The 558547-nt window shown below is 47.4% G+C and overlaps 1 protein-coding gene and 1 pseudogene across 3 annotated transcripts; both read left to right on the forward strand.

Moving 5' to 3' along the window:
* Window positions 1-40959: 40959 nt before the first annotated feature.
* Window positions 40960-291337, forward strand: rb1cc1 (RB1-inducible coiled-coil 1). Of its 3 annotated transcripts, XM_072467777.1 has the most exons (23): window positions 40960-41096; window positions 60331-60457; window positions 64035-64161; window positions 67300-67470; window positions 77415-77617; window positions 92072-92495; window positions 93100-93270; window positions 133131-133315; window positions 145988-146174; window positions 146273-146354; window positions 150546-150610; window positions 151970-152073; window positions 168067-168193; window positions 171713-173622; window positions 177203-177368; window positions 179296-179404; window positions 189385-189640; window positions 196748-196799; window positions 209720-209767; window positions 223746-223804; window positions 251844-251971; window positions 283141-283211; window positions 290312-291337. In XM_072467777.1, the coding sequence occupies exons 2-23, from the start codon at window positions 60387-60389 to the stop codon at window positions 290387-290389; spliced, it is 4794 nt and encodes a 1597-aa protein (XP_072323878.1). In that variant the 5' UTR covers window positions 40960-41096; window positions 60331-60386; the 3' UTR covers window positions 290390-291337. The 3 variants fall into 3 exon arrangements, with proteins under 3 accessions (XP_072323878.1, XP_072323879.1, XP_072323880.1); XM_072467778.1 differs by lacking the exon at window positions 209720-209767; XM_072467779.1 differs by lacking the exons at window positions 40960-41096; window positions 60331-60457; window positions 64035-64161; window positions 77415-77617 and having other exon boundaries at window positions 67355-67470.
* Window positions 291338-300450: 9113 nt separating this feature from the next.
* On the forward strand, window positions 300451-300626 carry LOC140386013 (large ribosomal subunit protein bL33m-like; annotated as a pseudogene).
* Window positions 300627-558547: the final 257921 nt, after the last annotated feature.

Consider the following 558547-nt stretch of genomic DNA (forward strand, 5'->3'; position numbering starts at 1 on the left):
AGTGGTGAGACAGCGACCATTGGACACATCATCATGGCTGGGTCTGCAATTGCTGTCATAGGTTTAGCCACTATTTGCATGCTGGAAAGGATAGGCTCCAAGCCTTGCGCGATGAACGCCATCACATTGGATTCAGACTCCTCCATGCTACTTGCCATTGCCAATAGGCTGCCTAATAAGTCTGCCAATTTATCAATCTCCTCAATGTGCTTCGCCATAGGGTCTCGTTTGTCATCCATTGAAGTCAGCATCTGAGTCTCCACTAGCAGTGCTCTTTTGTGATTTGCCCTCCAGTGAGCTGACACACAAGCCCTTTCTCCCTGGTCTGGTGCGACCACCTTGTCTCCGGTGACTAACCGTATGTAGATCCCGACTCTATACTAGTTTCTAGAGTTTGCGCAGTGCCTGTATCAGAGCTGGCCATAATCATGGCAACGAATATCAGATCAAGTGATGGTTCTTCTTCATTAGTAATGTGGCATTGCTCTCTCTCTCTCTCACTCCTCCTCCTCTTAGGGCTGCTGTTGCTGAGAAGGCAGCTGACCTTGACTATCTGAAAGCATAAACTCAGAAGAAGAAGCTTGGAGTGAATTGGGTTGGAATGTAAAACAGGAGGCCAATGGTCACATCTCCTGCAACTTGTGTAACATAATATGTATACAGATGAGGGTATGATCAAAGTGGTACAGGGTTATAGGATAATATCATACCATTATCCCTAATGCTTTTGATCAAACATGATGGGTTCTATAGTATCCAACCCTATGATGCACAGTACAATCTCCTCTGTCTAACGCAGAGGATTAAAGCAGGCTGTCCCTCGCTGTTTAGGCTTTGGTCCCTTCTAGTTTGGGCAGCCTATTCCTGCAAAAGGGAGGAAATAATGTCAGTAATTTTATTGCAGGGCATTTGGTTGGTGAACCGGCCAAAGCTGCATTTCTAGAAGTATGTGGTGGCAGTGAGAGGTAGGTATGAGGCTGGCACAATTGGAAAGTTGTGAGGGCGAGAGAGAATGTCTGAATGTTAGGCATGAGTCATGGGTGCCAGGGACTGCTGATGAATGAGTGGTGGGAATATGGTGCATTGAGAAGTGCGAGAGGTCAGTGGTGTGGTGACCATGAGGTGCAATCACTAACCTTGGCCACCTGCCATGAAGCCATTAAGCTCCTTCGAGCTGTACTTCCAAGTCTTCAATGCCAGATTCTGGGAGTTCACCTCCTGAGCTATCTGCTCCCATTCCCTTTGAAGCACATCATTTGAGGGCCTCATGACTACCACATGTAAACATGGCCTCCCTCCTCCAGTCAACTGACTAATGCCAGCAAGATCACATCCATGAACCACAAAGCTCTCTGTCCTGCTGATCCATTTTCTTCCTCTCCATTTACAGCATTGGCAGTAACCTCCTATCATTCAGTGCATCTTCCTTTAAGAGCAGACTATTTTTAAGGGCAGGAGGCTAGTTGAAACACATGCTAGTCTCACACACTGTTAGGCTCTTCGTTGAGTATGCAGCCAGCTAGTAGTGTGGATCGTATTGGGCTGCAGGCTGAAATCATTCAAATGAGGAGACAGCACAAAATTTGTACGCTGCCTGATTCAACATCATAAATCAAGACCCCCATGTCTGAAAACGGGAATGAACAGATATTTAACCGAAAGAGATCTGTACCAGAGTGGTTGTCAGGAAATGGGCTACTAAACTAGCCAATAAAAACTTTGAAATGCTAAAATGAAGCAAACAAAGAGAAAGTTGTGGGACAATAGGAAATGCAACATAACCAAACCGTTGTTCGGTAGTACAGAACTTAAATATTGCTGAAAAAAGACTTTTTTTGTCAAACCTTTTCACCTTGTACTGATCAGGACAATATGCAAGAATATCAAAGTCAGGAGAATCAACAAATTTATATTGTTGAGAAGAGAGTGCTGATTGTTTGGCAAGTGGACACTAATTGGTAGAGGTGTCGTCATGGAGAATGCAGCAGTTGATGGTGAATGACAATTAACCAACAAGCATTCTTTGAAATTTAAATGAGGCAGCTTGACTCTGATTGGTCAAGGAATTGCCCTGAGGAATGAACCAGTGAATGGTTGTCACTTAATTTGTTTAGCTGAAACAGGCACATTCTTTCTGTCTATAAAGAACAGGGCCGTATGTATTAATACATGTAGCTTCTAGTACAGGTAAATGTGCCACACTGTAAACCTGTCAATCTTAAATTCGTCATCAGCATATTTCTTAGCCCACACTGAGGATTATTTAGCAAATGCTGTCCAATCTTGGAATCACATGTAATGTTCGACACTGTGTTTTGAGTTTTGCAACCATAGGCTGATTCGGTATGGCCTGTACCTTACCTTCTGGGACATGCTGTTGGATACAATCCACCTGTCTTTTGGATGCACAGCCTACATACCGAGCATCACATTGGTGTTGAAATTCATATACCACATTACTCATTTGTCTCTTCGGTAGAACGTCTTTTTATCTTGACGGCAACATCTTATTAGTGGTGAATGTCACTTGTGTTTTTACTGAGTAGTAGCAGCGTGAAACAGCCAGCCACTGTGCCGGTTTGTATAAATTCTTTGTTTGCCCTGACATTAAAATTTTTGCAAATTGTCCTGATGAATGCAAGGTGGCAAGCTTTCACAAAAATCTTTTTTTTAAGCAATATAGGTCAAACCACTGGACAAGGTGCACATGATATGTGCCAGAAATAATCACTGGGCAAATTACAAAACAGATATAATCAGGTGGATACTATTGAAAAAGCGACCTGGGGTCTCACATGTGGATGTAATAGCTAGAAATCATATTCCCTCAGTGAAAGGCATGAATTGTAATGCCAGGATTCCTCCCTGAAAAAAATGAGCTCTTAGACCCCTCGGAATGCAACAATGGTGTCTGCTGTCTTGCACCTTGATCTAATGTTTGAGTTTTGAAACCAAACAGAATCTCTGATTACATCTCTTTGAGTCAGCTTGGGATGCCTTTCTAGTGTGCACGTCACTACTTAAGTACAATTTCTGCTGTTGTTAAGTTCTCCAAGCTAATCTTTTGCTGAAGCATAGGTACATGTTACAGGCAGGATTTTCTGAAAACATGTGTATGTATTATCTACAAGGGTGCAGCACACTGATAATGCAAGCATGTAGCATATTGCATTTGACATCCCAGATAGTGAAGTGAACAGTGAAACAGTTCTGCTCTCACTGTTTATTAGTTAAAAGATTAATTGTATTTAAAGCAATACAAACTTGTCTGAGGACAAGGGGGAGCTGAAACAAGCCAGTTGAAACTGTTTTTGAAGATATTCAGCCAAAGTTTCTGCAGAGGTTCGGACCGGTGTCAGATCTGTTCTGTAAAGCCATGTCAAGAGATCTTTCTCAAAGAATAACTCTGTAAATAAAGATTGAGAGCTGAGATGGTTTATTTTCTTGTTGTTTAAGTGGGAATAAAGATATCAGTTAAAGGTATTGTATTCACTGTGTCGTTGAGTAGTTTTGTTTCAGGGGTAATTGTAAACTATTTTTCGGTGTGATGTTAAAGATTTTAATACTGTGTTAGTAATAAAGTTTTGTTTTAAAATACCATCGCTATTTCTCCATGCAATCACTCCTGGAGCGAAGTATCCTTTCTTCACAGTCTTACAAAATGAAAATAAAATATTGGGGTTTCGGTCCAGTATCCGAGCCACTGTTGGGGTCTGGTCTGGGATCGTAATACTCTTCCTCACCAAAAAATAATTAGATTATTTAAATAACTTGCAGCTTCTAGTACAAACTGGTACCTTTAAAAAAAAATTAAGCAGTTTGCTGAACTCAGCCTTTGAGTCTCTAATGTTCTATCAAGTTGCTTAATGTTTCTCGCATCATTGAATATAATTTTGTTGGGACTATGCATTAAATATGTATTAGCTCAACACCACTTATCGCTGCAGTGTTGCCAACTCCAGTGTATATTTTTTAAACAGGATGTGGCATCGCTGGCTAGGCCAGCATTTGCCACCTGTCCCTAATTGCCCATGAGATGGTGGTAGTGGCCTGCCTCCTTGAACTGCTGCAGTTCATGTGAGAGGGTGTTCCAGGATTTTGATCCAGCAATATCGTTCCAAGTTAAGATGGTGACTGACATGGAGGGAACTTGAAGGTGGTCGTGCCCTTGTCCTTTTAGATGGTAGAGGTCATGGGTTCTGAAGGTGTTGTTGAAAGAGTCTTGGTGAGTTGCAGTGCGTCTTGTTAATGGTGCACACTGCAGCCACTGTACATGGTGGAAACAGCGAATGTTTAAGATTTTGGATATGGTATTAATTAAGTGGGCTGCATAGTTTTATTTATAGATGGGACGTTTGCGAGCTTGGGAGCATTGGAGGAAAAGTATAAGTTGCCCCGGGGAAACTTCCTTAGATATATGCAGGTGAAGGCGTTCACAAGACAACAGGTGAGGGAATTTCCGCTGCTCCCGGTACAGAGGATTCAGGACAGAGTGCTTTCGGGGGTGTGGGTCGGAGAGGGCAAGGTGTCAGAGATATACCGAGAGATGAGGGAAGAGGGGGAGGAGTTGGTGGGCGAATTAAAAGGAAAGTGGGAAGAAGAGCTAGGGGAGGAGATAGAGGAGGGTATGTGGGCTGATGCCCTAAGCAGGGTAAATTCCTCTTCCTCGTGCGCCAGGCTTAGCCTGATTCAATTCAAGGTGCTACATAGAGCACACATAACGTGAGCAGGACTGAGCAGGTTCTTTGGAGTGGAGGACAAGTGTGTGAGGTGCGGCGGAAGCCCGGCAAACCACGCACATATGTTTTGGTTGTGCCCGGCACTGGAGGGGTATTGGAAGGGAGTGACGGGAGTGATTTCTAAGGTGGTGAAGGCCCGGGTCAAACCAGGCTGGGGGCTAGCTCTATTTGGAGTTGCGGATGAGCCGGGAGTGCAGGAGGCGAAAGAGGCCGACGTTGTGGCCTTAGCGTCCCTAGTAGCCCGGCGTAGGATTCTACTCATGTGGAAGGAGGCGAAACCCCCCGGACTGGAGGCCTGGGTAAACGATATGGCGGGGTTCATAAAACTGGAGCGGATAAAGTTTACCCTGAGGGGATCGGCTCAAGGGTTCACCAGGCGGTGGCAGCCATTCCTCGACTACCTAGGGGAACGTTAGAGGGAAGACAGATGACCAGCAGCAGCAACCCAGGGGGGAGGGGGGGGGGGATGGAAGCTTTAGTTTATGTTAAACGTTTAGATTACCATGTTGATTAGCCATTTGTTTATTGTTAAACTTTCTTTACTGTTATGTTTGATCTGTAAGGGGAAAAAATTTTGATCGAAAAAATTTCAATAAAACATATTTTTTTTAAAAAGTGGGCTGCATAGTCTTGGATGGTGTTGCTGGAGCTGCACTTATCCATTACCAGCAAATATCCCTACTTTTGACCTTAAGATAGAGGGAAGATTATCAATGAAACAGCCAGAGATGTTTGGACCTCAGGCACTATCCTGAGGGCACTTTAGTACGCATCTCTATTCTGGATTCTTACGGTAATCCTTAAACTCTGATAATTACTTTAGTCACTTCTGTGTTCCTACAGCAACCCCCAACCCAGGATAAGAAGCTGTTGACGATGAATGTCCTATGAAAATGCTAACTCCATTGCAAGCGCTCATTCCAAACTCTTCCATGACAATTGCCTTGTGATACTCTTGGCAAATGCAAAATCCTTGGTGATGCATACTTATTTCTGTCTCTGTTTTGCAGGTAGCCTTTGCAACATTTAACCCATGTAAGTGCACCTGTATCAACCCAACTAACAACTTCTCACTCAATATTTGCAACTCATCACTGACTTCCCCACAACAGTCCAACTTTCATTTGCATATTTTGACTGGAGACTAAACTTTGTTGCAATCAGCATTGCAGCCTCAGTGTCCTTTCTAACTGCTATGCTATTCTTTGTATCTAAACAGGAGCTTTGGAACAGTTGAAGATTTTTCTCGTAAAGCACAGCACCTGGAATTTAAAGGGATGCCAGCTTTAAGACTTCTTAACTACATATCCCAAAATTTATGAATTATCCCAATAATACATACAAATTAAGACTTTTCAGTTACATAAATAATAATAAGTCTTACAACACCAGGTGTTACAACTCATAAATAATGTACAGTACAATTTGATAATCAAGCCTTCTTAATGACACAATGCATCAACAAGGTGAATAGTACGTCTAATAGATGTCAGCATTAAAGTATGGTTCATGGCAGGCAAAATACAGTTTTATTTTCACTCTTCTAACCAAAAGGTTTTGGACAATTCAACAAGTTTACTTTAGTTTTTGATCATAAAGTTGTAAAGTCATTTATGGCCCATCAAGTCGATGCCAGCTCTTTGTAGAGCAATCTGTGGTGTTCTTTGTGTTGTTCAGATCCTAGGATTGAGAGTATGGCTCAAGATAGAATAGAGCTCTATGGGAAAATGGAATGTCAAATAGAGCTTTGTGTAAACTGGAATGTCAAGGCTTTGTAATCGCTTCTGCTTTTGCACCAGACAGTTTGCAGTAACAAGATACAGCCTTGGGAATGGTTCCTAATTTTAAAGATAATTATAACTAAGCTGAGAGCAACAGAATGCCGTAATTTAGGCCTCCTCTAAGGGGGCTGTCCTCAGAAAAAAAACAGTGTCATATATTGTATATAAGCTACTGTCGGATGTATTAACTTTGGCTTGCCACTGTACCTCTCCGAAATACAGTGGTGCAGCCCCGGCCGTGAATAAACGTATGTTAAAGTGACTTGGTGTTCGATTGATCATTTCATCCGGACTGAGGGGACACGAATTCTCAGGATGGTCAACATAGTGTTCAAAGACCACAAATAGCTTTTATATTAAACAAAGCTAAAAATTTAATTGCACTACTTAATTGAATTCAACTCTTACTTTTAAATAATAAACAATAAACATACAATCTACACTTATCTACCACTAATCTCGACACTATTACAATAACTCACACGATCTTTCCTACAGTCTGTTCTCCAGCCTTCTCCTCAACTCTCCCAGAAGGCTTTGCATTGATGCTAAAATAGTTCTGCATCTAGCTCCCACTTGTGGTTGATTCGGACATAACATTAACCCTTACAGTTCTGTACATTTCTCATAATGTCACACAACCCAGTTATTCTCTCCTCGTGCTGTCACCCGGCAAGTTTATATCCCTCAAGTGTCCATCCAATTTCCTTTTGAAATGATTGATCATCTCTGCTTCCATCATCCAGTGGGTCATTCCCATTCACTGAGTAAAAAACGTTATTCCTCTCTTTTCCTCTGCCTCTCTTGCCCAAAGCCTTCAATTTGTGTTCCTCGTCCCTGTAACTCAACTAATGGGGACAATTTATTCTTGCGTACCATATCTTTTCAATTTCTGTATTGGACGGTGTAAAGTCTGGGCCCTGAGACAGCACTTGTGAGGGGTCAAAAAGTTTCCCAATTTCTTTGGTCTCATTAAGAACATCCCTGACTCTTACAGTCAACCTGGCTTCTGGGTACTGACTGACCACTGGGAACTGAAACCCAAGGAGAAATTCCCAAAGTATCACGTAACCTTTGGATTCAGCACAAAATTACGAAGCAAATAACTCCTCTCCCTGAAGGGGCACCCTCCTTGACCTCCACCCAGGTCGGGGTTTAGATACTGAGAGGTTTCCCCTTGTTAAGGGGAACCGTGTCCCCAATCACTGGGAGAACTCATACTCAAAGGTAAATATAGGGAATCAGATTGAGCATAGACCCATGGCCCCCATGGGGGTCGTAACACCACCAATCCTTTATCCCTAACAAAATAATTTCCTCGCAATAATCTACACATTCAATAGGCAAATTAGGAACAACACCAATGGTAAAAGGATTTGTGCATAAATCACATTTTAAATTAACTCTAAACAAGGGAATGGATAAATAATTTCATCATGGGCAGCACACGGCGCAGTGGTTAGCTGCCTCATGGCGCTGACACCCAGGTTCGATCCCAGCCCTGGGTCACTGTCCGTGTGGAGTTTACATATTCTCCCTGTGTCTGTGTGGGTCCCACCCCCACAACCCAAAGATGTGCGGGGTAGGTGGATTGACCACACTAAATTGCCCCTTGATTAGAAAAATAAATAAATAAATAACAATAATAATTTCCACAAATACCCTGACGTTTGCATTCAGCAAACTATCAGGAGAGAAATTCATATTACCTTCCAACTGATAGCACAAATAGGAATTAATAAGTATGATCTGATAGCTATTACAGAGACATGGCTACAGAATGACAAAGGTTGGGAGGTGTATATTGAAGGGTATGTGCAATTTAGGAAGGATGGTGTAATAATCCATAGGAGGCAGGGGTTCCGTCACTACACCAGTATTTATTTGCAATAACTTATATACAAGAGCAGCTCCAAACAGTGCTGCTAGCATTCCAGTCAACTTAAGACTGCCTCACAAAGCCTACACAGGTGCTTATATGGGCCCCCTCAATGAGCTATCATTGAGGGAGCTCATACTCCAATTGGCCAACCAATGATGCCAAGTGGAGGTCATTACACCCCTCCCCCCCAAGGTCCGAGGAATTCCTGCCAGCTAACATTCCTCTGAGCTTCTTTCTGCTCCTCCTGTCCGGGTGTGTCACCTCGGTGTCGTCCGCCGGGTCGTTCTCTGACGTGGGAGGGGTGTACCTTATAGGTGCCCGTCTTTTCCTTGACGACCTCCTTGGAAGTTGTACTTCCTCCTCCTCGGGGAGAGGTGTCGCGGTGGCCTCGTCGAACGTGTCCATATCCGACTCTGATGACTGGATGACGGGGTCTGGAGAAATTGCTCGGGGCTGGGTTGTGGGTATCTTTCCCGTCTGAGCTATCCCAGCTTGAGGCGGTCCTGCTTCGACTGCCTCCAGGTGTGGTTCCGCTGCCCATATTTGGTATAGGTGTTTCTTCAGCACCTTCTGCACTGTAAATTCTATGAAATTCTATGATTACCTCCTATTGAAACTTCATATGATATGGGCCCTGTTTGGGACTCTACTGTGCCTTTGATCCACGTTGGTCCATTCCCATAATTCTTGACCCAAACCGGTGCCCCCACCTGGAAATGTCTCTGCTGCCGACTATTATCATGTCCCCTGCGATGGACCTCCTATTGTTTCTCCACTTTCCCCGTTAAATTTGGGAAAAGGAGACTCAGCCTCGTTCGCAGCCGCCTTCCCATTAAGAGTTCAGCTGGCGGTATGCCCATTGTGGAATGCGGTGTGGTCCTGTAATCAAACAGCCAGCGGGAGAGCTTTGTGTCCATTGACGCTGCTGGCTGCTTCTTAAGTCCCGCTTTTAGTGTCTGGACCGCTCTTTCTGCCAGGCCGCTGGACGCTGGATCGTAAGGGGCCGTTTTGATGTGGCGGACTCCGTTTCCCTTTAGGAATTTTCCAAATTCCCCACTTGTGAGTGCCGTTCCGTTTTCCGACACCAATACCTCCGGAAGTCCATGTGTTGCAAACGAGGCCCTGAGCTTTTCAATTGTCGATGCTGTGCTTGCTTCGTTTACCTGGTGGACGTCCAACCATTTGGAGTGGGCATCCACTATCACCAAAAACATTGAACCCATGAAAGGGCCGGCGTGGTCAATATACAGGCGGGTCCACGGTCTGCCTGGCCATTCCCACGGGTGCAATGGCGCAGCTAGTGGCACTCTTTGCCCCTGTTGGCACTCCTGGCACCGACGTACCAAGGCTGCTATGTCTGTGTCCAATCCTAGCCACCAAACGTAGCTTCGAGCTAGCATCTTCATTTTAGACACCCCTGGGTGTCCATGATGTAACTCGGTTAAGATTGCCCGACGGCCCTGAGCTGGGACTATTACCCGGGCTCCCCATAATAGGATACCATCTTCTACGGTTATTCGGTCCCTTCTGGTCCAGTATGGGTGCATCTGGGGCTCCACTGGTCTCTCCAGTTCCCCTGTTAGCAGTAAATGCTTCATCTTGGCTAAAACTGGGTCTTTTTGCATCCACAACCGAATATATTGTGCGTCCACTGGTAGGGTGTCCAGAAAATTTAGAGCCATTACTGTCTCCTCTACTTCGGTATTAGCGGCGGGGTGTCTGGGAGGGGAAGTCTGCTCAAAGCATCTGCATTTGCTACTCGCGTTCCCGGTCTGTGCTCCAGAACGTATCTATACGCCGCCAGTAGCAACGCCCAGCGTGGATTCTAGCTGATGCAATCGGCGGTATTGACTTGTCTTCTTTTAATAACCCTAATAATGGCTTATGGTCTGTCACTATGGTGAATTTCCGCCTGTACAGATACTGGTGACATTTTTTTACTGCAAATATCACCGCCAGTCCTTCCTTTTCGATTTGGGCATACTTTCTCTCAGCCATCGCCAAGGTCCTCGAAGCATAGGCTATTGGCCGTTCTTCCCAATTCCTTCCTCTATGGGCTAAGACGGCTCCTACCCCGTAACGTAATGCGTCACACGTGACCACCAACTCCTTCCTTGGGTCATAATGCTCTAGGACATTTTCGGATGACAGCTGTTCCTTAATGCCCCTAAACGCTCGGTTTTGGCGGCCGGACCATTTCCATTCTTGTCCCTTTTTTAGTAGCTGGTGGAGGGGTTCTAGGATGGATGCCCTATTTTCAATAAATTTTCCATAATATGTTATCAATCCTAGAAATGATCGTAGCTCCTGGACCGTGGTGGGAGCTGGGGCTTCTTTTATTGCCCTTATTCGGTCTTCCAATGGGTGTAAGCCCGACTCGTCTCCTTTATATCCCAGGTACGTCACTTGTGGGGCCAGAAAAACACATTTTTCTCTTTTCAGCCGTACGCCTGCCCTTGCGAAACGTCTGAGCACTTCCTCCAGGTTCCTTAAGTGTTCCCTGTTTGTCCTACCCGTGATTAAGACATCGTCCAAATAAATCGGCATCTGCGGTAGTCCCTGCAGAATATTTTCCATCGTACGCTGGAATATAGCACAGGCTGATGATACTCCGAAGGGTAGCCTAGTATAACGAAAAAGTCCCTTCAGGGTGTTGATCGTAGCGACCTTCTGGGAGTCCTTGTCCAGTTTTAACTGCAGGTAGGTGTGGCTCATGTCCAGTTTCGTGAACAAAAGCCCACCTGCCAATTTGGCATATAGGTCGCCTATTTTCGGGATCGGGTATTTGTCCAGCAGTGCATTTTGTTTACCGTCTGTTTGAAATCTCCACAGAGACGTATCGAGCCTTCTGGCTTCAAAATTGGTACCACCGGCGCTGCCCATTCCGAGAACTGCACTGGTCTGATAATACCGTCGCGCCGTAACCTTTCTATTTCGACATCTACTTTCTTCCTTAATGCAAAAGGTACCGGCCTGGCATTACAAAATTTCGGAAGGGCCTCTGGGTCCACGTGCAAAGTTGTTTTGGCACCTATAATTTCCCCCAAACCTTCTTGGAAAACCTCCGGGTATTTTTGGAGTACTCCACTCAACTGCCCGCTTGCACTCTGGAAAATTTTCATCCAATCTAAGTTTAGGTCTTTCAGCCAGTTCCATCCTATTAAGTTCGGTCCGGAGCCCTCTACTATCGTCAATGGTAATCTGAGCAATAGTTTGTCATATTCCACGGGTACATGAGTCGTGCCTAGAATTTCCAGGGGTTCCCCCGTGTAAGTTTTAAGTTTCGTCGATGTTTTTGTTCGGGTTCGTGGCTGGAGTCCATCTTTGAATTTTTAAAAGTGCTGCCACTCCCATTACTGATACGGCCGCACCCGTGTCTATTTCCATTATTGTCGGCCAACCGTTCACCCGTGGGGTAATCTTAATAGGTTCTGCTTTCTTCGTCGCAATATTATATAACTGTTCCCCTTCGGAGGAGGATGGGGCATCTAGGTTGTGTACTTCCCTGCGTCCCCACCTGCTATTCCTCTTTTGCCACCTCCTTCTAGGGTTTCTGTCGCTGTTACCCCACTCTGTCTGGTGCCAGAAGCGGTCCTTCTCTGTTGGGGGAGCCTCAGCCAGTAGTTCCCTCTGTCTCCAATTAGTCCTAGCAGACTTGGGGGCAGTTCTGGGGTTTTCCTTTGGCCCTCTGTTCCTCAGGCTTTTCCTGAGGGCGGCTATCTGGTAGCTGGACCCATTGTGGTAGTCCCTCTCCCAGGTATCTACCTCCATTGGCGTGCCCTGTAGTTCCTGCGCCCCACTTGCTGCCTTTTCTAGGGACAGTGCGAGCTGTAACGCCCGCCTGCAGTCTAGCTGCGTTTCCACCAACAGGCGCTTCTGTATTTGGAGGTCATTTATGCCACACACTAACCGGTCCCAAAGCATTTCATTTAGCGTCAGGCCGAACTCACATTTTTCCGCCAGCCTTCTCAGGCGGGTCAAGAAATTTGTGACTGGCTCTCTGTCTTCCCGCTTCGTTGTGTAGAATCTGTACCTACGCAAAATAATTTCATCATGGGCAGCACACGGCGCAGTGGTTAGCTGCCTCATGGCGCCGACACCCAGGTTCGATCACAGCCCTGGGTCACTGTCCGTGTGGAGTTTACACAGTCTCCCTGTGTCTGTGTGGGTCCCACCCCCACAACCCAAAGATGTGCGGGGTAGGTGGATTGACCACACTAAATTGCCCCTTAATTAGAAAAATAAATAAAAAAATAACAATAATAATTTCCACAAATACCCTGAAGTTTGCATTCAGTAAACTATCAGGTGAGAAATTTATATTACCTTCCAACTGATAGCACAAATAGGAATTAATAAGTATGATCTGATAGCTATTATAGAGACATGGCTACAGAATGACAAAGGTTGGGAGGTGTATATTGAAGGGTATGTGAAATTTAGGAAGGATGGTGTAATAATCCACAGGAGGCAGGGGTTCCGTCACTACACCAGTATATATTTGCAAAAACTTATATACACAAGCAGTTCCAAACAGTGCTGCTAGCATTCCAGTCAACTTAAGACTGCCTCACAAAGCCTACACAGGTGCTTATATGGGCTCATACTCCAATTGGCCAACCAATAATGCCAATTGGAGGTCATTACAGATGGGAAGTTAAGAACAGGTGGAGGGGTGGCACTGTTAATTCATGATGGTATGAGCACATTAGAGAGGGATGATCTAAGTTCAAGAAACCAGTTTGGGTTGAGAGGAGAAATTATAAAGGCAAGAAGTCACTTGTGGGCGTGGTGTACAGGCCCCCTCATTGTAACTACACGGTATGACAGAGCATAAAGGAAAAAATATGGGAACTTGTCAGAAGGGTACAGCGATAATCATGGGGAATGTTAATCTATGTATGGGTAAAGGTAGCGTAGATGAGGAGTTCATAGAATGTTTTCAGGATAGTTTCTTCGAGCAACATGTTCAGGAGCCAACCAGAGAGTAGGCTACACGAGACCAGGTACTGAAATGAAAATGAAATGAAAATCGCTTATTGTCACAAGTAGACTTTAAATGAAGTTACTGTGAAAAGCCCCTAGTCGCCACATTCCGGCACCTGTTCGGGGAGGCTGTTACAGGAATTGAACCGTGCTGCTGGCCTGCGTTCAAAGCCAGCGATTTAGCCCTGTGCTAAACAGCCCCTGTACAATGAAATAGGATTAATTGATAACATCATAGTGAAGACACTTCTTGATAACAACAATCATAATATGACTGAATTTTACATTCAGTTTGATGGAAAGAAGAGTGCTGTACCTCTGGCCCTAAACCTACTAGGAAATATGCCCAAGTTACAATAGACACTGTAGCCTGATGGAAAATGTGGCCAAGTAGCAAAGATACTAAAGAAATCACAGAGACTTTCTGGGAATGCAGTTTCTACATGGGCCAAATGGCCTCCTTCTGCATTGTAAATTCTATGATTCTACAAAAGGATGCAGGACAGCAGGAGATCCCTGGCCTCAAAGGAGATAGTTATCAGTTCAAGAACCAGAGGAACAAGGTTTAGGAACAACGGCAGAGGCAGGATGAGAGATAAACAATTGTGAAGAATAGCAGGCCACAAAACATTAGCACTTGCTGTGGTTTGGCCAAACATCATGTGGCAGATTGAATTTAACACAGAGGTTTACTGTAGCATCCTTTATTTGACAAGCTTTGGGTTCTTGCATGTGGAATCCTATTCTCAAAGCGGACACTACTGTTGACATTTTCCATGATAATCACTCCCTAAAAGGGCAGCACGGTAACATAGTGGTTAGCACAATTGCTTCACAGATTACCCCATGGGTGAACGGTTGGCCGACAATAATGGCCTGTCCCCTCCTGTAAACATTCAATGAATTCCCTTTCCTTAGGTCCACTGGCAGCATTATTTACCCAGTCCACCTGCATATTGAAGTCCCCCATGGTCACTGTGACCTTGCCTTTCTGACATGCACTTTCTATTTCGTGGTGCATTTTGTGCCCCCGGTCCTGACCACTGTTAGGAGGCCTGTACATAACTCCCATTATGGTTTTTTTGCCTTTGTGGTTCCTCAACTCTACCCACACAGACTCCACATCATCTGACCCTATGTCGTTTAGTGCTATTGATTTAATTTCATTCCTAATTAACAAGGCAACCCCGCCACCCTCTGTCTTTTCGATAGGTTGTGAATCCCTGGAGGTTTAAATGCCAGTCCTGAACCCCCTGCAACCACGTCTCTGTGATGCCTACCACATCATACCTGCCAGTCACAATCTGGGCCACAAGCTCATCTACCTTGTTCCGTAAACTGCGCGCATTTAAATATAGCACCTTTAATTCTCTATTGACCATCCCTTTTTGTTTTCTTAGTGTGGTGGATCTTGGTTTACTGAGCCTTTCCATACACTGTGTCATATTTTGTGGGATTGGGACTATCGTAACCTCTCCTGAGTTTTGTTTTTTCGTGCTTTTGTGTATTCCTAAGCAGCTACGCTTCCCACTGATTACTTTACCTCTTGGTTCCCTGACTTTCCCTTCCCCCCAATCTCTAGTTTAAAGTCCTATTGACCACCCTATTTACTCTTTTCGCCAGAACACTGGTCCCAGCTCGGTTCAGCTGGAGACCATCCCAACGGTATTGGTCCCCCTGTCCCAGAACTGATGCCAGTGTCCCATGAAAAGGAACCCCTCTTTCCCACACCACTCTTTCAGCCACGTGTTAACTTCCCTTATTCTTGCCTCCCTATGCCAATTTGCACGTGGCTCGGGCAGTAATCCGGAGATTATGACACTTGAGGACCTGTTTTTTAATTTGAATCCCAGCTCTTTTATAATCTCTAAACAGGTCCTCTTTTCTAGACTTGCCTATGTTGTTGGTACCGACATGGACCACAACAACTGGATCCTCCCCCTCCCTCTCCAGTATCCTTTCAAGCCGGTCAGAGATGTCCCGCACCCTAGCACCGGGCAGGCAACATACCATGCGGGACTCTTTATCCTGCTCACAAAGGATACTATCTATCCCCCTGATAATAGAATCCCCTACAACTACAACTTGCCTATTTACTCCCTCCCCTTGAATGGCCTGCTGAACCATGGTGCCTTGGTCAGCTGACTCATCCTTCCTGCAGCCCTGTTCGCCATTCACACAGGGAGCAAGTGCCTCATACCTGTTGGACAGGGTCAATGGCTGAGGCTCCTGAGTTCCTGACTGCTGGTTCCCTTTACCTGCCTGACCTGCAGTCACACCCTGCTGTCCCTGGCCACTGGCAGGATTTAAACTACTTACTCTGACAGGTGTGACTGCCTCCTGAAACACAGTGTCCAGGTAAGTCTCCCCCTCCCGGATGTGCCTCAGTGTTTGAAGCTCAGACTCCAGCTCATCAACTCTGAGCCGGAGCTCTTCGAGCAGCCAACACTTACTGCAGATGTGGTCACTGCAGCTCGCAATGGGATCTGCCAGCTCCCACATCAAGCAGCTCAAGCACATCACCTGACCAGCCATCACTAATTAATTAATTAGTTTAATTTAAGTTTACGAGTTTAGCTGTGTTTTAAAAAAAAATTTGGGGCAGATTTGCTATGAACCAATCAGATCACAGCTTCCCTCTGACGTCACTTTTGGAAAAAAAACTGGAAAATAGGAAGTTACCGTTAGGTTTTTATACTCACAGAGACTGCTCCTCCTCCTCCGAACGGCTCGCAAAATTAGGCCTTTCCTGGTTACCTCACTGCACCAAATTACCAAATTCTCACTCTGACTGTGTCTCACTCACTCAGGCTGTGTCTCCTTGACCTGCGCAATGACCATAGTTTGCTGACAGTTGTGCCGCTTCTGCCAGGGCTGGGGGGAGTAGCGGGGGGGGAGTGGCCAGGTGGTGGGCTGTGGGATTGGGATGGACGGGCACGGAACACCATTACCACAGCCGGAAAGGCAGCCATGCAACTGCGTACGCTGCTATCAGCCCACTGTGAACTTAGGGCCACGGGTTATATAGTTGTCTCCGCAGGCCACCCCCAAGGTGCCCTCTAGCCCCAGCCGACCCATCAGTTGTATGGGCATGCTCCAGCACAACCAGTGCCATCTTATTGGTTGGGATGAGTGTGTGGGAATTGTATTGTGTATGTGCGGCTGCAGCTTGTCAACCTCCCGTCATTGGAATCAATTGTCAACCTCCCTTCATTGGAATCAATTGTGTTCCATGAGGTGCTAGCCCCTCCACAGTATCTGAATCGAACCAGATTTGGCAGCAGTTTTGTTGCCGTGAAAGTCCACAAATTCTGCATCAGTGTCAACACTTCATCTCAGAAACGGAGAATCCCGTCCATTGAGTTGAGCAGTCTTTGTTTTGTCATAGCTCCTGACTACTCTTCTGGAAGGGATGAATATGCCTCAAAAAGCTTTCCCTACAAAAACACTCTAGAAGTTGGGGCCAAATTTTCTTTTGGCCAATTTAGGCAATTTTCTCAAATGACACAAAGTACCGTTCTGCTCTCTGCTTACTGATTCTTGATACCAATTGAATATGATCTACCAAATCAAAACTAAGAGTTGGCTCTGGGTCATCTTCATCTTTCACCTCCAATGCACGTGCACATAGTCTTCTTTTTTCTACTTTTTTTTTATTTCTAAGTGTGCTTTTTTATTTTCCTTTCCTCTTTCTAATTCTCTGTCTCTTTCTTTCTCTTTCATCTTTTTCTAACTTTCCCCTATCTAATTTTTCTCTTTCTCATTCTCTTTGGAATTTAAGTTTTTTTCATTTATTTCCCTTTTCAACTTTAAATATTTTTCCTTCCCATTGAAGTCTGGCAAGTTTTACTTGGTCACTAACAGAACCACTGTTTTCTTTTTCAAGTGAAGAGCCAATTATGCAATGATCTTTAACTTCCCAGCTCCTGATATTAAGTTGACCCCCTTCTCTGCTGCAGCCTTCAGGTTATCTTTGGTTACCTGTTCCAAGGGACCAAGAGGGAAATCCATTCTCTCCAAAACAAATGAACATTAAAGGTACTCATATTGATTTGTCAATGAATACAGCAAAAATAAAGATAAAATGTTGTTTGTTTAAGTGCTGGAAAGTTCTAGTCAACCTCTGTTGCAGAATCTGGGATCTATCCTAGATACCCCCCATAATTTTGTAAGTAACCCCATCGAGACAAAAAGTTAAAATAACCAAATTTCCCTAATGACCCCCATAGTAAGAAACCAATGGCGGTAACAAAGAAAGATCTTACAAATTTGCTGGCAGATCCACCAGCACATACGGCACCATGTGCCGACCCAAAAGCCTTCATAACTCTGACTTCCTCATGCAGGAATTAATCATCCAGTAGCCTCCAATAACAGCTTTATTCCATCTGGGTTCCATGGATATGATTATCAGGTGAAATTAAGTTTGATGAGGAGGCATCAGCTTAAATTGATAGTGCTGTTGAAGTATTTGAAAAACCTCAAGCAGGAGACTGGAAAAGCCTCAACCAATTGCTACATGACTAAGAATCTATAATGCTTGTGGACAATATAGACTGTTGTATGGTTATGAAACTTGGACTACATATCAGAAGTAGGAATGCAGTTTGAATTCATTTCAGACGTGTGATAACCCTCAAGATGACCGTGGGGGATCACTGATGGATCGCCCTGAGGGCTTCGTAGAATACCATTTCCCATGGAGAGCGGGCAGAGGCCCACCCAGTCAGATCAGGACGATATAGAAGCAAACATGCACCCAGTTAGACTAGCCAGAACCCAGCATGGATCAACGAGGGTAGACACGAGGGACAGCACCCCAGAGCACAGGCACCACAAGGTTGTTACAATTGTGGCCACATAGGACATTACGCTCGCGATTGCCGCCAAAACCCCCCGAACCATCAACGATACCAACCACCAAACCCCCCACCTAGGAACAATGTTAGGCCCATGCATAATGTTAGCGCCCGTTCAGACAACTTAGCGTTTAACTCCACAGATTGACCGTGTTCGGACTCCCCAACTTGGGTCTGTGACACACGCTAGGACAAATCAAGCAGACCAGTAGTTACAGGCACAGTCCAGGGACAGACAGTCGCTTTTCTTTGGGACACAGGAGGATCCCGCACCACTTTAAACTCCTCCACCATGTTTCAACAGGACAAATGGCCCACCACAGAAACCATCACCCTGAGTGGATTCACAGGCCACATGCAACAAGGATATATCACAGCTCCCGTACCCATTCAGATAGTGAACATTAGCACCAAACACCCCGTCGTTTTAGTTGACTTACCCAAAACCATTGAGCACATTTTAGGCATTGATTTTATGAGCTCCCATAATCTTTCGTTTGACCCAGTAAACAAATGTGTCTGCCGAATGGCTAAAACAGCTAGGGTTCCTGCTACGCTCACAATAGGGGATTATGAAAACAGGATTTGCTCAGTGGGGGAATATTGGTTTAATCTGCAAACAATTAGAACAGACCAGATGATTAGGGAGGTCCTCATAAAACACAAAGCTTCGTTCGCACAACACAAGCACGATTGTGGGAAGATTCCAGGTACAGTAAAGATTTCAGGTCCCGATCCAAAGCCGCAAAAGCAATACGATTTCCCACAGCAAGCCGAGGGTGAGATTTCAAAGGTTATTAACAGTTTGTTGGACCAAGGAGTTATTCGACCCGTAGCATCCACAAATAATGCCCCAATTTGGCCCGTAAAAAAGCCCGATGGTTCATGGCAACTAACGATCGACTACCGAGAACTTAATAAGGTAACCCCTTTAGCAGCCCCCACTGTTGCCACGAGTCCCACGACCATGCTCAAACAGGGAGTACAGGCAAAGTATTTCACAGTGCTGGACATCAGCAATGGGCTTTGGTCCATCCCGTTAGACAGGGCCTGTCAGTATAAATTTGCATTTATGTTTCAAGGGCAGCAGTACATGTGGACATGCCTCCCACAAGGATTCTATAACTCCCCCTCCATTTTCCACCGACAATTGGCCAACGGACTTTCTAGATTTTCCCGACCCGAATGCCTAATACAATATGTAGACAATCTGCTCTTGCAAATGGACACAAAAGAGGAACACGTAGAGCTCTTATCCGAATTACTAGGCCTACTGCAATCAATCGTATGTAAGGTAAAGAACAAAAGGGCCCAGATTTTAAAGGAAAAGGTTCTCTATTTGGGCACCACCATCACCCACGGGGAGAGAAATTGAGCAAAAACAGATCGAGGCCATCGTTAAATTGCCCCGCCCCAAAATGTCACTGCACTCCGGTCATTCCTAGGTTTGGTAGGATACTGCATAAATTATGTAGATGGTTTTGCCACCAAAGCAGCCCCACTCTCAGAACTCCTTAAAAAGAACGTCCCATGGGATTGGCTTCCGCAGCACACAGACACTATTGATGATTTAAAACGCTCCCTAGGTGCCCCCGCTTTACAAGTTCCAGACCCAGACTTGCCCTATGCCATAGAAGTAGCAACCACCGACCGAACCCTATCAGCAGTACTCCTGCAAGAATGACACGATCACTTAGGACCCGTAGCCCATGCCTCAAGAGTATTAGACCCAGTAGAGCAAGGGTTCTCAGCCTGCGAACAGCACTTGCTTGCAGTCTTTTGAGCAGTAGAGTACTTTGCGTACATCACAGGCCCCAATCCAGTCACGATCTTGACCGAGCACACCCCCACGCAACTATTACTGGATGGTAGATTAAAGGACAGTTCAGTCAACCAAATCAGAGCAGCTCGCTGGACACTACCATTACAAGACAGGGACATTACGGTAAAACGCACCAAGACCCACACATTTCTGGCCGATAATCTCCAATATGCAGGGACCCCGCTTGAGTGCCAGGTCATAGCAGCCCAACACCACACAGGACCCTTTATCCCAAAGTCACTACATCCACGAGCAGGCAGTAAGGCCAGGATTCCCAAACCACAGGCGATACTTAAAAAATTTATGTAGACGGTTCGTCCACAATCGAAAATGGAGTTAGAATTACTGGTTTTGGAATTTACATGGAAGACGCGCAGGGACGCCCACGAGAAGAGATCTCTTTAAAATTGCCCGGCCACCTAGGTTCCCAAGCAGCAGAACTCGCAGCCAGAGCCTATGTAATTCAGCACCCTGACTCTTTTCCAACTCTCGCAGACATACACTCAGACAGCCTGTATGTGTGCAACAGTTTAACAGAATTCCTGCCCCTGTGGGAATCTCAAGGTTTTGCTTCAGCCGATGGAAAACCCCTATCCTCTGCCCCATTGTTAAAGCACATTCTCAAGACAGCCTCAGATCGCACATATGGTACCATTAAGGTAAGAAGTCATCATTGCTCCTCCCCACCCGGTAATGTAAAGGCAGACGCCTTAGCCAAAGCAAGATCATGCCATGATCACTTCTGGCAGCCACCCAAAAGCGAACTTATACACTCAGTCTAGGTTTCCCAGACCAATATTGAGGATCTATCTCAAGCCCAAAAAGCAGATGATAGCCTCAAACAGGTTTTAGACGGGAACTTCCCAGCCCCCTATGATAAATGGAAGGACGCACTGACTGTACAGGACGGCACAGTTTTAAAAAACGGAATTTATGTGGTCCCCACTCAGGACCGAAACCAGCTCATTTACCAATTTCATGATGTCACGGACAGCAGGGGATAGACAATACCATTGCCCATTTAAGACCTTTGTGTTGGTGGCCCGATTTAAAAAGCGAGGTAACCCATTATGATGAGAATTGCCTTATCTGTGCTCAGAACGATCCTGAACGTTACTCAAAGAAAGGACAATTACGTCACACCCGACCTGTGAATGGCCCTTGGACAAATTTGCAAATCGATTACATTAGCCCCCTTCCCCCTTGCAGAAACGGTTTCAAGTACGTGCTGGTTGTAATCGACACCTTTACTAAATAGGTAGAAGCATTTCCCTCACGGACAAACACATCAAAGGCCACCGCTAAGATTCTGACCCAACAGATATTCACACGCTGGGGTCTCCCCCACAGCATTGAGTCAGACCAAGGTTCCCACTTCACCAGCAGAGTCATGCAAAATGTTTTATTAATTTTTGGGATCAGGCAGAAATTCCATATAGCATATCACCCCCAATCCAGTGGCATTGTCGAGAGAATGAATCGAACTTTAAAAGTGACCATTAGGAGGATGGTGCAACAGAACAATACCACGTGGGACATGGTCCTCCCATTTGCTCTCATGTTTATTCGGCACACCGTTTCCAGTTCAACAGGTTTTACCCCCCACACTCATGACCGGACGGCCCATGAAGGGTATTGAATATTTATTAGGCCTTGATCTGGCAAGCCCTACAGTAACCGCCCACGAAAAAGCAGTCCAACAGATAACATTAAAGCGGCACAACTCGCTGCAGCTGTCCGATTAGGCGCTAGAAAGAAGCAGAGTAAAGCCTGCTTTGACAAAACCGTCCACCCCATAGAGTACAGTCGGTCAGCAAGCAATGGTTTCACATTACAACCCCAGTTCTTTCCTCTCCCCCAAATTTGCAGGACCCTACTCCATTTCCGACAAAATGAGCACTCCATGTACAAGATAACATACCCCAACAGTAAAACAGGTTGGTTCCACATCAACCAACTCAAAGTCTACGGATTACAATGTAGCCACTCCCACCACACCTCTCTGGCAATAGGAGACTATCACACCCCGCCCATAGACAACCTAGTCCAAACCCTACGCCAACCCTCCCCGCCATGCCGGCATTCATCCCTTGTCTACTCCCACAGATGCAAAATTGTCTCCGCCCATAGGTACAGACTTTAACCTTGCACTTGACTCCGACACAAAATTACACTTCTGATTTGAGGGTACGATACCCAATGTCAGTTAAAAGCACACGTTTGTTGTGAAACAGATCACTGTTCTCCCAGTCTTTATGGCACGTTTCCACACGACTACAAACTCTTACCGTCCACCCAGGTCGGGAGTAACGGCACTAATCCCCGCCCTACCTGAGGACCCCAAATTCATTCGGTCAGAAAAGCTCGGGTAGTGGAGGAATGGCACTAACCCCCGCCCTACCCGGGAATTCCACCCATTCTTCTCCTGCAGCGGCCCACACACACCTCATATTCCCTTCACCTCATACGCTCTGGAATGGTTCTCTCTACTCTGCGTTGCCTTTGGCAGGCCTTAGTTTCACCTTCTCTACTCTCCCTTTGGTTGTGGTATAAGGAATGCATTTTGCCACGTTCCGTACACTCATCCCTTCTTTCCTTTACCTCCCGTGACCCCCTGGTCGTTTCCCACATGCTATTTACACGTATGACACAATTGGTTGCTAATCACTGCTGCTATACACACTGCTACACGCGAATGACCTCTGAGCCCTGGGACAAAAATCTATAAAACTGGCCGCCCTGAAATTAGGCTGGTTAAGATAAGCCTCAACCACCACTGGTTGCAAGTTCGGAAAAGATTGGTCGGAGAAATTGTCTGCCCACTCCCCGCATCGACCAGAAGCTGCGAGAGTCTCTGTACTTTACAAAATGTTTGCATTTCTTGTCTCTCCAAAATGGTATTTCGAAAAAAAAATGAGTGAGTCACACATGGTGACAATCATAACGGGTAATTGGAGTAAGAAGAGAAAGACTAATAAAACTGAGATATTAACCAAAGATAATAACAGATACTATGCTTGCACCCCCAGGATTACACGGAAAACAGAAGACACAGGATGAAGCAAGGACTGCTGACATGCGTTTGGATCATCGCTGGACTTCTGCAACTGCGCGTGCAACAAACCTTTGTAACAAACACTACACCAGCCCCGAACACTACCACACAACAGGCCACCACCAGCCCGGACACGGCACCACACATAAAGACAGACATCGAAACCCCCACCTGGTGCGAAAACATTGCCAAATGGAACCCCCTTTCATACATAGTAGAGGCCCTTCTAGTAATTGCAATGATCTGCAGTGTCATTCAGACACTCCGTAAATGGCGGGCAAAAGCCTCCCGCTCCCCGATATATACAGTCCGATCTCCCTTCTTTGGAATTCAACAAAATTGAACTCATGTAACAATCGCTACTAAAAATAAACCATGTACCTCTTTAACTTTATTAGGATTAAGTAGAAATGTGATGCTGCTGTTTTAAATTTTGTACTGTATACAACTTCTTTGATATTCACCAGCAGCATGAGAGTAGCTTAGATCGTGTTAGCTAGAGACCAACTGTGCGGATAAATTAAATGTTATAGTCATCTAAATTATAGTAACCGTTAAGAGATGAATTAATTTATGAATGTATTAATGGAATAGTAGGTAAATGTCCCAAACCGTAAGTTAGAGTAGAGTAGATCAAAAGGACGGAACGTAGCCATCAAAGATGGGCACCTGCAAAGGACCATGGGAATTATGGCCAACCCAGGGCTCAGACAGGTACACAGCCTATGGGTATCTAAAACACAGGTAGCCAGACCTGATCTAAACCCCTGCTCATTTGCATTTTAATGGCCCATTTTCCCAGGACAATAGAACTCCAATCAAGCAACCGGTACAGCCACAGACTGATCGGCGCCACTCCCCTTACTCAGAAAGCACAACTGCCAAGGTAAATGACTGCTAAGGACCCACCCAGCTACCAAGGCACCCGCCCCTTTATTGGCCGAATTCGAAGACAGTGATCAGAGCCCTGTCGAACTATTGGGTCCAAGGTTAAGGACCGCCCCAAAGAACGCAAAATTCCAGAGGGATAAAAGACAGCGCAGCCATGTGTTCTGTCTCTTTTGGATCTGGCCTGTGCCAGCCCAATTGCAGCAGGAACAGCCAGCTATGTCTTGGTCTGCAAGACAGCAGGGCCAGGTTTGTCACATATACAGGAGAACCTTTGAAGATTATGGTGACCACTATGACACCGATTACCCATGAACAGTAGACAGCCTGAAATTCATAGACTTCCGCTCAAATTTGTACGAGGACCATGATTCAGCCTCTTGGGCAGACAGTGACTCCAGCAGTTCCGTCTGGACTGGCTACAAATCTTTAAACAAGGGACCGGTGGACTGTACGGAATCATTGGCAAATAGCCCAACATATTCCAAGTAGGTCTTAGTGGAATAAAGGGAGCAAAGGCAAAGATTTATGTGGACCCCGATGTCCGACACAAATATTTGGCCTCCCAAATCTCCACAGATCAACCCTCTCATGTGCTCCATGAACCCCCGAAGCTCCTTTGCCATAGCTAATACCTTGCCATGTAGAATCCCAAGTTTCTTTACCCGTCAGTCTGGCCTCAATAAAAGTCAAGATGGATTTGCAGGTACAGCATTAGTTATTTTATTTAGCTTGCAAGCGTTCCTCAATTCACAGGAGCACGAAGCACATTCTGCTCCATGGACTTCTGGAATCAAGTGAGGATATGGAACAAAGGAATCTGTACTGATACATTCAAATGGCATCAAGTTTCACATACACGATGCCCATAGGTCATCCTATATCCCTCCTGACCTGTTGATCTATTCTGATTGGCTCACTTCCAATCCCTTCCTCTGGCCCCTATTACCCAGCATCCTTTTCTCCTGCTTTGGTGGACACAACTCTTCCTGCTTTTCCATGCGGTCTGAAATCCTTTGTCTGTGAACTCACCAGAATTAGACTGGCCTACCTCTACATTACAGTAACTAATATCTCTAAAGTAACTATTTTATATCACATTTGTCATTCCCTCCTTTTATCATTCCATGATAACCGAACTATCCAATCCATAGCTACGGTTCCTCATCTAAAAAGATCCGTCGCTGCATTTCCAATTCCTGGCTTAGCCCCCCCTCATCTGCTGCACCCTCATGGATTTTAACAGTTAAGATTTTAGGGGCGTTGATCTGTTCCAGTGCACCCCACATTCTACCCAACACACATTTAAGGATAGCTAGGCCCACAAAGATGCAGCCGATAGCCACCACTAAATACATGGCCATATTTATCAACCAGTCCTTCCAACCCCCAAATCCCCAGTTACCCCAAGAGCCAGGATCCTGCATTCCGTCCAGGTGATCCCGTATGTGATCCATAAATTTAGTGATGTTAGCGGTCAAGTCCTGAACTCCCATGATACACTTGCCCTGCACTATGGCGCATACCCCACCCTCACGGGCCAGAAGATAGTCAAGAGCATACCGGTTCTGCATTGCAAACAACCGTAGCTGAGACAATTCCTTGGTTATTGCCCCGAGGGCTCCCAAGGTTTCATTTCCCAAGATGGTAAGGCCACAAATAAAATAATTCCTATTGCTGACAGCCAAGGAACCCCCCACACCTCCCAGTGTCAAGACGCTCAGAATCCCCCATCCGGCTGAGTGGCCCCGGTTGGGTGCGAGAACCTGAGGTTTTTTCCAGTTCTCGCAAAATTCAGCAGAGACTGCCCGGCGTGCTAACTGATTATACAGCTTCCACGCCGAAGGGCAGGGGACTGTGGTAGGGACTAGAGTCCCTATAGCAATTTGGCGGGGAAATGGGGGTGACAAAACGTTGGTCACTGTGCCATTAAATAAAAGGTAGTATCCTTGCTCCGTGTGCAGGCTAGCATCACAATCAGTATATCGGTTGCGTAAGGATCCCCCAGTAGCCCAGTTTATCCAGCTTCGAAACGCCCATTCGGGCCGCCTAGCAATGCGGAAAGCCCTAGTCCCAACAGAGATATGAGAGACATTCGCCCAGCCACAAAAGAGCTGGAGGCCGGCGTTCAATGGAACGCAAGTGGTGTTGTAACAAACGCATTGGCCAGACGACTGGGTGATATGGCACCTCCTGTCCGTACAGGTGGGGAACAGACATGTTATATTCGTTTCCACCTCTACCAGCAAACAGCCGTATCCTTCACTGCTGAAACAATTCTCGTACGACCGGGAATTCCTATTGGGAGTGAAGTGGCTAGGTATATACGCCCTCCACCGTTGCAGCCTATCATACTGTGAATGGGAATTATCCCGAGGAAGGGGAAGGCAAATAGCCGATGGTGCTGAACCCGGATCGTAAGGAAGAGTGACTTGCTCGGGCAGTGGCTCGGAATGCTGACAATGAACCACCGTTTGGGGAGTGCCCCAAAGCGGTGAAACAGAAAATAACCTAGACACTGCTGCGGGGTTCGGGTAGCAGACAACCCGTCCGTGGCCATACAAGCGGTGGTAAATCTGGTAGAAGAGATTCATACTACCCAGGTTTTCCTCAGTTTGGCCTTTAACTAACTTAAGTGTATCTCCCGGTAACCTACGTTCTAGCTGTACTTCCCTTCTCACACGCCCCGTCCTCTCTCTAGTCCCTCTCTCTTTCTCATAGTCTCTTCCTATGCTCTCCTGACGGCCTGATGTTACCTTTATTGCACCAATCTTAACACATCCACAATCAAATTTACATGTATTCCAAAAACAAGGCAATGTCCATATAATATTCCCTTCCCATCGCCGGGAGCGGTGCAATTGCTTCATGAGTCCTGCATTCTCCTTAACTTTGACGACCTTCCATGAGTCGATACCATGTCCTCGTATATGGGGGCAGCGAAGAACATCACCTTTGCATAGGTGATGTATCCTTGTAGATTGGTTGGGGTTACAAATATAAATAATATTCCCCTTTTCCATGTCCGTCGCCAATAACACTCCAAGCGAAGTGAGGCCAAATATCACACAGACGGTGCGTAGCCACTCCATCATGCTCCACACCTGGAAAATAGTACTGGAGAAGGGAGGCAGGTTAGTATCCGACCTTTTACAGTAGTGGAGATGGACTCAATTTACAGTGATGAAGGTGGACCCCAGCACTTCGCCCCTCCACTTTAACTGCTGTGGTGGTGGTAAGGAGAACTTGGAAGGGCCCATCCCATCGCGGCTCCGACCCCTTCCTAGTCCAATTTTTGACCATGACATAACTGCCGGGCTGGACTGAAAGTGAGCTAGGTACTGGGGGCGATGGCTGGTGAGCCGCGCGGACCTGGCCATGGAGCTCCTTGAGCACCTGCGTGAGGGCTAGAACATAGGTGGTCATCTCTTCAGTCATATGGTGAAACTGAACCAGTCTGGGAACCTGCAGGCTCCAGGGAGTTCTAAGTGGCCTGCCATAAAGAATCTCGGCAGGAGAGAGCCGGGCCGGTCCCGCAGGTGTAACCCGCAGCTGGAAGAGGGCAACGGGGAGCAACTTAAGCCATGTCAGTCCCGTGTCTGCTCTTAATTTAGCCAATTTAGTTTTGAGGGTCTGATTGTGTCTCTCAACCAACCCGGCCGCCTGCGGTCTATAAGCAGTGTAACTGCTGGCGTATGCCCAACTGGGAGCAAAACTCCTTGTTAATTTGTCCAATAAAATGAGGCCCATTATCAGAACTTAACTGAGCTGGTATACCGTACCGGGGAATGATTTCCCGCATCAAGACTTTAACCACAGTAGCAGCTTTATTATCGATAGTCGGATATGCCTCGACCCATCTGCTGAACACATCCACAATGACTAAAACATATTTATAACATTGACACCTTTCCAACTCAATGTTATCCATTTGGAGCGTCTCAAAGGGACCACTGGGCAACGGGGTTTGTCCCATCCCACAAGGGATGCCTTTTCCGGTGTTATATTGCTGACAAATCAAACACCGATTACTGATACTCTGGGCCAACCCCTGCATTTTAGGGTGCCACCAAGTGTCCAGCAACAAATCACTAGTCCCTCGAGCCCCACAATGAGTTGCAAAGTGTACACATTCAATGACCCATAAAGCCAGTACATCAGACATACAAGTCTGATGTGCTGGCATGGTCCATAAAGAGGAAACAGAATCATATGTACAACCTAACCGTTTCCACATTTGTTTATCACTCTCAGGAGCGTCCTCCTGTAACCTTATGACGTCTTGGATGGTTGGCATTGACTTGTCAGAAGCAGACATATTTATAGTAGATCGTTTAGTCTGACTTAACATTTTAGGCACCATCACTTGCTGAATTTGCGCGGCTGTCCGCGCTGCACAATCTGCTCGTTCATTACCAACGTCAACTGGGGTCTTACCATTTGTGTGGGCAGCGCATTTAATAACGGAAATCTGCGCGGGCATAAGGAGGGCCTGCAGTAGGTCATTAACTAAACCCCGGTGGGATATTTCCGTGCCTGCCGAGGTAAGGAATCCCCTATTCTTCCAGAGTTGACCGAAGTCATGAACTACCCCGAAAGCATATCGGGAGTCAGTGTAAATATTTACCCGACGATCTCCCCCAAGTATACATGCACGGGTGAGGGCAAAAAGTTTGGCTTGTTGAGCTGAATAAGGGGTCTGGAAAGCTGCCACTTCTAGAATCAGACCATCTTGTTCTACGATTGCATAACCGGACAGTCTCCGGCCAGTGGGGCTTACTAATGCACTGCCATCAACATACATAATCATGTCAGGTTGTTCTAACGGAATATCACTCAGATCGTCCCTTATTGTTGTAGTTTCCTGAATCAAGGCTAAACAGTCGTGACCAGGTGCATCCTCATGGACAGGGGGACCGCTAAGAAAACAGGCTGGATTGATAGTGGTACAATATTTGAATGTCAGACGTGGATTGTTCAAAAGGTATATCTCATACCTATTCTGACGAGCTGCGGTAAGATGCTGAGTCTTCAGTTGCCCCAATAGTGCGATTACCGAGTGGGAGCTATACACCGTAATATCCTGTTAGAGAGTGATATTGGCAGCAGCCTGCAAACTATTGTATATCGCTGCCAAGATCTGGGTGCAAACAGGGTGGCCCAACGCCACTGGGTCGAGATTGGAAGAGTAATATGCTACGGGCCGGTGCTTGTCCCCATGTTGCTGGGTGAGTACCGCTGTTGAACATCCTTCCAGAACAGTACAGTATATCTGGAATGGTCGGTCGTACAAGGGCCTCCCGAGGGCCGGTGCTTGTAACAAGGCCTGCTTCAGGCAACGGAAGGCCTCGAGTGCCTCGGTGGTGAGAGTAAAGTTCCCCTCTTCACTAGTGTAAGGCGTCAGCAGCTTTGTATAGACAGCGATGTTTGGTATCCACTGCCGACAATAATTCACCATACCCAGCCAATGACGAACCTCCTTGGCTATTGTAGGGGCGGGGAATTGGCATATTGGTTCAATCCTACTGGGTTCGAGACTTCTTTCTGTGGCTGTAAGTAAAACTCCTAAGAACTTAACCTTTCTCTGAGCCACCAAGACCTTTGCTTGTGAGACAACATAACCCAACGAGGATAGGTGGTTCAATAATTGGATCACATCATCCCTATTACTGGGCTCGTCAGGACTTGCCACCAATATGTCATCTACATACTGCACTAGAGTGGAACCATGCTCCAATGTCAAGGCCTGGAGTTGGGTCTGCAGACATCTGGAGAAGAGTGTAGGTGAGTCGACGAACCCCTGTGGCAGTCGGGTCCAGGTATACTGCTGCCCATTGTAAGTGAAGGCAAACAAATATTGGCTTTCAGTTGCAAGTGGGAGGGCAAAGAAGGCATGCTGAAGGTCAATTACTGCGAAGACCCGGGCTTGAGCTGGAATTTGAGCCAGTATGTGGGCAGGGTTAGGGACGAGAGCATGTAACGGCTGTACAATGGCATTGATTGAACGTAAATCCTGTACTAATCGGTACTGGTCTGGTTTGGCTGGTTTAGGCACAGCAAGTATGGGGGTGTTACATTCTGATTGGCAAGGGACCAAAATACCCTGTTGCAACAGCTCTTGAATTAATTTGTCTATAGAAGGAGCAGCTTGGGAGTTCATATTACCGAATGGAAGGTAGCTTTACATGATCCTTAATCATTACCTTAATAGGTGTAACATTTGTCTTTCCCACTTGTGATGGGTATTCCGCCCAGACCTGTGGATTGACATATTCCAACACATCATGTCCCCAGTGATGCTGCAGTCGAGTGTTAATTGTTTCAGGGACCTCAAAATATTTTATGGTAGTGCCGTCCGGCATGACTTGAAGTGCGTACTCTGTTGGATCCGAATGATCCACTGCCCTCCTTACCATTCGCCCCAGATCCCTGGCATGGTACTGGTCGTGGACCTGACGTGTAATAACGGCTTACCGAAGCTGACTGTGGCCATAAATGTGGTGATATTGTAACAAAATCGGCTGTACCTTCTTTTCCCGTGACTGTAACCTTGACTGGCCATTCGGTCCCAATTAATGGCCGGTATTTGTCCTCCAACTCCCTGTTTTGTCCAGTTCTGTCATAGGCCAGGGTAACGTGATGAAGTGAATGTTCAATGTCTAACGTCCACCACTGGGGGGTGATAGAAATATAGCACTGTTGTCTCATCCTCCATGATTTAACCGTTACCCCCTCGTCTCCGCGCTCTAGCTGTAGCTGGAAGATACACAGTAAATCTTGGGCCAACAAGTTACAGTCCAATCCAGTAGTCACTACAAACTGATGATCTGCAGACTTATTCTCGTAAGTGACTGTCACAGGTTCAGAAATAGGATACTCACACACCTGTCCTTGGAACCCCGACAATTGCTGCGTGTGGTCGGATAGTGGTAGTTGAAGTTCTGATTGCACAGAAGACATGGCTGCTCCAGTGTCGATTACAAATGAGTGATGTTGATCTCCTACCTGCAGAGAGATAATAGGTTCCCTGTCCGATTGGAGAGTCCTCATGACTAAATTAGCTAGTCAATCCTGTGTTGGGAAAGGGTTTGCCTGGGAGAAGTCAGTGTATCTCGTCTGTCCTCCCCTTGGTGGGTACCCCCTCCTTTGGGTCGGATAATCTCCTTCTACTGCCTGTCTTTTAAAGGGGCATTCCTGTTGCCAGTGATCTTCACGGCCGCAATTAAAACATGCATTGCTCCCTCTAGATCTGCCCCGTCCTCTTCTCCCAGTAGACCAATGGCCCCTCAGAGGGGGCGGCGGTTGTAGAGCTGTTGATGCATACGGTGGGCCATAAAAAGGAGCTGAGGGTCCCTTTGGGTGGGTTTGATATCCTCCCCCTCGCTGATCCACCCACCCAAAGTCACAATATTGGGGCTCCTGCTGGTAAGCTACCATTTCTGCCGCTTGTTGGGGTCGCAGATCATCCTTTTTCATTACATACTCAGTCTTAACCTTTGTAACTGAGCCTCCTTCCTGGCCTACACCGTTCTTCCAATAAAATCTGACTGCCCTTGCCATCTGGGAAGGGTCGTTCTCTGTTCAATTCATGTTATTACATTTCACAGCAGTAGCCACAGAAGGTGGTAGGCAATGCATTAACATAGCACAATATTGAGGGGAATTCTGACCATTTTGATATAGCAAGTCGCCTGACTGCCCACGGTAGATTTCATTAAAACGCTCCAGAAATTCCTCTGGCTCTTCAATCTTCTTAGGTTTTAGGTCTAAGATAACAGAAAGATTTATGGGCTTTTGAAATGTGCTATTCAACGCATTCAGTATCTGTGTCCTTCTATCGTCGTCTAACGCATGGGCTTGCTGAAGTGCGGCGTGGCTAGCATAATTCAAGTGATTAAGATAATTGCGGTACTCTGCTGGGGTTAAAACCTGCTGGACTAGGGTCCAGAGGTCACTAGAATCAGCTTGACAAATTGAGATGGTAGTTCTCAAGGAATCCACGAAAGCAGCAGGAGATTTCTTTCTATCTGGGATTGTAGCCATAATAGCCATCATCTCACTGGGTGTCCATGGGAACATAGAAAATACAGCACAGAACAGGCCCTTCGGCCCACGATGTTGTGCCGAACCTTTGTCCTAGATTAATCATAGATTATCATTGAATTTACAGTGCAGAAGGAGGCCATTCGGCCCTTTGAGTCTGCACCGGCTCTTGGAAAGAGCACCCTACCCAAACTCAACACCTCCACCCAACACCAAGGGCAATTTGGACATTAAGGGCAATTTATCATTGGCCAATTCACCTAACCCGCACATCTTTGGACTGTGGGAGGAAACCGGAGCACCCGGAGGAAACCCACGCAGACACGGGGAGGACGTGCAGACTCCGCACAGACAATGACCCAAGCCGGAATCGAACCTGGGACCATGGAGCTGTGAAGCAATTGTGCTATCCACAATGCTACCGTGCTGCCCTTAAGAACAAATAAATCTACACTATATCATTTTACCGTAATCCATGTACCTATCCAATAGCTGCTTGAAGGTCCCTAATGTTTCCGACTCAACTACTTCCACAGGCAGTGCATTCCATGCCCCCACTACTCTCTGGGTAAAGAACCTACCTCTGATATCCCTCCTATATCTTCCACCTTTCACCTTAAATTTATGTCCCCTTGTAATGGTGTGTTCCACCCGGGGAAAAAGTCTCTGACTGTCTACTCTATCTATTCCCCTGATCATCTTATAAACCTCTATCAAGTCGCCTCTCATCCTTCTCCGCTCTAATGAGAAAAGGCCTAGCACCCTCAACCTTTCCTCGTAAGACCTACTCTCCATTCCAGGCAACATCCTGGTAAATCTTCTTTGCACCTTTTCCAGAGCTTCCACATCCTTCCTAAAATGAGGCGACCAGAACTGTACACAGTACTCCAAATGTGGCCTTACCAAAGTTTTGTACAGCTGCATCATCACCTCACGGCTCTTAAATTCAATCCCTCTGTTAATGAACGCGAGCACACCATAGGCCTTCTTCACAGCTCTATTCACTTGAGTGGCAACTTTCAAAGATGTATGAACATAGACCCCACGATCTCTCTGCTCCTCCACATTGCCAAGAACTCTACCGTTAACCCTGTATTCTGCATTCATATTTGTCCTTCCAAAATGGACAACCTCACACTTTTCAGGGTTAAACTCCATCTGCCACTTCTCAGCCCAGCTCTGCATCCTATCTATGTCTCTTTGCAGCCGACAACAGCCCTCCTTACTATCCACAACTCCACCAATCTTTGTATCGTCTGCAAATTTACTGACCCACCCTTCAACTCCCTCATCCAAGTCATTAATGAAAATCACAAACAGCAGAGGACCCAGAACTGATCCCTGCGGTACGCCACTGGTAACTGGGATCCAGGCTGAATATTTGCCATCCACCACCACTCTCTGACTTCTATCGGTTAGCCAGTTCGTTATCCAACTGGCCAAATTTCCCACTATCCCATGCCTCCTTACTTTCTGCATAAGCCTACCATGGGGAACTTTATCAAATGCCTTACTAAAATCCATGTACACTACTTCCACTGCTTCACCTTCATCCACATGCTTGGTCACCTCCTCAAAGAATTCAATAAGATTTGTTAGGCAAGACCTACCCCTCACAAATCCGTGCTGACTATCCCTAATCAAGCAGTGTCTTTCCAGATGCTCAGAAATCCTATCCTTCAGTACCCTTTCCATTACTTTGCCTACCACCGAAGTAAGACTAACTGGCCTGTAATTCCCAGGGTTATCCCTAGTTCCTTTTTTGAACAGGGGCACGACATTCGCCACTCTCCAATCCCCTGGTACCACCCCTGTTGACAGTGAGGATGAAAAGATAATTGCCAACGGCTCTGCAATTTCATCTCTTGCTTCCCATAGAATCCTTGGATATATCCCGTCAGGCCCGGGGGACTTGTCTATCCTCAAGTTTTTCAAAATGCCCAACACATCTTCCTTCCTAACAAGTATTTCCTCGAGCTTACCAATCTGTTTCACACTGTCCTCTCCAACAATATCGCCCCTCTCATTTGTAAATACAGAAGAAAAGTACTCATTCAAGACCTCTCCTATCTCTTCAGACTCAATACACAATCTCCCGCTACTGTCCTTGATTGGACCTACCCTCGCTCTAGTCATTCTCATATTTCTCACATATGTGTAAAAGGCCTTGGGGTTTTCCTTGATCCTACCCGCCAAAGATTGTTCATGCCCTCTCTTAGCTCTCCTAATCCCTTTCTTCAGTTCCCTCCTGGCTATCTTGTATCCCTCCAATGCCCTGTCTGAACCTTGTTTCCTCAGCCTTACATAAGTCACCTTTTTCCTCTTAACAAGACATTCAACCTCTCTTGTCAACCATGGTTCCCTCACTCGACCATCTCTTCCCCGCCTGACAGGGACATACATATCAAGGACACAAGGAAGTAAACATCTATCGTGGGTTGCGCCCCGGCAGTCACCGCGTCCGGGTTTCGCATCTTCCTAATCGGCAACTGTCTCCGAATGTCACCAGGGGGCACTCTAGCTATTTCCTCTGGTTCTTCCAAGACTTCAACGTCTCTCCCTGTCACTAGAGGGAGTTCTTTCTCTTCAAAATCATCTGTTGCAGCTTCCTTTGTTCTCGAACCTTGCGGTTTCTCCTTAGTTTGGAGGGACTTAGGTGGTATACTTAATTGTTTCTGGTTAGGATCAAGCCCTTCTCTCGCTGTCCGAGGTCTGGTCCTAGAGCTAACTGGGCTTGCGGAACAGAGCTCCTCTTTCTCTACTGATCGTGAAGATGGTAAATCAGGACCCACACCATCACCCAAAAGGGCTTGAGTTACTGGCATAATTGGAATCTGGGGAGCAATGAGTGGATATAAATTATTATACTCTGGTGGTTCTGGAATTAGTGCAGACAATGCTACAGGTGCAGTCGGAACTTTTAGTGACTTTTCTAAATTATTGAATTCATCATTTTCTGTCAATTCAAGGCCAGCCATTGAACTACGTAGCTCATCTCTTGTTTGACCCGCGCCTTTCCTGTCTCTACTTGCGCGCTTTTTGAATGCACATTCTTTTTTCAAGACCTGTAATGTTTTTAGGTTACCCTGTTCACTAATTGGAATTCCCATTTTAAGGGCATTGTCTTGCCAACTCGACAACATGATCTTATCTCTTTCCTCTTGACAATATTGCCTCCATAATCCAATTAATTCTTTTGCTTTCATACTTTGACTCTTTTTCCACGTGTCCCTGGATTTTCTTAACAATTTCTAGGTCTTTGGTGCCCCCTAGTGGCCATTCATCCCCCATTTTACTTCTTAACTGTGCTGACATTTTTCTAAAATCCTTTGCTTTATCCGGATACATATCGCATAATATTTGCAGTGGCATGCCTGGATCATTTGTGCTATCCAAGGAATTCCCCATAATCTCAACTAGTCCTCGGAACTGCGTTTTTCGCCACTACAGTCCAAGGGTACAATTTTAGCTTAATCAACTATAGATTTAAAACACTCACACATGGAATTGAATCCTTTTCAGATTTAAAAACAGTTATACTGGACTGAACCCTCACTACTGAAGTCCCATCAGCCCCTGAACCCATATACTAGACTGAACCTCCACTACTGAAGTCGCATCAGCCTTAAAAACACTTATACTTGGAATTGAATCATCATTTGAGATATCCCAACAACGCAAAAACCTAACCCAAGCCGAATCAACAATATGAAATCCCATCAATTAAATTGCTAATCCCCAGACTGACCTTTGATTTCGTCGAGACGATCTTTCCGGAGCAACCGCGAGTGACCAGACTAATCAGACGATAAGAAGAGGGGGGAAATCAATGCGTGGTCATTTTCCAGTTCTACATTGTGGGCCCTTTTTCCCCATCCTCCTGTTCATAATCAGTTTAATTCTGATTTCGAAGTTGGTCAGAACCGTCTTGAGAAATCCCGGGTTTTCGGCACCAAATGTAGAATCCCAAGTTTCTTTACCCGTCAGTCTGGCCTCAATAAAAGTCAAGATGGATTTGCAGGTACAGCATTAGTTATTTTATTTAGCTTGCAAGCGTTCCTCAATTCTCAGGAGCACGAAGCACATTCTGCTCCATGGACTTCTGGAATCAAGTGAGGATATGGAACAAAGGAATCTGTACTGATACATTCAAATGGCATCATGTTTCACATACACGATGCCCATAGGTCATCCTATATCCCTCCTGACCTGTTGATCTATTCTGATTGGCTCACTTCCAATCCCTTCCTCTGGCCCCTATTACCCAGCATCCTTTTCTCCTGCTTTGGTGGACACACCTCTTCCTGCTTTTCCATGCGGTCTGAAATCCTTTGTCTGTGAACTCACCAGAATTAGACTGGCCTACCTCTACATTACATTAACTAATATCTCTAAAGTAACTATTTTATATCACATTCGTCAGCCAGAGTTAGAGCTCGACCTCTCCAACCTTGGCTCCAGGACCGTATTGAAATCTCCCCCATGATCAGTCGATGCGAATCTCGGTCCAGAATCTTCCCCAGTACCCATCTAATACATTCCACATCATCCCAGTTCGGGGCATATATATTTACCAAAATCACAGCTATTCCCTCCAACTTACCACTAACCATAACATATCTACCCCCCCCCCCCCCCCCCGGGTCCGCTTCTATAATCCCCACCTCGAATGGCACCTGTTCATTAACCAAGATCGCCAACCCCTCGTTTTAAAGTCTAATCCCAAATGGAACACCTGCCCAACCCATCCCTTCCTTAACCTAATCTGATCCCCCACCTTCAGATGCGTCTCCTGCAACATGGCCACATCCGCCTTCAGTTGCATCAAGTACGCGAACACATGGGCCCTTTTGACTGGCCCATTCAGTCCCCGAATGTTCCATGTGACCAGCCTGGTCGGGGGGACCCCCCCCCCCCCCCCCCCTGCTAATCAACCATAACCTCTCCTAGGCTAGTCTGCAGCCCCATGTCCTGCAACTCCCCTGGCCTGCCCTCGGGCAACTACCGTCATCAACCCTCCTCCTCCTCCACTGAGAGTACCCTCCCCGTCAGCAGTATAATCACCCCCCCCACCCAACCCCCCCTCCCCCTCCCATCAATCTTCAGCTCACCCCCCACTTTGCTTCCGTGAACTAACCCGCCCAGCTAACTTGCCAGCCCCCGCACATGGCACCTAGCATCCTACCCCCCACCGATTCCCCTCCCCCCGCTCTTAGTGCAAACAGAAAAAACAAAAGCAAGAAGTAAAAACAAACAAAAAATCCCTCCCAAGGTCCGAACACAAAGGCCCACCCCTTATCCCTTAACGAAGCTCAATATACCGGCCTAACCCCTAACAGAACTGAAAAACGGAAAAAAAGAAAGAAATTCAAACAACATAAACCCAAAGTTTTTCACAATATAGTTCAGTTCTCCTCAATCAAAGTTCAAGGTCATCCTTCTCCTGCCATCCAGTCTCCTTCATAAAGTCCGCTGCCTCCTCTGCTGAGCCAAAGTACAACTCCCGGCCCCGATAGGTCACCCATAGATGGGCCAGGTACCGTTGTCCGAACTTTACACCCTTCTTGTACATGGGCGACTTGACCTTATTAAAGCTTGCCCTCCTCTTCGCAAGCTCTGCTCCCAGGTCCTGATACACACGAATCTCAACGTCTTCCCAAGTGCATCGCCTCGTCTGCCTGGCCCGTTTCATAATATGTTCCTTGTCCAGGAACCAATGCAATCGTACCACATTGCTCATGGCGGCTCACCCCCCTGGGGCTTGCGCATCAGTGCCCCGTGGGCCCGATCCACCTCCAAAGATCGATCAACCGCACCGTCTCCAACATCCCCAACGTACACACCCGCCTCCGATCCTTCGATTCCCTCCAGCAGACCCACGATCCGGATGTTCTGCCTCCGGGAACAGTTCTCCAGTCCTCCACTTTCTCCATCAGTCGCTTCTGTTGGTCACACATCAGTCCAATCTCTGCTGCCATTGAGGTGGACTGTTCCTCCTGCTCCCCCAGCCTCTGGATCATCTGTCACTGGGTCTCCAGTCTCATCTCCATGCAGTCAACCACCGCCTTGATTGAGTCCACCGCCCGGGCCATGTCCTCCACACTTTCCTCCCGCTGTTGGGTGAGCTTCACCAGCTCACCAACTGGTCCATCGACCACTGAGCTGGCAGGGCCAGACCCTGCACATCTGCCATCTCCGGGTGCGTTGACTGCTTCTCGCTCGCCTCCACTAACTGGTTCGCTTTTTTCCGGGCACTTCTGGACCGCAGTTCCTTAAACTAGGGATCACTCACTTCTGCACCTTTTTCTTACAAAATTCCTGCGACAAACCGGAGTGAAGGCTACAAAAAGAACACCATGAGCGGGAGCTGCCAAATATGCGACCTCTCACTCCATGGCCGCCACCGGAAGTCAAGGTATAATTTTTATTTATAGTCCCCTGAATGGTCTTCGGAAAAATGCAGCTGATGCCCTTCCCTTTAACTTAGAGTAATACAAGAACAAAGGAGTTGTTCATGGGAACATCGGAACTGCTAGATGAAAAGAAAGGCGTAAATCTATTGAGCTGGACATCTACCAACCTGGTAGTTGCATGATAGAATGATAATGGAATTTTTGGACTAATCATAGCAATCAATTAATCTACAAAAGGTCTAGAAATTACATGAGGGAAGCCTAAAATAACCTATTTTTAAAATCGCAAGCAGGCTATATTCACCATACATCATGTAATAACTTACACATATACTGTACCCCAAAATGTTGTTTGTTCTCAAAGAGCATTTGAAAAGTTATCACCTTTGTGGTTCACGGTCCCTGGCGCTGTGCCACCCCGAATCAAGCCTTAGCCACAAGGAGACAATGGGTGAGGCAAGTGGCTGCCTTGAAGACCCCAGGCAAGCGAGGTGAATGAGATTGTGAGAATGGGAGAGTGTGAGGTGTTGGCGGAGACGGTGAGGGGAAGAGTTTGACAGTGTGGGCGGAGGAGAGTGTGAGGGGGTCAGCCATGGTTGCAGACTTGCAGGGAGGGAGAGGTTGTGAGGTGAATATGGGTAGGAGAAGAGTGAGGAGTGAGTCTTGTTGGAAGTTCAGAATCGCTGTTTCATAGTTAAAAGATTAATCCAATTTTTACTGAGCTTGAATTGAAGCTGATAAAAACGTGGGATTCACTGTGCAAACGTCTGCTCTTTCAGACACTTCATTGAAATCAAGATCAGCTTCTTTAGTAATTTGAAGCGACACTATCAATCCGGCAGTCAAAAATGCAGAAAATTAAAGGCAAGACAACGAAGCTAGGCAAAGAGACAGTTTGTCACTTTACTTTCAGAAGTTCAAAGTATTGGACAGTGCAAAAACTGTACATTCACCCTCATCAAGAAATATGGGTGAATTATCTGATGACTTAGACTTGCCAATTTCTGGATATACATTGTCTGAAAAGAAGTGGACTCTGAAATGAGAATGGAACTACAGGTTTTTCTAACTCTTTAGTTGAAGTGAGGGAAGAAACATACCCTGAAGACACTGCCTTGTGGCCAAAGTACCGGGTATGTTAAAATATTTTGTACTTAATCAACCAGAAAACATAGTTAATATGGAAAATTTGAGAAAAGAGTTTGAGGTTGGAGGCCAAAAGCAGGTTAGAAATGAAAAAAAGCCTTCATAAGTCCCATTTTCTGAAGGTGAAGAGAAATTGGAATGACGGAAATTCGAAATTGGTTGATTTTCTTTGGATCATTCTAAGGCAATCTACTGTTATGTTTGCAAATTATTCCCTAACCCTGGTAAAGGGAACAAGTATTCGTCGACAGGTACACTAACTGGAGAAATGTTGGAAGAGATATTGTTGATCATGAAACTTCCAAAGCTCATATTAATGCTATGTGTGCATTTGTTCAAAGATGTAAATTATCTGGAAGAATTCATTCTGCATTATCGGCTCAGTGTGAAAAGGAGCGTTCTTTATCGAAGAAAGTTGCCTCAGTAAACTGCTGTCTTCTTTAGGACTACCTCTAAAAGGACATGATAGATAAGTCATTGTCAAATCAAAGAGGTAATATTTTTAGCCCGCCTTGAATATCTCTGGATTTGACAAGCTTCTCAAAGAGCATTTGAAAAGTTATCACCATTGTGGCTCAGGGAAGACCAACTTTTTTTAACCCATCAAACCTATGATGGCCTCATCACTATAATGGCAGAGCAGATCAGAAATAAATTCACTAATGAAGTAAAAGATGCCAAATATTGTGCCATAACAGTTGATTCAACACCAAATCGGAGTGATGCGGACCAATCAGCATTAATTTTAAGATTATATGAAATATACTGAGCGGCAGGGTATGCATCTTGTTGATTGGAGTTTTTGTTCCTGGACTGGCTCATTCTGGGGTGCAGTACCAGAAATGAAGGTCATAGAATTTACAGTGCAGGAGGCCATTCAGCCCATTGAGTCTCCACCGGCCCCTGAAAGAGCACCCTACTTTCGCCCACAACTCCACCCAATCCCCGTAACCCCACATAACTTTGGACACTACGGGGGAATTTAGCGTGACCATCTAACCTGCACATTTTAGGACTGTGGGAGGAAAGCGGAACACCCGGAGGAAACCCACGCAGACACGGGGAGAATGTGCAGGCTCCACACAGTGACCCAAGCCGGGAATCGAACCCGAGTCCCTGGTGATCTGAAGCAACAGTGCTAACCACTGTGCTGCCGTATGCGCCCCACGAATCCAATATGTTGACAAACGCTGGACTCTCGCTTAGTTTTCGTTTCCCGTGGCTGCAGCTCGTCCTGAGAGTGAATGGCTCCGGGGCACACGCGCCAGGTGGATGGGGGAGGAGCTCGAGCGACTGGATGAATAGACAGAAGACGGCGCGCGTCGGCGTTAGCGTTCCAGGACGTCGGCCGGCGCGCTGACGTCACAGACGGCGGTCGGGTGTTGACTGAAACAAAAACGGGCAGAAGGAGGCCGAGTGCGAGGCCGCGTTCAGAGTGGGAATTGGCTGGAGAGCCGCCGGCCACTGCTCGTCAGGCCCGGGGTGAGTGAGTGACCGCCCGCCCGGCGAAGGAGCGGAATTCGGGCCTAAACTCGGCCCCACTCAGCTCAAGAAACCCCGGAGTCGCCGGGGGAAGGTGGATCCGCGGCGTCCCGGGGATTGCGGCTGGGAGGCGAGGCCTCAGGTTTGACAGCTCCGCGGCCTCGATCGATCTCGGGGCCTGGAGCCGGAAGATCAAACAAAACCGCCGCGGCAGGTACTCTGTGCGTGGGCGGATTATCGCCGCCGTCCGGAAACATTAGGCCGGTGTGCGGCCGGTGCGCTCCCGGGACCAGGTCGGGCAGTGAAGCCCCGCTTTGGGCGTGAGGTTTACACCTGAGATGACTCAGCCTCTGAGTCGATCACATCCCTGCCGTTTAACAACAGTTGAAGAAAAGTTCGAGCCGCTTTGTCCCAAGCGGAATGAATACGGTGAAGTTGCCGAGTCGCAGTTTGTAGAATTCGGAGTGTTTGCTGAACCCGAGTGTTCACACCCAGTAAACACAGTCCCTGTTTCACTGGGAACACTGATATGTTTCGTAACTGTCAAGCATTGCTTCAAGCTAGTGCAGCTTTTGGCTAGAAAGAAACTGAAAGCAAAGTAACGTTTTAACACTTTTTTCATTTGTGTAATTTTTTAAAAAGCCTGACAGTTATTTGCTCTTCTGATATATTTAGCTTGTTGCATATTTATATCCTAAAAGCTGTGTAAACAAAATATTAGTGCCAGCATTAGAAGTTGGTATACCTTTGAAATGCAAATTACCTGATTTTTCTACTGGGTAACATTACAGTTAAGACCAGGAGTGTATTTTTAACGTGGGAATATTTTCAGATTCAACATATTTATGGAGGAGCACAAATGATGTTGATTGATTGTGTATGTAGTTGTCATCTTTATAAATACATTATGTGGAACTGTTGTTCATGAAGATGAGGAAAACACCATTTGAGAGGGAAGTTTCAGAAATGTGCTGATGGCTTGGATGTCTGTGGAAATTAATTTTGCTTGTTGCATCAGCTGCTTGTATTTTGGTAACAGTTTTTGTTTGGTTAATTAGTGATGGTGAGCTCATACATTATACAACAATTTCTAAGATATGGTATTTTCAGCTTTGAATGCTGCCTCAAATTTTAATGTTGAACTTGTGGAAACATTATGAACATGCGGACAAATAAAATGGCAGACAGAAAAGTTGGCTTTTTATCAGCCCCACACACATCAGGGCTGAAGTATTTTGATTGGACACCAGGTCTCTTCCTGTCCTCTTACAGCCATGAAACCTCTGGCAGAGGCAAGCCCAGGTAAAATCCCAGTGGCAATCAGGGAAAGGTACTCTGGTGACTTCCCCTCGAACCTTTATGGGTGAACAAAGTCAGTCCATATGATCCCATGGACTATGTATCATCTGTATAGCTGCTTCTGGCTGAAGTCACTGCCCCTATCAATGAAGTGTGCAGCTGCCCCCCCCCCCAAGGAATGTAGAGTCAACACTTGCTACACCAGCTGACAATGAACTCCAGAAGCTCATGACTTTCTACCAACTATTATATTATTAAGAAGGGAACAACTGTCTAATATCCTAGTTATAATCTTATGTAGTTTAAAATCATGCCCATAGGTCATTCCCAATCTGTTAAACTGAAATAATCTATAAACGCTCATGCAATTCAATATCTCTATATTTTACAAGCCACTATTTGGTTACACCTTCCATAAAATTGATTCTTAAATTTGTATGGTCAAATTTTGCCCCTTTGCATTGAAACTTGTAATTAAAATGACATTATAAATTGTTAGGGTAGCGTTTAAGAGGCAAAATATAAACGTTGTAGTCCATAAATGCTGCACATTGCAACTTGGTAGATTTGTTATCAGTCTCTACAATGCAAAACCACCAATCTGTAGTAATGCACTTGCAGTGATATAACATTTTAATATTATTTATATATCCATGAAAATGTTGAAATTGTTGACCAAACTGTCTAATATTTTCTCAGTAGTCCCTATTCATAGCTATTTTTGTGTTCACGTCAGCATAAAGTACCATTTACACAAGTACACTGCTTTATAAATCTATTCGCGTTATATCTAAAATAATCAGTAAATTATGTATCCTGCTATCTTTGCCAAGTGCAAAGTTTGTAGTGCCACCTGCAGCACGACTAGTTGCTCCTGCTCTTTTGGTAGATTAACCCTTGTTTATTCATTGAACCAAATGGATAGCATTCTGAGTGCTTAATGGTGATCGGCCAGTTCTTATTGCTTAAATATTTTTGCTAAATGTTTAGCGACTGAGCATTCCTGTGATGTGGACATATTGGTTGTTTTTCCAATTATGGTGGCATTTGATTTTCAAGCTATTGAAAATGTTGAGAAACCGGGTTTAAATCGATTGTCCTCCAATAAAGGTAAACTAATAGTTCAAGCCAGGTAACCAGAAAAGTAATAGTCATGCTGGCACAGGAGGCCATTTTCCCCATTGCGACAATGCTGGTGTCGGTAGAGCAACCCTGCTCTATTACGTGGTCCTGCCGGTTTATTTCCTTCAAGTGCCCATCTCCTTGCCCTGTGGAATCATTTTCTTCACTGCCACCACCCTTGTAGGCAGCAGGTTCCAGGTCCTTGCTACTTTCTACCTCACAATAGTTCTTCCTTGCATACCCCCTGACTTTTCCCCCAAACCTTAAGTCTGTGCCCGCAGTTCTTGTACCATCAGTTAATGGGAACAACTTTTCTTTGTCTACCTTATCCAAACCTGTCATCCTGAACAAATTGATCACATCCTTGACCTTTGTTCACAAGAGTGATCCCAGCTTTTCCAACCTCATCTTGTAACTAAATTCCCTCATCCCTGGAACCATTTTGGTAAACTTCTTCTGTTCTATCTCAAGGATCCTTACATTCTTTCCATAGTGTCATGTGCCCTGTCACCTTCAAAGATCTGTCTTTGCCCAATCTTTGGAATTATATCATTAAGTTTCTACATTGGCTTTTTCTCGCCTTTCTGCCAAAATGTATCACCTTATATTTCTCTACTAAATTATACCTGCTACTTGTCTGCCTGTTTTGCTGGCCATCTATGTTCTAAGAAAAACACCAGTGCTAACAATTACTTTTGGGGAACATCACTATGCACCATCCTCCAGTCTGGAAAGAAAATTCACAACTCGCTATTTCTTGTACTTAATCGAGTTTTGTTTTGTTCAGGCTGACACTGGCCCTCCTATTCCATGAGTTTAAATTTTGCTAACCAGCTTTTATGTGGCACTTTGTTAAGGTTTTGTTAACATCTATATAGACAGCATTCCCTTCATCAACCTTTTCTGTTACTTCATCAAAAAATTCATATAGATTAGTCAAATTCAGTCTGCCTTTTACAAATCCCTCCTGGATCTCCTTAATTAATCCAAACTTCAAGTGTCTTTTGATTTTTTTCCCCAATTGTATTATTTCTAAAACATTACCCACCATTGATGTTAAACTCACTTCCCTCTAGCAACTCTGAATTTCCTTACACCCTTTTTGAGCAAGGATGCCACATTTTCCACTTTGCAATCCTCTATCTGAGTTCTTACAAAATAGCACGTTTACTTCTGGTGACGGCCATGAGCTGAGCGGTCACATGAAAGGTGCCTCTCTCCCTCGGGATTTCTGATTAGAAACAGGCACCAGAAAGTGCAAAAAGTTCCCCAGCTTTAGCTTAACCCTTCCCCCACCCCATCCACCGCTTCATCAACCAGGATGCCGACGAGCCAGCAATCAGGCTGGAAAAACAGTAAGAGCAGGGAGAGGAAAACCTCGACTCCTGAACAGGGAGACCTCCTTGGCGGCCGAGAACCGAGCATGGCTGGCCCAATGGGATCGCCAACGGCGAACCAGGCGATGATGGAGTTAATAACAGAACTCTAGAAGCACAGAGAGGGATGAAAGAGGACCTCAGGGTGGTGGTATGGTAAACAATAGAGGCCGCAAATTGGCAGAGCGGAGACTGGGGGCCCAAAAGGCAACTGTGGGGTAACCTAGAAAAGGAAGCCATGGACCAGCGAGAGGGGACTGCCTCGCTTGAAGCCAAGGTGACAAGGTTGGTCACGACCTAGAAGGCACTGAAGGGAAAGGTTGATGACCAAGAAAACTGGTCCTGTCGGCAGAACCTGTGGATTGTCGAGCTACCGAAGGGCACGGATGGGAGGAACCCGACAAAAGATCGTAACATCAATGCTCGGAAGGTTGGTCGGGGTGGAGGGCTTTGCCAGTCCCCCCAAGCTGGTGGCTCACAGGTCGCTCTGACCAAGACCCAAGTCGGGAGAACCGCCACGGGTAATGATAGCGAGGCTCCATTGATTCCAGGATATAGAGCCGGTCCTGAGGTGGATAAAGAACATGCAGTCGTGCAAGTGGGAAGGACACAGCATTCGCTTATCCAAGGACATTGGAGCATACCTGGCCAAGCATCGTGCAGAATCTGATGGACTAAAACTGCGCTGTTCCAGAGTAAGGTGTAGTTTTATATGCTGTACCTGGCCATGTTAAGTAATGAGTTAAGGGACATTGCAATTAGTTGTCTCATTTATGTTAAGTATCCATTAATTGACACTGATATGTAAAGGGGCTTCAGGTGGCCTCTGTCAGGTGATGTGTAGTTCGAGTTTTGTGCAAAGTCTGTTGGAATGAAATAAATGTGTTGGTGAAAAAGGAACAGAACTTTAGACTCTTCATATCACAGCAACTAAAACGTCGAACAATTGGTAGCAGAGGATGGTTGCTGTGTAAATGTGAAGGATTGAAAGATACAACTTTTCCAAATCAAACCAAGGAGTGAGAGAAAATAAAAAAATAAGGGATATATGGCTGAACCGAGGATAAAGATGGCTGGATATGACTATCCTCCCTTAATTTCTGAAAGGGAATCGTACGACCAATGGAGAAGTGCAGTAGTTATGTGGACTAAGGTACCTGCCTTGGGAAAGAGAAAACAAGGTATGGCATTGGCTCTTTCTCTACCATATGGCAGTAAAATCCGAAACAAAGTGGTTTCGGAGCTGGAATTGGAAGAGTTAGACTCCGAAGAAGGTCTGGAGACTTTATTACATTATATGGATAAGATTTATAAGAAAGATTACTTGTTAAGTGCGTATGAAGCATGGTCGGATTTTGATAAGTACCGTGGTGAAAATGGAGGATATCTCCATGAAAGACAATATAATGGAATTTGGCAGACTATATAAAAGGCTGTAGAAACACAACCTGGAATTTCCACAGTCTGTGTTGGCCTTTAAATTACTTGACTGCTAGCTAGAGTGAGCAACATGGATAGGCTCCTGGTTTTGACAGGAGTTCAGTTTACTGATAACGGCACCTTATTCGAACAGATGACAAAAGCTTTACAAAAGTTTCTGGGGAAACATTCGATTCTGATGACCAAAATAGGTCAGCCTGCAAAAAGGCAGAATTTGGAAGATGCATTACTAACAGGATGGTGAAATCGCATGGCTACGAACAAGGCTCAAAACTATAGAAGGAGACCGAGACAAGGAAATTATGAAGACAGAAACTCAGTTAGAACCTACAATAGGAAGATGAACCCCAGAAATGCACGGGGCATGATAAATCGATGTTTTCGATGTGACTCTCAATACCATTATGCTTTCAACTGTCCAACTCGTTATGATAGAGTGTTTGAAGCGACACATGACACGGAAGAGTCCAAAGAGGAAAAATATAGTGACCAGAAAGAAGGCATTGTCCTTTTGACAAGCAGTTTTACGCCGGTAATGAGGGTGTTGGTTGCAGAATCCTTCAACTGTGCTGTATTGGACAGTGGCTGCACATCTACTGTGTGTGGAATTGACTGATTAAAATGTTATCTGGACTCCTTGAATGCTGAAAATCGTAACAAGGTTAAGGAATTTGAAAGTTCCACAAGTTTCAGGTTTGGGGATGATAATACTCTGAAGTCGCTGAAAAGAGTGGTGATCCCTTGCAATATTGCCGGAGTGAATCATTTCATTATCAAGGATGTTGTATCAAGTGAGATACCTTTGCTTCTGAGCAGATCGTCGACGAAGAAAGCACACATGAAACTGGATATGGAACAGGATAAGGCAACAGTTTTTGGAAAGACGGTGGACTTACAATTTACATAGTCGGGACACTATTGCATTCCATTACTGACAAATAATATTTCAAGTAGAGTGGTTAAGGATGTGTTCATGGCAGTTGAAAATGGGACTTTAGCTGATTAAAAAGCTTGTGGTACTAAAACTGCATATGCAATTTGCACATCCGTCTCCTCGGAGGCTGAAAAATGTATTAAAGGATGCAGGGGTAAGGGATGACGACTATACTAGACTGATAGAACAGGTTCGTGACCGCTGTGAAGTTTGTAGGAAGTACAGAAGGACACCAGCACGACCAATAGTAACCCTACCTTTGGCCAGGGATTTTAACGACATTGTGGCCATGGACCTTAAGATCTGGGATAAAGCAAATAATATATTTATTTTGCATTTTGTAGATTTAGCAACCAGAATTAGTCAATCAACGATTGTACGAAGTAAAGAAAATACAGTAATTCTGGATCAAATTGTGGAAAAATGGATAGGGACAGGAATGGGTCCACCGGCAAAATTTTTTACGGACAATGCGGGAGGATTTGCTCATGCTGAAATTAGGGATATGTGTGAAAACGTGAATATCAGACTTATGAATACGGCTGCAGAAAGCCCATTTAGTAATGGTGTCTGTGAAAGAAGTCATGCTGTCATCGATGACATGCTTCGGAAAATTTTGGCAGCTCGACCAAATTGCAGGCTAAATTCCGCTTTAGCATGGGCGGTACATGCAAATAATTCATTCCAGATGGTTGGGGGCTATAGTCCTTATCAATTAGTGTTTGGTAGAAATCCTAAAATTCCGTCCATTTTAGATGACCAGCCTCCAGCTTGGGAGGGGACTACAATTAGCTCTGGTTTGCTGAACATTTAAATGCATTACATAGCAGTAGAACAGCTTTTTGGAAGCAGAAGTCTCTGAAAGAATTCGCAGAGCTTTAAGACTTAATGTATGGCCATCAGATGCCGTTTTTCAGCAAAGAGGCATGGTATACTATAAGAGAGACAATTCTAATGAATGGAAAGGCCCAGGGAGGATCATACGCATAGATGGCAAAACAATTATTTTGCAACATGGTAATCAAACTGTTAGGGTACATTCATCAAGGATAATGGGTACAGATTGCAAATTTTCAAATTTAGACAGAGCAGACAGACATGGTGAGGAACCAGAGTCATCTGGTACGCATGTGTTACAGAACTATGAGGACCAGTTAACTGATATAGACAGGGTTTCTGTAGAGGAGACAACACTTCTGATGAATTAGAACAGGCCATTTTTCTGAAAGGGCAACTGCCAAAAGTTGGTACAAAAGTGACACTTGCCTGAAGGGTCTAGTCAATGGAAGGATGCAACTGTTATTAGTAGGGCACGGAAGGCCACTGGAAAGTATAAACATTGGTTGAATGTACAGCATTCAGGGGAAGGAGTCCAGACAAATTTTGGTAAAACGAAGTTCAAAAATGGAGGGCACAGAAACGCAGTGCCAGTTCAAATAGTACATCGGATAGTGAACAGGTCTGCAGGAAAAGGTCGAGAACTATTGAAAGGACATCCCACAGCAGAAGGGAAAGATCAAGCAGTAGCAGTACAGAACGAGGTACCAGGCGGGAGAGGGGACGTAGTTTATCAAGATCTCGGAACATGAGTAAGACTACGAATACTAATAGGAGTAGGAGCCCACATGCATGTGAGATTTTGGTGGCTTCAAATAAATTAGATGAAAAAGTTATCAAAGAAGCTAAACAGCAAGAATTGCATAGTTGGAGTGAATTTGGGGTATACACGGAAGTACCGGATAGGGGACAAAGAGCTCTATCCCACAGATGGATTTGCATGGAAAAGGTTCTTCCAGATGGAACTTATAAGGCAAAGGCCAGGCTTGTGGCAAGGGGATTTGAAGAAAACTTAGAAGATCAGGATTTAAGTGTAGATTCACCTACAGCAGGAAAGGTTATTTTAAAGATCTTCTTGGCTCTATTAGCCACAAAGGCATGGGAATGCAAATCTATAGATCTAAAAGCTGCCTTCTAGCAGAGGCATCAGCTCCAGAGAGACATTTTTCTCTGTCCTCCTAAAGCAGCAGCTAACACAGAAGGGGTACTCTGGAAATTGAACAAATGTGCATATGGATTAAATGATGCATCTAGAGTCTGGTATTTTTCGGTAAGGTCAGTTTTGTTAAAGTTAGGCTGTTGCCAGTTGAAAGCAGATCCTGCAATGTTTTACTGGCACTATAAAGGAAATCTTTCTGGCATTTTTATGATGCATGTCAATGATTTTTTTGTGGGGTGGGGCTAGTGATTTTGAAGCTATTGTAATCTCTGGTTTGAGGAACGAATTCAGGGTTGGAAGTCAGGCTTCCGGTGCATTTAAATATATTGGACTGGAAATTGGACAGACTAAGTTAGGGGCAACTTTACATCAGCAATCTTATTTTGAAAGCATCAGCCCAATAGCAATTAGTCATGGCCGAGTTTCACAAAAAGACACAATGGTTTCAAAGATAGAAAAAGAGCAACTGCGAAGTTTAATTGGGCAACTGAGCTGGTTAGGTAGACAGACTAGACCGGACGTGAGTTTTGATGTCTTAGAGTTGAGTACAAAAATGAATGATCCCAAAGTGGAAGACAAAATAAGAGCAAATAAAGCGTTGGCCAAACTAAAAATGCAGGAGTGTGTTTTGAAGTTCCCGGTTTTAGGTGACCGTAGGCACTTGAAACTCATAGTTTATAGTGATGTGTCCTACGCAAATTTATGTGATGGAGTTTCAAGCGCAGGAGGTTTTATAATTTTCCTTTTCGGGAGCAATGGTAAATGTTGCCCGCTTGTGTGGGAAACAAAGAAAATAAGGAGAGTGGTAAAAAGCACTTTGGCTGCTGAGACGTTAAGCCTTGTAGGATATGGCCTTTTATATAAGTCAGATATTGACAGAAATTTTGGGATTAGGGGATTTGGGTAATATACCTATTGACTGTCACATTGACAATAAATCCCTGTGGGAAAATGTGCACTCTACAAAAAGTGTCAATGAAAAGAGGTTACGGATAGACATCGCAAGTTTGAAGCAGATGTTGGACAGATGGGAAATAACAACTTAAATGGGTCGACAGTAGCTATCAACTGTCAGACTGTTTTACGAAAAGAGGGGCGAGTTCACAGAAACGTTTGGATATTGTTAATGAAGGGCGCTTGTTTATGTGACTGGGTTTTTTTTCTCTCTCTTTCTCGTCCGAACAAAACAAAAAGGGGGAAATCATGTGTGTGTTTTTGAGTTTCTTGAAATTTTGCTTTCACCTAATTATTTTTTTTTTCTCCAAGGAAGGGGAGACTGTTCAGTAATGGGTTAAAGACATTGCAATTAGTTGTCTCATTTATATTAAGTATCCATTAATTGACACTGATATGTAAAGGGGCTTCAGGTGGCCTCTGTCAGGTGATGTGTAGTTTGGGTTTTGTGCAAAGTCTGTTGGAATGAAATAAATGTGTGTTGGTGAAAAAGGAACAGAACTTTAGTCTCTTCATATCACAGCAACTAAAACGTCTAACAGGCCAGACCATGGGTCATATACCGGGGCAAAGAACACTATTTTGACTCGTCGGAGAAGCCAAATGATTTGTCCGAAAGACCGAGCTCATTAACAGTGAGGGAAAATGAACTCCAGGTGGACTTTTAATGATCCATCCAGGGGGGAAAGTGGTAACTGTTCCTGGGGACGTGGGGGAAAGAGGAGAATCGGACTGGGAAGGTATAATCGAACCCGGTTCTAGGGTGAGTGGCTACACGAATAAGCAAGCTGGTGCACGGCAGTAAGTGGGGAGCGTGATGCACCTCCCGGTAGGGAAAGCCTGGCAGGAGGATATGTGGAAGAGCAACAAACCAGAGGGATGGGGCGAGAGGCAAGGGAATGGATGTGGGGGGGGGGGCGGGGGGGGGGGCGGGGGGGGGAGATTTCTGGTTGGTTCATGTCGCACGTGGCGATGGCTGGAAAGAGGAAGATAATGGTGGCCATCTTGGATGGCCCATGAACAAAGGGAAACCCAGCGGACACTATTGCTTGGATTGAGATCGGCAGCACCACCCAGAGCCTCGGACTGGTCTTCTGACTTAGCAGTGTTCTTAAAGTTAGAAAAAATAAAATTTGCAATTAGGGGATCAGAGGAAGGATTGCGCCATATGTGGAAACAATTCACCAGCCTCTTCGAAGACATGTTCATGACGAGCAACTACTGAGGGTGTGGGTGCAAGGTAGGGTGCGGTGGAGGGAAGAACAACCAGAAAAAGGGAGGGAGAGGGAAGGAACACCCACACCACAGAGAGGAAAAGGGGAAATTAGCCCTATGCACCGAGGGCACAGGTGCCCGCACATGGAAGTGCTGTATAAAATGTAAACTGTATGTCGTCTCGAGGAGTGCATAGAAGGAAAAGGGGCTCAGAAAATGAAGCCATCTATATTTATACTAACGCCAGTCAGTGCAATGTAAATAGACCTCCTGTTTTATTTTTGCAATTTTTGTTTTAGCTCATTTATTTATTCCGTATATATTTTTTTATTATTTAGCTTTTTAACTTTGTTTTTATTGTTCTCCATATATGCTTGATAACACTACTGTAAATTTTGACCACTTGTAGAGTAAAGAGATATAAATTATTTATAACCTCGGTTAGGAGAGACCTGATTATAAGATGGAACGATATGAAGCAAGACTCACCTGTAATAAATAAACTCCAATAAAAATATTTAATAAAAATAACAAGGTTGATAAGTCATTGAATTTTGGTGCAGTACAATTCAGGCTCTTGAAAGGTTAGAGAAGGAGTAGTAAAGTAATGGTAATGCTACTGGACTGGTAATTTAGGGCTTGCATTCAAATCTCTCTATGGCAGCTGCTGAATTTAATTGTGATAAAATGGGCTTTGTTCATGACTCTCTCTAGTTTCATTCTTGGGCTGAGCTGTTGCCATATCTGTGATGCAGCCAGACAGGATGTTTTCTACGGTTCATCTGTAAAAATTGGTAAGAGTCAATGTGGACATAATGAATTTCATGAGGAAGTATAGACGCTGTTGTGCTTTCTTGGTCATAGCGTCGACGTGGGTGGACCAGGACAGATTGTTAGTGATGTACCCACCTAGGAATTTGAAGCTGTCAACCATCTCCACCTCGGCACCATTGATGCAGACATGGGCGTGTATGATACTTTGCTTCCTGAAGTCAATGACCAGCTCCTTAGATTTGCTGCTGTTTGAGGGAGAGATTGTTCTTTATTACACCACTCCACTAGGTTCTCTAACTCCCTCCTGTACTCTGACTCCTCATTGATCGAGATCCGACCCACTACGGTCGTATCATCAGCAAACTTGTAGATGGATTTGGAGCCAAATTCTGCCACACAGTTGTGTGTGTGTATAGGGAGTATAGTAGGGGGCTAAATGTGCAGCCTTGAGGGGCGCTGATATGTGGAGGAAGTATTGTTATTTATCCTTACTGATTGTTGTCTGTGGGTCAGGAAGTTGAGGATCCAGTTGTAGAAGGAGGAACCAAGCCCTAGGTTTTGGAGTTTTGATATGAGCTTGGTTGGGATTATAGTGTTGAAGGTGGAGCTGTAGACAGTGAATAGGAGTCTAACACAGGAGTCTTTGTCGTCAAGATGCCCAAGGGATGAGTGTAGGGTCAGCAAGATGGCATCTGTTGAGGACCGGTTGTGGCGGTATGCGAATTGCAATGGATCAGGGCATTCTGGGAGTATGGAGTTGATGTGTTTCATGACCAACGTTTCGAAGCACTTCATAATAATACATGTCAAGGCCACCGGACAGTAGTTCTTGAGGCACATTGCCTGATTCTTCTTTGGCACTGGTATGATGGTGGTTTTCTTGAAACTCTGAACTGATTAGGGAGAGGTTGAAGATGTCTGCGAACAGGCCCGCCAGTTGATCCATGAAGGATCTGAGTGCACGATCAGTGACTCTAGTCAGGACCTGGTGCTTTCCGATCTAACTTCGGAAGCTGTGATGGTAGGTATGGGGTGCCTGAGGTTGCTGGGACAGTTAACAATGTTTTGATGGTTTCCTACTTGAACCAAGCAGAGAATTCAATTGAGTTCATTGGGGAGGGGTGCGCTGCTGCCAGAGATTCTACTCCGCTTTGGTTTGTAGCCTGTTACCTTGTTTAAGCCTTGCCACAACCGTGAGAGTCTGTGTCGTTAGTCTGTGACTCTAGCGTAGTCTGGAATTGTCTCTTGGCATCCCTGATGACTTTGCGGAGGTCGTACGTAGATTTGTTATAGGTCAGGATTGCCTGACCCAGGAAAACTGTGGGCTGAGAGGGTGCACGATTTGGTGAACTCTTTTTTTTTTTTTCTCTGAGCACTCTTTTCAGCCAGTTGAGCTTTTTCACTTCTGTCTCTACAGTGGTGATCTTGAAACTACCAGATGGTGTAGTGGTGATTTGCAACTGCCAGATGGCAGAGTAGTCTACCAGATGGTTGAGTCGCCTATCAGGTTTGCTAATGTCCTTTAATGATGGAAGTCCATGTTGCCTGGCTGCCTGCATGTCCTATTTTTGACAACAGAACCAGAGCAATTTCTCCTCCCAAATTGTGCACTACCCTTCGTAAATATATTGCCTCATCCCTGCTGGATCAAAATCCTGGAAATCCATCCATAACAGCAGTGTAGGTGTCCCTGCAGCTGTTCAAGAAGGCAACTCACTAGCTACTTAAGGGAAATTAGGGGCTGGCAATGAAGGCTGACTTTTCCAGTGACACCCGTTAACGCATTTCAAAAAAAGACTTCACCACAGTATTTCTGCTTTCCTTGGAAATGCATATTGTACTCTGGATCTGGAAGGTTGTCAGCCTAATGACTTTGCTTAAAGGAGAAAATGGCAGAACTTGGAGACAACTTAATTTGTCAGTGTTAGGAAATGCCACAGCCTCTGTAATTTGAGATTTTTTGCTATTTAGGAATGCACTGGCTAATATAGGACTACTTGCAAAGATTTTTTTTTTAAGGAAGGTTGTTTGACAAATTTGAACTTTTTTTAAAGAAATGAATAGAATAAGTTTCCCCCCCCCCCCCCCCCCCCCCCCCCCCCCCCCAATAACCCTCATTGCCTCCATATGTGGCAGCGGCTGGCCACTTTGACCCCTTCCCTTGACTTTGTTACAAAACTCCAGAGAATGCTCGTGCACTTCTTCTGCACTGGGTTGCTGCTGAGGTTCCGAATCTCCCGCAGTTAGGGAGGGCAGTCAGGAGCTGATGTGCCTTTGCACACAGGTGGCGACCTTCCCCCTTCAGACTCAGCAGCGATTCCTCTACGTTGAGCCTCCACCATGATCGTATACCCTGGTGACATATTACTTCTGCCATGTGCATGGCCTGAACTATGATGTGCAGCTCCTGTTACATGGATCTGAGGGTCTTCATTACACTTTGCGGGTGCTCCCCATCCTTTACCAAGACAACTCAAAGTTTAGAACATGGTCACCTTGTGCCAAAGCTCTCCCCCATCAGTAGTGGCTGTCGTCAGGCAGCCGCTACTCCGGAATCTGCACCTCCACCAGTACCATTTCGAGTGGCTGGCGGAGGGAAAGTCTGTGGCTGCTGTGGTGACTAGGCTCGAGAGCATGCTTAGCGGCGGAGAAGTGGGCTGGATGTCACCCTGCGAATTGGCACATCAAGCAACGGTGGGCGTCCAACTCTCAGCCGATGCCATCCGTGACCTCTGGTCTTGCTCGGACCTGACAGCACTCATGGGCTAAATGCGCAGGTGTGCAGTGGACACCTAGTTGAGTGGAGCCATGCTCAGGTGAAATTCCACATTGGCCTCAAGCTCTGAAACCTTCCCCTGGAGCCGGTGCCCTACAACCTTGGCCGCGTCGGGGAAATGCCCTCTGTGCTTTTCCACACTGCATGGTGGGGTTTCCTGAATAGGCTGCTCACATCTTTTGTCTCCTTGCCTGTTGCCTGGACACATTTTGTTGGCGTCCAGTGGTGGAGGTCCCCAATGGGCAACCCTCTACGGAGGACGCTCAATCTTGGGGATCTGGGATGGGAGATGTTGCACGTAACAGTGCCATGCGACCATTATTTGCACCGGTTCACAGACTCCCAAGCTGCCTGCCTTTTTTGCGGTCATGTGGAGCCCGTGGATCATGTCTACGTTTTTGGATGTGCCCCTTTTTAGTTTCTTAGCAAACCTTTTATTAAAGTTTTGTTTGCACTTCAGTCCCATGCTCCTGATCTGCGGACACCTGGTGCGGAGTGGGGCAGGGAAGGAGACCTCAAGAGCCTGCTCCTGGGCCCGGTGAAACTTGTCATTAACAGGTCCAGGCAGTGGGTGATCGGGGGGGGCTCATCCAACCTGATTGTCTGTCCCTCTTCCGCAGCTTCATTTGTGGATGGGTGTCTCTGGAGAGGGAGCATGCGGTGCCCGCTGGCACTATTATGGCCTTCCGTATCCCTTTTAATCACCTTTTAATTTGATGTTTTTAAGCTCCAGTTGATCTTTGTTTATGTTTGAACAGTGCCCCTTTAAAGAACAGCCCCTTTTAATTTGTCCCTTAATTTGTTTACTTTAGTTGAATTTGTTGAACATCAATAGAGTTCAAACTGTGGAGTAAGGATGGAACCCTTTTGAGTGTCAGAGACAACATTTGCCTTCGACGGTGAGAACATTTCCATAAACCCCTAAACCTTGATGCAATCATAGATGAGGACGAGTTTGAGTAATTCCCCAACTCCCCATCAAAGATGATCTTGGACTCTCATCAAGCATGGATAAAGTCAAAGTCAGCATTAAACAAGTGAAGAATGGAAAAGCCACAGGAGTGGATGTGAGGCTCCAAGGCTCCTTCATTAAATGTTTTCAAGATAAAGATAGATAGTTTTTTGAAGAATAAAGGGTAATGGTGTTCGGGTGGGAAAGAATAGCTGGGTCCACAAAAGAGAAGCCATGAACTCATTGAATGACGGAGCAGGCTCGAAGGACCAGATGGCCTACTCCTGCTCCTAGTCCTTATGTTCTTATTCTAACACATGTTCAAACCTGGAGGATAATAGATCACCCGTCATCTTGAACCATTGTGGCTGAATCTTTGGGACAGAGAAGAAATTCCTGCTGACCACAGGGGGGGGGGGGGGGGGGGGGGGGCTGACCTTGAGGGGGGGGGGACATCATTTCCACCGTCATTTCCACCATCTCCAAGAACTGTGGGAACTACTGAGGAATCTCCCTACTTTCCATCACCGGCGGGATCATCAACCATGCAAGAATCTAAGCATGACCTGTAACAGAGTTCCGTAGGTGGAAAATCATACTTGTTAGCGAGTGATTTTCGAAGAAGAATAGGAGAATAAGTAAATGCAGTAGTTATGCATCTGGATTTTCAGCCCCCGCCTGTCTGTCCCTCTTTCCCTGCCGTCTCTTGCTGGACCTCTCTCCCCGTCTCTCGCAATGCCTCCAAACCGCCGTCTGAATCACTTACACTTTAATTGTCCCTTTAAACACTTTCTTTAAAATATGGACATATCTTCTCTGCTCCTCAGGGGCTGGTTTAGCACAGTGGGCTAAATAGCTCGCTTTTAAAGCAGACCAAGGCAGGCCAGCAGCGTGGGTTCAATTCCCTTACCAGCCTCCCCAAACAGGTGCTGGAATGTGGCAACTAGGGGCTTTTCACAGTAACTTCATTGAAGCCTACTTGTGACAATAAGCAATTTTTCATTTCAGTTACTCCACACCAATGAAGCTGGGGCCTTTCACTGCTCCTGGCTCACCCAGCCTGCGTGATGAAGGTTGAGCAAGACAGGGACTTTAGAATCCCAGTGTGGCTAGGACAGTTGAGAGTGGCAATCCGCCGGAGATTGCCATTGAGGTTACAGGCCATTGAGATTATTTGGCTTAAACGTGGGGCCAAAATCTCAGAATTATTTTTTGAACGAAAAGGCTTTTAAAAGTAACAATGTAGTTTGTAAAAAAAAAAAAGCTTGCAACGACAAGTTTGTGGAATAGGAAGCCAGCGGCAGGCGTAAAGAGTATTGCAGAACAGAAAGAGCTGGAAATTCATATACTATCCAAAAGATGTGAGCACATGGTGGTCAAGGCATAAAGGTCTGTTGAATCTTTTAAATAGGGATCACCAAGAGTAAAGAAACTGTGAAAAGGTGTTACATGGCAATAAACGATTCTGCCAAAGTTGGGTGTATGCAATTATGGTTGCCCTATTATGGAAAATACATTTAAACTATAGAGTGCCTGAAGTGCATTATGTTGGTGAATACTCAAATATATAGAAAATTCTAGTTATAAGGAAAAACATAAAAACAAAAATGCTCCTCTCATGCATGATACCTTGTGCATCACAATATATACACTTTCTACCCAGCATTGCATATGGACCTACATCACTGGAGCAGAGAAAATAATGAGGCGTTATAATAGGTTTTGAAAATTCCGAAGAAAGATTTTTTTTCCTCTGATTAAGGAGTTGATGACATGCTCATCAATCAGAAGTTCAAATATATTTCTTGGTAGAAAGAGTTGTTGCACTGTGGAATGCCTTGCCGCAACAAGTTTCGTAAAATCCCTACAGTGCAGAAGGAGGCCATTCAGCCCATCGAGTCTGCACCTTACCTAGGCCCAATCCCCCGCCCTATTCCGGCAGCCCCACCCTTGTTGGAAATGTTGGACAGTTCTGCATAACTTACCTGGACAGTTACCCAAGGAACGTTACACAGAATAAAACCTGGTCTGACACATGGGTAACTCAATACTCCCTGACTTTTTTTATAAATATGGTGTGCCCAATTCATTTTTTAAAATTAAGGGGCAATTTAGCATGTTTAATCCACCTACCCTGCACATCTTTGGGTTGTGGGGGCGAAACCCACGGGGAGAATGTGCAAACTCCACATGGACTGTGACCCAGAGCCGGGATCGAACCTGGGACCTCGGCGCCATGAGACTGCAGTGCTACCACTGCGCCACCGTGCTGCCCAATACTCCCTGCTCTGATTGTCACCTTATGTCACCCACCTATTCAAAGACTGGATCGTAACCATATGACAGCTAGTACCATAAATTGGAGTGTGCTGTCTTTCCTTTCTGCTGTTACTCCACTTTGACAGGAGGGGGAAATCCCAGATGAAATATGTGGAAGCATCAAGTTGAGAGAATCTTTGTGCGTAGCTTCAATCTACTCATTGCTATTTGGACAATTCAGACCTTCAGTTTGAATAATACTTCTGTGATATACCTTGTGATGTTTTGCTGTGTTAAAGGTGCTATATGAGTACAGGTTGTTAAGATCTGCTAAAAGAAATGTGGAGAGCCTATATTATTTGAAAACTGGAGGACTGGTAATGTAGTCAAATTTGCTGGGATCAGCAACGTTTCCATCTTTAGAAGCATTTCTGTAAGTTATAGTTTTATTGATCTGAGTAGACTGGTTCATGAAGATTTTTAAACTTGTGGTTACGCCTTGTGATGTGTTGAGGTTTGGTGTTCAATTGCAAGTTACATTATCGACTGCAGTTAGACAGGGGCTCTAAACTTGCATTTGGATGTTCTGTTCCCTTAACTGCGTAAATGAGTGAGCATATACAAGCCTTGGATCAGTGGCAGCATTCTAGTGCTGAGTCTGCAGGTTGTGGGTTCGAGCACCGCTCCATTGACTTCAGCATGTAATGTAGGCTGTACTGAGCATGTGCTGCACTGACAAGAGGTGCTGTCTTCTGGATGAAATGTCAAACCAAATCTGCGCTAGAGTGGATCTAAAAGATCCCACAACATTTTGGAGGATGAGCTGGAGGATTTTCTTTGGTGTCCTGGCCAATATATCTCCTTCAACTAACATCAATAAAACAGATCATCTGGTAATTATCACAGTGACTACACTTCAAGTGCTTCCTTGGCTATGGTGTGCTATTGTGTGTCCTTGAATGTGTGTATATAAGTGCGCATGCGTACATGCCATTTTTCTACTATTGGTTTGGAGGACAAGTAAAGGAGCCTTGTTAGAATGTTAAAGGGCATCCTGAGACGACAACTGGAGTATTGTGCACATTTTTGGTGGTCTTATTTTAGGAAGCATATATTAGAATATATTTACCTTGGTGACGGTGCAGCAAAGATTCACAGGATTAGTTTTAACGTACAAAAATGAGGATATGTCCTTTGCTGAGAATTGTGTAGAATCATCCCATATTCTTTGGTGTTTAGAAGAATGTGAGGTAACTTCATTGAAATATCGGCTTCTGGAGGGTTTGATATGGTATATGTCAACAGGCTCTTTCCCCTGATTGGAGAGCCTACCATCAAGGGGCACAGTCTCAGGCTATGTGGTCAATTGTTTAAGATTGAGATGAAGAGAAGGGTTATGAATTCCCTGTCTACTTTTTGCACAGCATGTGATAGAATGCTGTCCACTTGCCCTGGGTGAGGGCTCCAAAAACATTGAAACAGCTAAACACCATCCAGGACAAAGTAGGTTCGCTTGATTGGCACCCCATCCACCAGCTTCAACATTCATTTCCTTCTCCACCAATGTACAAAGGTAGCAATGTGCACCATCTACAAAATAGAATGTAGCAACTCACCAGACTGCCTTTGACCGCATGTTCCCAGCCCTCTGCCTCTACTTGAGAGAACAAGTGTGGCAAGTGTGTGGGAAAATTTTCACCTGCAAGTTCCCCTCCACGCCACACACCATTCTGATTCGGAACTATATCACTGTTGATTCGCTGTAGTTGGGTCAAAATCATGAAACTCCTTTCCTAACCATATTGTGTTATACCTACACAGATAGATTGCTGTAGTTCAAGAAGGTGGCTCACCACTACCTTTTCTAGGGCAGTTGGGGGTGGGTAACAAATTCTGGTCTTTCCCTGCAGAACGCACATCACCTGAAAGAATGAAAAAGCTGACAAATCTTAACGAGTAGATTATTGAACCATCTTATGTGCAACCTTAGCTCAAGATTGTTGTATGTTTCTAATATTTGTGTTACATTGAGCACTTAAATTCATAAATTTGAATAGTGACTCATTTTGATCACTGTAATCTTGCTCATGATTTATAAATGTATTTTAAAATAATCCTTCACTTTTTTTGTGAATAGGTGATAAATGACTGAAGTAAAGTGAAGTGAAAGCTGAAGGAAGTTGCAGTAGCAACATGAAGTTGTATGTATTTCTGGTTAACACTGGAACTACTCTTACATTTGACACAGAACTTGCTGTACAGACGTAAGTGTACACCTTCAAAATGTTGCCATATCCCAAAGACTTTCAATGCAGAAAAGTTTAAGTGTTTGATATTGATGTCTGTCTGTAATGTCTCTGACCTGTGCAGTACATGCTTTTTACTCTCTGCTGCATAAGTACATCTGGCATCTTTAAAAACATGGCTAGTTTTTTGTAATCTTTCATCGCACAATTGTTTGATAACCCAATTGAATTCATGTATTTAGTGAACATTAAAAGGAACAAAAACTTCAGCTACAGTGTTGAACCAAGTGCACACCTTTGAATTTACATTCAGTGGTACTTGGGATAATAGGATGAAAATTCGGAAGGGGTCAGTAGGATGAAAATTAAGAAGGGCTCATTCCTAAGCTTTCCTTTTTTTTCCTTTATCTTTCTCCTCTTCTATCTACACATTTCATGAAAAATCAATGGGCAGTCTCCCTTTTGAGGGTTGTACAAAACTAAACTGACTTGTATGGTCTATACCACAGAGAAGCCCTCGGTAGAGACCGCTTTTTCAGTCCTCCCCAAATTTCCTAGTAGGAAAAGTTCCCAAAATACTTTCTGCTTTGAATTACCATTTCCAGCCTGAAAAATTATGTCAATGAAGCACGATCGGACAATTTTGTTTAGCATAGAACATAGAAGCGCAGTACAGGCCCTTCGGCCCTCGATGTTGCGCCAACCTGTGAAACCACTCTAAAGCCCATCTATACTATTCCCTTATTGTCCATATGTCTATCCAATGACCATTTGAACGTCCTTAGTGTTGGCGAGTCCACTACTGTTGCAGGCAGGGCATTCCACGCCCTTACTACTCTGAGTAAAGAACCTACCTCTGACATCTGTCTTGTATCTATCTCCCCTCAATTTAAAGGTATGTCCCCTCGTGCTAGACATCTGTCCCCTCCTGGCTCTTCTTAGCTCTCTCTTTAGGTCCTTCCTAGCTAACTTGTAACTCTCGAGCGCCCTAACTGAACCTTCATGTCTCATCTTTACATAAGTCTCCTTCTTCCTCTTGACAAGTGTTTCGACTGCTTTAGTAAACCACGGTTCCCTCACTCGACCACTTCCTCCCTGCCTGACAGGTACATACTTATCAAGGACATGCAGTAGCTGTTCCTTGACAAGCTCCACATTTCCATTATGCCCATCCCCTGCAGTTTTCCTCTCCATCCGATGTATCCTAAGTCTTGCCTCATCGCATCATAATTGCCTTTCCGCCAGATATAACTCTTGCCCTGCGGTATATACCTATCCCTTTCCATCACTAAAGTAAACGTAATCGAATTGTGGTCACTATCACCAAAGTGCTCACCTACCTCCAAATCTAACACCTGTCCTGGTTCATTACCCAGTACCAAATCCAATATGGCCTCGCCTCTCGTTGGCCTATCTACATACTGTGTCAGGAAACCCTCCTGCACACATCGGACAAAAACGGACCCATCTAATGTACTCGAACTAGCGTTTCCAGTCAATATTTGGAAAGTTAAAGTCCTCCATAACAACTACCCTGTTGCTTTTGCTCCTATCCAGAATTATCTTTGCAATCCTCTCCTCTACATCTCTGGAACTTTTCGGAGGCCTATAGAAAACCCCTAACAGGGTGACCTCCTTTCCTGTTTCTAACCTCAGCTCATACTACCTCAGTAGACGAGTCCTCATCAAACGTCCTTTCTGCCACTGTAATACTGTCCTTGACTAACAATGCTACTCCTCCCCCTCTTTTACCACCTTCCCTGAGCTTACTGAAATATCTAAATCCCAGCACCTGCCACAAACATTCCTGTCCCTGCTCTATCCATGTCTCCGAAATGGCCACAACATCGAAGTCCCAGGTACCAACCCATGCCGCAAGTTCACCCACCTTATTCCGGATGCTCCTGGCATTGATGAAGACACACTTTAAACCACCTTCCTGCCTGCCGGCACACTCCTGCAACTTTGAAACCCTACTCATGACCTCATTACTCTCAACCTCCTGTATACTGGAGCTACAATTCAGGTTCCCAAGCCCCTGCTGAACTAGTTTAAACCCTCCCGAAGAGCATTAGCAAATTTCCCCCCCAGAATATTGGTACCCCTCTGGTCCAGGTGCAGACCATCCCGTTTGTAGAGGTCCCACCGACCCCAGAATGAGCCCCAATTATCCAGAAATCTGAAACCCTCCCATCTGCACCATCCCTGTAGCCACGTGTTCAACTCCTCTCTCTCCCTATTCCTTGTCTCGCTATCACATGGCACGGGTAACAACCCAGAGATAATAACTCTGTTTGTCCTAGATCTAAGTTTCCACCCTAGCTCCCTGAATTCCTGCCTTACATCCCCATCCCTTTTCCTACCTATGTCGTTGGTACCTATGTGGACCACGACTTGGGGCTGCTCCCCCTCCCCCTTAAGGATCCCCAAAACACGATCCGAGACATCACGCACCCTGGCACCTGGGAGGCAACACACCAACCGTGAGTCTCTCTCGTTCCCACAGAATCTCCTATCCATCCCCCTAACTATGGAGTCTCCAATGACTGATGCTCTATACCTCTCCCCCCTTCCCTTCTGAGCAACAGGGACAGACTCTGTGCCAGAGACCTGTACCCCATGGCTTAACCCTGGTAAGTCGTCTCTCCCCCCCCGCCCCCCCCCCCCCCCCCCCCCCCCCAAACAGTATCCATAGCGGTATACTTGTTACTAAGGGGAACGGCCACAGGTGATCCCTGTACTGACTGCTCCCTCCCAGCCCCTCTCACCGTCACCCATCTATCTTTATTCTTCGGAGTAACTACATCCCTGAAGCTTCTATCTATGACCACCTCTGCCTCCCGAATGATCTGAAGTTCAACCAACTCCAGCTCCAGTTCCCTAACGCGGTTTCTGAGGAGCTGGAGATGGGTGCACTTCCCACAGATGAAATCAGCAGGGACACTGACGGCGTCCCTCACCTCAAACATTCTGCAGGAGGAACATTGCACTCCCTTCCCTGTCATCCCCTCTAGATAAAAAAAAAAAGAAAGAATGAGCTTACCTGTTATTCACTCCCCTTCTCAGCAAGCTCTCACTCAGCAACCTCTGCGCCCCGCACGATAACACCTGAGGGAAAATAAATACATAATTTTATAAAAGCATACTTTCCATGAGAGTTGAAACAACAGTTTTGATTGATATATTTTGTTTAAAAAAGTTCAGTGAACTCTAGTTCAGCCTGTTTTGCATTTTGACATTGGCATGCTGAAGGAGGTTGGTTGAAGAGAGGGAGCAATCAAGGTATAGGAAGTACTCAACATATTTATCAGCGTGTTACCAGCTGTGCACAGGTGCTGAAGTCACTAATATCTGGCCACATGGTCAAACAAACCATGTTATAGCAATTTCATGCACAAAATTCTTGGACTATATTTAAAAGTTGTGAACAATAATACAAACCAGAGTTTTGTCTGTTCTTGTAATAAATATGTTTAAAATTAATGTATGAATTACATCATTTATAACTAGTCAAATTAAAAAAACATGGTTACTATCTAAATCCCATTGAGAATTTTAACTTTATTTTGTTAAATGTTTTAAATATGTAACTTAGTGTTGCAGATCTTAAACATGCCATCCAGGCTAAATATAAGATCGCGACGCAGCATCAAGTATTGGTCGTCAATGGAGGAGAATGTATGGTTGCCGATAGGCGTGTTTGTAGCTACAGTGCTGGGACGGTAAGTCACCATTAAATTTAAACAATTTGATCCTTAACTTTAAGAGTGTTTCATTAAGAGTTCTGGTACAGCATTATGCTGGGCAAACAAAATATTGAAAAATCACTTTTTTCATAATTGGGATAATATTTTTGTGATGCATTTCAATTTTTAATTTATTTATATGTACAATAGGATAACATCATCAGCACTAAGATACTGCAGCATGTCATCCCTAATATTTATTCTCCCATAAGACCTACAAGCAGAATTAGGCCACTCGACCCATCGAGTCTGCTCTGCTATTCAATCATGGCTGATATTTTTCTTATCCCCATTCTCCTTCCCCATAACCCCTGATCCCCTTATTAATCAAGAACCTATGTATCTCTGTCTTAAAGGCACTCAGGGATTTGGCCTCCACAGCTTTCTGCGGCAAAGTGTTCCACAGATTCACAACCCTCTGGCTGAAGAAATTCCTCCTCATCTCTGTTTTAAAGGATTGTCCCTTTAGCCTGAGATAGTGTCCTTTGCTTCTAGTTTTCCCTACAAGTGGAAACATCCTCTCCACGCCCACTCTATCTAGGCCTCGCAAATAGATGGTGGCAAAAAATGCTTCACGTTTTAAATATAATGTCCATGTTAATTTCTGAAGAATTCCTATGCTGCCTCTGGTTTAAAGCATTGGGTGCAGAGTCCAAATGAAACCTCAGTGAGAAAAATTTACTTGACTGGATAGATCACAAATTCCTTAATGCAAATGTGTTTTAAGGGCAATTTTGCATATTGATGTATTTGGAATATTGTCCACCTGTATGTTGATAAATCATTTAAAGATTCATGACTTTATAATAGGCTAAAGACCCTGGAATTGAAGGCTTATTGGTTAGCTATGTAAGGAAGGAGAGTATGAGATTGGCTTTCAAAAGGATATAGGACAATGAAGCATATTGACTAAGTGAGATTATGGGTTGTGACCATTGGAACAGGAAACGTTATCCAATAAATTCAGATGATTATGCCATAATGGTATCTAGTAAATAGTTATCAGTAATAGTATATAATATATTTTGATCATGCATTAAAGCAAGTTATGTTAACTATATTGACAATTACTGAGGTAGCATTTGGAATCACGAGTGAATTTTTTTGTCTCGTCTAATTTTAAGAGGATGTTGGTGCATTTGGAATAAAGTGACCAAGATTGATTTCTGCCATTTAGATCTCAAAATTTGAGATACTTGTTGCACTTATCTATCTTTTCCAGGGAAAACAGATAGAAACTAAAATGAGAGGGAAGGATAATTTGGATGCTAGCAAATTAGAATTGTCTGTGTAGAATTAGCTAATACTTGCATAAATTGGATTAGCATCCAGCAATATTTGGAACGTTTTCTTTATTCCTGTTCTTTTAAACCATTCATTTCCCACCCCTCCCATCGTTCCACTGTGATGTGTCAGCAAAGGCATTTAGCAAAAGCATGTTCTCTACTATTGGATAAATAAGTTAAAGGGAAGACTATTAATTGTATTGTGATAAATTCAAGTGAACATTATCTATCTGTTTGGAGCAAAGTCTCCTTTGTGACCACAGTAGCACTGCTGCCTCACAGTGCCAGAGACCTGGCTTCAACTCCGACCTTGGGTGACTGTATGGAGTTTGCACTTTTTCCCTGTTTCTGCGTGGGTTTCTTCCGGATGCTCCAGTTTCCTCCCACAATGCTATGCGTCAGGGTTCACCTGACCTACAATTATTTATTGAATTTGGCTGAGATGAGTACAAGAGCCTGCCTTTCAGGTGTTATTCAACAGAGTTCTTAAGCGCTTTTAATTAAAAAAAAACTTTATTCTATGAATTTAGTTAACATTTATATAAGCACACACAGCTACAGTAATCTATGTATAACCCTTAATGAATCCCCCCTTTACTGTTCCAATTTAATACCAAGATCCAAATAAAAACCAGAACCCCTTTTCAAAGGTCTGGCCCAGCATACGGCACTCTTACTGGTATAAGACTTGATATTGATGCTCTTGTTTCCTTTCCAAACAGCAGGTTTGAATTCCTTCCAGAAATCAATTATTTCTTTTAAGTTATCAAGCAGTCTGTGTAACAGCTTTTAAAATGAAGATAGAGAAACCCTTCTTTCAACCTGAGCAGTACAAACCAGTCCAAACTCAAAGCGAAAGTAAAAGTCAAAACCAAAAATAAACTCTCAGAGCCACAGCCCAGCTCCATCCATACAATGATATCACTGAAGCCATGTGATAAGACAAAAATATTTCTTAAAGGGACACTCCCATGACAACAGTCAAAGATGTGCAGGTTAGGTGTATTGATTATGGTTAAAAAAATGTCTAAAGATGTGCAGTTTAGGTGGGGTTATGGGGGCGGGGGGGGGGGGATTGGGCTTGGGAAGGGTGCTCTTTCAGAGGGTCGGTGCAAACCCAATGGGCCAAATGGCCTCCTTGTGCACTGTAGGGATTCTGCGAAGTGACCAGATTTAAAAAAAAAAAAGTATTTAATTAATTACCTTTTCGATTTATCCATAATTTACTTTGATGTGCTCTGTCTTTAATACTATGGCCTTCAGCTTTCCTCTGGTCTTCTAATTTTAAATTGCACCAAGTTTTCAGTATTTAGTACAGTACATATGGACTAGACTCAATGTATTAATTTGAAATGCATGTGGCGGATGGAATATAATTTCTCTAGTCGTTTTGTGCAATTAATAAAGATATGGCCATTTGTATTTTCTATTCCTGGCAAGCTTTAAATTAATAATCTTTATTAGTGTCACAAGTAGGCTTACATTAACACTGCAATGAAATTACTGTGAAAATCCCCTCTGCGTCTGTTTGGTTACACTGAGGGAGAATTCAGAATTTCCAATTCACCTAACAAGTACATCTTTCGGGAATTGTGGGAGGAAATCGGAAGCAGACATAGAGAGAACGTGCAGACTCCGCCCAGACAGTGAACCAAGCCAGGAATCGAATCTGGGACCCTGGTGCTGTGAAGCAACATTGCTAACCATTGTGCTACCGTGCTGCCCATAATGATAGTGTGTTCCAGTGCATTTCTGTTCAAAGCTGCTACTCATTCCTATTCTGTAGAAAGACTCTTGGAACACATTTTGTTAAATTTAATCTTCGCAGGATACAAATCCCATATTTTTATACAACAAAGAGATGATTCTGTGTGACCGCGCACCAACTATACCCAAGACAACATTTTCTGCTGAAAATGAGATGGGGCTGAAGGTAGAGGAGTCACTTATGATGCCAGCTGTATTTCACACAGTAGCCTCTCGAACTCAGCTTGCTGTGGTAAGATTAGTAAAAATCAATGAATGTAATTTGTTTGTATTTTTTATTATTTAAGTTACCAAAGTTATTATTGAAATGTTTTCTGCTAAGTTAATGTTGTAATCTGCAAATGGTTCTCTGTATCATTGTGACAGTACTGATGAACCAGCATGTTTCTGATCTGCAGAAGTGGCAGTAATGCAGAAATATGCTTGGTCTGTTCTCACTAGACGAGACCTGGTATTTTTCTACAACTTTTGTTAGATTGTAGCATTAAAATTAAATTCATGAGGATGATCCTTTTGTTGTAGAATTTTAGTTAGATATTAGATTTTGGTTATGTTTTTTAATGACATTAAAGCCAAATAACAAGTTTGGTGGGCAGCTTCTTTGCTACTTTGCTTTCTTTCTCTATTCCTCTTTCCTAAAACCTTGCAATTCTAGAATGCAGGTGGAAGCCTCAAGTGCGCATTTCCAGTGGAGGTTTGATTTTCTTTTGTACTGTTCAAAATTGTAATTAAATGAGCTTCATTAACATTTAGCGGTCTTTTTATTGCACAAAAATATTCCTTGGGAGGCCTTTCGCATCACCATTTATTTCTTGTGTTTTAGCTCCTACTAATGGAGGCATGAACGTTGTTACTTTAAATCTTGCACTTGTTTTCTTAAAAGCTGCGTCTTATTAAGAGCAAAATTGTTATTGACGACAAGTATCAATATTTGAAAATGGATTGAAAAGCAGAGTGGTTGAGGTATTGCAACAGTATAATGTGGGCCGTTAAGGTATTGCAACAGTATAGTGATGTTTGGAAAATAGAGTGGGACAGGGAGTGAAACAAAAAATGCACATCAGGTAATAAGGTCTTTACAGAGAATAGAATTGAAATTAAACGTTCTTCGTTAATGCATAAAGTATCTGTAATTAGACAGATGAATTTGTGGCACAAGAGGTAAATGATTTGGACCTAATTGCCATTACAGAAACATTTTAAAAATTCATTTAAGGGCATCGCTGGTTAGGCCAGCATTTATTGCCCATCCCTAGTTGCCCTTTAGAAGGTGGTAGTGAGATGCCTTCTTGAACCACTGCAGTCCTTGAGGTGTAGGTACACCCACTGTGCTGTTAGGGAGGGAGTTCCACGATGTTGCCCCAGTAACAGTGAAGGAACGGCGATTATATTTCCAAGTCAGGGTGGTGAGTGACTTGGTTAGGAACCTCCAGGTGGTGAGGTTCCCAGGTATCTGCTGCTCTTGCCCTTCTAGATGGTAGTGGTCATGGGTTTGGAAGGTGCTGTCTGAGGAAACTTAGTGAGTTACGACAGTGCATCTTGTGAATGGTACACATGGCTGCCACTGTTTTTCGATGGTGGAGGGTTTGAATGTTTGTGGAAAGGGAAGCAATCAAGCGGACTGCTTTGTACTGGATGGTGTTGAGCTTCTTGTGTTGTTGGAGCTGCGCTCATCCAGGTAAGTAGCGAGTATTCCATTACACTCCTGATTTGTGCCTTGTAGATGGTGGACAGGCTTTGGGGGAGGGGGGGGGTGTCAGGAGATGAGTAAGTTGCCATAGGATTCCTAACCTTTGACCTGCCCTATTGGCTACAGTATTAATATGGCTAGTCCAGTGCAGTTTCTGATCAATGGTAACCCCCAGGATGTTGATTGTGGGGGGATTCAGTGATGGTAATGCCATTGAATGTCAGGGGGCGGTGGTTAGAACCTCTTGTAGGAGATGGTTATTTCCTGACACTTGCGTGACGCAAATATAACTTGTCACTTGTCAGCCCAAGCCTGGTTATTGTCCAGGTCTTGCTGCATTTGGACATGGACTGCTTCATTATCTGGGGAGTCACGAATGGTGCTGAATATTGTGCAGATGTCCACGAACATCCCCACCTCTGACCTTGTGATGGAAGGGAGGTTATTGATGAAGCAGCCTAAGATGGTTGGGACGAGGACACTACCCTGAGGAACTTTTGCATTGATGTCCTGGAGCTGTGATGATTGACCTTCAACCACCACAACCACCTTCCTTTATGCCAGGTATGACTCCAAACAGTGGAGAGTTTCCCCCCTAATTCCCATTGGTTCCAGTTTAGTTGGGGCTCCTTGATGCCATACTTGGTCAAATGCTGCCCGATGTCGAGGGCAGTCACTTTTGCCTCACCTCTAGCATTCAGCTGTTTTGTCCATGTTTGAACCAAGGCTGTAATGAGGTCAGGATCTGAGTGACCCTGATGGAACCCAAACTGAGTGTCTGTGAGCAGGTTATTGCTGTGTAAATGCTGCTTGGTAGCACTGTTGACTCCTTTCTTCACTTTGCTGTTGATGGAGAATAGATTGATGGGGAGGTAATTGGCTGGGCTGCATTTGTCCTGTTTCTTGTGTACAAGGCACACTTGGGCAATTTCCCACATTATTCATGAAGGCCCTGCCTTCTCAATCTTGTCCCTCGCCTGTGATGTGATCCTCAGGTTAAATCACCATCAGTCAACTCTCCCCCTCAAAAGGAAAAGTGCCTATACTAATCTGGGACTATGGCGACTTTACCTTTTACAGCATGCTTTGCATCTTAAAATCCTGTCTTAACCTATTCTCCGAATTAGATTTTTCCCTTTTTCAGCATGCCTTCCTTTACTAGTCCTCTCACCTCTTTTGAGAAATTCTTTTTTTTAAGCACTTATTCACTGACTTCCTTACCAACATTTCTTCCCTACTGTACTCACTTAACCTCTGCACTGAGTGTCATTTTGTCACTGTTTCATGTATCATTTATTTCAACTTCTGAATCAACTCAGAAGTCTACATCTGCAGACTGAGGTGAGGGGAAATTTCTTCACCCAGTGAGTGGTGAATCTGTGGAGTTCCCTACCACAGAAAGTAGTTGAGGCTAAAATATTGTGTGATTTCAAGAAAGGATTAGATATAGCTTTTGGGGCTAAGGAGGATCAAGGGATATGGTGGGAAGGTGGGATTGAGGTATTAAATTTGATGAGGCTCTGATGGCCAAAATAGCCTACTGCTTCTATTTTCTATGTGTGCTTACACAGGGCAGTCTGAATCTTGTCAACCTCTCCAATATTTTGTATCTTGTGCCTGATACTCGGCTTATTAGTTACCATCCGCATTAATTCAGATTCCTGTGAGGAACATTTTGAAAGAGGCATGTACGCAGTGAGGCTGACTTCCCTTGATAGGGTTCTGAGGTCATAATGGACTGGAGCTGCATCCAATTTTTGTTCAAGTTTGCTTTTCAACTTGAGTCTGAATATCACTCCTGTGCTGAAGGAATCATTTCTATTGCATGCTTAGGGGTTCTGGGCCACAAAAATAATATTTCACAGATTTATTTTGCACTATAAATTTAGCTTGCTTTTAAGGCTATTCTGTATATGAAGCAAGTTGATAAACATGTTGGCATGCTTGAGGACCCCTAGGTCTGATATGAATTAAAAAGTAAGAGTTTTCCTGGATATTGGAATCAATGACCAAAACTTCCTGTCAACGACGATGCCGTGGCATGTTACCACTGACTGCGATCCGGCAGATGATAGCATATTACACACTGTATTTTTCATTGATTTCTCCAAATTCTGTTCACTTCAACTTTTCGTTCTCATCTATATATTATTTATATTTCAGCAAAATGTGTCTTAAAATAATAGATTATTAATTTTGATCAGTTGTGTAAGCAGCTTCTATACATGTAATAAAAGTCAAGAAATCACAATTATAGTCGGTGTTCTTCCTTGGCTTGCCATGTTAGATTGACTCAGTAATGGTGCACTCACCTCAAGTCACAAGATATTGGGTTCAAGCCCTATTCCAGGACTTGGGCTGGTGCCTCAATGCCATAGTAGGCATTTGCTGTATTACTGGAGTTACAATCTTTCAGGTGCCACATTGGACCAAGACCCTATTTGCATATTTGGGTGGGTATAAAATCAAGAGTTGGATACTCCAATTGTTCAGCACGAATCCTTCGACCCTGCCAAAAACAGCTGAACTTAACAGTTATATTGTCTGTTGTCATTGGAACTTGCTGTGTGCAGACAGGCAGCTTTACTTTATTATAGTTTGTATCTTTCAAATTGTCTATGAAATACTTTTAGATATCTTGTTGGTAATGGGGGTGGGACTTTGATGTTGGTAACATTATTGGGTATTGATCCACATCATGTTGGCACCTGTTGCTCAATGTTAGTTTTTTACGATGGTTGATGGCCAGGGATTGCCCTCGCAGTTCATTTCAGGGCAGAGGGCAGGCTTACTCATGAGGCCCTCCAACCTTGATAAATCGATAGACCCAACATTAGAGTTGGGAGCTGCTTAACTGTATGTAAATGATAGAGAGACCAGAAAACTCAATACTGAAGTATCCTCTGGAGACTTTATTAAACGGGGAAATGAAAACTGACCATCTCACGATAATGTCTATATTGAGGGATCAGTAACGGCAGAGGGAGCACTGGCCCCAGCCTTATGCTGACTGGAAGCTGTCATGAGTTGTGATCTTAATAGACCTTTTAATGATCCCTAATTGGCTCTGTACCACTTGTGAATAGTCATTCCCTGCCCAAGCCAACCTGATCCAAAATGGACTGGAGGAGTGAATATGCCAGTTTATGGCAGGAAGTTGCAGGCTGTCCACCTCTGCTGTTACCTGCATGACCATTTAAAAATTCAGCCCCATGAATTCATTAAAAAATAAATTTAGAGTACTCAATTCTTTTTTTTCGAATTAAGGGGCAATTTAATGTGGCCAATCCACCTACCCTGCACATCTTTTTGGGTTGTGGGGTGAGACCCACGCGGACACGGGGAGAATGTGCAAACTCCACATGGACAAGTGGGCTGGGGTCGAATCCGGGTCCTCGGTGCCGTGAGGCAGCAGTGCTAACCACTTAACCAGCGTGCTGTGAATTCATGAAATTCAATCTAACATGTCTTGCGTCTACAATGCTTAAATCACCTTGTATGGAGCATTGCATAGAAGAAATATACAGCTACATATCTGGAAAGGTTACAGAAAGCAGTGGAGGCTGGTTCATTGAATTTATCATGGGGCTGTTTAGCACGGGGCTAAATCGCTGGCTTTGAAAGCAGACCAAGGCAGGCCAGCAGCACTGTTCAATTCCCTTAACAGCCTCCCCGAACAGGCGCCGGAATGTGGCGACTAGGGGCTTTTCACAGTAACTTAATTTGAAGCCTACTTGTGACTAAGCGATTTTCATTTCTTTTCATTTCATTCAAGGTAGAGATAGACAGATTTTTGATAGACAAGGGAATCAAGGGTTACGGGGAACAATTAGGAAAGAAGTTGAGACTATACCCACATCAGCTATGATACCAATGAATTACAGAGCAGGCCCGGCAAGACTGAATAGTCTACTCTTGCTCCCGATTGTTATGAAAAATGTTATAATTGATTTGTTTGGTTAGATTCACAATGTTTTTTAGTTAGCCTGTTGGTCTGAAATCCTCACATTTTTGTTCAAATTTTTATTGCTATTGCTATCAGGGATATAAAAAGAATTTTTATAGCAGCTATATTCTGTAAGGTAAGAGGGGATGGAGGCTAGGCCAGTTACACGCTCCTCCTTTAGGATGTGGGTGGTGAGGGATACCACCGGTGTCCCCACTGACTATACCTGCGGGAAGTGCACCCAACTTCAGCTCCTCAAAGACCGTGTTAGGGAACTGGAGCTGAAGCTGGATGAACTTCGGATCATCCGGGAGGCAGAGGGGGTGATTGAGAAGAGTTACAGGGAGGTAACCACACCCAAGGTACAGGACAAGAATAGCTGGGTTACAGTCCGGGGGAAAAAAACAAACAGGCAGACAGTGCAGGGATCCCTCGTGGCCGTTCCCCTTCAAAACAAGTATACCGTTTTGGATGCTGTTGGGGGGGGATGACCTACCGGGGGAAGGCCCTAGCGGCCAGGTCTCTGGCACTGAGTCTGGCTCTGGGGCTCAGAAGGGAAGGGGGGAGAATAGAAAAGCAATAGTTGTAGGAGATTCAATGGTTAGGGGAATAGATAGGAGATTCTGTGGTCGCGAGCGAGACTCCCGGAAGGTATGTTGCCTCCCGGGTGCCAGGGCCAGGGATGTCTCGGATCGTGTCTTCAGGATCCTTAAGGGGGAGGGGGAGCAGCCAGAAGTCGTGGTGCACAATGGTACCAACGACATCGGTAGGAAAAGGGGTGTGGAGGTAATAAACAAGTTTAGGGAGTTAGGCTGGAAGTTAAAAGCCAGGACAGACAGAGTTGTCATCTCTGGTTTGTTGCCGGTGCCACGTGATAGCGAGGCTAGGAATAGGGAGAGAGTGCAGTTGAACACGTGGCTGCAGGAATGGTGTAGGAGGGAGGGATTCAGGTATTTGGATAATTGGAGCGCATTCTGGGGAAGGTGGGACCTGTACAAGCAGGACGGGTTGCATCTGAACCAGAGGGGCACCAATATCCTGGGAGGGAGGTTTGCTAGTACTCTTCGGGAGGGTTTAAACTAATTTGGCTGGGGAATGGGAACCGAATTTGTAGTCCAGCAACTAAGGTAGCCGATATTCAGGACGCCAAAGCATGTAATGAGGCAGTGGGGAAGGGAACACTGACAAAGGAGAGTATTTGCAGGCATGGAGATGGGTTGAAGTGTGTATACTTCAACGCAAGAAGCATCAGGAATAAGGTGGGTGAACTTAAGGCATGGATCGGTACTTGGGACTACGATGTGGTGGCCATCACGGAAACTTGGATAGAAGAGGGGCAGAAATGGTTGTTGGAGGTCCCTGGTTATAGATGTTTCAATAAGATTAGGGAGGGTGGTAAAAGAGGTGGGGGGGTGGCATTATTAATTAGAGATAGTATAACAGCTGCAGAAAGGCAGTTCGAGGAGTATCACCCTATTGAGGTAGTATGGGTTGAAGTCAGAAATAGGGAAGGAGCAGTCACCTTGTTAGGAGTTTTCTATAGGCCCCCCAATAGTAGCAGAGATGTGGAGGAACAGATTGGGAAACAGATTTTGGAAAGGTGCAGAAGTCATAGGGTAGTAGTCATGGGCGACTTTAACTTCCCAAATATTGAGTGGAAACTCTTTAGATCAAATAGTTTGGATGGGGTGGTGTTTGTGCAGTGTGTCCAGGAAGCTTTTCTAACACAGTATGTAGATTGTCCGACCAGAGGAGGGGCAATATTGGATTTAGTACTGGGTAATGAACCAGGGCAAGTGATAGATTTGTTAGTGGGGGAGCATTTTGGAGATAGTGACCACAATTCTGTGACTTTCACTTTAGTAATGGAGAGGGATAGGTACGTGCAACAGGGCAAGGTTTACAATTGGGGGAAGGGTAAATACGATGTTGTCAGACAAGAATTGAAGTGCATAAGTTGGGAACATAGGCTGGCAGGGAAGGACACAAGTGAAATGTGGAACTTGTTCAAGGAACAGGTGCTACGTGTCCTTGATATGTATGTCCCTGTCAGGCAGGGAAGAGATGGTCGAGTGAGGGAACCATGGTTGACAAGAGAGGTTGAATGTCTTGTTAAGAGAAAAAAGGTGACTTATGTAAGGCTGAAGAAACGAGGTTCAGACAGGGCATTGGAGGGATACAAGATAGCCAGGAGGGAACTGAAGAAAGGGATTAGGAGAGCTAAGAGAGGGCATGAACAATCTTTGGCGGGTAGGATCAAGGAAAACCCCAAGGCCTTTTACACATATGTGAGAAATATGAGAATGACTAGAGCGAGGGTAGGTCCGATCAAGGATAGTAGCGGGAGATTGTGTATTGAGTCTGAAGAGATAGGAGAGGTCTTGAATGAGTACTTTTCTTCTGTATTTACAAATGAGAGGGGCGATATTGTTGGAGAGGACAGTGTGAAACAGATTGGTAAGCTCGAGGAAATACTTGTTAGGAAGGAAGATGTGTTGGGCATTTTGAAAAACTTGAGGATAGACAAGTCCCCCGGGCCTGGCGGGATATATCCAAGGATTCTATGGGAAGCAAGAGATGAAATTGCAGAGCCGTTGGCAATGATCTTTTCGTCCTCACTGTCAACAGGGGTGGTACCAGGGGTTTGGAGAGTGGCGAATGTCGTGCCCCTGTTCAAAAAAGGGACTAGGGATAACCCTGGGAATTACAGGCCAGTTAGTCTTACTTCGGTGGTAGGCAAAGTAATGGAAAGGGTACTGAAGGATAGGATTTCTGAGCATCTGGAAAGACACTGCTTGATTCGGGATAGTCAGCACGGATTTGTGAGGGGTAGGTCTTGCCTTACAAATCTTATTGAATTCTTTGAGGAGGTGACCAAGCATGTGGATGAAGGTAAAGCAGTGGATGTAGTGTACATGGATTTTAGTAAGGCATTTGATAAAGTTCCCCATGGTAGGCTTCTGCACAAAGTAAGGAGGCATGGGATAGTGGGAAATTTGGCCAGTTGGATAACGAACTGGCTAACCGATAGAAGTCAGGGAGTGGTGGTGGATGGCAAATATTCAGCCTGGATCCCCGTTACCAGTGGTGTACCGCAGGGATCAGTTCTGGGTCCTCTGCTGTTTGTGATTTTCATTAATGACTTGGATGAGGGAGTTGAAGGGTGGGTCAGTAAATTTGCAGACGATACGAAGATTGGTGGAGTTGTGGATAGTAAGGAGGGCTGTTGTCGGCTGCAAAGAGACATAGATAGGATGCAGAGCTGGGCTGAGAAGTGGCAGATGGAGTTTAACCCTGAAAAGTGTGAGGTTGTCCATTTTGGAAGGACAAATATGAATGCGGAATACAGGGTTAACGGTAGAGTTCTTGGCATTGTGGAGGAGCAGAGAGACCTTGGGGTCTATGTTCATACATCTTTGAAAGTTGCCACTCAAGTGGATAGAGCTGTGAAGAAGGCCTATGGTGTGCTCGCGTTCATTAACAGAGGGATTGAATTTAAGAGCCGTGAGGTGATGATGCAGCTGTACAAAACTTTGGTAAGGCCACATTTGGAGTACTGTGTACAGTTCTGGTCGCCTCATTTTAGGAAGGATGTGGAAGCTCTGGAAAAGGTGCAAAGAAGATTTACCAGGATGTTGCCTGGAATGGAGAGTAGGTCTTACGAGGAAAGGTTGAGGGTGCTAGGCCTTTTCTCATTAGAGCGGAGAAGGCTGAGGGGCGACTTGATAGAGGTTTATAAGATGATCAGGGGAATAGATAGAGTAGACAGTCAGAGACTTTTTCCCCAGGTGGAACACACCATTACAAGGGGACATAAATTTAAGGTGAAAGGTGGAAGATATAGGAGGGATATCAGAGGTAGGTTCTTTACCCAGAGAGTAGTGGGGGCATGGAATGCACTGCCTGTGGAAGTAGTTGAGTCGGAAACATTAGGGACCTTCAAGCAGCTGTTGGATAGGTACATGGATTACTGGAAAATGATATAGTGTAGATTTATTTGTTCTTAAGGGCAGCACGGTAGCATTGTGGATAGCACAATTGCTTCACAGATCCATGGTCCCAGGTTCGATTCCGGCTTGGGTCATTGTCTGTGCGGAGTCTGCACGTCCTCCCCGTGTCTGCGTGGGTTTCCTCCGGGTGCTCCGGTTTCCTCCCACAGTCCAAAGATGTGCGGGTTAGGTGAATTGGCCAATGATAAATTGCCCTTAATGTCCAAATTGCCCTTGGTGTTGGGTGGAGATGTTGAGTTTGGGTAGGGTGCTCTTTCCAAGAGCTGGTGCAGACTCAAAGGACCGAATGGCCTCCTTCTGCACTGTAAATTCAATGATAATCTATGATTAATCTAGGACAAAGGTTCGGCACAACATCGTGGGCCGAAGGGCCTGTTCTGTGCTGTATTTTCTATGTTCTATGTTTTAATTAGCAGCATATTGGCAAAGATATCTGGAGAATGAAATATTGCAATGCATCCTGATCCATATGCTTAAGTCACCATACAAATAAATTCTCATTCTGTTTGTGCTTTTGTTTTCTTGGGTAGGAGATGTATGAAGTAGCAAAGAAGCTTTGTTCATTCTGTGAAAGATTGGTCCACGATGAGCACCTTCAGCATCAAGGTTGGGCTGCCATTATGGCTAATTTGGAGGACTGCACCCATTCTTTTCAAAAGCTGCTGGCAAAGTTTGAAAATGCATACAACAATTATGAATGCTCTGTGGAAGATATTAAGCAAAAACTTACAAAGTAGGTGTTCATGAATTGTGAATGTTCGATAGTTCCATAATAAATACTGTTGAAGCTCATATCATCACCTAGAAATTAACTACAACTTGCTAAAATGCAAGATTCATGCATGTATAATTTTAATTCAGTATTAGACTTGGGCTATGTCTCTGTGCAATGTTTATAAGTTCATAATATATAGGAGCAGAATTAGGCCTTTCGGCCCATCGAGTCTGCTCCGCCATTCGATCATGGCTGATATGTTCCTCATCTGCTACCTACAATGTTACAGACCAAGAGCTGGATTGCGAAATCAGCCAGAGCATCGCCTTCCTGGAACCCATGACCTAGGAGCAGGAGTAGGCAATTTAGCCTCCCGAACCTAACACCTTCTCTGTGATCATGGCTGATCCCATCCTGGCCTCAACTCCATCGTCCTGCCCGTTCTCCATAACCCTTCAACCCATTACCAATTAAAAATCTTTCCAACTCCTCCTTAAATTTACTCACTGTCCAAGCATTCACCACACAGTGAGGTAGCATATTCCACAGATTCACAACCCTTTGGGAGAAGTAGTTTTTCCTCAAATCTGCTTTAAATTTGCTACCACGTAGTCTAAGATTATGACCTCTTGTTTTAGAATGCCCCACAAGAGGAAGCATCAGCTCCACGTCTACTTTATACATACCTTTTAGCATCTTGTATACCTCAATTAGATCTCCCCTCATTCGTCTACGCTCTAGAGAGTATAGGCCTAAATTGTTCAATCTCTCCTCGTACGACAAACTCAATAGGCGGGATTCTCTGATCCTGAGGCTAAGTGTTGACGCCATCGTAAACACCGTGGTGTTTTACGACAGCTTCAACAGGCGATCCTGCGCCTCACAGGGGGCCAGCATGGCACTGGAGCGACTCACGCATGCGCGCTATGGCTGGCGCGAATTTGCGCATGAACTCTAGTTGCCTTCTCCACGCCGGCCCTGTCGCAACATGGTGTAGAGCTACAGGGGCTCGGCGCGGAGCAAAATAGGCCCCCACCAGGAGAAATCGGCCCGCCGATCGGTAGACCCTGAACCCGGGCCAGGCCACGGTGGAGGCCCCCCCGGGGTCGGATTCCACCCCCCCCCCAAACCAGGCCGCCCCCGCAGGATGAACGGCGAGGTCTCGCGGGGTAGGACCACATGTGAATGGCGCCGGCGGGACTCAGCCTATCCCATCGGCCACTCGGCCCAACATGTGCAGAGAATCACATGCGGCCCCCAACCGCCGGTGGAGCGGCGGCGTGTGAATTCCTCCCGCCGTCGATTCCCCGACCCGGCCCGGGGTCAGAGAATCCCGCCCCATATCTCTGGAATCAATCTAGTGAACCTCCTCTGAACTGCCTCCAATGCTACTACATCGTTCCTCAAATAAGGGGACCGAAACTGTGCACGATACTTCCAAGTGTGGTCTTACCAATGCCTTGTAAAGTTGCAACAACACTTACCTTTATACTCAATCTCTTTTGCTATAAATGTCAACATTCCATTTGCTTTCCTTATTTGCTGCACCTGCATGCTCGTTTTCTGTGACTCATGCACGAGGACACCCATTTCCCTCTGCTTCGGAGCACCCCGAAGTGTCTCCCCATTTAGATAATAAGTTTCCTTTCCATTTTTTTGACCAAAATGCATGACCTCACACTTATCCACGTTAAATTCCATCTGCTACATTTTGGCCCACTCTCCTAACCTATCTATATCCATTTGTAAGGTTCTTATTTCCTCATTAAAACTTACAGTCCCACCTATTTTTGTGTCATCTGCAAATCTGGCTATAGATCTCTCTCTGTATCCAAGTTGTTAATATAGATTGTAAAAAGCTGAGGCCCAAGGACCGAACCCTGTGGTACCCCACTAGTTACATCTTGCCATCGAGAAAAATACCTATTTATCCCGATTCCCTGTCTCCTGTCCATTAGCCAGTCTTCTATCCAAGCTAATAAGTTACCCCGAATCCCATGTGATCTCACCTTGTGAATTAACCTGTGCGGCACCTTATCAAACGCCTGCTGGAACTACAGATATACTGCAACTAAAGGAGCCCCATTATCCACTTTGCTTGTTACATCTTTGAAGAACTCAAGCAATTTAGTCAAACATGATTTGCCCTTCATAAAACCATGCTGACTCTGATGGATAGCGCTTTGGCTTTCCAAACGTCCTGCTATTATGCTCTTGATAATTGATTTTAACAATTTTCCAACAACAGATATTAAACTAATTGGCCTATAATTTCCCTCATCCTGCCTTCCTCTCTTTTTGAATTAGGGTGTTACATTAGCATTTTTCCAATCCACAGGAATCTTTCCTGTGTCCATGGAATTTTGGAATATCATAACCAATATCATCTCCCAAGGGGCCAACATTCATCCTAGTGACTCTCTTCACTTTTATGTACCTCTAGAGATGTTTTTGCTATCCTTTTTGATATTCTGTGCTAATTTTTTTTCGTAATTTACCTTGGCTTTTTTTATTACTTTTTTCCCATTGTTTATTTTTGAAGGTTTCCCAATCTCCCAGTCTGCCACTGGCCTTTGTACTATGATATAACTTAGTTTTTGTCTTTATAATGTCCTTAACCTCCTTGTTTAGCCATGGATGTTTTTTACCCCTCTTCCCATCTTTCTTCCTCACTGGGATATATTTTAGTTGTGAGGAATTGAGTATCTCCTTAAACAACTGCCGCTGCCCCTAAGCTGTCCTACTTTTTAGCCTTCCTGCCCAGTCTATATGGGCCAAATCTGACCTCAAGCCTGTGTAATTTCCTTTGTTTAATTCCAGAACACTAGTGTGGGACTTCACTTTCTTGCCCCCAAACTGAATCTTGAATTCTGCCATAATATGGCCACTACTTCCTAGTGGATCCTTACCTATGAGGTCATTACAAAATACCAAATCAAGAGTAGCTTCCACCCTGGTTAGTTCCCTCACTTTATTTTTTGGTAATCATCCACCACATTGCTAAGCTGCACTCTTATCTCCTCCTTTAAATTGGGTTTTCTAATTTCCCCTGCAACTGAACCCTCTCCTCTTTCTCCCCCCTCTCCCCATTTAGTTTAAAGCCCTATCCACAGCCCTAGTTACCCGATTCCCTAGGACTCTGGTCCCAGCATGATTCAGATGAAGACCGTCCCTTCGGAACAGGTCCCCTCTTCCCCAGTACTGGTGCCAATGTCCCATGAATTCAAGCTCATTTCCCCCACACCAATCTTTGAGCATATTTTTCGAAATGTCTTCTCACAGCAATCATTTTTAATGAAAAATACTTCACATTTGTGGCTTTCCTCATTATTGTGGCTTCATTTCTGTAGGGCTTAATTAATCTTGATAAGGAGTTATGATAGAGATCAAACAACAATGGACACGTGGAATTCTTTGTATTTGAGAGTATGATTCCTTCAGTTCTCCCCCTGTCCTACTTCCTGTGATTTATCTATGCTTGCTATCGCCTGGTAACATGAGACTTGCATGAGTGGTTCATCTGCATTGCTGTAGTTGAGATTGGGAACTCCATGAATATTGTGTTTGATTCTGCATCCCATTATTCTGTGGTGCCACATACTGGTAAGTGATACTCTTCGGTTCAACCATATTATTGCATTGTGTGTATATTTTTATTATCACATTACAGAAACTCACTCAATTAACTTAATGCCATTGTGTATTGTGATAAAGTAGGTAAGGAATTCTGACTTTTGGAAAATGGAATTCCATCGTTTTTTTTCTCAACCTTTGACTCCATTTGGCCACTTACAAATGCTGCCAAAACCAGGAGGAGGAAGCCTCAAAGTCTGGAAAATCTCTGCCAATGACAAGGCTGTGAACAGGCTTGGAGGAGTCACCACTCATTTGAATGGGAAGGCACACTCTGCTGCTGGGCAAATAGTGGAAGCCCAGGAGGGGCAGGGATAGCGATGGCTCTTAATTTCAGCAGGGTAGGAGGGAGTAGTTGTGATAAGCTGCTGAGTGAATGGTGGGGGTTAGGGAATTTGGGAAGAGGGTCTGATGAGTGGGGTGCACAGGGTGTTGACACAATGGGCTGCTGAGTGAGTGATTAAGCGGGGGTTTAGGAAAAAGGGCTGCTGATTAATTGGAAAGGGGGGTTGAGAAGAAGGATCTGCTTGTGTGTGGTGCAGGATGATTTTGGGGAGAGGGGCTGCTGAATGCGAGAGGGGCTGATGAATGAGGGGAAAGGGGAAAGCAGCCTAAGATCATCTGGGACTATGGCAACGTTACCTTAGGGGTGGTAAGAGGCATGTGCATGTGCTGCAAGAGCAGTTGGGAAGAGAACCTGATGAATGAATGGGAGGGGAATTGGGAAGAGGGGCTGCTGACTGAGTTGGAGTGGGGATGGAGTTTTGAAAGAGTTATCTATGTGTGATGGTGGGGAGAGGGGCAGATTACAATGTCTGAGTGGGGGGGGAGAAGCTTCACTGAGATTTCTGTCGCCAGGAAATATGGAGAAATAGACAAGTGAACTTTTTTCAAAAGTGCTTTAAAAACCACATTCATATTTACATAATGTATAATGAGCTTTATTTACTGAATGTTACTAAGCTGCTTTATTTAATTTTTCTTTTTGCTAGTGTCTAGGATCATGTTAATTTTCCAAGATTTTTAGATATTTCATGGGATGTTGGCATTGCCGGAAAGGCCAGCATTTGTTGCCCATCCCGAATTGCCCTTAAGGTGGTAGTGAGTTAAAATGGGGTCAGAGTTGGAAAATATTTATGAAGCTCTGCTGTAGTGCTTTGATTGCGGCAGAAGGTCATGATCATGTGTTGGAGGAAAATTTAGCTGACAGTCATCATTGTATCATAAGGTTTAGGTTGGTTTTGTAATGGACAAGGTGCAATCCAGAGTAAGAGTAATTAACTGTGTGAAAGCCAACTTCGATGAGTTAAGAATGAATCTCACCCTGTTAAATTAGAATCCAAGATTGGCAGACCAAACTGTAACTTAAGAGTTCAGACAGACTCGAGGTATATTCCCATGAAGGGGAAAAGTAGGGTAATCAAATTCCGAGATCTCTGAATGATGAGAGAGAGATTGAGGTTAAGATGAAGGAGAAAAAGTATGCCTATGAATGATGTCAAGTGGATAATGTGACTTAGGACCTCGCTTAGTGGGTTCAGAGGAGAATTGGAAAAGAGAGTACGAGGATAGACTTGCAGCTAACATTAGAAGACTTTTGGATTCCCTCTTTAGATATATTAAGAATAAAAGCATGGTAAAAGGTGGAGTGGGTGTTATATTTCTTTGTTGCCGCAAAGCAAAAACGGTATGGAGATGCCCATACTCTGGATTCTTGTAAAACACAATGAGAGGTTTATAAAGGGTGTTGCTCATACACTCAAAATGGTGATCTGTCTGTGCCAACTACACATCACGTGATGCATTTCCAGCAAGAATGTATTTCCAGATATATAACACTGGTTTATTATTTGTGCTTGGAGGCAAGGAGGCATAGCTGAGGTGCAAAATTCTGGAGCACATGTCTTTAGCCATGTAGGTCGAAGATTGTTAGGGCTTATGCGCTCAGCTGTTTCTCGTTCATGTAAAGTGAATTGAGTGCTGAAGACTGGCGCCTGTGACATTGTGGGGGGGTGGGGCGTGGATCTACAGAGGAAGCTAGAATCATCAGTGTGGCATTTCCGGCTTTTAAGTGGTTGTGAATGCTTTAGTCTTGCCTTTTATACTTACATGCTGATCTCTACCAGAATTCTGGGAATGGATGCTTGTCCATTGTGACTGATTGTAGCAGGCTACAGAACCTTGATCTCATCAGTTGATTGTGGAATTGCTCATATGTTGCATCTTCATCAGATTGGCATCTCATTTTGGGCGCACCTGGTGTTGCGAATAGCAGGATCTTCTCCGCTTTTCGTTTGACTAGGATAGATCCTCTGGCTTGATAATGTTTGAGTGGGGAATATCCCAGGACCATGAGGTTGTAGATTAGGGTGGAATAGAATTCTGCTACTAATGATGACCCACATCTTCTCATGAATAACCAGTTTTGAGTTGCTAGAGCTGTTCTGCATCTATTCTCTTTGTTTCCACAAGGGCTGTGCAGTGGTCACTCCTACCATACTGTCATGGACAGATGCAACTTTGTGACGCTGAAGTAGGTTTTTCCCTTGTTAGTTTGCTCACCATCTGTCACAGACCCTGCTTGGCAGCTGTGTCCTTCAGGGCTCAACAGCTCAAGTCAGTAGTGCTGCTTCTGGATGACTCTTGTTCACATGAACATTGTTCCCCTCTCAAAATATGTTCCATGCCCTTGCTGTCCTCGGTGTTGCTCATCTGGAGGAGCACTGATTTATCAGTGGATGGTGTTAGTTGGTAATCGGCAGGAAATTTCTTTGTCCATGTTTGACTTCTGCCACAATAACTCATGGGGTCGCAAGTCAGTGTTAAGGACTCAGGACCACTCTTTCTTGACACTGAATATACCTGCACTGTGCCTCTGCACCACCACTTCTGTGTCTGACCTGAAGGTATGATACCTGGGAATGGTAATGAAGGAGTCTGGGACATTGGCAGAAAGGTATGATTCTGAGATAATGTCTATGTCAGGCTATTGCTTAACAGGTCTCTAAGATAGCTCTCCGAATTGCTGCACACGTGAGGAGAGTGTGTTAGGTTGGAGTGTCTTTATGTCCAAGACCCATGCAAAGTGGTCTATTCTGTTTTATTCTTAGTATATTTTCTTTTAGCAATTTGGTACAATTCATCGCTTGCTAGGCTTTTTCAAAGGTCAGCTAAGAATCAGCCATATCGCAATGCATAGAGGCCAGATGATGTAAGGAAAACAGGTTTCATTCCTCAAAGAACATTTGTGAACTGGTTCTGCTGTTTGGAATGTGTTGTAGCTCCACCAGGTTGGCACTTCATTTTAGGTGCGACTGGTGCTACTCCTGGCATCTTCTCTGGCACGCTTCATTGAACCAGGGTTGATCTTTGTCTGGATGATGATGAAAGAGTGAAGGATTTGCTGGGACATGAGATTCCTGATTGTGGTTCAATATAATTCTGCAGTTGCAAATGGCCCATCAATGTGCCTCATGGATGTTCAGTCTTGAGTTGTCAGATCTGTTTTAAATCCATTTCATTTAGCACGGTGGTAGTGCTACACTACACAGTGGAGGCATGCTTGGTATGAAGACAGTTCTTCATCTCCACAGACTGTGTGATGATCAACCCTAGCAATGCAGAATCACAGAATTGATGAAACACTGAAAGAGCCCATTCCACCCCGCCAAGTTGACTCGGCTCTTCATAGGAGCAATTGACCTAGTGCCACTACCCAGCCTTTTCCCCATAGCCCTTTACATTCTTCCTTTTCAGGTAACAATCCAATTCCCTCTTGAACACCTCAATTGAACATACCTACACTACACTCTCAGACAGGACATTCCAGATCCTCACCACTTGCTGTGTTCATATGTTTTTTCCTCATGAGGCTATTACTTCATTTACCAATTATCTTAAATCTGTGCCTTCTTGTACTCGATCCTTCCACCATTGGAAACATTTGTTCCCCATGTACTCTGTCTTGACCCATTATGATTTTAAATACCTCTATCAAATCTCCTCTCATACCTTCTCTTTGAAGAAAAATTCTCCTAACTTCTCTAATTGAGTAACTGAAGTTCCTCATCCCCGGGGCCATATCTTCTCTCATATCTTCTCTGCTCGCTCTTGAGGCTAAACTAATGTTCTACTGAGTTTAGGGTAACATCCTTGCTTTTATACTCCCCGTCCCTGTTAATAAAGCCTGAGATGCTGTATGCTTTATTAATTCCTTTCTCTACTTGTCTTGTCACCTTAAATTACTGATGCAGATATACACCCAGATCCCTTTGCTCCTGTACCCCGCTTGTCCTTTTGAAGTTCTTTACTATCCTTCTCCTCACCAGTCACGATCCTTCCAAGTTTTGTGTCTTCTAAGTTTTGTGTCATCTGCAAACTTTGGAAGTGTTTTTTTCCTGTAAGTAGCCCAACTGCTCCTTTTGTCACTCTTCATTTATATGCCTCGAGAAGACTTTGGGATTCCCTTGTATATTGGCTGTCAGTGTCTTTCCCTTTTCTTTTCTCTTTGTTGCCTCACCACCTCTCCTCTGAACTTTCCACAGACAGCTTATTCCTTTGTATTTCTTCTGCCTGACACCTGTCATATATATGCACATGTTTTCTTGAACTTAATTTCTGTCTCCTTTGTCAACCAGCGAGCTCTGGATTTGTTTGCTTCATTTTTTTCCTTTCGAGGAAATGGACCAAAACTGCCCAAATTATCAGCTCTTTGAAGGTAGCCCATTGATCAATTACCATTTTTCTTGCCAACTGCAGGAACCTTTGACTCCACTTTATTTGAGCTACATCCGTTCTTACCCCATTGAAAATGGCTATCCCTCAGTTACTCTGGGATGCTTTTTGTCCTTTTCCACAGTCTGCTTAAACTTTCCGATACAATGATCGATGTCCCCTCGTGCTCTCCTACTGATACTTGATCCATTTGGCTCACATCATTTACAAGAGCCAGGTTTATTAGTACCTCCTTCCTCGTTGGGACTGGAAACATTGTTGAAGAAAAGTTTCCCACCCAAGGAAATCGTGCACCTCCCTGCAATTTATCTTGCTATTATATGGGCCTATATTTGGAGAATAAAGTCCCTCAGAAGTACTGTACAACTTTTGCATCTTTGTAATTTCTTTACAAATGTATTCCTCTACGTTCCCACGAGTCTATGGACTACATCGAGCAATATAATTGCTCATTTTTTGTTCCTTAGCTCTAGCCAAATGGGGTCCTTGACCCCTCTTTCTCCAGCGCTGCGCTGCTCTCAATTACACTGCCACTTCCTTTTTTTTCACTCCCTTTGTTAAACACCATGTATCCAAGGATATTTAACATTGTCCTACCAGGTCTCTTGTTATCGCCACAATATCGTATTTGTGCATTGGCATACATGTACAGTAATCCTTATTTAGATTATTATTTTCTCCTTTACTCTGACCCACATATTAATTTACTATTCCCTACTCTAGTGCTACCTATCTCTCCCTATTTTATGGATACCTTGGTATTCCGCTCTGATATTGTCTCCTGGTTCACACACCACTGCCATGTTGGTTTAAATCCTCCCAACAGTGCTAGCAAAACGCTCTAAAAGGAGCTCCATCCTGGCTCTGTTCAGCTGCAACCTTTCTGGCCTGTTTAGGTTCATCTCCCCCAGAGGACTTCCCAACACGTCCCTGTTGTAACCTGCCTGATTACTATTTGCTGGGGACTATTGCCAATCCCATCCTCGTTGTCAGTTTTGTGAGGACCACGAAGAATCCGGCAGGAGTTTGTAGAGTGGAAAAGGAATAACTTTATTTACAATTTCAAATATACAGCAGCAGTACTTCACCACTGCTCTCTCCTCTCCAGCTGGTTCCACACTGGCCAGCTCTGATTTCTCCGCCCTCCTAATTGGGGGAGCTCATACTCACTAAGGATTGTGGGATTGGCAATAGTCCCCAGCCAATAGTAATCAGGCAGGCTATAACTGCCCCATAATCTAAAGCCCTCCCTGCTGTAACATCTTTAAAGCCAAGCACTCATCTGTCTTATTCTCCTCTTTCTGCACTCAATTGCTCATGGCACTGGGAGTAATCTGGAGATTTCTACTTTTGAGGTCCTGCTTACTAATTTTCTACCTAGCTCTCCAAATTTAGTGCCACATCCCATTGGTACCAGTATGGACCACAACTGCTGGCTATTTAAATACCTTTCCTCCAAGGATGCTTTGCAGCTGCCCAGTACTACCCTTTGATCCTGGCACTAAATTTAGGAAAAGTGCAGTGAAAAGAGAATTTTTTTACATGGCAGTTTGATTTGAAGAACGCCTCTTGGACGGCGCTACAGAGATGCTCAGCCAAGTTCACAGACATTTTCCATCCTCATCACAGACCCATTCCTGTCAAAAAGGTGTATGCCATTGCAATAACACTATTCTGAAATTTGCATGTGACCATGCTGCAACTTAGTATTGGCAGATTCCTCCAGGTGCGTGAATAACCATCGCATTGATGGTAAATTTTTCGACCTTGACCAGCTGAAGCCCAAATACTGTTTATTCTGGAAATTGGAAATAAAATAATTTTTTGGGTTTTTTCATTGAATGTGACAAGGCCAACATTTGTTGCCCATCTCTAATTTCCCCTTGAGAAGGTTGTGGTGAGCCACCTTCTTGAACTGCTGAAGTTTGTTTGGTGTACCTCCTACCAACATTTTCAATCATTTTAAAATCAATTTTTATTCTGGAAATAAACTTGTACTACAATTACTCATTGTCCCACTCATGAACAGGAGACTTTTTAGTACATCAGGATAGGTATTTTCCATTATATATGTGGACATAAGAAAGAATACTGGAAATATGATCAGGGAAGAAACTGAATGTTAGGTTAAAATCATGTCGTTGTACCCTGGCTCTATTCTGGAATCATAGCTCAGTCACCTGAAAGCCACACTGAACTTTGATTCCTCATTTGTAATGCTACAGGAGATTTGCTAGTAATATATTAAAAGGCTGGTGACTGCATTTTCTGGTGCCACACTTGCTTCCTCATGGTTTTGTCATGTTTTCTCATGTCTAAGTGAGTAATGCATGGTCATAACTGATACTGCCGTAATCTAATTGATAACTATTCCATTTACTATAATGGCTAGCTTTTAAACACTAGGTGACACTGCCACCCCTTCTACCCCTTCCAACTTTTATATCTCAAATGCCTTCAATAAACTTGCCCTCGGAGCCTCCTGCACAATTAGATTTATAGAGTCGTACAGCACAGAAAAGGCCCTTCGGCTCATTGAGTCAGCACCGACTATAACCACCCCATAATCGTGAGCTAATCCCACTTACCAGCATTTGTCCCATTTCCTTAAATGTGATGGTGTTTCAAGTATTCATCCAAGTTATTTTTAAAGGTTGAGGTTTCTAGCCTCCATCACCTTCCCAGGCAGTGTATTCCAGATTCTCACCACCTCGGAGTGATTTTTTTTTTTTTTTTTTTTGCAAATCCCCTTGGAATCTCCCACCCCTCACTTTAAAGCTATGTTCCCTTGTGATTGACCCCATCAACTAAGGAAACAGCTGCTTTCTATTTACCCTGTCCAAACCCCTCATAATCTTGTACATCTCAATCATATCCCTCCTCGGCCTTCTCTGCTCTATTGAAAGCAATCCAAGCCTATTCAGCCTCCCCTTTCTCGCTCAGATGCTCCATCCCAGGCAAAATCCTGTTGAATTTCCTCTGTAACCCCTCCTGTGCAATCACCTCCTTCCTATAGTGAGGTGACCAAAACTGCACACAGTACTCCAGCTAACCAACATTCTGTACAGCTCCACCATAACCTCCTTGCTCTTTTATTCTATGCCATGATTGATAAAGGCAAGTGTCCCATATGCCGCCTTAACTATTCTATTCAGCTACTTTGTCGCCTTTAGGAATCTGTGAACAAATGCCCCCAAATCCACCAGTTCCTCTGAGCTTCCTAGAGTACTGCCATTCATTCCATTCTCCCCTTGTCCTGTTTCTTCTTCCAAAGTGAAGCACCTCACACTTATCAGGGTTAAATACCATTTGTCACTGTTCTGCCCATCTGACCAGCACATCTATATTTTCCTGTAACCTACGACCCTCTTCATTGTTAACCACCCTACCAATCTTGATATCTGCGAAATTATTTATCATTTCCCCCCCCCCCCCCCCCAATGTTCTCGTCTATATCATTTATTTATACTAACAAACAATACCAGCACTGGCTCCTGGCACTGTTTCCAGCTGCTCGAACCGCCTTCTATTACCACCCTTGTGTTCTATTTCTAAGCCAGTTTCCATTCCACCTCGCCAAGGTTTCTTGAATTCTGTGCTTCAACCTTGTCAATCAGTCTCCCATGTGGGACCTTGTCAAAGGCTTTGCTAAAATCCAAATAAACTCAATCAACTGCACTTACTTTATCCACACACTCAGTCACTTTATCAAATACATTATATCAAATTTGTTAGGCATGACCTCTCTCTGACAAAGCTATGCTGACTATCACTAATCAACCCATGTCTTCTCAAGTGGAAATTAAATCCCTCCTTCAGAATTTTCTCCAATAGTTTCCCTACCACTGACGCGAGACTCACTGGTCTGTCATTCCATTTAACACCCTAGCAATGTCCTGCGGTAGTTTATCTCTACCCCCCCTTGGAAAGTGGAACAACATTTGCTGTTCTCCAGTCCTCTGGCACTTCCCTCCTGGCCAGAGAGGAATTCAAAATTTGTTCAGAGCAGCTTCTATTTCCTGCGTCGCCTCCCACAGCAGCTTGGGATGTGATTCATCCGGGCCTGGGAATTTGTCTATTTTTAAGCCCATCAAAGACTTCAATACTACCTCACTTCCTATGTCAAACTGCTCAAGGTCCTCACAGTCCCATTTCCTGAACTCTGTATCTACGTCATCCTCCTGTTGACTGAAGACAGATGAGAAGTATCCATATAACACCCTAGCAATGTCCTGCGGTTTCAATTGTTATGCTTGAAATCTTTTTCTGCCTCTCAATCTAAGGCCCACTCTTTTGTACCACTTGATTGGTTCTGATGACCCAGGTCTTTGGTCCTCCCTGTTTGCTGTTGCCGTCGTCAGTTGCCCCTTTAGGACCTGCTGATCTTTTTATTTTAGTTTGGTGTAAAGCTTGTCAATTTTTTTTTCTTTTTAAAATTTAGAGTACCCAATTATCTTTTTCCAATTAAGGGGCAATTTAGCATGGCCAATCCACCGAGCCTGCACATCTTTGGGTTGTGGGGGCGAAACCCACGCAAACACGGGGAGAATGTGCAAACTCTACACTGACAGTGACCCAGAGCCAGGATCGAACCTGGGACCTCAGCGCTGTGAGGCAGCAGGGCTAACCCACTGTGCCACCGTGCTGCCCTAAAGCTTGTCAATTTAATGCTCAGTTGGCAGCATATGCTATAATTGTAAGGAAATAGAAGCAAAATACTGCAGATGCTCGAAATCTGAAATAAAAACAGAATACTGGATAAATGTAGCAGGTCCAGCAGCATTTGTGGAGTGAGAAACAAGTTACGTTTTGAGTCTATATGGCTCTTCTACAGAACTGAAAAGGGATAGAAATGTAAAGAATTATATAGTTGAGGAGATGGATGGAGACAGTGGGGCAGCACGGTAGCATTGTGGATAGCACAATTGCTTCACAGCTCCAGGGTCCCAGGTTCACCAAGATTCCGGCTTGGTTCACTGTCTGTGCGGAGTCTGCACATCCTCCTCGTGTGTGCGTGGGTTTCCTCCGGGTGCCCCGGTTTCCTCCCACAGTCCAAAGATGTGCAGGTTAGTTGGATTGGCCATGATAAATTGCCCTTGGTGTCCAAAATTGCCCTTAGGGGTGGGGTTACTGGGTTACGGTGATAAGGTGGAGGTGTTGACCTTGGGTGTAGGGTGCTCTTTCCAAGAGCCGGTGCAGACTCGATGGGCTGAATGGCCTCCTTCTGCACTGTAAATTCTATGATCTATGAACAGAAGGACAAGACTAGGTCAGAGCAAAGGATAGATTGACAAATGTGTCGTGGACATGAGGCAAAGGGGTGTGTTAATGGTGCCATTTAAGGACTGAAGGAGTGAAATGGTGGCAAAAGGTACGATGGACCTTTGTCAATCTCTCCTTTGCTCCAACCTAGCCCTGTCCTATACTAGCCCACCTCCTCCACCTGCCTCTCCAACTGTATAATTTTTTACATTTCTACTTCTCTTCATTTCTGCAGAAGCATAATATGGGCTCAAAATGTTCTGTTTTCCATAGGTGCTGCCAGACCAGCTGAGTTTGTCCAGCATTTTATGTCTTTATTTTGTACTTTTAAGGAACCTAGTAATTCATTAGTATAGGTTAACTGGCAAGTATTAATTAATACAGCAACTGTTCCTAAATGAATTAAATATTTTATGCAGAGAATTTAATGTACTTGACGCTAAAGTGGTTTTCAAAATCGGGTTGAAATTAGCAACAGGAATTTATTTGTTTTAGTAATTTAGCATCAGTCCTTTTAATTTTCAAAATAAAAGTTCAGAAATCCATACAGGTATGGGGAACTTGTACAATTGAGTTACGGTTTTTCTGCTTCCACTCTCTTGCTCAAAAATATTCTGCAAAATGCAAAGCTCTTGCCCAGAAGATTTTCTTGTACAGATTTGCAGAAATGTTAGTTTTGCAGTCATGGGAAGGCCGAAAAAATGGCATGTCTCTTTCTTCAGAGACTGTAAGTGGCGATTCAATGCTGAATCCTTATCACCAGAAAATGTTTCAAGCTGTTGGTGCTGGACTGTTCAGTTACTTCATATTGTACTAATACATTGTTTTATGTTATGAATTAAGTCTAGGCACAGCTGTTTTGGTAATGGCTAAGATACCACTGTTGGAGTGCCTGACCAGACACTGTTACCGTGAATGTCAGGAAAGACTGAAATTACCTACAGAAAAAGAAAGCCCTGAAGAAGAAACTGATGAGGATAGGTCCAGCGATTCTGTACTTTGTTCTGTTAAACCTGCACTTCACAGGAACTTGTCCTCTAGTTCCGTATCATTTGAATATTCTGTACAAAATAGTGTTCAACAGGACGAAAAGGACAATGAGACCAGTGAAGAGAGAACTCTGAAGACTGCAGCCGAAGAAGAATTTAAAGGAGAAATGGATGACCAAACTTTCTTTAATGTCTCTTTATTGGACTGGATTAATGTGCAAGATAGACCAAATGATGTGGAATCACTGGTCAGGAAATGCTTTGATTCAATGAACCGAGTAAGTGTGTATGAGATGTTCAATATTTGACGAATCCAAAATTTAGAAAATAAACTGAGGCACCCTTTTTCATATAGCAATTATCAGAGTTTCTTATATTTTGTTGTTTTTGATGTTTAAAATTCAGAAGTTTTATTGTGAAATTGAAACTTTTCTTTCATTCTATGAATTCAAACTTTTGACTTCTGTTCTAATGCATTTCTCAAAGCTAAAGCAAACTATACAATAACAACATATACTGTGATATCCAACAGTAAGTTTAGCCATTACTCTTATTGAATAGAAAAATATTTTCAGATGGTACATATTCTAAAGTGGGCAATTTTAACCATTTGACAAAGCCCACCCTAAAATGGATGAATGTATATTTTTGAATATGTTAGAATATGGGTTTCAATGGCATGCTTTTCAATAAAGCTATTTTTTTCTTCATTTGTTGCGCTATAGCAGATGTGTAGACCAATGAGTAGGCATTGATCTAATCAAAACCATTAATCAGTTGCTGACAAGTTAAAACATTTATTGCATGAAGAGTAGATGATGTCAGAGAAAATATCTCTGCCGATTTCTGTACACCAATTTAAACATCCTCTTTTTTTTTCAGCTTGATCCAGAAATTCTTCAGCCATTTTTAACAGACTGTCGTGAAACAATTGCTAAACTTGATAATCAGAACATGAAGGCAATTAAGGGACTTGAGGACCGCCTATATGCTCTGGATCAAATGATAGCCAGCTGTAACAGACTGGTGAATGAACAAAAAGAATTAGCTCAGGTAAGTCTCCATCACTTAAAATGTGGGTCACTCCCCGGTAACACGTTCCCCGGTAACACATTGTGTAGTGTGTTTGAAGACTGAGATACTAAGGCATTAAGAACATAAGAACATAAGAACTAGAAGCAGGAGTAGGCCATCTAGCCCCTCGATCCTGCTCCACCATTCAATGAGATCATGGCTGATCTTTTGTGGACTCAGCTCCATTTTCCGGCCCGAACACCATGTTGCACCTGTAAACCAACTTTTTGCGATTCATGCACTAGCACACCCAGGTCTCTACACAGCAGCATGTTTTAATATTTTATCATTTAAATAATCCCTTTTGCTGTTATTCCTACCAAAATGGATAACCTCACATTTGTCAACATTGTATTCCATCTGCCAGACCCTAGCCCATTCACTTAGCCTATCCAAATCCCTCTGCAGACTTCCAGTATCCTCTGCACTTTTTGTTTTACCACTTATCTTAGTGTCGTCTGCAAACTTGGACACATTGCCCTTGGTCCCTAACTCCAAATCATCTATGTAAATTGTGAACAGTTGTGGACCCAACACTGATCCCTGAGGGACACCACTAGCTACTGATTTCCAACCAGAGAAACACCCATTAATCCCCACTCTTTGCTTTCTATTAATTAACCAATCCTCTATCCATGCTACTACTTTCCCCTTATGCATCTTTATCTTATGCAGCAACCTTTTGTGTGGCACCTTGTCAAAGGCTTTCTGGAAATCCAGATATACCACATCCATTGGCTCCCCGTTATCTACCGCACTGGTAATGTCCTCACAAAATTCCATTAAATTAGTTAGGCACGACCTGCCCTTTATGAACCCATGCTGCATCTGCCCAATGGGACAATTTCCATCCAGATGCCTCGCTATTTCTTGATGATCGATTCCAGCATCTTCCCTACTACCGAAGTTAAGCTCACTGGCCTATAATTACCCGCTTTCTGCCTACCTCCTTTTTTAAACAGTGGTGTCATGTTTGCTAATTTTCAATCCGCCGGAACCACCCCAGAGTCTAGTGAATTTTGGTAAATTATCACTAGTGCATTTGCAATTTCCCTAGCCATCTCTTTTAGCACTCTGGGATGCATTCCATCAGGGCCAGGAGACTTGTCTACCTTTAGCCCCATTGGCTTGCCCATCACGACCTCCTTGGTGAAAACAATCCTCTCAAGGTCCTCACCTGTCATAGCCTCATTTCCATCAGTCACTGGCATGTTATTTGTGTCTTCCATTGTGAAGGCCGACCCAAAAAACCTGTTCACTTCCTCAGCCGTTTCCTCATCTCCCATTATTAAATCTCCCTTCTCATCCTCTAAAGGACCAATATTTACCTTAGCCACTCTTTTTTTGTTTTATATATTTGTAGAAACTTTTATTATCTGTTTTTATATTCTGAGCAAGTTTACACTCATAATCTATCTTACTCTTCTTTATAGCTTTTTTAGTAGCTTTCTGTTGCCCCCTAAACATTTCCCAGTCCTCTAGTCTCCCACTAATCTTTGCTACTTTGTATGCTTTTTCCTTCAATTTGATACTCTCCCTTATTTCCTTTGATATCCACGGTCGATTTTCATCAGTCCTTCCTTTTTGTTGGTATAAACCTTTGCTGAGCACTGAAAAATCGCTTGGAAGGTTCTCCACTGTTCCTCAACTGTTTCACCATAAAGTCTTTGCTCCCAGTCTACCTTAGCTAGTTCTTCTCTCATCCCATTGTAATCTCCTTTGTTTAAGCACAAAACACGAGTGCTTGATTTTACCTTCTCACCTTCCATCTGTATTTTAAATTCCATCATATTGTGATCGCTCCTTCCAAGAGGATCCCTAACTATGAGATCCTGAATCAATCCTGTCTCATTACACAGGACTAGATCTAGGACCGCTTGTTCCCTCGTAGGTTCCATTACATACTGTTCTCGGAAACTATCGCGGATACATTCTATAAACTCCTCCTCAAGGCTGCCTTGACTGACCTGGTTAAACCAATCGACATGTAGATTAAAATCCCCCATGATAACTGCTGTACCATTACTACATGCATCAGTTATTTCTTTGTTTATTGCCTGCCTCACCATAATGTTACTATTTGGTGGCCTATAGACTACTCCTATCAGTGACTTTTTCGCCTTACTATTCCTGATTTCCACCCAAATGGATTCAACCTTATCCTCCATAGCACCGATGTCATCCCTTACTGTTGCCCGGATGTCATCCTTAAATAACAGAGCTACACCACCTCCCTTACCATCCACTCTGTCCTTCCGAATAGTTTGATACCCTTGGACATTTAACTCCCAGTCATGACCATCCTTTAACCATGTTTCAGTAATGGCCACTAAATCAGAGTCATTCACGATGATTTGCGCCATCAGCTCATTTACCTTATTCGGAATACTACGAGCATTCAGGTAAAGTACACTTATGTTGGCCTTTTTACCTCTGTTCTGAATCTTAACACCTCGATCAGTAACCTCTCCTAAGTTATATTTCCTCTTAACCTTTCTCCGAATTTTCCTTGTCGTTGAACCCATATCTTCATGTAACAACCTTCCGCGTCACTTACCATTAATGTTTTCACTTCCCGTTTTATTCCTTTTAGCATTCCTTGTCCTATTCACTGAGCTCCCCTCAGTCACTGTACCTTGTACTGTCGCCCTTTTTGATTTTTGACTATGGCTTTTCTGCCTTACGCTTTTCCCCTTACTGCCTTTTATTTCTGTCCCTGTTTTACTACCTTCCAACTTCCTGCATCGGTTCCCATCCCCCTGCCACATTAGTTTAAACTCCCCAACAGCTCTAGCAAACCCCCCCCCCCCCAGGGCATCGGTTCCAGTCCTGCCCAGGTGCAGACCGTCCGGTTTGTACTGGTCCCACCTCCCCCAGAACAGGTTCCAATGTCCCAGGAATTTGAATCCCTCCCTCTTGCACCATCTCTTGAGCCACGTATTAATCCTCTCTATCCTGACATTCCTACTCTGACTAGCTCGTGGCACTGGTAGCAATCCTGAGATTACTACCTTTTGAGGTCTTACTTTTTAGTTTAACTCCTAGCTCCCTAAATTCAGCTTGTAGGACCTCGTCCCGTTTTTTTACCTATATCGTTGGTGCCTATGTGCACCATGACAGCTGGCTGCTCCCCGCCCCCCCCCCCCAAAGAATGTCCTGCAGCCGCTCCGAGACATCCTTGACCCTTGCACCAGGGAGGCAACATACCATCCTGGAGTCTCAATTGCGTCCGCAGAACCGCCTGTCTATTCCCCTTACAATTGAGTCCCCTATCACTATAGCCCTGCCATTCTTCTTCCTGCCCAGCTGCGCAGCAGAGCCAGCCACGGTGCCATGAACCTGGCTGCTGCTGCTGCCTTTTCCTGGTGAGCCATCTCCCTCAACAGTATCCAAAGCGGTATATCTGTTTTGCAGGGAGATGACAGCAGAGGACACCTGCACTGCCTTCCTACTCTTGCTCTGTCTTTTGGTCATCCATTTTCTATCTCGCTCAGTACCTTTCACCTGCGGCGTGACCAACTCGCTAAATGTGCTATCCATGACGTCCTCAGCATCGCGGATGCTCCAAAGTGAGTCCATCCGCAGCTCCAGAGCCGTCAAGCGGTCTAACAGGAGCTGCAACTGGACACACTTCTTGCACGTGAAGGAGCCAGGGACAGTGGACGTGTCCCTGAGCTCCCACATCACACACGAGGAGCATGACACTGGTCTGAGATCTCCTGCCATGTCTTAAACCTTCGGTTAACTTCAACAATTACAATTTCCAAAAAAAATAATAAATAAATAAATACACTACAAAGAAAAAAATAAATAAATATACCAATGAAAAGAAAAAGAAAACAAAAACACTACTTAACAGTCACTTACCTGGGATAAAAAGCACTTCCTCCCCACCCAGCTTCGAATTCCCACCTAGATTCAAATTCCCAAACTCACTCTTGGTTTTGTCTCACTCTGGCTGTGTCTTCTCTGGCTCACTGGGAGAACTCACTGGGACTCATTAAGATGTTGTTGTGAAGCTTGAGCTATTTATTGGTGGAAGTTTATGTGAAGTATATTTCTGCCAGATGCATCCCTAGCCAGGTCTGTGTTTATATATTATTTGTGACTCACTGCATTCAGGAGTCTCTGATAGCACATGGAAGTAAGTATAGTGTGTCTATCAGTGGAGTTTTGATTCGTTCATCTCACTACAATCTTAATTCTGGCTTTCCCATCCAACCAGTGTCTTCGGCCATGATGTAAACTCTCACAACACAATCTCAACTCCGGTATTTAAAAGGACACTTGACACACAATTTGAAAGAGTTTGTAGTTGGACACAGAGGGAATGTGTCAGAATTGGGGAGTCCCTATGACAAAGGCTGAGCTTTGTTTCAGTGATGCATCCCAAAATGTACAGCTGGGGTTGTGAATAGATTGAGAACATTGCACTTGCCTAACGATGGGGGGGAAAAACCTACAATTGAGACTGAAGGTTGTTGAAGGTAGCAGGGAGGTCAGAAGCAGGGTATGATTCCATCCTGCTGGATACAATTCAGTGCTTTAAGGACCCAAGCATGTTAGGAAAGGTGAGTACAGTGGCACATTCATCTTTATTCAGTTGTGCCCATGATCCAACTGCTTTGCATCTGCCTTGTCAAGCCAATGTGTCGTTCATTAGACTCACTTAACGTGTTGTACAGTCTTTGTCTTTCTATGCACTTGCTCACATTTCCATCTGACAGTTTGTCACTCCTTCATTCTTATAAAATGTCATGCCTCATAGTTGCCCTCACCACATGCACTCATTATTCGGGTGAGCATATGCCATTACATTCTCTTGTACATCTCTTTTTTTTACCCTCCCTATTGCTACCTTGCAAAAAAGAGTACAAAGCCGCAGGGAAGGCAGCGAATTAGAAGGGGCCTTCAAATAGCTTGTAACTGACCAACGGGGTGGTACTGGGTACCAGTGGCATTTCAGTTGTGGGCCTTTGGAGATGGGGAGCCAGTAAGCCGCTTTAGGATCTTTATGGTCTTGCTCTAGCCTGGAAAGAACCAATTTCTTAAAATGCAGAGGGTTAACTTGTTCGTCATATGATCTCTTACAAAATGGCTGGTTACCCAAACATGGTCAAAGCAAGCTGATTTCAGGACCATCGTTTAAGAATAATTAGATAATCTAGTTGGTGGAGTTCCCTTCTCAGCTGGGTGATTACACTGGTTGTTTCTGGATATTTTGTGAATGGTTCAGGAGATGGTTCATTCACACTCGTGTAAGTTGAATGTCTCTGATGGGCAACTTCTAGATAGCCCGGTCAGTGCCTTGCTGATGACTTTGTAATATGTAAGATGCTGTATGGATGCTCATCCATCTTAGGAACTGCTGTTTAAGTCACTCAATCATGTTGTTCAGTCTTTTTAAACATATGTCTGGTGGTTTTAGCCCATTCAATAAATAGACATTTTTGATATAAAACATGTTTTAAAACACCCCCCTTTTTAACATTCATTTACGGGATGTTGGCGTCGTTGGTGAGGCCAGCATGTATTGCCCATCCCTAGTTGCTCTGCAGAAGGTGATGGTGAGTTGCCTTCTTGCACCGCTGCAGTCCCTGAGGTGAAGGTACACCCACTGTGCTATTAGGGAGGGAGTTCCAAGATTTTGACGCAGTGATACTGAAGGCACGGTGACATATTTCCAATTCCGGGTGGTGAGTGTCTTGGAGTGGAACCTCCAGGTGGTGGTGTTCCCAGATATCTGCTGCTCTTGTCCTGGATGGTAGTGGTCGAGGGTTTGGAAGGTTCTGTCTTGGCGAGTTACTGCCGTGCGTCTTGCAGATGGTACACACGGCTACCACTGTTTGTTGTTGTTGGAAGGTTTGAATGTTTGTGGAAGGGGGAGCAATCAAGCAAGCTTCTTGAATGTATTTGGAACTGCACTCATCCAGGCAAGTGCATAGTATTCCGTTACACTCCTGACATGTGCCTTGTAGATGGTGGATGGGCTTTGGAGGGGGGGGGGGAAGAGAAGGAGATCAGGATGTGAGTTACTGGCCGTAAGATTCCTAGCCTTTGACCTGCCCTGGTAGCCACAGTATTAAAGTGGCTAGTCCAGTTCCGTTTCTGATGAATGCTAACCCCCAGGATGTTGATTGTGGGGAATTCAGCGATGGTAATGTTCATTGTCTGGCACTTGTGTGACGTGAATGTACCTTGCCACTTGTCAGCCCAAGCCTGAATATTGTCCAGGTCTTGGCTGCATTTGGACGTGGATTGCTTCATTATCTGAGGAGTCATGAATGGTCCTGAACATTATTCAGTCATCCGCAAACATCCCCACTTCTGACCTTATGATGGAAGTGAGGTCATTGATGAAGCAGCTAAAGATTGTTGGGCCTAGGGCACTAGGAACTGATGCATTGATGTCCTGGAGCTGAGATGATTGACCTCCAACCACCACAACCATCTTCCTTTGTGCCAGGTATGACTCCAACCAGCAGAGAGTTTTCCCCCTGATTCCCATTGACTCCAGTATAGATAGGGCTCCTTGATGCCATACTCGGTGAAATGCTGCCTTGATGTCAAGGGCAGTTACTCTCACCTCACCTCTGGCATTCAGCTGTTTTGTCCATGTTTGAACCAAGGCTCTAATGAGGTCAGGAACTGAGTGACCCTGGCGGAACACAAACTGAATGCCCGTGAGCAGGTTATTACTGAGTAAGTGCCTCTTGATAGCACTGTTGATGACTCCTTTCATGACTTTGCTGCTGCTGGAGTGTAAACTGATCAGGGGGAATTGGCTGGGTTGGATTTGTCATGTTCTTGTGTACAGGACAAACCTGGAGAATTGGGGAATTTTCCACATTGCTGGGTAGATGCGAATGTTGTAGCTGTACTTGGCTCTGGAGCTCAAGTCTTCAGTACTATTTCCGGGATATTGTCGGGGCCCATAGCCTTTGCAATATCCAGTGCCTTCAGTCGTTTCTTGATATGTGGAGTGAATCGTATTGGCTGAAGACTGACATCTGTGATTCTGGGGACCTCTGGAGGAGACCTAGATTGATCATTCACTCTGTACTTCTGATTGACGATTGTTGCGAATGCCTCAGGCTTGTCTTTTGCACAGATGTGCTGGGCTGCTCCATCATTGAGGATGGAGATATTTGTGGAGCCTCTTCCTCGAGTAAGTTGTTTATTTGTCCACCGCCATTCAAAGCTGGATGTGGCAGGACTGCAGAGCTTAGATCTTTATTGTGCAATTGCTTAGCTCTTATCTATTACTTGCTGCTTATTTGGCACACAAGTAGTCGTGTGTTGTAGCTTCACCAGATTGACACCTCATTTGTCGGTATGCCTGATGTTGCTCCTGGCATACTCTCCTGTATTCTTCATTGAACCAGGGTTGATCCCCTGGCATCTGCCGCAGGCAGTGTGGTGAGGATGAGGTCAAGAATGTTTTTCCTTCATGGTTCCCTCACCACGTGCTGCAGTCCCAGTCTAGCAGCTATGTGCTTTTGGACCCGACCTGTTCGGTCTGGCACTACCGAGGCACTCTTGATGATGGATGAAGTCCCCCACCCAGAGCATATTCTGTGCCCTTGCCACCCACCGTGCTTCCTCCAGGTGGTGTTCAACATGGAGGAGTACTGACTCATCATCTGATGGTGGCCGATACGTGAAAATCAGTAGGGGGTTTCCTTGCCCATGTTTAGCCTGAAGCCATGAGACTTCATGGGGTCCAGAGTCAATGTAGAGAACTCTCCGGGCAGCTCCCTCCCGACTGTATAGCTCTGTGCCACCATCTCTCCTGGGTCTATCCTGCTGGTGAGACAGGGCATATCCAGGAATGGTGACAGTGGTGTCTGGGACATTGTATGTAAGGTATGATTCAATGAGTACGACTATTTCAGGCTGTTGCTTGACTAATCTGTGAGGCAGCTCTCCCAACTTTGGCACAAGCCCCCAGATGTTAGTACGGAGGACTTTGCAGGGTTGACAGGGCTGTGTTTGCCGTTGTCGTTTCCGGTGCCTGGATATATGCAGTTTGTCTGTCGGTCTCATTCCTTTTTTGTGTTTTCATAGTAGTTGAATACAACTGAGTGGCTTGCTAGGCCATTTCAGAGAGCATTTAAGAGTCAATCACGTTGCTGTGGGTCTGGAGTCACATGTAGGCCAGACCAGGTAAGGATGGCAGATTTCCTTCCCTAAAGGACATTAGTGAACCAGATAGGTTTTTGCGACAATCGACAATGGTTTCATGGTCATCGTTAGACTTTCAATTCCAGATATTTTATTGAGGTTAAATTCCATGACGTGCTGTGGTGGGATTCAAACTTGGGTCCCCAGATCATTATCCTGGGTCTCTGGATTACTAATCCAGCGACAAGACCACTACGTGACCGCCTCCCCATATCCTCTGGTTCCTTTAGAGACTAAAACTCTATTGACTTGAGTGTTAAATATACTCAATGACAGAGCCTTCAGGGTCCCCCTGAGGTAGAGAATTTCAGAGCATGACAATCCACGAGTGAAGAAATTGCTCCTCTCAATCCAAAACGTCCGACTCCTTATTGCAACAACAATCCAACAATTGTTGCAGATGCTCGCAGGATTTGGGCCATTGTGTCTCCATGTTTTTCCTACCAGAATTACTTCAAATTTCCCCTCATTGAAGTTCATCTCTCACTGACTTGTCTATGACTGTTTGAATTTCTACACCATCCTACTCACAGTTCACAATACTCGCAAATTTGGTAGCATCCACATATTTTAAAATTGTGCCCTATATACCAAGGTCTAGGTCGTTAATATATACATCAGGAAGAGCAAAGGTCCCAACACTGACCTCTGGGGAACTCTAGTACAAGTTTTCTTTCAGACCAAAAACCATCTGTTAACCGCTACTCTCTTTTTCCTGACACTTAGCCATTACTCATTTATTGCATACGCTATAACTTTGCTCCTAAGTCTATTGTGTGGCACTGTATCAAATGCCTTTTGGAAGTCCATGTACACGACGTCAACAGAATTGCCCTCATCAACCTTGCCAGTTACCTCTTCAAAAACCTCACGTTAGTTGAGTACAATTTTACTTTAATTAAGGAAACCCAGCACAGACTTGTTTACCTGCATTTGTCCATGTGGCTCTTAATTTTGCCCGAAATTATTGTTTTTGCAAGAACTATCAAACCTATTTTCTCCTTCCCTCAAGTCATGCTTAAGTCTTCCATATCATTTTATGATTTTTTAAGTTTTCTCTACTTTAGTAATAATCTTTATTGTCACAAGTAGGCTTGCATTAACACTGCAATGAAGTTACATTCCGGCGCCTGTTCGGGTACACGGAGGGAGAATTCAGAATGTCCAAATTACCTAAGAGCACATATTTGGGACTTGTGGGAGGAAACCAGAGCACCTGGAGGAGGCCCCACGCAGACAAGTACAGACTCCACACAGACAGTGACCCAAGCCGGGAATCGATCTGGGACCCTGGAGCTGTGAAGCCACAGTGCTACCCACTGTGCTACCGTGCCACCCATGCGAACATTTTCCTGATGTGTCTCGCCTGAAATTTCTTATTTTCTCTCTTTCTCTGACTTCCGCCAGTCATGTTGACTTGATTGCAGCAGCGAGGTTTCATTATAATAACATGTCGTATATTTGCTTGCCTGGGCTAGTTTTTGTCTTTTATTTCTTACATGGTACTGATGCAAACAGAAATACTAAGTCGGGGGCCACTAATCATTTTTCAGAGGAGTCAAGTCCTTCTGAATATGTATCATCATCGGAATCATTCAGACCAGCTCACCTACTCTTGTTTCAAAGGGACCAGTAAGGCAAATAATTGGTTTTTCTGTTGGGGTTAACTGGTGATTTATACTGTTCAAGTGAGCAATATGGCAGCAGTAGATTCTAGGTCAGACAGCATGATCCTTGACAAGTTTTGTTCATCGAATTCCTACAGTGCAGAAGTAGGGCATTCGGCTCCTCAAGTGGACCAGCCCTCTGAAAGAGCAACATACCCTAGGCCCATTCCCCCGCCCTATCCCCGTAACCCCACCTAACCTGCACATCGTTGGTCTGTGGGAGGAAACCTGAGCACCTGGAGGAAACCCATGCAGACACTGGGATACGGTGCAGATTCCAAGTCCGGAGTTGAATCCATGTTCCTGGCTTTGTAAGGCAGCAGTGCTAACCACTGTGCCTCCTCAGATGTACCTTGATGTCATTGAAGAGGAGAATCATTGAGCAGCAACAGTCAGGGTGTGATGCATTGATAAGTCTTCAAAATGGCATTACACAATTGCACGAAGATTTGAGTCCACCTCGAGGAAGAGGAGGGTGATGGCATAGACTGTTGAGATTGTGTTCCTTCCATGGATGGAATAGCTAATGCTGTGAACTGTCACATGTTTAAATTGGATGCGTCTTCAACACTACCACGTTGATTCTGTCAGTGGGCCACGTATTGCCTGGTCTCCTAATGGTTGAATCTGTCCCGATACATCGGCTGATGGAGCCGTCTTTGGCAGGGCTGCCATGCTCAAACACAGCGGATAAGACGGATAAGAACGGGGATCTGAGCATAAATGAAATCAAAATGTTGAAAATAATCAGGTATAATGCAGAATCCATGGTGGAAGATTTAACATTTCCATATACTGCATTGATTAGGGGATCTAGGCAGCTTGCCTCAAGCTCCACTGAAGTCATGTGGGTTCAGTTGGCAGTTAGGAAGGCAAATGCAATATTAGCATTCATGTCAAGAGGGCTAGAATACAAAACCAAGGATGTACTTCTGAGGCTGTATAAGGCTCTGGTCAGACCCCATTTGGAGTATTTTGAGCAGTTTTGGGCCCCGTACCTAAGGAAGGATGTGCTGGTCTTGGAAAGGGTTCAGAGGAGGTTCACAAGAATGATCACTGGAATGAACAGCTTGTCGTATGAGGAACGGTTGAGGACTCTGGATCTGTACTATTTGGAGTTTAGAAGGATGAGGGGGGATCTTATTGAAACTTGCAGGATACTGCGAGGCCTGGATAGTGGATGTGGAGAGGATGTTTCCACTGGTAGGAAAAACTAGAAGCAGAGGACACCATATCTGACTACAGGGATGATCCTTTAAAACAGAGGTGAGGAGGAATTTCTTCAGCCAGAGGGTGGTGAATCTGTGGAACTCTTTGCCGTAGAAGGCTTTGGAGGCCAAATCCCTGAGTGTCTTTAAGACAGAGATAGATAGGTTCTTGATTAATAAGGGGATCAGGGGTTATGGGGAGAAGGCAGAAGAATGGGAATGAGAAAAATATCAGCCATGATTAAATGGCGGAGCAGATGCGATGGGCCGAGTGGCCTAATTCTGCTCCTATATCTTATGGTCTTATGGGTTACACCAGAAAGGAGTAGCAGAGAAAGGAAGTGCAAGGCTGTGTGGTACCACAAGGTTGTGCATATGGGTCTGATAAAATGTTTAGTTTTTATTATTCATTCAGATAAATGTTCTTTGAACACTTTTCCTGCCTAATACATTTTTGCGTGTGTGCTGGTAAGTGGCCTTCTCACTCATTTGATGTGTGTGAATTCAGGAAGACGAGGAGGAGAATGTTTACAGATTGCTTTGTGGGTATTGTATTTTCTGCTGACATGGATACACTGCGTCAACCTAGGTAAAGTTTGTGTTAATAAGGCCACCCTGGGCAGCAATATGACAGCTGTGTGGATTCCAACATAATTCTCCTCTGTTCCCTTTGAATTGTCTGAGGAGGTTCTGAGATCTTAGTCTTTTTGTTCCTGCAGATTGAAATGTCATTGTTGTTCAGTATTGTGCGGAGCATATCATACAAACAAACGAGTTAGGAGCAGGGATTGGCCACTGAGTCCCTCAAGCCTACTCCACCGTTTAAGAAGATCATGACTGATCAGATTATAACCTCGACTCCACATACTGTAAGAGCCCTTCCTATTTATTTCCTTTGTTCCCATTTCTTTTATTATTATTTTTTTTTCATTATTTTTATTATTTTGGTCCATGGACCCATAATCAGAATGTGCCTTTAAGTAGAAGATTCAAAGTTGAAGCAACCTGCTTGTCAGGACACTGTTCCCAGGTTTTGTTTTTGGAAAGGAAAAATCAGACTCCTCGGCACTGAGTGGATCTTGGGAACCGGCATTAGAGGGAATCTGATCAATTGGTTGTCTGGCAACCGGTCGGTTGGCCAGAGACAGTGTTCTGCCTGACAACAGTCAGTGATTGGTTCCTGAGTAATTCTTTTGGAGAGAACTGTGCAGAAGCGGTCAGACCTTGTAAGTGAAAGGAATGCTTTCCTGCTTACTGACGTGAAAGAACTGCTTTACTGTTCTGAAAGCAGTGAGTACCTGGTACATCCTTTGCTGTGAACTTTGAATGTTGCCAAGTCCGTAGAAAACGTAGACAATCGTGCCAGAGAAAACCATCTCCAGCCTAGAAGGAAGAAGTATCAAACGGAAGCTGAACTTCAGAGAGACACGAAGTAGAAGTCATCCCAGTGCATCAAAGATTCTTAACCTTTATAAAAATATATTTTCTTTCCCCTGTGTTGTGTGTTTGTGTGTGCGTGCATACATCTTGGTATTAGTCTAGTAAACCTCTTGCTTCCAACATCTTTCCTTAAATAATGAGACCAATATTGTACACAGTATTCTGTAGTGATATGTGTGTGTGTTATATCTATTATATTTTATATATTTAGACACGTAAAGGGTTAATTATTACATCTCGGTGTAACACAACCACTAGAGGGCAACACTAGATCCCACTATGAATATGAGAACTCAAAGGATCTTGCGTCTCTTCCAACCAGGAGTGACTAGACAGCACGTGTTAGAGAGATAGATTACAGCATAGTAAGCATGTGTAGTTTAAATTAGTTAATACTTTAATATAGATTACTTGATTACTAGTTATAGTACTGTGGAGTGTGCAAACTCCATATTAATCAATTCGTTATTCAATAAATATGTTTTGCGACTTCCGGTGGCGGCCATGGAGTAGGAGTTCGCATATTTGGTAGCTCCCGCTCATGACTGACCTTTTGGACCTTTTCTCCCGACTTTTGGGGAATTTTATTGGAAACATCGGTGGCGGGTGAGACTGAGGAGGAATCCCCCACCAGTATATGGAGACATGGACCAGAAGTGGTCTTATAAGAAGAAATAGCTGAGCAAAGGCGCGTGCAGAACCTACAGCACAGGAAAACATGGCATTGGTGCAGGATCCTGGCTTGGCGGCCCAGTGGTCAACGGTACATTTGGTGAAATTCATTCAGGAGAGTTTCGCCAAGCAAAAGAAGGAAGGTTTAGACCCGATCAAGACTGGGGCGATCCAGAAGATGGAGGAGAAGGTGGCCAAGCACGAGGACCAGCTAACCGCGCTGGAGGTGGGGCTGATGAGGGACCACCAGAAAAGGCTACAGGAGAAGGTGGAGGACCTGGAGAATAGGACCCATAGACATAACTTGAGGATCGTTGGCCTCCCGGAGGGCAGTGAGGGATCGGAGCTAGGGCATATGTGGCAAGTATGCTTGAAAAGTTAATGGGTGATGGGGCGTTTGCTCGACCCTTGGAAGTGGACACAGTGCATAGAGCGCTTGCGAGAAAGCCGCACGTGAATGAGCTACCGAGGGCAATGGTGGTGCGAATGCACCGGTACCTGTATAAGGAACAGATTTTGCAGTGGGCCAAGCAGACATGGGGCTGTTAGTGGGAAACCAGTGAGCTGCGCATCTACCAGGACCTGGGTGCAGAACTGGCCAAAAGAAGAGCGGGATTTAATAGAGTAAAATCGGCCCGCTTCAAGAAAGGGGTGAAGTTTGGAATGCTACATCCAGCTCGTTTGTGGGTCACCGATGAGGATCAGGAGCATTATTTTGGATCGCCGGACGAGGCGATGGACTTTGTTAAAGATAAAAGGCTGGCAGGTGACTGAAGACACTGAACTTTGGGGGCGGATAAAACTGTATCGATTCTGTAAAAGTAATCTTTGCTTTGAACTGTACATGGAGTGCTTTCTGTATCAATTTTTGGGCCGTTGCTCAGTTCTTAAGTCTACTTTGTTCTTGTGGGGGATTTTTTGAATATATGTTCGGGGGCGGGGGAGGGTGAACAATTGTGGGTAGGATGTTTGGCGCCATGGGTGGGGGCTACCAGGCTAGCTGGGCGGGCTAGCTCACGGAAGTGCAGTGGTGGGTGAGCAGGTGATTGGTTTAGTGAGGGTGGGTTGGGATTGTTCTGTTAATTGGGGGGGGGGGGGGGGGGGGGGAGGAAGGTGAGCGGGGGTGGGGAATTGCTCTGCTGACGGGGGAGGGATTGTTGTTGGGAGACATATGGGAGGTCGAGGACGGTGGGTGCCCGAGGGCGGGCCTGAGGAGGAGCGGGATGTGAGCTGGAGGCTGGCCTAAGAAAGGTGATGTTTGATCGGCAGGGGGTGGTGGCTGGATGCCTCCCAACCAGGCTGATCACATGGAACGATAGAGGGCTGAATGGGCCGGTTAAGATGGCTCGCGTGTTCGCGCATTTGAGGGGATTGAAGGCGGATACGGCATTGCTACAGGAGACACCCGAGGGTAATAGATCTGACTAGATTGAGGAAAGGGTGGGTTGGTCAAGTATTTCACTCTGGGTTGGATTCGAAGACTAGGGGGGTCGCGATCCTGATCAATAAGTGGGTGTCATTTGAGACAGGGAATATAGTTGCGGATGTAGGGTGTAGGTATGTCATCATTATCATAGAATCTACAGTGCAGAAGAAGGCCATTCGGCCCATCGAGTCTGCACCGGCTCCTGGAAAGAGCACCCTACCCAAGATCCACACCTCCACCCTATCCCCATAATCCAGTAACCCCACCCTACACAAAGGGCAATTTTGGACACTATGGGCAATTTAGCATGGCCAATCCACCTAACATGCACATCTTTGGACTGTGGGAGGAAACCGGAGCACCCGGAGGAAACCCACGCACACACTGGAAGGATGTGCAGACTCCGCACAGACAGTGACCCAAGCTGGAATCGAACCTGGGACCCTGGAGCTGTGAAGCAATTGTGCTAACCACTGTGCTACCGTGCTACACCATGTCATGGTGAGCGGGAAGCTGGAGGGGATGCCAGTGGTGTTCGTGAATATTTACGCACCAAACTGGGACGATGTGGAGTTTGTGAGACGGGTGTTAGGGAGGATCCCGGACCTGGACTCGCATAAGCTAATCGGGGGGGACACGACTTTAATACCGTCATTGATCCAAGGTTGGATCGCTCTTGGCCATCCGAACCTCCGTGGTTCTCTCCCCCAACCCCGCCCCAGGGAGATGGGAAGAATGAAGGACAGAGGAGGGAATACGGTCTTGGACCCAGCAGGGCTGAACTGGGTGTTTAAGGAGTTTTATAATCGGTTATATGAGTCGGAACTCCCAGCGGGGGTGGAGGGGATGAGGCCATTTTTGGGAGAGTAAATTTCCGAAGATGGAGGAGAGGTTGTTGGAGAGGTTGGGAGCCCTGATCGAGATTGAAGAAATAGCAGAGGGAGGGTGCCAGCACTGGCGAAAGAACTAAAGGGGTTCATGGAGCAGATGGGGCGGGGGGGGGAACCATGGAGGTTCGGACGGCCAAGAGCGAAGGAGTTTTCTTTCTTTACCCATGTGCACAAAGTATACTCCCGGATCGATTTTTAAAATAATCTTGAACAGGGCTTTACTGCCGGGGGTGGTTGATACCGAGTATTCGGTGATTGCTGTGTCGGACCATGCCCCACATTGGGTGGATTGAGCAAGAAGGGTGGTCAGCGCCCCAAATGGAGATTGGACATGGGACTGTTAGTGGACGAGGGGGTGTGCGGGCCTGTGAGGGACCCCATCCAGAACTATCTGGAAATAAATGACACGGGAGACATTTCGGCAGCAACTGTTTAGGAAGTGCTGAAGGCAGTGGTTAGGGGGGGAGCTAATATCGACACGGGCCCAGAGGGAGAAGCTGGAGCGAGCAGAGATAGGTTGGTTATGGAAATACTCCAGGTCGACAGAAGATATTCGGAGACCCCGGAGGCAGAAACTACAGGTGGAGTTTTGTCTGTTGTCTACACTGAAGGCAGTGGAGCAGTTGAGGAAGGCGAGGGGGGCATTATATGAGTTGGAGAGAAGGCCAGAAGGACGATTGCACACCAGCTAAGGAAAAGGGAGGCGGCCAGGGAGATGGGAAGAATGAAGGACAGAGGAGGGAATACGGTCTTGGACCCAGCAGGGCTGAACTGGGTGTTTAAGGAGTTTTATAGTCTGCTATATGAGTCGGAACTCCCAGTGGGGGTGGAGGGGATGAGGCCGTTTTTGGGAGAGTAAATTTCTGAAGGTGGAGGAAGGGTTGTTGGAGAGGTTGGGAGCCCTGATCGAGATTGAAGAAATAGCAGAGGGGCTGGAGGCCATGCAGTCTGGACCGGATGGCTACCCAGTAGAGTTTTACAAAAGGTTCTCTTGAGATGCTGGGCCTGCTGCTGGTGAGGGCATTTAATGAGGCAAGGGAGCGGGGTGTTCTTCCCCGAACAATGTCACAGGCCTCGATCTCATTGATCCTGAAGCGGGAGAAGGATCCAGAGCTATGCAGGTCATACAGACCAATCTCCCTATTGAATGTCGATGCCAAACTGTTGGCTAAAATCTTGGCCTCAAGGATAGAAGATTGTGTCCCGGAGGTGATAGGGAAGACCAGACGGGGTTTGTTAAGGGCAGGTAGCTAACGGCCAACGTTCGAAGGCTCTTAAATGTGATCATGATGCCCTCAGAGGGAAGGGAGGTGGAGGTAGTGGTCACGATGGATGCAGAAAAGGCCTTCGACCGGGTGGAGTGGAATTATTTGTGGGAGGTGTTGGGGCGGTTCGAGTTTGGGCGGGGCTTCATTGATTGGGTTCGGTTGTTGTACCAAGCACCGGTAGCGAGTGCATGAACAAATTGGCTAACGTTGGCAAGGATGTCCCCTCTCCCCGTTGCTGTTTGCTTTGGCCATAGAGCCACTGGCGATGGCGCTAAGAGTATCAAGGGACTGGAACGGTTTGGTCCGGAGCTGGAGCGTAGTCTTAGGGAAGGGTGGGATTGCACTGCCGAACTTTAGCAACTATTACTGGGTGCCAAACATAGCCATGATTAAGAAGTGGGTAGTGGGAGGGGTCGGTGTGGGAGCAAGTAGAGGCTGCATCGTGTAAGGACGCAAGTCTGGGGCATTGATAACGGCACCTGTGCTGTTCTTGCCGGCCCGATACTCCACAAGCCCGTTGCTAGTGGCGGCCCTGAGAGTCTGGGGGCAGTGGAGGAAGCATATGAGAGTGGAGAAAGCATCGGTCTGGGCTCCAATTTGTAACAATCATTGGTTTGTTCCGGGGAGGCTAGATGGGGGTTTCCGAGAAGGCAGAGAGCAAGGATCGAGAGGCTGGGAGATTTATTCACAGATGGGAGCTTTCCTTGTTTGGAGGATTTAGACGAGAAATTTGAATTGCCGAGACGGATGGGGTTTAGATATCTGCAGACACGGGATTTTTTGCGAAGGCAGGTTTTGACCTTTCCCCTCCGGAATGTGGCGACTCGGGGCTTTTCACAGTAACTTCATTGAAGCCTACTTGTGACAATAAGCTATTATTATTATCATTATTATTATTTATTGTCCAAATGGGAAGATGAGCTGGGGGGGGAGATAGAGCTGGGTCTGTGGGCAGAGTTAACATGTCCTCATCATGTGCCAGGCTCAGCCTGATACAATTCAAGGTGGTACACCGGGCGCACATGACGGTGGCCCAGATGAGAGAGTTTTGGGGGATAAAGGACTGGTGCGAGAGGTGTGTGGGAGGGCCAGCAAACCATGTCCATATGTTTACCTCCTTGGTAGCCCGGACACGGATATTGCTAGTGTGGAGGGACTCGAAGCCCCCGAAATCAGAGATCTGGGTTAGCGACATGGCCGGGTTTCTCAGACTTGAGAAAATTATAAAAATCCAGCTTTGACAAAGAGTTATCGGACTCGAAATGTTAGCTCTTTTCTCTCCCTACAGATGCTGCCAGACTTGCTGAGATTTTCCAGCATTTTCCCTTTCGTTTGAGAAAATTAAGTTTGTCTTAAGAGGGTCAATGTTCGGGTTCGACCAGAGGTGGCAGCCTTTTGTCGACTTCTTTGGGGAGAACTAACTGTCAGCAGAGGCAATAAGAAAAAGGGTGGGTGGGAAAGTTAGGCTATTTTCTGTTTAGAGTAGGTGGAATTTGTTAGGGATGGAGATGGTTTATATTTGTGTTTGTACTGTTTACTGTTATAAAATTATAAATACCTTAATAAAATGTTTTACAAAAAGAAAAATCTGTTTTGCTTTAAGTTAAGGATTGGTGGTTTCTTCAGAATTACACCATCAGACCATTCTGGATTAAAAAGCAAAGAGTAACGATGCATTACCAAAGAGTAATGTAACATATTCTACATGTGGTCTCACCATTCCCGGTACAACTGAAGCATAACCTCCCTACTTCTTAACTTAGTTCCCATTGCTTTGAACAATAACTTTCTGTTGGCTTTGCTAATTACTTGCTGTACCTGCATGCTGGCCTTTTGCTATTCATGTACGGGGGCACCCAGATCCCTCTGCATCTCGCGCTTTGCAATCTCTCATTATTTACATTTTATGCCTTTTTTTTCCTCTTGCCAAAATAGACAATTTCACAATTTCCCACATTATACACCATTTGCCAGATCTGTACCCACTCGCCTAACCTACCTGTCTCCTTTCGCAGCTTTTTATGTACTCTTCAGAGCTCATTTTCCCACCAATATTTGTGTCATCAACAATGTTAGCAATCGTACCTTCAGTCTCTTCATCCAAGTCATTGTCCTCTTCACGGCTCATTTTCCTACCAATATTTGTGCCATCAACAAATTTAGCAACTGTACCTTCAGTCCCTTCATCCAAGTCATTTATGTAAATTGTAAGAAGTTGAGACCCGGCACTGATCACTGTGGAACGTCACTTGCCAACAAAAAAATGACCTATTTATGTATCTGTTTCCTGTTATCTAGCCAATTTTCTATCCATGCCATGTTACTCCTGCACCATGAGCTTTTACTTGCTACAATAACCTTTGATGTGGTATCTTATCAAATGCGTTCTGAAAATCCAATTGAGGAGCATCACCGGTTCCTCTTTATCCGCAACACATTTTACTTCTTCAAAGAACTCCAAAAAATTGGTTAAAAATGATTTCCCTTTCAAAAAATCATACTGACAAATCCTAATTACCGTGAATTTAAGGCCCCTGTTATACCGTGTTGAATTTTAGCTTTGGACATTTTTCCTATGACAGATGCTCAGCTAAGAGACCTGTAATTTTCTGCTTTCTGTCTCCTTTTTTGAATAAAGGAATTACATTCACTATTTTCCAATCTAATGGAACCTTCCCCGACTCCAGGGAATTTTATAAAATTAAAATCAACTGCCTCCCTAGACACTTCTTGTAAGACTTTTGGATGAAGTCCATCAGCTCCTGGGAACTTGTCATCGCACAGATCCAACAATTTGTTATGTGCCTTCTCCTTCTTCTTGGGCAGTCCCTCAGCATCGAGAATGAATTGCTTCCACTCCGAGGAGGTGGGTTCTGTGGTGGCTGAATAATCCGATCGTAGATTCCCATACTCTGTCATAGGTTCGGCAGGTGGTGTTTGAAGCAGTGGGTGGGTGGGATGCTCTGGATTCTGCGCTCTCTTTCCGCTGTTTGCGCTTGGCCTCTGCCCTACGACGCTCGGAAGGTGATTGACGTCCTTGCGGATACTTTTTTTCCACTTTGTGTTTTCTACGTGGAAATCGCTTGCCTTAGAAAGCACTAAGTGGGGGAAAAAAGCATCCACATTTATTCAGGTAGCCTTTCAGAGTGTCCTTGTAGTGTTTCCTCTGCCCCCTTAGTGATCACTTGCCATTGAGAGCTCGGAATAGAGAACTTGTTTCGGGAGTCTTGTGTCGGGCGTGCGGGCAATGTGGCCTACCCTTTGCAGCTGGTCGAGCTACCTCGATACTGGATCTATTGGCCTGGGAGACGAGAGGATTTTGCGTTGGGTCAGGGAAAAGCGCACCTGTGAATGGGAGGGGAACAAGGTCCGAATATATCAGGACATTGGAGCCGAGTTGGCGAAATGGCGGGCAGGGTTCAATACGCCCAAGGTGGTGCTATACCGGCGGCGGATCAGGTTTGGGGTGCTCTACCCGGCAAAATTATGGGTGACGTTTGAAGGCCGGGAGTATTACTTCGAGACCCCAGAAGTGGCAGAGGACTTTATTAATGAGCATAAACTGGGGAAGAACTGAGTGGGCAACGTTTGGGAACCGGGGTGCTGGCATTTTGGAATGATTGGGAACACGTTTGAAGTGGGGGTAGGGATTTTTGTCCCCTCCAGTTTGGAGGGGGTCCTTTCTTGGATTTTCTGTTTATTGTTGGGACTGTAAGGGATGGTAGGGGTGAAGAATTTTTGTGGGGATGGATGTTTCCATCCCCCCCCCCTCCCCCCTCCTGTTTTATTGGGTTGTTTGTGTTTAGCTTTCAGGGGATGTGGCCTGGAGTTCAGGAAGAGTGTTTGTTTGGGTGGGGGAGGGTAAGGTCCAGTTAAAAGATTGTGGGTGTTCGCGCACCTCAGGAGCTTGAAAGCGGGGTGCTCTTTCTGCAGGAGACATACCTCCACGTGAAGGACCAGGATAGGTTAAGGAAGGGGTGGGCCAGGCAGGTTTTCCACTCTGGATTTGATTCGAAGTTGCGGGGAGTAGCAATTTTAATGAGCAAGAAAATGGGATTTGTGAGTGCGAAGAAGTGAGGGATCCGGGTGGAAGATATGTAATTGTGAGTGGGGTACTGGAAGAGATGCCGGTGGTGTTGGTAAACGTGTACGCACCAAATTTGGACGATGTGGGTTTTATGAGAGGGTTGCTGGCAGTGATCCCGGATTTGACCACGCACCTCCTGATCATGGGAGGAGATTTTAATTGTGTCCGAGAGCCGAGGGTGGATAGGTTGAGCCCCAGGTCGATGGACAGCGTTCGAATGGCAAGGGAGCTGGGTGGGTTTATGGAGAGGATGGGTATGGTGGATACATGGTGCTTTCAGATCCCAGGGGGAAGGGAGTATTCCTTTTTTTCACACGTTTATAAGGTGTATTCCAGGATTGATCATTTTGTGGTGAGCAGGGAGGTTTTGGTTGGGGGTGGAGGGGGCACAATTCGCGGGGATAGTTATTTCGGACCATGCACCCCACTGACTGGAGATTTGGTTTCGACCGGGACGAGAGCAGAGGCTGGGGTGGAGGTTTGATTCGGGGTTGTTGGCGGATGGAGGCTTTTGTGACAAGGTGCTCGGGCTCTGACTGTGCACACATGCAGGTGTCATCTGCAGCTTGAAGAAAGAGGTTGGGGTGGTCTTGGTTATATCCTGGAAGCGGCGTAGGTTGAACAGTTTCCTGTCTTAGCTCCACTCCAGCAGGCAGCTTCAGCGTAATGGAGTATTGGTGGAAGGAAGGTGGAGAAGAGTGTTGGTGCAATGATGCAGCCCTGTTTGACCATAGTTTGCACACACATTGGGTCTGTGGTGGTTCCGGTGATGAGGATAACAGTTGCCGGAATTGAACCCGAAACCCTGGAGCTGTGAGGCAGCAGTGCTAATCACTGTACCACTGTGCCGCCCATATGTAGATTAAAATCCCCAATGGTAATTGCTGAACCTTTCTGACAAGCTCCCATTATTTTTCTTTGCCCTTTCCTACTGTGGTTACTGTTAGGGGGGCCTGTACACCACTACCATTAAGTGCCTTTTTGCCATTATCATTCCTCATATCTACCCAAACAGCTTTTATATCCTAGTTTTCTGAACTTGGATCATCCCACTGGGCGGCACGGTAGCACAGTGGTTAACACTGTTGCTGCACAGCTCCAGGGTCTCAGGTTCGATTCCCGGCTTAGGCCACTGTCTGTGCGGAGTCTGCATGTTCTACCCGTGTCTGCGTGAGTTTCCTCCGGGTGCTCCGGTTTCTTCCCATCGTCCAAAGATGTGCAGGTTAGGTGGATTGGCAATGCTAAATTGCCTTTCGTGTCCTAAAAGGTTAGATGGGGTTACTGGGTTACGGGAATAGGGTGGAGGCGTGGGCTTAAGTAGGGTGCTCTTTCCCAGGGACGGTGCAGACTCGATGGACCGAATGGCCTACTTCTGCGCTGTGAATTCTATGATTCTATTGTGCTAGCATTAACAGAATAACCCTTCCACTTGAGACCCTTTCTGGTGCACACTGATCTACGCAGGCAGCTGAATCACATTCAGTATATTGATGGCTTGTTCAATCGTACAACTAGGCGTAATAATGTCATTATAATGTAGCTGTTGGGCATTGTGTTGAACAAGCCAAGTGTGTAGTTGGTCTTCCTTATTGCCAACACGCTATCCCATAAAAGTCCATTTCGCAGCACGATGAGAGCTAGAACTGGCACAGGATGAAAGTATTTTGGAAACTTCCAGAAATCTTGCGCACACTGGCAGAAATAACTTTATGATTGTACACCAGCTGAATGGATTGGAAGCCTTTGTAGCTGATACATATCCCTGGTCGTTCTAGGGATGCGCAATTACAATGACTCCTTGTCCACAGGCAAAAAAGCCAATCCAGTGCTAATTCTGACTAGCTCTTGCACTAATTAAAAATTCACCAATGAACCTGTTGGTGTGTTTATCTACTAATTTGTTGATTCCTGTTGCTCTCTGAATTGGTTGATTTTAGTGGTGTTTTGTTCCATTAGTTTATTAATACCAGTGCCTACTGCAATGACCATCCACATATGCTGATGTCAGTGGGTTGTGATGCATGTAGTTAGATTCTGTGAGGTCTATCCTCCTGTGATGATTGGTTTAAAATAAATACCTGAGTTTTTCCAACGTTAGTACTATTTTATTGTAGCTGATTTTACTATTTTTAATCTCCACTTTGAATATGATGTATGGCACAGAAACAAGCTGTTCAATCCAACTAGTTTATGCTCCATTGGTCCTCCTACCATCTTTAATCATTTAAATCTACCATTGTAATCACTTGTTCCCTTTTTCCTCAAATGCTTGTTCAGATTCCCCTTAAAATATCTATACTATTTGCTTCAACTATTTTCCGTAATAGCACATTCTCACCAATCTTTGGGTAAGGACGGTTCTTTGATTTCGCTATTGGATTACTTGATGACAATCTTGCATCTAGTTGATCCCGTAAATGGAAACACTCCTCCGGGGCAGTGGGGGTACATGCGACAGATACGTTGCCAATCCAATTTGAGGTGGCGTAGCCAATTGCGGGCCAGCAAGCTGGGTCCTCCTCCGCGAACTACCACAAAGGGCAAACATGCCGACTAGTCCCCGTATGCCACGGTCATGTGGGTGATTCCCTCAATAACAAATGGCTCTCCAGTATACATTGGCAATCGGGAAAGGTCCATAATCTGGAGACTGGACTTGATAATGTTGAACGTCTGGCGGCACTGGGACTGTTGCTTCGTATTGAGCTCCATTTCAATGGGTGTCTGTTTAATTTTAACGCAATTTGGATGGGTATGTCCCTGGGGGCAGTAAAACCGTGTAATTGCTGGTACTCATCCTTCTGCTCCTCCTCATAGAACGCTCGGCCTCTTGGGCGGGGTGGGGGGGGGGGGGGGGGGAAGAGAGTCTGTAGCACATGGGGTTACGGTTGAGAATGGGGTCCTCACAGCCTTGTCCACTATCCTGGCCCTGTCTGCAGCGCCGAGCTCGCAGCCACTGTCTTGGTGTTCTATTTTGGGGGAATCTTCCCAGACACACCTAGGTGTGCCACAGCGACAGCCTTGGGTCCTGTGGTCGCTCTTGCTTCGAGGCAGCTTGTCGTCCGGACCAGTCAGTCAGCGGTCGCTCCGGCGGCCGAGGTTCAGGACCACCAAGCCCAACAACGTTTGGACCCCGCGCTCCATGCTCTCTCGGGAAATGCCGATGTCCACTGCCCTCTGGAGTGTTAAGTCGGCCTCCGCAAGGAGTCGCCTTTGGGTATCGGTGTCTAGGAACCCACAAAAGGTCCCACAAGTGTTCAGACAGTGCAGCCCCAAACTTGCCCGTGGCGCCGAGCATCCTCAAGCGCGACAAAAAGTCGCCATTTCATTCTCCTTGGGCCTGAACAGGAACCAGCGGACCATTATCGGGGGCTGTGGGTTAAGGTGTGCCTCGACCAGGGCCACAAATGTGGCGAAAGGTTTGGAGTCTGGATGCGTGCAGTTCTTGACTAATACATAGGTGGACCCTCCGACTGCCTCCAGAAGGATAACGGTCTGCCTTTCAACCTCTACCAATTCCGTTCGACCAAAAGGTACCCGTTCTATATATTGGGTCCAGTCATCGGTACCTTCATTGAAATGGTCAAGTTTCCTGATGTGCTGATCTCCCTGCCCGGAGTGGAGGCCCCCGTGGGTTGAACGAAGTGGGTCGGCTGTAGAACGCACAGTGGCTGCGGCAGCTCCATTTCACTCTCGTCGCCAGTATAGAACCCGAACTGGAAAGACAACAGAAACAGTAGGGTAGAAATTAATTACAGGTTTATTATGGTGTGCGCAAAACTATGAAAGACTAACTCCTTCCCCGAAGGGCCACCCTCCCTGACCTGCACCCAGGTCAGCGCTTTTATACTGTATGGTTTTTCCCTTGTTAAGGGAAACCCCCAGTTCCCATGGGAGTTCATACTCTGCTGTATAAGGGAGAAATCGAATGAAGCCACAGTCCTTGGCCTCCAAGGGGTTATAACAGTGACCACAACTGCATGCACGGTTGCATTAAGATTCAATACTTGTTTGGCATAACTTCGTTATGTTACAATTCTATTCCTCCAGAAATAAAGCCGCCAAGTTTGCCTTTTTATGGTATTTGACCTGTGGCACAAATTTTACTGATCGGCGTTTTATTTGGCAAGATCTATCCCTTTGTTCTTGTACTTCATCTATTCTTGGGCGATACTGTAGCACAATGGTTAGCACTGTTGCTTCACAGCTCCAGGGTCCCAGGTTCAATTCCCGGCTTGGGTCACTGTCTGCACGTTCTCCCCGTGACTGAGTGGATTTCCTCCGGGTGCTCCGGTTTCTTCCCACAGCCCAAAGATGTGCAGGTAAAGTGGATTGGCCATGCTAAATTGCCCTTAGTGTCCAAAAACCTTAGGAAGGGTTACTGGGTTAGGGTGGAGGTATGGGCTTAAGTAGGGTGCTCTTTCCAAGACTCGATGGGCCGAATGGCCACCTTCTGCGCTGTAGATTCTATGGTTCTTACACCTTCCAAAATGTACTACCTCACATTTGCGTGTTGAACTGCATTAGTTAATTATTTGTACATTCTGCAAGTTTATTAATGTCGTCTTGTAATTCATTGCAGTCCTACTCCGTATTGGTGTCATATCATCTGAAAATTTAGAAATTTGTCTTTGATTCCAATGTTTAAATCATTAGTGTAAATTGTGAACAGCAATGGTCCAGCATTGAACCTTTTGTAATGCTACTTCCTACCTTCTGCCACTTTGAAAACTACCCTTTTTTTTTCTCACCCTCTGTTTTCTGCCTCAAAGCCAGCCAACAATCCACTCTGCCACTTGTCCCAACTATACATTCTCTGACCTTATTCGTTAGACTAACCTGGAGCTTTTTGAAAATCAAATTAATTACATCTACTCCATTATGTTATGGACGCCAGGTCAGCTCCAACAGAGACTGGACCAGATGCCATAGGTTTTAATGCGGTGCGGAAAGACCGATTCGTTCCAGCAGTGATAATATGAGAAATAGGGCTTAGTTATTTTATAACAAACTTTATTAAAATGAAAGAAAAGGAAACATTTTTTTTGTTATTTTTTTAATAAACATTTTATTGAGGTATTTTTTGGTTTTACAACAACGACAGCATAAATATACATAAGCCTGTAAACATAGTGCAAAAAAAAAGCCTGCTACCTCCCTTGCAGGTCCCACCTTTATTAACCCCTACTTTAAACTAAACTAACCCCCCCCTTCTGCTGACGATTAATTTTCTGCAAAGAAGTCGACTAACAGTTGCCACCTCCGGGTGAACCGTAACAGTGAACTTCTCAAGGCAAACTTGATTTTTTCCAGACAGTGAAAGCTAGCCATGTCAGTAAGCCAGGTCTCCGACTTCGGGGGCTTTGAGTCCCTCCAAGCTAATAGTATCCGTCTCCGGGTTACCAGGGAAGCAAAGGCCAGAATGTCTGCCTCTTTCCTCCCCTGGATTCCCGGATCTTCCGGCACTCCAAAATCGCCACCTCCAGGCTCTGTGCCACCCTTGTTTTTAACACCATGAACACGACGTCTGCAAACCCCTGCCAGAATCCCCTGAGCTTGGGCATGTCCAGAACATGTGGACATGGTTCGCTGGCCCCTTGCACACCTGTCTTCTACACCAAAGAACCTGCTCATCCGGGCCACTGTCATGTGAGCCCGGTGAACGACCTTGAACTGTATCAGGCTGAGCCTGGCACATGTTGTGGACGCGTTGAGTCTACTCAACGCATCTGCTCAGAGACCATCCTCTGTCTCTCCTCCTAACCCCTCCTCAGTCTGCGTGTCCTCTGACCCCATGAGCTCCTTATAGATGTCGGAGACCTTCCCTTCTCCCGCCCCCACTCTGAAAACTACCCTATCCTGAATCCCCTTTAGTGGTAGGAGCGGGAAGGTTGAGAACTGTCTACGCAGGAAGTCCCGCACCTGCAGGTACCTAAATTCGTTTCCCCTCGCCAATCTGAATTTCTCCTCCAGCTCCCTCAAGCTAGAAAAGCTCCCTTCTGTAAACCTATCCTCATCCTCTCAATTCCTGCCCTCTGCCATCTCCGAAATCCCCCCTCCATCTTTCCTGGGCAAACCGGTGGTTGTGACAGATTGGGGACCAGACTGATGCTCCCTCCGCTCCCACATGCTTCCTCCATTGCCCCCAGACTCTCGGGGCTGCCACCACCACTGGGCTGGTGGAGTATCGTGCTGGCAGGAATTGCAAAGGCGCCGTTATCAGCGCCCCCAAACCGATGCCCTTACATGAGGCCACCTCCATATGCTCCCATGCCGACCCTCCCCCCACCACCCACTTCCTGATCATGGCTATATTCACCGCCCAATAATAGTTACTGAAGTTTGGCAGCGCCAGCCCGCCCTTTCCCCGGCTCCGCTCAATCATCCCCTTTTCTACTCGCGGGGTCTTGCCCGCCCATACAAAGCCCGTGATAACTTTGTTAACCCGTTTAAAGAAGGAGTGCAGAATAAAGATGGGGAGACACTGGAACACAAACCGGAATCTCGGTAGGACCGTCATCTTCACAGTCTGGACCCTCCCAGCTAGTGACAGCGGGAGCGTGTCCCACCTCCAAAAATCGTCCTTCATTTGGTCCACCAGACGGGCCAGATTAAGTTTGTGTAACCATTCCCGCGCCATTTGGATGCCTAGATACCTAAAACTTCCCCCTACCACTCTAAACAGCAGTTCTCCCAATCGCCTCTCCTGTCCCCTTGCCTGGATCACAAACATCTTGCTTTTCCCCAAATTAAGTTTGTACCCCGAGAACTGGCCAAATTCTCCCAGAATCCTCATGATTCTCCTAGGAAGTGCCTCATCCCTCTGGCCCCGGTTCCGACCCATACAGCCTACTATAAAAATCCTTAAACGCCTTATTCACCCCTGCTGAGTCTCCCACCCGGTTTCCATCTCCATCCTTTACTTTCCCTATCTCCCTGCTGCCCCCCCCCCCTTTCTAAGCTGCTGTGCAAGCATTCTGCTGGCCTTCTCTCCGTGCTCATAGATCTCCCATCCCCCCCCCCCCCCCCCTTCACCTTTCTCAGCTGCTCCACCACCCTCCCTGTGGTTAACAAGCCAAACTCCGCCTGTAGCCTCTGCCGTTCCCTTAGAAGCCCTGCCTCTGGGGTCTCCGCATACCTCCTGTCAACCTGTAGTATCTCCTTTATCAGTCGGTCCGTCTCCGTCCTGTCTACCTTCTCCCTGTGGGCCCGTATCGAGATCAGCTCCCCTCTAACTACCGCCTTCAATGCTTCCCAGACCACCGCTGCTGAAATTTCCCCCGTGTCATTGACCGCCAGGTAATTCTGAATACATTTCCTCAACCGCCTGCGCACCACCTCGTCCGCTAAGAGCCCCACGTCTAACCTCCAGTGCGGGTGCTGATTACTGTCTTTACTAACCTGTAGGTCAACCCAGTGCAGGGCATGATCGGAGATTGTAATCGCCGAGTACCCCGTGTCCACTACCCCCGTCAGTAAAGCCCTGCTCAGAATGAAGAAATCAATCTGGGAGTACACCTTATGCACGTGTGAGTAGAAGGAGAACTCCTTTACTCTTAGCTGCCCAAATCTCCATGGGTCCACCCCCCTCCATCTGCTCCATGAACCCTTTTAGCTCTTTAGCCATTGCTGTCACCCTGCCGTTTTTGAGCTTGACCGGTCTAAACCAGGGTCAATAATTGTATTGAAGTTCCCTCCCATGACCAGCTTATGCGAATCCAGGTCTGGTATATTCCCCAGCATCCTCTTTATAAACTCCACATTGTCCCAGTTTGGCACGTATACATTTGCTAATACCACCTGCACCCCCTCCAATTTCCCACTGACCATAATGTACCGGCCTCCCCCATCTGAAACTATTCTACCCGCCTCAAACACCACTCGCTTGTTGATCAGGACCGTGACCCCTCTGGTCTTTGAGTCCAATCCTGAGTGGAAAACCTTTCCTTAACCTAATCTGATCAGCTACTCCAAGGTGCGTCCCTTGCAGCATTACCACATCCGCCTCCAGTCTCCTCAGATGCGCGAACATGCGTGCCCTCTTGACCAGCCCATTGAGCCCTCTTACATTCCAGGTGATCAGTCTATTTGGGGAGCTCTTCGCACCCCCCCTCGCCGATCAGCCATCCCCTCTCTTGGGCCAGTCACCAGCCCGCCCCCGGGCAGCATCCGCCCCCGACCTCCTCTCTGTCCCTCAGCAACAGTCCCTCCCTTGTCAGCATAACATTCCCCCCCCCACAGTATCAGCACTAAATAAATCAACCCCTTTGATAAGTCCTCTCCATGCACCGATGTGGGAATTCAGTTCACAATTGCCTCTGTCATCAATTTTTCAAATCAAGTCCGGTAAAAAATCAGGGGAGAAGGTCCAAAAGTCCGACTTACTCCTTCATAGCTGCCACCTGAAGTGAAGGAAACGTTTTTTAAACATTTTCTTCAGCTCTAACACTAACAGATTACATGTAGTTTCTTGATCTTGACACAACAGTTCCCACTTTACATAATTGTGCAGCTCGCGTTCCACTTACACAAACAGGCCAAGGCAATATTTGCGTTTACAAAGCAAGTTTTCTTCTGTTAGGGAGATTTGTTCAGAGCCCTTTCCACAAATGTCTCGGTGACAACATTCATGACCTCTCTGGTTGATTTCTGTATAACTGTTCAGAACAGCATTCTTTCTCTTTCTGTCTCTAAGCTCTGCACACCCTCTCAAACAAAGATTCAAACAAAGAACAGAGCTATGTCATTCATATTGGATTGGATTTGTTTCTTGTCACATGTACCGAGGTACAGTGAAAAATATTTTTCTGCGAGCAGTTCGTACATGGAAGGAAAAGAAAATACATAATAGGGCAACACAAGGTACACAATGTAAATACATAGACACTGGCATCGGGTGAAGCATACAGGAATGTAGTATTAATCAGATCAGTCCATAAGAGGGTCGTTTAGGAGTCTGGTGACATCGGGGAAGAAGCTGTTTTTGAATCTGTTTGTGCGTGTTCTCAAACTTTTGTATTTCCTGCCCAATGGAAGAAGTTGGAGGAAGAGTGAGTAAGCTGGATGGGAGGGGTCTTTGATTATGCTGCCCGCTTTCCCAAGGCAGCGGGAGGTGTAGATGGAGTCAATGGATGGGAGGCGGGCTGTGTTCACGACTCTCTGAAGTTTCCTGTGATCTTGGGCCGAGCAGTTACCATACCAGGCTGCGATGCAGCCAGATAGGATGCTTTCTATGGTGCATCTGTAAATGTTGGTAAGAGTCAGTGTGGACATGCCAATTTCCTTGGTTTCCTGAGGAAATAAAGGCTGAGTTGTGCTTTCTTGGTGGTAGCGTCGACGTGTGTGGACCAGGACATATGCAACTAACCTTCCATTGACGGATAAAGATGTCATCAGACTCTCTGATGGGCTGATGGCTGGTCGAGCTAATTGCTCAGAATAATAATGGAACTTGCGGGGATCACCCTGGCTGAACTGGGGCATCCTGTGTATTCCTACTAACGAGGTTAAGTCTGAATGAGACAAGATAACTCAGACTGTGGGCGTATCCTTCTGACTCTGCTGCTAGCAATCTTTTCCCTCAGTCTGTTTAACCCCCAAATTGCCTGCTATATCTTGGATTCCAATTCTGGACACCAGTTCATATCTTCCTATCATGACAATTACCCGACTATTGTCTTTTCCTTAAAACATTGAATAAGGTTGCTCAAACAAGATTTTCACTTTTGAAATCCATAATGATTATTCCTGATTATATTTCTAGTTTCTAGATGCTCTTCTATTTTTAAGCATTCCATTATTTTGCCCACTGCTGATGTTAAGCTGGTCTATAATTCATTGGACATGTTCTGTTCCCCGTTATTAAATATAGGGATTATATTAACTGTCTGCCTGTTCTCTGGCACCACAAATTTTATTGTACATGCAAATTTTTCACAACAATTATTGACATTTTTCTATTTTCTATTGCAAGTTTATATAGTTTAGAATATGGAAATAAAACATTTCAACAGCTGAGCATACTGGACTTGAGAAGTAGCAAAGGAAATAAGTTACTGATAGGAGTGGTTTGTAGGGCCTCTGATAGTAGCTACACTTTTAGGACAGAACGTAAGTAAAAACAATAATGATGGATTGTAATAAAGTTAAGTGTAATAATTGTGGGAGATTTTAATCTTCTAAATTGGACAAATTAAATTTGAAAAAGTAACCTGGAGGATGAGTTTGTACAGGGTATTCTGGACTGTTTCTAAGAAAAATGCATTCTGAAACCAAGCAGGGAACAAGCTATTTCAGACCAGGTAATGTGTAATGGGACTGGATTAGTTTATAACTTTGTCGTAAAGGATCCTCTCAAACAAAAGTGTTCATAAGAACTTAAAGGCAGTTTCAAGGATATGAAGATAGAGTTGGCTAAAGTGGACTGGGAAAATAGGTTAAAAGGCAATTAGAGATGCAGTAGGAAGATACTTGCTAACTCTCAACAAAGATGTATGCTTTTGGAAAAGAATGATGTTAATCGAAGAATGCACTATCCATAACTAACGAATGGTATCAAATTGAAAGTAAAGTTGTGCAATGCTGCAAAGTTTAGTGGTACCCCAGAAGATTAGGAAAGTTTTAGAAACCTGCAAAAACATTACTAAAAAATAATGAAGGGCCAAAATTTGAATGAGACAAAAGCAGTACGTAAAATACAAAAAGACAGAACATGCCTCCACAAGTATATAAAAAAAAGAGAGTAGAGGGCAGCAAGGTGGTGCAGTGGCTAGCGTTGCTGCATCAGGCGCCGAGGTCCCAGGTTCGATCCCGGGTCACTGTCCGTGTGGAGTTTGCACATTCTCCCCGTGTTTGCGTCGAGAAGGGGGTAAGAAAACGGAAATGTTTTCATTGTAAAATGTGTTGGTGGTTTAAGAAAAGAATTGGGAAGACAGACTTGGTCAAACAGGATAAGCCAATGGGGTTTATTAAAGTGGGAAGAAAAACTGAGGTGCAACAGAGTGTACATCCTCTTCAGAGGTTGGTAGATAAGCAGGTGCCAGATATTTTTAAAGATTTTATCTGTGAGGGTAAGGTTTACTCATCTGTACACTGTGGAGTAGGTAATGAGATTAATCTTAAGGGATACGGGAGCAAGCCAAACTTTAATGATGGGAGATATGGAATAACTATTGCCAGAAAAGGTGGTAATATGTGGAATTAGTGGTGAGAGAAGTAGTGTGCCACTATGTGAGGTAAATATTGAATCTGCCAAAGCAGCTCTCATGAAACGACAGGTAGAAAACGAGGAACAAGGTTTATTAAAAATACAATCAAACTCTCTACTCCCTTAAGGGTCTCCCTCCGTGATCTCGGTGCAGATCAGGGTTTACTCGTGAGGGCTTCCCTTGTTAAGTGAAAGCCTGCCCCCGTTACTGGGAAAGTTCATATTCTGTGGAGGTCATGGGGAATCCGATCATCCTTACTCCTTGACTCTGTGGGGGTTATAACAGTAAGGTTAGAGAGTCCGGTGAAAAGTGGTGGTATGAGTTGTAGAAAAATTACCTTTTTCAGGGGTACAGTTTATCCTAGGTAATGATATAGCTGGTTCACAGGTGGGGGTGCAGCCGAAAAGTTAATGGAAAGTCAAACAACTGAGGTCTTGCAAGAAGTATATCCTGGAGTGTTTCCTGATTGTGTGCTGACAAGATCACAATGCTACAGGTTGAGACAGGAGGAAGAGAACTTGAGTTTGATCAGATGTTTGGCAAAGAACATGAGCGGATGGCAGATAAAGCAGATATCTTTAGTTCACGCAAGTTGGTTCAATTACAGCAGAAAGATTCTGAGACAAAGTAGTTTGGAAATATTCGGAAATAGAATGAGTGTGTTATTACATTAGAAATAATAAATTAATGAGAAAAATGGAGACTGTTTACATATTCAAGCAGATCAGAAATGGACAGGAGTTTATCCAAGTGGTATTACTGGTGGTGGGTTATAGATAGGAGGTTTTTGCGAGTAGTGCATGAGGTGCCAGTAGGAGGTCATTTAGGAGTAAGGAAATTCAAGCAAAAGTACAAAAATATTTCTATTAGCCTGGACTGCATAAGAATGTAATTGAATTTTGCCGTACACGTCTCACATATCAAGCAATAGGGAAACCTCCGGTGGTAATCAAACCAGCACCCTTAATACCCATTCCAGCATTTGAAGAACCTTTTACTAGGGTCCTAATTTAAAAACAAATAATAATTGTAGAGTACCCAATTATTATTTTTTCCAATTAAGGGGCAATTTAGCGTGGCCAACCCACCTAACCTGCATATCTTTGGGTTGTGGGGGTGAAACCCATGCAGACACTGGGAGAATGTGCAAACTCACACGACAGTGATCCAGGGCCGAGATTCGAACCCGGGTCCTCAGCGCTGTAGTCCCAGTGCTAACCACTGTGCCACATGCCACTCCTACTAGGGTCCTAATTGATTGCGTGGGACCCCTGCCTAAAATCAAAAGTGGGAATCACTATCTACTGACCATAATGGACGTGTCTACTAGATTTCCAGAGGCAAATCCATTAAAAAATATTACATCTAAGAGGGTTGTAGAGGAGTTAACCAAATGTTTTACTCTATATGGACGCCAATTGAAATTCATGAGATCAGGGATCTAATTTTATGTTGACGCTTTCAAGGAAGTTATGGAAATCTTGGGAATAAAGCAATTTAACTTAACACTATCATTAGTAATCACAACGTCATTAGAAAGATGGCATCACACTTAAGACCATGTTGAGGGCTTATAGTCAGGATTATCCAAAGGATTGGGATAAAGGAATTCCATTTGTTCTATTTGCAATTGGGATGCACCTAATATATCACCAAATTCAGTCCATTTGAACTGATTTTTGGTCATGAGATGAGAGGACCACTTAGTTTGTTCAAGGAGAAATTGGTGAATCAGCATTCGGAGACTGCGCTATTGGATTATGTGTCAAACTTTAGGGAGAGATTAACTATGGCTGGTGAGTTGGCTGGGAAACATTTAAAATTGTCACAACATGTGATGTGAAAAGAGGCGGATAAGAGATCAAAAAATCGTAGTTTTGTTCGTGAGGAGAAAGTACTAGTATTGTTACCAATGGTAGGTGAACCATTTAACGGCAAGATTTAGTGGGCCTTATCAAATTGAAAGGAAATTGAGTGGTGAATTATTTGATAAGAATGCCAGGTAGAAGGAAATTGTCATGTTCATGTGTTCAAAAGGTAGTTTGATAGTGAACGAAAGACTGAGGAAGTGTTAGTCATTGTAACTCTGGGAGAAGAGATAAATCTAGATGATTCTGAATTTGACATTCCTCAATTTAAATTGGATAATGAGGAAGTATTAAGGAATTGGGATAAATTATTGAGTTGCCTTCTGGAGGAAAATCAAAATGACCTAAACTAGTTATTACAGTCATATAGAGCTATGTGTCAGAATAAATTGGGGTGTATGAAAGTAATTATGCATGATGTAGATGTAGGAATTGCTATTCCCATTAAATAACATCCGTACAGGCTCAATCCAATAAAGTCAGCACAGGCACAAATGGAGATTGACAGCATGCTTAACGAAGATATCATTGAAGTAAGTTGCAGCGATTGGAGCTCATCAATCGTCATGCTACCAAAATTGAATTGAACACAATGATTGTGTGTGGACTATAGAAAGGTCAAAAGTTACAAAGTCTGATTCGTATCCTATTCATCGTTTGGAAGACTGTGTTGAAAAGGTGGGAAAAACAAATTTTATGACCAAGCTTGACTGACTTAAAGGATATTGGCAAATACCTTTATCAGACAAATGAAGGCGGTTACTACTTTTATGACGCCAAGTGGTCTGTATCAATTTAAAGTCATGCCATTTTCAATGACGAATGTGCCAGCAATATTCCAAAGACTAACCAAATAAGTTAATTTCTTGACTAAACAGTGCGCATTGACGATTTGGTGGTGTTCAGTCAAGCATGGAAGGAGTATTTGGAACATTTAAAAGAATTTTTGATTGACTACAGGAAGCTGGATTGGTGGTAAAGTTGGCTAAAAGTGAATTTGTAAAAGCTCAAACCACATTCTTGGGCCATATAATTGGACATGGCGAGATGGCCCACAGAATGTGAGAACTAAAGCTACTGGAGAGTTTCCAATACCATCAATGATGAAAGAAATTCGAAGATTTCTGGGCATGTGGTTTCCACTGGAAATTCAGGCCAAATTTCAGCAACATGGTGGTTCTACTGACTAAATCTCTGAAAAAGCACAAGGAAGTTCAGTGAACGTTGGAATGTCAGGAGGTATTTGATAATCTGAAGACTCTGTTAACCAGTGTTGATGAGCCTAACTATGCTAAGCCATCTAAGGTGGAAATTAATGCAAGTGATGTGGGTGTTGGTGCTGTGCTGCTGCAGGAAAACGCATGACAACATTTTGGTATTTATGTTGGTGACAATTCATCGGAGACAATTGTATATACAGACCATAATCCATTAAAGTTTTTAAAAATCCTACATATGTCAAGAAGAGAAAATGTGACTGCCGATGCTTTATCACAACTGTGAAGTGCAAGAATTTGGAGTGTTCAAAGCTGGAAAAGAAAGACTGAAATGGACTATGCCCATGTTTATGTTTGCATGTTTAAAATGTAAAATGATATGTATCTTAGAGTACAAGTTGTGTTTAAACATAAGACATGTTTAGAGTTAAAAGGCTTTAGAAAAATGTAGCTATCTGTTTACATTGATGGTTCATTTTTTTAAGGTATGACAAATGCAGGATTTTACATATATTGGATTATAAACATTAGGCAACTTAAGGGATAAACTTCTGGGTTAGATTGTGTTTGACTACAGTAGTCATGTTTTTAAAATAATCTTATTTTGTAAGACTAGAAAACTTTTAGGAGCCAGAGGTGAAATTGACCAGAGTAAAAAGCTTGGACTAATGCAATGTTGTTTGAGAAGGGGGAGTCCCTGGAGAGATTGTCATTGTTGGGTGGAGGTAAGGAATTTAGACATTTTTAAAAAGCCTTGAGTTGAATTCTGATGTGGCTACCCTTTAGACCAGAATTAGGGTAGCCGGGTAGCATGGTGGTTAGCACAATTGCTTCACAGCTCCAGGGTCCCAGGTTCGATTCCCAGCTTGGTTCACTGTCTGTGCGGAGTCTGCACGTTCTCCCTGTGTGTGCGTGGGTTTCCTCCGGGTGCTCTGGCTTCTTCCCACAGTCCAAAGATGTGCAGGTTAGGTGGATTGGTCATGCTAAATTGCCCTTCGTGTCCAAAATTGCACTTAGTGTTGGGTCGGGTTACTGGGTTATGGGGATAGGGTGCAAGTGTGGGCTTGGGAAGGGTGCTTTTTCAAAGACTCGGTGCAGACTCGATGGGCCGAATGGCCTCCTTCTGCACTGTAGATTCTATGATAAGGTCTTTTGTTCTCAGTCGGATAGTTAAAAAAACAATTGATGTAGTAGCGGTTTCAAGACCTGTGTATTGAGCCAGCTTCCACGTTGGGTTCTTCCCTGTGGCTCAGCTCAGTACAGAGGAACAAAACACCACAACCTGGACAGATGGCTGTTTAATCAAGCTTGTTACGTGTACATGGAGAACAGACTGGATATCGGCCAAGACCTGTTCTGCCGAACAAAGACTCAAACACCGTAATTATATAATGTTCAAAAATCAATAGCCCACTCCAGTTGGATGCGATCCAATCCCTGAAGCTGCTCCTTTTAAACTTATCCAATAGAATTGCAAGCAGTGTTTAAACTTCACCCAATAGAATTGCAAGCAGCACATGATTGATCCTCATCCTGACAGCTGCTTACAATCCCAGCAGCTTGCTGACTGTTTGTGAGAAGCAGAACAACAAAACCAGCACCCTGAATTGTTTCACAAAGACAAGATGCCAGAAGTAATGTCCTTTTGGTCAAGTTAGCTATCCTAAATCCCATTTGATTACTTATTACTGCAATGTCCTAAAAATACATGTTTAATGTTGAATAATGATTACTCAGTCCTATAATTCATCTCAATCCTTAATAAAATAACTTATGTAAAACTACTCTAGTGGCATGCTAATGATTCAGTTTTAAGAGGTATCATCGCTGAACCCCCCCCCCCTTCAACAATAATAGTATTTTATGCAATGCAGACGTGCCTGAGGACAAGGGGAAGCTGAAACAAACCAGTTGAAACAGCTTTGTTAAAACCATCCAGCCAGAGTCTGCAGGGGTTCCAACAGGAGCCAAATCTATTCTGGAAAGTATGTATTACTCTGTGCCATTGGGATGCAGGGTGGTTTGAGAGCTGAATGTTATTTAATTGGGAATAGAGATAGTAATTAAGGATATTGTATTTACTTTATTGAATAGAATTGTTTAAGGGGTAATTGTAAGCTATTTTTGGGTGTGATAAACGTTTAGCATTGTGTTAATGAAGTTTTGTTTTCTGATATCAAATCCCTTTTTCTTTGTACAATCGCTCCTCGAGTGAAGTAGTCTTTCTACACAGTCTTACAAATTCAACAAAAATATTGGCGTTTTGGTTTAATATCCTAGTTGCTGTTGCGGTCTGGTCTGGGATTGTAATAGGGAATTTAGGACTAGAGGATATAGTTTAAAAGTAAGGGTCTCCCATTTAAGACCGAGATGAGGAGCTCCTTTTCAGCGTCGTTAGTGTTTGGAACTCGCTTGCACAGAGAGCACTGGAAGCTGGGTCATGGAGTATACTCCAGGTTGAATTAGACAGATTTTTGATTGTCAAAGGAGTTGAGAATTATAGGGGATAGACAGGAAAGTGATATTGAGGCCTCAGTCTGATATTTTTGATGTTATGAAAATATCTTCAAGTTTATGGTGTAACATTAAAAAGAGATAATGTTCTAAAAATGGACATGGAATTGTTTGTGTATTCCCTCTCTTAGCTTGAAACAACTCAATGTAGGTAGGGTAGCATTTAAATTTACCTTTAATTTGGGCAAATTTCTTTAAAGCCTAGCTGAGAATACTTTTTGTATAACATATAGGTGGTTCTCGTTCTTCATTCTCTTATTATTATGGCAGACACATTTATTAGGTACAAATATTTTCTCTGTGTGAAAAAGTAAATCTCATGTTCCCCTACATTTGCTCAGTATCTAGGCAGAAACTTCAGTGCTGCCAAGGGAGCTTGTTGCAGAAAATGTTTATCCTGTTCACCGGCTATTTGAATCATATGGTATTTACACTATTGGAATTGTCAGAATTAACTAAGGTTTTTAAGAAGAACCTTAACACAAGAGATAAAGTCATCTCACTGACAGAAATGCAGCTAATTAAAACAGTTGAGCCTTACTGAGCAATACCGAGCGCCATGTACTGTTAGGGAAATATCCATTCTGCACACTACTTTCCTGTTTTGCTGTGCTTTGGTATGCCCAGTTTATTTGGATATTGTTCCATCTGTGAGGCCAGGGACCTCGGGAGGAGTCTGAGATGACTCGTCCATCCGCCACTTCTGGCTGAAGATGATTACAAATGTTTCAGCCTGGTCTTTCGTACTGATGTGCTGGGCTTCCCCATTATTGAGGTTGGGGATAATTGTGGAGTTGCCTCCTTGGATTCATTTTTTAATTGTCCACCGCCATTCATGGCTGGATGGGTGGCACAGTAGCACAGTGGTTAGCACCGTTGCTTCACAGCACAGGTTCGATTCCCGGCTTGGGTCACTGTCTGTGCGCATTCAGCACATTCTCCCCGTGTGCGCGTGGATTTCCTCCCGCGTGCTCCGATTTCCTCCCAAAGTCCCAAAAGACGTGCTGTTCGGTGAATTGGACATTTTAAATTCTCTCTCGGTGTACCTGAACAGGTGCTGGAGTGTGGCGACTAGGGCTTTTCACAGTAACTACATTGCAGTGTTAATGAAAGTCTACTTGTGACACTAATAAAAGATTATGTGGAAGGACTGCCGAACTTTGTTTTGATATGTAGGTTGTAAGATCGCTTAGCTCTGTCAATTGCACTCTTTGGCATGCATGTAGTCATGTGTTGTAGCTTCACTAGGTTGGCAGCTCATTTTTAGATATGCCTGGTGCTGGCATGCCCTCCTGTATTCTTCATTGAACCAGGGTTGATCCCCTGGTTTGATGGTAATTGAAGATAGTGTTATGCTGGGCCCTGAAGCTACAGATTGTGGTTGAATGCAATTCTGTTTGCTGCTGACCGTTCATAATATCTCATGGATGCCCAATTATGTCTGTTTTGAATCTATCACATTTAGCACAGTGATAGTGCCATAATATCCTCAATGTAAAGATGGTCCTTTTGCTATGATCACTCCTAACTATACTGTCTTCGCAATTAAAATCAGGACGCTAAAGATGAGTTCAGGTAACTTGTAAAGTGTGTGGGTGGGGGAAATTACATAGGTGGGATAGGTGATGGACTTGTAATTAAGGATGAAAGTTTTAGCATGGTGCAACTGAGCCTTTTGTGGTGATGGAAACTGAAGTCCTTTTTATCTTCCTTACTTCTTCCAAGTGTCATGAGAGTTAATCGATCCAGAGTTACTGTTGAATAAAAATGGTGGCCTTTAATTTCTTATTGGACTATGGATAAGAGTTCAATCAAAGGATTTCTTTGGATGATAAATTTCTTTGTAACCTAGAGCAAATATGTACTGATGACTTAACAGGCGTTAATTGGAGCCAACAATTTTCCATGAGCCGCTTTTTATATAAAACCTGTTCACATTAGTTTTTCTGGTGTGTCTATGTCACAATTCGCATAAACATCGGAGAACATGTTTCTTTACAGTATATAAACACTCAGAAATCTGCCCCAATCAGAAATCTACGTTTTACAAAAAAATAACTTGTTTAAGGAAAAAAATATACTTAAAACACACACTTTGCCTGGGAGTACTACTTAAGTGTTTCTGTACTGCTTAAAAACTATTTCATGGATGTGAGTTTTGTATAATCACTATTTTGTTTTGTACCAACAGGGATTTCTAGCTAATCAGAAGAGAGCTGAAAACCTGAAAGACCCATCTGTTCTTCCTGATTTATGTCTGAGTCATGCAAATCAGTTAATGATTATGTTAACAAACCACAAGAAACTGCTGGATATTAAACAGAAATGTACCACTGCTAAACAGGAGCTTGCAAATAATTTGCAAGTCAGACTGAAGTAAGTTTGATCATGCTTGAATTTTATCAGAAATTCTGGAAAGAAGATGGTAATTACCAGCCTCCACAAAAAAGGAGTTATTTTTATTTCACAACTTAGTTATTGGAGTATGTGACATATTTTTAGTTTAGAATTCTTTTTAAGTGAAGTGTCTTTTATGTAGGTCAGTCATTTCAATTTCTTTGCAGACTTGGAATTCAATTTATAGGTAGAGCTGGAGATGAATTGATATCCTTCCAAGCTCCAAAATATACTATCCTAAAATATGCTAAATATACAATAGGTATATACTCTGCTTGAGGCACTGTGGGTGTAGGAACTGATGCCCCCATCTTTTAAACTGTATAAGCTATCTTTTAAATTTTTCCCCAGCACCATATATATCCTGTTAACACAATTACCATTATTTTTGGACCCATTCTGAACTTGGAACAGGGGATATTTAATCTTCAAACATGAGCATTGTTTTGAAATTTCCAATGCCAGCACTTTATGATTGTTGTACATTACAGCTTAAATGTTAAAATAAAATAGCAATGTGAATATTTAGATGAAGGTAACTATATTTGCTCTCTGAAACATTTACTAACAGGTGTGTGTGTACACATATGAGAACACAGGACTTAGGACCATGAATAGGCCATTTGGCCCGAGTGTGCTATCCTATTCAATGTGATGGTGATTGATCTGGTTATGGTCTCAACTCCACCTTTTTACCCCCCCCATGTCTATCAGAAATCTAATAAGCCTTAAATAAATTCAATGACTGAGCCTCCACTGCTTTCTGGGGAAGATAATTCCACATATGAATAGCCTTCTATTTATATAAATTCTGAATAGTTTTTTTGTTATATTTTAGAGTACCCAATATTTTTTTCCAATTCGGGGCAATTTAGTGTGGCCAATCCACCTACCCTACACATCTTTGGGTTGTGGGGGAGAATGTACAAATTCCACACGGAACAGTGACCCAGGACCGGGATTCAAACCCGGGTCCTCAGTGCCGTAGGCAGCCGTGCTAACCACTGTAGATTCTGAACAGTTGAGGCCCCAGCACTGATCCCTATGGCATTCCACGAGTTACAAGTTGTCAACTCGAAAATACCAATTTATCCTATCTCTGTTTCCTGTTAGCTAAATAATCCTATATTTGTGCTAAAATGTTACCTGCCCCATCCACTTTATCCTTCTGTGCATTCTTCTGTGCAGTAATATTTGATGTAGCATCTATCTAATGCAGTTTGGAAATTGTAGTATGCCACAGCTGCAGGTTTGTTTCATGCATGTTGCATAATGGAACTAGCAATTTCCCTATGACCGATATTCTGCTAATTGGCCTGTAGTTTTCGTTTTTCTGTCTCCCTCCTTTCTTGAATATAGGTGCTACATTCACTACTTTACAATTCATTCACTGGGGCCCTTCCAATTTTGGAAGGTTATAACCAGTGCCTCTACTATTCCTGCAGCCACTTATTTTAAGACCCGAGGATGCAGGCCATCAGGTCCTCGGGACTTGTTAGCCTCTGGATCTGATAGTTTCCCAGCATTTCTTTCCCTGGTGATGGTGATTGTTTTATGTTCCTATCTTCGCCTTCATCCCTTGATTTTCAAGTATTTTTGGAAATTTTGTAAGTGAAAATGGAGACAAAATAGCTGTTCAGCACCTCCATGATTTCTTTAATTTCCATTATCAATTTCCTAGATTCACTCTAGAGAGCCAACACTGGATTTAGCTACGTTTTCCTATTAAATATTTGGAGAAATTCTTACTATCTTTTTATATTACTAGCTAGCTTTCCCTCGTACTCTGTGCTCCCTCTCTTTTTAGGGCATTGGATCTTAAAAATTTGTCCAGTCTTCTGACCTATCACAAATCTTTGCAGATTTAGAGTCATACAGTACAGAAGAGGCCCTTCGTGTCTGCACCGAGAAAACTACACTAACCCTGCACTAATCCTACTTTCCAGCAATTGGCTGCATTCCAGACTACCACCACCCTCTGGGTGAAAAATAAGTTCCTCAAATCCCGTCTAAACCACCTGCCCTCATTTTAAAATTATGCCCCCTTTTTACTGACCCTTCAACTAAGGGGAACAACTGCTTCCTATCTTCCCTATCCATACCCCTCATAATCTTATACACCATGTTCTAAATCAGACCCCCCCCCCCCAACTCTGCCTACTCTGCTCTAAAGAAAACGACCCAAGCCAACCTAGCCCCTCTCAACTTCCTGTTTCAGCCATGGATGATGCGTCTTTCACCAAGAGTCTTAATTTCTTGCTTTTTGAGAGTTAATATCTCTTTAATAATTTGCACTGTGTCTCTACTGTCCTCCTATTTGACATAATTTCCTAGTTCCTAATCAGCTCTGCCTATATACCTTTAGAGTTTTAGTTTTAAAACACCAGTATTAGACACTTACTCTCCCCATCCCACTTCAATTCGATCATGTTATGAGCTATGTCACCTAGAGGCTCCTTGCATGGTGGCGCAGTGGTTAGCACTGCTATCTCACAGCGCCAGAGACCCGGGTTCAATTCCGGCCTTGGGCAACTGTGTGGAGTTTGCACGTTCTCCCCGTGTTTGCGTGGGTTTCCTACAGGTGCTCCGGTTTCTTCCTACACTCAAAAGATGTGCAGGTTAGGTAAATTGGCCATGCAAAATTGCCCCTTTGTGTCTAAAGGTTGGATGGGGTTCTGGGGATAGGAAGGGGAGTGAGTCGGTTCAGACTAAATGGGCCGAATGGCTGCCCCCTGCAATTCTATGATTCTTCTATGATTATTGATTAATTCTGTGTCATTATACCTTACCTGGTCTAGAATTCCCCGGCTTTCGAACATATTGCTCTAAGAGAATTCACTCTGTCAACTCAGTTTCAGGCCATCTTTGTCAATCTGATTTGTCTGGCCAACATTTATATTAAAGTCATCCATGATAATCGTGATATCTTTGTTATACACCTCGCGCAAAGTCCCTAACCTGCAGATACCTGAACTCACTTCCCCTCGGCAGCTCTACCCTCTCCCTTAGCTCCTCCAGAGTCGCGAACCCTTCCTCCAAATACAAATCGCTCACCTTGACCAACCACACTTCCCTCCACCTCCTGTATACACTATCCATTCCTCCCTGGCTCAAATCCATGATTCTCGCAGAGCAGCGTTAGCACTGACATCCCTTCCATCCTAAAATGCCTCCTCCGCTGATTCCATATCTTCACCGTGGACTGCACCACTGGGCTCCCTGAATATCTTGGCTTCCGTCACCATAGCCCTCAAACTACACCCCTTACAAGATTCCTCCTCCATCCTAACCCACTCTACTCCTTCTCCTTCCCACCACCGTTGCACCTTGTTCACATTCGCTGCCCAGTAATAATGAAGCAAGTTCGGCAATGCCAACCACCCACCTGCTGCCTCTGCAGCAGGATCCTACTCACCCTCGGCACCTTCCCCGCCCATACAAAGTCCGAGGTGATCGTGTCCACTTGCCGAAAAAAAGCCTTTGGTATAAAGATTGGGAGAGTTTGAAAGATAAACAAGAACCTCGGCAGAATATTCATGTTCATCACTTGGACCCTCCCCGCCAACATTAAGTGCAGTGTATCCCACCTCCTAATATCCTCCCTGGCCTCCTCCACCAGCTTTGTTAAGTTCCACTTATGGAGCCCCGTCCATTCCCTCGCTACCTGAATCCCCAAATACCTAAACCTATCCCTCGCTACCGTAAATGACATCCCCACTAAATTAGCCCGTTGTCCCAGCTCATTCACCGAGACTACCTCGCTTTTCCCTACATTCAGTTTGTATCCTGAGAAACCCCCAAACCTCCCAGCAGGCCCTTAATCCTTCCCATACTCTCCAGCGGAACCGAAACAGACAGCAAGAGGTCATCGGCATAGAGCGACACCCGATGCTCCCTCTGTCCCCTCATACCTGAATAATACCTGAATTATTTGCATATAAATAAAGTATCATTAGCTTCATCTTCATTTTGGCAGCAAATTAACAATACACCGCACTAAAATATCTGAAGGTATTTCTTCAAGCAACATTTGTAGGAAATAAATATAATACTTACAAATTAATTACAGATTTCAATGTCATAATATGCACCCATACACATCATGAGGTAAAAACAGGCAGTGACAGACACCCAGGTTAGCCAATCAACATACAGCACAGAACACAACAAATCACCAGACAGAACAGCAGAGGAGGAGGCTTCCAACTAAAAAACACACGAGGCATCACTCTGCCTCTTTCCACTGGTGACAACTGTAGTGACAGTCAGGGTGTATATATCAGTCAGCACGTTCTACACGTGGATCAGAGCTAGCCTGGTCTAGTAAGTTTGAGTTACTACACTTAGAGTAGTAGAGTGTCAACCCATAGCCAGCTGTGTGCATTGTTACATAGGTTCGATAAATCGTATTGAACCAACGCCTACGTTTGGTGTATGCTTTACCGTTCATCTGCATCTTGTTGCAGTCCGTGTTACCCCAGGGTGAATAACACGACATGATACCAGGAGTCTACTTCATCTAAGTAATTTACCTTGAATAATTCATTGACGACCAGCAAGTGCCTTCCAGTGGCATGGAGACGATCCAGGCACCTCGAATCTCGGCGCCAACTGGCGGGTCTTCAAGCAGAAATTCAGTCTATACATTGAGACCTCGAGGATGCGTTCGATGCCAGAAAAATCGCGCTGCTCCTATCGACTGCGGGGGACCAGGCCATCCAAATCTCCAATTCGCTCACTTTTGCCGACCGCGAGGACAAGACCAAGTTCCAGACCGTGTTAGCCAAATTCGACAGTCACTGTGAAGTCGAAACGAAGGAGAGTTTTAAGCGCTATGTCTTCCAGCAACGCCTTCAGGGTAAGGGTGAGCCTTTCCAATCCTTTCTAACTCATCTCCGCATATTAGAGCAATCCTGCAACTACGGTGACACCGCTGATCCCCTTATCAGGGACCACTCCGACGCCCTGCGGGAGCAGCTCCTAAAAATAAAAAACACGACCCTGCCAGTAGCCATCGAGACGTGTAAAGTGCATGAACAGGCGCAAAGTCGCTACTCCTGCCTTAAATCGGCAGAACAGGCCCAACTTGCCTTCCACGAGGCAGAGAGTGTACAGGCCATCGCCCGAATGCGGCGCCTTAGCATCGATGAAGGCGGCCATTTTGCGCGCTTTTCCCGGGGTCCCACGCATGCGCACCATGAATGGGAGAACAAAGCGGCCGAAGACCACACTGCGCAGGTGCGAGCGGCGGCTGACCGCACTGCGCATGTGCAACGATGCACAGAGCATTACGACGTCAACGTCATGACGTGCCTGAACTGCGGCACCGCCCACTTAAAGCGGCAATGCCCTGCAAGAGGCAGGCTGTGTTTAAATTGTGGGAAGCCTGCCCATTATGCAGCCTTGTGCAGGTCTGCACCTCCGATCGTGGGCCAGCGATCCCAGTTCCAACGCAAACGAGTTTGAAGTGTGCAGCAAGAGCTGCTGGATTCAGAACCTCGTAATACCACGGATCCCGAGGACGACTGCCTGGATACCCCATATCATGTGGGCATCATTACCACGTATGACAAGGCCTCCTCAAATTCAGCAACGCGCCAACCCATCCTCAACGTGGATTCTGCGGACGAATGGCGTGCTGTCGTGAGAGTTAACCAATGCAGCATCTGGTTCAAGCTGGACACTGGTGCTTCTGCCAATCTCGTATCTCAAGCAGATCTTGCTCGCAGCCAAAAATTCTTCCGCCGGCCTGCCAGCTGCTTGATTATAATGGCAATGCCATTACTGCGTTAGGGTCTTGTCACCTGCATGTCTCCAACAAGGCCATCAAAGCCACACTGCGATTTGAAATAGTCAAGCCTGACTAGGCTTCCTTGCTTGGTGCCCATGCATGCAAGCTACTCAATCTCGTCCAGCGCGTACATGCCATGTCCTCTGCCAATATGAATCTTCAGGCTGACGTTGACAAAATCCTGTCACAATACCCGGATGTGTTCAGTCGGATGGGCACGCTGCCGTCCCGCTACAAAATCTTACTCTGGCCTGATGCCACGCCTGTGATCCATGCACCATGCCGGGTGCCAGCTCCTCTGAAGGACCGTTGAAAGGCGCAGCTGCAGGAGCTCCAAGACCAGGGTATAATCTCTGTTAAGTGACGGAACCGACTGACTGGGTCAGCTCGATGGTCTGTGTGACCTCTGGAGAATTGCGCATATGTATAGATCCCAAGGATCTTAACCGAAACATAATGCGGGAACACTACCTGATCCCGAAGTGGGAGGAGCTAACCAGTGAGATGGCACGTGCCAAATTCTTCAAGAAGCTAGATGCATCGCGTGGCTTCTGGCAGATACAACTGGACGAGTCCAGCAGGAAGCTCTGCATGTTTAATACACCTTTCGGAAGGTACTGTTACAACCACATGCCGTTTGGTATTGTTTCTCAAATCTTTCACAGGATCATGGATCAGATGCTGGAGGGCATTGAGGGTGTGCGGCTTTATGTTGATGACTTCATTATATGGTCCACGACCCCAGAGGAATACATATCTCGTCTCCAACAAGTCTTTAGACTCATACATGCCAACGGCCTCAAGTTGAACAAGGCCAAATGCTGCTATGGCATGTCATCAATCAAGTTTTTGGCTGATCAAATATCCCAGCAGGGCGTGCAACCGGACTAGGACAAAGTCAAGGCCATCAACACCCCTGAAGACCCCGGAAGACAAAAAGGTGGTACTCCGCTTCCTGGGTATGGTTAACTTATTGGGAAAGTTCATTCCCAACCTCGCATCACACACCACGGCTCTCAGGCAACTGGTGAAGTAGTACACTGCCTTTCAGTGGCTACCCACACATCAAGCAGAGTGGCTCGAGTTAAAGGCAAAGCTCACCACTGCTCCGGTACTAGCGTTTTTTGACCCAGAGTGGGAGACAAAAATCTCCACAGACGCCAGCCAGGACGGCATTGGTGCCGTGCTCCTCCAGAAGGATGACTCTTCGTCCTGGGCTCCAGTGGCCTATGCATCCATGGCCTAGACTCCCACTGAGCAGAGGTATGCTCAGATAAAGAAAGAGTGCCTGGGCCTCCTCACCGGTATTGTAAAGTTCCATGATTACGTCTACGGACTACCACCTTTCACAGTAGAGACTGACCACAGACCCCTAGTCCATATCATTCACAAGGACTTGAATGGCATGACATCCAGGCTCCAGCGCATTCTCCTTCGACTCCGCAGGTATGATTTCGAATTGGTTTACACACCGGGCAAGGAGCTAATCATTGCGGATGCCCTGTCTCGCGCCATCACCTCGCCCTATGAACAGATCAACTTCATCTGCCAAATTGAGGCACAAGTGCAACTGTGTGCCAGCAACCTCCCGACCTCAGACGAACGAGTCGTCAACATTGGAGAAGAGACTGTCAAGGACCCTTTTCTGCAGCGGGTCATACATCACCTTCATAGAATTTAGATTTCATAGAATTTACAGTGCAGAAGGAGGCCATTCGGCCCATCGAGCCTGCACCGGCTCTTGGAAAGAGCACCCTATCCAAGGTCCACACCTCCACCCTATCCCCATAACCCAGTAACCCCACCCAACACTAAGGGCAATTTTGGATACTAAGGGCAATTTATCATGGCCAATCCACCTAAACTGCATATCTTTGGACTGTGGGAGGAAACCGGAGCACCCGGAGGAAACCCACGCACACACTGGGAGGATGTGCAGACTCCGCACAGACAGTGACCCAAGCCGGAATCGAACCTGGGACCCTGGAGCTGTGAAGCAAGTGTGTTATCCACAATGCTACAGTGCTGCAAATGGTTGGCAGAAAGGGGAATGCCCCCAGTTCTTTAATGTCAAGGATGACCTAACAGTTGTCGAGGGGATCCTCCTCAAGCTGGATCGTATCGTTATTCCTCGCAGCCTCCAGAGCTTCGTGCTCAAACTGATCCACGAGGGACACCTCGGTATCGAGAAATGCAGGCGCAGGGCCCGGCAGGCTGTCTATTGGCCTGGCATCAACGAGGACATATCCAACATGGTCCTCAATTGTGCGACTGCCAGCGTTTCCAGCCTGCTCAGCACAAAGAAACACTCCAGTAACACAAGATCGTGACCTCTGCGAGGTCTAAGGTGGGAATCGACCTTTTTCACGCCAATGGGCGTGACTACGTGCTTATAATTAACTCTTTCTCGAGTTACCCCGAAGTGGTGAAACTGTCCGACCTCACATCAAGGACTGTCATCAAGGCCTGCAAGGAGACATTTGCCAGGCATGGTATTCTGCTCACGGTCATGAGCGACAACGGTCCCTGCTTCTACAGCCAAGAGTGGTCCAACTTCGCAAAGCTATACCAGTTCAAGCACGTTACCTCGAGCCCGCATTACCCGCAATCTAACGGGAAGGTCGAAAAAGGAGTCCATATCGTGAAGCAACTGCTCTGCAAGGCTGTGGACTCCGCTTCTGACTTTAATCTTGCGCTCCTGGTGTACAGGGCAACCCCTCTGACAACCGGTATGTCTCCGGCACAACTCCTTATAAATCGTGACCTGCGGCCCACTGTTCCGGCCATTCATTTACCTGACCTGGATCACCTCCCAGTGCTGCAAAAGGTGCAGTAACTCAGAAACCGGCAAAAGCTGACATACGAAATGAAAATGAATTGAAAATCGCTTATAGTCACAAGTAGGCTTCAAATGAAGTTACTGTGAAAAGCCCCGAGTTGCCACATTCCGGCGCCTGTTTGGGGAGGCTGGTACGGGAATTGAACCGTGCTGCTGGCCTGCCTTGGTTTGCTTTCAAAGCCAGCATGCTACTGATTTGCCTGTGCTCTCTCCGGAAGATGCTGTTCGCATCAAGTTGCCTGGTGGAGGCTGGTCAGCTCCAGCTGTTGTTGTTCGACAGGCTGCTCCCAGGTCGCTCGTGGTTCGCATGGCTGATGGATCCATTGTCAGGCGCAACAGAAGGGCACTACGCAAACTTGCCTGCCCACCACCGGATCTCACATTCCCAGCTGTCGTTATGCCTTTTCCGGACACCTCGCTCCACGAGGCCACCAATCTAACTGCAATCCCGCCTGTCAAGGCGCTGTCGTCTCCACCTCCACCTCTCAGGCGGTCGACAAGGATCCAACGCCAGCCCCAGAGATTGGACTTATAAATATTTCCTTTGTACATATTGTTCTGTATCTGCACGCTAGACACCTTACATGTACATATGCATTCACTCGCCATTTGCTGTAAATAGTTATATCTGTAAATATGTCGTATATGCTCTAAGCAACCGACAATTTTTTTTTTTAAAGGGGGGATGTCATAATGTGCACCCATGCACATCATGAGGTAAAAACAGGCAGTGACAGACACCCAGGTTAGCCAATCAACATCCAGGACAGAACACAACCAATCACCAGACAGAACACCAGAGGGGGGCTTCCAACTATAAAACACACAAGGCATCAGCACTCCGCCTCTTTCCACTGGTGACAACTGTAGTGACAGTCAGGGTGTATATATCAGTCAGCACGTTCTACACGTGGATCAGAGCTAGCCTGGTCTAGTAAGTTTGAGTTACTACACTTCGAGTAGTAGAGTGTCAACCCATAGCCAGCTGTGTGCATTGTTACAGAAGTTCGATAAATCGTATTGAACCAACGCCTACGTTTGGTGTATGCTTTACCATTCATCTGCATCCTGTTGCAGTCCGTGTTACCCCAGGGTGAATAACACGACATTCAATACTTTACAATGCAAATCTGCAGTGTTTTTTGAATGTATACAGTAACCAGTAATCACATATATCTGTAATAGTCTTCACATGAAGGAATAATCCCTGCATCACCAGTGAATATAACAAAGGAAACCACTGGAACAGATTTCTTCAGCATACTTCAATCAAGTATCTCCTTGAACTAGAAAGGACAACCCAAATTGGTGCACTTTTCAACTCCTTTCAACCAAAGGCAGCAACATAAAAAACTCTAATTAGCAGCCTTATAACCTCTCACGATGCACATAGATTTATCTCACAACACCAGGTTAAAGTCCAACAGGTTTGTTTCGATGTCACTAGCTTTCGGAGCGCTGCTCCTTCCTCAGGTGAATGAAGAGGTCTGTTCCAGAAACCCATATATAGACAAATTCAAAGATGCCAAACAATGCTAGGAATGCGAGCATTAGCAGGTGATTAAATCTTTACAGATCCAGAGATGGGGTAACCCCAGGTTAAAGAGGTGTGAATTGTCTCAAGCCAGGACAGTTGGTAGGATTTTGCAGGCCAGATGGTGGGGGATGAATGTAATGTGACATGAATCCCAGGTCCCGGTTGAGGCTGCACTCATGTGTGCGGAACTTGGCTATATGTTTCTGCTCGGCGATTCTGCGTTGTCGCGGGTCCTGAAGGCCGCCTTGGAGAACGCTTACCCGGAGATCAGAGGCTGAATGCCCTTGAGTGCTGAAGTGTTCCCTGACTGGAAGGGAACATTCCTGCCTGGTGATTGTTGCGCGATGTCCGTTCATTCGTTGTCGCAGCGTCTGCATGGTCTCGCCAATGTACCACGCTTCGGGACATCCTTTCCTGCAGCGTATGAGGTAGACAACGTTGGCCGAGTCGCACGAATATGTACCGCGTACCTGGTGGGTGGTGTTCTCACGTGTAATCGTGGTATCCATGTCGATGATCTGGCACGTCTTGCAGAGATTGCCATGACAGGGTTGTGTGGTGTCGTGGTCACTGTTCTGAAGATGGCCTTGACGCGAATGCACCTGAGGAAGGAGCAGCGCTCCGAAAGCTAGTGACATCGAAACAAACCTGTTGGACTTTAACCTGGTGTTGTAAGACTTCGTACTGTGCTCACCCCAGTCCAACGCCGGCATCTCCACATCATAGATTTATCTATAAGAGATGGAATTATTAACTGGATAATTGTGCTCAAAGGAACAAATATATGAGAACTTTCTCTGCTCAAAAAGACAGAGGAAATTTATGAAGGGACTCACCAGAAGGACTTCCGGTTGTGACCATGGAGTGACTGGTCACATACAGGGCAGCTCCTGCTTAAAGTCACAGAAAAGAGCTCTTTTTGCCCAATAGTGGGTGGAATTTTGATGAAAAGGCGTTGGTGAATGTTGGAGGAGTAGTTTTCCCCGGGAGTGGTATGTCCGCTGGTCACCAGACTCTGCAGAAAACAGTGAGATATTTGGCTGAATAGTTGGTACAAGCTTCTGCTGCAGCAACCGCAATAGCCACTTTAAACATGCAGGAGGGGGAAGGGCTGATGCAAGCTGGAAGGCCCCAGATACAGGAGCTGATGGTTTTTATCAAGGTGGAATTCCATCAACAGAGGAAAGAAATGCGTGAGGATCGCGCCAAGGCCATCGAAGAAGCTGTGGTGCTCCTGAAGAGGTGCTGAAACAGGTGGAGAGGTGTTTGGAGGTGCAGGGTTCACTAATTCGGGAGACTGAAGGAGTGATCTCAGACCACCGTGATCATGTGGTGGCTTTGGAGGCGGAGGTGGGACTTCTAGGAGACCCGTGTAAAACATTGAGGGCAAAGGTGGAGGAGCAGGCGTATACCTCGAGAAGGCAGAACCTGCGAATAGTGGACCTGCCTGAAGGAGTGGAATGTGTGAGTGCCACGAGCTATGTCTCGAAGATGCTGGTAGGGCTGGTGGCAGAAGGGGTGCTAAATGAGGTACCTCAAGTGGACCGAGGGCATAGGTCCCTGAGACAGAAGCCTGGAGTGGGGGGGGGGGGGGGGGGTGATCGTGAGACTCCACAAATTTGTGGAGAAAGAGATGATTCTGCGATGGGCCAAGGAGAAGCGTACCTGCAACGAGGAGGGGAATAACAGTAATTTTCTTTGTTAGCTTTACTGATGGTGCAGGGATTATTCCTTCATGTGAAGACTATTACAGATGTGATTAATGGTTACTGTATACCTTAAAAAAAAAACACTGCAGATTTGCATTGTAAACTATTGAAATCTGTAATTAATTTATATAAGTATTATATTTATTTCCTACAAATGTTACTTAAAGAATACCTTCAGATATTTTTGTGCGGTGTATTGTTAATTTGCTGTCAAAATGAAGATGAAGCTAATGATACTTTATATGCAAATAATACAGGTATTTCAGGTGAAAGCAGATGCGGAATAAAACACTGAAATCTATAGATTGCTATCACAGATCTGTTGTTTTGCCTTTAGCTTCACAAAACTAGAATCTTGCTATCTTTTTTCCTTTTAAAATGCGCTGGATGACTGACCTCCCCGCCCCTACACCATTTCCACTTTTATACCTCCTTTGTCATTGAATTCACTCATTCTAATATACACTTTCTTTTGGCCCTTGAGCTGTTAATTTCACAATCTTTTAATTCGATTTGTTAAAGACATACTGTTTGCCCTATGTTTTTTTTCCCCTTGAGGTGACATTATCATTTCACATTTTCAGCAACTTGCCAAGGAAATGATTTTAAGTTCACTCCCTACAACAAATTATGTCCCATTACTTATCATAAAATAGTTACATTTGTCAGAATTCCATCGTCAAAATTTTGTATAGATTTCACTGTTACAAACTTTCCACACACTGTTTCAAAATTGCACAGTGATTTAGTGCTGATTCAGATGTGTCTTTGTTAGGTGGTGCTGTTATGTGATGCTTCACGCAGATCAAAATGGTGAAAAACTCCAGGCTTTGCTACGACTTCTGACAGAACTGCAAGAGAGAATCCGGATTGTTGAGGCACTTAGCACTGTTCCTCAAATGTACTGCCTAGCAGTTGTTGAGGTAGTAAGGCGGAAAATGTTCACTAAACATTACAGGGAGGTATGTTAATCAATTCTGGTCTAAATCTCCATACGATACTATTCATATGTAGCATTTTTAAAAATTAACAAAATAATTCACTTTTATTCCCCTTAAAGTGGGCCAATGCTCTTGTAAAAGAAGGAAAGCAACTCTACAAAGCTGAGCGAGCAAAAAGAGAATCATTTGGAAAGCTGTTTAGTAAGTTAATTTTTCCACTACCCAGGTTCATTGCATAAAGTCAAAATGGGAATATTAGCAGTCTGTTCTTGACACATTAGGAATATGTAAATTATGATGTTTCTCTTGTTCATATGTGATTTTTGCAGGGTTTTTTCTTAATATATTTTCTGTAACCTTTAATGAATATGATTTTATTGGCATGTTCTGAATGCAATTTATAAAAACTGTCTTTAATATGTTGTACTTATCAAGCCAAATTTTAGGTTTTTCCAACTGTTTGCTGTCAAATAATTCATAGATGTCAGCAATTTACACTTGTGTAGCAACATAGTGGCAGAAAGAGTGTATTGAACCCTTTAGCACAGTGGTTAGCACTGTTGCTTCGCAGCGCCAGGATCCCAGGTTTGATTTCTGACTTGGGTCACTGTCTGTGCAGAGTCTGCACGTTCTCCCCGTGTCCGTGGGTTTCCTCCGGGTGCTCCGGTTTCCTCACGCAAGTCCCGGAAAATGTGCTTGTTAGGTGAATTGGATATTTTGAATTCTCCCTCAATAATGTACCTGAACAGGCGCCAGAGTGTGGCGACTAGGAGATTTTTACAGTAACTTTGTTGCAGTCTTACTGTAAGCCTACTTGTGACAACAATAAAAATTATTATTATGTGCATTGTCTCCCAATTTGCAATGTCTCAATTTGCAAATTCGCTACCTTATTTTTAAATACCTTTATCCCCTTCCCCCTCTACTTTAACCTTTTCTAGCCCTGCAACCTTCTAACATCTCTTCGCTGTTTCAATTCTCCCATCCAAGTACTAACCAGGCCTGAGTGCTTAGCTTCCGAGATCAGACAAGATCTGGCATTTTCAGACTAGTATGGCCGTAGTCTTAGTCTACTGCGACTGGTATTCCCAGGCGGTCTCCATCCAAAGCTGTTTCAATTCTGACCTGTATTTCTGATTTTAATTGGGCCTCCAGCAGCACCACTGCTTCAGTTGTTCAAGCTCTGACTGTTAATTGTACGGGTCCCAGGTTCGATTCCCGGCTTGGGTCACTGTCTGTGCGGAGTCTGCACACTCTCCCATGTCGGCGTGGGTTTCCTCCGGGTGCTCCAGTTTCCTCCCACAAGTCTCAAAAGACGAGCTGTTAGGTGAATTGGACATTTTGAATTCTCCCTCTGTACCCGAACAGGGATGGAATGTGGCGACTAGGGGCTTTTCACAGTAACTTCATTGCAGCGTTAATGTAAATCTACTTGTGACAATAAAGATTATTATTATGACATTAATTGAGTGTTTAATTGTATTCAAATGGGATTAACTGAGGATTCACTTATGCTTCTAGGAACATAATGGAATTGGTTATTAGGTTTTGAGATTGCTTATCTCTACAAATAAGAGCTTACATGTGTGCAAAAATTAGGTTTTTGTTCTGTCCCTCATCGCCTGTACATCTAGAATCGAATGCTGACCTGTGGAATTCGCTTTCCATGCCTGTCTGTGGTTGCCTCTTTAAGACTCAAAACCGACTTCTTTGACCAAAATTTTGCTCACCTTCTTTAGTATCCCTTTCTAATGGCTTGGTGTCAAATTTTGTTTGAGAGTTTTTGTGTTACAGTCCTGGTATGGATCATTAATCTGGACACCGTTTAATTGAATGAACTGTGCCCCAATATTTACACTTTTAAACAAAAATCAACTTTTCTGCATTAAAAAAACCAACAATGCTATGGTTTGTCAATGCTGGTAGAATTAAAATCTAGTTCCTCTGTTACTTCTTCCCTTATTATTGTTTCTCCCCAGTGTTCCAGCTATTCCCGAGGGAAGAGATTTCATGGGGATCCTTTCATTAGCTTTTGGCTAAGTGAACTTCACAGCTTTCCTTTAAAACTTCAGGGCTATGGACTCCTCAGCTCAAGCTTGGGGCCTCACTGCCTTCTTGCTAAATGATTTAAGAATCAGGAACAGTCCTGGTTCCTAATGGCCTCTCTGCTCCTTGTCCTGACTTTGGATCGGACTTGTTTTTTCCCAGTGTGTTCTCATAGCTCCAATACGAATTCTAGTTCCACTGCTGACTTATCTTTTCTGCAAGCAAATACACACCAATAAAGTAAACAAAGGAACCTTCCTAAACCTCACAGCCCATCTCCATAGCAATGTAACATACGCCGGGATGTTCCAAACAGAAATTAAATTAATTACCTCCCTTCAAAATAACCCTTTGTTTCTGTGATCCATATGAGAAATTTATGTTTTGAATTGATGTCATTGCCCTTTTTCCAGACTTCTTGATGCTACCAAGAAACCTCCTTCTTTACAAAGCTACTTTTAGCTTCTTCGATTTGGGAACTACATAAATAATTTTACTCTATTGTTGAAATAACCAGAGACACCCTGGCTCTACCAAAAGCACAAAGATGGGTCGTCCATAGCTTAGGGCTTTCAATTTCTAACTCTGACCTTCATTGAATAAGTACAGGTCACCTTTTTGATTACAATTAAATCAGGCCTGTTTGGTTTACAATTACTTCAATTATTTACCACTTTCTCAATCAGGTTTTTCCATTTGCATGCAAAATTAAATTCCAATCCTAAAACAAAAGTTACATCTCTAAAACATAAGAATTATAAAATCAGATACTCGCAACGTTGGCCACTGAATGTGTGGAGTCTCCACGTTCTCCCTATGTCTGCGTGGTTGCCTCCGGGTGCTCCGGTTTCCTCCCACAAGTGCCGAAAGACGTGCTGCTAGATGAATTGGATATTCTGAATTCTCCCTCTGCGTACCCGAACAGGCACCGGAATGTGGCGACTAGGGGCTTTTCACAGTAACTTCATTGCAATGTTAATGTAAGCCTACTTGTGACAATAAAGATTATTATTATTACTTGTGTGAAGCACCTTGGACCATTGCACCATATTAAAGATGCTCTTTAAATTCATGTTACTGTTGGATAGGGAGGTGGTTTAGGAAGTTGATTGAAGCTTCGGTTGGAATGATCTGTTTTGTGCAGGTTTTTTGAAGGCAGGAAAGTATGTAGTAACACAGGAGCTGAGGGAGCAAATTTCAGAAGTATAGTGAATTTCTGTCATTCTGAATAAATGGAGGCGAATCCGCTGGAGTCCAGGATCAGAAGAGTACAAGGTATGCTGAACTGTGGCACAGAACAGTGTTGCAATGGTAGATTTGAGGCATACTATGTGAGATCTTCAAAGAGGACAATGATTAGAATCCTGGGGAGTTCAGCTGTGGTCAGTAAAACTTGCATATTAGTGAATGGGATTTGTTTGGGTTCAGAAATGCATGATGGAATTTTGGTGCTCTTGCAGAATATAGCTTGAGATGGATGAAAGTAAAAATAATGAGGGTATTAGTAGCAGTGCAAGTGATCTAGTTGAGGTTGAGACTGAAGTGTGTGTGTTTGTAGGGTTAGTTAATGCCCAACTAGAACCACATGGCTATACTTTTGGGTTAAGCTCAACTAGATCTTGAATGATACAGCTTCAGAATTTTTATGAATACCAAACAGATGACCATTATCTTGCCAGTGTTTCCCTGGAGGAAATTCATCCTGACCATAGTTTTCACATTGGGCACATAGTTGCGACTTAGAAAGATGTAGATGCACATTAAATGCTTTTTCTATGCTTTGAATAATAAACACAATGGACAGTGTGTGCCTGAGCATGAAGATGGTGAACACTAGTTGGATTACTTTTGTTGTAAATTTTCTCCTCTTGAATCTCCTTTTTGGATGTTAACTTTTGCTAGGTACATTTCATGCACATTGTGTGCCCTGCGATAGTTTGTCTAAATGATCATTGTCAGGGTTCAGATATAAACAGTGGCTGAGAACCATTCATCTGAAATATGTTGCAACCTCGTCCAGCCTTCACACAATAGTAAAGGCATTATTGAATAACGGTCAGAAGCAGAAACGTGGGCTGATCTGTCTGGCGCCTCCCCACCACCATCACGCACACATTTTCTAACCTTGTGATGCTGTGCCCAATTGCTGTGGCCTTACTATTCATCATGAAGATTAATCGAAACAGAAACTTGCCTGATTAGGCTTGCTCATCACTGCCTTATCTAGCTCAGCTATCGGGATCTATTTGCTCACTTAAATGTTTTTCATACAACATATTTTATGTAAGTTGTTTGACGTTTCAAGTCTACCATTGTATATTTATACTGAGGCTTCTCCTTCCACAGGAAGATCATTTCTTAGAAATCGTTTGTTTAAGGGGCTTGACTCATGGCCGCCATCATCCTTTTGTGTACGTATAAGTAACTTTTGTCTGTAGAATCAATGTATTAAATGTGTTCAAATATTTTAAATCATTTAACTTCTGCAGTAAGGTTTGTTGAATTTTTAAGAAAATGTTTGAATCGTAGGGCAGAGTTTTCCTGTGGGGTTCGGAACTCCGCAGTGTGCGGGAAACATCCATTCCATGATCTTCCCTCGACCAAAAGCTTAGGTTTGCTTTCCAATTAACAATAATGGGTGGTCTCCCAAAGCTGGAGAATAAACAGAGACCTTCCAGTTTAAAAGGAATAGCGGGCTGCAATGGAAGATAAATGAGGGAAACGGTGCTTCAGAATGGAGGCACCCTAACTCCAGCTCTATTGTTGTCGGAGAGGATCCCGCAAGGCCTGGAGCTTCTCCAGCAACTAAGCAGTCTGGAAAGGCCTCCAGTCCTGCCTGGGTGCTGGGAACCCACCCGCCTTCCTCCACCACACCACCCGCCTTCCTCCACCACACCCCCTTAATCCTGGCTCTGGGCAAGATGGAAATGGAAACTGACACATAATCCAGTGGCAGTATTTTAGCACCCATCTGCCTCCGATCCTGACTATGGCAGGGCCTAAAACGCAAGGCTTTGAGGTTATGCTGAAAGCAAAATTACTAATGTATTTGAAAACTGTTTTTATTATCAGCTGTTTAAATTTGTATGAAATGCTTTTAATAAGTAAAATATTTGTTTATGGATTCTTTTTGAGAATAAATGGAACTAAATATAGCTCTGTTTCAGGTGTGAACCGAGGAATTGCGTAGGTTCTGATCATGACCAAGTTCAGTTGCCTTGCCAGAAACTATTATCAGTGAGACTATACGTGCGCTTTATTCAGATATATTATAAAACTGAGGCATTATTTCCTCCAATTTGTCATGAAAATTCCTTTGAGCAGAGTCGAATTCAAAACTTTATTTCAACAGAGATCACAATAAGCATCTATTCAATTGACATGGGATCCATATGAATATTAACAGTTTACGTTTTATTATGATGTAGAGATGCCAGCGTTGGATTGGGGTGAGCACAGTAAGAAGTCTTACAACACCAGGTTAAAGTCCCAACCTGTTGGACTTTCACCTGGTGTTGCAAGACTTCTTACTGTACGTTTTATTAAGCATAGCAGTTTAAATTCTCTTTTGTATGCCTTAGAGCACTATCTGTCAAGATAAGGCATTCCTCAGACTGCAATTTCTTCCCAAATTACTAATGCTAAAATACATTTTGCATTAATTTATTATAGTGTTCATAATACTTAATTCTTTGTAGTGTGATTTATGTGTTGAACACTCAAAAGAGGATTATAGAACTCTGGGAAATTGTTGACTTTTATTGTTACAGACATACAAGCCACGAAAGTTTGACTTTGAGCTTCCTGAGGTATCTTTAGCCGATCTGCAGTTTCTGCAGTCATGTTGTCCTTCAGAAGTTCAGCCTTTCCTCAGGTAACTTGCATAGTCGAATGTTGTCAGAACTTGTAGTTTGTTATGGTTCTCGAAGGGTGTAAATCCACTTTATTAAAATTAGTTCTGTAACTCAAGAAGACTATAAAGGGCATAGCTTTTTGGCACTGGTTGAAGTATGATTTTCTTTTGGGAAGTACAGCCCTGACCTCGTTCTCTCCAGCACAGCCCTGACCTCGCTCTCTCCAGCACAGCCCTGACCTCGCTCTCTCCAGCGCAGCCCTGACCTCGCTCTCTCCTGCGCAGTCCTGACCTCGCTCTCTCCTGCGCAGCCCTGACCTCGCTCTCTCCAGCGCAGCCCTGACCTCGCTCTCTCCAGCGCAGCCCTGACCTCGCTCTCTCCAGCGCAGCCCTGACCTCGCTCTCTCCAGCGCAGCCCTGACCTCGCTCTCTCCAGCGCAGCCCTGACCTCGCTCTCTCCAGCGCAGCCCTGACCTCGCTCTCTCCAGCGCAGCCCTGACCTCGCTCTCTCCAGCGCAGCCCTGACCTCGCTCTCTCCAGCGCAGCCCTGACCTCGCTCTCTCCAGCGCAGCCCTGACCTTGCTCTCTCCAGCGCAGCCCTGACCTTGCTCTCTCCAGCGCAGCCCTGACCTCGCTCTCTCCAGCGCAGCCCTGACCTCGCTCTCTCCAGCGCAGCCCTGACCTCGCTCTCTCCAGCGCAGCCCTGACCTCGCTCTCTCCTGCGCAGCCCTGACCTCGCTCTCTCCTGCGCAGCCCTGACCTCGCTCTCTCCTGCGCAGCCCTGACCTCGCTCTCTCCTGCGCAGCCCTGACCTCGCTCTCTCCAGCGCAGCCCTGACCTCGCTCTCTCCAGCGCAGCCCTGACCTCGCTCTCTCCAGCGCAGCCCTGACCTCGCTCTCTCCAGCGCAGCCCTGACCTCGCTCTCTCCAGCGCAGCCCTGACCTCGCGCTCTCCAGCGCAGCCCTGACCTCGCGCTCTCCAGCGCAGCCCTGACCTCGCTCTCTCCAGCGCAGCCCTGACCTCGCTCTCTCCAGCGCAGCCCTGACCTCGCTCTCTCCAGCGCAGCCCTGACCTCGCTCTCTCCTGCGCAGCCCTGACCTCGCTCTCTCCTGCGCAGCCCTGACCTCGCGCTCTCCAGCGCAGCCCTGACCTCGCGCTCTCCAGCGCAGCCCTCTCCAGCGCAGCCCTGACCCCGCGCTCTCCAGCGCAGCCCTGACCCCGCTCTCTCCAGCGCAGCCCTGACCTCGTTATGAAACCTGCGAACAAAGGTGATGCTGTTTTCTGGCACACTGACCTCTACTTTTGCAGAGGCCGAGTGCTAACTCTCAGACAGTTGCTGCCAAACTGGATCATGACTCCACCACCGAACATCAAGCTATTGTTTCCAGGACTATCACTGACATCTTCGTTGGAGATCTCTCCACAGCTTCTGACCTCCCTGTCCCCCAACCCCACACCTCTACCTCCTTTTCAAAATCCACGAAAAGTACTGTCTTGGTTGACCCATCGTATCAGCCTGTTTCTGTTCCACTGAGCTCATTTTTTCCTACCTTGTCTCCATCCTGTATCTCCTTGTCCAGTCCCTTCACACCTAAATTGTGATTCCTCTGTTGTCCCATGTTACATCAGCCATGATCGTAATGATTAGCGGAGCAGGCTCGAAGGGCTAAATGACTTCCTCCTTCTCATATTTTCTATGTCTCTCTCCTTAGCTTCAACACATCCTTGACCACCTACTCTGCCCCACCTCCTCCACCCCCTGCTCCAACTATATATTCCATTACATTTCTACCCCTCTCCAGTTCTGAATCGAAACGTTAACTCTGTTTCTCTTTCCACAGGTGCTTCCTGCCCTGCTGAGTTTATCCAGTATTTTTATTATGATTTTTTAATTTGGGAAAAGAGAGAAAAAGCCAAAATTGTCAGAGACTTATGCTTAATGTGCTCTGAGCAATGGGTGAATTTCAAAATTGCTTCTTTGTTAAGCGATATTCCTAAGGCTGTTTGATGTGAGAAAACCTGGGTAGAATCTTTTAAATGTCAACTTGGCTCCATTGAGATTGTTCTTCCGCTGGAGTGGCTCGACATGACTTGAGCTCATCATTTAGGCTTTTTCCAGTCAAGTACCGAGGAATTGGTGCACAACACCTAGAATTGAAAAAGAATGATTCACCTGTGGGGCAATCTAGGTCTCAGATTGCTTATCAAAGTTTTTAGCTTTCTAACTTGATTTTTAATCGTTTTGTATTTTAAAAAGTCAGCGGACTTTTGTCCTTTTGTTAAATTTTGTCTGCTTCAGAATAATATTGAAACACATTAAATATGCTGATGTTAGGAGAAATGTGTCATGGAATAGCCAAACTCCTCTGGGTTTAGCTGAGTTGGCTGCACAGCTGGTTTGTGATGCAGTGTGAGGCCAACAGCATGGGTTCAATTCCTGTACCGGTTGAGGTTATTTATGAAGGCCGGCCTTCTCAACCTTGCCCTCCTTCTTAACCTTGCCCCTCGAAGTGTGGGGATCCTCGGGTTAAATCACCACAGTTTGCTCTCTCCCTCAAAGTGGAAAGCAGATAGTCATCAGAGACAATGGTGACTTTACTATTAGAATATGAAATGCTTGGTGCAACTCTCTTTAAAAATAAATAAATTAGAACAATCAACAAGACGTGAAAATTCTTCAAGCATCTAATGAATGAGCAGGAAAATAGATCAAGAGTTAGAATCCATACCACAGAATCTGTGCAATGCAGGAAGAGGCCATTGCGGCCCATCGAGTCTGCACCGACACTGAAAGAGCACCATACCTCAGCCCACACCCCCACCCTATTCCCGTAACCCCACTTAACCTGCACATCACTGGTAGGCAATTTTATCATGGCCAATCCACCTAACCTGCACATGTTTGGACTGTGGGAGGAAACCGGAGCACCCAGAGGAAAACCATGCAGACACGGGGAGAACACTGTTATCCTAGTTGATTAGTTCAGTACAGAATTAACACAGAAATAAGTATAATGGACTAAGTGTTCCTTGTTCTGCTTTTTGTATTTCAGTGAACTGCCCTTTTTGTTGCTTTTTGAGGAATATGTATAGCAGTTCTTGTTGAGGGCAGTCTTATTACAATGAGTGACACCTCACCCCTTAAAAATAATTGACTGCTTTTAGGGCAATATTTTATTTCTGCCGATGGGAGCGATCTGAAAGATGGAGGAAGCCATATAATTGTGTGAGCAAGTACAGTGTGAAGAGTGTCATCTTTCCTGTTCCCCTAATTAAGTTGGGCAGGGAAGGTTGAGGACAGCTTTAATGTCCAGAGGCCAGTTGAGTCTCTTAATTGAAGGTATTCTACCAGCGGTGGGGGAGGGGAAGTGGACTGTATGCCATGTTGCAAGGCTGTTATTAGGAATACTCTGGCTATCTGTCTGCAAACTCGGTTCAGAAGGAGACCCCTTGGTTGGGCATCCTGTGCACCAAGGAGATTTTGCCAGGTGACGTGGGTCACCCCAGCTGAAAGTGCCCCCTGCTTTCCACCAGAACCCGTCTGAAGCCTACCTGAGGCTCTGGTGAGCCCACAACACGCACCAGTCATCTGGGGGTCCCCTTCATGGTTGCTACTTTAAGCCTTCTGCAGCCCAACTGTGGCTACCGGTTATGGTGGTGCTGCTGTGGCCTGCTGAAAATCTGACTGCACTCTGGCCTGATCGTCTCCTTTTAAAGACATAGGAACCCCAAATGCGGACGGTTAATGTTTGATTGATATTCAACCCTGTTGAGGTTCCTGGATATAACTGCCATGGGGTTTCCATCGACCTTCTGGCCAGTAAACAAGGCCACCACCACAATCATTAAATTCAGCCATAGTGTAATATTTACTATGAGAGCACCTAGTGGTAATATTTTGTGTGACTAAGGCACCAGTGTGGTTACAAGTGGATCAGTCTGTGATGAATGGGTGCCATTGTCCGTTTGTGGCAGGTATTTCTCCAATACATCCAGGCTTCAAAATTGCCTAAGTTGTCTGTTTATCATTGCACCTCAGGCTACAGTTAACTGTTATCCGGCATTGTACCAAATTTCTGATATTTCTCAATCCCTGTCCGTTCGAAAGTTTTTATTTTTGAAAAAATCTGTCTGGAAACCCAGAATATCGCTGGAAGATTGGAAGCAATAGTTATTGCTGTGCTCGGTTTTTTTTTAAAAGCCTGCCTGAAAGTCAGAAACCAATCAGTAAAATTTCTGAAACTCCAATGCTGGAAATCGTCATTTGGTGGAAATTCTCATCCCTGGACACACTGCAATAATATGCATTTTACCATTTATTCATGAGAATGCATTTGTTCACATTGCAATACACTGTCAGATTCACTCAGAATGAGCATGTGGGTATTGTGTTGAGCTGTCTACCCAAATTAGTGAGGGTTTCTATTCGGGTAGGTATTTGTGATTGTGATCTTTTTGGTTTTAGTTTTACTGTGATCCCATGTTATGTTGGAGTCCTTTGCTGCTCAGCTGCTTCCTCTCTTCCCTCAATCCCTCAAACCGTTCAGCACCTTGTCTTGTGTCTGGGGCAATGTAACTCCCTGTTAATTAACATTTTCGATTAACCAACGCAATCCATTCCCGGAGCATGCTGAATAACAACCTTAATTTTTGTAATTTGTATTTAAAGGTGCTTGAATAAGGATGTTAATTGACTTCTAGATTACCTTCTTTCTTATGTTGTGATCCTAGTTGATTTTCAGCATCATAAATTCCTTCAGGTTTCTTTATTCTGGTATGTTTAGAGCTCATCGTTTATACATAAGAACTAGGAACAGGAGTAGGCCATCTGGCCCCTCGAGCCTGCTCCGCCATTTAATGAGATCATGGCAGATCTTTGTGGACTCAGCTCCACTCTCCAGCCCGTACACCATATCCCCGAATCCCTTTATTCTTTAGAAAGGCATCTATCTTTTTCTTAAAAACGTTTAAAGAAGGAGCCTCAACTGCTTCACTGGGCAAGGAATTCCAGAGATTCACAACCCTTTGGGTGAAGAAGTTCCTCCTACACCGTCCTAAATCTACCTCCCCTTATTTTGAGGCTATGCCCCCTAGTTCTGCTTTCCCCGACCAGTGGAAACAACCTGCCCGCATCTATCCTATCTATTCCCTTCATAATTTTATATGTCTCAATAAGGTCCCCCCGCATTCTTCTAAACTCCAATGAGTACAGTCCCAGTCGACTCAACCTCTCGTCATAATCTAATCCCCTCAACTCTGGGATCAACCTAGTGAATCTCCTCTGCACTCCCTCCAGTGCCAATATGTCCTTTCTCAGGTAAGGAGACCAAAACTGAACACACTACTCCAGATGCGGCTTCACCAACACCCTATACAATTGCAGCATAACCTCACTAGTCTTGAACTCCATCCCTCTAGCAATGAAAGACAAAACTCGATTAGCCTTCTTAATCACTTGTTGCACCTGCACACCAACTTTTTGCGACTCGTGCACCAGCACACACCCAGGTCCCTCTGCACAGCAGCATGTTTTAACATCTTACCGTTTAAATAATCCATTCTGCTGTTATTCCTCCCAAAATGGATAGCCTCACACTTGGCAACATTGAATTCCATCTGCCAGACCCTAGCCCATTCACCTAACCTATCCAAATCCTTCTGCAGACTTCCGGTATCCTCTGCACTTTTTGCTTTATTTATGTAGAACTTGCAGCACTGAAATGGGCCTTTCAGCCCAAATGACCCAGACCAGTGCTTGTATGCTCCAAACTAGTCCACTATCTTACTCCTAATTTGATTAACGTATCTTTCAATTAATTTCTCTCGTGTATGTGACTAGGTACCCTTACTTATTTTTGTTCACTTTTCAGCATAGTTTGCTCACTTGCTTGGAGAGGCAAGGCATATGGGGAATTTTAGGGGCAGCATGATAGTACAAGTGGATAGCACTGTGGCTTCACAGCGCCAGGGTCCCAGGTTCGATTCCCTGCTGGGTCACTGTCTGTGCAGAGTCTGCACGTTCTCCCCGTGTCTGCGTGGGTTTCCTCCGGGTGTTCCATTTTCCTCCTACAGTCCAAAAACGTGCAGGATAGGTGGATTGGCCATGATAAATTACCCTTAGTGACCCAAAATAAATAAATGAAGGTTAGGAGGGGTTATTGGGTTACAGGGATAGGGTGGAAGTGAGGGCTTAAGTGGGTCTGTGCAGACTCGATGGGCCGAATGGCCTCTTTCTGCACTATGTTCTGTGTAATTGTCTCCTTAAGCCTAATGCATTTTAGGGCATTCTTTTAGCTGTATAGTTGAAATTGAAGAGCTAGTGTTGAAGCACAGTGTTGGGCCGAATGTTCTCCATTTATGCTGTAATTTTTATTCGTCCAGTGACAATAGCTGAATGTGCCGCAAGCTGTTTTGTGTACAGCAAGAAGCCACAGTCAACAGTGAAATGAACTATTAATTAACTTGTTTATGACATTGACTGGGATGATTATTGTCAAGACACTGCTAGAACCTCTTTTTGATAATATGGGATCTCATGTTTTCTTTGACAGTATAGTACTTCCTTAGTATTGATTGAGGTCTTGGACTCTATTATTTACTTGTCTTTTGACATAAACCTACCATTTTCTCCCATCATTAGCATTGATTCTGGTTAGAAATGGTCTCAGTTGTGTTTGGCATCTTTTCATATTTTGAAAGTTAACAGAAAAAACTTTCTATTGCACGTTATCAAGCAATCTGTTGCCTGGATATAATGTCTACAATTGACTCGATATTTGGTATCCAATTAATGTGACAGTTGACAACAGTTCTGTAGGAGAATAATATGATGGTTTTATTTAAAGGAAGTCAATTTTTATGAGAAAAATATTCAACAATTTCTCTGGGCATTAAGGAAGCACTCTTGTAACTTCAGGTTATGTGCCCTGGAGCGGAGGTTTCCTTCAGGACTGGAATTACCTCGTCCTGCTTCAGTCGTAAAACTTGTAAAGATAAGGTTTTATCAGGAGGTTCAATACTAATTCATCTAAGCCATGTGACTAAAGCAGGTAGGTTGACTGATATTACAGAAAGGTTATTCTCAAGTACAGACTTCGACCTTATTGAAAACTGGTTCCACATATTGAAGATAATCAGCGATGTTGTCCAGTTCAGTACCATTATTTATCTGTTTGGGTGTTTTCACATCAGTCAGCAAGAAAGGGTATCTATTTCTCCAGAAGTAAGTTGCCCTCTGAAGCCTCAATGCTGAAATTGCCTATTGCTTCATTGAGGCTTAGGTTGACACCATTGCAATTTCCCCCAGATGGATGGCTGATCAGTTTGAATGACAGTTCTACATTTACCAGCTTTGTTTATGGAACTAGTTCCCGTGCCATCAGTGTCATCTTCGGCTTTAGTGATGCCTAAGATGTCCAAGCCTTAAATCTCCGCCACACTTTTATGATTTGGGGATGGTGTCCGATCACTTAGAAAGTCGCATCCAGTTTTATTGACTGACTTTGTTGCATTCATATTTGTATTTTGAAACAAACAGTTGAGAAATCTTAAATTAATTACCTCAGGACCACTCTTCCTCATACTTGTGCTATGTAAATTGCAAACTAAAGTTTGTTCCTGTTTTGCCTCTTAATTTTTGATCAATTAGAATAGAACTGTTGGTTCGAAAAATTAAAAAACCCAAGTTGCCTTCTAATGTATGGATTAAAAAAATTATGAATTAATAATGTGGGGATTCCATTGCATCGAAGAGTGAGGAAAACTTGGGGGGGGGGGGGGTTTGCCTTGTGATATGAGCTAAGTCTGCACTGCTACCATTTCTTAACAATGAACTTAGACATGAATTTGAGAACAAATTCATGGGTACGTTAATTTAGGGAACATCATGTGATTGGTACAACAGCAAAGATAGCATTCCAAAGGTAGGTAAACTATTATGTGACGTGCAATGAAATAGCTGTCCAAATACAGTTTCGAATGATACACAGTTGTATTTAATATTTATATTTGACACCGTGCTTTTTTTTTTTCAATTATCCTCCACATACCATGGGTAAAATCAGCATTCTGGGGACATGAGTCCTTTTTAAAGACATTTTTTCAGCCAGAACCATCTAATGTCCCTTTCGCATTCTACAAATATTCTATAATCTTTAATTTTAACTATTGTCTTTATCAGTGTGATGTATAATGCTTTCCCTGGATAGTGCTGGGTCCTGTTACCATTGTGTTTGGGGAGAGACCATGTTGCCTCCAAGGTTTATTAAAGTATATGTTTTATGAGTTGAAGTAATATTTGGATGAAAATCGGACCAATACTTACAATTGGCCTAAATGTGTTTGGCCAGATGTTGCTAGATTTTCCATGTATTTGTATTATTCATTGGAACATCTAGTCTATGTCGCTTAGTAAATTGTATCACAAAAAAATCGTAAAAAGAAACTTTTTTTAAAAAATTGGCTCATCTGGCTTCTCTTACAGTTTGTGTCCTGTAAAACCCATGGTAATTTTCATGTTTCTTTTAAATGGATAACAATCTCATATCTGTTTCTTTCATGTTACGTTCAAATCCTTGATGATAGGCATTAGATATCCTCTTTCTCGGCATTTAGTCAAAAATCTCTTTGAAGATTAGGGCCGGTATTAGGTTTTATTTCACATCACTTAGCAAGTTACAAGATTCTCAATTTAAATAAGTTTGGATAGTCTTAATTTAGTTCCTGTTAGGTTCAGGTCTACTGTAATTAAAAAATAAAGTAAAATATGCTTAGAATTTTCTATGAATTGGTAATCTGAAGTCTATAACAAAGATTGAAAAATAATTGCATTCGTATAGCTGTCTTTCACAGATGTCTTTGAATGTGCGTCTCCAAACATTTCAGAAGAACTATAAAGTCGGGAATAGCAAGGCCATCTATTGAAGCAATAGGTGTTTTTATTTTACAGATAACAAATGGATATACAGGATAACTTGTACCTGAGTCTTACTTAGCTGAACTTCACTTCTCTACTCAAAAACCTAATGAACCGTATTGTGCTACCTTATATTAGCGGGCAGTATTGGCTTTTTGGTCAGCTTTTTGTTTCTGAATGCTCGTGAACAAGCTTTCTCTGGCAACCTCTCTTTCCGTTTTAACTATTGTGTTTGTATGCTGCTTTATTTTTTTCTTGTCTGATCATGAAGTTGGTGGACTGGCCTGACTCGGTTTGCATACAATAATTCAGTATTAGGCCTGTCAAAACTAGTAACCCTGATCCCTCCACTTGAGATGTGAGTCCCTAGAAATATCTCCTGCTATCCTCTTCTCTAAATGACTGAGAGTCTTTGTTGAATCAGTAAGAGTCATCTGTTAACAGTGATATTCTACAAACTAGTCTGCCTAGCTTTAACGTGCATCTTAAGTGACTAGCCAGCTAACAAACAAGCTCTGTTTGGTGGCTACAGGATATAGCTGGAAATAGAATGATGAACTTGTATGCAATCAGTTAAATTAAAACCACTCATTTGCAAATTCTTTGTGGAAAGTTGGTCCTAATATCTCAAAATATGACTGGACATTCTTTCTGAAATTGGAACTCAAGTATATGGTAAAGTAGAAGAAGCATTCTGATCTAAAAGTGCTCAACACAGAAACTGAACACCAAAAGGGAATAGCATTGACAGACTCCAGTACTGACATTCCTCGCCTTGATGCAAGGATTCAATAAAATAAAATTTATGGAAAAATTGGAGTGTCAAATGAAAGTTCCGAAATTTGATCGAATGTGAAACATCCAAATACATTTTAGATGGTGGTATTGATCTTGGAATAGTTAAATGCTACAACGTTTTTATCAACAGCATCTTTTTGAAGACCAGGTTGAAGGAGTTTGCATCATCTTCAGTGAGAAGGATCCTGTGAATCATCCATGTCATCCTCCTCCTGGAGATCCTCTCAACACAGATGACATTCTTCAGCCAATTTTATGTCACTCCATGATATCAAGAAACAGCTGAGTGCATACGATTCATAGCCTTTCCTGTATCCAGACTGGAGTACTGAAGAACTTGTCCTTCAGACAAGCACCTCTAACCAAGCTGTTCGGTACAGATACAGCACTGTTGCCCGCCTGATAAAGTGAAAGATTGCCCATATAAAGGCAGAACAAATACAGTAGTCCGATTACCAATCCATTAGTCTAATTTCAAAGCAAAGTAATTAAAGGTGTCATCAGCAGTCCTGCAGAATGACACTTAATGGCAATCAGTTCAGATTCTGCTAGAGCACTTGATTCCAGACTTTATTAAAGCATTGGTCCAAACTGTTGTGTATTCATAGTGTTTTTAGTGTTTCCTCAAGGCAGTCTTGTTGCTGAATGGAGAGAACGGTTCCGATGATGTCATTGGCTGTTTGTGCGAGCAAATGGGGCGCCTAAAATTGCAGCCTGTAGTGTTAACATTTAAATAAAGCTCTCCGGTTGAACCTTGAAGGCCTGCAGACTCTATCTTGAATCCAGCACATAAAAACTGGTGCCGGGGTAGGTGAACAGCATTTGTATGCACCGAAGAAATAATGAAAAACATGAAAGCTGATGAGGGGGGAACCAAACAACGGTTTGAACACCATAGGAATCAAAAAATCCACCTGCTCTGAACTCGGTAGCAGTGTGCAACAGGTACCTTGCAACAACAAACTTAGAGCTGGAGGTGTTGCAACACACAAAGGGCAATGAGCTGAGCTCGGGTTGTGCAAAGATGGAGTATGTATACAAAATGATTTGGTGATTTTGTTCAAGCTAATGAAATAGCAGCAGATATGAAAGTCCCAACATTCCTGAACATAGCAAGGTGGGGGGGGTGTTTCACCTCTAGACTCTGGTACAGCTGGAAAAGCCATGCACAAAAACATAAAAAGAAATAGTGGAAACTTTGCATGGCCACTATCTTCAATAGATTTGGTTACCCTGAACAACTGGTGAACGATAATGGACCATAGTTCATATCTCGAGTTCATAACAATAACTTGAAGGAGAACAGAATTGAACACATCCAATCCTCTCCTTATCATCCTTCCACAAATGGGCTTGCAGAATGTTTTGTACCGATGATGAAACATTCGTTAAAGTAACCAGAGAACGAGGCTATCTAAACATTTGAGTCAATTCCTGCTCACGTACAGGAATACTGCGCATTTAACAACCCAAGTTTCTCTGGGGCTGCTGATGGTTAAATGTCAACTACGCACAGCATTCGATTTGCTAAAACCCACCCAAGACAAAACAAATTGTTGAGGAATAAAGTGCAGGATCAGGTTATATGGTGGGAGAACAACACAAAACGTCACCAGGGTCAGGAAGTTCTGGCAAGAAATTATGCCACAAGTGAAACGTGGATTCCCGCCACCATCTTAGCACAGATAGGACCAACCCGACCACCTATACCGTACAATCCCGAGACAATGTAATATGGAGAAGACACGTGGATCAACCTTTGGCCACGAGAACCAATCTGCCAGAGGTAGAACCGACAGTGGGTCCAAATCCAGCTGTGCCAAGAGACGACCTGGACCTTACTGCAAACCTGACTAACGAACCTATTGGGGGGGGAAAACTGCACCTCAATTGCAAATCAAACACCGAGTCAACCTTAGATCACGACATCAACTCCAGTTAAGATAGCTCCTGACGATGCTCACACTGAGCCAAAGACAGCACAGAAGTCACAGCTAGTCCTAAAAAGCATATGCCTGGCGTTCACTGACAACTACACAGAACGATGACCTCTGAAACACCTGACGTATTGTCTGTTATTGTTGATTGTTCATGTTGCTAATTGGTAATATATTGCTTATTGTGTCAGGGACCTCTGATTTAAAGGGGGAGAAAATGTTATGTAATCATAGGTTTTTAGTGTTTCTTCACAAGCAGCCTTGTAATTGAACAGGGCCACTTGAAGAGAACGTTTACCTGACTTCAGCGGCTGTTTGTGCGGGCAAACGGGCAGTCTGTAGTGTTACCATCATCTAAATGAAGCTCCATGTCTTCAGTTGAACCTCAAAGACCTGCAGACTCGATTTTGAATCTATCACCTAAACCTGGAGAACAAAAGTTGCATTCCAGAGATGAGGTGAAAGTGTCAGCTCTTGACATCAAGACAACGCTTAACAAAATGAAATTTAAATGAGTTTAACCATCTCCCCATGACATTCAATGGTATTACCATCACTGAATTCCCCAGGAGTCACCATTGACCAGTAACATAAACATAATGGCCTTGAGCAGATCAAGGTTGGATATTCTGTGACTAGCAACTCCTCTTCACCAAGTCTCTTCTAGATTTCAGGTGTTTGATAGAATACTTTTAAGTTTAAGTTTGAGTTTGCTTCAACAATACTTAGGAACTGCAACACCATCCAGCTCACTTGATTGGCACTCAATCTACCATCTTGGATGTTCACTCTTTCCATCAACAGTACATAGTGGCAGCAATGAGTGCCATCTAAAAGATACACTCCCAACAGCTCACCAAGGCCTCTTCAATATGACATTCCAAACCTAAACCTCTAACTTTGAAAGGATAAGGGCAACAGATGCATGAAAACACCACATTCAAGCTACCCCGTCCTATCTTGGAGCTATCTTTGTTATTCTGTCATTATCGCTGTGTCAACATCCTGGAACTTCCTACCTAATAATAGTGCTGTGGATGTGCCTAAACCATAGGCTGCATCAAGAAGGCAATTACCTTCCACTTTCTTGAGGCTAATCTGGGATGGACAGTAGATACCAATCATGCCAAAATTGCCCAAATCCTCTGAACAAATTTTAAGAAAAGGTAAATGAATCCAACAGGCCAATCCCTTTTTGGTATTGCCAGCTAGATGCGTGTTTTTCATTTATTTGACAAACTTGATGCATTATGTTCTTTGTTCACTCTAATCGTGAGCTGATAGTCTTTGAAAATTGTCGCGAATTGTGTTGCCAAATTTCTACTGTTGTCATTTTCACCTGGTACTGCAGCTATTAAGTTTTTTAAAAATTATTTAACGGGACATGGGTGTTGTTGGCTGGGCCAGCATTTTTATTGCCCAGCACTAATTACCCTTGAGAAGGTCGTGTGAGCTGCTGCCTTGGACCACTGTTGTCAATATGATGTAGGTACACCCACTGTGCTGTTAGGAAAGGAGTTCAGGATTTTGACCCAGTGACAGTGGAGGAACAGTTAGTATAGTTCCAAGTAAAGAGTGTACATAGAACGATACAGCGCAGTACAGGCCCTTCGGCCCACGATGTTGCACCGACATGGGAAGCCAAAAACCAAAAGCCATCTAACCTACACTATGCCATTATCATCCATATGCTTATCCAATAAACTTTTAAATGCCCTCAATGTTGGCGAGTTCGGTTGGAGGAGAACTTGCAGGTGATGGTGTTCCCTCGAATCCTTCTAGGTGATCCTTCTCAGTGGTAGAGGCTACAGATTTTGAAATGCAGTAGACTATGCCAGTAACTAGTGATTTCCTTCACATTCCATTTATATTGACTGTATTAAGTGCTTGCTGAATGGTACGTAATATCAGTTTTGTTGCTCACCTCTTGAGTGAAGGTAGAAAGAATATTGTGAGTTTTTAAAAAATGGTTTTGCATTTTTATAAAGCTTTTTCACAATAACCAGATGGTGGCAAACACTTTGCAGCCAAATATTTATGAGGTGCCATCACTGTTATAATGACCCACTGGTTAGGAGATGGCAATCTTATGCCTGATACCAAAACTTGGTCATAGCAAGAGACCTAAAGGACAGTGGAAATGTTTTAGGGCTGTCCTTGTGGCATCTTTGAAGAGGTCAAACATTCCAGCTGACTTGTGGGGGACCCTGGCCAAAATGGAGAAAGGAAGGGTCATTCGGGAAGCTGCTGAACACGTAGAGACTTTGCCTGGAACATGCAGAGACAAAGTCAAAGAATTGGAGGGAGTTCACAAACCTCGAAACAATCCATCTATTTCAAGTCCGCCTGTGTCCGAGTCTGCAAATCACACTTGGACTCCTCAATCGCTTCTGAACCCATTGGACAGAAATGGAAGCAAGTCGTCCTCGATCCCGAGGGATTACCTAAGAGGAGGGATTTTCCTGAGATAGAAGCATGAAACTTGTGGGGTTAACCTGTGTCTTGACATAGAATCATAGAATTTACAGTGCAGAAGGAGGCCATTTGGCCCATCGAGTCTGCACTGGCTCTTGGAAAGAGCACCCTACTTCAGCCCATCAATGGAAAATAATTCTTGTAGCATCACTGTCATATGACCAACCATCGACATCTCATGAAAATGATAGTACATTGTTAAAAGTTCACGGTATAAACAGGTTATGTTCTTTTAGTTTTTTAAAAGTCTTCCAGAAGTATGAGCAATCTTCGAGTGATGACCTGCTTATCTCGTGAAATTTCAGATCTGAAGAACTTGTGCCTTAATGGCATGAATATCGTCAAAGTTAATAATTTACAAGTCTGAGTGACCATGCAACCTGACATTAAAGGAGGCTGAGGACTATACCAAAAGATTTTGACTAGTACTTTGGAATCCACCACATTTTTGCACTATTTTACCAACATCTCTGAATGTGAAATGAAATGCAGTTTCCACCATGTGGATACCAGGAGTTTTCCGTTGCAGTGCACATAAAATTTAGGTTATTCAGGATGCCCCTTGATGACCTGTGAGAAGAAAAACTGAAGATAAAATATGTGACCAATCAAATAGTTGATAGCATTTTGAATGGCAACCAGTTGGCAGCATAGCAGAATAAAATGAGAATCCACATATGCAAGAACTACAAACAGAATATTTCAACAATTATGTCACTGAAATCCAGCCACACGAGTGATCACTACATTCAAGAGGCTTGATTTTCTTACATAAATGTAGTGTGTCTGAGCTGTTTCAGTGTCTAATGATAAATTAGTTATTACTACAAGGGGGCAGTACTTTACAAAGTCTATATCGTGGTATGTGGAGGATAACAAAGGGAGGTGCCATATTTCTCATTCCTCAAATTAAGACATATCAGATTTTGTTCTTTACAGTTTAGGGTTTTATATTTTCTGCATCTAGTGTCATACGCCCATAATTTCATACATGTCAACCTGTAAGTCTTTGAAACACAATCCTAAAATATTAACTAGGCTAAACTTTCAATTAATCATTCTGAACAGTTAACATTTAATTATTTCAGATGTTGTCAATTTTTTGTTCACTGGGTGGTGGGGAAGACGCACTTTTGTTCACTTGCCACATCTCGATGAAAATTAAAAAGATGATTGAATAGGGACACAACTTATATTTTACATAAATGTCATGCAGTTCTGGCTGAAAGTCTTAGAGTTTTGTTTTTATTTTTTCATTGGCGTTTGCTGACCTTAGCCATGGTATGTTCAGGATAACTTGGGAGTGAGGACTACTTCTTGTAAAGGTAAGTAATTAAAGTTTCCAGCTTTTTAAAAATATGTAATTACAGCTCATCTACGGTTATTAATCAAGAGCTTACTAGGCTAACAGCTTGCTCCTTTTTTTTGCAGCCCTTGCCATGTCACCAGTGTATTAAAAAAAAAAATAGGTTATTTAATTTTCCTGCGTTTATTGCCCTCCTATAGGGAAGTGATTTGCCTCCACTTGGTGTTTCTTGTAGCACAGGTGACTTTGGTGAGTCACTGTATGGAATTTGCAGATATGATACATTTCTTATTTTGGGCAGTTTTTCTATACTTTTTATGTCTTAAAAGAGTTTGAAAATGGTGTCAGAATAAAGTTTATTTTTCTAAATGGTTTTTTGTAGTTATGTCTTGACTTTTTATTTTCGACAACAGCAGGTGAATGGGCCAAGGCATTTTTTCCATAATGCTATTTTTTTTCAAAAACCTGCTATGAAAACTGTGTTTATTTGAAATGTTTGGCTATTGTAATGAACATAATTGACACATGAAAACATTCAGTTATGTTTGAGCTAATTTTCTGTTTCTTGTTCATTTCCCTTAAAGGATTCCGACATTGTGTGACTTTGAGCCTTTACACCAGCATATTCAAATTCTTCGCAATTTGGTCAAAGCTGCTCAGAGTTTGGATGAAATGTCACAAACTATCACTGACTTACTGACTGAGCAAAAGGTAATATTTCATTTAATTGGTGCTAATTTAATTTGCTAGTTTTTAGTCACGGCAAAAAAATTAAATACTAACAAACGACCATATCAAACCTATTTTTAACCAATGTTTGAATACTTGCATTAATGCATTGGAAAATAAGAGATATTTATATCCATTAATGGGGGGAAAATCAATTTATCTTGCGAATTGTCTTTTCCAAATTTAATGCAAGGCTTAACCATTAAAAATTCCAATGTGGTTGAGTATTCTTGACGGTTCAGTAATTATGTAATGTTGCTACTTCTAATCCGCAATCTTGACAAATTACCAGTGCAATACTTGGTAATTTACTGGTTTTATATTTACTGGTTTAGGGTTTAGTTAATTGAAGGATTTTTAAAGACTGTTCGCATCCTTTTGTCCTGCATAATAAGATAGGTGCAGCTAATACGAGTACACTATCTAAAGTGATCATTAATGAAAGGGAATGGTGCACTTCATCTAGTGTTTGCATCAAAGGCCATGAGTTAGCTGGATGCAGAGTTAAGCAACCTGTACAAATCATCACAATTGCAAATTAATTACAGCACAGAAACAGGCCATTTGGCCCAAAAGATCCATACTGGTATTTATGCTCCTTATGAGCCTCCTCCCACCCTTTTTCATCGCACTCATCATCATATGCTTCTATTCCTTACTCTATCTCAGGCTCATCCATCTTTCCCTCTAAATGCATCTATATTATTCATCTCAACTGCTCCTTTAGTACTGAGTTTTGCTTCTAATCACTCACTAAGTAAAGATGTTTCACCCGAATTCTTTGTTGTGGTTAGCTTATACCTAAGGCCCCTAGTTCAGGTCTTGCTGGCAAGTGGATTTAACTTTCCTGTATCTGCCATACCAAACCCTTTCATAATGTAATATATGTGTACTGAGCAGGCCACCCCCCAGTCTTTTTTCCAGTCTTTCCAATCTTTCCTGATAGACAGAACAACTCATTTGTGATCTTCTTAAGACTGGCCACTCGAATGGTCGTCTTAAGCCACTCTCCCCTGCTTCCTTCACCCCCACCTCTAGCAATATAAGATGCGCTTGTGGACTTTTTTGAGACCATTTGATCAGCTAACTACCGTTTCCTCCTCTTTCCTGAAACCCACTGGCTCTTAACTTTCTCTACGGTTATGCTACTTTCCAGCTTTGATATTGCATCTTTCTCTGATTTGTCTCCTATCTCTACACATGATATGCCCTCCAAGCACTTCCTATCCTTGAGGTCCATATCCTCATCTCTAGACCACATTCCTAATCAACTCCCTGTCTGGCTCTTGTGTTAGCTGATGTTAATGGTTCTCTTTCTTCAAGCTCTATTCTTCTCTCTTTGAAATCTGCTGTTAGCACCTCTCGCCTCAAAGAAAACTCTTAACTCCTCCATCATTGCAAACTCAACCCCATCTTCAATCCTTGAACATGTTATTACTTCCCAAATCTGTGCCCCTATTTTTTTGAAACTCTTTGTTTGAATCTCTGAAATCTAGATGGGTGTGGCTATCTGAAATTGGATTTCCGTTGTATCTAAACCGTTCGTATCAAAGTGACAAATTATTTCTTAGTTGACTGTGACAGAGGTAACCAACCCCTTCTCGTCCTCCTTGATCTATCTGCAGTCTTTGACACAGTCAACCACAAGAACTTCAATGTCTCTCCATTGTAGTCGGGCTGAGTTGGATTCACTTAACCTCATTTCATTTGTACCTATCCTGATGTAATCAGGAAATAGTGTGTAATAGCATCCCTTCTCATTCTCTCACCATTGTCTCTGGTGACCCCTAAGGGTCATATCCTTGGTTGGTTTATTTATTTATTATTTATGTGCTGTCCCTTGTGACATCATCCAAAATCATGGGATTCATTTCTATATGATACTGAGTTCTGCCTCTCCTCAACCTCTTTTTGCCTCCTCCTCTGTCTCTGAATTGTTTGACTACTTGACTGCCAATGTTGGCACAGTTAAAATTTCCTATTAGGAAGGTAGAAACCATTGTCTTGTTCCCTGACACAAACTCCAACCTCTCACCACTAACCCGATCCTTATCACTGGCAAATGTTTGAAACTGAACCAGACTGTTGGCTAGTGTTACTCTTGACCCTGAGATTAACTTCCTACCACGCAACCACATCATCCCCAAGACAGTCTATTTTCACCTCTGCAATGTTGCCCAATGTTAGTCTCTGCTGCTGAAACCTGCATTGCAGCCTCCAGTAATTCTAGCTTTGATTATTCGTGGCCAATCTCTAACATATTACCCTCTGCAAAACATGAGGTCATTCGAAACTCTGTTGCCCATTGGCAAAAACGCAAGGCTACTGTGGATGATCTATTTCCACTCTTAAAAAAGTTTTTATTTGGATTGTATTGTTTTAGTTCTGTCAGCAACAGCACTTTGAAGATGAGGGTAAAGAGAAACAAAGGGTTCACAGTTTTCCCCAAAAATAAAGGAGATTGAAAGGAATTTAAACTAGGCTTATGTGAGCCTGTTTCTTGATTTTCTATTTGCTTTTGAAACTGCCACTGTTTATAGTCTTGGAAAGTCAGTGTCATGGGAATGTCACTTTAAGAAATAATTGTCTTCTCAAGTGGCTGCAGTGTGTGGGTGGAGCTGGGCTCCTGCTCTGCTTTTTACTTTCGTATTGAGCTGGAAGCTGTTTCTGGCTCTTGAGTTTTAGTTTCATTTTCAGTTGGGAGAGCTGCATTCAAACCAAGGTGGTGTATTTTGGCCTCTCTGCAAGCTGAAGAATGTCGCAAGATCACTTGATTTCAAAGTAATACCTATTTCTGCAAGGAATGCAAACCTACTGTCTTTGTTAAAAAGGGTCTTTGACTTATGGATGTTGTTAGGAAAGTTACTAAGGGTTACCTAGAGTATTGTATCTTTGGGGGGGGGGGGCGGGATCAGTGTTGGTAGTTGATCAGATGTTTACTGTGTGTTTATACAAATGTTAACTGGATTCATAGAATAAACATTGTTTTTGTTTAAAAATACTTTAGATCTCTGTTGCATCACACCTGTAAAGTGGGCCCTTGTGCTCCCCATAACCAAAATATATTAAAAGTTGTGGGTCAGGTGAACTCCATGATATACTTTGGCGTTCTCTAAACCATGGTCCATAATATCAGGTAGACTTCTCCAGCCACTAAAAGAATGTTTTGCTTTTAACACTTGATGGACTTGCACGGTTGCACATGGATAGTTAAGTCCATGTTTTATTTTGGCTCCAACAAAGTTAAGAGATGAATAACTTGACAGATAGTGAGGGAGAGAAGATGGGGTAAGGCAGGGTAAAAAGTGGGGTTGGTAGATTTCAGAGAGCCACGTGCAGTGTAGTTAGGGGGTGTGTGGGGAAAAGGATGAAGAATGAAGGAAAATAAAGAGTGGAGAGAGAAATAAGAGGGGGGAATTGGGATAGGGTATACAGTGACTTTACTAAATTGCAGCTGGTGTGAAACTACTGTTTCGCTTATGCTTTTTCTTATGTTTACAGGTGTCCCTTGATCAACCTACTTTAACAACAGCAACAACGCACAGGCTGGAAAACACAATTGGGACAAAAACTACTTCTTCTAGAGCCACATCTACACTTAGCCTTCAGGGTCCAATCTGTCCATCTGCTAATGTTCCTGCCTCATTAGAAGAGTTATCCCCTGATAGTATTGATGCTCATACGTTTGATTTTGAAACTATTCCTCATCCAAATTTAGAACAAGTTCTGAAACAAGGATCTATAGATATGGACTCTTTGGCAGAAAGCCCAGAGTCTGATTTTGTATCAGCTGTAAATGAATTTATGATTGAGGAGAACTCAATCTCACCCAACTTGAATAGTGATCCGCAAAGTCCCGAAATGATGCTAGAATCATTATATTCTTCAGTTATTAATGCTATCGATAATAGACGTATGCAAGATACAACTTTTGGTGCAAATGAGGACTCTAAAGAAGTTGCAACTCTAAAAGTGCATATAGAGAAATACAGGCTTATCACTGAAATGTCTCAGATGCATTTTACAAACATTAAGAAAGACCTTACCCATTTCAGAGCACTTGTTCAGAAAGAGCAGTGTGATTTTAGTAGTTCCATGAAAAATGTGAGTGAAGAATTGAGAAGCATAATAGAAACTGTAAAATGTAGGGTTGAAGCGGGAGCAAAGGAAAATTATCAACAAAAATTAGAGATTTTGAGGAAGGATCATGAAGATCAAATAGACAAATGGAATGTCGAGGTGGTCACTGCTCAGCAAAGTGCAGAAAAGCTAATAAAGGATTTGTTGGAACTTGAAAATGGTATAAAAGAGAAGGATTATGAGATTTCTACGACAAGGACTAAAAATGAAACCCTCTTGTGTTTACATGTGAGTAAAGATAAGGAAATACATGATTTGGTGGAATATCGAAAAAAACAAGAGTCAGAAATCCAAGAACTCAAACAATCGAAAGAGAGTTTATTGGAAGAATTAAACAGACTAAACATAAAGGCTGATCAGAAGATGGAATGTTTAAGAGAAGAACTTCAGGTTCTTGAACAAAATCATCTGAAGGATCTTGAAGATGACCTAAAAGCCAGGCATCAACAGGAGATGGAAAGGTTGGTGGGTGATCACAGTAGTCAGCAAGAACAAATTTTAAGGGAAAATGAAGCAAGGTTGGATCATTTGCAGCAATCTCTTTCAATAAAGCTCCAGGAGCGGGAACAAGAAATGAATGAACTTAAAGTTAAAGTATCCGAACTTTCTGACTTTAGGTGCAAGCTGGAAGTTGAATTGGCTTTGAAGGAAACTGAAATTGAGGAAATAAAACAGTGTTTAAAAGAGAGTCAAGTCCAACAAGAGGAGATCACAAAATGTCATGTCATGAAAGAAACTGAGAAATGTAGTAAAGAGATAACTGACTTGAAACACCAGCTTCAGCTTAAACTTGAGGAGTATAAGGTGGGGCTTGCAGAAGAAAGAACACTGATGACTATTGAAAAAGATCAGTGCATTTCTGAGCTATTAAACAGGCAAGAAGAGGAGAAGTCCCTACTTAAAGCAGAGCTAAGTAAATTTGATACAGTGAGTCAGCAAGCACTCGATGTAGAAGTAACATTAAAGGGCCAAGTTAAAGAACTCAGCACAAAGTTGGAAGAATGTTTGAAAACAATAGAAACCCAAAAGGAGGACATGGTATCTGAAAAACAGAGAATTTTCTTTGAATTAGAAGCAAAATATGAAGCGACTATTCGTGGTCTTCAGGAGGAGAAGGAACAACTAAATATGTTGAGTCAGGAGAGAGGGGAATTTGTTGGAGTTAAAATGCACGAGGATTGTGAACGGAAAAGACGAGCGCTAGAGCAAGAATTGCTAATTAAAAATCAACAGCTTGAAAGTCAATTTGAAGAACAAAATAGAACTGAGAGGTATGTGAAGTTCCTTTGTCTTTATAAGTCTTCAATTAGTGAAGTGATGAGTCTCAAGACATCCTAAGATTTATTTTTCCCCTTTGTTGTTCCCAGTTCTTCATCTTTTGTTTTCATCCCACTTGCTTTTCCTATTGGAAAAGCAAAAAACACGTAGTTCAATTCTTTATCTGTACACTGTTAAATACTTTTTCTCAAGTGCTTAAATGCATTTACTGATAAGAAAATGTGGAGATATGAATATAAATGTGCCTATATGATTAATATGTTACATAAAACTGTTACTGTCCTCTCCAGTCAGCAGTTCTTCCTGGTAAGAATTGAGTAACTAAGGTTTGGGTGTGTGAGATATTGAACATTCATTTCCTCCTGTGTTCCAGATTTCTTTAACAAGAACATGGGGGGGTGTGGGGTGATGGTTAAAATCCTGCTTATTCAGCTTGCGAAAACTTGCTGCTATAATAGTGCTCTCTATTAGACCATATAAAACAAACATTTTAATTCCAGTTGTGATTTTTGTTTATACCTTTCATAACCAGTGAAAACTCATTCCAGAGAGACACAGCAAGGTACAACAGGAGTCATATTCTCACTAAGGTCACAATGGAACAAGCCATTGGCTTTCTCAGAATGAGGTTCTGTTTCCTTGACTGATCTGGAGGAATCCTTCAATATGCCCTGGCAAGATTGATCAGAATTATAGTTGTCTGCTGTTCAACATGATGCTGCATGGAGTTTTGGAGCTGGGGCCAGAGGAAGGTGAAGAGTTCCCGGCATCTAAGAGCATGGACAAGGCCTCACTTTACCATTTCATGATGGCACCATGCTGCTTTTGTTCTGTTGCACTAAAGTGTCAGCTATGATTTTGTGATCAAGTCTGAGGCTGGCGAGAGTGGGGGGTTTTCAAGTGTTTTTATTGGATTTTCACATTTTGAATTTCACAATTCGTATGTTACACTTTACGTAACCGTGTTGACCAGAGAAAAAAAATTAGCAAGAAATAAAAGAAGGTACAAAGACGGGCAGAAGTCAGTACAGATATTTACATACAATTGCTTTCCCTCCTGCTGTGGCTGTGAGGCCCCTTTGAATAGCGTGCCTTTATTGCAGTTCCTAGTTTGGCCCAGGTGTGTATTAACAGATGTCTGTCTACAATTTTAGTCCCTTGTCCCTCTTGTTTTCCTGCCATGTCTTCTTCTCTTCCCCCCCCCCCCCCCTTTCCTTTTCATCTTTATCCCATGACTTGCTTGTGTCTCCTCCCTCCTCTCCCTTAGTCTATTGGGTGCTGGCTGCAAACAGATCTTGGAACAAGTTGATGAACCGCTTCCTCCAAAGTTGCCAAATTATGCCAGGTTAGGCAGTCAGTCTGCAGCTTTAGGTGGTGCTGCCGATCACCAGCCGAGCAGGATTTTCCAGCGGGCGATCAGGGAGGCAAAGGCTTGGGCATCGGCCCTCTTCCCATGGAGTTCTGGCTGATCTGAGACTCCGAAGACCGTCATCTTTGATCATGGCTCCAACCTCACTCCCACAACCCTGGACATTGTCTCAAAAAGGTTGTCCAGTACCCGCAAGTCTGGGGCAGGCCCAAAACATGTGTGTATGTTTGGCCAGGCCTCCCTGCATCATTCACATGTGTCCTCCACCTCTGGAAAGAACCTGCTCATTTGGGTCCTGATTAGGTGCACTCTGTGCATTTGAAAGTGGAGTTCGCCCTGTCCAGAGTCCTCGTCCTATTTCTATGCGTAGTTACTCCTCCCATTTTTCCCTTGTCTCATCTAGTGGGTAGTGTACCTCCAACAGTTGCCAGTACAGGTCCCCACAGTTTCCCTTTCCTAGGTCGCCCGTGTTCTTCGACTAATGAATGTCCTGGTATCTGGGGGTAGTCGTTGTTTCGTTATGGAGGAGGATTTTGACCTGTATGTGTCTTAGCTCACTTCCTTTTGGCAATTGAACGTCTCCATGAGTTTCTCCAGGGTGGCTACTCTGTCTTTCGTGTACAGGTTCCTAACCGTCAGTGTCCCTTAATCCTGTCTCCACCTTTTGAAGGTGACATCCATTATTGCGGGAGTAAACCTTTGGTTCTTGCAGATGGGAGACATAGTGGACATTTCCATTAGGCCGAAATGTTGCCTCATTTGGTACCATGTCCGGTGCATAGCTCCTACCACTGGACTTCTTGAGTGCTTGATCGGGGGGAATAGGAGTGCAGTCTTTGCCTCCCTGAGTCCCCCTCGGGGTCTCGGAGATGTAAAGCCCTCGGTACAAGGTTGCAAAGGCCTTGTTGACCCTTTCCGGTATGGCGACTAGCCTGCTGCTCCTGTCTTTAAGCTGCGCTATTTCGCTTGTGGATGCCTGCTTTCGCAGCTGGTGGGCCAGCAGGCAGCTTGCTTTGTCTCTGTGTTCGTAGAAGGTCCCCCTTGTTTGGGGAGCTGGTGCGCTGCTCTTCCAACCAATTTGCCCAGCAGCTACGTCTTTTCCAGCTGCTTGCAAGGTGACCAGCATCTCTGCTACTGCCACGTTCACCGTCACTATCATTTCAAGTTTGATGGCAGCCTTGGAACTTTTGGAGTTCCTGTGTAAAGAATTCCCTCCATTCGTTCATCGGGGGGGGTAGCCCGGCATATGCTCTGGCGGTCCATCCTGTTTGGGTGTGGCCAGAACCTCATCACCCCGCATGTTCGTCATTGCCTCAGTCTTTCTGTCCCAGCTTTTACTGCCTCTGCCGTCTCTTCAGCTCCTCAGTTTTTTGTTGCCTGCCATGTTTCTTTCATTGTGGTGCTGTTGGAGGAGGATTTTTTTTTTCTGGGTTCGGGAGACTATTTTTGGTTAAAAGTGCCTAATTTTGAGTTTCCAAGAGGAGAGTCCCCTTTCGTGCGTCCACGCAGCGCATCCCTGCCACTAGAAGTTGGCGAGAGTATCAACCATAAGCATGATTGATACTGCTAGGAACTAACTTCAAAATCAAATATGTGGTTCACTTTTTATCACATCCTTATAGTGTCTCAAAGCACTTCATATAAGGAATTCTTTTTGAAATGTAGCCACTGTTGTTTTGGAACCAGATGGTTCAGGATAATGGAGTCTCCGGTGCTGCCACAGTACACGCTGTTAAAATGTATTGGCCTTCAGGATTGTAAGGTTTGCATTTTTTTATATACAACTGTTCATGGAGGAAAAATGTTAGATTGCTCAGCTTGTATGTAACCTTTCCTGTTTGAAACTGAACCACTGCACACAAAGCTACCTCTTGGTGTTGTATTTGGTTATTTAACTTGTTGCAACGTGTCGATGTTTTTTCCTGGAGAAAAGCTCTTGCTTTTCTTAAAGTCTTTGTTTCTTTTGCTCCAAAGAACTAAAGACATGATTTCCCAAACTGTATGTATGTACACCACCTGATGTATGTATGATGCCAGTTTCTATGATTCACTCTATCTAAAGTTAAGCAGTGTAGGTTAGCAAGAAAATGTATTGCATTTTGTGAAACAGAAATATGAGAAGTCCAAGTATGGTTTTCCAAAAAAGTTGTGAATTTTTATTTCTTGTCTTTTACTCCTTGTCCCATAAAAATATTTTAATACAGGAAAGTTCCGCTTTCATCCATATCAGTGAGTTGGAGTCCTCCACCTAGCGCCATTGTTGACCTTACAGGGAAATTTCAAGAAGAGAAGGCCAACCTCCTAGACCAATTAGAAAAAAGGACTGAAGAACTTCAAAGCCTTAAAACTTCACTGATAGCTGAACAACAGGTAGATTCTCCAATGTCGTCTATTTTATAAATTCTATTTTTGTTACAGAAAATTGTTCAGTTTTAAATATTCTAAGTTCGTATGGTGTCATCTACGACACAATTGATCCTCTCATCCTGAGTCAGAATGTTGTAGATTCAAATCCCAATTTAAAGTTATAAGCATATAATGTAGACTGACAGTCCAGTTCAAAAATTAAGCTGTTCTACACTGTCCGATGTGCTGGGTAGAACTTAAAAGTTTGATGCAGGTCCCGCCCACCATTTTGGGAACCTGTGTATCGGAGGGGAAGGCCTGTTTGAATTAATACCAGCGTCGGGGCTTCCCTGGAATTTAGAATCCTGCAGGTGGAAATCCTGCCCCTCATGAGCTGCTGACCAATCAGAGACCATCAACTCTCCATTTGTTGGCAGTACCACCAGTATCTGTGGCTTCTGTCGGGAATGATCCAAGGACTTCACCTGCTGGATGCCTGGACCAAGGTGAGGGAAGGTGGGGTGGGGGTTGCAGGAGAGGGTTTCAGGAGCTGACAAAAGCATGGGCGTAAGGGTGGCTTTCACTGGCCATTCCCGCTGCTGGGACCCTTGAACAGGCACTATGCCTTTGAAAGAAGGACCCCTCCTGGAGGGTCACTTATATTTAATCCCTGAGCCACCATTAAATTCTAGCGAGCTAAGGAGTAATTGTGCCAATTGGATTGATAATGAGTTGACCTGACGTCTAACCATGAGTGGGCGAATTTCCCAGATTGGTATGTTCCTGCCTATAAAATTAATTGTAGGAGGTTTTTCAGTCGCCAGGAGCCTGAATTATAACCTCGCTCACCATAGAATCATAGAATTTACAGTGCAGAAGGAGGCTTCGACCCATCGAGTCTGCACCGGCCCTAGGAAAGCGCACCCATAATTAAGTAACCCCATTCAACCAACACTAATGGCAATTTTGGACACGAGGGCAATTTAGCATGGCCAATCCACCTAACCTGCACATCTTTGGACTGTGGGAGGAAACCGGAGCACCTGGAGGAAACCCACGCAGACACGGGGAGAACGTGCAGACTCCGCACAGACAGTGACCCAAGCCGCAATCGAACCTGGGACCCTGGAGCTGTGAAGCAACTGTGCTAATCACTGTGCTTCCATGCCGCCCCTTGATTAATTGGCCACACCCATGATTAATTGTTTCCCACCATGATGGGCTAGATTAAATTTCACCCTCTGGCTAGATGCATATAAAAGGTCCCATATCACTATTTTAAAGAGGAATTATCACCTGCATTATTGATATACATATTTAATTGAATGGCCTGTTTGCCTGTTCAAGAAGACATTAAGTGAACCACATTGTATGGCAATTCAGTCACATGTAGATAAAACGAGTCAATGATCTTAGTATGGGAAAACATTCTGTTGGAAGTTGTCGTTTTGTCAGAAAAACTGTCATCTGTCATTTTGTAATTAAAAACTATCTCACAAGCTTGGGGGTTAGCAAGCATGGATGGTTTACATTGCGTTTTGAGAGTTATTGCAGGTCATTTAAATGAATGAATGTGCTCAAAGTGAATTTAGAAGATGGGTTGTCACATGAGAGGAACTTGTATAGCCTGATGCATAGAACCATAGAATTCCAACACTGCAGAAGGAGGCCATTTGGCCCATTGAGTCTGCACCAACGCTGTGAAAGAGCTCCCTCCACCACCCTATCCCGGTAGCCCCATAACCTCACATCTTTGGGCACTAAAGGACAATTTAGCATAACCAATCCACCTAACCTCCACATCTTTGGACTTTGGGAGGACTGTATCATTTAGTGTGAATCAATTCATTGTAGTCTGTATGGAAGCACTATTAAAACGTGTGGGTTACCAGTGTGCTGATTTTATAGCTCATAGATCTTGAATTGCACTATCAAATAATGTGTTTTTCAGACCAACTTCAACACTGTTCTAACTCGTGAAAAAATGAAGAAAGAACAAATTATCAATGAGCTGAATGACAAACTGAAAAAGCTAACCCAGCAACAAGAAAAGGATAGAGGTAAGCTCAGATGCATTTACCACAGGATTAATTTGCGAGCTTTAAAGAAGAAAAAGACAAGTGGTCACTTCAATTTTTCGATCTGGTCTGGAGTCAGGAATTTAACTTAAATCTGCAAACGTTTATTTTCACGTTGTAAATAAACTCTGAAAGTGAGCAGTACTTGCTTACAGCAGTTAATTTTTTTTAATCTCCGAGAAGGCGACCTAATACAAACCTTACTTCGCTAACATGTCATTCAATTGCCGCAGCCAATGCCTTAAGAAATCTGTTAATAGAAAAAAAGATTTTATCACTTCTTTATCAAATTTAATAAATGACATAAAAACAGAAAATTTTGGAAACATTCAACAGGTCTGGCAGTATCTGTTGAGAGAGAAACAGTTCACGTTTTAGATCTATGACCTTTCATCAGAACTTTGGTAACTAAGGCTGAGAGAAAGCCCATTAATTACTAACATTAGGCATGTAAAATCACGGAGGCGAAGAACGTAGTATAATATCATCTGGGGAGCAGTCTGTCCAACTTTATTCATTACTTGCAGGTGCAAATAGGAATATCTGTCCCTTATCAATAATTTTGGGATGAATAAAGCTGCATTCTATGAGATCAGACAGACCTCCTCGCTTTGGCACTTTTATAGGGGTAATTGTGAACATCACATTAACTGGATGATTTTGCTTTCAATAAATGTATGAAATGCTCAAATACTTGAGTTTAGGTGTATTTTCTCAAATCATATTCTAAGCTGTTGCCTATGTAGCATTTTGTTAGATTTTCTGAATCATTGCTGAGAAGTTGATGATGTAAACAAAGATAGCATGCATACTAAAACATTGGCAAACAACTGCCAATGAGAGTCACTGCCTTTCAACACTGTAGTGGACTAACGTGTTGCTGATTTTCTCCTTGGTTCAATTGATCTGTTTTATTACCTTTGCTCTCGAGTTGTCAGGTATCTTTATGATACCGCCACGAGGTTCAAGTCCGAGTAATGATCAATAACCCAATACACCGATTAGTAAGATTTAAATCAAAGCACATTTATTATACACCGTAATCGCTACTCATGCACAAATTCTACGTCTAAGCTACTTCTATAACTAGCAGGCCTATACTTAACTTCGGACTGGCCCACCAGGTCAGGGGAACAAATGGCCTTTTGTTCGGGTTCTGCGTCTGCAGGATTCGAAGTTGGTACGGATTGGTAGCTAGGAGCGCCTATCTCGTAGTGAGCGTTGAATTAAGACTTACTTCTGTCGGTCGTCACTGCACCTGGTCGCGGTCAATGTTGGTCCGTGTTGCTGGGTGACCCGGGCAGGACGCAGAGGTGAAGAAGAGCTGAAGAGAGAGCCATTTGAACTTGGGGCTCAACTCTTATAGTCCCCAGGGCCTTCCCGCCTTTCGGGACGGACCCTGTACCTGGTCCCAAGTGATTGGACTTTGTCCCAATCGCTTGGTTCGATTTTCTCCAATACTGGAGCGGTTCCCTGATCGATGGGCGGTCTTGAGGTGCTCGTTCACCTCCTTTGTGCTGTCTCCTGCTGGCGCCGAGGAGTCTGGCTTTGCTTTGTGTGTCCAAAATGTTACTTATTGTTCCCGGGGATTGCTCATCAGTATGCAGATGGCTGCTACTTTGTTATGCAGATGGCTGCTACTTTGTTATGCAGATGGCTGCTACTTTGTTATGCTGATGGCCGCTGGTATCGATGTTGTCTGGCTTTTGCAGAGGTAAATACACAGCAAACCTGCAGCCGCTGGTTTCTGTCTTGTTGGCTGATTTTCCCATCAGCCTTTGCCGTTCGCCAATTTAAGTAGGGAGTTGGCCAATTTAGGTGGCTACAGGCCCTCCTTGTGATCCTAACGCGAAAAAATTTTAACTGACAATTCTGAGGGGTGCTATGTCAAACAGGGACATGCATTACAAAACAATAAAATGGGAACCTCTAACTATTCTTAATACACTACACTCACTTAAACATTTCATCATTCTACCTTCCTCAACCATACAAACAAAATCATAGCAGTTTATACACATTTTTCCTGGCTTGGCAGTCAAGCTCAGGATCGTACAATTTGCTCATGAACATTTCTTTACATTTCTTTATTTTCAATAAAACCGCAAATGAATGCTCTTTATTATAGATCGCGGGGGTCTGGTTGTATCCTAAAATAGGGGATCTGATCCTATATACCGGGGTTCGAGCGCGGTAGGCTCTCCTTCTCCATTTTCTTAGACGCATAGTCTGCACGATGCAGCAGAGTACCGCCAATACCAGTAAGGTTTCTATTACATATGACAGAGTACCAGGTTATAAACCTGGCACACCAAGATGGTGTGGTGTCGCTGGTGACTGGGCTCTGGGTACTGTGGGGAAGTGAAACATTAACGGCTGGGGGGCTTGAAGTCATGGGGTTCGCGTTCACTCGCAACCAAATGTCCATTATCAAGATGATGACCCATGTGAAGGAAGTCCTCATGGCTCTTCTCTTTTCTTTTCCTCTCTTCTCCGGTCCTGGAGCTTCTGGAGTTCTGTGGAAACCAGCATAGTGTCTGTAACTATCTTGGTTTAACATCTCGTACGATAGTCTGTCTGTCCTTTAGTGCCAATACTCCCTTTATAATTGGTCATTATGTATGACTCCCTCATTTTTTTTTTCCAAAACCGAATTTTAGGACAAGACACACTTCCAAATAATGAACCAGTGCGAGCTGTCTCGCAGATTGTGCAATTTACCATCCAAATGTTTCAGGATGTAAATAGCATGTGGTTGGCAACCTAAGGGTTACCTGAAACAAAACAAAACCGTTTGAACTAAAATTTCCAAAATGAGGTGCGTATGGGCAGCGACGGGTAAGAGTTGGATGGAGTCGCCAGGTAGGACGGCTACCAATGCCGTATCTCTCCCACCCGAGCGTAGGTGACCAGAGGGGGGGGGTCCCAGGCAGGGCGGGTCCCAAGCTGTTTCTCCACTGCCTGAGCAACCGACAAGAACGGGCAAGAAATGTAGTCATTGTGGTGGGGCTGCCGTAGTGGTTCTTCCCTCGAACCAGAAGGGCAGTTTTGAACGGGCGTGTGGTATCTGTCGACAGACGAGTTCCGCTGAACTGGCGTCGGGAACCTTAACAAGTCTCTGCAGACAAACTAGTTCCACTGAACTAGCGTCTGGCCAATAGCAAATCTCTGTGGGCAAGTCCTCCGAGGTTTCGGCCGAAAAGGCGTGGGGCCGGTGAAATTTCTTTTGGTCTGACAAACAACATTTAACAAACTTACAAACAACATAAAACATGCTGCAGGTTCCATCAGAAAGGACACCACTTCTCCCAAGCGTTTCCTTTTAAAACATCATCTGGACACCTCAGTTCTCGGTTGCGAACAGGGTCGCAAAGGGGGTCTCGGTTTGGGAGTCAGACCCAAGGTCGTCATCTTCTCCCGGGTGCCAAACTCTTGAGTGTATCAGGGCTGAAAGGGCTGCATGGTGTGAGGTGGGGTCGCTCTTGTCGTTGCAGACGAGTCGGAACGAGTTATCTCGGTGGCAATAGTTGGTGTCTAGCTGTGTGGGGACAGAATCGGGGTCGTCATGGTAGTTCGGTGGTGGGGTTTGTTTAGGAAAGTGATCATGAAGGGATCACTCGGATCGTAGTCGGATTCGCTGGGTGTGGGTCCTGTTTCATGAGGATAGTAGGGAGGCGTGCTGTGGCTATAGTCCGAGTCACCGTCGCTGTCTCTGCTGCTGCAGTCTGTGGGTGTTCCGGGGCGGAGTGTATATTACGGGGGTGGAGTGGAGGTTGAGTCCGTGGCTGGGCTGGAAGTGTTGGGGGATGGTAGGGTTACGTTGGCTGTGGGCGGGGCGTGGTGTGAGTGGTTGGACTGTGTTCCATATGCCTTCAGCTGGTTGATATGGAACCACGCAGTCTTACCGTTGGGATACTTCATTTTATACACGGAAGGGCTTACTTTGTCCGCAATGGAGTATGGACCCGGGTATTTTGGTGACAGGAATGTGCTGGGGTTATACACTGAGAGCATGACTTGCTGTCCTATACTGTACTCAAGTCACGTGCACTGTCTAGTCGAAACTAGACTTGCTTTGTTTCTCCCTTTTGCCCAATTTTACTGCGGCTGCTAGCTGAGCCGTTTTAACATTTTCAACTAATTGCTCTACTGCTTTCTTGTGTGTGAGGGCCGTCACCTCGGGGCTGGTCAAGTCCAAACCTAACAAAAATTCTGTGCCTTTCATGGGGCGTCCAGTCATGAGGGTGTGTGGGGTGTAACCTGTGGAAGTTGAAATTGTATTACGCAAAAACATCAGCGCAAAAGGTCCCAAGTGGTGGTGTTCTGCTGGACCATTTTTCTGAGGGTGGATTTTCGGGTCCGATTCATGCGCTCCACGATACCACTGAAATGGGAACCTTGGTCGGATTCTATGTTGCGGGGGTGTCCCCATATTGTAAAGATGTGGTGGGTCAAAATCTTGGCTGTGGTTTTTGCAGTGTTTGTGTGGGCTGGGAATGCTTCCACCCATTTCGTAAATGTGTCAACCACCACGAGTACATATTTATTAGCCATTCCTGCAAGGGGGCAATGGTCCTATAAAATCAATCTGGAGGTTAGTCCAGGGGCCATTAGCGGGTCGGGTGTGGCTGAGTTGAGCCTTTTTGGCATATCTGTCCAGATTATTCTGGGCACAGATAAGACAATTCTCGAAGTAGTGATTTACATCATCCTTTAAATTCGGCCACCAACAAAGCTGCTTGAGATGGGCTGTAGTGGGATCGATTCCCTGATGTCCATGACCGTCATGGAACAAACAAATCAGTTGATTCCTGTCCTGTTCAGGAACCACATAAAGGGTGTCTTTTAACACCACACCGTCATGTGTGGTCAGTGCGTTTTTGAACCTCTCATAGGGTGCTGGATATATTCCTTTTACAATCTCCCTGAGATTGCTGTCCTGCTTCTGGGCCTCCACTAGATCCTCGATCTTTGTCTGTGAGACCTGAACTGCACTCACTGGTGCGCTTTCGGAGGGTGTCCAAAAATATCCATGCCTGGATCCTGCCTTAGCCAGTGCGTCAGCTTTCACATTTCCAGGGGTGGGGGGAGGAATGATGGTGACTACGAACTTTGACTATCCCAAAAGTCCTGTTCTGTGCTCTCTCTAAAATGTGACGGAGCAATGGGGCTGAGGGGAGGGGTTTCCCGTCTGCGGAAACAAATCCTCTTGCTTTCTACAGGGGCAGGAATTCCGTGAGGCTGTTGCAGCCGTAGAGGCTGTCCGAGTATATGTCTGCTGGGCTGGGGAAGGAATCTGGGTGGTCCACTATATATGCGATGGCCGCGAGCTCTGCTGCCTGCGCGCCTAAGTGGCCTGGCAGTTTTATTGATATTTCCTCGAGGGCGGATCCCTGCGCGTCCTCGACATAGATACCGCAACTTGTTATGCGCTTCCCATCCAAGACTGTGGAAGATCCATCCACATAGATCCTTATGGGCTCACACGTGTCTGTGTGCTGGGGGCTCTGGGTTAAACTACCTATCTTTCTGGGGGTGGGGGGTTAGCGATAAAGGGGCCTATGTTGTGGTGTGGAGGGGGAGGTGTGGAATCCTTGTGGCAGGCATGTCCACGTGTACTGCTGATTTTTAAAGGTGAAGGCAAATTTGTACTGGCACGCTTTTGCCAATGGAATGGACCAGAATCCATTACTGACATCCAAAACCGTAAAGAATCGGGAATTGAGTCCCTGCTTGAGCATGGTCTAGGGACTTGTTGCCACTGTGGGGGCTGCTGCGGGGGTGATTTTGTTGAGTTCCCGGTAATCGATGGTCAGTCGCCATGATCCATCGGGCTTTCTCACTGGCAAAATCGGGGCATTATTAGTGGAGGCTACTGATCTAAGTACGCCCTGCTCTAATAAGCTTTCTATTACCGTTGAGATTTCTCCCTCTGCCTCTTGGGGAAATCCATATTGTTTTGGGGGTCTCGGGTCAGGTCCTGTTATTTGTACGGAGCCAGGCATCCGTCCACAGTCGTGCTTGTGGGTCGCGAGTGCTGCCCTGTTCTTTTGCAGAGCTGCCCTAACCTGCTTGTCCGTGCTAAGCGTGGTCGGGTTGAACAAAAATTTGCCTACTGCGCTAATTTTGTTTGCGTATTCTCCTATGTTGAGCGTTGCGGGGGCTCTTGCGGATTTTGCCATCTTCCAGACACACTGGTTGACTGGATCAAATGAAAGATTGTGGGAATTCATGAAGTCTATTCCCAGAATGTGTTCTGCTGTGTGGGGCAGGTCAACTAAAACTACAGGGTGCTTGGTGGTGATGGTGCCGATTTGAATGGGTACAGGGGCTGTGATGTGTCCCTGCTGTGAGTGGCCTGTAAAGCCGCTGAGGGTGATAGTGGCTGTAGTGGGCCACGTGTCCTTTTTGGAACATGGTGGAGGAATTTATTGTGGTGCGGGACCCTCCTGTGTCCCAGAGAAACTCGATGGGCTGTCCCTGAATTTTCGCTGCAACTACCGGTCGTCCGAACCTATCCCAAAGGGTGTCGCAGACCTAACTGGGGGAGCCCGAACACAGTCAGTCCGTTCCAGTCAGGTCCGTCTGATCTGAACGGGCGCTAACACTATGAATGGGCTCTGTCTTTTTCTTACTCAGAATGCCCGTCTGCTGGGCTCTCTGTAGCTTTCTAGGGACATTGCACTCTCTTGCGAAGTTTCCCAACTGTCCACAGTTGTAACACTCCTGTGACTTGGGTGGGGGGGCTGTTCTTTCCTTCATTCACCCATGCGGGGTTCTGGTGTGTTGTAACTGCCTGTATATCTGCGGCGGCCTGCTTTTCCTCGGGATTCTTGACTGTGCGTTTGCTTTGTATAGATTGCTTCCAAGCGCGGGACAATCTTTTTACTACCCACTTCTCGTTATGGGCCTCCTCTGAGGGATCATAACTTGCGCACGCTTTTTGTCCTGTTTCTGTGGCATGGGAGATAAGGGTGCGGGTCCATTTGGCCATGTTGTCTGGGGACAAATGGGCGTGGTCTAAGTCTCCAAAGACTGCTGCAAAGTGGATCCACAGGCGTCCAGCAAACGCTGTGGGGTGCTCGGATTTCTGTTGCCTGCATTTGTTTGTTGAGGCCATCTACGGGGTCACCCCGGTTATACCCGATCGCATCCAGGATCGCGGTATGCATTTCTGCAAGGGTGCCTCCTCCTACATTCTGTGGGTCGGGAAGGGCTGCTGCTACTGAAGGATCTAAACTTAAAACTGTGAGCTTTACATACTCTCGCTCATCCAGGCCGTACATGGTCGCCTGATGCTTGACTGTGGCAAAGAAATGGTGGGGGTCTGAGGTGGGGAGGAACGGTGTGATCTTATCGCACGCATCCCGTAATTGGGTCACTGTTAAGGGGGTGGAGTATAGAAATTTCACATCGTCCGACGTGGCTGTGTGGTGGGTGGTGACTGGGTTCATTGGAGCTTGAACTATCTGCTCTGTGGGGGCGCTTTCCTCTTTTGTGGCTTTGCCTGCGCACATGTTCCCTGAACATATCTCTGCGCTGTTTCATTCAATTCTTCCCAATCAGGGCCGTCTTCCTGATCAAATTTCGCTCCAAAGGTTTCCTGGAAGCCTTTATGAACTGAAAGCAGCGATTGCAGCTCTGCGATCTGCTTCCGGCACTTTGCGTGATCTAATGTGCTTTGTCTTTGTTCTGTGGTGGCAGCATGGAGTGCTCTTAATGCTGCCTTTAGGTCACTACACTGTCTCTGTAATGCTTCTACCTGCTTTTCTGTTTCTTCACGTACCAGGACTGCACGTTGCGTGTCCTGATAGGCCTTTTCATATTAAGACTGGAAGCTGCTTAAGTGCGCCAGACAAGACTGGTGTGCCCTGTTGGCATCCTCCACCTCTCCGTCTTTTGCTGCCAACTTCCTTCTCCATTCCAAATTCTCCTTTTCTACCTCGCTTACATCGGCCTTACTCATTTGATGTCTGCCCTCAACTTCTTTCCGGAGCGTCCTAATGACCTCCTCTGTGACTCGCAATTGTGCCAAGCAGGACACGATTGGCATTGGCTTGCGAGCTTTCCCTAAGCTCTTTTTGTGGATATCGCTCAGGTTCTCCCACCAAGTATGTCCTATACTCCCGGGGCCTGATTCCTCATCACAGAATTCACTCCAAAGGGGCCATCCTTTCCCTTTGAGATATTTCCTGATCTCTTCCTCCCAAATGGGACATTATCCCACTTTACTGCTGCTGGTCACTGCGACTGCAAATTCCTCTGGGTTCATGAGGCGTTGCATTGCCATCTTTCCTATCCGAATGCTGCTCTTCAAATTTGGGACAGGGGTATTAATCCGAATGCTGCTCTTCAAATTTGGGACAGGGGTATTAAGGCGGTGCTGTAAATAGGGGTATGGCTTTCGCTACTTTCCGAAATACAAACTTACGACAGTTTTGTCGCGACAAAAAATCCATCAGTTTTTCCTTATCGCCCTGTTAGTTACGCATGCATACACATACTTCCGAATTATGTGTATTGATCAGAACTGCTTGAACACTTGTGGTTTTCTGTTTCCAATTGGATCTCTAATTCAAATTCTGGGTTCTCCCGGAGTGGTTTTCCACTTCTAGATCGGGTCCCGTCAGATGTCGCCAAATAATGTTGCTGATTTTCTCCTTGGTTCAATTGCTCTGTTTTATTACCTTTGCTCTCGAGTCGCCAGGTATCTTTATGATACCGCCACGAGCTTCAAGTCCGAGTAATGATCAATAACCCAATACACCGATTAGTAAGATTTAAATCAAAGCACATTTATTAATCGCTACTCATGCACAAATTCTACGTCTAAGCTACTTCTATAACTAACAGGCCTATACTTAACTCCGGACTGGCCCACCTGGTCAGGGGAACAAATGGCCTTTCGTTCGGGTTCTGAGTCTGCGGGATTCGAAGTTGGTACGGATTGGTAGCTAGCAGCGCCTATCTCATAGCGAGCGTTGAATTAAGACTTATTTCTGTCGGTCGTCACTGCACCTGGTCACGGTCAATGTTGGTCCGTGTTGCTGGGTGACCCGGGCAGGACGCAGAGGTGAAGAAGAGCTGAAGAGGGAGTGATTTGAACTTGGGGCTCAACTCTTATAGTCCCCAGGGCCTTCCTGCCTTTCGGGGCGGACCCTGTACCTGGTTCCAAGTGATTGGACTTTGTCCCAATCGCTTGGTTTGATTTTCTCCAATACTGGAGCGGTTCCCTGATCGATGGGCGGTCTTGAGGTGCTCGTTCACCTCATTTGTGTTGGCTCCTGCTGGTGCCGAGGAGTCTGGTTTTGCTTTGTGTGTCCAAAATGTTACTTATTGTTCACGGGGATTGCTCATCAGTATGCAGATGGCTGCTACTTTGTTATGCTGATGGTCGCTGGTATCGATGTTGTCTGGCTTTTGCAGAGGTAAATACACAGCAAACCTGCAGCCGCTGGTTTCTGTCTTGTTGGCTGACTTTCTCATCAGCCTTTGCCGTTCGCCAGTTTAAATCGGGAGTTGGCCAATTTAGGTGGCTACAAACGTCATGCCTGTATTCAATATTTGAATACTTATCATCACTAAAAGTAGACCTGTCCTGAATGATCTTAAATGTATTTCAAATATTGCTTTATAAAATTGATTTAAATATACTCATTGACACATGTATAGATGATCACACTGGGTATAGTATAGAAATAGTGAAGTAATATTTTTCAGTATGATATTCTTGTACACACATGTTCACCTAAATATGCTTATCAACTACCCGAGAATGTGTTGCATTACTAAGTCAACAAGATTATTGTTCTGTTTAAATCCATCTTCATGAATCTGAGTTGTTAACTGCTGTCAAACATAAGATTATATTTGATAGTGAACAATGTAGAACTCATATTTGTTGGACAGATGGAACCTTGTGTTAATGTGCATAATTTTAAATATATATATTTTTTTATCAGTTTTGATAGAAACGCTCTCTGCCGACAGAGCTACTTTGCTACAAGAAAAGAAAAAGCTTGATGAGGAACTTAACAGACTGCGAAGTAATGTGTTGGTTTGTTCTGCCTTTTCATCACCTGGAACGTCTGGAGCGGAGGCTTCTGCTGCTACTGGGTCTGACATTCCATTTGATTCGGAAAGACTTGCACCAGTTACTGCAGCAGTGGAAGATGGCAGAATAGACTCTGCAATGGAGGCAAGCACCATGGCTGTACGGTGAGTAGCCTCCTGAAATAAAATATTTTTTTACAGTTGAAAAGTGGATAATCACTGACTTTCAAGTATTTTAGTTTGAAAGAAACAATGCTATAATATTAAGTAGATAATGATGTAATTATACCTATGCACATCCCTTTATCAAAATGGTAAGTTCTCTATTTTAAATGTACTGCAGGGCAGATGAACTAAGCAAGAGTCCTTTTGCAAAAGCAAGGGAAGGAATGCTGTCTGCAGTTCAACCTGGACTCATTTCAGTGGTTTTCTAACAACAGTTTAGAGACACCCTAATCAGCAGCCTCGGATAATCTGTTTACCTTGTTCAGGAATTTATATTGCCATTTCAAGACCCAATTGTCCCTCATTCCTTAATTTTCTCCAATTCTGGAGAATGGCATGAAAGGAAAATATTCCGCCTCTGCAGTGGTGCTGAAACAAGCTCATTCTTCGTCTATGTTTATAGGTAGGACACGATTTAACGGAAACATTTCTAAATGATTTTGTGCGCATTTGGCGGGGTGTTTCTCAATGGCCGTGTGGTGAGATCGCGGTCCGTATTTAACGGCACTTAGTGCTGCAAATGAGCCCCACGAGCCATTACTGACTGTTCCGCCACCTGATTCGCCAAACCCATGCCTAGGCATCTCGCCGCTAACAAGGGAGGGTTGCTATTAAATGCTCCCTCACCACTCACTCCCAGTCAACACACAAGCATGACAGTGCGCAGACCTTCTCCTCACTTTGGGGGTGTCGACCTGGGCAGGCTTCTTGACCCTGTCAATGCGAGACAGGATATCCTGTTTCTCCAAGGGGATTGGAGGACTAGCAGCAGGGTCACTAATACCGCCTGGGAGGCGGTGGCAACAGCTGTCCGTGTGGGCAGGAGGACTGCTGTCCAAATGTCAGAAGAAGACCAACGACCTCCACCGAGCCGCAAGGGTAAGTTACCACCTCTCTCTAGGCATCAGTTTCGACTGCCACCCCCACAAACCTGACACCCTTCACTCGTCCCACATCCGATCTTTGTGATTCCTCCTCATAACACACTGGCACCCACCAGCACAACTCCTTCATGTGCAGTGCTTGAACATGCCACCTGCAAAAGATCCCCCACCCCGGAACCATCATGCGTCCGGCTCACAATGGCCACCCTCTGTCCATGCAGGAGAAGATAGCCCATAATAAGCCGGAAAGGGCCAAGACGGTGTGCATGGAGCACCAGAGATTCGAGTCCCCAACCCCGATGAGGAATAGGCCCTGGAAATTGTGGGGTTGACCAAGGAGAGCAGTCACGTACAGTGAGATTGGTCTGGACCGCAGAGGTGTGGATTCACTGCCCTTTCACCCAGATGAATGTCTCAAGAGAGTTGTTCATGTCACACAAAATGACCACATGTCCATTGTCTCACAGGATCTCCATCTGATGAGCCACCCGGAGTTGTTTCCCCCCCTGACCATCCAAGAGACCGATGGGAGCTCCGATTAGGCCACCATTGAGGTGTCACAGCTTTCACCCTTTCATTAGCGCAGTGACACATTCCTTGGTAGGCGACATTAGTGGATAGCTTCTGGGGCACAAACTGGTGAGCACCATACAGCTGCTGATACACATCAGGTGGAGGAGGGAACATCCAAGGGAGTCAGCAGTTGGAGGTCTTCTGGATCCGAGAACTCAGTTGGGTCCCAGTCAAATGCCTAGCCTCTGGACAAGGTTCTCCCAGTGCTGATGCAGATGATATGACACAGCTGTGATATTCAGAATGGGATGTCAGCAATATTCCAGCGAGTGCATAACCAATTGGAGGAGTCCCAAAGACTACGTGCCGACCGCAGTGGAATACCTGGAGAGTCTTGAGTGGTGTTGCCCAAAGCATGACTCAGTCCCTAATGACTATGGCTGAGGGCTTCGACATCATGTACCTCAAGACCCAGAAACATTGAAAAGCATGGCCAAGTCACTGAGGTGCATTAGTGAAGATAATGGGGAGCCTCCAGAAATGGCAGCATCAGGGGAGCAGAGGCCTCTGGAGCTCACTTCCGCTGCCCCTCCGTCCCATGGAGAACCCTCCGGGAGGAGGAAGTGGTGGAGGCCAATACGGGGCCTGCTCCAAGGAGACGACGGCGATCTCCAGTTCTTCTGAATCCCTCCCTCCTGACACCGGTACACATCAAAGGCAACGGGCAGAACAGGGTGGCACGGCAATGATAATAATAATTGCTTATTGTCACAAGTAGGCTTCAATAAAGTTACTGTGAAAAGCCCCTAGCCGCTACATTCCAGTGCCTGTTCGGGGAGGCTGGTACGGGAATTGAACCCGCGCTGTTGACCTTGTTCTGCATTACAAGCCAGCTCTTTAGCCCACTGTGCTAAACCAGGCCCTACACCAGTGACACCGGTAAGTCGGCTGGGGCCCCTGGCTTCAAGCCCTCCTGAGGACATCCACCAAGGGCATCAAAGTCACAGGGCGCAGAAAGTAGCAGGCTGCCTCGACTTACGATCAGACACTATGTAGCAGTAGACCACAAATGATCAAGAAGAGAAAGGATCACTGAGTGGACACAGAATGGGGATGGGGGGAGCACTATCTGTAGCTAGGGGGACTTGTCAGATTTGTGATGCCTCTGTCACGTTAATCTTCACAGTCCGCCTGCCGGCACCCCACTCCTGTTGCCCTCCGCTCCCTCCACCCACAGGCACGGTGGTCCAAGATCAAATGCCCTGATGCAGACCTCATTTAGAGGATGGGTGTAAGTGCTGTCAGCAGAAAGACAGGAGTCAGACTTTGGCACAAATTGAGGAGCATCACTGCTAACCTCAAAACAAATTATCATCACTCTCCTGCCATGTATATTGATCTACTGAAGGTGCTCACACAGGCCCATTACCCTGGGGTGACGTTACACAGACCTTTGAATGGTGGAACAGGGTGGTTGGAAAGGCTGGGAGCGTGTGGGAGGGTTGGGGAATGGTGGTGGGAGAGGGAGGGGTGGGGGGAAAGTGGACAGATTAGGGGCGGGGGAGGGGATGATCTGATGGACAAAGCCTCGTCTATGAGAATCGGGTCAGGATGAGGATCTCCCTGGTCCCCCAGGCATGCCAGACTCTTACTGTCACATGTCCTTCATCCTCCAACTCCTCCTGTGGGTCCTCCCAGGGCTCGTCCTCCCTCCCCTCCTGGTCCGCATCCTCCTCAACCTGAGACGAGGCCACATGTCTCCCTTCCTCCAGCATGTTGCGCGGCTGCTGTGCCAGGTTGTGGAGAGCACAGCTGACCACCACAAAACAGAAGATCCTCTAGGGGGTATACTACATTGCACCACCAAAGTGATCCAGGCATCGGAACTGCATATTGAACAGTCCAATGCATCGCACAGTGACAGCATGGGTGGCAGCATGGGCCTCATTATATCGGGTCTCCGCCTCATTCTCCAGCCTCTGCACTGGCATCATCAGCCAGGACCTCAGTGGGTACCCCTTATCCCCCAAGAGCCAACCTGTCACCCTGGAGTGGTCCTTGAAGATGCTGGGGATCTGTGTGTCCCAGGATGTCGCTGTCATGCACGCTCCCTGGGACGCATGCACGTACATGTGTGATCCAGAGGTGGTGGTCGCACACAAGTTAAATATTAAGGGATTGGAACCCCTTCCTGTTAATGAAGGGCACTCCTTGATGCCCTGGTACGCGCAAGGCAACATGTTCACCATCTATTGTTCCCTAGACCTCCGGCGAAGGCGGAGAATCCTGCAGCCCAGACATCTTGGTTGTGTCATCCAGTTCAAAATTGATAAAAGTCTGATGCCCGGGCATACAAGGCATTTGTGGTGTCATGGATGCACTTGTGGTCTGTAGCTTGGAATTCCAAAGAATTCCAGTAGATCTGTCGAGCATGATTTTCCCTTCATAAGTGCATGCTGACTCTCTGATCCTGCAACTGTTTTCTAAATGCTCTACCATAAAATGTTTGATAATGGATTCTAGAATTTCCCCATTACCAACATCTGGCTTACTGGTCTATAATTCCCTGTTTTCAACCTACCTCCCTTTTTAAATAGTGCAGTTAAATTGGCTACTCCAATTTGTAGGAACTGTTCCAGAGTCTATTGAATCTTGAAAGATGACCAAGAGACTCTCCCTTAAGTACACTGGGATATAGATTATCAAGTCCTGGGAATTTATCAGCCTTGAATCCCATCAATTTCCCCAACACCATTTCTCTACTAATATTGCCCTCCTTCAGTTCCTCCCTCTCAACTCCCTGCTTCCACAGCATTCCTAGTATTGTATTTGTGTCCTCATTTGTGAAGACCGAACTAAAGTATGATGTTACGACACCCCGGACGAGTGCACAGTCAATTCCAGCCCTACAGACCCAGGAGTCCCAACATGAGTGAATTAACCAATAATTTGAGTTTTCCCAAGGTTAACCCTTGACTGCTCCAATGAATTACAGACACCAGATTTATAAATCATTAACAAACTGTTTATTAATAAAAAAAAAGAAAAGATGAACATATAAGGAAATAACAGGATAGTCGTCTACCAGAGTACCTAATCCAAAGATCCCGTCCCACCCTCTACCTAGGCACACACAAGACCAGACACACAGTAAGGGTTGGTGAAGAATAAAAAAAACACAGGGATTAAAGAGACAGGTCTGAGATAAGTCACTACTGTGGTTGCAGTCTCTGGGAAATAGATTTACTTGAGAGGTTCAGGTTGTTTCAATTCTGTACTTCAACCACCAGACGGTGTTTCACCTCAGAATTCCAGGTTGGTGCGTTTCCGCCCTTCGGCCACCAGATGGAGCTAGGTCTGGGGTGTTCAGAAACTGCAGTTCTCATCGCTGGCCAGCAGATGGTGCTGTACACAGGATGCTCAGATCCGTGCACTTTTGCCTGTCTACCACCAGGTGGAGCTTTCACCTCCCTGTGAGAACAATACAGCTCAATCCTGGAATTTATCAGTTTTTACTGGTTTGATTCCTGTGCAAGACTCTGGTGGTTTTATCACAAATGATCCCAACTTCAGCTGTGACTTTGCGACCTTGTTACTACACAATCCGGAACAATCCCAGGATATTCGTCCTTCAACACTTCAGTTGTCTGATTTTCCACTGGCTTATCAACCACAGTAGGCATCACTCCCACCTGCGATCATTACCCAAGATAAACTGCATTCCTGGACAAGATAGTTTATCTATTACTCCTACTACCACTTCACCACTCTTCACTGGACTTTCCAACCTTACCTTATATAATGGAACGCTACTCCTCTCACCCTGAATTCCACATATCACCACCTTTTATGGCAACATTCTTCCCAAACTACATAATTCCTCATCTCTTACCATTAAAGATTGACTAGCCCCATGTATCTCTTAAAAGTGTGACTTCTTTACCTGCTCCTCCTGATACACATGAGCAAACTTTACCCACACAAGTAAACTCTTTAAAGACATCTGGCACCTTCTTAACAATTACTTCTTGAACAGGCTGTACAATCGTTTGCACCTCCTTCGCTTCCCTTGGGCTTTCCTTTACCACTCTAACAAACCCCGCTGTCTTATCCTGTTTTACCACATCAGCCTTCCCAGTGCTTTTCTTCAACCACCAACACTGTGACTTTACATGGCCTAGTTTATTACAGTGAAAACATCTGAAACTTTTCATCTCTTTTCCACCCTCCTGGATTTCTTTTTAATCTGAGGTACACTCTTTTTATTGTCTCCCATCAGATCACCTTTACCTTTACCACTTGAGTATTTATCATGTCCCCAGTTTCTATCCCTCACTGCCTGAAACTGATGTCGGAAACCAATCTTTGATTTATGAACTAAGTCATAATCATCTGCCATTTCTGCTACTAATCTCGCAGTTTTAACCCTCTGCTCTTCCACCTGAGTTCTCACTACATCAGGAATTGAATTTTTAAACTTCTGCAAAAGTATAATTTCTCTGAGAGCTTCATACGTTTGGTCTATTTTCAAAGCCCTTATCCACCTATCAAAATTACTCTGTTTGAGCCTTTCAAACTCCATGTATGTTTGACCAAATTCTTTCCTTAAATCGCTAAACCTTTGTAAGCTTCAGGCACTAGCTCATATGCACTTAAGATGGATTTCTTCACCTCCTTATACGTTCCAGATACCTCCTCCGGTAGTGATGCAAACACATCACTAGCTCTACCTACCAGCTTTGTTTGAATCAGTAACACCCACATGTCCTGTGGCCATTTCATTTGTTTAGCTACCTTCTCAAATGAAATGAAAAAGGCTACCACTTCCTTCTCGTCAAACCTTGGCAATGCTTGGACATATTTAAATAGATTCCCACCAAGCCTTCGACTATGATGCTCTTTCTCACTATCCTCATCACTATCATCCAACTGTACGTTTCCCTTTACGTCTGCCAATTTTAACCGATTGTCATGTTTCATGGCCATTTTCTGAAGTTCAGCGGTGGCGCTGTGGTTAGCACTGTTGCCTCATGGCGCCACGGTCCCTGGTTCGATCCTGGCTCTGGGTCACTGTCCGTGTGGAGTTTGCACATTCTCTCCGTGTTTGTGAGGGTTTCACCCCTACAAACCAAAGATGTGCATGGTAGGTGGATTGGCCATGCTAAATTGCCCCTTAATTGGAAAAAATGAAATCGATACTCTAAATTTATATATAAAACAGGAACTAATTGTATACTGCAATTCCTCACGTAAGGTGGACAGACACTAATTCAAAATCAGACAAAAGTACCTTTAGAAACATTGCCATATTAAGTATGGCACATCTACATTATAATCCATTCCAAAAGTTGGCAACAATTTGGACATTTCTGTTTTTTTGTTTCTCACTTTGGAAATCCATTAATCTCATAGCAAGTTTGCCAACCCACCCACCACCACCACCACTAATCCTGAATATGGAAACCGAATGGCACATCTACCTTCTTGCAGAATAGTATATATGGCAGTGCAGAGAAGACTTGAACACTGTCTCAATGTAAAATCTGGTGCTGGTTATTTACCTGGAGCTCTTTGAAAGTTGTTAGTTAGATAAAGCATTGAACTTTTTATTTTCAATGCATTAATCAAAGCTCTATTCACTTCATTGCAGTGAAACCATCCAAATGTCTGAAGAAAAACATCGGATTATGATTTTAGAAAGAGTAAGTAGATGTGCATGCCTAATAAATTATAGCTAAAACGCAGGAGATATTTTGATATACAGTGAGACCTCTTTAATGGAACAAATACCTCAAAATGCAATATGTATAGCACAGAACTAAACTAGAGATGGAATTAATTCATTGTATGACTGCTTCATACTATATGTTTAAAATTATGTCTTTGTGAGCATAATTCAAATAACATAAATCTGATTTTTATTTTTTTGATAATGTCTGTTTGATTAGTGTGCTTGCTTCTGACTCCAAAGGTTGTGACTTCAAATCTTGCTCCAAGGCTTAGGCACACAAAGTCAATACTCCAATGCATTGATGAGGGAATGCTAGAAGGTGCCATCTTTCTGATGAGAGACTAAAACTATGCTTATTTATGTGGTATATAAGATGCAATCTACTACTCGGACAAGAGCAGGGAGTTGTCCCAGTGTTCTGGTCAACAATTCTCCTTCAAATACAGATTAACTGGGTAGTCATCTCATTTGTTGTTTGCAGGGTATTTTGGATGTGTGAATTGACTGCCAGTCTACCTGCATTTGGGCTGTCAAATATATGCTGTCTCTGTATATTCTGAAACCTTAAAAGCATAAAAGTTTTAATAGTTGTTTGGTAGTTCAGGACTTGAATATTACTGAAAAAAAAAGACATGCTGTGTCGCATTACATCTTTTCCAATTATACAAAAGCATGAAGGACAGCCATTCCCTGGTTCATTCACCATGGTAATGCCTTGATCAACCCGAGTCGACCTGTCTGATTTGAATTTAAGCAAAAGCTTGGCAGTTAAAACTGTAAATCCATGTCCCCATCATTTTGCGTATGTCCCAAGTTTCTGATGATATCCGATTTAAGAAAGCTGCTTAAAATGTATTCATTGAGACAAATGTTGAAACCAATCCTTTCCAAACCTACGCTCAAAAAAAATGAACTTGACAAATCCCATTAGCACATTGACAAACCCCATAAGCACATGAGAAAATTGGTCACAAATAGGACCAAGTTGCCTTGGCTCCCAATTCTTGAATTGCTATAGCACAGCACTTGCACATTTAGGCTTATGTAGCCACTTATAGACAACTAATTGGAGGTGCAAAACTTCAAGGTGTTCTAATTACATGATAACGTGCTGTAGAAATGTAAGTTCCTTTACTTGGGAAATCTGACTACCCCAGTTGATAAGAGTAATGAACAACAAATACGTTTTGCAATTGGCTGGGTTCTAATACCATTCTGAATTACAAATGTGTGGGGGTTTCACTAATTATGCATAGAATTATATTTTACTGACTGGTAGCATTTGTCCATGAACAATATATTTGGTTATGAAGGCAGTATCATTAATTGAAATGTATACTCAATGCATGCATTATCTTAAATGACTTGGATTCTCTGAATTGTAATACTTAACTCTCTATTCTCCTCAAACTTATACCAATGCATTATTTATTTTTAAAAAACAAAATTTGGAACTAGTTGGATTTTTTGAGTGCATTAATGGTTATTTGTTGAATTTGGTGTGTTGAAGATATTTTTTAAGGTTTCTGTCAACATTTTGCTTAATTACTTCATAATTGACAGTGCTGATTTGCTTGCACTAGTATGAAAGGGCTATTCCTACCAGTAATTCGCAATGTAAGTGAATTCTTATGGATTGGAATTCATGTAGTAGCTACAGTCTCGTAGGCAGCACAAAACTGAAGATGATGTTGTTTATTCAAAAATATCAACATACACCTCTGCTTGTGTCCACTTTGTGCAAAGTTGATTGTTTGCCCTAAATTTATAATGCTTCTTTCCCTTCACCCTGCTCCAAACAGATGGAAGGACATGGAGCTGAAGGAGAAGGAACATTTATGACATTCTTTCAATCTATCGCTCTGTTACTTAGCTGATCAAATTGTACCATTTAGTAAATAATATTCTGCCATTAAAATTGAGAAAATCGCACTTTGTTGTTTGTCCTTTTATCTCTGGGATCTGTGTTTACACCTGTATTTAAATCTAGCCCAGATGTAGGACAAACGCCTATTAATCAGGCTGTAAACACCTTGAAAAATCTTTCCACTTTAAAACACTAAGTGTCTTGGTAAAACAACTTGAATAGTGCCAACCCGCTTCCTGATGGGCCACTCTGCAAGCTAGACTGCTCCATACTTGCATATTTATTGTTCTCTGTCTTGCTCAGGCAAATAGTTGATGTGCTTAGTAAATATAAGTGTGCACTGATGGTGGGGCTGAGGGGACTCTACCATGTCATGGCTACCATCATGGATATCACCATATGTAAACATTATGCATGCATATGTATTACTTTTGTCCTCAAATGATACTTTCACAGATCAGTAACTTTGACAGCCACAACATATTTTTCTGTTTGAACCATTTCAGGCAGATTTCTTGCTGATTCTGGGGTACCTTGAAAAAAATGATTATTTGTATATATTTATCCTGAATGTATCGAGTTATTTTTAAATATATACAACAATGATCGCTGCTCTGAATTTTGAATACTTTGCTTCTAACATGCACTAGCCAGCAGTAATTAGTTTGTATTGGTTGTACCTGCAATGTAGAACCTAACTGCTGCGTTTACCTACAGAACTGTGACTGCTCATCAAATGTAATTAATTAACTATGAAGAGATTTGGAAAATCCTGAGAAAATTAAGTGTTCTGTATTTACGCAAGTTTGTTCCTTGGATGATTTGTTCTAAGAAATAACCAAACACAGCAGCATGTATAATTTGAATATATGATCATTCTCTCTCTGATCATTATGGACAATTCTCCATTTTTGACCGTGGTTACAATGGTTCCTTTGCCAGTTATTGCAGAAAACTCCTGTTGGGGAGGTGGGAAAGCATATCAAATTGTGGAAGTGAAAGCCAAAATATATTTGGAGTAGACCATTAAATAAGGCCATGAGATTTCCTTTAGAATTCTGTGCAAAGACTCTTGGGAGACAGTCCAAAAATGTGCAGGCAAGTACCCTGAGAAGACTGAATAGTTGGTATTAATCTGAAAGGTACTTTCATTTCAGAATCACAGCACTCACAGGAGACTTAACAGTGAGGTAATCTACTGGTACAACCCAACCATGCTTCCTTGTGTCTTTATTGCATACTTTAATGTTTATTTTTATATGTTTATATGTGACTGTTTATTTGTGGGAAAGGTTTTCTGGATGATCAAGTGAAAATGAGCAAAATTCATAAAGGAAGAGTTTTATCTTGTTGATAAATTGTTCATAATCCATAACAATAAATGAGTCATGACCAAAATTGTATCAGTCCTTTAGAGTGGCATGATTCCAGGTGCACACAATTGCAGTCTTCCTCCCACCAGATAAAGTACAGCTTTATCCGGCACATTTTTGGTTTGGGTTTTATCCATCTTTGATGTGCTGTAACCAAAAGAGAAAATGCTGGAAAACCTCAGCAGGTCCGGCAACATCTGCAGGGAGAGAAAAGAGCTAATGTTTCGAGCTCAGCTTTGACAAAAGGTCATCTGGACTCAATGTTAGCTCTTTTCTCTCCCTACAGATGCTGCCAGACCTGCTGAGATTTTCCAACATTTTCTCTTTTGGTTTCAGATTCCAGCATGCGCAGTAATTTGCTTTTATTTCATGTGCTGTATATTTGCTCACTATAGCTATTCCAATATGCTGCACATTCCAACCTAAGGTTATCATGGATCAAATTGTAAATGGTGGATACATTGCAACAGAATGAGGAATGTTATAGAATTGGAAGGGTTGAGAAGGAAATTGAAGTTTGGTGCCACCAGCATACGGATGAAAGCTGGTCCGACTGCTTGAGATGCATGTAGATGAGAAATTTGGAGATGCCAAGAATGAATTTTTGATGGACTTTGGAAATACATGCAGGTTTGGGAAACAGCAGTTGTTGCTGGACTTGTTCTGCCGATGATCAGATTGGAAGAATGGAACCAAGCAAGAGTGAGCTAGGATAATTAGAAGATTGTCAAAAAATGTGAAAACGATCAAGGGATGTAATGCACAGTCAGAAAATGTCATTATGCCTTAGAGCCATTTCTGTGATGTATGATAGTTGGAAATCTGTTTAAGGGTGATTCAAACAGGAATTTAGGAGGTATAGGCAGAAGCATATATTGGAAAGGAAAGGCTGCTTGAGGTTGAAAGGTATCTAGCACAGAGAGTGTGTTGGAATGGATTCTATGAGGAGGGTTGAGATTAAGACATTTTTGGAAGGTATAAGATGATGGTTAACCAGAGTAATTTAAAATATCCCTGTAATTGGGACCAATTGTGTTATCAGAAACTTGGCAGGAAAAGGTGCGTTTCATGTATGAGATGACCTTTTCAAAGAAACAGTTGGATAGAAAGATTTTAAGGTCATTGCAAGCGGAGCTGGGAAGACAAATTGAACTTGGTTGATGGGGCAGGTGAAAGCAACGTAGGTGACTGAACAAATGCTGCTTAAACAAAACTCGTCACAAATTCTGTACTCATTTGGTAGAAGTGAGAGTGCAGGGGCAGGGAGGAGGGTTTAAAGAGGCAGGTTGGTGGTATAGAAAAGGAGCCTGGTGTTATTCTTGCCTTCCAGGGAGACCTTCGGGGAGCCACAGTGATTAGCACTGCTGCCTCACAGCGCCAGGGACCCAAGTTCAATTCCGACTGGAGTGACTCTGTGTGGAGTTTGCACAATCTCTCTGTGTCTGCATGGGTTTCCTGTTGTTTCCTCCCACGGTCCAAAGATGAGCGGGTTTGGTGGTTAGGACATGCTAAATTTCCCCTACGTGTGCAGGTTAGTTGGAGTTACGGGGTTGCAGTGGTAGGGTGGGGACCTGGTTAGGGTGCTCTTTCAGAGTGTCGGTGCAGATTTAATGGACTGAATGGCCTTCTGCACTGTGTAGGGATTCTGTGATTTGTAACCTTAAAAGTAGTAAAGTCTATATTCCAAAAGCTTTTATTGTTCAGTATCAATTGCATTCAAGATCTATGATGGGCTCATTCTAGTTGAATCCCCTGCACATTTCAATCCGAGTTTATCAGGGATCAAATTACAATTCATTTTCAGTGTTAAATACAGGGCATCTGCAACTGAATGAAGACTACTAAAAATGGAAGGATCAAGGGATTTGTGCATACACGTCCTGATTCTAATCTCTAAAATAAAAGTGCTGTAACCACTTCCTATAACCAAGCATTTTGTGATGTTTAATTATCTTTTGTCTGTGCAAAAATGAATGAGATGTAGACTTTAGAGTTGCATGACTTTCCCTTTTTTCATACTGGCTAGGAAAGTTCTCAACCCAGTAACTTTTTTTGTTTTTCCAACTGTCTTAAGTAAGCATTGTGCTGAAGTTTTATCGATCACGTTGTCACTTCCATTGTTGAAAAAAATCACTTGATTGCATTCAGGAAAATATCTTATTATGTGTGTAGGATAGAGGACCTTCATGCCCTTAATAATTAGTGGTTTCCTTTGGGGGGGGAAAAAAAGGCAAGACTTATTGCAAAGCAGTGGTTAGCGAAATACTCTCCTTGCGATGCTTCCCATGAGCTATGTGCTCCTGAAAGTCAAGCTCAGTTTTAATGAAATGGTTACTTCTGACTAAAGTGCAAATGGCACTTCTGTCTATTATAAAGCAGCTACTTGAGTCACCAAGCATTGACTTTGCCGTTTGAGTTGAATTTTTGTTTTGTTGCACCCCAAACAAGTCTTATAAATGTAGACTAAACACGCAGTATGTAATAGAACATGGAACAGTACAGGCCCCTTGGCCCACGATGTTGTGCCGGCCATTTCTCCTAATCTAAGATCAATCTAAGCGACATCCCTCAATTTACTACTGTCCATGTGCCTGTCCAAGAAATGCTTAAATGTCCCTAATGACTCTGACTCCACCACCTCTGCTGGCAGTGCATTCCACGCACCCACCACTCTTCTGTGTAAAGAACCTACCTCTGACATCTCCACTATACCTTCCTCCAATCACCTTGAAATTATGTCCCCTCGTGACAGCTATTTACACCCTGGGGAAAAGTCTCTGGTTATCCACTCTATCCATGCCTCTCATCACCTTTCATGTCACCTCTCTTCCTTCTTCGCTCCAGTGAGAAAAGCCCTAGCTCCCTCAACCTTTCTTCATAAGACATGCCCTCCAGTCCAGGCAGCATCCTGGTAAATCTTCCCTGCACCCTCTCCAAAGCATCCACATCCTTCCTATAATGAGGCGACCAGAACTGGACACAATATTCCAAGTGTGGTCTAACCAGAGTTTTATAAAGCTGCAGCAAAACCTCGCAGCTCTTAAACTCAATTCCACTGTTAATGAAAGCGAACACCATATGCTTTCTTAACAGCCTTATCAACCTGGGTGGCAACTTTTGAGGGATCTATGTTCGTGGACCCCAAGATCCCTCTGTTCCTCCACACGTCCAAGAATCCTGCCTTTGACCCTGTATCCGGCATTCAAATTGGACCTTCCAAAATGAATCACTTCACATTTATCTAGGTTGAACTCCATCTGCCACATTCTGCATCTTGTCAAATTCCTGTTGTAACCTGCAACAGCCCTTGACACTATCTGCAACTCCACCAACCTTCGTGTCATCGGCAAACTTACTAACCCACCCTTCCACTTCCTCATCCAAGTCATTTATAAAAACCACAAAGAGCAGAGGTCCCAGAACAGATCCCTGCGGGACACCGCTTGTCACCAAACTCCAGGCGGAATACTTTCTATCCACTACCACTCACTGTCTTCTTTCGGCCAGCCAATTCTTATCCAGACAGCCAAATTTCCCTGTATCCCATGCCCCCTAACTTTCTGAATGAACCTACCATGGGGAACCTTATCAAATGCCTTACAGAAATCCATATACACCACATCCACTGCCTGACCTTCATCAATGTGTCTCATCACATCCTCAAAGAATTCAATGAGACTTGTGAGGCATGACCTGCCCCTCACAAAGCCATGCTGACTATCTTTTTTTTTTCTATAAATTTCGAGTACCCAATTCATTTTTTCCAATTAAGGGGCAATTTAGCTTGGCCAATCCACATAGCCTGCACATCTTTGGGTTGTGGGAGCGAAACCCACACAAACACTGGGAGAATGTGCAAACTCCACACGGACAGTGACCCAGAGCCGGGATCGAACCAGGGACCTCGGCGCCGTGAGGCAGCAGGGCTAACCCACTGCGCCACCATGCTGCCACATGCTGACTATCTTTAATCAAACTTTGTTTTTCTAAACAATCATAAATCCTACCTCTCAGAATCCTTTCAAATATTTTGCTCACCACAGACGTAAGACTGACTCGTTTGTAATTCCCAGGGATTTCCCTATTCCCTTTCTTGAACAGGGGAACAACATTCACCTCCCTCCAATCATGTACTACTCCAGTGGAGAGTGAGGTCGCAAAGATCACCGCCAACGGCGCAGCAATCTCCTCCCTCGTTTCCCGTAGTAACCTTGAATCTATCCCGTCAGGCCCAGAGGACTTATCTATCCTGATGCTTTTCAAAATTTCCAGCACATCCTCTTTGTTAATATCAACTTGTTCTAGCCCATTAACCTGGTTCACACTGTTCCCACTAGCAACAAGATCCCTCTCTCCTAGTGAATAGTGAAGCAAAATATTCATTTAGGGAGTCCCCTCCCACCTCAGACTCTCAAGTTCCCTCCACTATCCCTTATCGGCCTTACTCTCACTCTGATCATCCTCTTATTTCTCATAAGTGTAGAACGCCTTGGGGGTTTCCCCTAAATCTTCCCGCCAGGGCTTTTTCATGCCCCCTTCTAGGTCTCCTAAATCCATTTTTGAGTTCCTTCCTGGCTATCAGATCCTTGCTTCCTCAACCTTACGTAAGCTTCGTTCTTCCTCTTGACCAGAAGCTCCACTTCTCTTGGCATCCAAGGCTCCTTCACCTGTCCATTCCTTCCTTGTCTCAGTGGGACAGAACTATCCAGCACTCGCAGCAAGTGCTCCTTAAACAACCCCCACATTACTGTTGTGCATTTCTCCGAGAACAACTGTTCCCAATTTATGCTCCTCAGCTCCTGTCTAATAGCAGTATAATTTCCCCTCCCCCCAATTAAATACCTTCCCATACTGTCTGTTCCTATCCCTCTCCATGACTACAGTAAAGGTCAAGGAGTTGTAGTCACTGTCACCAAAATGCTCTCCAACCGAGACATCTGACACCTGGCCTGGTTCGTTGCCAAGCGCCAAATCCAATATGGCCTCGTCGGCCTATCTCCATATTGAGTCAGGAACCCTTCCTGTACACACCTGACAAAATCTGCTCCATCCAACCATTTGCACTAAGGAGGTTCCAGTCAATATTAGGAAAGTTGAAGTCACCCATGACAACAACTCTTGTTACTTCTGCACCTTTCCAAGATCTGTCGCCCAATCTGTTCCTCCATCTCTCTGCTGCTATTGGGGGGGGGGGGGGCTATAGAAAACTCCCAATAAAGTGACTGCTCCTTTCTTGTTTCTGACTTCCACCCATACTGAGTCAGTAGACAAACCCTCCTGTTCTGCAGCTGTGATGCACTCCCTAATTAGCAGTGCTACTCCTCATCCTCTTTTACCTCCCTCCCTATTCTTCGTAAAACAGCTAAACTCCAGAACATCTAACAACTATTCCTGCCCCTGTGAAATCCATGTCTCCATTATGGCTACAATATCGTATTTCCAAGTACTGATCCATGCTCTAAATTCATCTCCCTTATTCCTGACACTCCTTGCATTGAAACAGACACACTAATGCTAGATTGTTTCCTGTACATGTACTTACTTATTCTGAGATTTAAATATTTATGCACAAAGTACCTACCCATGCTAGTACACTTTCTATCTAACCAGACATGTTTTTTTTCAATGCTTTAATGTAAGAATCTTCTGTTCTAATTCTGTTTGAGTGTCATGTTACATAGCTAGTCTCTATTTCACGTGTACTCCAGCTGAAACACTGCAAGATTCCATACAATTACGGATATTTCACAGAATTGTTAACGGCACAGAAGGAGGCCATTTGGCCCATTGTATGTGCACCAGCTCTGCAAATGAGCACCTTGGCTTTGTGCCATTCCCCTGCCTTTTCCCCATACACTTGCATATTGTTTCTATCCAAGTAATCATCTAATGCCCTTTTGAATGCCTCAATTGAACTTTCCTCCACGACACTTCCAGGTAGTGCATTCCAGACCTGAACTGTTTGCATCACATTTGCTTCTTTTGCAAATCATTTTAAATCTGTGCCTTCTCATTCTTGATAGTTTTACAAGGGCAGATAGTTTCTCCCTATCTACTCTGTCCTGCCCCCACATGATTTTGAACATCTCTATCAAATTATCCCCTACCCCCACCCCCCACAAACACCTTCTCCTCTCCAAAGAGAGCAGTCCCAACCCCTCTAATATATTCTCATAACAGAACTATCTCATCCTTGGAACCATTCTTGTAAATCTCTTCTGCACTCTCTCCAATGCATTCACATCATTCCTATAGTGTGGCACCCAGAACTGTACACGATATTCCAGTTAAGATCCAATTAGTGTCTTGTATAAATTCAGCATAATATCTGCTGTTGCCCTATTAATAATGCGCAGAATACTATATGCTATATTAATTGCTCTCTCCACCTGTCCTGCAACCTTTAATGATCTATGCACATATACACCTGGGTCCCTCTGCTTTGGCACCCCTTGTCGAATTTTATCCCTTATTTCATATTGTGTCTCCATATTGTTCCTCCCAAAATGCATCATCTCACACTTCTACATTGACCTTAATTTGCTACCTAACTGCCCATTCCACCAATTTATCTATATCCTTTTGAAGTTCTACACTGTTGTCTTCGCAGTTTACAATGCTTCCAAGTTTTTTAGCAACGGCAAATTTTGAAACTATCCCCTACATGGCAAGAATATCTATATATATATATATATATATATATATCAGGAAACGCAATAGTCCCAGTACCGACCTCCGGGGAACATCACTACAAAACCTCCTCCAGCCTGAAAAGTATCCATTGACCATTACCCTGCTTCTTATTCAGCCAATTTTGTATCCATGTTGCTGTCAACTTCATGCTGGCTGCCAGGGAACAATTATCAGTCAAACCTCCCTGCTCAATTCCAGAATATTACTCTCGTTTTATAAAGAAAAAGGGTTCTTCTGTAAATTCCTTACATCCCTTGCCCAAAATTTTAAATCTGTGTCCCCTAGTCCTTATACTATCACCTAATGGGAAGTATTTTTCCTTGTGTTCCTGACCTAAGCCTGTCATAATCTTGAACAGCCCGATCAAATCACTCTTAAATTTATTTTGCTCCACTGAGGTCAACCCCTGCCTTTCCAATCTATCTTTGTAACTAATAATCCCTCCTGCTCCTCAGCCTTACCCACACCTAAACTCTGGAACTATTTGGGTAAAGCACCCTCTCAAGGACGTTTACATCGCTCCTAAAGCATAGTGACCAGAATTACAAAAAGAACTCTAGTTGGGGCCTAACCACAGTTTTATAAAGTTTAAGGATAACCTCTCTGCTTTTGTAATCGATGCCTGTACTTATGAATCACAAGATCCCAAATGCTTTGCTAACCACTCTCCCAATATGTCCTGCACCCCAGGACCCACTGTTCCTGCACATTTCATAATTATGCCATTACATCTATATTGCCTCTACCCATCCCTTCTGCAAAAAACATTGCCTTAAATTTCTCTGTTAAATTCCATCTGTAACATCTACCCATTCTGCTAACCCCTCACCCTCCAGTCCAAAAAGCAGCCACCTATCACAACTCGCTGCTTTCTTCCATAAGCCAATTCTTTTATCCAATTGGGCACTGACCCTCCTTGAACAAGCTTCAATTGTGTTAATTAGTCTTTTATGTGTTAACTTGTCAAATGCTTCCTTAAAAGGCATATGGACAATATCCACCACATTCCCTTCAGCGACCTTCTCTGCTACTTCATCAAAAAATTCAAATAGTTAAGCACAATCTGCCTTTTACAAACCTGTGCAAGGTCTCCTTAATTGACTCAAACCTCCAAGTGCTTATTGAATGAATAAAAGGAAATGAATGCTCTGTTAGAAAAGTATGATGCAATAATTTTATAAATGAAGGCTACAAACTTTTGGGGAATTTGCCCATTGTGGAAATCTTACTTAAAGACTGTTTCAAAGTCACCAATATTTGACGATCTCTTATCTATCATGTACAATTTCACTATGGTTGAAATATTTGCAATAATGGCCAATCTTCACAATAGTGCACTGCCAACATACATGCATTAGAGAACATAATGGATAGAATTCTTTGTCTCTGGGAAGACACCTAATCTTCATTCAGCTGTTCTGCAAAATAGTGCCCCTCATTTGAGGAATGCATCACGTGGAAATTGTAAGTAAGAAGCCATTCTCTACTGCCCTATGCCATCTGTTTTTTTGCTCCATATTGCCTACTGTTATCCTAAATCACCGGCCCATCCAACCTTTTCACTCAAGTTTTCAGTCTCCATACATTATTGTCTAGCTTTTGTAAAATCTTCCCCCTTCTCTCTACTTTGTTGTGACTGAAACATTTCTTTTTTTGTTCTTCGGTAGTCTCTTCATAATAGAATAAAATATATAATCTTTTACTCAATTGGATCTTATTAGAATATTTTTCATGCATTTAAATTTGCATCTGGGTTTGTCTAGATCAAGAACTATATCAAGTGAGTGCAAAAGTTGAGGTCCAATTGGAAAAGTTTTGACCGAAAGAGAAGCACTATTGTTCATTTAATACTATGTTTCCTGCCTTGTACATGAGAGTTTCAAAAAGGTGTTATGAACAAAATGTAGCTCTTGTTGAAAATGAGCAGTTAGTCCTCCTATTAAGAGGTCTTCTGAGCAATCAATTAATACTAACAAAAATATATTTAGTGGTTATTCATCTTATTGCTGTTCATGATGTTTTTTCTGTCATATTTGCCTATATAACATGGACTATATGTCAAAATACTTTGTTGGCTGAAGTGTTTGGGGATATTGGGGCATGAATGCTCAATTATAAAAACATCTCCATTCTTGCTTCAAAATATATTTATCTTTTTCTTTGTTTCAAATTTTATTTATTGTTACCCATTACATGAATCGACTGTTAGAAAAATGTTGACATACTTAAACTTCTCTTAGCTGGAAAACGTGTTATTGCCTACTCTTGCTCTCCATAAATTGTTCTGATAGGTCAGTCTTTCATCTGATTGCTTCCATTAACATTAATTATGTTTATATTGCTGATAGTGAGAACTTTCTGAATGTTGGGTATGATCCTTTATTCTTGCCTTTGTGGTTACTGTGTCTCATTTTTTTCTGTACGTCTACTTATTATCACGCAAATTAATCACTCTATTTTAGTTTACTGTACCTTTTCTTAACCATTCATTTCTCAACAATTTCTGAAGTTGCATCACATTGTTCACAACTTTTAATTAACCAGCGTTGAGCTGGCGTCTATCTCTTGAAGTAAAGTTTGTACACAATTGGATTATATATGGGAACACATTATCCTAAAGTTCTAATCTGTTTGTAAATAAGATGATCTCTTAGTGAAAGCACATTCCAAAGCGTGTTGACTCTGTTGTTTAAAAAAAAAAGTTCACGTTTAATGATATTTCAACTAATGCTGCTGCTTTATGTACATATAATGAGGGGAAGGAATTGGAAAAAATGTTGATACCATATGTAATTTGATGAATATATCTTATCTAAACTTTTTGCTGTTACCCAATGGTGTCGCTTTACCTTTTGACGCAAATACCTTTAACCAGGGAACCAGTTAAATAACAAATTCTAAGTTTTATGTTAAATGTGCTGCCAATTTAAAAATTGAATTTATTTTGCTTGCTTGTAGACATTACAAATGAAAGAAGAGGAGAATAAACGTTTAAATCAAAGATTGGTATGTATTCTATTTGGGCCACAAAGCAAATAAACATTTTTATTTGGTCCAACTCATTAATACAAGAGTAATAGGTTCAGAATAAACTCTACAGTCAGCTATTTTAATCTGATTACTCTATTAGAAAACTGGGAAAGAGTGAAGGAAGAGGTGAGAAAAGTAATTTTACTTGCCAATTTGCAGGTGCCCCCAACTTTAAAGATATTGCTTTCTCCTCATTAAATGCTAAGTTCTGTTGAAAGTTCCATTTTCACAATTCTAAAATAGAAAATACAAATTATTTTCTTTTGATATTCATGTGTTTTCTTAAACACTAGGTTCCATTTTTAAATAAGTGCCACACTGTATATTTTTATAGAGTGGTTTCAATTAGGATTTTATTTTATTTATTTTTTGCAAATACCTGATTTTTGTTTTCAGGGCAAGTTTGCATTTTTAAACTATCTTTTGATTATTCTGCAGTTTTATCCTGCTTTCAGAAACTGCACCTAACCCCCAGGCATGCAATTCACAAAACTTTTTTGGCCTCTTCTAAAATATCCAGAAAGCATTTGAAATTGCAAATAATTGAGGAACTCTCAGTTTTGAAGACATGTGCATTATTTATTAAAGTAAATTAATGCAGTCCAATTGCAGGTAGTATACATTTATATAATAAAAGTAAAATTAAATAGTTACTAAATAAGCCAAAAACTACAGCTTTCTAAATATGGTTATTTGTTTTGCTAGCCATTCTGTGTCTCCTATTTGTAGGCTATGAATATAGTGTGATTCCTAGTTAACTGTAGCTAAAATATCTAGCACTAGACTGAAAAACGCCTAGCCTTTAGAACTATTCTGAACAGTCTGAGAAATATTGCTGTGAACATGGTTAATGGAAATGGTTAATGATACTAAACTTTTTCCAATAACAAATTGATTGCATGTTTTTATTAAGGGCACACTTCATATGGCACTGTTATCAGAATAAAAGCATAGCCTGCACAGCAATCTTCTGCAGTTATTTTACTTGTTCAAAAACTTATTTTCTTTGTTGTTCATATTTTTGATGAATGTCCTTGATTGCTGAATGAGGGCAAACCTTTCCAAAGAAATTTTGGAGAATTTTCTGGAAAATATACATTTAATGCTCTAAAATTGTTTTTTTAGTATTGACATCAACGTGTGTTGTATGTTTGTAGTGTCTGGCATGTTTTGCAACATAATGTTTGTAACTCCAATGTAAATGGTGTTGGTTCTGAATTGTAGGATTTCTGATTATCTTGTAGTTGACTGGTTACTTGTGGGTTTTTTCATTTTTTTAAATATCAAGTGTGTTGCTCTATGCCTGAAGGGAAAATCACTACCAACTAAATAGTTCAAACATGTCTGGCGGGTAAGTCTTTTAACTATTTTGTCCAAAGTGTTAAAGCTATTGTTAACGAAGAAACCTTTCATTAAACCAGTTTACAAATTATGTTCCTCCTTAACTCACTGATGAAACTATTCAAACATACAGAAATCAGGAAAATAACTGAATGTGTGAGTATTTTCGCAATACTATTATTGAATAATATGACAAAATCAAAACTCAAATTCATTAAAACAGGCAAGAGCTTTATTTAATTCTTCAACAACTTCATAATAACAAGAAACAGCAGAGATATTTTTTGAATAGCAGGATTACAAAAACTGCATTGCAGCACACATCTTGCCTTGTATGGCATTCATCACTTAGTATCCACCAATAACTTGGTGAGTGTGCTATAGTTCACTCAGTTAGTGAGTTGCTGTGGCGACATGCACTTTTTACTTGCTTGTGGTAGTCTGGAGTATGGCTGTAACTTTCTTTTTATCACATGGCTGACCAGGAATCTCTCTCATTCTTACTGCCTGGTTTTGTAGGCTGCAACCTGATGGCTGTTTTATAAATGTACTTTCATAGAAGTCATAGAACCCCTCCAGCGCAGAAGACCATTCAACCCATTGAGTCGACACCAACCCTCTGAAAGAACACATTACCTAGGCCCAGTTCCCTGCCATGTCCCCAAAACCACAGTTAACCGTCACCTCTTTAAACACTAAGGTGCAATTTAGCACGGCTAATCCACACAACCTGCACATCTTTGGACTGTGCGAAGAAACTGGAACACCTGGTGGAAACCCATGCAGACATGGGGAAAACATGTAAACTCCACGCAGGCGGTCACCCAAGGCCGGAATTGAAACTCGGTCCCTGACGCTGTCAGACAACAGTGCTAACCACTGTACCACCATGCTGCCCATTTCCTTGGCCATCAAGTTGGGATCTGACATGCACCCCCCAAAAACATCTGGCTCAGAGTCGGGGAGGCTACCCATTGTGCCACAAGATCTCCATCCATAATCTTAACAAGCATACTAATAATCATTTTCTGAAAGTGCTGATGAAATGCTTTTTGGAACCATAATATAAATTGTATAACCAATCTTTCCTCCATATAATCTAATTATATTAAATGGGCATCTGAAAAAGGACACTGCGACTCACTTTATTCCAGTGATGGAGACATCAAGTATCTGCCTATTTTGGAGTTGGTTTGTTAGGAATCATTATGCTTCATCAACGTTCAAAAAGTTTTCTTTATCTCTGATTTTATAATGATGACCATCTGTTAAGATACCTTCAGATTTAAATATCAACTTGTGTATATATAACATTTGTCCCAAAAACATTTGTGATGTTCAGGACACCACAAAATAAATATGAAATTAACTCAATTTTAATCATATTCATACTAATCAGCTGAATGGAAATGTTATCAAAATGATGATCAGACACACTACTTCCAATGGGAAATAAACACAGTTAGGAATTCACTTTCACTTCAAAGCGATCCTGAATGGTTGTTACACTCTTGGGACATCAACCACAATGACAGTTACCATAGTTTTGCTTGTATCTTGCCAGTGCTTTGTTGTACATCCATCTTTTTTTAGGTTCATTGGCTGCATTGTGTTCCTATTTGTTTCAACTGCCTTCCAATCAATTATCTTAATTGTACTGAAGTTAATTTTTAAATGTCACGTATTGCCTTCAGTCTTTGGAAGCTAGAGGGGAATTGAATCATAAAGGGATTATTGTTTTGATGTGCACAATGTTATCTCATGTATACTCTATTAAATATTAAAATAATTCTAACGTTCCTTTATTGTTCCTTTATTTTTATCAGGTCAATTTTAAACTTAACCACTAAAATCTCTTCAATATTGAAAACATTCCTGTGTAATGTTATTTGAGAAAAACTTTGCCTATGACTAGCTTGATAGTGTTTTTTGGGAGGATATTTAAAGATGGATTTTGGCTTAAATTGTAATCCTTACAAATGGAATAGTCATTAAAATGGTGCAAAAGCTGCACATAACTCTTTGTAGTGTATGGTGGCCAAGATTGATTGAAAATACAGGCCAAGCTTTCCATGTCACTACGTATTGTGTAAGGATGTCACTTGTATATCCAATTTAAAGTAAGTCTATGGAACTGATGCCTCAGGAACATTTTAAGAGGTGTTTTTGTTTACTAGCATGGGTAGTCAGAATGTTTATAAACATGAACCTGATTTTCTAAATTATGTAATGTTTTTCCTACTGAAAATGAAGATGGCAAAGAGCTGTGGATACATTTTGAGTCCACAATACTGTCCTCAGATCCAGAATGAGAAATATTGTGCAATTCAAGAAAAATCAAATTTGTAGATTTGAGAATTTTTTTGGGGTTGTGCGTCTTTGGAACACTGCCTCAGAATGCAGAGAAGGTGGGATTATTCAATATTTTTAAGGAGGAGGTAGATAGATTCTTGAAAGGCAAAAGAATCAAAGGTTATCGGATGCGAATGGGAATTTGAAACAAAGATCGGCTGTGATCTTATTGAATAGTGGAACAGGCTCAAGGGGCCAAATGGCCTACTTCTCCTACTCCATATTTGCCATTAACAGTACTGGATTCTTCCACATGGTTGATTTTTGATAAAGCTTTTTTGTAATTGCCAGTTGTAATGTTCACTTTTCATGCTTTGTACTGCAGAATGAAAAACCTTGGTGAACACAGATCTGAAATTGAACATGATCTAAACTTGATTGCTGTGAGCAGTAGTTCAGTTTTAAATTCGAAAGTAATGCTTCCCAAGCTTTTGCCCACTGTGCCCCCATTTTAATGCTCAACTATTGCTGTGGTTCCATAGCACAGGAGAGGTGGAAGTGTTGAGCTGTCAGAGAAATGGATGCAGCTAGAGAGCGATGGCTTTTTCAATTATTGTTTTGAAGGCACTGATGGGTGCTTAAAGAAAATTCTCTTAGATGCTCTATTTAAATCACAGATAACATAAAAACCTGCATACACCTATCCAAAGGGACATGTGGCGCCAGCACTCTTCACCAGAGTCTCTACTCCACATTTGCCGTTGCTGCCTCAGAGCTTGTGGGATCCCTGTTGTAAAGGAAGAGTCAAAGTGCTATTTTCCCCATAACCACTAACCACCCCACAATGCCTTTTCAATGTTATATTTCCTTTTGATACACACTGAGGCAGAACAGAAAATCTGCCAATGCTCTTATTGAGCTGACCAAATAGGTGGTGTACATAAACAATCTTTGAGAGAATTAATGTATTCAAGCTGATTTCCCTCCTTTGGATCTGGTCTTCACTGCTCAAATTCCTTCTCTTATTAGTTCGGAGATCAAAATACATTAGATCATCAAATATTGTACTTCCTTTTCGTAAAAGAACACTTTTATAAAATTGCTTTACTTCAATTCCATATTTTGTACTTTGAAACTACTGGTTCTTAAATTGCTTTTATCTAATTGATAACATTCATTTAAACATATTTATTTTATTTTGCCCAAACTCTAAATTACTGTAAAATTGCAACAGTTTACCCTATCATGTTACTAGCTTAATCCTGGTGATGCCACATGTATCTGGTCAAGATAGTTAATTATGAAAAAGACTTTGAAATATAGATGCTGAGACTTAAAAGATCCTAGGAGATGAAAATTCTTGAAGAGCCAGTGTCTTTCCTTCCCACTTTTCTCTTTTTTTCTTTTTCCTGTTGCATCGCTGTTTTCCACCAGATTTCCTCATCCTCTTTTGCGAACATGCCAGTAACCCAATGAATGAAACAGAGCCTCTAACTAATTCTGATGAAAGGAAAATACTACAGAGATCAAAGAATCTTGAATGCCATCACAATAGTATTGAAAGAAAGGGATATTGGAATTTGAGTTTAAAATTCAATATGGGAAACAGATGTGTATGTTTCAATGTGGGAAATTTTAAAATTCATTAATTATTTACAAAAATAAATTGGTGGCATTCGGGCGTGGGAATAAATGACATTTGTGCCACCTAAGTGCAAGGCGATGACCATCTTTGACAAGTGTCTAACCATCTCGTTTTGACACTCAACAACAGTACCAAATCCACAACCATCAATATAAGAATAGGAGCAGAAATAGACCATTCAGCCCTTCGAGTTTATTCCACCATTCAGTCAGATCATGGCTGATCTATGTCGCCATTTTCCTGCACTAGAAATCTGTCAATCTCCATCTTGAACATACTCAATGACCGAGCCTCCGCAGCCCTCAACGGGGGCAGAAAATTGGAAAGATTCACCACCCTCTGACTAAACAAAGTCCTCCTCCCCTCAGTCCTAAATGGCATTCCCCTTATTCTGAGACCGTACTCCCTGGTTCCTTCCTACAGCTACCCTAGCGAGCCTGCTAAGAATTATGTGTTTGAATGAGATGAACCTCTTATTCTTTTACACGCCAGTGAATAAAGGCCCAGTCTATTTAATCTTTCCCCATAGAACAATATCTTCATCAGACGAATTAGTTTGGTGAACCGTTATTGCACTCCCTCAAGTGTATCTGTCCTTGGGTAAGGAGGTCAAATCTTCATTTAATACTCTAGCTGTGGGCTCACCAAGGTCACCCACATCCTGGGTGTCATCATTGACCAGAAGCTTAGACCAACCACATCAGTATTGTGGTTGCAAGAGCCCTCCAGAACTTATCAATTATCCAAAAGGCGTATGTCAGTCATATGATGGATTATTTTCCAGATTCCCGAATGACTAAAGTTCCAGCACAAGTCAGCACCATCCAGGCAAAACAGCCCACTTCCTTGACATCCCATCCACAACCTTAAATAGTCCATTCCTCTACTACTGGAGGACCACATCAGCATTGTGTATCATCTAGAAGACGCACTGCAACTGCTGGCCATGGCTTCCTCGACAGCACATGGGAACATCACCTGGTGTCTCCAAGTCTCTCGCCATCCTGCCTTGGATGTATAGCACAGCACTCCTGAATCATCACCGCGTCAACATTCTAGAACTCCCACCTTAACTGCGCTGATGGTGTCACTACACCACACGAACAGCAGCAAGTCAAGAAGGTGGCTCACTGCCATCTTCTCGAAGGCAATTGTCATCCGAGAGTACCTTTAAGAACTGGATGTTGAAGCAATGTACCTTGAAGAAAACAGTGATGTCATAGAGTGGGTGGAGCTCAGCTCAGTTCAGCCATTTTGAAATTTCAGTTTAGAAGTGCCTGGCTGGTTTTGCTGAGAGCAGCTAAAAAGTGCCTGGCTGGTTTTGCTGAGAGCAGTTTAAAAGTAGAAAGCCAGTTTGAGACAGCAGCTTGAGAAGTTCTGGTTTTGAAAAGAGCTTGTCGGTGTTTTGCAGTGAGCTGGATCTCTGCAATGAAAGACTATCTCTGGATCATTTGGGTGATTTAAAGTAAAGCCTTTAACCTGATGTGATTTTGTTTAAAGGTGTTAAGTCTCTTGGAAGTTTGAAGGAACATTTTAAGGAATTATTTACTGTTGTAATATTTTCTGAGTTATCTTTGAAGTAAGGGGTGTTAAGAGATCCAATGTTTATTTAAGATGTTAAGTTGAGTTCATGGAATAAACAGTGTTTTGTGTTTAAAAACCCATGTGTCCATAATTGTAATCCCACACCTAGGGAACAAGCCGTGTGCTCGGAAAAGCAACAAATCCATTAAAGGGAGAGGTTGGTTGAACTCCATGATACATTTTGGGGATCTGAAAACGCCTCGCCCATAACAATTGGGGGCTTGTCCAGGATAAAAGTCTATCTATTGGATTGGCTTTTGTGAACTTAAAGACAGTGAAGGATTGTTGCTTTTCCGGTGTGGTATTTTAGTTTAAGTGGGAAGAGTGTTGTGCACAATGGCTCTTTCAGAGGCTCAGAGGTTTTTGGGGGTGGAGAATGTTACACGTAGTACCTTACGGACATAAACGAAAAGCAGACTGTTCGATTTGGCAAGAACATTGCAGTTAACATTACCTGACAAAATGAGAAAAGGTGAGGTCATTATGGCGGTGGTTAAGCATTTAAAGTTGCCTGAGATAGAGTTTGACTCATTGGAAATGGCAAAAATTCGGTTGCAAATGGAACACGAGAAAGAATTAAAGCAGCTGGAATACGCGAGTGAGAGAGAGGAAAAAGAAAGAAAGAGAGAGAGGAAAAAGAAAGAGAAAGAGAGAGAGAGGAAAAGTAGAGAGAAGAAAAAGAAAAGCAAGAATAGCCCTAGCAAAAGAAAAAGAAAGGGAGATACAGATCAGGGAAAAAGATAGAGAGGGAGTTTGAACTTCAGAAAATGGCCATGAAACATGAAAATCAGTTAAAATTGGCAGACGTAAAGGGAAACGTACAGTTGGATGATAGTGATGAGGATAGTGAGAAAGAGCATCATAGTCGAAGACGTGATGAGGATCTATTTAAATATGTCCAAGCATTGCCAAGGTTTGACGAGAAGGAAGTGGTAGCCTTTTTCATTTCATTTGAGAAGGTAGCTAAACAAATGAAATGGCCACAGGACATGTGGGTGTTACTGATTCAAACAAAGCTGGTAGGTAGAGCTAGTGAAGTGTTTGCATCACTACCGGAGGAGGTATCTGGAACGTATAAGGAGGTGAAGAAATCCATCTTAAGTGCATATGAGCTAGTGCCTGAAGCCTTACAGACAAAGGTTCAGAAATGTAAGGAAAGAATTTGGTCAAACATACATGGAATTTGAAAGGCTCAAACAGAGTAATTTTGATAGGTGGATAAGGGCTTTGAAAATAGACCAAATGTATGAAGCTCTCCGAGAAATTATACTTTTGGAGGAGTTTAAAAATTCAATTCTTGATGTAGTGAGAACTCATGTGGAAGAACAGAGGGTTAAAACTGCGAGATTAGCAGCGGAAATGGCAGATGATTATGAATCAGTTCATAAATCATAAAGATTGGTTTCCGACATCAGTTTCAGCCTGTGCGGGATAGAAACTGGGGACATGAGAAATACTCAAGTGGTAAAGGTGATCTGATGGGAGACAATAAAGAGAGTGTACCTCAGATTAAAAAAGAAATCCAGGAGGGTGGAAAAGAGATGAAAAGTTTCAAATGTTTTCACTGTAATAAACTAGGCCATGTAAAGTCACAGTGTTGGTGGTTGAAGAAAAGCACTGGGAAGGCTGATGTGGCAAAACAGGATAAGACAGTGGGGTTTGTTAGAGTGGTAAAGGAAAGCCCAAGGGAAGCGAAGGAGGTGCAAACGATTGTGCAGCCTGTTCAAGAAGTAATTTTTAAGAAGGTGCCAGATGTCTTTAAAGAGTTTACTTGTGTGGGTAAAGTTTGCTCATGTGTATCAGGAGGAGCAGGTAAAGAAGTCACACTTTTAAGAGATACATGGGGCTAGTCAATCTTTAATGGTAAGAGATGAGGAATTATGTAGTTTGGTAAGAATGTTGCCAGAAAAGGTGGTGATATGTGGAATTCAGGGTGAGAGGAGTAGCGTTCCATTATATAAGGTAAGGTTGGAAAGTCCAGTGAAGAGTGGTGAAGTGGTAGTGGGAGTAATAGATAAACTGTATTCCTGGACAAGATAGTTTATCTTGGGTAATGATATAGCTGGATTGCAGGTGGGAGTGATGCCTACTGTGGTTGATAAGTCAGTGGAAAATCAGTCAACTGAAGTGTTGAAGGACGAATATCCTGGGATTTTTCCAGATTGTGTAGTAACAAGGTCGCAACGTCCCAGGTTAAGACGAGGAGAAATCGAAGAGTGAAGATGAAGTTGAAGTGCAATTATCAAAAACGATTTTTGATCAGATGGTTGAAAAAGAACAAGAACAGGTGGAGGATGAGGCGGATAATTTTAGCTCAGGAAAATTGGCGGAGTTACAACAGAAAGATGTAGAAATAAAACGGATATATCAGAAATCATATACAGAAGAGGAATCTGAGAGCATACCAGAGTGTTATTACTGTAAAAATGATGTCTTGATGAGAAAATGGAGACCTATACATATGCAGGCGGATGAAAAGTGGGCAGAAGTTCATCAAGTAGTATTGCCGGTAGGGTATAGAAAGGAGGTGTTGCGAGTTGCACATGAGGTACCAGTGGGAGGTCATTTGGGAATAAGGAAAACTCAAGCTAAAATCCAGAAACATTTTTATTGGCCTGGACTACGTAAAGATGTAGTTAAATTTTGTCAATCATGTCACACATGTCAAGTGATGGGGAAACCTCAAGCAGTGATAAAACCAGCGCCCTTAATACCCATTCCAGCATTTGAGGAACCTTTTACGAGGGTCATAATTGATTGTGTAGGACCGCTTCCTAAAACAAAAAGTGGGAATCAATATCTTTTGACTATAATGGATGTGTCTACTAGGTTTCGCGAGACCATTGCAGTACGTAATATTACAGCTAAAAGGATTGTGGAGGAGTTACTTAAATTCTTTACTAGATATGGACTACCCACAGACATTCAATTGGATCAAGGATCAAATTTTACTTCAGTTATTCAAAGAAGTTATGGATAGCTTAGGAATAAAACAATTTAAATCAACTGCGTACCATCCAGAATCGCAGGGAGCATTAGAAAGGTGGCATCAGACATTAAAGACCATGTTGAGGGCGTATTGTCAAGATTATCCAGAGGATTGGGATAAAGGAATCCCATTCATATTGTTTGCAATTAGGGATGCACCTAATGAGTCTACCAAATTTAGTCCTTTTGAACTAATTTTTGGTCATGAGATAAGAGGACCACTTAAATTGATTCAGGAAACTTGGTGGGTGAGAAATCGGAAATTACACTATTGGATTACGTGTCAAATTTTAGGGAACAATTAAATAGAGCAGGTGAATTGGCTGGACAACATTTGAAAGTTGCACAAAATGTGATGAAACGGGTAGCGGACAAGAAATCCAAAGTTCGTAGTTTTGCCAGTGGGGATAAAGTTTTAGTGTTGTTACCAGTGGTAGGGGAGCCTTTAAAAGCTAGGTTTTGTGGACCGTATCAGATTGAAAGGAAATCAAGTGAGGTGAATTATGTGGTAAAAACACCAGATAAAAGGACGACTCACCGAGTGTGTCATGTGAATATACTTAAAAGGTACTTTGAAAGGGAAGGAGAGAAAAAGGAGGTTTTAATGATTCTAACTCAAAGTGACTCAAATTACATTGTAAAATGGGGGTGTTCTTAAAAATTGGGATGAATTGTTAAGTTACCTTCCAGAGGAAAAACGAACTGACCTGAAAGAGTTATTGATATCACATGGGCAAGTTTGTAGAGATAAATTGGGAAGTACTAAAATGGCTATACATGATGTAGATGTGGGAAATGCTGTTCCTATCAAACATCATCCATATAGACTTAATCCTTTAAAATTGGCACAGGTTAACAGAGAGATTGAGAGTATGCTGAAGAATGGCATAATTGATGTGGGTTGCAGCCAATGGAGCTCCCCCATAGTGATGGTACCTAGACCAGATGGTACCCATCGGTTGTGTGTGGACTATCGAAAGGTGAATGCAGTTACAAGAATGGACTCTTATCCTATTCCACGTTTGAGGAATTGCATTGAGAAATTGGGACAATCTGCTTTTATTTCCAACTTCCAGACATGGAAAGAGCATTTAAAGCATCGTATGGAGTTCTTCGATCGACTTCAGGTGGTGGGTTTGGTGATGAACCTAGCCGAAAGTGAATTTGGAGAAGCCCGACTCACTTTCCTTGCGGAGTTTCCGATACCCTCAAGACAAAGGGAAATAGTACGATTTCTTAGCATGAATGAATTTGATCGAACAGTTGTGCAAAAGTTTTGTGGCGTGATTACTCCACTGATGGAATTGCTGAAGAAACGTCAAAAATTTCAATGGACAGCGGACTTTCAATAGGCATTTGACTGCCTGAAAGCTGTGATCACCAATGTTCCTGTATTGGAGAATTGCAAGGGACTCTGTGGTCAGATTGAACTAAAGTATCTGATTCTAAAGAGAAATGCCGAGGAGTAGAGGAATGGATGGATCGTGCAGAGACTTTGTTCAAAGAGACTGTCAATCGAGAAGGATTTTGGTTGGAGGAAGAAGAACAAAGAAAAATGGACTATATTATTATACCTGTTTGCGTGTGATTTTTTTTTTTGTGAAACGTAAAATTATTTTTACTGTGTGCATTTAGAACATAGAACATAGAAAAATACAGCACAGAACAGGCCCTTAGGCACACAATGTTGTGCCGAACCTTTGTCCTAGATTAATCATAGATTATCATTGAATTTACAGTGCAGAAAGAGGCCAGTCGGCCCATTGAGTCTGCACCGGCTCTTGGAAAGAGCACCCTACCCAAAGTCAACACCTCCACCCAACACTAAGGGCAATTTTGGACACTAAGGGCAATTTATCATGGCCAATCCACCTAACCTGCACATCTTTGGACTGTGAGAGGAAACCAGAGCACCCGGAGGAAACCCACGCAGACACTGGGAGGATGTGCAGACTCCGCACAGACAGTGACCAAGCCGGAATCAAACCTGGGATCCTGGAGCTGTGAAGCAATTGTGCTATCCAGAATGCTACCTTAAGTGATGGTGCAAAGGTGAACAATGAAACCATCTTGAAGTTGAGGGGTTTTTTTTTCTTGGGGGGAGGTGTCATGCGAGAGTGCCTTTAAGAACTGGATGTTTAAGCAATGTACCTTGAAGAAAACAGTGATGTCATAGAGTGGGTGGAGCTCAGCTCAGTTCAGCCATTTTGAAGTTTCAGTTAAAAAGTGCCTGGCTGGTTTTGCTGAGAGCAGCTAAAAAGTGCTTGGCTGGTTTTGCTGAAAGCAGTTTAAAAGTAGACAGCCAGTTTGAGACAGCAGCTTGTGAAGTTCTGGTTTTGAAAAGAGCTTGTGTGTGTCTGTGTCTTGCAGTGAGCTGGATCTCTGCAATGAAAGACTATCTCTGGATCATTTGGGTGATTTAAATTAAAGCCTTTAACCTGATGTGAATTTGTTTAAAGGTGTTAAGTCTCTTGGAAGTTTGAAGGAACATTTTAAGGAATTATTTACTGTTGCAATATTTTCTGAGTTATCTTTGAAGTAAGGGGTGTTGAGAGATCCAATGTTTATTTAAGATGTTAAGTTGAGTTCATGGAATAGACCGTGTTTTGTGTTTAAATAACCAACGTGTCCATAATTGAAATACCACACCTGGGGAAGAAGCTGTGTGCTAGGAAAAGCAACCAATCCATTAAAGGGAGAGGTTGGTTGAACTCGTGATACATTTTGGGGTTCTGAAAACGCCTCGCCCATAACAGAATTGAAAACAGACAAATGCTGGCTTGACCAGCAATGCCAGAACCATGCATAAAAATGAAGAAAAGTAAATTGCTACATGCAATCAATTTGTTATGCTTTCTGGAAAACAAATTTAACTTTGTGTTATTTCACCATCGGCTGGGCTCAGCAGCATTCTCTTGTCTCTGAGTAAGAAGTTTTGAGTGTTCAAGTCCCACTCTTGGAAAACAAGAGTAGCAGAGTGTCAGAGCTGTCTGTTGGATGATCTGTTAAGTTAAGGTGCCGTTTGCCATTTTGTTTGGATATAAAAGATCCCATCACATCTTTTGAAGAAGACCAGTGAATTTTCTGATGCCCTGACTAACATCCTTTATTACGAAAAGCAGATTAACCGGCCAGTTATTTTAATTGTTTTTGTTGGTTGGTTCCTTGCTATGTGCAAATTGTTTGCTGGTTTACTTCTTTCAAAATAATATGTTCACTGATATCCTGAGGATATGAATGATGATTAAAGCATTGATAGATCCATAATAAATAGTTAATTAATAATGAACATTGTTTTATTAGACAGTGTTTCTAACAGCAGGTTGGTTGATGCCCTAGTGAATATTTCAATGCACTGATGGGACCCAGTTAATGCAGAAGGTTTCTTCAAGTTTCCTGCAAACATCTTCAGATATAGTCAATTTAATTGTTGTTTATTTTTTTACCTTATTTATTTTGATGGACTGCGTATTTACTACTTCTTTCAGCACCCGTCTGATCTGACGATCCCATAGCATTAATTCTACACCAAGAGAAGCATCCACGAAACTTGTGCTTTGTCATATAGCTTATTGAATCATAGAATGGTAAAAGCACAGAAGGAGGCTGTGTGACTTGATCGGCTCTCTGCAAGATTAACTCAGCTAGGCCTACTCGCCCGCCTTTTACTCCCCCAGCCCTGCAAATCTTTCCTCTTTGGATATTTATCCAACTTCCTTTTGAAAGCCATGATTGTCTTCCCCACTCTCGGGCAGTGCATTCCGGATCCTACCCACTTGCTATGTGGCAAAAAAGGCTTTTACTCCTATTGTTTTGCCACTCGGTGTCCTAGTTCTCTACGCTATGGCCAATGGGAACAGTTTCTCCGTGTCTGTTTTGTCCAGACATCTCATGATTATGAACACTTTTAAGAGATAAATAAATACTCAAAGGAAATATTAAAGGTTATTGGGGTAAAGCAGGGAAATAATTAAATTGAGTTACAATGCAAGGCCAACACCAACTCGGAGAGCAAGATGTTTTTCATTGTGTTTTGGCTGCAACGGACTTTGCTAAATTTATTAAATTTTCTTGGGCTAATTGATTGACTTTCTAATTTTTCAGATGTCTCAGAGCATGTCCTCTGTATCTTCTCGACATTCTGACAAAATAGCTATTCGAGAGTAAGTATAGTCTACTTAATTAAAGCAAATTGTTAGATGTTCATTGCCATGTTTTGTGACTCTTATGTGTACATCAATTTCCAATGTCTGAATTTAGCTACACAAAGTGAAACTGAGATGCACAACTGATGATGGATATTTTTAAGATTGAATTGGGCAGGTGCTGGATTGTGAAAGCATTTTCTTCTCTTAATTCCACTTCACCAGGCCCCTACCCACTCCCCACCCAAAAAATCCTTTAAAACACTGGTTCAGTATTTTGTGGTGAACCGTGAATAATTAGTTCTCCTTGCCCACAGACATTCTGTGGATTTTGTTTGTTAATTTAGAGTACTCAATTCTTTTTTTTCCAAGTAAGGGGCAATTTAGCATGGCCAATCCACCTACCTGCACATATTTGGGTTTGTGGGGGTGAGACCCATGCAGACACACGGAGAATGTGTAAACTCCACACAGAGAATGTGCAAACTCCACACGGACAGTGACCTGGGGCCGTGATCGAACCTGGGTCCTCGGCGCCATGAGGCATCAGTGCTAACCACTGTGCCGCCGACCTTCCATGGAATTTTAACCGGAACTTGCATTTTTAGAAATGTGAATCAGTGCGGCACCCTCTGCAGAGCAACTGAGGAACTGTGTGACCGAGGCAAGCAAATATATTTCTCCTCAGACAATTAAATTGAAGAATCCTTACTGAGGTTAAACAAAAGCAAATGGGTTATTTGTGTTTATAAATGGAGAATTAGAGTAGAGTAAAGAGATCATGCTAAAACTTTATGGGCTGGATTCTCCACCTTGCGACGTCAGAAACCCGAATCTAAGTTCACATCCAGCCCCGATTCGCGCATCATGCTCCGCTCCCTCCCCAGTGGCGGAAACGAGGTATGCGCCGCGCCGGTGGTGGCATGTAAAACCAGCATTTTCATGCATTTCAATGTGAATAGCCAGTTGGACACATCATGCTCTGCCCTTCCGTGATGCTCGGCCTCTCAGACGGAGATCTCTTGGGTGCAAATTGCTAAATGTTTTACAAACAAGGACTGGGCACCGTGGATGTGGAGGGGGAACAGGAGCCACAAAATCACTGAAAAACCATTGAAAACTATTAGGCTAGCTGGGGGTGTGGCTGCCCGGGCTGGGCGCAGGAGCGGGGACAGACTTGATGCCGAGGCCATGGATTCAGGTTGTCCCCTTTGGGATCAGGGTGGCCTAACTCAGACTGCCATTGTTGCACTCTGCCTTTTAAATGTGCCCCTTTAGTGCTACAGGCTCTTGCTGCTCTCACTGCTGATTGTTGCCTGTGTACTTTGAATCCTCAGAAGGACTCTGATCATCTGGAAGTCCACCCAGAACTCCCCCCTCAGAAGCACTGCCCCACTGCAAAGGAAGCAAGAGAACAGCAGAGCTCACCATAACTAGAGGACAACTGCACTGTGACCTTTCAAATCCTCCCTGTTCTCTGCCCCTCTCAGGGTAGAGGCCTCACCAGTGATCCCCAACCTATCTTTTCACCAGCTGTCTCCTCATGGTGAAGCTGACAGTGCTGACTGCATCTGCCACCACCACCCAGGTGGTAATCAGGAGGGCTGGCTTGACTCTGCAGTGTACCCTGGAGAAGAATGTTCCCTCAGCTCTTCTGTGGCATAGAGCTGTGGGTCCACTTTGGACTCCTGGCCTCGGGGTGGGGCGGAGGGGGGGGGGAAAGGAACGGAACGGAACAGGTCTCCTTTTGGTCATCTTGGTGGCTTCAGTGTGTGTGTTAAATGGCGCCCCAAGCGGGTACAACACCCCCTGGGCTGGGATTTGCTCCGAATTCGGGCCGGCAGAGTGCTGGCTCATTTGCATGTCCTAACTCGCTTGCCGAATAGTATCCCCAACTGGAATGTGAACCGCACGTAATTCAGTCTCAGCGTCAACATTTAGTCGCCCAAATGGAGAATCTGGATTCCTAAATGGAGAATCCTGTCCTACAGATCTATTCAGCTGGATGCTGTGAACATTGAAGTGCCAGATATCAGGAAAGATGTAAAAGTATTAAAAAGGGTGCAGAGGAGGTTTACAGAGGATCACAGAATACATATGACACAAACGAGTTATTTTGCCCAACCAGTGGATGCTGGTGTTTATATTCAACTTGCAATTCCTCCCAATTCAACCATGAAAACCACTTGATCAAGACCCTTCATAATTATAAGGCCTCTATTAGATCACCCCTCAATCATTTTGCAAATAAAATAGAGACCCAGTGTGTCAATCCTTTCCTGGAACATATACCCATGCATTTTTGGTAAGATCCTTTTAAATAATCTCCACTCCAGCCCCTCTATGTCCTTTTCATAATAAGGCGACTGGAACAGCTAAGTAAGGTCTAAGTATGGTGTCACCAAGGTCCCAAATAGGGTTTCGTATTCCTTCCCTAATTTTAATTCTATTCCAGGTTTATATATAGGTTTGTAAGATTAATGACTTCAATGAAGGGCTTCTGTTGTAGGTAAAGTTCTGCCTGTTCTCTTTAGGAACAGTCAGGAGGTGACCTAAAGGGTTTTCAATCTTGATAAACGGGGTTAAAAAAAATTCTCTTCAGCATGTGGATCAACGACGACACAACTTGGATTCAAAATCATTGGCAGAAAATCTAGAGGGGAGATGAGAAACTTCTCATACAAATGTCAGAATTTAGGATGTTGCACCTAAAAAAAGTAATGGCAGTAATTCCATAATAAAAGGGAGTTGAAGATGAGGACCTTATCATATTATAGTGGGGGATGAGGGTCTACGCATGGCTGTTCTTTCAAAAAAGTACAACGGGCTGTATAGCCTCCTTCTCTGATGGAAAATTCTATTATTTTTAATTCATTTACAGGATGTGGGTGTCGCTGGTTACTGCAGCACTTACTGCCCATCCCTAGTTGCCCTTCGAAAGGTGGTGGTGAGCTGCCTTCTTGAACCACTGCAGTCCCTGAGGTTAGGTACATCACCATGCTGTTAGGGAGGGAGTTAGTTCCAGGATTTTTACCCCGCAGTAATGAAGGAACGGTGTTATATTTCCAAGTCGGGGTGGTGAGTGACTTTCAGGGGAACCTCCTGGTTGTGGGATTCCCAGGTACCTGCTGCACTTGTACTTCTAGATGGTAGTGGTCGTGGGTTTGGATGGTACTGCCGAAGGAAACTTGGCGAGTTACTGCAGTGCATCTTGTTGATGGTACACACGGCTGCCACTGTTCACCGGTGGGGGAGGATTGAATGTTTGCTACCCCTTCCACAATCAAGTGGGCTGCTTTGTCCTGGATGGTGTTGAGTTTGAGTATTGTTTGAGCTGCACTCATCCAGGCAAGTGGAAAGTATTCTATTACACTCCTGACTTGTGCCTTGTAGATGGTGGACAGGCTTTGCGGGGGCTAGGAAGTGAGTTACTCGCCATAGGATTCCTAATCATTGACCTGCTCTGGTAACCACAGTATTAATATGGCTAGCACAGTTCAGTTTCTGATTAATGGTAAATCCTGGGATGTTGATTTTGGGGGATTCAGTGATGGTAATGCCATTGAATGTCAGGGGGCGATGGGTGAGATCCTCTCTTGTAGGAGATGGTCATTGCCTGGCACTTGTGTGGCACAAATGTAACTTGCCACTTGACAGCCAAAGCCTTGATATTGTCTAGATCTTGCTGCATTTGCACATGGACTGCTTCGTTATCTGAGAAAAGTTGCCAAGGGTGCTGAACATTGTACAGTCATTTGCGAACATCCCCACTTCTGACCTTATGAAAATGAAAATCGCTTATTGTCACAAGTAGGCTTCAAATGAAGTTACTGTGAAAAGCCCCTAGTCGCCACATTCCGGCGCCTGTTCGGGGAGGCTGGTACGGGATGGGAGGGAGGTCATTAATGAAGCAGCTGAAGATGGTTGGGCCTAGGACACTACCTGAGGAACTCTTGCAGTGATGTCCTGGAGCTCTTTGAAAATTAATTTACGGGATGTGGGTTGGGCAAACATTTATTGCCTTCCCTAGTTCCCCTGCTGAGATGATTGACCTCCAACCACCACAAACATCTTCCTTTGTGCCAGATATGACTCCAACCAGTGGAGAGTTTTCTCCCTGATTCCAATTGACTCCAGTTTTGCTAGGGCTCCTTGATGCCCTACTCTGTCAAATGTTGTCTTGATGTCAAGGACAGTTACTCTCACCTCACCTTGCATTCAGCTCTTTTGTCTGTGTTTGAACCAAGGCTGTAATGAGATCAGGAGCTGGCGTAACACAAACTGAGCATCTGTGAGCAGGTCATTGCTGAGTAAGTGCCACTTGATAGTACTTTGCTGATGATGAAGAGTGAACTGATAGAGCTTTGGCTGAGTAGGGTTCATCCTGTTTCTGGTGTACAGGACACATCTGGGCAATTTTCCACATTGCCGGGTAGATGCCAGTGTTGTAGCTGTACTGGAACAGCTTGGCTAGGGATGTGGCAAGTTCTGAAGCACAAGTCTTCAGTACTATTGCTGGAATATTGTCATGGCCCATAGCCTTTGCAGTAACCAGTGCCTTCAGCCATTTCTTGATATCACGTTGAGTGAATCGTATTGGCTGAAGACTGACATCTGTGATGTTGGGGACCTCCAGGCAAACCCCTCCACAGACACTCAAGGCAAACTTGATTTTTTCCATCCTGAGGAACTCTGCGAGGTCACTCATCCACAGTCCAGGGTTCAGTGGCCCCGAGTCCCTCCATCCCAACAAGATCCGTCTCCGGGTTACCAAAGAGGCAAAGGCCAAAACATCGGCCTCTCTCACCCCCTGGACTCCCGGGGCTTCCGACACTCCAAACATTGCCACTTTGGACTCGGGACCATCTTCACCCTCAGCACCTCAGACATCACGTCAGCGAACCTCCACCAGAATCCCCCCCACTTCAGACAGGTCCAAAACACGTGGACATGGTTCACAGGCTCCCCACACACCGCCCACACTTATCCTCCACCCCCTCAAGAAAACCTGCTCATTCTGGCCACCGTCATATGCGCCCTGCGAACTACTTTTAAGTTGGATAAAGCTAAGCCAAGGGCACAAAGAGGATGCATTGACCGTTCTCAAGAGTCTCCTCCCATAGCCCGGCCTCCAACACCGTCCCCCGCTCTTCCACTTCCGCTTAACATCTATCGGGGTGCCCTCCCAATCCATTAACTCTTGAATCTCCGACACACTGCCCTCACCAACCCCTGTTTTTGACACTACTTTGTCCACGGCGGCGGCAGGTCAGGAAAGGATGGCACCTGTTTCCTCAAATTGTCCTGAACCTGTCCCGCTCATGCTCCTCTACCAACCCCTCCAAGTTCGAAAAGCTGTCCCCCACAAACGGGTTCCCAAACCACTCAATCCCCGCCTGCCACCAACCCCAGAACCCCAAAAACGTTTTATAAAATTTCTCTCCCCCCCCCCCCCCCAAGTCAGGTGCACCGATTTATAAAGCCTCCTACAAAACTCCTCAAATACCCCGTTTACCCCCACCGGGTCCAGTACCACTCCAGCCCTACTGTATTTCACCGTTCCAAACTCACTCACTGCCTCTTGCTTCCTGAGTTGAGGGACCAGCATCCTACTAGCCTTCTCTCTGTACTCATACACCGCCCCTTTGGCCCTCTGCAACTGCTCTACTGCCTTCCCTGTGGACACCATCCCGAACTCCATCTGGAGCTTCTGCCTCTGCTTCAACAATTCTGCCTCAGGGGCCACCAAATACCTCCTGTCCACTTGCAAAATCTCATCTACCAGCCTTGCCATCTCTGCTCGCTCCTCCTCCTCCCTATGCGCCCGGAACAATTTGAACTCTTTCTGGGAGAAGTCCGAAAACTACTTCGCCCTCGGCCTCCCAAATCTCCACGGGTCATGTGCTCCATGCATCCCTTCAGCTCCTTCGCCACCGCCGACACCCATCCCGACCTCGGGCTCGACCAGTCCAACCTGGGATCCAGTGACCATGTTAAACTCGTTCCCCCCCCCCCCCCCCCCCTCCCCCAATCCAGGTCTGGAATCTTCCCCAACACTCCCCTTATAAACTCCACCTCAAATGCCACCCGCTGATGTACCAGCACCGCCACTCTCCACGTCTCATGTCTAATCCCGAATGGAAGACTTGCCCTACCCATCTTTTCCTTAGCCTTGTCTGATCTCCGTTCTTCAAGTGTGTTTCTTGTTAAAAGGCCACGGCCGCCTTCAAACTTCCCAGGTGCGCGAAAACATGTAACCGTTTAACCGGCCCATTGAGCCCCCGCACGTTCCATGTGACCAGCCTGTCGGAAGGCACCCTGCCCCCCCCTTTCCCTGCCGATCAACCATACCCATTCTTAGGCCAGCCCCCGACCCATGCCCCACGCCCAACCAGGCCCACCCACAGATGTCCACCGTCACCACTCCCTCCCAGCAACAGCACATTTGTCAGCAACCCCCCCTTCCCATAAACAAAACAACTACCCCATCCCCCTCTGCTACATTAGCCACCTGATCGTTCCCCACTGCGCTCCCAAAACTTATCCGCCCAGCCAACCTGGCAGCTCCCCGCCCAAGGCGGCTACAATCCTGCCCCCTGCTGATCTCTCTCTCTCTCGTCTATAGAGGGAACATCTCTGCATCAGGGACCATCTCTCCATACCCCCCACCTTCTCTCTTAACCGCTGCTGAGTCCCTGCATCTCGCCTCTCTCAGCTGCCAATGAGGCAAGCTGCTCCTCGTGCTCCCCCACTGCCGCCTCCACTTTGTGACTGACCTGGCCCTGGGACACCAGCTTCTGCTCCACCCGGTCAATTCCCACACTACCGCCTTGGCTAGATCCTCCTGGGCCTCCTTCCTCTGTTGGCTAAACCTTTCATTTAATAAGTCCACAAGTTGCTCTGACCATTGGGGAGGCAAGGCAGCCCCTTTACCTTCCGCCATCTTGTCCTGTGGCGCACGAAGATTCTCTTACTCCACCTGCTCCCTTTTTCTCGACACACTTCTGGTTTGTGGACCCATCCACCAGCCCAACCAGTGGAGTCAAACCTTTCTCCAGTCACTCCTACATCTCTTTTCTGCAAAACATCCACCCTACAAGCGGGGAAAAGGTAAAAAAAAAACAGCCTTGAGCAGGAGGTGACAAATACGCGACCACTCACACCATGGCCGCCACCGGAAGTCCCTGGCTGAAGATTGTTGCGGATGTGCTGGGCTCCTCCATCATTGAGGATGGGGATATTTGTGGTGACTCCTCCAGTGAGTTGTTTAATTGTCCACCACCATTTGCAGCTGGATGTAGCAGTACTGCAGAGCTTAGATCTGATGCTCAACTCTGACTATTACTTGCTGCTTATGCTGTTTGGCACACAAGTAATCCTGTGTTGTAACTTCACCAGGTTGAAACCTAATTTTTAGGTATATCTGGTGTTGCTCCTGGCATGCACTTCATTGAAGCAGGTGGCTTGGTAGTGAAGGCTGAGTGGGAGAAATGCCGTGCCATGTGGTTGCAGATTGTGCTTGACTACAATTCTGCTGATGGCCCACAGCGTCTCATGAATGCTCAGTCTTGAGTTGCTAGCCCAGGCGTGAGTTGCTAAATCTGGTTGAAGTCTATTCCATTTAGCCACAGTAATACTACCCACGATGGAGGTTCTTCTCAGTATGAAGACGGGACTTTGTCTCCACGAGAACTGTGTGGTGGCCGCTTCTACCGATACTGGCATGGACAGATGCATCTGCAGCAGGCAGTTTGGTGAGGATGAGGTTAGGCATGTTTTTAGCTCTTGGTTCCTTCACCACCTACTGCAGTCCCAGTCTAGCAGCTCTGTACTTTAGGACCCAGCTAGCTCGATCTGTGGTGGTACAACCGAGCCACCCTTGGTGATGAACATTGAATTCCCCCACCCAGAGTATATTCTGCGCTATTGCCACCCTCAGTGCTTCCTCCAAGTGGTGTTCAACAGCTGATAGTGGGCAGTACGTGGTAATCAGCAGGAGGTTTCCTTGCCCATGATTAACCTGAAGCCATGAGACTCCATGGGGTCCAGAGTTGATGTTGTGGACTCCCAGGGCAGCTCCCTCCCGACTGTATATCACTGCGCCACCACCTCTGCTGGGTCTGTTCTGCCGGTGAGACAGGACACACTCCGGAATGGTGATAGCGGTGTCTGGGACGTTATCTGTAAGGTATAATTCTGAGAGTATTACTATGCCAAGCTGTTGCTTGATTAGTCTGTGAGCCAGCTCTCCCAACTTTGGCACAAGATGTTATTACGGAGGACTTTTCAGGGTCGATAGGGCTGGGTTTGCCATTGTCGTTTCCGGTGCCTGGGTCGATGCTGGGTGATCCATCCGGTTTCATTCCTTTTTTTTTGTGTTTCCGTAGTGGTTGAATACAACTGGGTGACTTGCTAGGCCATTTCAGAGGGCTTTTAAGAGTCAACCACATTGCTGTGGGTCTGGAGACACATGTAGGCCAGACCAGGTAAGGATGGCAGATTTCCTTCCCTAAAGGACATTATTGAACCAGATGGGTTTTTACGACAATCAACAATGGTTCCATGGTCATAATTAGACTTTCAATTCCAGATATTTTATTGGGGTTAAATTCCACAACCTGCCATGGTGGGATTCAAACCCAGGTCTCCAGATCATTACCCTGCGTCTCTGGATTACTAGTCCAGCGACAATACCACTATGCAACTACCTCCGAACATTCTTGACAGTCTGAACAAGGGAAATATGGGATAGTTGAATATCAGATCATGGAGCAAAAGCAAAATAAGAGAACCAAAGACAGGATTAAGCACAAGTTATAAAAGAGATGAAGAGAACAAATTTACCAAAATGGTCATTTTAAATTCTTTTTTTTAAAAAAAACTCTCAACAAGCTTTCAAATCTGAAATATTAGGATACCACACTAGTAAGAGTTCATTGTCGGTGCTAAAAAGGTTGTTTTGACAGTAATTGAAACTTATTACAATCACACAGTTAAAATTCATTCACACTTGGATTGACGAGCCCTAACCATTAAGAGCATATTTAGTCGGAATGTATCATGGAAGCATTCCAACTTCATTCGGTTTCATATCATTCAAGGATGGGTCTCTGGGTGAAATACTGGTCTTGTGTAGCTGGAGGGCAACTCAAACAGCAACTTCATGATTTCCACATGTAAGAGTACTTCCTGTTTTTTCTTTTGTTCCCATTTCTTTTATTTGATTATTTTGGTCTGTGGACCCATATTCGGGATGTGCCTTTAAGTAGAAGACTCCAAGTGAAACAAGCTGCTTGCCAGTGTATTGTTTTCCCAGGTTTTGTATTTTGAGGAGGAGAAACCAGACACCTTGGTGCCGAGGAGTCATCTTAGGAACCAGCTTTGTAGGGAGTCAGTTCAATTGGTTAACTGGTAACTGGTGGATTGGTCAGGGACAGTGTTCTGCCTAACAATGATTAGTGATTGGTTCCTGCGAGATGCTTTCAGAGAGAACCAAGCAAAAGTGTTTAGACCTTGGAAGTGGAAGGAACTCACTTGCTGGAGTGAAATAAATGCTCTATTGGTCTGAAAGCAGTGAGTGACTGGCACACACTTTGCTGTGAAACTGAAATGATGCTGAGTCTGCAGAGAAAGCAGACAATCTTACCAGAGAAAATTATCTCAAGCCTGGAAGGAGGTTGTACCAAAACTGAAGCCTGAACTTCAGAAAGACATCTTTAAATCATTCCAGGGCATCAAAGATCCGTACCTTTTTATTAACATTTTATTTCCCTATCGACCATTCTTTTCCCTATGTGTTGTTTGTTTGTGTGTGTGTGGAGAGTGGGGTAATTTAGGAAGGGGGTTTGGGAAAGCTTTAGTATATAGTTACATTTTCTGTCTATTTAATTATAATACTGTACATATGTAAAGGTTACTTGTGTCTTAAAGTTACAAACCTGGTGACTATTGGTTAGCACAGTTTCTTCACACCTCCGGGGTCCCAGGTTCGATTGCCGGCTTGGGTCTCTCTGTGTGGAGTCTAAACATTCTCCCCGTGTCTGTGTGGGTTTCCTCCCGGATGCTCCGGTTTCCTCCCACAGTCCAAAAATGTGCAGGTTAGGTGGATTGCCCTTTCTAAATTGCCCTTAGTGTCCAAAAAGGTTAGATGGGTTTACTGGGTTATGGAGATAAAGGGGATAGAGAAGAGATGTGGGGCTTAAGTAGGGTACTCTTTCCAAGGACCGGTGCAGATTCAATGAGCTGAATGGCCTCCTTCTGCACTGTAAGTTCTATGACTACGTTCTCAACCAAGGATCTCCTCTAATTTATAATAATAATCTTTATTAATGTCAAAAGTAGGCTTACATTAACACTGCAATGAAGTAACTGGAAATCCCTGAATCGCCACACTACTGCGCCTGTTCGGGTACACTGAGGGAGAATCAAGAATGTCCAATTCACCTCACAAGCACATCTTTTGGGACTTGTGGAACAAAACCAGAGCATCCGGAGTGTATGTAGATAGGGGGAGAACATACAGACTCCGCACAGACGGTGAACCAAGCCGGGAATCGAACCCGGGTCCCTGGCACTGTGAAGCAAGAGTGCTAACCACTGTGCTACTGTGCTGCCCATAATTTCACCTGTGTTGTGACTCCGGAACAGATGGGCTGGAATTAACTGCCCTCTAGCTCAGGGTGTCATGGCGATTTTGGGGGCTCGCTTTCGGGATCTTTGCAACGGTGGACAGTGGCTCTTTGGGGTGCAATATATAGTAGAGGCACCAGATTTATAACCGCATAACAGGATGGTTCTAGACGCTGCTAAAGCCTTTTTTCAGTTGGAGGACCTGTCTTTTGTTTATTTACAAGGGCTTCGAAAAGACCAGTTAATTAAAAAGAGGTGCAGGTTCAAGCTAAGAAGGCCGAGATATACGATGTATTAATTTAGCGCTTGTATCTGTTAGAAATACAGGACAGCGTACGAGCAAGTATCCATGTTGTGTAGCATCAGAAGCATTTTCTGGTAGGGAAACCGATGTGGAGAGAAGTTGGCTGCAGTGCGAGATGAGGGTATTTTTAAAAATGGTGTTTAAAAAGGAAATTGAAATGAGAAAGCATGATGTGGAAATGGAGAGAGAGGGAAGAATGGAAAAAGGAGAGAGAGAGAGAGAATATCAATTTAAAACGTTGGAATGAAAGACAGAAGTTGACAAAAATCAAGAGGGAGGAGTAATCTTTCCCAGTCCAAATCTTAGTAGGGGTATGTTTATTTATGCAGCGGCGTATCAAATTTTGAGGGAAAGGATGGAGAGGCATTTTTCATGGCATAGCAACTCAATTGGAACGTCCAAAGAAAAAGTGGACATTATCCTTGCAAAGTAAACTGATGGAGGTTTGTGCTTCTCTGCCAGAGCGGGATGTCTAAGGATTACGACGAGGTAAAAAAGACTATTCTGGGTGCATGTGAATTAGTTCTGGGGGCACGTAGGCAAAAGGTTTGGAATTTATAACAACAGGCAGGACAGATATGAAGAATTTGAAAGTGTTAAACAGAAGTTTTAATAGGTGGGTACGCGGATTGGGAGTTGAAACTAGCTATCAAGCTCTCCGAGAAATCATTCATTGTCTTGGAAGAATTCACTACATTCTGTGATAACCCATGTTGAAGACCAAAGGATGATAACCGCTCGGTAAGCAGTAATAATGGCTGATTAATGTGGGCGGCACATTGGTTAGCACTGGGATCGATTCCCGGCTTGGGTCACTGTCTGTGCGGAGTCTGCACGTTCTCCCCATGCCTGCTTGAGTTTTCTCTGGCTCTTCCGGTTTCCTCCCTCAAGTCCCGAAAGAGTGCTTGTTAGGTGAATGGACATTCTGAATTATCCCTCGGTGTACCCAAACAGGCGCCGGAGTGTGGCGACTAGGGGATTTTCACAGTAACTTCACTGCAGTGTTAATGTAAGCCTACTTGTGACAATAATAAAGATTATTATTATCATGAGCTGATCCATAAAAGTAAACCTTTGTTTCCTCACCCCCATAATTTTCAAAAGGATATGAAGTGGGAGAGTGAAAGGAAGGCACGTAAGCATGGTAATAAATATACAGTTGGGAATGCTCCAAGAACATCTCCTCAGACCAGGAAAAGGGGGGGGTTCTGAGGGTGGAGGTGAGATTCGAAAGTCAAGGTGTTGCCAATGCAATAATATGGGATACGTTCATTCAGCATGTTGGAAGTTGTGGGAAAAGCCCACGTGACTGTTTGGGTGCATAAGGAGGATTCTGAAAAGGGAATAAAAGTGGACAGACCTCTAGGAGACCTGAGGTAAGCACTGCTGTGGGGGAAGTTGTGGTAAATTGAGGATATGCAAAGTTTTTGTCTAAGGGGAAGAGCAGCCCATTTTCATCCAATGGTGTAGCCAAACCCATAACTCTTAAGGTGTTTGGGTGCTACGCAAACTCTCTTGCTGGAAAGGAATTTGGTTTTCCATCCGGATAGTTCACTGAAAGCTACGGTTCTAGTGAATGGGATAAGTGGAGAATATATCCCAGTTCTCTTGTATAAAGTACAACTGGATTGTGATTTATTATCAGGTCCAGAAGTTGTTGGAGTGGTTAAGAAATTACCAATCGATGGAGTAGACGTACCTTTGGGGAATGATTTGGCAGGTGCGAAGGTTATAGCTTCACCCATGATTACAGAGAATCCAAGAAAAGATAAGGAGATAGAACAGCTACAGGAACAGTTTCCAGATATTTTTCCATCATATGTGGTGACCAGGGCAATGTCTAAATAAAATCCACCACCAGAGATGGAAGTCACACCACCATCAGATGGCAGAATAGCCAAAACTGTCCTTGAGGATGAGAATAATTCCGAGGCCGTGGAGGCAGACCCAGAGTAACATAGATGAGCACAGTCAACTCTCACAGAAGTTGAGGCTGAGTGGGTTTCAGAGTACTATTACTTTGAGAACTGAGTACTAGGTGACACAGTGGCTAGCACTGCTGCCTCACTGCATCAGGGACCCAGGTTCAATTCTGGCCTTGAGTGACTGAGCTGTGTGAAGTTTGCACTTTCTCCCAGTGTCTGCGTAGGTTTCCTCTGGGTGTATCGGTTTCCTCCCACAATCCAAATATGTGCGAGATGTAGGTAGGGTTATAAGTTACGGCGTTGGGCAGGGCATGGGCCTAGGTAGAGTACTATTTCAGAGGGTCGATGCAGACTTGATGGGCCGAATGGCCCATTCTGCACTTTAGGAATCCTACGGTTCTATGATGAGAAAATGGAGACATTCTCATAGACTTGCGAATAAGGAATGAACGGTTGTTCATCAAATAGTGGCACCACCCAAACGATGTAGGAAAATACTGCGAGTGGTACATGAGATACCAATGGTGGGACAAGTGGGAATTCGGAAAACTCAGGCATTGGTCAACAGCATGTTTCCTGGTCAGGACTGCATAAGGATGTAGTGCAATTCTGTAGAACCTGTCATACCGGTCAGGTAATAGGTAAACCGCAACAGGTGATTGGACCAGCACCTTTGATACCCACACCACTGTTTGAAGAACCATTTAGTCGGGTATTGATAGATTGTGTAGGACCATTGCCTAAAACGAAGGCAAGATATCAGTACATTCTCACGGTCATGGATATTGTTGTGTTCTATATTTTGCTTTACCTGGGTGCGTAGTGCTGAATAAAGAACACAAAGCTTTGTTAACAAACAAAACTATAAATTTATTGCACTACTAACTAAGATTCGTTCACATTCCTAAAGTAGACAGCTTCTATATTAAACTATACTATCTCTAACTAACAGACTTTCTCAAGTACAACTATTCTCTATGCCTGACACTCTTCCAGCTCTCTCCTAACTTGTGACTCCCAAAATCCCCGGAGTCACATAACATATATGTATATGTCTGTTCTGTGGTTCCCTCTAGTCGTAAGAAGCATTACCATTAACTTGTTAACTCTTTTCATCCCAGTCAATATACAAATCATTACAGATATGACCACTCGATTTGCGGAAGCCATACATTTCAGAATAATTACTGCTAAGGTAGTGGTGGAAAAGTTGACTCAGTTCTTCACGCTATATCCTACCCTCAGCACGTTTGCTGCGTTGGTCACACCGCAGGTGAAAATGACTGAGGGAGATATAAAATGGGTGACCAAAAGACAGAGCAAGAGTAGAAAGGCAGTGTAGGTGTCCCCTGCGGTCATCTCCCTGCAAAACAAATGTACCGTTTTAGATACTGTTGATGGAGATGGCTCACCAGGGAAATGCAGCAACAGCCAGGTTCATGGCACCGTAGATGGCTATGCTATGCAGGAGGCCAAAGAACAAAGAAAAGTACAGCACAGGAACAGGCCCTTCAGCCCTCCAAGCCTACGCCGACCATGCTGCCCGTCCAAACTAAAATCTTCTACACTTCCGGGGACCGTATCCCTCTATTCCCATCCTATTCATGTATTTGGCAAGATGCCCCTTAAACATCACTATCGTCCCTGCTTCCACCACCTCCTCCGGCAGCGAGTTCCAGGCACCCACTACCCTCTGTGTATTAAAAAACTTGCCTCATACATCTCCTCTAAACCTTGCCCCTCGCACTTTAAACCCATGCCCCTAGTAATTGACCTCTCTACCCTGGGAAAAAGCCTCTGACTATCCACTCTGTGTATGCCCCTCGTAATATTGTAGACCTCTATCAGGTCGCTCCTCAACCTCCGTCATTCCAGTGAGAACAAACCAAATTTATTCAACCTCTCCTCATAGCTAATGCCCTCCATACCAGGCAACATTCTGGTAAATCTCTTCTGCACCCTCTCAAAAGCCTCCACATCCTTCTGGAAGTGTGGCGACCAGAATTGAACACTATACTCCAAGAGTGGCCTAATTAAGGTTCTATATAACTGCAACATGACTTGCCAATTTTTATACTCAATGCCCCGGCCAATGAAGGCAAGCATGCCGTATGCCTTCTTGACTACCTTCTCCACCTGTGTTGCCCTTTTCAGTGACCTGTGGACCTGTACACCTAGATCCACAATGCTACCGTGCTTGGGGCAGCACGGTAGCATTGTGGATAGCACAATTGCTTCACAGCTCCGGGGTCCCAGGTTCGATTCCTGGCTTGGGTCACTGTCTGTGCGGAGTCTGCACATCCTCCCAGTGTGTGCGTGGGTTTCCTCCGGGCGCTCCGGTTTCCTCCCACAGTCCAAAGATGTGCAGGTTAGGTGGATTGGCCATGATAAATTGCCCTTAGTGTCCAAAATTGGCCTTAGTGTTGGGTGGGGTTACTGGGTTATGGGGATAGGGTGGAGGTGTTGACCTTGGGTAGGGTGCTCTTTCCAAGAGCCGGTGCAGACTCGATGTGCCGAATGGCCTCCTTCTGCACTGTAAATTCTATGAATCTCTCTGACTGTCAATACTCTTGAGGGTTCTACCATTCACTGTATATTCCCTACCTGCATTAGACCTTCCAAAATGCATTACCTCACATTTGTCCGGATTAAACTCCATCTGCCATCCTTTCGCCCAAGTCTAAACGATCTAAATCCTGCTGTATCCTCTGACAGTCCTCATCGCTATCCGCAATTCCACCAACCTTTGTGTCGTCTGCAAACTTACTAATCAGACCAGTTACATTTTCCTCCAAATCATTTATATATACTACGAACAGCAACGGTCCCAGCACTGATCCCTGTGGAACACCACTGGTCACAGCCCTCCAATCAGAAAAGCACCCTTCCATTGCTACTCTCTGCCTTTTATGACCTAGCCAGTTCTGTATCCATCTTGCCAGCTCACCTCTGATCCCGTGTGACTTCACCTTTTGGACCAGTCTGCCATGCGGGACCTTGTCAAAGGCCTTATTGAAGTCCATATAGACAACATCCATGCCCTACCTGCATCAATCATCTTTGTGACCTCCTCGAAAAACTCTTATCAAGTTAGTGAGACACGACTTCCCCTTCACAAAACCATGGAAGAAGAATGGCAGGACTACAGTGATAGGGGACTTAATCTTAAAGGGAAGAGACAGGCGGTTCTGCAGACTCATTCGAGACTCCAGGGTGGTATGTTGCCTCCCTGGTGCAAGAGTCAAGGATGTCTCGGAACGGCTGCAAGACATTCTGCGGGGAGGGGGAGGTGAACAGCCAGCTGTCATGGTGCATATAGGCACCAACGATATAGGTAAAAAAATGAGATGAGGTCCTACAAGCTGAATTCAGGGAGTTAGGAGTTAAACTAAAAAGCACCTCAAAGGTAGCAATCTCAGGATTTCCACCAGTGCCAAAAGCTATACACAGTAGGAATGTCAGGATAGATAGGATGAATGCGTGACTCAAGAGATGGTGCAAGAGGGAGGGATTCAAATGCCTGGGGCATTGGAACCGGTTCTGGGGGAGGTGGGACTAGTACAAACCGGACGGTCTGCACCTGGGCAGGACTGGAACCAATGTCCGAGGGGGGATGTTTGCTCGCGCTGTTGGGGAGGGTTTAAACTAATGTGGCAGGGAGATGGGAACCGATGCAGGAAGTCGGAGGGAAGTAAAACGGGGACTGAAACAAAAGGCAGTAAGGGGGAAAGTGTGAGGCAGAGAAGCCATAGTCAAAAATCAAAAAGGGCCACGGTACAGGTACACGGTGCACGGCCACAGTGACTGAGGAGAGCTCAGTGAATCGGCCCAGTAATACTAAAAGGAATAAAACGGGAAGTAAAAACATAAATGGAAAGTGAAGCAACAGATTATTACAAGATATGGGTTCAACGATAAGGAAAATTAGGAGAAAAGTTAAACGGAAAAATAACTTAGGAGAGGTTACTGATAGAGGTGCTAAGATTCAAAATGGAGGTATAAAAGCCAACGTGAGGGTACTTTACCTGAATGCTCGTAGTATTCGGAATAAGGTAAATGAACTGATGGCGCAAATCATCATGAATGACTCTGATTTAGTGGCCATTACTGAAACATGGTTAAAGGATGTCACGGCTGGGACTTAAATATCCAAGGGTATCAAGCTATTCGGAAGGACAGAGTGGATGGTAAGGGAGGTGGTGTAGCTCTTAAGGATCACATCCAGGCAGTAGTGAGAGATGAGATTGGTGCTATGGAGGATAAGGTTGAATCCATTTGGGTGGAAATCAGGAATCGTAAGGCGAAAAAGTCATTGATAGGAGTAGTCTGTAGGCCACCAAATAGTAACATTACGATGGGGCGGGCAATAAACGAAGAAATAACTGATGCATGCAGAAATGGTACAGCAGTTATCATGGGGGATTTTAATCTACATGTCGATTGGTTTAACCAGGTCGGTCAAGGCAGCCTTGAGGAGTTTATAGAATGTATCCGTGATAGTTTCCTAGAACAGTATGTAGCGGAACCTACGAGGGAGCAAGCGATCCCTAGGTCTGGTCCTGTGTAATGAGACAAGATTGATTAATGATCTCATAGTTAGGGATCCTCTCGGAAGGAGCAATCACAATGTGGTGGAATTTAAAATACAAATGGGTGAGAAGGTTAAATCAAACACTAGTATTTTGTGCTTAAACAAAGGAGATTACAGTGGGATGAGAGAAGCGCTGGCTAAGGTAGACATTGTAGCTAAGACTTTATGGTGAAACAGTTGAGGAACATTGGAGAACCTTCCAAGCGGTTTTACACAGTGCTCAGCAAAGGTTTATACCAACAAAAAAGAAGGATGTGAGAAAGAGGGAAAATCGACCGTGGATATCTAAGGAAATAAGGGAGAGTATCAAATTGAAGGAAAAAGCATACAAAGTGGCAAAGTTTAGTGGGAGACTAGAGGGATTGGAAAATCTTTAGGGGGGCAACAGAAAGCTACTAACAAAGCTATAAAGAAGAGTTAGAGAGATTATGAGAATAAACTTGCTCAGAATATAAAAGCAGATCGTAAAAGTTTCTACAAATATATAAAACAAAAAAGAGTGGCTAAGATAAATATTGGTCCTTTAGAGGATGAGAAGGGAGATTTAATAATGGGAGATGAGGAAATGGTTGAGGAACTGAGCAGGTTTTTTGGGTTAGTATTCACAGTGGAAGACACGGTTGAAAGCAGAACTAGGGGGCATAGCCTCAAAATAAGGGGAAGTTGTTTTAGGACTGACTTTTGGAGGAACTTCACCCAAAGGGTTGTGAATCTATGGAATTCCTTGCCCAGTAAAGCAGTTGAGGCTCCTTCATTAAATGTTTTCAAGATAAAGATAGATAGTTTTTTGAAGAATAAAGGAATAAAGGGTTATGGTGTTCAGGCAGGAAAGTGGAGCTGAGTCCACAAAAGATGAGCCATGATCTCATTGAATAGCAGAGCAGGCTCGAAGGGCCAGGTGGCCTACTCCTGCTTCTAGTTCTTATGTTCTTAGTACAATCTGACCAGGATTCTAACATTAAGTCTAAAATTTTCCAGGGCATAATTTGTAGTTCAGGTATCCAGTTATTAAAGTCGACAGTCTATCGCACATAAACTCAGGAAGCTTTGGGGAGTTATCATCAGGCTCTCCAAACCATGATTAGGACCTATTGTTATGAAAATCCAACAGATTGGGACATGGCATTGGGTTTTTTAGTTTTGGCCCCAAGTCTACTGGGTTTAGCCCATTTGACTGGTTTATGGCCATGAAATACGGGGTCCATTAAAGTTGATGAAAGAGAAGTTTCAAAAACAAAAGGACGAAACCTCAATGTTGGATGCCCAAGAGCATCTAAAGGTGTTAGGAGCAAGAATGAAAATATGACAAACAAGCCAGGTCCAGAATATTCCAAGCTGGAGAGGAGGAACTGGTATTGTTGCCTTTACAGGGCAAACCTCTGAAAGGAAAATTCAGCAGCCCCTATTAGGTAGTTAGAAGGGTGAATGAGGTGACTTCCCTAATAGATACTCCGGACCGTAAGGAGAAGGACTAATTATACCACATACGTTGAAAAAATATCATCACAGGGAAGAAGATAGGAAGGAACCAGTGTGTCAGGTGGTAGAAGTAGTGGAAGAGGACAGAGGTTGTAAGAGAATAGTACGACTAGCAAATGTGGTAATACCACAACCGTTAGATACCATGTTTGCATACTTGGAAGAAGAGCAACAAAAAGATCTCATAAGGCTACTGCAAAAACATAAGATTTGTAAGGACACACCAGGTGCACTATATTAACTGGACATGATATAGATGTATGTGACTCCAACCCAATAACACAACATCCATATTTACTGAACTCAGAAGCTAGCTCAGATAGAAACAGAAATTCAATACATGCTGGAGAATCATTTAAATGAGCCGCATAAGGTAGTGGTAGTATCTAGTTCAGATAGGACAACCTGGTTCTGTATATACTACCAGAAGGTCAGTGCCATTGCCAAAATAAATTTGTATCCGATTCCCAGGTTGGCGAACTATATCAATAGGATAGGCAGTCTGAAAATCAATCTGTTAAAAGGGTATTGGCAGGTTCCTTTAACCCTCAAGGCTAAAGCTGTTGTGTCTCAATTCAGTGTAAAGTGATGCCGTTCAGATTTTAAAACGCACTGGCTTTCATTGACTCATACATCAAGTAGAAATGGGGGCCAGTTAAGCTCAGTTGGCTGGACAGCTGGTTTGTGATGCAGTGCAAGGACTACAGCACGGGTTTCATATGTTTTTCATGAAGGTCCACCTTCTCAATCTTGATCCTCACTTGAGGTGTGGTGATCCTCCGGTTATATCCCCACCTGTCAGCTCTCCCCCTCAAAGGGAAAAGCAGCTAAGGGTCATGGACTATGGTGACCAGACATCAAGTAGTGGCTAGGGTGTCCAACTGCATGGCCTATTTGGACAATGTGATAGTTTACAGTGACATGGAAGGAGGGTGTAGGAAAATTGTAGGAGTTATTTAAACAACTGAAGTTTGCTGATTTAATCACCAATTTGGTCAAAAGTGAGTTTGCAAAAGCAAAAGTGACCTACCCAGGGCACATTATGGGACAAGGAGGAGTAGTACGCAGAACAGTGATACACAGAATAGCCAAGGTTAGGCTGTTACTAGATTTCCCCGTTCCCAAAACAAAATGGAAGATTGAGGTTACTAGGCATGTGCAGCTTCTACAGAAAATGTTATCTAACATCAATACCACAACAGTACCTTCGACTGGTATGGGCCACAATGCCTGGAACAGCTTTTGAAAAATTGAGGGCCATATTGGTCAGCAAACCGTGTTGGCTGCCCCTGATTTTTCCAAACCCTTCAAAATGACCGTAGATGCCAGCGACTTGGGTGTGGCGCAATGTTCCTCCAGGATAACAAGTAAGGAATAGAGAGGCTGGTGGAATACTTTTCAAAGAAACTGGGCTCTCAAGTGAGAGCAAAACGCTGCCGGAGGATGCCGGGCGAGGCTTCCAGCGAACCTCCTGACAGGCTCCGTGCCTCGCGGGTTTCTCTGGAGTCCCGTGAGATGTCGGAGTCAGAGCCCCGCCCCAAATGGGCAGGACCGAATGACGATCGCGGAAGTAGGTCGTAAACCTACTTGTGACCTATTCACCCGGAATCCATTGGCATCCAGTGATTCTCCAGCCTCCCCAGGGAGGCTGCAGCCGGGCACCAATCAGTGCTGACCCACGGTTTGGGGTGGGGGGGGGGGCTCCCCCGGGCCAACGGAGACCCCTGGGTGGTCAAGGTAAGTGCAGGGTGACCGCCTGGCCCTCCCCTTGGAACGTGGGCACTTTGGCACTGCCTTGATGGCACCTTGGCACTGCTAGGCCAGCAGGAGTATTGCCTAGGTACCAGGGGGGCAGTGCAAGGGTGCCCTACTACCGGGGTGGTACTGCCAATGGTCAGGAGGCGAGGAGAGCCATGCCCATGAAATGAGGGTGGGACGGGTGTTTGAAGGTTGCGGGGGTGCAGGGCAGGTAAGTAGGGGCCGCTGAGAGGTTGGGGCGTTGATGGGTGGGGTTACTAGGAGGGAGGGGCTGCTGCAAGGGGGCTTCGAGGGGCCTGAAGTGGGGGGACCTCCAGGGACCCCATAGCGGAATGTCCTCACTTGGGGAGTGTACGGTGACATTGCGGGGGTCCCACAAGCTCACTTGGCGATTAGGGCATCCTTTCAAAATGGCGGCCCGATCTCTGAGTTCAGCTCCCCGGTGCTTAAAAAAAATTCTACATGTGGGCTAAACCAGTGAGAAACTCACCAGGATCCCCAAAAAGTGACTTAAGTGTCATTGAATAGCGATGCGGAACTCGCTTGCAGAGCAGCGGGAAACTCACTGAAAAGCCCACCACAAATTAACTCAGAAAAGTTTTAGGAGAATCGCACCCACCAAGTCTGTACCAAAGAAAGTACTCCAACATTGATAAGGATGTCTGAGCATTGTTACTAACATTTTGCATTTTCAGCATTTTGAAACTTGTGTCTGGCTATGATAAGCAAAGCCTGGTCTATACTGACAATCCGCTTGAGTTTGTGGAAAAATGTAAAAGCCAGAACTTCTGTTCTGTTGGAGTTTATTGTTGCAACCTTTCAACATAGAAATTGTGGATATTCCTCGAAAGGACAATATTATTTCGGATGCATTGTCACAAGTTTAAGTGCTGATAAGCAGCATTGTAACATTGGGGGAACTTATGCAGTGGGAAAGGAAGAAAGGATGAATGGATATATGTTTTGTGTCACATACTTTGTGATGAAATATCCTTTCAATGACGTTTCATCCCTCGGGGGTGGGGGGTGCTGTTTAAGATTCCTTGTTTATTTCCTTTGTTCCCATTTTTCTTTTATTTGATTATTTTGATCCATGGACCATTAATTGCGATGTGCATTTATGCAGAAGACCCAAGTGAAACAATCTGCTTCCCTGGGCGCTTGTGTTCCCAGGTTTTGTATTTTGCAGAGGAGAAACCAGACTATTCGTCCACCGAGTTGGTCTTTAGAAACCAGCTTTGGAGGGAGTTGGTTCAAATGGTTAACTGGCAACCAAATGGGTTGGCCAGGGACATTGTTCTGCCTGAAAACAGTCAGTGATTGGTTCCTGCGTGATACTTTTTGAGAGAACTTAGCAGAAGTGTTTAGACCTTTGAAGTGAAAGAAACTCACTCTCAGTCTCCTGCTTGCTGGAGTGAAAGAACTGCTCTATTGCCTGGCACACACTTTGCTGTGAAATTGAAATGATGCTGAGTCATCAGAGAAAGTAGACAACTTTACCAGAGAAAACTATCTCAAGCCTTGAAGGAAGAAGTACCAAAATGAAAGCCTGACCTTCAGAAAGGCATTGCCTGGAAGTCCTCCCAGTGCATCAATGATCCTTATCCTTTTATTTTTATTAATATGCCTTTCCCTTTCCACCACCCTTTCCCCTTTGTTGTTTGTTTGTGTGTGAAGAGTGGGGCGGGTTAGGAAGGCGGGGTTGGGAAAGGAATAGTCGATTACATTTTCTGGCTGTTTAATTATAATACTGTACATAATAGAAGGTTACTTGTGTCTTAAAGGTACAAACGTTGTGACTAGTTTATTGGGCTCAACCAAGGGCCTCTGGTATTTAAAATACAATCCAATTTTGCCTGTATTGCGACTCTGGGTCAAGTGGGGCTGGAATTGACCACCACTATGCCAGAATGTCGTGACACGCATGTAACTATATGTGTATGGTTGCCAGAAGTTGCCATCCAATTTACTCTTTAAGAACTGTGAGCACTGATGGTTTTATCATTACTTCTACAGCAAATTTGTTTTGGTAAGGATTGTTGGATAGCTACCTGTATTAAAAATATTGAACAAGTGATTATTTTTTCACTTCCTACTTTTGTCCCACAGACTACTGAACCATTATCACATCTTTACCCTCCTTATTTTTGATTGCCCGCCTTTGCAAGATGTTGAAAAATGGAATGATGTCCTCCTGACCAGATGGTTAGGGGGATTTGATGTTCCAGTTTTGTCTCACTTTCATTTGAATGTCATTGGAATAAAATAGCTTTATCAGTTCTCAATTTAGCCTCTAGATGGAGTGGTTCACTTTAACATGGTAAGAGAACAGTCTGCAAGTTTATCTGCTCTGGCTTAGAATATTAGGAAAGGTTAGGTCACAAAGTGCCACTTATAATTGGATTAAAGGAACAAGTCCATCAGGAAAACATTTTGCTTAAAGCTGAAACATGATCATATTTAAAACATCTGTTGGGAGTATAGACAAGTTAATGCTTCAGAAGTAATCCTTCATGAGAACTGATGAAGATTAAAATTAATATTGGACAACAAAATATATTTTTACATATAATTGTTGCAAGACTTGTCTTGATTTGCCCGCTTCAGAAGTAAAATAAAATTCAGTGGCTGATTTAGATATGCTATTAACCAATATTGAAAAAAATCATTATTCAAGACATTTGTTTCATTTTATCATTTGTACAAAAATCAGATCTGATAACATTATGATCTTTACACAACAGCAGTGCAGTACCTGTTCTTTTACTGTCTGGAAGGCAAAAGGGCTATTAGTTCCTTTAAGAAATCTTTGGGCGCAATTCGCCCAAGTGTCATTTTGGGCGGATTTCATGGGGTGATTCCTGGCAGGAGTTTGGGCGCGATCCAGATCTGTATTCACCCACACTTGTTATTTTTCCCCACACTCCTTATTTTTCCCCACACTCCTTATTTTTTTGGGAGCTCCCCCCCCCCCCCCCCCCACCACCACCACGGACATTGCGACTCCCCGCAAACATGGGCAATGTCCTCTATCCCGGAAGGGCAACCACCACCCATCATTATGTTCACGTGACCCCCCCCACCCATGCATGAGGTTGACCCAGCCCCACACCAAGTGTATAGGCATCAGGGCATCACCCAACCCCACTATGTGGTCACTGAATGGTCCCCCACCTTTCAGCCCCCCTCCCTTTGAACACCCACCCTTCATAATCCACCCACAAGCTTGAGGATGGCCCAACCCCACACCATGTGTAGACATTGGGATATTATTCCCCCCCCCCTCCCTTCCCCCAACCAAGTGAGCACATTCCACTATGGAGTGGCTGAATGTCCCCTCACCTTTAAGGACCCCCCCCCCCACCGGTTCAGGCCACCCCTCCTTTCATACCCCATCTTTCATGAGCATGTGACACTTGACAGTGCCAATCTGACAGTGCCAGCCTGGCACCTCAGTGCCAGCCTGGCACCTCAGTGCCAGGTTGCCACGGCCCTTACTTGTCACCCCCCCTCCCCAGCGTGGCCATCACGTTTTGCCGCCATTTTTGGAGACTAGTACTAATTAGCTCTGACGGGAGGCCTGGTCGATGAATGCCGGGAAACTGAAATGAAATGAAATGAAAATCGCTTATTGGCACAAGTAGGCTTCAAATGAAATTACTGCGAAAAGCCCCTAGTCACCACATTCTGGCGCCTGTTCGGGGAGGCTGGTACAGGAATTGAACCGTGCTGGTGGCCTGCCTTGGTCTGCTTTAAAAGCTAGCTCTTCAGTGGTGTCAAATGGGCTGCACATATTTAAATAAGCATAGCGACTCATTTAAATATGCATATCTGGTTCATGCTGGGCATGATTCAGGTGGCTTTGGGCGGAGCGGGTTGGGTGCATTGCACACGGCTCGGCGCCCAACACAAAACCCGTTTTTGGCGCCTCCTGCTATGTACCCTGCATAACTGGATCAGCACGAGGCGCAATGCAGTGGAAAAATCGCCCCCTTTGAATCAGGGCAAGGTGATCATCCTCTTGCTGTAATATGAAAGTCTAAGGTTTTGATCATTGAAAAGACCACCTTGAATACCTTCCTAATTGACTTACAATCTATCCCTGGGGAAATAAATGCCCAGGTCTTCCAGTCTCTGGATAATCAGTGACCGGATGTACACCCCAAATATATGCCACAGGACACACCAGAAGTCCCAATGTGCTGACCCTGTGGGAATTGCCTGGGATGTTTGAACTTCATGGGCAATACCCCTGCTCTTCTGGACCCTCCAGGAATGTCTCCAAATCTGAGCTGGAGACTTTGGATAGTTCCCACTTACGTGGATAGTTACATAGGAAATTTTAGGCACGTTAAAACTTAATCTAACACTTGTGCAATTGCAGAACTTAACTCTCAGATTCTCACATTGACCCCCCAACCCACCCACACACACTAATTGATTAGCGGCCATCATCTGATCCTCCCCAGAACCGACTTAACTAGCCCCTGTCATCTAACTACTCCCTTTGATCTGACTGCCCGCCCTAGCCCCTCACTCATCCTAACCTTTTCTCTGTCGCATTTCAAAGAACATTTTGGATATTTAAACTCTTACTAGAATATGGCAGCTGGTTCTGGAAAAAGCGTGCCTTGTTTTTGCACAGATTCTCTCTACTGTTCCCTCCGAGGTTTCCAGCACTAAACAAGTTTGCCATCGGCGGATTGTCTTGAAAAATCGGAGAACGTTAATTTTGCAATTTGTTTATTTGGGCCAGAATTAGAGGTACCAGTTCTGAATCGAACATTCGGGCAAAAAACCTAGCGCATTCATTGAAGCAAGCTCTGAATCACAGCTGCAGATCCTCTAGCCACCTACAACACACTACTGTCGTTTTCAATCTGCTTCCACAAATGTTTGCCTGTCTTTATCTCAAAAATGGATCCCTTGTTTCTCCATTTTAGCAAAGTTACCAACTTTATTAGAATCTCAATGGCCTATATCTTCCTGGTTCCCAGGCATCACATTTAGGGGTACCCCAATGATGTGCTGGGGAATTACTTTAGGAAGTTCCCATGTAAGGATTTATCCAGCAATTGCCCAGAAGTGCCAACTTCCTCTGGACGCGTGAGGCTGGGACCATGCGACAGAAGTGATTTAAATCGCTAATTTTGGATCATTCTGACAGTTTTACCTGATAATTCCTGAGTTAGAGGAAAATAATTCCTTCTAACTCCAGAGTAAGTATTTAAAGACCCAGACTAGCATGGGACAGCCCCTTCTCTCCCCGCACCCCCGCAGCAGCCCATGTGACCTGGTCCTCCACCTCCATCCCCCTTACGATGTGATCCAGCCCCCTTAGGACTCCTCTTGGTTGTTGGGTTGTGCGTGCACTGCCCACTGCCAGCCTCTGCATACACACAACTACCAAGGCCTGTCAGGCAGCAGAAGGGTTTTAAATTGATATGGAGAAGGTATTGAGTAGGGTTATAGTCGATAAAGCACCAGGACTGTTGAGATGCATCCAAGGATACTGAGGGAAGTGAGAGCGTAAATTGTTTCGGCACTGACTATAGTTTTCTGAGCTTCCTTCGAATCAGGATGACTGGAGAATTGCGAACATTTACGCCCTTATTCAAAAAGGTTGTAGGAGACAGAGGGTGATGACCGAAGTCTGCTTTAGTGACATGGAATATTCCAGACACTAATGTCCAGTGGCGTATCATAGGGACCTGTGCTGGGTCCCCTATTATTCATCATTTATAAAAACTACATTGATGACTGTGAGGGATTGGATCAGTAAGTTCGCAAATGACACAAAGATTGGCCAGGTGATTAACAGTGCAGTTGAGTGTTTTGGGTTATAGGAAGATACAGACTGGATGGTTAAATGGGCAAATAAGTGGCAAATGGAATTTAACCCTGAAAAGTGAGATGATGCACTTTGGAAGGAGTAATTTAACAAGAAAGTATTCCATGAGCGGCTTGACACGAGGAAGTTTTAAGGAACAAAGGGACCTTGGCATGTTTGTCCATAGATCTCGGAAAACAAAAACACGTTAATCGGGTGGTGAAAAAGGCATATGCGACACTTAACTTTATCAATCGAGGCATTGATTACAAAAGCGGGGAGGTCATTGGAGTTGTATGGAACTTTGGTGAGGCCACAGCTGGAGTACTGTGTGCAGTTCTGATCGCCACATTATGAGAAGGGTGTGATTGTAGTGGAGGGTGTGCAGAGACGATTCACCAGGGTGTTGCCTGGGATGGAAAATTTAAGTTATGAAAAAAGGTTGGATAGGCTTGTGTTGTTTACTTTGGAGCAGAGACAACTGAGGGGGGATCTGATTGACATGTACAAGATTATGAGGGGCATGGACAGCGTGGATATGGAATAGCTGTTCCCCTTTTCATAGTGACCCTTTGTTGAAGGGTCAGTCATAAGGGGACACAAGTTCAAAGTGAGGGTCAGGAAGTTTGTGAGATTTGAAGAACCTTTTTTTACCCAGAGGACGGTAATGGTCTGGAATGCACTATTTGGAAGGTGGTGGGGGCGAGATGTCTCACATCCTTTAAAAGGTACCTGGATGTACACTTGGCATGTCATAACCATTCATGGCTCTGGGCCAAGTGCTGACAAATGGGTTCAGATAAGTAGTTCAGGTCTTTTTCACGTGTCAGTGCAGACTCGACGGGCCGAATGGCCCCTTCTGCCCTGTGATCCTTTGAAGTGTGAAGTGATTAATTTTGGTATGAAGAATGTAGAGAGACATTATCAAATAAAGGGTACAATTCTAAAGTGCGGAGTAAAGGATCAGAGAGACCTGGGTTTACATGTGGTCTCCTACGCTTTATCAGTAGGGGCATAGAGTAGAAAAGTAAAGACGTTATGTTAAACCCATATAAAATACTGATTCAGCCTCAGCTGCAGTATTGCATTCAAGTCTGGACACTATACTTTGAACTCCTGTACTTATGTTCTTTGGCAAAAATATATTAAGTTTACTGAGGGCGGCACTGTAGCACAGTAATTAGCAATGTCGCTTCACAGTTCCAGGGTCCCAGATTTGATTCCTGGTTTGGGTCACTGTGCCAAGTCTGCACATTCTCCCCCTGTCTTCTTGGATTTCCTCCGGGTGCTCCGGTTTCCTCCCACAGTCCAAAGATGCTAAATTGCCCTTCGTGTCCAAAAAAGGTTAAGTGGGCTTAATGTGTTACGGGTATAGGGTGGAGGTGTTGGTTTAAGTGGGGTGCTCTTTCCAAGGGCCGGTGCAGACTCGATGGGCTGAATAGCCTCCTGCACTGTAAATTCTATGTAACCAGTTTGAAATTTGATGACTAAGTCAGTGATATTCAAATTTACCATTGATATTTTATCGCTTTCTCTTACAGTTTCCAAGTTGGGGATTTAGTGCTTATTATCTTGGATGAACGTCATGATAACTACGTTCTATTTACTGTTGGCCCAACCCTTTACTTCCTGCATTCAGAATCATTGGGAGCATTGGATCTTAAACCAGGTGAGCAAGTAGAGGTTTGAATAATCGCATTTATTTGTCATGCATATGGGGGAGAAGGGAGAAAAATAATGTCCTTTTAATGGATCAACATTGATCAACATTGTACTAATGTCATGTGGTCATTCTCGCATTTGTATGAGCAACAGAGGGATTGTTACTTAAGTGCAGGTTAGCTGTTTTCATATCATAGGCAGCAGTCAGAAAACTGTACTTGTTTACGTTTTTCAGCAACTCATTCTATTCTCGTTGTGCATACCTTGAATATGAATAGTAGGAAAAACAGGTAAATAACTAAGTGTGGTGGATACCCATATTGCAAGGTTTCTGTGACTTTCAGATCGAAGGCTTTCATTTTAACAAGTCTGCCAGTGTTTCCGAATTAAGTATTCAGCAGACATTGGGTGGATGAGTACTGGAATCTTTCCCTAACATTTCTCTACTTGTCATTGAGCAGGTGATGAGTGTAGGTAAATGATTTGTGTAACGCTGAAAAAAAGAGACCTGCAGTCGCAATTTATTTTCTTACACTAATGCAAAATTTCAAAGGAGAGCAACAATTTAGGCTGCATGAGAATAAGTGCTGGTTTGTTGACAAGTAAACTCTGACGGGTCAAGGCATTGCCATGGAGAATGTGTCAATGAAAAGTAAAAACACGACTGGTATTTTTTACTAACAGCATGCAGCCGTCAAGCCAAAAAAGAAGTTCTACCTACCACACAAATAAGTAATGCAGTTATGAATGCCAGTCCCTGTGTGATACCAGGTACTTAAGTTATACATCCCAATAACCGGTAGATCTGATTAAACAGCAATTTCCTTTTGCTGTTCGCAATAGGCAGAGTACTTACTGTACTTGACCAGTGCGTGCTTGCAAAACTCAGAACATAGAATCACATGTAATGTTGGATATGGTGATGGGATTGTTCAGCACGTCCTGTCTGCAGTATGCTAAGAATTACACTAACAACCAATTTCAAACTATCAGTCAAGTTTGCGATATGGCTCACCCATGCCCACTAAAAGCTACATCTATATGTAGGGTGAAAAAGACCTGTTCAGGCATGGCACCTCTTTTGAATTAAACAAAAGCTTAGACAATAGTTCCCTTGTGCATTCTCCGTGGCAATGCTTCGACCAGAGTCAACATGCCAACAAATCAGCACTATTTCCTCATGGAAGTCTAAATTGTCGCTCCCTTTGAACTACTTTGGCACTCTTGAGCCTGTCCTGATGAGTGTGAGACAAAAAACTTCAACAGCTGATCTCTTTATTTTTTTAGCAATACTCCAGTTCTGTGCTGCCACGCAACAAAATGATTTTTGTTTGCCATGGTTGAAGCCTCAACAATTCATTACTGGGTTATTTAAATTCACCCACCCATCTATATGCTGATCATCTTTATGGGAGAGATTTTACAGGAGGTGTGTGTTTGACGGAGGATGTAGAGGTATGGTGGGTGAGGGTCAATGTTCATCCTCAATATCCCTCTGAAACTGACCAGAATTTCAGGCATGTTATGTGCACAGGAACACATGAAATAGGAGCAGGAGTATACAATATGGCCCAATGGGCCTGCTCTGCATTTAATATGATCATAGCTGATCTTGGGCTTCAGCTCTGTTTTGCTGCCTGCTCCCCATTCCCTTAGTTCCCTGACACACCAGAGGTTTGTCTAGCCCAGCCTTAAATATATTCAGTGATGAACATCCACAACTCTGGAGATAAATAATTCTAAATGTTCACAATGCAACCCTTTGAGTGAAATAATTCCTCATCTCAGTCAAAATGATTGACCTCTTATCTGGAGACTTGTGTTCCCATGTTTTAGACTCTCCAGCTGGTGAAAAAAGTCTCTCTGCATCCACCCTATCAAATCCCCTCCGAACTTTGTAGGTTTCGATGAGATCACCTCTCTTGCTTTTAAACTCTTCCAGAACATAAGCCCAGTTTACTCAGCCCCTCTTCTGGGGCAGGTGTGACCTGTACAAGAAGGAATGGTTGCATCTAAACTGGAGGGGCACAAAATCCTGACTCAGAGATTTGCTAGAGTCACTCAAACTAGTATAGCAGGGGGGTGGGAACCAGAGCGCTAGCTTAGAAGGTGTAATAACTGAAGGGGAAATAGAGAACAAAAATAAGAGAACAACATCACCCTCAAACGCTGTGGTTTGAAGTGTATTTGTTTCAATGCCAGAAGTATGGCAGGTAAGGCAGATGAACTTGGAGCACTTATTAGTGCTTGGAATTACGATGTTGTGGCTATCCCAGAAACATTGGTAAAGGAAGGGCAGGATTGGCAGCTGAACTTTAGAGGATACAGATGCTTGAGGAGAGATAGAGGGGGATGTAAAAGGGGTGGGGGAGTAGCATTACTGGTTAAGGAGAATATTATTCCGTACTGCGGAGGGCACTTTGGAGGGCTCATACAATGAGGTAGTCTGGGTAGACAGGAAGAGGAAGGGGGCAATCACAATGTTGAGCTTTTATTACAGGCCCCCCAACTGCCAGATAGAGGAGCAGATAGGTAGAGGGATTTCAGATAGGTGCAAAAGTAACAGGGTTGTTGTGGTAGGGGATTTTAATTTCCCCTGTATTGACTGGGCCTCACTTAGTGCTAGGGGTTTGGATGGGGCAGGGTTTGTAAGATGTATCCAGGAAGCCTTCTTGATGCAATATGTGGATGGTCCAACTAGGGAAGGGGCAGTACTAGATCTGGTATTGCGGAATGAGCCTGGACAGGTGGTTGAGATTTCAGTAGGGGAACTTTTTGGGAGTAGTGACCACAATTCCGTAAGTTTTAGGGTACTTTTGGACAGGGATGAGGGTAACCCTCGCGTTAAGGTGCTATACTGGGGAAAGACAAATTACAATAACATTAGACGGGAATTGAAGAATTTGGATTGGGTGTGGCTGTTGGATAGTAAATCAACGTCAGATATATGGGAGTCTTTCAAGCAACAGTTGATTAGGATTCAGGAAAGTCACGTTCCTGAGAGAACGAAGGATAAGTATGGGATGCTTAGAGAGCCATGGATAAAGAGGGATATTGTGGACCACAAAAAGAAAAAGGAGACTTTTGTACGGTCTGGAAGATTTGGGACAGTCGAAACCCTTGAGGAGTATAAAGAAAGTAGGAAGGTACTGAAGCGTGAAATTGGGAGGGCTAGGAGGGGCCATGTAAAGTTGTTGGCAAGTAGGATTAAGGTGAATCCCAAAGCTTTTTATTCATATGTAAAAAGCAGAAGGATGGCCAGGGAAAGGATTGGACCACTTAAGGACAGTGGAGGAATCTTATATGTTGAGCCAGAGGAAATGGGCGAGGTACTAAATGAGTACTTTGCATCAGTATTCACCAAAGAAAGGAACTTTGTGGAAGATTATTCTAGGGTAGGGTGTGTGGACAATCTGGATCATGTTAACATCAAAAACGAGGAGGTATTAGGGGCGGGATTCTCTCGGCCCGGGGCTGGGTCGGAGAATCCACGTGACCGGCGCAAATCGCGCCACACGATGGGCCGAGCGGCTGTCGTAAAAAAAACAAGTTCTCAGCCGACGGGAACTCAGTGTGGAAGGGTCGGGGGGCGGCCTGTTGGGGTTAGGGGGGTCCGCCTCCGGGGGGGGGGGGGGGGGCTCCGTTGTGGCCTGGCCCGCGATCCGGGCCCACCGATCAGCAGGCCGGCCTCTCTGGCTGAGGGCCTCCCTTCCTCCGCGCCGGCCCCTGTAGCCCTACGCCATGTTGCGTCGGGGCCGGAGCATTGAAGAGATACACTGCGCATGCACGGATCCCGCGGCGCCCAGATGATGCCTGGATCTGCAGTTGGAGTGGCGTGAACCGCCCCAGTGCCATGCTGGCCTCCTGTAGGGGCCAGAATTGCTGATCCTGAGGCTGAGTTGATGTCGTCAAGAAACGCGACGGCGTTTCCGACGGCGTCACCACTTAGCCTCAGGATCACAGAATCCCGCCCATGGTCTTTTAAAAGATATTAAGGTAGATAAGTCTACTGAGCCGGATGGGATTTACACCAGAATACTGAAGGAAGCATTAGCTGCAGGTGAGATCCCAGAGGACTGGAGAATAGCTAATATGGTACCGCTGTTTAAGAAAGGTAGCAGGGATAATCCTGGAAACTATAGGCCGGTGATTCTCACGTCGATAGTAGTAAATTATTGGAGAGTATTCTCAGGGATAGGATGTATACCCATTTGGAAACAAATGGACTCATAAGCGATAGGCAGCATGGTCGTGCCTCACTAATTTGATCGAGTTAATTGAGGAGGTGACAAAGATGATTGATATGAGGAGGGCAGTGGATGTTGTTTACATGGACTTCTGTAAAGCCTTTGACAAGGTGCCGCATGGCAGACTGGTACAAAAGATGAAGTCATCAGAGGTGAGGTGGTAAGATGGATACAGAAGTGGCTCGGTCACAGAAGGCAAAGGGTGTATTTCTGAATGGAAGGTTGTGACTAATGGTGTTCCACAGGGATCGGTGCTGGAGCCTCTTGCTTGTAGTGTACAAAACGATTTGGAGGAAAATGTAGCCGGTCTGATTAGTAAGTTTGCGGCCGACACCAAGGTTGGTGGAATGGCAGATTGTGTTGAGGATTGTCAGAAGATACAGCAGGACATAGATAAGTTGGAGACTTGGGCAGAGAAATGGCAAATGGAGTTTAATCCTGACAAATGTGAGGTAATGCATTTTGGTAGGTCTAACATAGAGAGGAAATATACCATAAATGGCAAAACACTTAGGAATATAGAAAGTCAGCGAGATCTGGCCGTGCATGTCCACAGATCTTTGAAGGTGGCAACACAAAGTGGACAAGGTAGTCAAGAAAGCATACGGAATGCTTGCCTTCATTGGACGGGGCATCGAGTATAAAAACTGGCAAGTCATGCTACAGTTGTATAGAACCTTGGTACGGCTGCGCTTAGAATATTGCGCACAATTCTGGTCGCCATACTACCAGAAGGATGTGGAGGCTTTGGAAAGGATACAAAGGAGTTTTACCAGGATTTTGCCTGGTTTGGAGGGTGTGAGCTATGTGGAGAGGCTGAATAGACTCTGACTGTTTTCATTAGAAAGAGGAGGTTGAGGGGTGACCTGATAGAGGTCTACAAGATTGAGAGAGTCTTGGATAGAGTGGAAGGGTAGGCATTCTTTCCCAGGGTGGAGGGGTCAGTTACCAGGGAGCATAGCTTTTAGGTCCATGGGGCAAAGTTTAGAGGAGATGTGCAAGGCAGGTTATTTACGGAGAGGGTGGTGAGTGCCTGGAACGCGTTGCCAGGGTAGGTTGTGGAAGCAGATACATTAATAGCATTCAAAAGGCATCTTGACAAGCACATGGATAGGATGGGTATAGAGGGATATGGCACAAGGAAGTGCTGAGGGTTTTTGGCAAAGATTGGTATCATGACCGGTACAGACTTGGAGGGCCGAAAGGCCTGTTCCTGTGCTGTTTTTTTCTTTGTTCTCTCATCATAGGACAAACCTCTCATCCCTAGGACCAAACTAGTGAAACTTTGTTGCACTGTCTTCAATGCCAAGTATATTCTTTCTGAAATCTGGTGACCAAAACTACACACCAGTATTCCAGATTTAGAATTTACAGTGCAGAAGGAGGCCATTCGGCACATCGAGTCTGCACCGGCCCTTGGAAAGAGCACCCCATTGAAGCCCACGCCTCCACCCTATCCCCATAATCCAGTAGCCCCACCCAACCTTTATTTTTGGACTCTAAGGTCAATTTAGCATGGCCAATCCACCTAACCTGCATATCTTTGGACTGTGGGAGGAAACCGGAGCACCCGGAGGAAAGCCATGCAGACACGGGGGGGAACATGCAGACTCTGCACGGGCATTGACCCAAGCCGGGAATCGATCCTGGGACCATGGAGCTGTGAAGCAACTGTGCTAACCATTGTGCTGCCCCAAAGGACTCCTCAAAGTCCTGACAAATACAGCAAGACCTCTTTATTCGTGTACGCCAGTTCCCTTGCAATAAAGGCCAACATGGCATTTGCTTTCCTAATTGTTTGCTTTACTAGTATGCTGACTTTCTATTCCTTGTACAAACACACTCAAATTGCTTTGAACATCAACACTTAAAGTTTCACATCTTTTAACTAATATTCTGCTTTTCTATTCTTGTAACCAAAGAGAATAATTTTAGCCTTCACTAAGTGATACTCCATCTGCCATCTTGTTGCCCACACTGTTGACCTGTCTATATCTTTATGCAGCCTCTTTGTATCCTTCCCACAATTTACCTATAAAACATAGCCGCCACATCCACTATCTCTGCAGCTATTTATTTTAGAACAGTTGAATTTAGGCCATCAGGTGCTGGGAGTTTGCCAGACTTAGTCCCTCACGTTTTGCCATTACTTTTTATCTGCTACTAATTACCATTATTTCCTCACTTTTTAGCCTTTTAGTTACTCCTCAGGTGTCAACCTTGATCAGTGGGTAGCATTTGTGTTGTGGGTAGCATGGCAGCACAGTGGCCAGGGTCCCAGGTTCGATTCCCCGCTGGGTCACTGTCTGTGCGGAGTCTGCACCTTCTCCCCGTTTTTGCGTGGGTTTCCTCCGGGTGCTCGCGTTTCTTCCCACAGTCCAAAGACGTGCAGGTTAGATGGATTGGCCTTGCTAAATTGCCCTTAGTGTCCGATAAAAAGGTTAGATGGGGTTATTGGCTTACGGGCATAGGGTGGCAGTGAGGGCTTAAGTGGGTCAGTGCAGACTCGACGGGCCGAATGGCCTCCTTCTGCACTGTATGCTCTTTACTCAGCAGGTCTGGCAGCATCTGTGGAGAGAGAAACAATATTGACATTAAGTTAAATATGACTTCTTCAAGCACAAATACTGCCAGACCTGCTGAGTAATTCCAGAATGTTGTTCTTGCTTACCATGAAATTATTTATCCAAGCTAAAATTGACCCTCCTATTGCAAGAGTGTCAATTTTGTTAAAGCTTTGTCAACTGCTTTCTTAAAGTCCATGTGGACAAAATCCACTATATTCCCTTCATCAAAAATATGATTAGATTAGTCGAACACAAGGTACTATTTCAAGTCTCTGCTGGCTTTCCTTAATTAACTCAAACCTCTTCAAGTGGCTGTTGAAATGAAATGAAAATCGCTTATTGTCACAAGTAGTCTTCAAATGAAGTTACTGTGAAAAGCCCCTCGTCGCCACATTCCAGCACCTATTCGGGGAGGCTGGTACGGGAATTGAACCGTGCTGCTGGCCTGCCTTGGTCTGCTTTAAAAGTCAGTGATTTTGCCCTGTGCTAAACCAGCCCCTGTTAATGGTATTCCTGATTTTTGTTTTTAAAGCCTAACCCAAAAGTGATGCTAAAATGACGTGCCTGTAGTTACTGTGTATGTCCTTCCACCCTGTGTGCAATCCTGTTGTACTCTTTTCCCAATGTCCAAAGAATCTTAAGTCCTTCCCTCCTGCACGTTGCTTCAAGTCACTCCTTCATGGACCATATCTTCCCATTTCTAATGTCCCTGGCTTGTGACACTGGAAGTAATCCAGATACTGCATTCAAGGCTTGGTCTTGACTGCAGTCCTTCAAAGTGTCATCATTCCCAACAGTCAAAATGTTGAGTACCAGTTTGAGAGTGCACACACCCAAAAGATTCCTGCACTCCCTGTCTCTTCCTGTGCTTCAGGAAGGCCCTACTAATCTACTAACCTGAACACACACTGCCTGTGGGATACATTGCTGGGATGTATGATCCATGAAACTGATAATTCACAGTGAGTCCAGCTTCCCCTCAAGCTTGGAAACAGTGAGCTTGAATTCAAAACCCTTGTAATGCATGTTGCCCAAGACAGTGACATATCCTAAAGTTCCCACATGGCGCAGGTGCTGTAAGCAAAAGGTCCTGTTGAGGTTTAAATTAAGTTAAATGATAAATGCAAATAAAATGAACTAAATTTTAGGAAGAGATCCACCCTTAAACCATTGAAACTCCCTCACTCACCAAATATCCTGGGATTAGCACTCTGTAGGAGGAATATTCTGTAGGACTGGACTGCCTGCTCGTTACTCCTTTAGGCATTTGGATGTATGGACAATTTGAAGATACCGTTCCTGCTCCTGGCTGTGAATTTCCAGTAAAGAACACTGTAGTTAATTGCAGTACCACTGTAGTAAATCACCTGATCTATCAGTGAGATTTACTTTATGGTCAGCTGCTGTGCATTGCTTCACTGTTGACTACAAAATCTGGTTCAGTAGGTTACCTGCTTTTTATTTTGGTGACTGACAAAGGTATAATATTTAACAAAGAAAGTATCAAAGAATTGAGTAGTTACAATTGAATGAACGAGCGGGCACAAATTTAAGGTAATTGGAAAAAGAAGCAATAGGAACATGAGAAACTTTCTTTATGCAGCAAGTAGTTAGGATCTGGAATGTGCTGCCAGATAGTGTGCTGGAGGCAGGTTCAATTAAGGCATCGAAGGGGGAATTGGACTATTACCCGAAAAGGAAGAATGTGCAGAGTTATGGGAGAAGGCAGTGAAATTCCTTGAGGTGCATTGCTGATTCAGAAAGCCAACGTAGACATGGCAAGCCAAATGATCACCACCTGCACTGTGACAAAATTATGATTCTGGATATTGAAAAATTTAATGAGAAGAGCAGAAAGGGCAACGTTCAACTTTGAATTGAAAGCCACACTTATGCAGTACTTTTCACGACTACTGGACATCTCAAAGCGCTTTACAGCCAATTAATTATTTTTTGAAGTGTAGTTATTGTTGTAATGTAGAAAACACAGTAGTTCATTTGTGCACAAACCTCCACAAACAACAATGTAAAAATAACCAATTGATCTGTTTTTGTGATGTTGTTTGAGCAATAAATACTGGCCTGGACACATTGGATAATTCCCTTTCTCTCGTTCAAAATAGTGGCATGTGATCTTTTTATATCGGTGCTGCACAAGCCTTGATTTTCTGCTCCAATCCTGGAGTGGGACATGAACTTGCAGCCTTCTGACGAGTACTACCTACTGAGCCACAATGCAAAAAATTGTTTCCCGATTGATTGGAAATTGATTCTTTGAAATATCAACTGTCCTTTGAATATACGACTTAAGAGGAGTCGGCCATTCAGCTCTTCCAGCCTTCTCTGCCACTCAATAAGATCATGTCTGATCTGATTGTGACCTCAACTCCAACTTCCTATCTGTCTCCCAAAACCCTTGACTCTTGTTTATAAAAAACAACTATCTAATTCTGCATTGAATAAATTCAATGAACCAGCCTCCACTGCTTTCTGTGGAAGTGAATTCTACAGACTTTAAAAACCCTCAAAAACAAATCTTCATATAATTTCATATTCTCTTTCTAGAAACCAGCACTCGCTTTAGTTATTCTTTTCCTGTTTAAATATTTGTAGAATCACTTCAAAGTGGGATCTCGAATGTCCCCTAGATTTAGTCTGTCCCTCAAGAGGAAACATCCAGCCGGTATCCACCCTGTTTAGTCCCCTCAGGATCTTGCATTTTTTTAATAAGATAACCTTTCATTCTTCTAAACTCAAATGGGTATAGGCCCAACCTGCTCACCTGTCTCAGTGAGGTTAGCCCTTCATCCCAGAAATGTGGCGAGTGAACCTTCCCTAAACGGTTTCCAATGCAATTGAAATCCGTTTCAGGTAAGTAGATGGAAACTGTGCACAATACTCCCAAATCTTGTCTCACTAAGGCCTTGTGCAGCTGAAGTAAAAATTCCCTTTTTTATTCCATTCTCCTTGTAATAGACCTCAACATTCGGTTTGCTGCCTTAAATCATTTGCCATACTAACTTTGTGATTCATGTGCCAGAACGTCCACATTCCTCTGGTACCACGGAGTTCTGCAATGTCTCAATCTAAGTAGTGTACTGTCTTTCTGTTCTTCCTGCCAAAATCACATTTTCCCACATTATATACCTCATTTTCCAGAGCTGTCCATCCACTTAACTTATCCATAACCCTTTGTAACTCTTACCTCTTCTTGACAACTTACACCGCTATCTATCTTGGTGCCATCAGCAAAATTGGCAACCATACATTTAGTCCTTTCAAGTCATTGATCTCGATTTTAAATAGTTGAGGCCCCAGCATTGGCCCTGTGGCACTTCACTTGTTAAAGCCTGCTAACCCCAAAAAAAACATTTTACCCTACTCTTTGCTTCTTGTTAGCTAACCAATCTTTACCCATGCTAATATGTTATCTCTACACTCTGAGTTCTTATTTTGTGCAATAACCTTTGATGTGGCATCTTATCAAGTGTCTTTTGAATTCAAAGTAATTACCAATACAGGTTCCTCTTTATCTATTTTGCCTGTTACTTCCTCAAAGAACGCCAATAATTATTTAAATATGATTTCCCTATAAAAATCATATTGACTCTGCCTGATAGTATCATGATCTTCTAAGTACCCTTGATAGTGGGTTCTAGCAATTTCCCTATGGCAGATGTTAATTTAACTGACCTGTAGTTTCCTGCTTTCTGTCCCCTTCCCTCCTTGAATGAAGGTATAATGTTTACTATGTTTGCATCCGCTGGGACCTTTCCAGAATCTGAGGAATCTTTGAAAATAATAACCAATGCCTCTACTTTCTCTGCAGCTAATTCTTTTAAGACCCCAGGATGCAGGCCATCGGGCCCTGTGCACTTGACAGCCTTTAGGTCTAATAGTTTTCTCAGCCTGGTTCCCTGGTGATTGTTATAAATTCCCCTCCCTGGTTCATTTCTGATTTTCAAGTATTTTTGAGAAATGTTTGAACTCTTTACAGTGAAAACAGACAAAATAACGATACAACACTTCTGCCCTTTCTTTGTTTTCCAGTATCAATTCCCAGATTCTCTTTCTAGAAACCAGCACTCGCTTTCGTTATTCTTTTCCTGTTTAAATATTTGTAGAATCACTTGCTATCAGTTTTCAAATTTCTACCTACCTTTCTCTCTTATGGATTTCTCCCCCTTTATTATTTGTTAGTCTTTGCTGGTTCTTAAAATCTGACCAATTTTCTGACCAACCACTAATTTTCACAGATTTGCATATTTCTTTTAATTTGATACTATTCTTAACTAACTAATGGTGCCCCTAAAGTCTCTTTCTCACTGGGACAAAGTCAAGAAATATCTCCTTAAAAGTCTGCCACTGCATCTCCACTGTCCTATCTTTAAACCGGGGTTTCCAGTCCACATTAGCCAACTCTGCCGCCATGCCCTTATAATTAGTTTTATTCAGGTTTAAAATGCTAGTCTTAGACCCTCACTCATCCCACCCCATCTTCAAACTGAATGTGAAATTTTATAATTATGATTTCTTGACACATAGCTGCTGTTTTAACATGAGGATATTAATTAATTATGTCTTATTGCACATTACCAGGTTCGGAATAGCTTGCTCGCTCTGTTTTTTTAATAATCTTTATTGTCGCAAGTAGGCTTACATTAACACTGCAGTGAAGTTACTGTGAAAAGCCCCTAGTCGCCTTTTCGGGTACACAGGGAGAATTCAGAATGTCCAAATTACCTAACAGCGTGTCTTTTGGGACTTGTGGGAGGAAACCAGAGCACCCGGAGGAAACCCACGCTGACACAGGGAGAAGGCACAGACTCCGCACAGACAGTGACCCATGCTGGGAATCGAACCTGGGGCCCTGGCGCTGTGAAGTAACAATGCTAACCACTGTGCTACTGTGCCTGTTTGGTGCTAGAGCGAACTGCTCTAGGAAATTGACCCAAATACACTCTAATGAACTTATTTTCCAGACTACCTGTGCTGATCTGATTTTCCCAATCTACATGTCTTAATCTCCTTTTGCAGCTCTGTTTTTGTTGATATTTCTCTGTTATGTGCCTTGGAAAGTTTTATTGTATTAATTTGTTTTATTCATTCATGAGATATGGCATCGCAGGTTAGGCCAGCATTTATTACCCATCCCTAATTGCGCTTGAACAGATTAGCTTGCTAGGTTATTTCAAAGGGCATTTAAGAGGCCACCACATTACTGTCAGCCTGGAGTCGCATGTAGGCCAGACCAGGTAAGGATTGCAGATTTCCTTTCCTAAAGGGCATTAATGAATCAGCTGGGTTTTTGTGATAATCGACAATAGTTTCATGGTCATCTTTGGACTTTTAATTCAAGATTTTTATTGAATTCAAATTTTGCCATCTGCCATGGTGTAGTTCAAATCCAGGTCCCCAGAGAATTACCCTGGGCCATTGGATTACTAGTCCAGTGGAAATGCTGTGGCGCCACTGCCTATCCCTATTAATATATGTTGTACCTTTGTGAATGCACAAAATATTAAAAACGAAGTTATGTATACATATGGAGCAAAATTCTCCATCCCGCCCCGCCACATTTCTGCCCCGACCCTCCGGCGGGATGCTCCGTTACACCGGCCGGTCAATGGGGTTTCCCATTGTGGGGCAGCCCCACGCCGTCGGGAAACCCCCGGGCGCTGGCAAAACGGAGACTCCCGCCGGCGGAGAATGACGCCCATGGTGTGGCTCTAGTCCATTATTTTAAGATTGGACAGGACTGATAACTTAAGTGAATAGGATGGCGGAGTTATTAAAGAAAAGTCTATTCTGTTCCATTTAAGTACATTCAAGAGACTTGCATTAAGGTGCAGTCCATATGGGTACAGTGAAGAAATGGCACAAACCTTGATGTGCAATACAAGCTGAATAGTGAGACACCAGTCTCTGGGCAGCACGGTGGCACTGTGGTTAGCACTGCTTTCTCACAGTGCCAAGGACCCTGGTTCAATTCAAGCCTTGGGTGACTGTCTGTATGGAGTTTATACGTTCTTCCTGTGTCATCGTTAAGTAGATCAGCCATGCTAAATTTCCACTTGGTATCCAGGGATGTGCAGAAGAGGTTATGGGGCTACGAAGATAGACCGGGGTGGATGAGGGAGTGGACATGGGTAGAGTGCTAATTTGAAGAGGCGGTGCACACTCGATGGATCGAAAGGCCTCCTTCTGCACTGTATGGATTCTGAGTCTACAGAGGAGATCAAAAAACAGTTGAGTGATATAAAAAATCATATTGGATGATTTTAACTATCCTAATATGGACTAGACTTAATGAAATTCATATATTCAAAGTAGTGGAAAGATAGCGTTAGTTCCTATACCAATATGCTTTTAGTCTAACGAGAAAAGTAACATTTGATTGCGTTGCCAAATGAAAAAAGATACGTGTGCACACTTTTGATGTCAAATGGACTCGTCACCATATAGTTAAAGAGATTAGTGTGCATGCACCTTGCAGCTGCTAGATGAGTATGGAGCAGGCAGATCATGACATTAATCAGCATTTAACATAGATTTGACACCCTATTACAGCTCCATACTTTGATCTACTCTGATGTGGAGATACCGGCGTTGGACTGGGGTGAGCACAGTACGAAGTCTTACAACACCAGGTTAAAGTCCAACAGGTTTGTTTCGATGTCACGAGTAGTGACAAGAGTAGTGTTGATCTACTCTAACCTCTTATGATGTTCAAATGTGAGAACTTGAGGGACTCACACCCCCACCAGCTCATCAACAATTTAGCAGTCCAGTTGCAGGATTATTTCATCTGGCTCGTGCTACACATATTACTGGTCTATGGGGAGTGGTCTGGCTGGTTTTGAAGCACTTTTTTGATAATTTAAAGGCTTGCGTACAAAATCGGTTGCTTCTATACATTTGTAGCTTAATATTTCTCTTGGCTTGGAGCATGACTTGGGAGAAGAACAGAAGTCACACAGCAGGTTAAGCTACTAGAAGATGGAGTGGGATGGACAAGGGGTATCAATAGGAGGCCATATCTGCCCAGGGTGTTCAGGGAGCAGTCCTCTGACCTGGATTTCAGTGCTGACTAATCTTGAGATGTATGCGCATCACTAAGGTGGATGTGTTCATTAAAATCTACTGTAGGGCAACTAGGGATGGGCAATAAATGTTAGCCTAACCAGCGACACACACATCCTGTAAATGAATTTTTAAAAACCTCCAACCTCTCAACAGGGCAAGAATTCTTTGCGAACGACTACAAACTTTAGTGTTTCCACCTCCTTCCAGGCTTCTGCTGGAAAAATTTGCAAAATTGTGTTTTCTGAAATACTTGCTGTGCAAGGGAGATCACGTGAATGCTCTGCAGAAAGACGTTTCTTAATGAAATTGCTTCTTGCTGGAGAGAAGCAGGTGGAGTGAGCACAAGGGTTTGCAAGGATTTAAGGCGTCCCAGTTGTGGCGTGCCATTGACTACATATGCATTGCTTTATGTGCAACTGATGTCAACTCAGACAAATACATGAACCAAAAGAGTTTCTATACCCTCAACGTTCAGCAAGTATGATCACAGCATATCGTGCAGGTCAATGCCCTGTATCCTGGCAATAGTTAGTCGGGAAATATTCACTCTATGCCTTTTGTATTTCAACCACCTCAGTAAACCCAAGGGTGGTTACTATACAACTGATTACATGGCTCCTGACTCTAGTTTGCAACCATTGCACAGGGTCAACAAGAACCATGCTTCCACAAGAAATCTGAGAGCATGCAATTGGCATCCTAAAAAAAAAATAACAATTCTGTTGCTTCAATGGCTCTAAAAGAGCCTTGCTATACTTGGCCAAGCATGTTGCAAAGTTTATCATGGTATGCTACACATTACACAACTTTGCCATTGTGGAAAAACCCTTCCAACCAACTATCAGGCAAGAGCTGAGGAGGAGAAGAGGAAGCAAAGCTGGAACCTAAAAATCCCCTTTCTGCCTAGGTCGTACAGGCTTGAATGCCTACTCCTCTTTGATTAGTATACATGGTAAATTAATTCAGCCGCAATGCCTGTAACCTGACTCACCATTCACTAGCAGTTCCATACTCCTTTGTCACTGACCATCACATTGTTGTCTTGGTGGAAAAGTAAAAATGAAACTCAATACGTTATACACATTCCAGTGCAAATTTATAAATGAAAGTATGCCATATTTCATACAAAAATAAGCTGATCACCCTTTTATACAAAACTTATGTGCCAGTTTTGCCTGTGCCTTTGTTTGCTCTACAGCTCTTAAATTTGCAAATCCATTGGTTGCAGGTTGTTGAAAGGCTGTTGACCTCCAGTAGTTGGTGTTGGAGCATGACCTTGAGCAGCTTTGAGTCTGGAAAATCCAGCTTCAAACTGCATCTCGGCATGGGTGACAGCAATCTGGACTGGTTGACAGACTACAGCAACAGCATTGGCAGAGTGACCAGACTGACAGGATGAATTCTGTCACCTTGGAGTGAGGGTAATATGCTTATGCAGGATAGAGCCACTGCCACTCTCCCAGAGTCGTGCCTCAACCAGCAATCCTATTCTGTTGGAGAAGAAATTGTTGAACTGCTGTGGCACGCGGAAGCATTGATATCCAGTGTTCAGACTGATGCCACCCAAATGTTGTGTGGTTGCTCCTTGTACTACAATGAAAGCTGGTCATCACATTAGATCATATTTTATTTTAGCAGGAAGAGTTTAATCTGGATTTGTTACAAAGCAGATTCATATTGTTTTTACAGTTATTAACATTTCATCGTCTTTTTTGTGATGTAAATATAGTGTTGGTCAAAAACAAGACCGATCAATTTGTGAACTCCATTGCATCTTCTGACAGTTGAGGCTAGACCAATTTCCATTGGGGAAAACTAATGCATCTTAGATCAGAGTAGCTTTAAAAACTTCATTGAGTTATTTGCATGCCTTCTGGTGATGTGACTTATTCCATGCAACATTTTAAAAATGTATTGATTGAGTGTTTTTCAAGAAGGCAGATTGCATTTTTAATTCATTTATGAAATGTCAGCATTTATTGCCCATTTCCAATTGCCCTTGAGAAGGTGGTGGTGAATTGCCACCTTGAACCACTGCAGGCCCAGTGGTGTTAGGGATGGAGTTCCAGGAATTTGACCCAGCAACAGTCAAGGAATGGTGATGTATTATAAATTGGGATAGTGACTGGCGTAGACAGTGTCATGATATTCAAACACACACATCATGATAGACACACCAACAGACAAATCAGAACACACAACACCACAACCAATCACAGAAAGATATAAAAGCACAAACACGACACCGTGTGGTCAGTATTAGCTGGAGAGGAGGACCAGGACAGACCTGTTACACGACACACTCAGGGAGACAGCACGTGCAGAGTATCCAGAACGAACTGTAGATAAGAGTTAAAATAAAATAGAGTTGTACTACATACAACTGTGTTGGCTCATCTGTGCACCAGAGAACCCAACACCACATGGTACAGGAGTGGATCGACACCTGCCGGCATACCTCAGTGTACACAGACAACCAGCAGTGCCCAGGCAAAATGATAGAGCTCCCGGTTCCGCAGCCGCTCCAGTGCCAAGGCGATCTCCGCGAAAACTGGCGGCGATTCCGGCAAGTGTTCGAATTGTTCCTGGTGGCAGCTGAACTCCAAGACCTGGATGATAGCGAAAAAATTGAATTTCTCCTCACCATCGCCGGTGCAAAGGCAAGAGAAATATTCACAAGGTTCAGGTTCTTCAGGAGGCAGCAAAGGTACGATTACCAGGCAGTCCTGGACAAATTCTCCAAGTACTGTGAAGAAAACGCAATCCAATCGGCAAGTAAAGGTAAGAAAAGCGGCAGTACTCACCTCGTGGCCGGGATCCCGGAGCCCGAATTCCCAGAGGCCGAAATCCCGGGGCTGGGTCGAGGTCGGCGGCCATCTTGCTAAAGGTATCACGCTAGCACAGTTGCGCGAGCAGTGCGCAGAACCGGAAGTTTAGTTTGCGCATGCGCGAGATGCTGCGCATGCGCAGTCAAGAAAACTGCCATCGGTAAAGGAACAGCGATCTGAGCATGCGCAGTCGCTTCCTACGTGCTACATACCGAGCGTCAGGATGTCAGAGGCCCCAGACCGCACCAATTTAAAGGGGAAACGTCCCAAATCCAATTTAAAAGGGAAACATCCCAAATCAAAAAAACAAAAATCTGTTAAAGCTGTAAAACAACCTTCCCTCACCTGGAATGACAGCACATTGCTGCAAATTGACCCAGGAGATGAATTTGACCTCCGAAGAACCCTCTGACAAGCAGTTACCTACGCACAAGCCGATGATTCCGACCTCGAATACTTCGATGATGATCTTTACAGTGTTTCCGGACCTCGCGAGCCCAATGATAGCTCCGTGGTCCTATACGACTATGACTCGGACGAACCTTTCGTGTTGCACATTGGCGGCCCCCACATTGAATCCGACGCAGATGCGGATTCATTTTTCGGTTTTGAGGATCTTCAACCCAGCAGATATGACGTCCCAACTTATCAGTACCGGATGATGCTGCAGCCTGACATTAACAGACAGGGAGTGGTGCAAGCACACGGAGAGCGCCCTGCTGCCACACAGAGCGTGGTCCACGTCCCGCTCAACGTTCCCGACTCTATGAAAGAAGACATGCAAGACTCCAGAGCGCAGTCCTCGCATGAACCAGAAGTGACTCCAGAGTCACAAGCCTCCACAGCAAGCTCGTGGACAGACTCTACAATTGCAGAAACGCAAGACTCCAGAGCGCAGTCCTTGCATGAACAAGAAGTGACTCCAGAGTCACAAGCCTCCACAGAGAGCTCGTGGACAGCCTCCACGATAGAAGCAACGCAAGACTCCAATGTGCGGTCCTTGCAGGAACAAGACCATGAGGGTCTAGCAACCTCTCCTGACCAACCAGCGGCAGACGATGCAAGTCTGCCATGCTCACGTGAACAGCAAGAAGGCTATAACAGCCTACCATGCTCCACTACACAGCAGCATGACCATGACGGTCTCTCATGCTACAATGAAGGGCACAGCGCTGAAGACTGTTCCAGCCCAACTGAAGACAAGCCAAAGGAATCGCCTCTTCCAAGCCCGAAGAAAAAAGGTTTATGCGCTGACCTTTAGGATCATTATAGCCGAACAGAGATTAGTAATGCTGCACGGTCACAGAACGATGCTGAGGATTTGCTAAAGAAATTAATTGAATGTTTAACTTGCAAGGAGCAGACTGAGAATTGCCAGTGTTTTAGTACGGATCGAAAAAATGGACAAGACATTGATCCTCAGGTAATGGAAATAACTCAACCTGAATCATATCTACAGCAGGGACAAATGTCTCCCTTCAACACAACGCCGCAAAGTCCCAACTTCGGAGACCAGCAGTTAGTCAGTAATGACTCTTCAAACCTTGAGGGAAACATTAATTGCATTGAACCTATACACACTCCACTGATAAATGAGTAGAACATTGGAGCAAGAATTCTGAGGACACCGACATCGAGTAGCCAGATAACGAATTTAAAACCCGCAGCAGTTTCAAGTGAACCAAGTGTGCTTTCCACTAATGGTGAAGATGCAGATAAGGTCGACCCGATTATCCATTGTACCACACTAACCCCAGTGATTAAGCAGTTATGTATGGGGAGTATAATGTGGGCAATTGAGAACAGTAAAAGAGAGACTGTGACCATGCCAGTCCCAGCAAAATCGGACCCAGAGACCATGAAGGCATGTACATTAGACAAAGATAAATATGAGGTACCTGAGAAGAAAAGTGAAACGGAATGTTCTTTGGAAAATAGTACAATGTCGATAGAAACATTGGATCCTATATTCGAGACCATACATATGGGAGAATTTGGGGGTAATAAACAAGGTTCTGCAATGTCTGGGGGAAGATTTAAAATTCCAAAGAAGAAAAGCCCAAATGAAGGACAACGGCAAGACAATGACAGTCCACCGACATGGTGTGCACCACCAGATGAAAACTCTGACAATTTACCCAACCCTAGTGAACAGCAAGCTGCTAATGAGGATCTATCCACGGGATGTGAGGCGAGTGACGACAGCATCCCACTTCCCATGCAAAAGGTGCAAGGTGACAGACCTCGCGTAGTGCGTACCGAGGCACTCGACGATCACGGTGGGACCACTGACGACTGCGGCGGCGGCGCACCGCTTCCACCCTCGATGGCTCGAGCCTCTCCACTGGTTGGTGCATTCCTGCATGTTCCGACTCCAGAAGTGCAGCTTCAGGGAATCTCGGCTGCCTCCAGTGAACCTGTTGGGACTCCGGACGGGGGGCATCGACGGAAGGCAGAACGGACTCCAGATGGGGAGCGGCCAAGCGCCGATTCTGATTCGCGCACGCCAGACCTTGCTCCGGACGGGCGGTGTCGCGGCCTCGGTGATGGCACGCTCAGGGTGACGGCGGATGCCACGGCGACAGGGAACGGATCGCGTGGCAGTCCCACTGGGTCGGCAGTGGCGACCAGCACCGGCGGTCCAGGACGGACCACCAATTCGCGCCATCGCCAGACGTTGATGCGAGCAACAATTCTCTCTCCAAGGCGACATGCTTCGACGTTTCTCTGCGGAGTCGCCCTTCCGGCACAGCAGGTGGCCGGAACCAGCGTGCACGGTCTCGGCCAACTTCCACATCTGGCACAGTCATCGCCTTGCATGATATTAGTGATGGTGCTTCTTCGATGGCAACGACCCATCGGCTACAAGATGCCGTCCACCACAAACATAAAAAGAAAAAAGACTCCACCTTGTTCCTGGCATGCAGGGCGGATGGATTGGTGCGTAGGCGCAATCAGCGAGCTTTGCGCCGCCTTCCACGCTCGCAACTGAACCGTACGCACACGCCGGATCCTCCACTGGTTCCCAAGGATGACTTTGTGGAGATGCCACGGATCATGCCCCTTCCATCGCCACCAGAACCAAACCACCGCCAAGGCAACACTAACAAAGATGTTGAATGTTATATTTGCACGAATGAAAAACCAAGCACTGCACGAAGTACAACAAATGGAAAAGTAGAGACTTCGGCAGCAGCATCACCTCCAACAGTCCAAGGTGAACCAGTGTGAACCCAAATCTCCACAGCTGAACCGGCTTGAGGACCAGCCTATTCTTGAGGCGGTCACCCATTAGACTGGACTTATAACGCTGTTCATACGTTCAAAAAGTCAAACACTTCTGTATTATAACCTGTTGTTGTTTATCGTTCCAGATATCGTCTGACCGGACCACTGTTCAAGTTTTTTTTTCTCTCGCATTCATGTTTTGTTATGGTACAACCTTGTTAGTGTGACGCACCCGACATCGCCCCATGTAAATAGTTACGTCATATACACACGCTGTACACAACACACACACACACTCTTAGATGCACTCACGACACAATTATATTTATAACCACGTAGGCACATACCTTTGTAAAATGGGGGGATGTCATGATATTCAAACACACACATCATGATAGACACACCAACAGACAAATCAGAACACACAACACCACAACCAATCACAGAAAGATATAAAAGCACAAACACGACACCTGGTGGTCAGTATTAGCTGGAGAGGAGGACCAGGACAGACCTGCTACACGACACACTCAGGGAGACAGCACGTGCAGAGTATCCAGAACGAACTGTAGATAAGAGTTAAAATAAAATAGAGTTGTACTACATACAACTGTGTTGGCTCATCTGTGCACCAGAGAACCCAACACCACAGACAGGAACTTCCAGATGGTGGTGTTCCCATGTACCTGCTGCCCTTGTCCTTCTAGATAGTAGAGGTCATGGGTTTGGAAGGTGCCATCTAAAGTGATTTGAAGTGTTCTGCAGTGCATCTTGTAGATGGTACACACTGCTGCCACGGTGTGACGGTGGTGGAGAGAATGAATGTTAATAGATGGAATGTCAATCCATGGCTGGTGTAGAGATGCTAGAGTGCTGTTGAAGATGCACTCATCCAAGCAGGTGGGGAGTATTTCACCGCACTCTTGACTTGTGCCTTGAAGATGATTAACAGGCTTTGAGGACTCGGGAGATGAGTTACTCGCCGTAGGATTTCTAGCCTCTGACCTGCTCTTGAAATGAAAATCGCTTATTGTCACAAGTAGGCTTCAAATGTAGTTACTGTGAAAAGTCCCTAGTCGCCACATTCCGTGCCTGTTCGGGAAGGCTGGTACAGGAATTGAACCGTTCTGCTGGCCTACCTTGGTCTGCTTTCAAAGCCAGCGATTTAGCTCTGCTAAACCAGCCCCTGGACCAGTTCAGCTACTCTAATTCAGTTTCTGGTCAACGTTAACCACTTGGGTGTTGACTTTTATACAAGGGAGCTGGAGTATAGTAAAAAAAAGTTGTCCTGTTACAATTGCACAGTGGTTTGGAGAGGCCACATTTGGAGTCTCTACATTTAAAAATATTCTTGCATTGCATCCTTATGGATGCTCCGTCATTGAATATATTTAAGTCTGAGATGGACAGATCTTTCGTGTCTCAGGGAATGAAGGGATACAGGAAGTGGGCAGAAAAGTGGAGTTGAAACCAATGATCAGCCATGGTCATACTGAATGGCAGAGCAGGCTCGACGGGCTCCTGTCTCTTGTGTTCCGCAGAGCACATTGTTATTATCCTTGTTCAGATTCCAAAGTTGCTTGTCGGATCCAGTTGGAGACCGATAACATTTTGTTTAAAGTAGGTAATGTTTGTGATTCAAGGTACTTACTAAAAGAATAAAACCACATAATTTCACTGATTTTGAACAAGCAAAAATAAACATGCTATACAAGGTTGGAAAGATAAAACAAATTACAATATCTATATTATACTCATTAAGGATATGTATGAGGTACATGTGAATTAACAAGTTAATGATGGTCGACCAAGACCAAATCCTTGGATTTGTCAACAACCCACCTAGACATTAGAAATATTGTGAGCCAACCAATGTCGCTGAAACTATGTCATTCCCTCACAAGGGTTCCAGTCTTCACCTTCAAAGATCTCGCTTTGGAATTCTCTCTAAAAGTCACTCAAACTCGATGGCTTCAGAGACAGCACACCTCATGGTTTCAGTTTTGTCTCCTGAAATTCCATTCCCCTGGTTTGCCGAGTACACTCAAATATCAACTTACAAGCACGATTTCAGCTCTTCAGCCGAACCAAGAACAGCATTACTGCTTCAAATGGTTACCTTTACCCCAACCCAGGGCTTCTCATGAGTCCTCTTTAATTAAATCCTGCTTCTGGTAGCCCTTTATCTCATTTGGAGCCAATTTCACTGCTCTTTTTTCTCAACTTAACTAGGGCCTATTTCTGTCCCCTGTCTTTGTCTCTTACCTGTGACTTGCATTGGGACCACTCCCTGGCCCCTCTCGCCTCTTTGACACCTCTCCCTGTCCTCCTCCCTTGTCCCCTGTCTGGGAGACTTGCTAATAATAATCTTTATTAGTGTCACAAGTAGGCTTACATTAACACTGCAGGTTACTGTAAAAATCCACTAGTTGCCACGCTACGGCATCTGTTCGGGTACACCGAAGGAGAATTCAGAATATCCAATTCACCTAACAAACACGTCTTTCGGGACTTGTGGGAGGAAACCCGGAGAAACCCATGCAGACACAGGTGAACCTGCAGACTCCTCACAAACAGTGACCCAAGCCGGGAATTGACCCCTGGCGCTGTGAAACAACAGTGCTAACAATTGACGGTTCTGACGCTCTGCACCCAGCTAACTGACCCAGGGTTTTTGTACCCTTATGTCTTCTTGCACAAGTGCGCAGCCTGGCCTCGGCCTGTAGAACGTGAGGAGACAGAACTATGCATGTGCAGCCCGCTCCCAGCCTGTACATACATAAGAAGTCTGAAGACTGTTGGAACTTGGAGTTTCCAATCTCCACATTCCATGCTCCGGTAAATTTGGATTTCATAAAATTTGTTGGGAAGCAGCAATTTATCTGGAGTTGCATCTTTCCACCATGTGTAGCGAAGAACAAATATCCTAACTGAAGAGTTATATTTTGAAGTTATAGACTCTTGTTTCAATATGATGTCTTTATTCCAAATCAATAATTATGGTAGTTAGAATCACTACATCAATTTATATCTTCTGCCAGAAGAAACTGTTGCCGTTTGTACTTCAAACTTGACCAAAAAATGTTATATGCCTCAGTAATTTATCTAGTTTTAATTTGTTCCTTTGTACTTTCTCTGAAGTCAATTCTAGTTTACTAAGTTTTAAATCCCTGTTTGTATTGAACTAAGAATGGATTGGCTAAACTTATTTCCATTTCAGTGAAAGTAGATTAGTTGTAGGAGATGACACAGAAAATAAAGAATCTCCTTTTATCATTTCCAGAATTTGAGAATCAAATATTGTCAGACCTAATAACAGGTACAACATCAGCATCAACTCTGCAATGTGTAAAATTGCATAATTATATCCTGTCCACAAAACACGGGACAAATCCAATCAACTAATTACCATCCCATCAATCTGCACTTATTCACCAGTAAAGTGATTGGACAGTGTCATCAACAGGTTCACCAAGGGTACTATCAGGTGACAGGTATTCAGCAATAACCTGCTCAGTTTGGATTCGTCAAGGGCACTCTACTTCTGGCCTCAATTTGGGTTGTTCCAAGAATGGACAAAAAAAAAGCTAAATTCCGAGCGTGAAGTGAGAGAGCCTGCCCTTGATCATTTATGTATTTATTGCCTGCGACATAGGTGCTGTAGCAAAATTTGAAATCATTGGGAATCGGGGGAAACGCCCCATTGACGTCATACCTAGCACAAGGTGAGAAGTGGGGAAGTTTGCTGATGGTTGCTCAATGTTCAGTACCATTCAGGACTCCTCAGATACTGCAGAAATCTTACCCCCCCCCCCCCCCCCCCCCCACTGCAAGATCGGGCCAGCAGCCAGGCTTGTGTTGAAAAGAGGCAAGTGACGCAGGTGTCACACTTCTGTCAGGTATTGATCTATCCAAAAATAGATCCTAAGCATCTCTCCTTGGCTCACCATAACCAAATCCTCCAGTATCAACATCCTGTTACCATTAGTCCAGTTAAGTTTCTGGTCATTAATATAAATACTGGGAATTCTGCAGCAAGTAGCTCGCCTCCTGACACCACCCTGCCACCCCCCCAAAAAAAAATGGTCTACCATCGAATCGGCACAAGTCAGGAGTGTGATCTGGGTGAGTGCAGCTCCAACAACACTCAAGAAGCTTAACACCATCCAGGACACAAGCACATTTGATCAGCACCCCGTGCACCACGTTAAACATTCAGTTCCTCCGCCACTGGCACAGTGGTAAAATGCACTACATCAACTCACCAAGGCTCCTCAGTAACCTCTTTCAAATCAACAACCTCTACCACCTGGCAGGACAACGGCAGCAGGTGCATGGGAACACCGCCACTTGCATGTTCCTCTCCCAAGACTCCTTTCGTTCTGACTGGGAACTATATCGCCATTCCTTCACCAAATTGCCATTCCTTAATTATATCGCCATTCCTTCACTATAACTCCATTCATTCACAGTCACTGGGTCAAAATCCTGAAACACTGTGCCTAACAGAACTGCAGGTTCTACATGCACCACATGAACAGCAGTAGTCCAAAAAGGCTGCTCACCACCTGCTCAAAGGTGATTAAGATGGGCAATAAATCCTGACTTTGTCAGCAGCACTCATCTCATGAATGAAAATAAACAACAAAAAACATCAGTCACACCTGGGGTGTCTTTGTTTAGCCCAGTGTTTTCTAACAATTAAGCACATTGAAGCTTTTCACGGGGAGAACAATATTGGGTAAGACAATTTTATGTTTTGTTAGGATATGTTGTAAACCTTTGCCAGTTCTGTGTTTCCTTTTTAATTCCTTGCTGGCTGCCTTTAATCTACAATCTTCTTGCTAACTGCTGCAAAACTTTTTTTTTTTGCTTAAGCTATAAACCTTAGGCAAACCTGAAATGCCGCTGGTCTAATGGACTAGACAGGACTTCCCTTTTAGGTTCTGTGGCAGAGCCCATGATGTCAGTTTGATAGACTTGGCAAGCAACCAATCATGAATCTGGAAGTCTGATGGATCGCCTGTTGTTGCTTGCGATTGGTGGAGCCATTCAGAATCTTCTGGAAGAAAGGGAGGTCATGTGAAGGGCTCCATTTTGTCCTGAATTCTGTGAGAAGAGATTCAGCCAGGAAGCAGCTGGAGAATTCTCTCTGCCAGTGATTTAAAAGGCTGCTAGTCAGACCTGTGACAGACAGTAGTCAGAACTGTGACTGAATCTTCTGGAGTACAAGGCTGCCAGCAGTTTCTTACCAGATCTGTGATTTTTATATCCTCTGTCTCAATGGCTTGGAAGAACCTAAACTGAGAATTCTCTTAATAATGCAGCCGAGTTTTCTACACAGAGATCTGGCAAGTCCCCATACTATGCGCTTTTATTTGACACAATAACCTTCAATTTAACACTTTATCAAATGCCTTCTGGAAATCTACAGTATGTCCACTGGTTCCCCTTTATCGACAGCACATGTAATTCCTTCAAAGAACTCCGATAAATTGTTCAAGCTGAAAGTTTCACCCATAAACACTTCACATTGGAGCCTCTGTTGCAAAAGTCACTTTGCCCAAAGCAGTTCCTAACCATACAACTGGCCATGCCCCCAGTTTGGCATGGGAAGTCTCCGCTGATTGCATTTCGGCATTTTCTTATTAAGCCCATATTCTTGAGTACATCGGCACCATGAACACATTAATCCAACACCCTGTATTTAAATTATGTTAACATTCAGTTTAAACTAGTCCTAATTCTGTTCAGCTGCAACTGATTGAATGCACCTGTTTGGTTTCAATTGACTGCTGGTCATAAGCCTTGTGTATAAAGAACAAAAAAGTCAATTGAACCTAATTTAAGTAAAATACCCAACTGTATTAAATCAGTCAAAACATGTCTGATTTCTGACAATCCCACTATCATGCTAGAGAAATTATCTGTTCTAGTTACCAGTTGATTGTTCTAGTTCCTGGGAGATTTAATGTTGGGTCAACCTAAGAAGCTTGTGAAGAAACTTGAGCGTATCTTCACTTTGGCAAAGCTAATGCAGTGCCCAGCCCATTCTGGATGTGTTTTGACATTTACTCCCCTGGCAGAAACTCCATGCCTTCTTTCTTGAGATCAGCTGAGGAAGAAATTTGATGCAAAGCTTCTTGTGCCGCTATTAACTTGTATTGCAAAATGAATCCCGATGTGAACTAGTTTAGTTTGTGCTCATACTACAAGTAACATATAATTTCAGATGTGGCACTCGGAGACAATGGAAAACATTATTTGTAGTTTCTGTGCTTTCTTTAATATTTTTTATGCAAAGCCATAGGCCATCCATTATCCTTAGATAAAGTAGCATCTTTTCAGACAAATGTTGGGTCCCCGTTTCAGTATTAAATATTTTCCTGTAAAAAGACATTTATTTTTTAAAATCCTTAGTCCAGTCTTTTTCCCTTTTTTCCCCAAGTAAATCCAAAGTTTATTAGAAATTAGAATTGTCCGTTCATCAAAGATATATATGGGGAAGAGATGGCGCAGTGGTATTGTCATTCAACTAGTAAGCCAGAGATCCAGGTTAATGCTCTGGGGACCCAGATTCGAATCCCATCATGGCAGATGATGAAATTTGAATTCAATAAAAATCTGGAATTAAAAGCCTGACCATGGAACAATTGTTGATTGTCGTAAAAACCCATCTGGTTCACTGATCTCCAATCGGGAAGGAAATTTGCCGTCCTTACTTGGTCTGGCCTACATGTGACGCCTAAATGCCCTCTGAAACGGCCTAGCAAGCCGCTCAGTTCAAGGGCAATTGGGATGGGCAATAAATGCATGCCCAGCCAGCAACGCCCAAATCCCATGGATGAGTTTTAAAAATATATACAGTTTGATCTCCAACGTTATCAGTGATGCTCATTTCTTGGCAGCTCTTAAATTACACCTTGTCTCTGTGATTCTTGATGGACCTTGCACAAATGAGACATACACTGTAGTTTAATAATTGATGCATTATTCACATCTCAATCAGTTTCCTGAATATATTCAAAGTGCATATCTTCTTGTGTTCTGGATTTCACTGCTATTTTACACCTCTATAGACTTTTCAAAACAAATAATTTGTCGTGTTAGTCAAGATGCCACTGTGACATTTCACAAAAATTGTATAATATACTTTAAGCTGATTAAATCTCCAGTGCTTGGGGAATACAGAGGTATAATGAAAAATGACAAGTGGGTGTAGTACTGTATCTTAAAGGCTTACATAAAATATAACCCGGAATACTACAATAAACATTCTTGTCAAAAACATTCTTGTCAACTACTACTACAATAACTTGAGAAGTAATCCAGAATTAAACACTACCTGGTCGATGTAGTTTGACCTATCATAGAATGTACAGTGCAGAAGCAGGCCATTCGGCCCATCGAGTCTACACCGGCCATTGGAAAGAGCACCCTACCTAAGCCCACGCCTCCACCCTATCCCCGTAACCCAGTAACCTCAAGTAAATGTTTTGGACACTTAAGGGCAATTTATCATGGCCAATCCACCTAACCTGCACATCTTTGGACTGTGGGAGGAAACCCACGCAGACACAGGGAGAATGTGCAGACTCCGCACAGACATTGACCCAATCCGGGAATGCACTTTAATGTAAATTCATATACCACATTGTGTGATAGCAAGATGTCCTTTTGACTTGAAAGCAGCATCCTGTTAGTGGTGAATGCCACTCTTGATTCTATTGAACAGTTGCAGTGTGAAACAGCTAATGTCACCTGATCAAATCTTTTAGGTACCTTGCTCTTCCAGGGTAATCTGAAGTAGACAGGGCCAAAAATAATGGCCTTAAGCCCCTTCATGAATTTGTGTGATATATAGCACAAGATGATCTGATCAGGATATCATTATCCCACAGGATGATACGTTTTCTACATTTCAATCTGCAGCTGCATGTAATCATCTCCTTGCATGTCTTAATGGGGTTAATGCTACACTCAAATTGATATTCGAAATGGAGCAATCAAATGAACTCCCCTTCCTTGGCGTTCTAGTTAAGAAATCCACCAGGGGGTTCTTTACCATCGTGTATCGTAAGTCTACCTTCAATGGTTAATATACACGTTGGGATTCTTACAGTTCCACACATAAGAGTTGTCTTATTGGTAATCTTGTAAATAAGGCCCAAGCCATTTGCTCACCATGCAAACTTGATGCTAATGAGTCTAATCTGTAGAACTTCAGCAAACATCTTTTGGAATCCACGTACACAACAACAATTCCCCCATTATTTCTAAATTAGCACAGGGCTAAATCGCTGGCTTTGAAAGCAGACCAACGCAGGCCAGCAGCATGGTTCAATTCCCGTAACAGCCTCCCCGAACAGGCGCCGGAATTTGGCGACTAGGGGCTTTTCACAGTAACTTCATTCGAAGTCTATTTGTGACAATAAGTGATTTTCATTTCATTTCATCAATCAGGTTATTCAAACACAATTTGCTTTTTAACAAATCTATGCTGACTCCCATTTTTTAGCCCATATATTCCAAAGTATCTCAGAATTTTGTGCTAGATTAAGATGATAAGAAATAGGAACAGAAGCCTGCCCCACCATTCAATGGGATCATGGCTGATCCGACATACCTCACACCTACTTTCCCGCTCTTTCCATGTAAGTCTTGCTTCCCTTACTGATCAAGAATCTAAGTATCTCAGCCTTGAATATACACAACAACAATACAGCACAGGAACAGGCCCTTCGACCCTCCAAGTACTCTGTCCCCACAATTCTCTGTGGCAAGGACTGCAAAAGACTCACAACCCTCTGAGAGAAGAAATTCCTCCTCATCTCATTCTTAAATTGGCAGTCCTTCCTGAGACTATGCCCCCTGGTCCTAGACTTTCCCATGAGGGGAAACATCCTCTCAGCATTTACCCTGTCAAACCCCTTAACAATTCTATATATTTCAATAAGATCACCTCTCATTCTTCTAAATTCCAATGAGCAGAGCCCCAACTTGTTTCACCTTTGCTCATAAGACAATCTCTGTATATCAGGAATCATCCTAGTGAACCTTCTCTGAATCGCCTCCAATGATACAATATATTTTGTAAATAATGGGATCAAAACCTCAGTATGCCAGATGTGGTCTCACGGTACCTTGTGCAGTTGCAGCAAGACTTCCCTACTCTTCAGCCCCCTTGAAATAAGGGCCAACATTCCATTAGCCTTCCTGCTAGCTTTGCATTTAATATTTCCAGTCCTCTGGTACTGCTCCAGAATCAAAAGGATTTTTAGAACATTACAACCCATGTATCTACTATCTCTGTAGCTACTTTTAGGATCCTAGGATGCAAGCCATGGGACTTATCTGGTTTAGCCCCATCAGTTTGTCAAAACTACTTCTCTAGTGCTGGTGATGGTATTTCCCACAGTACTCCAGACGTGGTCTCACCAGTACCTTGTACAGTTGCAGCAAGACTTCCTTACTCTTGTACTTCAACCCCTTGGAAATAAGGGCCAGCCAACATTCCAATAGCCTTCCTGATTATCTGCTGCACCTTTGTGCTAGCTTTGTGTTTTGTGCACAAGTGCCCCCACATCCCTTTGTGTTGAAGCTTTCTGCAGTTTTTGTCCATTTAAATAGTACTCTGTTCTTTTGTTTGCCCTTCCAAAATGAACAACTTCACATTTTCCCACATTATACTCCATTTGCTAACTTTTGCCCACTTACTTAACCTATCAATTTCTCTTTGCAAACTGTTTCTATCCCTCTTGCAACTTGCCTTTCCACCTATTTTTGTGTCGTCTGCAAATTTAGCAACAGTAGACTTGCTTCCTTCCACCAAGTCATTAATATATATTGTAAACTGTTGCAGTCCAAGCATTAATCCCTGTGAAACCCAACTGGTTACAGGTCACCAACCTGAAAAGGAACCCCTTATTCCCACTCGCTGTTTCCCACCTATTATTCAATTCTCTATCCATATACGATCTCCCAACACCATGAGCTCTTATCTTCTGACGTAACCTTATGTGAGGTATCTGTCGAACACCTTCTGGAAGTCCAAATACAACACATTAACCAGTTCTCCTCTAACCAAGCTGATTCAGACTTTCTTGAAAAACTCCAACCTGGAGTCTCGTTTGCAGCCCCAGAAATGCTTATCTGTTCCCTTTACAATTGAATCCCCTACAACTATTGCATTCCCACACTTTTTACTCCTCCCCTGAGCAGCAGGGCCAACTGTAGTGGGACAAAATTGGCAGTCACTGCTTTCCCCCGAGAGTCCATTCCCCTCAACAGTATCCAAAACAGTATATCTGTTTTGCAAGAGAAAAGCCGCTGGGGATTACTGCAATGCCTGCCTAGTCCTCTTGCTCTGCCTTGTGTTCATTCCCTTCATGCCTGTGGACTGGTGTGCATTGTCACCATCTCTCTATACACGCTACCAATGATGCACTCTGCCACACGGAAGCTCCACAGTGTCCCCAGTCGGCGCTCCAGCTCGGGAACCTAGACTTCCAGGACTTGCAGCTGGAGACACTTGCTGCGCACATGCTGGCCCCGAGCATTGGAAATATGCCCAGCTTCCCAGATAGAGCAGGAGGAGAAAACCACAACTTTGAACTCTCCTGCCATGATTTACCCCTTTGGATTAAACCTTTAAAGGACTCTTAAAATCAAGTAATATCAAATACTTCTTCCCTTCACCACGTTAATACAGAATATAGTCCTTACAAACGATAAACCACACAATAAAGACTTTACAATCTACAAGTAATAACAGTAGAAGTATAAATACTCATCAAATCAGGGACTTCCACTTGCCCCGCGTCATGAATCCCTGCATCACCTCAGAAACTCTGCGTCTGGATTGAGTGAAGGTTACACCTGATGTCATTTATTTCTCAACATTTAAATCTTAAATATCATTTGAACCTGTCTTTGAGGTATAGTGGCTTCTGGGAGAGAGCAGCCCATTTTAATACTTTGGCGAAGGAGGGAGCAACCCATTTTAATACTTTGGTGAAGGAGGAGAGAAAAATGGTAAATGTAGCTTCTACTGACTGATCACTCAGGGATGTTGATAACGGTGAAGTTAGGAATTCACTTTTCACTCTCCAAACTTAAAATGTACGATTTTCAATGAAATTTTCAGGGAACAAAGTTTTCTCACTGACTTTAGAGTTAATGATTCATCATTTGAAAAACATTTTTTTTTTAAATTTTTAGTTCCAGGTTCTTCTAGGAGACCTTGGGTACTTGGAAAAGTGATGGAAAAAGAATATTGTCAAGCGAAAAAGGTAAGAATTTTCAGCTTTTGCCACAAAGATCTGATCTGCCGCTGGAAATTATTGGCAAGCCAAAGAACTCTTAATTTTTCCATTCAGTATATTGGGGCAATTATTCAGAATTGTTCTGCTTGGTGCAATATGTCAGACCAGTCATTCAGGATATAAAAATAGAAAATGCTGGAAATACTCGCAGGTCAGGCAGCAACTATGAAGAGAAACCGTTAACATTTCAAGTCAAGAGTTGGGGAAAGTTAGAAATGTTGTAGATTTTGAGCAAGTGAAATGGACGAGGAAGAACAAAAGGGAAGGTCTTTGATAGGTTGGCAGGCATGGTACAAAAGCCAAAGGAAGTGGTAAAGGGTAAAGTAAAGAAACAAAATGTGAATGTCTGGATAGCAGCTATCCGAGTGCAAAGTGAAAGAATAGAGAAATCAATGAGAAATGTTGAACCAGCAAAAGAAAACAGCACAAAACAAAATGGAGGCAGAGGTTATGATCTAAAATTGTTAAACCCAGTGCCGAGTCCTGAAGGCTGCAGGGTGCCCAGTTGAAAGATCAGGTGCTGTTCCTCGAGCTTATGTTGAACTTCATTAGGACGCAAGCAGGCCAAGGTCGGAGTTGAGGACAAGGGGCAAAATTGAAATGACAAACAGGACCAAGCTTGTGGACTGAACAGAGGTGTTCTGCAAAGTGGTCACCCAGTCTGTGTTGGTATCTTCAATGTAGAAACGACACATTGTGATACAATACGGTAAAGTGAAAGAAATACAAGTAAGTCGTTGTTTCACTTGGAAGGGGTATTTGGGCTGGAAGAGAGGGCAAGGGAGACAGTGAATATTCTTCCATGCCGTGCTACCTTCTCTGGATCTTACTCATATCAGCCTATCGCACTCTGAACTGGTAGCACTCTGTTCTCTTAGGTCCATCCCTAATACCATCATCAAACATCAAACCCGCTGACAAAGGTGATATCATGCTTATCTGCTACCTCTCTATTAAATAGATCACTCTCTGGCACTTCCACCGCATCCAGAATGAAGTCACCACCAAACACATCCTCTGCTTTCGGTAAAAGGGACCATACTCTCCATAACATCATGGTCCACTTCTCAGTTCCCCAGCACCCTCTCTCTTTGCTATGGCTCTTTTCATTGCAAGCACAGTGAATGCAACATTTGCCCTTTTACCTCCTCCTTTTTCATCATCCAAGCTGGAACAGCTCCATTCAGTCTGCAAGCATGACCATGAGATTCTGTTGTTTGTCATTTCAGTTCTCCACCTTACTTCAACTCTGACCTTTCTGTCCTTGGCCTGTTATGGTGTTCCAGTGGAGCTCGACGCAAGCTTGAGGAACAGCACCTCATCTTGCAACTCTGCACTCTACAGCAGTCTAGAATCAACATTGATTTAAACTATTTTATTCTGCCTCCATTTTGTTTTACTTTTAATTCAATTTATTTGTTTGATTTTTTTCATTATTCATTTGGACAGCTGCTATCAAGCTATTCACACCTCATCTAAACACTTCTTTTGTTTCTTTACTTTATCCCTTGCCACTTTGGCTTTAGTACCTTGAAACCTGCCATTTAATCTCTATCCTATCACAATCTCAGATTCAAGGCAGACGCACTCCTTTGCAATCTGAGTGCAGCTGGCATTTCTTCCTGATATTCCCGAGCTTTTCTTTGCAGCTCCAACAACTGATTTAGGACCGAGTAGAGAGGCTTGTCATCTGATTCGGACTCAGCTGATTCATAGCCTCAGTTCTCCAAGAGCAGACAATCTCTGATGTGCCTGCCTCTACCTGCTGTGGATCAGATTGTGCGCTGCGTTTACTTGATTTTGACCCTGCTGTTGAACTTGGCCCTACTGAGGTGTGTTTCTTGAGCTAAGGGAGGGTGCAATTAAGCTCTGTGACAGGTCTTCTATGTTGCTGTCCTCCGGATGCTCATCCAAGGTGCCGTTAGGACTGGAGTTGAGGGCCAGGCTCATGGCTGTCCTCATCAGCTTTCCAGAGGTGCCTGTGAAAGAAAGGAGAGATAATTAGTGCATGGCAGGGAACTATGAAGCAGGAGACAACTCAGTATGGTGTCTGTTGGATGTTGTAATGCAGGATCCTCACTTGGGTATGCGCTGCTGACCTTGCCTCCCGTACAGGAATGGTCCACATCCTAGGGACTTTTCACAGTAACTTCATTGAAGCCTACTTGTGACAATAAGCGATTATTATTATTATCCTCACTGGCCAGTTGCATGGCTCAGTTCTCGAAGTGTGTGAGAACCTTGGTCTTGGCGACTTCTCCACTGGTATGGGGCCTCCTTATTGTGAACCCGCTTGTCGTGCATGAAGACAGGTGGAATGTGAACAAAATACATGTGAAGGCAGATGGTAAGGATGCCTGGCATATGTGGCTGGTGCGTGGAACCCTGGACAGGATCAGCAAGCTCCAGAGAAGGTGGAGATGTGAGGGTGTGTGAGAATGAGTGGTGATGTCCCTTGAGTTGGCAGCAAGTGAGGTATTTGTAAATGTGTGACGGGCATGAGTATCTGAGTTGAGTGATGAGATGGTTGACTTACCCTGGTACGATGCAGGAGATAATTTATTCCCTTCCTGCACTGGGTGGCTGAACTCTTCTTCAGGGCATTTGTACTGATTGTTGCTGCGATCACTTCCCAAGTCTGATTGTTCATCTTGCTGGAGCTTCTGCAGACAGAGTGGAGGTCCAATACATTGTGACGGGCCTTGACTGCGTCCAGTAGACACTCCAGTGAGGGGTCACTGAATTTGGGTGCTGCATGCTTTCTGCCTTTGGTTGCCAGTACTTTATGAAGCTGCCCTAAGCTGCAGAGAGTGTAAACTTTGTGCAGGGGTGCAGTTTTGTGCAGCGGTGCAGTTTGAGTATTGTGGCCCCAAGTTCCGGAGTGCTGAGGTCGCAGCAGTGCAGGCGAATCAGAGTCTGTCTGCTAGTGATGTGGCGTGGTACCTGTAGATGCATATTGCATACTGTTTGAAGCCATGATATAGCGCAAAACCTACCATTGTGGCTGGCTGGGTGAATGCCTTATTATTATGCCTGCAATCGGACTTTACATTTTTCAAGTGAAATACCAGCTATTGCCTTTGGCTGTTATTCAGAGCAGTCATTTTTTTTTTTTTAGCTACTGTCAAGAGCTTGTTGTGGTATTCTTTAACGCAGGGTTTCTCAAAGTACGGGTCGCGAGCCCCGGATGGCTTGCGGGAGGGTTTAAGAAGGGGTGTGGTGTTCCCAAAACAAGAATTTCTTGTTGCTGCACTCGTCAGTCGCTAACGACATTTAAAACGAGAACCATCATTCAGACGTCTGACCATAAGAGGCAACAGTGAGCAGGTCATTGCACCCTGCGCGTACACGTGGCACCAAACGCTCTGTACAGCCGCAAAATCGTGGAGGCGCGAGCGTCTTTCATTTTCCAGCTAGGCAGGCAAGAGGATTATGAACATGGAAGAGATGTCCAGAGACAAATAGGCAGTGAACCGACTGGCCAGGATCGCTCATCGGAATTTGCTGGAGAGACCTGCACTGGAGAGTCCACAGCAGGTTAGAGCAGTGCTACTGTTAGCTCTGTTGTGTACAGAGCACCAGGGCCTCCGATGAACAGCCTACAAAGAAGAAACTTAAATGGGACACAAAGCAAAATAAAGATATGTTGAGGAATGTTTTTTGTAATTATGCCAATGCAAATCAGGACTCAAAGCCCATGTGTGTTATATGAAGACAAGTACTGGCGAATGAGAGTTTAAAACCCTGAAAACTACAAAGGCATCTTAAGACTAATCATGGGGAGCTGGAGAATAAACCTCTTGATTTTTTTCGAAGGATGCAGCGAGAACTGGAACAAAATCATCAGCTGAAGTCTCTAGCAGAAATGTAACATTGAATAACAAAGCACAATTAGCCTCTTACATGGTAACTTAACCACGTAGCCCCAGAAAGATTAATTCTCCCTGCAGCATTACACACGGCTCGCAGGTCCTAGGTAAGAGGTCAACTCAAGCACTGAAATGCATCTCGCTTGGTGATAACATAGTGGCTCGCCGAATTTGTGATGTTGCTGAGAATTTAGAAGCACAGCTTATTTTTTGTTTAAAGTCAGCACAGGAGTTCTTAATACAACTGGATGAAAGTACAGATAATTCAGATTGTGCAACCTTGCGAGTATACATTGGGTGCTTTTGGCACAATGAATTTGTCGAGGATTTGCTGTGCTGTTAGACATTACCAACCAGCACGACTGGCACACAGATCTTTGAAGCGTTAGATAGATGTGTGGCTGGAAAGCGGGCTTGACTGGGTTCATTGCAGAGGAATTACAAGCGATGGGGCAGCCAAGATGACTGGAAAAAACACCTGACCTATAATGAAGTTTAAGGAGGCAGCTGGTCAGGACATTGTTTGGAATCATGGCGTTATTCACCATGTGGCATTGCCATCAAAAGGAATTCTAAGAAGTGGTGTTGAAATTAATTGTGAAAGTCGTGAATTTCGTTAAACACAGCGCATTTAAAGCCAGGCTTTTCGAGGCCTCTGTGTTCCAATATAAGGGCGCCGAGTGCACACATTTATTGCTCCACAGAGAGGAACGTTCATTTTCAAGGGGTCAGGTGCTTGTCAAAGTTTACAAACAGAGATATGAAACCCATGCTTTCCTCTTTGAGAAATCGTTCTCTCTGTCTAATTTGTTTAGTGATGTAAGTTGGCTGCTAACTATTCTTACCTTTCAATTCTAAACAAACTACCTAAAATTGCAAGGAAAGGATGTTGATTGCTTTCGGCACTGTGAAGAAATATATGCTTTCCAAAAGTAATTGAGAGTTGGCAAGTGCGAGTACAAAACTAAAACACTGGCATGTTCCCCACACTACTACGTCACATTCAAAGAAAACAGTTAGTAAGGGAACTGTCAATAAACTGGCAAGCTTTATTCAGCAGCTACTTTACAGAGGAGAGGTTCCAGATTTTGAATAGAAGAGGTGGGTGAAAAATCCCTTTGAGTTTGAGACCCCTGAGTCTATTATTAATTTACAGCTGACTGCAAATGAGGGTCTGAGCTGCTGCACCTGGCCTATAACAGCACATTAAAAACATACAAGTTCATGAAGTTGTCAGCATTCTGGACTGGCATCTCCCAAGATTATCCAGTGCTGAGTAAAACCAGCATTTTGTTGCTATTGGCCTTCACGACAACCGAAATGTGTGAGGTTGTTTTTCCGTTCTCACAAAGATGACGACGGCACGAAGGAACGGGCTGATCTCTGCACCTGATAGGCGTGTTACATGATAATTGCCCTCTCCTCCTGTAAACCTGATTGGAGTGAGATCATGAGGACCAAGCAGGCTCACCTGTGGCATTAAAGGTAAGTGAACGTGGTGTGGGTCACGAAGGTTGTCAGACGTGAGTCTGAAGGTCACTTGGTTGGCAAAAGTGGGTCCAGAGGAAAGAAAGTTTGAAAAACACTACTTTTCAACATCAAGTCCACCCACATCAAGGGGTGAATTGAAACTCTTTACTGGAATCAAAGAGTTCCTGCAATTCAAAGCACAGAATCAACTAGAAATGATTGATACTTTGCTGATTCTAGCCCTCCCAGTTATTGACTATGGCTGAATGAACCTCTCCGGAGATATAGATGTTAGCTTATCTCGTAGCATCAGCCATAAGGACTTGCATTCATTCAGCATGTTGATGGCATGCTATGCTTCGGATGCTTTTATAGCACACACAAACGCCAGTCAAGCACAAATGGAGCCAATTACAAAAATAATTGTGGTGTTTGTTTCTGTGGGTGTGTTTTGCAGGATAGAACAACCAAAGTTCTTTGTAGTGTGCGTGCACATTGCATTCACTTTAGTTCAAAGGCACATCTATGTTAGTGATGTTAGTGAGGAATAGATTCAAGGGTAAGAATCCAATTATCTTCTGGTAGACTAGTCTTTACATTGAGATTTGTGATGAGTACCTAATGCATTGCTTCAATGAGGAAATGTCTATTGCTGATATCAGTTTAGCTTTGAGTGCGGTCTCCATATATGTGTGATGAACATAGTTTCTCACAGAAAATTGGATACATTCCCAAATGCCTCTTGACTCCATATATTATGAATTATCCTTTCCTATTATTGCCATGCCAAAAGGTTACCTCTGATATTTGGGGCTGTAACCTCTGCGCTACAAGGAGTCATATCGGGTTGGTTGCTGAAGATGCGCTGGGATCCCTACACCCAGCCCCATCCTGGAAGTTCACAATAAGATTTGCAAGGCAGCAGCCTGGAAGCGCAATTGCCCTGCACAGGGAACCATTCGAAAATTGAGATTTAAATTGTAAAATTCAGATGGTTTCAACTTTACCTTGTACACATAACTTGTCAACGATCTTTAAACCTGGCTGGACCTTTAAACTTACCTAGTTTACAGCAACCATAAAAAGGGGCGTGACTTATCTGCCTTGGACTCTACAGCCCATGTCACTAGGTCCCAGGAGTTCCCTGCCCTGCCCAGACCTCAATTGGCCTGAGTCGGAAGGTAAGAACTTTTGAGCGGAATGGGAATTCAACTCTCTTGCCACTTCATTGGAAGTTACAACCCTTTATTTATAATCATATTGAGAAGTATAGAGTAACCGCATAATTTCACTGTTGCAGAAGATTAATATGGAATCGAACTAATCTGTGCGGTGGGAGTTGGAAAATCTTCATTTGTGGCTGGTGCAAAAAAAAGATGTGCCAAATATTTTAAGACAGCCACACATACTATGACTCAATGATGCAAAGACAGGCTTATAATATTTTGAGTGATTTTTTTTAAAAACTAGTTCATGATGACGTAGTGACTCCTTACATCCTATATGCAGAACATATTCTTTTAGTAGATGGGCTGATTGATCTTTCTTAGTCACAGCTGGTCTGTGAAAGTTTGGGAATTTTAAAAATTGGTCACATAAATAGTTTGGAATTATTTATTCAGATTTTGTAACCCTGTACTGGAAATTCTTTGTTAACCGTACGGAAATATATGGATTAAATTACGTTTGTTTATTGATCGTACTGAAATATTGTTTGATTTATTTCAGGCTCAAAACAGATTTAAAGTTCCTCTGGGAACAAAATTCTACAGAGTGAAAGCAGTGCCCTGGAACAAGAAAGTATAACAGCGATATGAGACATTTGAAACATCAATATGTTAGCTCACTTTTCCTTTCTGTCACAATTCCTTTAATGCTTGTTGTGCAACATTTGTTATGCAGCTTCTAAAGATAATTGGAAAAGAAGGTGGCACAAATGTAAATATCACATCAGTAGAAACTTGCTGGAACGATGCTTCATTTTTGATACACCCCATTCAACTTGTATTGAATTCAGCACTGCCCAGATCATAAAATGCATCTAGTCCCATTCAATGAACTGCTTGCATTCTTACCCAGAAGACCTAGAAATGTGGACCAAATACATTATTTTCAAAGAGCATGCCCTCTACATTGTGGCAGAATAGCCATGTGATTTGCTTGTTCAAAACAAATTCACTGAATATTCAGATGCCTAAACATTTGTCATTATTATCAGCATTTGTGAAGGAATCAAAGTAGTTTGAGAAAACCATCTTTACCATATGTATTTAATCATTTAAATATTTATAGGAGTGTCCCTCGCATGCAAACTTCCCATATAAACTTTTATCTTAAGTTTGCTTCCATGAATTTTCATTCTAGCTGTTAATCTACACACATACTTCAATTACTTAGAAATATATAGAGATCTAGCCTCGTATGGTGAAGAACTGTGCAATGAATATGACTGGAATTTGAATCAGTTGCTAGAATTGCATTACTGATGAAATGCACCGTCAATCGTTAATTGTGTATACACATTGGAAGGGAAGAATTTGTGTTGTTTACAAATAACACCGTACTAAAGCTTCCCAGAAGTCTAAAGCTGGAATAAATGTAATATATTGTTTCATTCTTGGTGACCAGTGTTCCATTCAGTTTTAAAACCAATCTCTCATTGTATATTAACCATCATAAAATCTTCAAGTTGCAAACATTACTGTATTGCAAAAGCAATTCAAAATTTTGAAACAATAAACATTTAAATCTGTAGTGGGTGCATCATGAAAAATGTTTAATCACTGTCCTGGATTACTGGGAGAAAAGAAAAGTATTAAAATTCAGTGTAAATTTAAATTATTATTGGATAAAGTTGTTAACTTTTCCTTCATGTTTAAGCTATTACTGTCTACTACATTGCAATATTGTGTATATTTTAAATTGCTTAACTTGCTGTAAAGTGTTTCCAAGCATCCTGAGGTTGTGAAAAGAAATTCATAATTGCAAGTCTGTTCTTATTTGCACATATTTGGGACTAATTATTAATATGAGGTATGACAAAAACATGTTAACACTGTTTGCATAATATGATAGATAAACACAGTATATTCTGAGTGCCAGACATTCCAGTAGTGAATGATTTATGTTCTCTCGACTGTGGTAAATAAGCAGTTGGATAGTAGCTTGGTACTAATTGAGCAGCAGAACAGAGAAAAAAAAAGTTGTAATCTTTAAAGCAATGTGTAATCCTATTGCAAAGTGCTGGTTCCAAGGCAACTAATAATTAGCAAAACATCAAAAACCAGAACCAGAATTGAGAATTGTTCTTCAAATCTTCTTTAATAGGAATTGACCATAATCCTTAATCTTCAGCTCAGACTATGAATTTTTCATTCCTTTTGTTGGAAAACTTTCCTGCAGCTATCTAATGCCCCATTCAGACATTATTACAAGTGGTTTTGGATCTACTGAGATTATCTGCAGGTCAATTTGCTAGTATTGAGGTTCCATGCCATCCTTTCTGAATTGGCTGTGGAGTGTGTTTTCCACCCCAGATTAATTTAATTCAAATTTACCTGCACTGCCCCAATAGGGCTATTAACATCCACAAGATGCCTTGATAAGAGATCAACTTCTCATATAAAATATATGCTGCGCTACCTCTCTTCCACCTTTGTCAACTAGTCCACTGCTGCTGTGTTGTCAGACTGCTCCAGTCATGGATAAGCTGCAATTTCCTCCAGTTAAACATTGAGAAAATGAAAGCTATTTCTGCAATCTTGCCACAAGCTCTATAATCATGAGTTGCAAAGAAGAATCATATTGGACTCAACTCTTTTTCCCCACAGGTGCTGCCAGACCTGCTGAGTTTTTCTAGTTTTGCTTTTCTTTTAGATTCCCAGTATTCTGCATGTATTTTTCTTTTGATACCTTGTGTACCATTGCTATTGATTCAATCGCTCTCCCTAGCCACCATCTCGGGTTGAGTCCTATTAGGTCCAAATCTGAACTACTGATTTCCTATCGTTTCCATTACAGAAATCACTTTCTGCCATCTCCAGAACTCCTGCCCTTGCTTCAACCTATCTACTTCTGAAACATTAATCTATGTCTTTGTCATTTTTTTGACTTGTTTGTTTCAAAACTGCAGGCTTCCAGCCTCCATAAACTTCAGCTCATCCAAACATTTGCACATCATGACCCTTTCATCCATCAAATCCCAATGCAGACGACCTCCTTCAATACCTCACATTTATATTTTTTTGTTAAGTCCCTTCATAATCACTGACCAAGTTTGGGGGCAGGACTTCCATGCCTGTGCTGTCATTTTTGCTAAGGCAGTGAGCCTCTCTGAAGATTCAGGAAAATGTAACAGCAAGTTTTTCAATGTAGAATTCAGAATGTAGACTTGTGCTTGTGATCTTTATAGCACAGGATATCTGATGAGGATCATGCTAGAAATCTATTTTACTGTCCCTAGTAAACGAATGTATGAAGCCTGCTGTAAACTTACTGTCATTCAAGATCAAGTAGCACAGATCAAGGACAAAGTTTTGGTGACTTTGAAACTTCAGACTACATAGGTCGCACCTGAACAGGGCAGGGAGGAATTTCCTCATGGGGTGATTTGCTACTATTGGGGAGAGTTCAAACTAACATGACAAGGACATGGGAGCTAGGAAGAAGCAGAGGAACAGCAAGGTGTATAGAGCATTGGGAGAGGATTTCCAGTTGCGGCTATGCCTGGGTAGGTCGCACGGTCGGCAGCTCCTGCCGGTAATGGACTTTTGGGCCCTTTTAAGGAGCTCCAGCGGCATTTGGACGACGATTCCCGGTGAGGGAAGGAAACGGTGAGGGTCCCCCACCACTGTGTGGAGTGGAGCGGTCAGAAAAGTGGCTTTAGAGAAGAGAGGAAAATGGGCATGAAGAAACAAGATGGCGGTGGACGGGGATCAGGCAGTGTGGTCCCAGGAGGAGTTTTTAAGAAGCTGCTTTGCTGACTTGAAGGCGGAGGTGCTGGCCCCTATGAAGGCGTTGATTGAAAGGCTGGTGGAGACCCAGAAGATGCAGGGGACGGTGATCAAGGAGGTGCAGCAGAAGGCCTCTGATATTGAGGACGAGATTCTGGGCCTGGCGGTCAAGAGTGGAAGTGCACGAGGCGCTGCACAAAAAATGGCAGGAGAAGCTGGAGGACCTGGAGAATAGGTCGAGGAGGCAGAGACTGGGTCTTCCTGAAGGCGTGGAGGGGTCGGATGCTGGGGCATATGTGACCACGATGCGGAGTACGCTGATGGGCGCGGGGGCCTTTCCGAGGCCCCTGGAGCTGGATGGGGCGCACAGAGTCCTGGCAAGGAGGCCGAGGACGAACGAGCCGCCGAGGGCTACGGTGGTAAGGTTTCACCGACCGGGAGTGTGTCCTGCGATGGGCGAAGAAGGAGCGGAGCAGCAGGTGGGAGAACACCGAGATCCGGATTTATCAGAACTGGAGTGCAGAGCTGGCCAAGAAACATGCAGGATTCAATCGGGCCAAGGTGGTCCTCCACGGGATGGGGGTGAAATTCGGGCTGCTACAGCCGGCGAGGCTGTCGGTCATATACCAAGACCGACACCATTATTTTGATACGCCGGATGAGGCATGGACTTTCATCAAGAATGAGAAGTTGGACTCGAGTTAATGGATTGCAGTATGTTATGGGGGTTGTTGGTGAGGGGGATTGGGCGGGGTTTTCCCCGCGTTTTCTTGTGTCTGTGTGGCCCTTGGGGATTTGGGTGATGTTGCAGTTGAGAGGAGCTGCGTCACGGGGTGGGGTCGGCCCAGGCAGGGAGCGCGGTTTTTCCCACGAAATGGTGGGGGTGGTACTGTGTTCGATGTTCGCATTGGTTCATGTGGAGGGGTGGAGAGCTGGAGATTTGGATGGGGAATCCACAGGGGGTTTGGAGGTAGAGGTGGGAGCGGCCGGGGTCAGCATGATTCAGCGGACTTACGGGAGTGAAATGGGGGGGGGGGCAGGGGGGTTTAAGCAGGTGCTTGGCCGGGGGGGGGGGGGAAACGACTGGGTTGTTGCTGTGCTGACTGAGGGGGAATTGATGGGAAGAGGGAGAGTCAGGGTGGGGAGCCTCCGTCTGGAGGGTGCGGGAGGCGCGGGCACGTGGCTGTCCTAAAAAAGGAGATGGCTAGTTGGAGGGGGGGGTGGTTAGCCCCCCGATCCGGCTGATCACGTAGAAAGTGAGAGGCCTGAATGGGCCGGTCAAGAGGGCCCGGGTGTTTTCGCACTTAAAGGGGCTAAAGGCGGACGTAGCCATGCTACAGGAAACGCACCTGAAGATCGCGGATCAAACCAGGCTGAGGAAGGGATGGGTGGGACAGGTTTTTCACTCGGGGCTGGATGCGAAGAACAGGGGGGTCGCAATCTTGGTGAGTGAGCAGGTGACATTTGAGGCGGTGGGCACTGGAGCAGATAAGGCGGGTCGTTATGTTATGGTGAGTGGCAGGCTGCAGGGGGCCCGGGTGGTGCCAGTGAATGTGTATGCTCCGAACTGGGACGATGCAGGTTTACTCACGGATAGATTTTTTTCGTGGTAAGCAGGGTGCTATTTTCCAAGAATGGAGGGGGCGGAGTACTCGGCCATTACGATCTTGGACCATGCCCTGCACTGGGTGGAGCTGGGGATGGTGGAGGGGAGAGGCCAACTCCCGCTGTGGCGAATGGACATGGGACTACTGGCGAACAAGGAGGTCTGTGGGCGGGTCCGGAGGTGTATCCAAAGATATGTGGAGGCCAATGATAATGGGGAGGTTTCGGTGAGTATGGTCTGGGAGGCGCTGAAGGCAGTGGTCAGGGGGGAGCTAATCTCAATCAGGGCCCACAGGGAGAGGTTGGTGGGGGAGATACTGAGGATGGATAGGAGGTATGCGGAATCCCCCGAGGAGAGGTTGTTGAAGGAGCGCCAGAGCCTTCAAATGGAGTTTGACTTGCTAACCACGGGGAAGGCTGAGTCCCAGTTGAGGAAGGTACAGGGAGCAGTGTTTGAGTATGGGGAGAAGGCAAGTCAGATGCTGGCGCATCAGCTGCGGAAGAGGGAGGCGGCTAGGGAGATTGGGAAAATTAGAGATGGGGGGGGAACATGGTGCTGAGCTCAGCTAAGATAAATGAGGTCTTTAAGCACTTTTATGGTAAATTATACGAGTCAGAACCCCCGGAGGGAGGGTAGGGGAGGGGATGAGGCAGTTCCTGGACCAACTGAGGTTTCCAAAGATGGAGGAAGGGCGGGTAGAGGGATTAGGGGCCCCGATTTTGCTCCTTGATATGGATGCCAAGTTGTTGGCCACTAGGATTGAGGACTGTGTCCTGGGAGTGATTCATGAGGATCAGACGGGGCAGACAGCTGAATACAAATGTGCGGAGACTTCTGAATGTGATCATGATGCCCTCGCAGGGTGGGGACACAGAAGTGGTAGCAGCAATGGACGCGGAGAAAGCCTTTGATTGGGTGGAGTGGGAGTTATTAAGCAGATTTGGGTTTGGGGAGGAATTCATAGGGTGGGTCAAATTGTATCAGGCCCCGGTAGCGAGTGTTTCGATGAACCGGCGGCGGTCAGGGTACTTTATATCGTGGAACGAGGCAGGGGTGCCCCTTGTCCCCCATGCTGTTTGCCCTGGCGATTGAGCCGCTTGCCAAGGCATTTAGGGAGTCCAGAAACTGGAGGGGGTTGGTTCAGGGGGGGGAGGAGCACCGTGTTTCACTGTATGTGGATGACCTGCTTCTGTACATTGCGGATCTGGTGGAGGGGATGGGGAGGTCATGTGGATACTTAGGGATTTTGGAGACTTCTCAGGATACAAGCTAAATGTGGGAAAAAGTGAGCTTTTTGTGGTGCATGCGAGGGACCATAAAGTCCTCCCTAGGTTCTTGTTCGTCTTCCAGTGCCTGCCCATTCTCATCCCCAAGTCCTTTTTCAAACGGGTAAATAGGAGTATTACGAGATTTGTGTGGGCAAATAAGACCCCGCGGGTTAAGAGACTGTTTTTGGAGCGCTGGGGGGTGGGGGGGGGGGGGGGTGGTGGGTTGGCGCTGCCGAACTTGTGCAGCTATTACTGGGCAGCGAATGTGTCTATGATTCGGAAATGGGTAATGGAGGGAGAGGGGGCGGCGTGGAAACGGTTGGAAGCGGTGTCCTGTATAGGTACTAGCCTGGGGGCACTGGTGACGGCACCGTTGCTGTTTCTGCCGCAACTGTATACCACGAGCCCGGTGGTGGTGGAGACACTGAGGATTTGGGGACAGTGTGGAGACGGCATAGGGGGAAGGTAGGGGCCTCAGTCTGGATCCCGATACGGAACAACCACAGGTTTGTTCCAGGTAGGATAGACGGCGGGTTTCTAAGCTGACACAGGGCGGGAATCAAAAGGAACGGGGTCTTGTTTATCGATGGGTCTTTTGCCAGTCTGAGGGCGCTAGAGGAGAAATTTGGTTGCCCCCGGGGAACACTTTTAGGTACATGCAGGTTTAGGCGTTTGTATAAAAGCAGGCGGGGAAATTCCTGGTACTACCTGCCCGGAGGATACAGGACAGGGTGGTCTCGGGTGTGTGGGTGGGGGATGGCAAAGTATCGGACATATACCAGGAGCTGCAGCAGGCGGAGGAGGCCTCGGTGGAAGAGCTGGATGAGGGCCTGTGGGCTGACGCCCTGGGCAGGGTCTATTCCTCCTCACCTGGTGCCAGGCTGAGCCTGATTCAGTTTAAAGTGGTGAACCGGGCGCATATGACCGGGGTGAGAATGAGTAAGTTCTTTGGGGTAGCGGACAGGTGTGTGAGATGTTCAGGGAGCCCAGCTAACCATGCCCATATGTTTTGGACATGCCCGGCACTTAGGGAATTTTGCAAAGGCTATGTCCAAGGGCTTGGACACTCGGGTAAAACCGAGCTGGGGGATAGCGGGATGATCCGGGAGTGCAAGAGTTGAAAGAGGCCGGAGTTCTAGCCTTTGCCTCCTTGGTAGCCCGGAGAAGGCTCTTGTTAATGTGGAGGGGCGTGAAGCCCCAAGCATAGAGGCTTGGGTCAGTAATATGGTGGGGTTTCTCAGGTTGGAGAAGAAGAAGTTTGCCTTGCGAAGGTCCGTGCAGGGGTTCTCCAGACGGTGGCAACCGTTCCTTGACTTTCTCGCGGAACGTTAGATGGAGGTCAGCAGCAATCCAGAGGGGGGGGGGGGGGCGGGGGGGGGGTGAATTGATTTCATTTTATTTGTAAGGGACAAATGCCCCACCTTGTTTTGTCTTGTTTGTTAAATTGCTAATTTGTTAGAGGGTCAAGTTTTTGTTGGCATATTGTTTTGTTCTGCAAGATGATATACAGGAACTCACCAAAGCTCCTTAGACAGCACCTTCCAAACCTATGACTCTACCATCTAGAAGGCCAAGGGCAGCAGGTACATCATCACTTGGAAGTTCCCCACCAAGCCACTCACCATCCACTGCAATTCTTTCACTGTCACTGGGTCAAAATCCTGGAAATGCCTCCCCATCAGAACTATGGCTGTACCTACACCACATGAACTGCAACAGTTCAAGAAGGTAGCTCACCATCACCTTCTCAAAGGCAATAAGGGATGGGCAAATAAATGCTGGTGTAACCAACAATGCCCACATCCCACGAATGAATAAAAACAAGACGGAGTAAATCAAGGGGTAGAGTGAAGGCAGGAGAGCAAAATAGTAATGTGGGAAATGAGGATCAGAGAATGGCAGAAAGAGACAGCAAAACCCAATTAATCCACCATCAAGACTGGGTGTTACTAAGATACCAAAAAGACAAAACTAAATGCTCCATAGCTGAACATGCATAGCATTCATAACAAATAAATGAATTGATAACGCACATTGAGGTAAATAAATATGATCCGATAGCTATTCCTGAGACCTGGCTGCAGTATCAGGTCCTGAATATTGAGGCTTTTATGACATTCAAAAGAATAGGAAACTTGTCTAAGCTGGAGTGGTAGCACTGTTAATCAAGGATAGCATTGGTGCAATAGTTAGAGATGACCTTGCTTCAGGAGATCCGGATGTAGAATCACTTTGGGTGGTGGTGAGGAATAGGGGAAAGAAGTCACCAATTTGGAGTGGTCTACATGCCCATTTGCAGTAACCACAATCTAGTACAAAGTGTACAAGAAGAAATATTGGGTGCTTGTGATAAAAGGACAGCAATAATCATGGGTGATTTTAATCTACATATAAACTGGAAAATTCAGGTTCATAATAGCAGTCTGCATGAGGAGTTTGTAGAAAGCTTTTGAGATAATTTCTTAGACCAGTACATTCTGGAACCAACCAGATATCAGGTTATATTGGACTTGATATTGTGTCAGAATTAATTAATGACCTCTGAGTAAAGGCACCCTTACTCTGACCACAATAAGATTTAATATTACATCCAGTTTAAAAGGGAGAAGAGTGGGTCTAAGACTAGGGGCGAGGTTCTCCGACCCCCGCTTGGTCGGAGAATCGCCGGGGGCTGGCGTGCATCCCGCCCCCGCCGGATGGGCCGAAGTCCCGCCGCTAAAATGCCTGTCCCGCCGGCGTAAATTAAACCACCTACCTTACCGGCAGGACAAGGTGGCGCTGGCGGGCGGGCTCTGGGGTCATGGGGGGGGGCACGGGGCGATCTGGCCCCGGGAGGTGCCCCCACGGTGGCCTGGCCCACGATCGGGTCCCACCGATCCGCGGGCGGGCCTGTGCCGTGAGGGCACTCTTTCCCTTCCGCCTCCGGCACGGTCTCCACCATGGCGGAGGCAGAGGGGACTCCCTCCAATGCGCATGCGCGGGAATGCCGTCAGCGGCCGCTGACGCTCCCGCGCATGCGCTGCCCGGAGATGTCATTTCCGCGCCAGCTGGCGGGGCACCAAAGGCCTTTCCCGCCAGCTGGCGGGGTGGAAATGCGTCCGGCGCCGACCTAGTCCCGCAATATTGGGGCTCGGCCCCTAAAGATGCGGAGGATTCCGCACCTTTGGGGCGGCGTGATGCCCGTCTGATTTGCGCCGTTTTGGGCGCCAGTCGGCGGACATCGCGCCGTTTCCGGAGAATTTCGCCCTAGTACTTTAAACTTAAGTAAGCCCCAGCTTACTCAGGCTTTCCTGAACGGAATAATCTCTTGGCTCTGGAAGAATGTGTTACATGCAATGATTTCCTAAAACATTTATGAATTTGGGAATTAGTGTATGCCGAGAGAGAGATTATTTTAAAAGAGTTTTTTTTAAGAGCACCAGTGTGACCAAGCTCCTCAGCATCCTTAGAGATAATGATCCAATTGATACTTTGCCTGGGTGTAGAATAAGGTTTGTAAAATGAAAAGTAAAACAAAACCCATATGAAATAAACAAATATATAGATATGAAGCAAAATAATTAGCTATTCTTCCCCTCACACCTCTTCTGAAGTTGTTACTCCCATATCAAGTGTTTCCCCCCTCCCCTTGATTAGTCAAAAGCAAAATGTTGCACATGCTTGAAACCTGAAATAAAAGGAAAGCTCAGGTCAGCTCAGGCAACATCTGTCATGAGAAACAATGTCAATATTTCAAGTTGTTGAAGACAAACTGAAGTCTGAATATTTTGCCGGGTTCAAGGTAATAACGCTCAAGTAGAGATAGGTATATAACTTAACTAAGGGCAACATAATTTGAGATGGGTTATGTGGTTCCCTGGAAAGCAAAGGGTCTGGAAATCTGAGCCTGTCTTCTAGAAACGAAGGTCCTGTGTCAACACCCTCTTTAATTATTTCAGTGAATATGTCACATTGATGGAAGCGTGGAACACATTTTATGCCACAGAAGGCTGCTGTCCTTGCCTCGAAAATCTTGGGTTGGCTGCTCCAGGCAGAGGGAAGATGCTGCTGACAACAGTGAACTTTGCCGGGAGCAAATCAAAGTCCATCCTTGTGAGGATGGTGAGTGCAATGCAAAGAGGAGCCAGCTACGGGGAGAAGTTATCCTGAGAAAACAAGGTCCTATAGAGAACAAACATGTCCTTTTCTTTGAAAAGAAGAAAATCAGGCAGATCTGATACAGGGAGTTTAAATGGGCTGCCTTTGCACAAGGGCCGTTTAGAAACTGAACAAGATTTCCTGGAAATAGAATGAATATTACCTGTGGCTCAGGGATGATGGAAAAGGTGGTGATGACATTTCCAAAGGAGATGATAATATGAGGAGCGGGACCAATCATTTTTGCACTTTTATTTACAATTTGTTGTTTGTTGCTTTTTTAAAAAATCTAATTGATTGCCCTTGGATTGGCACAGCGTAATTAATATTCTTAACAGCCCTGTGTGGAAATTGGTGACTAGTAAAATCCATCAGGCATCCGTGTTGTTCTTTACATATTAATGATAAGTAAAAATGATAGGCAGGAAAAGAACAAGTAGCCTGCCCACAATGTTAAAGTGCAGCTTTCCATCTTGAGCAGCACCCTGTGATCTGGGAGTGCTAATAAAATAGGAAGAAAGTTTTAGCTAATATGAGAGGACAATCTGGGAAATACCCCAACCTCTGGGAGCTAGCAAAGTAAATAGGGAAGACAAAGGGAGAGATTTTCCGTTCCTCCAGCGGTGGGCTGCATGGTCGGCAGGTCCCGGAAATTCAAGCTGGCATAAAAATGAATTGCAATTTGCCACTCTTAACGTGCACGGCAGATCAGGTAATCCACTGCACTATGCTGGGAACTGCACTTTCCTGCCTTTTCATCTCATGAATGCTCATTAAAAATCTAGATCGCTGGAATCACATTTGCACTACAAATCTAATTAGATTGTTGTGAATCACTACCAGATATAACAGACAAACACCTGGTGAACTACATTTTGCTTGTGACTTTGAGTTTTGTGCGCACTGCGGCCGCATGCCTTTCACTGCGCTGTACTCGAGGCTGCTCTGACTCCATTCCTAGGCTGCACAGTCAAGACCAGTGGGCAGGGAAGGGCTGGACGGACGTGCTGGACGGTGATTGATTGAGTGATTGCCACATGTACCGAAGTACAGTGATTGTGGCTGTGGTAATTGGAGCCTGGGAAGGAAGGGGTAGACAGAGACATAGAATCCTTACTGTGCCGAAGGAAACCATTCTGCACCAACCTTCCATAAAACCACATTACCTAGGCCCACTTCCCCAACCCATCCCCGTAACCCCATGTATTGATCATGGCCAATCCACTTAACCTGCACATCTTTGAACTGTGGGAAGAATCTGGAGAACCTGGAGGAAGCCCATACAGGCATCGGGAGAACGTGCAAATTCCACACCAACAGTCATCCAAGGGAGGAACAGAATCCAGGTCCCTGGAGCTGTGAGGCAGCAGTGCTAATCACTGTGCCACCGTTCCATCGGAGATGCATGATTCGGGGAGTGAAAGGACAGATCAAAGGCCCTGGGGCAGTGCGCACTATGCTACAAGGCTATGCCTGACAGGTACTTGTCAGGAAGGGGGGAAGGCCTGCCTGCTATGCTGTGTTGATTGTGCACAACGTGGTCACGGTAGGGTGTCATGGTCAGTTCCTCATATGTTTAGGTTATGGAGGTTGGTGGCTTGGTACTGGCCTATAGGTGGCAGTTACAGGGGAGGCATCTCCAGCCTGTAAATGAGGAATTGATAAGTAAGAGGTGGCACTAGATGTTCTCCTGGGTGGGACCTCAAGATGTGCATAGGGTCTCAAGATGGACAGGGTTGAGTTCGATGGAGGCATTGGGTCATCTACAGAAAGCGGTTCAGAGGAGAGAACAGAGATATCTACCAGAACACCGATGAGTTCCATGGTTAATGGGCAAGTGAGGAGAGTGATTGGAGGGAGGGAAACATGATGCTCTTCCAGGTTGATAGGAGGAATTGGGGGGGGGGGGGGGGGATGTTGGAAGCTGGTCCCAAAAAGAAGTGGAGCAGAGCACCATTTGACAGCTGGTGGAAGAATGACACAGGTAAAAAACAATCTTGGAAAACAATCACATGGGGAAGGATCTGAGGGCTTATGCGAGGAGTTGGCTGCTGCACTTTTGGGCTGATTGAAAAGAGACCCTAATAATCTCTGCTTCAGGACATGAAGAGCAATGTTCAGCTGAGACATGTTAGGGATACTAAAAGACCAATGAAAGGAATTCAGTAATTTAGGTCACGGTATGCATTTCACAATGGTGTGAGATTCCATTATGGTTTGGGGCCCAATGTTGATAGGGTATGAATGATCATTTGCCCCTCTCCGAAGAAGGTGTCCAGGGTCAGAAGGTGGGGAGGCAGTGGCATTGAGGTATTGTCACTGGACTAGTAAACCAGAGACCCAGCGTAATGCTCTGGGGATCCGGGTTAAAATCCCGCCAAATTTGAATTCAATTAAAATAAATCTTAATTTAAGAGTCTAACTATTATGTATTTGCATTAATTCTTATTAGCTCTAGTGAAGCTTTGTTGAATTAATGTATTCACCAGAAGTGATGTCATAAGTCCTAGCTCGGGAAACAGAGAGTGAAGAGCAGCCATGCTAGAGAGAACACACTGTAAATAGAGCTCCGTTATTTTAAACCTCAGTGCTCCCTACGATCACACCTCCAAAACACAACATAAAAACTGGTGATCAGGACTACGAGCATACGCTGGCTAGCCACCTGGGAGGAAGAAAATTGCTGAGAAAAGTTGGAAGCAGAAAAGTTAGAAAGGAAAACTTCCACCTGGCCGACACGTGTTACAGAGACCTAATAGGTGGCTGTGAGTAACAATAATCTGCCTGCAGAACAGAGTGTACAGTTTTCTGTGATAAAATGGGCAGAATTTTCCCAAAAAATGGCAAAGTATCAGGTTCTGACTGAAAGCCGGCGTGTTTCCCCCAAGAGAAAGAACCAGGTTTATTCTCCAAACCTTCTGACACTTTGCCAAAAAAACACAGGAGAGCATGTTTTGCGCTGCCACTCTGGTGGGCAGGTGTATTATAGAGTGGGCAAGCTCAGCTCCACAGTGATTGGGGTGCCATTTTTAGCCCCCCACCACCATCGCCAGCATTGGGACTTCAGTAGCCCCCCTGCCCCCCATCACCACCATCGCAGGCATTGGGGATTCAGCTCCCCCAAAATCACCGGTATTCCCACATAGTGGAAACCCCTCCCACTCATTGGGTTTCCTGGAGGCCCCATTCCCTGGCCATGTTGGCACTACCAGGTTGGCACTGCCAATCTTGCCCAACTATGTCCCTCACCACCCTGGGGATATAGTCACCTCTGATCCCCTTGCACGATGGTTTCCAGGGGAACATCTGATATCCCCCGGAGCAACATCATTAATCGATTTAAACATACCCTCACAGGATGTGAACCTGGTTACGTCAGAGGAAAGGTCCTGGGAACTTCACGTTCTGAGTTCTCGTTGGTGCAAATACCATTTTTGGCCTCTTGCGAGAGTTAGTGGTCATTATGGAATTTGTACCCATGGTGAACAGTCCTGAAAAATCAGATCCTTTGACCTGCAAGGCTTCTGTTCACTTTCAAAGAGAAACAGCTTTTAGAATGCTGTAATTGACAGATTAATAGCTTCCAGACAGCCAGGTGTCCGGATTGTTTATTTTTGTTTCCTTCATGCTTGAATGCATCTCAGGTACCCTGCTTTGAACCTAGCCACAGTGTTTATGAACATCTAGCTATGATTGACTGCTTCTGACCACATCAAAAACAGTTAAGTGCTCTCTGCTAAGAAAAAGAGAAAGTGAAAACATTTAACTCCTAGATGGAATTAACACCTGGCTGTGGGAGCTATTACCCTATTAATTGCAGCCTGCTAAAAGCTATTTCTCTTTGAAAGTGAATAGAAGCCTTGCAGACCAACGGATCTGAAGGGGTTTAAAGCCTTATGATGTGTTTTTATCTTTCTATGAAGTTACAGGTGCACCTTTCTACACTTCTGCCTGAGGCAGCTGGTGTGAGGGACAGGTAAGTGAAAAAGCAGCTGGGCACCGATCCCGTTTTTTACCTGTCGCAGGATTCTCGACTGCAACTCCGCTACTGGTGGCAGTGGTGGAGAATCCCAGCCATGGTATGTCAAAGCTGTGAGAAAAAAGGACACAGAGAGCATGGAAGAAAAAGCAAGCTCTAAGTGAGAATAAGAAACAAGAACAAACGAAGGCAGGTCTTAAACAAAATAAAAGGAGAAATGTCCATGCTGTAAAAAAGGGTCAAAGAAAATGAAGCGATTCACAACCAGAGAAGGAATGATCACTGAATGTGCTAACCATTGCTGGTGCTACACACTACTGGGTCACTCCGCTGCTGTATAGACAACCAGGATGGATGGAAATTGACACTGAGGCAGCAGTCTCTTTGGTGCCAGAGATTGTCTACAAGGACTAACAGAAACATATTCCCTTAAGGCCATCAAGGATAGAGCTGAAGACATACACAGGAGAAGTGGTTCCATGGAAGGACCGCATTGAGGTAGCTGTGCAACCTAATGGGCAAATAGCAGATTTGTAACTGCATGTAGTAAAGTAAAACTATTCAGCATTGATAGGTCCAACAGGAATGGAGAAGTTTTGATTGAACTGGACTGTAGTCAACATGGTGACCAATGGAGAATCTGGCCTTGCTGTTCTGTTTGATGGTGAATTAGGGAGTACGAACGATATTACAATTAAACTGAAAGTAAAAGAAGGACACCAAGATAAGTGCTTGAATGCAAGGTCTGTAGCATATATTATTAGGCCAAAGGTGGAGGCTGACTTAGAGCAAATGATGAAGTCCGGAGTCTTGGAACCTGTCAGCATCAATGAATGGGCCACATCAATACTTCCAGTCATCAAGAAAGTTAGATCTGTAAAGATCTGTGGGTATTTCAAGGTCAAATCCAGTGTTAGGTGCTGAACACTACCCGTAACTTCACATTGATGATTTGTTTGCGGGATTAGTGGGAGACCAACATTTCAGCAAAATTGATCTGAGCCAAGCTTACTTACAGATGAATGTGGACAGGAAGTCACAGGAACTTCTGACAATTGTGACACATAAAGGCTTGTTCTGGAACCGAAGATTGCCATTTGGTATCACATCAGCTCCTGCATTGTTTCAAAGAGCAATGGATCAGATTCTGAGTGGACTGAGCAGAGTCCAGTGCTATCTGATGACATCCTAGTCACTAGAAGAGATGAAGAGGAACACCTTTGAAATCTGGATGCCACTCTCCAGTGATTGGGAGTCTGTAATGACAAGTGTGAGTTCTTCCAATTCTGCATTGAGTATTTGGGACATGTGATTGACCCCACTGGTCTTCATAAATCTCCAAATGTTGAGGCCATGACAGAGGCACCTGCACCTTAGAACACAACCAGTTATGTTCCTTCTTGGGATTTTTGAACTATTATGGAATATTGCTCCCAAACCTGGCAACAATTCTAAAACTGTTACATAACCTCTTGTGCCCAAACAAGAAGTGGAAATGGTAGGACCAATGCAATAACACTTTGTGACAAGCGTTATTTCAATCTGAAATTCTCATGCACTTTGATCCTATGTTACCCTTACAGTCAGCTTGCGATGCATCTATCTATAATGTAGGGGTGGTAGTCTCTCACATCATGCCATCGGGTGAAGACAGATACATTTATTTTGCTTCTCAAACCTTGAGAAAAGGTGAAAGGAACTTTGCCCAGATTGAAAGGGAAGCATGAGGATTCATTTTTAATAATAATAATCTTTATTGTCACAAGTAGGCTAAGAATTCCATTAATCCCTGTACGGTAGAACGTTTACAAAGACCATCATCCATTAACTACCATTTTTGGACCACACATGGGAATTCTGTCGCTTGCCTCAAGGTGAATGTTAAGATGGGGTTTGAAGAGAAAGCTAGAACATGTTCTTCCTGTGCGAAGGTAAGAAACCTGCCACCCGTAGAACGCTGCATCCATGGGAATGGCCTGAAGTAACTTGGCATGAATTTTGCAAGACCTTTTGAAGGGCATACATTCTTGCTTTAACAGTTGCTAATGGCCAGAGGTCGCGGTGATAAAATCTACCTCATTAGAAAAGACTATTAAGAAGCTAGGAGAAGTGTTTAGCCCTTCTGAATTCCAAGAACAACTGGTAAGCAACAGCGGACCTCAATTTGACTCACAAGAATGCAAAGATTTCATAGAGGAGAATGATATTAACATATTAAGTCCACACTGTACCACCCTGCTACTAATGGACGAGCAGAATGTTTTGTCCAAACTATGAAACATCCCTTGATATCAACCAGGGAATAAGATCCGCTGATCAAACGTCTTAAAGTTTCTACTGGTGTATAGGAATACCACACATTCCACAACCAAGACCTCTCCCGCATTAGTAATGATAAAAAGACAACTATGTTCTGTGGTCAATCTGTTGTATCCTCCGAAAACTAAAGCGATCGTACAACAGTAACTGAAAGTACAAATGGAACGACGGGAGAGTTTTCCACCAAGGACAAGGAGTTTTGGCTAGGAATTAAAGTAAAGTTGCCATAATCCCAGATGACCAAAGGCTGCTTTTCCGTTTGAGGGGGAGAGCTGACTGGTGATGGTTTAACCTGAGGATCACCACACCTCAGGCGAGGGATAAGGTTGAGAAGACGGAGCTTTCATGAATAACCTCAGCCGGTATTGAACCCACACTGTTGGCCTCGCTCTGCATCATAAACTAGCTATCCAGCCAACAGAGCTAATCTGGAATTACTCCACAGGGGAGAAATAGGTTCCTGCCACAATCCTTGCACAGACTGGATCTGTCTCTTAAACTGTTCAAACCAGAGATGACGCTGTCAGGAGATATGCAGACTAGTTGCTGGTTGGAAGAATGGAATCGGGGCCTGAGGAAAATCCAGATTCAACCCTACAGAGTCATGATTTGACTTTTCATACAACCCTGACACTAACAGATACTGTTGAGGAAAGCAATACCTCACCTTCTAATCAGACACAGGACAACCTCGAGTCACTACGTCAACACCAGTCAGACCAAGCACCAATGATGTTAGTGCAGAGATGGAAACGCCAGAGATTACCACCAGTGTGAAGAAACACATACCAAAGGTTCAGCAGCAACCAGTCCGAGAGGTACGACGTCCAGGCCGATTGACTTATTGGATATTGGTCATGTTGAACTTGTTTTGAACTTGGGGACATTCAATTTAAGGGTGGAGGTAATGTTATATAGTTGCATTAATTCGTATTAGCTCTGGTGAAGCTCTGTTTTATTAATATATTCACCTGAAATAAAGTCATAAATCCTAGTGTGGGAAACAGAGAGTAGAAAAACCATGTAAGAGATAATATACGGTAAATAAAGCTCCATTGGTTTAAACCCCATGTTTCCTAGTATCCAAAACACAACACTAATGATAACCATGAAACCATTGTCAATTGATGCAAAAACCATCTGATTCACTAATGTCCTTAAGGGAAGGAAATCTGTCATCCTTACTTGGTCTGACCTACATATGTCTCCAGATCCAGCAACAGCGGTCCTCAATATTAACATATTGTGGTTGCCTCTTAAATGCCCTCTGAAATGGCCAGCAAGCCCAAGGCAGTTAGGAATAGGTAATAAATGCAGGCCCAGCCAGTGACACCTACATCCCATGTAAGAATTTTAAAAAACTGTAAAGGGGCCGTGGTAACGTCTGCAGAATGCTCCAAAGAACTCTACACATTTCAGCCGTTACACGATTGCAGTCATTACATTAATGCAAGTTTGGGCTCTAGTCCACTCCAAAGTCGACAACCTGACCGTCCCCTTACTGAAGTTGACAGTACCTGGCTGCACTCATCCAGATCCAACCCCCTTTGCGTATGTATCAGGCACTTGAGGAAGGAGAACTCAGTTTTCAATTATCCTTAAGGCTGTGCGATAGCTGTTCGGGAGGATGTGGGAATGGAATGCTTGGAATGAAGGCAGCCCAATCGTTGACTGCCTAACTTGGCAATGGTAGGTGATCATAGCAGGATTATGTTCATCCATTAATCTGATCAATTTTCCCAGACACAAGGAGGCAATGCTGCCTTCTTCGTGGCTTTCATGCAACTGAGAAGAAGGAGGGCTCTTCGCTGTCGGGCAGGGAAACGGATATAGCCTCACTCTGAGGAACAGGGGTCAGCAGGGGCACTATGAAGACCCGGAAGCTGAAAGGAGAGACCAATTCCATGGAGTCGTTTGGCATGACTCAGGGTGTACTGATGATACTTTTATACTTGCAGATGGGCGAGAGACACCTTCGCTTGTCAAGGGCTGACATCTGCCCCATTCTTTGGGAGGATCTGAGGCCACATAGCCTGGGAGGCTGTCCATCGCCAGCAATCTCTGGCTTCCCATAGCTGCATACATGTAAATAGATTAGAGTGGGAAAGGATAGATTAAGCAAGCTAGAGTCCAGTAAATTTAAAAGGGTATACAGTTTGTAGCTGTTGGTAACTTAGCTGGGCAGCTAAGTTACAAATTTAATTAAAAGCTGCCTAGATGTCAAGGTCAGTCAGTGACTTTCTCATTATTCTGAATGTGTCAGTGTCAGCATGGCCAGCATACGTAGCTCCTGGCTAGCATTTCCAAGAAATAGACAATCATTGAGTATACCAAGTTGGAAACCTCAAACCGTTCAACAGCGCTGATGAGTTTGACTGGGACTTCAGTGCAGGATTTCCCACATTTGGCTGAGGCCAATAATTCAACTCCTTTTACAAAAGATGAAAATAACCTTCTTCAGCCTGAAGAGGAATTGGACCAGCTGGATCAACAAGTGCCTGAGTGTGAGCATGACTCTTCTGCACTCAGTGAATAGGCAGAAAGGAGTGAAGTCAAAACGCAGGTAATAGGAAAAGCTGGTACAATCCCACATTCATCTGTCAATATTGACCCCTGATTAAGTGCATCCACACCTATCCATCCAACAGAGCAGGTGGCCAAGGAATCAAATAACAAAATAGTTTCAGAGCCAGAAACAAGACCGAATTAAATGAGGTCCACCTCGACAATATAACAGGACACTGACCTTCTGGCTAAATCAAGATTATTGCAATTGGAGAGTCGGCTAGATGTTTGTCAAATGCGCTCCTCATCTCAGGAGACCACAATTTAGGATTGTCCAAAACCTCAGGGGATGATGGCCTACTCAGAGTCACCACTCTGAAGGCAAAACATGGCGGACAGAATTGTATAGCTTCAATTCAGTGAACAAGGCTAGAGAACGTAGTCAATGTGAAAAAAGGGTTAAACCCATTATATCTGACCATAAAAGGGAAACTATTGACAGGGAAAAGTACAACTGCAAGGAGAGGAATTAAAGGATAAAGTGCTGAACCTCAATCAAACAAAGTACCAAATACTGCAGCTTTTACTGAAGAACAGCCATAGCAATAAGATCTAAGCTGAGGCTATCAATCCTCCAAGTTTCAAAAGAACACGATCAGGGGGAGTCATGAAACCTCAAGGCCATTTAAAGCTGTGAAGTCAGAGACTTGGGGCTGGTGGTGCAGGGGAGAAGGGATAGCATGGAAATATAATTGGATAAAGATTTTGGGGAGGTGTAGTATTCAGGGGTTCGGGCCTGAAAGGGTTAATGTGGGAATGGGAAACAGCATCACCCACATACTGAAGTAACAGAACGACATGACTGGTATAGTCTGAATGAGAAAGCTCACGGCGTGGACTGAAGAAGCCTACTGCCTTGTATATCTGTACTTAGTTGTATTTTACAATGAATAGTGACTATTCAGACTCTATGGGCGAGATTCTCCATTTCAGAGACTAAGGGCGTGATCTTCCAGTCTCGTTACACTCGCGCCCGAGCGTAACGAGGTTGGTGAATAGCGGGAGAGGCCAAAAACAGGATCCGCGCCAGGCGCCAAACAGTTTGCGATGTGCTGCGCTCATGTAGGCAAAATCGGGTTCTCGCCGTAGCGTGACGAGAAACCAATTATCACCACTTAAGCCCCATTTCTGTTCAATCAACGAAAGCGACCCCTTATCCAACAGCCTCCCCTCATTCATTGGACTCCCCAGCAAGTCCTCACACTGGCGCCGATTAGTACTCCTTTTCAAAAATGTGAACCTGGTGGAAGGGCTTCTGTGGGGAGCCGAGGAGAGGAGTAGCCATCACTGCTCGCAGGCAAAGAGCCCTGGTGGGCTGGGCTTGCCACCCCCGTTCTCGGTGGGGGTTGGGGGTCCATCCGCAAGACTGGCCCGCCATCGGAAGGTGGGGGGGAGGTGCTGGGGAGGCAACTGGGGGGGCAATCGCTCGCGGCACCACCATGCCAACCCCTGGATCACAATCCCATTCTGGGGGCAATACTTGTTCCTGCCCACCGATCACCCATAACCCCCATCGACCGCTGAGGATTCTGGCTGCTGAGGGCTATTGCTTATACGGAATTGGCAATCATGATTAATGTGTTCATATGCGCATAGGCATATCTATATATGACTGTACATAGTTATACCAATGCATATATTTGTATATAACAGCACCAGTATACATAGCCACTGATCAATGTAGTGACAGTCATGAGCTCCCGTCAGTAGGTGGAACCAGACACCCATACAGTCATATAGAAATACCGGGGGATGGACGAGACAGGGGCACTTGGCAGTAGGACGGACAATGGGACAGTCACATCTCTCCTTTGCTTCACAGTAACGCAGGCATAATTGTTTATGCCTCGAATTATCTGGTGTCAAGAATAAATACTTATAACAAGCACATCCTCATGTTCTATGTGTGCCTTCATGATCAGGGGAACCATAAAACACAACATGGTACCAGACATGCTGAACAACTAGAGGTAACCACAGACAAGACAAACCATATGGCAGAATGGAAGAAACTAGACTCACAACCTCTCTACCAACCTGGTGATCTAAGAATTTGCGACACCACGCTACGCATAACGGTGAAGTGCGAAATGGATAGTTTGAAGGTACCCCACCGGCTTCAAGTCTCGTGCAATCTGGACTCAAATTGGCGCAGTTTTAAACAGCAGTTTGAACTATTTCCTTTGGCCCATGCCTACAGGTATTGACTGATGAAAGGTGCGTTGCATTGTTGCTAACGACAGCAGGTTCTCAAGTGCTTGAAATGTACAATTCATTCGGCTTTGAGAACTAAGAGCAGAACTACGAGAAGTTTATTCAACGTTTTGATCGTCACTGTTCTCCGAAGAAAAATGTAACTTTTGAACAAAACGTGTTCCGTTCCCGCATCAAGGAAGATAAGGGGCGGGATTCTCCGACCACCCGCGGGGTCGGAGAATCGCCGGGGGTCGGCGTGAACCCCGCCCCTGCCGGCTGCCGAATTCTCTGGACCCCCCAAATTCCCGCTGACGTGATCGCGCCGCCCGCCTCAGAGAATGGCGAGGACCGGCACAACGCTATAGGCCCCGGGGCTGCCCAAATTCTCCGGGCCGGATGGGCCGAAGTCCCACTGGTCACGTCGGCATAAATTAAACCATCTATTTAACGATGGTTGTGATGGTTGACGCTGGCCAGCGCGGAGGTAGGTCTCGGCGTAGGGCGGCCGCAGGAGAAGTGACGGTGCGGCCGCAGTTGGTGGGGAGGGGGGTGTGTGGAGTGGGGGGGTTGTGTGGATAGGGGGTGTGTTTGGAGGGGGGTTGTGTGGAGGGGGGTGCAGAGGGGGGGTGGAGGGGGGTGCAGAGGGGGGGTGGAGGGGGAGGTGGAGGGGGATGTGTGGGGGGGTGAGTGCCGGGTAGGGGGGGTGTAGGGGCCGGGGAGGTCAAGTGCTGGTGAGGGGGGGGTCGGGGAGGTGAGGGCGCATGCCGGGGAGGGAGGCCGAGTGCCGGGGAAGGGAGGGCATGTGTCTGGGAGGGAGGTCGAGTGCCGGGGAGGGGGGGACAGGGGAGGTGTGGGCACGTGCCGGGGAGGGAGGTCGAGTACCGGGGAGGGGAGGGTGCGTGCCGGGGAGAGGGGTGGCCGGGGATGTGAGGGCAAGTGCCAGGGAGGAAGGTCGAGTGCCGGGGAGGTGGGGCGCGTGCCGGGGAGGGAGGTCGAGTGCCGGGGAGGAGAGGGCCGGGGAGGGGAGGGAAGATTGATTGTCAAGTTGGGCCTGAAGGTTCCTTCAACCAACCAGAAGGATCCAGAAGCAAGATCTTTTTACCTTTTTGTAAAGAGAGTAATTGCAGCTTTTAAGAGAAAAAATAGAAGAATAAAATAACTTAATTTAACCTGAAATAGTGGTTATTCCAAAGTCTATTTTACCTACTTAGCAATGCGGGACCCAGGATCGATGCTACTAAGTGGTAAGTAGATGAAATCTTCAGTGAAGGTATGGGTTATATCGGGGGATAACTTGAAAACATAGTTTGACTTGAATAGCACCCACTGAAGCCTGCATCGGAGTCGGGGAGTGTGAATCCCTGTTCACCATTTAGAATGTCGGCCCTTTTTGATATAGAGGGACTTCTAAGAATAGTGGTGAGTTTTCAACACCAAGTCGCACTTCTACATGTTGCATTGGGGGAGCAGGATCAGGAGCGTGCAAGGGAGGGGGCGGAGGCTGCCGCAGAGGAGCGTGCTGCAGCGAGGCAGGTGGCAGGCGCCCAGGCTCGAGGGCCGCCCGCCCGACAGGACGAGGAGGATGAGGAGGAGGTGGTGGTGGTGCCACGGCGATGGAGACGCCCGATGAGGCCCCGTGTGTACCGGCCCCACTCGTCGTACCAGGACCTCATGGACCTGGCATGCAGGAGGAGATTCCGGATGAGCCGGGAAACAATGGCACACATCTGCCACCTGATGGCACACCTGGCACCGTGTGGCACTGGGGGAGAACACCCTCTCCCCGTGGCCGTCAAGGTTACGGTGGCCCTGAACTTTTATGCCACGGGGTCATTCCAGGCACTGAGTGGGGACCTGTCCGGCATCTCACAGGCATCGGTGCACCGGTGCATCCGTGCAGTGACAGATACCCTATATGCCATTGAGGACCGCTACATCCAGTTCCCTGTGCACCGGGCCAGCCAGCATGCCCGGGCAGCGGGCTTTGCTGCGGAGGCCAGGATGCCCGTGGTCCAGAGGGTGATCGACCGTGCGGCCACCTGCGGATAACAGGGCCGTGTTCACGAATAGGAATGGTCCTATTCCATGAACGTGCAGGTGGTCTGCGACCACCGCATGATGATCCTGCACGTCTGCGCCCGGTACCCGGGCAGTGTACATAACTCATTCGTATTGGCGCAATCTTTCATCCCCACCATTTTTGAGGGACGCCCCCCCCCCCCCCGGCTGAGGGGCTGGTTGCTGGGCTACAGAGGTTACCTGTTGCGGTCGTGGCTGATGACGCCTATACGGAGTACTGCTACAACGATGCGCATGCAGCAACCAGGGGTGTTATAGAGAGATGTTTTGGGCTGCTAAAGATGCGCTTCAGGAGCCTGGACCGCACTGGAGGGGGCCTCCAGTATCCCCCAGATAGGGTTGGCCGCAAAGTTGTGGTGTGTTGCGTCCTGCACAACATAGCCCAGCAGAGGGCCAATGTGCGGCAGGCAAATGAGGGGGAAGTGGAGAAGCAGCAAGACGAGGCGCAGACTTCTGCTGATGAGGAGGATGGGGGCAATGGTCAGGATAGACGGGCTGGACATGGACGGGAGGCTGCCCACCGTTATCGGCTGGGCCAGCGGGCACGGGACAGGCTGATAGCCGCCCGGTTCACGGACTAGGGGGGCGTGGGTATCGCCGAGCATGGGCACAGACTGCACACCACGGCATCAGCCGACCACCCTCACCCCACCCACCCACCAGCCGACCACCCTTACCCCACCCACCCACCACCAACCACACCACCCCTCCATTGCACATCCACCTGCGGCACAATGGGCCGGGCCCACACGGTCGCCGGTGGAAGCGTGTCTATTGCAGGCCATGGAGGATGATGACAACCCGCTCTGCAATGAGCTCTGGCCACAGTACCACTCTCCACCCGGACCGTCCCTGCATGCGGCCGTGACACTGCAGCCCACGGTCCCGTCTTCTGCCCGGGGAGATGGCGAGGGCGACCCGGGGGGAGGGGGGCACACTCACCTGAGGCCGACGTTCTATCACCCCTTACACACCCACTGGCGCTCACCTCACACTACACCCCGCACGCATCGGACAGAGAACAAAGGCAGCTTCTGTAGGTGTGAAAGTGATTTTAATAACAAACAGTTCATACACGTGCCCCAGCCCCTATAACTAATCTATGCGCTGCGCCCATGCTAACTTACTCAGTGTCTAATATTTTGGCCTGACGGGCCCTTTGACTACATCTAGGTGGTTCCCTAGATGGTACAGCAGAACTGGAGGTGGAGTCCTGTGATTCCTGCCCTGTGACTAGGGACCACTTTGGCGGCCGTCTCCTGGGGCAGCCCGGCCTAGATGGGCCAGGCTGCGGCTCAGGCAACTGGGATGGCGAGCTGCCAGCCTGTCCTGCCCGTTACCCACCAGATGCACCTGGGACGGAAGGGGGGAAGTCCGAGTTGTCGCGGTGTTCCGGGGCCTCCCCTACAGGGGGACCTGGAACGGGCCCCAGCACCTCCTCCTCCCTTGGAGTGCCCAATGTTCCCCGGGCCTCTACATGGGTCGGGGCTGCAAACGGACTGAGCATCCAACGCCCCCCAGACACCTGGCGCTGCCAGTCGTGGAGGCCCGCCCTGGTATCAACAAGGCTCTGCAAGTTTGCAGCCATGGAGCTCAGGGAGTTGACCATCCCTGTCTGGTTCTGGACGACGCCGACCAGCACCTGGGCAATGGCACCGATGCCCTCAGCGATGGCCTGCAGAGACTGGCCCATGGCCTGCTGGAACTGGGCCACGGTGTTGAGCACCACTGCGATCTGCTGCTAGCTCTGGTTCATGGCTTCCTGTGAGATGGACGCCGGCCATGCTGTCCTGGGCCATGGACGCCGCCCGCATGGAATGCCCCAGCCGTTGCATACTGCTCCCCATGTCTGACACCGTCGCACCCATTGCCTCCACCGCGGACGCCACCCGTGCGGAATCGGCCTGGGTGGCACGCATGTCCGGCACTACTACCTGCTCCTGCAGGTGGGTGGACTCCTCCACCTGCGTCTGCAGCTGCTGCAAGCCGGCCGTCACCCCCTTCGATCGTCCCTTGGTCCGTGACTGCATCGGGCCTATGGGTGGGTGTGGTAACTTCAGGAACCCGGGACCCATCTGGGCGGCAGATGGTTGCTTGCGCTGGGCTGCCCTCCGACCGCCCGGCCCCTCGGCTGCTCCTGCCTCCACCTGCTGTACCGAGATGGCTATGTTGTGCGCACCAATGAGTGTACCAGACGCCTCATCGCTAAAGTGCCCAACCGAGGTGAGTGTCTCTGCGATGGTGGAGGGTGTAGGAGATAGCAGTGGCGTAGTGTCGTGCTCCTCATCCGACCCAAAGTCCAGAGTCCCCTGGAGTGGTGGTTCTTATCCATCCGTTCCCTGTGCTTCAGTGTCCTGTGTGTCAGTGTCCTGTGCGTCAGTGTCCTGGGTAGGTGTGCCCTGGGTAGATGTTCCCTGGGTAGATGTGTCCTGGGTAGATGTGTCCTGGGTAGGTATGTCCTGGGTAGGTGTGTCCTGGGTAAGTGTGTCTGGGGCTGGTTTAGCACACTGGGCTAAATCGCTGGCTTTTAAAGCAGACCAAGGCAGGCCAGCAGCATGGTTCAATTCCCACATCAGCCTCCCCGAACAGGCGCCGGAATGTGGCGACCAGGGGCTTTTCACAGTAACTTCATTTGAAGCCTACTTGTGACAATAAGCGATTTTCATTTCATTTCATTTCCTGGGTACATGTGTCCTGGGTCGGCTGCGATGGGGGCCTCTTCCTGTGGCTGCCCCCCTCGTCGCTGGGTGTGGCCCGCCGGCGTCGCCGCACTCACACTAGATGGGGGTGTTGTCTCCCTGGTGCTCCGGGTCTATCCCTGGCTCGTCCTGGGGGCGGTCGGCATCCGCGGGGACGGGTGGGTCGACGTTTGGTCCTGTAATACACAATACAGCAAGCATGGTTCGACACGCAGACGGGGATATGGGGGAAGGGGGATATGGGAGCTATGGAGGAAGAGTGATATGGAGGAAGGGGATATAGGGGGTTATGGGGGAAGGGGGATAGGGGGAAAAGGGGGCAGGCCGTGGCTGATCTCACTTGGTGGTGCGCCCCCGACCTCTGCATCCGCCACCTCCCGGTCCTCAGGTCTGCCTGCAAGTTCCAGGGCCCTCGCCTCATGGATGGTGAGTGGTCACAGTTCAGTGGACCCACTCCGGTCCTCTCACGCTCCCGATTGTTGTGAGCACGCTTCTCCTGTGGGGGGGGCGGGTGGGTGGCAGGCATAGAGGGCAACAGTGTTAGGCAGACATATACATGCGGACCAGCGGTTGTGTGTTTGCTGGCAGAGGTTCACAACCCATCCTGACATTGCAGCCATGGGTGGGTGCAGCCATGTCAGTTGCACCTAGGGCTGCGCCGCACATCGGAGGTGGGAGGGTACTCACCCTGGCTGCCTTGACAAGGTCATTGACCTTTTTGTGACACTGGACGCCTGTCTTTGCTGTCACGGCCACGGCACTGACGGCCTCTGCCACCTCCCTCCACAGGCGCCGGCTGAGGCGTGGTGCGACCCTATGGCCGTGTCCGGGGTACAGGGCCTCCCTCCTCTGCTCCACTGCATCCAGGAGCGCCTCGATGTCCCACTCCTGGAACCTCGGCGCTGCACGGCGGGTGGCCATTTTGACGGGTCTCTGGGGGAGGGGCGTCTTTTGTGCTGCGTCCGTGACAGGTGACGCCATCGCGAATGGTCGAATGGTGTCACACCGTTGCTAGCCCGTTCCGGGCTGGAGAATTTGCAATGTTTCGGGGAGCCCGACGCCGGAGTGATTCGCGCCGTTTTTGGCGCGGGTTCGGGCCATCGCGCCACTTAACGGAGAATCCCGCCCAAGGAATCCTTCGACAACTTTGCAACGGATCTGCGATTAAAGGCCCAGTTGTGCAATTTTGGACAGGTGCAATACTCAATAAGAACAATTTAACAACTCAATAAACTCAACAACACCAGGTTAAAGTCCAACAGGTTTGTTTCGAATCACTAGCTTTCGGAGCGCAGCTCCTTCCTCAGGTGAATGAAGACGTGGGTTCCAGAAACACATATATAGACAAAGTCAATGATGCAAGGCGATACTTTGAATGTGAGTCTTTGCAGGTAATTAAGTCTTGACAGGTCCAGACGGAGTGACTGGAGAGAGGGATAATCACAGGTTAAAGAGGTGTGAATTGTCTCAAGCCAGGACAGTTGGTAGGATTTCGCAAGCTCAGGCGAGATGGTTGGTGGGGGGGTGAATGTAATGTGACATAAATCCAAGGTCCCGGTTGAGGCCGTACTCATGTGTGCGGAATTTGGCTATCAGTTTCTGCTCGGCGATTCTGCGTTGTTGCGCGTCCTGAAGGCCGCATTGGGGAACGCTTACCCGGAGATCAGAGGCTGAATGCCCTTGACTGCTGAAATGTTCCCTGACTGGAATGGAGCATTCCTGCCTGGTGATTGTCATGTGATTGTCCATTCATTCGTTGTCGCAGCGTCTGCATGTTGTCCACGCCTCGGGACATACTTTCCTGTACCTGTGCCATGTCCTTGCAGACTTTGCAGCCTGTGAAGGAGGAGGACGCCTGCTCCCGGTAGCTGTGAAGGTCACCACAGACCTGAGCCTCTATGCAACCGGTTCATTCCAGGGCTCGAACGGGGACTTGTGCAGCATTTCCCAAGCTCCAGTCCACAAGTTTATCCGTGACGTCACAGATGCCCTGTGTGCCCGGTCATCAGACTACTATATCAACTTTGAGCTGGACCAGCCCCACCAAGATGCCCAGGCTGCAAACAGAATCAACATGGTTTTATGAAAGGAAAATGGTGTTGGACAAACCTTTTAGAGATTTTTGAGAATGGAACAGATAGGGTAGAAAAGTTAGGAGATTTTATGAATGGCATTTGACATGAGCCAAATAAAAAATTAATACCCAATGGATAAGTGTTGTGGGTATTTTATCAGCATGAATGAGGGATTGGTTAATGCACAGGAAACAGAAAGTTGGGATAAGCCTTGTCGTTTCAAAGTTGGCAAGCTGTAACTATTGATCAGTCCTGCGGCCTCAGCTATTTACAATCTATATTAATGACTTCAGCAAAGAGACTGGGGATGAGATTCTCTGGCCTCCCTGCGAGGTGTTCCTCAGCGGTGGAAAGTAGCCCGTTCGTTAGCCAGCGGTGGGATCTTCTGGCCTTGCTGCTGTTCATGGGATTCCCCATTCAATCCACCCCACACAGCCAGGAAACTCGCGGCGGGGTGCACCATCGGCAGGACAGTGTGAATTGCCGGTAGATCTGACCCTGAGAGCAATGCATCCAGGTTTGCTGATGATACCAAGCCGGTGGGAATGTAAGCTGTGATGAGGACACAACGAGGTACAGGTGGATTCAGTGAGTGGGCAACAAGGCGGAAAAGGAATGTAATATGGGGAAGTGTGAAATTATTCACTTTGGTCATAAGAACAGAAATGCACAATAGGGTGGATTCTCCATTGCCTGAAGCCTGTATTGGGATTCCGAATCGGGAATTGAGAATGGAGGGTCCCCCCAAAAGTGGGATTGCCGCCAGGCGCCAACCTCGTTGCGATGCTCTGACCCTCTGCCAGCAACACCATCCATGTATTTAAATCTTATTAACGGGCTGGAACCCCAATTCTCCACTCCCCTGTTATGCCCCATCCCTCACAGCCGGGAGTTACGTGGGTGTGATTTGGTGCAAGTATTTCCAAGCGTTGCCCAGGCGCCTTGGCCATTGAAGGGGAGCAAGATGGAAAGCCAACCTTTGAAACGTTTTAGGCCTGTTGGGGGGGGTGTGTCTGGACCTCTGGGAGTAGTGGCGAATGAACTGGTGGGAAATGTTTGGACTCAGGCGCCCAATGCGTGACTGCAGTGCCCTGGCTGAGACCCCTTTTACTGCTATAAATTCATCTGAACCCACCCCCTGGCTGCAACTCACAGGCTCCTGGCTTCTCACACTGCTGGCTGCTGACAGTTCCTGCAAGTGCTCTGAGGACTCCTGGTCATGTGGCAACTCACCCAGCCTGCCTCTCTGGACACCCTGATATCCCAGCAGTATCGTCAATGGAATGGGTGTGGCCATGGTCAATTGCCAGCCCACCAGGAGTTGGCACTCCTCAGTACACTCCTCAGAATTGCAGCCCACAGCAGAGGAAGCATAGGATTAGCAGAGCTCACCCCAAACAAAGGACACATGCATTTGTGCCGCTGGAACCCTGCCTGACACATCGCCCCTCTCAGAGTAAAAGCCTCACCAGTGACCCTTTCAGCTAGCCCACCCTGAGGACCATTAGCTGTCTCCAAGCCCTGCCTGTCCACCACGCCCCTGATCTCATCCATCCCATTCCCAGCCAGGAAATGTGACCAACTCCCAGTCACAACCTGTGTGTAGAACCCAGGCTCCAGATCACACTTCAGCTGTGGTCTCAGCAAATGCACATATCACTTGTTCACCCCATCTGTAGGACTGACTGCCTGCAATGTATGAATATTTACACTCTTCTGACGGGAGAACACAAGGTTCACCCAAAGAGGAGATCCACAATAGACCACATTGTGAAAAACAGGACGGGGACCACAGAGACTGTCACTAACACTGGTACTCCTGTTGATAGGGTCGGGTGGTGAGGATAGATACTCCCCCCATCACAGGATGGATGCCAGTCACTGATAGGGACAAAGATGCACTGCGGACTACATCATCTCGAAGGGGTCGGGGTGGCAAGCTGGCGGGGTGGCATGTTGAGGGTGGCGCAGCAGTAAAACTTGGGGTTACCTTGTAACCTGGTGGGATTGTATGATCAAGGGAATCCTCAGCTTGCTGACAGTCACTGCATCTCACCCTTCATCCGCAGAGAAATAGATTTTGGTCTACAGGCATCAATGCTAGCTATCTATCTGGCCGCTGCTGCCGGCACAGAAGAATGGTTGCGAGAGTGCCAGAGCCAACACATGGAGGACCCTGCGCAAGAGGAGCCTGCCCCAGAGCAGCAGGAGCCAGCCGGTGATGCTCAAGTGCTGACTGTCTACCAGGTCGAGGAGGAGGTGCAAATGCGGTGCCGCATCAGGTCATATTTCACAGTAACTTCATTGCAGTGTTAATGTAAGCCTACTTGTGACAATAATGATTATTATTACTTATACCGGCGGCACTTGTTATTCGAGGAGCTCTCGGAACTTGTGTGCCGGCGACGTCTCTAGCTCACCAGGGAGAGCATGCGCCACCAGCCCCCCACCTCCTCCCTCAGGGTTCTCGCAGGCTCCTGGGCTACTCCATAGGATGGAGGAGAGGCCGGCGTAAGCTCTGGAGGCCCAACTGGCACCTGGCATTGCAGTCCTAGAGGCCCGTCCTTGTCTGAACCATGGTCTCGATGCCCTCAGTCATGGCACACTGAAACGGGTCATGTCCCTCAGCAATTGAGCACATCCCTCACTGCCTCTATCATGTCACTCTTTGCCTGTGACATGTCCATCTGTGTATGTGACATGTCCTGCTGTGTCTGGCTAAGGATAGTCAGTGCCAGTTAATGCTCTCAATGCCCTCAGCCATGATGCTCTGTGAATGTACCAAGCTCTGGAGTGTTGCAGCAATGTCCATGTGCTCCCGGGACAGTTCTGTCTATGATTGGGCTCTCCTGTCCTGCGCCTCAGCCATGAACAGCACAGTGTGCCCCAAGCCTTAGATGTCCTGACACGTGGCTCTGACGTCTTGTCCCAGGCCGCCACCCACGCATTGTCGGCAACATCTCTTGCACATGAAGGCGATTGGACTCCTCCAGCTAGGATCGGGCAGCCCCTTCAACTATCGGCTCCCTCGGGTGTCCCTACCTGAAGTGCTGCAGCATGTGTGTGGTTCTCACTAGAGGGTGACCCAGCAGCCTAATCGCTAACATTACCCACTGAGCTGATAGTCTCTGTGATGGTGGACGGTGCAGGTGAAAGCAGTGGCGAGACGTCGGTGCTTTCCACAGAGTGGTGCTACGAGTGTTCTGAGGGTATGGATGGGGTGACAGCGACCCCAGGAGGTCTGGCCCCATCTGATTGGTGGTGTGTTAGGCAGGTCGGTTCAGTGTGTACTGCACTTGATGCAGCGATGAGAGAAACAGACCTCTAACACTAGAAGATCCAACACGGTTTTATTGAACGATAGCACGAACATACATATTTAACTGTGGGTCGACGCTATACTGAACTGACTGGAGACCTAGTACTAGCCTGACCAGACTTACTAGCTACCGCATGGTGTTTGCACTGTGCTCGCACGTGGACTCTGACTGTCTCAGTGGCTGGGTCCCGAGAGAGCGGGAAACCTAGTGCCCTCTGGCTTTATAGTGGTGGTGTCCTGTCTGGTGATTGGCTGCACTGTGCTGTGTGCTTACTGGTCATCGAAGATATTATGACAGTTGGCATCCTGCAAGATGAAAGAGATGGGTAAAATCTCGGGAAGGACAGGTCTGTGGGTGTCTCACCTGCTATAGGGACATCTGCGTTACATTGGACATTGCGTTATGTTTGCCGCATGCTAAACTCCATTCCTGCCACTGCCCTCTCCTTGGCCTCCCCCACAAGTTGCAGTGCCCTTTCATCAGAGGGGGTATAGAGCCGAATATCTGGGATGTCGCTTCCAGTCTTCTGGTGCTCCCGATGATTATGGTCCACTTTATCCTGGGGTCCTAGAAAGGACTTAGTGGATGTTGGAATGCAGGTTTTCTGGGGGGTTTGTAGCTGGTGGCACGTGTGAGCAAGGCTCCTGGCCAAGAGGACAATGCATATGTTGGGGGATTATGGAGGGTGGGTTGGTTGTAAGGGACATGCAGACAGGTGGGGTGTTTTTGGCCTCTCAGGGGTTGGGGGCAGATGCGAGGAGTAAGGGAGAATAGTGTTGCCAGGGGTACAGAGGTGGCTACTCACCCGAGCTGCTCGAAGGAGGCCATTCATCTTCTTACAGCATTGCATGACAGTCCTCTTGGTGAGACTGGCAGCACTCACAGCCTCTGCCACCCCATCCCAGGCCTCATTTAGGATCGCGGGCTTGAGTCTCTGCCCCACTCTGGGGAAGAGGGTGTCCCTCCTCTCCTCAACAGCGTCCAGCATGCGTTCAATGTCAGCATCCATGTACCTTGGAACAGATCTTTGTGCAGACATCTTCTTGGCTGGAATGTCTGTGGTGAGTGGAGCGCTTGAAAACCGCTCCAGCTTGTCAGGATCGGAACACGAATCCTGACCCCAGCGAATCAGATGCTTACGAGGCCGGGACTCAGGGATTGGGGTCCCTCGGATGGGGGTGGGGGATCCTCCGCAGGGGTGGGCCACCATGGGAGGGTGGGGGGAGATGCTCCCACAGGGAGGGGCATCTGGGATACAACTGCACGCGGCACCATGATGCCAACCCCTAGATCAAGTGTACCCATTCTGGGGGAAACCCTTGTCCCTGCCCGTCTGCCCCACCAACCACCCATAATCCCCATCGACTGCCAAGGCCTCTGGTCCTGTGGCTGAAGGCTATTGCTAATCGGAAACTGGCAATCGTGGTGAAGTGAGCACTTCACACAACCAAAGTGGATTCCTGTGGGTGTGCGGGCCAGGTAGCATGTGGGGGATGACAGTTGTGAAGCCTCGCTCATGTATCCCGCAATACTCTCCTCCGAGGTGTTCTCCTGGGAGGCTGAAAAGTGGGGCCACCTGAGATGTGCTGGCGCCATCGACTGGAGGACCTGTGGGAGAATTATCACGTGGTCAGTGGGAGAAATGGGTCAGTCAGTAAGGCAATAACAAGTCACGTTTGACAGTTCCTTTGGCTGAGGTCCAGTGGTTCCTCCTCTCTGCAGCATCTGCCAGCCTCCATGTTGGTGACCACTCTGTCCTCAGCCACCCCAGTCACCTCCAGGGCCCGCTTCTCGAAGGTGGTGAGGATTCTTATATCCGGCACCCCACTGCCAGTCTGGGCCCTCTCCCAGCGAATGTGGGAGAGCTTTTCCTGAGGAGACACAGAGGGCATCATTAGAGACACGCATGGTTCATAGTGGTGGGAGGGAGCGTGTGAAGGAAGGGTTGGCAGGGGTGAAGGGGGGTGGAGGGAGGGTTGGGGTCGCATCGCGAATTGGGGTGGATGCGAGAGTGGGGGGGGGGGGGGGGGGGCAATGGTCTCGGGCAGGACGTGGGGCTGGACCTTGGTGTCTACTCACTCGTGCTGCCCGGTGTAGGTTATTGACTTTTTTCCGGCACTGGAGGCCAGTCCATCTGGTCACACTCTCGGCATTCACAAATGCCGCCACCTCATCCCCAGCAGCATTGGCTGCCCAGTGGCTTACCCTCCGGGACCCTCGGGAGAACAGGACATCCCTCCTGGCCTCCAAGGTGTCCAGGAGTCTCCCCTGGTCAGCATCCCCGAATCTTGGGGCTGGTCTCCTGGGCGCCATTATTACGAGATGGCTGGGATTGGCTGAGCAAGTGCAGCTTAAGTGCTGCTCGACCTTGTTAGCGGGGGGGGGGCTGGTGAGCACGGTGCTGGCGAATCAACTGGCAAGCCTTCATTTGCAGCAAGAATCAAGAATCTCATGAGGCCTTGTTAAGTGGCTGCTCCATGGGATGGGGACGCGAGCGGAGCTATCCCCTGAGGCTCATGGCCACCTGGCGATGCCAGTCCTGGATGCCCACTCTGGTCTCGACCAGGGTCAGCATGATCACGGCCATGGAGCACAGGCCCTCCAGGACTGGCAGCCACCTCCGTCACATACTGCGCCACATCATGCTGTGACTGTGCCACCACCGTCTGGGTCTGTGCCACATCAGCCAGTGACTGCGCCATCTGCCTCTGGGTCTGGGCCACTTCCCTCTGGGTCTTTGCCATGTCGGCCAGAGCCTGGGCAGAGCCAGCGATGTTCTCAGCCATGGCCTGCTGTGACTCGGGCATGCTAAGAAGCACTGCTGCAATGTCTAGGTGGCTCTGGTACATGGCTGCATGTGATAGGGCAGCCCTGTCCTGAGCCTTCGCCACCGCCTGCACAGAGTGCCTCAGGCCTTGGAACATGTTGACCCTTGGCTGAATCCTTTTCCCCCAAAGACATCCACCGCAGATGCCAACTGTGCAGTGTTGACCTGGGTGCCACGCATGGTCGGCACCACCTCCTGCTTCTGCACACAGTTGGACTCCTCCAAAAGCACTTGCTGGATGCTCGCCGACAACCCCTCACGTAGTCCTGACTCTGCGACACATCTCCACAATCGATAGGACTGTCGTTCCAGAAACCCGAAACCCACCTGGACGGCAGCTAGTCCCGGGGTCGGCCCGCCCTCTGACCGTCTGCCCCTCAGGAGGTCCTACCTCCACCTGCTGTACCGGAGCACGTGTGTGCTGTGCAACAGACAGTGTCCCGGGCGCCTCTGCACTAAAGTGCCCAACCGAGGTGAGTGTTTCTGGGATGGTAGAGGGTGTTGGAAACAGCTGTGTTGAGAAGTCAGTGTTTTCCATGAACGCAAGCTCCAGGGTGTCTCAGAATGCTGTTCAATGGTTCCAGTCTGTGTCGGTCTCATCACCATCGCGATTCGACACACAGGGTTCTGGTTGTGGCTGAGGTCGTGGGCGGGGGACACCAGAAGGGCCCGTGCCATCGTCATCAGCTCCTGCAAGACACAAGACAAGATGCATGATTGCATCACTGGATGGAGGTAGTGGGGATGTGTGGGGAGGGGACTGGGGTGGTGGTGGAGAGGGGATATGGGGTTGATGGTGGGTGTGGGGGTGGGGATGGTGGTGGTGGGGGGGGGGTGACACATGTGGCATGAGAAACAACAGCTCATCGGGGTCTCACTTCCTCCCCCCGATGCAGTGAATATATCCGGCTGCAGCTTGTCAGCCTCCTCAGTGGCAATCTGAAACTGGCGAATCCAGTTGCATTTCTCATTGGAATCGACCGTGTTCCACGTGGCGACGGTGCTAGCCCCTTGATGGTCGTTGAATTGGTCCAGTTTTGTTGTTGTAGAACTCCATTAATCCTGCCCCGACGTCAACACCTCAGGAACGGAGAATCTGGCTGATAATAGGTCAAATAATCCGAATTCTACAGCACCCATGCAACTGCTGTATGCTTAATTCAACAAATGTTTTATTCCCTGTTTGAAATAATGTGCCTAATTAAACAATTGATCTCGGCCACCATCAACAGTAGCACAGTGGTTAGCACTGTTGCTTCACAGTACCAGGGTCCCAGGTTCGATTCCTGGCTGGGTCACTGTCTGTGTGGAGTCTGCACGTTCTCCCTGTGTCTGCGTGGGTTTCCTCCGGGAAGTCCCAAAAGACGTGCTTGTTCGGTGAATTGGACATTCTGAATTCTCCCTCTGTGTACCCGAACAGGTGCTGGAGTGTGACGACTGGGGGATTTTCACAGTAACTTCATTGCAGTGTTAATGTAAGCCTACTTGTGACACTAATAAAGATTATTATTTTAAAAAAAGCAAAAACTGGCAAAGTGAATTTAAAACATCCCATTCTGGAAGGCCTTCTTACCCTCAGTATGATAAATTCTCTGTTAATCCACTCGGTCAGATGCTCGTAGGCAAAAAATAACCCAAGAAATCATCTGATCTCAGAAGTCAGAAAAATGCAGTGTTGCAACCATCTGTCCCGGTCATCCAACTTGAAACAAGAGATTACTTTCAGGATAGTCAAAGCAGCTGATGGGCTAGAAGAGTCCAGAAACAACACCACCAACAAATACTGGCATAACTAACATGGGAAACTGATATGTTTCGCAATGATTTTTGATGCCAAAAATGTTTGAAGTAATTTACATCAGTGCTTCAAGTGATAAAGTGGTTCAATAGAGTTTGCACAAAGATATTTCCACTGTGAGGAGAATCTAGAATAATGGAGCACAATGTTAAAATTACTGCTTAGCCATTCAAGAGTGAAATCACAAAGCATTTTTCATACAAAAGAAGGGTAATGGAAATACAGAACTCTATCCCTCCCTCAAAAAGAATGGGGATGCTGGGACAATTGAAATTTAAGACCAAGATTGATAGAATTATGTTAGGGATAACAAGGAATTTATTTGTTCGGTCATGGGATGTGCTTGTTGCTGACTGGGCCAGCATTTGTTGCCCATCCCTGAGGGTGTTTAAGATAATAATAATAATCTTTATTAGTGTCACACGTAGGCTTACATTAGCACTGTAATGAAGTTACTGTGAAAAGCCCTAGTCGGCACACTCCGGTGCCTGCTCAGGTACACTGAGGGAGAATTCAGAATGTCCAATTCACCGAACAGCACGTGTTTCGGGACTTATGGTAGGAAACCCACGCAGACATGGGGAGAACATGCAGACTTCGCACAGACAGTGACCCAAGCCGGGAATCGAGCCTAGACCCTGGCACTGTGAAACAACAGTGCTAACTGTCATGAGAATATTACTTTAAGAAATGTTTGGCTGCTCATTTTACTGAAGTGATGTCAGAGTGTGGGTGGAGCTGAGCTCTGGCTCTGCTTTTTAGTTTCACTTTGAGAAAAGCTTGGGTGTGTTTGTGTTTTTTTTGGTTTCGTTTTAGTGTTGGAGCTGAAGCCAGACAGAACTGTTGTTCTCTCTGCCATGAAAAGACTATCTCTTGATCATTTGGTGAATTCAGATTTATAACTGTTTTCAGGAGTGAATTTAAACCTGATGTGCTTCCGTTAAAAGGAGTTTCTTTTGTTTTCGGGATTGCTTGGTGTTGTATTCTTTGGGGGTTGTATTTGAATTAATGGTTGCTAAGATGTTCACTGTATGTTTTAAAAAGGTTAACTTGAGTTCATAGAATAAACATTGTTTTGCTTTAAAAAATACATTTCGATTTCTGCTGTACCTCACCTGTAGAGTGGGCCGTGTGCTCCCCATACCACAATCTATTAAAAGTTGTGGGTCAGGTGAACTCCATGATACACTTTGGGGTTCTCTAAACCCTGGCCCACAACATAACCACTGTGCTACCCTGCCACCACATTGCTGTGGGTGTGGAATCACATGTAGGCCAGGCCAGATAAGGATGATAGTTTTCCTTCTCTAAAGGACATTAGTGAACAAGATGGGTTTTTACAATTGACAGTGGTTTCATTGTCGTCATTAGACTTTTAATTCCAGATTTTTATTGAATTAAAATTCCACCATCTGCACTGGTGGGATTCGAACCCATGTTCCCAGAAAATTACCCTGGCTCATAGAAATTCATAGAATCCCTACAGTGCAGAAGGAGGCCATTTGGTCCATCGAGTTTACACCATCCCTTCGAAGGAACATCCTACCTGGGCCCACATCCCGGCCCTATCTCCGTAACACCACCTATCCTTTTGGAGGCTTAGGGGCAATTTAATTAAATTAATAAATAATAATCTTTATTGTCACAAGTAGGCTTACATTAACACTGCAATGGAGTTATGTGAAAAGCCCCTAGTTGCCACACTCCAGCGCCTGTCCGGGTACACAGAGGGTGAATTGAGAATATCCAAATTACCTAACAATATGTCTTTCGGGATTTGTGGGAGGAAACTGAAGCACCCGGAGGAAACCCACGCAGACACAATGAGAACGTGCAGACTCTGCGCAGACGGTGACCCAAGCCGGGAATCGAACCTGGGACCCTACCGCTGTGAAGCAACAGTGCTAACCACTGTGCTACAATCCACCTAACCTGCACATCTTTGGGCTGTGGGAGGAAACTGTAGCACCTGAAGGAAACCCATGCATACACGGGGAGAAAGTGCAAACTCCACAAATACAGTCACCCAAGGTCGGAATTGAATCCGCGTCCCTGGTGCTGTGAAGCAGCATTGTGAACCACTGTCTCTGGACTACTAGTCCAGTGACAATACTACAGCGTCTTCCCTCAAAGGAGAGAAAAAAAATGAGCTGAGGGATAGGTCAGTTGTGATTTAATTGAATGACAGAACAGGGTGAAGGGGGCTGAATGGCATAACTCTTGTATTAAGTTGCAGATTTTAGGATAGCTGCACAATTCCATGTTGCAGCAGAATCAGAAGTTTCCCCTTCTTTGAATTCTCCTTGCAATCACCCCACCCCAATATCATAAACAGGTTTATTTCCTACTGGGGACTTAGGATTCCATTTAACACAGCAGAATCAGTTCAGTTACAGTTGGTAGACTGTCTAAACTAAGATCAAAGGAGGAAACCCCTTGTGAACCTAAATGATCACATTGTCAACTCGGCTCAGATTGTAACACTCTTGCTTCTAATAAGTATTAATTCATCGGGAAACATTCAAGGCCAGTTCAGCCTGCTATCTACTCTCACCCAGTTTGCTGCTTTTAGCTTTGCTTCAATTAAGACATCCAATGGGTTTTTTGAGATCTTAGATAGTGCTGCTCGCTTTTTCAGCAGGATTGCACAATTTTGAGATGCAGCTCCAATATCTGTTCTCCCCAATCCAGTTATTCCACTCGAGTAAGACTGACAACGAGCACACAAGGAAGAGGAAGGACAAATCCGGAGGATCATCTCATGGACATGTTCCTGGAACGTGCTAAAACAGCAATTTGTAGGTCCAGGATGAGCAAAGTTGTTGTGGTTAAATGCCTCTCTTCCATGGCTCTGGAGAGGGTGCCCACTGCTAAATTTGATGCCTTCTGTGGTTGTTTGGCACCATAAAGCGTACAGTGCCTTATGAACACTGGTAATGACATTTTGATTAGTTCAGGTTAGATCTTTTAGTTGTGATTTTTTTGTTGTTGCTTATTTTGGCTTTCAGTTTGAATGGACCATAAATTTATTTCAAATTAATGGCAACGCCAAGCGAAACTATAGAAATGGCAGACAGGCGGAATCAGTGTTTTAACTGAAAGAAGAGGGTAGCATCACAGACATCTCAAAGAAGCGGGGCCGGCCGACCGGCACGGTGCGATTCCCGCCCCCGCCGAATCTCTGGTGGTGGAGAATTCGGGACACGGCGGGGGCGGGATTCACGCCAGCCCCCGGCGATTCTCTGACCCGGCGGGGGGTCGGAGAATCCCGCCCATGATAACAGAACTCTTAGAAAATAGTTGCCGTCTGGGAGGAAGTGCCATGCCCTGGTGCACCGATGTCCATCCCTAAACTTTTCCCCATCCAAACCACAGCCCCTCCCTCCCCCTACCTACCCGGCAATAGGGTGCGGCCGTGATATTCAGAGGGGGGTATCAGTGACCCTTCAGCAGGTCCATAGCCAATTGGAGGAGTCCTAGAGGCTACGAGCACAGGAGATAGCACTGGCATGCGTGGCACCATAGCCAACACTGCTCGGGTGGCAACCACAATGGAGGGCCTCGTGCACGACATCGGCAGCATGAGTGGAAGTGGTCAAGGCATTATGCAGTCGGTGATGGCCATGGCTGAGGGCCTCAGCAGAATGTCCGACTCGCTGGGGGACATGACCCAGTACCAGACGGACCTTCATGAAGTGCTGCGGGGCATGTCCCAGTCTTAGGAGGGCATAGTCGAGGTGCTGCGGGTCTGTCTGAGTCTCAGGTGGGCATTACCAGGTACTGCAGAACATGCCCCAGGTAGGGTGTAAGGGTGGAAGTGTGTATTGGGGGGGGGGGTTGGTGAGGGGGTGGTAGGAATCCTCTGGCACTTCCTTGCCCAGTGCGGCCGATCATCAAACCCATGCCCCTCTCCCCAGACTTGGATCCTGGACCCCTTGCTGCTGCCTGTCTAGCAGCCTCCTGCTGGTCCTCCGGTTCTTTGGTCCCGGTGGGCAGCATGGTAGCACAGTGCTTAGCACAGTTGCTTCACAGCTCCAGGGTTCCAGGTTCGATTCCCTGCTTGGATCACTGTCTTTGTGAAGTCTGCACGTTCTCCCTGTGTCTGTGTGGATTTCCTCCGGGTGCTCCGGTTCCCTCCCACAGTCCAAAGATGTGCAGATTAAGTGGATTGGCCATGATAAATTGCCCTTAGTATCGAAAAAAGGTTAGGTGGGGTTACTCGGTTACGGGGATAGGTTGGAAGTGGGGGCTTAAATGGAGTGCTCCGTCCAAGGGCCGGTGCAGACTCGATGGGCAGAATGACCTCCTTCTGCACTGTAAATTCTATGATTCCATGATTCTTCCCTGAGATCGTCCTCCAGCCCCTCCTGGTCCAGCGCCCCCTCGTCCTCCTCGTCCTCCTCCTCGCTGGCCACATATTCCTCCTCCTCCACCTCCAGCACGTTGCCCCGCTGCTGTGCCCGGTTGTGGAGGACACAGCAGAGCACCACAAAGTGGACAACCCTCTTGGAAGTGTACTGCAGTGCAGCACCAGAGCAGTCGAGGCATCGGAATCACATTTTCAGGATTCTGATGTACCGCTCAATGACAAGCCCAGTGGCAACATGGGCCTTTTTGTACCGGGTCTCCGCAGTGCCTCCGTACTGACGTATTTGCCAAATCCTTAGCGATATCCCTTCACCCCCAAGAGCCAACCTTCAGGTTCCTACTCGGTTATTATGACCACAATTAAATATGTAATCAGACACTGGCTCCCCTTTGTGCTGTGCCTGCTGCTTCCTATACTCTCACGACTGGGTGTCCCTATCTGGCTTTCCACCGTTGTACTTGACTTACTGTAATAGAAACAGAAACTGGGGACACTCAGCAGGTCTGACAGCATCTGAGTAGACAGGGAGTTTTAAATCTCCAGTATCCTCAGTATTTTACTTTTGCTTCATTTACTATTGGGTGACAAGTTATCTGATCTCTTCACTTAGCTTAATAATACATCTACATTTTTAAGCACCTCCGTGTTTTCCAATGTGATTACTGGACGATCAACTTTAGAATTTTCGACTTCTAATTCATTCTCAAATAACTGCTGTTTTTATTTCACTCCCTATTTGTTTCACTACTGTAAATACACTCCCCTTCTAACTATCTTCCCGATTATAATATTGCTTAAACATAGTAACATGACACACTCGCTAATCTTTCCTGCTGTATCGGGTAATCTCTATATAATTCATGTTAATACTTTTCTTTTTTAATTGAAATGGTCCAGTGAACCTTGCATTTAATGGTTCACCACAGCCAGGTAATAAAACTAACCTCATGTCCTTTAGGGAAGGAAATCTGCCATCCTTACCTGGTCTGGCCTACATGTGACTTAGGACCCACAGCAATGTGGTTGACTTTTAAATGCCCTCTGAAATGGCCCAGCAAGTCACTCAGTTATATTCAACCGTTACGAAAACACAAAAAAGGAATAAAATCAAATTGGCCACCGGGCATTGAACAAGGCACCTGAAACGACAACGGCAAAGCCAGCCCTATCGACCCTGCAAAGTCCTCCTTACTAACATCTGGGGGCTTGTGCCAAAATTGGGAGAGCTGTCTCATAGACTAGTCAAGCAACAGCCTGACATTATCATACTCACAGCATCATACCTTACAGACAATGTCCCAGGCACCACTATCACCATTCCTTGGTATGTCTTGTCTCACCGGCAGGACAGACCCAGCAGAGGTGGCGGCACAGTGGTATACAGTCAGGAGGGAGCTGCCCTGGGAGTCCTCAACATTGACTCTGGACCCCATGGAGTCTCATGGCTTCAGGTTAAACACGGGCATGGAAACCCCTGCTGATTACCATGTACTGGCCACTATCTACTGAAGAATCAGTACTCCTCCATGTTGAACACCACTTGGAGGAAGCACTCGGGTGGCAAAAGCACAGAATATACTCTGGGTGGGGACTTCAATGTCCATCACTAAGAGTGGCTCGGTAGTACCACCACAGACCGAACTGGCCGGGTCCTAAAGGATATAGCTGCTAGACTGGGACTGCAGCAGGTGATGAGGGAACTAACAAGAGAGAAAAAACACACTTGACTCACCAATCTACCAGCTGCAGATCCATCGGTTCTTGACAGTATCGGTCGAAGTGACCACCGCACAGTCCTTGTGGACGCAAAGTCCCGTCTTCACATTGAGGATACCCTCCATCGTGTTGTGCGGCACTACCACCGTGCTAAATTAGATAGATTTTGAACAAATCCAGCAACTCAAGACTGGGCATCCATGAGGCGCTGTGGGCCATCAGCAGCAGAATTGTATTCAACTATAATCTGTAACCTCATGGCCTGGCATATCCCCCACTCTACCATTACCACCAAGGCAAGGGATCAACCCTGAAGAGTGCAGGAGAGCATGACAAGAGCAACATCAGGCATACCGAAAAAGGAGGTGTCAACCTGGTGAAGCTACAGCAGAGGACACAGTGTGCCAAATAGCATAAGCAGCAAGTAATATACAGAACTAAATGATTCCACAACAAACGCATCAGATCAGAGCTCTGTAGTCCTGCTACATCCAGCCGTGAAAGGTGGTAGACAATTAAACAACTCACTGGAGGAGGAGGCTCCACAAATATCCCCATCCTCAATGATGGAGGAGCCCAGCACATATGACCAAACGACAAGGCTGAAGCATTCGCAACAATCTTCAGCCAGAAGTGTCAAGTGGATAATCCATCTCGGTCTCCTCTGGAGGTCCCCAGAATCACAGATGTCAGTCTTCAGCAAATAGGATTCACTCCACGTGGTATCAAGAAATGGCTGAAGGCACTGGGTACTGCAATGGCTATGGGCCCTGACAATATACCAGCAATAGTACTGAAGACTTGTGCTCCACAACTTGCCGTTCCCCTAGCCAAGCTGTTCCAGCACAGCTACAACACTGGCATCTACCCGGCAATGTGGAAAATTGCCCAAGTGTGTCCTGTACACAAGAGACAGGACAAATCCAAGCCAGCCAGTTACTGCCCTATCAATCTACTCTCCAGCATCAGCAAAGTGATAGAAGGAGTCATCAACAGTGCTATCAACCTGCACTTACTCAGCAATAACCTGCTCACAGACACTCAGTTTGGATTCCGCCAGGGTCACTCAGCTCTTGACCTCATTACGGCCTTGGTTCAAACATGGACGAAAGAGCTGAATGCCAGAGGTGAGGTGAGAGTGACTGCCCTTGACATCAAGGCAGCATTTGACCGAGTATGGCATCAAGGAGCCCTAGGAAAACTGGAGTCAATGGGAATCAGGAGGAAAATTCTCCACTGGTTGGAGTCGTTTCTGGCACAAAGGAAGATGGTTGTAGTGGTTGGAGGTCAATCATCTCAGCTCCAGGACATCACTGCAGGAGTTCCTCAGGGTAGCATCCCAGGCCCAATCATCGTAGCTGCTTCATCAATGACCTTCCGTCCATCATAAGGTCAGAAGTAGAGATGTTTGCAGATGGCTGCAGATGACTGCTTCTTTCCCACAACTACTAGACTCCTCAATGACTCTCCCTCAGACTGATCTGTTCGCTGTAAGAACACGATTCACAGCGTCCAATGCTGCTCTTGCTCATGTATTTGCTTTGTTTGGCCCCTTGATCTGCACTGTAGCCAATCACTGTTAGTCGATGTACCATTTGTCAATGTACTCTGTTGATTATTCTTTTTTTGTCTACTATGTACGTACTGTGTACGTTCACTTGGCTGCAGAAAAATACTTTTCACTGTAGTTTGGTACATGTGACAATAAATCAAATAAGTTACATTCGTGCCACACAAGTGCCAGGCAATGATCATCTCCTACACGAGAGGATCTAACCACCGTCCCTTGACATACAATGACATTACCATCGCTGAATCCCCCATAATCAACATCCTGGGGGGTTACCATTGATTAGAAACTGAACTGAACTAGCCATATTAATACTGTGGCTACAAGGGCAGGTCAAAGGCTTGGAATCCCAATGCGAGTAACTCACCACCTGACCCCCCAAAGCCTGTCCATTATCTACAAGGCAAAAGTCAGGAGTGTAATGGACAACTCTCCACTTGCCTGGATGAGTTCAGCTCCAACAACACTCAACACCATCCAGGACAAAGCAGCCCGCTTGATTGCTCCTCCTTCCACAAACATTCAAACCCTCCACCACCACTAAACAGTGGCAGCCTTATGTACCATCTACAAGATGCACTGCAGTAACTTGCCAAGCTTCCTTAGACAGCACCTTCCAAACCCACAACCACTACCATCTAGAAGGACACGAGCAGCAGATACCTGGGAAGCCCACTATCTGGAGGTTCCCCTCCAAGACACCCACCACCTGACTTGGAAATATATCGCCGCTCCTTCACTGTCGCAGGGGCAACATCCTGGAACTCCCTCCCTTACAGCACAGTGGGTGTACCTACACTTCAAGTACTGCAGCGGTTCAAGAAGCCAACTCACCAGCACTTTCTGAAGGGCAACTAGGGATGGGCACTAAATGCCGACCTAACCGGCGACACCCACATCCCGTAAATGAATTTATAAAAACTTGGTCTGCAGCAACAACATTTCAAGCTTTGTCATTTTTATCTGCTCTCGCTTTCTTCGTTTGGTGATGATTTTCAAACGCTCTTTGGCCATCTCACACACTCACACACTTTGACTAATCTCACCCAGAAATTTGACATGTAGGTTAAAAATGCAATCTCTGAACTTTAGTTTATAATTTTTTCTTTAATTAGTTTAAGAGATCATCTCACCTCATGTTCATATAAATGTTGATGCCACTTTTCTTGTATTCCTTGTGATTGTGGATGATAAGCTGAACATTTAAATTGTTTTAATCCCTATGTTTTATTATTTCTTTCAATATTTGTGCCATAAAATTTGAGCCTTGATCTGATTGCATGTCTTTTGGGTAATCCATAGCCTGTAAAGAATTGAACTAACTTCTCCACTGTCAATGCAGGATCAGGATGGGAAGTTGGGTGATCAGCAGTTTAACGGGAATAGGATCAAAGGAGCAGGAGGTTTGTCTCATGGACAAGGTGAGCTCAGAGATGGCATGGGGGGGGGGGAATAAGAGAGAAACTAGTAAAAGATATGAGTTCAGGGCGAGGAGAAGGAGAGACATGAAATAATATTGGTCAGGTGGGCTATAGGAAGGGAGGGCCAGGGCAGAGGCAGCTGATCTTGATGGTGTCACAGAAAGGCCCATGAGCTCCTCGCACTTGTTGCATTGTGAGGTGCAGAATGAGGGAAGATGTGGTTTAAGAAGACGGTTTGCAGAAGACAAAAGAAGCTGGGGTTATCGTTGCACTCCATGATGATCCTGGAACAGTGACCAATTTTAGCAGATGAGAGCAGGATCTTATAGTGTTTTAAGTGGTCCAGCCAGACCTGGAGTTCTTGTCTGGATTATCCTTTCAAAGAAACACAGGATTGGCAGAAAACAGAGCAGATGTCTGAGACCGAGTACCCTGGGAGATGTTCACAGAGATATTTAGCCTCATCGCTGAAGACCTTACACCTTGCAGCACTGGTCATCACGCCCTGCCAGTGGTCACCAAAGTTACTGTGATCTTGAACATCTTCTTTACAGGCTCCTCTCAGGGATCAGCTGTTAAGCTTGCTCATATCTCACAAACAGCAGCACAGAACTTCATCTCACAGGGAACTGATACCTTCTTCACTGAGAGATGGGCAGCACATTCATCTTACAACTGTTGTGATCTTGTAGGTACAGAGGGCAGTGGATTTCAGCACCATAACTGGATTCTCTCAGGAGCCGGGGTCATCAATTGTACCCATATGGCCATCTAGGCAACCTGTGACGATTCAAGCAGATCCATTACACAAAAGTGCCTCCACTCTCTCAACATTAAGCTGCTCTGCAACCACAAGAGCTTTGTCCATGTGTCTGCTTGTTTTCCCAGCATCTGTCATAACTCTTTCATCTTCCACCAGTCAACATTGCCTCAAATCTTCATTCCATTCCCCAAGTGCATGGATAGATCTGAGGAGGCAAGAAAAATCCCTTTTAATGTAGCCCCAGACAGATGCAGAGGAGTGATGTGACCAATGTCACCTCTCCATTAGGACAACCATTGAGCAGGTCATCAGGCTTGCGAAAGAAGTACTTCAGGACGTGACCCTTTCTGTAAGAGTCTCTTTAAATGTGGCTATCTGCTGTTTTCTCCATAACATGGCCCTCCTGAGAGCTTGAGGAATGTGAGGCTATGCTGGAAGGAGATAGTTCATTGGGAGACGAGCAAGAGGAAAAGGTGAGAGTGGAGGAAGAAGTGGGGATCAGGTGCTTGGGGCATGAAGCACTTGTGAGAAGTTAGGAAGGTTTCACCTGAGCCCCTCTGTCCTAGGTTGAGGGGCATGGCATGCAACAAAATCTGAGATACCTGTGTTAACATGGAAGAAAACAGCCTGGAATGTCTAATTATTTACTGCCAATGAAGCAAACGCATCTACCCAGAGGCTTTTCCTTTACGGTGGAAAATTCCGTTATCTTTATCACCACCTCATACCACTTTTCCTGTCAAGGCAGCAATAAAAGAATTCCCAGATGCGTGGCTTAACGTGTATAAATTTAGACAGTACAAAGAAAGGAAAACAGTACCCAGAGACAGTAAGAACACACCCCATAGAATCATAGAATTATAGAATTCTAACAGCGCAGAAAGAGGCCAGTCAGTCTGTTGTGGTCCTCTGAAGGAGCATTTCTTCTAGTGCCATTCCCCTGCATTTCCCCATAGCCCTGCAAATCTTTCCTTTTCAATCAAGGGGCAGCACGGTGGCACAGTGATTAGCACCAATATACCAGGAGGAGGGGTTAATAACAAGGGGCCCTACAGAACACCACTTCAAAACTTCCTCCAGTCTGAAAACCAAGTGTTTACCACTATTCTTTGTTTCCTGTCACTCAGTTAATTTCATGTTCATGTTCCCTCTGTCCCTTTTGTTCCATAAGCTATGACATTGTTCACAAGTCTGTGGTGAGGCACTTCATCAAATGCCTTTTGAAAGTCAGCGTTCATCATATCAACAGCAGTGCCTCACCAATCATCTCTGTTACAGCATCAAAAAAGCTCAAGTGAATTACCCCCCCAACCCACCATGTGTCCCCCCAACCCTCCCTTCACTCCCCCCTTCAACCCCTCATCAACACTTCCTTCACCCCCCTCACCACTGTGAATCACCCATGCGGCTAACAATGCCCTCTCTGTGTCTCCTCAGGAGAAGCCCTCCCACAATTGCCAGGAGAGGGCCCGGACTGGTGGAGGGGTACCGGACATAAGAATCCTCACGGCTTTCGAGGAATGGCCCCGGAGTTTGCGGGGGTGGTCAAGGGCAGAGTGGTCAACCAATGTGGAGGTCGACGCACACCGCAGAGGTGAGGAACTACTGGGCACCACCGGTGGACCTGTCACACCTGAGTTGTCAATTCCATACAGACTGGCCCATTCCTCCCACTGACCATGTGTTCATTCTCCCACAGGCCCTCCAGCCGATGGTGCCGGCCAATCCGGGATGGCCCTCTCTCCCTTGCCTCCCACAAGACCACATTGAAGGAGAGTGCCATATATCCACATCAGCATATCATGGTGCAATCACACACACACACTGATGGACAGGTCGACGGACCAATCAACACACACGCAACATCACAGCCAATCACCAGTGAGAGCACACGCACTATAAAACGGGGAACGCCACAGTTCCCGCTCATTCTACCAGGAGATAGCTCAGAGCACAGAGCTCACAGCGTCCCACTCAGACATACACCATGTGCTGAGTGCCTCACTAAGATAGTGATAGGGCTCGGTCCACAGGTTAGCTGGTGAAGCATGTACCCAAGTCAGCAGTTAGTTGTAACCGTTGTTAAGATAATAAAACAGAGTTGTACCATCTACAGCCGTGTTGGATCATTTGCGCAGCAGAACACCCAACACGACAGATTCCACAATCAATGCATCACAGTTGTCATCCCCACCCTTCACCAGTGCAGAGATACACACCTCAATGAGCAATGTTAGTGGTCAGGCTTCTGGGGCACATTCTGATGCACATCAGGTGGAGGCAGTAACGTCCAGGCTAGACAGCAGTTGTAGGGCTGCTGGATCCCAGTTCCCAGCTGAGTCCCAGCCAGATCCCGAGCCCATGGACCAGCCTATCCCGGAGCTGATAGAGATGTTAGGAAGCGGCAGGGACATTCAGAGGGAGATGGCAACGACCATCCAGCAGGTCCATTGCAGGAGTCGCAGAGGCTGCAGCGCAGGAGGTATCGGTGGCAATGTGTGGCACCCAGGCCAACACTGCTAGGGTGGCAACTGCAGTGGAGAGCCTGGTGCACAACGTCAGCAGCATTAGTGGAGGTGTCCAAGATGTGGCGCATCGGTGAAAGCCATGTCTGAGAGCCTCGTCAGAATGTCTGACATTGGGGGACATGACCCAGTACCAGGCTGACCTTGATGAGGCGCTCTCATGTGGGAATGGCCGAGGCGCTGCGGAGCTTGTACTAGTCGTGGATGGACAATACTGAGGCACTGCAGAGCACGGCTCAATCACTGAGTAGCATCGCTGAGGGCGTTGACACCATGGTGCAGACATTGGGGAGCACCAGATTACACAGGGACAGACTAAGCTCACACCAGCTGCCCCTCCGTCCCAAGGTGACTCCCAGGGCCCTATGGGCACCGACCAGGAGTGAGGGGCGCTGAGTGCCAATCAAGGCCATCCCATGGAGTGGGGATGGTGCCCTCTGACGACTCTGCATCTCACAGTCAGCACACAGGATAGGGTGGCACAGCTGTGTATGTTTCATCGATCAGGTGCTCTCTGGCCCCAGCGCCCCCAGAGGATGCCTGCCAGGGGCATCGAAGGCCATGAGACGTGATAAGCACCTCTGATGTGCGTCCTGGGGAAACGCCTAGACATAGTGGCAGAGCTAGGAGGGCCAAGCACATCGAGGATCACTGAGGGCGCTGGGGAGGGGGGGGGAGAATGGGGCAGCGCCATTGGGAGAGTAGGGCACTTTTGAAACTTGTGTAACATTAAAAACCCTTTACCACAACCCTTGGCCCTTCTCTCCAGGCATGCTCCCATCCCCAGGTACACCGCAGGTGATGGGTGTGAGCGAGCACTTAGCAGATAGGCAGGGGTCAGACTATGGCATTGAATGAAGAGCACTGGCACTCAGCAGTCTGTGGGCTATCATCACCCCCCCTGCGTTCGACAGTGACCCACTGATGGTGATGACAGAGTCCCATCAACCTGGAGCGATGTAACACAGACCCTGGTTTGTTGGGAAATGGGAGGACGGGTTGTGGGGAGGGTAGCGATGATGGACGAGGCCACGTCCTATGTGAAGCAGGTGGGTATAAGGACCTCCCTGGCCCTCTGGGCTAGCCAGACCCTTGCTGCTGCTGCCTGACTTGCAGCCTCTGGCTGATCCTTTAGTTCCTCCCCGAGATTGTTCTTCAGCCCCCGCTAGTCCGGTACCTCCTCCTCATCTTCATCAGGTCCCCGCTTAAGTCCTGGAAGGATCCCGAGGCATGAATGTTCAGGGCTGCAGTGACTTTGACAGCCACTGAGAGATGGTGTCCTCCTGCTCCACATGGTGCCAAGTCTGTGAGGACATGGCACAGTTGCTGCATCGTCTCCTTGTTGAGGCAGTGTCTCCTGTGGCATGCGCTGTCCGTCATCTACTTGAACGACCAGCGATGCCTGTACATCCTGGTCCGTCGCAGGCCTCCCCTTCTGAGTCTCACCATGGCCTGATGGGCAGTCGGCTCCTCAGGGTGTGGGGCACTGTCCGGCACATGGGCCGTTGTCTCGAGCCTCTGTAGATGCTGTTGCTGCCGATGTCTCCGGTGTCTCACCACCAGACTACCCGCAGCAGCACCAGGGACTGTTCTGTGTGGTCCAAAATATCGTCCATAATGTTCAATATCTTTAAGGAATTGGGAGAAGATGTTAGAATGACAATCAGCAGAGGCTCCCACCGTGGCATCCTCCAATCCCCATTCATCTCCTCCCCATTCCCCCTCACCTTTCCTCCCTTCCCCACACCCGGAACACCCTGCCCACACACTCCCAGCTGCAGCGCCCCCCCCCCCCCCCCGCCCCCCCCCCCCCCCTCTTAACCAGACCCCAGACCCTGTACCCTGGCAACCTGCACATAACATTACGTGGACTGGGTGCTGGTCCCCTCCACGTTGCACTCACCCACCCTCCGGCCGTGGGTATGTCCCCGCTGCTGAGGCCCATCACCTCGATGTTCAGATCTCGGCTGCTTTGTGTGTGGTGTTGCCTCCCGCAGTGTCAAGGCATCGCGGTCTGATTGGGATGCTAGGCAATGACTCCCACATGTTACATGGCCTGCCCAGCCCCGGGAATCCACTAGGGATGTGCGAAGCCTGTGCCCAATGCCTGTGAGCGAAGATGACTACTCACTTTCTCGGCTCACCGCAGAAGCCCTTCCGCCAAGTTCACATTTTTCAAAAGGAGTTCTAATCGGCGCCAGTGTGACCACTATGGGGTGGCTCCCGTTAATTGTATGGAAGTAGTGCATAAGTGGTGATTATTGGTTCCTAGCCACGAGAGGGTGGGATCCCAATTTTGCCTACACGAACATGCCGGTTGCACCGCAAATCGTTTGGCACCCGGGGCGGTTCTCACTTTTGACCTCTGCCGCTATTCATCAGCCTCATTGCGCTCTCGTTCGAGCGAAACAAGGCCAGAAAATCGTGCCCAAAGGCATTTGTGATTCCCTTTTGTTAGTTGCCAATCTCTTTCCATAATCTCCCTTTGCTTCTCTTACATGCTTTTCAATTTTCCCCTGAATCTTCTGTATTTAGCCTGGTTCTCAAGTGTATTATCCACCTGACATCCGTCAGAAGCCCAGTGACTCACACAATGCTCCTCACGGCAGGGTGGGGTCTGTGCTCTGCCACCTATACATGGTACTATACTTGTAACCTCGGAAGAAATGGATCTACCCTGCTCACTCATTTTGGCTTACAGCTGAGATGCTACTGGCAGTCATCCATGTCATGGAGGTGCCAGTGGGAATATCCCCAAAGATTGCTGCACCTTCATCATTGTTTGGGTAGCTGCTGTCACTTGGCTCTGCTGCACTGATGTTCCCCCAGTCAGAAGGGCCAAGGAGGCGGAGGTTGATAAAGATGTCTCATGGGAGCTAGCACTTTTATCCTTCTCTGTGCCATCCTCAGCTCTTGCCCAGCAGGCAGGATGTCTGGCAAAGGATATCAGCTGTGGGCCACCTGGGCATTAACTGTTCCACGCTACACAGCATTTCATGGCTCCCATGAACATTAAGTCACTCTGAGTGATGCCATATTTGGTTCCCCAAAAGGTTGGCCCGCTCTCAATGGAGGAGTTCAGGCGCTTATCACACTGAACCATTGCAGCACACGTGAGATGGATGGATTCCTCTATCCTCTGACAAAGACCCTTCACTGGAGACTCTGACAAGTGGGAGGAAATCAAATGCTGTGCATGGTAGAGCCTACTTTCCAGTGGCTTCCAAGGCCCTACACCTGTTCCCAGCTGAGAAAGGCTCTGGCTGCCCTCTCTCCTCCGATGGGAGGTGGCCACAGCTCCCTCTATCTCTGGCACCACCTGGCCACTAGTATTGTGATCATCACCCTTTGCCGCCATATCTGTATACTGAAGATCCACCGGGGTCTGCGCTGGTGGATGGTGAACTTGTAAGATATGACAGTGCTTCTTCATCTGCTTCTTGATGTTCTGGGCCCAGAGAGGATGCCATGGTTTTGACACCTGCATTTGGGAGACACAAATAGGGATGATGAGAGATAGCCTTGGAAAGTAGGAGTCGCTGCAGCGCTGAGACTACCCAATGTTATTCAATGCACGACTCACTATCAGACAAGGAGGAGTTCACTGCATCTTTCTAATGACAACTTTACCCTCTGTACAAACAAAGAACAAAGAAATGTACAGCACAGGAACAGGCCCTTCGGCCCTCCAAGCCCGTGCCGACCATGCTGCCCGACTAAACTACAATATTCTACACTTCCTGGGTCCGTATCCCTCTATTCCCATCCTATTCATGTATTTGTCAAGATGCCCCTTAAATGTCACTATCGTCCCTGCTTCCACCACCTCCTCCGGTAGCGAGTTCCAGGCACCCACAACCCTCTGTGTAAAAAACTTGCCTCATACATCTACTCTAAACCTTGCCCCTCTCACCTTAAACCTATGCCCCCTAGTAATTGACCCCTCTACCCCGGGGAAAAGCCTCTGACTATCCACTCTGTCTATGCCCCTCATAATTTTGTATACCTCTATCAGGTCTCCCCTCAATCTCCTTCGTTCCAGTGAGAACAAACCGAGTTTATTCAACCGCTTCTCATAGCTAATGCCCTCCATACCAGGCAACATTTTGGTAAATCTCTTCTGCACCCTCTCTAAAGCCTCCACATCCATCTGGTAGTGTGGTGACCAGAATTGAACACTATACTCCAAGTGTGGCCTAACTAAGGTCCTATACAGCTGCAACATGACTTGCCAATTCTTATACTCAATGCCCCGGCCAATGAAGGCAAGCATGCCGTATGCCTTCTTGACTACCTTCTCCACCTGTGTTGCCCCTTTCAGTGGCGTGTGGACCTGTACTCCTAGATCTCTCTGACATTCAATACTCTTGAGGGCTCTACCATTCACTGTATATTCCCTACCTGCAAAAGGCCTTCCAAAATGCAAAATGTAATCACCAGGTCTACCAAGAGCTCCAGATTCACCTGGCCTAGCTGCCTACTGTATCATTACCCGAGCTATCATACTGATGCCTGATCTATTGGAGTGATGTGGTGGAAGATCAGTGACCCTCCTCTGGTCTGGACCCTCTCCTTGACATTGTGTGCCTATTGCTTCTGCCAGGACAAAAGAGAGTGAGTAAAGTACTGCTGCCCTGTGTGACCAATGTTACCTGCCTTCAACTATTGGGAGCTTCATGTTCCACTGGTGGCAGTTCCTCAGCACTACTACAGCTGTGAGCCATTCAGAGTGGTCAGTCAGTGGCCTGGGCGCACACTACTCCGATATCCTGGCAAAGCATGCACTCTGAGAGGATTTAGATGCTATTTCTCCTGCAAGGTTCAAGTCCTGAGATCTGTCTGAAAGGCTGGGGCTGCACTCATCCTGTCAGCATGTGTGAGCTTGTTGAACCTTTTACTTCCGGCACTGAATTCAGATTCTTTCTCACTTCTGTCACTGTTGGTGGCAGAAATCTGAACCCTGGCTTCTTTGGGTTCACCTGATGGCCTCCTTCTGCCACCCCCTGAGAAGAGGACTTCCCTCCCCTTCCTCACTGCTTCTAATATTAGATCGAGCTTGGTATTGATGGAATATGGAACAGGCCTGCCCCACGCCCTAGGCCTGTGTCTTTCCTGTGACATCTCACTTCCTTCTGCAGATGTGAAAGGCTTTGGTACACTCATCAGGTTTCTCCCAATAGCTTCAGTCCTGCTTTCTGTGGGGACACAAAATCAGTCACCCACTTCTGTTCCTGCCCCTTGGGGTTCCAATGGGACAGTCCCAATCTCAGCTAATGGCCGACCCCCATGAAAATTGTGAATTTAATGCGTTTCCCACTGCTGGCGTGTTCCTGATGTGACAACCAACCTGTTTCCTTCTCTTTGGTGAAAATTCCAGGCAGGATTCTCCGTCGGCCAACACCGAAACCGGGAAAGGTGTTTGGGCGGAGAATTGGTTTTGACACTGAAAACATAGCGAGTGCCGGATTTATGTCAAATCGCAATTGTCCGGTGCCTCGACTGCAGTGTCAATGTGTTCCACTCCGTACATACAGCAAACGCCGTTTGTGTGTCATTAGCGGGCCGGATCCGGTATTCTACGGGGCCTCCGCGATCCTCCGCCTCCACTGGGGGGGCATTCCCGACGGCAAGGTTAACTTGTGCTTTTAAAAACTGTGAAACAGGCGCCGTGGATGATGAGGGAGAGAGAGGTGGTAGGACAAGCAGAGGTGCGACCGTGGGCTGTCGGCCCTGACACTGGCCGGCTGGCTGCGGGGACCCTGCGAGGGTCGCGGCATGGAGCGAGTTTACAAGGGGCAGGCCATGGGGCCAGGTTATCCCCCACGGCACTGGGGTGGTATCTAGGCAGCACGGCCATTGCCGTGGCCTGCAAGGCAAACATCTTGCTGCGCACCCGACTTACCACCCACCATGGCTCCTGTTTCTGCAGAGTGCCACCAGCCCTATTGGTGCCCCCCCCCCCCCCACCCCAGCCCCTACTCTCCACCCCACCGTGCCTGCACCCCAACCCCGCACCCCACCTTCTGCCATACCGCCCTCCCCCATTCGGCCGCGAACGGGCATCATGCAGCCCGCTCAAGGGCAACGTCCACAGTAGCCTCTCCAAGGGGGCGTGGACAGGGGCTGTGGAGCGTACCGTTGGCTGCACCAGCTGATGATACCCTTGGCAGAGGGATGGACGCAAGGGCCACAGTTCCCCACAATACCATGGATGTGGGGGTGGGGGGAGGGGGCAGTGCCAACTGGGGCCACCATGTAGGCTATTGGACCTGGTTGGGCATGGGGGTACTCACCATGCTACCAAGTCGGCTTTCACCCCCTGCAGACATTGGATTTTGGAATACAATCAGCAATGGTGGCCTTCCTCCTAGTCGCCACAGCTCTGGGAGAAGCACTGCAGCTCTACGAGCTGAAGCTGCTCGAGGCGGAGGAAGCTGCAACAACAGAGTGTGCCCTAGAGGAACAGGAGGCAGCAGCCCAGGATGGAGAGCCGGATCCCCGTCAGGCCGAGGAGGAGGAGGAGGTGCAAAGGAGCTGCTGCATTAGGCCTCATGTGTACTGGCAGGGCTTGACACTCGAAGACCTGTCGGACCGGGCATGCCGTCGAAGACTCCAGTTAAACTGGGGCACAGTGTGATAAATCTGCCAAACCATGGCGCACCTGGTGTAATGATGTGTATAAGTGTATATGACTGAAGGGTTAATTAGAACATCGAGCTGTAATACTACCACTAAAGGGCATTAGAAGATCCAATATAAATATCAGCTCCTAGAGGATCTTGGTCTCTTTCTACCCAGGAATGTTCAGTAAGCAGTTGTGTATTTAGATAGCTCTCAGTATAGTTAGTGTCGTGTTGGGTGTTCCGCTATACAGACAAACCAACACGGTTGTAGATGGTATAACTCTGTTTTATTACTCTTGATAACAACATCTGTAAACTTATTTTTTTTTATTTAAAAAAAATTTTAAAAAAATGTTTTTTTTTAAATTCTCCTCCATTTTCACATTTTCTCCCACATTTACATCCATCAACAATAAACAATAATCAGCAAGATATGTCAGTCCCCATAATAACAACAACAATCCCATCTACCCACCAACCCCCAAACCTCAACCCGCATGTTTACATAAACAAATGACAAAAAGAAATCAGGGATTACCCGTAGTCACCCTTAATCTTACACAGCTCCCACCCCCCCACCCCAGGTCTCCAGCTCCTCCCGTCCACTGCCTCTTGGAAAACTCCTCCCCCTACCCTCGGTTCCTTCCTCCCTAACATTCCACCCCGGCTAGACCACTCGGACCCTGTTCTGTCAGGCTCCGATGGCCGCAGCCCCTCCCCCCACCTCACTCCCGTTCACTGGCCGGCACACACCGGCCAGCGTGGAGGCCCCCGCCCGGGACCCTTTCCCACTTGCCCGGCCCTAGGAAAGCCCAAAGATCCCCTTTTAGCACACAAACCCCGCCTATCCACCTACACCCCAAAGAACTCTCATTTTGAGTGAAAGTCCCGTCCCTTCCCTTGTCCAAATATATACCACCTTGGCTCCTTTAATCTCTACACCCGCGCACAGTGATACAAAAAAGAAGAAAATACAGTCATGAGGTTACATCGGCACATGGCCATTCCTCAATTTGTCAGTTCTGGCACAGTCCTTCTGCTTTCGCAAACTCCTCCGCTGCTTCCGCCGTTCCAAAATAAAAGTCCCTGAGCTTGTAAGTCACCCTCAGCTTTGCTGGATATACAATGCCGCACCGTACCTTGCTAATGTATAGTGCCCTCTTCACCCGGTTGAAGGCAGCCCGCCTCCTTGCCAGCTCCACCGTAAAGTCCTGGTATATACGTATACCAGCTCCAGCCCACTGCACCACCCGCTTCTGCTTGGCCCAGCTCAGGACCTTCTCCTTCACCCTGTACGGAAGCACAGAGTCACTGCCCTTGGCGGCTCACTCGCCTTTGGTACAGGCCTCCACGACCGATGAGCCCGATCCAGTTCATATCGGGAGGGGTCCTCCCCCTCCCCCAGTAGTTTTGCCAGCATCGCGGCAAAATACTCAGCCGGCTTCGGTCCTTCAACTCCTTCGGGCAGCTCCACAATCCTCAAGTTCTGTCGCCTGGATCTATTTTCCAGGTCTTCCATTTTTCCTCGCAGATCCTTGTTAGTATCCATCACCTTCTGCATCTCTTTCCCCATCGAGGCAAGTTGATCACCGTGCTGCAATAACGCCTCCTTCACTTCCTTCAGCGCCTCCCCTTGCTCTCGCACCTCCGCCACTGCGCTCACCACCTCCGTCCTCACCGGGGAAACTGCCTCCTCCACCAGCACACTCAAGACCTCCCTCATCTCCTTCCTCACCGTCTCCATGCATTTCGCAATCTGCGCCAACTGCTTTTCAAATTCCGCAGCCATCACCTTGGTTATTTCTTCAGCCGTAAGCAGTGCGGCCTTCCCTGGTGCTCCAGCCTCCATTTTTCCTGGTGACCCCACGGTGACCTTTCCACTCCCCGACGGACCACCAGCTGGTTTTTTTTCGGCCGTTTTTTTGCTCACCCTCGACATTTTTCTTTGGGGGGTTTTTCCCTCCTGTGTCTTCTCAGTGCCTCCTCTGTGCCTTCTCCCTTCTTCTGCCACCTCCGCGGACCCTGGGACCAGGCTTAAAGCCCCAAAATTGCCGTTCCCGAGCGGGGGCTCTCCATTGTGCGGCCGCCTCCTGCCCGCCGTCATCGGAAGTCAACATCTGTAAACTTATGACTGTGGTTCGTTTTTTAGCCGTTAACCTGTGGACCTATCCCTAACACTATCTTAGAGAGGCACTCAGCACATGGTGTATGTCTGAGTGGCACTCTGTGAGCTCTGTGCCCTGAGCTGTCTCCTGCTGGAATGAGCGGGAACTGTGGCGTTCCCCGTTTTATAGTGCGTGTGCTCTCACTGGTGATTGGCTGTGATGTTGCGTGTGTGTTGATTGGTCCGTTGATCTGTCAATCAGTGTGTGTGTGTGTTTGCACCATGATATGTTTATCTGAATATCATGACAGTTAGTATTTATACTTGTGAATCAGTTAATTCAATCATATTTAATTAATTGATTTCTAGAAATAGTTCTGTCGGGTGTCGAACTCAGATATAATCAATCGTTACTTTAATAAATTAGTTTGTTTTAAGTTGAAGATTCGTGGTTTCTTCAGGATCGCACCATCAGACCATCGGCATCAACAGCAACTAGTAACGATACATATTACTAGCGCCAGTAATATAACACCTGGCACTGTGAGGGAAGACACCCGCTCCCGGCTTGTGATTCTCCGGACCGTTGTCGCCTCGTGGCAAGGAGGTGCCTAGCATACACCTCATTTACTGCCTTTACGTACTTTCCCTTCAGCAGCATTATCGCCTCCGTCTCTGATAAGAAGGAAAACTTGCGGGCTCACCCGTGCATTGAGTATTTGAAGCTTTCGGAGGTCATCGGTGAAGGATCCGAGGTGAGCTTCGAAGCAGCTTAGCCAATGCTCGAATGTCACAGTGGCGTCGGCTGCTTGTGGGTCCAGCTCCAGGCGATCAGGCTTGAATGATGAATTCATCTTAAAAGTTCAGCTTATTAAATTGATGTGCCATCAATTAACATAAGACGAGTAGTGAAAAAAACTGTGGCTTTAATAAGCTAATCTAAGCTGACCTAGATCTCTCATAAACTTCAATCATCTCCGTTGCAAACGATCAATCCAACTGCCTCATAAACTCTTCTGATGAAGGAGCTCCAAAAGCTAGTGATTCCAAACAAACCGGTTGGACTTTAACCTGGTGTTGTAAGACATCTTACTGTGCCCACCCCAGTCCAATGCCGACATCTCTGGGAAGCATGGTAGTACATGGTTATCACACATGCTTCACAGCTCCAGGGTCCCAGATTCGATTCCCGGCTTGGGTCACTGCCTGTGTGGAGTCTGCACGTTCTCCCCGTGACTGCGTGGGTTTCCTCCGGGTGCTCCGATTTCCTCCCACAATCAAAAGATGTGCAGGTTAGGTGGATTGGCCATGATAAATTGCCCATAGTGTCCAAAAAGGTTAGGTGGGGTTACGGGGATAGGGTGAAGGTGTGGGTTTAAGTAGGGTGCTCTTTGCAAGGGCAGGTACAGACTCGATGGGCCGAATGGCCTCCTTCTACACGGTAAATTCTATAATTCTATGATCTCCACCTCTTAAATTTAGTGACTCTTTTCATTTTGCTTCGTTGCTTTCGTGAGTGGTGTAAAATTCACCCTTTTCCTTTGGAGATTGAATCTGCATTCTATGTTGTAGAATGTGAAATGAAATGAAATGAAAATCGCTTATTGTCACAAGTAGGCTTCAATGAAGTTACTGTGAAAAGCCCCTAGTCGCCACATTCCGTCGCCTGTTCGGGGAGGCTGGTACGGGAATTGAACCGTGCTGCTGGCTTGCCTTAGTCTGCTTTCAAAGCCAGCGATTTAGCCCTGTGCTAAACAGCCCCTAAAATACAACTAGCAGAGAATGGTTTCGACCCATCGACCTCTGGGTTATGGGCCCAGCACGCATTTTCATGGAGGACTCAGGCTTCGATGCGGTGGCTAGGGTGAGGCTTTTAATTTTGAGGAGCTGCTGGCTTAGGGTGCCCGAGGTGACCCCAAAAACAATCTGGTCCTGAATCATGGAATCAGAGGTGGCCTCGTAACCGCAGGACTGCGCGAGGATACGGAGGTGTGTTAGGAAAGATTGAAAGGGCTCATCCTTACCCTGCAGGCGCTGCTGGAAGAGGTACCTCTTGAAACTCTCATTTACCTCGACGCTGAAGTGTTGCTCGAGTTTGAGAAGGACCGCCTTGTACTTCGTCTTGTCCTCACCTTCCGCGAACACCAGGGAGTTGTAGATGTTGATGGCGTGTTGCCCTGCCGTGGAGAGGAGGAGGGCGATTTTCCTGGTGTCCGAAGCATTCTCCCTTTCTGTGGCTTCTAGGAAGAACTGGAAGCGCTGTTTAAACAGCTTCCAGTCGACGCCGAGGTTTCCAGCGATTTGGAGCGGCTGCGGAGGGCTGATGGTGTCCATGGCGCAGGATGACGGATTCCTTAAGATGCGTAGGTAGGTCTCACAGTTGCTGGGTTCCAATCCTGGTACTATGTCGTGTTGGGTGCTCTGCTACATAGACGAACCAACATGGTTGCGGATGGTACAACAGATGGTATTACTGACAATAATAACATCTGTAAACTGGTTACTGTGGTTTGTTCATTACCCTCTAACCTGTGGACCCAGCCTTAACACTATCTTGGAGAAGCACTCAGCACATGGTGAATGTCTGAGTGGCTTGCTGTGAGCTCTGTGCCCTGAGCTGTCTCCTGCTGGAATGAGCGGGAAGTGTTGTGTTCCCCGTTTTATAGTGTGTATGCTCTTGCCTGTGATTGGCTGTGATGTTGTGTGTGTATTGATTGGTCCGTTGATCTGTCCATCAGTGTGTATGTATGTTTGCACCATGATGTTTATCTGAATATCATGACATCCACCCTTTTTACAAGTATATGTGCCTATGTGGTAATAAATATAGATGTGTACTGAGTGCAGCTTAATGTGTGTGTGCAATATCTACAACATGTACATGAGGCTAAACTATATACATAGGAAGGTGTCAGGTGCAACATAGCAATGAGGTTGTACCATAAACAAAACACGTGTAAACATTAAGCATCAAAACAAACTCCTGTAATGACAAAAAGAGAAACATATTAACATTGTGGCATAATACGTCAGTAAGTTCAATGTTCAAACAGGCTCATAAGTCCAGCCTAGTAGGTGGGCGACGAATTCGGGTTGACCGCCTCAAGGGTGGGTCAGGATCCATCGGCTGAGGAATGGGCCTGGCCACAGGCGACAGAGGAATGGGCATGGTGGCAGGAAGCTCCATGAAGTCGACATCAGGAACAACAGGAGGGCATGGCACCAGTGTATGATCACGTAGCGAGCGCGGAAGCACGCGAAGAGGCCGGCGATTACGCTTGCGAATGGAGCAATGAGGCATGCGAACCAGGAACGAGCGGGGAGCCACGCGTCAGAGAACTTTGGCAGTTGCCGACCAGCCACCCTCTGGTAGGTGGTTGCGGATGTTTTCTCCAGGCCCCAGGGGAGGAAGATCAGTTGCCCGAGTGTCATGTGCCACCTTCTGCTGAGCACGCTGCTGTCGCATCCTATGCAGTACTGGAGCATAGTTGGGTGTAGGGACCAGAATGGATGTCACAGTGGTCCTGAGGGCGCGACTCATCAACAGCTGGGCTGGTGAGAGGCCAGTGGCTAGTGGGGCCGAGCGATAGGCCAGCAGGGCTAAGCAGAAATCCGATCCGGCATCAGCAGCCTTGCAGAGGAGCCGCTTGACGACGTGAATGCCCTTTTCCGCCTTTCCATCGGACTGGGGATGCAGAGGGCTGGACGTCACGTGTATGAAGCCATACGAAGCAGCAAAAGAAGACCATTCTTGGCTTGCGAAACAGGGCCCATTGTCCGACATGACAGTAAGCGGAATGCCGTGGCGAGCGAAGGTGTCTTTGCAGGCCCTTATGACAGCGGACGATGTCAAATCATGCAGGCGTATGACCTCTGGATAATTCGAAAAGTAATCTATGATGATGACGTAGCCCCTGCCAAGCGCATGAAAAAGGTCCACACCCACCTTCGCCCAGGGGAACATTACCAACTCATGGGGCTGAAGCGTCTCAGGGGGTTGCGCCGGCTGAAACCTTTGGCAGGTGGGGCAGTTGAGCACCATGTTGGCAATGTCATCGCTGATGCCCGGCCAGCATACAGCTTCTCGGGCCCTCCATCTGCACTTCTCAACCCCCAGATGGCCTTCGTGTAGTTGGTCGAGGACCAGCTTGTGCATGCTGTGTGGAATCACAATCCGGTCCAGCTTTAGGAGGACACCATCAATGATGGCCAAGTCGTCCCGGACATTGTAGAATTGTGGGCACTGTCCTTTGAGCCACCCTCCTGTCATGTGGCACATCACACGTTGTAGAAGGGGGTCAGCCGCAGTCTCCCGGCGAATACGGGCCAGACTTGAATAAATAGCTGGCAGATTTGCCAATGTGAAGGCCACCTGCGCTTCGACCTGACAGACGAACGCCTCCGAGTCGGGTGGTGTGCTCACTGCTCTGGATAGGGCATCCGCAATGATGAGGTCCTTTCCCGGGGTGTAGACCACTTGGAAGTCGTACCTCCGGAGCTTGAGTAGGATGCGCTGGAGGCGAGGGGTCATCTCGTTCAGGTCCTTATGTATAGAACATAGAACATAGAACGATACAGTACAGGCCCTTCGGGCCACGATGTTGCACCGAAACAAAAGCCATCTAACCTACACTATGCCATTATCATCCATATGTTTATCCAATAAACTTTTAAATGCCCTCAATGTTGGCGAATTCACTACTGTTGCAGGTAGGGCATTCCATGGCCTCACTACTCTTTGCATAAAGAACCTACCTCTGACCTCTGTCCTATATCTATTACCCCTCGGTTTAAAGCTATGTCCCCTCGTGCCAGCCATTTCCATCCGCGGGAGAAGGCTCTCACTGTCCACCCTATCTAACCCCCTGATCATTTTGTATGCCTCTATTAAGTCTCCTCTTAACCTTCTTCTCTCCAACGAAAACAACCTCAAGTCCATCAGCCTTTCCTCATAAGATTTTCCCTCCATACCAGGCAACATCCTGGTAAATCTCCTCTGCACCCGCTCCAAAGCCTCTACGTCCTTCCTATAATGCGGTGACCAGAACTGTACACAATACTCCAAATGCGGCCGAACCAGAGTTTTGTACAGCTGCAACATGACCTCCTGACTCCGGAACTCAATCCCTCTACCAATAAAGGCCAACACTCCATAGGCCTTCTTCACAACCCTATCAACCTGGGTGGCAACTTTCAGGGATCTATGTACATGGACACCTAGATCCCTCTGTTCATCCACACTTCCAAGAACTTTACCATTAGCCAAATATTCCGCATTCCTGTTATTCCTTCCAAAGTGAATCACCTCACACTTCTCTACATTAAACTCCATTTGCCACCTCTCAGCCCAGCTCTGCAGCTTATCTATATCCCTCTGTAACCTGCTACATCCTTCCACACTGTCGACAACACCACCGACTTTAGTGTCGTCTGCAAATTTACTCACCCACCCTTCTGCGCCTTCCTCTAGGTCATTGATAAAAATGACAAACAGCAACGGCCCCAGAACAGATCCTTGTGGTACGCCACTTGTAACTGAACTCCATTCTGAACATTTCCCATCAACCACCACCCTCTGTCTTCTTTCAGCTAGCCAATTTCTGATCCACAACTCTAAATCACCCTCAATCCCCAACCTCCGTATTTTCTGCAATAGCCTACCGTGGGGAACCTTATCAAACGCTTTACTGAAATCCATATACACCACATCAACTGCTCTACCCTCGTCTACCTGTTCAGTCACCTTCTCGAAGAACTCGATAATGTTTGTGAGGCATGACCTACCCGTCACAAAGCCATGCTGACTATCCCTGATCATATTATTCCTATCTAGATGATTATAAATCTTGTCTCTTATAATCCCCTCCAAGATTTTACCCACTACAGACGTGAGGCTCACCGGTCTATAGTTGCCGGGGTTGTCTCTGCTCCCCTTTTTGAACAAAGGGACCACATTTGCTATCCTCCAGTCCTCTCGCACTATTCCTGTAGCCAATGATGACATAAAAATCAAAGCCAAAGGTCCAGCAATCTCTTCCCTGGCCTCCCAGAGAATCCTAGGATAAATCCCATCAGGCCCTGGGGACTTATCTATTTTCAGCCTGTCCAGAATTGCCAACACCTCTTCCCTACGTACCTCAATGCCATCTATTCTAATAGCCTGGGTCGCAGCATTCTCCTCCACAACATTATCTTTTTCCTGAGTGAATACTGACGAAAAATATTCATTTAGTATCTCGCCTATCTCTTCAGACTCCACACACAACTTCCATCCCTGTCCTTGACTGGTCCTACTCTTTCCCTAGTCATTCGCTTATTCCTGACATACCTATAGAAAGCTTTTGGGTTTTCCTTGAATCTACCTGCCAAATACTTCTCATGTCCCCTCCTTGCTCGTCTTAGCTCTCTCTTTAGATCCTTCCTCGCTACCTTGTAACTATCCATCGCCCCAACTGAAACTTCGCACCTCATCTTCACATAGGCCACCTTCTTCCTCTTAACAAGAGATTCCACTTCTTTGGTAAACCACGGTTCCCTCGCTCTACGCCTTCCTCCCTGTCTGACCGGTACATACTCATCAAGAACACGCAGTAGCTGATCCTTGAACAAGCTCCACTTATCCAGTGTGCCCAACACTTGCAGCCTACTTCTCCACCCTATCCCCCCCAAGTCATGTCTAATGGCATCATAATTGCCCTTCCCCCAGCTATAACTCTTGCCCTGCGGTGTATACTTATCCCTTTCCATCATTAACGTAAACGTCACCGAATTGTGGTCACTGTCCCCAAAGTGCTCTCCTACCTCCAAATCCAACACCTGGCCTGGTTCATTACCCAAAACCAAATCTAACGTAGCCTCGCCTCTTGTTGGCCTGTCAACATATTGTGTCAGGAAACCCTCCTGCACACACTGTACAAAAAACGACCCATCTAATGTACTCGAACTATATCTTTTCCAGTCAATATTTGGAAAGTTAAAGTCTCCCATAATAACTACCCTGTTACTTTCGCTCTTATCCAGGATCATCCTCGCCATCCTTTCCTCTACATCCCTAGAACTATTTGGAGGCCTATAGAAAACTCCCAACAGGGTGACCTCTCCTTTCCTGTTTCTAACCTCAGCCCATACTACCTCGGAAGACGAGTCCCCATCTAGCATCCTCTCCGCCACCGTAATACTGCTCTTGACTAGCAGCGCCACACCTCCCCCTCTTTTGCCTCCTTCTATGAGCTTATTAAAACACCTAAACCCCGGAACCTGCAACATCCATTCCTGTCCCTGCTCTATCCATGGGCGTCATTCTCCGACCCCCCGCCGGGTCGGAGAATGGTCGTAGGCCGCCGTGAATCCCACCCCCGCCCCCGCCGAAGTCTCCGGTACCGGAGATTGGGCGGGGGTAGGAATTGGGCCGCGCCGGTTGGCGGGACCCTCCGCTGGATTCTCCGGCCCAGATGGGCCGAAGTCCCGCCCAGAAATTGCCTGTCCCGCCGGCGTAAATCAAACCTGGTATTTACCGGTGGGACCAGGCGGCGTGGGCGGGCTCCGGAGTCCTGGGGGGGGCGCGGGGCGATCTGACCCCGGGGGGGTGCCCCCACGGTGGCCTGGCCCGCGATCGGGGCCCACCGATCCGCGGGCGGGCCTGTGCCGTGGGGGCACTCTTTCCCTTCCGCCTCCGCCACGGTCTCCACCATGGCGGAGGCGTAAGAGACTCTCCCCACTGCGCATGCGCGGGAAACTGTCAGCGGCTGCTGACGCTCCCGCGCATGCGCCGGGAAACTGACAGCGGCCGCTGACGCTCCCGCGCATGCGCCGCATTTCCGCGCCAGCTGGCGGGGCAACAAACGCCATTTCCGCCAGCTGGCGGGGCGGAAATCCCTCCGGCGTCGGCCTAGCCCCTCAATGTTGGGGCTAGGCCACCAACGCTGCGGAGCATTCCGCACCTTTGGGCCGGCGCGATGCCCGTCTGATTGGCGCCGTGTTTGGCGCCAGTCGGCGGACATCGCGCCGTTGGGGGAGAATTTCGCCCCATGTCTCCGAAATGGCCACAACATCGAAGTCCCAGGTACCAACCCATGCTGCCAGTTCCCCTGCCTTATTTCGTATACTCCTGGCATTGAAGTAGACACACTTCAAACCACCTACCTGAACACTGGCCCCTCCTGCGACGTCAAATCTGTGCTCCTGACCTCTATACTCTCATTCTCCCTTACCCTAAAACTACAATCCAGGTTCCCATGCCCCTGCTGCATTAGTTTAAACCCCCCCCAAAGAGCACTAACAAATCTCCGCCCCAGGAAATTTGTGCCCCTCAGGTTCAGATGTAGACCATCCTGTCTGTAGAGGTCCCACCGTCCCCAGAAAGAGCCCCAGTTATCCAGAAATCTGAATCCCTCCCACCTGCACCATCCCTGTAGCCACGTGTTTAATTGCTCTCTTTCCCTATTCCTCATCTCACTATCACGTGGCACGGGCAACAACCCAGAGATAACAACTCTGTTTGTTCTAGTTCTGAGCTTCCATCCTAGCTCCCTGAAAGCCTGCCTGACATCCTTGTCCCCTTTCCTACCTATGTCGTTGGTGCCACTGTGGACCACGACTTGGGGCTGCTCCGCCTCCCCCTTAAGGACCCGGAAAACACGATCCAAGACATCACGTACCCTTGCACCTGGGAGGCAACATACCAAACATGAGTCTCTCACGCTCCCACAAAATCTCCTATCTGTGCCCCTGACTATCGAGTCCCCAATTACTAATGCTCTGCTCCTCTCCCCTCTTCCCTTCTGAGCAACAGGGACAGACTCCGTGCCAGAGGCCCGTACCAAGTCCCCCCCCCCACAAGTATCCAAAGCGGTATACTTGTTTCTCAGGGGAACGACCGCAGGGGATCCCTGCACTGACTGCTTCTTCCCAGTCCCTCTTACAGTTACCCATCTATCTCCAATCTTTGGTGTAACTAATTCCCTAAAGCTGCTATCTATGACCCCCTCTGCCTCCCGAATGATCCGAAGTTCTTCCAACTCCAGCTCCAGTTCCCTAACTCGGTCTTGGAGGAGCTGGAGATGGCAGCACTTCCTGCAGGTAAAATCAGCAGGGACACTAACGGCATCCCTCACCTCAAACATCCTGTAGGAGGAACATTGCACTCCCTTCCCTGCCATCCCTCTAACTTTCTACCAAGATCTGGCTAACAACGAAATTAAATTTAAAAAAAAAATAATAATACAATATGGTACTTACCTCACACCAATGGGTTTTATTATTAGGTTAGAGGAGGAGGGCGGGTGGGAGACACTACATGTGTAGTGTCTCGGGTTTCCTCTCCACCAGAATTTATTGGTGAGGGACTTCCCAGAAGTCCGCGGGTCGAACTTCCTGTTCCCGCCTTAAACAATAAAATTTAAAAAAACAACAGCAAAGAGGGACCGAAAACGGGACCAGATAAGTGCTTACCTAAATACTCACCTACCAGCTGCCTCTGCGCTCCGCTCCCGCTGAAACCCCAAGATCTGCTCCTATGAAGTACGTTACTTTAAATCACAGTACTCACCCACCAGCAGCCTCTGCACTCTGCTCCCGCTGAAACTCCAAGATCTGCTCCTGTGAGCAGATGCTGACCAGGGGGCGATGGTCAGTTTCCACGGTGAACTGGGGGAGACCATACACGTAGTCATGGAACTTGTCTATGCCGGTTAACAAACCCAGGCACTCCTTCTCGATCTGCGCATAGCGCTGTTCTGTGGGGGTCATGGCCCGCGAGGCATAGGCGACCGGGGCCCTTGATGCAGTGTCATCCCGCTGTAGGAGTACCGCCCCAATGCCGGACTGGCTGGCATCCGTCGAGATCTTCGTATCACGAGAGATGTCGAAGAACGCCAATACCGGGGCTGTGGTGAGTTTAATTGTGAGCTCCTCCCATTCCTTCTGGTGTGCTGGCAGCCACTGGAACTCCGTAGACTTCTTTACTAGGTGGCGAAGAGCCGTTGTGTGGGTGGCAAGGTTGGGAATGAACTTCCCCAGGAAGTTGACCATGCCTAGAAAGCGTAGCACTGCCTTCTTGTCTGCCGGCTGCGGCATGGCTGTAATGGTGCTCATCTTGTCTGCATCCGGACGGACCCCTGACCGGGAGATGTGGTCCCCCAGAAACTTTAGCTCAGTTTGGCCGGAAGAACACTTGGCTCGGTTGAGGCACAGGCCGTGTTCCCGTATCCGCGCAAAGACACGCTGGAGACGACTGATGTGCTCCTGTGGTGTGGTGAACCAGATGATGACGTCGTCCACATAGACGCGCACCCCTTCGATGCCCTCCATCATCTGCTCCATGATCCTGTGAAATACTTCGGATGCCGAGATGATGCCAAACGGCTTTCTGTATTAGCAGAACCTGCCGAAAGGAGTGTTGAAGGTGCACAGCTTCCTGTTGGACTGATCCAGTTGGATCTGCCCAAAATCCTTCGAGGCATCAAGCTTTGTGAAAATTTTAGCCCGGGCCATTTCGCTCATGTTCTCTTCCCGTTTGGGTACGGGGTAGTGTTCCCTCATTATGTTGTTGTTCAGGTCTTTCGGGTCGATGCAGATCCGGAGTTCGCCAGAGGGCTTCTTAACACACACCATGGAGCTGACCCATGGCGTGGGCTCCGTGACCCGGGACAGCACCCCTTGGTCCTGGAGATCCTGCAGCTGCTGCTTGAGGCAGTCTTTGAGTGGCGCTGGGACCCTGCGAGGTACGTGAATGACCGGGGTGGCATCTGGTTTGAGCCGTATTCTGTAGGTATAGGGCAGTGTGCCCATGCCCTCGAATGCCTCCTGGTTGTGGGCGAGGAGCAGGTGGAGCTGTGCCCTAAATTCCGCATCCAGGAAGTCTGATGTGCCTTTTGGAGACAGAGCATGTACCCGCTGAACGAGATGGAGAACTTTGCATCCCTGTGCGCCAACAGGGAGTCCTTCGATGATCCAACTATCTCGAAGGAGAGTGTGGCCGTGTATTGTGTGTCACCTGGAGCTGGCAGGATCCCATGACCGGGATAACGTTCCCATTGTAGTCGACCATCTTACAACGGGATGGCCGAATTGGTGGTCTGACCTTCAAGGCGTAGAAGGCTGACCATGCTATTAGGTTAGCGGAGGCACCAGTGTCTAAACGGAATGTTATCGGTGATCGGTTGACCGTTAGGGTGGCACACCATTCATCACCCGGATTGACACTGTTCACTGGCATCGGCTGGTGGATCCTGCTTGGAGACATCCAGTTCCTGTCAATGACCGCAACACGGAAGGCTTCCCGGTCGTCTGTATCACCGGTTTGTATATCGTCCAGGTATGACTCGGAGTATGGAGGCTGAATGGTCCGCACGTCCCTGCGAGGCTGTCGGAATTGGGGAGCGTTGGCAGGTTGAGCTGCTCGACAGCAGGCAGTGTAGTGGCCCATCTTGCCACAGTGGAGGCATTGTCGATTCTTTGCCGGACATTGCCGCTTTAAATGTGCGGATCCATAGTTGCCGCACGTCGTGGCGTCATGGTGTTCATTGCGCCATCGCGCATGCGCAGTTCGGTCCTGCGTAGAGCGCGTCTGCGCGTCACGTCCCTCTGCGTCGGCGTCTCTTTAGGCGTGTACAAGCGCGGGAGGCCGCGGAAAGCGCGCAAAATGGCCGCCCTCGTCCAGGCCGCGGGCCGGGAGGAACTCGATCGCCTGGACCTGCTCGGCCGCATAGGACCCCTGCCGTGTCAATTCGGCTGCCTGGAATTGGGAGTAGCGGCTGGTCGTGTTTTCATGGAGGACTCAGGCTTTGATGCAGTGGCTAGGGTGAGGCTTTTAATTTTGAGGAGCTGCTGGCTTAGGGTGCCCGAGGTGACCCCAAAAACAATCTGGTCCTGAATCATGGAATCAGAGGTGGCCGCGTAACCGCAGGACTGCGCGAGGATACGGAGGTGTGTTAGGAAAGATTGAAAGGGCTCATCCTTACCCTGCAGGCGCTGCTGGAAGAGGTACCTCTTGAAACTCTCATTTACCTCGACGCTGAAGTGTTGCTCGAGTTTGAGAAGGACCGTCTTGTACTTTGTCTTGTCCTCACCTTCCGCGAACACCAGGGAGTTGTAGATGTTGATGGCGTGTGGCCCTGCCGTGGAGAGGAGGAGGGCGATTTTCCTGGTGTCCAAAGCATTCTCCCTTTCTGTGGCTTCTAGGAAGAACTGGAAGCGCTGTTTGAACAACTTCCAGTTAACGCCGAGGTTTCCAGCGATTTGGAGCGGCTGCGGAGGGCTGATGGTGTCCATGGCGCAGGATGACGGATTCCTTAAGATGCGTAGGTAGGTCTCACAGTTGCTGGGTTCCAATCCTGGTACTATGTCGTGTTGGGTGCTCTGCTACATAGACAAACCAACATGGTTGCGGATGGTACAACAGACGGTATTACTGACAATAATAACATCTGTAAACTGGTTACTGTGGTTTGTTCATTACCCTCTAACCTGTGGACCCAGCCTTAACACTATCTTGGAGAAGCACTCAGCACATGGTGAATGTCTGAGTGGCTTGTTGTGAGCTCTGCGCCCTGAGCTGTCTCCTGCTGGAATGAGCGGGAAGTGTCGTGTTCCCTGTTTTGTAGTGTGTATGCTCTTGCCTGTGATTGGCTGTGATGTTGTGTGTGTATTGATTGGTCCATTGATCTGTCCATCAGTGTGTATGTATGTTTGCACCATGATGATTATCTGGATATCATGACACAACCTTCCAGTAGTTTGCCATTTGGAACTCACTGCCTTGCTCTCGCATGTCCATCCTTGGCCTGCCCTGCAATGTTCCAGTGAAGCCAGAAGCAAAGGGGAGGGGCAGCTTCTCCTCTTCTAATTGGGCACGTTGCAGCCCTCAGAACTCAACATTGAATTTGGCGAACGTTTGGTTTCCCCAACACAATCAAAGAGAGAAATGATTGACACCAAAAAAGTCAGTAAATTCAACATGCGAAAACAATAAGAAGAAAGATTAGGTTGGTTGCGGCCCAACTCTCTCACTCTCAGCCTTGCCTGGCTGGCCTCTGGTCAGGTTGTCCCACTCCCACTGACTGCTGCTCCCCGATTCCCCAGGACACAATAATAATAATAATCGCTTATTGTCACAAGTAGGCTTCAATGAAGTTACATTTGCCCGGCCTTCTTCGCACCTCCCGACTGTTGCTTGGCTCTCGTGACCGGGCTTTGAGCCTTGACCATCGATGGCCGCTTGTGCTCCTGGCTGGCTGGCTGGGTGCTGCTGATGGCTATCTAGCCTGGTAGTCTCTGTTCTTTTTGGTTGGGTTATCCGCTCGCCTGCCCTCCTCACCCTGGCCTGGAGGTCAAGAGTCCTCTCGACGGCCTTTTGCTTCACAGGCATGCACCCTGATATTAGGTCAGTGACCTCACTTTTGCCTCAGGCTGCCTGTCAGGCCGAATGCCAGAAAGCTGGCTGCTGCTTTGCACCTTTACTTGCAATGAAAGTTCAGAAGCTTCACACCAATTCAGGAGATCCATGTCTGAACTGTTCTGAACCTCCACCATTTCGCCACGTCTGGCGAACTGTATTCCCGCTTTAAAGGGGAGCCCACCAATCAGAGCCCGATGCTGTTCCGTATTGCCTGCTGTTGGCTCATTGAGCCTATCAGGAAATTTAGAGCTACCAAAGCTCTGATTGGTGTTCCCATGGTATTCCTCTCCATATGAGGCCTCCCAGTCCGCCTCTGTTTTCAGTTCTGATGAAGGGTCCATGATTTGAAACATTAACCCTGCTTTCTCGCCTGATAGATGCTGGCAGACCTGCTGAGTTTCTCTAGCATCCTCTGTTCATGTTTCAGATTCCAGCATCTGCAGTATTTTGCTTATTTTACTATTTATTTATTTGTTTCCCATGAGTGGTGACAGTTTATTGGGAGCCAGAAAGATTCCTTTAATTTCATGGACAATTTAGCATCAAAATCAGGGGCGCGATTCTCCGACCCCCCACCGGGTCGAAGAATCGCTGGGGGCCGGCGTGAATCCCGCCCCCGCCGTGTCCCGAATTCTCCACCACCGGAGATTCGGCGGGGGTGGGAATCGCGCCGCGCCGGTCGGCGGAAATCTCCCGGCGATTCTCCGGTCCGCGATGGGCCGAAGTCCCGCCGCTGTCAACCCACGCCAGCCGGCGTGGATTGAACCACCTTTCGAACGGCGGGACATGGCGGCGCGGGTGGGCTCCGGGGTGCTGGGGGGGGCGCGGGGCGATCTGGCCCCGGGGGGTGCCCCCACGGTGGCCTGGCCCGCGATCGGGGCCCACCGATCCGCGGGCGGGCCCGTGCTGTGGGGGCACTCTTTTCCATTGTGGAGACCATGGCGAAGGCGGAAGAGACCCCCTCCACTGCGCATGTGCAGGGATGCCGTGAGCGGCCGCTGACGCTCCCGCGCATGCGCCGCACGGCAAAATCATTTCCGCACCAGCTGGCGGGGCACCAAAGGCCTTTCCCGCCAGCTGGCGGGGCGGAAATCAGTCCGGCGCGGGCCTAGCCCCTCAAGGTGATGGCTGGAGAATTCCGCACCTTTGGGGAGGCGCGATGCCGGACCGATTGGCGCCGTTTTTGGCGCCGGTCGGCGGACATCGTGCCGATTGCGGAGAATCCCGCCCCAGGTCTTCCACAGATTCTAGCAGAGAGGATGATGTGATATTTTAACTTCAAAATGATCTGAAATTGCCCATTCTGTATTTATTTATTAATCTAAGGGCGGTATGCACGGTGGCACAGTGGTTAGCACTGTTGCCTCACAGCGCCGAGGTCCCAGGTGCGTTCCCGGCTCTGGATCACTATCCATGTGGAGTTTGCACATTCTCCCTGTGTTTGCGTGGGTTTCGCCCCCACAACCCAAAACGATGTGCAGGGTAGGTGAATTTGCCATGCTAAATTGCCCCTTAATTGGAAAAAATGAATTGGGTACTCTAAGGGCGGTGCCAATCCTGCCGGCCCCGGTGGTACACACCGGATCGCAACCGTGGGCACTTAAAAAAAATGATCTTCCCCACATGAAAAATGCCACGCCTGAGGTGCAAAGTGTCTGATTCACCTACCCTGGAGTCATCTCAGCACTTCAACAATGGTGTGCTGCATTTAAACAGCTCCGCAGCAGTTGCTCACAGTCAAACAACGTGGATGGAAGTTAGAAGACCAGATCCATGATTCACCGAGGGGGCCCTGACTCAATTGCTGGATGCCATGGAGGGTAGACGGGCCACAATTTACTCATGGGACGGCAGGAGGCCCTCCAGAAAGGTCCCCAATCCCACCTGAGAGTCGGCGGCAACGCTGGCCAAGAGAGTGGGGGTTCAATGCAGTAAGAAAATTAATGACCTACCATGATCTTCAAGAGTAAGTGTTCCTTGTCTCCACTTGGCACTCCACCCTTCCGTCAATCCCTGAGTTTCACCTTGAACCCACAAGCCACCACCTTGCAGGATCCCATCATCCACCAGCATCCTCAAACCACCCCCCATCCCTACCACTGACACTCCTCATCAGAACCCCTCGCTGATTAGGCACAGTGCCCAAACATGCCAGGTGTCACCGACCTCTGACCTGCCAGATATCTGGCTTACATTATCCCATTTTGTGTCCCTGCAGGAGAAGATTGATCACAACCGGAGAGAGAGAGAGAGAAGACAGCGCTGGAATGCCCGAATTAATGATCTTGACTCCTTTCGAGGAGAGGGCCATGCAACTTGCAGGGGAGGAGAATTAGGTTGGCCTGTGTCAGAAAAGTGAGGAGCCACTGCACCTTCATCCAGAAGACCAGTCTCAAGTGAGGTTTTTCTTGTCCAAACCCTTGACCAATCCATGTACAAAAGCCTTGAGCGGGACAGAATCGGTGGACTTCAACAACTGCAAAATTGGCGCCTCTCCTGAAGCAATTCATCAACCGTTAATGGGCCAGCACCGCCGCCACATGGAACACGATTCATTCCAATGAAAAGCGGTGTTGGATTCGCTGGGGTTGGGATTGACAATCGAGAGGTCAACAAGATGCAGCCGCATTTGAGCATTCCACTCCCGACACCCACTCATCCCAGCCAACAAAATGGCAGCATGGAGAGCGACACCCCAGTTTGCAGATGTAGAACTCGAGATCCAGCTGGACGCTGTGGATAAGAGGCCGGCCACCCTGTACCTCAGGGTGGGAAGGAGGCTGCCACCCACTGCCTTACATCGGGCCCGGGCGCAGGTGGCCAAGGGTGTGTGTGCCGTGGGTCCCACCGCCAGGACCGGTCAGCAGTGCTCCAAAAAACCTCCTCAGGTTGGGTGAGTAGGCAGCACAGTACCCCTGGCACTAACCCCCATCCCAAACACCCATAACCCCGAGCCCCACCCAGAGAGCGACTGGACCCCACCCACCGGTGGTGTGCACGCCCCCAACCCTGGATAGGTTCGGCTGTTATTCATTCCAGCACCGGGTGGCTTGGCCATGAAAGCCACAAGCTATTCACCCCCATGTGTCTGACTGCCTAACACTGTGCACTTTCTGCCATCTCCCCCCCACCCCCCACCCCCCCGCCCACAGGAGAAGGCGGCACACAACTGCCGAGAGAGGGAGAAGACTGGAGGAGGGCAGCAGGTTCTGTGGCCTCTTCACCGCAGCGGAGCAGTGGGCACTGGACTGGTTGTTAGCTCCGGAGAGCTAACTGGTTGTTAGCTCCGTTAGCTCGGTAGTCGCCGAGGCGGAGGTCAGCATAGGGCGAAAAAGTGAGACCGCACGGAGTTGCGGTTCCCAATGGCATGTATGTCAGCCCCGCACCACCAACACCCCTCCACTGCCACCACCTCAACCACCACCACCTCCACCACCACCTCCACCACCACCTCCACCACCACCTACACCACATCCCCCTACACCAGCAGCCCCCCCCCCAAAACCACACCCCTCCACCACCACGCCAACCTGCATTCCAATCATGCGCCATGTCATGTGTCTTGCAGGATCACATGGTGACGAGGCAGGCCTTTCTGATGTGCCTCACACCCGACCCCAACCCCAAACCCAAGCAGATAGCAGTGAGGAAGAGGAAATGGTCAGCAACGAGAGCCCTCGAACCTCAGCCCGAGGCACCCTGGAGCATCAGTCCAGGACGACAATGACTTCCCGACACAGCTGTCTCCAACACCCTCCACCATCCAAGAGACACTCACCTCAGTTGGGCACTTAAGCGAAGAGGCTTCTGGGGGATATCTGGTGCGCATCACACCCGTGCCGCGGTACATCAGGTGGAGGTAGAAATCATCAAGGATTTGGAGGGGGGCCCGACCCCAGGGACTAGCCATCCGGGCGGGTTTTATGCTTCTGGAAAGGGTGGTCCCATCAATAGTGGAGATGCAATCACCGGGCCAGGGACTGAGGTGGGTGTCAGCAACTTTCAGCCACAGACGAACACGCATGGATGGCTTCGCAGTGGAGGCCTTGGGGGCGAAGGTGTTGCCCTTGGGCCAAGATGTCCAAGGCCTGGGTCACTCTGTGTGGGCGGTGGCTGAGGCCTAGGACAGGGTTGCCCTGTCACACGCAGCCATGTATCAGGCTACCTGGACAGTGGTGCTCCAGAGGGTGACCCAGCCACAGCGGGTCATGGATGTGAGCATCGGCAGCATTGCTCAGGCACTGGCTGACCTGAGCCAGTCACAGAGGGAGGTGGCACAGTTACTGGCTGATGTGGCACAGTCCCAGAGGAAGGTGGTCCACTTCCTGTGCTCCGTGGCCTTGAGCATCGAGCCCCTGGTTGCGATGGGAGCAAGCCTCCAGGACTGCCATCTCCAGCTGGCGGGGAAGCCTCAGGGGCTAGCTCCGCTCACACTTCCAACACAAGGATTAACCCGAGGCAATCGGATACCCTGAGGGAGGAGGAGGTGATGGGCCGTGCTGGTGACTCCTGCAGGGGTGGTGCCAGAACACCACAGCGCCTCAGACTCCCTCCACCTCCTGTCCCTGACCCGTCTGATGGGCAGCGGGAAGAACAGGATGGCACCACACCATCTGGTACACCCGAATAGCAGCCGAACCTACCCAGGCCTGGTCGCCCCAGAAGACGGCCGCCAAAGAGGACCCAGGTCGCAGTGTGGGAGGCGCAGCAGGCCGCCTCCACTCCTGCTGTACCATCTGGGGAACCACCTCTACATAGCGTTAGAGCCCTTAAGGCCAGAAAGTTAAACAGGAGTTAAGTTGGCACAGCTGCAGCACACAGTATAGCTATAGGTGCGGCACACAGTATAGCTATAGGTGCGGCACACAGTATAGCTATAGGTGCGGCACACAGTATAGCTATAGGTGCTAGGGCACATATATATTCACAATAAACACCTGTTCACAATGTTTCAATCTTGCTTGGCGCTCTGTCAGAAGGATGTGAGGGATGGTCTGGCTTCAGAGTGGGTGCTAGGGGGCCGGTAGTGGGGGAGAGGGGGGGGGGGCAGAAGTTGGGGATGGGCTAGGGCTAGGAACCATCAGTTCAGACAGTGCTCACCACTTCATGCCCCACCGCTATCCCACTCTCCCCAATATCTCCCAAGGGTTCGGTGGGACTGTATGACGGAATGGCCAGCTCGCATGCAAGGTTCACCCAGGTGGGTGGTGGTAAGTGCTGGAGTCAGACATTGTCAAATGGTGTGGAGCACCAGAGCTGATTGCAGAGTGGGTCGGCATCATCCTCCATCTCATGAAGCAGACTCGATGCTGCTGCCAACCCAGTGCCTGCACCCTGGAGTGAGGCAGGTATGAATCATTGAGGAGGTGCGGGGGGTGGGGGTGGGGGAGCGGGGGGGGGGGGGTGTTCAGAGGGTGGTCATGGGAGGGGGTGGTCGACCAGAGGGAGTGGGGGGGGGCGCCGTATAGGAGGGATGCGATATTCGTGCCACTGGCGGGGGCTCCTATTCGTTGAACCTGGAGCCGATTAGAGCGTCCCATGCGTGTCGACACAGGTGCACACATTATGCGGCCTCCTGTGCTTGCCTGGGCTCAATCACCCTCACCCCCCTGCGTCCTCCTTGTCGGAAGAGGCCTGCTACGCAATGTTGTGGAGGACGCAGTAGACCACTACCACTTTGGGATAATCTCCTCGTGCTGCACTTGAGAGCCCCTCCAGAGCAGTCCAGATTCCTGAACCACGTTGTCATGATATCCAGATCAGCATATCATGGTGCAATCACACACACACTGATGGACAGGCATTTGGACCAACCAGCACACACACAACATCGCAGCCAATCACTGGTAAGAGCACACGCACTATAAAAGGGGGTACACGAGAGTTCCCGCTCATTCTGGTAGGAGACAGCTCGGGACACAGAGCTTGCAGCGTGACACTCAGACATAGACCATGTGCTGAGTGACTCACCAACATTAGTGGTAGGGCTGGGTCCATAGGTTAGCTGGTAGCGAACATACCCAAGTCTATAGTTAGTTGCATCTGTTAGTTAACATAATAAAATTGAGTTGTACCATCTACAGCCGTGTTGGCTCATTTGTGTATCAGGACACCCAACACGACACACGCCATCAGGAATCCGGCGCACCGCTTGATCACGCCCTTGGTCGCGGCATGGGCATCGTTGTGGGGGTCTCTGCGTTAGTCTGTGGCCTCCGGGTAGGCTGCATCAGCCACGACTGCAGCAGATAATCCCAAGAGACAACCCCTCGGCCAGGGGTGCACCTTAAAGAGGATAGGAACCATCAAGTGTGCTATGCTGAAGGCGTCGTGCACACTGCCCAGGTATTGGGTGCAGATATGCTTGATATGCTTTTCATGGTCACACACCAGCTGCGCGTTCATCGAGTGGAACCCCTTACAGTGCTCATGGGGTGACATGCACCCTGTCGTTCAGCCCCTGGAACAGGAGCATCTCAGCAATGAAGGCAAAGCTACCCAATTGCCTTTCCCGATTCTGGCGCTGATCGATGGAAAATCTCTCCCCTTGTCCCTTGCGTTGCAGGAATATCAGCCAAAGAGCCTAGCCCATCCACCACCGGTGACCCACCCCAGCCACACTTGACAGCACCTCGAGGAGATCGCTAAGGGGGACACAGGTGATGCGACACAGTTATCACCCACATCATCCACCATCGCAGGGACAATCATCTTGGTGAGCGAACTTTGTTCACTATCTGGTGAGCACCACACTGCTTCTGATGCACATTAGGTACAGGCAGCAGCTTCCCAGGGATTGTACAGTTGGAGACCTGCTGGATCCCAGGGCTCAGCTGTGCCTCAGCCAGGTGCCGTATCTCTGGACATGTCCGTCCCTCGGTCACTGGAAATTCACAAGTAGAGCTGGGAATACCAGGAAGAGCCAGTGACATTCCCGTGACGGCAAGGCCAAATGGAGGAGTCCCAAAGCCTTCAGTGACAGGAGATGTTGCTGGTGTTGTGTGACACCCAGGTCAACACTGCAAGGGTGGTGCCGCAGTGGTAAACCTGAAGCAAGACATCAAATTCATGACTGGAGAAGTCCAAAGAATGGCTCAGTCCCCGAGACCATGGCTGAGGGGTTTAACACCATAGTACAGACAATCGCTGGCCTCCAGGAATGTTTGCGCCAGATAATGTTAAGCTTTTTGGAACTCACTCATCTGTCCCTCCATCCTGTGGAGTAATCCAGAGGCCCTTTAGCACCTGAAGGGAGTTGGAAGTGCTGTGGCACATCCCGGGGCCTTCCACCAGGAGAACCTGGGAATGACCAGCCCTTTTGAATCCTCCCTCACTGATACTGGCACATCTCAGGGGCAGCAGGCAGAACAGGGTAACGCAGCCACATCAGTTCCTCCCAAAAGTAGGACACCGGCCAAGAGTATCTCAGGCAACAGGGCATGGAAGGCAGTAGGCCGCCTCCACTTCTGATGTGCGTACACCAAGACACAATGGGAGAGTTCGCAAGATAAGGAGTTGTAGAGGCACAGAGTGGGCACGGGTGAAGTAAAGCGCAGATTATTTGGGGCCATAATGAAACGTCAAAATTGTACTTGTCAACTTATTAAAACCTCTTGATCATCACAACCTTAATGCCTCACTCTCTTTGACTCTCCTCTCACTGGGATAGGTCTTTACCCTATCTGAAAACAGCTTTTCTCACAGGTTGTGAAACAGTGCTCTGAGAACATTTCAAAATACACAGCCTCCTGTCTTTAAGAAAACTAACATCAGTCACCACCACCATCCCAGAGGAGGCCTGCACCCTACCCAACCTGGAGGAAGCCCCCAACCTCCCCCATCCTGCCAAAATCCTTGAGCCACTTCCCTCCCTCTGAAGCTGACCATGAGGAACTGTCCCCTTGTACATCCTGGCAGAAGGTGGATAGGGGCGTTCACCTCCTTTCTCCCTCTCGGAGGTCATGGTGCCTCGTTCCCATTTTTAAAAACCAGCAGTAATTTGAGCCCGTGTAATTTCATGCTGGTGGGTGGGAAGATTCAATGACCTCTGAAGAATTGACTTTAAATTTGTTAATGATATTAAAATGGATTCAAATTCATTCAGAACAGTTTCTTGCCCTTCTTGGGCATGAAACTGATCACGTCAGAGGGGAAGGCCCAGGAAGATCCCGCTCCAAAATCGCGCCAGTGCAAATCCCGTTTTTGGCCTCTCGTGATAGTTTGCATCACGGGATTTGCACCTGTGACGCAGATTTGTGCCCTAAAAAGTCCTTAATTTGTCTGCATAACCAGAATTTCCAGTAAAAGGATTGTTTAAACAAAAGGCGAAATTCTCCGCCTTCTGATGCTGCAAATACAAGCCGCGATTGGGCGGAGAATCGGGCACTTGGCCGAAATCGAGGATTGGTGCTCAATCGGATGCTATACTCCGGTCCCTCGCTGCAATAACGAGATTCACGGGCTGCGCCAGCTGTGGCATGTGAAACCGGCATTTGCATTCATTTAAATACCATTTGTGCATTTGATCCACTATGCTCCGAGCCTCCGTCCCCCTCAGGCGGAAGTCACAGGGGTGCGATTCACTACAGGTATTTATGGGCAGCATGATAGCACAGTGGTTAGCGCTGTTGCTTCACATGTCAGGGTCCCAGGTTCGATTCCCGGCTTGGGTCACTGTCTGTGTGGAGTCTGCACGCTCTCCCCGTGTCTGTATGGGTTTCCTCCGGGTGCTCCGGTTTCCTCCCACAAGTCCCAAAAGACATGCTGTTAGATAATTTGGACATTCTGAATTCTCCCTCTGTGTACCCGAACAGGCGCCGGAGTGTGGCGACTAGGGGCTTTTCACAGTAACTTCATTGCAGTGTTAATGTAAGCCTACTTGTGACAATAAAGATTATTATTATTAAATGGGGACTGGGTGACATGACCGCTGAGGGGTAGAGAGAAGGTAAGCAAAGTTTGAAAAACGGTTAAACATTGTACCGCTTGCTGGGGAGTGGCTTCCAGGGCCGGAGGCAGCAGCGGGGAGTGCCTTGCTGACAGCTCTGTGGATTATGGTGTCGCCCTCGGGATCGGGGTGGCTTGGCTCAGACTGCCATTGCTGCAGTGCTTGTTTTAAACACACCGACTTAATACAAGTTACAGGCCCCTGGCAGTTCTGCTGACTGCTCACTGGGTCCTGTAAGTGTGCATAGACCCTTTGATCATTTGGGAGTCCACCCAGGCCGCCCTTCTGGAAACACTCAGACCCCAGCTGACACATCAGTGGGATGGACGTTGCCAAGCTCAATCAGTGGCACACCTATGTGGTAGTCACCACTGTTTGTATATATGACGTATATGAGAAGTAATATGGTAAGGCTCCTGTACCACAGGTACGGGGGTAGATCCCTGGCTGCAGGCTCCACCCAGTAGGCAGAGTGTAAATGTGTGTGCTCACCGAGCTGCAGCCATTTCGGCAGCAGATGTAGGAGGCAACACATCTCTGCTTAATAAAGCCTTGATTACTCTCTACTCTCGTCTCGTCGTAATTGATAGTGCATCAATTTATTAAGCAGAGATTTTACAGCGATGGACCTACGCATCAAGCCAGATCGCCTGCAGCTGCACCCTTAAGCAGACAACACCACATCGGCCTTCAACCACTGGCTAGCTTGCTTTGAAGCCTACATCGGATCAACGGCAGAACAACCCTCAGATGCACAGAAACTCCAGATCCTGTACATACGGTTGAGCTCCGATATTTTTCCCCTTATCCGGGACGCGCCCAACTACACTGAGGCCATGGCGCTTCTGAAAGAGCACTACACCCGACCGATCAACAAACTCTACGCCAGGCACCTCCTGTCACGCAGCAACTCCCCGGTGAGTCATTGGAAGATTTCTGGCGTGCCCTGCACGCCCTGGTGAGGATTTGCGATTGCCAGGCAGTTTCGGCCGTTGAACATTCCGAACTCCTAATCAGGGACACTTTCATTATGGGCATAGGGTCGGCGTACATCCGCCAGCGCCTCTTTGGAGGGGGTACGCTCGACATCGCGGCAATCAAGAAACTCGCAACCTCACTGATGCGCAATCAATTACTCTCAAGCCGAAGTGATTCATAACTGAAGGCTTTAATCTGCTAGAACTCTTCCCCAGCAGCTTCGATACAGAAAGTGAAGGCTGCTGGGATGGCACCGGTTCTTATACTCTGCCTCTCAGGGCGGAGCTACGTACATCAGCCAATGATAGACTCCTGGGTCTAACCAATCGTCATCCACCTCTCAGGTACCGCAATACCTGGTATTACCACACTGAGACCGTGTTTTAGCGGCCGTCAGGGAACGCTACGTATGCATACTGGGGGTTGGCGTGCAGCAGGTGGACCCTCTCGACCAACGGGTCCAACTTGTGCGCCCTCACATGTTTCCGAAGCAGGATGGGTCCGGGACCGTAGGGCCAGCAGGACGGTCTTCCAGACCGTTCCATTCTCCCTCTCTAACTGCCCGTTTCCCCGGGGGTTGTAACTTGTCGTCCTGCTCGAGGCGATGCCCTTGCTGAGCAGGAATTGATGCAGTTCGACGCTCATAAAGGAGGACCCCCTATCACTGTGAATGTATGCGGGGAAACCGAACAGTGTAAAGATACCCTGCCAGGGCCCGTGCCTCTATAAGTCCCAGAGTGTCCATTTCTAGGAGCCTTCGGCGGATATCGGGGGAGGTCATGCCTGCCACGAAAGCATCCCTGATCAAAAGTTCCGTGTGCTCGCTCCCCGAAACTGGCGGGCAGCCACAGTTTTGGCCCAGCACCAGCAGAGCCCGGTAGAAGTCTTCCAACGTTTCCTCGGGGCTTTGCCTCCTAGTCGCCAGCAGGTGACGAGCGTAGACCTGGTTCACAGGGCGGATATAATGTCCTTCTAGCAGCTCGATCGCGGCAGCATAATTCTCCGCCTCCTCGATAAGAGGGTAGATCCCAGGGCTGATCTGTGAGCGTAGGAGATGCATCTTTTGTCCTACCGTGGGGGTGTCGGCGGCTGTGTCGAGGTAGCCCCTAAAGCACGCCAGCCAATGTTTGAAAATAGCAGCAGAGTTGTCCGCGTGGGGGCTGAGCTGAAGGCACTCTGGTTTGATACGGAGATCCATCCTTCCAACTGATGTTGTAGCAGATTAAATTGATGCTCAATCAATTACTCTCAAGACGAAGTGATTCATAACTGAAGGCTTTAATCTGCTAGAACTCTTCCCCAGCAGTTTCGATACAGAAAGTGAAGGCTGCTGGGATGGCACCGGTTCTTGTACTCTGCCTCTCAGGGCGGAGCTACGTACATCAGCCAATGATAGACCCCTGGGTCTAACCAATCGTCATCCACCTCTCAGGTACCGCAATACCTGGTATTACCACACCGAGACCGTGTTTTGGCGGCCGTCAGGGAACGTTACGTAGGCATACTGGGGGTTGGCGTGCAGCAGGTGGAGCCTCTCGACCAACGGGTCCAACTTGTGCGCCCTCACATGTTTCCGAAGCAGGATGGGTCCGCGTGTCGCTAGCCAGATTGGGAGCGAGGTCCCGGAGGAGGACTTCCTGGGGAAAACAAGGAGACGTTCATGAGGTGTCTGATTTGTGGTTGTACAGAGCAGTGACCAGATGGAGTGGAGGGTCAATGGGAGGACTTCCTGCCAGCGGGAGACTGAGAGATTCCTGGATCGTAGGGCCAGCAGGGCAGTCTTCCACACCGTTCCGTTCTCCCTCTCTACCTGCCCGTTTCCCCGGGGGGTTGTAACTTGTCGTCCTGCTCGAGGCGATGCCCTTGCTGAGCAGGAATTGATGCAGTTCGTCGCTCATAAAGGAGGACCCCCTATCACTGTGAATGTATGCGGGGAAACCGAACAGTGTAACGATACCCTGCCAGGGCCCGTGCCTCTGTAAGTCCCAGAGTGTACATTTCTAGGAGCCCTTGGCGGATATCGGGGGAGGTCATACCTGCCACGAAAGCATCCCTGATCAAAAGTTCCGTGTGCTCGCTCCCCGAAACTGGCGGGCAGCCACAGTTTTGGCCCAGCACCAGCAGCGCCCGGTAGAAGTCTTCCAACGTTTCCTCGGGGCTTTGCCTCCTAGTCGCCAGCAGGTGACGAGCGTACACCTGGTTCACAGGGCGGATATAATGTCCTTCTAGCAGCTCGATCGCGGCAGCATAATTCTCCGCCTCCTCGATAAGAGGGTAGATCCCAGGGCTGACCCATGAGCGTAGGAGATGCATCTTTTGTCCTTCCGTGGGGGTGTCGGCGGCTGTGTCGAGGTAGCCCTTAAAGCACGCCAGCCAATGCTTGAAAATAGCAGCAGAGTTGTCCGCGTGGGGGCTGAGCTGAAGGCACTCCGGTTTGATACGGAGATCCATCCTTCCAACTGAAGTTGTAGCAGATTAAATTGATGCGCAATCAATTACTCTCAAGACGAAGTGATTCATAACTGAAGGCTTTAATCTGCTAGAACTCTTCCCCAGCAGCTTCGATACAGAAAGTGAAGGCTGCTGGGATGGCACCGGTTCTTATACTCCGCCTCTCAGGGAGGAGCTACGTACATCAGCCAATGGTAGACTCCTGGGTCTAACCAATCGTCATCCACCTCTCAGGTACCGCAATAACTGGTATTACCACACTTACTAACGGTAGCCTCCCGTAATGTACAAGCGTACGGCCCCGACCGCACGGCGCCCCCCCTCCTGGACATCGTGGACCCCACCAGCGACCGCCGCCAGCCAACCCCAACCTGGGCCGCGTGGCAGGCAACCAACCCTGGGGGGCCCGAGTGCTATTTCTGCGGGCAGACAAAGCACGCCCGGCAGCGCTGCCCGGTGCGGAATGCAATCTGCAAGGCCTGCGGGAAGAAAGGACATTTCGCTGTGATGTGCCAGTCCAGGTCGATCGCCGCTGTAACCAGCCCCAATGTTCCTCCACCCCCAACATGCGACCTGTGGGCGGCGCCATTTTCGTCCCCGCAACCCACGTGCGGCCCGTGGGCACCGCCATCTTCCTCGCATCAGAACACGTGCGGCCTGTGGGTGCTGCCATCTTCCCCATCAGACCTCGTGCGGCCCGTGGGCGCTGCCATCTTTAACGCCGCCCGCCACATGCGCCCCGTGGGCGCCGCCATCTTCGGCGCCATTTTGGGCGGCGCCTCAGGACCCCTGCTCGTGGGGCAGCTCATTGGGCCGCTGAACGCCCACAAATGCACTAGTGATAATTTACCAAAATTCACTAGACTCTGGGGTGATCCTGGCGGATTGGAAATTAGCAAACGTTACCTCACTGTTTAAAAAAGGACGTAGGCAGAAAGGGGGTAATTATAGGCCAGTGAGCTTAACTTCGGTAGTAAGGAAGATGCTGGAATCTATCATCAAGGAAGAAATAGCGAGGCACCTGGATGGAAATTGTCCCATTGGGCAGACGCAGCATGGGTTCATAAAGGGCAGGTCATGCCTAACTAATTTAGTGGAATTTTTTGAGGACATTACCAGTGCGGTAGATAACGGGGAGCCAATGGATGTGGTATATCTGGATTTCCTGAAAGCCTTTGACAAGGTGCCACACAAAAGGTTGCTGCATAAGATAAAGATGCATGGCATTAAGGGGAAAGTAGTAGCATGGATAGAGGATTAGTTAATTAATAGAAAGCAAAGAGGGGGATTAATGGGTGTTTCTCTGGTTGGCAATCAGTAGCTAGTGGTGTCCCACAGTGATCAGTGTTGGGCCCACAACTGTTCACAATTTACATAGATGATTTGGAGTTGGGGACCAAGGGCAATGTGTCCAAGTTTGCAGATGATACGAAGATAAGTGGTAAAACAAAAAGTGCAGAGGATACTGGAAGTCTGCAGAGGGATTTGGATCGGCTAAGTGAATGGGCTAGGGTCTGGCAGATGGAATACAATGTTGACAAATGTGAGGTTATCCATTTTGGTAGGAATAACAGCAAAAGGGATTATTATTTAAATGATAGAATATTAAAACATGCTGCTGTGCAGAGAGACCTGAGTGTGCTAGTGCATGAGTCGCAAAAAGTTGGTTTACAGGTGCAACAGGTGATTAAGAAGGCAAATGGAATGTTGTCCTTCATTGCTAGAGGGATGGAGTTTAAGACTAGGGAAGTTATGCTGCAATTGTATAAGGTGTTAGTGAGGCCACACCTGGAGTATTGCGTTCAGTTTTGGTTGAGAAAGGACGTACTGGCACTGGAGGGTGTGCAGAGGAGATTCACTAGGTTAATCCCAGAGCTGAAGGGGTTGGATTACGAGGAGCGGTTGAGTAGACTGGGACTGTACTCGTTGGAATTTAGAAGGATCAGGGGGGGATCTTATAGAAACATATAAAATTATGAAGGGAATAGATAGGATAGATGCGGGCAGGTTGTTTCCACTGGTGGGTGAAAGCAGAACTAGAGGGCATAGCCTCAAAATAAGGGGAAGTAGATTTAGGACTGAGTTTAGAAGGAACTTCTTCACCCAAAGGGTTGTGAATCTATGGAATTCCTTGCCCAGTGAAGCAGTAGAGGCTCCTTCATTAAATGTTTTTAAGATAAAGATAGATAGCTTTTTGAAGAATAAAGGGATTAAGGATTATGGTGTTCGGGCTGGAAAGTGGAGCTGAGTCCACAAAAGATCAGCCATGATCTCATTGAATGGTGGAGCAGGCTCGAGGGGCCAGATGGCCTGCTCCTGCTTCTAGTTCTTATGTTCTAACCGCTGCCGACCAGCCCGGGGCCCATCAGCGCCAGCCGCAGCTCGCCTCCATCACGCTCGACCAGTCCCGGCCACACAACCTCGCAACCGCGACAACGACGGTGATGGTCGATGGCCACAAGACAGCTTGCCTTCTCGACTCCAGGAGCACGGAGAGCTTCATCCACCCCGATACGGTAAGGCGCTGCACCCTCGCGGTGCCCCCCATTACCCAACAATTCTCCCTGGCCTCCACGGTATGGAGGATAATGATGACCCGCTGTGAGATGAGCTCTAGTGCTCCTCATCATTTGAGAAAGTCTGACTCCTGCCTTCAGGATGACATTCCACTGACCGCCTGGGTGATCCCTGCATGTGTGCTGACCATTGCATCTCACAGGCCCATATATCCTTTGGAGGGAGTGGGGGGGGGGTGCACCTATCTCCCCACACAACTAACCTCCCACACCCTTCACCCAGCACACCTTCTACACCCAGCCCAACCCATCCCTCACACCCTTCAGACAGAGGATTGAGGCAGGTCAGAATGTTTGCAAAAAGATGACAATGGTGACTATATACATTATTGTGCCCTGACCCCTACCTCTAACCTGTGTGTTGCTTTCATCCCAACTTAACGGTGTTCTAATTTCTTTATTTTACGTGGCCTACGACTCCTTCTAGGTATGACCCCAGACAAGACATCAGACGTGGAGGTGACCTGAAGTGGCCTTGGCAACCGTTTACTGGAGGGCCTGGACCTTTGGGTGTCACAGGTGACGAGTTGCTACCCTGCTCTGCCCGCTGCACACAAGATGCATCAGTGTCAGGTGGGGGCGATTCAGAAGCGCTGACATAGGCACAGTCTTCATAATATCCTCCACCCTTGGGGTGCTCGATGACCCCTGGGCTACTCCATGGGACGGATGTAAGCTCCAGAAGCTCCAGCATCACTTGGCGCTGCCAGTCTCCTCTTGACCAGGGTCTTGATGCACTCAACCACGAAGCACAGACACTGGACCATGTCCACCAGTGAGTGAGTCATGCCCATTACTGCCCTGGTCATGTCCCTCTGAGCCTGGCTAATGTCCCTCTGTGACGGGATCATGTTCCTCTGTGACTGACCCAGGTCAGTCAGCACCTGGCCAATGCCCGCAGCCCAGTCAATGCCCATGACCCTTTGTGAATGGGCCAAGCTCTGGAGTGCTGCAGCAATGTCCATGTGGGCCCGGTGCATGCTTGCCTGTGACTGGTCTCCCCTGTCCTGAGCCTCAGCCATCGACTGCACAGCGTGTCCCAAGCCTTGGACATCTTGACCCATGGTTGTGATTTTTTTACCCAAGGCTACCAATGCAGATGCCACCCGTTCAGTGTTGGCCTGGGTACCACGTATTGTTGGCACCGTCTCCTGAGCCCGAAGGCGATTGGACTCCTCCAACTGCATCAGCCAGGTGTTGGAAAGTTGCTGACACCTCCTCCTGTAGATCTTGGCTATGTGTCTGCAACTCTACCAGTGATGAGATCATTTGTTCCAGAAGTACGATTCCTATCCGGACGACAGCTGGTTCCTGGGATTGGGCAGCCCTCCAAATATCACCTGACGTGATGCAGCATGTGTTAAGTGTGCACTAGAAGGCGACCTAGGAGCCTCTTCACTAAAATGCCCCCACGAGGTGATAGTCTCTGTGACAGTGTGTAGTGTGTGCAGGTTAGTGCAGTGCCGAGAAGTTGGTGTTGTCCCCGGACTGGTCCTCTGGGGAGTGCTGGCGTTGTGGCTGGGGGCAAAGTATCCCAAATGGATCGGCCTGGTCTGTTGGTGATCTATACAAGACAAAAGACAAGATACATGGAGGGATCTTGGCAATGAGTGGGCTGGGGAAAGAGAGGTGACTCACTTGCTATAGGGACATCATTTTGTAATAGGTTGTTGCATGCCGACCTCCACCTCGGAGATAACCCTCTCCTGCACCTCCACGGAAATCTCCATTGCCCTCTGCTCAGCGGAGGTAAGAACCCAGAGCTCCAGGATGACCCCCCGGTCTTCTCCTGCTCCCTTCTGTTAGAGGCCGTCTTTTCCTAGGGAACACATAAAGGACGTTGTGTGATGCATGGAGGCAAGTTACGGGGGGGGGGGGGGGGGCGCGGTAACTGGTGACATGTGTGTACAAGACACTTGGCCAAAGAGGACACTACTGATGTTGGGGTTTGGTGCAGGATGGGATGTGAGAGAGATAGAGACAGATTAGTTTGGATTGGCCTCTAGGTGGGTGGGGGTGTGATGTGATGAGTGAGGGACAGGAGTGATGCCAGGTGGGAGCTGCCCTAAGGAGGTTGTTCATCTTGCGCACAGTGTGCCAGTCCACCTGGTTAGGCTCATTGCATTGATTGGCTCAGCCACCTCCACCTTGGTTACGACTGCAGGCAGTAACCTCCTGCCCGCCCTCAGGAAGAGGGTGTTCCATCTCCTCCACCGTGTCCAACATGTTATCGTCCTCCGTGTCTGCAAATCAGATGCAGCAATTCTCTGGGCCATCTACTTAGCTGGAATGAGAGTGTGTGGGGAGCGGAGTGCTTATAAGCAGCTCCAGCTTGCCAAGCTCTCCAGCACCAATTCTGGCCCCAGCGAATCAGACACCGGTGGGAATGAGAATTGCTCCAGATTCATGTGGACAGAATGCTGGCCCATTAGCATTTCCTAAATTGCTCCAAAATCGTGTTTGCCAATCAGCCGTAGATCCAATTTTACACTGCAATCATGGGCGGTGCGGTTTTTACGATGCTCCGCCCTCTCAAAAATGCCGTACTCGAGGAGTACGCCGCACGCCATCGGGACGGCCTTAGGACGTCACCTGTGGCCCTTCCCCGAGTTCCATCCTCATTAGGCCGAGTGCCGACGCCGTGGGATGCGTGTCCTCACAACTTTCAGGGACCTCGTGTGGCGGCTGCGGACTGTGACCAGCGCCGCCACAGTCGGGGGGTGGGAACCATTCCGCTGGCAGGTGGGGCTTCAGCGGTGGCTGGGGGGCTGATGGGGGGTGGTCCAGGGGTGGTAAGGGGGGTTTCAGGGGGGGCAGTGTTTGTCAGGCTATGTCCACGCGCGGCACGCGCCATGTTGTATGGCGCGACCACTGCAGACCGCCTCCGTGCGCATGGCCGGCCACTGATCTGCCCATTCTGCGGCCGTATCCACAGGTTACGCGGCGTGGCTGTTTGCCCCTCACCGGGCGCAGCATCGGTGCGGGGATGACGCTGACTTTTTGGTGGTAAGACCAGACGGATTCTGCAGACATAGCCTCAGAAACAGAGACTCCAGCCTCTCAAACGGAAAATTTTACCTAATGTCTGTTTTTTGAATATGGTTTTTAATTTTATTTTAAGTATCTTCTAACCTCATGGTTAGCCATTTGTTGCTATCTTTAAAAAATTGACACCAATGTTAAATGTATAATGGAAATGGGGCCAAAAATATATAAATTTTATGGCACTTTCGGATTGGATTGGATTTGTTTATTGTCACGTGTACCGAGGTACAGTGAAAAGTATTTTTCTGCGAGCAGATCATTAAATACATGGGAAGAAAAGGGAATAAAAGAAAATACATAATAGGGCAACACAACATATGCAATTTAACTACATAAGCACTGGCATCGGATGAAGCATACAGGGTGTAGTGTTAATGAGGTCAGTCCATAAGAGGGTCATTTAGGAGTCTGGTGACAGTGGGGAAGAAGCTGTTTTTGAGTCTGTTCGTGCGTGTTCTCAGACTTCTGTATCTCCTGCCCGATGGAAGAAGTTGGAAGAGTGAGTAAGCCGGGTGGGAGGGATCTTTGATTATGCTGCCTGCTTTCCCCAGGCAGCAGGAGGTGTCAATGGATGGGAGGCAGGTTCGTGCGATGGACTGGGCGGTGTTCATGACTCTCTGAAGTTTCTTGCCGTCTTGGACCGAACAGTTGCCATACCAGGCTGTGATGCAGCCCAATACGATGCTTTCTATGGTGCATCTGTAAACGTTGGTAAGGGTTAATGTGGACATGCCAAATTTCCTTAGTTTCCTGAGGAAGTATAGGCGCTGTTGTGCTTTCTTGGTGGTAGCGTCGACGTGGGTGGACCAGGACAGATTTTTGGAGATGTGCATCCCTAGGAATTTGAAACTGCTAACCATCTCTACCTCGGCCCTGGTTGATGCTGACAGGGGTGTGTACAGTACTTTGCTTCCTGAAGTCAATGACCAGCCCTTTAGTTTTGCTGGCATTGAGGGAGAGGTTGTTGTCGCTGCACCACTCTACTAGGTTCTCTATCTCCCGCCTGTATTCTGACTCGTTGTTATTCGAGATCCGGCCCACTATGGTCGTATCGTCAGCAACTTGTAGATGGAGTTGGGACCAAGTTTTGCCACGCAGTCGTGTGTGTACAGGGAGTCGAGTAGGGGGCTAAGTACGCAGCCTTGCGGGGCCCCGATGTTGAGGACTATTGTGGAGGAGGTCTTGTTATTCATTCTTACTGATTGTGGTCTGTTGGTCAGAAAATCGAGGATCCAGTTGCAGAGTGGGGAGCCAAGTCCTAGGTTTTGGAGCTTTGATATGAGCTTGGCTGGGATTATGGTGTTGAAGGCGGAGCTGTAGTCAATAAATAGGAGTCTGATGTCGGAGTCCTTGTTTTCGAGATGCTCTAGGGATGAGTGTAGAGCCAGGGAAATGACGTCTGATGTGGACCAGTTGCAGCGGTATGCGAATTGCAGTGGATCAAGGCGTTCTGGGAGTATGGAGGTGATGCGCTTCATGATCAACCTCTCGAAGCACTTCATTACGATTGAAGTCAGGGCCACTGGACGGTAGTCATTGAGGCACATTGCCTGGTTCTTCTTTGGTGCCAGTATGATGGTGGTCTTCTTGAAGCAGGTGGGGACCTCGGAGTGGAGTAGGGAGGGACAGGTTAAAGATGTTGGCGAATACCTCTGCCAGCTGGTCCACGCAGGCTCTTAGTGCACGACCAGGGATCCAGTCAGGGCCCGTCGCCTTCCGAGGGTTCACTTTCAGGAAGGCCAATCTGACTTCGGAAGCTGTGATGGTGGGTATGGGTGAATTATGGGCTGCTGGGGCACTCGCCAGCGGATTGTTGGTTACCTGCTCGAACCGAGCATAGAATGCATTGAGTTCATCGGGGAAGGGTGCGCTGCTGCCAGAGATACAGGAGGTGTGTGGTTTGCAAGAGGTGTGTGATTGAACAATTAGAAACTCGATATCCAGGCTGCTGTGTCCAGAGTTTAGCCTATTGTCATGATAGGGTTTCCAACTTTGATTGGATATGTTCGTGGAGGTTTACCCATTTTTACCCATCTGTAAGATGTTTGTAATATCTGTCATAAATAATAAAGGAACATGTTCAAAGAATGTGAAAAACATACTTTTGCTAATGTTGTAATGATTTTTCTCGCAGATTGATTGCATCAATGATAATCCTGGAGAATTGGCAACCCTATTTTTGAGTAAATGAATATGACATCTGCAGAAAAGCAATGGGGCTCTTCCTTAAATACTCAGATTGGGGTCAATGATATCATTTGGACTTGAATTACAAATTTATCAGAAGGTTTGCGAAATGGAACAGTGACAGCAGACTGTAGAAGAATCATCGCATCACTATAGTACAGAGGAAGGCCATTCAGCCCATCGCATCAGCACCGACCCTCTGAAAGAGCATCCCACTCCCCTGCCCGATCCCCACACCCCATCTAACCTACACATCCCTGTGCACTAAGGGGCATTTTAACATGGCCAATCCACCTAAGCTGCACTTCTTTGGATTATGGGAGGAAACCTGAGCACCCGGAAGAAACCCACGCAGACACAGAGAGAAAATGCAAACTCCACACAGTCTTCCAAAGCCAGAATTGAACCCGGATCTCTGGCACTGTGAGGCAGCAGTACTAACCACTGTGCCACTATGCCATCAGAAGCAATCAAGTTAAATGAAAAAGAAACACATTTTCTTACTGGTCAGATGACGCAATAATGCTGCTCTGACTGCAGATGAAAGCCTTAGCACCAAGATTGCCAACTGCACCTACACATCATGAGCCTCTATCCCTTCTTTGATCGTCTCCAGCTGGCATTAACAATGATGGTGTGCCATGCTGTAGACTCTATCTTCATCAATAAAAAATGATTGAACATTCAGGGCAGTATAATATCATTATTGTAAGATTTCTTTAAATTCATACAGTAATAATAATTCCTTAACCAAGCATTCAAACAACCAAACATCTCCAAAGACAAAAAGTTGAGTAAAATGGCATATAGACTATCTGGTGTTTAGAAGAATGAGAGGTGCTCTCAGTGAAACGTTTAAGATTTGGAGAGCCTACTCTTGCTCCTATCTCTTATGTTTATCCTTGCTCCAGTGAGTTAATTGTGGCTAAAGCCTTAACCACAGTCTCAGATAGAGGATACTTTCCATTCTCACCAAATATTTTAAAGGGAATCCTCTTAGTCCAAATGAAAATCCATTAGCCCAAGCTTTACGATGCTTTAATTGCACCTATGCACCTATGGCTCCCAAAATGCCCAGCTGTCTTGCAAACCAGGATTTCTAAAAATTGTTGCACTCATACACACATTAACCCAGGCTTTTAACCCTTACTGCACCAAATGCATGTAATATAATGGGCGTCATTCTCCGCCGGCGGGAGTCTCCGTTCTGCCGGCGCCCGGGGGTTTCCCGGCGGCGTGGGGCTGCCCCACAATGGGAAACCCCATTGACCGGCCGGTGTTACGGAGACTCCCGCCGGCCGGTCGGAGCAGAAATGTGGCGGGGCGGGTAGGAGAATTTCGCCCAATATATCTGGGTTGGGATTCTCCGCCCTGCCTCACCAGTTTTTTGGTGCACCGTGCCCCCCTCGCCGGCAGCGGGATTCTTCGTCCCGCCAACTGGCCAATGGGGCTTTCCATTGTGGACAGCCCCACACCGTCAGTAAATCCCCGACCATGGGTGTTTTGCTGTGAAAATGATATAATGGCAATACAAAACATAACATCTCTGTCACGATGGTCGAATATTTCTTTTGATGAATATTTAGTTTTGGAAATTAATAATCAAATGCAGATTTTGATTTCTCATAATTAAAAATGCAAATCCTTCAGTTTCAAATTTCAAACGATCTTCAGTTAAGCTCTGAAGTTGGTCATACCTGTGAACCACAATTTGCATCATGGGGCGTCATTCTCCGACCCCCCAGCGGGTCGGAGAATGGCCGTTGACCGCCGTGAATCCCGCCCCCGCCCCCGCCGAAGTCTCCGAAGGGAGAAAAGTCGGCGGGGCGTTAATGGCGCTGCTGCCGCGGAGAATGTCACGGGTCTGCGCAAGGCAGCCGATTTTCGGCCTGCCGATATTCTCCCTTCCGGATGGGCCGAAGTCCCGTCGACGTGATGACCGTTCACGTCGACGTGAATTAAACCTCCTTTTCATCGGCGTGACCCGGTGCTCCAGGCTCACGCCGACCAGCGAGGAGGTGAGTGACGGCCTGGGGGGTTGGCTCTGGGCAGGAAATGGCGTGGCCGCAGACTGATTGCGTGAGGAGAGGTGTGTCTCGGCTTGTGTGTGTGTGTGTGTGCGGCGGGGGGGAGGTGGTTAGAGTAGGCTGGGCTCCGGGGGAGTGCCGGGAGGGGGTCCGTGCTGGGGTGGAGGTTGGGGGTTGGAGGGGGTCCGTGCCGGGGTGGAGGTTGGGGGGGGGGTCCGTGCTGGGGTGGAGGTTGGGGAGGGGGTCCCTGCTGGGGTGGAGGTTGGGGGTTGGAGGGGGTCCGTGCTGGGGTGGAGGTTGGGGGTTGGAGGGGGTCCGTGCTGAGGTGGAGGTTGGGGAGGGGGTCCGTGCTGGGGTGGAGGTTGGGGAGGGGGTCCGTGCTGGGGTGGAGGTTGGGGGGGGGGCTCCGTGCTGGGGTGGAGGTTGGGGGAGGTCCGTGCTGGGGTGGAGGTTGGGGAGGGGGTCCGTGCCGGGGTGGAGGTTGGGGGGGGGTCCGTGCTGGGGTGGAGGCTGGGGGGGGTCCGTGCTGGGGTGGAGGTTGGGGAGGGGGTCCGTGCCGGGGTGGAGGTTGGGGGGGGGGTCCGTGCTGGGGTGGAGGTTGGGGGTTGGAGGGGGTCCGTGCTGGGGTGGAGGTTGTGGGTTGGAGGGGGTCCGTGCTGGGGTGGAGGTTGGGGGTTGGAGGGGGTCCGTGCTGGGGTGGAAGTTGGGGAGGGGGTCCGTGCCGGGGTGGAGGTTGGGGGTTGGAGGGGGTCCGTGCCGGGGTGGAGGTTGGCGGGGGGGTCCGTGCTGGGGTGGAGGTTGGGGGGGTCCGTGCTGGGGTGGAGGTTGGGGAGGGGGTCCGTGCTGGGGTGGAGGATGGGGAGGGGGTCCGTGCTGGGGTGGAGGTAGGGGGGGGGTCCGTGCTGGGGTGGAGGTTGGGGGGGGTCCGTGCTGGGGTGGAGGATGGGGGGGTCCGTGCTGGGGTGGAGGTTGGGGAGGGGGTCCGTGCCGAGGAGGGTGATGTGAGGGCAAATGAGTTGGTCCACCTGGCCAGGTGCCAGCCTCCAACAGTTGGACCCATGTGGTCCATGCCACCTGGCTGGGGGGAGGAGGGGATATGGGCAATGATGACATGTCGTCGTTCCCCTCCCCCTCACCAGGCCGTCATGTTTTCAGATCATCCAGCGATGTTGGCCGCCGTGGTGGCAGCCGCTCATGTCTATGTTGCCCTGGATGAGGAGGAAGAGGAGCGTGCCAGAGAGGCGGCACAGGCTGCCGCAGAGGGGCAGGCGGCAGCCGCCCAGGCTGGAGGGACACCTGACCGACAGGACGAGGAGGGGGAGGAGGACGTCGCGGCCCCACGGCAACGGAGGCACCCGAGGGCGCCCCGTGTGTACCGGCCCTGGCAGTCATACCAGGACCTCACGGACCGGGAATGCAGGAGGAGACTCCGGATGAGCCGGGAAACCGTGGCACACATCTGCCACCTGCTGGCACACCTGTCACCGCGTGGCACTGGCGGGGGACACCCTCTCCCCGTGTCCGTCAAGGTTACGGTGGCCCTGAACCTTTATGCAACGGGGTCATTCCAGGCACCGAGTGGGGACCTGTCCGGCATATCGCAGACATCGGTGCACCGGTGCATCCGGGCAGTGACAGATGCCCTTTATGCCATGGCGCACCGCTACATCCGCTTCCCCGTGGACCGGGCCAGCCAAGATGCCCGGGCCGTGGGCTTCTCTGCCGTGGCCGGGTTCCCCATGGTCCAGGGCGCGATCGATGGGATGCACGTCGCCGTGCGGCCACCTGCAGATAACAGGGCCGTGTTCACTAATAGGAAGGGGACCTACTCGATGAACGTACAGGTGGTCTGCGACCACCGCATGATGATCCTGCACGTCTGCGCCCGTCACCCAGGCAGTGTACACGACTCATTTGTGTTGTCGCGGTCATCCATCCCCGGCATGTACGAGGGACGCCATCCCTGGTTGAGGGGCTGGTTGCTGGACGACAGGGGCTACCCATTGCGATCGTGGCTGATGACGCCGATACGGAGGCCACGCAATGAGGCGGAGAACCGCTACAATGATGCCCATGTAGCGACAAGAGAGTGATCGAGAGGTGCTTTGGCGTGCTGAAGATGCGTTTAAGGTGCCTGGACCTCTCTGGGGGCGCCCTCCAGTATCGGTCAGATAGGGTCGGCCGCATCATTGTGGTGTGCTGCGTCCTGCACAACATAGCCCAGCAGAGGGGCGATGTGCCGCAGGCAGAGGAGGGCGGAGTGGAGGAGCAGCAGGAAGAGGCACAGTCCTCCCCAGATGAGGGGGATGGGGGCAATGGTCAGGGCAGACGGGGTAGACACAGGCGGGTGGCTGTCCACCGTTACCGGCTGGCCCAGCGGGCACGGGACAGACTGATAGACGCCCGCTTCACTGACTAGATGGGCGTGGGAATCGGGTGGTATGGCCACAGACCGCACACCATGGCAACAGCCGACCACCCACACCCCCCACCCATCCACCCACCCAGCACCCTCACCCCCCTCCCCAACCCCACCCACCCCACCCGCATGCACACCACCCCCCCCCCCCCCCATTGCCGATCCACCTGCGGCACAACGGGCCGGGCTCACACAGTTGCGGGTGGACGCGTGTCTATCGCAGGCCATGGAGGATGATGACAACCCGCCCTGCGATGAGCTCCTGGCTCTACATCGTTGGACTATGTCTGACCCATGGCCACAGTACCACCATCCACCCGGACCATCCCTGCATGCGGCTGTGACACTGCAGCGCACGGTCCCGTCCTCTGCCCGGGGGATGTTGATGGCGGCGAAGGGGGCAGACTCACCTGGGGCTGAGGTAAGACCACCCCTCACACACACACATGCGCTCAACGTACATGACACGCCCGCACACTTTGGACAGAGCACAAAGGCAGCTTCGGTAGGTGTAACATTGACTTTAATAACCAAAGGAGTTCATGCACGTGCCCTAGCCCCTAAAACTCATCTGTGCCCTGCACCCGTGCCAACTTACTCAGTGTCTAATTGTTTGGCCTTACGGGCCCTTTGACTACGTCTACGTGGTTCCCCAGACGGTACAGCAGAACTGGAGGTGGAATCCTGTGATTCCTGCCCTCTGACACTGGATCCCTTTGGCGGCCGTTTCCTGGGGCGTCCTGGCCTAGATGGGCCAGGCTGCGGCCCGGGCGACTGGGATGGCGAGCTGCCAGCCTGCCCTGTCCGTTGCCCACCCGATGCACCTGGGACGGAAGGGGGGGAGTCCGAGGTGTCGCGGTGTACCGGGACCTCCCCTACAGAGGGAGCCGGGACGGACCACACCACCTCCTCCTCCCTCGGGGTGCCCGATGGCCCCCAGGCCTCTACATGGGTGGGGGATGCGAACGGACTGGCCATCCGACGCCCCCCCGATATCTGGCGCTGCCAGTCCTGGAGGCCCGTGCTGGTATCGACAGGGGTCTGCAGGTTTGCAGCCATGGAGCCCAGCGTGTTGGCAAACCCTGTCTGTGACAGTGCGACGCCGGCTCGCACATGGCCACTGGCGCCGATGCCCTCAGTGATGGCCTGCTGAGACTGGGCCATGGCCTGCAGAGACTGGGCCATGGCCTGCTGAGACTGGGCCATGGCCTGCTGAGACTGGGCTATGGCGTTGAACGCCTCTGCCATCTGGCGCTGGCACTGGCTCATGGCCTCCTGTGAGAGGGCAGCCATTTCCTGGGCCACAGACGCCGCCTGCACGGAAAGCCCCAGGCCTCGCAAACCGTTCCCCATGTCTGACACCGTCGCAACCATTGCCTCCACCGCGGACGCCACCCGTGCGGTGTCAGCCTGGGTGGCACGCATGACCGGGACCACTCCCAGCTCCTGGACGCGGGTGGACTCCTCCACCTGCGACCGCAGCCGCAGCAAGCCGCCCGTCACCCTCTTCGTCTCCGGGTCGGTGGTTGCATCGGATCTATGTGTGGGTGTGGTAACTCCAGGAACCCGGGATACATCTGGGCGGCAGATGTTCGCTTGGGCTGGGCTGCCCTCCAACCGCCCGGCTCCTCTGCTGCTCCTATCTCCACCTGCTGTACCGGGACGGCTGTGTTGTGCGCACCAGTGAGTGTACCAGACGCCTCATCACTAAAGTGCCCAACCGTGGTGAGTGTTTCTGCGATGGTGGAGGGTGTTGGTGACAGCAGTGGTGTTGTGTCGTACTCTTCGTCCCACTCTGACTCCATGGCATTTTGGGGTGGGGGTTCGTCTCCACCCATCCACTCTGAGTCACTGTCCGGTATTTCGTCTTCCCGGGTAGGGGTGTCCTGGGTAGTGCTGTCCCGGGTAGTGCTGTTCCGGGTAGGGGTGTCCTGGGTAGTGCTGTCCCAGGTAGGGGTGTCCTGGATAGTGGTGTCCTGGGTAGTGGTGTCCTGGGTAGTGGTGTCCTGGGTAGTGGTGTCCTGGCTCGGATGTGCCGGGGGCCTGTGGCTGCCCCCCTCATCGCTCGGTGGTCGCTCCCGCACGTGACGGGGGTGTCGTCTCCCTGTTGCTCCAGGTCTCTCCGTCTCCCGTGGTCTCCGAGGGGCATCCTGCGGGCGTCGCATGCTGGAGGGTCCGGGTCTCTCCGTCTCCCGTGGTCTCCGAGGGGCATCCTGCGGGCGTTGCATGCTGGAGGGTCCGGGTCTCTCCGTCTCCCGTGGTCTCCGAGGGGCATCCTGCGGGCGTCGCATGCTGGAGGGTCCGGGTCTCTCCGTCTCCCGTGGTCTCCGAGGGACATCCTGCGGGCGTCGCATGCTGGAGGGTGCGGGTCTCTCCGTCTCCTGTGGTCTCCGAGGGGCATCCTGCGGGCGGTGTGCATCTGCGGGGATGGGTGCCTGGACGTTTCGTCCTGCGATACACAATGAAGCATGCATGGTTAGACATCAGGCAGTGATCAGGTGATACGGGGGAGGGGGATATAGGGGAGGGGGGATATGGGGACGGGCTGTCGGTGGCTCACTTGCTGGTGGGCCCCCGACCTCTGCATCAGCAACCTCCCGGTCCTCAGGTCCGCCAGCCAGTTCCAGGGCCCTTTCCTCGTGTACGGTCAGTGGCCTCTCATCAGCGGGCCCTCCGCCAGTCCTCACATGCTCCCTATTGTTGTGTGCGCGCTTCTCCTGTGGGGGGGGGGGGGGGGGGTGGTGGCAGGGGTAAAAGGCAACAGTGTTAGGCAGGTATATGAATGCACGCCATCGGTTGTGCGTGCATTGCAGAGGTTAAGGTTAGGGCTGGATTCACTTGGGGATATGGGGGATATGGGGGAGGGGGGATATGGGGGATATGGGGGAGGGGGGATATGGGGAGGGGGGGATATGGGGGATATGGGGGAGGGGGGATATGGGGGAGGGGGGATATGGGGGATATGGGGGAGGGGGGATATGGGGGAGGGGGGATATGGGGGATATGGGGAGGGGTATATGGGGGAGGGGGGATATGGGGGATATGGGGGAGGGGGATATGGGGGAGGGGGGATATGGGGGAGGGGGATATGAGGGAGGGGGGATATGGGGAGGGGGAATATGGGGGAGGGGGATATGGGGATATGGGGGAGGGGGGATATGGGGGAGGGGGGATATGGGGGATAGGGGGAGGGAGGATATGGGGGAGGGGGGATATGGGGGATATGGGGGAGGGGGGATATGGGGGATATGGGGAGGGGGGATATGGGGAGGGGGGATATGGGGAGGGGGATATGGGGGAGGGGGGATATGGGGATATGGAGGAGGGGGATATGGGGAGGGGGATATGGGGGATATGGGGGAGGGGGGATATGTGGGATATGGGGGATATGCGGGAGGGGGGATATGGGGGAGGGGGGATATGGGGGATATGGGGAGGGGGATATGGGGGAGGGGGGATATGGGGGAGGGGGGATATGGGGGTTATGTGGGAAGGGGGATAGGGGATATGGGGAGGGGGGATATGGGGGATATGGGGGAGGGGGGATATGGGGGATATGGGGGAGGGGGGATATGGGGAGGGGGATATGGGGGATATGGGGGAGGGGGGATTTGGGGGAGGGGGGATATGGGGGAGGCTCACCCTGCCTGCTCTGACGAGGTCGTTCACCTTCTTGTGGCACTGGGTGCCTGTCCGTGGTGTCAGGGCCACAGCGGTGACGGCCTCTGCCACTTCCCTCCACAGACGCCGGCTGTGGCGTGGGGCAACTCTGCGGCCGTACCCGGGATACAGGGCGTCCCTCCTCTGCTCCACCGCGTCCAGGAGCGCCTCCACATTGCGTGACTCGAACCTCGGGGCTGAGCGACGGCCAGCCATCCAGTCGGGTGTTGCGGTCGGGTGTTCCGGTCGGTTGGGGGGGAGCTGCGCGGCCTTATGAGCCGTCACGCCCTGCAGCGCGTATGACGCTGCACGGCGTGAACCATTGCGCAAGCGCGGATCCCGTTACGTCACTGCTAGCCCATTTCGGGCCGGAGACTATCGTCCCATTTTTATGACGTGACGCAAGTGGGATTTGCGCCGTTTTTTGCGCCGATCGGCGGACATTCCGCCGATAACGGAGAATTTCGCCCATGGTATCTACTTACTGTGTACTTGAGCTATCTGAAAAAGAATAGACGATCATTCCCTTACACTGATTTATTGTCTAAACTATATATTGTTATACCATATGGTTATTAGAATTTAGAACATACAGTGCATAAGGAGGCCATTCGTCCCATCGAGTCTGCACCGACCCACTTAAGCCCTCACTTCCACCCACTCCCCGTAACCCAATAACCCCTCGTAACCTTTTTGGATACTAAAGGCAATTTAGCATGGCCAATCCACTTAACCTGCACGTCTTTGGACAGTGGGAGGAAAAAGGAGCACCCGGAGGAAACCCACGCAGACATGGGGAGAACGTGCAGAATCTGCACAGATAGTGACCCAGTGGGGAATTGATCCTGGGACCCTGGCGCTGTGAAGCCACAGTGCTAGCCACTTGTGCTACCGTGCTGCCCAAATTGTTCATGGCAAAATGACTGTGCCTCCTTTTATAATATATGTTCAGTTTACACCAATAATTTTATCAAGTTTGAATTCGGCTTTCAATTGATATGATAAATTTGCAGAAATATTTAAGATGTCACACATCAGTTCCACCTTCCTGCTGTAATTTATTTCCATGTGATTATCTAATTCATTGAGCATTTCAATACTGGTAAGTTTTATATTCTGCCCTGCGGAAATCAGAATGAAATGTTCATTATCAAAAATAGAGAAGCATTGATACAATCTGGATTGCAATTACTAAGCCAGATCAGACTGTTATTTTCAACTCAGACATTGCTAACAGTAAGTATTGAGCAAATAAGGAAATCTTATGGGAACATTGACATCAACGATGTAAAAGTCAGGAGTACTCGTGATATACAGTAGATATCGTGAAATCATAACATAGACAAATATGAAGCAGACTGTCTAACTTGTTTTACACTGTGTGAGCAGTGGATAGACTTGCTAGAAAACAATTTTTTTTATGAGTGATGATGAACTTTCCTGGGGTTTTTCCCAATGCACATTCTTGGGCAGTCCCTCAGCGTTGACAGTGACTTGCTTCCACTCCGGGGAGGTGGGTTCTCCAGCAGCTGAATAGTCCAATCCTGGATCCGCTCACTATGGATCTTGATAGTCGGGGGGACAGTTTTGTGTGGTCTGGGTGGGCTGGTAGTGAACTTTTGTTTATGGATGTTTAGACTGAGGCCAGTTCTCTCATAGGCTCCATCTGCACCGGAGAACTTGTTGTTTTTCAGCTGTCAGATGGCTTTTTTAACTTCACTATGAGCTGAGCTGAGGTTGCACTAAGGTGGTGGCAGGTAGCGTGTTGTGGGATTTTGACGAGGGCACTTGCGTTGAAGGCTGTGTCTTGGTTGAGGAGGCCTTTGAAGTGCTCTCTCCAATGGGCATTGACTGTCTTTGATGAGCACCTTTCTGTTTTTGACTCGGTTGGGTGGGTCCCTGGGTACTTGGACCATAGATGTTTTGATTGTGCTGGTTGTCGACGAGTTGTTGAGTCTCCTGCGCTCTTTCCACCCACTATCTATTCTTTAGGTCATGGATTCTTTGTTGCACGTTGGCCTCCAATTGCCTGAAGACTTATTTCCTCTCACTCAAGTTTTGTATTTACTGCGTATTCCATATTTGTTCTTGTTATAAATAAACAGTAATTGTGTTTAAACTTATAAACCTGGTGACTGTGATTATTGGACAGCCAAGGGCCAAAGATTTTGGGTATTTTTATAAGAATTATTGGTTAGTTCACTTGTGTTGTGACTCTGGGATGAGTGGGGCTGGAATTGACTATGCACTAGCCCAGAACGTCATAACAATTGTATGTTCACTTCTGTGATGACAATTGCATGGAACATGACTTTAAATGCAGGCATACCTGCTCCTTCCAATCTATATAATACATAGGATATGGGCCTATTGACCCACAGCTGCTATAAATAAGACAGGTGCAGTTACATTCAAAGTACTTGAATGATGGTGCTAGGTCAGAATAATTGGATCATGCAGGCTGTTACATATGTGTCCACATAGCTCTAATATGGCCTTGGTACCAACACTCATTAGCGAGTGTGTGATAAATCTTCACTCCTATTCAATTCTAAGTGGTAGAAGATGCAGTTTTAGCATTAACTCGTCAAGGGAGAATGACAAGGTTATGTCTACACCCCAGGAAAGCGATGGACGTCAGGCAATGATAATGAAGAAGCATCACTATTGTGTGAATCCTGCATAAATCAGGCTGTCCCGGGAATCCCTTTCACATCACTCCATGGCCCTGAAATCCATAAAAGGCTCATTTGGATTTATTGGCTCCTCCTCATGCTCCGACAAATGTTTGCCATCTGAGGTCTGATATTCCTCGCAGTATTCCCCTTGCAACATCAGTCCGCGTTACAGTGCCGGATTGTGCAGTGCACAGCAGATCATCTTGATTTGTGATACCCTCTGGAGTGTGCATTGAAGAGCACCTCCAGATTGACCAAGGCAGTGGGAAACACATTTTAAGAAATGTAATCATGTGCACAATGATGACTCTGGTGGATGATTGAGCTTAATTATAGTGCCCATCTGCATCCCTCTGGCGATGTCTCACTGGTGCCCATCCTATGGGATAGCTTTGTCACTGAGGATGCATCCATGAATCTGGGATGGGCCTTCAAAATGCTCTAGAATCCATGGATTGTGCAAGATGTATGCATCATGGCAGCTTCCTGGGAAAAAAAATCCAGATCTGCATTATTCGTCTCCTGTGGTTGCACACCAGTTGGAAATTCATGGAATGAAACCATTTATGATTTACAAATTCAGATAGCTGTGCCAAGGGAGATTTTATGATGACGCCTTGCACTTGCGTAAAGCCAGCGCTGACAGTGAACACTGCCGACCTTGTTGTCTGGCTGTCTGCATTGGTGGTAAGGTGGATAAAATCATTGGCACAACTGTAGGACATTTGTCAACTCCTTCATTCACCTATGTATGGCAGCCTGTGAGATGCCACATCTATTGCCCGTCTGGCGAAGAAATTGAACACTGCCTTAACCTTGAGGGCCACTGGCATGGAGCTCCCAGCAAATCTACATGGCTGCACATCTTGATGAACAATCCTACATATCTCAGTAGCCATTTCCCGGGATACCCTTAGATATCTCTGGCATTGTATCTCTGACATTTTGAGTCAATTTGTTTTTGTCCTCTAGTGCACTTATTCACTGATACCTATTCTGGATGTCTGTGTCTGGACTAACTTCCTCTTCTGGTGCTGTCTGCTGTTGGCCTTGAGGTCTCTGTTGTTGGCTAGCGAGAGATCACCTTCATAATCCCTTTCCTTGCTCCCAAGGTTACAAGAATATCGGTGAATGAGACCCTTGGTAATTGCAGTAACTGCACTGTGTGAAGAGGACAGACATACATGGGAGAGCATGATATTCCATGGTTATCATCCACTTAATCAATTAACCATTTAACCATTTAATAAGATGACACATCAATGGTTATTGTGGAAAATAAATGATCATGGTGTAGGGAGTAACATATTGGCATGGATTGGAGAATGGCTAGCTAACAGGAAAAGGAATAGGCTTAAATGAATCTTTTTCTGGTCGGCAATAAGTGTGCCACGAGGGCATGAATGTTGGGACCTCCCTCAACTTCTTACAATTTATACAAATAATTTGGATGAAGGGACTGAAGGTACGGTTGTGAAATTTACTGTTAGCACAAAGATAGGTGGGAAAGTATATTGTGAAGAGGACATAAGGAGGTTACAAAGGGACACAGATAGGTTAATTGAGAGGGCAAAAATCTGGCAAATGTAGTATAATGTAAATTGTCCATTTTAGCAGGAAGAATAAAAAAGATTATCTGATCCTGGGTTTTCCTCAATACTAGTGACTGCCACCGTTGACTGTGGCTGTTCCCTTTATTACCACCCAGTAACCTCAGGATCCCACTATTGATAACACCAACCCTGCCCTTTAGGCCCTTCATTCACCTTTCAATCGGTTCTTGATCCACCCAGCCGCAACCAATTACAGGAACTACCATCCCAGAAAGTGCTCCCCTTTCCTCCATCACATCTCTCTGTAACCGAACATTACCCTCTATCCATCCCCCCTTCCCTCCATCACATCCTCCAAACACCTGAACACCAACCTTTCAACACCCACTGCCTTGTGCTACAGAGTTTAACATAGAAACCTGCTTACTTTGGTCACTATTGCACACACCCATATGGGTGCCATGAGATTCTCATGCACCACTGACTTTAACCCAAGGGTAGGACTTTATGGAAAACTGTCCAAGTTAATGACTGTTCGTTAATGCAACTGCATTCCAAGTCTGAACCGGCCACAGGCCAGCATGATTTTCAACACGCTACAAACACTTTATCTCTACATCTCAACCCACCTTTGGGAAATCAAAACTTCACATCCTGCCGAATTAATTCACCCTTAATGCCACATTTCCTATTTTTAAGGGCTCCATAAAATTCCCGCGCATGTATTTTCAACCCCTCGTTAAATTTTTTGTATCTTCTCCAGTTATCAATTTTTGGTCATAAATTCCAGGGCTTTCTTTTTCTCAATTACAGCACAATATTTAATTGATCAAATCATTGAATCATGTGGCTCAGAAGGTGACCACCATGGCACATCGTACCTGGTCTGTCTCTTTAGTCCCACTCCCCCATCTCGTCCTTGTGAAAATTACTTTTTATGGACATATCCAATTAAGAATTGGCACCCTCAGTGCCTCTGAATTGCCTGAGGAAAATTTAAGAACCACATCAATGCTGCTCTTAATCGACTCATTAACAGCTTCAATTGCCTGTCGGCTCCTGTCTTGTGCGATCCCAATCCCATTGCCCAACTATCGCTGGGAAATATGCCGAGCAGTTGGAATAGAACATAGAACATCGAACAATACAGCGCAGTACAGGCCCTTCGGCCCACGATGTTGCACCGAAACAAAAGCCATCTAACCTACACTATACCATTATCATCCATATGTTTATCCAATAAACTTTTAAATGCCCTCAATGTTGGCGAGTTCACTATTGTAGCAGGTAGGGCATTCCACGGCCTCACTACTCTTTGCGTAAAGAACCTACCCCTGACCTCTGTCCTATATCTATTACCCCTCAGTTTAAGGCTATGTCCCCTCGTGCTAGCCATTTCCATCCGCGGGAGAAGGCTCTCACTGTCCACCCTATCTAACCCTCTGATCATTTTGTATGCCTCTATTAAGTCTCCTCTTAACCTTCTTCTCTCTAACGAAAACAACCTCAAGTCCATCAGCCTTTCCTCATAAGATTTTCCCTCCATACCAGGCAACATCCTGGTAAATCTCCTCTGCACCCGTTCCAAAGCCTCCACGTCCTTCCTATAATGCGGTGACCAGAACTGTACGCAATACTCCAAATTTGGCCGTACCAGAGTTCTGTACAGCTGCAACATGACCTCCTGACTCCGGAACTCAATCCCTCTACCAATAAAGGCCAACACTCCATAGGCCTTCTTCACCACCCTATCAACCTGGATGGCAACTTTCAGGGATCTATGTACATGGACACCTAGATCCCTCTGCTCATCCACACTTTCAAGAACTTTTCCATTAGCCAAATATTCCACATTCCTGTTTTTCCTTCCAAAGTGAATCACCTCACACTTCTCTACATTAAACTCCATTTGCCACCTCTCAGCCCAGCACTGCAGCTTATCTATATCCCTCTGTAACCTGCTACTTCCTTCCACACTATCGACAACACCACCGACTTTAGTATCGTCTGCAAATTTACTCACCCACCCTTCTGCGCCTTCCTCTAGGTCATTGATAAAAATGACAAACAGCAACGGCCCCAGAACAGATCCTTGTGGTACTCCACTTGTGACAGAACTCCATTCTGAACATTTCCCATCAACCACCACCCTCTGTCTTCTTTCAGCTAGCCAATTTCTGATCCACATCTCTAAATCACCCTCAATCCCCAGCCTCCGTATTTTCTGCAATAGCCTACCGTGGGAACCTTATCAAACGCTTTGCTGAAATCCATATACACCACATCAACTGCTCTACCCTCGTCTACCTGTTCAGTCACCTTCTCAAAGAACTCGATAAGGTTTGTGAGGCATGACCTACCCTTCACAAAGCCATGCTGACTATCCCTGATCATATTATTCCTATCTAGATGATTATAAATCTTGTCTCTTATAATCCCCTCCAAGACTTTACCCACTACAGACGTGAGGCTCACCGGTCTATAGTTGCCGGGGTTGTCTCTGCTCCCCTTTTTGAACAAAGGGACCACATTTGCTATCCTCCAGTCCTCTGGCACTATTCCTGTATCCAATGATGACATAAAAATCAAAGCCAATGGTCCAGCAATCTCTTCCCTGGCCTCCCAGAGAATCCTAGGATAAATCCCATCAGGTCCCGGGGACTTATCTATTTTCAGCCTGTCCAGAATTGCCAACACCTCTTCCCTACTTACCTCAATGCCATCTAATCTATTTACCTGGAGCTCAGCATTCTCCTCCACAACATTATCTTTTTCCTGAGTGAATACTGACGAAAAATATTCATTTAGTATCTCGCCTATCTCTTCAGACTCTACACACAACTTCCCATCCCTGTCCTTGACTGGTCCTACTCTGTCCCTAGTCATTCGCTGATTCCTGACATACCTATAGAAAGCTTTTGGGTTTTCCTTGATCCTTCCTGCCAAATACTTTTCATGTCCCCTCCTTGCTCGTCTTAGCTCTCTCTTTAGATCCTTCCTCGCTACCTTGTAACTATCCATCGCCCCAACTGAAACTTCACACCTCATCTTCACATAGGCCTCCTTCTTCCTCTTAACAAGACATTCCACTTCTTTGATAAACCACGGTTCCCTCGCTCGGCACCTTCCTCCCTGCCTGACCGGTACATACTTATCAAGAACACGCAGTAGCTGATCCTTGAACAAGCTCCACTTATCCAGTGTGTCCAAAACTTGCAGCCTACTTCTCCACCTTATCCCCCCCAAGTCACGTCTAATGGCATCATAATTTCCCTTCCCCCAGCTATAACTCTTGCCCTGCGGTGTATACTTATCCCTTTCCATCATTAACGTAAACGTCACCGAATTGTGGTCACTGTCCCCAAAGTGCTCACCTACCTTCAAATCCAACACCTGGTCTGGTTCATTACCCAAAACCAAATCCAATGTGGCCTCGCCTCTTGTTGGCCTGTCAACAAACTGTGTCAGGAAACCCTCCTGCACACACTGAACAAAAAACGACCCATCTAATGTACTCGAACTATATATTTTCCAGTCAATACTTGGAAAGTTAAAGTCTCCCAGAATAACTACCCTATTACTTTCGCTCTTATCCAGGATCATCCTCGCCATCCTTTCCTCGACATCCCTAGAACTATTTGGAGGCCTATAGAAAACTCCCAACAGGGTGACCTCTCCTTTCCTGTTTCTAACCTCAGCCCATACTACCTCAGAAGATGAGTCCCCATCTAGCATCCTCTCCGCCACCATAATACTGCTCTTGACTAGCAGCGCCACACCTCCCCCTCTTTTGCCTCCTTCTCTGAGCTTACTAAAACACCTAAACCCCGGAACCTGCAACATCCATTCCTGTCCCTGCTCTATCCACGTCTCCGAAATGGCCACAACATTGAAGTCCCAGGTACCAACCCATGCTGCCAGTTCCCCTACCTTATTTCGTATACTCCTGGCATTGAAGTAGACACACTTCAAACCACCTACCTGAACACTGGCCCCCTCCTGCGACGTCAAATCTGAGCTCCTGACCTCTATACTCTCATTCTCCCTTACCCTAAAACTACAATCCAGGTTCCCATGCCCCTGCTGCATTAGTTTAAACCCCCCCAAAGAGCACTAACAAATCTCCCCCCCAGGATATTTGTGCCCCGCAGGTTCAGATGTAGACCATCCTGTCTGTAGAGGTCCCACCTTCCCCAGAAAGCGCCCCAGTTATCCAGAAATCTGAATCCCTCCCGCCTGCACCATCCCTGTAGCCACGTGTTTAATTGTTCTCTCTCCCTATTCCTCATCTCACTATCACGTGGCACGGGCAGCAACCCAGAGATAACAACTCTGTTTGTTCTAGTTCTGAGCTTCCATCCTAGCTCCCTGAAAGCCTGCCTGACATCCTTATCCCCTTTCCTACCTATGTCGTTAGTGCCAATGTGGACCACGACTTGGGGCTGCTCCCCCTCCCCCTTAAGGACCCGGAAAACACGATCCGAGACATCACGTACCCTTGCACCTGGGAGGCAACATACCAAACGTGAGTCTCTCACGCTCCCACAAAATCTCCTATCTGTGCCCCTGACTATAGAGTCCCCAATTACTAATGCTCTGCTCCTCTCCCCCCTTCCCTTCTGAGCAACAGGGACAGACTCTGTGCCAGAGGTCTGTACCCCATGGCTTACCCCTGGTAAGTCGTCCCCCCCACAAGTATCCAAAGCGGTATACTTGTTTCTCAGGGGAACGACCGCAGGGGATCCCTGCACTGACTGTTTTTTCCCCGTCCCTCTTACAGTTACCCATCTATCTCCAATCTTTGGTGTAACTAATTCCCTGAAGCTGCTATCTATGACCCCCTCTGCCTCCCGAATGATCCGAAGTTCTTCCAACTCCAGCTCCAGTTCCCTAACTCGGTCTTGGAGGAGCTGGAGATGGCAGCACTTCCTGCAGGTAAAATCAGCAGGGACACTAACGGCATCCCTCACCTCAAACATCCTGCAGGAGGAACATTGCACTCCCTTCCCTGCCATTCCTCTAACTTTCTACCAAGATCTGGCTAACAACTAAATTAAATTTTTTTATATATTAAAAAAAATTATTAATAACAATAATAAAATATGGTACTTACCTCACACCAAAGGGTTTTATTATTAGGTTAGAGGAGGAGGGCGGGTGGGAGACACTACACGTGTAGTGTCTCGGGTTTCCTCTCCACCAGAATTTATTGGTGAGAGTCTTCCCAGAAGTCCGCGGGTCGACTTCCTGTTCCCACCTTAAACACTAGAATTTTTAAAAAAAAATTTACTTAAAGGAGAAACTTACCTCCCAGAAATCACTTCCGCACTGCCCCCACTGAAATGGACTAGCCTGCTCTGCTCCTGCTGAAATCGACTTGGCCTGCAAGGTAAGCAAGTTGTTAATCTGCGCTTTTTCAAAATTCCCGCGCTGATTCTAAGGTCCCAGCTCTCACTCCCGAACTCAACAGCTGACCTGCAAGGTAAGTAAGTTAATCTGTACTCACCTCACCACAGACAGCGACCTTTTAAATGGTCCCCTCTGCCTCGCAGCCCCCGCGCTTTTTCAAAATTCCCGCGCTGATTCTAAGGTCCCAGCTCTCACTCCCGAACTCAACAGCTGACCTGCAAGGTAAGTAAGTTAATCTGTACTCACCTCACCACAGACAGCGACCTTTCAAATGGTCCCCTCTGCCTCGCAGCCCCCGCGCTTTTTCAAAATTCCCGCGCTGATTCTAAGGTCCCAGCTCTCACTCCCGAACTCAACAGCTGACCTGCAAGGTAAGTAAGTTAATCTGTACTCACCTCACCACAGACAGCGACCTTTTAAATGGTCCCCTCTGCCTCGCAGCCCCCGCGCTTTTTCAAAATTCCCGCGCTGATTCTAAGGTCCCAGCTCTCACTCCCGAACTCAACAGCTGACCTGCAAGGTAAGTAAGTTAATCTGTACTCACCTCACCACAGACAGCGACCTTTCAAATGGTCCCCTCTGCCTCGCAGCCCCCGCGCTTTTTCAAAATTCCCGCGCTGATTCTAAGGTCCCAGCTCTCACTCCCGAACTCAACAGCTGACCTGCAAGGGAATATGTCGGGGTTCTGCCCTAACATGTTCCCCACTATAAAACCAACCCCATCCCCTCTCCAGTCCCATCACCACGCGATTCCACCTGAGGCTAACTGAGGCGTAACCAGTGACTATGGTTTAGAAAACCATCTTTGCTACTCTTATGACCGATGATTATATTTAAAACGTGCTTCTTTCATTTAAAAAAAATTGTTTTTCATTTCCAATTAAGGGGCAATTTAGAGTGTCCAATCAACCTACCCTGCACATCTTTGGGTTGTGGGGTGAGACCCACATACACACGGGGAGAATATGCAAACTCCACACGGACAGTGACCCGGGTGGATCAAACCTGGGTCCTCAGCGCCGTGAGGCAGCATTGCTAGCCACTGCGTCACCTTGCTGCTCCCAACTTTCTTCTTTAATTAAAGGTACAGTGGAGTCAGTTTAAGTGTGTCAGTTTACAGTGGCCTCCTATAAAATCTGCCTGAACACCAGCCCCTGTGACCTCATACTAAATTGGTCTGAAGACAAGCGCCTATGACCTGGTTGTCATGGGGACAGGTCAAAATGTATTGAAAGTAAGATGTAAGTTTTAACACCTTAACACAGTAACTCACGCAGTACAGTTGCCTTTTAGAACCACGTGAGTATCTGCCAGACAAGGAGATCTGAAGAGGAGTGGAAATGGGTGCCACCATGCCTGGCAGAGGAAAAGGAATATTTTTGGGTTAACCACCAAGTAAAATGCTGGTGAGGATACATACTCAGTTTAAAGAAATGAGGCTTTGTTAAAGGTCATGGGATCACCAGTGATTGCCTTGCTACCGACGGTCCATTTGATTGTGCTCTAAGGGTTGAGTGAAGGAGAATTTGTTTAAAAGGACAAGGAAGAATCATCCTGGTGGGATAGGGAGAAGAGATGGTGGTAAAGCTGGGAGGAGTGATCTTAAGAACAAAACATTTCTGCAGAGAGTTGTGTTATATGTTACATATAAACATGGCAAGGGATTTTTGGTTGTATTATGAAATTACTAGGAAATATATTTTCTGTAGTTCAGTGGATTGGTTGCCTATTAAGTAATGTTTAGTCTATATTACAGTAAAAATCTTTAAGATCTGAAAGATGTGAAAATTTTCCGTGTGATCCTTTGAGTAGGTAATTTGGGAAATTTGTATTCTTTGGAAAGTTATTGGTCTCTTCGGGGATCCCAACAGAACTCTATGGGAAAAGGTTTGTTCTGAGCGATACTATGTGAATATTGCCAATTCCCTGAATCCATGCAGATTTCTTCACTAATATTAATGGGAAAACCCATATAAGGTGCATAGGCAGTAGCCCATGATGCTGTCTGCCTCTGGGGAATCCAGGTAAGTCTGTGTGGTGTCGCTTTAAAAAACTCTACACAAATTAATTTCTCTCATCCCTTGACAAAACCAAGGCCCCTGTAGGTTTTTTTTAAACAGTGTTGTCATTTTGTCTTGCCACCTTCAATGATGTATATGTGAACACTGTGGGGTTTCTGCACCCTTTGAAATTATACCATCCAGTTTTTATTGCCCCTCATTGATTTTCCTTGTATAAATTATTTTCCTTTGTCACAACCCAAGGTCATTCCAGATAAATAATCATTTTGGATTTGAGCTCCATTCTGAGTTCAAACATGTGCGATCCACACATAAAACTTCATCGACCACGTCTTCTAAAAAAGGTTCCATGCATATTTGTAAAAGATATGTTTATAAGACTTGACTCATAAATTCAGATTACATTCCTATGATACACAAAAATACATGCTTAACGTCCTCAAGGAAACGCTGCCGCCTCCTGCTCTTCATCAAAAATAAAGTAACATCAATATCAACATTTTCAAGATACTTTGCAGATGATATTATCCCTACAATTGGAGTGGAAACCAAACTAGATGGGAGTTAACATTTCCCACGTTAAAATGACCCCTCAGAAAGCTGCCCGTGCTCCGCTGATACCAATTTAATCAGTTTTCCTGAGGAGATGTTAAAGGTGTCTGTCCAAAGCCAGAAAGTCCATCATACATATGGGAAAAGGGACAGGACCTTTTTCCTCTTCAAGCTACAGGAAGGTCTGTATCCTGCTTGCGGACGGACCAAATGTGTTCTGTGAAGCGGTCACCCTGTCTGTGTTTAGTCTCTCCAATGTGGAGTAAACTCTCTTGGGAGCAGAGAGTGCAATAGATCAGATTGAAGGAGGTGCACGTGAATCACTGCCTCACCTGAAAAGAGTGTTCAGGCTCTTAGAAGATGAGTAGGGAAGAGGTAAAGGGGCAGGTGTTACACCTTCTCCGATTGCATGGGAAAGTGGCATGAGAAGAGAGTGAGGTGTAGGGGGTGATGGAGGAGTGGACCATAATATCCCAGAGGGAATGGTCCCTGCTCCCTCCGAGATACCAGGAAACATGAGACTTAGGAGCATGATGAGGCCATTCGACCCTTCAAACTTGCTCCATTTTTAAATAAGGTCATGGCTGATCTAGTTTTGTTCTCGGCTAAATTTGTCTGTCCCCCCATAACAATTGACTCCCTTGACTATGAAAAACCTTTCTGGCTCAGTGACCCAACCTCTGCTGATTCCTGGGGAACTCCACAGACTAACGATCCTCAAAGAGAAAAAAAATCTTCATCTCTGTTTCAAAAAGACCTATTATTCTTAAACTGTCCCCTCGTTCGAGTCTCCACCACAGGAAACGTCCTCCCAATATCTATCCTATCAAATCCTCTCAGGATCTTATATGTTTCAATATAGTCACCTCTCATTCTTCTAAACTCCAATGAATATGGGCCCAATATGTTTAGCCTTTCTGCACAAGATTAGCCCTTTATTAAACTGCTTATGATGGAATTATATCATTTTTCAAATAAGGAGACCAAAATTGTATACAATACTTAAGATGGAGGTCTCACCAGGGCCTTGTACAGATGCAAAATACTTCCCGACTTTTATATTCTTTTCCCTTTGCAATAAATGCCAACATTCCATTTGCCTGCCCAATCACTTTCTGTGCGAACACATTCGCCTTACGTGATTCGTGTACCAGAACACCTAGATCGCTCCAAACTACCAAGTTTTAAATCATATACTGCTTTTCTAATCTTCCTGTCAAAGTGGACAAGTTCACATTTCTAACACTAAACTCACCCCACAACTTTCCTGCGTCTTTACATTAGAGGTTCTTGCAATGAAACACAATATAACGTTAACAGTCAAAAGTTACAATATTAAAAATGAAAAAACATAAGTCAATATGTCTGACATTTCAGACGACATCGATTTCTGTGTGGTTCAAATTTCAATCCCTCCAATACCTGCTACAGGTATTTGGTGCCCATCTGTTCTTAATCCTTTTCAGATATCTGCACGTGGATCGGAATTTTTCTATATATTGGCCGGGATTTTCCGAAATCCGGGCCAAGTGTTGACCCCGATGTAAACACCGGAGTGGTGCACGCCAGCGTCAGCGTGCCTCCTGGCCCAGCGATTCAGCGGCCCTCAGGGGGCCAGCACAGGGCCGGAGTGCTGCGCGCTGCTCCGGCGCTGATACGTGGCCTGCACATGCGCGCGATGGCCCGTCTCCATGATGGAGCCCTAAAGCGGGCCCGTACGGAAGGAGGTAGGCCCCCTCCAGATCATGGGCGCCTGCCAATCGGTTGCTCCGATCGCGGGCCTGGATGCCGTGGAGGCACCCTCAGAGTCTGATCCCACTGTCCCCCACCAGGACAGCCACCGTGGCCACGTGTCCGACCTCCTGCCATGTGGTACCAGTGGAACTCGGCAGGAATTTGGCTGGTCGACTGCGGAGAATCGCCGCAGAGCCTCTTTCAGCGGCCCCCGACCAGCGCCGCGTCGACCGGGTGGGCGTGATTGGTGCCGATTCTCCAGTCGCCGGGAGAGTCGCGTCCCGCCGTAGGAGTGGCGTGGCGGGGATTTCCCACGTCACCAGCGATTCTCCGACCCGGCGCGGGCTCGGAGAATGCCGGCCATTATTTTTACCTCTCTGGGGTTTGCCAGCATGGTTCTGACCTCCTTGTCAGCAGGATTTTTAAAAGGTAGGCATGGAGACTATGAAGGTGCAAACAAACAAGAGCTTTATTGGAAAGATGTTTACTCTTCAGGTTGTTAGCGTAGACTGCTCGTTTGCCTACTCAAATGGCCAATGATGTCATCAATGCATCATGTGATTGGACTCTTAAAGTGACTTTCTTCCAATAAGGGATCCCTGTGATAGGGGGACCCCCCCCACAGGGACTCCTGTAATAAGGAGACGCCCAAGGGACCTGCCTAAAGGAATTCCCTCCACCGACACCCCCACACACAGACCCCCCCCATACACACACACGCACACAGACCCCCCAACCCAGAAAACAGACCTCTGTCTGGAAGCTGGACAGCAGTCCAGACACGGGGCCGGGATCCTGGGGACTAAGTCCCCATGCCGGCGGGAAAACCAGTGCTAACAACTCCGACGCCAACGGGCCCCCAAGGTGAGGAATTCTCACCTGTCTCGGGGGCTAGGTGGCCGCCGGAGTCATTGGTGCCACTCCAGGCGGCGCCAAAGGGACTGCGTGAGTTCGTGCATACGCAGAACGGCCGTCATGATCTCGCGCATGCGCGGAACCGCGGGCGTGATTCCACGCATGCGCAGACCGGCCGTCATACTTTGGCGCATGCGGGGGGGGGGGTTCTCTTCTCCGCTCCGGCGATGGTGGAGCCCTACAGGGGCCGGCGCGGAAGGAAGAAGTACCCCCACGGAACAGGCCCGCCTGCAGATCGGTCGGCCTCGATCGTTGACCAGTCCACCGAGGGGGCCCCTCTAGGGTCGGATCCGCCCGCGCCCCCCCAAGGACCGCCCATGCCGACTTACCTGCCAGGTCCTGCCGTGTGGGACCATGCGTAATCCACGCCGGAGGGACTGGCCAAAAACGGACGGCCGCTCGGCCCATCGGGGCCCAGAGAATCGCCGGGGAGGCTGCTGCCAACGGCCCCTGACCGGCATGGCTTGAGTCCCGCCCCCCGCCCGAAAAACAGCGCCGGAGAATACGGCAGCCAGCGTCAGAGCGGGATTCGCGCTACCCCCCAGGGATTCTCCGACCCGGCGCGGGATCGGAGAATCCTGCCCGGGCTGTGGGGACCATTATAGCTGTAATACTTAATCTTGCAGCTTCATATGTCCATTCCTCGAAGGACAGCAGCTGTATCTGCATCTGGTTCCCAGAGGTCCATTATCTGCAAGCCATTCACAGCTTTTGAGTAGAGGTCTGTGATTGACAGCTTGTAAAAAGCATCTGCATTGATTTATTTCTATCCTTCAATGCTTCAGTGGCCTAAGTGCTGAAACCCCAATGTTTGTAAACATTGACCACATCAAAGAGAGGTAAGTGCAGAGAAATCACCCGCTTGAGTGATTGGAATGCAGTTACTGCTTAAATGCAGGGGGTCCCTGTGGGGGATCCCCCTATTAAAGGGGTCCCTGGAGGGCCACATATCACAGGGGTCTCTGGGGGGGGGGATCCCCCTATTGCAGGGGTCCTTGAAGGGTTCTCCCTATTACAGGGGTCACTGGGGTGTCCCCCTATTACAGGGGTCCCTGTGGGTAAAACCCCTATTACAGGGGTCACTGGGGTGTCCTCCTATTACAGGGATCCCTGTGGGTGAAACCCATATTATAGGGGTCAATGGGGGCCCCCTATTGCAGGGGTCCCTGGGGGATTTCCTCCTATTACAGAGGTCACTGGGGTGTCCCCCTATTGCAGGGGTCCCTGTGAGTAGTCTCCCTATTACAGGGGTCTCTGGGGGGGTACCCTTATTATGGTGTCCCTGTGAGGGGCATTGGGGGGTCTACTGGAGGAGGCGTGGGCAGGCAGTGCATTGTTGGGGGGGAGTGGCTCTCAGCTGGGCTCAAATGGTCTCTCCCAGCATGGTCCTGGCATGATGGGCCAAGGTGGCAATTGTTGCCCTCTTGGCCCACCGCGTGGTCCACCACGTTAGGTTCACGATTGCTGAGGCCACAAGTGATACACACCCACATGATTATAGCCTCAGCGACCGGAGAATCACTGGAGGCCGGGTCATTAAGTCACATATGCATTTATCCGTCGAAAAGGAGGCCCAAGCTTTCGTTGAAGCTGTGCGGCATTGGAGGATTACCTGGCCGGTAAGAGATTCACTCTCCTTACGGACCAATGGTCGGTAGCCTTCATGTTCAATAACACACAGCGGGGCAAGATCAAAAATGATAAAATCTTGCGGTGGAGAATCGAGTTCTCCACCTATAATTACGAGATCTTGTATCGCCCCGGTAAGCTCAACGAGCCCCCAGATGCCCTCTCCCGAGGTACATGTGCCAACGCACAAGTGAACCAACTCCGGGCCCTACACGACAGCCTTTGTCACCCGGGGGTCACTCGATTGTACCAACTGGTCAAAGCTCGCAATCTGCCCTACTCCGTCGAGGATGTAAGGACAGTCACCAGGGACTGCCAGGTCTGTGCGGAGTGCAAGCCGCACTTCTACCGGCCGGACAGTGCGCGCCTGGTGAAGGCTTCCCACCCCTTTGAACGCCCCAGCGTGGATTTCAAAGGGCCCCTCCCCTCCACCGACCGGAACACGTACATTCTCAGTGTGGTCGATGAGTACTCCAAATTCCCCTTCGCGATCCCATGCATGATATGACGTCTGCCACCGTCATCAAGGCCCTCAGCACCATCTTCGCTCTGTTCGGTTTCCCCGCCGACATCCACAGTGACAGGGGATCCTCATTCATGAGTGATGAGCTGCGTCAGTTCCTGCTCAGCGGGGGTATAGCCTCCAGCAGGACGACCAGCTACAACCCCTGTGGAAACGGGCAAGTAGAACGGGAGAATGGGACGGTTTGGAGGGCCGTCCAACTGGCCCTACGGTCCAGGAACCTCCCAGCCTCTCGCTGGCAGGAGGTCCTCCCTGACGCTCTGCACTCCATCCGGTCACTATTGTGCACCGCCACTAATAACATACCCCATGAACGTGTTTTTACCTTCCTCAGGAAGTCCACATCCGGGGTGTCGCTCCCGACTTGACTCGCTGCTCCAGGACCGATCCTTCCCCGTAGGCACGTCCGACTCCAGAAGGCGGACCCCTTGGTGGACAGGGTTCACCTGCTCCACGCCAACCCTCAATATGCCTACGTTGAGTTCCCCGACGGCCACCAAGATACTATCTCACTCAGGGACCTGGCACCGTCAGGTTCCACCCCAACACACACCCCCACCAATGCGCCCCCCCCCCCACCTCCCACCGCGCCGCCAATATTGACCCCACTAGACCACCCCCCCCTCCCCTTTTCCGCACAACAGGACGAAGAGGACTTCTGCACGCTCCCGGAGTTCCCCGATCACTGGCCAGCATCAGCACCGCCACCGCCGCCATCGGTGCCACCTCCACCACTGCCAGCACCGACTTCGGCGCCACTGTTACCCCACTCCCACTGAAGCACCAAAGCACCGGATCGGCTGAACCTTTGACGGACTCCGGACCAAAGCACTGGACCGTCAACATGGACTTTTCTTTCCGTATCACTGTACATAATTGCACTAATTGTATATAGTTTCACATCACCCCCTCCGGACTCATTTTTAACAGGGGGTGAATGTGGTGAACCACTGTAATAGGAGATGTAAGGTAGGACCTGCACTACAGGTTCACCGGTAGCTCCTGCCGGCTGGCTCCGCCCACGGAGAACTGTATAAATATGCATGACCTCCAGTGCCCTGCCATTTCGCCAGCTGCAGCAGGAGGCCTCGCATCTGACTGTAATAAAGCCACAGTTGTACCCAACTTTAGTCTTTGTGCAATTGATCGTGCATCACACGGGAAGCTTTGATCGCTGCACGTTTCACCAACGAGGTGGTAGGGGCTCGCTGAGCACGGGCACTTACCCCACTGTACGGAACCACCTCACAACCCTGCATCCCCACCTCTCGCAACACCCGTGAGGTGCACCTCACACACCACCCACCACCCTTAGCTCCCACACTACCTCATGCACCACACCACTCCATTACACATCCACCTGTGGCACAACGGGCTGGGCTCACACGGCTGTTTGTGGAAGCGGGTGTGCTCGATGCCATGGAGGATGATGACGACCTGCTCTGTGATGAGCTGTGAGCTCGAAATCGCCAGACAATGTCTGACTCATGGCCACAGGGACGGAACGGGGGGAGTCCGAGGTGCTGCGGTGTACCGGGAGCTCCCCTGCAGGAGTCACCGGCACAGGCCCCAGCCCCTCCTCCTCCCTCGGGGTGCCCGGTAGCCTCCGTCCTCTCGATGGGATGGGGTTGTGAGCAGAGACAAGCCCCGAGGCACCACCGACATCTGGCTCTGCCAGTCCTGGAGGCCCGCTGTGGTATCGACCAGGGTCGGAACGTTAGCAGTGATGGAACTCGGAGTGGGCCATCCCTGTCTGGGACTGCGCCACCTCCCTCTGGGCCTGTGCGACGTCACCCAGCATCTGGGCAATGCCGTCGATGCTCTCAGCGATGAGCTGCTGAGACTGGGCCACCATCTGGGCAATGCCGTCGATGCTCTCAGCGATGGCCTGCTGAGACTGGGCCATCATCTGGGCAATGCCGTCGATGCTCTCAGCGATGAGCTGCTGAGACTGGGCCATCACCTGGGCAATGCCGTCGATGCTCTCAGCGATGGTCTGCTGAGACTGGGCCATCACCTGGGCAATGCCGCTGATGCTCTCAGCGATTGCCTGCTGAGACTGGGCCACCATCTGGGCAATGCCGCCGATGCTCTCAGCGATGGCCTGCTGAGACTGGGCCATCATCTGGGCAATGCCGCTGATGCTCTCAGCGATGAGCTGCTGAGATTGGGCCATCACCTGGGCAATGCCGTCGATGCTCTCAGCGATGAGCTGCTGAGACTGGGCCATCACCTGGGCAATGCCGTCGATGCTCTCAGCGATGGTCTGCTGAGACTGGGCCATCACCTGGGCAATGCCGCTGATGCTCTCAGCGATGAGCTGCTGAGATTGGGCCATCACCTGGGCAATGCCGTCGATGCTCTCAGCGATGAGCTGCTGAGACTGGGCCATCATCTGGGCAATGCCGTCGATGCTCTCAGCGATGAGCTGCTGAGACGGGGCCATCACCTGGGCAATGCCGCCGATGCTCTCAGCGATTGCCTGCTGAGACTGGGCCATCACCTGGGCAATGCCGCCGATGCTCTCAGCGATTGCCTGCTGAGACTGGGCCATCACCTGGGCAATGCCGTCGATGCTCTCAGCGATGAGCTGCTGAGACTGGGCCACACTGCGGAGCACAGCTGAAATCTGCAGCTGGCTCTGGCACATGGCTGCCTGTGAGGGGGCAGCCTTGTCCTGGGCCACAGATGACGCGTGTACATGAAGCCCCACGTCTTGCATAACCTGAGTGAGCCTGGGTGGCAGCCATGGCCGGCACCACACCCTGCTCCTGGACACGGATGGACTCCTCCACCTGCGTCTTCAGCTGCTGGAAGCCGGCCATCATCCCGTTGTCTAGTCCCTGGGTGTCTAACTGCACCGGGTGTATGGATGGGTCTGGTAAGTCCAGGAACTGTCTGGGCGGCAGATGATTGCTTGCGCCGGGCTGCCCTCCGACCATCCGGCTCTTCGGCTGCTCCTACCTCCTGTACCGGTACGGTTGTGTGGTGTGCACCACTCAGTGTCCTAGAATCCTCATCACTAAAGTGCCCAACTCTGCGATGGTGGAGGGTGTGGGTGTCAGCAGTGCCGAGAAGTCCGGGGTGTCCTGGGTAAGCCCTGGCCCGATGGGCCCTGATTCGCCCCCGTCTGCGTTTCACTGACCGGTCTGTCAGTCCTCTGGGCTGCCGTCCTCTGTGAGTCAGTGTCCTGGATTTCAGTCCTCTGTGAGTCAGTGTCCTGGATTTCAGTCCTCTGTGATTCCATTTCCTGTGTTTCAGTCCTCTGTGTGTCAGTGTCCTCGGTGTCGTGTGCATCCGGGTCCTGGGTATCCGTGTCCTGGCTTTCGGTGTCCTGGGTGTCCGTCCTCTGTGTCTCAGTCTCCTGGGTCTTTGTGTCAGTGGTCAGGCTTCCATGGCGCCTGGCCTCCCCGCCGTGGCCTGCGTCCCTGGGGGCCACTGAGCCTGGTACTGGCCGTGGGCCTGCAATGCCAGACGGGCAGGGACCACTGGCAGCTGGTCCTATAAGGCACAAGACAGCACGTATCATTAGACAGGCGGACGGGGGTGAGGAGGGTGCAGTGGGGCATGGGATGGTGAGGGGGGGGGCAGTGGGGGGTGGGGGCAGCATGGGGGGGATGGGGGGGAAAGTCAGGCGCGGGAGTCTCACTTGCTGGTTCGCCTCCGACCTGACAGCCGGGAACACCCCGATCCTCGGCTCCGCCTACGAAGTCCAATGCCCTCCTGAGCGGGTGCAGTACGGGTGGGCCCCCTCCGGTTCTCTCATGTTCCCTGTGGTCGAGGGCAGTCTTATTCTGGGTGGGGGGAAAACAAACATCAGTGTTAGGCGGTCCGACGCAGATAGTGCAGATGTTGGGTATATGATGGCATGGCAGCAGAGGCACCCGGCCAAAGTGCCTGGCATGGGTGGGTGCAGCCCATGTGCGTCAGGTAGGGAGTTGCGCCGTCCTCCTGGGGTGGTGGTGGGGCCTTTCACAAGTGTGGGTGGTATGCGGGGGTGGTGCCAGGGATACGTCACTGTGTATTCATCCTGCCTGCCCTCGTGAGGTCGTGCATCTTCTTGCAGCACTGTTCGCCGGTATGTGGGGTGTGCCCACCTCCCTCCACATACGCCGGACAGTGCTGCGTGGGCGGTGGTGTCTATGTCTGGGGCACAGGACCGCCCTCCTCTCCTCCACAGAGTCTAGCAGCGTGTCCAGGTCGTGGTCCCTGAACCTCGGGGCGGCACGCCGCGCGGAGGCCATATTGTGTGTCTCGGGACTGAGCACCGCTCGTGCACCTTTAGCGACACAGTCCAAGGTTATTGACGCATCGCGCCTATCCGACGCCGGTCTAGGGCCACTTCCACCCCGCTTCTCGTGGCGCCTGTCCTCGCCCCTTTTATGTGCCAGAATCTCTACTGACAGCGACCCGTTCACGCCATCGTAAAAAGCTCTGTTTTTACGCGGCGTCAACACATAGCCGCTGGATCAGAGAATCCCGCCCAGGATGTAAACATTAGGGGGCTGGATTCTCCGTTTTTGGGACCATGTCCCCACGCCGTCGTGAAAACTGTGGTCTTTTACACCAGGAAAACTGGCATTAAAAGGCCACAGATTCACTGCCTTGCAGGGGGCGAGCAGGCAGCTATAGTGGAGCTCGGAGCTCCAGCTGCTGATATGGCCCCCCGCACTTCCGGATCAGAGGCAGTGCTCCATGGCGGACTCAGCCCGCGAACCTGGACCCCGGAAATAGTGCCCCTGATCGGCCTCTCGCCCGACCCGGAACCCAGTCCCAAATGAGGTCCCCCCTGCCCACCGATCGGCCCTCCCCCGACTGTTGCGGCCCCGGACTGAGTCCGCAGCGGCAACGCGGATATCACGAACGGTGGGACAATGAATGGTTCACACCGTCAGGAATTCAGCCGGTTGGGGACGCAGAATAGCGGGGCAGGCCTCAGGCAATGGCCTGAGTACTCCCCGAGTACGCCACTTTTCGGGCGGCTGAGAACCGCGGAACCGGCGCCGGTTCTGATTTCGTGCGTGAAGCTGAATTCTTCACCCCGTGGCCGAACGCGATTTCGGCGTCGGGGTGCGGAGAATCCAGCCCCAGAGTTTTAGGTGAACTTAAGTTTATAGATGCTGATCAGGAGAACATTATAATAGTTGATACTGGAGATGACAAATGCCGTGCATGGCCTGGTTCATTCATATTACAAAAGCTCCAAACCAGTAATCATTAAGTAAAGACACTCTACTGCTTGCTATTTCACTATGCTACGTACATCACTCACCATCCTGACTTGGAAATATCTCGCCGGTCATTCACTATTGCTGAGTCAAACTCCTAGAACTCCTTCCCTAACAGTACTGTAGGTGTACCTACACCTCAGGGAGTGCAGGGGTTCAAGAAGGCAGCTCACCTCCATCTTCTCAAGGGCAGCTAGGGACGGGCAACAAATGCTGGCCTAGTCAGTGATGCCGACACCCTGTAAATTAATGAAAACAAAATAGTGGTGGCTCAGAAACAAATGTGCATTTTGAAATTCAAGAGTAGATTTTGCAGTTTTACCTCTGCAAAGTGCACTTTGTGAATCGAGGCGCTAGGTCAGTGGCTATGCTGCATTTTCCAATCCACATGGGATCTGCTTACTTACTCGCTATCTGAATTCCCATTACCTAATTCAGCCAAGCTCAAGAATCAACTTTTTGAAAGCACTGACCTGCTGAATGCTTTCAATATTTGCTGTTTATGTTTTATTACCATTTTTATATTTTATATCTGGAGATTATTACTTAGCTCTTTTACTCTCAATTCTCTTCCTGCTCTCACATTGCTACACAAAATCAATTTTGACATGTGATCATGGAAAGAATTAGGCGTGGCTATTCCAATAATTTCAGAGGACCATTCTGTAACTCTGCTTTATGCAAGACTGATTTCCTTAGACCAATATATGAGAATACTTATTCACCAACCTTCACAAATCCAGTAAGCAGTTTGAAATTGTACCTGGTCGCGGAACAAATGCATGTCAGATACTGGGAAATCAGGTGCTGGATTCTCCCTTTTTAGGACTATGTCCCAACGCCGTCGTACAAACTATGGTTTTCATGACAGAAAAACTGGCGTGAAAGGGCCACATATTCAAAGCCCTGCAGAGGATTATGAAGGGACTCGACGTGAATCTAGCAGCTTTTGCTGCAGATGCGGGCCCCTGCACTTCCGGGTCAGAGGCCAAGTATGCGCATGGTGGCGGCCTCCAGCGACCATGTGTGCTCCATGGCGGACTCAGACCGTGGAACTGGACCTCCCGAATAGTGCCTCCGATCGGCCACATGCCCAACCCTGATCGCACACCGAAATATACCCCGGGCCTGTATGAGGTCCCCCCCTGCCCTCCGATCAGGTCACCCCCGACCATGGCGGCCGTGGACTGAGTCCGCAGCCGCCACACTAGTATCTTGACCAACAAGACCATGAGTGATCTACGCTGTCAGGACTTCGGCCGGTCGGGGGCGGAGTGGGCCTCCAGCAATGGCCGCAGGTAGGTGATATGCGGCGCGGCGTATTCTCCGAGTACTCCGCTTTTCGGGACCCAGGAAATCGAGGAATTCGCCACCCTGGCGCCGGTCGCAATTTCAGCATCGGGGCGTGGAGAAATCAGCCCCATATCTCACCAAAGTCCTTTTCTTAAATAATTTTATAAGAGAAATTCAAGAGGCATTGAAAATGTAATTTTCTTTCTAATTTGCCTTGGAAACTGGGGTGGCGATCTAACAGCCACGTTGCGCCCGGCGAGGATCTCTGCGGGCCAGTTGGATCGTGGGAGAGGCCCAAATCAGGAACTGTGCTGAGCGTCGAGCCATTTGTGATCTATCAGGCCCGCTCCCATTGGTGGGATCCGGATCCTGCCTAGACATGCCGTGTAGCTAATAGAGGCCAATTACGGACAATCTCAATGTCATTAGCAAGATGAAAGCCCAATTTCAAAGAACAAAGAACAAAGAAAAGTACAGCACAGGAACAGGCCCTTCGGCCCTCCAAGCCCGTGCCGACCATGCTGCCCGACTAAACTACAATCTTCTACACTTCCTGGGTCCGAATCCCTCTATTCCCATCCTATTCATGTATTTGTCAAGATGCCCCTTAAATGTCACGATCGTCCCTGCTTCCACCACCTCCTCCGGTAGTGAGTTCCAGGCACCTATTACCCTCTGTGTAAAAAACTTGCCTCGTACATCTACTCTAAACCTTGCCCCTCGCACCTTAAACCTATGCCCCCTAGTAATTGACCCCTCTACCCTGGGGAAAAGCCTCTGACTATCCACTCTGTCTATGCCCCTCATAATTTTGTAGACCTCTATCACGTCGCCCCTCAATCTCCGTCGTTCCAGTAGAACAAACCGAGTTTATTCAACCGCTCCTCATAGCTAATGCCCTCCATACCAGGCAACATTCTGGTTAATCTCTTCTGCACCCTCTCTAAAGCCTCCACATCCTTCTGGTAGTGTGGCGACCAGAATTGAACACTATACTCCAAGTGTGGCCTAACTAAGGTTCTATACAGCTGCAACATGACTTGCCAATTCTTATACTCAATGCCCCGGCCAGTGAAGGCAAGCATGCCGTATGCCTTCTTGACTACCTTCTCCACCTGTGTTGCCCCTTTCAGTGACCTGTGGACCTATACACCTAGATCTCTCTGACTTTCAATACTCTTGAGGGTTCTACCACTCACTGTATATTCCCTACCTGCATTAGACCTTCCAAAATGCATTACCTCACATTTGTCCGGACTAAACTCCATCTGCCATCTCTCCGTTCAAGACTCCAAACAATCTAAATCCTGCTGTATCCTATGCCAGTCCTCTTCGCTATCTGCAATTCCACCAACCTTTGTGTCGTCTGCAAACTTACTAATCAGACCAGTTACATTTTCCTCCAAATCATTTATATATACTACAAACAGCAAAGGTCCCAGCACTGATCCCTGCGGAACACCACAAGTCACAGCCCTCCAATTAGAAAAGCACCATTCCATTGCTACTCTCTGCCTTCTATGGCCTAGCCAGTTCTGTGTCCACCTTGCCAGTTCACCCCTGATCCCGTGTGACTTCACCTTTTGTACTAGTCTACCATGAGGGACCTTGTTAAAGGTCTTACTGAAGTCCATATAGACAAAATCCACTGCCCTACCTGCATCAAACATCTTTGTGACCTCCTCGAAAAACTCTATCAAGTTAGTGAGACAAAACCTCCCCTTCACAAAACCATGCTGCCTCTCACTAATACGCCCATTTGCTTCCAAATGGGAGTAGATCCTGTCTCGAAGAATTCTCTCCAGTAATTTTCCTACCACTTTTTCTTTTTGACAAGGCCTACAATATCTCTCGTTATCCAAGGTTCCCGAAAATTGCCGTATTTATCCTTCTTCCTCGCAGGAACATGCCGGTCCTGAATTCCTTTCAACTGACACTTGAAAGCCTCCCACATGTCAGACGTTGATTTACCCTCAAACACCTGCTCACAATCTAGGTTCTTCAGTTCCCGCCTAATATTGTTATAATTAGCCTTCCTCCAATTTAGCACATTCTTATCTTTGTCCACCAGCACTTTAAAACTTACTGAATTGTGGTCACTGTTCCCGAAATGCTCCCCTACTGAAACTTCAACCACCTGGCCAGGGTCATTCCCCAATACCAGGTCCAGTACAGCCCCTTCCCTAGTTGTACTGTCTACATATTGTTTTAAGAAGCCCTCCTGGATGCTCCTTACAAACTCGATCCCGTCTAAGCCCCAGGCACTAAGTGAGTCCCAGTCAATATTGAGGAAGTTGAAGTCTCCCATCACCACAGCCCTGTTGTTTTTACTCTTTTCCAAAGTCTGTCTACCTATCTGCTCCTCTATCTCCCGCTGGTTGTTGGTAGGCCTGTAGTAAACCCCCAACATTGTGACTGCACCCTTCTTATTCCTGATCTCTACCCATATAGCCTCACTGCCCTCTGAGGTGTCCTCCCGTAGTACAGCTGTGATATTCTCCCTAACCAATAGCGCAACTCCGCCACCCCTTTTACATCCCCCTTTATCCTGCCTGAAACATCTAAATCCTGGAACGTTTAGCTGCCAATCCTGCCCTTCCCTCAACCAGGTCTCTGTAATGGCAACAACATCATAGTTCCAAGTACTAATCCAAGCTCATCTGCCTTATCCGTAATACTTCTTGCATAAAAACATATGCACTTCAGGCCACCAGACCCGCTGTGTTCAGCAACTTCATCCTGTCTGCTCTGCCTCAGAGCCATACTGGCCCTATTCCCTAGTTCTCCCTCAATGCTTTCACCTTCTGACCTATTGCCCCCATGCCTACCCCCCTGCTATACTAGTTTAAACCCTCCCGTGTGACACTAGCAAACCTCGCGGCCAGGATATTTATGCCTCTCCAGTTTAGATGCAACCCGTCCTCCTTATATAGGTCACACCTGCCCCAGAAGAGCTCCCAGTGGTCCAGATAACGGAATCCCTCCCTCTTACACCAGCTGTTTAGCCACGTGTTTAGCTGCTCTATCTTCCTATTTCTAGCCTCACTGGAATGTGGCACAGGGAGTAATCCCGAGATTACAACTCTAGAGGTCCTGTCTTTTAACTTTCTGCCTAGCTCCCTGAACTCCTGCTGCAGGACCTCATGCCCCTTCCTGCCTACGTCGTTAGTACCAATATGTACAACGACCTCTGCCTGTTTGCCCTCCCCCTTCAGGATGCCCTCTACACGTTCAGAGACATCCTGGACCCTGGCACCAGGGAGGCAACATACCATCCTGGAGTCTCTTTCACATCCACAGAAGTGCCTATCTGACTATAGAGTCCCCTATGACTATTGCTCTTCTGCGCTTTGACACTCCCTTCTGAACATCAGAGCCAGCCGTGGTGCCACTGCTCTGGCTGCTGCTGTTTTCCCTGATAGGCTATCCCCCCCAACAGTATCCAAAGGGGCATACCTGTTTGAGAGGGGGACAACCACAGGGGATTCCTGCACTGACTGCCTGCCCTTTCTGGTGGTCACCCATTTCTCTGCCTGCACCTTGAGTGTGACCACATTTATATAACTGCTATCTATGACGCTTTCCGCCACCTGCATGCTCCTAAGTGCATCCAACTGCTGCTCCAACCGAATCATGCGGTCTGTGAGGAGCTCCAGTTGCGTGCACTTTGTGCAGATGAAGCCATCCGGGACGCTGGAAGCCTCCCGGACCTGCCACATCTTACAGTCAGAGCACTGCACCCCTCTAATTGACATTGCCTCAATTAATTAGTAAATTAAAGTTAAACGTTTTTAAAAAGTTACTGTTAACTATATGTTTCCTGGCACTAGATTTCTACTATAAATGTGAAAGCTAAATACAGTACTTTCCGATCTCTGGCTTAGATACACCTCTAAATTATAATTAAGTAATTATGTTTAATTAGTTTACCAATGCTTAATTTTTTACATTTAGTATAGATTCCCAACCAGCCAATCAGGTCACAGCTTTTCTGTGATGTCACTTCAGTTCCCCCCCCCCCCCCCCCACACACACACACACAATTTGAAAAGGTAATAAAAGTAAAAATGAGTAAAAATCACTTACTTACCTTCTGAGGGTTTCAGATGCTCTCAGGTTCTCTCCCTGCTGATTAAAAGTTACAGGCCAGAAGAAAGAGAGAGAACAAAACAGTAGGGAAAAAGCACCTTCTCCCACTCTGCACCGAATTACCTCACTGCACCAAATTACCAAGTTTCAAATTCCCACTCTGGAGGTGTCTCACTCACTCAGGCTGTGTCTCTTTGACCTGCGCAACGCCTCCTTTGATCTAACAGGTTCACCCTAAGAGGTCACATCAACACCAATTAGTACTGGTCCACACAAACATGAACCAGGCGTTATGCCGCTTGGCAGGTCTCCCAGGCCATTGGAGGCCCCTGGATGGTCAGGGCAGGGTGGCTCCCTGGCTCTACCCTGACATCCTTGGATCTTGGCACTGCCAGGTTGATACCTTGGCACTGCAACCTTGACAGTGCGAAGGTGCCCAGGTGGCACTGCCAGGCTGGCAGGAGCACTGCCAGGGTGGCAGTACAAGGGTGCTTGGGTGCCAGGGTGGCACTTCCAAGGATAAGGGCCTAAGGGGGTCATGCCCATGAAAGGAATGATGAGGGGAGAGTGGAGAGCGGGTATAAAGGGCCTCCGGAATGTTGGAGTAAGTGAAAGATGGTGTTCCTGGAGGGGGGGTGGAGCCTGAAAGGAGGCATGGGAAGGCCTGATGGGGCTGCTCTCAGTGACCCCACAGCAAGATGTCCTCACTTGGGACTGTAGGATAGTGCCCATGTGTATGGGGGATGACATTGCCCATGGGTGGGGGATGTGGGGGATCATCAAGCTCGCTTGGAGATTGGGGCCCCCTTTCAAAATGGCGGCCCGATCCCTGAGGGGCCGGTCTCGCCAGAGAGTGACAGTATGGGCTAGCCCGGAGAGAAAATTCCCAAAAAAGTGAGGAAGTGCGGTGGGAAACTCACTGACAGCTAGCAAGAAAGTCCCAACCAAACCCACTTGAAATGACACTTAGAGAGTGTGATCTCCCGGTTACATTGCGCCAGGTGCAAAAACAGGCAGGCCGTTAGATAGTGGTAGAGGCTGAAATCGGAAACCATGACGGACGCCGGTTGGTTTCCAATCTAACTGGCCCGCTCGCATTGGTGAGATCCGGGACCTGCCACGGTGTGGCAAGAAGCCAATAATCACCAATTAAGACCAATCTCCATCCCATTAAAGGGAAGGACCCCATTTCAAATGGCATCACATGTTCCAACTACCACCCCGGCGAGCGGTCACATGGGCACCATTAGTACACCTATTTAAAAACATGAAACTAGTAAAATGGGAGCTGTGGGGATTGGAGGAGGTGAATAGCCATCTTTGAAATTGGGCAGTCAGCTCTGGGGTAGTGGGGCAGCTGCCCGAGTGCTTGGGGGGGAGGGGAGTTGTGGTCTGCCATCGTTGGTGGGGTCGACCCTGGGCTGGGGGGCCGAGGGGGTCAGCACATTCTGGCCTTCCATGCCACACCCAAATCATGTGTACCCATAACAGGGGCAGCTCCAGCTGCTGCCTGTCTGTCCCACCGAACACACCGGTGACAGAGCACTGTCCGCGGTAATATGGTGAAGGTCACTTTAAACGTCGCTGACCGTGATGGCCGTTGGCCGCACAGCTGAAGACTATTGCTGATGAGGAATTGGCAATTCCAGTAATGTGAGCACCTGGATCCTCATGGTTACATGTGCCATGGTGCAGGCTGTTGTTATGGCCTAGCATCCCAATCAAATCAGGCTGTGAGGCCTGGACACTTGTTCTGAACTCCATATAGCCGATGTCACACTGTAGAACCAGGGGCCAAGATGGGTGGTCAGTGGGGTGCGCAGCAAGGCAGTTGCATTGCAGGCCATAACAACGGTGGTCTCTGCCTGGCCTCTCCCCAGTACCGTGGGGATCTCCCCAGCACCAAGGCCCTTCGCCCCCTTCACCCACCCACCCCCGGCCCTGGTAGGGTCCCTCCCCACCCCAGCCAACCCGGCCAATGTCCGGCCCAGCAGCCCACAACCGCATCTCTCTGTGTCCTACCTCCTCTCTCTCTCCCTCATCAGTCATGTCACTGGTTTCACAATTTTTCAAATACAAGTGAATCGCACAGTCGGGAATTCGGCCTCATGGAGGTGGAGAATTGCAGAGGCCTGTGGGAATACCGGGTTAGACCCGCTAATGATATGCAAATGGTGTTTACTGTTTGTGGGTTCTGGAACACATTAACGCCGCTGTTAGAGGCGACGGAGAATTGCGATCTGTCGTCAAATCGGCGGTCGCCACGATTTCGGAGTCTGAACATATTTTCCACCCAATCGATGTTCCTGATTTCGGCATCGGCCAACAGAGAATCCCATCCCATGTGTGATCTGTGCAAGGAAATACTGGCAAATGAAAGATTAAAACCCTCAAAACTTCAAAGGCATTTGAAAACTAAGCATGGCGAGTTCGAGGCCAAATCACTTGATTTTTTTCAAAGGGTGCAGCGAGACCTTAAATCATCGGCTGAAGTCCTTTGCAGAAATATTACAATGAATGACAAAGCAAGTGAGATCGTGAAGACCAAGCAGGCTCACCTGTCACATTAAGGGTAAGCTAAAATGGTGGGTCACGAAGATTGGCCTGATTGGAGCTGATGACCACAGTTGTCACCCTGTAGGAAGGCTCTGGGTTGGTCTTCTGCGCTCCCTTCTCCATATCGGTATCCGTAGGGCCTTGGGAGTGACATCGGGATGGAGGGCTGCTGGATTGAGCTCCAGATGCCCCTTGATCATCTGGCTCTGTCAGCCCAGGCGGCTCCCCAATGTCTGCACCATGGTGTCGGTGCCCTCAGCAGTACTCCTCTGTGAGTGGGCCATGCTCTAGTGCCTCGCCAATGTCCACCTGCATCTGGGACATGGTGCTCAGCAACCGGGACATGTTCCACAGCACCTCAGAAAGGTCCACCTGCGTCAGGGACAGGTTCCCCAGCGACTTGGATGGGCTGTCGAGGCACTCAGCCATGGCTGTCACTGACTGAAATTGGTGCTGGTGTTGTGACCCAGGCTTTCCACTGTGGTCGTCACCCTAGCAGTGTTGGCCTCGGTGCCACGCATTGCTGGCTCAAACTCATGTAACCGTAGCCTTTGGAACTCCTCCACTCAGCTATGGATCCACTGAAGGGTCACTGACACACCCCTCTGAATCTCACGGCCTCACCCTAACGACTGCATCAATTCCAGGATAGCCTGGTCCAGAGGCTCAGCTAGTCAGCTAGGCCCTTGGATACGGAAAACCTACAAGTCCTGGACGTTCCTGCCTCCACCTGATGTGCATCAGCAACTGTGTGGTGCTCACCAGATTGTGCCCCAGAAGCCTGACCACTACTTTCGCCCACCAAAGTGTGTGTCTCTGTCACTGGTGGAGGGTGGGGATGACAGTCATGATACATCGGTGGTAGCATGCTCAGAGCTCTCATCTGAGGTGTTATCATGGGCGGCATGGATGGGCGGGGGGCCATTCCAGATAGGTTGGCACCATCGGATGGAGATCCTACAGGAGAATGGACAGGTGGTCAGTGAGAGAGAAGGATCATTATGTCTGTCATGAACAATTCACGTCTGACAGGTCATCTGGGTGGGGGCCAGTGGATACTCACCGCTGCGGTCCAGGCCAATCTCAACATTGATGACTGATCTGTCCTCGGCCACCCCTGCAACCTCCAGGGCTCATTCCTCGTAGGGGTGATGACCCTGAGGTCAGGTGCCCCACTGGCCATCTCGGGCCTATGCTGCGGGGACACAGAGTGGTCATCGTGAGCCACACACCTCGTGTATCGAGGGGCGGCGGGGGGGGGATGTACTAGTGGATGCCAGGGTCTGGTGGGGCATATCGCGATTGAAGGGGTGGGGGGTGCCAGGCTTAGGGTCATTGGGGGTGGGGCCTCCATGGGTAGCAGGTTGAGACCGGTGCCAAAGGGCCGATGCCAACTCACCCGTGGAGGTGACTGAGTTCCTTTCGGCACTGGGTGGCAGTCCTCCTGGTGGCATTCTCCGCGCTGATGGCTGTTGCCACTTCCTCCCAGGCTGCACTGGCTTACAACGGTGGCTGACCCTTCGAGCCCCGCAGGGGAACAGGGTATCATGCCTCAACCTGACCGTGTCCATTACGTCTGGCCAGATCAGCACCCCCGAATTGTGGTGCTGGTCTGCACGGTGGCATGGCTGCCTGCTGTCTGGGGTGTGCTCTACGAGATCAGTTTGCAGGGAGCTGCCGGGCACTGTCCCAGCAAATCAGCTGATGGGGCAGTCATTTGCGGCAAGAAGCCTGAGCGGCATCATTAAGTGCCCTAATTAACGTTCGATACCAGTGATGGCATCATCGGGTCGGCTGGCAGGAAACGCCTGGCATTTCTAGCTTGCTACCTGTAGCGCACAAAGACTCACGAGAGACGAATAGAGATGAAGTCGATGAGGCTTTATTAAGCGTGACTTGTTCCCCGCAGTTCAGTAGCAGACTGGCCTGCGGGGGAGAACTCCAGGTTCTTATACTCTGCCTTCAGGGCGGAGCTAGAGGTCAACAGCCAACCAGGACCCGGGATCTGTCAGCCAATGACATCACGGCTTCACAGTCCCACATGACCCCTAATGCATACTACCACATTCACCCCTTGTTAAAAATGAACCCGGCGGGGTGGTGCTTCGTATGGTGGTAAGGGTTTACAAGGCTGGTCCTGGGAGGAAAACCTTTGCATGTCATCACAGCATGTACAGAGGTTTTGAACTATTTACAGTAAAAGGGGGAAAAGGAAAACGTTCTCGTTACAGTCCACAATATAGTAGTGTTACATCAATGCCACGAGTCGGTCGGGCGGTCTGGTCGTCCTCGTCGATCGCCTCGGCCCCGATAGTGGTGCTTGTTCCCGTGTTGTCGTCTCCGGGAGCCTTACGGTTTCTGCTTCCGCTTCACTTCTGGTCGGACCTGGGAGGAGGACCGATCCCCCTGGGAAGGGGGCGCTCGCGGGGTGCGCCGGTGGCAGGGAGGGGGTGATTGGTGTCGGGGGGGTGTGCGTGTTGCCGGCGGGCGCCAGATCTCGCAGGGAGACCGTGTCCTGTCGGCCGTCGGGGTACTCCACGTAAGCGTACTGCGGGTTCGCGTGGAAGAGGCGAACCCTCTCGACTAACGGGTCCGACTTGTGCGCTCGCACATGTTTTCGGAGCCGGATGGGTCCTGGGACCGCCAGCCAGGTCGGCAGCGACGTTCCAGAGAAGGGCTTCCTGGGGAAGACAAGGAGGCGCTCAAGAGGCGTTTGGTTAGTGCTAGTACACAGTAGCGACCGGATGGAGTGGAGAGCGTCCGGGAGGACCTCCTGCCACCGTGAAACTGGGAGGTCCCTGGACCGTAGGGCCAGTAGGACTGTCTTCCAGACCGTGCCGTTCTCCCTCTCTACTTGCCCGTTCCCCCGGGGGTTGTAGCTGGTCGTCCTGCTCGAGGCTATACCGTTGCTGAGCAGGAACTGGCGCAGCTCGTCACTCATAAAGGAGGACCCCCTGTCGCTGTGGACGTATGTGGGGCAACCGAACAGTGTGAATATGGTGTTAAGGGCTTTAATGACTGTGGTCACTGTCATGTCAGGGCAGGGGATGGCGAAGGGGAAACGGGAGTACTCGTCCACCACGTTCAGGAAGTATATGTTGCGGTCGGTGGAGGGGAGGGGCCCTTTGAAATCCAGACCAAGGCGTTCAAAGGGACGGGAAGCCTTGATCAGGTGCGCACCATCCGGCCTGAAAAAGTGCGGTTTGCACTCTGTGCAGATGTGGCAGTTCCTTGTGACTGTACGGACCTCCTCCACAGAGTAGGGGAGGTTGCGGGACTTTATAAAGTGGTAGAACTGAGTGACCCCCGGGTGGCAGAGGTCCTCGTGGAGGGTTTGGAGGCGGTTAATTTGTGCGTTGGCACATGTGCCGCGGGATAGGGCATCGGACGGCGCGTTCAGCTTTCCGGGACGGTGCATGACCTCATAGTTGAAGGTGGAGAGCTCGATCCTCCACCTTAAGATCTTGTCGTTCTTAATTTTGCCCCGCTGTGTATTATCGAACATGAAGGCTACCGACCGTTGGTCCGTGAGGAGAGAGAATCTCCTGCCGGCCAGGTAATGCCTCCAGTGTCGCACAGCTTCCACTATGGCTTGGGCTTCCTTTTCCACTGAGGAGTGGCGGATTTCTGAAGCGTGGAGGGTTCGGGAGAAAAAGGCCCCGGGCCTGCCCGCTTGATTAAGGGTGGCCGCTAGAGCTACATCGGAGGCGTCGCTCTCGACCTGGAAGGGGAGGGACTCGTCGATGGTGCGCATCGTGGCCTATGCGATATCCGCTTTGATGCGGCTGAAGGCCTGGCAAGCCTCTGTCGACAGAGGGAAGGTCGTGGTCTGTATTAGGGGGCGGGCCTTGTCTGCATACTGGGGGACCCACTGGGCGTAATATGAAAAGAACCCCAGGCAGCGTTTTAGGGCTTTTGAGCAGTGCGGGAGGGGAAATTCCATGAGGGGGCGCATGCGTTCGGGGTCGGGGCCTATTATCCCATTGCGCACTACATATCCCAAGCTGGCTAGCCGGTTTGTGCTAAACACGCACTTGTCCTCGTTGTATGTGAGGTTCAAGGCTTTAGCGGTCTGGAGGAATTTTTGGAGGTTGGCGTCGTGGTCCTGCTGATCGTGGCCGCAGATGGTTACGTTGTCGAGGTACGGGAACGTGGCCTGCAACCCGTGTTGATCAACCATTCGGTTCATCTCTCGTTGGAAGACCGAGACCCCGTTTGTGACGCCAAATGGGACCCTTAGGAAGTGGTATAATCGCCCGTCTGCCTCGAAGGCTGTGTACTTGCGGTCACTTGGGCGGATGGGGAGCTGATGGTAGGCGGACTTGAGGTCCACGGTGGAGAAGACCTTATATTGGGCAATCCGATTGACCATGTCGGATATGCGGGGGAGAGGGTACGCATCTAGTTGTGTGTACCTGTTGATGGTCTGGCTATAGTCTATGACCATCCTTTGTTTCTCCCCTGTCTTTACTACTACCACTTGTGCTCTCCAGGGACTGTTGCTGGCCTGGATTATGCCTTCCTTCAGTAGCCGCTGGACTTCGGACCGAATGAATGTCTGGTCCTGGGCGCTGTACCGTCTGCTCCTAGTGGCGACGGGTTTGCAATCCGGGGTGAGGTTTGCAAACAAGGATGGGGGCTCAACCTTGAGGGTTGCGAGGCCGCAGATAGTGAGTGGGGGTATTGGGCCGCCGAATTGAAACGTTAGGCTCTGCAGGTTGCACTGGAAATCTAATCCCAGTAATGTGGGCGCGCAGAGTTGGGGAAGGACGTAGAGCCTGTAGTTTTTAAACTCCATCCCTTGCACCATTAGGGTCACTATGCAGAAGCCTTTAATCTGTACGGAGTGGGATCCTGCAGCTAGGGAAATCTTTTGCGCACTGGGACGGATGGTCAAAAAACAGCGTCTTACCGTGTCGGGGTGGATGAAGCTTTCCGTGCTCCCGGAGTCGACCAGGCATGGTGTCTCGTGCCCGTTTATCAGCACCATTGTTGTCGTCGTCTGGAGCGTCCGGGGCCGTGCTTGGTCCAGCGTCATTGAGGCCAGACGTGATCGTAGTGTTTGAGCGTCTTCCCCAAACCCCGTGGAGCCGTTGACACTGGGGTCCGTTGTTGCCGTCCAAGATGGCGGCGGGAGTGAACAAAATGGCCGCCCCCATGCATCGCACATGGCTGGGGGGTCACAAGATGGCGGCGGGGGTGGACAAAATGGCCGTCCCCATGCGTCGCACAGGTCTGGGGAATCACAAGATGGCGGCGCCCCTCCTCCCCTCGTGGTGGCCGGGACCCAAAATGGCGGCGCCTGGGGGTCGCACATGGGGCGCTGGGGGGGTTGGGGAGCGTCAGAAACGCACAGATCACCTTGTTCTCCGGGGACAGCGGTAGTCGGGACCCAAACTAGTTGCGCCTGCGGGTCGTACATTGGGCGCTGGACAGCAGTGGCCGGGACCCAAACTGGTTGCGCCTGCGGGTCGTACATGGGGCGCTGGGGGGGTTGGGGAGTGTAAGAAGCGCGGAGGAATCCTTGTTCGCCGGGGACAGCGGCGACCTCCCGGGACCGGCACACAGCCGCGAAATGGCCCTTTTTCCCGCAGCTCTTACAAATCGCTGCGCGGGCCGGGCAGCGCTGCCGGGGGTGTTCCGCCCGGCCGCAGAAAAAGCAGCGGGCTCCCCCGGGACGACTTGGCGTCTGAACCGCGCAAGCCTGTGGGGTGGGGGGAGGGGGGGGGGTTTGTCGCGACGGGGGTCCACGGAGCCCAAGGGGCTGCCGCGCGGTCGGGGCCGTAGGCGCGGGCGTTTCGCCCGGCCACATCTAGTGAGGCTGCAAGGGCCCATGCCTCTGAGAGTCCTAGCGACTCTTTTTCTAAAAGTCTTTGGCGGATTTGGGAAGAGTTCATACCAGCCACAAAAGCATCACGCATCAACATGTCCGTGTGTTCCATCGCGTTTACCGGCGGGCAGCTACAGGCCCGTCCCAAGGTTAGTAGTGCGGCGTAGAAATCATCTATCGATTCTCCGGGACTTTGCCGTCTCGTTGCGAGTTGGTAGCGTGCGTAGATCTGGTTCACTGGGCGAACATAGATGCTTTTTAGTGCTGCGAACGCCGTCTGGTAATCCTCTGCGTCTTCGATGAGAGGGAAAATTTCCGGGCTTACCCTCGAGTGCAGGACCTGTAGTTTCTGGTCTTCTGTGACCCGGCCGGGGGCCGTTCTGAGGTAGGCCATGAAACAAGTCTGCCAGTGTTTGAAAACTGCTGCTGAGTTCACTGCGTTGGGGCTGATCCTCAGGCATTCCGGGATGATCCTGAGCTCCATTGTTCTTTTAAGCACGCTTAATAAATTGTCGCGCACAAAGACTCACGAGAGACGAATAGAGATGAAGTCGATGAGGCTTTATTAAGCGTGACTTGTTCCCCGCAGTTCAGTAGCAGACTGGCCTGCGGGAGAGAACTCCAGGTTCTTATACTCCGCCTTCAGGGCGGAGCTAGAGGTCAACAGCCAACCAGGACCCGGGATCTGTCAGCCAATGACATCACGGCTTCACAGTCCCACATGACCCCTAATGCATACTACCACACTACCACACTTAGAAACTTATCCATTAGGTTGAGCCCAGAAACCTTTCTGTTAGATCGCACCCTGGCTTTCAACATATTTTAGTTTGATCTCTTGGTTATTGTTGGGCTAAAAATTAGATAAATTATTGCTGTGCACGGTTTGGCTCCCTAGCAGGACAGCTACTTGAATCAGCTGCCTTATTTATTTTAAGTAGATGGATGAGATTGTTTGCAGCACAATCTAATGGACTGACAATTAAGCTACATGTCATGTGGCCTACAGCATACGTAGTAATAAATGCCTTTTCAGATACATCGGTAAAGTGCTTTTATTTTGTCCAGTTATGCCAGGAAAACCATGAACTTGACAATGAAAAAGTGTCAATAACTTGTTATAGATACAATTATAAAGAAATCAACGGTTCTGTTTTATTACATGTAAAGACTGAAAACCCGGTCGGGAACGGAGCAAAGCGGGGCGGGCGTCCGTGGATAATCGGCACGGCAGCTTTTCAGGGGGAGGAGAATACAAAAGCCGGCGCCACTCCCAATATTGGCGTCAAAATGGATTCTCTGCCCCGTCACCGAACGCGAGTTCGGCATTGGAAAGCGGAGAGTCCAGCCCATATCTGCAATTCGGTGGTATGTTTCACTTCTGATAAGATCCTCACACAGGAGGTTAGCAAACAAAATGAGAGCACATGGGATTGGGGGTAATATACTGTTATGGATTTAGAATTGGTTAACAGATGGAAAACAGAGAGTAGGAAGAAACAGGCCATTCTCAGGTTGGTAGGCTGTTACTAGTGAGGTACTGGGTAACGTAGCAATCAGTGCTGGGGCCACAGCTGTACACAATCTACATGAATGATTTGGATGTGGGGACCAAATGAAATATTTCCAAATTTTTGATGACAAAACAAGGAGGCTTCCAGTGCACTTGGACAAGCTGAGTGAGTGGACAAGAACATTGCAGATGGAATATAATGTGAAGAAATGTGAAGTTACCCACTTTGGCCGAAAAAACAGAAAGGCAGATTATTTCTTAAATGGTGACAGTTTGGGAAGTGCTGTAAATTACCAGCTGACCACTTCAAAATCACTCAAGCATGAAGGGAGGGGCCACTGCCCCAGGCCTTCATGAAGCATGTGCATCAACTATTTTTGCTATCAATGGGTTGAACTGTACAGTTGTCCGCATTGAATTTTCTCTGCCATTGAAATATGCATCAAAAATTTTTGAAAAGGTTTAATCCATAATTTTTGAGCTGCCTTTTCTGATTCCTTTGTTGTTCGATATATTTTCCCAGCTTGGTATATTTTCATTAAGATTTTGATTCCAAGTGTTAACTTGCACTCGTATTACCACTTGCATTACCACTCGTCCTTTGGGCATACTATCCACCCCAAGATTACTCCTGTGTCCATTGATTTCTTCATTCAGTTAATTTATTTTACTATGTAAAAAGGTTCCCCCTCACATTCCCACTATATCTTAAAAATATGTGCCTGGCCCTTGTACTCCCAAATAATGGGAACAGCTTTCCTTTCTCAGCCATATCTGAACCTCTCATAATCTTGTACATATCTATCCAATCTCTCTTTAACCTCCTTTACACCAAGGAGAACAAACCCAGCTTCTCCAACCTAACCTTGAAGCTAAATTATCTCATCCTTAGAACAAGTCCAGTAAATCTCCTCTGCAGCCTTTCAAAGACATGCACATCCTTCCTAAAAGTGGTGATCTGGGCTATAATAGTTTAGTTGTGGCCTAATTACAGCATTGTCAAATTTGAAGTTCAGGTCAACATGTCATTGGACTTTCCTGAAGATGCTTGACCATAGACTGCCTCACTGGAAATGGAAATGTCTGTGTTTAGTTAGCAATCAGTTTAGTTGATTTGTTTCATTGACATTAAAATTGGTGTATTGAGTGAATGTTGCGAAACAGCCATGTGGAAAGATTGTGTTTTCCTCAGCACCCCTAGCAGATAGTTGGAGGCCATCACCATTGGTTTAGGGCACTTTAATAACAACATGACTATTGTTGCAGATGTAGGCAAAAACTCCACAAGGGACAAGGCTGACAGGGTGCAACTCTCTTTATTCCACCCTGATCACAACAATCACTCCTCTCCACTACCCGCAGGGTCTCCTTCCCTGAACTGCTTCCAGGTTGGGGTTTATATCCTTTGAGGAGTTCCTCCAATTGGGAGGACACTTTGTCCCCTCATCACCTAAGTAGCTCATACTCTGAGGTGTAAGAGGCGTGGCGGATGTTATACAAGTTTCGGCCCTGTAGGTGGTTGTAACAACTATTATACACTGCAAACACAGGAAGAGTTTAATATGTAGAAGTGAGACATGGGTGTTCATTGTACGTGAGATGATCTCCTTAGAAAGTGGACCATGCATCAAATGGAGGCCTTAAACTAGTTTATTTTCATGTGAACAGCAAAATAACTAAGTACCCCTGAGGCAAAGGAATCTAAGATGGGAAGTACGCTACCCAACTGTCTTATCTTGTTCACCATCTGGAGATGCAGACAGTGGTGCACTGTTTTCTCTGCCAATAACTGCAAAGGCACTTAGAAACTGGAGATGGGTGTGATTGGCTATATATAGCCAGTAATTATAACAGAAAGATCTGTTAGCCCCTATTTTGACGTAAATAAGCAGCAGTTTTGCTGGCTATTTTTGAGCATTTTCTACAATTCTTTTTTCTTTCTTTAGTAAAGCTTTCTGCACATTCTTAAACATTAAACCTTGACATAGGAATGTTATTATTAAACAGATGGGACAGTATTGAATTCTTCATTAGCATTTGAGAGAACTGGGGCTAAATTCTTGCTTCCTGATGCCGCAAACGCGAACCGTGATTCGGCAGAGAATCTGGCATCCGGCCAAAATCAAGGCCTGCGCCTGCCGCCGATTTGGGAGCCATGCTCCGGTCCCTCCCTGGTGGCAATAATGAGGTTTGTGCCGTCGGTGGCAAGCAAAACCAGCATTTGCATTCATTTAAATGTATTTAGCACGTTTGACCCACTATGCTCTGCGCTTCTGCGATGCTCCACCCCTCTCAGGCAGCACACGCATGTGATTTATTACAGGTATTTTAAATGAAGACATGGCTGCTGAGGGGGAGAGAGAAGGTAAGCAAAGTTTTAAAAACTGTTAAAAATCATAGCACTTGCTGGGAGCAGGCTGTCAGGGCCAGGGAAGTGGCTTGGTGACAGCTCTGTGGATTCAGCCCCTCGGGATCGGGGTGGCCTGGCTCAGGTTGCCATTGCTGCAGTATTTGTTGCAGGCCCCTGGCTGCTCACCGTGTCCTGTAAATGTTCACAGAGCCTCTGGTCATTTGGGAGCCCACCCAGGCCACCCATCTGGAAACCCTCAGAGCACAGCTGCCCAAGAATGGGATGGGTGTGGCCAAGCTCAATCAGTGGCACACCAGGTGCTGCCACTCCTCAGTGCACTCATCAGAAGATCAGCCGCACTGCAGGGGAAGTAGGTAATAGCAGAGCTCACCCAAAACAATGGGCACATGCACTGTGGCCTTTGGCACCCTCCCTGGCACGCTGCCCCTCTCAAGACAGATATTTCAGCAGTGACATTCTCAGCTAGCCCACTCTGCAGGATCACCAGTTGTCTCCAAGCCCTGCCTGACCACCGCTTCTTGCTCAAATCATCCTGCCCCTGTCACAACCTGTGTGTCACACCCAGGATCCACATCACAGTGCAGCTAAGCTCCCAGCAGACACACACTTCCCTGCCTCATCCCCATCTGTAGGACCTGCCCACACACAAGCCAGGTGCATTTGCGCTGTTATGGGTGCCCTGCACACCCAGGCAGTGGACTATATAAACTTCAGTCTGGAATAGGCACACCAGGATACCTGGGCAGCAGGATTTTCTGCAATCACAGGCATGCCCCAGGACCAGGGGTTGATCGATGGCACCCATGTCCCCCTACGAGCACTGACCAGCAGAAGGGCTTCCACCTCCTGAATGCGCAGTTGGTTTGTAACCATCAGCTGCACATCATGCCCAGACAGCGTACACAATGCCTTCATCCTGGTGCACTGGTCGGTTCCCAGCACCTTCGAGGCACTCCCTCAGGCGGGAAGTTGGCTCTTGGGCGACAAGGGTTAGTCATTGAGCTCTTGGCTAATCACCCCTGCCCAGAGGCCCAGATTATCGTGGAGACCGTTATAATGATGTTCATGCAGCAACCAGGAGTGTCACTGGTGAATCGGCTTTTTTAAGATGCACTTCCCATGCCTGGACTGCTTTGGTGGGGCACTCCAATATAGCTGCAGGAGGGACTCTAACATCGTGCAGCAGAGGGGGGTCATGTTAGAGGAGGAGGAAGAACACCTGGCATCATCTGATGAGGAGGATGAGGAAAGTGACCAGGAAGAAACTGGGCATAGAGCCCAGACTGGCATGGCAGGCCACCCAACGCGTGCTCCAGGACCGCTGTACACTGGACAACCTCATAATTTCCAGATTTGTTTACTAGGAGGCCTGGCCACTGGGAGCTCCGGCACCCTATCCCACCACTCCATACTTTTCCCCTCCCCCCACCCAATTCCATGTGGTGCCTCTTCCCCACAGCCACCCACATCCTCCCCTGTCCCTCCTCCCTGCACTGCATCACCCCTGTTCCTCCTCCCTTCACTGCACCACTCCTCTTTCCTTCACTCCGTCCAAAATCCCCAGCCTCCTCCTCCCTCCGAGGCTCCTACCAGCATCACTACAGGGTGTTGGTCCTGGGCAGGCAGTATCAGCGGGTCTTGTCCACAGGATAGAGGATGGTGACAATGCGCTGTGAGATGAGCTCTGGTGCTCCTCGTTATTTGACAAAGTGTATCACCTCACACCTCATAATTTTCATCAGCCACGTTTCTGCCCACTTGACCATCCGTCTATATCTTCCTGTAACCCAAGACACTCAACCTGACTGTTAACCACCCGGCCAATCTTTGTGTCATCTGCAAACTTACTGATCCGACTCCCCACATAGTCATCTATGTTGTTTATATAAATGACAAACAGTAGGAGACCCAGCACAGATCCCTGTGGTACACCACTGGACACGGGCCTCCAATCACTAAAGCAGCCATCTGCCACCATCCTTTGTCTCCTACCGCTAAGCCAATTTTGAATCCACCTTATCAAGTTACCCTGCATCCCATGTGCATTTGCCTTTGTTATAAGTCTCCCATGTGGGACCTTGTCAAAGTCTTTGCTGAAATCCATGTAAACTACATCAATTGCATTACTCTCATCTACACACCTGGTCACATGCCCAAAAAATTCAATCAAATTTGTTCGGCATGACTTCTGTCTGACAAAGCCACTATTCCTGATCAATCCTTGCCTCTCCAAGTGGAGATAGATTCTCTCATTCAGAATTTTCTCCAATAGTTTCCCTACCACTGACATGAGACTCACTGATCTGTAGTTCCTGGACCTATCTCTACAACCTTTCTTAAATAGTGGGACTACATTAGCTGTTTTCCAGTCCTCTGGCACCTCCCCCATGACCAGAGAGTAACAAAAAGTTAGTATGCAGGTGTAGCATGTAACCAAGAAGGCCAATAGATTCTTGTTGGGCAAGGAAATCAAAGGTTATCGAGGTAGATGAGGAATGTGGAACAAAAAGACCAATCATGATTTTATTGAATGGTGGAGCTGACTCAAGGGTGAATGGCCAACGTCAGCTCCTATTTCATGTGTTTGCATGTTTGTAATTATTCCCATGTCAGAATTGTGTTAAAGCTGTTGAAGAGCTCTTATTCCCTTCTTTCCTCAAAAATATTCATTGATACAACCTCAGCAAACGCCCTTTGGCTTCACAGACCTCGGCATTCACTTCCTTTATTCCTTGATCTTATCATGCTTCTGATGCATGTCTGTTTGTTAGCCCCTGAACATTTTGAAGTGGATGGGCCTACCCCCATCTAGAGGCCACTTGCACTGTTCACCACACACCACCGTCCATGCGCTCCCCCAGTCATGCATCTGAATGCAACATTCCTCACTCATAACTCTTGGTACAGCCCTAGCCCTGCAGCCCATTAACGCCCATCCCCTCCTTACCGCTGGTCTGGTAGGTAGAAGACTTGTCTGTGACAAACCCCTGAAAGTGATATGGTGCTACCTGTGAAGCTGGGCACTAATTCCCACAAGTGCTATGTGATGCAAGGTGGGTGAACTAACATAGAACTGACAAGCGATGTGCGGGTTGCTCGGTGCATGTCGCTTGTGTATGACATCGTTCGAGCTGGATGCTGATGTGGCCTGTGGATTCAATGTGGGAGGATGATTCCAGCAAAGAGGCCTCATAATGAAATGTAAGAACACGGTAATGACATTCCCGATGTGCCGCAATGGGAAATGCAGCCTGCCATTGACGGGTGGAGCGGACGAGCGCAAATTTGTTTCACCACAACGTAAGCCCGATTCTCCCAATATTTTCGCTCTGTCCGCGATGATGCCCTCTGCAAACAGGGGTGGAAAATCCCAGCTAACATTTTCCATTTCCGCACTGCAGCTTATGCCCTCTCTTAACTTTATGTGGCTGATCACAATCTTAAATAGCATGATGACTCCTCCCCCCCCCCCCCCCCCCCACCAGCACTACTTAAATAGGATCATGAAATATTCATACATTTTTTATCCAATTATTTCCTCTGGCTGTTGCAACAATTCTATTTATTTGGGGAACTTATCCATACTTGTGGTCTGACTAATGCTTTACCTTCCAGGTGACCTCAAGGCTTTTGTTGTAATCACTTGCTTTCACAAGTTCTCCCGCAGCCACAATGCTAATGCTGTCTAAGAGGTGTAGGCTGGTACTCGTGATTCTGTGCCCCGTGCTGATGCATGCAGCCAATAAGTACCATGAGTAGTGCTAGTTCCAAACAGCAATCATGAAAGTAAGCAAGCAGCATGAATTTGGCATGCAATCAACATGCATGGGTTAATTACAAATTGCAGCCCTGTCATGAAAGGAGAGCAATGTAAACCAACTGATTTAACTTAAATATAGAATTCTCCATTGCAATTTGATCCTCATAATTCTAGTTTGCACAACAACGAACAGACCCATTGCTATCAATGTCATTATTGCAAGTAAGGATGGAAATTGCTGTGACAGTCTGCTATTTTAGCAAAAGAATTAAGTAATTTAAAAGAGACAAATTTAACTCCTGTTACAATAATTGGCAGAGAAATTTGGATAAGTGAACACAGCTCTGTATGTTATTGGATTACTGACAGAAATGCAAAGACAAGTGTGTGGAATTTGGGATGAAATTAGAAGCCCAGGTAGCAGTAAATACGCCGGAAATTAAATAGAGGCAACAGAATAAGTGGCACTGAGCGTTAACAGTGCTCTTTGTCCATGTGGTACCATATTACGTAGTCTTGGTGGTGCTCTCTTTTACCAACTTCACTTATGATCTAAATTTAGGGTATAAATAACTTACTTTAGCTCCATCATATGTTAATGTATAATCAAGGAAGTTGATGGGAACAGACAGCTGAACACAGAAGGCATGATTAAAGAACAGCAAAAGTATAATTGACCAGTCCAGCAGAAACAAGAGAAACAATTACCATCCAGCAGTCGCAGAAAGTAGACAGGCCAGTTTCCAGCCATCAACCCTGAAGGCCAGGTTTACAGCAAACAGGCTTCCACATCTCAGAGCCAAGGCAGTGCAGAAAACCTTTGTAACAACAGTTTTAAAATATCTTGGTTGAATTAGGAAAAAGACAGTTCCCAGATTTGAGTATCCTCCCTGATTTTCCGTCCCTGTTTGCAACTGATAACTATAGCTGGTTATTCAATTTGGATGTTGTTTGGGGAAAAGGGGAAGTCTTAGAGGTCAGATATCATAGATATATATAGCAAAGGGTATGTTCTATATAAACTGTGTGTGTGTTTAGTAATTCATACATCCTAAGTGCATGAGAGTAGAGTAGTCCTGTTGGTATGTATTTGTCTTTTCTTTACTTTAATAAATAGTCTTTAATAATTGTTACATGATATTTGAGTTATTTATTCTCTCTGGGGTTTCACATGTCTCCTCACACCAAAGCAAAATAAAACTGTACACCTCCATGAACCAGTCTTCCAATTTGGTATACCCTCTCAGATAACATCAGGGCGATTCATGACATAAAATTGGGAGCTCATGTCCAGGGTCCGAAAAAGGTTAATTCCTTGGTTGTAGGAATTTTTAAAATTTTGAATGTAATGGAAGCGAGAAACAAATGGAACCAAATAAGAACATGTTATATTAAATAAGAAAGTTGCCGAAAATGGCTCTTGATTCAGCTCAATCTTATTTGGACTGAGATAATGTACCCGTAGCTCATTTGAAAAGTGTGCCCAAAACCAAATCGATGGAATTGGCAGATAAGTTGGAAGTAGTCTTATCTACAGGAGCTAAGAAGACTGAAATAATGGAAAACCTAGCGATACATTTAAATATACAAGAGGGGTTAGCCGGACCCAAAATTTTGTGAAGTGAGATTTTTGAATTAGCGAAGCTTCAATTGCAAAGAAACATGGAAATTAAGAAGTTAGTGACGCAGGAAAAAGAGAGAGAGTGGGCTTTTCAATGGGAATGAGAGGAGAGGGAGTTGAAAAGGGAAATGGAGAAAGCTACCTGGGAAGAAAAAGAGATAGATTTCCAACTTGGCACACAGGCAACAGCAACCGGAAGTTAGGGGCTGGGGCAGGATGAACTTCGGTTCACTGAGGCAGCGGCCTATTTAAAAGTGTACCTGCCTTGCAGCAGAAGTGATTTTTTTGCCAGAAAGCTTTCTAGAACATGACTTCTGGCACTTACAGCCCTCAGCAAAAGGTGTAAACCGAGAAGAGTTCTTTGGAGAGGACAGGTACCCTTTTGCAGAGCTTAAAACTTTTTCACCAAGTGCCACCTCACTTCAGCAAGTTCAAACACAGATCTGCGGCTCACACACAAGGGAGTTAGAGGTGGGTCAGTGGCTTTGGAGAGGCTGATATTTTTGGCCCTCTTGACTTAAGCATCCAGGTGGGAGGAATGCGAATGTGCCAACTTGGATTAACTTGAGAATTAGCTACCAAAATATATGCCCTGGTACAATATGATCTGGCACCATAGCCCGCTGATCCACATGGCACTAAAGTTCACTGAGGCTCTGTATTTTAATGCAGCCGACTGTTTCCAGAGCTCAGCAGGAGATCTCTGCAGCACCCCACAGTCAGCCACATACAGGCACATCACGACAGTCATTATGCCTTTTATGCTCTGATGGGGAAGCACACACATTTGCTAATGGAGTGGCGGCGGAGAAACGAAGGGCCAGAGGGATGCTGAATTAGCAGGCTTCCCTCAAATGCAAGGAGATAGCGACGGCACCTGCATCTCCTAAGAGCACCAATTCATCAACTTGACAACTTCATAAAAAGGAACTCTTTCCACTGACTGAATGTTCAGCTGTTGTGTGACCATACCAATGTTTTTGCTTGAATGTCCACGGTACCCTGGAAGCTGCCATGACTCATTTATCCTAAGGAATTTACAAGTGCCTCAGTTTATTCAGACACCATCAAAGGTCAATAGTTAGCTTCTGGGGACAAGGAGGTGGCTGCTGATCCTCTTCAGGCAACAGCAAAGGGGTCCTGAAAGTCTTTTTGCCTTCCCCAGGAAGTCCACATCCGGGGTATTGCTCCCGGCTTGGCTTACAGCTCCGGGAACCGTGCTTCTCCGTAAACATGTGCAGCTCCACAAGGCGGACCCATTGATGGAGAGGGTGCACTTACTTCACGCAAACCCACAGTATGCCTACATGGCGTTCCCCGATGCCCGCCAGGATACCGTCTCCCTCAGGGACCGAGCACCAGCAGGTTCCACCCCCACCACCAGCCCCGTCGCCCCCGGTGCGACCCTCCCCTCCCCCGTCGCTCCCATCACCACCCCCCTAGGACCGTCCGTCCTCCCCTTGCCCACGCCCGTCGATGAAGAGGATTTTGGCACGCTCCCAGGGTCACCTTCGACTACGTCTGCGCCAACATTGCCGTAGCCACTTCGTCGATCTCAAAGGACCATCAAGGCACCGGTCCGGCTGAACCTCTAACCGGCCCGCTGGATGCCAAGAGACATTATTTTTGCTGCTCTGTAAATATTACAATTTCGAATTGTATATAGTTATCCACCACCCCCGCCGGACTCAATTTTTAACAGGGAGTGAATGTGGTAAACCACTGTGTTCTGATATTAGAGGTTGTACGGTAGAACCTGCACTACAGGATCGCCTGTGGCCCCTGCATGCTAGCTCCGCCCAAGAGGCGGGGTATAAATATGCGTGTCCTCCAGCTCGCAGCCATTTCGCCAGCTGCTGTGGGAGGCCACACATCTGATACTAATAAAGCCTCAGTTTGGATTCAACTTTGCCTCCAGTCAAATTGATCGTGCCTCACAGTGGTAGGGAAATTACTGGAGAGAATTCTTTGGGACAGGATCTACTCCCATTTGGAAGCAAGTGGATGTATTAGCGAGAGGCAGCATGGTTTTGTGAATGGGAGGTCGTGTCTCACTAACTTGATGGAATTTTCAAGGAGGTCACAAAGATGATTGATGCAGGTAGGGCAGTAGATGTTGTCTATATGGACTTCAGAAAGGCCTTTGACAAGGTCCCTCATGGCAGACTGGTACAAAAGGTGAAATCACATGGGATCAGAGGTGAGCTGGCAAGGTGGACACAGAACTGGCTAGGTCATAGAAGGCAGAGAATAGTAATGGAAGGGTGCTTTTCTGATTGGAGGGCTGTGACTAGTGGTGTTCCGCAGGGATCAGTGCTGGGACCTTTGCTGTTCGTAGTATATATAAGTGATTTGGAGGAAAATGTAACTGGTCTGATTAGTAAGTTTGCGAACGCCAAAAAGGTTGGTGGAATTGCAGATAGCGATGAGGACTGTCGGAGGATACAGCAGGATTTAGATCGTCTGGAGACTTGGGCTGTGAAATAGCAGATGGAGTTTATTCCAGACAAATGTGAGGTAATGCGTTTTGGAAGGTCTAAAAGAGATAGGGAATATACGTGAATGGTAGAACCCTCAAGAGTATTGACAGTCAGAGAGATCTAGGTGTACGGGTCCACAGGTCACTGAAAGGGGCATCACAGGTGGAGAAGGATGTCAAGAAGGCGTACGGCATGCTTGCCTTCTTTGGCCGGGGCATTGAGTATATAAATTGGCAAGTCACATTGCAGTTCTATAGCCCCGTAGTTAGGCCATACTTGGAGTATAGTGTTCAATTCTGGTCGCCATACTACCAGAAGCATGTGGAGGCTTTAGAGAGGGTGCAGATGAGATTTGCCAGGATGTTGCCTGGTATGGAGGGCATTAGCTATGAAGGGAGGTTGAATAAACTTGGTTTGTTCTCACTGGAACGATGGAGGTTGAGGGATGACCTGATAGAGATCTACAAAATTATGAGGGGCATAGACAGGGTGGATAGTCAGAGGCTTTTCCCCAGGGTAGAGGGGTCAATTAGTAGGGGGCATAGGTTTAAGGTGCGAGGGGCAAGGTTTAGAGGAGATGTACGAGGCAAGTGTTTAGGACAGAGGGTAGTGGGTGCCTGGAATTCGCTGCCGGAGGAGGTGGTGGAAGCAGGGACGATAGTGACGTTTAAGGGGCATCTTGACAAATACATGAATAGGATGGGAATAGAGGGATACGGATCCCGGAAGTGGAGAAGATTTTAGTTTTGATGGGCAGCATGGTCGGCGCAGGCTTGGAGGGCTGAAGGGCCTGTTCCTGAGCTGTACCTTTCTTTGTTCTTTGTTCTTTGATTCAGATCGCGATGTCTCGCAAGATCGCGTTTCAGACATAACGTGGCCGGTAGATCGCGCCCTTGATCTGTTTATGTTGAGGAACAGTTTTCTCCGTATTTAATCTGACCACCCCGCTATGAATCTGAACATCTCTATCTATTAACCTTCTTCTCTCCAATAAGAACAATCCCAATCTATCTTCATAACTGAAGTTTCTCATCCCTAGAACCATTCTTGTAAACCTCTTCTGCACTCTCTCCAATATGTTCACATCCTTCCTACAGTGTGGAGCCCAGAACTGTTTATAGTTAACATGCCCTATTAATAAAGCCCAGGATGCCATCATGGTTAATAACTCAGTTCTCCACCTGCCCTGCCACCTTCAATCATCTATGCATATATACACTCAGGTCCCACTGCTCCAGCACCCACTTGAGCATATTATCCATTATTTTATATTGTCTCACCATGTTCTTCCTACCAAAATAAATCACCTCACATTTACCACATTGAACTTTATCTGCCAGCTATCTGCCCACTCCATCAACTTGTCCATGTGCATTTGAAGTTCCACACTGCCCTCTTCACAATTTACAATACTTCCAGGTTTTGTGTCATCCGCAGACTTTGAAATTGTCCCCTGCACACCTCGTCCCAATATTGACACCTGGGGAACACCACTACAAACCTTCCTCCAGCCCAAGAAAATAGCCATTGATCGTTAATCTTTGCTTCCTATTATTCAGCCAATTTTGTACCCACGTTGCTACTGTCCCTTTTCTTCCATGAGCCACAACTTGTCTCTTAAGTCTGTTGTGTGGCAGTGTATCGAACGCCTTGAGAAAGTCCATGTACACCATATCAACATTATTAGCCTCATCAACCCTTTCCGTTACCTCCATAAAAACTCAGCAAATTAGTTTCTTCAAAAAAAATATTTTTATTCTCCTTTTTCACATTTTCATCCAAATTTACACCCACCAACAAACAATCAATGGTAACAAATACAGTGTCAATGTCCCAAACAACCCTTAACATTTTAAATACAAATATCAAAGAAAAGCATTTAGGAATCCTCCATCCACCCATACATAGTCACCAACAATATACACAGTCCAACATCTCCCCACCCCCCCCACCCCACCCCCGCCCCCCACCCCCACCCCAAACATCCTAATGTCATCCAATTGTCATGTGAGAGTACCTTTAAGACATGGATGTTTGAGCAATGTACCTTTAAGAAAACAGTGATGTCAGAGAGTGGGTGGGGCTGAGCTCTGGTCAGCCATTTTGGAAATTTTGCAGTTTGAAAAGAGCTGGTGAGTGTCTGTGTTTTGCAGTGAGCTGGATTTGCTGTGATGTCTACCATAAAAGACCCTCTCTGGATCATTTGGGTGATTTAAACTCATAATAGTAAAACCTTTAACCTGATGTGATTTTGTTTAAAGGTGTTAAGTCTCTTGGAAGTTTGAAGGAACATTTTAAGGAATTATTTACTGTTGCAATACTTTCTGAGTTATCTTTGAAGTAAGGGGTGTTAAGAGATCCAATGTTTATTTACGATGTTAAGTTGAGTTCATGGGATAAACATTGTTTTATGTTTAAAAACCAATGTGTTCATAATTGTAATATCATACCTGGGGAACAAGCCGCGTGCTCGGAAAAGTAACAAATCCATTAAAGGAGAGGTTGGTTGATCTCCATGATACATTTTGCGGTTCTGAAAACGCCTCGCCCATAACAATTGGGATAAAAGTCTATCTATTGGATTGACTTTTGTGAACTTAATGACAGTGAAGGATTGTTGCTTTTCCGGTGTGGCATTTCAGTTTCAGTGGGAAGAGTGTTGTGAACAATGGCTCTTTCAGAGGCTCAGAAGATTTGGGGGTGGAGAATGTCACACATAGTACTTTACGGACAGAAACGAAAAGCAGACTGTTAGATTTGGCAAGAACATTGCAGTTAACATTACCTGACAAAATGCGAAAAGATGAGGTAATTATGGCGGTGGTTAAGCATTTAAAGTTGCCTGAGATAGAGTTTGACTCATTGGAAATGACAAAAATTCAGTTGCAAATTAAACAAATGGAACATGAGAAAGAATTACATTGGCTTGAATACGAGAGTGAGAGAGAGGAAAAAGAAAGAGAAAGAGAGAAAGAGGAAAAAGAAAAGGAGAGAGAAGAAAGGAGAAAAGAACAAAAAGAAAAAGAAAGGGAGATACAGATCAGGGAGAAAGATAAAGAGAGTGAATTTGAATTTCAGAAAATGCCCAAGAAACATGACAATCAGTTAAAATTGGCAGACATAAAGGGAAAAGTACAGTTGGATGATAGTGATGAGGATAGTGAGAAAGAGCGTCATAGTCGCAGGCTTGGTGGGAATCTATTTAAATATGTCCAAGCATTGCCACGGTTTGACGAGAAGGAAGTGGAAGCCTTTTTCATTTCATCTGAGAAGGTAGCAAAACAAATGAAATGGCCACAGGACATGTGGGTGTTACTGATTCAAACAAAAGCTGGTAGGTAGAGCTAGTGAAGTGTTTGCATCACGACCGGAGGAGGTATCTGGAACGTATGAGGAGGTGAAGAAATCCATCTTAAGTCCATATGAACTACTGCCTGAAGCTTACAGACAAAGGTTTAGAAATTTAAGGAAAGAATTTGGTCAAACATACATGGAGTTTGAAAGGCTCAAACAGAGTAATTTTGATCGGTGGATAAGGGCTTTGAAAATAGACCAAACGTATGAAGCTCTCAGAGAAATTATACTTTTCTCTGGGAGAAGTTTAAAAATTCAATTCCTGATGTAGTGAGAACTCATGTGGAAGAACAGAGGGTTAAAACTGCGAGATTAGCAGCAAAAATGGCAGATGATTATGAATTAGTTCATAAATCAAAGATTGGTTTCCGACATCAGTTTCAGCCGGTGAGGGATAGAAACTGGGGACATGAGAAATACTCAAGTGGTAAAGGTAAAGGTGATCTGATGGGAGACAATAAAGAGAGTGTACCTCAGATTAAAAAAGAAATCCAGGAGGGTGGAAAAGAAATGAAAAGTTTCAGATATTTTCACTGTAATAAACTAGGCCATGTAAAGTCACAGTGTTGGTGGTTGAAGAAAAGCACTGGGAAGGCTGATGTGGTGAAACAGGATAAGACAGTGGGATTTGTTAAAGTGGTAAAGGAAAGTCCAAGGGAAGCGAAGGAGGTGCAAAAGATTGTACAGCCTGTTCTAGAAGTAATTGTTAAGTAGGTGCCAGATGTCTTTAAATAATTTACTTGTGTGGGTAAAGTTTACTCATGTGTATCAGGAGGAGCAGGTAAAGATGTCACAATTTTAAGAGATACAGGGGCTAGTCAATCTTTAATGGTAAGAGATGAGGAATTATGTAGTTTGGGAAGAATGTTACCAGAAAAGGTGGTGATATGTGGAATTCAGGGTGAGAGGAGTAGCATTCCATTATATAAAGTAAGGTTGGAAAGTCCAGTGAAGAGTGGTGAACTGGTAGTAGGAGTAATAGAGAAACTATCTTGTCCAGGAATACAGTTTATCTTGGGTAATGATATAGCTGGATCGCAGGTGGGAGTGATGCCTACTGTGGTTGATAAGCCAGTGGACAATCAGTCAGCTGAAGTGTTGAAGGATGAATATCCTGGGATTTTTCAGGATTGTAGTAACAAGGTCGCAAAGTCACAGGTTAAGACAAGAGGAGAAGTCAAAGAGTGAAGATGAAGTTGAAGTGCAATTATCAGAAACAATTTTTGATCAGATGGTTGAAAAAGAACAAGGCCAGGTGGAGGATGAGGCGGATATTCTTAGTTCAGGAAAATTGGTGGAGTTACAACAGAAAGATGTAGAAATAAAACGGATATAGCAGAAAGCATATACGGAAGAGGAATCTGAGAGTATGCCAGAGTGTTATTACCATAAACGTGATGTCTTGATGAGAAAATGGAGACCTTTACATATGCAGGTGGATGAAAAGTGGGCAGAAGTTCATCAAGTAGTATTGCCGGTAGGGTATAGAAAGGAGGTGTTGCGAGTTGCACATGAGGTACCAGTGGGAAGTCATTTGGGAATAAGGAAAACACAAGCTAAAATCCAGAAACATTTTTATTGGCCTGGACTGCATAAAGATGTAGTTAAATTTTGTCAAACATGTCACACATGTCAAGTGATAGGCAAGCCTCAAGCAGTGATAAAACCAGTGCCCTTAATATCATTCCAGCATTTGAGGAACCTTTTACAATGGTCCTAATCGATTGTGCAGGACCGCTTCCTAAAACAATAAGTGGGAATCAATATCTTTTGACTGTAATGGATGTGTCTACTAGGAATCCAGAGGTCATTCCAGTACGTAATATTATAGCTAAAAGGATTGTGCAGGAGTTACTTAAATTCTTTACTAGATATGGACTACCCACAGAAATTCAATCGGATCAAGGAACAAATTTTACTTCAAAGGTATTCAAAAAAGTTATGGATAGCTTAGGAATAAAACAATTTATATCAACTGCGTACCATCTAGAATCGCAGGGAGCGTTAGAAAGGTGGCATCACACATTAAAGACAATGTTGAGGGCGTATTGTCAAGATTATCCAGAGGATTGGGATAAAAGAATCCCATTCATATTGTTTGCAATTAGAGATGCACCTAATGAGTCTACCAAATTTAGTCCTTTTGAACTAATTTTTGGTCATGAGGTAAGAGGACCACTTAAATTGATTAAGGAAAAATTGGGGGGGAGAAATCGGAAATTACACTATTGGATTACGTGTCAAAATTTAGGGAACGATTAAATACAGCAGGTGAATTAGCTAGACAACATTTGAAAATTGCACAAAATGTGATGAAACGGGTAGCGGACAAGAAATCCAAAGTTCATAGTTTTGCCAGTGGGGATAAAGTTTTAGTGTTGTTACCAGTGGTAGAGGAGCCTTTAAAAGCTAGGTTTTGTGGACCGTATCAGATTGAAAGGAAATTAAGTGAGGTGAATTATGTGGTTAAAACACCAGATAGAAGGAAGACTCACCGAGTGTGTCATGTGAATATGCTTAAAAGGTACTTTGAAAGGGAAGGAGAGAAAAAGGAGGTTTTAATGATTCTAACACAAAGTGACGAACCAAATTCAGATGACTGTGAATTTGACATACCTCAAATTAAATTGGAAAATGAGGATGTTCTTAAAAATTGGGATGAATTGTTAAGTTACCTTCCAGAGGAAAAACAAACTGACCTGAAAGAGTTATTGATATCACATGGGCAAGTTTGTAGAGATAAATTGGGAAGAACTAAAATGGCTATATTTGATGTAGATGTGCGAAATGCTGTTCCTATCAAACAACATCCATATAGACTTAATCCTTTAAAATTGGCACAGGTTAACAGAGATTGAGAGTATACTGAAGAATGGCATAATTGAAGTGGGTTGCAGCCAATGGAGCTCACCCATAGTGATGGTACCTAAACCTGACGGTACCCAACGGTTGTGTGTGGACTATCGAAAGGTGAATGCAGTTACAAGAACGGACTCTTATCCTATCGCACGTTTGGAGGATTGCATTGAGAAAGTGGGACAATCTGCTTTTATTTCCAACTTCCAGACATGAAAAGAACATTTAAAACATCGTATGGAGTTCTTCGATCGACTTCAGGTGGCGGGTTTGGTGATGAACCTAGCCGAAAGTGAATTTGGAGAAGCCCGAATCACTTTACTTGCGGAGTTTCCGATATCCTCAAGACAAAGGTAAATAATGTGATTTCTTAGCATGAGTGGATTTGATCGAAACTTTGTGCAAAAGTTTTGTGGCGTGATTACTCCACTGATGGAATTGCTGAAGAAACGTAAAAGAATTCAATGGACAGCGGACTTTCAACAGGCATTTGACTGCCTGAACGCTGTGATCACCAATGCTCTTGTATTGGATAATTGCAAGGGTCTCTGTGGTCAGATTGAACGAAAATATCTGATTCCAAAGAGAAATGCCGAGGAGTAGAGGAATGGATGGATCGTGCAGAGACTTTGTTCAAAGAGACTGTCAATCGAGAAGGTTTTCGGTTGGAGGAAGAAGAACGAAGAAAAATGGACTATATTATTATACCTCTTTGAGTGTTTTGTTTTCTTTAAATGAAAATGAATATTTACTGTGTGCATTTCTTAGTGGATAGTGCAAAAGTGAAAAATGAAACCATCTTGAAGTTGATGGTTTTTTTTTTCATGGGGGGAGGTGTCATGTGAGAGTACCTTTAAGACATGGATGTTTAAGCAATATACCTTTCAGAAAACGGTGATGTCAGAGAGTGGGTGGGGCTGAGCTCCGGTCAGCCATTTTGGAAGTTTTGCAGTTTGAAAAGAGCTGTTTTGCAGTGAGCTGGATTTACTGTGATGTCTGTCATAAAAGACCCTCTCTGGATCATTTGGGTGATTTAAACTCATAATAGTAAAACCTTTAACCTGATGTGATTCTGTTTAAAGGTGTTAAGTCTCTTGGAAGTTTGAAGGAACATCTTAAGGAATTATTTACTGTTGCAATATTTTCGGAGTTCTCGTTGAAGTAAGGGGTGTTAAGAGATCCAATGTTTATTTAAATGTTAAGTTGAGCTCATGGAATAAACATTGTTTTGTGTTTAAAAACCCACGTGTCCATAATTGTAATATCACACCTGGGGAACAAGCCGCATGCTCGGAAAAGCAACAAATCCATTAAAGGGAGAGGTTGGTTGAACTCCATGATACATTTCGGGGTTCTGAAAACGCCTCGCCCATGACACAATTCTTGAAAGTACATAATAAACAAAGCCCATGAATTGTAGAACCCTTCCCCTCAACTCAAACTTCACCTTTTCAAATGTTAAAATCTCCAATAGATCCCCCGGCCATGCCCACAGGATCCACCTTCAGGCGATCAGCGAGATGAAGGCTAAAACATCTGACTCCGCACCTGCTTCCAACACCGGCTGATCCGACACCCTGAATATGGCCTCCACAGGACCTGGCTCGAGCCTCACATGTACCACCTTCAAAATTACCCCCCTGCAATACTCCTCCAGCTTTGGACAGAGCCAAAACATATGAACGTGGTTTGTGCCCCCCCCCCCTCCCCCCCACCCCCGGCAACATTCACAAACATCCTCTACCCCCTCAAAGAGTCGACTCATCCTCGATTTTCTGCGATGCACCTATACACTACCTTCAGCTGTATGAGCCCCAACCTAATGCACAAAGTTGAGGCATAGGGTACCTTTGTTGAGGCATTCACCATCTGGAGCACCTCACACCACAAACCCTCCTCCATGCCCTCTCTCAACTCTTCCTACCACTTTGCCCGAATCCCCTCCAGTGATGCCTTCTCTTCTCCCAGAATCGCCCTATAATAATAATCACTTATTGTCACAAGTAGGCTTCAATGAAGTTACTGTGAAAAGCCCCTAGTCGCCACATTCCAGCACCTGTTTGGGGAGGCCGGTATGGAAATTGAACCCACGCTGCTGGCATTGTTCTGCATTACAAGCCAGCTGTTTAGCCCACTGTGCTAAACCAGCCCCTAGGACTGAGATAAGGAGAAAGGTCATTACCCAGGCAATGATGAGCCTGTGGAATTTGCTACCACAGAAAGTAGATGAGGCCAAAACATTGTGTATGGGCTGCCTTATGCCCTGTGCCATAGATTATCACGTGCGCATGGATTATTTGTGGTCTCTACCAGAATGTCCCTGACGTGGTGGCCCAAGGGCATAATCCCTTAGAGGAGTTGCCCATAGAATCAATCCAAGGGCCACCCTCCCTCCCACAATGCACTACCTGTCCACCTGTCCTCTAACAGACCCCCCTCCCCCATGCCATCCCCCCAGAGACCCCATAAATAGAGAGCTCACACAGGACCCTCTAACTAAAGGAGAAACCCCCACAGGAACCCACTAACTAGAGGGACTGCCCACAGAAACCCCCTTAATTAAATGGACCCCCCCACAGAGACCCCTTGACCAAGGGGCCCCCACAGGGACCTCCTAACTAAATGGACCCCACACAGAGACCCCCTGACTAGAGTGACCCCCCCCCCCCCCCCCCCCGTCCCCATAGACATCCCCACCTCCCCAGAAAAGAGACGCCTGTCTGGAAGCTAGAGAGCAGTCCAGACAGGGGCAGTGAAACAAATTTCAACTGTAACAATACCATGAGGCTCCACGTGTCCAATCCTTGAAGAAGAACAGTTGTGACCTGTGTTACAAATCTGCAGGTCCATTAGCTGCAAGTCATTCAGAACATTTTAGTAATGGGCTGTGATTGACAGCTTCCACAATTTAGCCTTGATTCATTCAAATCCCTTCATGGATCAGCGACTTTAAGTGCTGAAACCCCAATGTTTACAAATATTGACCACAGCAAAAACAGGTAAGTGCATTGCAATCACATACTTGAGTGTGGAGGGCAGGAATGTGGAGCTTTTCCCATTGCAGAGACCATGGGAAAACACATCATCGGCAAAATTCTCCGTTCCTGAGACTAAGTGTGGATGGCAGAGCAGGATTCGCGTTCTACTGCACCTGGACCAATTCTACGACCGTTGAGGGCCTAGCCCGGCACCACGTGGAACAGGTGGCCGAGGCTGTAAGCGTCATGAGCAAAACGGTGCGGACCGGCCAGAAATGCCAGAAGAAACTGCATGACTTCCTCAGGATGGCCAGGGTGAGTAGGCAGCGCTATGCCCCTGGCACCCGTCACACATAACTGTAATCCTACAACCACCTCCCCCACCATACGGAGGGCAACCAAACCCCCACCCTGCACCACATGCCGGCACCAGTACTGTCCGCCATGGCCGGGTGACCAGGCCACTGAAGCCACCAGCTACCCACCACCTGGACTGCATGCGTCGTCGGATTGTCTAACACTGCGTTTTATGTCACAGTGGGCAATGCCTGAGAGCATTGGCAGCATTGCCCAGGCACTGGCCAATGTGACCCAGAGGGAGGCGGCCCAGTCCCAGAGGGAGATGGTGCGGTCACTGGCCGAAGTGGCACAGACCCAGAAGGTGGTGGCACAGTCACGGCGTAATGTGCCGCAGTCCAAGATGGAGGTGGTCCAATCCCTGTGCTCCGTGTCCGTAAGCATGCAGAACCTGGTTGAGATGGCAGCAGGCCTCCAGGATTGGCAGCAGCAGATGTCGGAGTGCCTCAGGGGATAGCTCCGCTTCAACCCCCATCCCATGGAATAGCCTGGGGCCAATCGAGCACCCGAGGGAGGAGGGGGTGATGGGGCCCGTGCCGGTGACTCCAGCAGAGGATGTGCTGGAACACCGCAAAACCTCGAACTCCACCCCCCACTCCCCTCCTGTCCCTGGCACATCTGGTGGGCAGAACAGGGAGGCACCACACCACCTGGGACAACCGAGCAGCAGCCTGGCCCATCCAGGTCCGGTCATCCCAGAAGATGCCCACCAAAGGGAACCCAGGTCACAGCGCAGGAATCACAGCTGGCCGCCTCCACTCCTGATGTACCATCTGAGGATCCACCTAGATGTAGTGTTGGGGCCCGTAAGACCAGAAAGGTAGACACCAGTTAAGTTGGCACGAGTACAGGGCACAGTTTAGTGATAGGGGCTAGGATTCATATCTGTATATCTGTTATCACATTGAACACAATGTTTACAGCCCGCCCCGGTCATCTGCCAGATGGGTGTGCGGGGTGGGCTAGTCCGGGCTGACCATAGAGAGAGCAGGGGTGAGGGTGAGAATGGCTGGCGTTACGGGTGGGCTTGGCTCAGGAACCGCAGTTCAGCCAGCTTTCACTGCTCTGACGTCCCACCCCCATCCCACCAATCCCCACCGCCATCATCTCCACCACCCCAGGAAATCGGTGGAACGTGTGATGGAATGGCCAGCTCACATCTAGGGATCACCAGGTGAACAGTGGGAAGTGCTACCGTGGGCATTAGTCAGACATTGTCAAATGATGCGGAGCACCAGAACTCATCACAGAACAGGTCATCATCACCCTCCATCCCATGGACCATACCTGATGTTACTGCCAACTCAGGGCCCGCACCCCATGGCGGGGAGGGTGTGGGTGTGGCTGTGTGGGTGGGGTGCAGTCTCCTTGCCCCTGGCCTGTCTCCCCCCTAGTTGCTGAACCTGGAGGTGATCAGAGCATCCATGCGTATTGATCCTGGCACACATGTTGTGCCTGCCTGGGCCCCATGCCCTGTCCATCCTCATCCTACCCCCATTCTCCTTGTCGGTCGAGGCCTATCATTAATCCTCCTCCTCCAGCATGTCACCCCTCTGCTGCGCGATGCTGTGGAAGACACAGCAGCCGCCACGAATCGTGCGATACTGCCAGCGCTATACTGGAGTGTCCCTCCAGCGTGACCCAGGCACCTGAACCACATCTTAAGGATACTGAAGCACCGCTCGATCCTTGCTCCAGGTCGCTGAGTGGGCTTCATTGTAGCGGATCTCCTCGTCAGTCTGCGGCCTCTGGATAGACGTCATCAACCACGACCGCAGTGGATAACGCCTGTTGCCCAGGAGTCAACCCCCATTCGGGGGTGCGCCTCAATGAAGCCGGTAATCATAGAGTGTGCCAGGATGAAGGCGCCTGGATATCGGGCGCAGACGTGCAAGATGTGCATCTGGTGGCCACATACAAGCTGCACGTTTTGGTTTGTGTAGAGCGGCCTGTCATCTGCAAATACTCGTAGGGGACGTGCACCCTGTCGATCACCCCTGGACCAGGCACCTCGGTGATGGCGGCGAACCCCGCTGCCCGGACATCCTGGTGTGATCGGTCAACCTTGAAATGAAATGAAAATGAAAATCGCTTATTGTCACGAGTAGGCTTCAAATTAAGTTTCTGTGAAAAGCCCCTAGTCACCACATTCCGGCACCTGTTTGGGGAGGCTGGTACGGGAATTGAACCGTGCTGCTGGCCTGCCTTGGTCTGCTTTCAAAGCCAGTGATTTAGCCCAGTGAGCTAAACCAGCCCAAAATGAAAGCATTCGTCTGACTGGGCTTATCGGGCCTCCGTGATAGTGCGGATGCACCTGTGCAACGGGTTCTGTGACATCCCAGACAGGTCCCCACTCAGCGCCTGGAAGGACCCCAAGGCGTAAAAGTTCAGGGTGGCTGTCACCTCGACGGCGAGTGGGATCGGTGACCTCCCCCATTCCCTGGGTGGCAGATATGTCGCACTCTCCCCATGTTCAGACGGAGTCATCAATGGCATGCTCTGTCCATAAGACCATAAGACATAGGAGCAGAATTAGGCCACTCGGCCCATGGAGTCCTCTCCGCCACTCAATCATGGCTGATATTTTCTCATCCCCATTCTCCTGCCTTCTCCCCATAACCCCTGATCCCATTATTAATCAAGAACCTTTCTATCTCTGTGTTAAAGACACTCAGTGATTTGGCCTCCACAGCCTTCTGCAGCAAAGAGTTCCACAGATTCACCAACCTCTGGCTGAAATAATTCCTCCTCATCTCTGTTTTAATGGATCGTCCCTTTAGTCTGAGATGGTGTCCTAGGTTCTAGTTTTTCCTACAAGTGGAAACGTCCTCTCCACGCTATCCAGGCCTTGCAGTATCCTGTAAGTTTCAATAAGATCCCCCCTCATCCTACTAAACTCCAATGAGTACAGACCCAGGGGCGTCATTCTCCGACCCCCCAGCGGGTAGGAGAATGGCCGTTGGCCGCCGTGAATCTCGCCCCCGCCGGTTGCCGAAGTCTCCGGTACCGGAAATTGGGCGGGGCGGGAATCGGGCCGCGCCGGTTGGCGGGCCCCGCATGGGCCGAAGTCCCGCCAATAAATTGCCTGTCCCGCCGGCGTAAATTAGAGTAGCTATTTACAGCCGGGACAAGGCGGCGTGGGCGGGCTCCGGGGTCCTGGGGGGGGGCGCGGGGCGATCTGGCCCCAGGGGGTGCCCCCACGGTGGCCTGGCCCGCGATCGGGGCCCACCGATCCGCGGGCGGGCCTGTGCTGTGGGGGCACTCTTTCCCTTCCACCTCCGCAACGGTCTCCACCATGGCGGAGGCGGAAGAGACTCTCCCCACTGCGCATGCGCGGGAAACTGTCAGCGGTCGCTGACACTCATGCGTATGCGCCGCCCGGAGATGTCATTTCCGCGCCAGCTGGCGGGGCAACAAAGGCCGTTTCCGCCAGCTGGTGGGGCGGAAATCCCTCCGGCGCCGGCCTAGCCCCTCAATGTTGGGGCTCGGCCCCCAAAGATGCGGAGCAGTCCGCACCTTTGGGGCGGCGCGATGCTCGTCTGATTGGCGCCGTTTTGGGCGCCAGTCGGCGGACATCGCGCCATTTGGGGAGAGTTTCGCCCCAGAGTCCTCAACAGTTCCTCATACGACAAGTTCTTCATTCCAGGGATCATTCTTGTGAACCTCTTCTGGACCCATTCCAAGGCCAGCACATCCTCCCTTAGATACGGGGACCGGCAGGTCCTCAAATGTCAGGTGCTGCCGGTACACGCGAGGCCTCATGCGGCCTCTCCTTTGTACCTTCTCCTCCTCGGCCTGTTGGGAGGCTGGCTCTCCATTCTTAGTGGCTGTCTCCTGTTCCTCTGGGCAGGCTCCGCTGCTGTAACTTCCTCCTCCTCAAGAAGCTCCAGCTTCTATAGCTGCAGTGCATCCCTCAGGGTTGCAGCGTATAGGAGGAAGGCCACCATTGCTGGTTGTATTCCAATATTCATTGTCTGCAGGGGGTGAAATGCCGACATGTTAACATGGTGTGTACCCCATGTCCACCCAGGTCAACCGGGCTACATAATGGCCCTGGTTGGCACTGTGGACTCTGCCCCTGCATAATCCCCCCCCCCCTCCATCCCCATACCCCTGGCCCCGTCAGTGCCTGGCAGCATGCGGGCTTCTGGCACTGGCGCCCGCCCCTGCTGCTCGCGGTACACTCCACAGCCCCCATCCAGTGCCACCCTGTAGGGGCTACTGTGGGCATTGTCCTTGGGTGAGCCGTGTGATGCCTCACTAGTGGGTGGCGGTCGGTTGGTGGGGGGTTGGTATGGCAGAGGGTGGGGTTGAGTCCAGGGGCTGGAGGTGGTGGTGGTGGGGTGGGGGCACCTATACGGCCGGTGTCACTCTGTAGAACCAGGGGTAGGCGGTCAGTGGGGTATGCAGCAAGGTGGCTGCCTTGCATGTCTGGACACTGCCCCAGTCACGTCAGTCACCTTGGCCCCACGCCCGTCCTCTGGTCACCCCCCCCCCCCACCCCCCCCAACCCCATATTTAATTTTCTCCAAGTGTAGCAATGACATCCTGTCATCCAACCAGATGGATGCTTTAAGCGGTGTGGGAGACCTCCAACTAAGCAATAATCACCTCTTGGCCTTAGTCCAATATGTTCCTTGCCTCAGTCCAATGAGTTCTCAGCAGTACTTTAAACTGAATCAAACTCAGTCAGGCGCAAGTTGAAGTGGGATTTACCCTGTCGAGGGCTTCCCTCCTTGGCTCATCAGTAAACACAGTTCACCCTCCCAGTTTCCTGTACTACTTCTACAGGGGAGAGATCCGAAGAAAGTATAATGCCACACAAATTTGAAGTAGATCCCCTTTCCTGTTGTGCCAAGGACAAGGCCCTCTCCAACAAAAAGGAAGGTGGAGTCATGGGGCAAGAAGAAAAAAACTTACGTGAGGAATCTCAAATTTGAAAATAACGTAAAAGATAAGAGCCGGACAAATGAAATTTGTCATTGAGCCTCTCAAAGCTGACAAATCTCCCTTCTAAAAGCAAATCCCTGAAATGTACAAGTCCCTTTGCTCCCAAGACCTGGACGATGGGTCCATGCTTTAAGGCAAAAAGAGGTACCTACCGCAAATCGGGGCCAAAGAAGACAGGGCGAGAAGGTTGAAATGCTGCAGAAACTGTTTCCAAATCCTGAGGGAGGAAATCACCACAGTACCCATGGAGAAACCTGCAGGGGGGAAGGGCAGCGGTGCAATGATTATGGCACAAAGAGAGGAGGCGATGATGTACGATTGAGCCTCCATTTTGCCCCAAACCAAATCAGGGTCGCTAAGCCATTGCAGATTTTCTGAATGTTGGCAGCCCAATAATAAGACAAAAGATTTGGGAGGGCCATACCTCCTGATGCCCTGTTCCTCTGAAGCAGAGCGCTGCAGACTCTGGGACACTTGGCCACCTGGGTATTCCCTGGATGCGAGCTGGCCAGTCCATCACATGGTCCCGTCAAGTCCCTTGGGGTGGGGGTGCTGGTGACAGTCGGGCCCGGAGCGTCGGAGGGAGGGTGGGGAACAAGGTCCTCCCATAGGGTCTGCACTGGTTCCCCGCCCCACCCTGGCCAGCCCGGTCAAGCCCACCCCCACACCCATCAGACAGAGCACTGAGGCAGGTTTTAAAGGTGTTAACAGCTGTTTATTGTGAAGGAATATATACAGTCTGTGCCCGAGCCCCTAAACTAAACTGTGTCCTGCACCTATGCCAACCTAACTGGTGCCTAACTGTCTGGCCTTACGGGCCCTAACATTATGCCCGAAAATCGGCTGCCTTGCGCAGACCCGTGCCATTCTCCGACGGCAGCAGCGCCATTAACGCCCCGCCGACTTTTCTCCCTTCGGAGACTTCGGCAACCGGCGGGGGCGGGATTCACGGCGGCCAACGGCCATTCTCCGACCCTCTGGGGGGTCGGAGAATGACGCCCCAGGAGTGGGAAAAATGCTAGAGTCCATTGTAAAATATTCAATAGCAGAGCACTTGGAATTTATGAAAAGGAAACCATGCTTGACAAATCAATTCTTTGAAGGTGTAACTAGTAGAATTGATATGGAGGAACCAGTGGATGTGGTTTATTTGGACTTTCAGAAGGCTTTTGACAATTTCCCACAGAAAAGATTAGTGTGTAAATTGAAAGTACATGGGATTGGGGGTAGTGTGTGGAGATGGATGAAAACTGGTTGGCAAACAAGAAACAAAGAGGCAGAATGAAGAGGTCTTTTTCCAAATGGCAGGCAGTGACAAATGGGACACCACAGGGATCAGTGCTAGGACCCAGCTATTCACAATATATATTAATGATTTAGATGAAAGATCTCAATGTAAATCTCCAAATTTGCAGATGACACAAAAGTGGGTGGGAGGGTAAACTATCAGAAGGATGCACAGATGTTTCAGTGTGATTTGGAGAAACTGAGTGAGCGGTTAAATGCTTGGCAGATGCAGTATAATGTGGTTAAATGTGAGGTTATCCACTTTGGTAGCAAGAACAGGAAAATAGATTATTATCCGAATGGCTCCAGAGAAGGGAATTGGCAATGAGACCTGGGTGTCCTTGTATACCAGTCACTGAAGGTAAGCATGAAGGTTCAGCAGGTCGGGGAGAAGGCAAATGGTATGTTCGCCTTCATAGCGAGAGGATTCCAGTACTTGAGCAGGGATGTCTTGCTGAAGTTATACAGAACTTTTGTGAGGCCACATCTGGAATATTGTGTGCAGCTTTGGTCTCCTTATCTCAGGAAGGATGTTCTTGCTATGGAGGGAGTGCAGCAAAGGTTTACCAGACTGATTCCTGGGATGGAAGGATTGACGTATGAGGAGAGATTGAGTTGGTTAGGATTACATTTGCTGCAGTTTAAAAGAATGACGGGGAATCTCATAGAAACCTCTAAAATTCCCACAGGACTAGACAGGGTAGATGTGTGAAGGATGTTTCTGAAGGAGGAGAATCCAAAACCAGGGGCCACAGTCTGAGGATACAGAGTAGACATTTAGGACTGCAATAAGGAGACATATCTTCACCTAGAGAGTGGTGAGCCTTTGGAATTCGCTACCATAGAAAGCAGTTGAGGCCAAAACATTGTACGTTTTCAAGGAGTTAGGTATAGCTCTTGGGGTTAAAGGGATTGATGGATACGGAAGAGAAAGTGGGAACAGGTTACTGAGTTGGATGATCAGCCATGATCATAATGAATGGTGGAGCAGACTCGAAGGGCCGATTGGCTTCCTTCTGCTCCTTTTTCTATGTTTCCATGAAACATTTTTTTTGCCTCCAGCTAAATTAAGTTCCCTCTTCTGCCCCAATTCCTGTTGCCGGGTGGGAGCAGAAGATTCTGCCCTGTGGTTGTGTGTCACTGATGGTAGCAGTGCTGCAAACTCCATTATCTTTCTAAGTTCAGCTGAGTTGCAATTACATAAGGATGGCTGACTTACGTCAGCAGCTGAAATAGATTGCATTTTTTTAAAGTTATGAAGATAGGCATATCATGAGGAATGACGACTAAGATGCCATAAATTATAAGTTGAAAATTTTGGGAATCTAGCCAAATACCTTCATAAATTCAGGCAGCAGGAGACCTCCGCATGATATCCATGGGACCAATACCCCAAAATCAATAGTAGTAGCGTCCAGAGGGAAACGGGGTGGGGGCAGGGGAGCAGGCCTACGGCATGGGAGGTCCAATGTTTCCTTCTGACATGTGGAGAAATACTCCTGCTTCTTCTGACTCGCAAACAATTGAAAAACACATCTTAAACTTACCTTGCTGGACCTTCCTCTTTCCCTCAATCTGGCATTCAGGTTTGGCTTTGGTGGGGAAGGCACCACTCTTACCCGCTCAAGCTTCAGGTTGAAATCACAGATTCAGATCCCAGTAATGTTATCAGAGACTGATCTAGATATTTAAAGAGGGCCACATATGATTTCATTCATTTACAAATCTATAAGCTCAGATTATTTCAATTTGTTACACATTTTTCTGCATCTCTTTGATGCTTTTTACAAACACTGCAAAATGACTGCTTGCAGATAAATTACTGAAATTTGCAAAAACTTGTTTTTGCAGATCAGCATAAGTTTTATGAATAGAGACCACAGTGTTATAACTCAAGGCTTTATGTGGGTCAATTTAGCTCTACACAGAAGGAAGTTTTAACTGACTTACATTCCAGCATGAAAAATCTGCAGTGCCCTTCTTACTTTTCAACAATTAATATTATTATTACATAAGAGCCTATTAACTGTAACTTTTAATTCTTTGAGTGTTAGAGTCCCAGGCTCTGGTCTGAACAATCGCCTATTAAATTGCCATGAAACAGCCCACGTATGCCTGTTTGTTTTTGACATTCAAATAATTGTCACAGGCATGAAAATGTCAATTTAACAAAGTTTTAAGTGATAGGTTCTGTAAACAGCTCGGCTACCTATCTGAAGTCAATTCAACGTTCATTGATGGGAAAATCTGCCAATGTGACACACCTATTCAAAAAGGGAGGGAGGCAAAATAAGAACAAAAGAACAAAGAAAAGTACAGCACAGGAACAGGCCCTTCTGCCTTCCATGCCCGTGCCGACCATGCTGCACGACTAAATTACAATCTTCTACACTTCCTGGGTCCGTATCCCTCTATTCCCATCCAATTCATGCATTTGTCAAGATGCCCCTTAAATGTCACGATCGTCCCTGCTTCCACCACCTGCTCCGGCAGCGGGTTCCAGGCACCCACTACCCTCTGTGTAAAAAACTTGCCTTGTACATCTACTCTAAACCTTGCCCCTCTCACCTTAAACCTATGCCCCCTAGTAATTGACCCCTCTACCCTGGGGAAAAGCCTCTGACTATCCACTCTGTCTATGCCCCTCATAATTTTGTAGACCTCTATCAGGTCGCCCCTCAACCTCCGTCGTTCCAGTGAGAACAAACCGAGTTTATTCAACTGCTCCTCACCCACCATACCAGGCAACATCCTGGTAAATCTCCTCTGCATCCTCTCTAAAGCCTCCACATCCTTCTGGTAGTGTGGCGACCAGAATTGAACAAGTGTGGTCCAACTAAGTTTCTATACAGCTGCAACATGACTTGCCAATTCTTATACTCAATGCCCCGGCCAATGAAGGCAAGCATGCCGTATGCCTTCTTGACTACCTTCTCCACCTGTGTTGCTTCTTTCAGTGACCTGTGGACCTGCACACCTAGATCTGTCTGACTTTCAACACTCTTGAGGGTTCTACTATTCACTGTATATTCCCTACCTGCATTAGACCTTCCAAAATGCATGACCTCACATTTGTCCAGATTAAACTCCTTCTGCCATCTCTCTGCCCAAGTCTCCAAACGATCTAAATCCTGCTGTATCCTCTGACAGTCCTCATCGCTATCTGCAATTCCACCAACCTTTGTGTCGTCTGCAAACTGACTAATCAGACCAGTTATATTTTCCTCCAAATCATTTGTATATACTACGAAAAGCCAAGGTCCCATCACTGATCCATGCGGAACACCACTAGTCACAGCCCTCCAATTAGAAAAGTACCCTTCCATTGCTACTCTCTGCCTTCTATGACCTAGCCACTTCTGTATCCATCTTGCCAGCTCACCTCTGATCCTGTGTGACTTCACCTTTTGTACCAGTCTACCATGAGGGACCTTGTCAAAGGCCTTACTGAAGTCCATATAGACAACATCCACTGCCCTACCTGCATCAATCATCTTTGTGACTGTGGTAGTATGTATTGGGGGTCATGTGGGACTGGAAGCCCTAATGTCATTGGCTGACAGATCCCGGGTCCTGGTTGGCCGTTGACCTCAAGCTCCGCCCTGAAGGCGGAGTATAAGAAGCCGGAGTCTTCCCCCGCAGGCCAGTTTACTATCGAGCTGCGGGGGAACAGACACGCTTAATAAAGCCTCATCGACTTCACTCTATTCGTCTCATGGAGTCTTTGTGCGCTACAATTTATTAAGCGTGCCTAAAAAGGACTATGGAGCTCAGGATCATTCCGGAATGCCCGAGGATCAGCCCCCACGCAGTGAACACGGCAGCAGCCTTCAAGCACTGGCAGACTTGCTTCGAGGCCTACCTCAGAACGACCACCGGCCGAGTCTCAGAAGACCAAAAACTGCAGGTCCTGCACTCGAGGGTGAGCACGGAGATTTTCTCCCTCATCGAAGACTCGGACGCTATCCAGACGGCATTCGCAGCACTGAGAAGTCTCTACGTTTGCCCAGTTAACCAAATCTACGCTCGCTACCAGCTCGCGACGAGACGGCAAGCTCCCGGAGAATCGATGGACGAGTTCTACGCCGCGCTGCTGATTTTGGGACGAGCCTGCAGCTGCCCGTCGGTGAACGCAAACGAACACACGGACATGTTAATGCGCGATGCTTTTGTGGCAGGTATGCAATCCTCCCAAATCCGCCAAAGACTTCGAGAGAAAGAGTCGGTAGGACTCTCAGAGGCACGGGCCTTAGCAGCCTCCCTAGACGTGGCCGCGCGTAATACCCGCGCCTACAGCCCCGACCGCGCGGCAACCCATTGGGCCCCGTACGTACCCGTCACGGCAAACCCCCTACCCCCCCCCCGGACACCCCACAGGCTTGCGCGGTCCAAACGCCGAGTCGCACCGGGGGCACCCGCTGTTATTTCTGCGGCCAGGCGAAACACCCCCGACAGCGCTGCCCGGCCCGCGCAGCTATCTGCAAAAGCTGCGGGAAAAAGGGCCATTATGCGTTGTGTGCCGGTCCCGCGAGGTCGCCCCCGTCCCGGGAGCACAGGGAGCCCTGCAAGCAGTTTACGCGCCCCAACCCCCCCAGCATGCCATGTGCGACCCGCAGGCGCAGCCGCTCTGGGTCCCGACCACCGCGGTCCCGGGAGAACTGGGAGCCCTGCACGCCGCCTACGCTGCCCAACCCCCCTCCCCGCAGCCCATGCATGACCCGCCGCCGGCGCTACTGCTTTGGGTCCCGGCCAACACTCTCCACGGAGAGGAGGGAGTTTTCCGCGTCCCTAACGCCACCCTAACCCCCACCCCGCGCCCCACGCCTGATCCGCCGGCGCCACCTACTTGGGCCCCGACCACCGCTGTCCCCGGCGAGGGAGATCCGCACGGTCCCAGCGCTCGCGGCCCCACGCCTGACCCGCCGGCGCCGCCGACTTGGGCCCCGACCACCGCTGTCCTCAGTGAGGGAGCTCTGCGCGGTCCTAGCGCTCGCGGTGAGGGAGCTACGCGCGGTCCTAGCGCTCGCGGTCCTAGCGCTCCCCAGCCCCCCCAGCACACCAGGTGCGACCCGCAGACGCCGCCATTTTGGGTCCCGGCCACCACGAGGGGAGGAGGGGCACCGATGTGCGACCCGCAGACGCCGCCATTTTGGGTCCCGGCCACCACGAGGGGAGGAGGGGCGCCGCTATCTTGGACCGCCCCAGACCTGTACGACGCATGGGGGCGGCCATTTTGTCCACCCCCGCCGCCATCTTGTGACCCCCCAGCCACGTGCGATGTATGGGGGCGGCTATTTTGTTCATCCCCGCCGCCATCTTGGACGGCAACAACGGACCCCACTCCACTACTACAACCACGGCTCGCTTCGATTACGCTCGATCAAGCCCGGCCCCGGACACTCCAGACGACGACGACAACAACGGTACTAATAAACGGCCACGAGACGCCATGCCTAGTCGACTCCGGGAGCACGGAAAGCTTTATACACCCCGACACGGTAAGACGCTGTTCCTTGACCACCTATCCCAGCGCACAAAAGATTTGCCTAGCTGCAGGATCCCACTCCGTACAGATCCGTGGATTCTGCATAGTTACCCTAACGGTGCAGGGGAGGGAGTTCAAAAACTACAAACTAAACGTCCTTCCCCAACTCTGTGCCCCCACCTTGCTGGGATTAGATTTCCAATGCAATCTACAGAGCCTTACGTTCAAATCCGGCGGCCCCATACCCCCACTCACTATCTGCGGCCTCGCAACCCTCAAGGTGCAACCCCCGTCCTTGTTTGCGAACCTCACCCCGGATTGCAAACCCGTCGCCACTTGGAGCAGACGGTACAGCGCCCAGGACCGGACCTTCATTCGGTCCGAGGTCCAGCGGCTACTAAAGGAGGGCATAATCCAGGCCAGTAATAGTCCCTGGAGAGCGCAGGTGGTAGTAGTGAAGACAGGGGAGAAACGAAGGATGGTCATTGACTATAGCCAGACCATCAACAGGTACACACAACTAGACGCGTACCCTCTCCCCCGCATATCCGACATGGTCAATCGGATTGCCCAATATAAAGTCTTCTCCACCGTGGACCTCAAGTCCGCCTACCATCAGCTCCCCATCCGCCCAAGTGACCGCAAGTACACAGCCTTCGAGGCAGACGGGCGATTATACCATTTCCTACGGGTCCCTTTTGGCGTCACAAACGGGGTCTCGGTCTTCCAACGGGAGATGGACCGAATGGTTGATCAACATGGGTTGCGGGCCACGTTCCCGTATCTCGACAATGTAACCATCTGCGGCCACGATCAGCAGGACCACGACGCCAACCTCCAAAAATTCCTCCAGACCGCCAAAGCCATGAACCTCACGTACAACGAGGACAAGTGCGTTTTTAGCACCGACCGGCTAGCCATTCTGGGCTACGTAGTGTGCAATGGGATAATAGGCCCCGACCCCGAACGTATGCGCGCACTCATGGAATTTCCCCTCCCACACTGCCCAAAAGCCAGAAACGCTGCTTGGGGTTCTTTTCGTACTACGACCAGTGGGTCCCCCAGTACGCATACAAGGCCCGCCCCCTAATACAGACCACGACCTTCCCTCTGTCGACAGAGGCTTGCCAGGCCTTCAGCCGCATCAAAGCGGATATCGCAAAGGCCACGATGCGCGCCATCGACGAGTCCCTCCCCTTCCAGGTCGAGAGCGACGCCTCCGACGTAGCTCTAGCGGCCACCCTTAACCAAGCGGGCAGACCCGTGGCCTTTTTCTCCCGGACCCTCCACGCCTCAGAAATCCGCCACTCTTCAGTAGAAAAGGAAGCCCAAGCCATAGTGGAAGCTGTGCGACATTGGAGGCATTACCTGGCCGGCAGGAGATTCACTCTCCTCACCGACCAACGGTCGGTAGCCTTCATGTTCGATAATGCACAGTGGGGCAAAATCAAAAACGATAAAATCTTAAGGTGGAGGATCGAGCTCTCCACCTTCAACTATGAGATTTTGTATCGTCCCGGAAAGCTGAACGAGCCGTCCGATGCCCTATCCCGCGGCACATGTGCCAACGCACAAATTAACCGCCTCCAAACCCTCCACGAGGACCTCTGCCACCCGGGGGTCACTCGGTTTTACCACTTCATCAAGTCCCGCAACCTCCCATACTCTTTAGAGGAGGTCAGTACAGTCACAAGGGACTGCCACATCTGCGCGGAATGCAAGCCGCATTTTTTCAGGCCAGATGGAGCGCACCTGATTAAGGCGTCCCGCCCCTTTGAACGCCTCAGTCTCGATTTCAAAGGGCCCCTCCCCTCCACCGACCGCAACGCGTATTTCCTTAATGTAGTGGATGAATACTCCCGCTTCCCTTTTGCCATTACAGCGACAGGGGGTCCTCTTTCATGAGTGACGAGCTGCGCCAGTTTCTGCTCAGCAAGGGCATAGCCTCAAGCAGGACGACCAGCAACAACCCCCGGGGGAACGGGCAAGTAGAAAGGGAGAACGGCACGGTCTGGAAGGCCGTCCTACTGGCCCTACGGTCCAGGGACCTCCCAGTTTCAAGGTGGCAGGGGGTCCTCCCGGACGCTCTCCATTCCATCCGGTCGTTATTATGTACGAACATTAATCAAACGCCTCATGAGCGTCTCCTTGTCTTCCCTAGGAGGTCCTCCTCTGGAACGTCGCTGCCGACCTGGCTGGCGGCACCAGGACCCATTCTGCTCCGAAAGCATGTGCGGGCACATAAGGCGGACCCGTTGGTCGAAAGGGTTCACCTCCTCCACGCGAACCCCCAGTACGCCTACGTGGAGTACCCCGACGGCCGACAGGACACAGTCTCCCTGCGGGATCTGGCGCCCGCCGGCAACACGCACACCCCCCCGACACCATCAACCCAACCCCCCCCCTTCCTGCCACCGCCGCACCCCGCGACCGCCCCCTTCCCAGGAGAATCGGTTCCCCTCCTCTCAGCACCGACCAAGAATCAAACCCGAGCTGAAACCGTACGGCTCCTGGAGGCGACAACACTAGTACAAGCGCCACCACCACCGCCGGGGCCGAGGCGATCGACACGGACGACCAGACCGCCCGACCGACTCGTGGCGTCGATGTAAAACAAATATGGACTGTTCACAAGAACATTTTGCTTTTCTTCCTATACCCTCTGTAAATAGTTGTAACAGGACGAAATTGTCCAATACTGTATTGCCATGTGAATGTTTTGTCCTCCCAGGACCAGCCCTGTAAACCCTTACCACCATACGAAGCATCACCCCGCCAGGTTCATTTTTGACAAGGGGTGAATGTGGTAGTATGTATTGGGGGTCATGTGGGACTGGAAGCCCTAATGTCATTGGCTGACAGATCCCGGGTCCTGGTTGGCTGTTGACCTCAAGCTCCGCCCTGAAGGCGGAGCATAAGAAGCCGGAGTCTTCCCCCGCAGGCCAGTTTACTATCGAGCTGCGGGGGAACAGACACGCTTAATAAAGCCTCATCGACTTCACTCTATTCGTCTCATGGAGTCTTTGTGCGCTACAGTGACCTCTTCAAAAAACTCTATCAAGTTAGTGAGACACGACCTCCCCTTCAAAAAACCATGGTGCCTCTCACTAATACATCCATTTGCTTCAAAATGGGAGTAGATCCTGTCTCGAAGAATTCTCTGCAGTAATTTCCCTAATACTTACGTAAGGCTCACTGGCCTGTAGTTTCCTGGATTATCTTTGCTACCCTTCTTAAACAAAGGAGCAACATTGGCTATTCTCCAGTCCTCCGGGACATCACCTGAAGACAGTGAGGATCCAAAGATTTCTGTCAAGGCCTCAGCAATTTCCTCTCTAGCCTCCTTCAGTATTCTGGGGTAGATCCCAACAGGCCCTGGGGACTTATCTACCTTAGTATTTTTCAAGACGCCCAACGCCTCGTCTTTTTGGATCTCAATGTGACCCAGGCTATCTACATACCCTTCTCCAGACTCAACATCCCCCAATTCCTTCTCTTTGGCGAATACTGATGCAAAGTATTGATTTCGTACCTCGCCCATTTCCTCTGGCTCCACACATAGATTCCCTTGCCTATCCTTCAGTGGGCCAACCATTTCCCTGGCTACCCTCTTGCTTTTTATGTACGTGTAAAAAGCCTTGGTATTTTCCTTAATCCTATTTGCCAATGACTTTTCGTGACCCCTTCTAGCCTTCCTGACTCCTTGTTTAAGTTCCTTCCTACTTTCCTTATATTCCACGCAGGCTTCGTCTGTTCCCAGCCTTTTAGCCCTGACAAATGCCTCCTTTTTCTTTTTGACAAGGCCTACAATATCTCTCGTTATCCAAGGTTCCTGAAATTTGCCGTATTTATCCTTCTTCCTCACAGGAACATGCCGGTCCTGAATTCCTTTCAACTGACACTTGAAAGCCTCCCACATGTCAGATGTTGATTTACTCTCAAACATCCGCCCCCAATCTATGTTCTTCAGTTCCCGCCTAATATTGTTATAATTAGCCTTACCCCAATTTAGCACATTCACCTTAGGACCACTCTTATCCTTGTCCACCAGCACTTTAAAACTTACTGAATTGTGGCCACTGTTCCCAAAATGCTCCCCTCCTGAAACTTCTACCACCTGCCCGGACTCATTCCCCAATCCCAAGTCCAGTACAGCCCCTTCCCTAGTTGCACTGTCTACATATTGTTTTAAGAAGCCCTTCTGGATGCTCCTTACAAACTCTGCCCCTTCTAAGCCCCTGGCACGAAGTCTGTCCCATTGGGGAAGTTGAAGTCTCCCATCACAACAACCCTGTTGTTTTTACTCTTTTCCAATGTCTGTCTACCACACTGCTCCTCTACCTCCCGCTGGCTGTTGGGAGGCCTGTAGTAAACCCCCAACATTGTGACTGCACCCTTCTTATTCCTGATCTCTACCCATATAGCCTCACTGCCCTCTGAGGTGTCCTCCCAGAGTACAGCTGTGATATTCTCCCGAACCAGTAGCACAACTCCACCACCCCTTTTACATCCCCCACTATCCCGCCTGAAACATCTAAATCCTGGAACGTTTAGCTGCCAATCCTGTCCTTCCCTCAACCAGGTCTCTGTAATGGCCACAACATCATAGTTCCAAGTACTAATCCAAGCTCTAAGTTCATCTGCCTTACCCGTAATACTTCTTGCATTAAAACACATGCACTTCAGGCCACCAGACCCGCTGTGTTCAGCACCTTCTCCCTGTCTGCTCTGCCTCAGAGCCATACTGGCCCTATTCCCTAGTTCTCCCTCAATGCTCTCACCTTCTGACCTATTGCTCCCATGCCCACCCCCCTGCCATACTAGTTTAAACCCTCCCGTGTGACACTAGCAAACCTCGCGGCCAGGATATTTATGCCTCTCCAGTTTAGATGCAACCCGTCCTTCTTACACAGGTCACACCTGCCCCGGAAGAACTCCCAGTGGTCCCGATAATGGAAACCCTCCCTTCTACACCAGCTGTTTAGCCACATGTTTAGCTGCTCTATCTTTCTATCTCTAGCCTCACTGGCACGTGACACAGGGAGTAATCCCGAGATTACAACCCTAGAGGTCCTGTCTTTTAACTTTCTGCCTAGCTCCCTGAACTCCTGCTGCAGGACCTCATGCCCCTTCCTGCCTATGTCATTAGTACCAATATGTACAACGACCTCTGCCTGTTTGCCCTCCCCCTTCAGGATGCCCTCTACCCGTTCGGAGACATCCTGGACCCTGGCACCAGGGAGGCAAAATACCATCCGGGAGTCTCATTCATGTCCACCGAAGCGCCTATCTGTGCCCCTGACTATAGAGTCCCCTATGACTATTGCTCTTCTGCGCTTTGACCCTCCCTTCTGAACATCAGAGCCAGTCGTGGTGCCACTGCTCTGGTGCTGCTGTTTTCCCCTGAGAGGCTATCCCCCCCAACAGTATCCAAAGCGGTATACCTGTTCGAGAGGGGGACAACCACAGGGGATTCCTGCACTGACTGCCTGCCCTTTCTGGTGGTCACCCATTTCTCTGCCTGCACCTTGGGTGTGACCACATTTATATAACTGCTACCTATGATGCTTTCTGGCACCTGCATGCTCCTAAGTGCATCCAACTGCTGCTCCAACTGAACCATGCGGTCTGTGAGGAGCCCCAGTTGGGTGCACTTTCTGCAGATGAAGCCATCCGGCACGCTGGAAGCCTCCCGGACCTGCCACATCTCACTGCACCCCTCTAATTGACATTGCGTCAATTAATTAGTCAATTAAATTTAAAAGTTAACACATAAAAAAATAAATAAATAAAAAATATGAGTATCAAACAGACCACTTAGCTTCACATCTATTGTTGGAAAAATTTTGGACTCAATTGTTAAGGAAGTAGTAACAGCACATTTGGAAAATCAGAATCCAATCAAGCAGAGTTAGCATGACTTCATGAAAGGAAAATTATGACTGACTAATTTATTAGAGTTTTTTGAGGAAGTCTCAACCACAGTGGAGAGAGGGGAACCAGTAGATGTGTTGTATTTGGACGTACAGAAGGCGTTTGACAAGGTACCTCACAAAAGGTTAAGTCATAAGATAAGAACCCATGGCGTTGGAAGTAGTATATTGGCATGGTTAGAGAATTGGCTAATGGGCAGGAAACAGGGGGCGGGATTCTCCACTCCCACGCCGAAGTGGCCGCGCCGTCGTGAACGCCGTCGAGGTTCACGACGGCGCGGAACGGCCCCGGTCCCGACCGATTCAGGCCCTGACAATGGGCCAGGATCGGGGCCGTGTCATCTACACGTGCCAGGCCTTGTCGCCCGCGTAAAAGCGGCGCCGCATAGATGACACGGCCAGCGCCGCATAATGGGCGTCATCCAAGTGCATCCCGCAAGAAGATGGGGGACAGATCTTGCGGGGCCGCGGAAGGAAGGAGGTCCTCCTTCAGAGAGGACGGCCCGACGATCGGTGGGCACCGATCGCGGGCCACCCCACATTCCAGGTAAAGCCCGGTGTAGGATCCCCCCTCGCCCCCCCACAGGCCGCCCCCCCCTGCGTTCATGCACTGCCCACGACTGCAGCGACCAGGGGCGTCATTCTCCGACTCCCCAGAGGGTAGGAGAATGGCCGTTGGCCGCCGTGAATCCCGCCCCCGCCGGTTGCCAAAGTCTCCGAAGGGAGAAAAGTCGGCGGGGCGTTAATGGCGCCGCTGCCGCGGAGAATGTCACGGGTCTGCGCAAGGCAGCCGATTTTCGGCCTGCCGATATTCTCCCTTCCGGATGGGCCGAATCGGCGTGACCCGGTGCTCCAGGCTCATGCCGACCAGCGTGGAGGTGAGTGACGGCCTGGGGGGTTGGCTCTGGGCAGGCAATGGCGTGGCCGCAGTCTGATTGCGTGAGGAGAGGTGTGTCTCGGGTTGTGTGTGTGTGTGTGCGGCGGGGGGGGGGGTGGTTAGAGTAGGCTGGGCTCCGGGGGAGTGCCAGGAGGGGGTCCGTGCCGGGGTGGAGGTTGGGGGGGGGGGGTCCGTGCTGGGGTGGAGGTTGGGGGTTGGGGGGGGGTCCGTGCTGGGGTGGAGGTTGGGGGGGGGTCCGTGCTGGGGTGGAGGTTGGGGGGGGGTCAGTGCCGTGCCGGGGTGGAGGTTGGGGGGTGGTCCGTGCTGGGGTGGAGGTTGGGGGGGGGGGGTCCGTGCCGGGGTGGAGGTTGGGGGGGGTCCGTGCTGGGGTGGAGGTTGGGGGGGGGTCCGTGCCGTGCCGGGGTGGAGGTTGGGGGTTGGGGGGGGGTCCGTGCTGGGGTGGAGGTTGGGGTGGAGTCCGTGCCGTGCCGGGGTGGAGGTTGGGGGGGGGTCCGTGCCGTGCCGGGGTGGAGGTTGGGGGGGGGTCCGTGCTGGGATGGAGGTTGGGGGGGGGTCCGTGCTGGGGTGGAGGTTGGGGGGGGGTCCGTGCCGTGCCGGGGTGGAGGTTGGGGGTTGGGGGGGTCCGTGCTGGGGTGGAGTTTGGGGGGGGGTCCGTGCTGGGGTGGAGGTTGGGGGGGGTCCGTGCTGGGGTAGAGGTTGGGGGGGGGTCCGTGCCGTGCCGGGGTGGAGGTTGGGGGTGGGGGGGGTCCGTGCTGGGGTGGAGGTTGGGGGGGGTCCGTGCTGGGGTGGAGGTTGGGGGGGGGTCCGTGCCGAGGAGGGGGATGGGAGGGCAAGTGAGTTGGTCCACCTGGCCAGGTGCCAGCCTCCAACAGTTGGACCCATGCGGTCCATGCCACCTGGCTGGGGGTAGGAGGGGATATGGGCAATGATGACATGTCGTCGTTCCCCTCCCCCCCACCAGGCCGTCATGTTTTCAGATCATCCAGCGATGTTGGCCGCCGTGGTGGCAGCCGCTCATGTCTATGTTGCCCTGGATGAGGAGGAGGAAGAGCGTGCCAGAGAGGCGGCGCAGGCTGCCGCAGAGGGGCCGGCGGCAGCCGCCCAGGCTGGAGGGACACCTGACCGACAGGACGAGGAGGGGGAGGAGGACGTCGCGGCCCCACGGCAACGGAGGTACCCGAGGGCGCCCCGTGTGTACCGGCCCCGGCAGTCATACCAGGACCTCACGGACCGGGAATGCAGGAGGAGACTCCGGATGAGCCGGGAAACCGTGGCACATATCTGCCACCTGCTGGCACACCTGTCACCGCGTGGCACTGGCGGGGGACACCCTCTCCCCGTGTCCGTCAAGGTTACGGTGGCCCTGAACTTTTATGCAACGGGGTCATTCCAGGCACCGAGTGGGGACCTGTCCGGCATATCGCAGACATCGGTGCACCGGTGCATCCGGGCAGTGACAGATGCCCTATATGCCATGGCGCACCGCTACATCTGCTTCCCCGTGGACCGGGCCAGCCAAGATGCCTGGGCCGTGGGCTTCTCTGCCGTGGCCGTGTTCCCCATGGTCCAGGGCGCGATCGATGGGATGCACGTCGCCGTGCGGCCACCTGCAGATAACAGGGCCGTGTTCACTAATAGGAAGGGGACCTATTCGATCAACGTACAGGTGGTCTGTGACCACCGCATGATGATCCTGCACGTCTGCGCCCGTCACCCAGGCAGTGTACACGACTCATTCGTGTTGTCGCGGTCATCCATCCCCGGCATGTACGAGGGACGCCATCCCCGGCTGAGGGGCTGGTTGCTGGGCGACAGGGGCTACCCATTGCGATCGTGGCTGATGACGCCTATACGGAGGCCACGCAATGAGGCGGAGAACCGCTACAATGATGCCCATGTAGCGACAAGGGGAGTGATCGAGAGGTGCTTTGGCGTGCTGAAGATGCGTTTCAGGTGCCTGGACCTCTCTGGGGGCGCCCTCCAGTATCGGTCAGATAGGGTCGGCCGCATCATTGTGGTGTGCTGCGTCCTGCACAACATAGCCCAGCAGAGGGGCGATGTGCCGCAGGCAGAGGAGGGCGGAGTGGAGGAGCAGCAGGAAGAGGCCCAGTCCTCCCCAGATGAGGGGGATGGGGGCAATGGTCAGGGCAGACGGGGTAGACACAGGCGGGTGGCTGTCCACCGTTACCGGCTGGCCCAGCGGGCACGGGACAGACTGATAGACGCCCGCTTCACTGACTAAATGGGCGTGGGAATCGGGTAGTATGGCCACAGATCGCACAGCATGGCAACAGCCGACCACCCACACCACTCACCCATCCACCCACCCAGCACCCTCACCCCCCTCCCCAACCCCACCCACCCCACCCGCATGCACACCAGCCCCCCCCCCCCATTGCCGATCCACCTGCGGCACAACGGGCCGGGTTCACACAGTTGCGGGTGGATGCGTGTCTATCGCAGGCCATGGAGGATGATGACAACCCGCCCTGCGATGAGCTCCTGGCTCTACATCGTCTCCGGGTCGGTGGTTGCATCGGATCTATGGGTGGGTGTGGTAACTCCAGGAACCCGGGATCCATCTGGGCGGCAGATATTCGCTTGGGCTGGGCTGCCCTCTGACCGCCCGGCCCCTCTGCTGTTCCTACCTCCACCTGCTGTACCGGGACGGCTGTGTTGTGCACACCAGTGAGTGTACCAGACGCCTCATCACTAAAGTGCCCAACCGAGGTGAGTGTTTCTGCGATGGTGGAGGGTGTTGGTGACTGCAGTGGCGTTGTGTTGTGCGCATCGTCCGACTCTGAGTCCGTGGCACTTTGGGGTGGCGGTTCGTCTCCACCCATCCACTCTGTGTCACTGTCCGGTATTTCGTCTTCCTGGGTAGTGCTGTCCCGGGTAGGGGTGTCCCGGGTAGGGGTGTCCTGGGTAGGGGTGTCCTGGGTAGTGGTGTCCTGGCTCGGCTGTGACGGGGGCCTGTGGCTGCCCCTCTCGTCGCTGGGTGGCACACGCCTGCGTCGTCGCACCCGCACGTGACGGGAGCGTCGTCTCCCTGTTGCTCCAGGTCTCTCCGTCTCCCGTGGTGTGCGAGGGGCATCCTGCGGGCGTCGCATGCCGGAGGGTCCGGGTCTCTCCATCTCCCGTGGTGTGCGAGGGGCATCCTGCGGGCGTCGCATGCCGGAGGGTCCGGGTCTCTCCGTCTCCCGTGGTGTGCGAGGGGCATCCTGCGGGCGTCGCATGCCGGAGGGTCCGGGTCTCAACGTCTCCCATGGCCTCCGAGGGGCATCCTGCGGGCGTCGCATGCCGGAGAGTCCGGGTCTCTCCGTCTCCCGTGGCCTCCGAGGGGCATCCTGCGGGCGGTCTGCATCTGCGGGGATGGGTGCCTCGACGTTTGCTCCTGCGATACACAATGAAGCATATGGGGAGGGGGATATGGGGGAGGGGGGATATGGGGGAGGGGGGATATGGGGGATATGGGGGAGGGGGGATATGGGGATATGGGGGAGGGGGGATATGGGGGAGGGGGGATATGGGGGTTATGGGGAGGGGGATATGGGGAGGGGGATATGGGGGAGGGGGGATATGGGGGATATGGGGAGGGGGATATGGGGAGGGGGGATATGGGGGATATGGGGGAGGTGGGATATGGGGGAGGGGGGATATGGAGGAAGGGGGATATGGGGGAGGGGGGATATGGGGGATATGGGGGAGGGGGGATATGGGGAGGGGGGATATGGGGGAGGGGGTAAATGGGGGATATGGGGAGGGAGGATATGGGGGAGGGGGGATATGGGGGAGGGGGGATATGGGGGAGGGGGGATATGGGGAGGGGGATATGGATATCGGGCAGGGTGGGAGGCTCACCCTGCCTGCTCTGACGAGGTCGTTCAACTTCTTGTGGCACTGGGTGCCTGTCCGTGGTGTCAAGGCCGCAGCGGTGACGGCCTCTGCCACCTCCCTCCACAGACGCCGGCTGTGGCGTGGGGCAACTCTGCGGCCGTGCCCGGGATACAGGGCCTCCCTCCTCTGCTCCACTGCGTCCAGGAGCTCCTCCACATCCCGTGACTGGTACCTCAGGGCTGAGCGGCGGCCGGCCATCCGGTTGGGTTTTCCGGTCGGGTGTTCCGGTCGGGTGCGGGGCAGCAGCGCGTGCTTATGAGCCGTCACGCCGTGCGGCGTGTATGACGCTGCATGGCGTGAACCATGTGAGCAAGCGCGGATCCCGTCACGTCGCTGCTAGCCCATTTCGGGCCGGAGACTTCGCAACGATTTTTGCGGCGTGACGCAAGTCGGATTTGCGCCGTTTTTTGCGCCGATCGGCGGACTTTGCGCCGGTAACGGAGAATTTCGCCCCAAAACTTGATGGTCAAGGAAGGTGCATTCATAATGTGGATAAACAAGCTGAATATCAACCAATAAATCCTTTCAATATGCTTATGACAGGCAGTGAGAGTCCGCTTGATGTGGAGTGGTGTCCCTCAAGCTATCTTTGGCAACTGTTGCAGCAAAACTAGCTATGGATATAGACATAAGCATGTGCTATGTCTGCCTCTATAAATAGATGCTGAATGCTTTAAGTCTATAAAGAAAGACTTCTGGGACACTGAGTTGGTTAGGGAAGAGGAAGCAGGTATCTATAATGTTGCAGTCTGTAAATAAATCGAGTATTAAGTCAGAAGATTGGTATAGTGTTTCCCGTTGAGGTAGTGTTTCTGGGTGGGCGGTAACATGACTGAGGGAAACAAGGCAGAGGAGGTGTCAGGCTAGCAATCAGGAGGGAGGGAGACATCACTGGGAAGAGAGCTTCGAATTGAGAATTTTGCGATGCATAGAATGGATATTGGCGGACTGTGAGGAAAGTGGCCAAGTTCACTAGGCCATAAGCAAAGGTCACTCGGCCGAAGTGTTCGGCGATCATTCAAGCAAGGATGGAGGTAGGCGGGCCAAGATCACAGAGATGGAGTTAAAGATAGAATCATAGAATTATAGCATTTACAATGCAGAAGGAGGCCATACGGCCATCGAGTCTGCACCAATCCTTGGAAAGAGCTCCTAATTAAGCCCACGCTTCCACCCTATCCCCATAACCCAACCTAACCTTTTGGCCACTAAGGGCTAATTTAGCATGGCCAATCCACCTAACCTGCACATCTTTGGACTGTGGGAGGAAACTCAAGCACCCAGAGGAAACCCATGCAGACACGGGGATGAAGTGCAAACTCTACACAGACAGTCACCCGAGGTTGGAATTGAACCAGGGTCCCTGGAGCTGAGAGGAAGCAGTGCTAACCACTGTGACACCGTGCCGCCCTTTCATCACTGACAGCGAGTGGAATGCAAAGATGGGCATTGCTCTTGTCAGCAGGCACATACACAATCAGGTATAATCAGTCAAACATTCATGGAAATGCAAATGCACTCAGGAGAAACCCTGAGTAAAAGCCATTTTTCACTCGAAGACTTGAATTACCCATTGAGGCAGGTTTTCTCCCCTGGGGAATGAGAGTCATCATTCCATCATTGCTAAAGAAATGTGTACGAAACCAATTACATGAAGGCCTCTTCCTGTGGTATTGTAAGGATGAAGGAGACAACCAGGAACTATTTTTTGGTGGCTGGGACTAGATGCTGAAATCAAGGAGAAGGCGGGAATGTGTACGTCTTATGCAAAAGTGTGGAACCTGCGCTATTAGTCCTATTTCAGAAGTGGAATGGCCAGAAGAGGCCTGGCAACAGGTACATGTTGAACATGCTGGATCTTTTGAAGGCTGTTTGTTTCTCATTCTAGTTGACTATACCCAATGTCCTGAAGTTGACATCATGAAGACAACATCAGTGGAGAAGACAATTGAGAAATTTGGTGAGACCATCAGCAGATTCATTTACCCTGAACAACTGGTGAAGTGATAAAGGGCCGCAGTTCATTTCGCAAGAGTTTGTACTGTACTTGATGGAAGACAGAATTCAACACATCCAATCCGTTATTTATCACCCTGCCACAAATGGGCTGTCAGAACTTTTGCTACAGATGATGAAACATTTGTTGAAGGTAACTCGAGAACAAGGTTCAGAGTCTAAACATGTTGGGTCAACTCCTGCTCACCTACAGGAATACTGTGCACTCAGTAACCCATGTCTCTCCAGAGTTGCTGATGGTTAAACGCCAACCACGCACTTAATTTGATTTTCTAAAAGCACTCAAGACAAAAGTAATCGTCGAGGATAAAAGCAGGATCAGGTCATCTGGCAGGAGAACAACGTGAAACATTAGATTTTTCACCAAGGTCAAGATGTCTGCCATGGAAATATACCACAAGTGAAAAGTGGATACCTACCACCATCTTAGCACAGACAGGACTGGTCTCCTGTGCTGTACAAACCCGAAATAATGTAATATGGAGGAGGCATGAGGATTGACTTTCAGCAACAAGAACTAATCCGCCACAGGCAGAACCAGCAGAGTCCAAATCAAGCTGTTCCAAAAGATGGCCTAGACCTTCTCGAGAACCATTTGGGGAAAGCAGGACATCAATTGAGAACCAGACACTGAGTCAACCGCAGAAAAGTACGGCGATTCTGATTAAGCTGACCATGGATGATGTCCAAACCAAACCAAAGACACCAGAGATTGCAACAAGCACGAAAAGGCAGACAACCACACAGAGAATGATGGCCTCTGAAGCGTCTGACATACTCACTGTTGTTGATGAATACTTTTGTCCTGTTTATTGTGCAAAGGACCTTTGATCTAAAGGGTGAGGAAAATTTGTGTATTCATGGTGTATCTCGTGTTTCCTTACTAGCAGCCTTGCATTGGAATAGGGGCACTTTGACAGACCGATCATGGATGTCATTAGCCCTTTGTGCAGGCAAACGGGCAGTGTAACATAACAGCCTGTAATGTTAACATTGTCTAATAAAACTATGCTTGTTTGAACCTCTTGAGGCCTGCAGACTTAATTTTAAAACCATCACAAAAAGCTATTTTTTGGATGCTCCTGTCTCCATTTCAGTGCCTAGTTTACCAGTTTACCAAGCCCTGGGCTGGCCAACATTACATTTAAATCAGGCTCCCAATTTCATGGTCAGGACCTCTGTTAAATATTCCAATGAAATATTCCCCCTCTTGAGAAAAGGGCTCAGGCATGGAATGTAACCTGCTGCTATATAAATGTCATCAAGCAGGATTGAGGTAGGTTGTAGTTGCGTTACATGATTTTCAATTTTCAATTGACGGCCCCACAGATCTCCTACCTGTCCCGGTGAGGTGATTAAAATTGCAAGTAAGCCCCCATGTGTTCTGAGGCCTGTCAGGACATTCTACCAGAGGAGGTCAGGACGAGGATGGAAATGATCTTTTCTGCAAGTATCAGGAGAACCCTCAAAATGGTACTAGATATCGAAAGAGATTGGGAAAGTATTTTGTTTCAAGAGTAGTGCAGGAAATAGTCCACTTGACTCTCAAGAATGGCGTAAGATTGTACATCTCTTCATTTCAATTTTCTCAACATCAGTTGGACAATTCTTGCTCTCCTCCCCTCACACTTTCCACAAATCCCCTCCCCTGCATTGTGACCAGCACCAGGCCGCAGTGCACTGCCATTTCATTCTTCGTACAGCTCGACTGAAGGCATTGGTTGAGCACATTTTTGAAGTCAAAGAGTGAGGAAATCTTCTATTAAGAATAACACTATGGGATGACCACCTGGAAGATAAATTAATTCAATGCAGTATTGTGTTTGGAATTAAAATCAACACCTCTATTACACTTGCAACTTTGGTTTGTGTTTTCTTCTCATTGAACCTTCTTATTCTGTAGTTGTCAGAATGTTACTGATATAGAGTTTGGCAGAATGATTTCAATCTTCTTCAGTGTGGAACGAAGGGAGCAGTGCAGGGATAATAAAGACCATTAATGTTGAGAGGTTGATTTTTCCTATTTTCATTATTGGCAACTGAGAAGGTCACCAAAGGTTCTGCTTTATGTACTGCTTCCTGGCCTTTCTAGTTGGAATGTATAGTGCTGATCTGCTTCCTGGTAGATCTCCCCACCAGCCCACCGCCTTCATCCAATTCTTTCTCGTTTGTCAACACCTTCTTCTTGCGCCGTCTTTGATTCCACGCAAAGTTCAGCTAACTCAATCATGTGGCCCATTTGATCATTGAATCACTACAGTGCAGAAGGAGGCTATTTGACCAATCATGTCTGCACTGACCCTTTGGAAGAGCACTCGACCCATGCCCACTCCCCCTCCCACCCTGCCGTATCCCCATAACCCAACTTGCACATCCCTGGACACTAAGGGGCAATATAGCATGGCCAATCCACTTAACCTGCACATCTTTGGACTGTGGGAAGAAACCAGAGCACCCGGAGGAAACTCCACATAGGCAGTGGCCGAAGGGTGGAATGGAACCTGGGTGCCTGGCGCTGTGAGGCAGCAGTGCTAACCACTTTGCCACCATGCCGCCCCTTGGGCCGAACCATGTGTACAGAACTATCCGGGTTTCTGATTCTTAAAGAACCCCCCAACCCCATTAGCACCTTTGTTACAAAACAGGCAGGGAAGCAACTAAATTAGAAAGAAGGACTTATAAACAGACTTGTTCTAAATGACAGCAATTTTAAATTTTACAGAGCAAGTTCAGCTAACCCAAATGTGCACAGTGCTCTTTATAAAACAAAATAACAGACAAGTAACAAGACTAGCAGGTGTCTAGAGGAAAGATGTAATTTGCCCAGTGACAAGAGTCACAAGATTAACAGGAGTCCAGAGGCATTGGGGTGTGAATATCCATATCAGACACATTATTTACCAACAGCAATGCAAATGATAACTTTTAAAGAGAAGGGGCGGGTTTCCCTGATCCCCCGCTAGGTCTGAGAATCCCACTGAAACGGCATGAATCCCGCCCTGACGCCGGCTGCTGTATTCTCCGGCACAGGTTTTCAGGCGGGGGCGGGATTCATGCCATGCCAGTCGGTGTCCGTTGGCAGCGGCCCCTCCGGCAATTCTCCGGGCCCCGATGGGCCGAGTGGCCGCCCGTTTTTGGCCAGTCCCGCCGGTGTGGATTGGACATGGTCCCACACGGCGGGACCTGGCAGGTTAGCTGGCTGGTGCAGTCCTCGTGGGGACACAGGGGGATCCGACCCCGGGTGGGGTGGGGGGGCACGGTGGGGTGGGGGGGGCCCATGGTGGCCTGGCCCGTGATCGGGGCCCACCGATCTGCGGGTGGGCCTGTGCCGTGGGGGCACTTCTTCCTTGCGCGCCGGCCATGCGGAACCCTACAGAAGACACCCCCCCTGCGCATGCGCCAGAATACGCCGGCCGGTCTGCGCATGTGCGGAACCACGCCGGCGGGTCTGCGTATGCGCTAACTCGTGCAGTCCGGTCAGCGGCAGCTGGCGCAGCGCCAACCCCTCCGGCACTGGCCTAGCCCCCAGAAGTGCGGAGAATTCCGATACTTCCGGTCGGCCCAACTCCGACCGGAGTGGTTTGCGCCGTTTTTGACACCGATGTCAGGCCATCGTGCCGATAGCAGAGAATCCCGCCCCTTGAGTTTGAGAGATGTAAACAGTTAAATCCACAGGGTGGAATATCAAAGAAAATATAAGTAATAGCACCCTCATTGGAGAAGCTGGCTAGTTCTCCATCCAACAGTCAGACAGGCCAGTTCCAACTATGATCTGAGCCACGGAGTCCTGTTCCATTAAACATTTAGAGCCACGATAGATTTCAGATATTCTCCTCTAAAAGTCACAGGACATGATTCATGTACCCAACTTGATGTCGGGGACTTGGCCATTGAATCTCCCAAGAGGCCTCTCATAAGATTTGCGGTGCTCGAAACGTCTTGCGAGAGTTAACGGAGTCTTGCAAGACGTCATGATCTGGATCTCGCTCTCACTGGGCGAGATCCTGGTGTGCATATTTAAATGAGGCATTAGGCTCTCCTGGGGCCCAGGATTCACCGGCCGCACCTGGAGACCTGGCCAGGGTCCGTTAATACTGGTCCACAATTTGAAATGGAACCTAGGGGGTTTCCCAGGCCATTGGAAACATTGCAGGTGGTCGGGCATTTGGCAGACTGGTACCCTGGCACTCCCACTGGCACCTGGGCACCTTGGCACTGCCAGGCTGACACCTTGGGTGATATTTTAACTGCCAGGGTGCCAGGCTGGCAGTTCCAAGGTACCAGGTGGCAGATTGCCCATGTCAGAGTTGGGCCCAGGGGTGTCTTGCCCATAAGAGGTGGGGTGAGGGAGGCTTGAGGACCTCGGAAGATGTACGTTGGGCGAAGTGGGGAGGGGGGGTCTGGAGGCCATAGTGGGGGTCACTGAACAGGGTGAAAATATAGGCGCTGGCGTTAAAAGTGGTGCCTGATCTGCGAGTAGTCTTCCTACAGTGGCAAGCTCTGCTCACCAGTGCAGGAAATTATGCAATTGCAGTCTTGACGGGGAGTTTCTCCCTGAGGCCAAAAAACCCTGGCAAAATACCATTGAATAGCAGGTCTTTCTTGGCTCTGCAGGTGCTGAAAAATGCCCTGCTAAACACGCCCAAAACCAGACATAGAAATGTTTCCGTTGAATCGTGGCTGCAGTTCCGTACCTTCATTGAACCAGGAAGAGACATTTCCCCAGACTTGGTCACCTAAGCGGCATTGTGTGGTAACTATTATCTGGATTTGACCCATATAGAATTATTTAAATTGGATGTTGGTTGGGAAAAGAGCTGTTTCGGTGAGTTCAGGGTATATTTAGGGAACAAGCGATAACTTCAGATAAAACAGTGTTTAGTTGTTAATATACTTAAGTAGTGTGTTTTTTATTTTACTTTAATAAATTTTTAAAATTAATTGTTTACATTGTTTGATTGCTCCCCTTCCACAAACATTTACTCCCGCCACCACTGACGCACAGTAGCAGCCATGTGTAAATCTACAAGATGCACTGCAGGAACTCACTCTCCATGGACAGCACCTTCCAAACCATAACCACTACCATCTAGAAGAACAAGGGCAGCAGATATCTGGGATCCCCACCACGGTTCCTTCACTGTCGCTGGGTCAAAATCCTGGAACTCCCTCCCTAACAGCATTGTGGGTGTACCTACACCACATGGATTACAGCGGTTCAAGAAGGTGGCTCACCACCACCTTCTCAAAGGCAACTAAGGATGGGCAATGAATGCTAGCCTAGCCAGTGAAGACCACATCCCGTAAAATGAATTGTAACATCAGCAGGGATTTGAATACATGATATAGTAATGTGGCAGCTGATTCGTGATGCAGAGCGAGGCCAGCAGCACGGGTTCAATTCCTGTACCGTCTGAGGTTATTTGCCCCTCGCCCGTGGTGTGGTGATCCTCAGGTTAAATCACCACCAGTCAGCTCTCCCCCTCAAAGGGGAAAGCAGCCTAAGGTCATCTGGGACTTTGGCAACTTTACCTTTACCTTTTAGTAATGTGGCACTATAATCTATGATTTCCTTAAACAGCATCTTGGCGAACTACCCAGAAATGCTGAATGAGCACATTGTTATCGATATGCAGGTCATGTACAGTCTTCACGAAGGTGAAGGAATCCTTCACCTCGCATGTTGAAAACCTACTTAGAACTGGTTGTCGCAACTCACTCAACCAGTTGGCTAATTCCTGGTCATGCATCACCAGTCATAGATAAGATAGAGTGCAATGATACATCACCTTTATATGTATTGGGCAGATTGTACATACATGGACATATAGCATCAACACCACAAGGCAGCTCATATACTCTTATGCAAGTCTATGCTTTCGGGCAGGTCTAATAAATACGAATTTGGACCCGTCATTAAGAATGGAGTGCATTTTGTCAATATAGTTGTGTTTGTTAAGGATGACTATTCCAGTCCTCATGTCAGGCTTGAAAACATGTCTAGGTTGGCCTTGAAATGTCGCAGCCCCACTAGACATTCAGGCTGCATGTGAAAATTGGACAATCATTTGGTATCCCAGAAAACGTGTGTGCTAGATCAGCTAAACTTGTGCCAGGGTTTGCATGATGTCCATGGATCGCTATTTCAATGTATTCATGAGCACCCACTTTTTCTGATCTAAATCAGTTTAGTAAAGCTGAACAAAAATGAATGGCAGGTTTCTGGAGAGTACAAGGTGAAACTTTAACGATTTTAATCATTTGATTACCCCGTTCTGGCAGGTGGTTTGAGTTAAAATCAAAACCAGACATTTTTATTGGAACTACACCTTTCTCATTTTATTAAAAATATCATTCCCGTAATGAAAGTTAAAAACCTGTTGACATGACTGCAGGATGAATCCCTCTTCCCTTCAATTATTTTCTTAAACAATCAATCAATCAATCAATTGGAGAACTATTTTGAAAACAGGCGACTTTGGACCTATAGGGGAATAATTTATTCACATGGAGTCAAGGCACTGCCTGACCCCACGAAATCATGTAATCTCTGTAATTCCACTTAAATCAGCACAACACAAACACATTTCTTCCCACAGTTCCCAAAGCTTTTCACCACTGACATTTCCTTCGCCTCATGTATATATCTTTTGTAAACTAATTGATTGAGATAATTGTCATTATTAGTCAATAATTATGGTATTATTGCATCATTTGAATACAAACTCCCTGGATCGTGTCCTTTTCTCCTTTTACAATCCCTACATTCTGAGGAAATAAATTCTTGGATTAGCTATTAATGAAAAACAGTGAAAGGTCATTTGCTTAATGCCACACAAACTTTATGAAAAACATATTTTATACGAAGACAAATGTATTATATATCCTGAAGCAAGTGCGCTTTTGGAATTTTGTAGTGATGAACAAACCTGAAATGAGTGTGAAGGAATCAATGAAGGTGTCCACTTTTTGGAACATACTATCATATCCTAAAGTAATAGATATTCATCACAGCCTGTTAACATTATCAGGGAGGCCCCTGGGGGGCCCCTGGGCTGAAGGCTATTGCTACTGAGGAATTGGCAATGTTAGGTACACGAGCACTACATTGTTCCCAAGTGAATTTCCATGGGTAGACATGCCATGTCACAGGCGAGTTTTACTGCCGAGCATTCCAAACAGATTGTGAGGCCTGGACACTTTGCCTGAACCCTGGAGGTATCACCACTACAGAGGCAGCAACCAACAATCAACCACCCAAGAACTGGGCTTCAACACTGGAGATATCCCCGTGGTCAGAGGCTGAGTGTGTGGATCGGGGAGGGAGCCTGATCATGATCCAAGTAATGTTCCAGGCTGGGGTCTGGGGTCCGGTACGTAGGGGCCTCTACTGTGGCCGGGGGTGCGTATGCAGCATGGAATCCTCACACACAATAGCCCATTGGGTGACACCCTGAGAGAAGGTGAGGAAAAAAGGGTGAGGGAGGTTTGGGGGACTAAAGGGCCCTGGTATGAAAGCAGTAATCAATTCCTGACAGATATCACATTATGGATGGTATTGTGGACCCCGCAGCAGCTGCCCTCGTGGTGCTGGTGGCAAGCCAGTCAGCAGACACCGGAGAAAGCAATGGCAGCAATGTAAATGGAGGCTCGAGGTGGCACCCATGTGCAGGGGCCTGGTCCACATCCTGAGGACCTGGCCGTCAATCAAGTCGGGGAGGGACCCAGAGGGGGAGGCCAGCGATGGCCCAAGGTGCATAGGCGTTCGAGGAAATGTCAGACAGCATGTGTCACAGGGGGCTCCGCCTCAACAAGGGGGCAGCGTGGCACCTGTGTCATGTCCTTGCAGGCTTGGAACCACGTGGAGGAAGAGGATACCTGCTCAGATGTGGTCGTGAAGGTCACCGCAGCCCTGAACGTTTACGCTTTGGGTTAATTCCAGGGCTCGAACGCGGACTTGTGTGGCGTTTCTCAACCTACAGCCTACAAATGCATCTGCGATGACACAAATTCCTGTTTGCCCCATTGTCTGTTTGCAGCAGACTCCACGAACTTTGATCTGACCAAGCCCATCAAAATGCCGAGGCAGCAGGATTCTCCGCCATCGTCGGGATGGCCCAAGTGCAGGGGATAATAGAAGGCACATACATCGCCTTGCATGAATCGGGCAGTCCTGAAATGACCTTCATTAACAGGAAGGGGTTCCACTCTCTGTTTGTCCAACCTGTGTGCGCCCACCACTTCTGGATCATGCACGTTTGTGCACACGTCCCTGGAAGTCTGCACGGCAGCTACATTTTGGAGCAGTCGGAAAGCCCCAGCGTCTTTGAGGGACATCCCAGAATGACTACTTGGCTCTTGGGGGATAAGGGGGTACCCGCTGAGGTCCTGGCTGATGATACCCGTGCGGAAGTCGGAGACTGATGCGGAGATCTGATATAATGAGGCCCATGTGGCCACCTAGGCTGTCATTGAGCAGTGCATCGGACTGCTTAAGATGCCTTGACCACTCTGGTGGTGCACTACAGCACCCGCAACCCCCCCCCCCCCCCCAAAAACCGAGGGTTGCCTGCTTTGTGGTGGTCTACTGTGCCCTCCAAAACCTGGCGTAGCAGCAGAGGGAAGGGCTAGAGGTGGAGGAGGGGTGATGTGCGGCCTCATCTGAGGACGAGGACGAGGAGAGACTGGACCAGCAAGGGTTGGAGGATGAGCCCGGGAAGGACCTGTGAAAGCAGCCGGAGGATGGAGACTGGCGGCAGTGGTAGCGAAGGTCTGGCATGCACGGAGGACCAGGGAGGCCCTCATCCTCATCCTATTCTCAGAGGATGTGGCTTCATCCGTCACTCACCCCCTTCTCACCCACTGTCCCCCCATCCATCCTACCCCCTCCCCCTCCCAACCCAACCCTTCCCTCACCCACCCATTCCCGATTTCAAACCCCCTCGCCCACAATCATCCAGTTCCACCATCCCATGGTCTGTGCAACATCACTCCAGGTAATGGCCTGTGTCGGCACAGTCGGCGGGTCAATATACAAGGCAGAAGGGTGATGATGACCCGCTATGAGGTGAGCTCTGGTGCCCCTCAATCTATGCCGTAGCCTGACTCCTGTCTGTCTTCTGACAGGGCGCTCACACCTATCATCTGCACTTAGTGTGCTTCGGAGGGGGCGGGAGCAGATCTAGGACCACCATGCTCAAGGGGGCTGGGGCCAGGGAAGTGTGGAGGGAACCAGGGAGTGACAGGTGCAGGCCAGCAGGTAGAATAACATGACAGAGGCTTCACATGTCTCAGGTGTAACGTGTTTTAATGGTGTACAATTGTGACCTAACTGCTCCTAGCTACTGTTGGTGCCACCCCCTCCTCCCAGTGCCCTCTCAGTGATCCTGAAACTACTTATCCCTCTGTGCTCTGCCGCTATATCTAGGTGTGTCATCAGGAGGTGGAGGCAGTCTGCTGCTTACCATGCCCTGCGGCCATTGATGCCCCTGGCAGGCGCCTTCTGGGGTCCCTGGGGCTGAAGGGCCCCAGCCTCCTTGCCGGTGGCACATGCCTCGCCGTGTCACCCTGTTCCACCCGCTGACCCCGAGATGCATCATTGTCAGGAGGGCAGGACTTGGAAGAGCTGGGGACTGCCATCGTCTCCCTCTAGGGAGGCTCTCAGTCGACCTCCCACGGTCCCTCCTACTGGACCTGGAACCCTGGGGGTTATCTAGGACAGAGGGACAGCTGTAGTGAGCTCTCTCAGCAATGCCCACCTGAGACTGGAACATGCTCCACAGTACCTCAGCAATGCCCATCTGAGTCTGGGACATGTTCCGCAGCGCCTTGGCAATGCCCACCTGAGACTGGGACATGTTCCACAGCGCCTTGGCAATGCCCACCTGAGACTGGGACATGTTTCACAGTGCCTTGGCAATGCCCACCTGAGACTGTGACATGCTCCGTAGAGCCTCAGCAATGCCCACCTGAGACTGGGACACCTCCCCCAGTGATTGGGACATGCTGTTGAGGTACTCAGCCATGGCTGTCACCAACTAATCACTGCCTTGGACACCATCACTCACGCTGCTGATGCCATGCTCCAGGCTTTCCACTGCGGCCACCACCCGAGCAGTGCTGACCTCGGCACCACGCATTGCCGGCGCCATCTCCTGCATCCAAAGCCTTTGGGACTCCTCCAATGCTATGGACCTACTGGAGTATCACTGCCATATCCTCCTAAATCACACAGTCGCACTCTAGTGTCTACATCAGCTCTGGGATAACCTGGTCCAGAGGCTCGGCATCTGACTGAGACCCAGCTGTCCTGCGGATCCAGAAGACCTCTGACTGCTGAGCCCCTTGAATGTTCTTGCCTCCACCAGATGTGCATCAGCAACTGTGTGGTGTTCACCAGATTGTGTCCCATAAGCCTGTGCAGTAGTGTTGCACTCCGAGGTGTGTGTCTTTGTGCTGATGGAAGGTGGGGATGACAGCTGTGCCAACCTCGATATTGGTGCCAGCTCTGTCCTCGGTCACCCAGGCCATTGCCATCTCACCTGTACAGCCTGGTGGAAGTCATTAAGTTTCTTTCAGCACTAGGTGGTGGTCCTCCTGGTGTCACTCCCTACACTGACGACCATTGCCACTGCCTCCCAGGTGGCAGTGGCTGATCTGTGGCTGACGTTCCGACCCCCTCAGGGAAACAATGTGTCCCATTGTGCCTCCACCGCGTCCAGCAACCTGGCCAGGTCGGCGTCTCCGAAATGTGGTGCAGGTCTCCTTGGTGGCATGGCTGCGTGCTGACTGGGGTTTGCTCAGAGGGAGCAGTTTAAGAGCTGCTCCCCTCAATATCGGGGGTTGCCAAGCAGGGTCTGGCCGAAGCACGGGCGGGACAAACATTTCTGTCGTGAAGCCCGTGGAGAATCATTACTGGTCCTAGTTAATGTTAGATACTGATCGCGGTCTCGCTGGGCCAGCCTTCGGGAAGCACCCGGCAGTTCTCGTTCTTTACCGCACTTAGTGCTTTTACCGTTAGATCGCGCCCATAGTCTTTGTTCTTCACAAATAGAAATTCTGTTCTGCAATCTCAATGTGATTCTTAGCAATCCTTTATTGAAAATAGATTGGAATTTTTTAAAAGTGAGTTCTCAAAAGGTTAATTTCTTTTTAAAGATTCCGATGATGTAATGGTGAATGACTTTTGAAGTTTAGAATTCTAGCCTTGCAGTTGAATGTTGTATATTTACAATGTGTTGGAAATATGAGTGTGAACTGCAGCCAAAGAAGCATTTCTCGAATTCTATTATACATGCTATAAAAGGTAACACAACTAGCAACTATCCATCAGCCATTCTTTTGTTGGCAATAAATGGGATTGCTGTCTAGAGGATCTACATTTTAAAACTGTGGTATCAATTCAGGGTTATGTCAATTTAAGTAGCATGAGGGCTAAAGAAAATAATTTATACTTGTTTCAAATCCAAGAAAGACAAACTTGTTTCCATCATACTGCAGCTTCAGGAATCTCTAATAAAATGTGTCTGCTTTTTTTTCAAACTAATTCACTTCAGAAATGCAATCGTTAAGTAAGAAGCTTAGCCTAGGTTTAATAAATTCTGAGGAATTGCCCAAAAGTTTAATCTATTGTTTATCCTATTTGCCCAATGTATGCACTTAGCGTGAGAGCTAATGACTGCTTGTACCCACATCTTAGCTCAGCCAATAAAAACTACTTCTAACTGCAGTTTATGTCTCATTATATTCAAAGGATCCCTAAAATATATATTTATTTTCTTGTTACTTGCTGATCAATTCAACTTCACTTCAGGGCTTTTGTTTGGAAAAATAATTTAGGTTTATTAAAGAAATGAGAGGAAGATAATCCCTGCGGTAATTCTCATAGCCTTAAACAAATCTAAATGCAAGCTAAAGGCCACCTAAGCATCCAGAGTATTTTAAAATTGCATGGTAGTTACTTCTTCGTCCATCATGCTCTAAGCTTTTCATTCCATGCTGGTTTCGGAGATGATCAGAACCGGCTCAAATTGCGGGCTGGATTAAATGAGAATTAGAATCTTTTACAAAATATTCTGCGTTACTTTTGCATTTGATTAAAAGTCTTGCATCTGACACACCTCAAACTATCAGCATTTAAAGTGTCATATGTGCAGGGTACATGCAATGGCTTCCGAGTGGCTCAAATAAAAACTGCTGGTTTAATTACCACACTGAATCATTCATGTACAGACAATCTGGAACAAGTTGAGAAAAGCCATCAACAATGAACAGTAACTGACACAAAACCAACCAATCAAATTGTTTATTTGTGGAGCCTTTTAATCAGGAATTGAAGTGTGCAAAAAAACCAAGAAAAGCATGGATTTACGCTAAATTGGGTTGACTCAGGAGCCCTTTAGAAATGGCGGCTTAGGGTTAGGTCCTGATTTGGATTCCATACCCCCTATTCCCGGCTGTATGTAAAGGATTCAGGCTGCTTCCTCTCAGAAGCCTATATCTAGCATTCCTGACCTGGCCAACTCAATTTTGGAAATAGGTATTTCCTGCTCTTCTTCGGGCCAGGTTTTTAAAGCGTTGTGTTTTATGGCTCCCATGTATACTTGGTAGCAAGCCCAGACAGCCATTGAATAATTAGATTACCTGCTCCCAAGAGGAAACATTGTTTCTTTGGCTGTTGAAACTCCCTGATCTCTGTGGTCAATTTCACAATGTTTGTTGGCATATGTTTAGTGGTTTCCAGCGATATTGATTAGTGATTTTTAAAACTTTAATGGGCCTGGACGACTGACACGTTTGTTCAGCTTTGCCCAGACTCTTTCTATAGGATAAATTTATCAATCAATTACGTTTTTTTCAAAGCTTTTTTTTTTACAGATCCCATTATAAACTATGGTGTTCATTGGTTCTAGAAAGTATACAGTGGGTCAGTAGGCATGGAAATGCAGGAGCTTGGTAGAGGGAGGATGAGGGTTCTGAGGGGGTGGTAATGGAACCCAACAATAGCCCACAGATTCCTTTCTGTACTGCAAACTGCCTTCTTAAAAACCTCTCCTGTGTCCCCTCCACCCTCATCTCCAAACATAAGTGAAAGGAACTTATGGACTTCTTTCTGACTGAGATTGAGACTATCCAACCAGTTGTCTATGTCACTTGCCTCTCTTCTGCGAGCTCAACTGGCCAAACTTCCTAGAATGTTCCACATTCTAACTTACATACACTTGAGGCCATCCAAAGCTCTGCTGACCATGTATAACTTGCAACAAGTCCTATTCCACTATCACCCCTGTGCTCGCTAACCTGCACTGGCTTCTGGTCAAAGAACATAAAAATTCTCACCCTTGCTTTCACTTCACTGAGTGGCCTTGCCGCTCCCTATCTCAGTAATTGGGGTGGCATAGTGGCACAGTGATTAGTACTACTGCCTCACAGCTCCAGTGACTCAGGTTCAATTCTGGCCTTGGGTGACTGGCTATGTGGAGTTTTCATTTTCTCCCCGTGTCTGCGTGTGTTTCCTCCTCGAATGGTGTGCAGGTTAGGTGGATTGGCCATTATAAATTGTCCCTTGCTGTCCAAAGGTTAGGTGGAGTTATGGGATGGGGCTGGGGAGTGGGTGCTCTTTCAGAGGGTCGGTGTAGGCTCAATGGACTGAATGGCCTCCTTCTGCACTGTCGGCATTCTATGATTCTAATCTCCTCCAGCCTGACAAACTTTCATGACATCTATGCTCTACCAAGACTGACCTCATGTGCAACCCTGACTTTAATTGTTCCACCAATTGAGCATGCCTTCTGTTGCCTAAGTCTCAAGCTCCGGATTACATTCCCTGTACATTTCCTGCTTTCTTCCTTTAGGCCAACCCATAACATCTACATATTTGACAGATTTTGGTCATCTGACCTAATATCTTCCTACATGAGTCAGTGTCATTCTTTATTTTATAATGCAATGAAATTACTTCGGTCATTTAATTATGTTAAAGGCACTATAATGTAAGTTGTTGTTTAGGTGCACTCTGCCCATTTTGTATCATGTGGTGGTGAGGATGGGTGGCGGATTTGGTGATGGGGAAGAAAAACTAGTCTTTCTACACATGAATTTTCTCAATCCCCTTGGTCTCACGTGAGCACAATAAAGGCAGATAAAACCATCCAAATATCCTTAATTTCATGTGAGAACAGTAAAGATAGATAAAACCTTTTAAGAACATTGCTCTATTGTGTGTACACATTTCCAGGAGCATTGCATCACATTTATTCGCATTTGATCCCTCTGAATAAATTAAACAAACATGCTGGTAGGCAGCAAGGAGGAAAATGTATTATTTGAAGGGACATATGGAAATGTTGGAATGAAAGTAGTCTATGCAGATAGAAGTTGACTGAGGAGAAATGAGAATAAACAGATCTAATGTTGGATAATTCCTCAGAGCATATTCATTCCGTGCTAAGTTCATATGGGATGGCTCTATGTCTGAAACAAATTAGGATAAATAAGAGTAAACATTCTTTATTAGAGAGTTTGGAGAGCAGATTTTAACCTGGCCAAGCCAGCAGAAACTATGCAGGCTTTCAGTTAAAATGGCACATGGGACTTGCTTACACCAATCCTGCTGCCTTCTCACAAGATGGAAACCTGCTCTCCTGCTCAAGCATGAGAAACAGAAAAAACAGTGGGCTGTTTCTTCAGATATTCAGGTTAGCTCCAATGATGTCACTGGAATCCAACTACAATTTTAATTACAAGTCTGTGTGGGGAAGCTTTTATGATTTCTCTAGCTGGCTGTCCGAATAAATAACAACATAGAACAGTACAGCACAGGAACAGGCCCTTCAACCCCCAGGCCTGCATCGATCTCTAAACTAAACCCTTCTGCACTTCCGGAGTCCATATCCCTCTTTTCCCATCCTATTTATGTATTGTCAAGATGTCTCCTAAATGCCGCAATTGTATCTGCTTCCACCACCTCCTCTGGCAACGGGTCCCAGGCACTCGTGCTCTGTGTAAAAAATTTGCCTCGTACATCTCCTCTAACCTTTCCCCCTTGCACCTTATGTCTTCTCGTAATTGACTCTTCCACCCTGGGAAAAGCATCTGACAATCCACCCTGTTCATCCCACTCATAATTTTGTAAACCTTTATCAGGTCGCCCCTCAGCCTCCGTCTTCCCAGTGAAAACAATCCAAGTTGATCCAACCTCTCCTCATAGCTAATACCTTCCAGACCAGTCAACATCCTGGTAAACCTCTTCGGTACTCTCTCCAAAGCCTCCAGATCCTTCTGGTAGTGTGGCGACCAGAATTGATCGCCATATTCCATGTGTGTCCTAACTAAGGTTCTGTACAGCTACAGCATGACTTGCCAACTTTTATATTCAATACCACGACCGATGAAGGCAAACATGCCGAATGCCTTTTTATCCACCTGCATTGCCACTTTCGGTGATCTGTGTACCTGTACACCCATGCCCAGGGCAGCACGGTAGCACACTGGTTATCACAGTTCCTTCACAGCTCCAGGGTCCTAGGTTCGATTCCCGGCTTGGGTCACTGTCTGTGCGGAGTCTGCAGGTTTTACTTGTGTCTGCGTGGGTTTCCTCCGGGTGCACCGGTTTCCTCCCACAGTCCAAACCTGTGCAAGTTAGATGGATTGGCTATACTAAATTGCCCTTAGTGTCCAAAAAAGGTTGGGTGGAGGTGTGGGGATAGGGTGGAAGTATGGACTGAGGTAGGGTGCGCTTTCCAAGGGCTGGTGCAGACTCGTTGGGCTGAATGACCTTCTTCTGCACTGTAAATTCTATGATTCTATGATCCCTCTGTCTGTCAACACTCTTAAGGGTTCTGCCATTTACTGTATAATTCCCACCTGTATCAGACCTTCCAAAATGCATGATCTCGCATTTGTCTGGATTAAACTCCATTTGTCATCTCTCCACCAAAGTCTCCAAACGATCTATATCCTGCTGTATCCTCTGACAATCCTCTTCACTATCATCAACTCCACCAATCTTTGTGTCATCCTCAAACTTACTAATCAGACCAGCTACATTTTCCTTCAAATCATTTATATATACATCAAACAACAGAGGAGCCAGCACTGATCCCTGTGGAACACCACTAGTCACAGCCTTCCATTCAGAAGGGGGAAAGTTTAGAGGATATGTACGCAGCAAATTTTTAAAAAATAAACAATTTTATTGAGGTATTTCTGGCATATAAAACAATGACATTGTATAGTACTGTACAAAAAAGAAAAGCAAATAACACATAGTACAAACCACAACTCCATTCTCGCAAGGACCTGCCGAAACCACCCCTACTCTACTCTACATGGCGCATGTTGCGGTCATGTTTACTCTGCTCAGAGCTTCTGCCCAAATACCGTCCTCCATCTCCCCCCCGAGCTCCTCTTCCCACTTAAGCTACACGTCCTCAATCTGTGTATCCTCTGCTCCCATCAGTTCTTTGTAAATATCTGAGACTCTACCCTCACCTATCTCTCCCCTCAATACTACCCTGCCCTGCCTCCCCTTTGGCGGGAGGCGTGGGAAGGACGACACCAGCCTGCGCACGAAATCCCGCACCTGCAAGTATCTAAAGTCATTCCCTCCCACCAGCCCAAACTTCTCCTCCAAAGCCCTCATGCTCGGGAAGCTCCCTTCCAAGAACAGTTCACCCACCCTCGCAATCCCCGCCCTCCGCCACAGTCGATACCCACCATCCATGTTCCCCGGGACAAATCGGTGATTGCCGCAGATTGGGGTCCACACCGATGATCTCACTTCCCCTATAAGCGTCCTCCACTGGCCCCAGATCCGAAGAGCCGCTTCCACTATCGGGCCCGTGGAGTACCGCGCTGGCGGGAGCGACTAAACTGGTGCCCCTGCACGAAGCAGCCTGTGGTAGTCTGTATTCGGGGTATTACGGTACCTAGGTTGAGGCTGTAAGATCATTGGTGTGAGAGGTACCTGAGACAGGAAGATCATTGGTGAAGCCTGCCTGCTGGTTCCGCCCAGTAAGGCGGAGTATAAGAGTCTGTGTCTCCCTAGCAGCTGCATTCTGTACCTGCGCTGCTGGGGGAAACACCTAGTCCAATAAAGCCTTCAATTGTCTTCCAATCTCGCTTCTGGAGTTATTGATTGAGCATCACAGCCTCCATCCGCTCCCAAACCGACCCCGTACCCACCATCCATTTCCTTATCATTGCTATGTTGGCTGCCCAGTAGTACAAAGAACAAACAAAGAACAAAGAAATGTACAGCACAGGAACAGGCCCTTCGGCCCTCCAAGCCCGTGCCGACCATGCTGCCCGACAAAACTACAATCTTCTACACTTCCTGGGTCCGTATCCCTCTATTCCCATCCTATTCATGTATTTGTCAAGATGCCCCTTAAATGTCACTATCGTCCCTGCTTCCACCACCTCCTCCGGTAGCGAGCTCCAGGCACCCACTACCCTCTGCGTAGAAAATTTGCCTCGTACATCTACTCTAAACCTTGCCCCTCTCACCTTAAACCTATGCCCCCTAGTAATTGACCCCTCTACCCTGGGGAAAAGCCTCTGACTATCCACTCTGTCTATGCCCCTCATAATTTTGTAGACCTCTATCAGGTCGCCCCTCAACCTCCTTCGTTCCAGTGAGAACAAACCGAGTTTATTCAACCGATCCTCATAGCTAATGCCCTCCATACCAGGCAACATTCTGGTAAATCTCTTCTGCACCCTCTCTAAAGCCTCCACATCCTTCTGGTAGTGTTGCGACCAGAATTGAACACTATACTCCAAGTGTGGCCTAACTAAGGTTCTATACAGCTGCAACATGACTTGCCAATTCTTATACTCAATGCCCTGGCCAATGAAGGCAAGCATGCCATATGCCTTCTTGACTACCTTCTCCACCTGTGTTGCCCCTTTCAGAGACCTGTGGACCTGTACTCCTAGATCTCTTTGACTTTCAATACTCTTGAGGGTTCTACCGTTCACTGTATATTCCCTACCTGCATTAGACCTTCCAAAATGCATTACCTCACATTTGTCTGGATTAAACTCCATCTGCCATCTCTCCGCCCAAGTCTCCAAACAATCTAAATCCTGCTGTATCCTCTGACAGTCCTCATCGCTATCCGCAATTCCACCAACCATTGTGTCGTCTGCAAACTTACTAATCAGACCAGTTACATTTTCCTCCAAATCATTTATATATATGACAAACAGCAAAGGTCCCAGCACTGATCCCTGTGGAACACCACTGGTCACAGCCCTCCAATTAGAAAAGCATCCTTCCATTGCTACTCTCTGCCTTCTATGACCTAGCCAGTTCTGTATCCACCTTGCCAGCTCACCCCTGATCCCGTGTGACTTCACCTATTGTACTAGTCTACCATGAGGGACGTTGTCAAAGGTCTTACTGAAGTCCATATAGACAACATCTACTGCCCTACCTGCATCAATCATCTTTGTGACCTCCTTGAAAATTCCATCAAGTTAGTGAGACACGACCTCCCCTTCACAAAACCATGCTGCCTCTCACTAATACGTCCATTTGCTTCCAAATGGGAGTAGATCCTGTCTCGAAGAATTCTCTCCAGTAATTTCCCTACCACTGAAGTAAGGCTCACCGGCCTGTAGATCCCTGGATTATCCTTGCTACCCTTCTTAAACAGAGGAACAACATTGGCTATTCTCCAGTCCTCCAGGACATCACCTGAAGACAGTGAGGATCTAAAGATTTCTGTCAAGGCCTCAGCAATTTCCTCTCCAGCCTCCTTCAGTATTCTGGGGTAGATCCCATCAGGCCCTGGGGACTTATCTACGTTAATATTTTTTAAGACACCCAACACCTCGTCTTTTTGGATCTCAATGTGACCCAGACTATCTACACACCCTTCTCCAGACTCAACATCTACCAATTTCTTCTCTTTGGTGAATACTGATGCAAAGTATTAATTTAGTACCTCACCCATTTCCTCTGGCTTCACACATAGATTCCCTTGCCTATCCTTCAGTGGGCCAACCCTTTCCCTGGCTACCCTCTTGCTTTTTATGTACGTGTAAAAAGCCTTGGGATTTTCCTTAACCCTATTTGCCAATGACTTTTCGTGACCTCTTCTAGCCTTCCTGACTCCTTGCTTAAGTTCCTTCCTACTTTCCTTATATTCCACACAGGCTTCGTCTGTTCCCAGCGTTTTAGCCCTGGCAAATGCCTCCTTTTTCTTTTTGACGAGGCCTACAATATCTCTCATTATCCAAGGTTCCCGAAATTTGCCGTATTTATCCTTCTTCCTCACAGGAACATGCCAGTCCTGAATTCCTTTCAACTGACACTTGAAAGCCTCCCACATGTCAGATGTTGATTTGCCCTCAAACATCCGCCCCCAATCCACGTTCTTCAGTTCCCGCCTAATATTGTTATAATTAGCCTTCCCCCAATTTAGCACATTCATCCTAGGACCACTCTTATCCTTGTCCACCAGCACTTTAAAACTTACTGAATTGTGGTCACTGTTCCCGAAATGCTCCCCTACTGAAACATCTACCACCTGGCCGGGCTCATTCCCCAATACCAGGTCCAGTACCGCCCCTTCCCTAGTTGGACTGTCCACATATTGTTTTAAGAAGCCCTCCTGGATGCTCCTTACAAACTCCGCCCCGTCTAAGCCCCTGGCACTAAGTGAGTCCCAGTCAATATTGGGGAAGTTGAAGTCTCCCATCACCACAACCCTGTTGTTTTTAGTCTTTTCCAAAATCTGTCTACGTATCTGCTCCTCTATCTCCCGCTGGCTGTTGGGAGGCCTGTAGTAAACCCCCAACATTGTGACTGCACCCTTCTTATTCCTGATCTCTACCCATATAGCCTCACTGCCCTCTGAGGTGTCCTCCCGCAGTACAGCTGTGATATTCTCCCTAACCAGTAGCGCAACTCCGCCACCCCTTTTACATCCCCCTCTATCCCGCCTGAAACATCTAAATCCTGGAACGTTTAGCTGCCAATCCTGCCCTTCCCTCAACCAGGTCTCTGTAATGGCAACAACATCATAGTTCCAAGTACTAATCCAAGCTCTAAGTTCATCTGCCCTACCCGTAATACTTCTTGCATTAAAACATATGCACTTCAGGCCACCAGACCCGCTGTGTTCAGCACCTTCTCCCTGTCTGCTCTGCCTCAGAGCCCCACTGTCCCTATTCCCTAGTTCTCCCTCAATGCTCTCACCTACTGACCTATTGCTCCCATGCCCACCCCCCTGCCATACTAGTTTAAACCCTCCCGTGTGACACTAGCAAACCTCGCGGCCAGGATATTTATGCCTCTCCAGTTTAGATGCAACCCGTCCTTCTTATATAGGTCACACCTGCCCCGGAAGAGCTCCCAGTGGTCCAGATAACGGAAACCCTCCCTCCTACACCAGATGTTTAGCCACGTGTCTAGCTGCTCTATCTTCCTATTTCTAGCCTCACTGGCTCGTGGCACAGGGAGTAATCCCGAGATTACAACCCTAGAGGTCCTGTCTTTTAACTTTCTGCCTAGCTCCCTGAACTCCTGCTGCAGGACCTCATGCCCCTTCCTGCCTATGTCGTTAGTACCAATATGTACAACGACCTCTGCCTGTTTGCCCTCCCCCTTCAGGATGCCCTCTACCCGTTCGGAGACATCCTGGACCCTGGCACCAGGGAGGCAACATACCATCCTGGAGTCTCTTTCACGTCCACAGAAGCGCCTATCTGTGCCCCTGACTATAGAGTCCCCAGTAGTTGCTGAAGTTTGGAAATGCCAGCCCCCCTTCCCCTCTGTTCCTTTCGAGCATCACTTTCCTCACCCGCGGGGACTTCCCCGCCCAGACAAATCCCAGGATAATTTTATTCAGCCTCTTAAAGAAGGACCTCGGGATGAAAATGGGGAGACACTGAAATATGAACAAAAATCTCGGGAGAATCGTCATTTTAACAGTCTGCACCCTCCCCGCTAGTGACAGCGGGAGCGCATCCCAACTCTGAACCTCCTCCCTCACTCGTTCCACCAGTCAGCACAGGTTGAGCTTATGCAACTTTCTCCAGTCCCGTGCCACCTGTATCCCCAAGTATCTGAAGCTTTCTCCTACCAGCCTGAACGGCAACCCCTTCAGCCTGCTCTCCTGCCCCCTCGCCTGAATTACGATCAACTCACGCTTAGCCATGTTCAATTTATGTGCTGAAAACTGGCCAAATTCCCTTAGTGTTTCCATGATACTGTCCATCCCCGCCATTGGATCCAATACGTATAACAGCCGGTCATCTGCATAGAACGAGACTTTATGTTCCACTCCCCCCCTGGACCAGCCCTTTCCAGTCCCTTGAAGCTCTCAGAGCAATTGCCAGCGGCTCTATGGCCAGCGTGAACAGCAGTGGGGAGAGAGGGCAACCCTGTCTTGTCCCGCGGTGCAGTCTGAAATAATCTGATGTCGCCCTGTTCATCCTTACACTAGCCTCTGGGGTCTGATATAACAGCCTAACCCAGTCAATGAACCCCTCCCCGAACCCAAACCGTCCCAGCACCTTCCACAGATAGTCTCACTCGACCCGGTTAAAAGCCTTTTCCGCATCCATAGCTACCACTATCTCTGCCTCCCTGCTCTCCAGGGGCATCATAATCACATTAAGCAGCCTTCTTAGACTGGCCACCAGTTGCCTACACTTTACGAACCCGGTTTGGTCCTCCGTAATTACATCCAGTACAGAGTCCTCAATTCTAGTCGTCAAGATCTTGGCCAGTAATTTAGCGTCTACGTTGATCAAAGAGATCAGCCTGTAAGACCCACAGGCCTCCCGGTCTTTATCCCGTTTCAGAATAAGCGAAATAGTGGCCTGCAGAACCCCTCTGTCTCTTGCCTCGTTAAAAACCCTGACCCAGCACCGGGCCCACAATCTTGGCAAAACTTTTTATAAAACTCCACCGGATACCCATCCGGCCCCGGGGCTTTACCCGACCGCATGACCTTCAGGCCCCCCAATACCTCTTCGATCCTGACCAGGGCCCCCAGTCCATCTACCACCCCCCTACCCACTCTTGGGAAGGTCAGTCCGTCCAGGAATCGCCTCATCCCCTCCGGTCCCCTGGGGGGTTCCGAAGTGTATAGCTTACTATAAAAGTCCCTAAACACCTTGCTCAGCCCTGCCCGGTCCCCCACCAGATTTCCCTCCCCATCCGCTATCCTTCCTATCTCCCTAGCCACTTCTCTCTTCCTTAGTTGTTGCGCGAGCATTCTGCTGGCCTTCTCTCCCTGCTCATATATTGTGCCTTTTGCCTTTCTAAGCTGCTCTACGGCCTTGCCTGCAGTCAGCACCCCGAACTCGGCCTGCAGCCTCTGTCGTTTCCTGAGTAACTCTGGCCTCGGGGACCCCACATAGCTCCTGTCCGTCCTTAAAATTCCCTTAACCAGTCGGTCCGTTTTTGCCCTCTCTATCCTGTCCCTATGAGCCCGGATTGAGATCAGCTCCCCTCTCACCACTGCCTTCAGTGCCTCCCAGAGCACCGCTGCTGTGACTTCTCCGGTATCATTCACCTGCAGGTAATTCTGCATGCATCTCCTGAGTCTCTCACACACCGCCTCGTCCGCAAGCAGTCCAACTTCCAGCCTCCATTGTGGGCGCTGAAAGCTATCCTTACAAATCTGTAGATCTACCCAGTGCGGAGCATGGTCCGATATGGCAATTGCCGAATATTCTGCCCCCACCATCCCGGCCAACAAGTCCCTACTCATGACAAAGAAATCAATTCAGGAATACACCTTGTGTACGTAGGAGTAGTACGAAAACTCCCTCGCCGACGGCCGACTAAATCTCCACGGATCGGCTCCCCCCATTTGCTCCATGAACCCTCTCAATTCCTTTGCCATCGCTGGCAACCTGTCCATTTTTGAACACGACCGATTCAGGCTCGGGTCCAGGACTGTGTTAAAGTCCCCACCCATGATCAGTTTGCGCGAGTCCAAGTCGGGTATCTTCCCTAGCAACCTTCTGATAAAATCCACATCGTCCCAATTAGGGGCATACGCACTAACCAAGACTACTCTCACCCCTTCAAGCTTACCCCTAACCATAACAAATCTGCCGTCCCCGTCCGCAACTGTACCCTCCGCCTCAAATTGAACCCTTTTATTAATCAGGATCGCAACCCCCCTAGTCTCAGTGTCGAGCCCCGAATGAAAGACCTGACTAACCCAGCCCTTCCTTAGCCTAACCTGGTCTGCCACTTTCAGGTGCTTCTCCTGCAGCATGACTACGCCCGCCTTCAGAACCCGCAAATGTGCGAACACACGCGCCCTCTTCACTGGCCCGTTTAGCCCTCTAACATTCCAGGTGATCAGCCTGGTTGGGGGACACTTTGCCCCCCCCCCCCTTTTCCGATCAGCCATCCCCTTTCCTTGGCCAGCCCCCCAGCCATGTGTCGTGCATCCTCTGGCCCGCCTCCTGGCCGGCTCCATCCATGACCTCCCCACTGTTGCCATGTCCAATTTCCATCCACATCAGCAGATCAACTCCCCCCCTTCCCCCCCTAGCAACACCATCCTACACCTAACCCCTGCTCTAATCTAACTATATGAACACCCCCCCCCCACCTGGCTTCCGATGACTAGCCTACCCAGCTAGCCTGGTGGCTCCCAGCTTCTCTGGGACGCCAGCACGTCTCTCACCCATTGTTCCCTGGCTCCCCTCCCCCCGACCCATCCATACCACTTCCCCAAACCAGTCCTGCGTAACCAAATACTCTACACAAGTCAGAAACATCCCCAACAATAGTGCAATTTAAATCAAACAAATAGAGATAAGAAGTACCAGGCACTCTCAGCCCTTCCGTTCCAAACACTGAAAAAGATTGCAAAAAATTCCCCCCAAACCCCCATCATAACCGCACCTTTTTAACTATTTTCTTTTTTATATCTTCCCCCTACCAAATCTCCAACGAAACAAGTAATCCAAAAAGGAAACATTCAAGGAAACCACGAAAAAGAACAAGAAAAACACATCACAACCAAAATACATACACCTAAAAAGGTCGAAAAAACGAAAAGAACGGACCCAAGCATGCAGGCATCTCTCACAGCGAGAGAGAAACAAAATAGTCTTAAAAGTTCTACCATGAGTCCAAGAGTCCTCAGCTCAGGGCCAGCCCTTGCTTCTTAACAAAGTCCTTCGCCTCCTCGGATTCCTCGAAATAGTGGTGCTGACTCTCATACGTAACCCAAAGTCGTGCCGGAAAGAGCAGCCCGAATTTCATCTTGTTCTTCTACAAAATCTCCTTCACCTGCCTGTAGCCTCCCCTCCTCCTGGCCACCTCAATACTCAGGTCTTTGTAAACACGCAGGCTGCTATTTCCCAAGTACAGCTTTGTGTACTCTTGGCCCATTGCAGAACCTGCTCCTTGTCCAGGTACCTGTGGAATCGGACCACCATCGCTCGTGCGGGACCCCCTCATCGCGGCTGCTTCTGAAACATACCCTCCACATATGCGGCAGCATCCAGCCCCTCAGCCCCCTCCGGGAGGCCAACGATTCTTACATTCTGCCGGCGAGATCTGTTGTCCAGGTCCTCCAGCCTTTCCAGGAGCATTTTTTGCTGATCCCTCAACCTCCGAATCTCCACATCCGCCACCGTTTGAAAGTCAGCCTGCTTCTCCACCGTCTTCTCCAGTTTCTGGAGCTTCTCAGCCTGATCATCCAGCCTTTTTTCCAATCGGTCCATCGACCTCTGGAGTGGCTGCAAGTTATCACGCTTCAGAGCTAAAAAGCCCTCCTGCATGGCCAGTAGCAGCTGCTCCATTGTAGGCTGGGCTGTCGGCGCCTTGCTCTGGACATCGGCCACATTGGTCTCTCTCACAGCCTCCACCGTGCCCTTGCTTGACCACTTCTTCTGCTGTTTACGGTCCCTCTTAAGTCCGTACAACTCTGTATGGGTTCAGTGTGCCTGAGTACCATTGCTTTCCAGTTCCGCGCTCAAAAACGCAAAAAAGTCGGGGGAACACGTCCAAAAGTCCGACCAAAACGGGAGCCAACAAATGTGCGGTCTACTCCCTCATAGCTGCCACCGGAAGTCCCCGCGGCAAGTTGTTTACACAGAGGTTGGTGTCTCTGTCTTCTATGACCAAGCAAGTTATGTTTCCAACTTGCCAGCTCACCTCTGATACCATGTGACTTCACCTTTTGAACCAGTCTGCCATGAGGGACCTTTATTGAAGGTCCATGTAGACAACATCCACTGCTGTTCCTTCATCAATAATAAGACCATAAGATATAGGAGCAGAATTAGACCATTTTGCCCATCAAGTCTGCTCCTCCATTCAATCACGGCTGACATGTTTCTCTTCCCCATTCTCCTGCCTTCTCCCCATAACCCTTATTAATCAAGAACCTATCTATCTCTGTCTTAAAGACACTCAGTGATTTGGCCTCCACAGTCTCTGCGGCAAAAAGTTCCACAGATTCACAACCTTCTGACTGAAGAAATTCCTCCTCATATAAGTTTTAAACGATCATCCCTTCAGTCTGAAGATGTGCCCTCGGGTTATAGTTTTTCCTAATAGTGGAAACATCTTCTCCACGTCCACTCTATCTAGGCCTCTCAGTAACCTGTAAGTTCCAATAAGATCCCCCTCATCCGTCTAAACTCCAATGAGTACAGACCCAGTGTCCTCAACAGCTCCTCATGTGGCAAGCTCTTCATTGCAGGGATCATTCTTGTGAACATCCTCTGGACCCTTTCCAAGGCTTTGTCACTTCATTCTCACTTCCTCAGAAAACACGATCAAAAAAAACATGCTGCCCATTGCTAATAAGTCAATTTGTTTCCAAAGGTGAATAAATCCTGTCCCTCAGAACCTTTTCCAATAATTTCCCTACCACTGACATAAAGCTCACCGGGCTATAATTTCCTGGATTATCCTTGCTACCTTTCTTAAACAAAGGAACAACATTGGCTTTCTCCAGAGCTCCGAGACCTCAACTGCAGCCAATGAGGACACAAAGATTTCTGTCAAGGCCTCAGCAATTTCCTCCTTTGCCTCCCTCAGTATTCTGGGGTAGATCTCATCAGGCCCTGGGGACATGTCCACAACAATGCTTTTTAAGACATCCAACACCTCCTCCTTTTTGATATTGACATGACCCAGAGTATCTACACATCTTCCCTAGATGCATCATCCACCAAGTCCTTCTCTTTGGTGAATACTGATGCATTTAGTACCTCGCCCATTTCCACTGGCTCCACAAATAGATTCCCTCCCCTGTTCTTGAGTGAGCCAACCCTTTCCCTGGTTACCCTCTTCCTCTTTATATATATATAAAAGGCCTTGGGATTCTCCTTAATCCTGTTTGCCAAGGACTTTTCATGGCCCCTTTTAGCCCTCCTAACTCCTTGCTTAAGTTCCTTCCTACTTTCTTTATACTTTTCAAGGGCTTTGTCTATTCCCAGCCTTCTAGACCTTAAGAATGCTTCCTTTTTCTTTATGACTAGGCTCACAATATCCCTCGTTATCCAATGTTCCTAATACTTGCCATAGTTATCCTTCATCTTCACAGGAACATGCCGGTCCTGAATTCTAAACAACTGACGTTTGAAAGACTCCCACATGTCAGATGTTGATTTACCCCCAATCTAAATTCTTCAGTTCCTGTCTAATATTGTTGTAATTAGCCTTCCCCCAATTTAACACCTTTACCCAAGGATCTTCTTACCCTTATCAATGAGTACCTTAAAACATGCAGAATTATGGTCACTATTCCCAAAATGCTCCCCTACTGAAATTTCGATCACCTGGCCAGGCTCAATCCCCAATACTATGTCCTGTACAGTGGAAGAAGCATTGAGGGTGGTAAGGGCGGAGAATGCATTCTGGGTGGGGGACTTCAATGGCCATCGCCAAGAGTAGTTTGTTAGCACCAGTATTCCTGGAGCTAGTCAAATCCTAAAGGGCATTGCTGCTAAACTGGGTCTGTGGCATGAGGTGAGGGAACCAACAAGAGGGAAAACACGCACTTTACCTCACCTTCAGCAATCTGCCTGCTGCAGATACATATGTCCATGACAGTATTGGCAGGAGTAACCACTGCACAGTCCTGTGGAGATGAAGTCCTTTCTCCACATTGAGAATAGCCTCCATCATGTTGTCTGGCACCACCACCATGTGAAATAGGATAGACTCAAAACAGATCTAGCAACTCAAGACTGGGCAACCATGAGGCACTGTGGACCATCATCAGCAGCAGAACTGTACTCAACCACAAGCTACAACCTCATGGCCTGGCATATCCTCCATTCTAACATTACCACCAAGCCAAGGGATCAACCCTGGTTCAATGAGGGGTGCAAGAGAGCATGCCAGGAGCAACAGCAGGAATACCTAAAAATAAGGTGTGAAGCTGGTGAAGACTCACCTCAGAACTGCTTTTTTGCCAAACAGCATAAGCAGCAAATAATAGACAGAGCTGAGTGATTTGACAACCAATGAATCCGATCTAAGATCTGAGTCCTGCCACATCCAGTTGTGAACAGTGGTGGACAAGTAAACAACTTTCTGGAGGAGGGCGCTCCATAAATTTCCCCAACCGCAATAATGTGACATCTTTGTACATCAGTGCAAACAATAAGGCTCAGGAATTCAAAATAATCTTCAGCCAGAAATGCTGAGTGGGTGATCCATCTTGGCCTCCTCCAGAGGTCCCACTATCAAAGGTGCCAGTCTTAAGCTAATTTTATTCACTCCATGTGACATCAAGAAATGGCTGAAGGCACTGGTTATTGCGGTATTATCATCATTATCAGCACTGTAAGGATTCATAGAATTTACAGTGCAGAAGGAGGCCATTCGGCCCATCGAGTCTGCACCAGCTCTTGGAAAGAGCACCTCACTTAAGCCCACACTCCCAATCTAACCCCATAACCCCAGCTAACCTTTTTTGGACACTAAGTGCAATTTAGCATGGCCACTCCACCTAACCTGCACATCTTTGGACTGTGGGAGGAAACTGGAGCCCAGAAACCTATGCGGACACGGGGAGAACGTGCAGACTCTGCACAGACAGTGGCCCAAGCCGGGAATCGAACCTGGGACCCTGGAGCTGTGAAGCAACTGTGTTACCGTGCTGGTTCATGTAGTACTGAGAATAGCCACTAGAGGGAGCTACAGAAACAACTGTATAAGGTAATGATACTAGACCTTAGGGGAGGAGAATATGCAGGGGATAGCTAGTTAAGGTGATGAGAGCAGATAATGTGAGTAAGGTTAGATTATACCAGTAATGAAATTAGCAGTAGATGAGTGTAGTTAGATTGTATTGATCAGTTGTATATTCTTAAAGACTAAGTGTCGAATCCTAGTTTAGTAGTGTAAATAAAAAGTTACGTTAAAGTTAAGTTAAGTTTAAGTTAAAAGCTATTCTGTGGTATTTGTGAACACTACGCCAACCATCCTGAAATAAGCAATACCAAGAACACCACACGGTACCAGGCGTCTATTGTTACAAGAAACAGCAATTAGATTAAGCTAGAATAGCATTTGAGATTGAAGAAGCAATCCAGAAGCGATGACTCAGAAAAGATCTACGGTAAAGACTGATCAGAAGATGGAAGGTCTCAAGAAAAGGAATGTGTGGAATGTTTAAGAGATGATTTTTTGGAGCAGCTTGTGGTAGAGCCGACTAGGGAACAGGCAATTCTGGATTTGGTGATGTGTAATGAGGCAAATTTGATGAGGGATCTTAAGGTGAAGGAACACTTAGGGAGCAGTGACAAAAATATGATTGAATTTACCCTGCAGTTTGAGAGGGAGAAGCTGGAGTCAGATGTAAGGGTATTAGAATTAAATAAGGGTAACTACAAAGACATGAGGGAGGAGTTGGCCAGGGTTGACTGGAAAAGGAGCCTAGCAGAGAAGACAGTGGAACAGCAATGGTAAGGGTTTTTGAGGGATATTCGGGAGGCACAGCAGAAATTCTTACCAAAGAGGAGGAAACATGAAAAAGGCAGGACAAGGCATCCATGGTTGATGAGGGAAGTCAAAGACAGCATAAAAGCAAAAGAAAAAGCAGACAAAGTGGCAAGGATTAGTGGGAAGCCAGTGGATTGGGAATCCTTCAAACGAGAACAGAGGATAACTAAAAAAAAAGCAGTAAGGGGAGAGAAGATGAAATATGAGTGCAAGCTAGATAGTAATATAACAGAAGATAGGAAGAGTTTCTTTCAATATATCAAAGGTAAGAGAGAGGCAAAAAATACATTGGACCACTGGAAAACGTGGCTGGAGAAATGAAATGAAATGAAAATCGCTTATTGTCACAAGTAGGCTTCAGTGAAGTTACTGTGAAAAGCCCCTAGTCGCCACATTCTGGCGCCTGTTCGGGGAGGCTGGTACGGGAATTGAACCGTGCTGCTGGCCTGCCATGGTCTGCTTTAAAAGCCAGCTCTTTAGCCCAGTGAGCTAAACCAGCCCCTGGTAATAATAGGTAACAAAGAAATGGCAGATGAACTTAATAGTTACTTTGTATCAGTCTTCACGGTGGAAGACACCAGTGGGATGCCAGAGCTTCAGAAGAATCAGGGGGCAGAGGTGAGTGCAGTGGCCATCACTAAGGAGAAGGTTCTGGAGAAACTGAAAGGTTTGAAGGTGGATAAATCCCCTGGACCGGATGGCACACATCCCAGGGAGATAGCTGAGGAGATTCTGGAGGCATTGGTGCTGATCTTTCAGGAATCACTGGAGGAGGAAGGGTCCCAGAGGACTGGAAAGTGGATAATGTAACACCACTGTTTAAGAAGGGAGGGAGGCAGAAGGCAGTGAATTATAGGCCGGTTAGCCTGACTTCGGTCATTGGTATGATTTTAGAGTCTGTTATTAAAGATGAGATCGCGAAGCACTTGGAAGTGCATGGTAAAATAGGACTGAGTCAGCACGGCTTTGTCAAAGGGAAGTCATGTCTGACAAATCTGTTAGAGTGCTTTGAGGAGGTAACAAAGAAGTTAGACAAAGGAGAACCAGTGGAAGTGATTTATTTAGATTTCCAGAAGGGCTTTGACAAGGTGCCGCATAGGAGATTGTTAAATACGTTAAGAGCCCATGGTGATAAGGGTAAGATCCTGGCATGGATGGAGGATTGGCTGACTGGCAGAGGGCAGAGAGTGGGGATAAAGGAGTCTTTTTCAGGATGGCAGCCGGTGACTAGTGTTTTGCCTCAGGGGTCTGTGCTGGGACCACAACTTTTCACAATATACATTAATGATCTGGAAGAAGGAACTGAAAGCACTGTTGCTAAGTTTGCAGATGATACAAAGATCTGTAGAGGGACAGGTAGTATTGAGAAAGCAAGGGGGCTGCAGAAGGATTTGGACAGGCGAGGAGAATGGGCAATGAAGTGGCAAATGAAATACAATGTGGAAAAGTGTGAGGTTATGCACTTTGGAAGGAGGAATGTAGGCATAGACTATTTTCTAAATGGGGAAATGCTTAGGAAATCAAAAGCACAAAGGGACTTGGGAGTCCTTGTTCATGATTCTCTTAACACCAGGTTAAAATCAAACAGGTTTGTTTTAAATCACTAGCTTTTGGAGCACTGCTCCTTCCTCAGGTAAATACAGCTCAGCTGAATTCATCTGAGGAAGGAGCAGTGCTCCAAAAGCTAGTGATTTGAAACAAACCTGTTGGACTTTAACCTGGTGTTGTAAGACTTCATACTGAGCTCACCCCAGTCCAACGCCGGCATCTCCACATCAAGATTCTCTTAAGATTAACGTGCAGGTTCAGACGGCAGTTAAGAAGGCAAATGCAATGTTAGCATTAATGTTAAGAGGGCTAGAATACAAGACCAGGGATGTACTTCTGAGGCTGTATAAGGCTCTGGTCAGACCCTATTTGGAGTATTGTGAGCAGTTTTGGGCCCCGTATCTCAGGACAAAATGTGCTGGCCTTGGAAAGGGTCCAGAGGAGCTTCACAAGAATGATCCCTGGAATGAAGAGCTTGTCGTATGAGGAATGGTTGAAGACTCTGGGTCTGTACTCGTTGGAGTTTAGAAGGATGAGGGGGATCTCTTGAAACTTACAGGTTACTGAGAGGCCTGGATAGAGTGGACGTGGAGAAGATATTTCCACTATGAGGAAAAACTATAACCCGACTGCACATCTTCAGACTGAAGGGACGATAGTTTAAAATAAGGAGGAATTTCTTCAGTCAGAGGGTTGTGAATTTGTGGAATTTTTTGCCGCAAAGGCTGTGGAGGCCAAATCACTGAGTGTCTTTGAGACAGAGATACATAGGTTCTTGATTAATAAGTGGATCAGGGGTTATGGGGAGAAGGCAGGAGAATGGGGATGAGAAAAATATCAGCTGTGATTGAATGGCGAAGCAGACTCGATGGGCCGAGTAGCCTAATTCTGCTCCTATGTCGTATGGTCTAAGAAGCCAGACCACTTCAAGACACATGGTAAGCTATGCCAGAACTGGGCTTTCTTTAAGCAACATTTTGAAGTTTTTATATCTGCCTCCGCGCTTGAAAATGCCTCAAATCAACGGTAAATAGCGCTCCTACTAAATTGGAGCTCATTAATTTGTTTGAATTCAGTGCAGATGAGGATAAAAATAAATACAGCATGGTGCTACAGAGATTATCAATCCTGAAAAAATCTATGAGTGCTACATGTTTAAAAATGGCTGCAGTACAGAGGAGAGTCTGTAGATTCAATCATCACAGCTCTAAAGATGCGAGCGCAGTCCGGTAATCTTTCCTCAGCCTCCGAGTCTATGCTGCGAGATAAAGTTGTGTTCAGAATAAGCGATGAACGGTGGAGCGAGAACATGTTAAGAAGACCAGTTTTATCAATTGAAGAAGCTATGAATATGTGTAAGGCCAGTGAACAGGCATCGAGTGAATATGCCGAATTTGTGGCAAAGGAAAAGAGCGCAAAATTGAGAAACGTGGCTGACGCCATTAATGCTGTGTCGCAGCAAAGAAAATGGCATACAATGGCCAGGGGCCATTCTGAAAGTGATGTCACAAGCGTGATGACGTGCACAAGCTGTGGACACGCCCACAGTCAAAATAATTGTCCGGCGAAAGGGAAATATTGTTCCAATTGTGTCAAACTGAACCACTTCGCAGCACAATGTTGTTTATCAGCAACTGTTCCAGTAACTAAATTCAAGGACTCCCATAGTGATTTCAGACGGATCCAAAGTGTACACGGTGCAGAGAATAAATCCAACATCGTAGCGGATGGAGAGGATTGCTCCCCATATTCACTTTCGGATACCTTCATGATAGAAGCTATCATGAGGATTGATTTACTGGATCGAGAAGAAAGACCAGTAAAGCACTCTCAAAGATAATTAAGGAGTGGAATGTCTCATTAGAAATAAATAGAGAATTAATCTCATTTAAGATTGACACAGGAGCGCACGCAAATATTATCACGGACCGATCTTTAAAACAAGCAATTGCAAAACCACTGATAAAGCAATCTGCCTGCAGGCTCACAGATTACAATGGTAACATGATAGCCACAAGGGGGTCATGCTGCCTTGTTGTTAAGAATGAGAAAATTGAGATACCCATCGACTTCGAGGCAGTAGAGGGTGAGAAATCATCATTAATTGGGGTGGATGCTTGTGAGAGGCTAATCCTGCTGGGGGTGGATGCTTGTGAGAGGCTAATCCTGCTGAAGCACATTTACATGACTGACAGTGTGCTGGATGTGCTCCAGGGTGACATAGGACAACTCTTGGACGAGTATGATCATGTCTTTTTGGGATGGGAACCTTGCCGTTCACCTATTCAATTAAGTTGAAAAAGGATGCCAAACCAGTAATACATGCGCCAAGGTGAGTGCTGGCTCCATTACGAGAGCGGCTTGAACTGAGAGTGAGCGCATGCAAAAAGAGAATGTAATCTCCAAGATCACGTAACCGATGGGCTGGGTCTGTCCAATGGTCTGCGTGCACAAAACAAATGGACACCTTAGGATCTGTATTGATCCGAAGGACTTTAATGTCAACATAATGAGGGAGCAGTATCAGAACCCCAAGAGGGAAGCGATTACGGCAGAAATGGCAAATGCCATGCTTCTCATGAAGCTCAAACTGGATGGCCCAAGCAGCAAGCTCTGCACATTAAATATGCCTTTCAGGAGGTACTGTTTTAATCGCCTTCTGTTTGGTATCATATCGGCCTCAGAGATATTCCATTGAGCCATGGAGACTGTAATTAAGGGGATTCCAGGGGTGTGAGTCGATGTGGATGACATCATCATCTGGTCTAACATCCCAGAATAACACATGAACAGGCTGAGAAAGATGTTTGACAGGGTTCAACACTATGTCTCAAACTGAATAGGGGCAAATGCGAGTTCGGCATCCAAAAGTTGAAGTTTGTGGGTGACATAATCTCAGGAGAAGGAATTCGACCAGACCTGGACAAAATAAAGGCCATTGGGGAAATGCCCATACCAGAGGACAAAAAGGCGATTATGAGAATGCTTGGGGTGGTGAACTTCATGGGAAAATTCATCTCTAACCTGTCAAGTCGAACACAGGCTCTAAGGAACCTCATTAAGAATAATGTTGAATTTGAATGGACGTCTGCTCATGCAGAAGAGTGGCAGGACATGAAGGCAGTCCTGACCACTTCTCCATTGTTAGCATTCTATGATTCCAAAAGAGAGATAAAGATCTCCACTGACGCCAGTAAATGGGGCAGTCCTCCTACAGAAGGATGACCACGAGGTGTGGCAACCAATTGCATATGCGTCGCAGTCCATGACTAATGAAGCAGAGATACACGCAGATTGAGAAAGAGTACCTTGGCCTCACCATTGGCATTACAAAATTCCACAACTACATCTATGACCTCCTGCATTTTACGGTCGAAACGGACCACAGATCATTGGTGAACGTCATCAGAAAAGAACTGAATGAGATGTCCCCATGGTTGCAACGCAAGATGATGAAGCTCAGGAGATATTATTTTGACCTGGTGTATACACCTGGGAAGGACCTAGTTGTGGCAGATTCATTATCCAGGGCAACCACTGATACTGAAACATCAGAACCCGAGTTAGTCCAAATAATGGAATCTCAAGCTCATTTAATTACCAAGTTACTGCCAATATCTGACCGCAAACTACAGACTATAAAAGCCGAAACTGGAAAGGACTTAAAGGTCCGGAAGGTGACACAACACCGAAAAGAAGGATGACCTGCTGGATGCAAATCATGCTACAATTGATGGTGTCCTGTGCAAGGGAGACACGATTGTGATACCTGTCAGTTTAAGCTTAGGGATTCTGCAGCAGATTCACGAGGGTCATCAAGGTATCGAAAAGTGTCGTAGGAGAGCCAGACAGTCGGTGCATTGGCTGGGATAAACAGAGATATTGACCAATATATTCAAGCATGTACAATGTGTCAAATGCATTAGCCTGCACAGAGTAAAGAAACCATGCAACAGATGGAAATCATTACCACTCCATGGAACAAAGTGGGCATGGATTTATTCTATTTCCAGGGTCATGACTACTTGATAGTCATAGACTATTACTTCAACTTTCCAGAGGTGATGATGCTGAAAGATTTGACTGCCAGATCAGTGATAAAGGCAACAAAATCGATTTTGCACGCCACGGGATACCTTTTAGCATTGTCTCTGACAATGGTCATGTTTCTCGAGTTGGGAGTGGACACAGTTTGCAGAGGAATATAATTCCAACCATGTAAAGTCTAGCCCATATTATCCTCAGTCTAATGGGAAAGCAGAAAAAGGAATAGGGATAATTAAGAAATTATTCCACAAAGCGAGTGAAGATGGTCAAAACATATCGTTAGCATGCCAGGCAACACCGTTATCAACAGGTCTTTCACCTGCTCAAATGTTGATGGGGAGAAGACAAAGAGCCACTTCACCAGAGATCATCAGTCAACAAACTGTTAATAAAGAGATATGTGAAAGAATCACAATGACAAAAAAGAAGCAACAAGAGATCTACAACAAACAAACTAAACCTCTGGCTGAACTCCAGGAAGGTGGCTTTGTGAGAATTCAGAATCCAGAAGGAGGCTGTGATGCGACCATCAATTCACTCGAAGACACGTGGAGAAGTAAACCGTGGTTTTAATCAGCTCAGAACTGAGCCTGCCTGTGACCGGTACAACACTGAAGGCGGCCCCGCAAGTCAGCAGTTCTTATACTTCCTGTAAAGGGGGTGGAGCCATGGGTGGAGCCCGGAGATGCCCCAACATATCCCCTGTGGGTGAAGGTACACAATGGTCCATAGGTAGAGCCCACAGGGTTAATAACATAACACAGTGCACTGGTGAATTATCAGTAATTATACATTCACCACAGGCTGGCAAAATGTTGCAAAGGTTCTGAAACAGGTAGCACCTCGGTCCTACTTAGTACAAACAGAACAGGGGTCGCTTTTCAAGATACACAGATGAGCATTGCTGCGTGTCGAGCATAAGGTTCAACCTCAACGTTCGAATGTTGTACCACATGATGATATATTCAAGGACATTGCCTTGGCAGATCCTTACTTAGCACAGACACAGCTCGAAGATATGGCAGAGCAATCCAACACCTTGAACATTCCATTGAGCCAATCTACGAGCTGTCAGCCAGTGATCTGTGGCGGGGGTGGAGTGCGGTGGGTTTTAGAATTTGAGGGCTGGCAAGCAGAAATTATGCCAGGAGAGAGGTGATAACTCACCCTTACAGCTTGGTGGAGGTCGTTGGTTTTCTTCCAACATTGGACGCTGGTTCTCCTGGTCATGCTGCCCGAGCTGACAATCGCTGCCACTACCTCCCAGGTAGCATTACTGACCCTGAGGCTGGTTTTCCAACCACCTTGGGGGAACAGGGTGGCTGTCTCTCATCGACGGCGTTGAGAAACCTGGCCAGGTTGGCTTCGCCAAAGCGAGGAGTAGGTCTGCCATGCTTGTGTGTTGACTGGGACTCAGTGGTGAGGAAGCATTTAAAAGCAGTTCCCTCTTGTTAGCAGTGAGCAGCTGAGATGTGTGTCAGATGAATTAGATGGCAAGAGAGGCAGCAATGGCGAGAATCTCGTGGGGACTCATTCTTGGCGCTAAGTGCCACTGATACATGCTGTGTTCTCACTATTGTGGCCGTCAAGAAACACCGTGCGAAATGCTCCCAAAGTGACACTTAGAAATCTTTACATTGAATTGCGCCCATAATGATTGCTGAAATCTGGGCAGTTTGCAACCATCTCTGTCCCAGCCTGTGTGGCTTACACTCTCGAGTTAAAAAGGGGGCTTTAGTTTCGACAAAGATTGGTGTCATTGCACTTTTGTAAATCGATCTTCTATTTATGGTAGCACAATTAGCAGAGAAGAAATGTCTCCACTCAAAGGGTTGTGAATCTTTGAAACTCTGTACCCCAGTGAGCTATTGATGCTCAGTTGTTCAGTATATTCAGGGCAGTTGATACTACACAAATTGATGGGTGTGCGAATAGTGCAGTAAGGTGGAATTGATATAGAAGGTCAACCATGATCTTATCGAATGATGGAGCAGGCAATAGAGCTATACAGTGAGTCCTCACTTTAAGGTGTCCCAATTTAAATTGATTTATGATAGAGTGGTGTTTGTTTTAGGTCTCGCTTACCTACATGAATCCTGATTTCCAGTATAAAGTTTTACCTTGCATCGTTGGGTTTCACACATCATTGAGCAGCGCATGTCCGTCCCCTGCATGCCATATTGGGTCTTGTCAGGTCGTCGCCATTGTTGGCAGTGTCGAATTCGAGGCAAAATCAACATTTTATAAAACAAAAACAGAGACATTCAAAGCCAGAGTTAATTACATTTTAGACTTTTATTGTGGTGAAACTTTAATGACTTTAAAAGTTGATTTTTTTCAAACAAAATGTTGGAAGATTTATATTTGATTTAAAAGTCAGAGTTTTGCTGTGGCTGAGACTTTCCAGTCACTTCAGAACGTGAGGCAGAAATGCAGAGTAATTGGTTGGAGAGTGTCCGCTGATGCAAACAAAGCAAGAAAAGCATTCAGCCTAGCAGTGAAATTCGATGGTTTAAAACATCCTGAGGCTGGAGAACGGGCAGTCAACATTGCTAGTGTTTGGGCCACCCCTTCTGGTACAACAGCCAGGTCTTGCCCCGAGCCAACATTGCCAGCATCGAGGTTTAAATTACTGAAAGGCATCTCCACTGAAAGGCGTTGGGGTTTTCCTCAAAGTGGTAAAACACCTTCCTAACCATCAAACCTGAGTGGAAAATCATCCCCAAAACCAAGAAACAGCCAAATAAAGGGGAGAGACTGGTGACGATGATCTATTTGAATTTTTACAGGATGTGTTTTATGTTCTGGACAGGGCGAGAGACAAATTGAACTTCTTTATCCTCTCCCTGTCTGTCCTTGAGCAAAACAATTTTAAAATTCTTTTTAAAATAGGCTGTTGCGGGTTTCCCCCAAACCCTTAGTTTGTGTGGTGCAATTTATAGGTAAAACTCAGCAAGCTCATGTTATGATTAAATCAAAAGATATGGGGCGGGATTCTCCAACCCCCCCTCCGGGTCGGAGAATCAGTGGGGGGGGGGGGGGTGGCGTGAATCCCACCCCATTGCTCCGATGCCGGCTGCCGAATTCTTCGGCGCCGTTTTTTTGGCAGGGGCGGGGATTGCGCCATGCCGGTCGGGGGCTGTTGGCAGTGGTCCCCCCGCGATTCTCCGCTCCCTGATGGGCCGAGCGGCCGCCCGTTTTCAGCCAGTCCCGCCAGCGTGGATTAGACCAGGTTCATACCGGCGCGACCTGGCTCTGAGGGCAGCCTGCGGAGTCCTCGGGGGGATGTGGGGGGATCCGGCCCCCGGGGAGGACCCCCACGGTGGCCTGGCCCGCGATCGGGGGCCACCGATCTGCGGGAGGGCCTGTGCCGTGGGGGCAGTCTTTCCCTCTGCTCCGGCCTGTGTAAAGCTCCGCCATGGCCGGCGCGGAGAAGAAACCCCCTGCGCTTGCGCAGGAAACACATGAGTGGTTCTGCGCATGCGCCAGAACATGTTGGCGCTCCTGCGCATGTGCCAACTCGCGCCGGCTGGCGGAGGCCCTTCAGCGCCAACCACTCCAGCGCCGGCCTAGCCCCCGAAGGTGCGACCCGACGCCGGAGTGGTTCACACCACTCCTTGGCGCCGGTACAGCCCGCCCTGCCAGTTACCGGAGAATCCCGGCCTCAATTTGTCATATTCAAACTTGGGGTGGGGTTGGGGTTTCTTTCTAAGTACACACACACACACACACAAGAATGTTTTGATAGAGACTAGTTATTGCTTGTTACAGAGGGTACGTCTCTATGCCAACAATGCCTCCAGTGCTGACTGGCTCTTCTTTACCCATCTGAGTATAGTTATCTAAACAGTTCCCAACACCTGATCACCCTATTATCTTCAATTACTAGGTATATAACATCCATTAACAGAACCTATTTGACAGTCTTCTTCTTCGGCGATCACTCGCTAATGAATATGATTGTCCACCTCAGGAACGCTGTGTTACTGGTCATGGGTTCAGAGTATTCTTGCATGGCCGATAAGCCTGATCCTAGAGCCACATCTTTGCCCGCATGCTTGACAGGGATCAATCTTTGGACTGTAGATCGTTAGTATTCCCGATATTTGATAGTAACAGGGAAGGGGAAATAGGAAAAAATAAAAAGATGTTTTTAACAAATGTGGGTAACAGCAGGGGCAGTAACAACAGTATGGGTGGCATGGTGGCACAGTGGTTAGCACTGCTGCCTCACAATGAATTGGGCAGTTCTCGATCACTGCCTTCGATCTGAGCCAATAAAGGGGCGGGTGCCTTGATGGCTGGGCGTGTCCTAAGCGGTCATTGACCTTGGCTGTTTATGCTTCCTGAGTAAAGGGAGTGGCGCCGATGTGTCTGGAATTGTATTGCTTACCTGAGTATCAGTCCTTTGTCTTACGGAGATGGGCCATTAAAATGCTAATCGGTTGGGGGTTTCGATGCTGTCTGGATTCTCTGCTCACAAATATACATGCAGGCTCTGTGCCTGTCTGAATCTTACATTGTCCATATTTCCCTTTAGGCTTTGCGAACGCCCATGTTTCTTGTTGTAAGTGGCCATCCCAGATGGCTACAGCTTCAAGAACAGATGGCCAATCGTATGTCGAGTAGCGGATATTTTGTGCTTCAGCAAAAGTCCATTTTAAAAATAGCAAAATAGATTAAAGTTTTGGTATAGATACAGTTTTGACTAATTTTCATGTCTTATTGACATTACTTTTCTATTTAGTGATTCATTTTATTTCGCTACTTTTTTCAGCTAGGAATGCACAGTGCTGGACGTTCATGGTACAGTATTTCAACTTGTACATTGTCTTTTTATGAGCAACAAATGTCTGGCAGAATCTAACTGCAGCTTTAGCATTGATTCCTATGGGAAACCATGATTCACTCAAGGTTGCTTCGCTTAAAATAGCAATTTTCAGGAACACAACTCACAATAAGGAGTATGGCCGACTCCACTCCTATTTCCAATGGTTTTGGTTTCCTAGATGGATCCCATCCACAATATTTCAGCTATGAAGGTGTTATACTGGAATTGTATAAAACAGTAGTTAGAACACAGCTGGAGTCTGGTCACCACATTTCAGGAAGAATGTGATCACATTAAAGAGGGTATAAAGGAGTTTTATAACAATGTCAGAATTTGAGAATTTTAGCGATGAGGAAAGATTAGATAAATTGGGACTGCAGACGCTGTAGGGAGATTTAATTGGGATGCATAATAGGGGTCTAGATAGAGTGGTTGAAAGGATCTATTTCCGATAGTAGTGAAGTCAATAACCACAGGGAATAGGTTTCACGTAATTGGTTGCAAGATTAGGGAGGAATTATTTTCATTCAGGGGGTGGTCAGGACCTGGACCTTACCATCTGAAAGGCTGGTAGAGGTAGAAATCTTTGTGGCATTCAAAAATCACTTGGAAATGCACTTGATGTGCTGTAACCTCGCAGGGCTACTGGCCAAGCGCTGGAAAGTGGGATTAGATTGGATAACTGCTCTTGCGCCAGCACAGGCACGATGGGCCCAAAAAGTCTCCTTCAATGTGTGAATGGTTAGAAAACAGCTGATGCCCGTGAGTTTCTTCTGGATGTAAGCCACCCATAGCTATCACCACCTTCTCACCCGAAAAACATTGGCAATTGTTTGAATAGCTGGATGGCAGAGACCACTGTTCAATGCTGTTCCGTCCATCTCTGTGCTTGACAAAAGCTTGTAACGTCAACTCCGCAATCATTTATACTTGTTAGAATATATATGTTTCTGATATTTGCTGAATGTGACTCAAGGTTCGCTATCCTATATGTTGATGCTGCCCAGCAGATGGCACTCTTTACATTGATGGTTTTGAACTATTCTATCAGAATTCTTTCTCTCTCCTCTATCAGACTTTCTCTCCTCCCTCTGTGAAAAGGATTGATGCCATCTGGCATTTATATTAACTCTTCAGATACTACATTTGACGGCAGCAGTGCTGTCACATTATGGGGTAAGAAGAAATTCCTCATGGTCCCAATGCGAAGAAACTTGCACAGGCTGAGATGGAATATTTTCTATGATGGGAGATCTCTGCCAGAAGTCCCTGCTACTGAAGAGCTGAAAATTCAGAATTGGTTAATTTTATCAACAAGAAAATCACAAAAGCATTGGACTAGACCTTGTAATGAACAGGAAGGAATTGAGTTTAAAATTGTGGAAGGTTCAAGGTTTGCTTAATTACCTAAAATGGTTTGAGAGTGGTTTATTTGTGTTGTCACTGTAATCTCGGGTTGTGGAACATACTTGGACCTCACACGGTTCGCTCAGCAAAATGCAGCAAGTATCCAACTGGACAGTATTTTTTTTTTACAATTATCCCCGTCTTGTCATATTTGTATTCTTATTTTGAAGATAGATTTTCTTCCTATATTATTTTCATGAACTTTTCTCTGAAGCTCATAATTCCAAAGAAAACAATTCTTCCCCAGAGCAAGAGAAGTATTTGATGTTTTTGTCCATTGTGGGGATTAAATTTCATCTTTGTTTCACTATCTTTTTGAACACCAGTGTTTTAGCCAGTAGGATGCTGTCATTGATAAACACAATTTTACCCACTGTTGTCTAAACCAGTGTGTTTCAAAAAAAATTTCCCTGGGACCCACTCTTACCAACCGGTTGTCCTTCGGGACCCAAACTGGCCAACCTTCGCAACACGCCATTTTCACTTGCCTTTAATGTCACAGATGAGCCTGCTTGGTCCTCACGATCTCATTCCAACAGGTTCACAGGAGAGGGTAATGTGTATACCAGGTGCAGAGTTCAGCTGGTTCCTGTGTGCTGTCTTCATCTTTGTGAGGACAGAAATTCCAACCTCGCACATGTAGGTCGTTGTGAGGGGCATAGCATCAAAATGCTTGATTTACCAGCACTGGATACTCCTCGGAGACGCAACTCCAGAATGTTGACAGCCTCATGGATTTGTGGCGTGTTTTAAATGTGCTGTCACAGGTGAGATGCAGAAGTTCAGTCTCTTCATTTAGAGTCAGCTGTAAGTTAATAATTGACTCTGGGGTCTCGAACTCAAAAACATTTTTCACTCACCTCTTCTCTTTCAAAAACTGAGCATTCTCATCTGGAAAGTAGTGACAAAAATTATTGATTCGCACAGCCAGATGTGACTGAATAAGGCTTGCCAGTCTATTCACAGCTCCCTTACTAACATTGTTTTCTTTGATGTGTCGGAGCAATGTAGAGAACATGTAGTAGTTTTGGCTTTGTATTTGCCAAACTTTCAATTACTTTTGGGAAGCATCTATTTCTTCAACCAAAAAGAAAATGCTGAAAAGAGCTAACGTATCAAGTCCAGATAACCTTTCTTTTCTCTCCCTACAGATGCTGCCAGACCTGCTGAAAATTTCCAGCATTTTCTCTTTAGTTTCAGATTCCAGCATCCGCAGTAATTTGCTTTTATCTATTTCTTCAATGTGCTGAAAGCAAAATCATCATCCTTCCCTTGTAATTGGAGGTTCAGTTTGTTTAGAATTGAAAAGATGTCTGCAAAGTAAGATCTAGTTAGCACATAACTTGCATTTGCCAGTACTTCTGTTATATAACACACATCGACTTTGCATCCTGATTTGCATTGGTACTGTGGTTAGCACTGCTGCCTCATACACCAGGGACGCAGGCTAAATTCCAACCTGGAGTCACTGTCTGTGTGGTGGAGTTCGCAGATTCTCCTGTGTCTCCACGGGTTTTCTCTGGGTGCTCTGGTTTCCTCTCACAGTCCAAAGTTGTGTAGGTTAGGTGGATTGGCCATGTTAAATTGCCCCTTTGTGTCCAAAAGGTCAGGTGGGGTTATTGGGTTATGGGGATAGCATGGAAATATAGGCTTAGATAGGGAGCACTTTTCAGAGGTCCAGTGCAGACTTGCTGGGCCGAATGGCCTCCTTCTGTAATATAGGGATTCTATGATTCTATGAATTAACAAAGCCCTATTTTCCAGAAATCATCTTTATATGCTTTATACCAACTTCTTCTTAATAGGAAGCTCACCAGAGGCCATTGAACTCTGTCTCCAGTTCACACCAGCACTACTTTGATCTGCCGTGGACTCTCCTTAGCAGCTCTCTCCAGCAAATTCAGCTGTGAGATTGTGGCCTGTTTGTGTCTCTGGCCTTCTCTTGCTTGCAACAATTTGACCAATCTTCAGCTCTTCACAATCCTGTTGCTTGCTTGCTGGCAGGTATGAAGTGAAGGAATCTCTCCTCTGTGATTTTGCGGCCAAAGCACGGATATACAGAGTGACATCAGTGTATGTGCCGGGCAAATGACCTGCTCTCCGCCACCGCTTCTGGCCGGAAGACTCCATCCTTTTTAAAAATAAATTTGGTCCTGGGACAATGCACTGACGTCAGGAGGAGGCTGGCTTGCGCACTGCCAGATCCGCCTGAGGGGCTACACATGCACGGGATGGCTGCCATTTATGAAAGCGGTCATGGGCGACATTTTTAAAAGCCGGTCGTGGCTGTTGGGCGCTTCTCCCCTGATCGGGAACGCCGTGACTGATCACTCCAACACCTGCCCGAACGCCGTGACTGATCACTCCAACACCTGCCCACAACCCTACCATGGGGCATGACCCTGACTTTGTAAAACCCTGGTCTTAACTACAGGAAATGTGGCAATTCTGGTTTCACTACTTGAACAGGCATCTGGATCTGCCAAAACCTTTGATATAGAATCATAGAATTTACAGTGCCGAAGGGTCCATTCGGCCCATTGAGTCTGCATCGGCTCTTGGAAAGGGCACCATTCCCAAGCCCACACCTCCACCCTATCCCCATAACCCAGTAAGCCCACCCAACACTAAGGGCAATTTTGGCTACTAAGGGCAATTTATCATGGCCAATCCACTTAACTTTCACATCTTTGGACTGTGGGAGGAAACGGGAGCACCCGGAGGAAACCCACGCACACACGGGGGGAATGTGCAGACTCCACACACAGTGACCCAAGCTGGGAATCGAACCTGGGACCCTGGAGCTGTGAAGCAATTGTGCTATCCACTATGCCATCGTGCTGCCCATATGCTGGAATAGTCTGAGACTAGGCTGAGCACTAGATTGTGGTAAATGCCACAGTGATCCAAGGTCGCCTGCTAGGGTGGAAGCTCCATCTAAAATATAACCATCGGGATGGGGGATGGAGGTAGCAGGTGGGGGGATGGTGTTCGGCAGGATGGGGACTCTGAACACCAGTGCTCTCCTGCCCTGGGCTCTTGTTGAGTACATTGTACATTGTGAGTGGTGTGCTTGGTTAGCTATACCTCTTCGACATGGACACAAGGAAGGGGTCCATCTCTGCACTTTCCCTTCACAGATTTTGAATTGACATCTTACAATAGAGTTGGCAATGAGCTGTTCGTATGTTTTTCCAGGCTGATGCCGTTGTGTCACTTCCCCATTACCTGGCAATTCTCAATTCGACTGCCCAGAGCCTCAAACATGCCAGGTACCCAAGATGTAGTATTGATGACAAACCATGTTCCATTAGCGGACCTCCCTCTAATCCCAAAAAGTTAATCGGGATCAGTGGCAGAGTTCCACAATTGCGGAATATCAACATTAGTGCTGGGATGGCAGGATTGCAAATTCTTGTGGCCAATGTTTTCAACTACACTTCTCAGTGACTTGTTCCATAGCAGATCTTGCTTTAATGCCAAAGTAACCCAAGGTGTCTTCACTGTGTAAGGACGCATTTCCTAACCTAGTTCATCCTTCATAGCCTTCATCATGTTCCTTTTTTCCACTGTCCTCTGTATTTGAAAGTATCATTTTAAGAGTATTTTCTCTGATAAATCAAATTGAAAACAGATGTTATATGAATTAGTGTACTTAATTAAACCTAATAAATGTAAATTCATAGTTATGCATGTGTGATATATGTCAGGGTCACTTGAGGTCCGCTTCCACCATATATATTGAGGCTCTCAATGTAGACCTCAAGGAATCTACATTTTATTTTATCAGATCAGCCCTCCTTTTTCAAGAAAATGCCCCATAGCACTTGATAGAAAATGTGTTCTTTCAGGCTTAATCATTTAATAATTTGAAATCATAGAATGGTTACAGCACAGAAGGAGACCGCTTGATCTGCAGTCTTCCTGCTGACCCTCTGCAAGAACAACTCAGTTAGTCCCATTCTCCTGCCTTTTCCCTGCAGCCCTGCAAATAATTCCTCTTCAGATAATTATCTAATTCCCGTCGAAAGTTATGACTGAACCAGCCTCCATCACACTCTCAGGCAGTGCATTCTAGATTTTAACCATTTGCTGTGTAAAACAGCCTTTTGTCATGTTATTTTGCCATTCACCTTAAACTAGTTGTCCTCTGGTTATCGACCTTGCTGCCAGTCGGACCAGTTTCACTCCATTGACTTGGCCCAGGCTCATCATAATTTTGAAGACTTCCATCAAATCTTCTCTCAACCCTCTGCTCATCACTGAGAACACCCAGCTTCTCCAAATTATGCACACAACTGAATCATCCCTGGAATTATTTCTGTAAATCTCTTCTGCACCCTCGCTGAGGCCTTCTCATCCCTCCTAAAAGTGTCAATACTTCATTGATACCAACCTAGTGCGTTAGAACGGTTCACCATAACTTCCTTACTTTTGTATTCAATGTCTCAATTTATAAAGTCTAAGATTCTGTATGCTTTGCTAACCACATTGTCCACCTGCTCAGTCATCTTTAACAATTTGTGTACATACGGCCCCAAATTTCTCTGCTCATGTACCCCTTTAGAATTATGTATTTTATTCTATTGTCTTTCCTTGATCTTTCTATTAAAATGTTTCACTTTCATGCATTAAATTCATTCCGCAAGCCACCATGCTCCTCACAGTTCACAATATTTGCAAACTTTGTGTCATCTTCAAATTTTGAAGTGCCTTGTATCCCCAGGTTTAGAGGCCAGAATTTTGCTACTGAAGGGAGTATTTCAAGACAGGAAATTTCCTGCCTTGCCGGACCTGCCTCTGTAAAAAGGACTGAAAATCACACAGTTTTCACACCAGGGTGGCAGGTGTAGGGTAGAACCTGGTCCACCAACTCTGAAAGTAGATCCGAAGTAACCACGGGGGCAAGTGAGTGCCGAGTCGGCTGGTTAGAAGGCCTGCTTCAAATCTCTAGGACTTTGTCCCAGTTATAATAAAAGCAGCTATACTCTCTGGCCCTGATTGCTCACACTCCATCACCTCTGACCCCTCAGCCATTCCCCATGGCCCCTCAGAACCTCCATATCACATATTCCTAATTTACACAGTATCCACCACAGACAGATCTCAGGAGCCGTGGGGAGATGAAATAAAGCAAGGTTCATAAAACCCAATTCAGTTCCCATGATACAGCCTTGAGAATAAAAAGGCTCCCAATCATGAAAACCTATTCAAAGATTTTAAATCTCAAGTGCTTAAGCTGCTATAAAACCTCTGTCCACACTCCACATTAAAGACAGCTCTTCAACATGTTAATCAAATTGTGAACCAGAGCTTCCCTGCTGAAATAATTGAAGATTTTGGAACTCAGCCAAGCATTCTTAAAGTGTGCTCAGGGAAACATCATCAAAGAACTATTGAATAGACACTTTACTACCTAGCCAGTCAATCCAAACAAAGCAGAGTTTTTTTTAAAACTCTCACTGACACCTGTAGCCATTTCATTTACTGTTTAAAGAAAAGGGGATTTTTAAAACAACCTTCAGGTCATGTTAGTTAAACAGACCTTGTCTACCCTTCAGCCGGGTTAACATCTGCTCCATAAATTATTGACTTCCACACTCTGATGTAAGGACCTTGCAGCAGCCAAAATGGAGCTAGTTTGAACTCAGCACTGCCAAGTTTGGGTTTTCCTCATGTAGGAATCATGGCCCACTCCTACCAGCAAAAATTGGATCTATTGCAGATAGGAATGGGACTTCCACATCAGGGTTGTGCATGCCGTTTGTGAAGGTTTGCAGATATTCCTGGCTACTCACAAATACTGCCTGCTCTATGCCATTAATGTAGGTCAAGAAAACCTGTCACTCACCATTCTGTAGAATGCTGCAACTGTTTATTTTATTCCATGAGCTTTATTCCATGGGCTTCAGCCTTGCTGGCAAACATGTTATGTGACACTTGATAAAATGCTTTTTTGAATTCCATGTACACCACGGGGACAATTTGGCAGCTGTGTTACGCCCGGTGCAAATCCTATTTTGTCGGGAGAATCTGGTGCGAGGCCTAAAACGGGAGCACAAATCAGTTTACGATCCTCCTGTTTTTCTCCTATGTCCATAAAGTCTACTCGCGAATAGACTTTTTGTGCTGGGAAGGGCGTTGATCCCGAAGGTGAGGGGAATGGAGTATACGGCTATAGCCATTTCGGATCACGCTCCACACTGGGTAGACTCGGAGATAGGGGAGGAAACAGGAGGGCGCCCACCCTGGAGAATGGACATGGGACTAATGGCAGATGAGGGGGTGTGTCTAAGGGTGAGGGGGTGCATTGAAAAGTACTTGGAACTCAATGATAATGGGGAGGTCCAGGTGGGAGTGGTCTGGGAGGCGTTGAAGGCGGTGGTTAGAGGGGAGCTGATATCAATAAGGGCACATAAAGGGAAGCAGGAGAGTAAGGAACGGGAGCGGTTGCTGCAAGAACTTTTGAGGGTGGACAGACAATATGCGGAAGCACCGGAGGAGGGACTGTACAGGGAAAGGCAAAGGCTACATGTAGAATTTGACTTGCTGACTACGGGCACTGCAGAGGCACAATGGAGGAAGGCACATGGTGTACAGTACGAATATGGGGAGAAGGCGAGCAGGTTGCTGGCACACCAATTGAGGAAAAGCGGAGCAGTGAGGGAAATAGGGGGAGTGAGGGATGAGGAAGGAGAGATGGAGCGGGGAGCGGAGAGAGTGAATGGAGTGTTCAAGACATTTTATAAAAAATTATATGAAGCTCAACCCCCGGATGGGAGGGAGAGAATGATGGGCTTCTTGGATCGGCTGGAATTTCCCAAGGTGGAAGAGCAGGAAAGGGTGGGACTGGGAGCACAGATCGAGGTAGAAGAAGTGGTGAAAGGAATTAGGAGCATGCAGGCAGGAAAGGCCCCGGGACCGGATGGATTCCCAGTCGAATTCTATAGAAAATATATGGACTTGCTCGCCCCGGTATTGACGAGGACCTTTAATGAGGCAAAGGAAAGGGGACAACTGCCCCCGACTATGTCTGAAGCAACGATATCGCTTCTCTTAAAGAAGGAAAAGGACCCGCTACAATGCGGGTCCTATAGACCTATTTCCCTCCTAAATGTAGATGCCAAGGTCCTGGCCAAGGTAATGGCAATGAGAATAGAGGAATGTGTCCCGGGGGTGGTCCACGAGGACCAAACTGGGTTTGTGAAGGGGAGACAGCTGAACACGAATATACGGAGGCTGTTAGGGGTAATGATGATGGCCCCACCAGAGGGGGAAACGGAGATAGTAGTGGCGATGGATGCCGAGAAAGCATTTGATAGTGTGGAGTGGGATTATTTGTGGGAGGTGTTGAGGAGATTTGGTTTTGGAGAGGGGTATGTTAGATGGGTGCAGCTGTTGTATAGGGCCCCGATGGCGAGCGTGGTCACGAATGGACGGGGATCTGCATATTTTCGGCTCCATAGAGGGACAAGGCAGGGATGCCCTCTGTCCCCATTATTGTTTGCACTGGCGATTGAGCCTCTGGCGATAGCGTTGAGGGGTTCCAAGAAGTGGAGGGGAGTACTTAGAGGAGGAGAAGAACACCGGGTATCTTTGTATGCGGACGATTTGCTACTATACGTGGCAGACCCGGCGGAGGGGATGCCAGAAATAATGCGGATACTTGGGGAGTTTGGGGATTTTTCAGGGTATAAATTGAACATGGGGAAAAGTGAGTTGTTTGTGGTGCATCCAGGGGAGCAGAGTAGAGAAATAGAGGACCTACCGTTGAGGAAGATAACAAGGGACTTTCGTTACCTGGGGATCCAGATAGCCAAGAATTGGGGCACATTGCATAGGTTAAATTTAACGCGGTTGGTGGAACAAATGGAGGAGGATTTCAAGAGATGGGATATGGTATCCCTGTCACTGCCCCAAGGGGGTTAAAAAAGGCAAGGCCAAGGGTTCAGTGAGTGAAGAAGCAGTGTTTCCAGGATGTCTGTCACTGTGACTCTCATGGGGACTACCTGTTGGGATTGCTTGGAGGGCCTGCAGGAAAGCCAAAGTTCAGTTGAGGAATATACTCTCCCTGTGGGATGGGGAACAAAGACAGAGGCGTGGAGGCTTTGATGCAGTGCAAAATTCTTTAATGTGGGTAATCATTACAGTGCTACATCATCTACTCCCTTACTAACAATGTCTGACTTCACCCTTGTCCATTCTGTGCTCCTAAAAGTTCTTAATCTTACCAGGCCTACGGCTACTTCTAGATGTTATCCCAGGATGCACATCAGAGTTGGAGGCGGCCTGCCGCCTTCCACACCCTGTAGCCTGAGATGTCCTGGGTGGGTGTCCTCTGGAGAGCCTGGACCTGGAGGGACCCGGCCAACTTTTGGGTGTCACTAGTGTTGCTGTATCAGCCTGTTCTGCCTGCTGATCCTGATATGCACTGGTGTCAGGAAGGGGGAGTTCAGAAGCACTGTAGACTGCCAGTGTCTCCTTCGTGGAAGGCCCTGGGATGGGTTCCAGTGCTTTCTCCTCTTTTGGGGTGCTTGCGGGCCCCTGGACTACTCCAATTCCTGGAGGGGCAGGTGGGCTGACCTCCAGAAGCCTCTGAGTCACCTGGCACTGCCAGTCCTGGAGGCTCGCCATTGTCTGCACCATGGTGTTGAAGCCTCAGCAATGCTCTTCTATTTCTGAATCAAGCTCTTGAGCTCCTCAGCAACGGCCCTCTGTGACTTGGCCATGCTCCCAAGGCCCTCAGCCATGGTTCTCAGAGACTGAACCATGCCTTGGACTCCACCACTCATAGCATGGGTGTCCTGCCCCAGGTTTTCCACTGCTGTTACCAGCCTTGCAATGTTGGCGTGAGTGCCACGCAATGCCAGCCACATCTCCTGTGACTGAAGGTTTTGGGACTTTTCCAATTGGCCTGACAGTTTCAGGAATGTCGCTGATAAATCCTCCTGGATTTCCCGGCTCTGCCTTTGCATCCACAGCAGCTCAGGGAGAAATTACTGTATCTGGCTGGGGGCCGGCTGTGTCTTGGGATCCAGCAGAACTCCACTGCCCGATCCTTGGGACATTCCTACTTCCGCGAGATGTGGATCAGCAGCTGTGTGGTGCTTACCAGAAAATGACCTTGAAGACTGACTGCTAAGATCACCCAGTGAGTTGTGTGTCTCTGCACTGATGGATAGTGCAGGTGATGGATGTGATGCCTTTTTGCTGTATTCCTCAGAGCTTTCCTCCAATGTGCTGTCGAGGGCTGAAGGGAGGCTGTGACTACGGATGGCCCAGCCTCATCAGATGGTGATCCTGCAAAACAAGGGACATTTGTTCAGTAAATGGGAAGGACAAGGGTCTGGGCAACTTACAGTTCACTTGAGACAGGTCATATGGTTGAAGGTGCAGTGGATCTTCACTTCTCTGGTGAAGGCCAGCCTCGCTGTCTGTCACTGCTCTCCCTTGGTCCTTCCTTGCGATCTCCATTGCTTTTTCCTTATAGGGATGAGGAGCCGTAACTCAAGCATTCCCCTGTCCATCTTCTCCCTCTACCTTTTATTATGTACTATCTTCTTCTGTGGGGACATAAAGAGGATATTGTGAGCCGGACATCTGGTGGATCGAGGTCGACAGTAAGTGGCATATGTGGACATCATGCCTAGACAGGACAGGGTTGTGATGAGGAGTGTCAGGGGGTGCTGAGGAGGATGCTGAGGAATTTGTGTTGGGATGCTGCGAGGTGACAATGACTGGATTAATGATGACATTACAGAGGTGATAGACAGGATTGATGCCAGGAGGAGAGAGCTGGAAACACACCCTTGCAGCTCATAGGAGGTCTTTCATTTTTTTTCAACACTGGACACCGGTCCTCCTTTGCATGCTGCTGGCAGCCCAGGCAGGATTAGCCGCATTGTTTTGGGGTCTCCTATCCACATGAGGGTTACAGGGTACCCCGCCTCTCCTCCACAGCATCCGGAACCATGTTCAGACCTCCCTCCAGGAAGCAAGGAGCAGGTCCCTGTCATGATATTCAAACACACACATCATGATAGACACACCAACAGACAAATCAGAACACACAACACCACAACCAATGACAGAAAGATATAAAAGCACAGACACGACCCCCGGTGGTCAGTATTAGCTGCAGAGGAGGACCAGGACAGACCTACTACACGACACACTCAGGGAGACAGCACGTGCAGAGTATCCAGAACGAACTGTATTATAAGAGTTAAAATAAAATAGAGTTGTACCACATACAACTGTGTTGGCTCATCTGTGCACCAGAGCACCCAACACCACATGGTACAGGAGTGGATCGATACCTGCCGGCATACCTCAGTGTACAGAGACAACCAGCAGTGCCCAGGCAAAATGATAGAGCTCCCGGTTCCGCAGCCGCTCCGGTACTACGGCGATCTCCGCGAAAACTGGCGGCGATTCCGGCAAGTGTTCGAATTGTTCCTGGTGGCAGCTGAACTCCAAGACCTGGATGATAGCGAAAAAATTGAATTTCTCCTCACCATCGCCGGTGCAAGGGCAAGAGAAATATTCACAAGGTTCAGGTTCTTCAGGAGGCAGCAAAGGTACGATTACCAGGCAGTCCTGGGCAAATTCTCCAAGTACTGTGAAGAAAACGCAATCCAATCGGCAAGTAAAGGTAAGAAAAGCTGCAGTACTCACCTCGTGGCTGGGATCCCGGAGCCCGAATTCCCAGAGGCCGAAATCCTGGGCCTGAGAGAGGGCTGGGTCGAGGTCGGCGGCCATCTTGCTAAAGGTATCACGCTAGCACAGTTGCGCGAGCAGTGCGCAGAACCGGAAGTTTAGTTTGCGCATGCGCGAGATGCTGCGCATGCGCAGTCAAGAAAACGGCCATCGGTAAAGGAACAGCGATCTGAGCATGCGCAGTCGCTTCCTACGTGCTACATACCGAGCGTCAGGATGTCAGAGGCCCCAGACTGCACCAATTTAAAGGGGAAACGTCCCAAACCCAATTTAAAAGGGAAACATCCCACATCAAAAAAACAAAAATCTGTTAAAGCTGTAAAACAACCTTCCCTCACCTGGAATGACAGCACATTGCCGCAAATTGACCCAGGAGATGAATTTGACCTCCGAAGAACCCTCCGACAAGCAGTTACCTACGCACAAGCCGATGATTCCGACCTCGAATACTTCGATGACGATCTTTACAGTGTTTCCGGACCTCGCGAGCCCAATGATAGCTCCGTGGTCCTAATCGACTATGACTCGGACGAACCTTTCGTGTTGCACATTGGCGGCCCCCACATTGAATCCGACGCAGATGCGGATTCATTTTTCGGATTTGAGGATCTTCAATCCAGCAGATATGACGTCCCAACTTATCAGTACCGGATGATGCTGCAGCCTGACATTAACAGACAGGGAGCGCTGCAAGCACACGGAGAGCGCCCTCCTGCCACACAGAGCGTGGTCCACGTCCCGCTCAACGTTCCCGACTCTATGAAAGAAGACATGCAAGAATCCAGAGCGCAGTCCTCGCATGAACCAGAAGTGACTCCAGTGTCACAAGCCTCCACAGAGAGCTCGTGGACAGCCTCCACGATAGAAGCAATGCAAGACTCCAATGTGCAGTCCTTGCAGGAACAAGACCATGAGGGTCTAGCAACCTCTCCTGACCAACCAGCGGCAGACGATGCAAGTCTGCCATGCTCACGTGAACAGCAAGAAGGCTATAACAGCCTACCATGCTCCACTACACAGCAGCATGACCATGACGGTCTCTCATGCTACAATGAAGGGCACAGCGCTGAAGACTGTTCAAGCCCAACTGAAGACAAGCCAAAGGAATCGCCTCGTCCAAGCCCGAAGAAAAAAGGTTTATGCGCTGACCTTCAGGATCATTATAGCCGAACAGAGATTAATAATGCTGCACGGCCACAGAAGGATGCTGAGGATTTGCTAAAGAAATTAATTGAATGTTTAACTTGCAAGGAGCAGACTGAGAATTGCCAGTGTTTTAGTACGGATCGAAAAAATGGACAAGACATTGATCCTCAGGTAATGGAAATAACACAACCTGAATCATTTCTACAGCAGGGACAAATGTCTCCCTTCAACATAACGCCGCAAAGTCCCAACTTCGGAGACCAGCAGTTAGTCAGTAATGACTCTTCAAACCTTGAGGGGAACATTGATTGCATTGAACCTATACACACTTCACTGATAAATGAGCAGAACATTGGAGCAAGAATCCTGAGGACACCGACATCGAGTAGCCAGATAACGAATTTAAAACCCACAGCAGTTTCAAGTGAACCAAGTGTGCTTTCCACTAATGGTGAAGATGCAGATAAGGTCGACCCGATTATCCATTGTACCACACTAACCCCAGTGATTAAGCAGTTATGTATGGGGAGTATAATGTGGGCAATTGAGAACAGTAAAAGAGAGACTGTGACCATGCCAGTCCCAGCAAAATCAGACCCAGAGACCATGAAGGCATGTACATTAGACAAAGATACATATGAGGTACCTGAGAAGAAAAGTGAAACGGAATGTTCTTTGGAAAATAGTACAATGTCGATAGAAACATTGGATCCTATATTCGAGACCATACATATGGGAGAATTTGGGGGTAATAAACAAGGTTCTGCAATGTCTGGGGGAAGATTTAAAATTCCAAAGAAGAAAAGCCCAAATGAAGGACAACGGCAAGACAATGACAGTCCACCGACATGGTGTGCACCACCAGATGAAAACTCTGACAATTTACTAACCCTAGTGAACAGCAAGCTGCTAATAAGGATCTATCCACGGGATGTGAGGCGAGTGACGACAGCATCCCACTTCCCATGCAAAAGGTGCAAGGTGACAGACCTCGCCTAGTGCGTACCGAGGCACTCGACGATCACGGTGGGACCACTGACGACTGCGGTGGCGGCGCACCGCTTCCACCCTCGATGGCTCGAGCCTCTCCACTGGTTGGTGCATTCCTGCATGTTCCGACTCCAGAAGTGCAGCTTCAGGGAATCTCGGCTGCCTCCAGTGAACCTGTTGGGACTCTGGACGGGGGGCATCGACGGAAGGCAGACCGGACTCGAGATGGGGAGCGGCCAAGCGCCGACTCTGATTCGCGCACGCCAGACCTTGCTCCGGACGGGCGGTGTCGCGGCCTCGGTGATGGCACGCTCAGGGTGACGGCGGATGCCACGGCGACAGGGAATGGATCGCGTGGCAGTCCCACTGGGTCGGCAGTGGCAACCAGCACCGGCGGTCCAAGATGGACACACCAATTCGCGCCATCGGCAGACGTTGATGCGAGCAACAATTCTCTCTCCAAGGCGACATGCTTCGACGTTTCTCTGCGGAGTCGTCCTTCCGGCACAGCAGGTGGCCGGAACCAGCGTGCACGGTCTCGGCCAACTTCCACATCTGGCACAGTCATCGCCTTGCATGATATTAGTGATGGTGCTACTTCGATGGCAACGACCCATCGGCTACAAGATGCCGTCCACCGCAAACATAAAAAGAAAAAAGACTCCACCTTGTTCCTGGCATGCAGGGCGGATGGATTGGTGCGTAGGCGCAATCAGCGAGCTTTGCGCCGCCTTCCACGCTCGCAACTGAACCGTACGCACACGCCGGATCCTCCACTGGTTCCCAAGGATGACTTCGTGGAGATGCCACGGATCATGCCCCTTCCATCGCCACCAGAACCAAACCACAGCCAAGGCAACACTAACAAAGATGTTGAATGTTATATTTGCACGAATGAAAAACCAAGCACTGCACGAAGTACAACAAATGGTAAAGTAGAGACTTCGGCAACAGCATCACCTCCAACAGTCCAAGGTGAACCAGTGTGACCACAAATCTCCACAGCTGAACCGGCTTGAGGACCAGCCCATTCTTGAGGCGGTCACTCATTAGACTGGACTTATAACGCTGTTCATACGTTCAAAAAGTCAAATACTTCTGTATTATAACCTGTTGTTGTTTATTGTTCCAGATATCATCTGACCGGACCACTGTTCAAGTTTTTTTTCTCTCGCATCCATGTTTTGTTATGGTACAACCTTGTTAGTGTGACGCACCCGACATCGCCCCATGTAAATAGTTACGTCATATACACACGCTGTACACAACACACACACACACTCTTAGATGCACTCATGACACTATTATATTTATAACCACGTAGGCACATATCTTTGTAAAAAGGGGGATGTCATGATATTCAAACACACGCATCATGATAGACACACCAACAGACAAATCAGAACACACAACACCACAACCAATGACAGAAAGATATAAAAGCACAGACACGACCCCCGGTGGTCAGTATTAGCTGCAGAGGAGGACCAGGACAGACCTACTACACGACACACTCAGGGAGACAGCACGTGCAGAGTATCCAGAACGAACTGTATTATAAGAGTTAAAATAAAATAGAGTTGTACCACATACAACTGTGTTGGCTCGTCTGTGCACCAGAGCACCCAACACCACAGTCCCCACGTTCCCATCTTCCTGGGTTAACTGGGGGTGAATGCAGCGGGACTATGTAAATGCAGCTCTCCCTTGTTAACAATGCACAGCTGAGCTGCAGGTCATGTGAATCAGATGTCTGCGGACTCTGGCTCAATGTGTTTCATGTGGGGGTTCATTTATTGCACTAAGTGTGGGAAGATCGCAATCAGTTCCGTGCCGACAGAGTCGGTTGGAATCACACCGGCTTTCGTGTCCGAAATGACACCGTCATTTTTTTCAGGAAAATTCCTCCCCTCCTCTTCTGCTTCAATCAAAAAATTCAATCAAATTATTTAAATATGATTTGCCCTTAACAAATCCATGCTGGCTTTCCTTAATTAGTTCATGTTTGTGACTGTTAACTTTGACCTAGAATATAATTTCTCAAAGCATTCCTGCCATCAAGGTTAAACAGATTAACCTGTAAGATGCTGGACTTAACCTTACTCCCTTTTTTTGAGCAAGGGTTTAACATTTATAATTCACTGGCATCGCCCCTGGATCTGAGTGAAAACCGATTACATAAGCTTGGGCTTCTAAATCTTCATTGAGATAATGCAGTGAATAATAACATGGTTATTGATAGATTAGCAACACCTAACTGCTGTTTAGACTTCATGTTTTAGAATATTTGTCCAAAAAGCCTATTTTATTATTTTTATTTGCATTATTTGAATTGTTATATTAGTAGAATGGATAATGTTTCTATTTGAGCAGTGTTATCAACTTCCTATTTGAAAAATTGTCATTTTGAAATGTTTGATCTGGAAAACTCATATCCAGACAACTCCTGCCCACCCCCCCTCAACAATTGCCCCTGGTCACAACGCACCAACTCATTATTTCTCCTGCGAAGAATTAGATAATTGTAGTGAGAGTATGGCATTGGATTATTCACAGGGAACTGAAGCAAAAGAGAATGGGATTGATGACCAAGTGCAATCTTCCTAAGAGAAAAAAAACTTGCATTTGTTTAGAATCTTTCACAAGCACCTGACATCACAAAGCACCTTGTGAAAAATGAAAAACGCTTATAGACACAAGTAGGCTTCAATGAAGCTACTGTGAAAAGCCCCTAGTCGCCATATTCCGGCGCCTGTTCGGGGAGACTGGTACGGGAATTGAACCATGCTGCTGGCCTGCCTTGGTCTACTTTAAAAGCCAGCGATTTAGCCCAGTGAGCTAAACCTCACTAAACCCACTTTGTGGTCAACAAAGTACTTTTGAAATGTAGTCACTGTTGTACTGAAGAAATATGGCAGCCAATTTGCACACACAACCTTCCCACAAACAGCAAAGTGATAACATGGGATCTTTTACACCCATTTGAAAGTGAACATCTAAATACTTCTTAAACGTTATGAGGGTCTCTGCCTCCACCATCATTTCAGACAGTGAGTTCCAAACTCCCACCACCCTCTGGGTGAAAAGGCTTTTCCTCAATCTCCTGCCCCTTATCTTAAATCTATGCCCCCTGGTCATTGATCCCTCCACCAAGGGGAAACGCTTCTTCCTGTCTACTCTATCTGTGCCCCTCATAGCTTTATACATCTCAATCATGTTCCCCCCTCCGTCGCCTCTGTTCCAAGGAAAACAACTCCAGCCTTTCCAATCTTTCTTCATAACTAAAATATCCTGGTAAACCTCCTCTGCGTCCTTTCCAGTGCTATCACATCCCTCCTATAGTCTGGATTCCAGAACTGTGCACAATACTCTAGCGGTGATTTAAGCACTATGATTCTTCAAATCACCAGACTGAAAGTATTACATTGTACGACTCCATCACTTTGATTGCAGTCATCTACCATGGCAACAATGGACATGACTTGTCGACAAATTGTCATAATTTAAGTGGTTTTCTTTGCTAAAGGGGTTAGGAAGGATTAAGGCATTGAGGCAACTGCCTGAATACTGGTGGTTGAGATGGGTGATATTTGCATCATGTCGCAAAGATAATGTACAAGGTTACAGATATATGGGCGGGATCCTCCCCTACCCGGCGGGGCGGTGGTTCCCGGCGGGATGGAGTGGCGTGAACCACTTCGGCGTCGGGCCGCCCCAAAGGTGCAGAATCCTCCGCACCTTCAGGGGCTAGGCCCGCCCTGGAGTGGTTTGCGCCCCGCTGGCCGGCGGGGAAGGGGCTTGGCGCCACGCCAACTGGCGCCGCAGGGCCTCCGCCAGCCGGCGCGAGTTGCCGCATGCGTGGGAGAGCCAGTGTGTGCTGGCGTCATCCCGGCCCATGCGCGGGAGGGTTCCTCTCTGCATCGGCCATGGCGGAGGACCACAGCGGCCGATGCGGAGGATAGAGTGCGCCCACGGCACAGGCCCGCCCGCGGATTGGTGGGCCCCGATTCTCTGACCCAGAGGGGGGGTCGGAGAATCCCGCCCATGGTTTTTGAGAGTTGGCTCGCACTGCCATAAATCTACTTGTATTATTGGCATGCGGGATTATAATTGGTTACAGACTGGATCTCCCTTGTTTTGAATACTTTATTCAACATTTCAAATGATAGACTGAGTCAACATTGGATCAGGTAAATTGCAAGATGAAGGTCAGCACGGCGGCACAGTGGTTAGCACTACGGCCTCACGGCGCCGAGGTCCCAGGTTCGATCCTGGCTCTGGGTCACTGTCCATGGGGAGTTTGCACATTCTCCCCGTGTTTGCGTGGGTTTCGGCCCCACAACCCAAAGATGTGCAAGCTAGGTGGATTGGCCACGCTATATTGCCCCTTAATTGGAAAAAATGAATTGAGTACTCTAAATTTAAAGAAAAAAAATTGCAAGATGAAATGTTCAAAGCAATAGTTATCACAAAGTTGCTAAATTGAATTTGCAAGTAATGATATAAAATAAAGAACACCCAATTTACCCTAATACTGCGGGACATCGTAATTAACATGAATAGAAAAGTGTTTCTGTCTCCTTTTCTATAATCTAGGGTTGAACTTTTCTTCTGACGGTGTCCTCTGTTTAACTTTTCCCCAGCACTTCACTGTCAGGATATGTGGTGCTGTTTTCAAAACCCTGACTACTATTTTTAGATTATAAGATTTAACTTTGTTTCTTAACTATTCGCAATGAGCGCATGAGGCTGAATACTCAGCCGCCTGCCACTGGTAACATAGTTCCCAGTGCGGCAGACGACCCAACATTGGGGAAAAAACCAATCCATTTCCGATGCTCTGGTCCCCCGCTGGCGGCAGCGCCAAGGTTCGTGCCCTGCACTAGCGGGAAGATGCAAATGGGTCAAAATGACCCATTTGCATCCCATTAACGGGCTGTACCCCGGATTCTCCATGCCTCAGTGATTCTTCAGCTCTCTGGGCCGGGATACACACAGGCGTGGATTGGTACCAGTATTTGCCAGCATGGCCCTTACACGGTGGACCTCGTGGTGTGTTAAGGGGGTATGTATTTAAGGTGGATGCCTTTGGAGGGCCCCCCACAATGAATCAGAGAACCCCGCGTGAGTCCCCATAACAAGGAACCCCACATAACAGGGAACCCCCAACATCAGTGAACCTCCGTAATAGTGAACCAATCATAACAGGGAACCCCGATAGCACAAAAAACCCAGAGTAGAGAACCCCCATGACAGGGAACCCCTATAACAGGGCACTGCCCCATATCAGAGAAGCTCCCATAATAGGGAACCGACCATAACAGGCAACCTCCCATATCAGAGAACCCCCAGAGCAGAGAAGCCCCATGCCAGGAAAACCCCCTAACAGGGCATCACTCCATATCATAGAAGCCCCATAACAGGGGACCTCCACAACAGGGAACCCTCCCACAGCACAGAGCCCCCCATAGCAGAGAACCCCAATAACACGGAACCCCCCCATACTAAAGATTCCGCAATAGCAGAGAACTCCCAATGCAGAGAACTCCCATAACAGGGAACTCCCATATTAAAGATCCCCCATAACAAGGAACCCCTCATAGCAGAGAACCCCCCTTCCTGCAGAGCAGAGAACCCCTCCCCGCCCCCCTGCCCCCGTCTGGAAGTTAAAGAGTAGTCCAGGCAGAAACAGTGGAAGAAATCACTGTTTTTTCACTCAACTGTGCCTTACACATACTGCCTCAGACATATATCTATAAAGCGGCAGCTGTAACTAATACAAGGCCAAAACCACATCACAGGTCTTTACACTGTGTCAGATCCTTTGATCTGCAAAGCTTCTATTCACCTCAAAGATAAATAGCTTTTAGTAGTCTGAAATTGACAGCTTCCAGGCAGCCAGATGTCTGGAATGTTTATTTTAATTTCTCTTCATGCTTGAATGCATCTCAAGTAACCTGCTGTGAAACTAACTGCAATGTTTACTAACATCTAGGAGTTAAGGGCTCTCACTTACTCTTTTTCTCAGCAGAAAGCACCTAACTGTTTTTGATGTGGTCATGAGCTGTCAGTCATAGCTCGATATTTCTAAACATTGCAGTTAGTTTCACAGCAGGGTACTTCAGATCCATTAAAGTGATCGGGTTACGCTCATGAATGCGTCCTGTGGGGGGAGGTGATGATCCAGAAATTCCCATGGTGCATGTCGGAAGATGACCCTCTTGCAGGTGAGCACATGATTTGCATTGCAGGGTGTGGGGGAGTCAGCCGTGAGACCTCACTACGATGCCGCCTGCTCAAAATGGCGGTCCAATAGCGTGACTTACGACAGAATCCCTTGTGATCCCTGTAAATCTACATGGCAAGGGACACTGAATCGCTCCCAACACAAGTGTGAAACAGAAGCAATTCAGCTCCCTTGTGAGAGCATAGTCTCCTGATTGGAGAATCCAACCCATGATGTGATAATAAGAATCTTTTATTATTGTCACAAATAGGTTTACATTAACAGTGCAATTAAATCACTGTGAAGCAACAGTGCTAACCACTGTGCTACCTTGCCAATGATGTTTATCATTTTGTGGAGAAAAAGCACTGACTTGGTTACTGCTTATATTTTGGGGACAGTATCATTTCATGAGCATTTTAACTACCTTTCATTCAACTTCAAATTCATAGTTCGGTTTATGGTTATCCTGTGATCATTGTCCTTTTAAAGCCACCTTAAATTCAAAACCACTTTTCAAAATATTTCATATACAAATGTTTCTAGTGCTAGAATAGTCAATGTGTTCAGAAATGCGGCAGCTTGTTATCAATGACACCCTCTATTTTTGAGAATCTTGGCATTTGAAAGAGATTCCTGTGGTCTCTCCTGTTCTTGCTTGCTCCCACAAATCAGGCATCAGCACTGTGTTTTATGCTGTGATCCACTGACTTATGTTCCCTCTAAAAAGATCTTAGGCAAAGATGTTTGTGGAAGCTTTCATCTTCATTGCTTCAAACAGTCCCATGCCTGCCTTGACAATCAGCTGAAGGTTGTCCCGGTGCATATTGGATAACCCTATCTCTACCTGTTTTATGAATCAACCCATTCATTTTCTGTGAGATAGTTATATTGGAATTGGAGGGGGAGGGGGTCCTGCCTCACTTCCCTGGCAAGCTAATGTTTTTCCTCATCTTCCTCGAATTATTCCAAGTAACAAAGCTACAATGGGAACCAGAAGAGAGTGACTCAAATTACGCAAATGAAAATAATTAAGAAAGGGCACCCAAACCAGCTTTATATATTAATGTCTCACAATTTACTTCCTAGCACAAAATGATTTAGACACACAAAGAATTGCAGCAGACGATATTTCTAACTCTTTGATCTCAGGCCTGGTTCAGCAGTTGGTAGCATTAGGTTTATGAGTCCATTCCTCGTATCTTTTATAATGTCAGCATTGATGATGGAAGAAGTAAACAAAATCATTTCTGGTTCATTTTAATGCGCAGAAAGACATTGGAACAGGAAGAAGTTGGTTAGTTCCTCCAGGCTGTTCCACTGCCAGCCCATCATATCATTGTTGATCTGAAAACTAACTCTATATACCAAGCTTTGTCCTATATTACTGAATAGTTTTTGTGAACAAAACTATAAATCTCAAATTTTAAATGGCCAACTATTGCACCCTCGGCCTCCTTCCCCTCCTACTCTGAGGATCAGTTCCAAGCAAACATACGAATTGTGAGCACGAACAGACATTCAGCCTCTCTAGCCTAATAATAATGATAATCTTTATTGTCACAAGTAGGCTTACATTAATAATAATCGTTTATTGTCACAAGTAGGCCTCAAAGAAGTTACTGTGAAAAGCCCGTAGCCGCATTCCGGCGCCGGTTCAGGGAGGCCGGTATGGGAATGGAACCCACGCTGCTGGCCTTGTTCTGCACTGCAAGCCAACTGTTTAGCCCACTGTGCTAAACCAGCCCCTCCACTGCAATGAAGTTACTGTGAAAAGCCCCAAGTCACCACATTCCGGCGCCTGTTCGGGTACACAGAGGGAGAATTCAAATGTCCAATTCATCTAACAAGCACGTCTTTCGGAACTGGAGCACCCGGAGGAAACCCTCGTAGACACAGGGAGAATGTGCAGACACTGTCTGTGTGGAGTCTGCATGTTCTCCCTCTGCTATTTGATAACTGGTCCCACAACCAGCGGATCAGGGGCGGGATTCTCCATTAGCCAATGGCGAAATCAGCGTGTGCGATCGGGTGGAGAATATTTCCCGATGCCGAAATTGCGGCAGGTGCCGGTTTGACGCTGAACCGCGACACTCCGTCTCCTCGAAAGCGGTGTCAGTGCGACGTACGCTGCGTGTAGTTTAAACTCAGTTTGCACATCATTAGTGAGCTCCCCTCTGATGGGCTGAGTTCCCAACGGTTCGGTTCACATGTGCTATTAAAAATCGTGAACTTGACGTGGTGGCTGCTGAGAGGGTGAGAGAGGAAGTTGGACACGGAGAGGAACGACTGTGGGCTGCCGGGACGGACACTAACTGTGCTGGCTGGGGGGGGGGGGGGGGTGGGGGGGGCCCTGCCTATGCCGGGGGAGGGGGGTTTTGGGGGAACAGGGCAAGTGGCCGGGGTGACCTCCCCAGGGAACTGGGGCGGTGTCCAGGCATGGACCGCCATTACAGTGGTCAACTTGCTGCGCAGCCACTGACCACCCACCTTGGCTCCTGGCTCTGCACAGTGACACCGACTGTATGGGTGCCCCCACCCCTGCACCCCATTCCCCCTCCCACCCACCACACTGCCCTCCCACCCCAAACCCCATGCCCAACTGGCCACCACCCACCCAGGGCAACACCAACGGCAGCCCCTAACGAAGGCAGTGCCAGCCAATGGTACCCCTGGCATCAGGGACAGGCACCAGGGTCAGGGGCTCCCGTACTGCCGACCACCGATGGGGCAGCAGAGAGGGGATGGGGAAGAGAGATGTGGGGGCAGAACCTGCAGTGCCAACCGGGGTTGCCATGTAGCCCGGTGGACCTGGTTGGGCACTGGGGTACGCATTATGGTAATCACTATTGTTCTATATATTAGGAGATGTGTGGTAAGGCCCTGTACTACAGGTATGGGGGTAGTCCCTGCCTGCTGGCTCCGCCCAGTAGGCGGAGTATAAATATGTGTGCTCCCCATATAGCAGCCATTTCGCCAGCTGCTGTGGGAGGTCACACATCTTAGAGTAATAAAGCCTCAGTTGTATTCAATTCTTGTCTTTGTGCAATTGATCGTGCATCAATTTATTACACTAAAGTTTTCAGAAGATGGACATCCGCATTAAGCCGCATCGCTTGCAGCTGGAATTGCAATCAAGCAATGCCAAAAAGGACTTTGAACATTGGCTAGCTTGTTTCGAAGCTTACATCAGGTCTGCACCGGACCCAATTCCGGAAGCTCAGAAGATCCAGATCCTCTACTCGCGGCTGAGCTCCAAGGTTTTTTGGCTTATCCAGGACGCGCCGAACTATGAGGGAGCCATGTCACGAATGAAAAAGAACTACGCCCAGCGAATGAACACTCTCTACTCGTAGCTAGCTCCCTGGTGAGTCCGTAGAGGATTTCTGGCGTGCTTTAATTCCCCTGGTCAGAGACTGTGACTGTCAGGCCGTCACGGAACATTCAAACCTCCTCATGCGGGGCGCTTTCGCCATGGGGATAGGGTCAGACCACATCCGTCAGCAACATTTAGAGGGGGCCACGCTCGACCTCGCGGAAACCAAAAAGCTGGCGCTATCGATGACAATCACCTCGCGCAATATCCAGGCCTACACCCCCGGCGCGTGGCCCACCCCTCCTACGCATCGTGGATTCCGCAGACGTCCGCCCCACCGGGAACCCCACTCAGCCAATCGTACGCCTGTGCCACGTGCCAGCCAGCTAACCCGGGGGCCCCAGATGTTACTTCTGTCGGCAGCAAAAACACCCCCGCCAATGCTGCCCGGCCCGCAGCGCCCTTTGCAAGGCCTGCGGCAAGAAGGAGCACTTCGCCGCGGTGTGCCAGGCCCATTCAGTCGCCGCGATCACCCAGACCCCCCCCCCCCCCCACCGTGTACGGACAGTGGACGCCCCATCTTCCCCTCCTCGGACCACATACGGCCCGTGGGCGTCGCCATCTTGTCTCCCCCATGGCACATGAATGCCACCATCGTACCAGGACCTGTGCCCCCCGGGCACCCCATCGTCTGACACCAGCGACGACCAGCCGCAACTCGCCTCGGTCGCGATTGACCAGTCTCGCCCGCACAATCTAGCCACAGCCTCGATAAGCGTGAAGATCGATGGGCATGAGATCTCCTGTCCGCTGGACTCCGGGAGCACCGAAAGCTTCATCCATCCAGATACGCGGTGCTCCCTCGCGATACACACCGCCAATCAGAGAATCTCCCTGGCCTCCGGGCCCCACTCCGTGGCGATCCGGGGGTACTGTATAGCCACGCTCACGATCCAGGGCGTAGAATTCAGAAGCTTCCTCCTCTACATCCTCCCCAACCTCTGCGCTGCCTTGCTACTCGGCCTGGACTTCCAGTGTAACCTCCAGAGCCTAACACTGACATTCGCTGGGCCCCTACCACCCCTTACTGTGTGCGGCCTCCCGACCCTAAAGGTCGACACACCTTCCCTATTCACAAACCTAACCCTGGATTGCAAACCCGTCGCCACCAGGAGCAGACGGTACAGCACCCAGGACAGGACCTTCATCAGGTCCGAGGTCCAGCACCTGCTTCGGGAAGGCATTATCGAGGCCAGCAACAGCCCTTGGAGAGCCCAAGTGGTAGTGGTGAAAACTGGGGAGAAACACAGAATGGTCGTGGACTACAGCCAGACCATCAATCAGTACATGCAGCTCAACGCGTACCTCCTCCCACGCATATCTGATATGGTCAATCAGATTGCACAGTACCGGGTCTTCACAACTGTAGACCAAAAATCCGCATACCACCAGCTCCCCATCCATAAGGCGAACCACCCATGAAATGAAATGAAAATCACTTATTGTCACAAGTAGGCTTCAAATGAAGTTACTGTGAAAAGCCCCTAGTCACCACATTCCGGCGCCTGTTCGGGGAGGCTGGTATGGGAATCTGCCTTCGAGGCAGATGGCCGCCTCTACCATTTTCTTAGGGTTCCCTTCGGCGTCACCAACGGGGTCTCGGTCTTCCAAAGGGAGATGGACCGAATGGTCGACCGTACGGGCTGCGAGCCACTTTCCCGTACCTAGACAATGTACGGGACCCTACTGTCTGACCCTATCCCCGCGGCCACGATCAGCAGGATCAAATTTCTCCACACCGCCACTCTCCTAAACCTCACCTATAACAAGGAGAAGTGCGTATTCAGCACAAACCGCTTAGTCATCCTCGGCAATGTGGTCCAGAACGGAGTTCTGGGGGCCTGACCCCAACCGCAGGCTCATGGAACTCCCCCTTCCCCAAGGCCCTCAAACGCTGCCTGGGGTTCTTTTCTTACTACGCCCAGTGGGTCCCAAACTATGCGGCAAGGCCCGCCCACGCATCGAGTCCACTCTTTTCCCCCTGACGGCCGAGGCACAACAGGCCTTCAACCGTATTGTCATGATATCCACATTAACATATCATGGTGCAATCACACACACACACTGATGGACAGGTAGTTGGACCAACCAATACACACACAACATTGCAGCCAATCACCAGTGAGAGCACACGCACTATAAAACAGGGAACACCACAGTTCCTGCTCATTCTACCAGGAGATAGCTCAGAGCACAGAGCTCACAGCGCGCCACTCAGACATAGACCATGTGCTGAGTGCCTCACTAAGATAGTGCTAGGGCCGGGTCCACAGGTTAGCTGGTGAAGTACGAACCACAGCTAGAAGTTAATAGTTATTATTGTACAGAATAATAAAACAGAGTTGTACCATCTACAATCGTGTTGGTTCGTTTGTGTATCGGAACACCCAACATGACATGATACCAGGTCTGGAAACTCACCAGCGACTGTGAGACCTACCTGCACCTCTTCAGAAACCCGCCATCCTGCACCATGGAAACCATCAGCCCGCCGCAGCCGCTCTGGATCGCTGGAAATCTTGGCGTCAACTGGAAGCTGTTTAAACAGCGCTTCCAGCTCTTCCTAGAAGCCACAGACAGGGAGAATGCACGGACACCAGGAAGATCGCCCTCCTCCTCTCCACGGCAGGGCAACACGCCATCCACATCTGCAACTCCCTGGCATTCACGGACAACGAGGACAAGACGAAGTACAAGACGGTCCTGCTAAAATTTGAGGAACACTTCAATGTGGAAGTTAATGAGAGCTTCGAGAGGTACCTCTTCCAGCAGCGCCTGCAGGGTAAGGATGAGCTTTTTCAATCTTATTTGACTCACCTCCGTATCCTCGCACAGTCCTGCAGCTATGAGGCCACCTCTGACTCCATGATTCGGGATCAGATAGATTTTGGGGTCACCTCGGACACCCTACGCCAGCAGCTCCTCAAAATAAAGTGCCTCACCCTAGCGACCGCCATCGAGACCTGCGTCCTCCACGAAAACGCGACCAGCCGGTACTCCCAATTCCAGGAGGCCGAATCAGCACGGCAGGGGTCCTACGAGCCCGAGCGGGTCCAGTCGATCGAGTTCCTCCCGGCCGCGGCCCGGACGAGGACGGCCATTTCGCGCGCTTTCCGAGGCCTCCCGCGCTTGTACGCGCCAAAAGAGGTGACGTCGACGCAGAGGGACGGGACGCGCAGGCACGCTCTAGGCAAGACCGCACCGCGCATGTGCGGTGGCGCAACGAACGCCATGACGTCACGACGTGCGGCAACTGTGGATCCGCACACTTAAAGCGGCAATGACTGGCCAAAGCGCGACAATGCCTCCACTGTGGCAGAGGATGGTCCACTACGCTGCCTGCTGTCGAGCAGCTTAACCTGCCAAATCTCCGCACTTCCGCCAGCCTCGCAGGGACGTGCGGGCCATTCAGCCCCCATTCACCAAGTCATACCCTGACGACGTGCTGACCGGTGATACCGATGACCGGGAACCCTTCTGCGTTGCGGTGAAAAACAAGAACCAGATGTCCCCAAGTTGGACCCGCCAGCCGATGCCAGTGCACAGCATTAATCCGGGCGATGAATGGTGTGCCACCCTAACGGTCAACCGATCACCAATCACATTCCGCTCAGACACTGGTGCCTCCGCCAATCTCATTGCATGGTCAGCCTTCCACACCTTGAAGGTCAAACCACCGATTCTTCCATCCCACTGTCAGCTGGTTGATTATGATTATAACGGAAACATTATCCCGGCAATGGGGTCCTGCCAGCTCGAGGTTGCACACAATTCACATACAGCCACACTGTCTTTTGGGATAGTTGGATCCTCGACGGACTCTCTGTTAGGCGCACAGGCGTGCAAGATCCTCCACCTCGTTCAGCGAGTACACACTTTGTCTCCAGAAGGCATGTCCGATTTCCCGGATGCAGACTTTAGGGCGCAGCTCCACTCACTCCTCACGCACAACCAGGAGGTTTTCGAGGGCATGGGCACACTGCCCTACACTTACAAAATACGGCTCAAACCGGATGCCACCCCGGTCATTCACGCAACTCGTATAGTCCCAGCACAACTCAAAGACCGCCTCAAGCAGCAGCTGCAGGACCTGCAGGACCAAGGAGTGCTTTCCCGGGTCACGGAGCCAACGCCATGGGTCAGCTCCATGGTGTGCGTAAAAAAGCCCTCCGGCGAGCTCCGGATCTTCATCGACCCGAAAGACCTGAACAACAACATCATGAGGGAACACTACCCCATACCCAAACGGGAAGAGAACACGAGCGAAATGGCCCGGGCTAAAATTTTCACCAAGCTTGATGCCTCAAAGGGTTTTTGGCAGATTCAACTGGATCAGTCCAGCAGGAAGCTGTGCACTTTCAACACTCCCTTTGGCAGATACTGCTGCAATAGGATGCCGTTTGGCATCATCTCGGCATCCGAGGTGTTTCATCGCATCATGGAACAGATGATGGAGGGCATCGAAGGGGTACGAGTCTATGTTGACGACGTCATCATCTGGTCCACCACACCACAGGAGCACATCAGTCATCTCCAGCGTGTCATTGCACGGATGTGAGATCAGGGCCTGCGCCTCAACCGAGCCAAGTGCTCTTTTGGCCAAACTGAGCTAAAGTTTCTGGGGGACCCACATATCCCGGTCCTGGGTGCGGCCGGATGCCGACAAAGTGGCAGCTATTGCAGCCATGCCGCAGCCAGCAGACAAGAAGGCAGTGCTACGCTTTCTCGGGATGGTCAACTTCCTGGGGAAGTTTATTCCCAACCTTGCCTCGCACACAACAGCTCTTCGCAACCTGGTCAAGAAGACAACGGAATTCCAGTGGCTGCCCGCACACCAGAAGGAATGGGAGGAGCTCAAGATCAAGCTCACCACCGCCCCGGTATTGGCGTTCTTCGACACCTCTCGGGACACGAAGATCTCGACTGATGCCAGCCAGTCCGGCATTGGGGCGGTACTCCTGCAACGGGACGACACTGCATCATGGGCCCCGTCGCCTATGCCTCGCGGGCCATGACCCCCACAGAACAGCGCTATGTGTAGATTGAAAAGGAGTGCCTGGGTTTGTTGACCGGCATCGACAAATTCCACGATTTTGTGTATGGTCTTCCGCAGTTCACTGTGGAGACCGACCATCGCCCCCCGGTTGGCATTAATTAAGAAGGACCTCAACTATATGACCCCTCACCTCCAGCGCATTCTGCTCAAGCTCCGGAAGTACGACTTCCAACTTGTCTACACCCTGGGGAAGGACCTCATCATCGCGGATGCCCTGTCCAGAGCAGTGAACACACCGCCCGAATCGAAGGGGTTCGTTTGTCAGGTCGACGCACAAGTAGCCTTCACATCGGCCAATCTGCCGGCTACTGATGCATGTCTGGCCCACATTCGCTGTGAGACTGCGGCTGACCCCCTTCTACAACGTGTGATGTGTCACATGATGGAAGGGTGGCTCAAGGGGCAGTGCCCACAATTCTACAATGTCCGGGACGACTTGGCCGTCATTGACGGTGTCCTCCTAAAGTTGGACCGGATTGTGATCCCACACAGCATGCACCGGCTTGTCTTCGAACAACTGCACGAAGGCCATCTCGGAGTTGAAAAGTGCAGGCGGAGGACCCGAGAAGCTGTGTACTGGCCGGGCATCAGCGACGACACAGCCAACATGGTGCTCAACTGCCCCACCTGCCATAGGTTTCAGCCGGCGCAACCCCCTGAGACACTTCAGCCCCATGAGTTGGTCACGTCCCCCTGGGCAAAGGTGGGTGTGGACCTCTTTCATGCGCTCGGCAGGGGCGACGTCATTATAATTGACTATTTTTCAAATTATCTGGAGGTCATACGCCTGCACGACTTGACATCATCAGCTGTCATCAGAGCATGCAAAAAAACCTTCGCTCGCCATGGAATTCCGCTCACCGCCATGTCTGACAACGGGCCCTGTTTTGCGAGCCAAGAATGGTCTTCTTTTGCCGCTTCATATGACTTCACACATGTGACGTCCAGTCCCTTGCATCCGCAGTCAAATGGCAAGGCGGAAAAGGGCGTCCACATTGTGAAGCGGCTCCTCTGTAAGGCTGCTGATGCCGGCTCTGACTTCTGTTTAGCCCTGCTGGCCTATTGCTCGGCCCCACTGTCCACGGGCCTCTCGCCAGCCCAGCTGTTGATGGGTCGCACCCTCAGGACCACTGTGCCGTCCATTCATGTTCCTAAACCTGACCATGCTCCAGTACTGCAAAGGATGCGACAGCAGCGTGCTCAGCAGAAGGTGGCACGTGATGCTTGGGCAACTGATCTTCCTGCCCTGATGCCTGGAGACAATGTCCGTATCCACCTACCGGAGGGTGGCTGGTCGGCAACTGCGTGGCTCCCCGCTCGTTCCTGGTTCGTCTGCCGGATGGCTCCATTCGCCGGCGCAATCGGCGGGCCCTTTGGCTGCTTCCGCGCTCGCTACGTGATCATGCACCGGTGCCACGTCCTCCTGTTGTCCCTGATGTCGACTTCATGGAGCTTCCTGCCACTCTGCCTATTCCTCTATCGCCCGTGGCCAGGCCCATTCCTCAGCCGGTGAATCCTGACCCACCCTTGAGGCGATTAACCCGAATTCGTCGCCTACCTAATAGACTTGACTTATGAGCCTGTTAGCACATTGGACTCACTGAATTGTTTTACAGACTGTTAACGTGTTTCTTTCTTGTCGTTCCAGAAGTTCTCTTTCGATATTTGATGATTGCACTTGTTTTGTTAGTGGTACAACCTCGTTGCTCTGTTGCACCTGACACCTTCCTCTGTATATAGTTGAGCCTCATGTACATGTTGTAAATATTACACACACATACTCAGATGCACTCAGTACACACTAATATTTATTACCATGTAGGCACATATCCTTGTGAAAAGGGGGATGTCATGATATCCACATTAACATATCATGGTGCAATCACACACACACACTGATGGACAGGTAGTTGGACCAACCAATACACACACAACATCACAGCCAATCACCAGTGAGAGCACACGCACTATAAAACAGGGAACACCACAGTTTCCGCTCATTCTACCAGGAGATAGCTCAGAGCACAGAGCTCACAGCGCGCCACTCAGACATAGACCATGTGCTGAGTGCCTCACTAAGATAGTGCTAGGGCCGGGTCCACAGGTTAGCTGGTGAAGTACGAACCACAGCTAGAAGTTAATAGTTATTATTGTACAGAATAATAAAACAGAGTTGTACCATCTACAACCGTGTTGGTTCGTTTGTGTATCGGAACACCCAACACAACACGTATTAGGGCCGACATCGCCAAGGTCGGGATGCACGCAGTTGCCCTTTCAAGTGGAGAGCGACGCATCAGACGTCGCTCTAGCCGCCACCCTCAACCAGGCAGGCAGCCCGTGGAATTCTTTTCACGAACCCTTCATGCCTCCGAAATTCGACACTCCTCCATCGAAAAAGAGGCCCAGGCTATTGTTGAAGCTGTGCGGTATTGGAGGCATTACCTGGCCGGCAGGAGATTCACTCTGCTCACTGACCAACGGTCAGTAGCCTTCATGTTTAACAACATACAGCGGGGCAAGATCAAAAACGATAAAATCTTGCGGTGGAGGATCGAACTCTCCACCTACAACTACGAGATTTTGTATCGCCCCGGTAAGCTCAACGAGCCCCCGATGCCCTATCATGAGGTACATGTGCCAGCGCACAGGTGGACCGTCTCCGGACTCTGCACGACAACCTTTGTCACCCAGGAATCACACGGTTGTACCACTTCATCAAGGCCCGCAACCTGCCCTACTCCGTCGAGGAAGTACGAGCAATCACCAGAGACTGCCAGGTCTCTGCGGAATGCAAACCGCACTTCTACCAGCCGGACCGCGCATGCCTGGTGAAGGCCTCCCTCCCCTTTGAACGCCTCAGCGTGGATTTCAAAGGGCCCCTCCCCCCCACCGACCGTAACACATATTTCCTCAGTGTGGTCGATAAGTACTCCAGATTCCCCTTCGCCATCTCATACCCCGACATGACATCTGCCACTGTCATCAAATCCCTCAACACCATCTTTGCTCTGTTCGGCTTCCCCGCCTACGTCCACAGCGACAGGGGATCCTCATTCATGATTGATGAGCCGCGTCAGTTCATGCTCAGCAGGGGTATCGCCTCTAGGATGACCAGCTATAGCCCCCAAGGAAACGGGCAGGTGGAGAGGGAGAACTAGACGGTCTGGAGGGCCGTCCAGCTGGCCTTACGGTCCAGAAATCTCCCAGCCTGCGGCTGGCAGGAGGTCCTCCCCGATGCACTGCACTCCATTCCGTTGCTCCTATGCACTGTGACTAATGACACACCCCATGAACTTCTCTTCGCCTTCCCCAGGAAGTCCACCTCCGGGGTGTCGCTCCCGACTTGGCTCGCAGCTCCAGGACCCGTACTCCTCCATAAGCACGTACGACTCCACAAGGCGGACCCGTTGGTTGAAAGGGTGCAGTTACTCCACGCTGATCTCCAGTATGCCTACGTAGTGTACCCCGACGGCTGCCAGGATACTGTCTCCCTCAGGGGCCTGGCACCAGCAGGGTCCCCACACACATAACCCTCTGGACCGGCGCCACCCACCCCTCCCCCGGCGCACCCAGCAGCAACCCCCCATGGACCATCCGTCCTCCCCCTGCCCACGCCCGAGGATGAGGATTATTTCGGCAGGCTCCCGGAGTCACTGAGGACCAGACCTGCACTGGAATAGCCGCCACCACTGCGTCGCTCCCAACGTCAGGTTAAGACCCCGGACCGGCTAAACCTGTAATTGGTTCGGGACTGTTAAAGCACCACGTACGGGACTCCAAATTTTTTTTTGCCTCTGTATTTTAAAACTTGTTCTGTATATAGTTCTCCGCCACCCCCGCCGGACTCAATTTTAACAGGGGGTGAATGTGGTAATCACCATTGTATATATTGGGAGATGTGTGGTAAGACCCTGTATTACAGGTACGGGGGTAGTCCCTGTCTGCTGGCTCCGCCCAGTAGGCGGAGTATAGATATGTGTGCTCCCCATACAGTGGCCATTTTGCCAGCTGCTGTAGGAGACCACACATCTTAGTGTAATAAAACCTCAGTTGTATTCAACTCTCACCTTTGTGCAATTGATCGTGCATCACGCATCATGCTAACATGTCGGCCTTTCACCCCCTGCTACAATGGATATTGGAGTTCGACCAGCAATGGTGGCCGCCCTGCTTGTCACCGCAGATTTGCGGGATGTCTTGTGGCTGTAGGAGCTGGTGCGGCTCGAAGAGGATGAGGAAGCTGCAGCAGCGAAGCGGCAGGTGGCAGCTGCCCAGGTTGGAGAGCGAGTCGCCCAACAGGCCGAAGAGTGGGAAATGCCAAGGATGCACTGCATGAGGCTTCGTGTGTACCAGAACCACCTGACATTCGAGGACCTACCGGACTGGGCATGCTGCCCAAGACTCCAGCTGTGCAGAGAGACAGTGCAACACATCTGCCAGATGATGGCACACCAGGCACCTATTTTGATGTGGACCGAGCCCACCAGGATGCCCGAGCAGCAGGGTTCGCCACCATCGTCGAGATGCCCTGGGTCCAGGGGGCGATCGAAGGGATGCATGGCCCCTACGAGCACCTGTGGATAACAGGCCGCTGTACAAAAACCAAAAGGAGTTCCACTCGACAAACGTTCCCTGTGCTCCATGGCCGCGAGCATGCAGGCCCTGGTCGAGACTAGAGCGGGCCGCCAGGACTGGCAGCGGCAGGTGGAGGGGGAGCCTCAGGGGATGACTTTGCTCACACCCCCGTCCCATGGAGTAGCCCAGGGGCCATCCGGCACCCCGAGGGAGGAGGCGGTGATGGGGCCCGTGCCGGTGACTCCAGCAGGGGAGGTGCCGGAACACTGCAGCACCTCGGACTCCCTCCCTCCGTTTCTGGTGTATCTGGTGAGCATCAGACAGAACAGGGCTCACCAGGACACCTGAGCAGCAGCCGGGCCCATCCAGGCCGGGTCACCTCAGGAGATGCACGCCTATGGACACCCTTGTCGTAGGGCAGGAGTCACAGCAGCCGGCCTCCACTCCTGCTGCACCGTCTGGGGAACCACCTAGGCGTAGTGATAGGGCCCGTAAGGCCAGAAGGTTAGACACCAGTTAAGTTGGCACGGGTGCAGGGCACAGTTTAGTTTAAGGGGCTAGGGCGCAGACTGTATGTATTCATTCACAATAAACACCTGTCACCATCGTTACAACCTGCCTCAGTGCTCTGTCTGGTGAGGGTGGGGTTGTGCTGGTCTGGGTTGACCGGGTGGGGGAGTGCAGAGGGGGAGGTGGGCTGGTGCAGGCCCTGTGGGAGGGCCGTGCTTCTCACCCTCCATCCCCCCACCCCCCCACCCCCCCACCCCAGAGATTTGACGGGACCATGTGATAGACTGGCCAGCTCACATGCAGGGATCACCCATGTGTCAGACGTTGTGATACAAGCTCATCACAGAGCGGGTTGTCATCATCCTCCATCCTATGGATCAGACCCGCCATTACTGTCAACCCAGTGCCCCACTACTGAGCGCTGCAGGTATTTATAATGGAGGGGGTTGCAAACGGGGGGTTTGGTGGGGTGGGAAGTGAGTGTGTGTGGGTTTGGGATGTGCTGTGCGCCTCCTTGGCCAGCAGTCCCCTCCACCCCCCCCTTTCTAATCAGTGAACCTGGAGGCGATCAGAGCGTCCCATGCGCATTGGCCCTGGCGCACACGTTCTCTCATCCCTGCCCGGGCCCCCTTTCCTGCTCATCCTCCCCTTCCCCGCATCCTCTTTGTCTGGCGAGGCCTACCCTTGCGGAGGATGCAGCAGGCCTCCACGAATCAGGCGATCCTCTCATCCTTTTACTGGACAGCCCCTCCAAAGCGGTCCAGGCACCGATATCGCATCTTCAGGACGCTGAAGCACCGCTCGATCCACCCCTGTTCGCTGTATGGGCATCGTTTTAGCGGGTGTCCGCGTTGGTCTGTGCCTGCAGATAGGTGTCATCAGCCATGGCTGCAGCGGGAAATCCCTGTCACCCAGGAGCCAAGCCCTCAGCCGGAGGGCAGCCCCTCGAATCTGTTGGGGATCGGCGAGTGTGCCATGATGAAAGAATCGTGCTCACTGCCCGGGTATCGGGCGCAGAGGTGTACAATGTGCAGCTGATGGTCACAGGCCAGTTGAATGTTCATTGAGTGATGCCCCTTTTGATTTGTGTAGAGCGGCCTGTTATCCACGGATGCCCGTAGGGCGACATGCATCCCGTCAATCGCCCCCTGGACCCGGGGCATCCCGGCAATGTCAGCGAACCCCGCTGCTCGAGCATCCTGGTGTGCTCGGTCCATATCGAAATGGATGTATTGGTCCGCCTGGCCATATAGGGCCTCCATGACAGCACGGATACACCTGTGCATCGAGGTATGTGAGATCCTGGACAGGTCCCTATTAGGTGCCTGGAAGGACCCCGTTGCGTAGATGTTCAGGGCAACTGTCATCTTTAAAAAAAAAAAATTTAGAGTGCACAATTCATTTTTTCCAATTAGGGGGCAATTTAGCGTGTTCAATCCACCTACCCTGCACATCTTTATGTTGTGGGGTCAAAACCCACGCAAACACGGGGAGAATGTGCAAACTCCACACGGACAGTGTCCCAGAGCCAGGATCGAACCTGGGACCTCGGCGCCGTGAGACTACAGTGCTACCACTGCGCCACCGTCATGCCCCCGGGCGACTGTCATCTTGCCCCGGGCGACCGTCATCTTGATGGTCACCGGGAGCAGATGTCCTCCCGCATACATCCGGTCCGGCAGGTCCTCGAATGACATGCACTGCCGGTACACACAAGGCCTCATGCGGTGCCACCTTGGCACCTCCTCCTCCTCAGCCTGTTGGGCAGCCGGTTCTCCAGCCTGTGCGGCTGCCACCTGCCTCTCTGCATCCCGTTCCTCTGCCGTCCATTCTGCTGCTAGCTCCACTGCTCATGCCGGTTCCGCTGCTGTAGCTTCCCCTTTCTCTTTGAGCGGTTCCCGCTCACGTGGCCACAGGATATCCCGCAGAGCTGCGACGGCTACCAGGGATGCCATCGTCGGCAATGAAATGAAATGAAAATCACTTATTGTCACAAGTAGGCTTCCATGAAGTTACTGTGAAAAGCCCCTCGTCGCCACATTCTGGTGCCTGTTCGGGGAGGCTGTTACGGGAATTGAACCGTGCTGCTGGCCTGCCTTGGTCTGCTTTCAAAGCCAGCGATTTAGCCCTGTGCTAAGGGGTGAAAGGCCAACATGTTAGCATTGTGCATACTCCAGGGCCCAACCAGGTTCCATGGTACACAGTGGCTCCGGTTGGCACTGCAGGCTCTGGCCCCGCATGTCCCCCCCACCATCCCCTCACCCCTGCTCTGTGGTGTCCGGCATAATGGGGGTGTGATGAACGGTTATTGTATTACTGTACCCTTATCATCATGTAAGGTGATGTCCCCTTTAAGACTGGGCTTGGAACCCTGGGGGACTCCGCCTCTGGCTCCACCCACCTGGGAGTCATATATAAGGGGTCGTCTTGGGGGCATCACCCAGTTAGCACCCGTCTCGGCACCAGGCTAGTTCTTAGCTTATTAAAGCCTTCTTTACCGTTTACTCGCTAAGCGTCGTTATTGAGGGTACAATAATTTAATAAGCTAAACTACATCAGGATGGACACAGGCCTAAAACCAGAGAAGCTCAATCTGGAAGCACGGACAACGGAGGCAAAATAAAATTTTAAATACTGGCTCCGATGTTTCGAGGCCTACCTGGACTCCTCAGAGACTCCCATCCTGGGGCCATGCAAGCTGTGCCTACTCCACGCCCGGGTGAGTCACAGAATTTCCGCCACGCTCAAAAAGGCGACGACCTATGAAGAGGCGGTCGAGATACTACGTCAATCCCATCAATGAGGTACATGCTCGGCACCTGCTCTCTACCTGCCGGCAGCGCTCGGGGGAATCACTAGACGCTAGAAAAACTCACCGTGCTTGCCAGGGACTGTGACCATCAGGATGTGACAGGGGAAACCCATATGTACCTGCACATCAGAGATGCGTTCGTGTCCGGCATCCGCTCGACCTACATCTGGCAGCGGCTACTCAAAAACGTGGCAAAAGAGCTCCAGGACACGCTAACGCTCGCCTCCTCACTGTAGGTGACCCGACATAATTTGAGCACGTACCGCGCGGACTCTGTGAGCCCCCCTCGGACTTCCTCAGACTCAGCCACATTACGGGCCTGCACCGTGCGGCGACCCGCTCGGACTGGGGGCACACCGTGCTACTTCTGAGGGCAGGGCCAGCATCCACGCCCACACTGCCCAGCCCGCTCCGCCATCTGCAGCGAATACGGGAAGAAGGGGCATTTTGCGAGGGTCTGCCTGCCCAGGCCCAGGGGCCAGAAATACAAAGACCAGCAGGCCCGAAAATCAGGCTCACAGGCCGGCAGGCCTCGCAATGCGGCTGCGCATCGACCCGACGCGCCCCCTTCTGACGCGTCATCCGCCTCGTGCGAATCATGGGAGTGGCCATCTTGTCGGCGGCCATGTTCTCGACCCGACACGTGCGACCGATGGCGGCGGCCATTTTACGAGTCCGACTCGGCTGAGGACTCGGACAACCCGCGATTGGGAGCGATCACCCTCGACCAAACACAGCCAAAACATCTGCAGAACTTGATGATGAAGGTCCAGGTCAACGGGCGCGATACTTCATGCCTCTTCGAAGGAGAGCTTTATTCATCCAGAAACGGTAAGGCGCTGCTCCTTGCGTGCCCATCCCGCATCCCAAACCATAGCCCTCGCATCCGGGTCCCACTCGGTACAAATCAAGGGGTATTGTATCGCGGATCTCTCGATCCAGGGCGCCGAATACACCCGTTTCAAACTTTATAACCTAGCTCACCTCTGCGCCCCACTGCTGCTCGGACTGGATTTCCAGTGCAGCCACCGAAGCCTGACACTGAAGTTCGGCGGACCCTTGCCCCCCCTCACGGTATGCAGTCTTGCGACACTGAAAGTCGCACCCCACCTCTCTATTCGCGAACCTCACTCCCGACTTTAAGCCCGTCGCCACCAGGAGCCGGCGGTACAGTGCCCAAGACGTGGCTTTTATCAAGTCAGAGGTCCAACGTTTACTGGGAGAGGGGGTCATCGAGGCTAGCAACAGCCCCTGGAGAGCATAAGTGGTGGTAGTCCAGTCCGGGGAAAAGAAACGGATGGTCGTGGATTATAGCCAGACCATAAACCGCTTCTCGCAGCTCGATGCGTACCCCCTTCCTCGCATAGCAGAAATGGTAAATCGGATCGCCCAATACCGAGTATTTTCCACGGTCGATCTCAAATCCGCCTACCACCAGCTCCCCAGCCGACCGAAAGACCGCCCCTATACTCCCTTCGATGCAGCCGGCCGGCTCTTCCACTTGCTCAGGGTCCCCTTCGCCGTCACAAATGGGGTCTCCGTCTTTCAAAGGGCGATGGACCAAATGGTGGACCAGTACGGTTTGCGGGCTACATACCCGTACTTGGACAATGTCACCATCTGCAGCCATGACCAGCAGGATCATGATGCGAACCTTGAAAAGTTCCTCCAGACCACCCGAGCCCTCAACCTGACCTATAACGAGGAAAAATGCGTTTTCCACTCAACCCGGCTAGCCATCCTCGGCTATGTCGTGGAAAACGGGGTCCTAGGTCCCAACCCCGTCCGCATGCGCCCCCTAAAGGAACTCCCCCTCCCCCGCAGCCTCAAGGCCCTCAAACGGTGCTTGGGGCTCTTCTCCTATTACGCCCAGTGGGTCCGCAAATATGCGGACAAAGCCCGCCTACTCATAAAGACCACGATATTTCCCCCGTCGGCTGAGGCTCGATTGGCCTTCCACCGCATCAAGGCCGATATCACCAAGGCCGCTATTTGCGCGGTGGACGAAACTATCCCCTTCCAGGTAGAGAACGATGCGACAGCCATCACCCTGGCTGCTACCCACAACCAGGGAGGCAGACCAGTAGCGTTCTTCTCCCGGACCCTCACCGCCTCCGAGATTCGGCACTCTGCAGTTGAGAAGGAGGCACAAGCTATTGTGGAGGCTGTACGGCATTGGAGGCACTACCTAGCCGGTAGCCGATAACATTTTTAGGTGGAGGATCGAACTCTCCACCTACACGTACGATATCAAGTATCGTCCAGCGGAGCTCAACGAGCTCCCAGATGCCCTGTCCCACAGCACGTGCGCCAACACGCAGGAGGACCGCCTGCAAGCCATCCACAATGACCTCTGCCACCCGGGGATTACCCGGCTCATCCACTTTATCAAGTTATGCAACCTACCTGACTCAACCGTGGAGGTCAAGACCATGACCAGGGTCTGCCAGATCTATGCGGAGTGCAAACCGCACTTCTACCGGCCAGACAAGGCTCGGCTCGTGAAGCCTCGGGGCCCTTTGAGGGACTAAGCTTGGACTTCAAGGGCACCCTCCCGTCCACCAACTGCAATGCCTATTTCCTCACCGTTATCGATGAGTTCTTTCACTTCCCATTCGCCATTCCCTGCCCCGACATGACCTCTGCCACCGTGATAAAGGTACTTCACAGCATCTTCACCCTGTTCGGTTTCCCCGCTTATATCCACAGCGACCGGGGTACATCATTCATGAGCGATGAACTGCGTCAGTATCTGCTCAGCAAAGGCATCGCCTCGAGCAGAACGACCAGTTTTCACCCGCGGGGAAACGGGCAGGTGGAGAGAGAGAACTCGACAGTTTGGAATACTGTTCTTCTGGCCCTACGGTCGAGAAGTCTCCCAACCACCCGCTGGCAGGAGGTCCTACACGACACCCTACACTCCATTAGGTTGCTCCTCTGCACGGCCACGAATGAGACCCCTCACAACCGATTGTTTGTCTTCCCCAGGAAGTCCACCTCCGGGGTCTCGCTTCCACCTTGGCTGACGGCTCCGGGACCTGTTCTTCTCCGGAGGCACGTGAGGAGCCATAAAACGGACCCCCTGGTCGAGAGGGTCCGATTACTACCCGCGAACCCGTTACGCCTACGTCAAGTACCCCGACGGCAGGCAAGATACAGTTTCCCTCCGGGATCTGGCACCCGCTGGTTCCCCCTCTACAGACCCTGCAGGACCGGGCACCGACTACAAGACACCCCTCCCGGCCACACTCCACAGTGGTGGGCACCTACCGCATGCGCCCACTAGTGCCCCCCCCTCTACACACCCCGCCGGCACCGGCACCGCTACCCCCAGACCCAACTATTCCCCCTGCGCCCCAATCCCCTACCCCGATCCGGACCAAGGCTCCGACCACCGTGCTCCCGGACGTAACCTCAACTACGACGCCGCACCACCGCCCGAGCTGAGGAGGTCGATAAGGACGATCAGGCCACCAAGACGAATTGACTTATGATGGCACTTCACCCCCACTGGATCTTTTTTTAATCAGGGGGTGAATGTGATGAACGGTTACTGTATTACTGTACCCTTATCATCAAGTCAGGAGGTGTCCCCTTTAAGACCGGGCTTGCAACCCTGGGGACTCCGCCTCCGACTCTGCCAACCTGGGAGTCGTACATAAGGGGCCGCCATGGGGGCGGCACCCAGTTAGCACCCATCTCGGCACCAGGCTAGCTTTTAGCTTATTAAAGTCTTTGATGCAAGATCAATGACCACTAAAGCGAGGTTGTAGTCCAACTGAAGGTTTTAATAAACAAGATGTTTCCCCCAGCAGCTCAGGTACAGAATGAGGGCTGCTGGGGCGGCACGGGTTCTTATACCCCACCAACCAGGGCGGAGCTATTATACACTCTAGCCAATAGCAAGCATACAGGTTCTACCAATGGTACTTTAGCCTCTCAGGTACCGTAATACCTATAATACCTCATTCACCCCCTGTTAAAAAAAAGGCCGGCGGGGGTGGTGGCCAGAAACTACAAAACATAACAACATGGTATAATTAGTTATGGAGGTACCGTAATACCTTCGTACAGTGTTTAGTAACTATTTACAAGTCTGGTAGCTATGTACATTTAGTGTTATATATTTACAGATTACAGTTAAAATGAAGCAATCAGTCGATCGGGGGCCCTGGTCGTCCTCTGTGATCGTCGGAGCTTCAGTGGTGACTCCAGTGGAGGCGCGGGCGTCTGAGACTCCGGGAGCGTGGCTTCGATCTCCATGGCAGCTTCGTCACCCTAGACTACGCTGGTGGGGAAAACGGCTGACCTGGGAAGGGAGCGCCTGCGGGAGGCGTCGGTGGGTGGGGGGGGGGCCTAGACAGGGGCGGCGGAAGGACCGATCCTCCAGTAAGGTGCTGCAGTGGAGGGGAGGGTGGGACTGGTGGCTGGAATGGACGTGGAGTTCCGGCGGGCGCCAGGTTCCGTCGGGAGACTGTATCTTGTCGGCCGTCGGGGTACGCCACGTAGGCGTACTGGGGGTTAGCATGGAGCAGATGGACCGTCTTGACCAATGGGCCCAACTTGTGCGCCCGCACGTGTTTTCGGAGCAGGATGGGTCCGGGTGCTGCCAGCCAGGCTGGGAGCGAGGTCCCAGAGGAGGACTTCCTAGGGAAGACAAGGAGACGTTTGTGAGGTGTCTGGTTGGTGGTTGTACAAAATAATGACTGGATGGAATGGAGGGCATCCGGGAGGACTTCTTGCCAGCGGGAGACTGGGAGGTTCCTGGACCGCGGGGCCAGTAGGACGGTCTTCCAGACCGTTCCGTTCTCCCTCTCTACCTGTCCGTTACCCGGGGGGTTGTAACTGGTCGTCCTGCTCGAGGCGATGCCCTTGCTGAGCAGGAATTTACGCAGTTCGGCGCTCATAAAGGAGGACCCCCTATCACTGTGTATGTAAGCGGGGAACAGTGCAAAGATGCTATGGAGGGCCTTGATGACTGTGGAGGCGGTATGTCTGGGCAGGGGATGGCGAATGGGAACCAGGAGTATTCGTCAATCACGTTCAGGAAGTACATGTTGCGGTCGGTGGAGGGGTGGGGGCCTTTGAAGTCCATGCTGAGGCGTTCAAAAGGACAGGAAGCCTTTATCAGTTGCACCCTCTCTGGCCTGTAGAAGTGCGGTTTGCACTCCGCGCAGATTTGGCAGTCCCTGGTGGCAGTCCTGACCTCCTCGATGGAGTAGGGCAGGTTGCGGGTCTTGACGAAATGGAAAAAGCGAGTGACCCCTGGGTGGCAGAAGCACTCGTGGAGGGCTCGGAGGCGGTCCACTTGTGCGATGACACATGTGCCGTGGGACAGGGCGTCAGGAGGCTCAATTAGCTTCCCAGGACGATACAAGATCTCGTAGTTGTAGGTGGAGAGTTCGATCCTCTGCCGCAAGATCTTGTCGTTCTTAATGTTGCCCCGCTGTGCATTATCGAACATGAAAGCCACCGACCGTTGGTCCGTGAGGAGAGTGAATCTCCTGCCGGCCAGGTAATGCCTCCAATGTCGCATAGCTTCTACTATGGCCTGGGCCTCCTTTTCGACTGAGGAGTGGCGGATTTCGGACGCATGGAGGGTATGGGAGAAGAAGGCCACGGGTCTGCCCGCTTGGTTGAGGTTGCCGCCAGAGCTACGTCGGACACATCGCTCTTGACCTGGAAGGGGAGGGACTTGTCGATGGCGTGCATCGTGGCCTTTGCAATGTCTGCTTTGATGCGGCTGAAGGCCTGGCGGGCCTCTATCAACAGGGGAAAATGTGGATTGGATCAGGGGACGGGCCTTGTCTGCATAGTTGGGGACCCAGTGGGCGTAGTAGGTAAAAAACCCGAGACAGCGTTTTGGGGCCTGAGAGAAGTGATGGAGGGGGAAATCCACGAGGGGGCGCATGCGTTCAGGGTCGGGGCCTATAACTCCATTTCGCACTACGTAGCCGAGAATGGCTAGACGGTCGGTGCTAAACACGCATTTACCCTTATTGTATGTTAGGTAAAGGATTTTAGCGGTCTGGAGAAATTTTCGGAGGTTGTTGTCGTGGTCCTGCTGGTCGTGGCCGCAGGTGGTGACATTATCAAGATACGGGAATGTTGCCCGTAAACCGTACCGGTCAACCATTCGGTCCATCTCGCGCTGGAAGACCGAGACCCCGTTAGTGACACCAAAGGGAACCCTTTCGAACTGATAGAGCCGCCCATCTGCCTCCAAGGCAGTGTATTTGCGGTCACTAGTGCGGATGGGGAGCCGATGGTAGGCGGACTTGAGATCCACCTTGGAGAAGAGCTTATAATGCGCGATCCTGTTTACCAGGTCAGATATGCGGGGGAGGGGGTACGCGTCCAGCTGCGTAAACCTGTTGATGGTCTGACTGTAGTCGATGACCATCCTATGCTTCTCCCCGGTCTTTAACACCACTACTTGAGCTCACCAGGGGCTGTTACTGGCTTCAATTACCCCTTTCCTCAGTAGCCTTTGGACCTCTGACCTAATAAAGATCTGGTCCTGGGCACTGTAGCATCTGCTCCTGGTGGCGATGGGTTTGCAATCCGGGGTTAGGTTCGCAAACAGGGAAGGCGGGTCAACCTTAAGGGTCGCGAAGCCGCAGACAGTAAGGGCCCCCGAATTGGAAGGTCAGACTTTGAAGGTTACACTGGAAGTCTAAGCCCAGGAATGTAGCCGTGCAGAGGTGGGGAAGTACGTAGAGATGGAAAATTTTGAACTCCTTTCCCTGGATTGTGAGGTTTGCTACACAAAACCCCTTTATCTCCACTGAGTGGGAACCGGAGGCCAGTGAGATTTTTTGATTAACAGGGTGGATGAGGAGGGATCAGCGCCTTACTGTGTTGGGGTGTATGAAGCTCTCCGTACTCCCAGAGTCAATTAAGCAGGACGTCTTGTGCCCGTTGATGAAAATGGTCGTCGTAGCGGTTGAGAGTGTTCGAGGTCGAAACTGATCCAGAGTCACCGAGGCCAATCGCAATAGTTGGGAATTCTGTTCAGGCAGTGTGTGGTCGGCCGAGCTGGGGTCCTGGGGGTTCATCCAAGATGGCGTCTCCCATAGGTCGAACATGGCCGGGGGTGCACAAAAAGGCGAAGCCCATCCCTCAAGCGTGGCGTCCGTGGAACAAGATGGCGGCGCCCGGGGTCCGCACGGGGCCCTGGGATATGGGGGTGGCCGCGACCGCTGGCCACACGGGGCCCGTGGAGAGGTTTGTGGTGGTGGTCCGGATTCGCCGCTGGAGACCGCGGCCACCGCTCGGGCCTGACATACCCCCACGAAATGGCCCTTCTTGCCGCATCCCTTGCAGGTGGATGCGCGATCCGGGCAGCACTGGCGGGTGTGCTTGGCCTGCCCGCAAAAGTAGCAGCGGAGCCCCTCAGGGTTGCAGCGCAGGCCTGCGTGGGAACGGGGGAAGTCTCAGGGTCGGCCGCTGCGGGGTTCCACGCTGCCCAGGGTGCTGCCGCACGGTTGGAAACGTAGGTGCGGGCATTCCTGGAGGCCATGTCCAGGGAGCCTGCAAGGGCCTGTGCCTCCCTGAGACCCAGGGTGTCCTTCTCTAACAGGCGCTGGTGGATTAATGATGAAAGCATACCTGCCATGAAAGCGACCCGGACTAAGAGATCCATGTGTTCGCTCGTCAAAACCTGCGGGCAGCCGCAGCTTCATCCCAGCACCAGGAGTGCGCGGTAGAATTCCTCCAACGATTCCCCAGGGGTTTGCCGTCTTGTTGCAAGCAGGTGCCGGGCGTAGACCTGGTTTACCGGGCAAATATAGTGTCCTTTTAGCAGCTCGATTGCTGCATCGAAGTCTTCCGCTTCCTCGATGAGTGTGTAAATCTCCGGGCTCACCCTCGAGTGCAGGACGTGCAGTTTTTGCTCTCCCGTGGGTGCGTTTTCAGCCGTGTCGAGATACCCTTTAAAACACGCTTAAAGATTGCTGCTGAGTTCGCCACGTGGGGGCTAAGTTGCAGATACTCTGGCTTGATTCGGAGCTCCATACTTTCATCTTAAAAATCTAGCTTATTAATTATGATGCATGATCAATGACCACTGAAGCGAGGTTGTAGTCCAACTGAAGGCTTTAATAAGCTAGATGTTTCCCCCAGCAGCTCAGGTACAGAATGAGGGCTGCTGGGGCGGTAGGGGTTCTTATACCGCGCCTATCAGGGCGGAGCTATTATACACTCTAGCCAATAGCATGCGTACAGGTTCTACCAATGGTACTTTAGCCTCTCAGGTACCGCAATACCTATAATACCACAGCCTTATTTACCGTTTACTCTCTAAGCGTCGTTATTGAGGGTACAACAGGGGGACCCTGGTCTTGGCGCCCGTCCCTGGCTGCCAGGTGTACCGTTGGCTGGCACTGCTCTCACTGGTGACTGCCGTGAGTGTGGCCCTGGGTGGTCCACCGATGGATGGCGGCCAGTTGGGCGAGATGTTTCGGGCGGGGAGGTGCGCTGTGATGTGGGGGGTGCGGGGGGGTGCGGGGGGGGGGGGTTGCGGGGGTAGGCATACACATATGGCCGGTGGCACTGTGTAGAAGCAGAGGCCAAGGTGGGTGGTCAGTGGGTGGTCAGCAAGATGGCCACCATAATGGCAATCGGTGCCTGGGCACCGCCCCAGTCCTGTTGGGGGGGCACCCCGGCGGCTCGGCCTGTTCCCCTCCCTCCCCGGCGCAAGTAGGGGCTCTCCTATCCCAGCCAGCATGGCCAGTCACTCCACTTTGTTTCCTATCTCTTTCTCTCTCTCTCAGCAGCCACAAAATCAGGTTCACGATTTATGAAACCACAACTGTCAGGAACTCGGCCCATTGGAGGCGGTGAATTGCGGAGGCCCCGGAGAATACAGCGTCAGGCCCGCTAATGATATGCAAACAGTGTTTAAACTCCGCGCAGCGAGCGACACATTTGCGCCATTTTCAGGATGTTGCAGCATCCCGATTTGGTGTCAAATCAGTGCCCATCGTAATTTTGGCGTCAGACGCTATTCTCCGCCCACTCACATTTCGTAATTTTGGCGTCGGCTGACGAGGAATCTCGCCCAGGGTCTCAGAAACAGAGAATCTGGCCCCAGATCTTTCGACAGGCCTGGCAGATCCGTTCATGAATGGTGGTGGGCAATTAAACAACTAACAGAAGGAAACAGCTCCACAAATAGCCCATCCTCAATGATAGGGGAGCCCATCACATCAGTGCAAACGACAAGGGGCTGGATCCTCTATTCATGAGACTAAGTGTTGATGCCCAGGGCAGGATTCATGGTCTTTCACATTAGCAAATCTGACGCTGAACCTGGACCAATTCAGCGACGGTGGAGGGGCTTGCACCAGTGCTACGTGGAACACAATTAATTCCAATGAAAAATGGTGCAGAAGAGGCCCTTCGGCCCAACGAGTCTGCATCGATGCATGAAAGGTCCTGATCTGCCCACCTTAATCCCACTTGCCAGCACTAGGCCCATAGCCTTGAATGTTACGGTGTGCCAAGTACTCATCCAGGTACTTTTTAAAGGATGTGAGGCATCCCGCCTCTACCACCCTCCCAGGCAGTCCATTCCAGACCATCACCACTCTCTGGGAAAAAACATTTTTCCTCAAATCCCCCCTAAACCTCCCACCCCTCACTTTGAACTTGTGTCCCCTCATAACTGACCCTTCAACTAAGGGGAACAAATGCCATGCCCCTCATAAAATTGTACGCCTCAATCAGGTCACCCCTCAGTCTTCTCTGCTCGAGAGAAAACAACTCAAGCCTATCCAACCTCTCTTTACAACTTAAATGTTCCATCCCCTGCAACATCACTATGGGTGAGCCCCATTGGATGCAACCCACTTCAATTATGCCATTTTTAAGCATACTCTCAATCTCTTTGTTAACCTGTGCCAATTTTAAAGGGTTAAGTCTATATGGATGTTGTTTGATTGGAACAGCATTTCCCACATCTACATCATGTATAGCCATTTTAGTACTTCCCAATTTATCTCTACAATCTTGCCCACATGATATCAATAACTCTTTCCGGTCAGTTTGTTTTTCCTCTGGAAGGTAACTCAACAATTTATCCCAATTTTTAAGAACATCCTCATTTTCCAATTTAATTTGAGGTATGTCAAATTCACAGTCAACTGGATTTGGTTCGTTGCTTTGAGTTAGAATCATTAAAACCTCCTCCCTATTCTCTCCTTCCCTTTCAAAGTACCTTTTAAGCATATTCACATGACACACTCGGTGAGTCTTCCTTCTATCTGGTGTTTTTACCACATAACTCACCTCACTTAATTTCCTTTCAATCTGATAAGGTCCACAAAACCTAGCTTTTAAAGGTTCACCTACCACTGGTAACAACACTAAAACTTTATCTCCACTGGCAAAACTACGAACTTTGGATTTCTTGTCCGCTACCCGTTTCATCACATTTTGTGCAACTTTTAAATGTTGTTTAGCCAATTCACCTGCTCTATTTAATCGTTCCCTAAAATTTGACACGTAATCCAATAATGTAATTTCCGATTTGTAATTTGCAATGTAATTGCAAACAGTACGAATGGAATTCCTTTATCCCAATCCTCTGGATAATCGTGACAATAAGCCCTCAACGTTGTCTTTAATGTCTGATGCCACCTTTCAAATGCTCCCTGCGATTCTGGATGTTACGCAGTTGATTTAAATTGTTTTACTCCTAAGCTATCCATAACTTCTTTGAATAACCTTGAGGTAAAATTTGATCCTTGATCCAATTGTATTTCTGTGGGTAGTCCATATCTAGTAAAGACTCTCACTACAGATATTTATATATATACCCATTTATGATCACCCATTTCTTAAAGGTACTCTCACATGACAGCAGAGATGGGGAGAACGTGCAGACTCCGCACAGGCAGTGACCCAAGCTGAACCCAGGTCCTTGTGTGGCCTGGGAGGTATCAGACAATCAGAAATAAGCATGTTTCTACAACTGCTTTAATGTGGGAACAAGCAGACAATGGAGGTGCTGGGTTGGATTACCGCTGCTTGCCGTCAGTAGCAGGGTTTTCGATGAACCAGAGATTACAGTGTCGGCCAAAAATCCGCGTTGATCCCATTCCAATGATCTGGTCCCCCGCTGGTGGCATCAAGGTTCACGCTGAATGCAGTGGGGGAATGCAAATGGGTCGATTTGAACCATTTGCATCCGAATAATGGTTTGGACAACAAGTTCTCCAAGCCCAAGTGAATCTCCGGGTCTCTGGGCCAGGATTCAAATGGGCGGGAATTGGTACAGATATTTTCCAGCGTGGCCTGGAAAGCTGGACCTCGTGTTGGGTAACTCTTTAGGGGGTTGCCTCCAAAGTCCATCGGAGAGCCACCTTCCCCCACAATTCTGCACAACCCACCCCCAACT

The sequence above is a fragment of the Scyliorhinus torazame genome, chromosome 11 (genome assembly GCF_047496885.1).
Source record: "Scyliorhinus torazame isolate Kashiwa2021f chromosome 11, sScyTor2.1, whole genome shotgun sequence".
NCBI classification, from domain to species: Eukaryota; Metazoa; Chordata; class Chondrichthyes; order Carcharhiniformes; family Scyliorhinidae; genus Scyliorhinus; species Scyliorhinus torazame.

What these genes read in the sequence shown, in the direction of transcription:
- rb1cc1 (XM_072467777.1), top strand. Translation starts at nt 60,387, where the DNA reads ATGAAGTTGTATGTATTTCTGGTTAACACTGGAACTACTCTTACATTT. An exon ending in GGATTATGATTTTAGAAAGA is followed by an intron (nt 196,800 to 209,719) that starts GTAAGTAGATGT and finishes GCTTGCTTGTAG; the next exon opens with ACATTACAAATGAAAGAAGA. An exon ending in AACGTTTAAATCAAAGATTG is followed by an intron (nt 209,768 to 223,745) that starts GTATGTATTCTA and finishes CTAATTTTTCAG; the next exon opens with ATGTCTCAGAGCATGTCCTC.